Source organism: Rhineura floridana, chromosome 4, assembly GCF_030035675.1.
Source record: "Rhineura floridana isolate rRhiFlo1 chromosome 4, rRhiFlo1.hap2, whole genome shotgun sequence".
Taxonomy (NCBI): domain Eukaryota; kingdom Metazoa; phylum Chordata; class Lepidosauria; order Squamata; family Rhineuridae; genus Rhineura; species Rhineura floridana.
The window spans coordinates 185,868,141-186,400,924 of NC_084483.1; the positions used below are offsets into that span (position 1 = coordinate 185,868,141).

The 532,784-nt window shown below is 44.8% G+C and overlaps 6 protein-coding genes across 30 annotated transcripts; 3 read left to right on the forward strand and 3 right to left on the reverse strand.

Annotated features, from left to right (window-relative positions):
* Positions 1 to 4,407: 4,407 nt before the first annotated feature.
* LOC133383897 (heme-binding protein 1-like) lies at positions 4,408 to 22,544 on the reverse strand. Of its 4 annotated transcripts, XM_061625488.1 has the most exons (7): positions 22,438 to 22,495; positions 20,132 to 20,209; positions 18,276 to 18,439; positions 15,252 to 15,337; positions 8,888 to 9,029; positions 8,566 to 8,749; positions 4,408 to 5,591 (listed from the first exon to the last, which is right to left on the reverse strand). In XM_061625488.1, the coding sequence occupies exons 3-7, from the start codon at positions 18,421 to 18,423 to the stop codon at positions 5,417 to 5,419; spliced, it is 735 nt and encodes a 244-aa protein (XP_061481472.1). In that variant the 5' UTR covers positions 18,424 to 18,439; positions 20,132 to 20,209; positions 22,438 to 22,495; the 3' UTR covers positions 4,408 to 5,416. The 4 variants fall into 4 exon arrangements, with proteins under 4 accessions (XP_061481472.1, XP_061481471.1, XP_061481473.1 ...); XM_061625487.1 differs by lacking the exon at positions 20,132 to 20,209 and having other exon boundaries at positions 22,438 to 22,544; XM_061625489.1 differs by lacking the exons at positions 20,132 to 20,209; positions 22,438 to 22,495 and adding an exon at positions 22,010 to 22,226.
* A 3,525-nt stretch (positions 22,545 to 26,069) lies between these two features.
* KLC4 (kinesin light chain 4) lies at positions 26,070 to 103,269 on the reverse strand. 11 transcript variants are annotated; one of them, XM_061625473.1, is made up of 16 exons: positions 103,060 to 103,269; positions 77,606 to 77,877; positions 76,077 to 76,307; positions 75,621 to 75,699; positions 74,772 to 74,997; positions 74,379 to 74,466; positions 73,195 to 73,300; positions 72,480 to 72,649; positions 72,251 to 72,350; positions 71,601 to 71,653; positions 64,690 to 64,757; positions 63,375 to 63,483; positions 60,657 to 60,815; positions 31,937 to 32,061; positions 28,385 to 28,442; positions 26,070 to 27,291 (listed from the first exon to the last, which is right to left on the reverse strand). In XM_061625473.1, exons 2-16 carry the CDS (start codon positions 77,858 to 77,860, stop codon positions 27,202 to 27,204), a joined length of 1,917 nt encoding a protein of 638 aa, XP_061481457.1. In that variant the 5' UTR covers positions 77,861 to 77,877; positions 103,060 to 103,269; the 3' UTR covers positions 26,070 to 27,201. The 11 variants fall into 11 exon arrangements, 10 of the variants coding, with proteins under 10 accessions (XP_061481457.1, XP_061481458.1, XP_061481459.1 ...); XM_061625474.1 differs by lacking the exon at positions 103,060 to 103,269 and adding an exon at positions 102,771 to 102,792; XM_061625475.1 differs by lacking the exon at positions 103,060 to 103,269 and adding an exon at positions 102,180 to 102,343 and having other exon boundaries at positions 60,684 to 60,815.
* On the forward strand, positions 102,445 to 114,502 carry MRPL2 (mitochondrial ribosomal protein L2). Of its 4 annotated transcripts, none has more exons than XM_061625483.1 (8): positions 102,445 to 102,551; positions 105,437 to 105,523; positions 106,506 to 106,671; positions 107,316 to 107,457; positions 107,584 to 107,699; positions 108,595 to 108,705; positions 109,752 to 109,825; positions 114,220 to 114,502. In XM_061625483.1, the coding sequence occupies exons 2-8, from the start codon at positions 105,455 to 105,457 to the stop codon at positions 114,430 to 114,432; spliced, it is 891 nt and encodes a 296-aa protein (XP_061481467.1). In that variant the 5' UTR covers positions 102,445 to 102,551; positions 105,437 to 105,454; the 3' UTR covers positions 114,433 to 114,502. The 4 variants fall into 4 exon arrangements, with proteins under 4 accessions (XP_061481467.1, XP_061481469.1, XP_061481466.1 ...); XM_061625485.1 differs by lacking the exon at positions 102,445 to 102,551 and adding an exon at positions 103,176 to 103,286; XM_061625482.1 differs by lacking the exon at positions 102,445 to 102,551 and adding an exon at positions 103,516 to 103,619.
* Positions 114,503 to 118,113: 3,611 nt separating this feature from the next.
* CUL7 (cullin 7) lies at positions 118,114 to 180,243 on the forward strand. Of its 4 annotated transcripts, XM_061625467.1 has the most exons (31): positions 118,114 to 118,242; positions 124,460 to 125,096; positions 126,160 to 126,314; positions 137,608 to 137,811; positions 137,890 to 138,123; positions 138,599 to 138,734; positions 141,300 to 141,484; positions 142,898 to 143,273; positions 145,987 to 146,185; positions 147,404 to 147,611; positions 148,092 to 148,267; positions 149,019 to 149,227; positions 150,049 to 150,265; positions 156,374 to 156,479; positions 157,506 to 157,733; positions 158,644 to 158,734; positions 158,833 to 159,004; positions 159,700 to 159,805; positions 161,511 to 161,606; positions 161,739 to 161,914; positions 168,584 to 168,717; positions 168,821 to 169,006; positions 169,293 to 169,408; positions 170,022 to 170,204; positions 170,620 to 170,777; positions 171,059 to 171,299; positions 171,468 to 171,639; positions 172,902 to 173,047; positions 176,990 to 177,098; positions 177,764 to 177,960; positions 178,050 to 180,243. In XM_061625467.1, exons 2-31 carry the CDS (start codon positions 124,517 to 124,519, stop codon positions 178,332 to 178,334), a joined length of 5,781 nt encoding a protein of 1,926 aa, XP_061481451.1. In that variant the 5' UTR covers positions 118,114 to 118,242; positions 124,460 to 124,516; the 3' UTR covers positions 178,335 to 180,243. The 4 variants fall into 4 exon arrangements, with proteins under 4 accessions (XP_061481451.1, XP_061481450.1, XP_061481452.1 ...); XM_061625466.1 differs by having other exon boundaries at positions 137,608 to 138,123; XM_061625468.1 differs by lacking the exons at positions 118,114 to 118,242; positions 124,460 to 125,096; positions 126,160 to 126,314 and having other exon boundaries at positions 137,615 to 137,758; positions 178,050 to 180,241.
* Positions 180,244 to 181,655: 1,412 nt separating this feature from the next.
* Positions 181,656 to 423,486, reverse strand: LOC133383898 (phosphofurin acidic cluster sorting protein 2-like). Of its 4 annotated transcripts, XM_061625491.1 has the most exons (26): positions 423,166 to 423,486; positions 253,139 to 253,226; positions 223,538 to 223,627; positions 222,598 to 222,723; positions 221,601 to 221,763; positions 221,138 to 221,229; positions 218,811 to 218,891; positions 216,043 to 216,102; positions 211,742 to 211,893; positions 207,559 to 207,652; positions 206,869 to 206,940; positions 203,068 to 203,195; positions 201,885 to 202,017; positions 201,172 to 201,276; positions 199,202 to 199,308; positions 198,426 to 198,580; positions 198,028 to 198,138; positions 197,792 to 197,894; positions 196,521 to 196,592; positions 191,675 to 191,707; positions 190,553 to 190,595; positions 190,121 to 190,163; positions 186,924 to 187,065; positions 185,695 to 185,918; positions 185,383 to 185,496; positions 181,656 to 183,981 (listed from the first exon to the last, which is right to left on the reverse strand). In XM_061625491.1, the coding sequence occupies exons 1-26, from the start codon at positions 423,354 to 423,356 to the stop codon at positions 183,866 to 183,868; spliced, it is 2,838 nt and encodes a 945-aa protein (XP_061481475.1). In that variant the 5' UTR covers positions 423,357 to 423,486; the 3' UTR covers positions 181,656 to 183,865. The 4 variants fall into 4 exon arrangements, with proteins under 4 accessions (XP_061481475.1, XP_061481477.1, XP_061481476.1 ...); XM_061625493.1 differs by lacking the exon at positions 196,521 to 196,592; XM_061625492.1 differs by lacking the exon at positions 191,675 to 191,707.
* Positions 423,487 to 454,860: 31,374 nt separating this feature from the next.
* Positions 454,861 to 474,032, forward strand: LOC133384516 (transmembrane protein 121-like). 3 transcript variants are annotated; one of them, XM_061626461.1, is made up of 3 exons: positions 454,861 to 454,968; positions 468,572 to 468,705; positions 472,265 to 474,032. In XM_061626461.1, the coding sequence occupies exons 2-3, from the start codon at positions 468,662 to 468,664 to the stop codon at positions 473,211 to 473,213; spliced, it is 993 nt and encodes a 330-aa protein (XP_061482445.1). In that variant the 5' UTR covers positions 454,861 to 454,968; positions 468,572 to 468,661; the 3' UTR covers positions 473,214 to 474,032. The 3 variants fall into 3 exon arrangements, with proteins under 3 accessions (XP_061482445.1, XP_061482446.1, XP_061482447.1); XM_061626462.1 differs by lacking the exon at positions 468,572 to 468,705; XM_061626463.1 differs by lacking the exons at positions 454,861 to 454,968; positions 468,572 to 468,705 and adding an exon at positions 458,758 to 458,838.
* Positions 474,033 to 532,784: the final 58,752 nt, after the last annotated feature.

The window sequence follows — 532,784 nt, forward strand, 5'->3', positions numbered from 1 at the left end:
TTAAAGAAACTAGTCTCCAGGCTTTGAGAAGTTTTCCTCCCTCTGAACTCCTGGAGAAGATCAAAGGGCTCTGAGTCCTATTCTATCTCTTTATTGTCTCAAGCTGGGAACAGCAGGGCTGGTGACAACCGTATTTCCTTTACAGGCTAGCAAGTAGGGATGAGGCTATAAAGATTATAACCTTTGTTCATGTTCTCACAAAATGCTTACTGTGTGGTAAATAGCCTTTGTTACCCCAGGGAGTTCACATGCTGTTCAGGAAAATTGCAGGATAAAGAGCCATTTACTCCAAGAATTTGCAAACTGTGGTATTTCTTTTCTTTCTGTTATAAAGTGCATATGAAAATACTTTGTGATTTATTCAGAGGAATTTTATCCCCCAGTGAAGGCTACCCAGAATACCAGAATAAAGCTGTTCATTTGAATACTCCCACCTAGTAACTATCATTACCTTTCTCTTCTGAATATTAAGGAGCAAATGTGTCAATAGTTTAAATTGGTTCACCTCCTGTATGTATATATATATATATATAGTGTGTGTGTGTGAGTGAGAGAGAGAGAGAGAGAGAGAGAGTATAATTAACTTCACTTCCAGATAAACTAGTAGGCATTTATTTTGTGAATATTTGGGAAAGCTAGAATAAATATTAGTTTAATATTTATTCTATCTTTCCCAAGATGAAGGGAAAAGTATTGAATACATTAAACTGTAGTTTTGAACAATAATATTAAAACCACCACCAGTTTGCTTGTAAAGTCACAAACACAGCCAAACGTCTTCCACCACAGGTGAGTTTTGCACCCTCTGTGAAAAGAAGAGAGCAGTGAGCAGCTCTGGATCTCTGCAGGCAGATCATTCCATAGGCTCAAGCCAACTGCTGTAAAGGCTGGCTTGAAAAGGCACTCAGAGCATAGACTTGCTCTGCCCAACGTGGGTGGTGTGAGGGTTCAGACAATAGCAAGGATGGGGAAAATTAGATATATAGGAAGCTGCCTTGTTCTGAGTCAAACCATTGGTCTATCTACCACATTACTATATACACTGACTGGCAGCAGTTCTCCAGGATTTCAGACAGGATTCTCTCCTAGCCCTTCCAGGATATACCAGGGATTGAACCTGGGACCTTCTGCATACAAGGCAAATGCTCTATCACTGAACTACAGCCCTTCAGTTGTTGGACTCCAGCTCTCATCTGCCCCAGCAAGCATTGCCAATGACCAGGGTTGATGGGAGTTGTAGTTGAATAACATGTAGAGTGCCACAGGTTCCCCATCCCTGCTTTATGATATGTACGTCTGAGACTGTGAGGAGTTTACAGGACCTTGGTAGTATCTGGATGATCTGAAGTTGTCATCTAGCTTTCAGTCTCGCATTACCTTTGTCCTTAGGCATGACTGCCATGCAACTGGTATGGTGATTTACCTTTATGAGCCAAACCAGTTTGATAATTCCAATCCCATGCTATTCTCGAGTCTAGGCCAAGCCCAGGGGTGGCTTTTCTGTGGCCCTTCAGATGTTGTTAGACTGTAACTCCTGTCACCACTGGCCATGCTGAATGAAAGTTAAGAGTACAACATCTGGAAGGCTCCAGGTTAGCTCTGCCCAAGACAAAGGACCCCAAGCAGTTTGCCAGTGAAGATGGTGGCTCTGGCCAATAATTGATTTTGAAAGTTCACATTTCTACCAGTGGCTATGTCCTTTCAATTACCAGCCTTCATTTTACCTTACAATGTTGTTTTTCAGGCAGAAACTGGCAATAGGTGCCTTTGTCCCTTTCTTCTGTTGTGATGTTATCTCATACTGTAGTGGGGGCATTGCTAAGGTGGAATTAGGGTCAATACCTTACAACTCAAATTCCTGGCTCCTTTGTCATTCCAGGGCACAGCAATTTAGAATCTCACACTGGTATGTTTCCAGCCCAGGAAATTACTGTTAAGCCCCTTCACATCGTAAAAGATGTTAAGTGTGACTTTAAAGGTATCCCTAATACGAACCTATAAACCTTAGATTTTGTGGACTGAGCAAGCAGGTTTCTTGTTTTTTTTTCTGAGAGTTTTTCTAGCTGCACAAAAGAAAGCATTTTCATTAGGAAGAGACAAGAGGCTGTGAGGCTCCTTGTGGGTAGGGGACCAGACAGAATTCTTCTATGTGTCCTTGTCTCTATTACATTGTATTGTCTCTGTTATATGTAGTATGTAATTTTCTTTCCCATGCTTTTGGTTATGGTTAGGAAAGGGTTGCTGGTGGTCGAGATCAGCATTTCCACAGAAAGATGGGGATTTTTGTGTTTGAGATATTCCTTTAATAGGGAAGGGGTGCATGAACCATGGAAAAAAGTTCAGGTGAGTGATGGTAGGGGAATAATGGATCTCCCCAGAATATGCCTAATATACAAAGACAGATTCAAGAGAAGAAGTATTTTAATGGTTACTTTGCTGTTTTTTAAAAAACAAAAAATTTCCCCCACTTGTCCTCTAGCTTTCTTCATATGGCTGAATTGCAAGGGGAAATGAACCAAATTGGACGTAATGCATTACAGTGGAATCCTATGAAGTTCTATTGGTTTCAGTGAGGTAAGTACAGTATAAGACTGCGGCCAAAAAGAGGAGAAATGTATGCGGCCTAGAGTGGGATTGCTGAGAACAGATGAAGTTCATTCAATATTCAGTCAAATCTTGGACTGCAGCAGGCTGCTTTTAGTTAATTTAAGTGAGGCTTGCACAGCATGATAGTCATTTTTGAATTGTTGAACCTGCACTGCCACTTGCTAGACAGACGTTCCCTCAGTAGTAATTGGGCCTCTGGTTGTTCTTAATTTTGCACTTTTTCTTCTTATATTTATTCCTCTCATGTTGGTGAGATAATTTTGAATTATGATTCCACCAAAGTTCTCCCAGTTTGGCATTACCTGAGATTTTAAGAGTACTACGCCATTCTCCAGGTAATAAATGAATATATTACAACGGTAGTAGATCCGGGGCAGAATTGTGTGGTGCCCTGCTTGTTTCATAATTCTAGACAGATGCTGAACTGTTGAACTAGTCTAACACATTTTTATCCCATGCTACCATTTCCCCCTCCCCCTCCCTCATTTGATTCTCACAAGAAACCAATTAGGTCAGTTTAGGCTGAGAAATAGCCCATGTTTACCCGGTTAGTTTAATGTCCAAGTGGGCAATCAATGTGAACTCAGGTTCAAGTTCATCCACTACACCACATTAGCTCTCTTTAGGTATGTTTCCCAGCTGCTTATGGTAACAAAAAGCCACATTTTCTTAATTTAGGAACAAAGGATGTGAGGAAGAGGCAAAAGCTTCATTAAGTTCTACATATATGATGGCGCCTACTTTATGGAACACACTCCCTTCTTATACAGGGAATGCATGAACAGCTGGCTTTGTGTTCCTGTTAGATCTTTGATTCGTCATCATTTCAACAAAAGCAGTTGCCCAATAGCCTCAAATTAAGCAAGAGCAGTCTCTGGAGGGATGATGTCATGAACAAAAAATTGAAGTAGCATCAATGAAATCTACTTCTTCCACCACCTGGCAACCATGGTATGCTTTACAAATTATCCTGGAATATGTTATTTAATAAATTTATATCCCTCCCTTCTTCCCAGAAGGAGCCCAGGTTGGCAACACTGTTGCCTTGCTGCCCTACAGTATTAATGTTAGCTGTGTGGATGTGATGAGACAACAGATCTGGACAGCCACTCTCTCCTGTTAATTTTAAGGTTTATGCTTCCAGTGTCAAGGTTATGGCTTCCAAAGAACAAGGCAATGCACACCTTTTCACCACTGAAATAAGTAAATTGCATTTACAGAGGTGCAATAGAGTGGGAATTTACACAGATGAGTTGCTGCTACATACTGATTTTGGCTGTGGTCATGTAGAATACAGCTAATAGAAGCACAACTAACATAATCATCTACTTTTTTTTTGAAGGGGGGAAGACTTCAATTGCTTATGACCAGATTTCATTTGACCTCTAGTGGGGATGTATTCGCTTCTGAGGAGTCAAGAGGCATTTGTAGTGATTCAGTGCCTTCCTAGAACACAGCAGTTTTAGAAGACAGCATGGCTGTAGTCTGGCATATCCCAGTCTGCATTTGTATTGTAATTATTTTTAAGATGTTCTTTAAATTTTTTTTAGTGTTTTATCACTGTTGTTTGCTACCCTGGGCTCCCTTTGGGAGGAAGGGTGGGATATAAATTAAACAAACAAACAAATAAATACTCCTTTATATCGAAATCAGCTCCCTGATTCTGACCAAGCAGCTGTCTTGCTTGTCATTTGGTTAAATTCAGGATGCCAGCTTTCTTTGACCTGGTCATCCCAGAGGCGACCCCAGTTAGACACTGGACCTCCAGATGTCACAAAAGTCAATAAAATACCATCCACAGAGGGTTGAGCTAGATTTTATTTTGGATTTGCTTTGTGCTGCCAGGAGAGGACAGCAGCATTCATGAGTGTGAAACCAAACAGTCAATGCACAATGCAACACACAGCAACAAAAACGCTGCCATTGACAACTTACATACATATTCATATAGCCTGCTCAGCTCACACCAAGCCCTTGGGCCCGCCTGATCAAGAAGTTGGCTGGCAGACGGGAGGCAGTCAATGGGTGGCATTTACCTCTTTTAGTACTCTTGGGAAAACAGGAGGATCTATAGGCCAGAAAAATGTGCCTCTGAGATCTCCACTTCTCAGATCTTCCTTTGAGCCATAGCCCTTTGCCAGGGATTTCCCGTTTGTTCCTGGACATGTGTTCAAATTATTTCAGTCAGGAAAGTCTAAAGCTATTCCATCTCAGACTGCAGGAATGGATCTGCTGCTGGAGAATCAGCTGACTAACAGTCTCTCAATGTACATGGCTAAAAGTGATGCTCTGAGACATCAGAAGTGAAATCCTCCTTCTACAAGTAACTTAGTCATGGCCTGTGCCGCAGCCATCCACATCTGTCAGCTACAGACTCAGCTGCAAGCAGTGGTATTTAGACCTGCTCTCCAGATTCATTTCAGGATTGATATCTAACCCTTGAAAAGTGAGTGATGGCTACAATCCCCAGTGTACTTTCATTCAATTGTGGCATGATTGCGCTCAGAGCCCACTGAATCAGACACCCATTGTTCCTTCCAGTGCCAGCTCCATCAATAAATACCATAACCCCACGCTACTCCCTGCAGGAGTGGGGTAGAAACCATCTCTGGCAGATCTGTACTAGTTTTTCCCTTGGCTGTGAGTTCACAGGAAGGGATATCATTCCTTGGTTCACCCACAGGGAAAGGAGCGGCTCATCTATTCTATAGTCAGTAAGGATGTGCATTCATCTCCTTCAGAACTGCCATCTAAACCAGATCCAGTCACGGAAGATAAATTGTAATCTTGTCAGGAATTCAGAGCACTTTCAGTCTGCTCGCCGGATAAACCAGATCTCATTGCGGCGGTTAGGGACACCAGGGTTCTGGTATGCAGCCACCATGTAGGTTTCACGGAGCACATTATCTGTGGAGCCCAGCAATTCCCAGAGAAGGTGAATCTCCCGTAGGATCGTTTCTTCCGTAGTTGTCCCATAAAACACCCTTTACACAAGGTGAACAACAAAACAATTGCCCGTAAAAATCTAGTGCTGGTAATTGCTTCTCTGCCCACCCAGCTGTCTATCCACCAGTATACACCTCCTGATCTGGATAAAGAAAAATGGAGAGAGCCAGCTTTCCATGAGGTTCTTTCCTGTCTGTTATAGGATCTCAGAACATTGTTCCTCACTTCAGTCAGTCAGTCAAATTTTATTGCCTAGCCGTAGGCCTTTGCAATTACAATTTTAAAAACAACAGAAACAGTCGGCATTAGCACAGCATTAAAACAGCTTTAAAACAGGAACCATATGTCCCTTAGCCATATACAGTGGATGTAGTACAGGAACAGATAACCATAATCCCCCTAGTATTTGTTCAGTACTTCTGAGACAAACTTCGCCCGTAACTTTTGTGCTGCAAGGGCAAAGAGGGCCACCCTGTGTGTAACAGAGTAGTCCTGGTCTGATAAAAGATAAATGATATTATCTTGCGGTGAACTCGACCGTACCAGCAAGGTATCAAGAAATTTGGCTCTGGGATGAGAATATAGAGGGCACTCTAGCAGATAGTGAGATAGATCTTCAATCACATCTGCACCACAAATACACACACGTTGATGCCAGGGAATCTGGCTATACCGGCCTGATAAGACCGCAGACAGCATTGTTTGGAATCTTAGGGCAGTGAATGCATACCTAAGGTTAGGTGGAATATAATAGGCCAAATAATTTGCTCTCAGATGATCCATTTTTATTACACAAACCACCTTGAGAATTTGGAGTTGTTGATAGCCAATCGATCAATCCAGTTGCTGTGTTGAAAGATTGCTTTCTTTAATTTACCTCGGTTTGAGACAATTGAGTTCGAGGATGTTATGTGGTACAGGTGATATAAGCACGATATTCTGGCACTCCAGCACGTATCCCTTGCAGCCATATCATAGCATAGTTTAGTAGGAGTGTTCTTTATAGATTCCCAAAAATTAAACAGGGCGTAGTGGACACAAGCACTGAGTTGAGGGAGACCAAGCTCTGCTCAAAGAAAGGCCACCGGCGTTCCCCAGGGGAGGCACAAAAGTTTTCTCATGAAACTATTTTGAATTGCCTCTAGACTGGGCATATTGGAGCTTTCCCAACCCCATACCAGTGCCCCATATAAAATCTGGGCGAGAACATAATTTATGTAAATTTTTAAGGCAGGGAGGACCAGATTGCCTCCAGCTGTTCTATAAAAACTCAAAATAGCCCCACAAGATCTTAGTGCTGAGAGTTTAATATAATTTATATATGTTTTCCAGGAAAGATTGTCCTGGAAATAGATGCCCAGGTACTTAAAAGTGCGGCATTGCTCAATTGGGTGGCCATCTATGGACCAAGGGAAGTTCCTGGGCCTCTCACCAAAGACCATGACTTTGGTTTTAGAATAGTTAATCATGAGGTTTTCTTTTGTGCAGTATATACTGCATTTCTTAAGGAGTCTCCTCAAACCAATTCGCATAATGGATAATAGAATCATGTCGTCAGCATACAAAAGTATCAACACTTTCCTATTTCCAGAGGCAGGGGGGAAGTATTCAGGGCCCGCCAGTTCAGAAGTTATTTCGTTAAGATAGAAATTGAAAAAGGGCCAATAGACAGCCCTGCTTTACTCCCTTATTGATGGCTATGGGATCTGTAAGTGAGCCAGTGGGCCCCACCCTAACTCTTGCAGTGTTGTTGTCAGAATATAGTTCTCTGATAAGAAAGAGAGGCTGCTTATCTATATTGGTTTTGGCTAACTTGGCCCACAGCCTTGCTCTATCTATAGAGTCAAAAGCCGCTGCCAGATCCACGAAGGTGGCATAAAGATGTTTCGTGGGGCCATGGATACTTTTCCTTGCAATGCCATAAAGAGTTAGGCAGTGGTCCATAGTGCTCTGGCCTTTATGGAAACCAGCTTGTTCCAGGGAGATAACCTGGTTAGTGGTTTCCCACTCTTGAACTTTAGTTAGCAGGTATTTAGAGTACAATTTGACCCCTGTATCAAGAAGGCTGATGGGACGATAGTTGTTAGGATCGCGTTTTTCCCCTTTCTTATAGATGGGGATGACAATGCTTTGCTTCCATCCTTCCGGGAAAATACCGGTCTTATTTACTTGTGTAAACAATTTGGCAAGGATGGGTGCCCAACAATCCGGAAAATTTTTAAAAAGTTCAGGAGGGGGCATATCCTCTCCAGGGGCTTTGCCCGATCTCAAGGTAGACATGAGCGATTTTATTTGCGAGACCAAGACTGGGGGCCAGACTGGGAGGGGGTAGTCCGTTTGGAAGAGAACCTCAGGAGCTCCAATGGGAGGTGAATAGAGCTTGCTGAAGTGTGCATGCCAAACTTCAGCAGGGATCTGCCAAGAGTTTAGGGGGCTTGATGTGCGTATCCCTTTGGCCACCAATTCCCAAAAACCACGTTCGTCTTTTTTGCCCATGGCCTGATCTAATAATTGCCATTGGGATCTAGCATATGCGTCTTTTTCCCTTTTCAGTAATGCCTTATATAAAGCATGCAAATGGACTAGATGTAAATGCTGAAAATTTTCCGGGCATCTTGTTGCACAGCAGGAGTAATTAGTTAGATGGCGTTTTGCTATTTTACATTCATGGTCAAACCACCTGCAATTTGATGGCCCCAATGCCGGTAATTGTTTATTCGATGTCAATATGGGTCTCAATATGGACACGATTGATTGATATGGCTTCAAAGCATCTCTTTTAGGTGTTAATATTGCTTGCCTAATAGAGACTGGGAGATTACTACACAGAAATTCCGAGGCAGTAGACCATCGAACTCTCCGCTCAGAAATTTGTATGCCTTCCATACTTAGCGCCTCCTCCTCTGCCATGCACTCCTTTTCTCCCAGGTAGAATAAGAAAGCATCCATTCTCCCCTTCCCTATTTATAGGCATTTAAAACATAGACCTAGTATGCATGAAATAGGGCCCACCTGGCAATAACCCGAAGTGGCATTCTCTCTAGGATCTGGATGTCTGGGTCCATGGGGAGAGGGGGGTTAGGCTGAAATTCTGCAGGGAGGTAATAGGCAGTGATGACTTCTTGCAGCAATTCAGTGCCCTCCTCATTCAGGTGGATCTCATTGACCACTGGCACTGTCATCCCCAAATGGCGGCCTAGATGAAAACACATGCAAAGACACCAGACAGTGAAAGAGGAGGATCCAGAGAAACCCATCCCCTGCCTTTCCAGTTCCAGATGGTCCAGCTGCTGCAGGGTGCTAGTGCCCTGCCATGGCACTTGCTTCCACATACCTAGGGAGTTCTCCTTGCAGATGTACCGTATTAGTTTCATGAAACCCATAGAGATGCTCTGCTCATACTTTGGTTCTCCTTTGGTAATGCATGCCCATTTCCCAGCTGGGTATAGCCGTTCCTCATATGCTATCTCCTCACACTGAACCAAAAAGGAAAAAGAGTTAGCAAGAGTGACGAATTCAAACAACACAGGTTGGAAATTGCATATTTAAAAAGCTTTGGCACTAGAGGAAAGATAATAACTCCCAATCCATCCTAACTAAATATAATGTTACACCTCCACTGCCAAACCTAATTTATTATTAATAATTATTATCTAGTTTTATATTCCACCTTACCTCCAAGAAGCTCATGGCATCACACATTCTTTTCTCCCTCTCCATTTAGCCTCACAACAAACCTGTGAGGTAGGAAAGGGCCGAAAGTGAGATTAATGGCAGAGGGGGAATTTCAGCCATGTCTCCCCAACCTCAGTCCAACATTCAGGGGTCACCATCATGGCATCCTCAAAGGCCTTCATCAGTGTCCTTGGACAGGGGCCCCAGACGCTGAGCTTTCTTCTAAAAAACAAGTAAGATTCTAGCTCTCCTAGAAAGAAAGTTATGCAGCAAAATGTGCAGGTACTCTTCCAAGTGTTTTCTGTGAAATGAGCCAGCCTGGCTGCTCCTGCCTGTCAGTGTTTTTAATCAATGGGTGAAGCCAGAGCTGTGATTGATAAGTGAGTTATTTGGACACCAGGCAATATGAATTCCTGGATTCCGAAAGAACTGCTATTCCCCCCCCCTTTTGCTGCACTTTTCCTGCTTCCGTCTTATTTTCTAGTAGTCCTTGGAATCTTTGTAATTTGTCCTTCCTTTTTTTCCCCTAGCAACCAGAATGCATCTTTTCTGTGGTAGGTTTGTTTGAGATCAGGTACTCCTAGAAGTTATTGTCTGCAAATACAGTAAGGTGGACGTGAAAGAATCCGCTCCCCAAATGACAAATGCAAAATGTGAAAACTTTGCAAAGAGGCTCAGGCACGCTGTGCAGGACCTAAAGCCAGACACTCATCAAAAATTCACTGTATAGTTAACTTACAATAGTGGTATACATGTCTACTCAGAAGTAACTCTCTGTGTTTAATGGGGCTTACTCCCATGTAAGTGGGTACAGCACGGCTTTGGTTTAGGGTTGGCATTGGGAAAAACAGGGTACTTGTGCCTTTAACAACTGTATCTCCACAATCAGGACCAGAAGGACGACACAGCTGACTTCCCATGGTAAGCATAAAGCTGTCTGGGATTGGAGGGAGGGAGGGAAAGGAGAAGCAATGACTGTATTCTCTAATGTTTTGTTATGCCATGTCTCCCATGGCAGCCATTTTATGTTATGCCACACCCCCACAGCAGCCATATTATGAATGGTACCTGCAGAACTCTCTCAAAATTTGAAAAATGCTCACTGGTGTAAAAAGCTTGGTAGCCCCTGCTCTACACCATTTTGGTTCTTTGCATGGTAAAGCCAAACAGAAAGACTGATATAGGCCAGATACATCTCAATGTCATTAGACCCAAAATGGCATTTAGAAAGGGAACGGGTGAAACAAGAGATTTCTCCTTTGTGAAAGGCTGTAACATCTTCACCTTTTTTAATCAGCTGTTTTAAACCACACTCAACACAGGTATTAGGGTGCTTTTCATTAAGGTAATCATTAAAGCTTCTCTGAACCACCACTGATAATAGGAAAAATCCTCAAAACCTGTCAGGATAAGAAACAGTTTATAGCACTGCCCTCTCTACAGAATATACTTTTATCAAATACACTACTGTTTTAACTAATTAATGCTTTTATTGATTCAAGAAAGTTGCTTAAAATTGTTGTTTCTTCAGTAATCACTAACGGGTTTATTACCCCAGCCACTGCACTAACAGAGGGTTGTATTCAAGTAACTCCTACTCAGAGAAGACCCACTGAAATTAATGAATTGTTAGCCGTGTCTAGTAACTTCAGTGGGTCTACTCTGAGTAGGATTAGCATTGAACACCACCCAGAGGCCTTCATCACAAGAATATTCCTTCCCAAAGCCTGTAATCTACCCAGACAAACTGGACAAAAATTAGACTAAAGACACAGAAAAGAATGATGACCAAAAGTGGAAAGGGGGAAAACTCATCAATACAGTTAGGGAAAGAAAGAAAAAGAAAATGAGAATGATATAACCAAATGCTTTTGACACAGAAAAAAACAGAAAACAAAATAATTAGTTCAGCAGTCCCTGAAACTATCCTGCACATCTATGGAGTAATAACTCCACATGCATACTGATATATTTCAGAAGAAAGGAAGATTCAGCTTCTCTAAAACATACATACAGTTTGGGGTTAGAAAACGAAAGAGGAAAATGATGCGACTCTTCTAGAAAGCATTCCCATGGAATGGACATCTGGTTGGCCACTGTGAGAACAGAATGCTGGACTAGATGGACCATTGGCCTGATCCAGCAGGCTCTTCTTATGTTGTTAATTGGTATGGCTAACCAGAAAGCAAGAAGAAATCACTTGACCCTGAGGTCCCAGGGTGGGTTACAAAAGTTTAAAATATATTCTTAAAAACAATTTAAAACAACTTAAAATGTTAGAACCCTTCAGAGACATCACATCCAAGAGTAGATGCAGAGAGAGTAGCAGAATTTGCCATGAAAGGCTAGTATTAGTAAAGCTGATAAATACAACTTAGAGAATATAGTCTACCAATTTTAATGAGGACATTGAACTTGTCAAGGATTATCAATACCTCGGCACAGTCATTAACCAAAATGGAGACAATAGTCAAGAAATCAGGCTAGGACTGGGTAGGGCAGCTGTGAGAGAACTAGAAAAGGTCCTCAAATGCAAAGATGTATCACTGAACACCAAAGTCAGGATCATTCAGACCATGGTATTCCCAATCTCTATGTATGGATGTGAAAGTTGGATAGTGAAAAAGGTAGATAAGAGAAAAATCAACTCATTTGAAATGTGGTGCTGGAGGAGAGCTTTGCGCATACCATGGACTGCAAAAAAGACAAATAATTGGGTGTTAGAACGAATTAAACCAGAACTGTCACTAGAAGCTAAAATGATGAAACTGAGGTTATCATACTTTGGACGCATCATGAGAAGACATGATTCACTAGAAAAGACAATAATGCTGGGAAAAACAGCAGGGAGTAGAAAAAGAGGAAGGCCAAAGAAGAGATGGATTGATTACATAAAGGAAGCCACAGACCTGAACTTAGAAGATCTGAGCAGGGTGGTTCATGACAGATGCTCTTGGAGGTCGCTAATTTATAGGGTTGTCATAAGTCGTAATCAACTTGAAGGCACATAACAACAACAACCAATTGTGGGGGGAAATACTCAAGTTATAGCCTGGTCCTCTTAGTTCACACAGATGACAACATAGGAGGTGTCAAATTTGTTTTGAGGTTGTACCATTTTAGATGGCAAGTGGGGGGCCCTCCTCCATTACTACCAAAAATCCTCATAGACAGAAAAGTAAATGTCAGAGAGAAGGGTTCCAGCATCAGTTTTTACCATGAAATGTGTATCTTCTATGTGCAGGGATTTGTATACTGATCAACCATGTGGTACTCCCACATACACTAGCAGCCTAAAAAAGTATTCCCTAGAAACAGGATTTAAATGTTTTTTTATTTATATTCAAAAGATAAATATAACAACAAAATAAATAAAAGATGTGTAATCATCAGAAAAAAAGGATTCTGTTAGTTGTAGTTGTGGTGTTTGTAACTGCTACTACCTCATTCATTGTTTATGAGCCCTGGACTTTGGTCATGGAAACACTCCAAAGATTGAGATGATAGCAAAGATGCAGCAAGACCCTGGTTTGGGGGAATATATAGCACTTAAAACAGTCTGTAGAAAAACTGACAGGTGGCATTATAGGATCATGCTATTAATGTGCGAACATGGAAGAGAAAATGAATGCTGGTCGTCATGTCATTTGTGCTGTTGGGACTGATGATGGTCTTAAGGGTATCTGACATGCTATTTTTCATTGTAAAATTTAGGTTAGCAAAGTCTGTCCAAATACAACAGAGAGCAAAAAGAGTAATTGATGATAGGTAATTAGTGCTGAATCTGGACAAGAAAAAGAGGCATTTAGGCATCAATTAGGCTACTCTGAGAAATGCTAGAGCTCAACCCAAGAAAATGGTGCCAAAGTCTATAGATTAGACTTTTTTTACAATAAATGAGAACATAGCAACTGCCTTATTCCAAGTCAGACTATTGGTCCATCTAGCTCAGAATTGTCTACACAGTCTGGCAGCAACTCTCCAGGGTTTTAGACAGGGATCTCCCCCAGCCATACATGGAGATGCCAGGGATTGAACCTGGGACCTTCGGCATGCAAAGCAGTTGCTCTTAACATAATTTTCTGCATTTGGATGAAAACCAGGAAACTACGGTTTGCCACAAACTATCAGTTACTGCTTTTATTTTCCTCCCCATACATATGAAGGGAGAAGGGAGAGCGCAAACCTACTCATTCTCATGATTGTTGGTTTGTCATTACAGCTGAATTGAGCCAGGGAGACTGATGCCAGAATTAATATTGGAAAACGTCCTTGAAGGACCTATCATACTTACAGAATATTGAGACAACACTCCCACCCTTTTGCGCCTGAAAGCCAAACTGCATTTCATGAAATGGACATTGTTTCCTCACTAAAACAGAAAGTTTACAAAGCTCTCTGACTCCATACAAATATGGTTCCAAGAAATCAAATGCAGCAAACAAAAGACAAGGAAGTGCCTGTGGATTTACAGATCTCAACTTGCTGCACCCTCAACAACCAGAGGAAAATAGAGACTACTTAAAAGACATTTTCCCTTGCATGCATTAAAAAGAGAGAGAGAAAAAACAAGACGATGAGGAAGACCAGGTGGATTGAATTCAACATATATTGCTGCACTGAAGAATCCAAGCCATTAGTGCATTCTTTCGATCCAGTTAGTACTAATATATGGAGACAAAACTAAAATTATGACAATGGGAAGGTAAGACTAACAAAATGCCCATCGCTACAATCGGCAATGATGGGTGAAGGAAAAAGAGGGATTGCTGGGGGAGGGCACAGCGGAAGAGATAGGCCAGTCAACCTACAATTCTGTACACCAGGAGCAGCTAACCTTTATTGGCTGGAGCTTTGCCACCCCTCTGAAGGCTGCATGCCAGCACGTGTGCACACACACACACACACTTGCACTCAACAGAGGAGTGACATACATACAGTGGGCTGATGCACACACGTTCAGGCAGGCACATGTATGCACATGCTCAGCGGAAGGGAAGGCAGATGGGCAGGCAGGTAGGTCCATTCAAGGAACTTGCCTAAAGGCAGCAACCACTGCCACCATGGGAATTTTCTCCACCCTCTCCTTCCTTGCAGGGGAGGGGAGATTTGCTATGGTGCTTCCTGTCGCTTTGGGCCAATGCCCAACAAAGTGATACAATCTCCAACAATCATCATCAAGAGCAGGCAAAGAGCTTTGTGAACCTTCTGTAGTGTCATGCTTTGGCTGCTCTTGAGAATGATAGTTAGAAATTGCATCTCTTTGTCAGACATTGGTGCAAAGCTACAGGAGGCCCCTGTTGACCTGCTTATACTATTTACTGCTGTATCACCAGCTGTGATGCCTTTGGCAGCAATCAAGTTATCGTTCATCTTCGGCTGCCGAGGACATCATGGGCAGCTTCCAACTAGCACTATTAATAGTGTAGATGGAACCTGCAACAAGATGTCAGGAGCAGATGTTTTGGGGTGTTTTTACAAGCCCCAGTTCACAAGAAATTGCCAAAAAAAGTATCTGAGGGCTCTTGGGGAAGTCCAGTTAAGGTAAGCAGCCGCTGAAACATTTTAAAAGGTGGGGCGAATTATGTTGGGGGGGAGGGGAATGAAGTCACCATTGATTTGCTGCCTAATTGTCAGGTCTCTGTGAGCCACCCCAAAAGTCATGGTGGGACGTGTTCAGCCATCCTTGCTATACACACTTACCTCGGAGCAAGTCAACAGAGTTCAATGAGGCTCACTTTTGAGTAGACATGTATAGTATTGTAGAAGGACAGATTTGGCACTAGTTTAATGACACCAAAAACTTACACTGGAGTGCTGGAAGAGTGACAGGTTGGACTCTGAAGAAAGATGAGGAGGAATGGCAGGGAGGACATACTACATTACTTGCATCTGCTCTTCTCTCCACGAGATACCACAAAGCTAAAGTCAGCCAGTGCACACACACACACACACCCTTTTCATTAGGAACAGCACTCCAAACCTGTCAAGAAATCAAAGTCTGTATTTGCGAGAGTGCTCACCTTCTCATGCTGTGATAAAGTAGCATAGGGCACATCCTCTCGCATCTGGTTATGGCGCGTCATTTGCACTATTGGTCCAGCCATCTCTGTCAAAACAGAGTCAATTAGGGGAAAATGGCTTTAAAACTGAAAAATATGTTTAAAATTTTCCAAGTATCTATAGAAACCTGTGTTCTTAAACAAACTACCTTCCTTAGGCCTTTTCAGTAGGGTACACTATAGATCTGAATACATAAAAGGAAGGTAGTGCTGCATGGAGAACTACTAATGATTGAGCTCCCTGTATTCCAGCTAAGGTGGCCTCACCCTCCTCCAGCTGCCACTCACAGGGCTATTCAAGAAACATCTTGCCTTAAAGGGAGAAGAGATGTACATTTAAAAAAAATCATTTTGCTTGTCTTGGCTGTTGTATTATATAGTTTCAACTGATGCTTATTGTTTTAATGGATGGTATCCAATGCACTCATTCCATTTGCACAAGGATTTCCATTTGTGCAATGGAACGTCCTTCCTCACCCCATGCATGCCCCACACCCTCCCCAAATCTACTCTGGAGGGTTAGGGGGAAAGCCAGAACAGATTTAGCAGGGGGGAGGAGAGGGAGGAGAGGTAGGGGAAGTTCTGTTGGGCAGCCTGAAATCCTTGGGCTAACAGAATGAGTGCCCTTAGTACTGCCCAATTTTTCTACGTAAATTGCTTTGTGAGGGTTTTATCTTGAATAAAGAAATACATAATAAATACTTAGTTGGAATTAGCTCTTCCTGAAACAGCACAGATGGATAGGTGCTAACAGTTCACTCTTTGGAGGAAGGATGAAGGAGCCTGCTGTGACCCTTCTACCCTTGAGAGAAGACCTTGCCCCCATGATCTCTAACTGCACTTAAACTGGTTTTCTACGGCCCTTTCTCCCTTCCCACCTTCTTTAATTGTAATATTGTTTTTGTATCCAGGTTTTTTTGTATTTTATTGATGTGAGTTGAACTGCAAACTAGTTATTGCCAATCTGATGCATTTCTGTATTGCTATTGTATTTAAAAAATGTTTTTTGCTTTTACCATTTTTTTTAGTACTGGGGAACATAGGAAGCTGCCTTAAACCAAGTTAGACCATTGGCCCGTCTAACTCAGTATTTCTACACTGGCAGCAGCTCTCCATGGCTTCAGATAGGAGTCTTTCCTACCTGGAGATGCTGAGGATTGAACTAGGACCTTCTGTGTGCAAGGCAGATGCTCTGCCACTGAGCTATGGCTCTTCTTCGAAAGTAGTGTAACTGCTAACTGTAACTTACCCTAGGATCATGAAACTGATGAACGGCAGGACAGAAGTGCAAATAATAAATAAACAAACTACAGATTAAATGCAAATAGGTTGGTGCATTATCTTACGTTAATTTTTAAAGTTATGCTACATCTATTGAATTGTTTTATTGTAACATTTAATCTACGTCAGGATACATCTGACGAATTGTTGGTTTGGTTTGAATTTGTTTACTTTTTTAAAATATGTACAAATACAATAGGGTTTTTTGGATATTTATTTAACATTTAGCCACTTTTGGCATTGTCCATTGTGAAAAAGTGGCATATAAATAAAAATAAACATTACTTTTTTCCCCATGCTGAGGGACAGGGGACTATCCGATTCTAATACTTAACACATCCCTTTATATGCCTCTGACTATGTAAAGTGCTTAAAATAACTTTACTCATGCAAATATTATGCTGTAATCTGCAGCTTTACTCCAGTTCTACCAGAAAAGAGACGGAGCGGATTTCCTCTAAGGTATCTCTAGTACTAGTTATAGACCACAGGAAACCAAACTCTCAACTCCATGTTCAATGCATTCAATCCACTTAAGCAATCAACATTATTAATAGTCCCAATTATAAGAACATTACTTTGATATGAGTGCAAAATCTTTAAAACAAATTAGACACAGTAGCGCCTCACTCATATGGCAGGTTACATTCCAGACCCCCACCTAAAAGCAAAACCTGCCTAAAAGCGAACTCCATCAATAGAATGGTGCCTGACACCTGAAAAACGCCATAAAAGCAGAACAAGCACCATATGAGTGGGGCCTTAGTCTAATTGAAAACTGCAGTATTAGCGGAACACCGAAAAGTGGGGCCCTACTGTACTAAGAAAGCACTTTAGCACTGAAATGTTTTTCCACATTAACCCCTCCAAAACATCAACTTACTTTCCAGTGCTTAGCCATCGGGAATGGAGAGCTGAAGAAAAATGTGAGGGGAATTGTGGTAGAAAGGATGTACACTATATAAATGCTAGCACTTGTACATATGGGGTTGTTTCCAATGCCATGCACTTGGAAGTTTTACTCAGTCAACGGGATTTCTGCTTCCTCTCCCCATGCACCCTCAAAATCTGCTCTGGAGGGTCCTCCAACAATCTGGAACAGATTTTGAGGGTGCACAAGGGGCTGCAGGGGACAGAAGAGGAAAGGTCCATTGCACAAATGAAAATCTATGCACTAATGGAACAGCAGTGTTGGATACAACCCATGATTTCTGTGGTCAGCCCATACACATATGCAGCCTTCTGTTAAAGGACTAAGCTTAAAGAGGAGCCCATTCTTCTAGTTTAAAGCTGAAACTTCATTTGCACAGTGCCGACTGGGTGGCCCTTGTGTTAATCATGAAGCCACCCTCTGTCTCCCCACCTTCCCAGAGCCAGGCTGTGCACAGCACTGATTGGCTGGCCCTTGTTGCAAGTCACAAAGCTGCCTTCCTTCCCCTATTACAGCACATAAGTTGTTTTAAAAGCTTTTAAAAAAAAAAAGCATGAAACAAAACATGAGTAGATAAACATGCCAGCTGCTTGGCATGTGTGCTGGAGAACCAAAGATAAAGTGAGAGGGGATACTTTTGAGCTGGAGGCTGAGTATGTAAAGGCTGAAGTACAAAGGTAGGCAGAAGCAGGACCTCACCTTGCAGATTAAAACTCTACACCCTCTCCTCTTTGAAGGGGCAGCTTAATTGGGGCCGTCATGCAAATTCTTACCTTGAGGGAGTGACACTTGGTGAGTGCTGGCTACTGCCTCCCAATGAGAAAACAACCTGTTCTGTTCCTCTCCATCCATTAGTTCATCATCTTCATCGGGGACTTCATCATCCAGTTCATTCAATTCCTCAAGGGTAATACGAGCCATATTAATGCTGTAGCTCCTGTAGAGGATGCAACAGAAAATTCTACCTGAGTGGTTCGAGTGATCACAATAATAGCTCCACTCCATCTATGAGGGAAGTGCTATGTGCACATGACACCATTTTCTTGGGAGCTGCTATGACATGTCCCAGCACCACAAAATTCTGCAGAAACAGAGAGCTCCAGCAAAGTCATCCTATTCATGCAACGACTTCTACTTGTGCAATGGAATGTCTCTTCCCTTTCCCAATACCCATCCCCTGAATCTGCTCTGGGTGGTTGTGGGAGACCCCAGAATAAATATTGGGAGCACATGGGGAGAGGGAGAAGACGTTCCATTGCACAAGTGGAAGTCCTTGCACAAATGGAGCAACTCTATTGGATACAACCCCGAGTCTAATGTGCTAAGTTCAGGCAGAGCATTCTGAGAAGCTGAAAAGACACTATCACAAATAACATCCAGTGGGAAACTCAAGGCACTTAGAGTGAATGAGAGAACCACTGGTGAATGTTTTCCAAGGGCTGAGGCTCCTGGATAGAGTGGCCAAAAGAAAAAGAGGAAAGGGCTCCTGCACCTTTAACAGTTGTGTAGAAGAGGGAATTTTAGTAGGTGTAGCTTCTCATGCAGAGTACCCATGCTGAACTTCTCACTTCTGTGCAAGGACTAAAGGTGCAGGAACCCTGTCCCCTTTTCCATCATGCCATCCTACTCTTAGAGGGCCCTCTGTTCATCCTTCACACTTTAAATGTTGCTGCCGCTGGTTTTATTTGTAATCTGAATTCTAATTTATTTTATGCTACTTAGAAGTCATTGTTTAAGTTTTGGTTTGGGACTTGTATATTCCAGTTCTACAAGGGTCAACATGAACAACAGCAAAGGATCTCATGTGCTTTCTTCTTGTGTTCATATCTGGCTATCAGTTTATTCAGGAGAGAAGTGAACCTCCTGACTAATTTATGAACATTAGGAAACATAGGAAGCTGCCTTATACCGAGTCAGCCCATTAGTCCATCTAGCTCAGTAACATCTACAATGATTGGCAGCATCTCTCCAGGGTTTCAGGCAGGGGGCATTCCCAGCCCTACCTGGAGATGCCAGGGACTGAACCTTCTACATACAAAGCAGATGCCCTACCAATGAGCTATGGCCCTTCCCTATCTAGATTCCATTCCAAATATTATAATCATTACAGTAAAGTTGAATTAAATATTTTAATGGGAACCCCTCTGAGTCTATTTTATTTCAACCTTACAGATAGAGGTTTTGTTGCATTTTTTTAGACTACAACTCCCATCAGCCCCAGGGATTGGGCTCGTGGGAGTTGTAGTTCAAAAAAGTAACTTTTCCAAGCTCTGGATTCACGTGGTAGTGATGAAATGCCTTGTGCTACTATTTTACTACAGTAAATTTGTTATTACTAGTTAATATACATTTGCCATTTATGAAGGAGTCAGAGTCGGAACATTTCTTCCGACTCCACCCAAAATTGCTCCCGACTCCAACTCCACAGCCCTGATAAAAGCTGTGAAATGTTTTTGTATGTTTTTATTAGAGTCAGTGTGGTATAGTGGTTAAGGTGTTGGACTATGACCTGGGAGACCAGGGTTCGAATCCCCACACAGCAATGAAACTCACTGGGTGACCTTGTGCCAGTCACTGCCTCTCAGCCTCAGAGGAAGGCAATGGTAAACCTTCTCTGAATACTGCTTACCATGAAAACCTTATTCATAGGGTCGCCATAAGTCAGAATCGACTTGAAGGCAGTCCATTTCCATTTTTTCATTTGTTTCTGATAGCATAAATGGAGAAAATAGTAAAAAGACATGATTTTTTAAACTGAGAATTATTACAGCCTTTGGTTTAAAGGAAAACTACTACATTAACTAGAATGATAGGAAAATATTCTATACATATTAATGCCTTGTTGCTTGAGTAGACTCTTGAATACTACTTTAGGATGATAGTATCCTGAACATATAGATATGTAAAGAAGTTAAAGATAATTCAGGTTGCAGTCATGTGCTCACTTACCTGGAAGTATGAACAACTGAACACAGTGGAACATTCAGAGTAAACATGCATAGGATCATTCCATATGAAGGGTACAGAAATAAAGAAATGCAGGTGTTTCAAAGATAAACCATCTACCTACAGAAAATGTAGCAGTTTAGCAGTAGATATTTATCCATATCTTGAACATTGTGTGCTTCTCTGGTTATGACATCTTAAATAAAAAAAATTTCCATTCAAGAAGAGAATAGAAATAATATTTGAGTTAGTCCCATGAAATTTAGTGGTGATTATTCCTAAGTATATATACCTGCATAAGTTCATGCATAACTTACTTATGTATGTAAATCCCACTGAAATCATGAAGTCTGGGAACTGGCTACACATGCAGCAAAATGTGTTGGTGGAATGGATACTACCACTTCTGAATGTAGATGGGGGAAATAATATTTTGTCTCCCACATCCCCCGCTTTGTTTTTTAAATCTCTGCAATTAAATCCAAGTTATTTCAATAGGACAAGCAGAAGAAATCTGGATCCAATCTATTGTTAGGAATTCAACATTATGTACTACATTTCTCCAAATTTTGGAATACCTACAACTGTTGCCATCTCACCATTCTCCAGCTTTTGTGAACAATTTGTTACTATGTCATGTCAGATCATTCACAATTGTTTATTTGTAATGTTTTTTAGTCAGCCAAAGCAAGGATCTTTGAGGAGCCTCCCTTTGGAATGATACCTGTTTTGTTTTTTATTCAGATACTGACTAGTAAGGTGTTGGACTATGACCTGGGAGACCATGGTTCAAATCCCCACACAGCCATGAAACTCACTGGGTGACTTTGGGCCAGTCACTGCCTCTCAGCCTCATGAAAACCCGATTCATAGGGTCGCCATAAGTTGGAATCGACTTGAAGGCAGTACATTAACAGTTTTACTGACCAAGAAAAGGTCATCCCTCCTTTTCTTTTACAACCTTCTTAAGATAGTTTCCAAAATAACTTTGTTTGACAGATTTTTTTGGAAATAATAGGTTTTCTGCACTCTTAGAGCTCTAACATAGCAAGGTACAGCTTCATTAGAAAAGTTATGCTAACTAATGATCCAGATCTACCTTCTACCCATTGCTGTCTTAAGGAGTCACGACATGCGTACGCTATTGAGGGGCCTACTGTAGTAGTGATAGGCAGACATTCAACAGCTATAGTTTTCACTTGCGCAGATACGTTTGGCAGTGCAATGACAGGAAAAGTTACACTTCTTGAATTTCTTCCAGCTATGTAGAAATTTTAAGTAAAAATGGTTTGTGTGTGCGAAAGTTTGCTTTTTTAAACTGACAGGCTGTTGGTGGAGCAAGGGCAGTTTGTTTTGTTAAGACAGAGGCTGGAATGGAAGATAGGGCAGGGCGACTGAATCGGAGGGATAAATGCAAAGTAGGTGGGCCGTGGGGCCGATGAAACAAAATATAGGAAGGCGGGAAGGGGTCGGCAAGGCACACTTGCAGAGAAAGGGAGCTGGGAGTCTGTCTTGATTGGGTGTATATGCCAAGGATGGGGGCGTTTTCAAATGGTTTTACCCTTCGTTTTATTGTCGCGTGGATCATCTTTTACAATATACTGTAGTTGTAATTTCAACGTTCGTCTAATATACCGTACGAGAGCCGTCTTTGAATTAATGACGGCTTATGCATTTTAAACAAATAAATAAACAAATAGGGACTCAAGCCATTCAAGACGGCTCAGGGTGAGTGCTCCGGCGGGACCGGCTCCACAGGGAAGGAGACCAGGCGTCCTCGGCAGTAACGGGCAGTGAATCGACCTGCCAGTCCGTACTGAGGACAACAAGCAACGGAACCTGACCTCAGGGCAGCCCTAAGTTCCGCCCTCTCAGCCTCCAACCACCAATGCCTCAGCTTCGCGCCCTCCGCGAGGAGGGGGACAGAGGAGCGAACAACCCACTCCTCTACTGGGTTGGGTGAAAGAGAAGGAAGGTGGGAGCCATTACCTGCCACTTTCTGCGTCTTGAGCGACCCGGAACGGATCCTGGCGCTCGAAAGAAAAAGAGGCGGGAACCCATGTGTGAGTCACTCAAGCGAAAGGGCGGGACCTTGCTCTCGGGCCCAATGACGTCACCGCCAGACAAATTAAAGAGGTGGCTTTCCGGCTCCCCCTTTTCCTTCCAAGGGGCTACAGTCTAACCGAGATTTCCGATTGCAGGCGGTATAATCCTCCATGTGCGGGACAAAGATCATGGAAGTGACCTGGGAATTATGGCTTAAATCTGCGTGTGCTTTTTAAATCTTATACAGGAACGTAGGAAGCCACTGAGTCAGACACTGGCCGGCAGCAAATCCTCAGGTGACCACTCCAAAATCTCCTGTGGGCCATGAAACATCATTCACCTGATAAAAGGGGAGAGTGTCCTCAATGAAATACCACTGCATGGTACCTGGCATGGATTTTCTTGTGGAAATACAAAATGGATATGTGCATCTATGTACAACATGCGACATTTATTTATTTATTATTTGATTTATATCCCACTCTTCCTCCTGGCAGGAGTCCAGGGAGGGAAACAAAAGCACTAAAAACTTTAAAACATCATAAAAACAAACTTTAAAACACATTAAAACAAAACACCTTTGCAAACGTTTCTTTAAAACAGCTTTCAAGACATTGTCTAAGATTAAAAACATTCTAAAAAGAAAATATTAAAAAGCAATAACAACACAGATGCAGACTGGGATAGGTCTCAACTTAAAAGGTTTGCTGAAAGAGGAAGGTCTTCAATAGGCGATGAAAAGATAACAGAGATGGCACCTGTCTTATATTCAAGGGGAGGGAATTCCACAAGGTAGGTGCTGCCACGCTAAAGGTCCGTTTCCTATATTGTGCAGAACGAACCTCCTGATAAGATAGTATCTGCAGGAGGCCCTCACCTGCCGAGCACAGTGATCAATTGGGTATATAAGGGATAAGACGGTCTTTCAGGTATCCTGGTCCCAATCTGTATAGGGCTTTGTATACCAAAACTAGAACCTTCAACTTGGCCCGAACTACATGCATTGCATGATCTACATGCAATGTTGAACATATATAAGGAATTGTGGGTTCCCACCCCAAAACATGCTTTGGGAACTACAAGTCGTACAGCCATGCATGTGGGAGAGAGTTCCCTCCCAGTTCAGAGCTTATTTTGTATGTATGGTACAGATAAGGGCATATATGTATTAGAAAAATAGCGAATATGTAAAGAAAATAAGAAACTGGAGTGCCCATCCTAAAAGATGATTTGGGGCACCACAAATAATACTTCCATGCATCTGGAAGAGTGTGTTCTATGAGATGCCATCCATGCATACTTTAGAGTGTCATCTACTAAATTACATCTTCAATAAATCATTGTTTGTTGATCCTACCACGAGTCACCAACATCAATGCCTTTTAAAAATAATAATAATTAAGCTATAACAAGGTAAGTAACAGGGAAGACCAATACAAAAATTAAACATTAAGAAATTCCACATAGATCATAAGCACTGGCCGTAAGCACTTGGGTATCATAGAGAACACTCTTATCATTTTCTGGGCTGTATGATTTGTCTTGGCCCAGAGAATATTTTGTGATGAGCACCCATAGATACTTTTTTCTTTGCTTTTTGTCTCTTTTGGTTGTGCATACATGCCCTGCACCCAACAGAAGTTCTGGACCACGTGGGAAGCATTGGCATCATTGTAGAAGACATCCCTTTCCTGGGGTGTATGATTTGGCCTGGCCCAGAGCATATTTTGGGGTGGGGACCTTCAGGTACTTCTTTGTCTACATATTTTTGTCTATTTTGGTTGTTCATAGATGCCCTTATCCATGCCCTGCACCCAGCAGAAGCTCAGGCCAGGTGGGAAGCAGTGGAATCTCACAGAGAATACCCTCCCCTTTCCTGGGATGTATGATTTGTCTGGCCCAGAGCCAGGGTGGGTACCCCCAGTTACTTATTTGTTCATGCATGTTTTTGCCCATTTTGGTTCTGCATAGATGCACTTATTCATGCCCTGAGCCTAACAGAAGCTCTGGGCCAGGTGGGACGCACTGGCATGTTATAGAGGAAACCCTCCCCTTTCCTGGGGTGTATGATATGTCCTGGCCTGGACCAGATTTAGGGGTGGGTACCCCCAGTTACTTATATTTTTCTGCATGTTTTTGTCCATTTTGGTTGTTTGTAGATGCCCTCTTCCGTGCCCTGCGCCCAGCAGATGCCCTGGCCCAGGTGAGATGCACTGGCATCTTGTAGAGGACACCTTCCCCTTTCCTGGGGTGTATGATTTGTCCTGGCCCAGAGCAGATTGTGGGGTGGGCACCCTCAGTTACTTTTAATGATTTTATGACATCATTATGCATTTATGACAATTTCAGAAGCCTGATGATTTTGATTGAAAAAATATATTGTTATTCTTGACGGGGAGAGTCCCCTGATCACAGCGATATATCATATGGGGTACCCCAACATATATTTTGGGGTTCAGAGACATGTTGACTTTGGCTTGAAGTTGCTGTAGCTGTCAACTTTTCTTTTTTAGTGTTTTGAACTTTCAAGCAAATAAAGAACTGGGAACTAGGAACCAACTTCAGCATCGTCAGTGGTACTACAGCTCAGTGGAAAAGCATGTGCAGATTTGCTCAGGTTCAGTTTCCCCAGGTTGAATAGGACTTGGGCAGTGTATGAAATGCTGCCCCCCCCGTAGGCCCACTTGGTGCCAGGTGAAGACACTTTTGTCTTTCTAGGCATTTGGGCAGCACCTGGGATTTGCTATCGTGTTGTTAAATCTATTTTTAATATATTTTATGTGATTTTATTATTGTATTTTAAGTGCTTGTAAATTGCTTTGGGAATTAGAGAGGAACAATGTATACATTTAATAAATCTAAGCCTAGCAGGGTTGGGAAAGACCTTAGCCTACGACCCTAGATCCTTACCTCTTCCAGCCCTGTGGGCCAAGTTTGGCATGTGGGTCACAGTAACATCAGGTAATCCATTTTCGCTTGGGTGGTTTGAAATTAAACTGTGTGGATGCAAGCACACTGTTTGTGGCCTGCTTAAGCCCCTAAAACCAGCTGATTGGCAGGGCTTCAAAGTGCTATATATGGCACTATGCAAGCACTAGTGATCAGCTGATTGCTGGAGCTTGCAAAGAGCCCTGCAGGGTGCCTGCCCTTTTTGGCCCAGCTGTGTCTTCGCTTCCTCCACATTTGGCATCACATATACTATCAGATGTAGGGCAGAGGTGTGTGGCTTAGCCAATAAATTCCATGGGCCACATAGGGAGGCCTGGTGGGCCTAAGGGTCTCCATCAGTGGCCTAGAGAGCTGCTACAAGCACTGGGCCAGGTGGACTAATGGCCTGATTCAGTATAAGATAGCTTTATATGTTCAGCATTACACAGCTTTCTTGGTGCTATTTTCTTTTCAGTAAAAAAAGAGGTGATGTGCTTATCTACCCTTCTTTATCATACAGGAATACAACATTGTATGTTCAGTTTTGAGAGACAACTGCCCTTTCCCTTGTTTCATTGTCACAGTTGTTGCACAAGGCGGATGTAAATTGAGGACAGAAGTGATTCAACAGCAAGATTTGCTCTGGAGACTCCTGGCAAAAGAGCTTCTGTGATCATTTTTAATTATTAAATTAAAACGACAACAATCAGAAGTAAATCATGGGTAACGCATGGCTAAACGGCAGGTCTTCCTGCGGTTATTTCCATTGCTCTGCACAAGAGTTGTTCATGCTAAGGCAGACACAGGTGATGCCAGAGACTAGAGTGGGGACAAGATGAGTGGAGTGTATACACATTGAACCTCTATGAAGTCAACACCTGTCTCTGTGTTCCTTTAGTTGTCCCTTTAAGCAAGGGGGGAAGGCGACAGAAAAAGGAGGGAGTGTTGTGTGTATTAACGGATGTGGGCGAGTGTGTGGGGGTGAATGGCATGCATGTGTGCGAGACAGAATGCAGAGATGGGTGTGTGAAGTGTGTGTATGGGGAGTGGGGTGACTCTGGTCCTGCCCACTGCTGGCATGAGGCCCTCAACAGATTACCCCTGAAGGAATGCGGCCCTCAAGGGTGTAAAAAAGTTCCCCACCTTTGCTTTAGTTAGGCAAAGTAATCCCTCTCCTAACTGGCTAACTAGCCACCATTCCCATGCCCCTTCCTGTGTGCCACAGCAGCCCAACTCCCAGATGCAAGGATACATTTGGGAAGGTCCTTGCCGCAGAAAGCTGTGGGAGGGAGATACAGGGGCCTATAGGAGCAAGCACGGAAGGAAGGGCTAAGCCAGTTTGAGAACACAGAGATGAGCTTCTGTCAGCAAGGCTCTACAGTGGAAAGAGTCCACAATAAGGAAGAGGTAAGACTCTGTACCTCAACTTCACTGAGCCAGTGCTTTAAGCAAGAGCTATTGTAACTCATTCTGTGCAACTGGTAAAACACAACTTGCAAACAGGGTCGTAAATATGTTCACCAAAGCTGCTAGTCCACACCAAGCGAAGGAGGGAGCTCCCCTCTTTAGTATGACGATGGTCCCACATGGGTTAGTGTTTCCCAGTGACAGGGCACTCTTCCATTGTAGTGTTATCGACACGAGGGACAAAGAGAGTTCAAATGTGTAAAGATGTTATAGCTGAAATATCCAAAACAATGATCAACTCGAGATGCAGTATCAGTATGGTGTAGCAGTCAGCGTCTGAGTTGGGGTGCAGAGATCTTTGAAGTGGTAGGTTCAGTTGGAAGTGACCAAGGAGCTGTGAGAGGAGAGATCCACACTGCTTGCACTGAAGCCTCTGCTTTCAGCCCGAAGACCCTGGGAATTCTGAAAAACAAACCCCCTTTCTCATGAATTTATATCTTCCAATCATAAGTGTATCTTAATTAAGCCCAAGAGCTTGTGTTTCCTAGTTTAAGATGAAAACAACCCAGCAAATAATCAGATTTCTTTTCATACAGCACAGCGTGTTAGCTTTCAGAGATGTAAACTGCACCAGTCATTTCAGGGGAGGGATAATTAAGCTGCTCCATGGTGATGATTCAGGAGTTGAGAGGGGAAAATCTTTGCCTCCCACTTGATTTCCAACTTATCTGGGGGAACTTCTCAAATACCTCAGCACCAAATACTACAGTTACATGTACACTTCCTGATCTATTATCTCACTTGCACATAGTGCTAAGCCAAGCCATGGTTTAACACGAACATGCAAGCATGTGGGCTCCCAGAGAATAGAATGCTGCCACTTGGCTGCTCCTTTGGTGCTGTTGCTGTGAGCAAACCATGGTTTGGTTTAGCACACTGTCTGAACCTGAGCTGGAGATTTGTTGAGTGAGACAAACTATAACCCAGGTTTGGATGAACACTAAGCCAAACCATAGCTCAGCAGAAGCAAGGCCACAAGAGAAGCAAAGTGGCCATCACCTGCTCTCTAGAAGCTAGCGTGGCCGCATCAGCCATGGGTTAGGTTAGAGTTCGATGTGAACTGAGCCAATATGTTTTAATTCAGACAGACCAAAATTCCCCATTATGGAATCAGCCAAGGCTTTACAAACAGCCGTTTCCATAACCAAAGAGGCAATTTTTCAAGCTAACATCTCAGAAACAACCATCAATAAACTGATCCACGTATTACATCCTCCTTGTAATTGTGTCTGTCTGGGCTCTTGAGCCAAATGACTTTGAGGACTTCTAGACCACCTGAACCAGTCCTGAGTATATTTCCTCCAGCACTTAATTCAGAAAGTCTCCCACTGGTGGCACCATTACCCACAGGGCCCTCCCACATTCTGACATGTTATGGAATGTGCTTTTCACATCAGCTGATCCCCCCCCTTTCTCCCATTTGTACAGTGATAGAAAGAGTGAAAATAACCTGTAGGTAATGCTGCTTTTGGAACAAAGAAAATGGTGCTCTCACCTGGAAAGAATCCTCGCTGGATTTATTCAGGTAGTTCAATGATGATGCTCGTTTTATGCTAATAAAAGAAAAAAGAAAAATGTCTCCATAGCACTACTACTACAGGCCTACTCTTGGGAACACACTCTACATAGAAAAGGGCAATAGCTGGGAATTGTTAGCTTTGGGCAAGGAATCTTACTATTTTTCCACTCTCTATATCTGGTGCAATGGGAGGAAATAACCCTTTGCCACATACATTTAATACCAGCGTAATCGGTATGCTGATAATACCCCACTCTGAATCAGGAGATGCTGTGCGACTCTAGCCCAGTGCCTTGACTCAGTGAGGGGCTGGATGAGGGCCAACAAACTCAGTCTGAATCCTTCCAAGACGGAGGCACTGTGGATGAGTGGTTCCTGAGTCTGGATAATTGGACAAGTGCCAACTTTGGATGCGGATGAGCAACCCCTGAAGAAGCAGGTTTATAGTCTGGGGGGTGCTCCCAGATCCACCTCTGTTCACCGGGGACCCAAGTGACTTCAGTGGCTAGGAGTCCTTTTTACTAGCTTCCTTTTCCAGATGAAAGTTCTGAGAAGGTACTGATCTCAAGCAACATCAAATGTGATGAAAGGTGATAGAGCCTTATTGTATACAAAGAAAAATAACTAGGGATGGTTCAGATGAACGTTTCCAAGCCTTAGCCTTGCATGCTGCTTCCTCTTCTTTCCTAGTTTGAAATAATCCATAGTTTGCCACTTAGTCTAAACCAGCAAACTATGGTTTGTGCTTACCTTGCAAACCAGAATTGGAAACCAGGTCTTGATGCAAACTATAGTTTGTTGGTGGACTTTCCCAGGAGGATCCCTCCGCCTGTGTAGCTCTGAGACGGGCTCCCGTCTTAGATGAAACTTTTTCAGCTATAAATTCAGTCAGAAGGGTCTTTTCTGACTGGGGATAATTTCTTCCGGATAAGGAAGAAACATGAGATTTCCCACATAGCTTTGTCGTGACTGTGGGAGTCTGGAATTTGTCAGAATTGTCTGCGGAAGAAAGGCTTCCAGCTGCTCAGACGGAGCGAGGATTTCTATGCTAGCTCAGCTGAATAAGTGACCCATTTTTTTTCTTTAAAGAACAACGGACTAGCAGGCAAATATCCTCCTGTCTGTGCTTATCATTTTCTTATCTATACAGCTAAAGAGATTTGTCAAAGTAACAGCAATTAAGATAACCTAGGTGAGTTACGACTTTCCTTCTTTACTCACGGAACTAAGGGGGAAGAAAACAAAAATAGCCTATCTTTCTTTTATTGCAAAAAGCTGATATGGAAAATAGCATTTTAAAAATTACAACGGATGAGGGATTTCTGATTGGAAGAGATAAGAAAAATCTTTTTGATTTATAAGACTTTTGTGTAATATATGCATGGGACTACTTTTCCTGATCTACTTTTTTTTTTTACGAATCTGCTCATTCTCTCTGCTACTAGTTATTTGGATGCTGTGAACTAAAGCTGTTTTTGCACTTCTGGGCATATAAGAGATAAGGACTGTCTAGCGTGTGACGTCATTTGGTTGGAAAGATTAACTCCTTTGTAACTGGATAAAGAAATAAACTGCTCTTTGCTTGGGACATTGAAAATTGAAGGAGTTTTGTTCCTTTGGCTTTAAGAATGACAATTAAGAAGATTATGGATGTACAAGAAGGGACTTTATCTTTAGACATGTTTCAGAAAATAATGAATGAGATTAAGTCAATAAAACAAGAACTGAGAAATAATAGACAAGCGTGGAAAATTGAATTTCACGAAATGAGACAGGAGCTGAAAGAAATTCAGGATTCTATGAGAAAGGAGAATAAAGATAGATCTGGAAAACCAAAAAAAGATGAAAGAGAAATTAAAGGCAAAGTTCAAACTTTGGAGATTGGATTAAATATGGACATGAAAAAAGATTTGGATTTCCTGGCTCTGACGGATCCTGGAGACAAATATTATAGTTTGGAATTCAGCGCTGTCCCTGAAGGAATTGAAGAGATTGGAGATAAAGATATTATCGGTTCAAAAAAATTCCTGGACTGGAAGGATTTGATGGAATTTGAAATGGAGAAAGTTAACAGAATTAATCCCTGTTTTGTGTCAATGGAAAAATCTTCAAGAGATGTACTAGTGTATCATGTGGAAAAGAGGAACAGAGATGCGGCTTTGCAGCAATACTTCAGTGATATGTTCGGAATTCATGGCAAGAAAATATCTGTGATGGAGGAAATTCCTATCAGACTTTTATTATATGACTATGACAGCAAGATTTTTGGATGCGTGGAGATGGAAGATGGAAGATGGACCTAATACGGATAAAGACAGAAGAGCGATTTGAAATTACTGGACTTAGTAGACTTGATGAGTTGGATTAATTGACATGTTTATTTAGGGAAAAAAATTGATTGATATATATCTCAAGGATTGGAAACTTCTCTTTGACTTTTTGTGGAAGATTAAAATGATATGATGTTAATGAGATTTGAAACCAATTAAGATAACCGCTGGAGGAAGGTGATTTTATAATCTATTAAGAGATAGGTTTGTTATATATTATAGATTTATAGCTGAACTATGACAAATCGGAAGTCAATATTTTTATATATTTTTTTCTTCTTTTCTTTTTTTTATTGTATTAGTTATTGATTTGTGGTTGTTTTTTTGTATTGTTTTGGTTTTGAAAATTTGAATAAAAATTAATTGAAAAACAAACAAACAAACTATAGTTTGTTGGTTTGGATAATTATAGCACATGAGAAGAGGATGGGGCGCATCAGCCCACGAATCCAGCCAGACTCATTGGCATAATGCCAAACCATGGTTTGTTGTTATGTCTGAACCATCTCACTGTGTCAACCATCAAACAAGATAGCAATTCCTTAAAGTTACCATACCTAGACAGGTACCACAGAGAGAGGCCACTGCCTTAATACTGTGGTGATACTGCTCTAGCTCAAGGGTAGGCAAAAGGCAGACTGCAATCCACTGGTGGACCATTACTCCCTGTAGAACACATAGCGCCTGCTGGTTGTTACCATTGGTCTGATTCTGCAAGGCACTTTTTATGTTCTTACATAACAGTGCATAACAGATTGGTTATGCCCAGAGCTTGGAAAAGTTACTTTTTTGAACTACAACTCCCATCAGCCCCAGCCAGCATGGTACTTCAAAAAAGTAACTTTTCCAAGCTCAGGTTATGCCTTAAATGTGAAGAGATCCTGAGAATGCCCCTCTTACCTGATGAATTTAAAACACTTTGGTGGCTCACAAAATAAAAATTGAGATCACTTAAGACAGCAGTCAGCCCACCCCTGCTCTAGCTACAGCCATTTTTAAAAGAGTTATAGATCAGTAGATTCTGCAGTCTTTGAGGAGAGGGGGGCTGCAAGTCTAGAGATGGCAGATCTTAACTATCGTTTTTTCTCAGCTACTCTGCCATTCTTTCTCTTTTTTTTAGCTAAAGAGCAAAGTATAAATTGTATAAATGCTTTAAAATCTACAAACAAATACGCAAGCCCTAGTAAGAGCCTCCTACTTGGTATTCCTTGGTTCCAGTGGGCCATTCCCCTGCAGTTTCTTGACCAGCATTTCACTGCTTCTCCTTATTACATCCCGAATCTTCCCTAGCGAACCGCTGCGTCGAAGGGCACCAGTGCCATCCTGGAAAAGAAGACAACAAATGACGAGAGGTGGTGAGATGGTGGGTGAGCGCTGCCTGTCCCAGAGAGCAGAAGAAAACCATTCCACAGGAACGTTCCACACAAACAGGGTAGGGGAAGGGAATCTCTCTCCCTTCCCCCCATCTAAGAATAACACTGCCACTATTAAATGGGCGACTGGCCTTCACCAAACAAGCACACCTACAGTTTCACTTAACACAAGTACATGCATATTCCCTTTCTCAGACTTACTGGATTTATATACATTTTTGAGCAGGGGTGGGGAACCTGTGGTCTCTCACTCCCATCAGCCCCAGGCAACATGGCCAACAGTCAAGGATGATGGGAGTTGTAGTCAAAACATCTGGAGGGCCACAGGTTCCCCATCCCCGGTCTAAAGAATGGAGTGGTAGAGTTTTTCCTCAACGGTGTATCCACTTCAGGTTGCAATTGGGGGCTGCATGTTTGCTGACACTGGTGGCTGGTGCCATTGGGAGCGGTAGGGTGGGAGGGAGGTGAACCAACGGTAGGTGGAGCCAGAGCCAATCAGAGGCAGGGCCAACACATTCTAGTTTTGTCTCCATCCTCCTCCCTGCTGTGAGTCCTACAACAGCAACAGAGACTAAGGAGGAGGCAGCTGACAAGCAGTTCAACCCGTGGGATTGGCTGGAAGATGGCGGGGGCTGGCTGAGGCCCAAATGCTGGCGCAGTGCCCCATTTGCCCTAACGGACCAGCCTACACTGTTTGAATGCTTCCCCATGAAAGAGCAAAGTCCCTCCATATAGAAAACTAGTAAAGAGGTCAGCCCAGTCTTTTACTTCGCCTTCTGGTGTTCTATGCACAGCAGTGTAGTGACAAATTCAGAACAGGGTCCCTTCATGTTAGTCACAGCCACACCCCTTCCCCCTTTTCTGCTGCTGGGTTGACAATGAGATCCTTAATGCCTTCTCCCACAAGAACAGACATCCCTAGGAGCCAAAGCATGAAATGGGAGACTATAAGCTGCTGAGAAGACTCTTCTCAATGGCTGACACCCCCTTTCACTCTAATTGGCTCCAATCAGCCGGAAAGGACAAAGAAGCATGTTAGACTCTTCTCAATGCTCCCCTTTCATGCTGATTGGCTCATAGAATGCTGCAGACATAGGGACAATGCCGGCCCCAGGCATGCCGGGGCACTTGGGCACCACCTACCTAGCAGGCAGGCATAGGGGCGGGAGGTCAGGCGAGCAAGTGAGTGAGCGGGGGAAGCGAGTGAGAAGGCAGGAGGCGGGTGAGCAAGCAGGGGGGAGAGTTAGACAGCAGGCAAGAGGGAGCGAGCGAGCAAGCAGGCGGGTGGGGGAAGGGTGAGCGAGAGAGCGGGCAACTGTGCGGGCGGGGAGGCCAGTGAGCAAGCAAGCGGGTGGGAGGCTAACGAGCAAGCAAGCAAGTAGGCAGGGGGAGGGGGTGCGAGCGGGTGGGGGAGGGTAGACATGGGTGGGCTAGCAAGCGGGTGAGCAGCTCCCTCCCTGTGCTACTCCCCACCCTAACGAGGGGCCCTTCAGGGGCCCCTAAGGCCATGGGGCCCTCAGCCAGGGCCCCACCTGGCCACCCTTTGGCACCGACCCTGCTCTCAAAAAAGTAAGGGGTCTAAGACCCCCTCCCCAAGACCCTGGATGGCTACACCCCTGTTTATGTGAAGGGTTGGGTGGGGTTTTTTTTGGTAATTTTCTTCCTCTCAACTAATTTTCTTCCTTTTAACAAAATGTGTTTTCCTCATCAGCAATCTAGTGTAGTTCAGTCCAGAAGAAGCTTGACTTCTGCTGGATGTATAAAATGAACTTCACTTTTGCATGCTGAAGAACATTCTTTTTTAAGAGCATTATTTCTTTCTCTCCCAGATGAATACATTTGCACACATGCACTCAGGCTGGCATATATGCTGACACAAATCCACGCTTACATAAACAAAAACAATGGTCATGGCCCACAGATAGGCCTGGGAACAAAAAAACAAACAAACCTGGGTGTGCCTTGTGTGAGTGAGGGACAAGACGTTTATTGAAGTGACAGCCGAGTTGCAAAAATTCACATGAAAATTGTTCGTAGCGACCACCCATCTATCTCAGCATCATCATAAAGTCCTTACAGCCATTCACATTCACTGTGTGACCAAGAAATTATGCCCACTGCCTCTGTCAATTTGTCTTATGTACATAAATTCAATTATAGGGAATGATGCCTAAATAAACACTACTTAGAAGCCCTTGTTCTTGAATTGCTCAATAATACTTAGGAAGGACCCTTTTAATTGTATGTTCCTTAAAACAGATTCATACAATTACCATACAGAACATTGGTTAATATATTTTAAAGTCTGCTTTTATTATTTTAAAGTGTTTTTAGTGCTTTTGTTTGCTGCCCTGGGCTCATACTGAGAGGAAGGGCAGGATACAAATCAAATGATTAGATAGATAGATAGATAGATAGATAGATAGATAGATAGATAGATAGATAGATAGATAGATAGATAGATAGATAGATAGATAGATAGATAGATAGATAGATATCTCAAGTGAAAGGTCTTGGTGCATGGAGAGATCATCATCTGGAACCTCCTGCCACATGTACAGGATTTCAAAGATATCAAAGGGAGTATGGTAAAGCTTAGGGATCAGAGCAACTATCTGCACATTTTAAAACTTATCTAGGCATTGGTGCGAGTCAAGTTTGCTTGTCTCTCCAGTTTAAGTTTGTGATTCACAGGAATCCAAACGTCAAATCAGACACCCTATTCAGCAAGAAGTTGCAGGAAAGAACAGAGCTTGGAAGATTACTTTTAAAAAGTAATAAATTACAGTTACAATTACATGGCCCAGAAAAGTAGTAATTTCCGTTACAATTACAATTGCTCTGAAAGTAACTGATTACTTTACTTTTCCTCCAAAGTAATCACTACAATTACATTTCAGTTACTTTTAAAAAAACGCCTACAAGGTGCTGGCCTTGGCTGCTGCACATCTAAGTACAGTAGGGCCCCGCTTTCCGGTGTTCTGCTTTCTGGCGTTCCGCTGATGCGGCGGCTTTCAATTAGGGGAAATTCCCCGTTTTAAAGCCGATTTTGCGGTTTTTCAGCATTTTTTGGCATTTTTGCGGCATTTTCACGCGACGAGACCCATTATAGTCAATGAGTTCCTCTTTACGGTGATTTCTGCTTTACAGCGGGGGCCTGGTCCCTAACCCGCCGTGTAAGCAAGGCCCTACTGTAGCCTAAAACAACATTAAAAATAAACAAACATATACAAAGGTAGTAGAATAATTATTTTTATTCATAAGATAGCAGTAGTGGTCTGTCTGTCTGCTGGTAAGGGTGGTGAGGAGGGAGGCTGAGGCCACTACTCAGATCTTTGCACATCAAACCAAGTGTAACCCCCCACTGAGGCAGCCAGCACAATCTCTCTCACTTAAGCACCTCCCAGACCCTGCCCTGCCACCAACTAAGGGACACTCACTCAAGCACACATTTTCCCCTGAGAAGTAAAAAAGTTAAAATACTGCAAATGCAGCACAGTAGCCAGAGAGGGTGGTGGAGGCCACTTTGTGTGCCAAGTGCAAACACACACACACACACACACACACACACACACACGCACGCACGTCATCTTTCACCTCCACAGTTCTTTATCTCCATTCTGCTGCTGCCTCCTTCTCCTCCTTTATCCATGTTCTTGACCTCCGGATCCTTTTTCCTTCCACTCCATTCTTCATCACCACTATCAGTTTTTTAAAATAATTGTTTTCTCCACTCCAGCCCATCTCACTCTCCACCTCCTCCCTCGTTGCCTCCTACCCACCCACACAGCGTTAGGAAAGAGCGACACTGCAAAGAAGCCCAGTTTGAGGCACATGATTTTCATCCACAAATCAGAGGAGCAGAAGACTTCCCCTGCTCCCCCCCAAGTAATGCCCAAAAGTAATTCTGGAACATTACAATTAGGGTTGCCAGGTCTCCGGTTTTCTGCAGGAGTCTCCGGCAAAAGGGGGCCGTCTCCGGCCTCCGGCCATATTTACGCTAAATAGGTAGATCTCCGGTTTTGAAGCGCCTCCCCCAGCCACGCATGCGTGATTCATGCATGCGTATGCTGCTGAAGGCTCTTCCCGCCCACCCGCCTTTTCCCTGGCAGGCGCAGGCGCAGGAGGAGGAAGCAGCGTCTTCCCGCCCACCTGCCTTTTCCCAGTGAGGCGCAGGTGCTGGGCAGGAGTGGCCGCGATGGAGCTCAGCAGTGGCGGCCGCAGCGTCTCTGCTTGGGGGACCCCATCGTAACTCTTGCCACGCCAGCTCCTCGGAGGCAGGGAAAGGAGGGGCCGGGCGGGGGGCTCACCCCCTTCCTCCTCCTCATCCTGGTGCACAGAGAGCCGGAGGGAGCCAGCCAGCTGGGCGGCCAACATGGCTGAAATCAGCATGCCATCGACCAGTCCAAGCTGCCGGGAGTCAAAGAAGGTAGGTGCGAAGGGGGAGGCCGGGCGCAACCCCGCAGGGCTGCTCGGCGTGTGTGTGTGGCTGGTCTGCAGCGCGGAGGTGCCGTTGGGCTCCTGCCTCCTTTGCATGTGTTGGGCGGGGGGGACGAGGGGAGACGTTGGTTTTCGATGCGCAGACGGACCAGGGTCGCGGAGGGGAGGTGGAGACACCCCCTGCCCGTGAGTCCTGCTGTCCTCTTGGGTAGGTGGCTGGGGACACCTCCCCCATCGGGTAGGAATAAAGGCAGGGGGAGGGGCGCCCCTCTGCCTTCCCCGCCCGCAGCTGGCTTTCTTCGCGCGGCACAGCTTCCGTTGCATTGAGTGGAAGGCCGCAGGCGGGGGGGCTGTCCCAGTGCCAGTGCGTCAGACTTGCTCTAGGCTCCCGCGGGCGCGCTGCCACGGAAGCCGCTTCCGCGGGCGGTGCCTGGCGCGCGGGCGGCTGGCGAGGTGGGCAGAGCCGCAAGGGCAGCGCGGGCACGGGCGGCTGGCGAGGCGGGCAGAGCCGCAAGGGCAGCGCAGGCTCGGGCCGCGCGGCGCCACGACCAGGCTCTCCCTCGGCTGCCTGCACCTGCCGCTGCCGTCGGGGCGAGGGACGGAAGGCCCTGTGGAGACGGGCCATGAAGCACGCGTGCATCGGGGTGTTTCCGTGCCTTCCGGAGCATCGGAACCACCCTTGGACCCAGCCGGGCGCCTGCTCCGTCTAGCTCAGCGTTGGCTGCACTGGCAGGCCAGGGGTGCCTCCCAGCCCTCCCTGGAAGGGCGGTTGGAGACCGGAGGTGGGACCTGGGGGGCAGCCTTCTCAACGCTGTTACCCCCTCCGCCAACATGCGCCTTTTCTGTGTGCCGCGATTCTTCTGTGTTTATTTTACTGTGTTTTGAAAGCGAGAGAGCATTCTGAGTCAAACCTCCCTTCCGCCTACATGGTACTCTGGTCAAGAGATCTTTCTCTTTCAGGAAGGTGTTTGCAACCTGTCTTTAGTGGAACTGGCCGTCTGCGGCTGTTTTATCCCTTTTTATTAGGGCTCTCAGTCTCACCTGATTAATCACTTGAGAGAGAGATATATATATATTAAAAGGTTGCATACTAGAAACAACTGGGCAGGAGGGAAGAGCTGTTCCCTCCCGAGATAAAAAGGTGGTGGTGGAGGAGATTAGGCATCTTTTAAAATGGTACATGTGGCATCAGAAGCACTTTGCAATGAACTGTGGCACCCTTTTCATTGATAAAAATGTAGCTGACTAACCAATTAGACCTTGCAGCTCTTCTCTTTATTTATTTCTGGCTTTCTATGTATGTTATCTTTTTTACTGTTAAGATGCCTCTTTCTTGGAGGCTGGGAAATGGGGTATAAATGTAGGTAAGATTTTTTTAAAAGCCCCCACCAACCTACCTGCAGTCCGAAGTGTTACAGGACTATCACTTGGGTTCTGCTGAGCATGTCACCTGGCCCAGGGGGTTGCTTACCCCTTGGGATGCTTTAGCCACACCATTAAAGAGGAGCAAATAAATATTTCCCCACACTTCCAAATGTTACATTTGGGGTGCATGATCTAAGGCAAGGGTCACCACTGTGGTGCCTGTGGGTACAACGGTGCCTTGAGGTCCTCCACTGGTGCCCACAAAGTCATTGAGACCCTTCCCCCCTTACTCCCCACTTGGTCATGAAATGAGGGTGGTTGCCTTTCTTCTCCCTTGAGAAGTACATAGAGGAAGTTAGAAAATTATTTATTATTATTTATAAAATTTGTATCCCACCCTCCAAAAGGAAGGTGATTGGCTACTTGAGTATCTTACTGCTTCTAGCATCCCAGAAGAGGGCATGGCTGAACGGTTGGATACCTCAACAGAAGTACTCCTGCTATGAATTGAGGATATACTGCAACATTTTGTTATAGTCCCACTTGTCACTTAATTATAGACAAAAGTTTACGTGCTTGTCTAGAGAATAAGCATCTGGTGCCAGAATTGCCAGGCTGCAGCCCACAGCAAAGGGCTGCATCTTTTAAGGGCCTAGCATCAACATCTTTGCTGAGGTGCATCCTGAGCCTTTCCCCTGCCAAAGCAAAGTGGTTATCGAGGCGGACAGATGATAACAAAAAACATCAAAGAATCCTGTTTGCTCCATTTAAACCAAGTTAGCCCAGTTTGGAGCTCTTGGGTTCTAGATCCTGCAGGCTTGGATCTAAAAGCTGCCCCCAGAAGCATGCAAAGTGTTATTGATGATCAGATTTCCAGTTGCAATATTTATTGTTAAATCAGTTATTAGCTATACTTTTATACTTCGTCCCAAATGTGTACTCTAGGTGTTTCACAGCATCTTAAAACCAATATAACAATACTAAAAACCTCAGTAGAAAACATTTAAAAAGGTATGAAACTGCACTAAAAGTTTTGTACCAACAAGATTCTATGTCATGGATAAAAAACACAAACATGTATAAATTGGTACTTTTTACTAACAGATGAGTACAAATAAGAAGCATTCAGCCGGGCCTGTTCCAGAGAAGTAGCCATGTAAACAGATGGAAGCTTGGAAAAGGGGACACTTGGATCCAGTCCATTTCCCACCTTCTCAGTGGCCAGATAGTGTTATGAAAGTCAGGTGCAGGACAGGAAAAATGAGAGGCACCTTGCCTCCGCAACCTGTAACACTAAATAACTTAGTGAACTTGGGACAGAGTTCTATGCAAGCATGGGTTTTGAACAGGAAAACCAGATTTCACCTACTTGATTGTTGCTCTGTACTGGCTAGCTAGTGATAGTTCTGGTTTAATTTAACATGGCTGCAACCATATCTACTCAGAAATAACTCCTATTGAGTTCTATGGGGCTTAGTTCCTTAATAAGCATGTTTACAGTTGCTGCCTTCAGGGTCATCCATCTGTGCTCCCATCTAACATCTCTGCAACACTGAGCTCCTTTCTTCCAGTAATGGCCTGGCCTGAGGGCACGTAAACCCTTCTTGCCAGAAGCAAGTAAGCTATATTAAATGTTCCCTAAACGTGTTGAACTGTGACCTGGGAGACCAGGGTTTGAATCCCCACACAGCCATGAAGCTCACTGGGTGACCTTGGGCCAGTCACTGCCTCTCAGACTCAGAGGAAGGCAATAGTAAACCACCTCTGTCTGAATACTGCTTACCATGAAGACCCTATCTGGGATCAACTTGAAGGCAGTCCATTTCCATTTTGCATCACCCTAAGCTTGTGAGAAAGAATGACCTTGTCACTTCAGATGGACCTAGGAACACCCTATTTTAGGTAAGATTTCTATTTTAATCTCCAGAGAATTTTTTTTGAATGGTATGCTCCAAGCAACTGTGGTTGATACAATGTATCATGTTTAATGATGTCACTAGGGCCTGCCCCATGGTCACAAGGCCCCGCCCCATGATGTCACTAGGGCCCACCCCATGATGTCACTAGGGTCCACCCCCATTTTCTCAGGTTTTTGAATGGTTCCGACCTGGCAACCCTAGTTACAATTACTCCACAAAAGTAGTAAAATTACTCCTAGTTCTATTACAATCAAAATGTAAAGGAATTACCCACTTGTTACTCAAAAAGTAATGAATTAAAAGTAATTCATTACTTGTAACTAGTTACTTCCAAGCTCTGGGAAAGAATAGTCTTAATCTAGGCCTGACTGATTTTAAAAGCCTATTTATCTTCCCCAAATTAACTCTTGCAATGTTCCTGATTTTCACAGGTTTGTGTCCCCCAAGATGTGCCTGTATACAGTGGTAGCTAGAAAATATGTTCAGTGTTTGTCACCTGCCTTGCACGAAGGCTGAATTAATTAGATCTCTTAATGAAGGAAGTTACCGGGGTGAGTGCAGGGGAGCACTCTAGTTTCATTTTAATGCAAGATACTAAATATATCAAGTCTGAGTGTGGAAGTGGGGAGGGAGAAGGGATAGAGAGTTCCAATCCTTTCTCCAAACATATGCTCTGTAGGTCTGGGACCAAGGCCTGCGAGAAATGGTTGAAAAAGCTGGATGTGTTTCAGCCTAGAGCTTCAGGAAACATGATAGCTGTCTTCATATACCCCGTGGGCTGTCATGCAGAAGAAGGAGCAGAGTTTGATCTCTGTTGCTCCCGAGAGCTGAATGGGAACCAATGGATGAAAATAGCAGGGAAGCAGATTTCAACTAAACATCAGGTGAAAATTCCTAACAGTGAGAGGTGTCTGACAGTGGAAGAGACTGCCTTGGGAGGTAACAGGCTGTTCTTCGCTGCAGGTACCAAAGCAGATGCTGAACAGCCATCTGTCAGGAATGCTGTAGTCCAGTGGAAGGGGTACCTTCTTCAGCTCGAGAGCCGCATTTTATTCTGGGCAACCTTCCGAGGGCCACACGCCAGTGGTGGAAGGGTGCTGAGGCAAAAGTGGGTGGAGCAACAAATGCAAATTTTACCTTTGTACAGCAGGCCAGTTCCTACACAGGCTCATGCGCTCCTCTCTATCCTCCATCCAGATAAGCAGTAAGCTTCATCAGAACAGAAAGATATTTTCAGGCCAGGCAAAAACATTCAAGGTGAGAAGCGTGGCCAGTGAGGAGTGTGGCCTGTGGCAAGTCCAGAGAGCCAGATAAAGACGCATTAGAGGGCTGCATTTGGCCCCTGGGCCGCAGGCTCCCCACCCCTACTGTAGTCACATCTTGCACCAAGCAAGGAGTTGGTCTAGATGACCTCCATGGCCCCATCCAGCTTTATGAGAAGCCCACTTACAACCCTCACTCCCTATGTGAAGCTGGTGTGATCCCGTTTCCAAATCTGGCTCCTTGTTCTCCTGAGTCAACTACAGCTTCCAGACCCTGAAGAGGAGATTTGGACAGGCACCTCCCAAACTAAATGCTGTGCTTAGGAAGCATAAGCCCGCTCCTATTCCCTGAATTCAGCTTCTGGAGTAGTTTTTTTGTAAGTGGGAGAGGGCTTTGGGAACATATTTTCCTCTCTCTCCACAATCCTGGAGCTGCCTTCAAAAAAGGGAGGAGGGATATTCCTCATCCCTACAGATGGTCGGGCCTCCCAGTGTCAGGGATAGTAGACAGATTTGCTCCACAAAACAGCGTCCCCAAGTGCAGGGCTTTATTTTATGCCTAGGAATGAATGGCAGACATTCACTTATACCTGAGGAAGGAGAGGGGATTATAGGAACATAGGAAACTGCCTTACCCTGAGTCAGACCATTGGTCCATCTAGCTCAGCATTGTCTCTACACTGACCGGCAGTGGCTCTCCAGGGCTCAGGACTGGGTTCTCTCCTAGCCCTATTTGGAGATGCTGGGGATTGAACTCAGGACCTTCTGCATGCAAAGCAGATGCCCTGCCTAAGCTACAGCCCTTAGAGACGAGGTCTAAAGGTCTTCTTTGTTCCCCCAGTGACCCCAGCCTGCTCCTATCTGCATAGCCCCATTCTTGGTTATGTTGCTTGGGCACACTAAAAAGTCACAGAATGCTGGGGACTAGCTGGTGGTGGTGGTGTGGAAGGGCTGTAGCTCAGTGGTAGAGCATCTGCTTTGCATGCAGAAGGTCCCAGGTTCAATCTCCGGGTAGGGCTGGGCATGTCCCCTGTCTGAAACCCTTGTAATGGGCCAGCCCAGATATTGGCTTGAAATATGCATAAAATGTGCTGAAATCATTTGCCTTTGCTTATATTTCCTTATAATGACTTAATTTGCAGCTTCGTACCACATAAGCAGCATAGAGGAAGAATGGTCTCTCTTCAAAATGGGCTTCGCCCTCCCTTCTGAACAAAGCAATGTTTTACTATGAGGCAGAGTACAAAGAGGGAGGGACATCTGGGCAGACAGCCAATGTGTTCTAGCAAATGTCAACATAAAGTAAGAGGAAGCTCCTTATATTTATTTTTATTATTATTTTATTTATTAGATTTATATCCACCCACTAGGAGCCCATATAAGTCGGGGCTGATACCTGTAGGCAGGGCAAGCAGTCTTTCCAGGGAGTCTGCAGACAGTTGTTGACACTGGTCACACTTGCCCTCTCTAGAAGGCATAGAGAGGCAGCTAGCGCTGCTTCTAGCAGGCAGCATAACTGATAAAGCCATGGGAATAAGCCTTCTCTTTGATAAGAAAGTGTATAAAAGGCCATGTTTCATAGCACTCCTCAGCTCTGCTGGAGTGGGAGGGGGTCAAAGAAAGCAGGAGGACCATCCATGACATCTGGTGGGTGATGTATTATGACATGTATTTCCATGTACGTTGTACCATTGACTCTAGAATATGACTTAGAGTTTAACTCAACCCTACATCTATTGTTTTAATTAAGATGTGCCTTCAAAGTCTTATACTTTGATGTTAAACGGATATCCAGAACTTCTTTCATGCTGATATGTATTCCTACTTTTCTGTTTCTGCAATGATGTCTAAGGCCACCTAGAATGCATTTTATTAGTTGTAGTGTGCAAGATATGAATGAAGAGCATATATTATAAAGACTGCTCTGGTGCCTGAAGTCTGACTCCCCAACAGAAAACATCTGGTACCTCCCAAGACTCAAGAATTCTTGAGTGGGGTCCCCCCTATCTTCCGCCTGCACTAGACGACTGCTATTGATAGCCTGTGAGCTTAGGCAAACTAACGTTCGACCTACAAGGACTCTATGCAGATATAGAGGAAAGGAGAAAGCAAGAACCCTCAAAAATGCACATTTACTGGCATGGGGGCTGGTATAGACAGTACTGAGGTAGATCAACCTATAGTCTGACTCAGTATCAGGCAGCTTCCTATAGTCCAGAGAGAGAGAGAGAGAGAGAGAGAGAGCTTTCATAATCCTATCTGACTGTGATTATTGCTTTATGGGAGGTTCTCTTTCCTCACAGCCTATAAACTCAGAATAATAATCTGTGCTTAATGTGTAAAATTAGGGAGCAAGCTGTTATATCAGTCACACTTTATCTCTCTTTGGGAAGACCCTCACTTTCATTCCTGGTGAATGCAGGAGAGATACTCAAGCACACCTCATACCTTGGCAGTTTGATAGCTACTGAAGAAAAAAAATGTATTTCCGTAGAGGTTGGGAGAAATGGGACAGAGTCCCCACCTCCTTAACAGTTGTGAAAAAGAGGAGATTGCAGCACTGGAATCCTGCACCTACAAACATTCTCAACACAAGTATTTAAGGTGCAGGAGCCATCGTTTTCTTACCTGGCCACCCTATGTGCAACCCTGACCACATGGAATTAGGTGACCAGACGGAAAAAAGCTTTGTATGCATAAGATCCCAGATTCAACCAACAGCATCTCCAGGTAGGGTTAGGAGAACACCCTGTCTGAACTTCAGGAGAGCCACTGCCTGTCAGTGTCTCTGTACTGAGTGAGATGGACCAATGGTCTGGCTCAGTATAAGGCAGCGTCCTATGTTCCAACAAGGCAGCTGGTCACCCTGGTTCCATTTTGCTGCAGGGATATAAGCAGCGCAAAGGGGCAGCTCCACAACTGTGAGGGCCCCACTGGGTTTCCTCGGTGGTGGTAATGGCCAGGGATGATGAGAGCTATGCTGTAGTCTGTGTCGGGCATTTTGGAGCGCATTACATTTTTCTCCAGGTCACTGACATAACGCAGTGGACAATTTCAATGGCAGCTCCAAGCGTCCTGGCACAGTGGGGATTAACACAGTGGTGGGCCTAGTCAGAGCTACAGCACCTTCACAAGGATGCTGCATGCTGATGCTAGGCCTGTAATCAATCATCTGGGTCAGCCGGTTTATGTGGCTGCCTCCTGCACTAGCAGCTTCCAAGGAGTGTGTGGCTGTCACCATAACATGGGAAGTGACCATTACACTCCGGTCAAATTGCATTATTATTGCAACTTGAAGCCTCAGCTACTTTTTTTTGGCAGCTGCCGTATCACTGAGGTAATGGAAGAATCTTGAGGCAAAATGTGTAGAAATGTAGTCTACAGTTGCCCTTTGACAAGGGTTGCCAACCCAGTGCCCACAGGCACCAGTGTGCCCATCAGTACCTCATATGGCATCTGCAAAAGGTAAATAACCTCTCAAAAATCCACAATGTACAAGAGACTCTTTGTTCTTCCTGCTCAGTTCCTGTTTGCATTGTCTTCCTCTCTCCTACAGTGAACACGCTCCCTTAAGGAAGCCTTCATTTCAGGATTGGTCACCCACCCTACTTTCTGTTTTGAACAGAGCAGAGGTGCAAAGAGCCTCTCTCTGAGAACAAGTGTGGTGGTGCTGACATTGTTGCCTTCTTTTCCATTTATTTGCAGCGAGGGAGGGAGAAGCACGTCTTAATTGTTTGGTTTTCTGTCTCTTTTTCTGCTCTTTTAGATGTGGCAGCTATTTTGTATTATGCCACACTCCCACAGCCACCATTTTGTGTTACACCACAAACCCACACAGCAGCCATTTTGTTACTGCCACCCACAGCCCTTTCTCAAAATGTGCTCACTGGCCCCAAAAGATTGGCAATCTCTGTCCTACGTCTGGTGTGTGCATGGTGTAGAACAGACCCTATAAAGTTATTTTAGCTCAGGGCTGGGAAATGGTGGCCCTCTGGATGTTGTTGGACTATAACACGCATCATCGCTGGCCATGCTAGCTAGGGCCGATGAGATCATCTTGACAGGGCCACATGCTTCCCAGCATTGCTTACAGGAGGGTTTCACAACGGAGTTTATCCAACACAGAAGGGTACTACCAGGCTGTGGAAGCCTATTAGGTTGGCCATTCTGATAGTGAAGTAGCCACCATATATCACTGCAAATTCCCTGACAGAGTTGGATCTTGGCAATTTCGTTGAGGTCTTCACTAACTCTGCAACCTTCGTGTTGTGGAGACATCAGCGCCTATGTCAATGCAGGTGTTTCTGGGCTGGCTCAGAACTTCATACTTTTTTGCAAATATTAATACCCATACCACCAAAACAAAAACAACCCTCTCCCACACACACATGGCAGGATTAGGGTTGCCAGGTTCAGGGCCTGAGACTGATCCTGTATCTTGAGAAGAGAAAGTCAGCCAAGTGCAGGTGTTCTTGCAAAGCTATAATGGGAACAACCACAAGGTGGAATTCTCCCTTTCCCCTGCACAACTTGTAAAGATACAGAAGACCTCTTGGAGGCTGGGCCTGGCAACCAAGAGGTCTTTTTTTTTTTTTTTTTTTTTTTTTCAATAATTTTTATTCAGATTTTCATAAAACATACAAGACAAAATCATAAAACATTCAAAGACAAAAAACAAAATCAAAAATAGTTAAACAAAAAGAAAAAAAGAAAAGAAGAAAAAAAAAAAATAAAAAATAAAGAGTAAAATATTGACTTCCCATTTGTCAAAGATCAAATCAGTTATAAGTCTATAATATATAGCAATCCTGTCTCTTAAGTCATATTATAAAATCACTTTCCTCCAGTAGTTATCTTACTTAATCATCAAATCTCATAAACATTACTTTATTCTTTCCACAAAAAGTCAAAGAGAGGTTTCAATTCTTTAAGAAATATATCTATCAATTTTTTTTTCCAGATAAGCATATCGATTAATCCATCTCATTACTAATTATGATAATCTTATTGTCATAACCATAGTCAAAATAAACATTTCAATTAATCCATCACATCAGAATCTGTTAGGTTCAGTAATTTCAGTAGCCATTGTTCTATTATCTCTATTAGTTCCATTTTCCATCTTCCATCTTCAGTAGTCTTGTTAAGTCCAGTAATTTCAATATCCAATCTTCCATTATCAGTATTCCATAATAATCTTGCTGTCAAAGCCATAGTCATATAATAAGAGTCTGATGGGAATTACCTCTATCCCAAATATTTTCTTGCCATCCATTCTGAATAAGTTGCTGAAATACTGCTGTAAAATCATATCTCTGTTCTTTTTTTCAAAATACACTGGGTCATCTCTTAAAAGTTTTTCCATTGTCACATGGCTGCAGTTAATTCCATAGATTTTCTCTATATTGGGCTCCATCACATCATTCCAGTCCAGAAGATAATCCATGCCATTGATAACTTTATCTCTAGAATCTTCATTAATTTCTTCAGAGATAACATTGAGTTCCAAACAATAGATTTTATTTCTAAAGTCCATAGACTCCAAATCTTGTTCCTGTTCCACGTTTGTTCCAATCTCCGGGATCTCCTCTCTCACAGGGACCCCTATTCCAGTCTCCAGGGTCTCCTCTCTCACAGGGACCCCTATTCCAATCTCCGGGGTCTCCTCTCTCACAGGGACCCCTTCCAGGGTCACCTCTCTCACAGGGACCCTTATATCTTTAATCTCCTGCTTCATTTTACTCAATTCAATTTTCGTTATCTCAATCTCATTCATTATTCTCTGAAACATAGTTATTTCCAGATTCTCAGCCACTTTCTTAATTGCCATTTTAAAAGAAAAATATAGGAAAACCACTTCTTATTTCAGCAACAATTGGGTTAATACTCCAAACTTGGTGACATCACAGTATAAACAGAGCAGACAGCCTTATCTCTCCAATGGTTAAGTAAACAAAATGCAGTTCCCAGGATCGAAGCAATTAATGGCAATCGTCAAGAAACAGATTCGTCAAAATAAAATAGACCAAAAAGAGAGTAGTCTCAAAACAGTATAATATTTTTCAAAATAAAAATCTGGAATAGAAATCCCTCTTCTGTGTGTATCTTTAGAATGCAAATCCAGGACAGCTTTTTGCAACAAAAACAGAGATAAGCTATTAATTAGTGCGTAGCAGAGAGAAGTTACGGCTCCCCAGTGAGATGTCAAAAACCGATCAATCTGGCAAATCTCTTTTAAACAGCAACAATTTAAGTCAAGTAAAAGAAAAATATAGAAAGAAGGGTGCTTGCCTGTTAGTGCGTTCTCTCTTAGAAGATAAGATGAACGTTCGCTTTTCCAGATAGAGCTTGCTGTTGAAAATCCGTCCCACCTTCGTCGGCTGGACCTCGTCCCATAAATTAATGAGATCTGGTCGTCCCAACAAAAATAGGCTTTGAGGTTAATCTCTTCGTTTCTCCCTACCCGGGAGAAGTTTAATCAGTCAAAAAAAAAAGAAAAAACTGACTGATATATCTGAATAAGCTTCTTTTGAGGCAGGAGCCCGTCTCAAAAGCAGGCACAGGCTAAGTCACCCTTCCCGGAAGTCGCAACCAAGAGGTCTTCTGTATCTTTAAAAGTTGTGCAGGGGGAAGGGAGAATTCCACCTTGTGTTTTTTCCCATTAGTGTTGTAAGAACACTTGCACTTGGCTGACTTTCTCTTCTCCTAAAGATACAGGATCAGTCTCAGGCCCTGAACCTGGCAACCCTAGGCAGGATACGGTATGGATATTAGTGCCCTTGTTTGGAAATATGTAAAGCAGATACTGCAGTTGTGAAAAATCACAGTTATCCTAGTCAGATCCTTCCCTTCTGAAGGTACTGATTTGCCCCCACCCATCCTCTCCACACACACACCCTTTTCCACTAAATAGATCCATTAGGTTGGTCCAGTCCCATAAACTAGGAGAGAAAGCTGGATTCCAAACTTTTTTGGGGAATAGACTTTGGCACACCCACTGGCCTAATTGACCACCACTCTCAACACAGTATCTCCCAGGCATCCTCTCCACCCGTTTCAGAGACACAGGAGCACCTGCTTTAGAGAGGAATATCGGGCAAGCACAAGGAGATGCAACCAGTTTTTTAAAAGGCAAAGGAATCTTTCCTTTTGCTGCCATTGTACCTTTGAAGAGCTGTCCAACAGATAGCGAATGGGCCTTGTCCTTATAGACAAAGGTTTGGTTTTGGTTTGCTCTAAGTACAGCCTGCAATAACTACTTGTAGGTTATTGGAGCTTTGTAACATTTCAAGTGGGACTCAGTCTTAGCCTGGCTATCTGGATTGGCTTCAGCCTTTTCCACTCCTTCAGATGATGATGGTGTGCTTGCTCTATGCGAGTACATATGTATGTGTCTATATCTGTAAGATGCATCATCATGTTGGCTGATGAAACCCATGAGAAGCAGGGTGCTTTATTTAGCTGGAGTAGTTAACATTTCATTGAGGAAAGACAGAGGACTGGAGGGTCTTGATACTACAGTTATGCTCTGGTTCAAGGAAACTAACCTTGATGAAACCTCCACAGGCAACTATCATGCTGTCTCCTTCTTTCTCTTATGGGACAAGGTTATGGATTGAGTGGTCACCATCTGGGTCAACACCCACATGGAAAACAGCAGCTTTTCAGTCGTTCTGCCTTTGGCTCTGTCCATCACAGAATGTATAGGTATGGATTTAGACAATAATCTCAATCTAACAATGAAAGGGTGCAATTGTACTTTTGAGTGTTAGATCTTTCAGCAACATTTGACAGGTCAAGCCTGTCAACCACTTACCATGATGGTTTTAGAAAAAGGAAGCTTGCTGTTCTATAGGCCTAGAGGGGATGAAGTAAGATATAGCTGCCCTTGGCAGATTAAAAGCGTAAAATATGCAAAGTAAGTCTAAGGGGAACTCATACGAGTTGGTTCAAGGGATAGCAAATCCACAATGGACTTTTTTTCTTACCTCTTAGTGTTGGGTAATTACTTGAGGTTTATGCAACACAATGATAACCGATCCTTAACAGCAGTTTCACATGCTCTGGCTTTAGCTGCTACAATTATCATCTGATAAATGGGACATAGACTGTTCATCAACCCATCTAAGGACTTGCAGAGAACAGCTAATCTTCTCCAGCCTTACAGCATGAGAGAAGTCAGTTTTGTGTTTTTGCTCACAAGAGTTCCATCTGGCTTTTGTATACACACCTTTTAACTACAGGGATTAAAAACACATTTTTTCAGTCTAGTCTTCTGCAATATTTGAGCTAGCTGCAATTGCAGCTTACTTTAGCTCCATACTGTTGCTGGTCTTGAAAGATTTAGGTCTCTGGTCTACTGAATTAACAGCACAATCTTATGCTTCTCAATTCAGAAGTACATCCTTTCGCGCTCAGTGGGGCTTATGCGCAGGTAGTTATACAGGACTGCTGCTGAAAGCCTATATTTACTTATCTAGGAACAAGTTCCACTGGAATTTTACTTCTGAGTAGGATTGCAGTGTGATGCTACAAAAACGGATAATATATAATAATGTTATTTGTACCAGTGTAGAAGATAGTGATTATTTTTAAAGGATTTTACATCAATATTTACACAGTTGGATTAAAGGCCCCTGACTAACTGAAAGACTAGGTATAAACACAGTAAATAAATGAAAGAATGCATGTTCTTTAGCCAGTGGCAATCATATTTGCTGTATATCCAAGATTTCTCCTCTTTCCCTTTTACCTAATGAGTTTATTAAAATGCCAAAACTTGCACACTCTTACACTCAAATTGGCTTGCTAGTTGTTGTTGTTTTTTTGACAGGAGGATGTTTGGCATGTGGACCTTCTCCCAGCACTTTAACTCCAAGCTGGGAAAAGTTTACTGATTGAACCCTGCCACCAACTGAAGGCTAGCTGAAAATACCATTTTAATCCTTTGCATTGGTCTTGTCTTTTAGGAGAAGCAGACAAGAAATGTCCACTGTTGAGCTGATCCACGCTGACACTCCCATCATGAGCCCTACTAAAAATGTAACCAACACATCCCAGTTCTTCAGTAAGAGAAAGACTTATTCTCTCCACCCACACGTTTGCTTACTGAAAACACTTGAGGGTGGTTTAGTTTTGTATTACTCCCTTAAGATTTTCCTCTTTCTTGGAATATGGAAGCTGGAAGAAAATGAGGAACAAGATACACATTCTTGCTGGGGCTTGCAGCGCTGGTGTACTGTGATGCCCTGGAAAGCAACCGGGACTAGCAAGGGAAGCTTGGGGCAAGAGAGAGAAGAAACAGTACAGGGAAGTGGACATGAATCCAGGTCCACTGCTGAACTGTATGCATGCTACTGTTCCACAGCAATGATTAATATTTTATTATTCCTATAAATGCATGAAACATTTTCCCTTAGAGGTGTGGATTCTCAGAACACTGAAAAACAGACCGTACCAATCAGCAATCATTTTGAAAAAGCAAATCTTCTTAAAGCTTCTGTTTTCACCTCCAGTTTGATTGAGTGGTTGTGTGCATGGTGGTTACTCTACAGGGAGCAGTGATTCCTTTCCACAGGCATGCCTCTCTCGCGCTCTCCATCATAGGCACATGCACACACACACAGGGATACACACGCACGAGTCGGGTGCTTCATTCTTACTATACACACGTTTCTAAGGTCTCTTTGCTGGCTGATCTTCACAACAGAGAATCAGCAGTGCACCGAAGCCTAAAGATTTCTCCTCAGAGGAAAGAGACAACAATACTTAAAAGAAGAATATCGCATAGTGAAAAGAGTCACAGAGAAGAAGGGGTTCAAGTCCTTCTGCCTTTAATTGGAGGTAAATCAGTTCACACCATTAAAGGAAAGCACCAAGTATGTGTCAAAGGCAGAGAGTGGAACACATTTTCAGTACCCCCAACTACTGCTGTTAAAAAAGAGAAAAAGGAAAGGAAAAGGCTTGTGGGCAGCCCAGTGCAAGGCAAAACGTAGAGCTGGGCAGACAGCTGATAAAAGCTCCATCACTCTAAGGGGAGCCACTGGGAGCAGCTTTCCAGGACAGGCTCCAGAGGCTTCTTCACAGCATCCTGGGTGAGACCCCCCTCCCCCTCCCCATGCAGGCCAGGACCACAACCTTGGGTAAAACTAGTCTAAGAAACTCTTTGCAATTGCAGCTTGTGCAGAGCTTGGAAAATTTACTTTTTTGAACTACAACTCCCATCAGCCCAATCCAGCAGCCATGCTGGCTGGGGCTGATGGGAGTTGTAGTTCAAAAAAAGTAACTTGTCCAAGCTCTGCTTGCGTCACCTCCAGATGGGTCACACCTCTCACTACCTGCTCCCTTTGTAGGGGAGGCAGCAGCTCCCCTGCCCCAGGCATGCATGAGCAGCCCCTTTTCAGAAGCAGAAGGGCAAAGCAGAAAGCTCCACTACAGCAGCAAAGGGATTCCCAAAAGGAGCTACAAAAGGCATTTAGGCCCTACAGCTTTCAAAGCATCCTGCTGCACAACTCCACCTGAGAACCTCCGTTCTGGGTCTGGGCATTCAGCCTCCAGCAGTGAGCAACTCCAGCTGCTTCAAAAAAGAACAGCACAGGCCAAAAATGGCATACTCTAGTGATTCAGTTCCAGCGTCCAGCAGTCAATAGTTATGGGCACCAGAAGCAAAAGGGTGCATACATCTTACCTAACACCTAGCTCTAATTCTAATTTATAAACATATCTAGTCGCCGTCATCTTCCTTTAAAGCCAGCTATACTCACAAAAACATTGAATCACATCAAAAACAGGCACAAAAGCTATGCATGGGAATGAGAGATGGAGAAAAAAATCCTCTCACATGCCCTGGAAGAGGCTCAAAGCACCAGGTTACCCCTCAGAAACATAAAGGAGTCCTATATCCAACACCAGTGCAAGCTTAGAAGCTGGATTCCCAGTCCAGAAAATCCTAACACCCAGGTTTCCCCTCAGGCATCGCTAGGGATGGGGAACCTGCAGGGCAAATATAGCCAGCCCTCTTTCCTTGCCTGGGCCGCCACCCCAACTTGGCAGCCCCACCTTCCCTTCTTCTCAGTTATTTACTGTGGATCAGCTGAGCAGTGCAAGGGGGAGGGAGATCCCTGGGAAGCAAGGGTCAGCACTGCTCATCTAAGTGGAGGAAACAGGGCCCACGGAGAGGCAAGGTTCACTGGCAATGGAGGAAGAGCCTGCTCTTTTCCTGAATCACCCACTTGCTTGTCTCCTTTGCTGTGTGCTCAGAAACAGGGTGGGGTGAGGGGTTCTCTCCGCACACACAGCAAGGAAACGCAGCAAGCCGATGAGGGAGGGAGGTAGCCCTGTGTCGCCAGCTTGGCCCTGCCTGTAGCACTACGAGGCAGCAGGCAGCGGAAGCGGGTGGGTGGGTGGGTGGGGGACGACAGATGAGGAGAGTGTGTATGGATGTGTGTTAGCCGAGTGTGAATATAGCCGCCACGAGCACATTTTTAGATTTAGTCCTGCCCACACTGGCTGTGTGGTCCCTGGAAGGTCACCCATGAAGTAATACAGCTCTTGGGCCAAAAAAGGTTCCCCTCTCCCCCCCACATTGCTTTACATGCCAGCAGACTTCTCTCCAGCACGTCCCCAGATCTCTCCAAACTTGGTTTCTATTCTGCTGTGCAGAAAATGCAACAACTCCCTTCCAGTTAGCACCTTAGTATTCTCTCTCTCTAATCAGTTTTAATCCAACGTGCCCAACATTCTAACTCTAAATCCTCACACAGACCCCCCAAAATCTGTCAACATGCTGCAAACCCCACTTTATGAAGGAACAACCTCTCTCCCTCTCCTTGCCCCAAACTGCCATCTCAGCTCCCTATAAAGCCATGTCCTCATGCATTCAGTGACATGGCGCCCACAAAGGCTACAATCTTATGTACCTGGGACTGGGAATAAATGCCATTGAACCCAGGCAGATTTATCTTCCAAGCCAACACAATTACGATTGCACATCTCATAAACACTTCTAGCCCACTTCTACTACAGACTTTCATACCCCCAAAACAACATTCTTTCCCCCTCCATTAAAATCTTTCGGATGTCCCATCACAGTGGGCCAACCTACCCCAAATTTAAAACTGAAGCTATCTATTACTGCTCGCCTCTGCTCCTTGCTCTTGCATGCTAGAGCCTTAGATTTCAGACTTCTTGTATAGGTTGTGTGGTTCAAACTCCCTCTTCACTTGGCCAGACTTTTAAATAAGGAGCAGCTTCAGTTGCTACTGACACACCAAATTTATCGCTATGTGTGTTTTGTTTTTTGTGACTTTTGGCTGGGACCTTGCAATCTCCAGTGTTAAACAACAGCATGATAAAAACGTTACGTTCATGACAATAAATTAAAGAGATGTAAATATGCAATCACATTCCCCTTGCCCCATGGGAGGAATGGCAACAAAACAGTGGTGGCCGAGTCACCCTCGCCTACAATTATCGCTCCTCTTGTGAAAATGGAATTGTGCAAGGAAACATTCCCAAGTTCATAGTCCTAGAGAGGCCGTTTCTTCTGAAATGCAGGCATCTTGAAGTGCTAGACTGCCAGAAGACATCCAGACTAAAGTCTAATCAGAAGGGCCAGTACTGGATCTATTATGAGAACACTGTCCATGGCTGTCCCTGCTCCTATAGCCTACCCACCTTCAATGCCTCCATTCCATTTGGGAGGTAGACTATGTCCAGCTCAGTCAAAATAAGGTCCTCCTTAGGAAGTCACAGCTCATACTTCTGTCTCTTCAACTTTTGCCCTGGCACATCCTTCAATACTTTTATTCTCTTACGATGTGCTCCATCGTCCTTTTTACAAGCCTGTAAGGATAGGCTAAAAGGATCCAACAAGGAGAATGGAGACAGGCTTGAAGCAACATCCATCTCTATCTGTACAGGCCTCAGGCCCAATCACTACGAGAAGGTGGCTGCAAGGCCTTTAAGCTGCTGCTGCTGCAGGCATACAAGATGACATGTTGGCATCCCACACTTGACCAGATTAACAGGAAAGAAACACAGAGCAAAGAGCAGGGACGGGGAACGTGTAGCCCTCCAGATATTGCTGCGCTACAACTCCTGTCATCCCTGTCAACCACCCATGCAGGCTGGGGCTGATGAGAGTTATTTATCTATTTGATTTCTCACATGCCCTTCACCCATAAGGCCCCAGGGTAAGTTGGGAGCCCAACGACAACATCAGGAGAGCCACATGCCCACTCTGGCCACAGAGTACAATTCAACCATCTCCCTAACTTTCCCTGCAGTCTGAAGCTAGGGATATCCCAATGCCTATTCCCTCCCCACCTTCCGCTTTAGCATCAAGGGAAAGAAAAAAAAAGAGGCAGAGGAAAAGACAAGGATGGGGGAGAGAGCTAAAATGGGAGGCAGAAAAAAAATCTGAGTTTACACTCCAAGATAAGGAGAGGGATGATGGGAGGCTGTGAATGTGGAAAGGACCCAGGATGAACAGGGCAGATAATGGGGAGAACAAGGACATCTTCAGACAGCAGAAAATGTTCATTCGGGCTCCCGTTAAGACATAGGAAAGAGAACCGAGGAAGTCACAAGGAGTCCTGCTGAAATCCAGCCCTGGCAGAGGTGAGCTGCGTGGGGGGGGGAGAAAAGGCAGATTCACAGAGTTTCTTCTTTCTCTTTCTCGCTGGTTGATATAGTAGCAGTCGAGCCTGGTGCAGCCAGCTGGACGCTCCTCGTCTGCGGGTGCTGCTCTGCTCCTCAGTGCCCACTGTGATGGAAGGCTGGGGGACTGCTGTGGAGTCCTTGCTGAGCACAGCAGGTGGAAGAAGGGGAGATGGTTTGGAGGGGGAGAGCTGGAAGGAGCAGCACACAAGCGTCCGGGTGATGGTGGTGAATGGGGGTTGTGGGGAGGTGGAGGGGGAAAAGGAGTCTCAGCAGGCATTTAAGCCTAGTGCACAGAGAGGAGAAAGACACAATTTTACAAGGCCATAGTGAGGAATGCACAATAACCCCGATGAAGCAGCAAGGATGGAAGGGGGATAATCAGGCAACAGTACAGGCATGGAAAGCAAACAACGGCCAGGGAGGGGGGAGAGGGGAATCACAAGGTTGCACCTTCAAGGGGGAAGGGAGGAACTTCCTGGGCCAATGGGGCAAATTTGTGATTGGATAAAGGATGCCTTTAAGTACTGCATTCAAGGATGCCTTTAAGTACTGTATTCAAAATACATGCTTTGCTTAGTCATGCTCCTGGGGGGAAACACCACATGTTGGACCACCAGGGATCTTGGGGCAGTGATCAGACCCTCTAGTATTGCCTTTGCCAAGTTGGTGCCCTCTGGATGTTCTGGACTACAACTCCCATCAACTCAGCCAGTACCATGCTGGCAGGGGCTGCTGGGAGTTGTAGTCCAAAACATCTGGAAGGCACCAGCTTGGCGAAGGCTCCCTAGTACAAGAACTTAAGATTGTAGTTGTATAAAAGAAGACTCGCTTGGTTATTCTGACATCTCTTGCTGCTACCAGTCTAATATTTGGGGGTGGGGGCTTAGAGGGGAAAGGGGGAGCAGCAAATAAGATAGGGCAACTTCTGTTTCTCAAAGAATGTGTCAGTCCCCTGCTCCTTTCCAGAATCCACCTCCGTGACCTCATGAGCTAAAATGGAGTATTTGGTATGGAGGAGACGGCACCAAACTGCGCTACAAAATAATTCCTTTGGAGGTGGTAGAACTCTGAGCAATTCCATTCCAGCCTGCAGGTGGGGTTATCCTTTCCGATGCCCCTGCTCCTGGGGAGAGAGGATGGAAAGTGCAAACTCCATTCTGAAGCAGTTTTGCTCCGCTACTTTGTTTTGCATGATGCCTACAATGGCTTAAAGACACAGTCCACCCATGCAGCAGAACTCTGAGGTGGTACAGTGGAGTGTCCCACTTCAGACTGCAGGTGGTGGGTGGTGCTGGCATTTTTGACTACTCCCTCATGCAAAACACAAAAAACACTTTGCAGGTAAGGTCACACCAAACATTTAAAATACATTACTCCTCCAAAGAATCCTCAGAAGTATACTTTACCCCTCACAGAGCTATCATTCTCAGCACCCTTAACAGACTACAGTTCCCAGGATACTATGCGGGAAGCCACGTGCTTTAAATGTATGGCATGAACGTAGCAGGCAGGGGAGAAAGAATGAGGACTAGCAGCCATAGATAAGAACATAAGAAGAGCCCTGCAGGATCAGGCCAAAGGCCTACCTGGTCCAGCATCCTGTTCTCAAAGTAGCCAACCAGATGCCCATGGGAAGCCTGCAAGCAGGATTTGAGTGCCACAGCACTCTCCCCTCTTGTAGTTTCCAGCAACTGGTTCCAAACAACTTGCTTACTGGTAAACAGTAGCAAGAACTTGCATGTTGAGCTAAGTTGCCTCAGTGCAACAAAAGGGGCTCATTGTATATATGACACTGCATCATACCAAGCCAGGTGTTTATTTCATCTAGCCCAGAACTGCCTGGGCTTTGCCAACCTAGCTACCCAACACAAACTGTAGCTACCAGGGATTGAACCTGGGGCCTTATGTATGGAAAGCATGACCTCTACAGATAGAGCTACCACCCCTTCCTCTAGGGCTGTTGAAAAATATAGGCGGGGCTGGTAGGATCCAGCAACCTCAGGTTGATACCTTTTCTTTTTTGTCTCATAGGGTGCTCTGGTCGAATTCAGAGCAGCTGAGAAAAGATTAAAAAGGGTGTGTGTGCTGGAGCTTCATACCTAATAAAGCACATGCAAACCTGTAAGAATGAAAAATATAAGGCAGGTCAAATGAATGAACTGCTGAGCTTTACACCAAATCCAAAACTAAGTTGAATCATAGCAGATCACTCTAAAACTGGGGTCCCCAAAGTGGCACCTGTGGGCACCATAGCATCCTTAGGCACACACCCTTGGCACCCATCAAGGCCCCTTGCTCCTCCTAATTTAGGATTTGTTTTCTTTTTTTTAAAAAAAGAGGGTTTAGTTTTGGCTCTTTTTTGTTGGGAAGATTGCTTATTGTCTGGAGGTTATGCTTGCTTTTTTGTTTGTGTTTGTGTGTTTTGGATATTAGTCAGTGTTTTACCTCTGTTTTGGAGGGAGGGGGGTCATGTTCTGAGCATCACCAGTTTATCTTCTGTGAAACAGGTATTTTGTAGTGCCCATGACAGTTTCACAGATGTGCCCTCCAAAACATTGGGAACTCCAACTCTAGAGAGCAAGAAATGGGCGATGGAGAATGGGTAAACTGGGGTGAAGATTTAACTGAACTGTTACTTGAGGAAATATTTTCCACACTGATTTGCCTGCAAGGTTTGCAGTGGAACTTCTGTTAGGTGTCACAAATTCTGGGAAGCATTCTAGCGTGCACACTCACGAAGGGCATCAGGCAGGCCGGGTGGGGTGAGGCTCACCACTGTTCCACATGAACCAAGAGCATGATTTCAAAGAGCACATTTTGGGAAGCGACTGGTAGCAGTGGGAATGCTCTCTTTCAGGGGAGTTTGCCTGCCCTTCCTGATCTTCTCAGTGAGGAACTCCACGAAGCTTCCAAAGATGCTCAGGTTTCTCCAGAACACAGTTTGAAAGCTAATGGACTAGCAGAAGCTGATAAGCATTAAGGCATTTGAGAGGTTTAGTGTCTACTATTTGAGTCGGTCTGTTTTCAAGACTCCGGGGAATCTGGGGCAGCTGTAAGTTCCAGCCTGTCCTGGAGCTGCTCCTTAGGATTTCCATTTATAGCTTGCCAGGAGAGGATTGCATACCATTCTTAGATGCCTTAAGGCCAGGACACTGCAGCACAGATATCCAACATGGACACTGCCTCCTTTCAGCTTGAGAGGAAGTTCTAGCAGATCCATGGCCTTGGCATCCTTTAAGGCTCAAGCAAGTTGCTCTGTACCCTTGAACATCTAAAAAAAACATGCAAAGGGAAGGATTCCAAGCATAAGGGTGTGGCCTCTGCAGCAAGAACAATGTTCAATAATATAGAAATACTACTGCAGTGCAGACACACTACAAAGTGTAGCTACAAAGGAAACCACCTTCTAAAATACTGGCCCTTCACCAGGGATAAAGCCCATCCTAAACCCTGGAGAACAGGCCCAAAAGATGGGGGCAGGCAGTCCTTCCCCCCCCCAGGAGGTGGAATAGATCATAACAAGCCTTTCCCAATCTGGTGCCCTTCTGATGTTGCTGGATAACAACTCCCATCATCCCTGGAGATTAGCCATGCTAGCTGGGGCTGATGGAAGTCGGAGTCTGACGACATCTCGAGGGCACCAGCTTGGGAAAGGCTAGATCAGAACAAAGCGGAACACTAGCCTCTGGATGAAGACAAACATCATATTGAAAGAGCAGAAGGCAATGGTCTGAAAGGGCCCACATTAAATACAAAGTGTATCTCTTTGTGTCCTGAAGCAAACTCTGAAAAGCTGGGGCTCCAGCTGTGGAGGGAGTCTATTAATTAGTACCCATGACATTATCCACCCACCTCTTCGCACAATCCCTGGGGCAGTTTGGGAACTTTAAAAAAAAAATTTTTTTATCCTTTTCCTGTTGTTAAGTGAAGGATAAAAGTATATTGCGGGCAGAAGGGGGGAGGAGGAGAGGAGATATTTTTTATTCTTCCTTCAACTTGTAGCCCTCTATATCTGACTCTATTGAGTGGAGGGACTCTTTGGTCCAGAGTGGGAGGTGGTGTTGGGTATTGCAGAGGGAAGGGGAATTGGCAAAGATTATCACCCCAACCCTGAACTCCAAGGAGAGCCTGTAGTGCATCTCAAGGGCTCCTAAATTTATTTGAGAGACAGACTCTCCTTTGCATGAAGCCTGAGGAGAGGAGCAAGACTGATCAGCTGATCATTCAACTAGCTGGAATGTACATCTGCAATGCAAGCTGCAGAGCTAGAATCACACTGTGGATGGAGGGGCCCATTGTGTCCGCTGTTAAAATATTACATCTGTCTTCACTCCAGAAGGGAAGTGTCATTCTTTGAGAAAGTAAAAAATAGAACTTTAAGCCTTTTAGGATTGGCAGTTTTACATGCTCCTATTTCCCAAGTTCCTATTGAGTCCTCATATTCTCTTACAGGTTTTGACACTTGCTGCCTCTTAGGTACAATCCACAATCAAGATTGCAAGACACCTTGGTGCTGATTGGCTGTCATGGCAAGTTGTTTGCGACAGATGGGGAATGGAGAAGCGCATGCAGGCAAGTTAACAGCAGGACAGAGTATGACGAGTTAGTGAGCAATGGAGCAAGTGCATGTTAAATGTAATCAAAGCATAAAAACAATGGAAGGGCAGTCCCTCCCCATCCTTAATCTAGATCAGATGCCTTGCTGCTAGCTACATCTTATGAAGAAACTCAGAGGAACCAACATACTTATGGGGTACATCAAGGGAAGCAACGCACTTAAGCTGCTTCCTCAACACAGAGTTACCAGTGCTACATTCAAAAGTTGAGCCAGGTGTTCACCTTTCTAAGCCAATAGGAGAGAACAGACCTCAGAATCAGTCTCAAAGAAAATAAAATGAAAAATGGGGAAACAGATTTGGGATGCTTTTGGGATGCTTTTCATCAAAACTCAAATTCTTCCACCAAAACTGACTCATGACTTGGATGTAATAATGTGGTCACTAGGTACCAATCAATTACTTGGACATGGTAACATGGTCACAAGGAGTCAGCTGAAATCTCTTAGGAACTGGTTCCTGGCCAGAGAAGATATTCCACAAGCCCATCCGGCCCCAAAGCTTCCAAACACTCTGTTAGGCAACATGCTGCTGTATAAGAACAAGTCAACTCCTCTCATCAGAAAAGGACCAGCCCAGGGGTCAACAAAGAGGAAGAAGGGCAGCATGGGAAGTCACCTGCTCCAGCTCAGACTCTCCTACCAAAATGCAGAAATGGTGTATGTGGAAGTGCCCTCTTGCCACTTTGAGACAGCTGATATGCCTTTCAGTCTTCACACATTCACTCCACCGCCTCTCTACACATCCCTCAGTCACTGAATTCACACATACTAACCCATGCACCTCATTTTGGGGGGGGGCGGAGCAGCACACACCTAACACAATTAAAGCACTTTGAGTTCTTCCTACGAGAGCAAAGTTATCTCTGGAAGGAAAAGCAAGGGTTGTTTTTCTCTTTCTCTTGCCCCTGCCACAGATTTTTTTTTGGGGGGGGGGAAACAGCACTGTGGGATATTAGTAGGGGAGATCAAGGCACCTAAGATTAGTTGCTTCTGCTCTTTCTTTCCAAAACCAAAAAGGGGAGAGGGGAAGGCTGAGCAGTTCTGAGTGAATGGGAAGAACTAGATGGAAAAATAGCTCCCTTCCTGAGTCTGGCTACCTGGCCAATAAGAGGGGCGGGCAAGGAGCATGCAGAGGATGAATGAAGGTGGTCATGCCACGACAGGCCATCAGCTCCTTGAGATGGCAGGGGCAGCATTTGAAAGACAAAACTCTGGGGTTTGCTGCCCTTTGCCTCTCTTGGCTGGACTAGGAGGCTCTTGATGGTGGACTTGTACTTACCCCATTCCATTCTACGCCCATACTCACTTCCTCGCTACCATCTGTGGCGCTCTCATATTTGACGCTGCCCCCCAGGCTGTCTCGGCTCCTCCGCCTCTCAGAGCCGTCGCCCTCTTTCAGAATCTCTACCACCTTGGTCTGGTTAATGGGGTCAATGCCCTGCAAGGGGACAAACACACACACACACAAACAAAAACAAGGGGAGGCAAGTCAGGGCTTGACTTTGGCAAGGGAAGTGCAGAGCTCCTCAAACATTTTCTAGAGATGCAAGGCAACGTCTTACTTCCTGGCCATTTACCCTGTGCTAAAATAAAACGATTCTGCCAAATTCTGTACTTAAGACACAAACATGACTGCACATCATGCAGCCCCTTTACTCCTGCTTCCTCCCTTGGCAAGACTGAGTAACCACATCTTTCTGTTAACCATCATTTCCTAGTTCAGATATGAATGGATTCCAAGAAAGCGAGGATATTAAGCCAACTTCATTATTATTTATTTTATTTTATTTACCTCCAAAGAGGTGAAGGTAACGTACAAACATAGATCTCCTCCACCCGAGTTTATCCTTACAACAACCCTGTGAGGTAGGTTATGCTGAGAGAGAGAGTGACTGGCCCAAGGTCACCCAGTGAGCTTCGTGGCTGAGCGGGGATTTGAACCGTGGTCTCCCAGGTCACAGTCTCTAACCACTACACCACGCTGGCTTTAAACCATGGCTTCGTATTCTGTCTTGTTTAGAAACCATTAACCATACTTTTTTCTCATTTCGATGTACCAGGAAGCTACAGCTAATGGCGTCTTCCTGGCTTCTTCGTTCACACGTGCGAGCAGAGGAGGAGCAAAGGGGCTATATGCAGCTTGTGTATGCCTTGGCATATGAAGCACCTACAAAGAGCCCTGCTGGATCAGACCAAAGGAGTAGGACTCAACATTGGGGTGCCTAGCGGTGGTGGGCAGTGTCACCACTGTGGTGGCCAGGGAAGTGGGCAATATTACCATGAGGGTACATGGGGGATGAAATTACATGTGCTACACAGGGTTTCCCTGGCTCCCGCAGGGGCCCCTCCCCTGCGCCTCTACAGGCTTGAAAGCAGCATCCTATTGTTGCAAACAGAATAGGTGGGTGAAGTGTGCTTGGTTGTGGCACCTACGACAGCTGCCCTGGTTTGCAAATGTGCCCATGGGGCCAAAAAGTTTGGTGACAAACCAAAGGTATCTGGCTGGCCATCTCTGGAAAACCCACAAGCAGGACAAGAGGACAATGGCTTCCTTCTGCTGTTTCCCCCAGGATATTAAGCCAAGATTTGATCATGTGACTACAGCCATTGCACAGCCTACAAATTACACAAACACACACACATTTACAAAAAGCAAACAATTCTGCACGTATTTCCTTAACTGCCATCTTTTTCTCTTCTACTTCTGTTACTTGTGGGTAGGGCATGGAGCAACTGGAAGGGCAATGAGCCCATCCTCCTTCCCTCTGTAAGCTTCATCAGATTATTTCCCACACCCCTTTTATAGTCATTATGGCTAAAAATTTGCATTTAAAAAATTGAAACGAAACCCAAAGTTCTCCAGAAACTCAATTCTGCACTCAGTTCTCTATTTGAATAATTCAGCTGTGAAATACACTGAGCCCAGCCCACTTCCTGGCAACAAAGGAACACCAAGAAGAGCAATCAAGAACATCCAAAATGAACTCAAGTAAAAATAAAATAAAACAAAATGACAGCATCCCTGAAGCTCTTCAGTTTCACATCTCTGAGCAATTATTCTGTGATTTTGGAAACTGCTTCGTTTTATCTCAATCAAGTGGTATATAAATTTTGTTAAATAAATAAATAAAATAAATACGGGGGGGGGACAGGACACACACAAACTTATATAAATTTATTGCATTCCAACCAGCTAGACACAAGTTTGTGTAACAGTCTAAAGCTCTTTTTCTGGTTAAGCAGAACTTTCCCAAAAGGTGTCACTGACCACTTGAAAAGCAATGGCTACCTTCAGATAATCAAATTTCAATCCAAGATATGAATGATCTTTTCACACCCAGCACAGAGCTGCTCTGCTCCTTCCTTCATGTGGGTGGGGAAACAGGATGCCACAGTTAACTATAGCTTCCCAACATGTCCAAACTGGAAACTATCATTAATGGCTAACAAACAAGCCAGAATTTGTGACCCATGAACCATGGCTTCATATTCTAACTTGGTTTTGGAAGTCATTGACCACAGTTTCCACTACAGACATAACACAAAGTTATGGACAACTACAGTTTCCTGACATGTTTTCCTGCTGATGCAAAGAAGCAAAGCAGCTATGCACAAGTGCATGAAGCTCATTCATATCTTGGCTTGTTAAGCTAAGATTTGATTGCCTAAAGCCAACCAATGACAACTAAGTTTCTGCCAAATTTCTTAGCAACCCATGATTTTCTTGCTGACCAAGTGGAAGAATTCTTCAGAGAGCTGCAACTTTCCAGCAAAAGCCACACTGACTACAACTGGACACATCACCACCATCAGGGAAATCTATGAAGGCATGTTACGTATTTTACATATTCGATGACAGTCACTAATGTAGGCTTTCCACTGTAAGCCTTACAGTTTCCTGGCAAATCTAAAAATCAGTAGGAACATACAACTTTTCCTTTCTTCTCCCCAGAGCTCCCATTACAAGCAGTTATTTGTGAGTTAGTGCCAGCCTTACCTGTCTCCTGGACCGCATTGCACACTCTTCCAAAGTTTCTGCAGCCTCCAGTTTGCCCTGACGCCTGTAGAGTGCACCCAGGTTCCGCAGGGTGGTGTTCACTGTGGGGCTAAGACATACAAGCAGAAAGTACAGCACTGAAACAAACAGTCCTTGCTTACCATTGGAATACCCTGCATACCAAGCCAACCTTATCTACCACTTCCATTTTCCGTTACACTGAGACAACTCAGACGAACCGTTCCATGCAGCCATGATATAGAAGACAATTGCATAAGGAAAGAGGTACCTGCCCTTTCTACTAGGACCTTGTGGCCTAGCTGGGTATATTTATAACAGTGGTATTAGTACCAGGAACAGAAACAGGCATTGGACCGGACCCTTTGGGGCATCGCATCCTTAACACCCTTGCCTGTAGGATGCCTGCCCTTTCGTCTGTTCGGCTTCATTTTACTCCCTTGTTCTTTTTTTGGTCCATGCTTTTGCACTTCTTGTCACCTTCAGAAGTCTCTTTTATGCATGAATCACCCTAAAACCTTTGGATGGGATCCTAAACTAAAATCTTTCAAGTACGTTCACGGAGGGCTTTTTGATCTGGCAGATGCTTCTATTAACAGAATAGGCCATTTTTGCCAACATTCTATTCCACAGTTTCCCTTGTACTTCCACAGCACCACTTTCTAACCTGTTGTGGAGAGTCTCCCCAACTTTCTGGAGTTAATTTTCCGGAGGGGAGGGGAGTTGTGTGTGTGTGTGTGTGTGTGTGTGCAGATCCTCTTCTATTAGTGAAGACATCCACCATGAGTTTGAGGGAACCAGTTCCATTCCACCCTTTCAAAAAGCCACAGACGGAACAATTTAAAGGGCTTTTTCACTGATAGCACCAGTGTTGCAGAATGCTCTTCCTGATGAAATATGAGATGCCCCATCACTATTGGCATTCTGCCGGCTCTCAACTTCTTTAAACAAGCAACCCCTGACCCTCCTGTGCTGGTCCTACTCAGAGGAGATCCATTAACATTAACAGGCATAGCTAACTTAGATTCATTAATTTCAATGGGTCTACTCTGAGCAAGACTTAGCTGACTACACCACCATTTTAATTGCTGTTATAATGGGCCTGTTGTATTATACAGTTTAATTGTGGATGTTTATTTTAACTGAATTGTATTATTATATATTTTAGTGATGTGTGTTTATTTTTTTGCAATTAGTTTTATCCTTCTAAACAGTATACCTATCGATTTATTATTATTATCATCATCATCAACAACAACAACATAACAGAGAACTGCTGGGAAATACCATGCCTTACCTGCTGACCTTGCATGCCTTGTACCAGCCGCCATACTCTGCATATGGGGTGCTTTCTCTGTGCGTGCTCTGGAAAGTGGATGAAGGGAAGAGGAAAAAGAAGACTTGTCAGAATAATCAAAGCATCAGCCCACAAAGGGCCATGTCTAGTATGCCTGTCTTTGTTTGCATGTTTGCTAGGGATAAAAAGGTATAAGCCTATTTGGTCCCAGCTATTTTGTCGTCATGTTGATTCCTACACGTATGCTTTGAGACAATATCAATATAGAAGACTACAATTAGAATGATCTTCAAGGTGCACACCTAGCATAACAGGAAGCAGGAAAAAGAAGATCTGTCTACGTCAGTGCTTGCCTGCTTTGGCTTACTAGGTAAGGAAGGAAGATCTCACTGAAGCACTCAGGGACTTCAGAGCAGAAGAGCACCCAGGCCTTCCAGCCCAGGACAAGGCATGGAAAGGGTAGATTTCAGTGAAAAGGATCTGAAAGAAGATTCTTATCAGCCTCGGACTGAAACAGGCCAGGTTGTCTGTTTTCACTAGAGGAGGATCTATTGTGTTAAGCTGCACACACGTAAGAACATAGGAAGCTGCCTTATTCTAAGTCAGACCTTTGGTCCATCTAGCTCAGCACTGTCTACACTGACTGGCAGTGACTCTCCAGGAATTCAGACAGGGCTCTCTCCCAGCTCTGCACCTGAAAAACCGGAGAATGACATATCAGATACTAGGAAGATTAAACATATAATTAAGACAGATCTGCAAAGATACCAAAGACAACTTTGATGCAATTTGAGTCATTTTTTTTAAAAAGGGTTTGGTCATCCTGCTTGTCTAGAATTACACTAAGGAGTACAGAGGCAGCGACTGAAAAATGGGGCTTCCATTCACATTAGGTTTTTTGTTACATTTTACAGTTACAGGACATCTGCCTCAGTGCCTATTTCCAAAACCTATCACAAAGATGTATCTGGTCCAGCCCCAGATAGATGAGCTGGTAGAACGATGTCTGGGATTTCAGAGCTCACTGGTCTGTGGTGAAGAAGGACACACATCTGGGTCTCAGGAGGAAACAGTAGAAAGTAGCATAAGGGGAGACCTTACAAGAGGTGAATACAAGTTAATTCCTTTAACAAGTGACTAAAAATCCTTATTAAGCAGAAGAAAGAGCTGGTTTCTCATTTCTCTTCAAAAGGCTTATCACACAGAAGAGGGCAAAGAGGGGAGGGCTAGATCTAATTGGCTTAAAGTTACAGGAGGGGAGATTCTCCTTCACCATTAGGAGACACTCCTTGATGGTAAGCGCAGTTAAGTTACTGGACCAAATACCTGATGGGGTCTCTCCCTTGCTAGAATTCTTCAAGGAGAGGGAGGTGCTAGTTCTGGATTTCCTGCACTGAGCAAACAGAGGGTTGGGCTAGGCCAAGGGCCCTCTCCAACTCTATGGTTCTTCAAAGCACTACTTTAATGCTTAGCCAGAAACTGAAAGCCAAGCGCCAGCTCTTTGCCCAGCACATGCCCCCCTCCCAGCATTCCTGTCTTGCAACACCTTCCCACTGGAACTGTGTCCAACATTTTTTTTTTTTAAATCCCCTCAACATTTTCTGGAGCAGTCAGCCAAGGCACAGTAGGACAATTCAAGCATTAGTTCCTTAGGCTTAAATATATATAAAAGTGTCCTGTTTGTTTTTTAATACCGTCAGAGGAGAAGTTCCTCTACTGGACAATTCCCTGGCAGGCCTGATATCTGGGGGATTCCTTGATGGACACGCCTTAGGCTAATGCTCACAAGTAGTTAAGCAGTGAATGTCTTAAGAGAAGTTAATGCATACTAGGGGCTCTCCAGCAAGGCTGGGTAACAAGGAAACTCCAGTTTTGGCTACAGGCCTAAAGGGCAGCGACTTGGTAGCTCTCAGTGGGCTGTTCAAAATGTGGATTCCTAATCACCAAATCAGAGTATGGTTTTAACTGTGCTGTGTTTTACCTTAGTTTGAAAGCTGCAGTTCAATTGTTGTGCCCCGTTCAATTATTGTCTTTGGGATGGTCTAGAAACTGCTTCTCCCATGCTTAAGAAGGTATTCAATTCAGGCTCAAGGCACTTTACATGCCGATTGTGTGAAATGGTGGCCTGGGGCCACAAGAGACAACCAAGAGTACAGCTGTTAACGTCCTACACAAGTTCCCACAGCTTGTCCCTATAAACTGTCCTGGATCTCTCAGCCATCCCTTAACCAGTTCAAGCACTGTAGCTCTGACACAGATCAGCGTCCGACACAGCAATACAATTCCATGTGAGGCACTGACGGACAGATGCACAGCCAAGAACAGGCTATTAGGGCATTTCCAGGTCAAGATAGTAAGAGAGATTGCGACGGGAGGGTGTGGGGGGAGGACTTTTTCTTTGACTGAACAAGCCTTTGGTGTTTGGATTCCATCTTTCCAGCACTTCTTAGGCTTATTCACTGCTGCCTTGAGAGCAGCTCTATTCCCTGCACAAGGCTTCTCCTCAGCAGGAAGACACCATGAGCACAGTTTGGTTGTGAACTTCTCCATGGCTAGAAGAGTTCTAAACCTGCAAGCTTACCCATACCAAGCTGAGAGTCACTCCCATCGATTTCAAGGGGCTTTACTCCCATATTTACCCTGCAGCCTAAAAACCTTAATTTGCACTGAGAACTTTGAGATGGCTCCCAGTTACCACTTTGCAAAAAGCACCGTCTTTCTGCCCGGTAGAATTCTGTTCTCTTTCCCATCATGGAGCTTATAAAAAGGCAACAGGAATTTAGCTGTTCCTACCTAGGGGCATTCCCTAGAGATGGGGAACCTGTGGCCTTCCAAATATTGCTGTACTACAGTTCCCATCATCCCTGACCATTGGCCATGTTGCCTGTGACTGATGAGAGTCCAACAACAGTGGGAGACTCACAGGTTCCCCACCCCTGCCTTAGCCTGTTACCTAGGGACATTCCCATAGCAGGACAATGGGAATTGCCTATCTGTACTATGCCTCTCACTGTTCAGTATGTATGCCCCATCTCCATTCACAGGAAGGTGTCTAAAGCTGCATTTCTATGCACGCTGACTTGGGAGTAAATTCCACTGTGTCCAATGAAGCCTATTTTGAGAAAACATGTACAAGACTGGTCTGTATCAATGAAGCTACGTGACATGATTACAACATGACAAAGAAAAGTGAAAAAGCAGTGCTCTAACACGATGGGTTTAATGCTTTTTAATAGCATGACAAAGAAACAGAGAATTTCAATGGAAGAAGACATTATAGAGAATGGAAGCCAAATATATTACTGAAGAGGAGCTCCTTATTACAACAGCAACATTTGATCTCACTCCTCTGCCCTTGTTGGAAAAGTTCTCTCTGCTTGGCCATTCTGGAAAGCTCCAGTTCACCTCTGCATTCCAAGAAAAGCTGGTGCGCCTTAGTTATTAAGGGCTCCATATTTTGCACGGAACTCCCCAGTTCACATCTCCGTTTAGCTGCTGACTTATTATTGGCTTGTCTAAAACCACCCCTTCTCAGTCACTTCCTCCCCTACCCCATATGAGGACACTGACTTTCTCAGAAGAGGTGGTGATTACTGCGATGGCATGTACAATTCTGAGCAGTTGAGGTGGTGATCGTGGAAATATTTCAGAAATACCACGTGTTTTTCAACAAGTGTTCCCTAGAAAGCAAGATAAATGTTTGCACCTGTTTAAATATGCTAACCAAGGGGTTCTCAAAGTATGGCCTGCAGATCACCAGTAGTCTGTGAGCTTTCTTCAGATGGTTCACAGTGACGACTTTATTATTTATTTGTTACATTTATACCCCGCCTTTCTTTCACCATGGAACCCAAGTCAGCATACATGTAGTTCCCAGGCGGTCTCCCATCCAGGCACTGACCAGACCCAGACCTGCTTAGCTTCAGCAAGGTGGTGGCCTCATGTGCCTTCAGACTATAGCCTGGGACCTGGGACTTTAACTGCTAGCACGGCCCATTACAATTGCTAAATAACATGCAGCAAAATCCTTGAGTGATCTGCCAAGACCCTCAGCAATTTTCAAGTGGTCCCGGGGGGGGGGCATCAGTTTCAGAACCACTATAGTAACTGATTTTCTTCCCACAAACTACAGAACTTTTTAACAACTTCAGTTGCTGACAATTTCAGCAGATTGGCTCACTTTGTGTCTTCCAATTCTCACTTCTTTACAGAGGCAAGGAGTTTGCTAGTTATATACTCATAATTGCAGTGCTAAGCATTGCAGTGTGTGAGGTGGAAACATAAGCTTGTCAACATGCAGGGCCACATGGTGGGCATGCACCTGAAAGCCCCAACTGGCCACAGTTCACATAGGTGTCCACTGTGCATTACACCCATAAGCCTGCTTTACAGTATTTACTGTTTTCATTCCCAGCTGAGGACTGTCTCCAACTCAGTGACAAGGGCATCTGCTTTGCGTGCAGAAGGTTCCACATTCAAATCCTGAAATCTCTAATTAAAAGGATCAAATAGCAGGTTGGGAAAGACCTGAGGGGTAGAGCATCTGCTTTGCATGCAGAAGGTCCCAGATTCAATCCCTGGCATCTCCAAGCAGGGCTGGTAAAAGACTGTCTGAAACCCTGGAGAGCCACTGTAGACAATACTGACCTAGATGGACTAATGGGCTGTCTAAGACATGTTCCTGTGAGATCCTGGAGAACCACTGCCTGACACTGGGCTCAGTGGGCAGATATAATATTATCTGCTATAAGGCAACATCCTATTCACAAGAGCATAAAAGGCAAACACACTTGCTGCCTAAAGTGCGAATTAAGCCTTAGTGACTAATTGAATCATATGGTTGCTGAATTTAGGAACTAGGAAGGGGAAAAGGTCTAAGTCTTATTGTTCCACCTTCTTCCAGTCACTCTCTCCAATGCCCTAGGGTGCAACTCTACTAGGGAAGGAGTCATTGGGGAGTCAGAGGCGGCACAGAAGAGAAAAACTGGTCCAGTGAAGGATGACACTGCAGGAAAGAGTCAGGTGGGATTAGGGCACCATGGTTCCAGTTTCATGAACAAAACCTCCCCCCTTCCTCTCCCCACCCATTCACTTCCTGAACAGAGCTCACTTCCAGTTGTTCCTGGGGTTGGAACTCAAGAATGCATGCAAGATTCAAATTCTGTTCACTAGTATCTGAGAGGGAAGTGTTGCTAGCACAATGTCTTGCATAGTTTTTCTTTTCAAAGCATGCAATGAGAAACAGGAAAGGAGAAAGAGATGAAAAATGCTGGCAGAAACAAAAGTACATAGGATTAAATGATCGGGAAACAGATTGTTAAAATGGCAAAGACAAGGATCTAAATCAGTATCCTAGCATCGAGGTAAGAATCCTGGCCAACAGAAGAGGGTATTTTATCTATCATTCAAACGAAGTACAGACCAGCTGGCTTCATGATCCAGATGAAATCTAATTAAAAGATGCCCAGCTGACTTTTCAGAAGCTCTTGATTTCAGCCACTTCCTGACATGACACCACAATAGTCAGATTTTGCTGGCCAACACTATCAAAGCAGTAGATAAGAATAAAGTTCTCTGAGTTGGCTTTGTCATCGTCCAGAAAAAGTACCAGTGAAGGAAGGCTGGCTCAGACTCTGAGAAATACCAGTTCAGGAAATGTGTGCACGCATTCATGCACGCACACACAAACACTCTCAACTCTTTCTAAACAATCTATTCCACAGGAGGGCATTTAGCGATAAGAGTGACAATTCCCTACCTATTTTTGTTACAATATGGCCCATGTTTAACGTTTAGGAAACAACCCTAGATACTAAAGCCCAGGGAACAGGCATCAGTCATCAGGTCAGCTTTGTAAAAAGGAGAGATTGAGAAAAAGAAAAAACAGATAAGCCCTGCTAGGCAGATGTCTAGCATGGAAGGTATGCTGGAGCCTTATATTTCTGCTTGTGAACTGCTGTGCTACATTCAGCATCTTAGTACAGAATATCTCAGAAGCATACCAAGTTTCTCCACTCTTCCTTGTAATTTATCGAGTTTTCAGGACAGCGGCGAACCACTGCTCACTGCACCAGAGACTGCAGCCCTTCTCCTAAAGATGCTGTCGCTCTAACAGGCAGGGGTTTTCCAGATGTCCTGGTTTCTTTCCAACCTAGGCCAAATATATTAGTCACCCCTTTCTAAAACTGGGAAGTCAAAAGCAGAAGGTGCTCAGGAGGAGGAGGTGGTGCAGAAGACTGCAGTATCTTCCTATTACTCTTATCTTAGATTTGGGGCTGACGGAACTACTTGTTTTCCAAATGGCTTTCCAAATGAGCAAGCTGTGAGGGTTTTTTTTTTGTTCTGATTCTGGTTCTGAAGTGTCTGTGGCCCAGAAACCTGCTGAAATCCCTCCATCTTCCACTCTCCAGGAGGTCCTAAGAAGTGCACTATAACAAAGAGAAAACACGCAAGGCACAGGAAAAACAGGGCATTCAATTCCAATTCTTGTCCTAGAAAGCTACTGTACAGTCTGATTAGGAAGCCCTTGTTTCTATTTCTCCCCTACAACAACAAAACCCTGCTGTCCTAAGTACTCAGAGTTCCTGGGGAAGGGCTGTAGCTCAGGGGCAGAACATCTGTCTTGCATGCAGAAGGAGAGGCTTCTGCTTGAAACCCTGGAGAGTGTCGACAATACTGAGCTAGATGAACCAATGATCTGACATGGTGTAAGGCAGCTTCCTACGTTCCTCTGCAGTTCAGTTACCAGATTCGGCACCATCAGAGATTCACTCTAAGGCAAAGAGAAGATGCTGCCATTTCTGGAGCTCTTCCCAATGCAAGAGGGCTGAACAAGACAAGCTCAGGTGTGCACCATGTCCCCTGCTGTTACCATTTAGCAACACCCATCGGAATAATGTTCTTGCACTCACCTTGCTCATCTCCTCCCTTTCTTCTGCATGCATCCATATAGGCTTGTGTTCATCTGCAGGGAGAAAGATGAAAGGAAGCGGGGTGGAAATACCTTCGTGGAATTTCAGGAGGAATCCTCACCCTCCCTGTGCTACACTCAGGACAGGAAGAAGCTGATGTGTTAAGCTGTTAGGTCTGTTTGCACATTTCCCTTGGAAGAAATGCTTTTTTGTCAACTAGGTTATGGGGGAAAAAGGAGACAATGTAAAGAGTACCAGTGGAGAAGTGGGACAGAGCGGGTTGCACCCAACTAAGGCATACTCAGAGTAGACCCACTGAAGTTCAGGGACATGACTAACTTTAATCCACTGATTTCAATGGGTCTACTCTGAGTATTGACTTAATTGGCTACAAACTAGCGTGTGTTGCACATGTGGCATTTTTCTTTTCAGGACTGGATGAGAAGTTAAACTGGGCTTTTGGTCAGATTCAGAAGCAACAGTGTTACGTGCTGCCTTTCTGTACTAATGGCATATCAGATAAGCAATAATCAGAGAGCCCTTCATAATTCAGTGTTAAGGATCTTGGCTTCAGTCTACATCCCCCCCCCACACACTTCGTATAAGCCCCACTTTGCACACCCTGCCTCCTTGCTCTCTATTGTGCATACCATCCACAGAGCCGAATTCCTTCACATGGGCACGGGTGAGGATCTCCTTGTAGAGAACTTCTGCGTCCTTATATTTGGCTTGCTTCAGGTAACAGGAGGCCTGCCACAGAGTACAGGAACGACATCTTAAAAATGCAGTGCAGGCAGCACTCCCACCTCCAACCCTAACACGCAATGCCCACCTCTCCAATACTGCCCCCCCAGTCTTTTCATCACCCAGTGAACCCACCAGATTGTTCTTTGTTTTAGCCACATTTGGGTCATCAGGCCCCAGGCGAGACTCGTAGATCTGCAGTGCCCGGCAGTAATAATATTCTACCTCTTCATATTTGCCCTGATTCTGGCATAGTAAAGCCAAGTTATTTAACTGCTTGGCCACATCCGGGTGATCTTTGCCTAGTACCTGAGAAGGAAGCAAACAGAGAAAGCTAGTTTAAGAAGATGACGAAGAAGACGATGACGAAGAAGCAGCAGCAAACTGAGAATATGGTGGAATCCTTTTACTTCTGGAGGAAGTGGGTCATGGAAAGTGATTAAAAGCTCAAAGTCTTGCATGAACAGACTTTTCTGTTCTGCATAAAATTTGACATCTGCCTCTCACTGAGCTGAATCCATACTTCGCATACAGAAGACCCCAGGTTTAATCTCTGGCATGGCCAGGTGGGGCTGAGAAAGCTCTTGCCATGAAACCCTGGAGAACTGCTGCCAGTCTGTGTAGACAATACTGAGCTAGATAGACCGATGGTCTGACTCAGTATAAGGCAGCCTCCTACGTTCTACAGATACTCCCCTTTCCTCAGTAGCACAGAAAGGTGCTGCAGAGGCCCACTGGCTAATGGCCTGATGCCCTGGCCCTTTCTTCTCTAGGCGTCAGAACGAAAGAGAGAGAGAGAGAGTTAGAGAGGGGGGGGGAGAGGCAGAGGGAGAGGGAGGGAGGAAGAAAGGTACCTTTTCCCGGATTTCCAGTGCTCGCTTGCATAATGGTTCTGCCTCCTTGTATTTCCCTCTTTTGCCATAGAGAACAGCCAGGTTATTCAGGGTTGCTGCAACCTGCCAAGGAATATAAGCACACCTACATTATAGCCATGGAAGAACCAGAGACAACAGAAGGAAAGCAAAAAGAAGAGAGACTGGATATACTAAGCAAGATTCACTTAAATGCCACTGTCTTATAACCATCAATGGCAGGGATGGCCCAAGATATGTAGGTACCTGAAGTGAACCCAAAATGGTGTCCCCCCATTCCTAGCTGGAGCCAACTTACTTGAAAAAGTCTTCCTGCTCCATTCAGACACCAATTCCTGTCTTGACTTATCCCCACCCCTTCAGTGGCACTTGATGCACGTTGCTGAGGCAAGCGTCAGAGTTACTTCACATACTGAAAGCTGCCACCGCCCTACACGGCCAATGGCAGTTATGGGGCACATAGGAAGCAGATGCTGGGTGCAGCATGAACAGTTACACCCAGGACACTGAGACCATTTGCCCAAGATGCCAAGAGTCTCAGCGTTTATACAACAGGCTAGACTCCTGCCTTTTATTTATGCTACTCTGTAAAACAATTATGTATGCTGATGGACTATGTACAAGGATAAATAATGTAATCTGAGCCTTATAGGGAGGAGGCTCACTTCAGCATCAGCAACATGGTGGCATGCTTGGGTTTCCTTATAGATCTGCTGTCTAAGTGTTATCTAACTGTCTGAGAAGCACAGCTGATCCTGTTTGCTCAGTCGCAGTACCCCTTGTCCATTTCTCCTGTTTATAAGTGCACATCTCCACTAATGTTCTATGATGTTTGGCCAGATTTCTTTCCCTAGGGGTCTCACCTCCTTACTGTGCAACAGAATAGCCTAGTCCAGTGACTTCCCTGGCATATTCCACCTTACCTACCTGAAGGATTAAGAACACCTTGTCCCAAAGAAAGCTTTTACAACAAAAAGAACTCCCTTTCTTTTACTCAACCAGCCCTGACCGCACCCAAAACCTACCCTGCCCAATCCCTTCCAAAGGTCAGCTGATCAAGCCATGCGACCCTCCTGTAAGTCCACTGGGCACACGGCTGCCTTACAGCTCCCTGGTGCTCAGAACATCCCTGCTATCAATGCCCAGGAAAATGGCTACTTACGGCAGGATGGTCCTTGCCAAGTGTCTTCTCCCTAATGGACAGTGCATCGTTCAGAAGGTGAGCTGCCTCCTTGTATTTGTTCTGATCCCTGCAGTGCAAAGGTACACAGATATTGGGCAATACTGGAGAGACAGAGCTTCACATCATGCAGGATGTAGCAAGGAGAGCCTTCCCCGTATCTCTCTTCTCGGAGCCAAACTTCCCCCCTTCGCCCTACAGTTTCCCACAATAAAGTTCAGCATCCTGAGCCTCCCCCAGCGCTATGCCCCTTCCATTTCTCTATCCCAGACAACAGTTCCACATCCACACAAGGGAAAGGCCCAAGAGAGCCCAGTGTGTGTGACCCTCCCAAGTGAGGGAGAGTCTGCCATCCCAAGGCCCCCCTGCTCTCACCTATATACTAAGGCCAAGATGTTGAGCATGGTGGCTACATCCGGATGATCGTGGCCCGACGTCTTCTCCAAGTCCTCCAGCGCCTGTTTGCAGAGAGGTACGGCCACCTCATAGCGTCCCTGGGAAGCATACTGGATCACCAGGTTATGGAGCGTGCGCAGGCGCGCCGGGATCTCGTAGCCACCTTGCTGGGCAGCTGCTGCTGCGCTGCTGTGTGGATGAGGCACTGCAAAAGTAGATGACATTAACGAAGAACAGAGGCAGCAGCTCACAATGCCATAGCGAGGCCCATTCCCACCGGTGAGCACTGCCCCTCCCCCATTTCCTCAATTTCAAATCAGCCACAATCCTTGCTAGAAGACAGGCACAAAAAGGGAGCTCATGCAGTCTTTACAACTCTTCGTTCCACCCGTCCTCTGTCCCCACCCCTCGCCTTACCCCATATAGGCCCACTTGATCACTTTGTTCTCCAGAACTGGCACTCCCTTCCACACTTGCAAAGACTCAGTCATCCTGTGTGGCAGCACCTAACTAACTGCCCACTGATATTATGCAGGTGCTCTTGATGTATTGTTTGTGGTGCCTGCTAAAAACATTTTTGTTTAGGCAAGCCTGCCCAGACACGTACTTTTGACATGTCTTTTAACATGCAATTCTATTTTAGTATTGTACAGATTTTAAAACAACTGGTTTTGAACAAAAATTGTCAACTTGCTTTTGATCTTATTGGAACTTTTAATGTAAGTTTCATATTGTTTTATGTAAACCGCTTAGAGGTTTTGATGATTAAGAGGTATATAAATCCTATTAACTAACTAATTAAGAAAATAATGAAGGAATGCAACCTACACTCTTGACCCTGGTCCTCTTCCTCATTTGGAAACAAGTCATCCAAGGAATCTTTGGTGGAGTCACCTTCTTTCTCCTCCTGAGATATTGATGGGGGAAAGAAACAATTAAAAAAAGATCATGAGCTCTCAATATTTAGCCTGGGACAATTCTTAACCCCAGCACTCACATTTATCCAAGCAAGGCCATTCAAATGTTCTCTTCCCTAGCATGGGAAGACCAACCCAATTACAGAGATAGAGCCCATTCACTGCAGCTGGGGCAAGCTGTGCACTTTTCATCCATCCAGATCCACATTAGACAAACTCTAAGTGCCAGATGCTCTATCAGGACCTCTTAGAAAGCTCATCAGTGTTGGTCTTTCTTGTGGGGTGCTCTCCAAGTCAAGACACAGGTATCTTCCCCGCCTCCGCCCGCCCCGCCCCCCCCACTCCACAAAGTGGTTTGGACTCTCACCGACGGGGACACGTCCTCATCGTACTTCTTCAGCTGGTTCATAAACTCCAGATGCTTCTTTTCCTCCTCAAGTTGTGCCACCGTTTGCTCGCTGCGCTGCAGCTTCTGCTGGGTGTTTGCCAGCTCGTCCCGCAGCCACTGGTTCTCCTGGCACAGCCTGCGCACCTGGGCCCGCAATTTCTGCTTCTCAGACTCCACTGCATTCAGGTGGTTTGATAAAGCCATCATCACCTGCCCCAAGAGAAGCAGGGGGAGATGTTTCACTTTTGCCTAATCCAGGGGTGGGGAATCCTTTTCAGCCTGAGATCTGCATTCCGCTGAAGGATTTTGCATGGTAAGCAGTATATAAATATTATTAACGAAAATTATTCACTTCAGGACAACCTTCCGAGGACCACATAGGAACATACACAGAAACAAGCTGCTTTATACCGAGTCAGACTATTGGTCAATCCAGCTTAGTACTGCCTACAGTGACTGGTAGCCGCTCTCCAGGGTTTCAGGAAAAGGACATTCCCAGCCCTACCTGGAGATGCAGGGGATCGAACTTGGTACCTTCTGCATGTAAAGCAGATGCTCTGCCACTTAGCTACAGTCCTTCCCCACATATCCAGTGGTGGACAGGGTCAGAGGCAAAAACGAGTGAAGCAATGAAAAAATGTCATCTTTAGAAAACAAGCTGGTTCCAGCAAGGTGCAAAACAGGGCTAGTGGGATATGTGGCCTGGGGAGAGCTCAGAGTGCCAGTGAGAAAGGTCTGGAGGGCTGCATTTGGTCCCCAGGCTTGTCCCCCACTCCTGACCTAATGCAAGACTGGTGCCCTCCATCCCGGTCCCTATTTAGAGACAGTTCCTGTGTCGCTCTATTAAAAAAATAACTTCTTGCAACAATCAGTTGCTGACTAGGTTTGCATCCCCAGAGCTATGCTAAAATTGTTACAATTCTGCATCTCGGAAAGCTGAACCTTTTGCCTTTTGTATGCAGATGTACATATATGTTTAATGTAATTTAATTTAATAAAATTGTTGATAATTTAACAATTGTAATACAATTCTTTAATAAAAAAATTAATTCATCCTTGTTTATTTTGCACAATTTATTCCACTTCTGCTAAATCAGGGGAAAGATCTAATGCAAGGCATTTGGGCACAAAACCCAAAATCCAACCAAGCCTCCCGCCCCATACACTCAGACTTCAGCAATTTCACCAGAATATCACGGTTTCAAGTCTATCCTTAACTATAAGGCTAAAAACTTGCATGTCAAAGAAAGAAAAAATAAGTTATGAAAGCTTAAACTTATAGGATGTTAACTTCTATGCCTAATACTGCAATTGTTTTGCACTTGCATACAGGAGTGGAGCACAACACAGTCCTGCCGATGTCCAAGCATGTTTGGCATGCATGCTTCTCTAGAACCACCCAAGGCAACATATTTCATAGCATTTTTAAAAAAAAATGATTTCCTTATTGAACTTCTTTTGCTGGACCCATGTACCGTACCAAGGTACCCCACTGGGCTTCAGCTCACCTGAGCCTCTCCAAGCCCCAGCTCAATCATCTCTACAGATTTGCGCAGCAGGTTGGCTTTCTCGTGCACTAGATTGGCTTCCTCATCCTTCTTCAGACACTTGATGGTCTCCAGCAGGCTGTGCAGGATTGAGTTATGCTCATTCTTTAGGGCCTCTAGCCCCTGCATCACAAGCTTGGTGTTTGAGATGATCTCCTCTTGGCTTAGCTTGTCCATTTTCTCCTCTCTGGGATATACCATTGTGGACATAGTCATTCAGCTACGATCCCCACCTAAGGAAGGAAAGGGTAAAGTTAAGAGAGCACAGTCTCACTGGGACAGAGCAGATCTTGAAACATTATATGCATCCACTGCACACAGTCGATCCCACGGAGAGAAGATCTTATTCCCACTTAACCTTTTCATCTGAAGATAGGGAGAAAGAAATTCCCCACAATACTCCAGGCTCTATGTCGTTGGAGAAAGAGGCAACATGGAGCATTACATGTCACTGGCAGGAGCACATGTGGGTAAAGACCATCGCCCCCGCACTCTTGGGAATCCAGAAAGCTGATTTAGCTGCCACTTTAAGAGCACAGGAGGAATTGTAGCATGTACACCCCCAGACCCAGAGGTCACAGAGATTTAGTAAGGAACAGGATGAAACAGGGACAAATGGTTTACAGTATGGTCACAGAAAGGGAAAGAGAAAGTAGACAACAAAAAACCTCGCTAGTTCAAGAAATACAAGTGTATCCTACAGAGACCAAGAAGAAGAAAATACTTTGATGGTCAGATCCTGGGCCCAGCTCCACAAGCAGAAAACAACCGGGATCCTGACACTCAGAATCGATGGGATTCTGGAGCAAATGCAAAGGGCAAGGAAAATAAGGTGCTGGTTAATTACTCAGCTCCACCAAGCATGCTTAGAAGTCTAGTATTCCCAACTTCCAATGCTAGATTGCCAGAAGAGACCTACTATGTACACACACACCCTGATTTCTACGCATTTCTACGACTAAGTTTTCCCAAGATCTATTTCCCAAGATCTTGGGTCCTCCTCCGTGCCTGAGGACTGGAAAGTGGCAAATGTAACGCCAATCTTCAAAAAGGGATCCAGAGGGGATCCCGGAAATTACAGGCCAGTTAGCTTAACTTCTGTCCCTGGAAAACTGGTAGAAAGTATTATTAAAGCTAGATTAACTAAGCACATAGAAGAACAAGCCTTGCTGAAGCAGAGCCAGCATGGCTTCTGCAAGGGAAAGTCCTGTCTCAGTAACCTATTAGAATTCTTTGAGAGTGTCAACAAGCATATAGATAGAGGTGATCCAGTGGACATAGTGTACTTAGACTTTCAAAAAGCGTTTGACAAGGTACCTCACCAAAGGCTTCTGAGGAAGCTTAGCAGTCATGGAATAAGAGGAGAGGTCCTCTTGTGGATAAGGAATTGGTTAAGAAGCAGAAAGCAGAGAGTAGGAATAAACGGACAGTTCTCCCAATGGAGGGCTGTAGAAAGTGGAGTCCCTCAAGGATCGGAATTGGGACCTGTACTTTTCAACTTGTTCATTAATGACCTAGAATTAGGAGTGAGCAGTGAAGTGGCCAAGTTTGCTGATGACACTAAATTGTTCAGGGTTGTTAAAACAAAAAGGGATTGCGAAGAGCTCCAAAAAGACCTCTCCAAACTGAGTGAATGGGCAGAAAAATGGCAAATGCAATTCAATATAAACAAGTGTAAAATTATGCATAATGGAGCAAAAAATCTTAATTTCACATATACGCTCATGGGGTCTGAACTGGCGGTGACCGACCAGGAGAGAGACCTCGGGGTTGTAGTGGACAGCACGATGAAAATGTCGACCCAGTGTGCGGCAGCTGTGAAAAAGGCAAATTCCATGCTAGCAATAATTAGGAAAGGTATTGAAAATAAAACAGCCGATATCATAATGCCGTTGTATAAATCTATGGTGCGGCCGCATTTGGAATACTGTGTACAGTTCTGGTCGCCTCATCTCAAAAAGGATATTCTAGAGTTGGAAAAGGTTCAGAAGAGGGCAACCAGAATGATCAAGGGGATGGAGCGACTCCCTTACGAGGAAAGGTTGCAGCATTTGGGGCTTTTTAGTTTAGAGAAAAGGCGGGTCAGAGGAGACATGATAGAAGTGTATAAAATTATGCATGGCACTTAGAAAGTGGATAGAGAAAAGTTCTTCTCCCTCTCTCATAATACTAGAACTCGTGGACATTCAAAGAAGCTGAATGTTGGAAGATTCAGGACAGACAAAAGGAAGTACTTCTTTACTCAGCGCATAGTTAAACTATGGAATTTGCTCCCACAAGATGCAGTAATGGCCACCAGCTTGGATGGCTTTAAAAGAAGATTAGACAAATTCATGGAGGACAGGGCTATCAATGGTTACTAGCTGTGATGGCTGTGCTGTGCCACCCTAGTCAGAGGCAGCATGCTTCTGAAAACCAGTTGCCGGAAGCCTCAGGAGGGGAGAGTGTTCTTGCACTCGGGTCCTGCTTGCGGGCTTCCCCCAGGCACCTGGTTGGCCACTGTGAGAACAGGATGCTGGACTAGATGGGCCACTGGCCTGATCCAGCAGGCTCTTCTTATGTTCTTATGTTCTTAATGAGCTACATAAATGTTAGGTATTACTAAACAATGAGGGATTTGGGTTTGCCAGAGAGGTGCCAAGAAAGAAGGAACCACCAATGTATTCTTGAAACCTGATGTGGAGCAGAGAGTGGAGAAGGGTGGAAACAAACCAGAAACACACAGCCCTGGAAATGAAAAGCTCCCAGCCCTCACAAATACATATTTGTTAGCCAGTAGTGCAAACCTCAGTGAAAGTTTGGCTATGGAAATGAAATAGAGAGGGTTATAGATTATGCAAAGGCCGCAGTTCCCTGGGCTCAAGTCTTTTCTCAAAAAGGTGCACGGCAGCAATCTGGGTTGCTCCATCCTAGGGACACCCACATACAAAAAACCCCACCCACCCAGAAGGCACCCCCACTCCAGGGCTCAGCCTACACCCAGAGGCTTCGGCAGGAAGGGGCTTACCTCATCAGAGCAGCTGGAGCTGCCTGCCCGGTGGTGGCAGAGCACTGCTTGCTGCAGATACAAAAGGCAAGCGAGACAACCTGGGCTCACGTGACCTCGCTGGCAGGAGGCTATTACGCTAGCCCAACGGGGAGGGGAAGAAAACAAGAGAGAGAAGAGAAGAGGAAGGAAGCTATCAGCAGATCAGCCTTTGTTCTCGGGGATAGTCCCACCTCTGTGCGTGTGTTCTGGGATCCTTGCTAGGCAACGGCCCGCCTCTCTGTGTTTGCCATTCAAACAGAAAAGTCCCACTAAAAAACAGCACCACAGAACAATGGGAGTGTCTCAGCACACCTGCCCTGCTGCTGCTCCCAAGGTGGGAAGGCCATCCCTCAAGCCTAGATCTCCTCACTGGACCCCAGTTGGGCGGTACCTGTTGGCTCCCATGCCATACAGGCAGAACAAAAGAGGAAGTAAAAAAAAAGGGGAGGGGGAAGGAGAGTCACTCAGTTTCTTTTTCTATGGCCATCTTCATATGCATTTAAAGGACATTCTCTCCCCCAGGAATCCTGGGAATGGTAGTTAAGGGTGCTGGGAACCGTAACTCTGTGACGGGTAAGCTAGAGTTCCCGGGATTCTTTGGTGGGGGCAGGAATGTGCTTTAAATGGTTGGCGTGTATGCAGCCCAAGGCAGGCAGACAGACTGGGATGCTCTGGCTCCAACGGAAGGAGGAAAAGTAACATATGTGACCCCGAGTATGGAGCACTGCAGAATGGATGCCGGGGGGGGGGTTGGGTGGTAGGGTGCGGAGCCTGGGAATCAGACATCCTCTGTAAAAGGGGAAGAATGCCATATTTTCAAGATTTACCATAACACTTTTAGCACCACACAACACGCATAATGAAGCTTAACATAGTTCCTTATGTTTAGGATATATTGGGGAGCTATGGGAGGGAGCCAGTGTGGTGTAGTGGTTAGAGTGTTGGACTACAACCTGGGAGACCAGGGTTTGAATCCCTACAGAGCCATGAAGCTGACTGGGTGACCTTGGCCAGTCACTGCCTCTCAGCCTCAGAGGAAGGCAATGGTAACCCCCTCTGAATACTGCTTACCATGAAAACCTTATTCATAGGCTCACCATAAGTCGGATCGACTTGAAGGCAGTCCATTTCCATGGGAGGGAGAAAAGGCTTTCTAAACACAGCTCACAATCCCACCAAAACAAAGCAGTTTCATTTAAATTCATCTAGCCCCAAATATATTAAAAGAGCCAAAGTGAGTTGTGGATTACCTGTCTAGATCTTTTCCACTATGTCCAATACAAAGAGAGAGGCTCCCCAAGAGACTTACCATTGCGATATCTAGGCAAAATGTGTTAGTGTGAGTGCATTTTAAATGTATACCTCAACTTTCTCCCACAAACAGGGCCAAAGTGGGTCAAAAAATTATTCACAAAACCAACAGGTAGAATAAAAATATAAAACCGAGGAGGAGGAGATGATGATGATGACTACAGTAAATTGAAATATCATCAAGTAATCACATGGAATGCCTGTCTATATCTAAAAGTCATTTAACGTTCCTTCTAAAGACTACAAGGCCTGCCTTGGTCCAGCCATCTTAGGGAGGATGCTCCAGAGCTGTTGGGCCACAACTAAGGTGGCTCTGCTCTGTATCTTTGCCATTTCCACCTCTTGGGCAGGGGAAACCTACAGCAGGACTTCTCCTATAGATAATAATAAAGAAATAAGACTGAGTGAGTTCATTGGGTTCATATAAGAAGGGAAAGCACTATGCTGATGCTGAAGTACAAGGAAGGTGCCTACAAATGTTAAGAGGTAAGGCGAGTAGACAGGAACAAGGTGTGCAAGAGAAGATAGGATTAAGAGAAGGAAACACAAAGGAAAAAATGTACGCATGCTATAGAAGAAATTTTTAATGGGATGGGAATAGGAGATTCCCTCCTCCACCGGTAACAAAAAAGGCCCGGTTTGTTATATTAAACCACAGTTAAAACTAAACTATGGTTTAACAATGAACAAGTAGCATGCTGCTGGCACACTGCTAAAAAGTTCAAGTTGCTCCTCCCCCTGCCAACCATTGGCTGTGCTGGTGAAAAAACAAACCACAGTGCAGGTTTGCATGTAACACAAAGCCAGTTTGTTTCCTCCCCAGCACAGCAGTTAGCAGGGAAAGACTTGCGGAAGCTTTTGAGCAGTGTGCCTCAGCACACTGCTTGCTCACGGTTAAACCATAGTTTAATTTTAACTATGTTTTATTTGGATGTTTGAGCCAAGCATTTGTCTTCTCCAATATTTGTTAATTCATTTTCAGAAATGTCATCTTCTCTTCTCTCCCAGCCAAAAAGAAAAAATTACCCCCTCATTCTCGACCATGGGCACTCAAATATAAAACCATGTATGTTGCCGTGCCTCTTCCACAGCCCTGTTGCAGTCACTGCACCCCAAATTCTGTTTGCACAGAACAGTGGGAGGAATTATTTTCCCTTGCAGAAAGAAGGCATTCAATTTTTCACACAACTCCTGGGTAGCCATAATGGAAGCTAGTGCAGAGCAAACATTCCCAAGGATATTGAGAGCATACATTGTGGTTTCTATGCTTAACCATCAATGCCTTTTCTAGAGACAGGATTTTTCCTAGTCCTTGTAGCAGCTCCTGCAGGAAGCTCTGCGGTGCTGGCAAAGAAAAGCACAAAAAGACCCGCCGGCTATGAGTTTTTAAGGAAGGGCTACACCCCAGGAACCAGGAAGCTGCCTTATACCGAATCACACCAATTTGTCCATCTAGCTCAGTACCGTCTATGTCACTGTTTTTCAACCAGCTTGGCCACTGGTCAAGGGATCATGGGAGTTGTAGTCAAGCAACACCTGGGGACCCAATGTTGAAGAACAGTGGTCTACACTGACCAACAGAGGCTCTCCCGGGTTGCAGACAGGGTCTCTCCCAGCCTGACCTGGAGATGCCAGAGACTAAACCTGGGACCTTCTGCATGCATAGCAGATGCTCCACCATTGCACTATAGGTTTAGGAAGGATTAGTAGCAAGTGCAGTAGGAGCCTATGAATCTTTTCACCCACTGCATCTTGCCTTCCCACAAGGATCTTGCCTTCTCCACAGGATTTTCTTCCAGTTCCCATGACTCTAATGCCTCCATCTTGCTGCCCCACAATGTTAGTTTTTAAAAATCCACAGAAAGCACATCTGCAGTTTTCTTGCTTATGTAATAAAGCCACAGACGTTGGGTGGGCTGGCATGGGGAGGTGTTGCTCATAGATTTAGCAAAGGGTGACCCTCAATTCACAGGGACTTGCTCACTGAGCAGCCTAATGATTGCCAATGCCCAGCCAAAGCACAGCACAGGGCTCCATGGGCCAAAGGTCTGGGCTCCTACTGGGAGAAAGGGCGGGATATAAATCTAATGCAAAAATAAAGGTCTGCGGTTAATGGGAGCTTCACTCAGGGGGCTAATATCAGGTTTTGGTATTGTGTTGAATTTCCATTTGTCATAAAGGGTTAACTCCCTCCCCAGTCTTGATCCTGCTTCCCTTGCAGGATCTTATGATCTGATCCAGCAGGGCTCTTTTACGTTTTTAAACGAGTTGGTCCTTTATCTCCTCCTTCAAGTTCCTACATTCCAAAAGAGTTTTTTTCTTTTTGTGTCTAGAGTATATCAGCAAGGTCCAGAGCTTGGAAGATTACTTTTAAAAAGTAATAAATTACAGTTACATGGCCCAAAAAAAGTAGTAATTTCTGTTACAATTACTATTGCTCTGAAAGTAACTGATTACTTTACTTTTCCTCCAAAGCAATCACTACAATTACATTTCAGTTACTTAAAAAAACACCTACAAGGTGCTGGCCTTGGCTGCTGCACATCTAAGTAGCCTTAAACAACATTAAAAATAAACACACACATAAAGAGGTAGTAGAATAATTATTTTTATTCATAACATAGCAATGGTGGTCTCTCCGTTGGTAAGGGTGGTGGGGAGGGAAGCTGATGCCACTACTCAGATCTTTGCATGTCAAACCAAGTGCACCCCCCTACTCAGCCAGCAAACAAAATCTCTCTCACTTAACCACCTCCCAGACCCTGCCCTGCCACCAACTAAGGGACACTCACTCAAGCAAACATTTTCCCTTGAGATGCAAAAAAGTTAAAATACTGCAAATATAGCATGGTAGCCAGAGATGGTGGTGGAGGCCACTTTGTGTGCCAAGTGCAAACACACACACACACACACACACACACACACACACACACACGTTGTCATCTTTCACCTCCATAGTTCTTTATCTCCATTCTGCTGCTGCCTCCTTCTCCTCCTTTATCCATGTGCTTGACCTCTGGATCCTTTCCCCCTCCACTCCATTCTTCACCACCACTATCCGTTTTTTTAAATAATTGTTTTCTCCACTCCACCCCGTCTCACTCTCCGCCTCCTCCCTTGTCACCTCCTACCCATCCACAGAGCATGAGGAAAGAGCGACACTACACAGAAGCCCAGTTTGAGGCACATGATTTTCATCCACAAATCAGAGGAGCAGAAGACTTCCCCTGCTCCCCCCCAAGTAATGCCCAAAAGTAATTCTGAAAACGTTACAATTACTCCACAAAAGTAGTAAAATTACTCCTAGTTCTATTACAATCAAAATGTAAAGGAATTACCCACTCGTTACTCAAAAAAGTAATGAATTACAAGTAATTCGTTACTTGTAACTAGTTACTTCCAAGCTCTGGCAAGGTCACACCCACAGCACTGAATATGCCGAAGGAACCAGCATGGCACTGCATAATCACAGATAAAATAACATTTTGTACATGTGCACATCCCAGGATTCCTGTGAATTCACGTGGTCACCAATTTGTATATTGAAAGCCCTCTATTACTGTGGAGAGAAACCGGGTATTCTGATACTTAACATAACAACTTCTACTTTCTCTCCATCTCAGATATTTGCCAAGATTACAAAAATAAATACTTTTTTTTGGGGGGGGAGAGTACCAGAATAGCAGGCAGACAGTCACCCTACCAAATTCAAATGGGCTTGTCACAAGAACACTGTGGCAATTTAGTCATGCCTACTAAATGCTCACTCATATCCTGTTTGAATAAGCCCATCAATATATATGTGTAGAAAAGACAACAGATGAGTTCCTACAAAGCTCTGTGCCTGGAGGCTAGCAATGCTGTGATCTGAGTCATCATAAAAATAAGGTGTGGGATGGAAATGATATACACAAAGTTGCTAAAGGAGCTCTGCAGGAATAGATTCCCCTGAACCGCTCCTGATTTCTCCCCTCTGTGCTTCCAGATAAACTGGCCAGGGAAGGCGAATCAAGGTGATTATGGGGAAATTGGTAGGTCAGAAGTCTAATGAAGTACACAGAATTCTTTTAAATACATTTATCATCATCATCATCATTTATTTATTATTATTTATTATGATTATTTATTTATTTATTTATTATACTTGTATACCGCCCCATAGCCGAAGCTCTCTGGGCGGTTTACAGTAACTAATATTAAGGGGTAAGCATCTCACATAGAAGAGGTAAGAGACACTGGGCACGTGTTCCAAGTTGCACCAAAAAGCTCACTAACACAATACCCCACGAACAAAGCACTTCTAAATCAGCATCGTTGTCCTGAATGCACAACCGCCCCCAACCCATCTGCCTGGCTCACAGAAGAAAGGAGGAAGGGAGGGAAGTGGCCATAGGGGTCCTGTAAAGATATTTCATCTTTCATGAAACCAATAATTCCTAAAACTCTGCACTGTGAGAGATTAAACTATTCTGTCTTAAAGGATTGTGCAAGACCGAAGCACCCACTGAGGGAGGCTGCCTGTAGCATCTCTATATGATTCATTGCTCTGGCCTTGCCTCCTTCAAATTAGTGACCTCTGAGGGCTGCTGATCCTGTTCTTCTACATTAGGAGTGACTAGATAATTACCCATCCTCATAGGAGGTAGCCTGTTGCATCTCAGTGCAAGTCAGTGTTCTGGGCTTGCTTCACCCTGTTTAGGAGGCATGTTCAGAGCAAGGGACATGTAGAAACACAAGAAGGCGGCTTTTCTGAAAACAGCTATTCCTTACTCTTATACCAAGTAAGCTTTATGTTTAGATCATGCAAGTGTGATGTGTGCATCCAATTTTAACCCCCCTCCCCAAGTAGCATATCTAAACTATAGGAAAACATACCAGCCTTTTACTTAGTAATACAAGGAAAACAGGCAGACAGAATTACTGCTCAGTAAGGAGAAACAGAAATTTCTTACTTTTATTAACTGATAAAATTAAAGATTTCAGGACTACTTATCTCAAAAGACAAGGCAACACACAGTCTGAATTATCATCTGATCTCTAGCTAAAAACCTGCTGGCTCATCTGACTCAACAAAAGTTAAATGTCAGGTCCAGTTCAACTGGATTATGGGTTACAGGTCTCTGTGTTTTTGCCCCCATATGTTTTATCCTAGTAGACCAAGACTGCTAATAGTTTGTGCTACTCGGAAAGAGGTGGGCCGGATGGAAGAACTATGACATGCCTCTATTTCCCTTCCCTAACTTACTAATTAATTAATGCAATGCTCAGTTCATCCAAACCAATTTCCTCATTCAGAGGCCTCAAGCAAGACACGCGCTGCTTATTTATCCATGGAGATAACAGTGGGATTTCAGTCAATCGTTTTCGTTTGGCTACTCAGCCTTGCAGTGTTCACTCCTCAGCAAAGTTTAGGACCAACAAGTCCTCAAAAGGGCACAAGGCAAGCCGAGCCTCTTCTGAGAGATTAAAATATGCATCGATGTCGCTTCTTTCTCATGCACTAGGATAATAAATCAGGAGCATGCAACATGAAATGTTCCTAATTCACAAACCTTCCACAAAGGAGTCTGCAAGCAACCCACATTATCAGGCTAGCCATAACAGCAACAGTCCATGTGCCTATGACCTCAAGTGCGTTGGAAATAATTTATTCAGCAGGCCTTTCTCCCTGAAATATAGAGCCCTTCCACTGTCTCCAGGAGCACAGAGGGATGGGGAACTTGTGGTTCTCTAGATATTGCTAGATTGCAACTCCCACCATCCCTGGACACTGGCCATCCTGGCTAGGGCTGATGGGAATAGGAGTCCAATCACATCTGGAGGGTCACAGGTTCCTCACCCGTGCTTTTGAGGGGCAGAAATACAGGCTGAAGGATAGGGGAAAATATGAGATTTTGCACTCATCTCTTTAAGCAGCTACTGCTTCTAAGACAAACGGTTTTCAACTTTATACAGTGAACAGGATTAGCCTCTGTGAAATTCCATTAGTGCTCCTCCATTCTTCTCTCTGACAAATTAGATTCTTGCTTACGATATCTTTAAGGTATTACAACATAGCTGTGGCAACAGCAGTTATAGCACTTTTAATCTGCAACATGCTTTGGAATTTTTATTATTCATGCCCATCTCGCAATTCTGGGCTACCATTTTACAAGTGGGAAAGTGAGGCTGAGAAACACCGCCTTGCTCAAGGCCATCCAAAATCTGAAGCAGAATGGTCCCTGGATGCAGAGACTTCCAGACTGAAATCAAACCCACCGTCTATTGAAGTACAGAGGCCTTCAGGCTCTGTGAGACTACTAAAATGCACTAATCCTGTACTTTATTTTGCATTTCCCAAGGTCTATGCAGCAGCGCTGGGTCCCCCTGCATCACAATAATCCACCACACTGGAAGATTAAGTTTTAGCTTCTGAAAAACTGCAGCAACCAAGGCAGCAGCAATACATGGACAAATATTTTCAGAGAGGTAGAAGAATGACCTTGGTTGATGTGCTTCACCAAATTCCCAGGAATGGTAGACCACAACTATACTTCACAGTGCAAAGCAGGCTTTGCCTCCTACCTATTAGCTCAAAGATCAATCTATGGGAGCTGCACAACAGCTGCTGCCCTCTGCTTTGTCTTATGATGCAGGCAGCACAACCCCACCCCGCCTTACTCGCCAATGAAGCTGCCGAAATAATTCAGAGCTCCCTTTCATCTAATCCTTCCCAACCCAACTCTGTGGGCCAAGAGAAAGATGGCCCTGGCAAAACACAGGCCACCACTGTCTGTTCTACTTTGCTGTCTGCCCCAGTGGGGCTCCATCTGATTGCAAAAGCGAGAATAAGCTTGCGGCTTTGTCAATAGGAATGAGAACAGCACTCCAGTCTTTGTCAGTCAGCTCCTGAAAGTGGAACCCCCATCCAACAGAGTAACTTACAATATGCAGAAGCTGTTTTTCCACAGGAGCCTCCTTGGGCCAAGTGATGCTACAGAAACTGCAAAGCAATAGGGATTAGCAGCACAAAGAGAGACGGCAGCATCGGCTGGTCCTAGTTCCCTCCCCACCAGAGGCAGAGTTACTATGCAGCTTGATGGTGACCCACCCACTGCAGCAGCAGCGGCGGCGGGGGCAGCAGCAAAGATGCAGCCAGAGTGCCGAGACAGCATATGCTCTCCCGCAAACACAGACCGATGCACATCTGTGGCACTGGTCCATAGGAAGTGACGGAAATACAAAGGAACACAAATCAGCATCCTTGCTCACTGCCCAACTCACAATCACACACAGCTCTTCAGTACCTTGACGTCTTCTCAGCCACCACCCTTTGCTCCAGCAGGCTTGCTTTTGTTCTTCAAGGGGCACTTCACTTCCCCCATTCATCAAGAATCGCAGTGCTGGATCTGGGACAGCAGGCCAGGTGTCCCATAGTTGTTAGCACCCTTTGTCTAAGCACCATCCTTTGTTGGTAAGCAGAGATAGGGAAGCTGTGGCTCTCCAGATGCTGTTGGACTCCAGTTCCCATCATCCCTGACCACTGGCCATGCTGGTTGTGACTGATGCAAGCTGGAGTCCAGCATCATCAGGAGGGCCGCAGGTTTCCCATACCCGACCTATAGCAAGATCTAAGCTTCAGCTCTTTGTGTTTCCATCTCTCCCGTGGGCAGACCCACCCACGCTGAGCAGGCTTCTACTTTTTTCCTCTTCTTTCTTTCTGAGCCCGTCATTTCCACCTTTGCAACAACCTACGACAGCAGGAATGTTGACTGCTTTATCCCCGTGGTCAAGCTGAAGTACTGCTTACCATGGACACCGTCTGTGTTTGCAAAAAGCTGGACTGCTCCTGCTCCTTTTCCTGTATTAGGACTGGCAGATGCAGTACCAGCAGGACACCTCCTTGGTATTATGTTTTGATGTCAACGTATTGATGTAAGAACTAGAAGACACTGTCTAATTGTTAGGAGTTTATTAGGAAAGTGTGATTTGTCATTGTATTTTCATTGAAAGGTTATTGTTGCTTTTTAATAATGTTATTACCTTGTTATTTTTGTAAATTGGACTCTTTTTATTGATATGTATTTCTATATTTGTGTTTATTTTTTGTATGCTGCCTTGAGGGCCTTTTGGCCAAAAGGTGGGATAGAAATAAACCATCATCATCATTATCATCATCATCATGTCAGCTATGCAGTTGTTTAAAATTGTGTTGAGTACCCAGTCATTTAAATTATTGTTCTGTGCTGCTTTTAATTTAAAAAAAAAATACTTTTGTATTGCTGTATACAATCTTTATATCTTATGAGACTGTGATAGATAAAATAAATAAATAAAGCCAACTCTTCACAAACTGACAGTAATAAAACTGCTTATGTGATCTGGCTCCCGCTAGAAATGCATGAAACCATTCATTGTTTTCCTGCAGCAATATCTGCCTTCCTAAGCACCACATTATTTTGTTTTTGTGAATATCCAGTATTTCACTATTGCTCATAGCTCCCCAAAGTACCAAACAGCTATTTCAGTACATGCCAAATTACTGCTAATTAACTGTCCATTTAAGGGAGAGACCCAGACAAGCTATTGCGTATTGCTGTTATGTTGGATTGATTGATGGATTGATTCCATAAAGGAAGCCACAGACCTGAACTTACAAGATCTGAACAGGGTGGTTCATGCTATTGGAGGTCACTGATTCATAGGGTCACCATAAGTTGTACTCAACTTGAAGGCACATAACAACATTTTTAAAGACTGTTAGGTGCCTCGTGTAGGGATGGGAGGAATCTTTATATCCTGCCTTGGATTTTTTTTTAAATGTCACTTTACTCCAGGAGAAGCCAAGACAGTATCTTCCTGATGTTGTTGGACTACAGTTCCCATCACCTCTGACCACCGGTCATACTGGTTCGAATTGATGGGCCCTGGAGTCCAACTACATTGGCTACCCCTGCTTTACTCAATAATGCATCTAGATGTCTCCTGGCCCATCCTTCTGTCTCTACATTCCTACTGCCCTCATGTTATACAGTGATAGCCAGTGTGGTATAGTGGTTAAGGTGTTGGACTACGACCTGGGAAACCAGGGTTCAAATCCCCACATAGCCATGAAGCTCACTGGGTGACCTTGGGCCAGTCACTGCCTCTCAGTCTCATGAAAACCCTATTCATAGGGTTGCCATAAGTTGGAATCAACTTGAAGGCAGTACATTTACATTTTCATATTATATAAGCTAAAACCTTTTTCCTTATTCCATTTTTGTAGCTTAGTGACAGAGCAACTGCTTTGTATGCAGAAGGACCCTGGGTTCAATCCTCAGCATCGCCAGATAGGGCTGGGAAGGACTCCTTTCTGAAAGCTGCTGCTAGTCAATACAGACAATAATAAATGGACAAATGATCTTAGTATAAAGGCAGCTGCCTATGTTCCTAAATTATGAGCCAAAAAAATTAAAAAAGGATTCAATGAAGCATCAGCCTCATCCTTTAATGCATGTTAAGACACACGCCCTTCTGCAACTGCTATCCTCCAACACGTGAACATACCTTTCTATCCTTCAAAGAGCAGTCAGGCATGCCAGGCTCTCTAATATATATTTGCCCCTCTTGGGTTAACAGCAGAGCCCAAACTTTAAAACAGGTACAGGGTGGGGCTGGCTTCTGCTCCATATGCAAGATAAGCACCTACCATAAGACTCAAGTACAAGGCAGTCTTGTCTCTCCTTATATCAAGCGAGAGGGAAAACAAGGCTTTTACTCTACTGCTAGCTAAATATTAACTCTGTCCTCCCATTTCCAAGGTGGCTTAATTCCAGCTGCGCCCAACGGGGATCTGTGGCTGCTACTGCAGTTGGCTTCTAAAACTGTTTGCAGACATCAAGGGATATTAAATGTTAAATAGTGTGGCTTGAGGAGTGGAATGAAAGCCAGTGTGTGGAAGGGAAGAGCTAATATAGGAAGCACTTCATATAGCTTGAACAGAACTACACTTGCCTAATATGCCAGGATTTTTTTGGAAAAAACCTAGTATTTTTCTTCTTGTGTCACAATTTACAGTACCAAAATCTACACTGATCGTTAAAAATCAGCTCTTCATTTCACTCACCCAGGAAGCACATGCCAGTATTTGGGCCCTGTAAGTGAAACAGAAGCTGGGCCACTGCCACCCCTTCCTTCCCCTATGGAAATAATAAACAGTGCTATCTTAATTATATACCCTGCCTGCTTTTCAGCCAAAATTGACTCATGGCTTGTAACAATGAAAGTATATCACAAAAGATGTAATGAATACATGATTCCAGGGGGTGTGGGCAGAGCGAGAAGAGAACTGGCAGAGAGGGGAAGAAGATGGAGGGGGGAGTGTGACAAATCTTACTTCAGGTTTCTTTGTTCCTTGCATTTAGAGTTGCTCTTGCCATGGCTTGCTTGATTAGCTTATTGCTCCATTTTTAAATACACTGCTGATCTTTCATAACACACACAATCAGTAGTTTGATGACTAGAAAGAAATGCAGAGCTTAGAGTATGTCTGTCCATCCACCCCAACATGCACTTGAGAGCTTTCGAATGTTATGCTACACCACTTTAGTGTGACAGGATGAACTGCAGCACAACTTGGGCTTCTGCGCACCTATCTCCTCTTCAGGCATGGCTGTGAGTTTTTGTTTCCAGTTTTGATAAATCCCAGTTCATGTCACCTGAACCCAACAAATTGACTGATATTACATATGATTTGTTTTAAACAAGCCAGCTTCATCATCCATGATATGAAGTTTGGTTGTTTCAAACAAACCCAAGTTAGCATTAACCACACTTTACTGGCTTTGGATGTCATGACAAGCAGTGGCTAATCTAAACCAGAAGCAAAAGCTTTCACACTCCTCTTTACTGCTGCGTCAGGAGAAGAGGAAAGCACACATGTCCAAGGCTTGCTGTAGCTTGTTCTTGACTTGCTAGACTATGGTTTACAATAATGTCTGAACTGGGGCAGTGCAAAATATTTCACCAATACTGCTGCACCTGTTAGGGCCAAATGGAATGTTGAGAAGCTAGCAGTCAGTTGTTGACGGTGACATCTTTGATATCAGTCCAGCGCTCTTATACAACCCCTCTGGCTGCTTACTGCCAAGCTCTAGGTATCCTGCCCAATTGAGAAGCCCCCACCCTGAAGCTCCTGCCCATTACATGAGCTTAAGACAGTACCAATTATTGTTCAGGAGCAAAGTTCTCATTAAAAGGGAAGTTTTAAAATATCCCATTCCTTTCCCAATTTTTAAAGCCCTCTAAAGTCAAGCTTTGTTTTCTTTCAGAGCACGTACAAGTGTCAAGAGACTAACAACAACAATTTATATCCTATCCTTCTTCCATAGGAAGCCCAGGGCACTAAAAAAAGCACAAAGCTCTAGAAACATCTTAAAAAAACATTTAAAACAACTTCAATACAAATAAAGATACAGGTGTTTTCTTAAAAGACTTGTTGAAAGTGGAAGGTCTTCAGCAGGCACCGAAAAGACAACAGATATGATACCCACTATTTACACTACAGTATGACTATTTCAGCAACATCTCTTCCAGATCCCCACCTGGATTCACCATTTTATTCTCTTGCTATAAGCTAAGCCAGTTCTGTTTCCTGTAGCACACAACTACCCGACAGTAATTGGATCCCACAGCCAGTATCTGTACACTTCATATTCAATTCAACAAACAAATGCAAGATGAGGCAGGGGAGAAAGAAGCACTTAGGGGAGGAGAAAACTTCTGGAGGGCCGCAGGTGCAGTACAGCATAACACAGGTCCATTTGCCATTCTGAAAAGGCCTGTTGATGCCCACAAACACTTAATGCAATGGTATGTACTCCCCAGGACTGTGGAGTTGGTACACCAAACCTTCAACTCCGACTTCTCTATTTTTCTACTGTCCGACTCCAACTCTACCCAAAATTGCTTCTTGTCAATCAAAATTTATTTGGAAGTCGGAGTTGGTACATTTCTACCAACTCCTCCCAAAATTGCTCCCGACTCCGACTCCACAGCCCTGGTACTCCCCTAACAAGAAGAGAAGGTCCACAGTTCAGTTGTACACCATCTACTTTGCATGCAGAATATCCCAGGTTCAGTCCCCGGCATCTCCTGGCAGGGTTGGGAGAGAATCCTGACTAAAATACTGGAGAGCTTCTGCCAGTCATTGTAGGGAACACTGAGGTAGATGGACCAACAGTTTGACTCAGTATTAAGGCAACTTCCTATGTTTCTAAACGCATGCAGGTTTACAATACTTGCTTCTCATACCCATGGTGCTGTCAAGACAGTCTGCCCTTAGATGCAAGTAATCCACTCAGGATGCTGCACAAGGATTGATTACTTTCCTCCTTCTTCCTACCCTTTATAAAATTCTGCTCCCGTGTCAACAAACAGCAGGAGAGAAAAAACCCCAACTTCCTCTGTTAATATTCCTCTTGACACGCTCTACAAGGCCAGTTTGAAACAGGGGAGACTGTGTTCAGACTGACGCTGAAAATCCTCCAGAGCTTTAAAGGGGTAATTTGTTGTTAGTGTCTGAGTTGCACAATTTTCCACACATCAATACCCACGCTGACAGTGCAGATCTCACAGCCCAGATGCAGATAATATGCCTCTATTCCACAAAGCATAAAGTTGCACTGTTTTAGGCAGGAATAGGCGTGAACATGCTACTAGCACCAAGTAAACCTATACTAAATTATACCTATTAAAACAGGCAAATATTTCAAGTCTGTTGGCAGAAAAGCAGTATGTACACCTGAAGAAAAGAGAAGAAAAACATTGTCAAACACAGCCCTTTAACAGAGTTCATCTTCTGGCCCAGAGTGGTTGGATAGCCTCCCAGATGGGCGACTAATAAATCCAATAAATAAATAAAATAATGTTATTTAAACAAGGACAAATACACAGACAAAGGGGAAGCAGGCAAAAAGGAGAGATATGCTAGAGGGTGCCTACATGACAATCTGCAGGAGTCTGTAGCAATTTGCAACAGCCAGACTGGTCCCAGGCTATAGTCTGAAGTGTGGCCAGCTTCCTGCTGAAGCTAAGCAGGGTCAGGTCTGGTCAGTGCCTGGATGGGAGACCGCCTGGGAACCATATATAAGCCACTTTGGGTTTCAACCATGAAAAAGAAAGGAGGGGTAGAAATGTAATAAATAATAAATAAACAGCCAACGTAAAGTGAGGACATCCCTACTGTGACATGCCTCTCTTCAGTTGCCTTCCCCTCCTCAGAGCTAATTAAGGAAATTGTAGACTGCAGTCCAACAACATCTGGAAGGCACCAAGTTGGCAAAGGTTGCACTATATGTAGTTTTTTCCCTCTGCCACATCTTACTTTTTTTGTTCTCTCCCCTTTCTTATTATACAATCACTACTTATTCAGTTTCCTTTTGTACCTCCCATAGCAGCTGTCCAAGCCTCCTTGGTAAGGTCTACTTTTGCAAACATGAATTTATAGTAGTCTGACTGCTTTGTGCTTGTGCAACCATTTAAGCAGCAGACTGGAGACTGCCTCTTATAATGAAGCTGCCACTATATATTAAAGCACTCTCCCAAACTCCCCATTACCGAAGCATCCCTTTTCCTACTGAATTAAATGTTAGAACTTCAGCTTTGCAGCCAATGTGGCAAGCAGTGAGAGTGTGGAAGACTGAGGATTAGCTATGCCACTCTCAGAGAAACCTGTCCCTCACGTATCCTTTACATGAGTTACTGATCGGGAAACACACTTCCTAGATGGAAAAAGGAGAGCCCAGAACAAACACCTCACAGGCAAGTAATTCTGTTGTTTTAGCAGAGAGCTTGATTCATTCACTCAATGCCCATCCTTAGCAGAGGCTAGAGCCATAAAATCATGTAGAGATGCAGTGTGGGGGTCGGTACTCTTGGGGCACAGGAGACTTTAATCAGCCAACCAGGGAAGATCACTTCATGGGCTGAGTGAGACCCAACTGCTCAGCCCCACTCACTTGCCTTAGAGGATCTGATGGGAGCTACTAGCTGGCCATAACTCCAGGGAAGAACCAACAGTGTGAATAATTCTGGTTCCATATGGACACCATGCAATTTTTGTTCCTGTACCAGGTTTTATTTTGAGTCTCTGTGATAAGATGCTTTCAGAGCTTCTCAGGGCTATCAAGCGGAATATAAATACTCAAACAAATAAATTATCCCAGCACACTACCAGTTCTTTTGAGGCACACAGTTTGAGAATTCCCAGTGCAGTGCAAGAATGAGAATCACTCTTGTAAGTTGCTCAAACAGTACAAATTCTCAGACTTTCAGTCCAATCTTGCTAAGAGGTATGCTGCCCCCACCAATGTTTTCTTAACACCCTGAAATACTTAAGTTAATGCCTTCATGCAAGCTTGTATTTCTAACAAAATGTGGGAGAGAATATCTGCATGACTTCCCCTCTCTACCGGACAAATTAATTGCTCTCAAAGAAGACAGAACAGTCCCTTTAGGGGGGAAAAAGTTTCCTACGCAATGACCAATCATGGGAGGGAGGAGAGGGACTCCTTTCTGAAATTAAAGGGATCTGCAAAAAAACCCCAGATGCGACTTTTTTTTGCCTGTAAACAGGCCCTACGTTGCTCTAGGGCTGGAGAACTGAAAGACAGCACACACTGGCCCTATCCAATAGACAAGGGACCCTGAGAGGTCGCACACAGGGCTAGGCAAGAGCAGCCTGGCCCCATCCATCAACTAGAAAAAGAGCAACTGCAGGGAGATTGCCACTGATGGCTGGTGCCCTCTGAGACTGACAGAGCACAAGGCAGGGAAGCCAACAGTAGGTGGAGCCAGAACCAATGACAGGCAGAGCCAACGAATTCAAGTTTTGTCTCCAACCTCCAGAAGCAGCTTGCCAGGTGGGGCACAGTTGCTACACTTGCTATCCAACAGGTGGGCCACTGTTGCTTACTGGGAGGGAGAGGGGTGAGTTGGCAGGAAGATTGGTGTGGTGCAAACAGGCAGGAGCACCAGATTGGCACTGTTGGTGCTTTTGCACAGCACCTAACTCTCCATCGCCCTGACCCTCTCTTCCTGGTAAGCAACAGTGACCCACTCGCTGGGAAGTGTAGTGTAATGTAGAAGCTCCGCCCCACCATCGTTCTGCCATCGTCCTCCCTGTTGAGTTCTACAAAGGCAACAGCATCACTAAGGAGTAGGCGGCAGACAGACAGCACCACCCCTGGACTGCTTATAAGTAAGGGGGCTGGCTGAAAGCAGACTGAAGTTGGTAGGGCAGTGTCCCATTTGCTCTCAGAGGCTAGCCTCTGCCGGAGTTGGCTTTCCCCTCCCTATGAGAAAGATCATCCAGCTCCAGCTGCCAGTTCCCCTGGGAGCACAGAAGCAAGGGTATGGGCACTCTGGCCTGTTCCAGCAGCCAAAAGAACAAGCAAAAATGGCAGCAAGGGGGAAATCAGCCTGGCCTAAATCGAATATAAATGCTCACACATAGCTTACCATTTCATTCTGGCTGTGAAGAATTAATTTCTCTCCTCTGCCTTCTGTTGTAATTGTTTTTGATTTATTGTTTTATATATGTTTATCCTGTATTTATTATGAGATCTGAGATGTTTTGTATTTTTATATTCTGTTGTTCACCGCCCAGAGAGCTAATGCTTGTCGGGCGGTATATAAATCTAATAAAATAAAAATAAATAAATAAATAAATAATACTTGCACTCCCCTTTCTAGCGTGTCTTGTCTTTTTAGTAGCAAGTCTGATGGCAAGGCCCGTCTCTCAAGTTTTTTAACTGATATGATCTGCTTTGGAGACAATTATCTGAAGAGTGGGGGTGGGACAGAACACAACGCAATAAATAAATAACCAACCAAACACTTTCCAAGAGGATATTCACTGAGATGCTCACTGGCTAATTTTGTTTTAATTGCTAATCTCCAATTCAGCAGTTGAAAGGTGTTATTTATAGATGTACTTTTAACTTCTACTAGTTGGCAGCTAAAAAAAATTACAAAAGTATTCCTCGTTCCAGGATGGGATTTAACGTTGATCCTATATCAGACAAGGTTGAGGGCTGCTGTCCAATTTATTACAACATTGCTATAATGAACAATGTCTCAAGTCATTATCCAAAACATTTATCTTCACCATCCAAGAAAAGTCGAGAACGTTTTAGAATATATCACATGAAAGTGGAAACCAATGTAATCCAGACTGATGGAAGATCCACAATTAAAGCATAACTAGTGTCATTTCACTGTGTTCAAGGCACTTCCTGTTTTCTTTTACATGTGGGAAATGCTCTCCATGCACCAGTGTTCCAACCTACGATTTTAATCTCAGATAACATAACAGAAAGCTCCCACTCATGCACTATTTGGCATGGGTGCTGGGGCAATGGGATCAAGGTCAGTATTTCCATCACTACATCAATAAGTTTTGGATACATATACAAAGTGGCTAATAGTGTTTAGCAACTTTTGTTACATTAATCCTTTACCTAAGAAACCTGAACTCCTCATTCATAACTTCAATGACGTTTTTATAGTTTTTGCTGATTTTATTTTTATATGTTGAATAGTGGCTTGATATATTCTTACGAAAGTGTGGATTACGAATACATAAATAAATACACATTAACATGAACTTATGAAGCTTACTTCAAGACAGACCATTGGCCCATCTAGACAAGTACTATCCGCTTTAAAGTGGATAAAGCTGCTTTCCTGCTCAATGGGCTTGCTTCAGACTAAACACACATAGGATTGTGCCGCAAGATGGCCAACTTCCTTAGAGCTGTTGAAGGAAGTGCTAGGGGTTTCAACCTGGGACCTTCTGCATGCCACAAGCATGAGTTCTGTCACTCATCCTCTCCCTAAAAACTACAAACCAAGGAATATAGGCAACCATCTTGCTATCTTCCAACTGCTAAGTGAGATGAAAAATATGATCCCTGTGTGCTTTTGCAATCCCAGGTGTGTGTGTTTACAAAAACAAAAAAAATGCAACAATAAAAGAAATATTATACCTAAATAATTAGTACACTTACAAAGGAAAAATACACATGCCAGTAGCAAAAAGACTTCATAAAAATTAATGCCCAAGTTATAACATTTGCTAATAAAGACAAATAGAGACTAACACATTACAAAACTATTCCAGATGTTATATGCTATCTCATAAGTGAACTTAAGTGGTACGTTTTGCTGTTAGAGCAAAATGCTATGTCTTTTGAAGAGGCTGAACTCATTGGCTATTGAAGAGTTTTAGATGAATGCCATTTAGGGACAATTTAAATTTTGCAATACTAGAGTTTTTTTATGTACAACTAGGGTTTTCACATTATTACAAGAGAACACAGTCTCTTATTCCCTTTCCCCATCTCCTCTACCTTCCTTTGCCCTCCTGCTCTTTTCTTCCTTTCCTTCTTTGGATGCATTTTCATTTCTAATGTTGAGCTATTTGACATGTTATGCAGTGTTCAGGTTCATACGCTCAGATAAAGGTTAAGATAAATGAGTGCCGATGTTCTGCTGGGATCTCAGATTAATAACCACTGAGCTGGAGAAGTTTCCATCCTTGCATTGCATTGTGTTTCCAACCTGGCTCTAGTTGTGGGTTTTATTTGATAAAGAGTTCCAAAAATGAGCTCCTAGTCTTGCGGAAGTTTGATTTTTTTTTTATGAAGTTCATAGAGCAGGATTTTCTCATGGGCTGCTAGTTGCAGAAGGTCTGGTATCCAGTTTTCTATGCTTGGTGTGGCCCAGGCTTACCAATGTTGAAAGACTATTCATTTTGCATGGCTCAGTGGAACCATCCTTCCTGTACCAGTTTGTTTTAAAATCAGGCTTATTAATCTTTATTTGCTTTCTCTGAAGCAACCTTAAAAAAAAATCTTGCATTACTAAAGCGCATAGAGCACATAGATTTTGTTATCAAATTTTCCTAGTTCATTAGTAGATATATTCTTAAAGAATGGCACGTGGATTATAAGTTCAGTCTACCAAATTCTCCTCCCCACCTTTTCCATCTCAGTATCATCTTAGGAACAATGGTGATGTGTTTGATGTTTGTAACAGCACGGGTACCAACACAGACTACTTATCTTATAGAGAAGAATGAGCCAGGCTAGGAGCAGCTGGAGACAATTCTTCATCATATGGCCTTTTGGCACAACTGATCCTGATTCATGTTCCATATGTCTATCTGTGGAAACTTTAAATCCACCCAAAAGCTGTGGTAGAATTGATATTTCCAGCACAGATCCAGAGCATCTCATAATTTAGACAGAGGACTAGTTCAAGTGCAGCAAGTTTTTCACTCATGTGTGCAACCCAATCCTATACAGAGCTAGATCTACCTCTGCATAGGTTTGCAGCTGTAACTTAATCCCTTGAGAAAGGAGTGCCTGGTTACATCAAAGAATCCGTCAATCCCAGTTGCAGAAGGCCAGAGCCCACAGCCACGCAGTAAGATAGCATCATGATTATAAATAGCAGGCCAGTGCCACATACACAACAGACTTTGAAACTAAACACAAGCATGCCAGCTCCTCCCATAGTTTGCCAAAGCTGGTTTCAGAGTTCACAACTTCCTCAGACATTAACAAGAGAGTGACAGAAACTCAGCAGCCTATATATTTTAGGTGGGGGTTGAGGAAAAAAACCAAGCCAATAGATAGTCTAGACAGTCCTGAACTCTTTGCAAAATGGGACAGGAATTGGAAGTGGTAGCACAATTACAGAATGTTGCATCAGAGCACTTTAACCACATCCCAGCTAAGAAAAACATGCCAAAAGTATTAAACAGTTCTCTGGCATAAAAAAGGGAAATTGGGAAGGGAATGCTTTAATAAGCATGAAAGATCCCTGACTCCGCAGTTCCCAAATACAAGCAAGGCAGAACTTGCAAAAGCTGCTCCTAAATTAAGAATCTCAAGCTCATGATCAACTAGGAAGGCTGTGACTCTTAACAGAATAATCCCAAATATGTTTATTAGCAGTAACTCTTATGGAATTCAATAGGATTTACTTCAATGTAAGGGTTGTATACAATTAAGTCCTATTCAGAGTAGATGCATTGAAATTAATGAACCTAAGTTTGCCATCTCTATTAATTTCAATGGCTCTACTCTGCTCTTGAATAGGGCTAACACTGAATACCAGTCTAAGTATACATATGATTGCAGCCAAGGCAGACATATTTTAAGCAAATAAATCCATGTTAACAGAGGCAGCCTTGAATCAGAGAGGCAGGTGGTACCACCACAAAAGAGAATAAAGGACAACAATATTGGAAAGTTTTGTACAGCATCACTGTGGCTCCTGAAGTAACCTTGGCACCTGCCCCAGCAGCTGGATTGAACCAGTTATTTTGGCCAGGACAGGAAACAGCTTGAAAGAAGAGAGGACCACTCCAAATAGAAGGCAGATTGCTAAAAAAGACTTTCCTCAGTCAACCTACACAAATGCTGCCAGTAAAGGAGTGGCAGGAATCCTGGGCATCTGCCCTTCAATCTTCTATTAGCCTGGAGCAAAGTCTTTTGCTTTGCCAGCAGAGCAGAGACACAGCTCTATAGAAGCCAAAAAAACAAAGAAACACCCTTGCAACTGAGTCAGAAATGCGCAATTGGCAATGAGGAAGAGAGAATTCAACACAAGATGTAACTGTAGCTTGAAATCAGGGCTAAATTAATGACAGGACTCAGTCCTGGCAACTGTTTTTCAGTGGCAACGCTCAACCCTAGAACTTAGGAGTAGATAATAGTGCTCCTGAGCATGTAAAGAGTTCATTTCTCTTGCCACTGAGGTCTGGGGAGAGAAGAAAGGGGACTTTCCAGATCACAGATAGGCTGTCTCGATATATTCCTTCCTCTAGAACAGCCTTTCCCAACCGGTGTGCCTCCAGATGTTGTTGGACCACAAGTCCCATCAGCCTCAGCCATTGGCATGCTGGCTGAGGCTGATGGGAGTTGTAGTCCAACAACATCTGGAGCCACACTGGTTGGGAAAGGCTGCTCTAGAAACTGTTGCCCACCCACCACCAGACAGACCCCCAGAGGCCTACCCTTTTATCAGAGCTACCTAGACAGACATTGTCAAGACAGCCGCAAAAACTACCTGGCTATTTCCTGAGCCGCCTCTGGAGGTATTTAATTAAGAAACCCTAATCGCTGTATTTCTGAGAGACTTAAAGGGCGACGACAAAGCTCCTACCTGATGCTTTTTCTAGGTTCTTCAGGAAGAGAATCATAGGATGGATGGCTAGCTACGCATGCGCAAAGGGCTCACACGATCATTTCCCTCCCCCCCACGAGGCGGTGTCGGCAGTTCCCGACGGAAAGGAAAAACAAATCTCATTCTAGCTCCTCCCAAGTCTTGCTGCAGCCCCTTTAAATCCAACATGGCAGCCGCCCCGAGGTGAGCAGCTTCAGAGAATGCGCTTCGGAAGATCTCCCTATTGGCGTGGTGTGGCGTGGGGCGGGGCCTTTTTGGTCAGGTGACAGTGAAAGCTCCAACTCCTACTCCGTTACCTTTCCTTTGCTGCTGCTATAATACGGAAAATATCTTGGTAGCCCACGGGAACAGGCGAGTTAGCCTTTTATCATATGGTTAGGCGTGCAAGAGGGCTCAGCTTGCCCCCATTTCCAAGATATTTGCAAATCTCTTCATTAATTTATTTTTAAAATTATTTTCAAGATAGACCACAAAGGGAGAGTCAAAGAAAAAAAGAAAATCCTCACATCAACAAGAGGAGCCTGTGAACATGCAATGCGCATTCTCACATACGCAGTTTTCCAAAGTTACCTGTCTTGAATAAAATCACTTTGATCCAGTGTCTCTCCTTAATAGATTATGGCTGTATACACACCATACTGTTCTTTTAAAGTACATAGCTTTCCCCCAAAGGCTCCTGGGAGCTGTCGTTTACCCTTCATAGAACCTCAATTCCCAGCACCCTTAATAAACTACAGTTCCCAGGACTGGGGGGGGAGGATGTGCTTTTAAATGTATGATGACTATATGCAGCCTATGCGTAGCTGGTGGTCTACCCCTTTACTTTATTATTATTATTATTATTGGCTTTGAACATCACCTTTCCTCCAAGGAGCTCAGGGCAGAGTGCATGGTACTTCCCTCTTCATTTTATCCTCACAGCTACCAGGTGAGACAGGACAGGCTGAGAGATAGTGACCTGGCTGTGTGGGGGATTTGAACTTAAGCCTCCTCAGCCCTAGCCTGATATACTAACCACTACACCACGCAGCCTCTCCATCATCACCCCATTCTGAAAAGTTGCTCCTACGTTTGTCAGCCTCTAAGGTTAGAAGCAAGAGAAATTATTCAGAGCTGAGCTTTTTCGTGAGGTTTCTAGGGTTGTTAGATTGGGTTGGACGTGTTTGTAAAATGAAGAACTGTGGGGGCTGCAGGAAGAAGCGGGGAATTGGGATTTCTGAGCCCTGTCCGCTGTCGTGCGAAATTAACTCTTGAGCTCGGAATGCAACCTTGCTTTATTCGAAACCCAAACTAGTCATAGGTAGAACTGTAAAGCGATGCTTCTTCCGGTGCTCCGCCTAGGGCTGGCGTGCGCGTGCTCTGTAGGCTTTCAGAGGCGGAACAAAATGGAGATACCAACTGTGTCGGGCATCGTTTAGGGTGAGTGAAGGCGGCTTGTGGAGAGGAGAATGTGTTCTAATTTCGAATGTCTCATTGGGCATGGAGATAGTGCTAGCCTGAGAAATATTTCCGTCCCGGGAGGATATTGTTTCCTTAGGGATCCTCTTAGATCCCAGCACTACGAGATAAATTTCTTTGCAAAAGACTTGAAGCTGCAATGTCCTGTGCACGGCTTTCTTGGAAGTAAGGCCCATAGAGGCCAGACGTCTCCCAGGACACTGAGTTAGGACCGAGGTTTAATGGTGTATTCCTATACATATCTACTGAGAAGTAAACCCTCTTAAGCTACCAGGTAACCGTGCTTGCGTTTCTTGCAGTTAAAGCTGCTATCTTGTGTCCAGTTAATTGGGGATAAATCCCACTGAACAGTTAAATTTACTTCTGAGTAAGCTTAGAATTATGCTGCACAAACTTATTCCAAACTTAATGCCCTGCTACACTCACATTCTGCCCCCTTAGTGATGGATGGGTAGGTGGGGGGTTATGCTTCTCTGGACCTCTATTTAAATGTCCCCCCCCTGTAATTATCCAGCACACCAGAGGGAAATCTTGCAATACTTCCCTCATTCTCCCAGAGGGAGGTATTACTGTTCTTGTGGTATCCCAGAATTTCTCTGCTAACAGTGACCTTGTTCTTTGGAAGTAGGCACAGAGGAATCAGCCTTCTACCGAATCAGACCATTTGTCCATCTAGCTCAGTACTGCTTACACTGACTGGCAGAAGCTTTCCAGGGTTTGAGACAGGATATTCCCAGTCCTACCTGGAGAATGAACATGGGACCTTCTGAATGCAAACCAAGATGCTCTGCCACTGAACCACAGCCCTTCCTTAAAGTAACCATTTAGTTCAATGGGGCTTACTCCATTGTAGGATGGCAGCCTAAGTGTGGGACTGTAGCTAGGAGTGTAGTTGTAGACACACTTCCACCCACCCCGCAAGGGACTCTCAGGTAATTCACAGCAACTTTAAACATTTGGAACTGTTTACATTTGAATTTTATGCTGCGCTGTACACTTGAAGTCCTTTCCCAATAGACTAGAGCCCTCACAAGTTGGAAAAGTGAGAACTGGTCTTGTATGAAGCCCAGGGAATATACCTCGGAGTAAGATAGAATCACAGTCTTGCCAAACTTCCACCTCAGTTCTGTCTATCAGTGGCATAATGGGTAGAGCAAGGATGAGTAACTTGCAGCCCTCCAGAGATTGCACTATAATTCCCATCATCCCTGTCCATTGGCTGTGCTGGCTGGGGAGATGGGAGTTGATGTCTGATAACGTCCAGAGGGCCACAGGTTCCCCGTACCTGTGAGATCTGGGTTCAAATTCTCACTCACTAGGTGACCTTGGGCCAATCTCGGTCTCTTACTGGCTTGTTGTGAGGATAAAATGGAATAACCCCCAAGCAGGGCTGTGGAGTCGGATTCGGGAGCAATTTTGGGAGGAGTCAGAGTCGGTACATTTCTACTTCCAAATAAATTTTGATTGACAAGAAGCAATTTTGGGTGGAGTAGGACAGTAGAAAAATAGAGGAGTCAGAGTCGGACAGTAGAAAAATAGAGGAGTCGGAGCTGAAGGTTTGGTGTACCGACTCCACAGCCCTGCCCCCAAGTATGTCACTATAAGCTTCTTGGAGAAATGGTGGGATTAAAAACAACAAACAAATAAAATAATAAATGCCTGCTAATTGTTTTGCCCCTGTAAGCAGTAAAGCTTTCTGTTTGTTGTGTGTGTTGATGTCATTTATTACTCCCCTGATAAATTGAAAATGGTTCTTTTCCTTCCTCCCTCTGCAACAGGAACATGTATTATTGATAATGGCTGTATCTAGCTTGATCCGAACCTTTGGGTCCCTTCTGCTGTCTTCAAGCCCTCGCTTCTTGCAGGTATGGCAACCTGGCCCATCCTTTCTCTTTTTACTTATAATACTTTGGGTGTATTATTGCATACATTGTGTGTATAGAAAGCCCTCTTTCTGGATAGAATTTCCCAATGGGCCTTGTAGCCCAATTAAACTTGATTTTTTTTCCCTCACCAAGACCTAAATTAAGCTTGGATTCAACAGGGACAGCCTTGAAACCAATTTCAACCAACTAGTGCACCCCCTCCCCAAAAAATCTGGAAGTAGGAGAACAATGTTGGCGGTAATGACATGAAATAGAGCACTCAGTCTCAGCACTGTCCACTGTAGAAGTTAAGCACCTGCCTGCTGTATGCCATAAAATTTTCAAGGAGGCTGCTTGTGGCCTGTTATTCTGATGGATTCTGCATTTTGTAGGAATCTTGCAAAAACTGCTGCATTTTTAACACATCACAGTAGGATAATTTTGCACGTGTTTTCCAATCAAGATTGTCACTGCATGTTAAGGCCACATTTCCAAAGCAAAATAGATAGCAAAGGGCTGTAAGGACAAGGCCTAGATTAGAGCTCAGCAATCTTTTTAAGCCCATGTGCATATTTGGGTTTCTAAGTGCCATGGATGTTGTCTTGCCCCCCCCCCTCAGCCTTCCTCAGAGAAACAGGAGAGAAAGCACACACACAAACACGCACACTGCTTTCCCGAGAGATCTGGATAAAGGTTGTACCCAGTAGACTTTAATCCGAGCCTAAAAGATACATAGATCTTAAAGAAGTGGGGGAAAGCGTCACTCTTCCAAATACCTCCATCTCTATGTACTTTTCAAGGGAGAAAAAGATAATTGCTCTTACCATCTCATGACGAAGGGGGCAATGATTGTGGGAGCTCTGAGGCTTTGTGGGTACCAGGGGAATACCATGCTAGTGACCCCACCTGCACATTAGAATTAGGAATTTGGATAGAAAACTCAGCTCAGTGCTGCACGATGTGCGCTTTCTGCCTTTCCCAGATACCTGTGACTCCCAAGCCCATCTGTCTTGTTGGCCAGCTCCATGCATACCGCGAAATCAACACTTCTGCTGTTGTGTCTACTTGCAATCCGCTGTGGAAATGCAGGATCAAGTATACCACCAGGCCCATTGGCATGAAAAAGACAGGCGGACGAGATCACACAGGTATGTTGGTACTCCTCCACAGCCAGTCTGGGCTCAGGTGAGTAAAGGCAACCTCAGATATCAGGAGGGTGTGCTCCATTTAAACTAATTCTTCTAATAACCCTGTAAGGTAGGCAACAGTAGTTTTGTCATCTCCATGTCATAGACAGTGGACCAAAACAGTCATTTCCTAAAACCACTGAGGGAACTCATGGGTGGGGTGAGACTTCCCAGCTCATAGCCACACTGGCGCTCTTTCCCTCTCTAATATTTTTTATTTGGGGGATTCATAGATTCAGTTAAGGAAAACTTGAGTCAGCCATCCAAAATATTAATATGGGAACTTTAAAATTATGATTGTTGGCTAAACATCTTTTATCCTTCCTAATTCAATATAAATAACCATTTTCCTTTTTGTTTCTAATCCTCATGTTAATACACACCCCTACCCCCACCCCCAAGTTTGTATCAGCAATGAGGGCTAGAAGCTTGCTTTTTGAAATGTGGAAACTTTTCGGGGGGGGGGTCCAGCTTTTTCCTTTAGCCAGCCTATTTTCTGATTGCTTTAACAGAAGTAGAATGGTTGCCACACAGCCTTGTCAGATGCTAATTTTTATATTATTTCAAATGTATTATGCAATGTTTAATTCTGTGTCCATCACAAGGTCGTATCCGGGTGCATGGAATTGGAGGAGGGCATAAGCAGCGCTACCGCATGATTGATTTCCGAAGGCTGAATTATCAAGCCGGAGCAGAGACTGGTCCCTTCGAGGAGAAAGTGATTCAGGTCCGGTATGACCCATGTAGGTGAGTAGCAGACATGTGTTTTTAGGGCAGTCTGGAGACCATGTATTTTCTTCTCTTTGATACTTGGAGTGAGGCTGACAGCTTGAGCTGACCATTCCTTTTTGTTTCTCTTGTTGTTGACGGCAGATCAGCTGACATAGCTCTTGTGGCTGGACAGAAGCGGAAACGATGGATCATTGCAACAGAAAACATGAAGACTGGTGACATCCTCAAAACTTCAGGTCATATTGGCAGGATGGCAGGTAAATCTGTGACCAGTTCTGGAAAGGCATTGGTCCCATCTACACTGTACATTTAAAGTAGTATCATACCACTTTAAACAGTCATCTCTTCCCCCAATGCATCCTGGGAACTGTAGTTTAAAGAGTGCTGAGCGTTGTTAGGAAACCCGTTCCCTTCAAAGAGCTATAATTCCCTGGAAAGAGGGACTCACTGTTAAACCACTCTGGGAATTAGAGTTCTGTGAAGAGAATAAGGGTCTCCTAACAACTCTCAGCACCCTTAACAAACTACAGTTCCCAGAAATCTTTGGGAGAAGCCATGGTATGATACTGTTTTAAATGTACAGTGCAGATGGAGCCATTTTTAAACCACTTTTTTTCTAGGCCCCTGGTGGGTTTGCTCATTTTAGAGTTTAGTATTTGGTCCCTTTCTTTTCTATAACCAGTTAGGATTTGTTTTTAACGTTCTGGGTGAGTGGCTTCAGGATTGCCCCAAGAATCACCCAATCATGCTTTCAAAGATTGGAGTGTATCACTCTGATCATCCGCCATCTACATTGTCTGCTTGTTCATTGTTGGGCTCAGTTTAAAGTGGTTTTAGCCTTTAAAGCTCTATATGGCTTGGGACCAGGTTTATTGCAGGACCATCTACTCTCACATGAGTCTATCAGTTAAGATTGGCATCTGAGGTTTTGTTCTTGTTCCCACCCTTACATAACATTAGATGGATGGGTATCCATAACAGGGCCTTTCCAATGGTGGCACTAAGATTCTGCAATACATCCTTTCACTTGAAGGATAGACTGCGTCTCCACAGTGGGCTCACCCCCCAGGTCTTGGACCTTACTTCTGCTTGGAGTTTCTGTGCCTTCGCTGCTTTCAGTGTTAATACAGTGTTGGGATTTTTGTCTTTTAGTCTCTGCTAATGAAGGAGATGCCTATCCAGTTGGGGCTCTACCAGTAGGGACCCTGATCAACAACTTGGAGAGCCATCCTGGGAAAGGAGCACAGTACATTCGAGCAGCAGGTCAGCATCAGATCGTGGCAAAAAAATAACTTGGAGGGGGTCAGCAAACCTGGGCAGGTAGTCAGAATTGGAACAGTTCTTTTCTTTTCCTTCCTTTCCAACTCAGGGAAAAGGTTAAACCCACTGGAGCTTTGAGAATAGAGTCTGTGTCCCAAAAGAGCATATCCTGCCTCCTTCCACCCTCTTCCCCTTTTTTGGAAGGGCTGCCATTTTATTTTATTTTATTTTATTTTAGGATTTATAAACTGCTTCCCAACAAAATGTTTTCAAAGGTGTTCAACAGAAATATTAATTAAATAGTAAAATGAAAAACTAAAAAACATGTTAAAAGCATCAAATTATAGAATTTCGTATAGTGTACAATATAAAATGGCTGACTCACTGTTGTTAAAAAGTAAGGTTTCAATTGCTGTTTAAAAGCAAAAATGCTAGGTGCTTGTCTTGAGTTTGATCAGAAGATGGTTCCATAGAGTTGGAGCTGCAACACTAAAGGTCCAGTTTCTGGATGATAGCAGGTGTATATCTGGGATATAAGAATTCTTAACCATGCTGCACTAGAGGAACACTAAGTACTGGCAGGGGTGTATGGGGCAAGGTGGGTCCTTGGGTAATCTCAGCATGCAGAAGTATGTAAACCTTGGGTTACATACTTTCACACTGCTTTTATGATTCAGTTAAAATGTCAAAACTGTTATGAAAGAAGTACTGTTCCCCCCTCCCCATTTTTTAAGGGTAAGTATTCTGATTGTAATCTACTGTGATAACTCCAGATTAATTGGATCATAAGATTTAACGGGATTCTAAGAACATTCCTGTAAATGTATTGCGAGGTGGGTCCACTGGTGTCAAATGATTGACAGGTAGATGGCAGTGCCTACCTGTCAAAGTGGCCTGAGGGATGTTTGTTGGAGTTCAGGATCCACATGGCAGTTTGGAAAGAAGTCACAGGGAAGGAGCTTCCCGATTGCTCCCAGTAAATGTAAACTGGACTGTTCCTTGAGTCAAAGCAAATTGAAATCTGGCTGGTGCTCTTTTTTGCTTCTTAGGCACCTGCGGTGTGATACTAAAGAAAATGAACAAAACAGTCGTAATACAGTTGCCATCCAAGAGGCAAATGCAGGTAAGCAGTTGAGGATTTGATGGAGCCTCATTAGAGGCTGGGATGTTGAAGCTTCTCCTGGCAGATGGTATCTGCTGACTGACTTTAGACATATCTGTATGGCAGCCTTCTCCAATTGGGGCCCACCAGATGTTTTGGACTACAATTTATTTATTTTTATTTATTAGATTTACATCCCGCCCTTTCTCCGAGTAGGAGCCCAGGGCAGCAATTCCCATCAGACACAGTTCCCATCAGACTGAGCCAGTGTGATTAATGATCAAGGATGATGGAAGCTGTAGTCCAACATCTGGTAGGCACTAAGCAGGGGAAGGCTGCTGTATGGGAACACCAATTTGGTGCTTTTGTGCAGAACCGAATTGTCAAGAACCACCATGCTTGCAACTTATTTTTTAATCATGTAAGTGCAGGGCCGGCCCCAGGCTTGCTGGGAACTTTGGGCACCAGCCGGCCCTGGGCCCTGGCACCCACATGCATGCCCCACCTATCTACCTACCTACCTACCAGGCAGGGAGGAGGGTGGGCAGGCAGGCTGGTGAGCGAGGGGGGCATGGAGAGGGCGAGCGAGGGGGGTGCGGGCGGGCAGCTTCCTCCCTGTGATCCACGGCAGACGGAAGGGGAGCACTACTCCCCCACTATAACGAGAGCAAGTGAGTGGGGCCAGCGGCGGGAGGATGAGCAAGCAAGCAGGCAGGGGGGAAAACGGATGAGGGCGAGCGAGGGATCCTGCAGACGGCACACGAGCAGGCGGGCAGCTCCCTCCCTGTCATCCGCGGCTGGCTCCGGAGCACTACCCCACCATAACAAGGGGCCCCAGTGGGCCTCAGGGCCCTCGGCCAGGGCCCCACCTGGCTGCCCTCTGGAGCCAGCCCTGTGTAAGTGCTACTAATCATGTAAGCGGTCCGGAAATTGCAACTTATACAAAATGCTGCAGCTCGACTACTCACAAATTGTCGCCGCCGGGAACACATCACCCCAGTGTTGTTCGATCTGCACTGGCTTCCAGTTATTTTCCGGGCTCAATTCAAGGTGTTGGTATTAACCTTTAAATCCCTATACAGTTTCGGCCCAGTTTACCTGATGGAGCGTCTCCAGCGCCACCAATTATGCCGCCCGACAAGATCAGCCACTCAGGACCTTCTCTCAGTCCCACCAACTAAAACAGCTAGGTTGGTGGGGACTAGAGAGAGGGCATTTTCAGTGGCGGCCCCCACTCTCTGGAACTCCCTCCCATACGATCTTCGGCATGCCCCTTCCCTGGACGTATTCCGCAAAGCCTTGAAGACCTGGCTCTTCAGACAGGCCTTTGGGACTTCTGGGGAGGGTTAATTTTTAGCACAAATTGCCTATTACTCTGAACTGTTACTATTTTACTGTTATATTGTATTTTATTGTGATGCATTTTGCAATTGAATTGTACGTCGCCTAGAGTGGCCATTGGCCAGATAGGCAACACACAAATTAAATTATTATTATTATTATTATTAAGCGCTAAAGATAGAATTTTTATCCTGCTGTTCATTCCAAAAGAGCCCAGGGTGGCAAACATTCCTGCAATCCTAAGCATTCTTACTATCAATGATGTCTGGTCTGGCTGTAATTACAAAAAAAGAAAAAAGAGGCTCTTGTGACTGTAAAAAAATAAAAGAAGCCTATAAAAGTAGTATTTGGATTTACTATGTACAGGGAAAGAATTTATCTGTGAGCCCAAGGTACACAGATCTTCATAAGTACTCTGTAAAAGTGTTTACTCTAAAAAGTTTGCCTACAGAACTGAATCCAAATTATTAATATAGAAATACCATGTTTTGTTACTGGGTAGATTTCACAAAAATGTATGGATTTTGGCTGCGATCCTAAACATTCTTACTGTGAAGCCAGGTCCATTGAGCACAATGAGTCATACTTCTGAGTAAATATGTAGGAGAAAGCAGCCATAGGAACATAGTCTGTTGGACCACACCACTGGCCCATCTAGTCTAGCATCTTGTTCTCACACTATCCAGCCAGATGCCCATGTGAGGCCTGAAAGAATGATAAGAGTGCAACAGCACTCTCCCATCTGCTAGGGGGGAACCACTTGGACGGAACAGGAGTTCTGGATTTTGCATGGACTTGCATATTCAGCTTTCACGCTTAGCAGCAATTTCCTTATTTATGTATCCTGCCTTTTGCAACATTTATTTATTTATTTATTACATTTGTATACCGCCCCATAGCTGAAGCTCTCTGGGCGGTTTATGACAATTAAAACAAAAACAAATATACAAATTTGAAAACACATATTTAAAGCCAATTAAAACACATGTTAAAATGCCTGGGAGAAGAGGAAAGTCTTGACCTGGTGCCGAAAAGATAACAGTGTTGGCGCCAGGCGCACATTGTCAAAGATATCGTTCCATAATTTGGGGGCCACCACTGAGAAGGCCCTCTCCCTTGTTGCCAGACTCCCAGCTTCCCTCCGAGTAGGCACCCGGAGGAGGGCCTTGGATGTTGAGCGTAGCGTACGGGTGGGTTCGTGTCGGGAGAGGCATTCCAACAGGTATTGTGGTCCCAAGCCGTGTAAGGCTTTATAGGTTAAAACCAGCACCTTGAGTCGAGCTCGGAAACGTACAGGCAGCCAATGCAAGTGGGCCAGAATTGGTTTTATATGTTCGAACTGTCTGGTCCCTGTTACCAATCTGGCCACTGCATTTTGCACAAGCTGCAGTTTCCGAACCGTCTTCAAAGGCAGCCCCACGTAGAGCGCATTGTAGTAATCTAACTTGGAGGTTACCAGAGTATGGACAACTGAAGCCAGGTTATCCCTGTCCAGATAGGGGCGTAGCTGGGCCACCAACTGAAGTTTGTAGAAGGCACTCAAGTGACAGAGATGGTTCTAGGAGAACCCCCAAGCTACGAACCTGCTCCTTCAGGGGGAGTGCAAACCCATCCAGGACAGGTTGGACATCCACCATCCAGTCAGAAGAACCACCCACTAACAGCATCTCAGTCTTGTCTGGATTGAGCCACAGTTTATTAGCCCTCGTCCAGTCCATTGTCGCAGCCAGACACCGGTTCAGCACATTGACAGCCTCACCTGAAGAAGATGAAAAGGAGAAATAGAGCTGCATGTCATCAGCATACTGATGGCAACGCACTCCAAAGCTCCGGATGACCGCACCCAACGGTTTCATGTAGATGTTGAACAGCATGGGGGACAGAACTGACCCCTGCTGAACCCCATACTGGAGAGTCCAGGGTGCCGAGCAATGTTCCCCAAGCACCACCTTCTGGAGCTGACCCACCAAGTAGGAGCGGAAGCACCGCCATGCAGTCCCTCCCACTCCCAACTCAGCCAGTCTTCCCAGAAGGATGGTATCAAAAGCTGCTGAGAGATCAAGGAGAATCAATTGAGTCACACATGGCTTCAAGGTAGTTTACAATAAAAATACAGTATTAAAAATAATCACAAAAGCAGCAAATTAAATAGTATAATAATAATAGGAGCACATTAATGAAGGTAATTTTTTTAAAAAGACAGGTCTGGAAGCAAACGAAAACCCTAGATAAAAAGGGGTAAACAACAACCATGGAAGGCACAGGAAAACAGGATGGACTTTGCCTTTAGGCCTGGGGCCTAAAAGTTAATGGAGATGGCCATGATGATGATTTAATTTATATACCACTTCTATGCCATAATGGCTTCTAAGTAGTTTACAAATATAAACTCAGTTATAAAATGCATACATAATTAAAATGCATAATCAACACATTAAAACATCCTTAATTAAAATACGCAATAGAACAAGCCAGCTAAAAAGCATGGTAATTAAACCAGTTTAAAGAAAGTTACAACAATAAAAGCAAAAGTTCAAGTTCAGGGGAATGCTTGCCTAAACAGGAGCCAGCAAAATGCAAGTACTTATAGAGCCTCTTGTATTTCAGCCAGGAGGGCATTCCAGAACACTGGTGCCATCAGTGAAAAAGGCCATCTCCATGTTACCATAAGCCAATAATCATCAGGCCATGAAAATGTCAATGATGGGGAACCTCTTTCAGCCCGGGGCCTCTTTCCCTTCGGGACAGCCTTCTGAGGGCCGCATGCCAGTGGAGGGCAGGGCCAGAGGCAAAAGTGGGCAGATCAATGAATGTACATTTTTGCCTCTGCACAGTAGGCTAGTTTCTACATATATTCACACACCCTTCTCAATCCATCCAGGCAAGCAAAAGTCATGATCAGAGTTCAAGGACGCAGTCCAGCCAGGCAAAAGCGCTTGAGGTGTGAAGAAAGGCCAATGAGGGATATAGCCTGTGGGGAGTTCTGAGGGCCAGACAGATAGGCCAGAAGGGTCACATTTGGCTCCTGAGGCGTCCCACATCTGGTTTATAATCTGCTTTTCTTGTTCTTACAGGTGCTGGAGACTTGCATAGCTACAGTGGGCCGAGTTTCTAATGTTGACCATAACAAGCGGATAATTGGGAAAGCTGGACGGAACCGGTGGTTAGGAAAGCGGCCCAGGAGTGGCCTGTGGCAACGCAAAGGGGGCTGGGCGGGCCGCAAGATCAGACCCCTCCCACCCATGAAGAGCTATGTGAACCTGCCAATAGCATCTGCACATAGTTGATGTCCGGACCCTCATTATCAGCAGCTCTTTATGATTTTGTCAATTAAACCTATTCTCTTCGACATACAAAGCTTCCAGTGTACCTTCTTTGCAGAAGGACTAAATTCCACAGGAAACAACAGCTTAGCTGGCACACTTAACAGCCTAAGTTTATGCAGAATTCAGAGCACCTGAACCCATTTATATCAGTGTGCTTAGGTATACCTGACTTGACATAGAATCAGGTCATTGTTATTTAAATGTATATCCCGCCTTTCCTTCCAAAGGAGCCCAGCACAGCAAACACAAAAATGATAAAACAAAATAACTAAAAATAATTCCAATACACATGTAGGCTGGGAAAGATCTCTATTTAAAAGGCTCGTTGGAAGAGAAAGATCTTCAGTAGGCACCAAAAACAACAAAAAGGGTGCCTGTCTAATAGTGAAGGAAAGGAATTCCCAAGGGTAGGTGCCACACCACTGAAGGCCTGATTCTATTATGCAGAATGGACCTCCTGATTATATGGTATCTGCAGGAGCCCCTCACCAGCAGTGCACAGTGATTAACTGGATATATAAGGGGTGAGACGATCTTTCAGGTATCCTGATCCCAAGCTGTATAGGTATATATACCTAAACTTGCACCTTGAATTTAGCACAGTAGCTAATGAATGTTAGTTAATATTATCTTTGGTCTGATCAAAGAATGTTGGAAGGAGCCTATAAAGCCATCAAGTTCAACTCCCTGCTCAACACAGGAATCCAAATTAAAGCATACTCAACAGGTGGCTGTCCAGCTGCCTCTTGAATGTCTCCAGTGTTGGAGAGCCCACCGCTTCCCTAGGTCATTGGTTCCATTGTTGTACCACTCTTATATTTAAGAAGTTTTTCCTGATGTTCAGCCGAAATCTGGGTTCCTGTAACTTGAACCCATTATTCCTTGTTCTGTGCTCTGGGACAATTGAGACGAGAGCTTGGCCCTCTGTGTGGCAGCCTTTCAAGTACTTGAACAGTGCTATCATATCTTCCCTCAATCTTCTCTTTGACTAGCAGTGGTTTCAGGAGAATTCAAACTAATGTTCTATGCATTATATTCAACATTAGGCTGTTCTCCTGTCTGTGCAACTGAGGAGTCTATCCTTTCTGGGGGTTGGGACACAAATGGACTTTGCTTGCTTCTACTGAGAAAAAGAGGCTTTGTATATCACCTGAAACAATAGATTTTCCCTTAAATCTTGCTGGTTTCAAAAAACCAAGATCTCTGGAAAAAGATAAGGGCTTTTTTGCTTTTGCTGTTAAACTGATTACAGTTTGGCATAATACATGCATACATACACACCAATGTTGTGTAGTGGTTAGAGTGTCAGACTAGGACCTGGGAGACCAGGGTTTACATCGTCACTCGGCCATGAAGCTCACAAGGTGACTGGGCCAGTCAATGTATCTCGGCCTAAAAAACCAAAATTGTGAGGGGGAGGTGCATGTTTGTATGTCAGCTTGACCTCCTTAGAGGAAAGGAGGGATATAAATGTAATAAATAAAACTAAGACCCCTTTTCCCTGGTTGTCAGGGTCTTAGCACTGAGGCAGCAAACTCCTTTCCTGAGATAGCTTTTCCTGCCCCAACTTTTCACCCAGCTTATCCTCCTCTGTGCTCTGTTCACTAGTCAACTTCCATAAATCTAGAATTCTGGGGCATTATATCCATAGTGGGAAATTGGGATTTTAGTCATATTTGAGTTTTGATATTTTGAGTTCTGCAAGGAAAGAATAGGAGTAATGAACTTGTAATAGGAAGCTGCCTTACACTGAGTCAGGCCGTTGGTTCATCTAGCCCAGTATTGTCTATGCTGACTGGCAGTAGCTCTCCAGGTTTCAGTACTGTAGGAGGGCCAATGTTAGAGCTCAGCCTCCCTGGGTTGCTGCTGGGCCTTGCTGATATTTGCTTGGGCCACCGAACAGCGCAGGGTGGCTGCATCTAGCTGCCATTTAAATTTCCCACAATTGCCCCATTGTAGTATCACCCTATAGTATCATCAAAGCACTAAAAACACTTTAAAACATAAGACTTTAAAATATATTAAAACAAAAGATTTTTTTTAAAGTTTTGAAAATATCTTTTTTAACAAAGGTTTAACAACATTTTTAAAAAGGTTTAAAAACATTAAAAAGCAATTCCAACAAGGATGGAAGCTGAAACATTATGAACTGACCAGAGGTAGCACCTCTGAAATGAACATAAGCAAATCCCAACTAGTCAGCACATTAAATGGAATAAGTATGATCCTGTGTACAGAGTGTTAGATCAGGGATGGTGAACCTCTGCCCCACAAGCCCCGTTAGGCTTGGCAGGCTTCTCCATTTAGCCCATAAGGCTGTTTTAGCCAAGCCATACCCACCTGCCCTACACCTGGTGCCATACATAACATCAGATGTGGGGCAGGTAAAGATGTGGCTGGGGCAAAAGGGGGTTTGCCCAGGGCTTTGCAAGCCCCAACAATCTGCTGATCGTTGGCGCTTGCATAGTACTGTGCTTAGGCCTGCATGGTTTTGATTTCAAACTGTGGGCAAAAATGGGTCACTGAACATCAGATGATTGACAGGTGGGCAGCCGCAGCCTCCTGTTAAATTTGGCTTGTGGGTGTGGGAGAGATACAGATCTGGCCCACTGGCCAGATCCAGTTCCCTACTCCTGTATTAGATCTGGGTTCAAATCTTTGTAGGTGTGAGAGACAGTCTGTCACAGTGTCCATGTTTAACCTGTGAAACAGGACTACTAGTGACCCATCTCCCAAGTTCACAGCGGGAGAACTAATTTTGGCAGGGGAGAGACAACTCTGTTGATGCACAGAAGTGGAGACTGGCAGAAAGAAAGAAAGAAAGCTAGCCATGATGGAGGAGCTTAAAAAGACTACAACTTGTCAAGAATCAATATGGCAGTAAAGTGTTAGGCAAACCTAATTGGATTAGGTTGTTCCAATGCTATACTTGCTTACCTGGGAGTAAGCCCCTTTGAAATCTTGGAACTTACTTTTGGGTAGACCTGTATAGAATTGCAGAGTGAAGTCTAGAATTTCAGGACGAGACCCTGTCAGGACAATTCAACAATGAGTTCCCCATGTTTGAAAATAAAAAAATCTAGCAATAAAACCTGCAGCACTATCCTACACATTTATGCAAAAGTAAGTCCAGCTGTGTACAATGAGGGTTACTCCCTAGTAAGTGCGTTGAGGATTGCAGTCTAAAGCCACTTATCTGGAAGCAAATGTCATTGAACTTAATGGGATTTACTTCTGAGCAAACATAGGATTGCCCGGTAAGCCACCCTAATATGGTTGACACACATTGGCTGAGGCATTACAACTGCATCTTTTACTAAGGTAAAATGCTTTTATTGCTCACCCAAGGATGGGGACTGTCTCCAATGACACGGGTGTTCGCCAACCTTTGCTCAAGCACGCAAACTATATTTATAAATAAAAGATTATAAGCCAAAATATCTGCATGAATAACGCGCTTAATGAAACAAAGCCGAAAACAGGAGAAAGAAAGAAATGGAGGCTTTGATCCCGTTGACCGCCTTCGATTTATTCTCAAAGGGAAAGGAAGATGCCCGGCCCAATCAGACTTCAATCAGATGTTCCATTCCAATTCCCGCCTTCAAAAGCGCCTATCGCTAAATATTAAAAGTTTGCCTCGTGACAGCACCCGTACTGCGTCAGTGCGAAGGAGGGCATGAGCAGTAAACGCGGAAGAGGTGAGGCTGCTGCTAAGCTGGATAAATAAGGGACGTTGCCAACAGGACTGTAGGGTTTGGTACAACGCGTAAGGTAAGCCTAAATTCAGTCTTCCCACGGGACCGAACCCGTAGCCATCCCTTCTGCGTTCCGGAGCAGGGCGTGCCCGCGAGCAATTTTAGCATCCCTTTGCCCCGCCTTTCTTTATTAGACCCCGCCTTTCTCGGCTGCCCTCACAGTAGGCGTGGCTACATAAGGAGCCGGGCAGGGCAGCTTGGGCATAAGAGGCCTGTGTGAGGTGCCTTAGGATGGTTGCTGCTAGGGTATCACACCGTCATTTTCCTGCATATATGCAGATCCTCACAATACCTGAATAATTTATAATATTAAAAAATTATTTATTTATTTTTATTTATTTGTTTCATTTTTAAACCACCCATAGCGAATAGCTCTCTGGGCGGTGTACAAAAGGATTAAAATACAAAATATCATAATAAAAACAGCCGAACAATAACAAACACAAACAGAAACCACAGAAATATAAAAATAAACATATTAAAATGCCTGGGAGCATAGCCAGGTTAACCTGGCGCCGAAAAGATAGCAGCGTAGGCGCCAGGCGTATTTCTTCGGGGAGGCTATTCCACAATTCAGGGGCCACTACAGAAAAGGCCCTAGATCGTGAAACTGTCCTCCGGGCTTCCTGATGTGTTGGTACCCGGAGGAGGGCCTTAGCTGCTGAGCGAAGTGACCAGGTAGGTTCATAGTGGGAGAGGCGTTCCACAAGATATTGTGGTCCCACGCCGTGTAAGGCTTTATAGGTCATGACCAGCACCTTGAATCTGGCTCGGAAACAGATGGGTAGCCAGTGCAAATGGGCCAGAACAGGTGTTATATGTGCTGACCGGCTGGTCCTTGTCAGCAGTCTGGCTGCTGCATTTTGCACTAGCTGAAGTTTCCGAACTGTCTTCAGGGGCAGCCCAACGTAGAGCGCATTACAGTAATCCAACCTAGAAGTTACCAGAGCATGAACAACTGAGGCGAGGTCAAAAATAAACAAATGCCAAAAGGAAGTGGAGGAGTAATTGCAATACTCTTATCCAAATTATAAAAAGAGACTTGTGGCACCTTGAAAGAGCTGGACTGGCGTTCAGTTAAAGCACTTTTTGTTTTCTCCCAAAGAATCCTGGGAACTGTAGTTTGTTAAAGGTGCTGGGAAGTATAGCTCTGCAAGGGGTAAGCAACAGTTCCCAGGATTCTTTGGGGGCTGAGAATGTGCATTATTTGTAGCGTTTATGCAGCCTAACACATTTATTAAGGCATATCTTTAACTTTTGTTGTTATGTGCCTCCAAGTCGACTACGGCTTATGGCGACCCTGTGAATCAGCGACCTCCAATAGCATCTGTTGTGAACCACCCTGTTCAGATCTTGTAAGTTCAGGCCTGTGGCTTCCTTGATGGAATCAATCCATCTCTTGTTTGGCCTTCCTCTTTTTCTACTCCCTGCTATTTTTCCCAGCATTATTATCTTATCTAGTGAATCATGTCTTCTCTTTATGTGTCCAAAGTATGATAACCTCAGTTTCACCATTTTAGCTTCTAGTGACAGTTCTGGTTTAATTTGTTCTAACACCCAATTGTTTGTCTTTTTCGTAGTCTATGGCATGCACAAAGCTCTCCTCCAACACCACATTTCAAATGAGTGGATTTTTCTCTTATTCACTTTTTTCACTGCCCAACTTTCACATCCATAGATAGAGATTGGGAATACTGTGGTCTGAATGATCTTGACTTTAGTGTTCAGTGATACATCTTCGCAAAATACCCAATGTATTAAGATCAGCTGACAGTCATGGAACAGTGAGCTAGGAAAGGGTGGTGTAGTAGTTAGCATATTGAACTTTGGCTGTGGCTGTACATCCCCTTAGCATTTAATTAGAAATGCAAATAACCTTGGTCTTCCTCTTTTTCTACTCCCTTCTGTTTTTCCCAGCATTATTTTTTCTAATGAATCATGTCTTCTCATGATGTGTCCAAAGTATGATAACCTCAGTTTCACCATTTTAGCTTCTAGTGATAGTTCTGGTTTAATTTGTTCTAACACCCAATTATTGGTCTTTTTCGCAGTCCATGATATCCACAAAGCTCTCCTCCAGCACCACATTTCAAATGAGTTGATTTTTCTCTTATCCGCTTTTTTCCACTGTCCAACTTTCACATCCATACACAGAGATCGGGAATACCATGGTCTTAATGATCCTGACTTTAGTGTTCTTTGCATTTGAATCTTAAACTTTGGTCAACTAGAATCCACTTCCTTGGATGCAACTTTTGTGTGCTCTAGTCCATAAAATCTTACGTTGTAATAAATTTGTAAGTCTTTGAGGTTCCACAGTAGTCTTTCCCACCTACCCTAGTTTGTTTATTTTCTGGTGCTGAACAGATAAATACAGCTACCCTCTGGATGTTACGCCCTGTTATAGCTTTACTCCTGTCTACCTTTTTTTAATTGGAAGTCAGTCTTGGCTAAAAGTGTGGTAGAATATAGTAAATAAAAATAGATTGGTAAGATCCCAGCTATGGTTCCTGGTTCAGATGGTTATGGTTCAGATGGAAGCTATGGTTCTATTCAAACCATGGTATTCCTGATCGCTATGTAAGGATGTGAAAGTTGGACAGTGAAGAAAGCGGATAAGAGAAAAATCAACTCATTTGAAATGTGGTGTTGGAGGAGAGCTTTGCGCATGCCATGGACTGCGTGTTAAAACAAAAACCAGAACTGTCACTAGAAGCTAAAATGATGAAACTGAGGTTATCATACTTTGGACACATCATGAGAAGACATGATTCACTAGAAAAGACAAGAATGCTGAGAAAAACAGAAGGGAGTAGAAAAAGAGGAAGGCCAAACAAGAGATAGATTGATTCCATAAAGGAAGCCACAAACCTGAACTTAGAAGATCTGAACAGGGTGGTTCATGACAGATGCTCTTGGAGGTCACTGATTCATAGGGTTGAGCTCGCAGATCACTGGTGGAATATTCTTCATCTTTTGGGCTGTCCCTCTTTTTGACATCAGGGCTGCATACACACCATTCATTTAAAAGCACATTGAAAGATTGGTCTCAGGCTATGGTCTGAAGGCACATGAGGCCAGCACCCTGCTGAAGCTAAGCAGAGTTAGGTCTGGTCAGTGCCTGGATGGGAGACTGCTTGGGAACCATATGTAAGCCGCTTTAGGTTTCTATCATGAAAAGAAAGTTGGGGTATAAATGTAATAAATAAATAAATAAGTCGTAATCGACTTGATGGCACATAACAATAACACGGTTCCTGGAACAACATGAAAGTGCTGGCTGTGTGCTCTGAAGTCAAGCCTAAACCTTTTGGTTATCTGAAAGGCCACCAGTTCCCACGTGCTTTCAGAGGTTAGGCAGGAGAAAGGGCCTTCTGTGGTGTGACACCCTGGTATGCAATTCCTTACCCAGGGACATTTGTCTGTTGCCAGTTTTGTTATCTTTATAAGGCTGTCGGTGGTTACTAGCGATGAGGCTACATGTAGCTCTGAGATCAGACCCAGCATGCCTCTGAATGCCAGTTGTTGGGGAATGAAAGCAGGAGAGGCCTGCTTCTGGGCTTTCCAGATATATTGGGTTGTCCATTGTGAGAAACAAGATGTTGTTGTTATGTGCCTTCAGGTTAATTTCGACTTATGGTGATGCTATGAATCAGCGACCTCCAATAGCATCTGTCATGAACCACCCTATTCAGATCTTGTAAGTTCAGGTCTGTGGCTTCCTTTATGGAATCAATCCATCTCTTGTTTGGTCTTCCTCTTTTTCTACTCCCTTCTGTTTTTCCGAGCATTATTGTCTGTTCTAGTGAATCATGTCTTCTCATGATGTGTCTATGATAACCTCAGTTTCATCATTTTAGCTTCTAGTGATAGTTCTAGTTTAATTTGTCCTAACACCCAATTATTTGTCTTTTTTATGGTCCATGGTATCTGCAAAGCGCTCCTCCAACACCACATTTCAAATGAGTTGATTTTTCCACTTTGACTGAGAATTAAATAAGCCTTTGGTCTGATCCAGCAAGACTCTTATATTCTTAGAAAAAACTGTAAACTAGGTCAGTATTATCCTCACAGTGCAGACGAGAAGACACTAAGACAGAAATAGAGTAGTGATTGGAAATGGTGAATTGTACATGGTTCCTACCCCCATTTTCACAGTAACCCCATGAAGTGAAGATAGATGTAGTGTTTGGCCCAGGGTCACTCATTGAGCTTCGTTACCAAGTAGGAATTTGGACATGGCTCTCATGCATCTATCTACTACACCAGAGGTTTTCAAACTGTATTTGGGGGGAACATGGAATTCCTCACTGAAAAGGTCTATAATACATAACAATCTTGAAAAAAGGTTGCCAACCTACCAACCTTCCACTATATTGAGCAGCTGCAAGGGAGTACTCTTCATTAATAAAGAAAGTGTTCATATACTCTAGTACTCCAGTTAATATGAGATCCGGAAATGAATAAAACAGTTAAGGGATATAGGGGCAGTTCTTAACCTTAACTAGCTGCTATGTATCATTCATATTGCAAGCCATTTTGCCATCTCTTACATAGATCCAAACCAGCCTGTCTCCAAACCAGACAAAAACGGTTGGTAGAGTTGTTGATCCACTAACAAGAAAAAAGAAAAACCCACAACAAAAGCAACATAATACCTTCACACATCACAAAGTAGTGAGCAACCTTTCAAGTTCATTAGACCTCTTCTTCAAGCTGGATGTTAAACAAAAAATAAGAAAACAGGGAGGTATAGAAACATATTGCCTGATATGATGAAAAAGCTCCCATCTGTGATAATAGACTTAAGATGGAGAGGAAAAGACATTAAGCAAACTCAATTAGGTTAGATTATACTAGCTGCAAAAGAACCTCGGCATGCAGAAAAGCTACTGGAACGAAGATGCAATGGCCAGTCTTCCTTTGAAAATATAAAAGCTAGCTGTTATTCAGATCTATCTCTAGCACAGATACTTGTCCAAGACAGGTTGCTTATAAGTGGTAAAATAGATTAAGAGAAGAAGACAGCAGGCACAGACAACTGGCAAGAGAATACATGCTTAAATTCCAATGCAGTGTTAATTCACACCTCATTATACCACAGCAGCTTTCACTCTTATGTTCAGTTGCCAGTGAGTTACTTGTGGTTCCGCTTCACCTGTGTTTGGTATGTTGGCCCAGAACAGATGTTTCTCTATGCTTCAGTAGGATTTTCATTAGGACACAATAATATTCTATAACTCTTCCTGAAACACTTTGGTCTGGAGCAGGTTGTCTATACTCTAGATCAATGTATCTTTGGAAACAATGAGTGCAAACAGTTATAGATGCCTAAATTAGATGTGTGGCATATTCACAAAATATGTTGATCCTGGTGAGATTCTTTGAAGGGGCAACAGATAGTAGGAGCTGCACAGCCCAAGTTAGCATGAATGGATATAAGAACATAAAAAGAGCCCTACTAGATCAAGCCAATGGCCCATCTAGTCCAGCATCCTGTTCTCGCAGTGACCAATCAGATGCCTATGAGAAGCCCACAAGCAGGACCTGAGTGCAACAGCACTCTCCCCACTTGCGATTCTCAGCAACTGATATTCAGAGGCATACAGTAGGGCCCCGCTTTACGGCGTTCCGCTTTAAGGCGTTCCGCTGATGCGGCAGCTTTCATTTTCAATTTTAAAGGTATTTTTTGCTCTTTTGCGACGTTTTGCGCCGTTTTTGCGTTATTTTCGTGCGATGCGGCCCATTATAGTGAATGGGGTTCTGCTTTACGGCGATTTCCGCTTTACGGCGGGGGTCTGGAACGGAACCCGCCGTATAAGCGGGGCCCGCCTGTACTGCCTCCGACAGTAGAAGAAGACTATAGCCATTGATAGCCTTGCCCTCCATGAATTTGTCTAATCCTCTTTTAACAGCATCCAAGTTGGCACCCATCACTTCCTCTTGTAGAACAAATTCCAGATTTTAACTATGTGCCGTGTGAAGTACTTTCTTTTGTTTGTCCTGAATCTTCCAACGTTCAGCTTCATTGGATGGCCTCAAGTTCTAGTATTATGAGATGTCTAATAGGAAGGGAGGTATATCTAGCAAGGATCTCAAGCATTTGCCAAACTTGAGGAACATGTCATCTTCCTACAGCACCCTGAACATGAAATAGTTGCTCTAAAGCAGTGTTTCTGTTTTTTGCCATGGAGGTCTCTCTTACCCATGTTTTTTTATTGTTTTCTATGTAGAGGTGGCTCCAGAGACATGACCTGCTGCCCTCTGTATCAGCAGATGTATTCCCTGTCATGGTGGTTGAGAGACAAAATGGGAATGTGCTAGTGCGTCTTGGACCCAAGCTTAAGGCCTGTCCTGAGGAGTTAATCCGGCAGCGCCATGGTCACAATGGGCACACTGAATATCTGATTCGCTGGAACATCCTCAGTTTGGAAAATGGTACAGGAAGTATGGCTAGTGCCTCTTCTACAGAGAGCAAAATGGAGAACATCCTGATGTGGATGTCAGCTGATGACGTCTGTGCCAACTGCCCATCGTTATTAGGCAAAAAGAAACGCAAGGAAGAGAAAGCATTCAGCTTATTCCCTCCTGATGTCACGTTGGATGAAGCCTCTCTTTTGGAGATGAAGGCTGATGTCAGGAACCTGGTGCAGCGAGCTGCTTTGCAAATGGAAAGCACCACAGTCCCTCAGTCTTCCATCCTGAACACCATCCATGTGCTCAGCGCCTATGCCAGTATCGCCTCATTGATGGGTGTCTTCAAGGAAACAGGTGCCCTCGATTTGCTGATGAAGATGCTGTGTAATGAGGAGAAGCAGATCCGTCACAGTGCTGGCAAGATGCTAAGGGCTCTGGCTTCACATGATGCAGGTGAGACTTAGAGGGTTTGAGAAGACTTGTTCTTTTTAGGGGATAACCACATCTATGGTGCACTTGGCCATGTTCACGCATAATGCTGAGCCAAACCATGGTTTAACGCAAATGTGCAAACATGCTGGCTCCTGGGAAGGAGGTCACAACCACTTTGCTCCTTCCTGGGCTTTTTTGGTCAGTGTGGCCTGGCAGGTAAGCCAAAATTTGGCTAGAATGTCATCCGGACCTGGGATCATGGTTAAGCGCTATTCTCCTTAATCACAATCTGTAACTACAGTATAGGACAAAGCTACAAATCCTGGTAAAGGAGGAGACAACTTCACCACAGCCCTGGGTTTGGACAACACACTAAGCTAAACCTTGACTTAGCTGCCACAGTGACCTAAAAACCCAGGAAGAAGCAAAAGCAGCTGCTATTTTCTCAGTACCCACATGTTCACATGAAGTCATGTTTTGGCTTAGCACAGGTGTAGGGAACCTTTTACCCTCCAGGTGTTTCTGAACAACTATTCCCCATCATCCCTCGCCATTGGCCATGCTTCCTGGGGTGATGGGAGTTGTAGTTCAGCAACATCTGGAGGGCCAAAGGTTCCCCACCCCGGGCTTAGCATAACATATGAATGTAGCCAATGAATTAACATAAGCAAATGGTAAGTTTCTAACTAGTCAACATGTTAAATAGAACAAGTTGCTGAGCTAAAAAGGCCAGGGAGGAGCAAAGTGGGTGTGAGCTCCTCTCCAGGAGCCATCACATTTGTGCTGTCCTGATAAACCGTAGTTTGGCTTACTGTGCTGCACGGCCCAGGCCATTACCTGCTGTCTGTTTCCTCATGGCTTTCTGATGTAATATTTCTCTGTAAAAATGAGTCCCTCTGCTCCATTGTGTAAGATACTACCCTGAACTGCCTTGCTTTATGTCCTGGGATGGGATGTATTTCCATTGTGTGTGTTTGTGTTAAAGAAGTGAATCTCATCCTGCTGTGGAGCTGGAGTCGTACTGCTGAGAGGATGCTTTAGAACAGATGCAGAGGAAGCAGCACATTAATATCTCTGGTTTTAGGAAGCCGAGCCTATGTTCTCTTGTCCCTGAGCCAGCAGGAGGGCATTGAACAACATATGGACTTTGACAGTCGCTACACCCTCCTTGAGCTGTTCGCAGAAACAACATCCTCGGAAGAGCACTGCATATCCTTTGAAGGGATCCCCCTTCCTCAGGTACTAAGTGGCCTAGATAGGTCTGGGGAGTCTTTTTCTGGAAGACCATTTCAAAGTTTGGATCTGGAGACACCTTTGAGAGGAGGATGGGATAGTTAGGAAGTGGTCTAGAATGCAGTATTTTTTAAAAATTACTTTTTAAGGGGGGACAGATTGAGAGAGCCCCACGGTTTTATTTATATCCCACCTTTTTATTGGCATACTCAAGGTGCCCAATAAAATCAGCATTGCATAAAGTGTCACCAAGCTGGTGCTCTCCAGATGTTTTTGAATTACAATTCCCATCCGCCCCAGCCAGCACAGCCAAAACATCTGGAGGGAACCAGGCTGGAAAAGGCTGATTTAAATCAAAACAATGTAAATAACTTTTACATCAACAAGAAAAAAGGCCGCTTTAAATCACTGATTTAAATCAAGTTTTCCATTAATGCTTCTTCATATTTTTCCTAAACAACGGTGCCAATTTGAACACAAAACCATGTTAAATTTACAATGAAATAGAGTATTATTTTATTCTTACCACCAAGCCTTGCATAAGAACATAAGAACATAAGAACATAAGAAGAGCCTGCTGGATCAGGCCAGTGGCCCATCTAGTCCAGCATCCTGTTCTCACCGTGGCCAACCAGGTGCCTTGGGGAAGCCCGCAAGCAGGACCCGAGTGCAAGAACACTCTCCCCTCCTGAGGCTTCCGGCAACTGGTTTTCAGAAGCATGCTGCCTCTGACTAGGGTGGCAGAGCACAGCCATCATGGCTAGTAGCCATTGATAGCCCTGTCCTCCATGAATTGGTCTAATCTTCTTTTAAAGCCATCCAAGCTGGTGGCCATTACTGCATCTTGTGGGAGCAAATTCCATAGTTTAACTATGTGCTGAGTAAAGAAGTACTTCCTTTTGTCTGTCCTGAATCTTCCAACATTCAACTTCTTTGAATGTCCACGAGTTCTAGTATTATGAGAGAGGGAGAAGAACTTTTCTCTATCCACTTTCTCAATGCCATGCATAATTTTATACACTTCTATCATGTCTCCTCTGACCCGCCTTTTCTCTAAACTAAAAAGCCCCAAATGCTGCAACCTTTCCTCGTAAGGGAGTCGCTCCATCCCCTTGATCATTCTGGTTGCCCTCTTCTGAACCTTTTCCAACTCTAGAATATCCTTTTTGAGATGAGGCGACCAGAACTGTACACAGTATTCCAAATGCGGCCGCACCATAGATTTGTACAACAGCATTATGATATCGGCTGTTTTATTTTCAATACCTTTCCTAATTATTGCATCTCTTTGTTATACTGCATACATTTTGCATGCTTTCATTTTCTGCCTATAGAGGGAATGTTTTTAAAATGTTCCCATATAGGGTCTTTCTCATGACCGGCACTGATGAGAGTTTATGTATTATACAGCCACAAGAGTGGCTGTATACTATAGTCAGCATGGATTTTTTGCATTCCGCAATGTTAAATTGAAAATAACCCCATGCCATTCTTATGCTTCCCATAAGCTCATTTCAAAACAAAACCTGACAAAACTTACAGTTCTGAACTCAGAAACGCTTGCTTAACAACCCTCTAAATTTTCATTGCAATACACAAAACAGTCAGAGAACTGAGAGTTCAAAGTGCAAAAAGAGAGAAAGAAACCAAACCCCTTTTGGACTTCTTTCTGTTGGAGTTTGCATAATTTGTTGAAATGAATTAAAAATCAGCCATGCTCACAGAGTACCCGTAATCCTATTACTGAACTTGCCACGTACTCTGACCTTCATCTTCTGCAGTTTAAAAGTTAAAAAAATGCATGGCTGATTTTTAATTAATTTAAGAAATGTAGCATTGAACTCAATGATAAGGCCAGGCATGCTCAGTAAGAACCAATTGTCAGTGTTCTAAAAGCCAGACTCATAGTTGCTTAACTTGGCTAATCGGGGCCACACCCACGCCAGACATTTATTTCACTTTAGACAGTCAGGGCTTCCCCCAAGGAATACTGGGAAGTGTAGTTTGTGAAGGGTGCTGAGAGGAGGCTCCTATTCCCCTGATAGAGCTCCAGTGGCCAGACTGCTTTAATAGCCGCTCTGATTGAGGCTCTGTGAGGGAAACAGGGCGTCTCCTAGCAACTCTTGGCACCCTTCACTAACTACACTTCCCAGGATTCTTTGGGAGAAGCCATGACTGTCTAAAGTGAAATAAAGTTCTGGTGTGCATGTGGCCAGTGACAGATTTGGTTTAAATTTGGGTGGGAGGCTACATGTGCCTGCTGCAGAATAAAAAGGTGGGGGAAATGCTGAAAAGCAATGATACTGTTCAAAATGTTTTCCTTTTGGAAAGGAAAGGGGCTTCCCCTTTGCCCAGTGCCCACCCACCCAATCTTCTCCCCTCCCCCTTCCTCCCTCCCCCTCCCTTTCCTGCCCTCCTCCTTCCCTCCCTGCCCCTCTCCCAGGTCAGTTTAACCTATCCTAAGCATTATTGCACAAGAGTAAATCCCACTAAACTCAAAAAGCATGCAAATGATCAAACCTGCCCTTTCCTTCTCCTCCCTCCTATCCCTTCCCTCTGGCCCCTTCCCTACCCCCTCCTCTTCCAATCCCCTCCTTCTCCCCATCCTTCTGCTCCCCTCTCCCCCCCCTTCCTCCTTCCTTCTACTCTCCCCTACCCCTCCTCCTCCCCCATGGTCAGTTTTACCTATCCTAGCCATGATTGCATGGGAGTAAATCCCACTGAACTCAATAAGCATGCAATCAGACCTGCCTTTCTCCTCCTTCCCCTCTCCTCTCCATTCCTTCTTCCTCCCCTCCCCTCTTCCTTTTTCCTCCTCCCCTGACCACTCCAGGCCTCCCTCCCCATGGTCAGTTTTAGCTATCCTAAGCATGATTGCACGGGAGTAAATCCCACTGAACTCAATAAGCATGCAAATGATCAAACCTCTCCTCCTCCTCCTGGCTCCCCTCCCCCCCTCCCCTGTTGACTTGTGTGCGTTGTTGCGTGAAACAGCATACGTTACGTTGGAGTTAAGTTGCTCAAGAAACTTCTCAGATGCATTAGATCAGGTTAAGAGTCTTTTATTAAGACATTATGGCTTAAGGCTTTAAGACCCCACCCCTCTAGGAGAGAAGTTCTCAGTTCAAAGACATTACACAGAAGACTCAGCTCAACACAGATAGCTGCTAGAACTCTCCCAGTCTATCTTGATGCTGCCATGACAATGGCCTTGGCTATCCATTCCCAGACTGGGCAAAGACATAACTTCTCTTAGCTACAGATTTCCACACTTTCAGACTTGATGGAAAAACACTCAGTGACAGTGTGGTTCAATGGTCAACAATCCCCCCTTTTTCCCATCATGTCTGTAATTCATTACAACAATTACAATAATACATTTCTACAATACATCTTGCAATACAGCTTACATTTCAGTACAGTTCAGAACATCTCTGCACATTTAGCTAAAACTTTATTCAATCAAACTTTGGCTGTACACATGTCAAATACAAAGTGTCAGGATCCATTTCCACCAGTTTATGCATTTCAGGACTGGTAATTACCCCCACAGTATATCTTTCTGGCGGTTTCCCTATGTTTACTCTTGTAGAACGTCTTAATGGCACTAGGGCTTCTGCTCTCTCTGCCCCCCCATCTGTGCTTATGCTTGGCACAGCCTGCGCAGGAGATTCCATTTCCTCAGCCTTACGTTTCTTTGATCTTCGTTTCCCACAAATGAGCTCATTTAACGCATCTCTGAGTGGAATATGTGTGCCCTCCAGTTTAATGTCTAGATTTGGCTTAAATGATGTGCTTGTGTGTCATCTGACCCTGTAAGAACAACTGTTTCCCTTTGATCCCAAGGCTTTTCTGAGACTTTAATGCTTCTGCTCAGAATTAATTGCTGTGTTTCTGGACACCAAACTCTGAAATATGCATTCTGAAATCCCAAAACAAAACCTTGCAGTGCTCTGGGCGCAAGCTTGCCCCTCCTTTTTCCCTGTGGAATGTGGATCCAGCATCTTGCCCCGAATTTTTGAATGTGTTGTATTTTTGGTTTTCTGCCAGTGATTTTCTCATAAGGAGACATTCCAAGTGCACTGTGTAATACCCTGTTGTGAATATAATTCTCATAAAGAATTGCTTCTGCCCAGAAAGAATTCCCTAAACTGCAATCCATTAACATGGCTCTCATTGCTTCCTGCAGCACCCTGTTTTTTCTCTCTGCAGTTCCATTGGAAAATGGGCTGTATGGAGCAGTAAAATTCTGTTTTATTCCCTTACTCTCAAGGAAGTCACTCAATGCTTTACTCGTGAATTCCCCCCCTTGGTCCGAGTGTATAGCCCCCACTGTGGTGCCATGTTGAGTTTCGATTCTCTTAATGAACAGTTTCAGCTTTTGCTCAGCTTCACTTTTATGCTTTAACAGAAAAACATGACAAAATCTTGAAAAATCATCCACCAGTACCATGAAGAATTTCGCACCTCCACGTGAAGCATTTATTGGCCCTGATAAATCAACATGAACTAGCTGGTAGGGAGCTGTTGTGATTCTTTCAGCCTCCCGGTTAATTGGTGCAATAGTCATTTTAGCTTTATGACAAGAATCACAATCCATTAACTGTCCACAATCTCTTAAACGCATGTCTTCACTATGCATTGGGGTTTTCTTAATCGTGTCAAGGTTTGCATGCCCCAGCCTTTGATGCCATTCATGGACGCAGCCCTGATGTACCTGTGCCTCAGCATTTAACACAGCACACCCTGCTTGACTGGTCTTTATTACAAACTGTGAATCATTAAGGCTTCCCTGCAAACACACTTGATCTCCCCTCATTACATAACATTTGTCTTTGTGGAACAATACAGAAAAATCACAACTCACCAGTTTTCTGACTGACAAAATGTTATGAGCTAATTCTGGAACAAACAAACATTCTGAAAGTATTCCCAGTTTATCAAATCTCACCAGTCCTCGGGCTTCCACGCTCTTCTGCGATCCATCCGCAAGTAAAACAAAGTCCTGCTCATTTGTATACGTGTAAAACAAACTCCTGTCTTTAATTAATATATGGCTTGCCCCGCTGTCAACAATCCAGTTAACAGGTCCAAAATCTTGAGACTTCTGTTTACAAACAAAGTTCACACTTCCCTGCTTCAAGCCGCCGTCCCTGGAGTTTCGCTTGACCGCACAGTCTCTTTGAAGATGCCCACGAGCCCCACAGGCATAACAAGATTTCAGCCGTTGCTGTTCTTGCTTGTTTTCCTGTCTGCTGCTGCTTTCCTCTTTCAGCTTGGCTCTTTGCTTTTCCTCAGCACTTTTCGCCTCTTGTCTCCGCTGCCATTCCTGGGTCAGCTTTTCCTCAATAAACGCAACGTTCAGACCTCCGTCAGGCATGGCTTCGAAAGCCATGACCATATTATTCCAAGTCCCATCGAGCGAAGCCAGGATCAGATAGGTCTTCTGAAGTTCAGAGTGCTCGACGCCTCGGTCCATCAGCTCAGCAAACAAACGTCTGAATTCCGTGAGATGCTCACTCATTTCGCACTCACCCGTGAAGCGCATCTGGTAAAGCTTCCGTGCCAAACACAATCTAGATCCCGCAGTCTGTTGCACATGAATGCCTTCCAACACGTCCCACATCTGTTTGGCGTTTGTAACATCTCTCACGTGTAGAAGTTGAGAGTCTGATAGAGCCAGAAGTATAAAAGCTTGCGCCTTCTGATCTCTACGTGTCCAGGCCGCGGTCAGTACCGCCGGAGGGGGTCCATCTATAATGTCCCATAAATCCTCTTTTATCAGCAAAGCCCTCATCCTTGGCTTCCAGCTGGCAAAATTCTTTTCCGTCAATCTTTCCATTGTCATGCCTCCCCCAGACAGGTTTACAGCCATGTTGCTCACCTCTGTCTGGTACAATCAATCAAGCTGCCCTCTGGAACTCCGTCTGCCTTTCAGACCAGCAACTTACTCTTGTGTAACACGCTGTGGATCTGGGCCCATAACCCCTGTTGACGTGTGTGCGTTGTTGCGTGAAACAGCGTACGTTACGTTGGAGTTAAGTTGCTCAAGAAACTTCTCAGATGCATTAGATCAGGTTAAGAGTCTTTTATTAAGACATTATGGCTTAAGGCTTTAAGATCCCCCCCTCTAGGAGAGAAGTTCTCAGTTCAAAGACATTACACAGAAGACTCAGCTCAACACAGATAGCTGCTAGAACTCTCCCAGTCTATCTTGATGCTGCCATGACAACGGCCTTGGCTATCCATTCCCAGACTGGGCAAAGACATAACTTCTCTTAGCTACAGATTTCCACACTTTCAGACTTGATGGAAAAACACTCAGTGACAGTGTGGTTCAATGGTCAACATCCCCATCCCCTGTGGTCAGTTTCACCTATCTTTAGCATGATTGGACGGGAGTAAATCCCACTGAACTCAGTAAGCATGCAAATGATCAATCCATTCTCAGCAAACTTGGACAGGATCCCATTTCTTACGTCCCAGATTAAAAAGCAGAGAGATTCACTAATAGGCAAAAAACCTTGTGATGTAAGAACATACCAATAGCCAACAGATATTTCTATAAAACTTTAAAAAGCAGGGAAATTGGGCAGCTATAGTGGAACATGTGCCTCTGAGCATATGGTGAGGGATGGTAACACCTGCCACCTCCAAAGATGAAGAATTACATTTTTGTACGTTTGTTGGTGTTCTTCCTACTTTGCTTCTTTCCTGTGTTACTACTGTTTTTACAGAGAATCTAACCTAGAAAATTTTATTCCTCTCTGTATTCATCCTAGAAATCTGTGTCAAATTTATTTTTATTAATTTCAAAGCCTTTTTATTGGTCAATGTCATATGATGGTGAAGACAGCCTTTTGTGTTTCAAACTGGAGGTTATGCTCTGTTTCTATTTTGGGTGCATTAACAGTTGAATCTGAAACTGCAATTTGATGTCAAATGAAACTGATTACAATATGCTACTTTATTATTATTATTATTATTATTATTATTATTATTATTATTATTATTAATTAGACTTTTATACCGCTCAACTAGCAATAGCTCTCTGGGCGGTGAACACAAGAAATACAATAAAATCACACAATATAATACAACAGAACATATAAAAATAAAACAATCTAAAATCAGTTACAACACATTTAAAATTAAGTTAACTTAAATTAAAATGCCTCGGAAAAGAGGAAGGTTTTAATTTGGCGCCGAAAGGATAACAATGTCGGCGCCAAGCGCACCTCCTCGGGGAGACTATTCCACAGTTCGGGGGCCACCACTGAGAAGGCCCTAGATCTTGTCACCACCCTCCGGGCCTCCCTATGAGTCGGAACCCGGAGGAGGGCCTTCGTAGTAGACCGTGGTGTACGGGCCAGTTCGTATCGAGAGAGGCGTTCCGACAGGTTTCGTGGTCCCGCGCCTTATAAGGCTTTATAGGTTAATACCAACACTTTGAATCTGGCCCGGAAGCATATTGGTAGCCAGTGCAGGCGAGCCAGAACAGGTGTTATGTGCTCGGACCGCTTGGTCCTTGTTAACAATCTGGCCGCCGCATTTTGCACTAGCTGTAGCTTCCGAACTGTCTTCAAAGGTAGCCCTACATAGAGCGCATTGCAGTAGTCCAAACGCGAGGTTACCAGAGCATGTACAACTGATGTGAGGTCCTCCTTACTCAAATAGGGACGTAGCTGGGCTACCAACCGAAGCTGGTAGAACGCATTCCGTGCCACCAAGGTTACTTGAGCCTCAAGTGAAAGGGAAGAGTCTAAGAAGACTCCCAGACTACGAACCTGCTCCTTTAGGGGGAGTGTAACCCCATCCAGGACAGGGTATATATCCACCATCCGATCAGAGAAACCATCCACCAACAGCATCTCAGTCTTGTCAGGATTGAGCCTCAGTTTGTTAGCTCTCATCCAGTCCATTGTCGCGGCCAGGCAACGGTTCAGCACATCGACAGCCTCACCTGAAGAGGATGAAAAGAAGAAGTAGAGCTGTGTGTCATCAGCATACTGATGACAACGCACTCCAAAACTCCTGATGACCGCACCCAACGGCTTCATGTAGATGTTAAAAAGCATGGGAGACAAAACCAACCCCTGCGGGACCCCACATTGGAGAGCCCGCGGTGTCGAGCAGTGTTCCCCAAGCACTACCTTCTGGAGACGGCCCACCAAGTAGGAGCGGAACCACTGCCAAGCAGTACCTCCAACTCCACGAGCCTCTCCAGAAGGATACCATGGTCGATGGTATCAAAAGCCGCTGAGAGATCAAAGAGAATCAAGAGAGTTACACTCCCTCTGTCTCTCTCCCGACATAGGTCATCAAACAGGGCGACCAAGTCCGTCTCAGTGCCAAAACCAGGCCTAAAACCCGATTGAAATGGATCTAGATAATCGGTTTCATCCAACAGCGCCTGGAGCTGGCCAGCAACCACTCGTTCCAAGATCTTGCCTAGGAATGGAACATTTGCTACTGGTCTGTAGCTGCTGAAATTTTCTGGGTCCAAGGAAGGTTTTTTCAGAAGTGGTCTCACCACCGCCTCTTTCAGACAGCCAGGGACCACTCCCTCTCGTAAAGAGGCATTTATCACTTCCTTGGCCCAGCCAACTGTTCCATCCCTGCTAGTTTTTATTAGCCAGGAGGGGCAAGGATCCAGTAGCAAAGTGGTTACACGTACCTGTCCAAGCACCTTGTCCACGTCCTCGAGCTGAACCAACTGAAACTCATCCAATAAAACATGACAAGACTGTGCTCCAGACACCTCATTAGGATCAACTGCTATAAAGTGGGAGTCTAAGTCCCGGCGGATGCATGAAATCTTATGCTGGAAGTGCTCAGCAAACTCATTACAGCGGGCCACCGATGATTCTACCATGTCCTGTAGGCCTGGATGGAGTAGCCCTCAGACAACTCTAAAAAGCTCCGCTGGGTGGCAAAGAGATGACTTAATAGCGGCAGCAAAATGTTGTTTTTTCGCCACCCTCACCGCTCCTACATACAGCTTGATAGAAGCACAAACCAGCGCATAATTGCATCCGTCGGGAGTTCGTCTCCATCTCCGCTCAAGCCACCTCCTACCTTGTTTCATCGCTCTCAGCTCTGGAGTATACCAAGGAGCTGTATGAGCTCTACACAGGAGAGGGCGCGCAGGAGTGATCGTGTCAATATTATTATTATTGTTGTTGTTGTTGTTGTTGTTGTTATTATTATTATTATTATTATCTTTATTTATACCCCGCCATTTTTCCAAAACTAGAACTCATGGCGGCTCCCAGATAAAAAATACATATAATTAAAAGCAATGACTCTAGCTGTTGGGAAAAACAAACTTGGCCTGCCCAAGATGAGTGTTTTTAGCCTGTTATGCTTAAACTACTCCACTTAAGGAAAAGTGGGCATGGTCAATTAAAAACATAGAGCACACCTAGAATTTTGTTAGAATATATTTCACCTCCCACTGTTTTATCTTGTGCAAACTGAGACACTCCTCATGTCCATTGCAAACTATTCTGCAGAACAGTCAGTGCCATTATTCAACAATTGTTTTTGGAGCTTTTTTTTAGTGTTGCAAAGTGTTGCTGTAGTTCACGTATTCACAGAAACAAAAGCAAAAGAGAATGATTTACTACAGGAAACCACTAAAATTACAAAGTAAATCAAACATATTTAAAGTGACTATCTGAACTATATAAACTATTTTAATATTGTTGCTTCCTTCCTGCTAAAACAAGATCAGCACAGCACATGTCTTGTTTCTGTTATTTGGGCTGATTGCAGGTGTTGCCACCACTTACCATATGCTCAAAGGCCAAATTCTTCCAAGCTACACAGGAAGTGGATTGGACTGTGAAAGACCAACCCAAAGTGTGTTTGCATTTTTACAAATTTGTAGGGCAGTACAATATCTCAGAGAGGAGGTGAGGTCTCCTGCTCCCCTGGTGCGTTCACTATAGCTGCCCAATTTCCTTGCTTTTTAAAGTTTTATAGAAATATCTGTTGGCTATAGGAATGTTCTTAAACCGCAAGGTTTTTTGCCTATTAGTGAATAAGAATATGGAAATCTGTACATTTATCTTTCTTTCCAGTGTTTCTCCATTCTGCTTCGCTCTGAGTTGTATTAAACTTTTAATATTAAACCTTTGCAGAGTAGGCCCACTGAAAGGAATGAACCTAAGCTAGGAAACTGCAGGAAGGGGGAGTGTTGTTGCAGTCAGGTCCCACTTGCAGGCTTCCCATAGACATCTGGTTGGCTAGTGTGAGAATAGGTTGCTGGACTAGAAGGGCCATTGGTCTGATCCAGCAGGCTATTAAGTTCTGGTCACCTCTATTAACTTCAGCAGGCAGTAGGACTACCATTGATTGTCACTGTCTGCCTTGCCTATCCCATCCCTCACAAAAACAACGTAATAAAGAAAAATGAAATGTTCATGACTGATAGGTTGCAGTGAGGTCTGTTAGTGGGAGAGTTATAGCAGTTTATTTTCATGATGCGAAAATCAAATGCCTGTGTTTGGTAGGTAGAATGTAAATAAAAATGTCCAAGAAATGGTCCAATTGGTTCTCCATTTACACCATGTTGTTTCCTGTAACTTAATGTATCTGGTAGAGCAGTCGTTCCGAACCTGGTGCCCCCCAGATGTTGTTGGACTACAGCTCCCATCATCCCGAACCATTGGCCGTGCTGGTTGGGGCTGATGGGAGTTGCAATCCAAAACATCTGGAGGGCTCCGGGTTGGGGAAGGCTGCGGTAGAGACATTGATTTAGTTCAGAGACTAAGTGTGCAGCTAACATGCTTATTTTCACATAGTGTAACACAGGTGTGAGGAACCTTTTTCAGTCTGAGCTACATTCTTTCAACCCGTGGGAGAGCCCCTAGTGGCAAAAAGTAGGCAGAGCAACAGATGTGACACTTGCTTTATTCAGTAGCCTACGCACCTGTCACACAAAACTCAAAGATTACTACACACACCCTCCATCCAACCTGGGCATTATCACAGTTCAAGGAAACATTTAGCAGGGCTGCTAAAGGGTCTGGGGAGAATTCCAGACAGAGAGGCCTGGAGGGCCTCCTGTGGCCCCTAGGCCGAGTGTTCCCAACCCTTCACTTAATATTTACCTAGTGAGTCTTTAAGACCTTCGGCTCAGGCTGAGGGGAGGCAGGTTGAACTCAGGAGCGTGGAGCGTATGGGGTTTGTCAGAGGTTGAGAGTTGGCATGGAGTGAGCCGAGGGCAATTCTGGATTTAGGGGAATGAGAGCAGCATTTTCTGGCAGTGGGTGTGATCATCTTCTTCTTTCAGATTCCAGGGAAGCTGCTGTTTTCTCTGGTGAAGCGCTACCTGTGTGCCACCTCCCTCATGGATAAGCTGAGCAGTGCCACAGAGCTAGGAGGGGAGCATGCGCACTCTGAGCCCTCCAGTGCAAACTCTGGGGAAAACAAAAGGCTGCAGTGTGAGTTTGACTTCAGCATGGCCATGGCTAACCTTATTTCAGAGCTGGTGCAGGTAATGGGCTGGGATCGCAATCGGGAACTTCAACCCTTCAAGAGAAAGCAACCTCGAGTAGTTCCGTCTATCTTCCAGCCCCAGATTCCCACATGTGCCACCACCCCGCCAGCAGCCACACAACTATCCCAGAAAGAGATCGGTACTTTCAGATTGCGCTCTGCCTTCCCTAGTCGCAACAGCTATGTGGAGTATGTGCAAGAGAAACTGGTGCGTGGCATGTGCGTGCGCATGTTGGAGGACTATGAGAAAGTCTGTGCGGGAGATGAGGGCGAGTTCCTCCAGAGCAATAATGGCATGCCACCTGTCCAGGTACTGCTGAGTTTGGGGCAAGGTTGGGATGGGAAGATTCCAGGTGCTGGTACCCATGGGGTGGTGGAAGCTGTGGGAGGGCTGACGTCAAGGTTTGATTTTGGGGGAATCAGAAGCTGTAGCCCAGTGGTAGAGCATCTGCTGTGCATGCAAAAGGTCCCAGGTTTAATCCCCAGCCATCGCCAAGTAGGGCTGGGAGAGAACTCTGTGTGAAATCTTGGAGAGCAATTGCCAGTAAGTGCAGACAGTACTGAGCTAGATGGTCCAATGGACTACCTCGCAGCCTCAGTACAAGGCAGCTTCCTATGCACTGGCATCTATGGCATGAACAACAGAATCACTCTCCTGTCAAGGGAAGGGTGTTGGTCTAGCTAACTACTGAACGATATAGGAAGTGTTTAAGGCAAGATCACCCGTCCTTGGTTACAGGAAAAGGAGGCTGAGTAATTTTCTATGTTGGGCTTCATTTTTCCAGGTTTACTGGGAGTCTCTGGGCCGCACATACTGGGTGCACTGGCACATGATTGAGGTTGTTTGTCCCTCCAGGCATGCAGAGCAGAAAGCCCAGCAAAAAGTATCTAGGCTTACTGATTCTCTGAGACAGGACACAGGTAAGACAGTGCTGGGATATTACCTACACATTCTGCCCAAGCTGCAAGGGCAGATCTCTGCTCATTGTTCCAGACTCTGCCTTTGAGCTTCATTCTTGTTGCTTGCTCCTTGTCTGAAGGCTGCTTTCAACTCACTCTGGCTCAGGTTTGCTCTTGAACAGGTGGAACTGGCTGCTGAAAGGATATTCTTCCACCCCCCCTTGCCATTATTGGGAGGGTTCATAGTTCATTAGTAGAGCACATGCTTTGCATACAGAAGGCCCCGAGTTCAGTTCCTGACATCTGCAGTTTAAAGGATCAGGTGATGGGCCGTCAACTTGGATAGCTTTAAAAGAGGATTAGGCCAATTCATGGAGGTTAAGGCTGTGCATGGCTACTAGCCTCAAGGGTTATGTTCTCCCTCCACTGTCAGAGGCAGTATGCCTCTCAATACCAGCTGCTGGGAATCACGACTGGGGAGAGTGCTGTTGTACGCAGGTCCTGTTTGCAGGCTTTCCATAGGCATCTGGCTGGCTGCTGTGAGGACTAGGTGCTGGGCTACATGCGTCCCTGGCCTGATCCAGCAGGGCTCTTTTTAAGTTCTTGTGGGATGCTCGAGATCCCAGAGGGAGCTTCCACATGGCAGCTTATTGTGGACTTGGTGCTGCTCACGTATGCAAGTCTTGCACGGTGTCTGCACCATTTCACTTGTGCCAAAATTCCATCCTATTATTTCACCCCCCCATTTAATCCAGATTTACCATTTCCATAGATTTTATTTTTATTACTTTGTTTTACATGTTGGATTTCCCCAGTCCCTTGGCTGTGCTGCAGCACCTCTGCCAGTAAATGTCACAGAAACTGAGCTAGATGGACCGATAGTCTGACTTGGTATAAGGCGGCTTCCTATGTTCCTTCTTACGGATGATTTCGTTGGCTGTGAATTGATTGAAGCCTGGGGATCAGAGCTCATCTCACCCCTGAGCAGTAGTGTAATGGCAAATTCAGATGTGCAAGGTCCCTTAACAATAGACACAGCCACACCTCCCTTTTTTTTGCTGCTGGGTTGAGAATGAGATCCTTGTCAATGCCTTCTCTCACAACAACAGATGACCCTAGGAGCCAATAAACATGAAAAGAGAGAGTGTTAGGTAGTGAAAAGAGTCTTCTCCGTGGCTGACTCTCCTCCTTTCACTTTGATTGCCTCCAATCAGCAGGAAAGGACAAGGAAGCATGTTGGAAGACTCTTCTCAGGGCTAATTGGCTCATAAGATGCTGGAGACATAGGGACCATGCTCCCAAAAAAGGAAGGGGTCTAAGAACCCTTGAGATCCTGGACAACTACACCCCTGTCCCTGAGCTCACTGAATGGACTTGTTTTGTTGTTATGTGCCTTCAAGTCGATTACGACTTATGATGACCCTATGAATCAGCGACCTCCAATAGCATCTGTTATAAACCACCCTGTTCAGATCTTGTAAGTTCAGGTCTGTGGCTTCCTTTATGGAATCAATCCATCTCTTGTTTGGCCTTTCTCTTTTTCTACTCCCGTCTGTTTTTCCCAGCATTATTTTCTTCTCTAGTGAATCATGTCTTCTCATGATGTGTCCAAAGTATGATAACCTCAGTTTCATCATTTTAGCTTCTAATGATAGTTCTGGTTTAATTTGTTCTAACACCCAATTATTTGTCTCTTTTGCGGTCCATGGTATGCGCAAAGCTCTCCTCCAACACCACATTTCAAATGAGTTGATGTTTGTCTTACCCGCTTTTTTCACTGTCCAACTTTCACATCCATACATAGAGATCGGGAATACCATGGTCTGAATGATCCTGACTTTAGTGTTCAGTGATACATCTTTGCATTTGAGGACCTTTTCTAGTTCTCTCATAGCTGCTCTCCCCAGCCCTAACCTAATTTCTTGACTACAGTAGGGCCCCGCTTTGCAGCGCTCCGCTTTACAGCATTCCACCGATACAGCGGTTGTCAATTGCAGAAAGGCCCCGATCCTACGGTGCTTGTTCTAGTTTTACGGCATTTTTCGGGCGTCGGGCACCATTTTTGTCAATGTTAATCAATGCGTTCCGCTTTACAGCGGATTTCGCTTTACAGCGGCGGTCTGGAACGGAACCCACCATATGAGCGGGGCCCTACTGTATTGTATTTTTAAGCCTCCCATCTGTAGCATGGAGATGATAATATTGATGCACCTTACACAGACATTGCAAAGATTATATGTAAAGCACATAGAAATGGCAGTATATAATTATCATTTCTATTGGTTTCCCATCTTTCGTTATATTTCCTTTCCTGCCCGTTTGGTTGTGCATTAGCAGAGTCATCCTATATTCACATCCTTGGGGGGTAAGTCCTATTTAAGTCAGGAGGACCTACTTTTGCGTAGACATGTTTAGTATTGCACTGTAAGAGGTATAGAATTAAAGTTGCTTTGCTGGTTGAACAGTGGCGGCCTCTTCCCTCCCCCTGAACCAGTTAGCGGATTTCTGCATTGAAGGTAGCATTTAAAATGACTGTCCCTTGAGAAGCCATAAAGCACCCCTCTGTGATTTTGTGTCTACCTCCAGTTAACCAGACAATGTACTGCAAACCCCTTGGGAGACTGTACTCCCTGCCTTACCTGGCGGATCAGATGAATGAGAACTCTGGTAATCTGAGCCGTGCCGAATGGTGGGAGATTCTCTTCTTCATTAAGAAGCTGGAACAGCATGAACAGCAAGAAGTCATTCAGCTCATCCAGCAGAACAAGAAGGTAAGTAGCTGGAAAGATTCAATAATGGGAGATGGATTTAAGGCAGAAATGTACAAATGCCTCTCTGTTTCTACTGTTACACCATTTTCCAGGACAAGAATGTTCTATGTCCCAAAGATCCCTTTCCCCATCCTTCACTCCTGTCCCAGTATACGGGGGCTGACTTTTCTCAGATTGTATAAAAAGATTCAAGGTGAGCCTGCAGTTGTCCTAGAGAATATCACTGGAGTGCAAGAAATAGTTAGCTCTCTGGACTCTCTGCCTCTGATGGCCCAGTTCATTTTATTTAATTCATAGAATCATAGAGTTAAAAGGGACCTCCAAAATTTTCTAGTCCAACCCCTGGGCAATGCAGGAACCAACTGCTATACCATCCCTGATAGGTGGTCACTGATCCTCTGCTTAAAAACCTCTTAAAAACAGAGAGCCCACCACTTTCCAAGACAGACTGTTCCACTGTTGAACAGCTTGAACCATCAGCGTGTTCTCCCTACTGTTCAGGTCCAGGTCCTACCCACTGGAGCAACAGGAAACAAATGTCTTTCTTAGTTAAACTTCCATCTTGCAACCATCAGGGCCATGAAGAGTAGAAAGTAAAAACGTTAGTGTCAATCAATTCATCAAATAGACAGCAAATAAAATTTAAAAAATCATAGTGGTTTAAAAGGTTTTTAAAAGTTTTAAAAGCCTGGGAGAATAAACAGTTCTTTGTCTGTTCCCTGATACTGAAATGACAACAGCATCTAGGCACCAGGTGAACCTCCCTAGGAAGAGCGTTTCAGAGGCTGGGCCCCACACCAGCAATTGCTGTAAACCACCCAGAGAGCTTCGGCTATGGGGCTGTATATAAATGAGATAGGTAGGTAGGTTGGTAGGTTGGTTGGTTGGTTGGTTGGTTGATTTCTCTCCAGTCAGCACCCACCTTATCTTAAGAGTGTGGTGGTGTCTAGAGGAGAGCCTCTGATCACAGTCTCTGATAAGGTGGACTGGCACAGGTGCAGATGGTCCAACAAGGACCTGGGCTCCAAGCCATTTAAGGGCTTTAAAGACAAGCACCAGAACTTTGAAGCTGAAGCTGATTCAACAGAGGTGAAATATGAGTCCACCAGCCCAGTCCCAGTTTCTAGCCTACTGCTTGTATTTCGAACTAACTGCAGTTTCTGGACCATCTTCAAAGGGAGCCCCACATACAAAGCATTGCAATAGTCCAGTCTGGAAGTTGCAAGAGCATAGGTAGCTGTGGCCAGGCTATCAACTGGTGGAAGGTATTTGGGCCTCCAGTGTCAAAGTTGAATCAGTGAGCGCCCCCAGACTACGAAGAAGTCTTTTGATTTTATGGTTTTGGCTGTGGTTGGCCTTGGGAGCATTGGCTGCAGTGGGGTCTCTGTACATCAACTCTTTCTGTAATTCAAGCTGTCAGAGCTGAACGAAGAGGACCTGATCCCACTGTCTGTGTCAGTAGAGTTAGCCAAGAAGGTGTTGCAGTTCCTGAGCAAGCACTGCCAGAGTTGCACCCAAGGTGACTTGCTGAACTCCCACGTCTATCTCAAGTACTCTTTCAGCAAAGGAGGAACAGAGCATAACTGCCAAAATGTGGACGTGACCCCTTCAACGTGTGGTGATCTTTCTGAAGCCAAAACATCCAAAAAAACAAAGAAGAGCTCTCCCTCTGCTGAGGTGCCTTCTCCAGCTCCATCCAGGGCAGAGAAAACGGACACACAGCTGATTAACGAGCTGCTCAGAGTGGAAGGACTTTCCTTTCCAGACACACTGGATGAAAAAGCCAAAGGTAAGTGTGCTACACGGATACCCTGGCTTATCTTTTGGTTCCAGAGATGTTGTCTTTGGACCAAACTAGATATTAACGGCAAAAGCCACCAAAAATAGGAGACACATATCTGATCCCCACTTCCCCCTCTATAACTTCTGTATAGTTTACCTTGTGTTGTGATATTGCTGTCCTGGCTCCCAACCAGAGAAGCAGACTCAGGATTTGGTGACTGGGTTTTTCTGCCTTAAACCTTATTCCAGAAATCAGAACAAGGATCTAGCATCACATGCTGGCCTAAACCAGGCTAGGAACAGGCATCCTAGATGTTGGAAGCAACAGTAGACGAGTTGTCGCAACAGCAAATACAAGCAATGCCACTTCTATATATACAGAAAAAGGAGGACACTTTACACTATTAATTCAGGCTCTTCTCAGCACAAGCTACAAGGCCAGGGCTATGCCCTGGGGTGGTGGTGGACAAAATTGGCCTACTTATAACTGTCTCTCCTCTATCTGCCATGAGCGTGGAGACATGCCAGTCTCTGACTCTGCTGGGTCACTTTCATTTTCCCCTGCCTGAGAAATTCCAATGTTTTTGTTCATGCTTATCTCTTTTGCCGTTATGCTTGGCCTTGGTGCCAGCAGAGAGTCCTCACCAGGCAGCTTCGAGGCTTCTGGAGACACATTCTCTGTAACCCCCTCATTTCATTTCCTTCATCAGTGCTGGTCATGTCCTCCTGCCCCAGGGTCAGTAACCCCTTCTCCATCATCCCAACCTTGCCAGGGATTCTCCTTGGGGCCCATGACAGTTACATTTCCCCATTCCTGCCCCATGTCGTTGGCTGTGGGGGCAGAAAAGCAGAATGTCACAACACAAGGAGAGCTTTATTAGATTTAGGTATAGAAGGAGGGGGAGTCAGACATGCATGTGCTCTTTTCTGCAGTAGCCATGTGTTTCTTGTTAGGTCTAGTTTGACCCTTTTTATCTGTTTACCAATGGGAAGATGGTGTATGCATAGGATTTGATGTATCTGTAGTGGTTTTGGAGAGTCCATTCTAGGGTCTGCTGATATATTGGGGAAGTGGATGAGGATATTTGGCTTTAACACTGCAGTGAACAATTCTATAATTATAGAAATGAAAATTCTACATGTATTCTTTGCATTTTTAAATAAACAAATACACAAATATTTGTTGTTCTAGTCCAGCCTTTCCCAACTAGTGGGCCACCAGATGTTGTTGGACCACAATTCCCATCTTTCCTGACCATTGGCAATGCTGGCTGAGGCTGATGGGAGTTGTGGTCCAACAACATCTGGTGGCACAGTAGTTGAGAAAGGCTGTTCTAGTCAAAGACCTGTTAGAATTTTCCCATATATATTGCGGCAGAGTGCAGAAATAATTAATCTGTTAAGATTGGTAGCTGAAAGAAAAAATAAAGGTTTATTACTACAGAGAGGTAAAGTCATACATGCTGAAGCAGCCATGCGGCCTGCATTCATAGAGCTTACTAACTAAAAGAACAAAGATAGGAAGGGAAGGAGAAATGCCTGCAAAAACAACAAACACTTTAGAGGAGGAATCAGCAGAGGGAAGAATAGATTGCCTTTCTGTCTATCGCCCCCCACTGGTTCAGGTTGCTTGTTTCATGCTTTTGTCCTTACTCCCAACAAGACAATGACAAATACAGTATGTACTTTGACAGAGCTGTAAAACTTTTTATTTCAGCAAACCTAACCAGCCGTATAATTTAGTTACTTATATTTGTTTTAAAACCTTTGCATTGATTTTAATCTGTTTTTAATGATAGTTGTTTTATATATATTTGCTTTTTAATTGTTTTATGGAATTTATTTGTGCTTTTTATGATTTTAGTCGTATATCACTCAAAGAACTCTTAAGCAGTTTATACATCTTTCTAAATGTTTTTAATTTCTGTAAACCGCCCAGAGAGCTTTGGCTATGGGGCAGTATATATAAATGTAATAATAAATATAAATGTAATAATAAATAAAAATGTGATAATAATCATATAGTAATGCAAAAAGTTTAAAATTCTCAAGCTGAGCATCATAGCAGTAATACAGAGACATGTGTGGAACAAACATTAATTCAGATTAAGTCTCTGTAACTCCACAGCAGTCTCCAGCAATTTTATCTAGCTCTCCCATTCCGATATTGCTTGCTTTAGTTGGGAAAGGTACAATATCTGTTCAGGCTTTGAAGATTAGTCCTAACATTCCCCCCGCCCCCCAGGATTTGCATATAGAGGGGCATGGGGGCTCACATAACAATGAAAGGCTGGTTTGTAAGGCCATAGGGACTTAGATCAGGAGCTGGAAATACAGTGGTTTTAGATCCCATTCCCCATCCTTGTTTTCTAAACTGCCAACATGCTGCTAAGATTGGGGGGGGGAGAGTGGGGGGATTTTAAAAAATAAAACTATGAGTAAAAATTCTCCCATACTTTTCAAATGAAATCTTGAGATTGCAAGGATGCTACGGCATTGAAGACCATTAAAGATCTGAGTTGCTGGCTTGATGTTGCCTGTGTAGGTTCTTCCTACACCCTCTGATGGGAGGAAGAGGGCCTCAGAAAAGGAGGGCTGGGAAAGCCTATAAGGACAGCAGGTCTTGTGCACCCTGGGTGACTAGGGAGGAGCAAGTGGATGGGAAGATGCACAGATTAAACTGACTGAAGGACCGTTGTGCTGATAGACCTGTTGGTCAGCTTTCTGCAGTGTGAAGCTAGCAGGGAAGGAAAGCACCTTGGAACAGCTGGCAGAGGCCTTGGAGATGATCCAGAAGTCCAGCGGTGACACCGAGCGGCAGATGGCTGGTCTCAGATTCATCGCCAACATCTTGGAGAAGGAGCCTGGGCAAGAGAGACAAGAGAAACAGGTCAAAGTGGGGAGTGAACTCGCCATAAGGTCAGTTCTGAGTTTTGTTGTTTTGTTTAGATCCTCTGCTTCCAACAGGTTCTGGACATAGGAAGGTGCATCAGACCATTGCCCCATCTAGCTCAGTATTGTCTACACTGACTGGCAGTATTCCTCCAGGGTTTCAGACTGGAGCCTTTCTCAGTCCTGCCTGGAGATGATTATTATTTATTTATATCCCGCCTTTCGGCCAAAGGCCCTCAAGGCAGCTTACAAAAAACACAAATATAAAAATACAATATAATACGTCAATAAAACAATACAATTTACAAAATACAATTTACAAAAGTTAAATAACTGCTCTTAGGCTAACAGTGTAAAATGCACGACACTTGAAGGAAAAGGGACAGGGAAGAACAAGGAAAAAAGCACGCTCAGGCAGCAGTTCTCAGAATTACAGTTCTTATCATGACCAGCTGGAATGGAAGCAGGTAGCCTGATAGCATGGTGGCTACTGGAGAGGGCAAGGGCAGCTAGTCGCTCAGCAGAGGCAATGAAACAGCTCACGCTCAGCAGAGGCGATGAAATTGCTGGAGATGCCCTACCTGGGGATTGAACCTGGGACTTCTTACACAAAGCACCTGCTCTGCTGGTAGCAGTCAATGGGAGGGTTCACTCCCTTCCCAATGATGAGCATTGCTGCTGGTTCCAGGGAAGGTTAAAGCATGGTGAGGTCAGCGTGATGTGGGTGTGGCAGCAGAAGCACAGGATTGGCTCCATCCCACACTGAATGAATGAAATAACGCAGGAAGAGGGATCTGCAACAAAACTTTGCAGCGTTAGTGTTGCTGTTCATACACTCCATTCTGTCCCATGTTTTGCATTTTCTCCCCCCACCCTCCCTCTTGTGCTTTTGTAGTGTTGTTTTGGCAACTTTAAGCAAGAGCGCTCGCATCCTGAAACAGAAGGCATTATACCAGCACCAAAATAACATTAACATCCATTTGTACTGTGAAAGATTTGGGTGGACAGAGTTCTGAATAAAACAGGAGACCTGGTGCAGTGATGCTTTGTGCAAAGATGAACATCCACACCTTCCTTGAGCATGCTTCTCCTCAGCTTTTTAAGTTGAACTGGGCTCTAGATTTTAGCACGATGAATTATTTTTCTGTCCACTCGCAAGACCTATTTGTCCTCCTGCATGGTCCCAAACCCATCTCCAAGGGCCAGACTCATGTGTGATCACTTACCCCCTTCTGCTGCCCACAGGGAGAAAATGGTGAAGATGCTGGTGGAGCTCCTGAGCCACCGAGTGGAGGAGACGCTGCTTGTAGTGTTGGCGCTGCAGGTGCTATGTGGGCTCCTGGCAAAGTATGACTGGCGGGTCCTCTTTGCCACCCGAGGCGGGCTCCCTTCCGTGCTGTGCTGCATGCAGGAGCATTCCAGGTCCGCGCCGGTGCAGCAGGCTGGCCTAGCAGTACGTTCCCTACTGTATGCTATAAAACAGGAGCCAGGTGTTGCTGAACAACAACTCCCATCAGCCTAGGCAAGCATGGCTAATGGCCAGGGACGATGGGAGTTGTCGTTCAGCAATATCTGGAGGGCCAAAGTCCCCACACACCTGCTATACAGAATCTGTGTGACTTTATTGATTTATTTATTGTTGCATTTCTATCCTGTCATCCCTCCAAGCAGCTCAGGGTTGTGTACATGGTCCTCCTATTCCCCCTCCCGCATTTTTATCCTCAAAACAACTCTGTGAGTTCAGTTAGTCTAAGACAGACAGTGCCTGGCCCAAGCTGACCCTGACCATGGTAGCCACCGGTCTGGTGTGTTTACAGCCCTGGGACAACACCTGCTGTGTTCTGATTCTTTGAATGAAGAGAGGAGATTGTGAGAGGGCTTCCTGATTGCAGCTGATGTTCTCTGCCACTGAGCTGCTGCCTTTGTCTCCCAGGTGTTGAAGGTGCTCTTGGGTGCTGGAAATTGTGAGCTACCCGGTGCCCATGGGAAGCCCTACCCTCTGACGATGCAAGAGATATTTGCTGGGATTGGTCCAGCTTCCAGCAAGGACTGTGGCAACTTGCTCTGTGCCATCCCTGCAGCGATTGAGAAGATGTTGAGGACACCTGGGTAAGGTCAAGGGGGAATCTTGGTGAGGTAAAGGAGCACTGATATCTGAGGCTAAAGAGAGCCCAGACTATGGGAAAGATGTGGGTCATCCTGTTTCTATTGAGCTTCTGGAGTGAGGATTAACTTCCTCCACCTTGAACCCAGAGCCGAGCAGGCAGGCTCCTAACCTTCCTTGGGGTGGAAAATGCTGCATGAACATTTGCTCTATTCTATCTTGTTCAGGGGTGGGGAACCTCAGGTCTGGGGGCCAAATGTCTTCTCCATCTGGCCCTTGGAATTTTCTCCAGGCCACACCCCTCACCAGCCCTGCTTCATACCCTGAGTGTTTTGGCCTCGCTGGAATGTGTCGCTGAACTCTGATAATGCCTCTTGCTTATCTGGAAGGAGGACAGAGAAATGGAGAAACTAACCTTGTGTAAAGCATAACATTTACATTTGTTGCTCTGCTCACTTTGGCCTCTGGCCCCGCCCACCACTGTCATGTAGCCCCAGAAGGTTGCCCAGAAGAAAATGTGGCCCTTAGGTTGAAAATGTGTTCCTACCCCCATAGAATCATAGAGTTGAAAGGTACCTTAAAGGTCATCTACTCCAGTCCCCTGCCAATGCAGGAAACCCATTACTACAACACCCCTGATAGGTGGGCCATACAGCCTCTGCTTATAAAATGCTAATGGGGGAGAGTCCTCTCTGCTTCCTTTTTTCAGACTCCTGCAAAGCATTCAGTACAGTTTCTCTTGTCCTCTTTCCTCAGGGCCTCAACTGCAGTTCAAAATGGGCTCCTGGTACTCAACAAGCTGATGGACCACCACAAAGGCCTGGCAGAGCAGCTGGGAAACTGTGACCTCCACTCAGTCCTGCAGAGCTGCTGCCAAGCTGGCCAGAGCTCCAACGGGATGCTGGCTCGGATAGTGCTCAACCGTCTGGCTGAACATAAGTTGCCAACGACCCAGGAGAATGCAGGTATGAAACGGTATCCCAGCCTAGTGTTAACAATCAATCTCTCTTCCCAGGGAACTCTGGGAATTGTAGTTCTGTGAGAGGAATAAGGGTTTGTCAGTGCCCTTGACAAACTACACTTCCCACTTGCTTTGGGGGAAGCCGTGACTATTTAAAGGGGTATGATACTGCTTAAAATGTATAGTTTAGAGAGGCCCAGAGTCAGAAAGTGTTGCAAAGCAGCCTAATGTAGAATCCCAGCCAACACATGGGGTTGTATTCAGCTAAATACTACACAAAGTAGACCCACTGAAATTAATGAACCTAAGTTAGTTATGTCTGTTAACTTCAATGGGTCTACTCTGAGTAGGATACATTGGATACAGTCCAATCACACTCTCACCATCCATTCCCCTGACGGCTACAATCATTTGTTACCTCATACATTATCTCTGTCAACCAGCCACTCACACACGTTCATAAGCATATCATGAGGGGTAATCAACATCACTAGTAGAGATGTGAAGGCCTGGGGGGAGAAAACAGAAACATTTTGGAAGGAGGGGCAAACAGGATGGGTTTTTTCTGTTTTTCCCCCCCAAAGCCTTTTTTGTTTTTCTGAAAAATTTGAACTCTCGCTCACTCGCTCTTTTCAGTTTCTTCCCCCCAGGCCTTCACATCTCTAATCACTAGTGCCCTGGGGGTGGTTTTTCTTTTTTTAAAATTTGGTGTCCGTCCCCCCCCCTCCCGGAACTTAATAAGGTTTCTGAAAACAACACAAAAACTGTCAGGCCCTGGGCAAACCTCTAGCTCTGCCCTTCCAAATGTTTTCCCTCCTCATCTAGTCTCTGGGGCCTCCTTTGACCTGAAGGACGTCGATGTTCCCAAACTGCTGAGCAGCCTCTACACAAGCCGCGCTTGCAAGGAGCTGGCCTTGGTGCTAGAGCGCTGCATCTACGCCTGCCCTGAGGGGAACACTTACAAGTTTCTGGCGGATGTGCTTCTGCTCAAAGGCTTGGTGAAGCTGGGATCTGAGAAGGATGTACTACTGGAAATGTTACGGTAAGGTTGATGGAGCTCAGTGCTGGAGCATCCGCTTGGCACCCCCGAGGTCCTCCTTAGCTCTTAATGAAAAGCATCTTGGGCTGCATACACATCATCTATTTAAAGCACACAGAGTTCCCCAAATAATCCTGGGAACTGTAATCTATCCCTCGCAGGTCTACAACACCCAGCCAGCACCTTTAATAAACGCCAGTTCCTAGGATTCTTTGGGGGAAGCCACGTGCTTTAAATGTGTGGTGTGTGCACAGCCCTGGATAGCAGGGCTGCTAATCCCTAGAGAAGGGTGGTCCGCCTTTCTTTGTTTTCTGTTGAGAGCTGCATTCCCCAGAAGATGATTATTGGGGGCCTCATGCGGTGGTAGGCAGGGCATGATGAACCCTTTTCTGTTTCTGTTGGTGCCACGCTCTTTTCTCTCTCTCCAATGGGTAGCCAACATGGCACCTGCAGCTGTTGTTGGACTCCAACTCCCATCAGCCGCAGCCAGCATGACCACTGGTCGGGGGTGATGGGAGTTGTAGTCCAACAGCTTCTGGATGTCACCGATTCCACTACCCTTCTCTACGCCACCTCCTTGTCCCTGTTTCTCTCTGCCCGGTGGTTTGCTGGGAGAAAGACAGATCAGCTCAGTGGGTAGAGCACTTGCTTAGGATGCAGAAGGTCCCAGGTTCAGTCTCCAGCATCTCTAGGTAGGGCTGGGAAGCCCTAGAGAAGTGTTGCCAGTCAGTGTGGACAGTACTAAGCTAGATGGACCTGTGGCCTTACTCCGTGTAAGGCAGCCTCCTACATTCCTCTTGCCAGACGTCTGAACTGATGGCTTGCAGAGGGCTGTTGAAATTTGCTGAGGGCTGCAGGTTGCCCTCTCCTAGCCTAAAGGGTTGCTGCCAGTCCAGGGTGATACTGCTGGGCTAGATGACACTTAAGACATTATGGCTGGAATGCTGAGATCCTTAGAAGACGGTGTGTCAGCGCTGGAGAGTGGCTTACCACTGGCTGATCGACAATATGCCGGGGCTACAGATGGATAGTATTATTTCGTGAAGCTAGCCTAAGGGAAAGCTAACTGCTTGGGAATGAATTGTTCTGTAACACAGAGAGTTAATAAAATATTTACTGTGCAGTTCTGCAGTGTAGGTGGTATAGCATAGTGGGGAGAAGAGCCTGGCTGGGAGTCCAGAGTCTGTGAGTTCAAATCCCCGCACGTGTCTCCTGGGTGTCAAGGGCCAGCTAAAGATCACCCCCACAGGGAGTGGCTCAGGGGTTACATGCCCTGCCACCTGTGCAGCCGTGGGCAAGCTGCATAGTTCCAAGGAGCCCAGTTGCCCCCCAGCTGGCAGTTGCGGACAAGGAAGGGGCTGGCTTGTGTAGCTGTGGCAAGCTGAGCAGGCCCTAGCCAGCTGGGGAGGAGTAGCCTCAGAGGGAGGCAATGGTAAACCCCCTCTGAATACCGCTTACCATGAAAACCCTATTCATAGGGTCGCCATAAGTTGGAATCGACTTGAAGGCAGTCCATTTCCATTTTTTTTCTGCAGTGCAATTTGTTCGTTGATTTGGGGTTCCAGGATAGGGTTGGCCCAAGACATTTTGCTGCTTGAGGCAAAGGATGAGATGCCCCCTTCCACATATAGAAGCCAACTAGACTGGCAGCTGAATGTTAATTACTTCAACATGAAGTATCAGGAAGTGGAAGGTCCGTCGCTCGGTGGTCGAGCATTTGCCTTGCATGCAGAAGGTCCCAGGTTCAGTCCTTGATGTCTCCAGGTAGGGCTGGGAGAGGCTCCTGCCTGAAAGCCTGGAGAGCCACTGCCAGCCAGTGTAAACAGTACTGAGCTAGATGGGCCAGTGGTCTGATTCAGTAGAAGGAAACTTCCTATGTTCCTAAGGCAATGGGACAGTGTTCTCCACTGCACCTGAGGGTGGCAGATTAGTTTAGAGGTGCAGGATAGGCTGTATGGTACACACAGCTCTGTCTTCCAATGAAGGGACAATGCTGCCCCCCAGCATCTGCCATCTGGGGCAGCTGCCTCACTCTGCCTACTGGTAGGGCCAGCTGTGCTCCAGGAGAAATATAGGATATCAAATCCTGCATAATTCTCCCATGGAGTGTACATGGAGATGAAAATTGTAAATGATGTGCTCATCATGCACAATTTCACTTGTGTGGGATGGGCTCCCTCGCCCCTAATTACCTATATCCGGTTCATAATATATTACAAGGCATTTCAAGTGGATGTTCTGCATTTGCAACTTTGCGGCCAGCATTCATCAGATAAGAACAGCTGCTGCTGTCAGTGCATGCTCAGAACTTGATTACTTTAAAAAAAAAAAAAAACCTTATTGGGATCTCCTGAGCGGTTCTGACTCTTTTTAGTTTCCATTGTAATTTAAATGTTCAGGTAGGATGGCCATGTTGACCCAGGAAAGTTGTGATTACTCCAAAACAGTCCTGTAACCAGCCTTCCTTGATAGGTGGGGCAGCCACATTTCTAGGTGGGACCCTTGGGGGGGAGAGACGCATAGCGCCAGCCAATTCCCTCACCCACTGGTGGAGAGGATGTGAGGGCCAGGCCAGGGGAAGGGATCAGGCCTGTAGACAAGAGGGGATGATTAGGGGTGCTGTCCCCCTAAAGCTGTGCCCCCCCCCTGGATTTTTTGGGAGGAATTGTCTTCTTTTTAATTTGTGACATGACAGTGACAACCTCCATTTAAAGTATAATAGCTTGTTTTAAGGATGGGAGCAATTTAAGATTAGGACCCTCTGAAAAATTCAGTGAACAAGACAGAGCTAAGGATGGATTTTTCATTATCACAAACACCCTATAATTACTTAAGTGATCCTGAAAAAGGCGTCCTGTATGGTAGCATGACCCTTAAAGAGTTATATATTAGAACTTTGTATTGTGGGCTAGAGTTAAACTTCACCCATTGGACTTTTCTTTGCTCTGCTTTTCATTTTCATTTTATTTGTGCTGTCTACCTGCCAGCAATAAAGAAGCATGTTTGTTTTCCTCCAGTAAGAAGTAAGAGTTTTATTCTGCAGTTATTATAATGAGTAGAGCAGGATTGGGTGCTTATTGTTAAAGGGTGAAATAAAGAGATATCAAAGTGATCTGAAAAAATGCCTACCCTTTACTCTTTTAAAGCACTCACTATACTCACAATCATAGTGGCTATTTTATTCTTCTTTTTCTTGATTACTTTATGGCAAAGGATGAAAACAGCCCTAGAGGCATAGAAATATTGCTGTGTACACTGCAGTTAGCTAGCTGGCTGGCTGGACGCTAAGCTGTAACTTAGGCCTAATTTCTGATTTTCCTTATATGTGCAGCTCAGCATGAGGCCTTTTCAGGGTTTCTGGACAGAAAAAGAAACCCAGCAAAACCCAGTAAAAAGAAATTCCAATTGCATCCCACAATTAGTTTTTAACTGCTTAGTTTGTCCTTTATAGGGCAGCCAGTTAAAATGTTTTCCTTTGATTGTTCAACAGGAAGGAAAATCTAAAGGCCAGGAACAAGACTAGAAGGAGGGACTCACAAGGAGGAGTTAACAAACATACCCTTATAGTATTTTATTTTCTCTCTGTCCTTCCCTAAACTTATAGCATGGATAAGTTTGTTTTTCAGGTGGAATCTAAAACTGAGATACCTAATGTGGCATCAAAGCCAAGCTTATGAGCTCACTGTCTTTACCAAAGTAGTTCAGTTCATAAAGAATCAGAAAACAGGGACAGACTACACGTGAAAGGGGACTGTAGCTATAGGCAAAGTCAAGCTTTTGAGTCTGGTATGCCTGGGGATCTCTCAAAACAGGGTGATACAATTCAACAGATTGAACCTCATTTATGTAAGTTAACACCAGGGCCGGCTCCAAAGGGCAGCCAGGTGGGGCCCTGGCCGAGGGCTACGGGGCCCCTGAGGGACCCCTCTGCTCCCATTCCGTGATTCGCAGCAGGATCGCTGCCGTGTATTGCAGGGCTGGAGCTTCAGAGCCCCCCCCCATTGCCTCGCTGAACCTAACTTTCTCGGCTGTGTTGTGCAGCTGTGTCCACAGTGCTGCCCTTAACCAAAGCAGCGGCTTTAGCCCCTTAGGGAAACCTTGGCCGCCATCTTGGTTAAGGGTAGCCCTGCGCATGCTGTGCGCGCAACCGCACAACACAGCTGAGAAAGGTAGGTTCAACGAGGCAATGGCAGGGGCTCCAAAGCTCCCACCCTGTGATACGCGGCATCGATCCTGCTGCGAATCACAGAAGGGGAGCAGAGGGGCCTGGGGCAGGCTTGTGCCCAAGGGCCCTGGCATGCCTGGGGCCAGCCCTGGTTAATAAACTCTGGATGGAGAAGGAGTGAAGGGAAAGGTCACTGCTTTTCCCTTCTCCTGGCCTGGCCCTCTCATCCTCTCCACCAGTGGGGGGGGGATTGGCTGGTGCCATGTGCCTCCCCCCCCAAAGATACCCCACCTAGAAATGTGGCTGCCCCACCTCACAAAGAAGGCTGGTTAGAGGGCTGGAAGGGAAAGGCAGTGACCTTCCTTCAGTTAGAGAAAGTCTTGAGCGGGCAGACTTTTTGGGGGGCTATTCCAGATGGGGCTTTTGTTGTACACTTGCCCTGTCTTAGTCACTGAATTTTTCAGAGGGTCCTATTCTTAAATTGCTCCTGTCCTTAAAACAAGTTATCTTTCTTTAAATAGAGGTTGTCATTGTCTGTCGTGTCACAAATTAAAAAGAAAACAATTTCCCCTAAAAATCCTGGTTGGGGAGGGGAGAAGCACAGCTCTGGGGGTGGCAGCACCACAACCCCCACTACAGACCTGCCCCAAAGGCTAGGGGGCTCTCATTCCTCTTGCATCATGTAAATAGGGCAATGGCAAGCTTTACAAAAGCAAACGCGGACTTTTGGGAAATGAATGAAGGCTGTAAAAGTCCTTCAAGACCATTAGGAAACAAACAAACTAAACTAGGGATGGAGGAGAAATTTGATTCAGTTCACATTTAAAGCCGAATCTATCACATTTGCACTTTCTGAAACAATATGAGAACCGAAACCCAGCCGTCCTTTGAAATTCTCATGTATCTGAATTTTGTAATGCAGTTCTCTGATCGATGTTTACAAAAATGCATATATTAGGGGAAAGTATGCATTAAAATGAATATATTCATACACATAACATACAGAAATGCATTATATTAGGAAAAATTGCTTGCAGAAATGTGTACATTAGTCATAGAATCATAGAAAAGTAAAGTTGGAAGGGGCCTATAAGGCCATTGAGTCCAACCACCTGCTCAGTACAGGAATCATTGACTGCATACAAAAATGTGTTTATTAGGGTAATGAGAAGACGTGATTCACGAGAAAAGACAATAATGCTGGGAAAAACAGAAGGGAGTAGTAAAAGAGGAAGGCCAAACAAGAGATGGATTGATTCCATAAAGGCAGCCACAGACCTGAACTTACAAGATCTGAACAGGGTGGTTCATGACAGATGCTCTTGGAGGTCACTGATTCATAGGATCACCACAAGTCGTAATCGACTTGAAGGCACAGAACAAGAAAGGAGAAATTCTAAAATGCTGAAGAATCTTCATGAGTATTTTTTTAAAAAAAAATGCGAATTGCTGTAGAAATGTGGAGAAACTAAATGTAAGCCTGGGACAATGAGAAACGGAGAGAACTGAACTTGACAAATCCTTCCAACCCTACAACAAGCCCAACCAATTAATGTAAAGTTTGATCAAGCTCTCCAATCATTTTATAAATTTGTATCCTTCCCAAGGCACTAAAACATTATTTCACAGGGAGTACGCATAGTCGAATAAATAAATTAAGCACCAGGGCTGCTTTAAAAATCCCACGCTTTGTCAGTCAGGGGAAACTGTGCATTAAAAGAAATTAATAATATAAAAGAACTTAGAACTTCAGAAGAAAGGAGAGAATGCTTTTGGGTGGTTGCATAGCTGCTTGCACCTTGCTCATGAATTATGAGATAATTGGTGATAGGATTTTGCGTTCTAGTCCGGAGCAATCACTTTGGAAGAGCTGAGCTGTTGCTCTTAATATTGCTGTTTTCAGACCACCTTTCCCTTCCCTCCCTCTTCTTTCTGCTTTGGTCCAGGCTTTTGAACAAGTTTTTGGACAGTTCCTTGGAGGATGCAGTACCCTGGCACCAGTGCATTGAGCCATGCTTGTCTTCCATTAGTGCCCACATAAATGATCGAGAGGTAGGGAGGAAGAGTTGAAGGGGGCGGGGAAGGTGTGAGGAATTGCTGCTAAACTTGGAGTATCTTCTGTGATCCGTTCTCATATGTAATAGCCATTCTGTAGAATTCATTGAACAGACAATGCTTTATATGCAGGTTTTTCACTAATAATAAGTCCACTTAGTGTCTTCTTTGCCCGAGCTTTTTGTGAACAGTGATTTTTTTAAAAGTAATCTCAGCATTTTTGTGCCGACTGTTTATTATTTATTTATTATTTACTTATTTATAAATATATTTGTATACTGCTATTTCATTTAAAAACATCAAAGCAGTTTACGAGTTTAAAAAAACTCCTCGACAAATCAATAAAGAAAACCCCCAATAAAAATACAATAAAGACAGAGGTCGACTGTTGCAGAAAGACATCATCAACATCATGCACAAGCCTGACAGAACAGAAAAGTTTTCAGCAGGCGTTTAAAAGTTAAAACAGAAGGTGCCTGCTGAATTTCTCTTGGCAGAGCATTCCAGAAAACTGGGCCAATGACATTGAAGGCTGTTGTTTTATCTGGTTAAATTACTGCTATGTATTCTTTTATGTTCTTTGTATGCTTTTATATTCTTCTGATTTGGTGCTCTGCAGTTTGGGTTTTATTTGTGTATAAATTTTAAATGTGTTTTTAATAATCAAATTTATTGTTAGCTGCTTTGGCAAATTTAAAACTGCATAGAAGTGGGACAGAAATATTTGGAATAAATATAAAATGTCAGATTACGAACTGAGTGTTCCCATGCTGACATATGAAACACAGGAGATTTTTCTAGTGAAACCAGCACCCTGAAGCTGTCATTCTGATGTTGACACTGTAATTTCTCAAAATCTTCCTTCTCGCAAGTTGCCCTTCTCGTTCTCACCTGCATTACGAGGGACCCATGAAGAAACCCTAGAGGAGGGAAATAGAGTGGTGGAGAGAGATTAGCTAAAGGCCACCAAGGAAACCTTGTTGCCATACCAGCTGGAGAGTGCCACCTTCCCTTTGTCTGCAGGTTGTACAGGAGTCCGTCAAGTTCCTACACTGCGTGGCCACCCTTGACAGAGACTGTGCTGTTATGATGTGCTGCATGGGCACTCAGGAAGCCTTGACCGAAGTCATAGAGAAACACAGCTCCACTCTGCTGTGGGTGGCAGAACTGGGGGACCTCATGAGCAAGTGTGAGAAGTATGCTAGCCTGTATAAGAAGATGACGGCCAGCATCCTGGCTGGCTGCATCCAGGTGAGTCTGATACCCTTTCTGGAGATCTAGCTTGGGAGCGCAAGATGGGGACTTAGGATGCTGTGCTGAGCATTCACTGCATCTGGAGGAAAACTAAGGAAATTAACTGAGATGTCACAGAAGCTTTGCCTTACTATTGTCATTGCCTCCCTGGGCTGCTTTAGGACGAAGAGTGCATATACATTTAAGAAAATAAAAAGAAAGAAAGGGGTTCTTCCCCATCCCAACCCCTGAGTCTCAGATCAGGTTTCTTTTGTTATTAATAACAATAATTCATTTATGAATCACTTTCTATGAAACATCTCACCAACTGGATCTGATTTATCTTATCAGTATACTTTGCTGCTTGATCCTCAGGATTTGTTAAAACGTTACTTACCTGTTTTTGTACGAAAAAAATCAATAAAAAGCCTAAAAAACCCTCCAAAACATTAGCAATAAAATAAAACAGATATAGATGTAGATACATTTCATATCATTCAAATCCAATACAAATACAGACTGGGATAAACATCTCAGTTTAAAAGGCTCGTTGAAAAAGGTCTTCAACGGGCGTCAGAAAGACAACGGAGGCAGTGCATGTCAGATATGTAGCAAGAGGGCACTCCCAGGGCAGGTGCTATCACATTAAAGGCCCGGTTCCTGCATTGGGCAGAACAGTCCTCCCGACAGGATGGCATCTGCAGGAGGCCCTCTCTTGCAAAGCACAGTGATCATTTGGGTGCCTAAGGGAGGAGATTATCTTTTAAACATCCTGGTCCCAAGCTGTCCAGGGCTTTGTACAGAGTACCAGCACACCCTGAACTTTCATAACTCTACCTCTGCCTTCTTTCTTATTGTGCTTTAATACTTTTGGTGACTTTTCACCCTATTTCCCCTCCTCCCCTGCCCCATCTCCCGAAATGTGCAGGTGGTTCTGGGTCAGATTGAAGAACACCGGCGGAAACATCAGCCTATCAACATCCCCTGCTTCGATGTATTCCTGCACGGTCTCTGTCAAGGTTGGCATCCTTTCCATGTTCAGAGTTGTAGGGGCCCTGCTCCTTTTAAAGGCTCTGCCTCCTTGTGCCAAGCCCAAAGCCCTTTCTCCTTTGCTCAGGCTGCAGCGGGGAAGTAAAGGAGGACAAGTGTTGGGAGAGGGTGGAAGTCTCCTCCAATCCTCAGCAAGCCAGCAAGTTGATGGACGGGAACCCCAAGACCTACTGGGAGTCCAATGGCAGCAGCGCCTCCCACTACATCAATGTCTACATGCACCGTGGGGTCATAGTCCAGTGAGTGTGCACATGGATCAAGCGGGGCTGTGGGGAAGAGGAGATTTGGGGCTTGCATCTGATGGGCAAAGGGTTCTTTCTGCCATTGTAATATTGGAGATGAAAAGGGGTTGGCATTTCTGCCAGTTTGTGGGGAATGGTCTGTATTGCCCAAAGTTGTCAGATTTTCAGTTTCTTTTTTTAAAAGTCCATAATGGAAATGTCCGGTGTGGTGGCTTGTGCCCATTGAGACTGGTGTAGGCGGAAGGCAGGATGACCAACAGGTGGAACCAGAGCCAATGAGAGGCGGAGCCAACTAATTCTAGCCTTGTTCCCATCTTCCTCCCTGCTGTACTCTGCAAGGTCAACATCAAGACTAAGACGGAGAAAGCTGGCAGTGAGGGCTGCTCCTTACGCTGGTTGTAAGTAAGGAGCAGCCTCAGGCAGCGGCTGGCTGACTGAAATTGGGGAGGCAGTGCTCCATTTGTCCCAACGAACCAGCCTCCACTGGCCTTTCTCATATCTTCCATGGGCTCTTTGGGAGAAACTCAGTAATGGGTTGGATACCAGACGTACAGCTGGGCCTCTTAGTGAGCCAGGCATGTATGAACAAGTTGGGTCTTATGGAATAAGGCTGATGTGCCTTTTGAGAAGGTCCTGGGCTCTCAATAGGGGCCTGACTCTTACTCTGAAGCCACTGCTCTCTCCTTGTACAGGCAGATGTCTCTGCTGGTGGCCAGTGAGGACTCCAGCTACATGCCAGCCCGTGTTATGGTGATGGCAGGGGAGAGCGCCTCCAGCATCAGCATCAAGCTCAATATGGTCAGTGCTGTGGCCTGCCCCTGTATAGCCTAAAACAGTGGGTCCTCAACTTTTCCCCCCATGGACCACTTCAAAATTGCTGATGGTCTTGGGAAACTACCTAATGATTTTTCTGTCTGTTCCAGCAATATGATGTGCTAGATGCTGTATGATTTTTAATTGCATTTTTATTGCTGCTTTTATTTTTTATACATTGTATTTTATTGTGTTACAACTTGCATTCCACAGATTTCAAACCGCAACGCAATAAAATACAATCTAAGAAATAAAAGGAGCCATAAAAATACAATTAAATATCAATGTAAATATTTAACGTGGACATGTTGCAGACCACCTGAATGAAGCTCGCAGACCACTGGTGGAATATTCTTCATCTGTTGGGCTGTCCCTCTTTTTGACATCAGGGCTGCATACACACCATTCATTTAAAAGCACATTGAAAGATTGGTCTCAGGCTATGGTCTGAAGGCACATGAGGCCAGCACCCTGCTGCAGCTAAGCAGGGTCAGGTCTGGTCAGTGCCTGGATGGGAGACTGCCTGGGAACCATATGTAAGCCGCTTTAGGTTTCTATCATGAAAAGAAAGTTGGGGTATAAATGTAATAAATAAATAAAGATCCCCCCAAAGAATCCAGGGAACTGTAGTTTACCCCTCAGGGAGCTATAGTTCCTAGTGCCCTTGACAAACTGTGCTGTGCTTCGCTGGGGGTTACCTGGAGACGTGCTTGCTCGTGAAAATTCTGGCTCTGTGGGCAGTGCTGTAGGCCCAGCCATCCTGCCGTCCACCTCCTTCAGCCTTTTGCGGCCTCTTTGGTCTCTGGTTTCCATCATAGAGGTTGGCTTTCCCCCTGAAGAGGCCTGTTCTGCATGTCTTTCTGCATAGCCTTGTTGCCGCCGCCCCACCCCCAGTCAGTAAAGAGAGGTGGGCCCTTGTCGAAGGCATTTAAAATGCCCTCATTGCCCTTTTTATTTTCCTCTCCTCAAGAAATGGAAATCTTCACATTATTACCATGTACACCCAGAGATGTAAAATTTCTGGAAATTTTGAAGCCATGGGGGAAAACTTTTTTTCCAGGAAAAAATTGAAATTTTTGGAAAAATTGAAAAAAGGCAATATTAGCACTTTTTACAAATTGAAAGTCACTTCAGGAACATCATATGTAATTATGTACAAGTTGGTTTGGCATAAAATCATCACATTTGGTATATTAACAGCACATTTTACTCAAACAATTATTATGAATTGAATTTACATTTTAAAATTTTTACTTTTTTTTGTAACAAATGGATCTACAAGCTCCTGAACTGTAAGGAACTTCTTTCGTTTTGCCAGTTTATGAGGAGCAGGCAAAAATTAAAAAAAAAACAGAAGAAACCATCAACATTAATAACAAAGAAAATTATTTATGTCTCTGCTAGTCCTCCACAGTGTCAAGCAGACATAAAGCACCCATTCCCATAAAAAGAACTGAGAAAAAGGGGGGGGACCAAGATTCAATGAAATATTTTATTCATCATGCTAAAATAAAACATTCCATAATCCACTTTTCTTGGTTTTTTTCAATTTTTCCAATTTTTCAGAAAAAAAACAAAAAAAGGCTTCAGAAAAAAATGGGGGGGAAAATTTTTTTTCTGGGTTTTTCTCCGGGCCTCCACATCTCTACATACACCTCACTGCAGCATTTTGTCCCTTTCCCACTGAAAGGTGAATGTCCCGCCATCAGCCAACAGAGTGGTCCTCCTGGAGAACATGACCTGTTTCTGGCCCATCATACAGATCAGAATCAAGCGCTGCCAACAGGTAGGAGAGTGTACATCTGCCTCTTCTTACCCGGAAGGGACCCCTCAGACTTGTGTAATTTTTGCTATGCCTTAATGATCCTGCCGATGGGTAGCGTGTTGGTTTCACTGGAAAGGTCTGTGTTGTTCACAGGGTGGCATTGACACGCGTGTGCGTGGCATCGAGGTGCTGGGTCCCAAGCCCACCTTCTGGCCCATCTTCAAGGAGCAGCTGTGCCGGCGCACGTACCTCTTCTACACTACCAAGGCCCACACTTGGTGCCAGGAAATCTCAGAAGATCGGATGCAGTTGCTGCAGCTCTTCAACAGGTCCTGCCTTTTCTGATGTTCTTCCCTTGTCCTTCCCTTGGGCTGTCGGCAGGGAGGTGAAAGGATGTCCTGGGGGACAGGGAGGAGTCTCATCCAGAGATACTCAGACTTGTGATGGAAGGGGGGCAAAATTCCTAGACCCCCATGCTTATCCTAATAAGGGTAAAGTTGCTTGCCTTGGTGGCAATCTTGACGCCCCATCCACATCTACTGTAGTCCCCGGTGAGGTATCCAGTGCAATGTCTGCTGCAACTTCTTGGGATCGGTTTCAGTTGATGTGGCCTGATGACAAGGACAAGGTGCTTGTGACAAGGCGGCTAGCAACATGTCCTCTCAACCCTTGTGCTTCTTAGCTTATTAAAACTTGCTGAGGGGGGGTTGACCAAATGGATCTAGGATGTGGTCAATGCATCATTGCGGGATGGAATGGTCCCATCTGCCCTGGAGGAGGTGGTGACCCAACTGCTCCTGAAAAAGCCCACCCTGGACCCATTGGTTTGTGACAACTACTGCCCGGTTGCAAATACCCCCTTCTTAGGGAAGGTGATCGAGAGGGTAGTGGTGCAGCAGTTGCAAGTACTCTTGGATGAAACAGATTATCTTGACCCATTCCAGTCTGAGTTCAGGCCTGGCTATGGAAGTGAATCAGCCTTGGTCACCCTGATGGATTACCTTTATCGAGAGGACAGGGGGAGTATGACCCTATTATTCTTATTTGATCTCTCTGCAGCTTTTGATACCATTGAGCATGGTATCCGTCTGAGTTGATGTAGTGAGATGGGTAGTAGAGGCACTGTTTTACAGTGGTTCCAATCCTACCTCCAGGGTCGTTTTTAGAGAATAGCATTGGGTGATTGCCTTTTGGCGGCCCCCTGGCAGTTGTGCTGTGGGGTGCCTCAGGGTACCCTCTTGTCCCCCATGCTGTTTAACATCTGTATGAAGCCCTTGGAAGTGGTCATAAGGAGATTTGGGGTGAGGTACACTGATGATACCCAGCTCTATTTCTCTGTAACATGTGAATTGGGAAATGCTGTACAAGCCCTGGACCACTGCCTGGACTGCGTGGTGGGCTGGATGAGGGCCAATAAACTGAGTCTGAATCCTATCAAGATGGAGGTGCTGTGAGTTGGTGGTTCCCAAGTTTGAATAATTGGTCAGTTGCCTGCTTTGGAATTCCCTCCTCTTAAATATTAGACAGGTGCCATCTCTGTTATCGTTTCGGTGCCTATTGAAGACCTTCCTCTTTCAACAAGCGTTTTAAGTAGAGACCTTATCCCTGTGTCTGTGTTGGGATTGTTTTTTAAGATGTTTTTTTAAAGTCAATATCACTGGATTATGATCCGAAAAGGTTTTTGGTAACACATCCATCTTGGAAATATCTTTCACTAAATTTTTAGACATCTAAATCATATCAATCCTCGAAAATGTTTTATGTCTTTCTGAAAAGTAAGTAAATTCCTTTGCATTGTCATTTATATATCTCCAAGCATCCACTAATTCTAAATTTTCCATCAATTTGAAACAGATCTTCGGCAACTTGCCCTGTGTCTCTTTAAGATTTTTCTCAGAAAGTCTATCCATTTTTGGTGAAATTACCCCATTCCAATCACCCATGACACACCAATGATCATATGCAAACTCTGATAGTTTTTCCATAAGTCCAGTATAAAACCTTGTTTTATCTTCATTAGGAGCATAAATGCCCACTATCAAAATTTTTGTACCCTGAATGGTGATTTCAACTCCCACAAATCTGCCACTATCATCCAATAATATCAGTTTAGGAGACAATTGTGAATTAATATAAAGAACCACACCATTATTTTTTTTGAATCCTGCCGAAATAAATTCTTCACCCAAATTTTTACAAATTAAATATTTAGAATCTTTCTTCTTAATATGAGTTTCTTGTAAACAAATTATATCCAATTTTAATTTTTTCAAATAATGAAATACTTTCTTTCTCTTCTGCGACGAATTAGCTCCATTTATATTCCAAGTTAGATATTTGTAATCCATTTTTAAGCATGTATTTTAGAAAAGTCTGTGCCTGTTGCTCCCTTTGATCCATCATCATCCTTTTCTTCCTCTACCTGTTTCTGTTGACTTTGTTTCCCAGGAATTATATCCATATCTTTGAGTTTATCTTCTTCCATGTCTTTTGAAGCTTTTCTCAAGAAATGACAAAGTCATGACAAAGAAGCAAAGTTTCTAGATATTCTAAATGACTATTCCCTAGACCAGTTGGTCATGGAACCGACCAGAGGGACGGCAACCCTGGACTTAATCCTCAGTGGGGACCGGGACCTGGTGCGAGATGTAAGTGTTGTTGAACCGATTGGGAGAAGTGACCACAGTGCTATTAAATTAAACATACATGTAAATGGCCAATTGCCAAGAAAATCCAACACGGTCACATTTGACTTCAAAAGAGGAAACTTCACAAAAATGAGGGGATTGGTAAAAAGAAAGCTGAAAAACAAAGTCCAGAGGGTCACATCACTCGAAAATGCTTGGAAGTTGTTTAAAAACACTATATTAGAAGCTCAACTGGAGTGCATACTGCAGATCAGAAAAGGTACCGCCAGGGCCAAGAAGATGCCAGCATGGTTAACGAGCAAAGTCAAGGAAGCTCTTAGAGGCAAAAAGTCTTCCTTCAAAAAATGGAAGTCTTGTCCGAATGAAGAAAATAAAAAAGAACACAAACTCTGGCAAAAGAAATGCAAGAAGACAATAAGGGATGCTAAAAAAGAATTTGAGGAGCACATTGCTAAGAACATAAAAACCAACAACAAAAAATTCTATAAATACATTCAAACCAGGAGACCATCTAGGGAGACAATTGGACCCTTGGATGATAAGGGAGTCAAAGGTGTCCTAAAGAATGATAAGGAGATTGCAGAGAAGCTAAATGAATTCTTTGCATCTGTCTTCACAGTGGAAGATATAGGGCAGATCCCTGAACCTGAACTAACATTTGCAGGAAGGGATTCTGAGGAACTGAGACAAATAGTGGTAACGAGAGAGGAAGTCCTAAGCTTAATGGACAATATAAAAACTGACAAATCACCGGGCCCGGATGGCATCCACCCGAGAGTTCTCAAAGTGAAATTGCTGATCTGCTAACTAAAATATGTAACTTGTCCCTCGGGTCCTCCTCCGTGCCTGAGGACTGGAAAGTGGCAAATGTAACGCCAATCTTCAAAAAGGGATCCAGAGGGGATCCCGGAAATTACAGGCCAGTTAGCTTAACTTCTGTCCCTGGAAAACTGGTAGAAAGTATTATTAAAGCTAGATTAACTAAGCACATAGAAGAACAAGCCTTGCTGAAGCAGAGCCAGCATGGCTTCTGCAAGGGAAAGTCCTGTCTCAGTAACCTGTTAGAATTCTTTGAGAGTGTCAACAAGCATATAGATAGAGGTGATCCAGTGGACATAGTGTACTTAGACTTTCAAAAAGCGTTTGACAAGGTACCTCACCAAAGGCTTCTGAGGAAGCTTAGCAGTCATGGAATAAGAGGAGAGGTCCTCTTGTGGATAAGGAATTGGTTAAGAAGCAGAAAGCAGAGAGTAGGAATAAACGGACAGTTCTCCCAATGGAGGGCTGTAGAAAGTGGAGTCCCTCAAGGATCGGTATTGGGACCTGTACTTTTCAACTTGTTCATTAATGACCTAGAATTAGGAGTGAGCAGTGAAGTGGCCAAGTTTGCTGATGACACTAAATTGTTCAGGGTTGTTAAAACAAAAAGGGATTGCGAAGAGCTCCAAAAAGACCTCTCCAAACTGAGTGAATGGGCAGAAAAATGGCAAATGCAATTCAATATAAACAAGTGTAAAATTATGCATATTGGAGCAAAAAATCTTAATTTCACATATACGCTCATGGGGTCTGAACTGGCGGTGACCGACCAGGAGAGAGACCTCGGGGTTGTAGTGGACAGCACGATGAAAATGTCGACCCAGTGTGCGGCAGCTGTGAAAAAGGCAAATTCCATGCTAGCGATAATTAGGAAAGGTATTGAAAATAAAACAGCCGATATCATAATGCCGTTGTATAAATCTATGGTGCGGCCGCATTTGGAATACTGTGTACAGTTCTGGTCGCCTCATCTCAAAAAGGATATTATAGAGTTGGAAAAGGTTCAGAAGAGGGCAACCAGAATGATCAAGGGGATGGAGCGACTCCCTTACGAGGAAAGGTTGCAGCATTTGGGGCTTTTTAGTTTAGAGAAAAGGCGGGTCAGAGGAGACATGATAGAAGTGTATAAAATTATGCATGGCATTGAGAAAGTGGATAGAGAAAAGTTCTTCTCCCTCTCTCATAATACTAGAACTCGTGGACATTCAAAGAAGCTGAATGTTGGAAGATTCAGGACAGACAAAAGGAAGTACTTCTTTACTCAGCGCATAGTTAAACTATGGAATTTGCTCCCACAAGATGCAGTAATGGCCACCAGCTTGGACGGCTTTAAAAGAAGATTAGACAAATTCATGGAGGACAGGGCTATCAATGGCTACTAGTCATGATGGCTGTGCTCTGCCACCCTAGTCAGAGGCAGCATGCTTCTGAAAACCAGTTGCCGGAAGCCTCAGGAGGGGAGAGTGTTCTTGCACTCGGGTCCTGCTTGCGGGCTTCCCCCAGGCACCTGGTTGGCCACTGTGAGAACAGGATGCTGGATCCTGGACTAGATGGGCCACTGGCCTGATCCAACAGGCTCTTCTTATGTTCTTATGTTCTTAATCCCTTGCTTTTTGAACAGTATTTAATCGATACTTCTGTTGTCTAAATGTAAAAATCACTCCCTCTGGAACATCCCATCTAAATTGAATTTTACATTGTTTAAGTTTTTCTGTGAAGAAAGCGTAATCTTTTCTCTTACGTAGAAGCCTAACAGGAATTTCCTTCATCACCTGTATTTCTTTACCGTCAATTTTGAAGACATTGTTAAAATGATGTTGCAAAACCATATCTCTGGTCCTCTTTTTTAAAAAATAAACAAGCACATCTCTTGGGATTTTTTTTATTGTTGCATATCTGGAATTAATTCTATAAACTTTGTCTATTTCAAATTCCATCCGATCTTCGTTCCTGTCGAAGGATTTTGCCAAAACATTAACAATTTTCTCTCTGATACCTTCACCTGTTTCCTCAGGAATTGCACGGAATCTCAAGCAATGTTCTTTATCTCTAAGTTCCATAACAGCAATATAGTCCAAATTTTTTTCCAATTCCATATTTGTAATATCTATTCTATTCTCTAAGGTTTGCACCTTATCTTTAACATTTTTTACATCCTGTGTTAATTGCCCAATGTAATTTTTAATCTCACCCACTTCTGTTTTAATATGATCTTGTAAATCTTTACAATCCTTTTTTATATTGCAAAATTCATCTTTAAGTTGTTGTCTGTCCTGTTTCATCTCTTGTTTCAACTCTTGTTTAAATCACTAAATCCCTCCATAATTTTCTGGAACATGTCCATCCCTTCCTGTGTATCAATTGAAACTCTTCGCTCCAAAACTTTGGCTGGTTTCCTAGTTGTCATTCTTGGGGGAAAAAAAAAAACCTTTTCTATTATTAGCCAATGTAGAGGCAAACAGTTTCTTTTCTCCCAGCAACAAAAAAGTTAATATTCCAGGCCTGTTTAACCAACACAGTTCTTATCTCCAGCACATTCAGGAATGTAAAACAAATCCAGTTCTCAGCATCCAGCAGTTAGTAAGATACACGAACAACAGATTCGTTCAAAAAAAAAAAATTAATCCAAAATAAAAAAAATATATTCTCAGATATATTTCCTTCAAATAATCAAATCATCTTATCTAATAGGTTGCCTCTTATCCGTTTAATCTTTGTAATTCCAGCTTTAAGCCAGCTTTTTGTCATAAAAAATAAAGCAGGTTCTTTGGATTGCTCCCTTCTTCCTTAGCTTTGTATAATACGAAAAAAGTGTGACTCACCCAAGTTTCTGAGTTGCCGATTCGTAAACAAGTCTCTTTTACGATAGTAATTTAAGTTAGTTGATAAGATTTAGACAGAAGGAGGCTAGCTCGTTAAAAACGTTTTTAAAAGAGAAAGAAAAAAAGTCTCGCTTACTTTCAGCACAGCCTGTTGGAAATCCAGACTCAGTCTTCCGCTGCTAGAAAAGCCTTCTTATCTCAGGGGGATTCCTGATCAAATCTAGCAATCTACAGCTCGACGGAGTTCCGTGGATAATCTTCGGTTCCCCTTTTATCTTGGAGAACATTTACGCCAGTCAAAAATTCCTCTTGACTGGCTTTTAACTGAAATAAGCTTCCTCTGAGATAGAGCTCACTCAGAGACAATCACCAGCCAGCACTCCTTCCGGGAAGTCCGTTTTTTAAGATGTTTTTAAAGCTTTTTTTAAAAAGGTTTTTACAGGAGTTTTGTTTTAATATATTTTAAAGTCAGTTTTTATGATGATTTAGAGTGTTGTTAGTGTTTTTTGTTTGCTGTCCTAGTCTCCTACTGGGAGGAAGGGTGGGATATAAATTTTATAAATAAATATCCATCCTGCTCCTCGTCTTCATTGTCCAAGTTCCTGCTCTGCTTTGTCATGCACCCTGCACATGCATTTGTCCCTAGTTTTGGAAGACATCCAGGCTTTACCCAAACCAATGGCTCAGGCTGTGCCCTTTGCCTCTGCAGGTTGAACAGTGCCTTGCAACACGAGCAGGTGTTTGCCGATCGCTTCCTTCCCGATGACGAGGCTGCCCAGGCCCTGGGCAAGACCTGCTGGGAGGCCCTCATCAGTCCTTTGGTGCAGAGCATCACCACTCCAGGTATGGGATCTCCGTCCTGGCCAGAGTCCCTAGGTGGCCGCATGTGCCCGTCCCTCCCCTTTCCCAGCAGCCTTGTTGACTCGTGCTTTTTGTGCCCTTGCAGACCCCAGCGGCATCAGCCCGCTGTCGTGGCTCCTCAGCCAATACTTGGGGAATTTGGAGGCCGCCCGGAGTGCCAAGAGCCGGGCGGCCATCTTCAACTCCCGTGTTCGGCGTCTGAGCCACCTCCTGGTGCACGTGGACTCCAGCAGCCCTGAGCCCGAGGAGCTGAAGCCCCCCGTCAAATCCAGTGAGTGACCCCCCCCCCGCCAAAGGAGGGCAGGTCCTCCTTTCTGAATGGAGGATGGGAGGGCCCCCCGGATGGCTGAGCAGACCTTGTGGCCGCACTGGCAGGAGCAAGAGTGTGTGTGAGGGTCTTGAGGGGTAGAAGGGGGACTCTTGGAAGGAGGGGTTTCTTCAGGGAAGAATAACAAGGGACATCAGGGAGGGGAGCTCTAAAGGACATATTTGGTCAGGGATGGGTGCCTGGGGACTCTGATCCTTCTGAATAGTCCCGTGTAACCTCCACTTTGCAGATGGAAAGAATGGGAAGAACAAGGAGTCAAGCTCTGGGGCTGTCAAGGCAGCCGTGAAGAAACCCAGCAGCACCACAGGCATCACCCAGTGCTGGAAAGGTGTGGTCCAGCAACAGGTAGGGGCAGCTGAGCGATGGTGTCCAGCAGCCAGTGTGCAAATGTGTGCGTCAAGCAATGAGATGCGGTTTATTGACTCTCTGCCCGCAAGCCGATGTCTTCATATCGACATCTTCTCTAATAGACCACCAGCTAGGCCTGCTGCATTATTTGTGCTAGTGCGTGTGTGCGCGTGCACTTGTGCATGTTTTTAAGGGGTTCTTGGGGGAGGCAGTGTCGGGAGTTCTACAGCTGCAAGGCAGGGCTGGAAGTGAGACCAGGCTCTCCAAGGAAAGGGCTCTTCCTGGCTCCAGGCTGTGTGTGGCGCTGCAAAGATAGATGAGAGGTTTGATTTTATTTTGAAATTTCTGCCCCAACTCCAAGCACATGCATGGGCTTTCCTGGCTGCTTAGCAACCCATCAAAAAATGAGATGAAGTATGTTTAAAATTATCCAGTGCAGGTAAAGAGCCTGCAGTTTCTCTTGTGACCAAATGCCAGTTATCACTGGCCACGGAGACAGGATTTCAAGAGGAGGACTTCTAGGAATGGTTGCGCGGCCCCGCAGAGCTAGGAAATGGCTTGCGGTGGGTGGTTCTAATCCTGTCGTGCTCCTGCCATTCCTCTTCTCCAGGTGAAGCGGTTCCTGGAGACCTCGTGGCAAGCCCCGGACTTTGTGGAGCGTTACTGCAACACCTACCTGCGCCTCCGCACCGCCATGGAGGAGCTCTTTGGGCAGCAGATGTCCTTCATGCTGGCCCTGTGCCACGGCTTCTCTGGAGGGCTGCTGCAGCTCTCCTTCCTGACGGCCATGCACGTGAGTGAGGGCTGAGGGGAGGCCCGTATCCTAGGAAAGGGCTAGGCCATTTGGAAGGAGGCGGACTGGCCCTGAGCCATCAACCCTGGCCTCTGTCTCCGGTCCCATCTGCCAGAGCTATCCATTAAGCTGGCCTTGCCACTCGCAGCTCCAACAAGGATGTCAAGTGTGGCTTCATTCCACGGTCCTGCACCTCATCTCGGGGCCTGCTCAGAGCCCACAGACCGGCCAGTCTCCCCTTTCTGGGCTTTGTACGTGGGCTGTGCCCCAGGGAAATGGTACCCGCTCCTTCCTGGAGGTGATGCTGCTGTGTTCGTGGGAGGGATTCCTTTAGCCAGTCTCCCCTCCTCTGTCCCTTCATTTGGGGTCGTCTTCTCCTTGGTTCACCTGGCATCTCCTGCTCTATGACTTCCAGGTGAGTGAGCAGTTTGCCCGTTACATTGACCTGTGGATCCAAGAGAGCTGGGCGGACTCGGGCAACGTGGAGACCTTGCGGCGCCTGCAGCAGAGTCTGGAGCCCGTGCTCTTCCTCGCAGGCCTGGAGTTGGCCAACACCTTTGAGCACTTCTACCGGTGAGGAGGCCTTTGCAGTGGGGAAGAGATGCCCAGTCGCAGTGGGGCAGGAGGGGCGTTGAGTGGAGGGAGAGGAAGTGGGCGCAGGCGGGAAGTGCTTGGACAGTGGTGGCAAAGCATCTTCCTGGCGCATCCGTCTGGACGAAGCCACGGAGGCTCCCAGTTTCTTCTTTCTGTGGCTCTGGCTCTTGCACTGGGATCTCCAGGAGGGTCCGTGGGAGTGAGCTGCGGCTGATGGGGTTGCCCCGCCCTCCTCCTCTCTGACCCCCTTGCTTCTCCAGGTACTACTTGGGAGACCGGCTCCTGTCCCAGGGCAAGACGTGGCTGGAGTGCGCCGTGGTGGAGCACATTGGGCTCTGCTTCCCCAACCGCTTCCCGCAGCAGATGCTGAAGAACCTGAGCGAGCTGGAGGAGCAGCAGCAGCAGTTTCACCTCTTCCAGCTGCAGCAGCTTGACAAGCATCTGCTTGAACTCGATCAGGATGGGAAATGCGAGGAGGAGGAGGAGGAGGAGGGAGGAGCGGTGAGTGGGGAGGAGGGGCCCAGAGGCCCAGATCGCCGTCTCCATGGTCCCAAGGGGTCCTCTGCAGCCAAGGCCTGTTCACCGTCTCGGGCCTGCTCTTCCCAGTTGACGCTGCCTGGGGACCTCCTGTCGTCCTCCACAGCCCCAACCCTTCTCTTTTTCTCCCAGATGGCGGAGGAGCAGCCGTTCTCTCAGGAGGAAGAGGCAGAGGTGAAGGTGCTGGCCTTGTCTCCGCGCTGCTGGACCATCTCCCCACTCTGCTACCTGGAGGAGCCGGCCACTTTTTTCCCAGCATCCCTCAGTCAGCACCTGAGCAAGTTTGCTGACTTTTACACCCAGAGTGAGTGTCGGGCTGTCCTTAAGCCCAAATTGGGCAGGGTGGGGATGGTCCCTGAACGTCTCCCTCCCTCCCTCCAGCTCAGTTGCTGATAGCAGATCAGTACCACTTTACTCAAGACTCTGAAATGGGGAAGTGTCTAAAAACCTAGAAATGAGCAGCATCAAGCCTTCTATAAAGGAAATTATCCAATATTTCAAGGAGAGTTCTGAGTCTCGAGGCCAGAGTTTCAGAGAGGCAGTGTTAAATGGGTCATCATCTTGGGGAGAAGTAGGATTTAAGGCACACGCGATTAGACAGTCAGAAAACCAAGCCTCGTGTTTTGTTCATGCTGATCCAACCCAGGACTGTGAAATCCTGTTGGCGAGCAGAGAAAGAGCCGCCTTACTGAGGGGCTGGGAGTTAGCAATGAGCCTCTTTGCCCTCTTGAGAAGAGGGGGGGATGTGGAGTGGGAGGTGCCCGGTTCTTACGGAATGAAACTTAACATGGGGCTCCCCAGGTGGTGTTGGACTACATCTCCCATCATCCCTGGCCATTGGCCGTGCTGTCTGGGGCTGATGAGAGTTGGAGCCCAACAGATAGCTGGAAGGCACCAGGCTCCCCATCCCTGATTTAAGAGAACAAGTGAAATAGTGTCAGAGGTCAGGATTGTTTGCCTCCTACTGCCAGTGGCCCATTTCAGAAAGGAAGAGAAGGAAGAGATTGATTTCTTATATTTTTACTCCATCTTTCGGCCAGTGATCCTGAGGAGAGCTTTGATGCAACTGCAGCTGCTAACCAGTCGCACTTAGGAGCTTACCAAGGGCGTTTCTAGGCACTTAGAAGGCTGTGGGCATAGGCCTGTGACACAACATTTGCATATGCTAATTTATGCATATGGCTGGTGGCTGGGTGGGGGTGTCTCCCCAGCAGTGTGCTCGGCAGTGCTCCCAGCCACCTTGCAAGCCAAGGAAGAAAATGAATTTTACAAGCAAGGAGGGAAAGGGTCAGGAAGTCTGGGGCTCGGATCCCCTGGGCTGCGCCTTTAACAACGCCCCTGGATTGTATGCCACTTGGAGTTGCAGGCTCAAGAAACCCATTGGGCCAGTTGCGGGGAATCCTTGGCCTTCCAGATGTTGCTGAACTACAACTCCCATCATTTCTGGCGATTGCTGTGTTGGGAGTTTTAGTTCATCCACATCTTGAGGGCCAAAGGTTCCCCATCCCTGCTGTAGGCAGTCTTGCCGCTGTATTTCTCCATGATGGACCCCTTCCTCTCTCACAGGTCAGAGCCGCTTTGGGCTGGAGCACACCAAGCCGCGACGTTTGCAGTGGACGTGGCTGGGCCACGCAGAGCTTGAGTACCAGGGCTGCCTCCTGCACGTTTCCACCCTGCAGATGTACATCCTCCTCTGCTTCAACAGTGCTGAGGTCTGAAGCTCCCTTGAGTCCCACTTGTTTGCTGCCAGCGTGGCTTTCTGTGACTGATAGGATGGAGTATGTTCTCTTAAAACGGGTTGCCAACGTGGCACCTGTGGGCACACATGTTCTCAGTGCCCACAGGGTCCCCATTCCCTCCCCTTTATTGTAGCCAACAGAATAGTTGTGTGGCATGTTCGGTTGTGGCGTGTGTCTGGTGCCCGTTACAATTTGTCTGGTTTGCAAATGTGCTCACAGGACCAAAAAAGGTGGGCATTCCCCATCTTAAAACACCCACCACCAAGGATTGGCTGTGCATTGGGGCACAAACCCATCTTGTGAGGGCGGATGAGTTCTTGTAGGGGCAACTGCTGTCGTGTGTAACTATGTTTTGCCTGCCATATTTCTGCTGAACTTGCAATGTCTTCTCGGGGAATTTGAAACTCCCCCTCCCCACATCGGCAGAAACGAGAGGATGGTGTTGATTCAGTGACTCCCCACTGTGTTAATTTTAGCCAAAGAGTTTGCACACTTTTTCCCTGGGAGCAAGCACTCTGCCAATTACTCACTGCCCTCCATTTACTGAAAGTTTAATCGATTATACTCCCGTCCTTGAAGGAGACACTAATGGAATGGAGAAAACCAGTGGGATACGGTTATCCCTGGATATAAACTATATCGGAAGGACAGGGAAGGACGTATTGGTGGCGGAGTCGCTCTATACGTGAAAGAAGGCATTGAATCCAGCAAGCTCGAAACCCCAAAAGAGGCAGACTCCTCCACAGAATCGTTGTGGGTGGTGATACCGTGCCCCAGGAGGGACTTAATACTGGGAACGATCTATTGTCCCCCTGATCAAAATGCTCAGGGAGACCTTGAGATGAGATATGAAATTGAGGAAGCATCCAAACTAGGAAATGTGGTAGTAATGGGTGACTTCAACTACCCGGACATAGACTGGCTGCATATGTGTTCCAGTCATGACAAAGAAGCAAAGTTTCTAGATATTCTAAATGACTATTCCCTAGATCAGTTGGTCATGGAACCGACCAGAGGGACGGCAACCCTGGACTTAATCCTCAGTGGGGACCAGGACCTGGTGCGAGATGTAAGTGTTGTTGAACCGATTGGGAGCAGTGACCACAGTGCTATTAAATTAAACATACATGTAACTGGCCAATTGCCAAGAAAATCCAACACTGTCACATTTGACTTCAAAAGAGGAAACTTCACAAAAATGAGGGGATTGGTAAAAAGAAAGCTGAAAAACAAAGTCCAGAGGGTCACATCACTCGAAAATGCTTGGAAGTTGTTTAAAAACACTATATTAGAAGCTCAACTGGAGTGCATACCGCAGATCAGAAAAGGTACCGCCAGGGCCAAGAAGATGCCAGCATGGTTAACGAGCAAAGTCAAGGAAGCTCTTAGAGGCAAAAAGTCTTCCTTCAGAGAATGGAAGTCTTGTCCAAATGAAGAAAATAAAAAAGAACACAAACTCTGGCAAAAGAAATGCAAGAAGACAATAAGGGATGCTAAAAAAGAATTTGAGGAGCACATTGCTAAGAACATAAAAACCAACAACAAAAAAATCTATAAATACATTCAAAGCAGGAGACCAACTAGGGAGACAATTGGACCCTTGGATGATAAGGGAGTCAAAGGTGTACTAAAGAACGATAAGGAGATTGCAGAGAAGCTAAATGAATTCTTTGCATCTGTCTTCACAGTGGAAGATATAGGGCAGATCCCTGAACCTGAACTAACATTTGCAGGAAGGGATTCTGAGGAACTAAGACAAATAGTGGTAACGAGAGAGGAAGTTCTAAGCTTAATCGACAATATAAAAACTGACAAATCACCGGGCCCGGATGGCATCCACCCGAGAGTTTTCAAAGAACTCAAAGGTGAAATTGCTGATCTGCTAACTAAAATATGTAACTTGTCCCTCGGGTCCTCCTCCGTGCCTGAGGACTGGAAAGTGGCAAATGTAACGCCAATCTTCAAAAAGGGATCCAGAGGGGATCCCGGAAATTACAGGCCAGTTAGCTTAACTTCTGTCCCTGGAAAACTGGTAGAAAGTATTATTAAAGCTAGATTAACTAAGCACATAGAAGAACAAGCCTTGCTGAAGCAGAGCCAGCATGGCTTCTGCAAGGGAAAGTCCTGTCTCAGTAACCTATTAGAATTCTTTGAGAGTGTCAACAAGCATATAGATAGAGGTGATCCGGTGGACAAGACTTCCATTTTTTGAAGGAAGACTTTTTGCCTCTAAGAGCTTCCTTGACTTTGCTCGTTAACCATGCTGGCATCTTCTTGGCCCTGGCGGTACCTTTTCTGATCTGCGGTATGCACTCCAGTTGAGCTTCTAATATAGTGTTTTTAAACAACTTCCAAGCATTTTCGAGTGATGTGACCCTCTGGACTTTGTTTTTCAGCTTTCTTTTTACCAATCCCCTCATTTTTGTGAAGTTTCCTCTTTTGAAGTCAAATGTGACCGTGTTGGATTTTCTTGGCAATTGGCCAGTTACATGTATGTTTAATTTAATAGCACTGTGGTCACTGCTCCCAATCGGTTCAACAACACTTACATCTCGCACCAGGTCCCGGTCCCCACTGAGGATTAAGTCCAGGGTTGCCGTCCCTCTGGTCGGTTCCATGACCAACTGGTCTAGGGAATAGTCATTTAGAATATCTAGAAACTTTGCTTCTTTGTTATGACTGGAACACATATGCAGCCAGTCTATGTCCGGGTAGTTGAAGTCACCCATTACTACCACATTTCCTAGTTTTGGTATTCCGGTATTGGGACCTGTACTTTTCAACTTGTTCATTAATGACCTAGAATTAGGAGTGAGCAGTGAAGTGGCCAAGTTTGCTGACGACACTAAATTGTTCAGGGTTGTTAAAACAAAAAGGGATTGCGAAGAGCTCCAAAAAGACCTCTCCAAACTGAGTGAATGGGCAGAAAAATGGCAAATGCAATTCAATATAAACAAGTGTAAAATTATGCATATTGGAGCAAAAAATCTGAATTTCACATATACGCTCATGGGGTCTGAACTGGCGGTGACCGACCAGGAGAGAGACCTCGGGGTTGTAGTGGACAGCACGATGAAAATGTCGACCCAGTGTGCGGCAGCTGTGAAAAAGGCAAATTCCATGCTAGCGATAATTAGGAAAGGTATTGAAAATAAAACAGCCGATATCATAATGCTGTTGTATAAATCTATGGTGCGGCCGCATTTGGAATACTGTGTACAGTTCTGGTCGCCTCATCTCAAAAAGGATATTCTAGAGTTGGAAAAGGTTCAGAAGAGGGCAACCAGAATGATCAAGGGGATGGAGCGACTCCCTTACGAGGAAAGGTTGCAGCATTTGGGGCTTTTTAGTTTAGAGAAAAGGCGGGTCAGAGGAGACATGATAGAAGTGTATAAAATTATGCATGGCATTGAGAAAGTGGATAGAGAAAAGTTCTTCTCCCTCTCTCATAATACTAGAACTCGTGGACATTCAAAGAAGCTGAATGTTGGAAGATTCAGGACAGACAAAAGGAAGTACTTCTTTACTCAGCACATAGTTAAACTATGGAATTTGCTCCCACAAGATGCAGTAATGGGCACCAGCTTGGACGGCTTTAAAAGAAGATTAGACAAATTCATGGAGGACAGGGCTATCAATGGCTACTAGCCATGATGGCTGTGCTGTGCCACCCTAGTCAGAGGAAGCATGCTTCTGAAAACCAGTTGCCGGAAGCCTCAGGAGGGGAGAGTGTTCTTGCACTCGGGTCCTGCTTGCGGGCTTCCCCCAGGCACCTGGTTGGCCACTGTGAGAACAGGATGCTGGACTAGATGGGCCACTGGCCTGATGCAGCAGGCTCTTCTTATGTTCTTAACTCACCCCACTCCATCAACATGAATCCCTCTGAGTCCATTTTCTTTTCCCTATTGGTCTTAGGAGGTTTCTATGGAGACACTCTTTCAAGTCACAGGTCTCTCCCCCGACCTCTTCAGTCACGCGTTGAAACCTCTGACAAAGGAGAATGGGATCCTGACCTGGAGTCAGAGTAAGTATGACCTCCGAGTAGGGGATCCCTGAACCGTTTTTCCCTGTGATGTAGGTAGGATTCTGGCTCCTACCTGCTTCTGTGAGGAATTTGCTTTCTGAAGTCCTTCCAAAAACTAGAGCTGAGGAGAGTTTTCCCAGCTAGGCCTCAAAAAAGGCAGCCTGCCCTGGAAATCTAAGAAGCCAGTGTGAAGTCCCTATGTCAGGAGTAGCCAGGTAGAAAATGGAAATGGACTGCCTTCAAGTCGATTCCGACTTATGGCGACCCTATGAATAGCGTTTTCATGGTAAGTGGTATTCAAAGGGGATTTACCATTGCCTTCCTCTGAGGCTGAGAGGCAGTGACTGGCGAAGGTCACCCAGTGAGCTTCATGGCTCTGTGGGGTTCAAACCCTGGTCTCCCAGGTTGTAGTCCAACACCTTAACCACTACACCACACTGTAGTGATGTACACTAGAGGGCACCACTAATCTGTTGAAATTAATGGATCCAAATGTCAATGGATGTACTCTGAGGAGGACTAGCACTGCATGCAGGCCTACGGTTCCCATCAGCGCCAGCCCACAAAGCCACTGATCAAGCATGATGGGAGTTGAAGTTCACAACATTTGGAGGGGACAGCATTGGCAACTTTGGCAACTCCTGCCCTAAGTCTTTTTGTCCTAGGTTTCTTGAGACTGAATGATGCGAGACTAGCCCAGATGCCCGGCCAGCGCCTGCAGCTGTTGCCCAAGCAGACATATCTGAATGTGGAAGAGAATGACGGCAGTGCTCTGGAGAGGAAGAGGAACATCATCTGCTGCCTCCTTATCCAGATCCTGAAAGAAGAGAAAGAGATACACATTGACAACCTCGTGTTCAGGGTATGGAATGCAGGAAACTGGCCTTGTATGTAGCACAGTCCAACTGGTAGGCTCAGCAGGGACTAATTTACTCTTCCTTCCTTTCCCAGGTGATTGATGCCTGCCGGAAACTGGAACGTGGCTCAGCTCCGATGTTCTCGAGGTTCTACTGCAGCAGTGCTGATGTCCTGTCCTGTGTGCTGAACCTGCTAAACCAGGGTGCCATCCGGCGCAAGGAAGACCACCCGCAGCTCCTGCAGTGTGTTTCCATGGAGAGCTCCACCCCGGCAGTGCCAAGGAACCAACCTCATCTAACATTTCAGACTGTTCAGATAAAAAAAGCACCTACTGTGCCCTGCCCAGGAAAGAGACAAACGTTCTCTACATTTAGGTAGAACTGGCTGCTTGCCTGAATACGTGGCTGTCCAGGATGCTGCTTTTCTGGGTGGGATTGAGAGGGCTGCTCTTCCAAGGCACTGGTTTACGCAAGCACAGCCATGGAGATCTTGCTCCATGGGTGGCTCTAACTTTTCCTACAGGTTGGCAAGGTTTAATTTTAGCAAGGAGAAAAAGGTGGTCCAATAACACCGTGGGCTTCACGAGGCATTGCCATCTCCTTGCTGTGAAGCAAAACTAGCCATGTTGCCAGAAGTGGCCGTCTCCAGAAGGTGGATATTTTATTCATACCAACTGGCTCCTATTTCCACTGCTTGGCTGTAGAGTGTCTGCCTGCCATAAACCTCCTGGGCTAGACACCAAGTTATCTTGTGCCAGAGAATGCAAAAAAGGCTGGTTGGTAAGCAGCTACAGCCTTTCCTGAATGGCCAGAGTAGCTTGTGCCTCTGAAACCCAGGCAACTCACAAAACCTCTTTTCCATAATATAGGCTTGCCTTATTTCCCTGAATTGCCATGCAAACATGGCAGGCTCTCCTGTTGTCTGATCAATGGCTTGGTTCCCTCCCCTTCCCCAGGAACATGAGCTTTTTGATAAATGCCTCTGGCCCTAGGGGAGGAGCGTCTCCCTTCTATTTGCATGTTCCTCCAACTGCTGGGCAAGGGTGGCATCTCACTGAGTTGAAATTTTTTAAGTGGTCAGTCCACTTGTGGTTTTTTTGTAATCCTTCAATTCAAGGGCAGCAAACTTGGTGCCTTCCAGCTGTTGTTGGACTCCCATCAGCCCCAGTCCACATAGCCAAAGGTTCAGGGAGGATGAGTACTGTTGTCCAGCAACATCTCCAACACACCATGTTGGCTGCTTATGCTCTAATTTTGTTAATACATCCCTTCAATCCTGTCAAATAGGAGAGCCTCCTTACCTCTGTTGCCATCAACTTAGCCTTCCCCTTTTGTGTGTGTAGGGAGCTAGCCGGTGTATTTACAGGTAGCCTCTCACATGCCAGACTAATGAGCGCCATTTGGCAGAGACTGGATGGCTGAGGCTGCAAACCAGAGTGAATGACCAGCATTTTCCCCTTTAGCAATCAGACCTTGACAGGTGTTGAAACTGCAGCCAATGATAAGACCAGCCTAGAGGCACTCAATGCAGACTGTGGTACAGTACAGTAGCTGCTTTTGTCTCTGCTTTCTTTAATTCTAAAAATGAGAAATAGAAAGTTTGTAGTCTCTTGAAATACCTGAAGCTTGTGAGCTAGTTTGTGTACATAACAAGTGCACATGATATGTGTATTATCGATAATGTCCACTGTGCTGCGAGGGGGGGGGTTCTATGGGGAGTTATCGATCTCACCAGGGGAAGGGACGGTTGGAGTAGCTCACTTCTATTTTTAACACCTTACGGCAGTAGCCAAGCTCTGCCCCTTAGTTTCTTGATATGGCTTGTGCTAGAGAAGGGGTGGGACCAATGGCCTTTTGAGCCTTTGTTGGCCTCAGCCCTCAGCCCCCATGGTCAATGGTCAGAGATGAGTGGGAGTTGCAGTCCAGCAACATCTGGAGGATCACAGGTTTCCCCATCCCTGTGCCAGAGGTTCAAAAATGAGGGGAAACTTCCCACTCACTAGCACTTCTGCATTCTGCTCTACCTGTAGTTTCTTCCTCTGCTTTTCTGTTGCCTACCTTCAGCGCAACTATCGTCTCCTCTATCAACCAGACTCCCTTCCAAAGAAGTAAAAAAAAAGTCTGCAATCCCATCAACTACTGAAGTCCAAGCAAATAAAAACAAATTAGCTGAGAATGCACAGTGCGGCTTCCTTGCACTACTGTGTATAAAGTGGTACAAGATTAGCATGAATCAAGTGAGTTTCTGTGTTAAGCAGCTGAACTCCGGTGGTGTGTTGTTGTGTCAAAATGAACTTGGACTTTCCAGCCACAGAGCTGGTGCCTAGATTGATGACCGTCTGTCTAGCAACTACCTGACAAGTCCTAAACTGTAGCATGACAAGGAAAGAAGACAATTAAGTTCACTGTCCTAATGGAAATCCTGAGGCAGCTCCAGCATTGTAGTCTTCTGGTGTCACATTGTAGTAGCTTTGCCTTTATTCAGTGGAAACCTCTGGGGCTAGCAACCCCAACTCCACAACTAGCAGGTAAATTGGAATTGGAAGCAGAGGATTATGTCATCAGTTATGCACAAGTATGCACAGCTGGACAGCCACCTCCTAGGCATGCTTTAACTTTGATTCCTGTGTTGAGCAGGGGTTAGACTTGATGGCCTTAGAGGCCCCTTCCAACTCTTCTAGTCTATGATTTTAAGTTACTTGGACAAGCATTTCGTCCATGCTTACGGACCCATTTCTTTTCACACACTTCTGTAAGTCAAGCATTTCAGCAGGCACTACAGGGCATGCAAAAGAGAGAAGTACCATTATTTAGACAGCCAGAGAGAAGCTACAAGAGTTTATGCTGTCTGGCCTGAATTTCTTTGGCAGTCAAATGTCAATTGCTTAGGGACAGTTGGATCTGTAGCAGCCAACAAAGCGGCTTCTGGAGGCAAATCCCACCCACACTACACCTTTTCTCCTTGAGAGCAGGATGTTGTTAGATGCAACCTAAGTCAGTGCAGAATGGGGTCAGGTTTAGTAGGAGCCAGGAGGTTCTGCAAGTGGTGGAACTGTAGACCATACACAACTTTGCCCCAAAGCTTGGATGTATGTTGGCATGCTTCTGCTTAAAGTCTGTGCAACAGAAGTGTAAGCTACCAGAAAGTGGTTTTCATTGCCCGTCCCCTGCCTCGGACACCAAATGACAGAATGCACTGCGTAGATCTGAACAGGGAACCCTCTGGCAATTTGGGTGATGCAGTCCACCGTAGTCAAAATCCAGATAGCTTTAAAAAATTCAGAGAATAGAAGAAGGTAAAGAAGGTAGGAACAATTCGTCTTCTGACGAGCTGCATGAGCAAGACAAATGTTCTACTGTATTAACATTCGTACTTCAGGGATACCTGCTTAGACACAGCACTTGGGATCTGAGGAGCTGCTCTACTCTCATGTAAGAGGCTTGCAGGGGCCTGCTGCATTGTTTATTTACATTTTCTCAAAACTGATTTCTCCACAACAGCTTTTGAAATCCATTCCATTCTGAAAGCAGTTCGCGTGGGGGAAAGGCTGGCATTTTAAGAAAAAGCCAATCCAAATGGCCCCTTGAGCTCTTGGAAATAGTTCATACAGTCCTCGGATGGCAGTCTTTTCCCGCTGCTAAAATACAAATGAGCCAAAATACCACACAGGCTCCCAAATCAATCCAAACCACTCTTCAGTCACAATGGTACCAGCATTAATTTATTAAAATTAATCCAGAAAGCAACCTTACATTAACAAAAATAGAATCTTGTAAAAAATGGGGTTAACCCGCCCTCCCTGCTCTCCTAACCATGAGCAGCTGCGTCCGCCGGGCAGGCGCAATACCACAGTTTAGGTCTCTTGAGTTCGGTAGGATACACTTTGCAAGGCAGGGGAGGTTGGTTTGGCAGTTCTAGTGACGACAAGCTCCAGGAAGGGAAGAGGCCCTGGCCTTGGAGCCTGCTTGGTTTTGAGGGGAAGGGAAGGGAAAGGGGACACTGGTGGATCTTGCCAGGGAGGAGGACAAAGAGGCACACATAGCTGCCACAGGAAGGCTGCCCTTACAACACCTTTGTTGCAATTGCTGGCTCTCTCGTTCTGGCTCCCTTGTTCAATTTTAAGTGGGTGTTTGTGTGTGCGGACGTGTGTGTTGCAAAAGGAAATTCTTCCTGTTACATCAACCTCCCCACAGTAATTGCAAGAGACCAATCCCCACGGTGCTGCAAAGGTGCAACTTGACCCGACTTGTGGATCTAAGGGCTGCCCTGTAGGGCTTGCCTAGAGAACCCTTGCTTGTACTGGCTACAAATGGAGTGTATGACTCCAGCACAAGGGAGTACCTTGGCCAGAGTCTTAACCAGGGCACAGGCCACCTCCAGGGGCCTCTCCCCTGCCCCAGCAACACTTGCGTGAGCAGTTGCTCTCTCTGCTACCTTGCCTACACAGCAGGGCCCAGCAGCGTGGCACAGGTAAACAAATCATGCAAAGTTAACACATAGCTCTAAAGTACATCCAGTGAGAAGAGAGCTTTGCCCTACCCACCCTCAGATCCATTTTTTTATCCCACTTTCTCTGTACGCCCCTGTAAAAGCTGGAACAGATTAGTTAGTGGAGAAGTATCTAGTTTTCCCCCCTCCAACGTCAAACATGCTTTGCTGCTTTTCCTTCCTATTTCGTGGGAACTGCACTCATTTGAATGTCTCTGCCCTTTCCCTTAGAGGTTGGGTTACTGTGCTTTAAAGTGACAAAGAACCAGCCATTCTAGGATTCAAACCCTTTGCTCTGTTACACCAGAACAACCCCACCTGTGGATCTGTAGTGGGTCCTGGAGCCCAATGCTGCCCTAAACCCGGCCACTATGTGCCACCTCCCTATCTTGTGCCCACAGCTGATGAATGGGGAAAACCAGGAAGAACATAACAAATCCAGTCTCTTGCCTTGGGAACCTTTCGAAGCAGGACAGGAACTACACAAAACAGCTCATGCCCCAGGCAGCCCCCCCCCCAAACAGCTCCTGCTGCAGAAATAAGTTGCACCTGCCTTTTTTTTTTTTGCCGTCTCTATACCTTTTGCTTTCTATACTCCAGTCTGCACACATTTTTCAAGGACACGAGAAGTCAAACCAAGTCAGGCCCCCTCCGTGCAGGAGGGACCAAATTTAGGAGAGGCAAGGGAAAGCCACTTCATGTTAAAAACTGACAAGGTACCCAAGATCCCACGAGCCCTCTGTGGCTTCAGAGAGAGGAGGAGGGCCTGCAGAGTGGTGCCTGTGGGCAGAGGTCCAGCTTGCCCAGAATGCTACCCGGGGAGCCTGGCTAAGCAACCCTAGGAGGGCTGCATTGACACACATCCCCCTCCCAAATCCCTACTAGAAAAGTGCAAGGTAGCAGCTCGTCAAAGAGAGCCCACCTTGCCCTTTCTTGCCCAAGCCAGCCAAGACAAGGCAAGGCAGGGAACCGAGTCCCAGCGGCCCCCAAGCTGAACGTCAGTTGGGGAGCTGTCCGAGAGTTCCCTTAAGCCACTGTTATTCCTGACCCCACTTGAACAGAGAAGACTGGCCTGGCATTTGAGTCTCGAGAATTCAGCTTGAGAAGCCGTGTGTGTGTGTGTGTCTTCCTTCCGTTTCCTAAGACCAAAGTTCATGTTAAAACTAAAAGAAAAGAAAAGAAAACTCATGGGTGAGACGTAAAGCAAATTGGGATGCTCCTTGCACAGAATGAACGGAGCCAAAGCGAGCCCTGGCCAGATTGGGGCTCCAGCCCTGGGCCGCCAGGCAGTCCAGTCAGTCAGTCAGTCATCTTCAGCAGAAGCAAGGAGTTGGATCCTCCCTCTCTCTGTTGGATCCTCCCTCTCTCCATTCAGTGTGGCAGAGCCCAAGTCCTTCCCCCAGGCTGCCTCCGTTTTTTAATCACACGCTCTTAGTGTAGCCGAAGATGCCAATCGGAAAATGCTTGACGTGTGTTGGCCACTGTGCAGCCAGCTGGAAAAACTTCACATCATTCCACTCGACGCCATCGATACAAACTGCAAGAGCGAGAGAGAGGGAGCAGAAAGACACTCAGGCCAGGAGCAGCAAAGGGGGTGGAAGCAAGTATTTAGAAGCGGGTCTGACCCTGAGTCACACTGGAGCTTGAAGGGAAGAGCCACATTATGTAAAAGCAGATAGTGGTGGTGATGGTGTTCAAGGTAAGCCAGGCAACTTTGTAGAGGGGGCTGGGGAACTTTTTCTGGCTGGTGGACCAGACTGTTATCTCCCCACCCCTTGGTGGGCCAAACCTGACAGGTGGGCGGGGCTTCCCACATGTCAAGCAGTGATGTCAGGTGATGCTGCACTTTAAAACCCCAGATTGTTGGGACTTCAAAGCACAGCACTGGGTTGCTTGAAAGCCCTTTGGAAGCAGCTTTGCACCTTGCTCCAGGAAGGGGAAGCGGCTTCCATTCAGTGGAAACTGCTTTCTCACAGTGTGGCGCCTTTAAACCTTCCAATTTTGGAAGTTTTACAGGAGCCATACAAAGTGGCTTCTGAAGGGCTTTGTAAACCACCTCACTTGGCTCTTTAAACTACCAATTTCAGAGGTTTAAAGGAGCCATGCGAAGCAGCTTCTAAAACCCCATGCAAGCAGCCCCAGACTGCTCCTTTAAGCCTCCAAAATCGGAGGTTTAAGGACCAATGTGGGGAGGGAGGAGCAGTTTCCATCAGCTGGAAGCATGCCTGGTTCCAGCAAAGGAACAATCAGATTCCCCACCCCTCTTGTAGAGCATTGAAGGATCCACATGGTAAGCTGTGTTCTAGCTAGTGCCCAGGGTTTTTTTTAAGGTTTAGGTGGGCACAAACGGTGGATTTGGAAAAGATTCTGTAAAGTTGGGAAGCTGATAATGTGCAGTTTGAAAAAATGGGGAAGGAGGGAATTAAACTCATTAGGCACATGTGTTTATTAAGCACTTCAATGACAGGCAATATCAGGGACAGCATGTATACAAATTCTATAAGGGTAGAAGGCATTCAATTTCCATACTTAAAACAAATTGTCCAAACCATACTAAAACATCTTTTGGGCTGGAACCTCTCCTTCTTCACCATCATCTTGGGCAGGTAATGCTTCGCCGCATTCTTGTAAATACCCTCAAATTACTCCTTTTTGTGCCTGTTTTTACTGAACTAAAGGCAGATTTTAAAATGAATCATCAGCATGCAGTAGATAAGAACTACTGACTCCTATGGAGAAACCACCACTGATACAGGTGTAAACAAAAAGCAAAATACGCTTTGTGTTCATTCCGATTTTTTTCTTTTAGAGTGGGGTGTCTGATGGGTAATCTGTGCAGCTGGAAAATCTGCTTTAAAAACAGGTTAGCTGGGGTTATTAGGGAAAGGGTAGCAACACATCCACCACAAATGGGAAGGGCACGAGCTGCTCCACTTACCACGCAGCATGGTGTTTTGGTGCTTGGCCGTGCAGATCAGGCGTGTGATCCCCTCAATTACTTGGCTCTTCGGTTCCAAGTCCTTCTCTTTAGGTTTCTTACTCAAGAACATCACTGTCAAAGGACAGACATTTGAGATTCAACAGGGCCCCCACACAGTGAAATCTTGTAGCGTATGCAAAGAGCACGCTGGAAATTTGCCCATGAGGACTAGAAGGCTAGGCTAGTAGCTGACTAATGAATGTCAGTAACAAAAAAACCACAATACATACACGAGCAAATGAAGCTGGCCCTGATGCCACTGGGGGTTACCTTTCTTGTTCTTCTCCTTGGTGACCACAGTCATGGCCATGGTGCTGGGTGGAGTCAGCTCCCCGGGGCCAGGGATGCGGCTGACCTGCAAGGAGCGGAAGTTGCTTTTCAGGGTGTTCTTGATGCCCGTTTCACGCTTCTCGGCCTCTTTTCTTTTTTCTGGCCCCTGCACTGTCCAGTAATCTACCTGAAGGCCCATCACCTCCACGCCAGGACTCAGGTTGCTGGGAGGAAGAGGAAAACTCGAGTGAAGACAAGAAGACTCTGAGCTCAGCTAGGCAAGCAGCAGAACTACGTGGCACAGTTCGTCCTGGACTGTACGACTCCAGGTTCTGAGGAGAATCGAGGGGTTTTCCCCCCCGCTTTTTCTTCTTCAATGCTTCAATATTAAAAAGCCTCCCTGGATACAGGAAACTAGAATTTCAATGAGAAGGGTCCCACCTAGCCTTCTCTGTGGCATATGGAGTTTTGCTGAATTTTAAAACGAGTTTTTAATCTGATGAAAATCTTGAGATGTATGACACTCCCCCCCTCCCTTTTCAGTCTGAACCACAGCTGGACCACAGTGACTATAGCTAACCTCTATCTATCACAGGAGCCCAGGAATCTGCCTTATACCGAGTCAGATCATCGGTCCGTCTAGCTCAGTATTGTCTACACTGACTGGCAGCAGCTCTCCAGGGTTTCCGATCCCAGCCCTGTCTGGCGATGCCGGGGACTGAACCTGGGACCTTCTGCTTGCATGTTCTGCCACCCAGCTATGGCTCTTCCTCAAGCTATCCCATCCCCATTTGAGCCTCCAGCCATGCCTCAGCCTTCTTCATACTTCCCTGCTCTTAATATTTATTTATTATTTGATTTGGGGTTGGACTTGAAGGCCTTATAGGCCCCTTCCAACTCTACTGTTCTATGATTCTACATCCCACCCTTCCTCCCAGTAGGAGCCCAGGGCGGCAAACCGCCCAATCTTCTAACTGCCCAGTGGATGTTCAAAGACTGCTGTGCATTTCCAAGCAGAGCACCCTCTACCTGCCGGCAGTACACTCTGACGCTGCTCCCCAGAGAGCCCCACAGTACAGAAGAGCCAACTGCAGCCCTTTACCCCTGGGGCTCTCTTCTGACACTGCAGAAACAGAGTCACCGGTTAAATACCCACCGCTTCCCAGCTGTTAATAACTCCAGACCAAAATTCCCATCATGTGGCCCTGATGCAGGAGGATGGCTCTTACCCTGCTCCTGAGAGCCCACTGCTGACAGACGGGGAAGGGGGAGGGGTTCCCACCGCCTCCTTGGTATAGGGGACCCCTCCGCCAGACGGAGACGACGAGCTCAGCAGTGAGGTGGTGCAGATGGTGACATCGTCAGAATCAACTACGGGGAGAAAAGGGGGCCTGATCATAACGGGGAGGTTGGCCCATTAGCAGCCCAGAAGACCCTTGGTTGGCTGCCATGGGTTGCAGGTGGACACACTGCTAACTGCTGACTCTTGCTTTACCGTACTGGTTCGCAGAGTACTTGGAACAGGCGCCCGCTCTTACGTGGAAACATGGGAAGCCACCTAAAACTGTCAAACTGCTGGTCCGTCTAACAATGGTTTCAGAGAGGTCTTTCCCAGCCCTACATGCAGATGCTGGGGAGTGCACCTGGGCCTTTCCATGTGCAAAGGACTGAGCTACAGTCCTTCCCACTTGCCAGGGAAGGCGTAAGATCCAGTTTTTAATTCTTAATGCAACTGCGTCATTCAGACAAAACTGACTGCCAGCCCACCAACACTTGCCCCTGCAAAAAAGAGCAACACTCTTTGCATTGACCAAGCCTGTTGGGAGACCGCAAGGCAACCCTTCTTTTTCTAAAAGTTCCCCTCACCCCAGCACATAGTTACACTGAGGAAGTTAGTCCCGTAAGATGCGCTGATGGTGTTTGGAAGTGGTGTTGTGGAGAGTGAGTCGGAGTTCTGAGGCAATTAGTAAGAAGTACCTAACAGAATATAGATGAAACCATACGCTTGTGAAACATTCCCTCAGTAATCTTGTTATTTCTAATATTAAATAAATACTTATTTGTTTACCAAAGGCCTGATCCTTGGCTGGGGGATTATACAGACCAGAAGGGAGGGCAAGGTAATTACCAAGGCTGAACAAAAACTGTATCTAATGGTGGCAGCAGTGAAGGGAGATATTGTAACAAGTCAAGTATCCAGAGCAACCCAGAGTTGTATGTTTTAAATATAAAGATACAAGGGGGTTGGGAACAGCATAGGCACACAGTCACAAAGTAACAAGCTATAGAGAGACTTAGGCAAAGTCTCTGGGAGTTTTGGTTACAGAAAGTGACTGGTGGTGTTGCCTAGCAGTGGGATTTGTTGAAATCTGTGCTAGAGCTGTAAAGGGTAAGAAGAAAACCTGACGTTCCTGTCTGCTGGTAGCCACAAGTGAGAGCTTCACAGGTGGTGCTGGGGAAGGACGTCACAATGGCCTCCAACGCAGATGGAGAATAAGGCTAACAGTGGCTACTAGTCATGATTTGCCAGCTCCAGGACCAGAGGCACCATGTCTGAATAGCCTGCCTCTGGGGAACAATAGTGGAAAAGGGAAATTCGTGTCCTGCTTGTGGGATTCTCAGAGTCACCTGGCTGGCCACAGTGGGACACAGGATGCTGGACCTTTGGTTCTCCAGATGTTGCTGAACTACAGCTCCCATCAGCCCCAGCAAACATGGCCAAGGGCCAGGGATGTTAGAAGTTGTTGTTGCTGGTTGTTTATTATTTATTGAATTTATATCTCACCCTGTCTCCCAAAGAAGCCCAGGACAGCAAACAAATCGACAAAAGCAATTCAACATGAAAAACAAATGCATTCTCAAAACAGTCTAAAAGCACAATTACAGTTAAACATTCTTCCATCCAGTGATCTCTGGGTTGCCAGGAACAGGCTTCTTCAGCCATCAAATGCCTGGGAAGAAGGTGTGGTTCAGCAACATCTGGAGGGCCAAATCCCCACATCTGCCTTAAAATATGTACCCCAAATTCTTTCACCCAGGGATGACCGGAGTTGTAGTTCAGCAGCATCTGGAAGGCCAAAGGTTCCCCACACCTGGAGATTTGAAGGTCCAGGAAAAAACAGAAAAAATACAAAAAAACACTTTTTTCCCTGTGCCCCCCTCCATTTTTTCAGGAAAAATTCAGGGGGGATGGAGGCGGGGTCTTCTTTCTGGCCTTCACATCTCCACTCACACCTGATATCGGGCTCTTCTTACAATCTTAAGTGTGCGTATGCTTACCATCTCCTCTCTAGGAATGTAAATACATGTGACGGGCCTGGGTGTGACACTTCCTTCCTTCTTCTCTGCCTATTAAATCCTGAGTAGATGGAGGAGTGAGCACCATTAGGCACACATTTTCCTGAGACTATGGGTACCTTCAGACAGGTGTTTCTTGTGGGATCAGTGTTAACGTAAGCAAGCTTAGTTGCAACATCCAAGCAATGTTGTCAGCATCAAAATACCAGCCTGTATTTTATCCCATTTAATCCAGATTTATGCTTTCCACAGAAAATCCAGTAAAGTTTTTAAAAAAACAAAACCTGTTGCCAAACGACCTATTTGCAATATCTGAATGCAACATGAAGTCCCCATCCGGAAGCATTCTCTCTATATTTAGATCGCGCCATATCATACTCTTGTATGCAAACTCTTGTATGCAGATGGACGAGAGCTGTGTTTTAAGGCTGTTTGATCTTAGGGAGTTCAAACAGTGGTTCAATACAACACAAATCTGAGTAGCTTCAGGGCCCTTGTGGAGTTTTATCATTCATTCATTCAATTCAGGACACTTCCAGATGACTTGTTTATTGAGAACTCATCCTTTTGTTTGCACAATGTTTGTGAGGCGCTTAGACAATGTTAGCTTGAGCATTAATTATGATTTGCTTGTGAGGTTAGCCAATGTTGCATCAATCAAATGTTATCCTGCACTTTCCAGTGCATTTCCACGTTATTTTCCTTGTCACAAAACGTCTGACTGGGGAGGGAGGGGAAGCAGGTTTGGTGCAGAAAAGTGCCAAATCAACTTTAATTGCACAACCTGAATTTGCTGGTATGTGACCAAATCCCACCCGGAAATAGCTACTCTCTAGAAGAACCCTCATTCATTCATTTGTTCATTCGTTTTACAACTTTCACTTGGCCTGTTCTCCCAAAGCTGGGACTCACTGCCTCACCCAAAGCCACCTTGGGGAGATCATCGTAGTTAGACTGCAACTTAGCCGAGTCTGACTCCAGTATTCCTTTCCACCCACTGGATCCCACCAGCACACAGAAAGTGGTTCTGTGTTTGGTCCTTGGAAGATGCAGGCAAGATAAAGAGAACAGAGAGGAAGCCCCCAGGAGCCCAGCTCTGCTGCTTGTCAAGTCAGTGTCTGCTTCTCACCTGAGGTGTTGAAGGACTGCTCCAGAAGTCCCACCTTCACCATCTGTCAAGACACAAGGGGGGGGGGAACACACACCCTCACTCAGCAGCAAGGACTTGCCAAGAGCCAACTGGTCAGCCATCCAGCCATCTCCTCCACAAGCTCCCGTACCAAAGAGCAACTAGCACAGCTTTTACCAACCTGGCACCCTCCAGATGTTTTAGACCACAACTTCCACCAACCTCTGGGGTGGTGGCTGATGAGAGTTGTAGTCCAAAACATCTGGATGCTGCCAGGCTGGCAAAAGTTGAATTAATGTCTCTTAGCATGGTTTCTTTGGCTTTCTGCCAAATAACCTCCCCACAGGCTACCTCAGGAAAAGGAATCAAGGTGAAAGAGACAGAGGTTTTCTCTGGTGGCTACTGGCTGTCCACACGCCCATCAATACTCACCCCGACAAATGGCACAAACTTCTGGCAGGAATCCTCATCGGGGCTGTAAAATGGAGCAGAGACAAAAGTTGCAAAGGCCCCTCTGGAGAGCGCTCGGCCTGGGAAGGCAACTGCAAAGAAGGGTAGCTCATGTGCCCAGCGGGAACTCCCATCATCCTTTGCTTGTCACATGACCAACTGCCTTCTGAACTGCAGGGTGATAAGCTATGACAGTCCCCACCTACCCACCCTGAAGCACCATTTCAGCCAAGCAGAACAACCAGGCTTTTTTTGTCATTGCTGTTCTTGTTGGCCTTTGGCCCTACCTGCACATTACATTTAAAGCAGTATCATACCACCGTAAACAGTCAGGGCTTTCCCAGAAGGATCCTGGGAACTGTAGTTTAAGGGCACTGAGAGTTGCTAGGTGACACCTATTCCCATCATAGAGCTACAATTCCCAGAGTTCCTTGGGAAGAAGGATTGACTGTTAAAGCACTCTGGGAAATGTAGCTCTGGAAGGGGATCTGAGGTCTTCTAACAACTCTCCGCACCCTTAACAAGCTATAGTTCCCAGGATCCTTTGAGGGAAACCATGGCAGTTTAAAGTGGTACGATGTTGCTTTAAATGTATAGTGCAGCTGGGGCCTACGTCTCGGCCAACCACACTCCCCGCCCAACCCCAGCAATTACAAACATTACAAACAAGCAGCTGTTTGAGAGAGAGCCAAGCAATGATGTCTCATCTTCAGGATGGGAGAGGCAGCGGGGGAAGCAGGAGGGATCCCTCTGCCTTGCACAGCATAGCAACCTCCCCTGCCCCTGCAACCCAAACGCTGAACAGAGGATCACACTGCGTAGGGAGGGAAGGTTGGGGGGCAGGAGGAGGAGCAGAGAGGCAGATGCAGTTAAGAGACTCAGGAGGAAGGTTCCTTCCCTCCCCACCCCAGTAGTTTCCTCGGGGGGGGGAGCCATTCACACATGCAACCAGGAACAGGCAGCAGCCCTTGCCTCACACAAGGCCAAAGACGGGGGGGGGGGGCGGAAGGGAGGAGTCGGCTTGGTTCCTGGACGAAGAGATGAGACAGACGGACACGGGGGGGGGATAAAAGTCAACACTGCAGCAAGCCACAGTTCCAATACCTGATATAAAAATCAAAATAGAGGCTTCTTTTCCTTGAATGCCAAAAAAATAAAGAACCAAGAAGGAGAGGCGTAAAGCACTGCTGGAACATACGCGGTGTTAAGAGAGGGGTGCCGGGAGGTGACAGATATACATACGGTGCCCACCTTGCCCAACAAGGCGGGCGCACCCAATGCCACTCTGGGGCTCAGCGAGGGAGGGAGAGGTGGCTGGCCAGGGCCGCCCACGGCTCTTACAGCCAGAACTAGGAGCGGGACGCCCCTGCCCAAGGATGCTGGGGTGCCCGTCTGGCTTTGTACAGGAGGGGGGGCTCCAGAGCCCTTGAGCAGGGGGCAGGACCTTTCTGGATGCATCCAAGCGGCAGTGAAGTGAGTCAGAAGCAGGGGAGGGGGGGCTGGGGCTACAAAATGTAGGAACCGCTACCCAGCTACGGGTTTGGGGGGGCTTGGACACAGCGTACCCACATCCTCCTCACCACTGCCCATCTGCTTGCCCTCTTCCCTCTGGGTCCCAGCTGATGGCCACCCAAAGGAGGAGGGAAGCGCCAGCCTAGTGAGGAGGAGAGGCAGGGCCTGGGGGTGGGGTGGGGTCTCCAATGGTTTGCAGAGGGGCCAAAAAAAGAGAGAAAAGAGGCAAGGGAAATGGGGGATGGGCATAACAGCTGCAAAAAGGAAGAGAGGCAAGACCTCTTTGGTCAGCTTTCCCCAACCTGGTGCCTCCCAGATGGTTAGGACTACAGTAGGGCCCCGCTTCTCAGCGTTCTGCTAATACAGCACCAGCGGGGCGATCAGCTGGAGGGGGGGCTGGAGCTCCCCGCACTCCAGCTGATTGTGCTGGAGGAGGGGAATATCAGCTGTAGAGTGCTACAGCTGATCTTATCCTCCTCGATGTCAGGCCCAGGATGTGACTCAGGAACCAGACCCACAGCTGTAGTTAATTCGTGTTTTATTAGGGTAATGTCCAAACCAAGACTGCGTTTTCTCATGAAGCAATACAGGGATACAGGTCCTGCGGCATTGGGAGAAAGTTGACAGAGCAAGGGACTTCTTCCCGCCTGTTCTTTAAGAAGGGGCCAAACGGGCGCGCAATCTTTCGCTCCTCCTTAACTGCCCCTCAGGTACTGCCCGCCTTCCCCCCCTTCTCTCCTGTCTTTTCAGCTGTCTGCGTGTGCGCGGTGAGGGGGGAAGCATCACCCCCTCCTCTTCTGAAGTTTCCGATTCCAGGATGGGGGATAGGGGAGGGGCTGATGGTAAACTGCCTCCCCGCTTTTCGGCTGTGAGCAGCCCTCCCTCTTCCCCCTCTTGCTCTGAGCCTGAAAGAGGGGGAGGCGTGAGAATGTCCAGGGAGGGCTCAGGCTCCCCGTTGCTAAGCGACCTTATCACTGGCAGTTCCTCTGTTTCGTCTTCGCTCCAAAGGGGGGAAGTTCCTCCCCCTTCCCTCTGCCATCCATCCGAATACTCTTCTCCCAACTCTCCGGGATCCAGCTCCCCGGGATTGGGACCCCAGCTCTGCCTTCCGACACTCGGGGGCAGTCAGACTCCCGCACTCCAGCTGATCGCAATGGAGGAGGGGAAGATCAGCTGTAGTGTGCTGCAGCTGATCTTCTCCTCCTTGGGCGGTCAGACTCCTGCACTCGAGCTGATCGCGCCCAAGGAGGGGAAGATCTGATCTTCTCCTCCTCTGGTGCGATCAGTGGGTTAGGTTCCAGACTCCCGCGCAACAGCTGATCAGCTTTTTGGCGGTTTTCGCTTTCTGGTGGGGGTCTGGAACCTAACCTGCCCTATGAATGGGGCCCTACTGTATGACCCTCAGCAGCCGCAGCCAGTACGGGCTGTAGTCCCAAATATCTGGAAGGGCACCAGACTGGGGAAGGCTGCCTTAGATGCTGGTGGCGGGTGGAGGTGGGCAAAGGATATTTATTTAAAGAACCACTCCATTTAATCCAGCTGTCTAAATTTAATTAAGTGGAATAATTTGGTAAATCAGTCTTCACCAACCTGGTGCCTTCCAGATGTTTTGGGCTACAGCTCCCAACAGCCCCAGCCAGCATGGCAGTCATGGTGGGCACCAGGATGGTGAAAGCTGCTATCAACACACATACGTTCCTTGGCGCCAGAGAGGTTTTGCCTCTTTTCCACTGTCGGCAGAGGGTCGCCGGCTAAGCATGGGCCATTGCAGGCATCCAACCATGCCTACTGCTGGTGTCAGCCCTGACAGGTGCCTTTGGGGTTTTTTGGGGAGGGGGGAGGGATAGAGGCTCTTATTCAGATGCCCTGGCAGACCCAGCCATGTTGATATAAACAACAACACCACGCAACGTACTCCCCACCCAATGCTGGGGATTCGCAGACCGATCCTGGCGTGGGTGCTGTCATTTTCACACTTCCAAATAACATTTTTCACACCTCACACTTCTGAATGATTGCCCTGAATCTGCTGCATTTCGCAGGGGATTCAAGAATATGCACTATGGTGGATGGTGCCAGGCTTCTCCATCCATGGTCCCCAGATGGTGTGGGACCTCAGCTCTCATCAGCCCCTGCAGACAGGGCCAACGGTCAGGGATGATGGGAGCTGGAGTCCGACAACATCGGGGGACCCAAGGATGGAGAAGGCAGGTGTTTCCTTGCTTGAACTGGGACACTGGCTGAGCATGTAGGGTTTAACTCTCACCAGCCATTAACTGAATGGGTGCTCATCACACCTGATACTCCCCTGTGGGCCCAGCTTGCAGTGGGAGACCTGTAGTGCTGGAAAGGTTCGCTTTGAGGAAAGCCTTTGCATCATGCACGAAACGAGGAGCGCTGGGAATCCACCGTTTGAAAACCATAGGGCTTGAGCAGCCTTCGCCAACCTGGTGCCCTCCAGAAGTTTTGGACTGCAGATGGGAGTTGTAGTCCAAAACATCTGGAGGGCACCAGGTTGGTGAAGGCTGCACTAGAGGAAGAAGTACAACTTATATGTAAGTCAGTTGCTAGCTGTGCAGTAAACCAACCATCTCAAACGTTGGGAACCTGTGGTCCTCCGGATGTTGCTGGACTACAACTCCCATCATCCCTCACTATTGGCCATATTGGACAACATTTGGACAGCCACCTCTGGTTAAGAGTCTTGATGCGTTTGGGCCAGCCCTGAATGCAATGAGTTCACATGCAAGTCAAGGACATGCTAGTCCAGAGATTTCAGATCCCTGTAACTGCAGGTACAATGCAAAGCGACCTCTCATCACCACCCTCCGTTTTCTGAAGTGGCATCTCTCGAGTCTAGTCTCACAACCCCAGGTGATGCGCCAGCTAAGGAAGATGCTCGTGCATATTGTGTAGCAGCCCATGAGAAGCTAGCTGCGCACATGTGATGTGAGATGCAAAATCAGATTTCCAGCATACGCCCCTGCAAACATCTAAACAGTATAGTCAAAAGTGAAATTCTGCACATAATAAAATTCTGCACATGTTGGTCAGTGCACACAACCGGCTTGCTGCAGTGTCTCCCCCCGCCCCGCCCCACTGCCTGTGACTAGATCATTGGACAAACAGGCCCCCTGTGCCCTGGCCCCCTCCTCTCCTTCCTCATACTGGGAGGAAGGGTGGGAGAGCAGCAGTCAGCTTGGGACACGAGTGGAAGCCACAAGGACCCTCCTCCGAGTTCCTACTCATAGGGAAGCTTGGAGGATGGCAACGTGGAAAAGAGCCTTTTCTGTGGTGGCCCCCGAACTGTGGAACGATCTCCCAGAGGAAATACGCCTGGCGCCATCGTTAATATCTTTTCGGTGCCAGGTTAAACCTTTTCTTTTCACCCAGGCTTTTTAATTAATTATGTTTAGTATACGCTGACATTTTTTTAATTTTTAATAATTTTTAACTTTTTTATATGTTTTATATTGATACATGTCTTGTACTTTGCTATTTCTTGTCTTGTGAACCGCCCAGAGAGCTTCGGCTATGGGGCGGTCTATAAGCTTAATGAAAATAAATAAATAAATAAATAAGGTGCAAACTGTCACAGCTGCAGTGTGGTTGGTGGAGAGACTACAGCCAGTCTACCTTGCTCGAAAAGTGAGCATGTGGCTTCTGTTTTGGCTGGGTTGGTGGGCAGCAGGTCCCGTGAGAGACCCTCATATTGTCCATTGCCCTTCAGCATAGTGCCCCTCCAGACATCCTTTCCGTTGTGCATTCATGATGATTTGTGCTCCTGATGGCATCACGACAGTTATGGGCAATCCTGCTTTCATCACTGTTTGCAAAAGTTTCAGGGCAGACATACTCCTTCGTTTCCAATCAGTGCATGTCCCATAACTTCCTGCTGAAATCCTGCAAGGTTTTATACCACAAATGTTCCAGTTTGTTTTTTGTCCTGCTTTTGCTGTGCTGTAACACAAGCGCGCCCCTCCAACAACACTGGGGCAGCATCACAGAACAACTAACAAAGCAGAACACTGTATGGTCCACTATAAATGGATAATATTAATGACACATTGCAGAATAGGTCCCCCAAAAAACCATGCATCTGGAGGGACCTGTGGGCCTCATTGCTCATTTTCCCCCAAGACAAATGTCTAGGATGAGTCAGACTAAATCGCAAGCCGGAGGCGGGGATGGGAAATGCTCAGAAGCCCATGCTCATATGGGTTCCACTTGAAGCCTACGTTTCAGACTCTGAAATGGGTTTGAAGGGAACTCCCCCTTTTAAGGACATGAAAGTGCCACTACGCCCCCAGAACTCACAGTCCTCCCTGCCTGGTTGGAGGTATCACACACAACCCAGGAAATGTCCCGGCCAAAAGCAGACACCCTAACTCTGTAGCAGCTCCCGCAGGGAGTAAGCCAGCAAGCAAGCCGTACGTACTGTGTGCCAATCCCTGATGGCTGTAGGGGAAAGCAGAGAACAGCAGGGCTTGAAGTACCCCACACACCTGAACTGCGGGGGGAGGAAGCACAGAAACAGGACTTGCAATTCCCAAAATTACTGCCCGGACCTGTCTTTCTTCTGGCACCTTGGACACCATCAAGGTGCTCAATGGGGTACAATTGCCCCTGAAAGACCAGGTCCGCAGCCTGGGGGTCATTCTTGACTCCCAGCTGTCCATGGAGGCACAGGTCTCGGCTGTGAGCCGGGCGGCGCTGTATCAACTCCATCTGATACGGAGGCTGTGCCCCTACCTTCCCAACCATCTGCTCCCATCTGTGGTACATGCCCTGGTCTCCTCTCGCCTAGACTACTGTAATGTGCTCTACATGGGGTTACCCTTGAAAACGGTCCAGCCGCTGCAACTTGTACAGAATGCGGCAGCTCGCCTGATCGAAGGCAGCCGCCAGCGAGATCACATCACTCCAGTGCTGAAGGAGTTGCACTGTTTACCGGTTGTTTTCCGAGCCCAATTCAAGGTGTTGGTTCTGACCTTTAAAACCCTATACGGTTTCGGCCCAGTCTATCTGAAGGAGCGCCTCCCACATCATCAGGGGCGCCGCTCAACAAGATCAGCCTCAAAAGGCCTTCTCTCTATCCCACCAGTTAAAACAGCTAGACTGGTGAGGAGAGGGCTTTTTCAATTGTGGCCCCCACTTTGTGGAATTCCCTCCCAAATGATCTTCGCCATGCCCCCTCTATGATGAGCTTCCGCCGGGCCTTGAAGACCTGGCTCTTCAGGCAGGCTTTTGGGGTGGGTTAGGTTTTATTATTATTGTTGAGATTTTTAATGTATTTGTATGTTTTTATTTTGTACATTGCCAGAGTGGCTGGACAGCCGGCCAGATGGGCAACTAATAAATTTAATAAATAAATAAATAAATCTTTTCTGCCCCATGAGAGAAGAACTGCTTGTCTCTTCTGCTCTCACCCTGCTGTCCTGTGCTTCAGGGCAGAATCCGATACACCAGAGCCACTCAGGAGCGACTTAAAAGCTAGCCGCATAGCTCCTGTGACCGCATGGAAAAGTGGCATTCTAATGGTTTCCAGCACCACTGTCCAGCCCGGCACGCCACCCCTTGGAAATCTGAAGAAGCAGTCACGGCCCACAGTAAGACAGGTTCCCATGTAGACAATGTGGGTCCAAGTGGCTACTCCATCTGCCCATGGTGCGTGTGTGTGTGTAAAAGGAGGCTTGCAAAGCTTCTTACCTCTTCTTCTTGTAGGTCAACATGGCCTCGGAAATGGGCAGCTGGTGGGACACGCTGGCGCCAGTGATGAACTGGACAACCCGGCCAGGGACATCTACGGTGTCTGGAGAGAGATGAGCAGATGAGTTAAATGAGGCAGAGCATTGGCAACCTCCAACCACCACCCTCCACCCACACACACGGTGCACCTCCACAGGGATCTGTACTACTGGAGACAGGCCTGTCAGGGCTCTTACCTGAACTAGGGGGCTCGACTCTGCTAAACAGCTCCCTCCACGCAGCATCAAGGAACAAAGTGCCGTACCTGCTGTCCACGGAACCAAGGTACTTGGCCAGGGGGTGAGAGCCTGGAAATGATGCCGAGGAAATGGAAGCATTTGGTTATTTTACCAAAAAAGCCCACTGGCAAATGCAAGCAAAGCCAATGCTCCCATCCTCCTTGTGAAGCTGTGCCGAAGGGCCAAGGGGCCAATCCTGTTCTGCTTGACTCACCTCCGCTCTCTCTCTAACCCACCTTTTTCTTTTTCCCTCAGGCTAAGCCGAAGGGGCAGTTCTACAGGCCAACCAAGGCAGATGCCCTGGGAGGGAAGGTACTAGCGCCGTTCAGGACCGGCACCCATGGCAAGACTCTTACCTAATGGCACCACAAGGAAACGGAGGTAGTTGAGCCAGTCGGGGGTCTTGCTGGCCAGCTGCTCCACAAAGAAGCGGAGTACGATGCTCAGGTAGCTCTGGTCCCCTGCCACGGCCACTTTCACTGGGGGAGGCATGTGGGAATTACAGTTACAGCTGCCGGAGGAAGAGAGATTCTGAGAGGCTCACAGAGAAGCAGCTCCACGCCAGCAAAGCCAAAGCATCATGACCCACCACCACCCTCTCCAGCCTAGAGTTTAACACCCACTGGACTAAACCAGGGGTGGGCAACCTGTTGCCTCTGGCCTAATTTCATGTGGGCAGGAAGGGGTGGAACGAAGAAAGAGGGGGGGAGGCAGAAAGAGAGGGAGGGGGCAGAAGGGGTGGCAGAGAGAGAGAGGGAGAGGATGGCAGAGAGAGAGGGTGGAGAGAGAAAAGGAGGAAGAGAGAGAGAGAGAGAGAGGGAGAGAGAGAGAAAGGGGGAGAGAGAAAAGGGGTAGCAGAGAGAGCAAGGTTGCTCCACCCACTGTTGACTCTGGCCTTGCCCACTGCCATTATGTGGCCCCTGACAGGTTAGCTCCCAAGGAAATGTAGTTCTCAACAAGAGAAAAAAAGGTTCCTCATCCCTGGACTAAAGAAAATGGTAGTTCCCATCCCCGGTACTGAAATCGGCAGGTACATCTCCTGCATATGTCAAATCCCAGAGTCCTTTCCGCAGGATTGGCCTGAAAAAGCCACTCACCACCTGGTTCGTTGCTGCCCTCAGCCCATACTCACTATCTCTGGATGCGAGCAACAATTGTGTTGAAGGCAGCCTGGACATCCGCCATGGAGCAGGTGGAGACAATGGGCTGCTTGTGCTCTTGCAGCTGATCGCACAGATACTGCCGAGAGAAGACCAGAAATACGGGGCAGGATGGGATGAAATGGAAATGCAAAGGCCTTACAACTTTACTCGACAGGTAGAAACCAAAGTCCTGCCCCTCATCCAGAGGCAGCCAACATGGTGCCCTCTAGATGTTGAACTACAACTCCCACCAGCCCCAGCTAGCATGGCCAATGGTCAGAGATGATGGGAATTGTAGTTCAACAACATCTAGAGGGGCCACAGGCTCCCATCCTTACCCTAAACCAGGTTATTTGAAGGAGTGCCTGTGCTCATACAAACCTTCCTGGGCCTTGAGAGGTTATTGCCTGCACTTTATATGGTTTATTTTATTTATTATTTATCTGTTAGATTTATATCCCACCCTTCCTCCCAGTAGGAGCCCAGGGCGGCAAATTAGCCCCAGAAACAAAACAAGTAACCAACGCAGCTGGCTGGCAGCTGGTGCTTCCAGGTGGGGGCTTAGCATTGGAAAAGGGTCTTTCGGATACAGCCAAAGGGCCGTTGGCAGCAGAGTGCTTCTTGTGCTTTCTTTTGAGCTTAGTGGGGTTTTATTTTGAAAGGGTAATCTAGATTAAATGGGGGTGGAGGGAAAATACAGGGCTGGCGTTTTGATGCCAATGATGTCATGCAGACACTGCGGGAAACTTGGCAAGCCTGAGTATCACCCATCCCACAATTATACCCATCTGGGGGCACCCAGAAAATAAAGGGCCTCCAGGGCTTCAGATCACTGCAGATGAACTCAAGGACTGCAAAGCCTCTCTACTCCCACAGCTCTGGAGCTTCTCTGAGCTGGGCCCATGCTTGACGACCGCAGAGGTCCCTGGAACCTTTAAAAAAACCCACCAGCCTCCAGCAGCATTTGCAAAACTCTGGGTTAGTGCCCAAGATATGGACAAAAAAAAAAGATTAGGTCCTTTTGAGGGTCCAATGAAAACTCACTAAAAAGGGCTGTGGCTCAGTGGGAAGGCAGAGCATCTGCTTGGCCTGCAGAAGGCTTCAGCTTCAATCCCTGGCATCTTCATGTAGGGCTGGGAATATCCCCTGCCTGAAACCTTGGAGAGCTGCTGCCAGTCAGTGTAGACAACACTAAGCTAGATGGACCAGTGGTCTGACTTGGTATAAGGCAGCTTCCTCTGTTCCTAAACACAGAAGGGTTTTTAACATTTAACAAAAGTTAATGGAAAAAAAAGGGGGGGGTGAGCCTGCACCAAGCACTGCATGTCACGAAAGCACATTAAAAAAATATCAGACCAGCTTTTCCCCTGGGGTGTTCTGTTAAAAGAAAAATGGGGGGGGAAGCCAATTGTGAGATGAGTTGAGGCCCTTTGCTAGTTTTGGGTCATATTTTATTGTATTTTTATGCTATTGATTGTAGGCCATTTAAAAACCCATTTCAGTGGAGAAAACGGTTCAGACGTTCATAAAGTAAATAATATTGCAGGCTCTGAGTGAATTCTCCCTTAGGCTGAACTAGAGAACGATCCTGGCAGTATCTGGCCTTGGTGCGCTGGATGGCTTCCTGGGGCAATCTAGGAACATTGCCCCACAGCTGCCAGTGCTCTGCTTTTCATGGGTCAATTTGTGGAAGCAGGACAGGGTGAGGATGAGTGTCCTCCCAGACAGCGAGAGGACTGGATGAGATCTGCCTTCCTGAACCTGTGGCCCTCCAGATGTTGCTGGACTACAACTCCCATCATCCCTGATCATTGGCCAAGCTGGCTGGGGCTGATAGGAGTCCAACGAAGATCTGGCGGGCACTCATCTGGGTAAGGCTAGATTAAGATGCATTCAACATGTAGTAAGGTGGCACCACATCTGGCACCAAGCTCCCCTGCCTAGCCCCAGGACTCCTTACCTGGCCTTGCCACTCGGCGATATTCACCAGGATGATGCTCTCTGGCAGCTGTTCATCCGAGACCAGGATCTGGTTGAGCTGGTCGTACACAGACTTCCGGGGCACCTGCAGGAGCAGCAGGGGAAGCAGCACACCCAAGAAGAAGTGTTCACAAACTGCCACAAAACCCACAGCTGCCCTTGGGCCGGCTATGCAAACACCCAGAGCATCACAAAGGTAAGGAAGATCCACCTGGCCCCGGCGGCGGCTGGTGCCCATTGGGACTGGTAGGGCAGGGACCAACAGTAGATGACGCTAGAGTAAGTGGCTGCTGGTTGCTTCACGTCAGTGGAATCTCTTCCAGGTTTTAGTTTGAACTTTCAAGGAGCTGTCCAAGGTGCTTTGCACCTTGAAAGTTCAGACTAAAACCTGGAGCGGATTCCACTGCCCCCACTGACATGGAGCCACCAGCCGCCAATGCACTAGAGTCAAAGACAGACAGAGTCGCCTTCCGACCGGTTGTTAAGTAAGAAGGCAGGCGGGTGGGAGATGGCTGTGGGCAGACCACGGATGGCGGAGGAGTGCCCCATTTGCCCTCAATGGACCAACCTCCGCTGCCTGGCCCCTTTCTGAAACCAGAGATACTCCCCCATCCCCCCTCTTTCAAGAGCTTCATTCACTCCCCATGAAAAAGCCTTCCTCTCCCTGCAAGCCACCCACCCACCCAGCCTGACCTGGGTGCCCTGCCGTGAGTCAGGGGAGCTCTCGCTGTCCAGGCTGCTGGTCCGATCACCCTGGCCCTTGGAGTTCTGCCGGTCTTTGACGGACATACTGCGGGGCCGCCACAACTGCTTGTTCTCAACTTTGCTAGAAGGCAAGAAGTGGGTGTTGTTGGCAAAGGGATGCAGAGGCCGCCGGACTTGAGGACGGAAAAAGAAGGAATCTGTGGGGCTACTGAGCAGCCACCACTAGCTGGAGCATGCAAGTCAGCATCAGTAGTGACAGATCCAAGCCCAGAGAGACACCTCCAAGTCCATGGCATCTGTGTGTGTGTGGGGGGAGGATTCAGATGGCTTCAGAGAGCAGTTAGTGGACACCTGTGAAGAGCCACCCAGGCCACATTCACACCATATATTCCACCATATATTCCACTTTGAACAGTCATGGCTTCCCCCAAAGAATCCTGGGAAGTGTAGTTTGTGAAAGATGCTGAGCATTGTAAGGAGACTCCTATTCTTTTCACACAGCTATTATTCCCTAAGTGGTTTAACAGCCAGTCCCCCTTCCCAGAGAATTCTGGGAATTGCAGCTCTGTGAGGGGAATGGGGGTCACCTAACAACTCTCAGTGCCCTTAAACTACAGTTCCCAGGATGCTTTGAGGGAAGCCATGACAGTTTAAAGTGGAATAATAATGAAATAAATGTGGTCCACGTCTATAAAGATCACCTGAAAACACTCCCTCCCACTGCTTTTAATATTTATGTGCCAATTTAGAGCTGGAAGGGTGTCCAAGGAGAGATTCTTGGTGGTTGCCCATCAAATTAATTCACATACAATTAATTACATTTTAGCCCTTTCAGGTGGCTTTCACGTAAGGTGTTTGAATCTAGTATCACCATGCTTTGTTCGCTCACTTTTTACAGATCGTCCACACAATACAGCCATCAAACCATTACTCTTGCATATGCACCCCATCCTGTCCTGCTCTTCTCCCGTTCCTTCTGGGATATAATTTATTTCAACTTTTAAAAAACAGGCATCCTCAAGAGCAGCGCACATTATTTGTGCAACCTCAATTTGCCAGTATGTGACTGAATCCCCCCCCGCCCCCCAAAACAGACACAGTCTGGAAGCGCCCAGCGCAGCTCCCATTCCACACCAGGCCAGCCACCAGCTGTGGACAAGGCCCTCTTTACCTGGGGGAAACGGTGGCTGGGAACTCAGGCTTGCTAATGCTGCCCAGCTGGCCTAGCCTGTCCACGCTGCTCTCCTTCAGGGCCGTCTCACCTGGACCTCCTGGGCAGGGTTCATCGACCTCCAGCTCCTGAGGGGATACACAGAAAGCACTGGGTGGATTTTTCTTCTTCTCTCTTTTTCCCCCCCGAGCACTGTGGTAACATCAAATGGCTGGTTTCCCTGGCCAGCCTCTCCCCCGCACAGTAAACAAGCACAAACACTTTTACCAGGTGGGTTTCCTCAGCAGACAAAACAAGAGGAAGCCCTCCTCACCTGCAAAACACCTGCCTCTTCCCAAACCACCAATGCACATTCCCAGCTAGGCGTCCACCCCACAGTTTTTGCAGGAATGAGTGTAGGAGTGGCCAGTGTGGTCCTTTCCAGAGGTTGCTAGACCTACAGTTCCCATCATCTCTCTCCATGCTGGCTGATGGGAGCTGGAGTCCAACAACATCTGGAGGGTGCTATGTTGGCTCCCCTTGTTCTAGAACAGGAATAGCCAACATGGTGTCCTCCAGATGCTGGTGGACTACAACTCTCAACATCCCTGACCATCAGCCACTCTCACTGAGACTGATGGGAGTTGTTGCCCAACAATATCTGGCAGGCACTGTGCAGGCTACCCTTGAACTAGGGCCACCTATACGAAACAGCCAAAGGCAGGAAACAGAAAAATTACAAGGGTCTTCTGGCTTAGGAGGAGAGCTCCTGCCCTATGGATGCTCTTTGAGCTATGGCCCTTCTACACAGCCATTCCCAAAGAATTTAGCAGGAAGGTGGTCACCCCACCCATTTAGGCATGGCACTGTCATTAATCAAAATGGAGACAATAGTCAAGAAATCAGAAGGAGGCTAGGACTGGGGAGGGCAGCTAGAAAAGATCCTCAAATGCAAAGATGTATCACTGAACACCAAAGTCAGGATCATTCAGACCATGGTATTCCCGATCTCTATGTATGGATGTGAAAGTTGGACAGTGAAAAAAGCGGTAAGAGAAAAATCAACTCATTTGAAATGTGGTGTTGGAGGAGAGCTTTGCGGATACCATGGACTGCGAAAAAGGCAAATAATTGGGTGTCAGAACAAATTAAACCAGAACTAACACTAGAAGCTAAAATGGTGAAACTGAGGTTATCATGCTTTGGACACATAATGAGAAGACATAATTCACTAGAAAAGTAAGGAGTTAACCTTTTTACTGTGGCTTTCAGTGGAAAATTATAACTGGAACTGTGGAAATGGTGCTGTAGTCTGTTTTTGGCATTGTCTGTTATGCTGAGTTATTGTTGCTTTGTGCTGGCAGTTCAGTAGTATTTTGAAATGAAGTAGATGGTTTAAATGGTTTTAAAATTGTATTTGACATAATGATGTAATGACAACAGAAGATTTATTTAACTTTAAAGTTGACAATGAGGACATTGAACTTGTCAAGGATTATCAATACCTTGGCACAGTCATTAACCAAAATGGAGACAATAGTCAAGAAATCAGAAGAAGGCTAGGACTGGGGAGAGCAGCTGTGAGAGAACTAGAAAAGGTCCTCAAATGCAAAGATGTGTCACTGAACACTAAAGTCAGGATCATTCAGACCATGGTATTCCCGATCTCTAAGTATGGATGTGAAAGTTGGACAGTGAAAAAGCAGATTAAGATAAAAATCAACTCATTTGAAATGTGGTGTTGGAGGAGAGCTTTGTGCATACCATGGACTGTGAAAAAGACAAATAATTGGGTGTTAAATTAAACCAGAACTATCACTAGAAGCTAAAATGATGAAACTGAAGTTATCATACTTTGGACACATCATGAGAAGACCTGATTCACTAGAAAAGACAATAATGCTGGGAAAAACAGAAAGGAGTAGAAAAAGAGGAAGGGCAAACAAGAGATGGATTGATACCATAAAGGAAGCCACAGACCTGAACTTACAAGATCCGAACAAGGCAGTTTATAACATGCTGTTGGAGGTCATTGATTCATTGGGTTGCCATAAGTCGTAATCAACTTGAAGGCATGTAACAACAAACTTCCTCCTTCTGAGAAGTTATCTAGCTACAGCTCTAGAGCTGTACTGTGCAAGACCCATCCAAGTGACTGCAAAGAGACCATGAGAAAGAATGTGGCAAGATGCCCAGAGGAAGCATCTTTCTGTCATGCACAGCCTGATGTGTTCCCGATGGCTCAGATGTGCACCACACTGCCCTCGTGTGGCCCAATGCGGCAGTGGCTTGGGCTGGGGTCACCTGCAAGCTGAGGTTGAGGTTGTGGCATCCTGCAGGCAGGAAGTGTCCTTGGGAATGGCTCACGGTTTCGTTTCTCTAGGGGGTACTGCTGTGCCAAATGTGGGAAAGCCATCCCCAGAAACCGCTCTGTTGCCACAACTACAGAGGCCTGACTGGCTTCAAGTGGAAGTCAGGCATTTAGTGTTGCTGGTCCCATCCTGTGGAATATTCCTCCAGCAGAAATTGGGAGGCATCCTCACTTTTGGCTTTCAGGCATCTCTTGAAGGCCTTTTCATGCCAACAGACCTAGGTGGCTGCTTGAAGTTTCTTGATTAGCTGGTCATCTAAACGATGATTTTGCATTCTTTTTATGGGGTTTTATGTTTTACTGCGCACATATCTACTGTTGTGCCCCACCTTGATATTTCATATGAGTTGGCAGTACATCAATATTTTTTATATCAATATTTTTTATTAAAGAAATAAACCAGCTGCCAGTGAAGCAACGGAATTAACACCCACTCTATGTAGTGATGGCCATCCTTTCGGATGGTTTTCAAAGAGGATTAGACAAATTCATGGAGGATGAGGCTTATCAATGGCTGCTAGCCATGACGGCTCTGGTCTGCCCACCATTGTCAGAGGCAGGGAGAGGGCTCTGGTGCTCATGCCCTGCTTGTGGGCTTCCCATGGGCATCTGGTTGGCTGAGAACAGGATGCTGGCCTAGATGAACCACAGGCCTGGTACATCACCCAGGCTCCTCTTCGGTTTTAAGTTCAAGGCAAGGCAGTAGACTGGCACACGATGAAGCTCCTATGAACTGCTGGGGACACAGATGGACAGTAGGAAGACTGCGCTCACGAGATGCTTCAAAGCCAAACGCCAAAGGCCTTTCCTTTCCAGTCTCCAGGCCTGTTGAGCTCTTGGAGAGTGAGGCGTTGGTGGCAGACTTGCCCGGGCTCCTTGGCTGAAGTTGAGCCCCAGCGGCTCGTGTCATTTTGAGGGATGGGCTGCGAAAGCCCCCAGCAGGATCCCCAGTGTAGTTGGGACCCTGGTCCATTTCTGTTCACAGCCACGGTGGTGTGTTCTTGCTTAAAATTTAATTGTTGTAAACCGCCGAGAGAGCTTCAGAATCAGTTACCTTGAGTGTGGCCAAATATTTAAATCAAGCAACGATGATCAGAAAGGACATGATGGGTCCGAAGGCCTGATTTATATGCTACCTGAAGTCATCTGACGCTTTACAGCTTATAGTTACTTTGTATTGTAAGTACTGTAAGCCAGTGCACTGTAAGAGATTTTGAAAGTGTACAACAATTGTAAAATGTATTTGTCTGTGTATTTGTATCTTGCTGTGAGTGCCTGCTATGGTCTGTTGACTATGCAATAAAGGCTGTTGATTGAGCTTCGGCTATGGGACAGTATACAAATGCAATAAATAAATAAATAAAATAAAATAAAATAAAATAAAATAAACATCAGCTTGGTAAAACCTTGCCCAGAAAGGGCTGGCTAATAACCTGACACACTGGACTCACCATAGCTGCCGTTTCCAGGGCGCTCTCATCTTGGGTGCGAGGGACACCCACTTTCCGCTTCTCCGCTTCTCCCTAAGCAATTGGGGGAGGGCGAGGAGGCAGGGTGGTGGTGGGGAATGAAAGATCAGATGAGTTAGCAGTGAGGATCTCTGGTCAGAGCATCTCCAAGAAGGGAGCAAAAGCAGGACGGTGCTGAGGACAGGAAAAACACACACACACACACCCAAATACACGTTGCTTTTGATCCAGGTGCCCCAGGAGAGGTCATGTGGCCGGGGGGGGATCTTCTGACCCCCAGCGCTGCAGGGACCAGGGTGAGCCCGGCGGCTGAGCAAGTGAGTCCAGTTAAGCCTGCTCCTAACCCACCTCTCCTATACTGGGAAAGGAAGCAGCTCATCCAGGAAAAGACAGGGGAAAGGGGAGGAGAAAGGTATATAGCAGGGATTGTTCCTAGCAGTAGGCAGGTTCCGGAGCCATGCTGGAGAACCTGTGGAATTGCAGGAGCTGATGGACGAAATCTCCCATCATTCCTCAGCACTGGCCATGCCAGCTGAGGCTGATGGGAGTTGGAGTCCAATACAGAAATGGCAGGCCACAGGTTCTCCACCACTGCTCTGGAGGATAGGCCTAGGCAGGCAGGCTGGTAGCAGGGGAAGAGACGGATGAAGAGGAGGAGGAGGAGTAACTCACAGGGCTGCCCGACTCTCGCTCCTGCCCTTTTTGGCCGTGCAGACTGCTGATCTCAGTCTGGGAACCAGAGTGAGAGACACCCTCAAAGAAGCGCCTGCAGGAGAAACAGACGGACGGACAGACAGAGAGACAGACAGACAGAAAGAGAAATGAGGAAGAAGTGAAGTCACCGTGACCCCGGCTCAAATCCCTCCCCAGCCTCTGCCCCCAGTGAGCACCACAAGCAAAGCCACCACCAGAGCCCTGGCCTTATGACGACACAAAAAGAGAGGTGAGGGGGGAGGGGGGAGGCAGGTCCTGGGGAGCACAGCAAAAACAGTCATTGCCTTTAGCAGAGAAAGGACACAACAGAGCAAAGCATCCCTGCTTCCAAGCAGAAAAAGTCACATCCTCCATGTTCAACTAAACTAGGGAGGGCCAGGATCTCTTCTCGATTGCCCCAAAGTGCAGGCCGAGGAATAATGGGCTCAACTTACAGGAAGCCAGATTTCGGCTGACCATCAGGAAAAACTTCCTAACGGTTACAGCGGCAAGACAATGGGACCAATTACCTAGGGAGGTGGTGGGCTCTCCAACACTGGAGACACTGAAGAGGCAGCTGGACAGCCATCTGTCAGATGTGTTGGATTCCTGCACTGAGGAGGGGGTTGGACTAGATGGCCTTATAGGACCCTTCCAACTCCACTGTTCTATGATACTATGAGCCTGATTTATACCAACCCAGTCCACTGCCCCAACTAGCTCAGTACTGTCTATACCAGGTGAGGGGAACCCCAGACCTGGGGGCCCAACTGTGGCCCTCCGGGCCTCTGTCTAGCTCAAGACTCCCCCAAGGCCACCCCCTCTGTAGCCCTGCTCTGCACCCTCCTTGAGTGATTTTGCTTGGCTGGAGTGCGTCCTTGAACCCTGACAAGGCCTCTTGGTTGCCTGGATGGAGAATATAAAGGTGTGTGAAGAAACTAGCCTAGCATACAAAAGTAACCCTGCCCGCTTTGCCTCTGGCCCTAACCACTGCTGACATGCGGAAAGTGGCTCAGCAGGGAACGTGGCCTCAGAGTTGAAAAAGGTCTCCCATCCTTGGCCTACACTGACGCAGCAGCTCTCCAGGATTTCAGGTAGAAGTCTCTCCCAGCCCTACCACGAGATGCCGGGGACTGAACCGGAGACCTCCAAAGCACCTGCTCTGCCGCTGAGCGACAGCCCTTTCCTGCACAAGTAAATGGAAACTGCAGGCAAAGGAGTTATACGGTTGTAAATCTGTGTAACCTTTCATGTGGTGGTGATGGTGGTGGGGACCCATCGCAAGATGAAAAGGCAAGCAAGAAGCCACAGAGGCAAAGGTAAGCAGGTCTGCTTGGGTTCTAGCCTGCACCTGGATTTATTTATAAAATTATTTTATTTATTCATTGCATTTACGTCCCACCTTTTCTCCAAGGAGCTCAAGGTGGCTTGCATGGTTCTCCCCCTCCTCATTTAATCCCCGCAACACAGCCCCGTAAAGTAGGTTAGACTGTGAGGCAGTGATTGGCCCAAGGTCACCCAGTGAGCTTCATGGCTCAGTGGGGATTTGAACCTTGGTCTCCCAGGTCCTAGTCCAACACTCTAACCACTATACCACACTGGCTCTCAACCAAACTGCAACATCTGGACCGAGGACCAGCCTGCTTGCTGTAAGGGCCTCTGCAAGGCGTCAGAAGAGGACTAAGACTGTTTCTGACTTAAGATCTGAGACAGCCTCAACCGCTCCCCTCCCCCGCACTGCACCAGCCTGTTCCTGATGCATCAGAGCTTGAACAACAGACAGTTCTGAAGCCGCCACACAATTACTGGGAAGAGCAAATACAAGTGAGGCTTGGAGCTCCAGAAGATGCCTGAGGAGACAAGCTCTTTCAGACTTGTAATGAGACCAGCCTCAAAGCAAGGCAAGAGTACCCTGGGGAACAGCAGAAGAGCCATCAGTTGGCTACTGCAACCAAAAGGGTTTTCTGACAGCTTAGGAGACAATGCTAAGTGCCTTAAATACAGGCTGGCAACACTTCTTCAGATGGAGATATTTGGGAGAAATCCCTAGGAACCCTCACACAAGTGCCATCTTTGACACTATGAAGTGCGTTCCGCAGACCTGCTAAAACAAACAAACCTTTCCTTGAGCCGCCTATGGCGAGTAAGAATTGCCTCCAGGTGACCAGTCAGGGAGGTTTTTGTTAAATTGGGAGAGAGTTGTTTCTCCTGTTCCTTTCAGGTCATCAGTGAGCTACAAGGCATTTAAGAAGAGTATGTGGCAACCACGCAGGGGTGAGTTTCTTTACAAGGATGAAGGACAAAGTCCTTCACATGCCCCATGGACATCTTTGTGGCCACTCAAGATGCCCCACTGTTGTCCATGCTTGAAGTTCAATATACAAGAGGTCATTCCTAGCAGCTCCTCCATTACTATAGAGCTCTGCCTTCCAGCATCCTGCTTCACACAGTGGACACCAGTTGCATCCAGGAAGCTTCACAAGTCCTGCCCCCCCCCCCGCCCGGCATTGACTATAGAGTTGGAGGTACCAATCTGCCGTCGGGGCTAACAGCCCATTGGATTAATGTATCCTCCATTAATTTGTCCAATCTCTCTTGAAAACCACCAAAGCCAGTGGTGGGGAATCTGTGGCTTCCCCAGATGTTGCTGGACTCCATTGGCTCCCAGTCAGCATGCCCATGGATGATGACAGTCAAGAGTCCAGTACCATCAGGGTGGGGGGGAGCCACAGGTTCACGATCCCTGTTTTAAGCTGGTGAACATCACCACATCTGGCAGCAACAAATCCTATAAATAAATTAATGCACTGTGCAAAAAACTGCATTATTTCACCTGTCCTGAACCAACTGCCAATCAATTTCCTTGGATGACTCCTCCTTATTGTTATGAAAGTGGGAGAAATGAGCCCTCTCTCTTTCCTCACATGATGCATACTTTTCTAAACCTCTGTCACAGGGCTGGGGAACCTGTGGCCCTGCAGATGCTGTTGTGACTGCAGCTCCCATCAATCCTGGACAACTGGCCATGCCAGCTGGGGCAGCTGGAATTTGGGAGTCCAGCAACATCTGGAGACAGCATTCCAGCCCTGATTTATCATTCCCCTCCTCCTCTTCCTCCAACAGTTATCTTTCTTCTGAACCAAAAAGTTCCAAATGTTTTCGTCTTTTTTGTTAGGGGAGTTACTGATCATTTGGTTGCACCTTTTCCAGCTCCACAATGCCCGTTTTGAGAAAGGGGATCTGCAAGATCAGAATATGAAATTACAGGCAGAATTCAACTACTGTGTCCCGTTGACACAAGGATTTCCTCTTGTGCCACGGGATTTCTCCCCTTTTCCTTCCCCTGCACGTCTCCCATGCCCTCCCCAAATCTGCTCCAGAGGGTTGGGGAGCCCCTAGAAAAGATATAGGGGCCATCCAGGTCGAGGAAAGGGGGAGAACGTTCCGTTGCCCAATGAGAAATCCTCCAGCCTCGGCACTATGTTGGGTTCCAGGTGTTCTGTCTCTTCTCATTGCTACACGATGGCCCCAAAGGCTACCAGCCTCACAAGAGAACAAGCCATTCAAGCACAGCCGCTGAATGAGGTGACTGGGTCTATCTCCTCTGTTGAGCTCTGAGGTACGGCTGTTCCCTCCCCCTCTTCCTCTCCGCCCTTCCTCCAGGCGCATGCAAGAGGGCTGGTTCCCAAGCAGAGATAGATGCGATCGTAACACACACACCCTCCCTCCGGCAGTGCAGTCGCCATGTGGGTGCTTTGCTACTCAATCAATTCCCCGCTCGTCTCTTGCGGCTGATGCAGGGCTCTCTATCAGCCTGTCAAATCCAAGGTCAGCCTCAAGTTATTGGCATCTATCACTGAGCTCCTTTATAGTCCCAAACCTCCTTCTTTCTCTCAAGAAAATGAATCAGAAACACAGAAGCCGTGTCTGGAAAGTCACGCACTCACACCCTGCTGTTGGGACGCCAGCAAGGAGACCAGCTGCACCGTGTGACAGGAGGCCAAGAGTCCTGTTTCTAGCACAGGGGCTGGGTGGGGGCTTGCTTGACCTTTGGGGATGGAGGTGGCGGCCTCTGGAGCACAGGGAAAGCCCTCGCAACCTGCAAGACTCACACTGCCATGGCCCACAAAGCCCAAGCCGCTCTTACTCCGCTGCCTCTTACCTCAGGGTAGGCTTAGGAGTGCTGTGGATGCTTTCGTTATCCTCTGTCTCAGGGCCACTGTCGCTGTTGTTGCACTCCTCGAGGCTATCATAGAGCAGGCCCAGGTCCTCTTCTGCCTCTTGGGTCTGATCCACTGGGTCAGAATCCAGGACCTGCAGAATCCAAATCAATCAGTGGGGTGTGGGTGGAAACACGGATGCTACGAGACAATGTTTTATTTACGTCGCCATTTACACCCTGTCTTGCTATGACAAAACTTCAAACTGAATGAAGTCATCGACCTGTCGTAATCCATTCTTTTCATCATCTAGGCACAGGGGTGGGCAAACTCAGGTCCCGCCAGGCCATTCTATCTTCCCTTGGGGCCATGTTCTCTCCCCAGGACCCTCCCCCTCCTCCACCATACCCCCTCCCTGGCCCTGCTCCACACCCTCCTCAAGCACTTCTGTCTAGCTGGAATGCCTCCTTGAATGGGAATAAAGTCTCTTGCTGGCCCAGATGGAGGATGGAGAGAAGCGAGTGCGGTATGGGGATGTACAAACCTCCAGCTTTTGCATGGCTGGAATGTAGCCTATTGAGCAAAGGTAAGAGGCACATGCTCTGCTCCACCCGTTTTTGCTTCTGGCCACACCCACTACTGGCATGGAGCCCCCAGAATGTAGCCCCTTGAGCCAAAAATGGCTCCCCACCCCGTCTTATAAAAGCGGATTTGTCCTCCATCATCTCGTTTGGGAGACATACTTACCTAGCACATGAAAGTAACCCGCTTTACAAGACTTTGGAACTATGGCTTAATTTATATTTGTTATATGCTCTCTTATCCACATTTGTTTTCTGTGGATTTGTTTTGTCTGTTTTGTCATCTTGCAATATATATATAATTTGTACTTCTTTTTTAAAAAATAAAACAATTACCAGATTCTATATAAAAATGTCTACATGGGGAGTTCTGAGAAGACTAACAGCTCTGAGTACTAAAGCATCTAGTTAAATACAGTAAACCTCTGAAGATCTCAGCTCACTTTCCAGTCAATATTTTAAAATGTTCTCTCATCTGAGATACATTTCAAAGGCAGAATAATATTATGCCAAAATAAGCTAGTCATTGTAAGATGTCTATTTATCTTTAAGAATGTGTGCTTGGGTTTGCTTTTTTCCTCTTCCCTCTTCATCCCTTTTCCCTTTTGTGTCATCTCTCTCTCTCTCTCTCTCTCTCTAGTCTCTCTTTCTCTCTCTCTAGATTGTAACCCTGTGCTAGTTGTAATCTGCTCTGGGAGACTTTTTGACTGAAGAGCCGGCCACAAAAATCCTATAAATAGCACAAACTCAAACCAGATCATAGGGAAGGAATGAGAGAACCTGGAAGAACATTCCTGCAGTATCCTCGTCTACCCGAGTGTCTAAGGCAAGTGGGGTTTGCATTCCACTCTGTAATGCCAGTCAAACATCAAACGATGATCTAATGAATTCTGGGGAGGGGCAGATCCCATCTTGCTCCCCTAATATGGTGATTGGTAAGAGCCAGAGTCTGCAGACTCTGCCCATTTTTTTAGCTCTTCAGAACCAGACACCACCATTCATTTGTCCTTTCGCTCTAGCTGCAGCTGTGTCTGATATTTCTGATCAACCTGATGCAATCAAACAGATGAAATCCAGCCAGGAGCTGTGCTCCCCCCCACCCCATAACAGCATCTGCCAGGTCCTGCTTGGAAACCCTTAATGATGACATTTCTGTGACCTGAAGCCAGCTGAGAAACCAAGACAAACAAGATAATAAAATAATATTACAAGGAGCAATATATTGGCCATAGGGAGATGTTTGGCAGGATTTAAACTTTTTTTTTTTTTGGATCAGAGAAGATGGCATTAAAACAGCATGTTAATGGCATTTGCAGACATTACTAATGAGGAAAGCTGTAAATGCTAAATAAGGACAGGATAAAATGATTAAAAAAAGAGACATACAGCAAGATTAGGAGGTGGGGGGACAGGCAGGAAATAACAAGCTAACTGTACGCTGCAGGTTGGGAGGAGGAAGGGTTAACCTACTTCTTATGAATGAAGGGTGGGGTGAATCTTTCTTGTCTTAGTGAAAATCCCATGCTCACCTCAGCTATGAACATACAAAGCAGATTTATACTGAGTGAAGCCAGTGGCCCACCTCGTCCAGGACAACCAGCTGCAACCGGCAGTGGTCCTCCAAGGCCCCAAACTCTGCTGCCAGAGTCTCTTGTAAGCTGCAGATGCTGGAGAAGGCGCCTTCCATGCTCAAAGCATGTGCTGCAGAGCAGAGGGAAAGAAGGGAAGCAGGGCCACACCATCGGCTCTGCAGAGAGACCAGCTGCCTTGGCTTTCCTTGAACAGTGGCCCAGCAGGGCCATTCCACCAGTCTGCAGCAGCGGGAGATAAGGGCAGCAGGGCTATTCTGCTGGCTCTGCTGAGAAACCAGCACCTCCTCTCCCTGAACTGTTTCCATTCCAACAGGTCCTTATAAGAACTCTGCAACTTATAGAATTGGTGCCTGAGTTTGCTTCTCCTCCCTTTTTCCTTTTGTGCATCTTTTATAATGTACACCTGAGATCAGGGACTGCCTTCTTTTATTACTGAACCATAAGCCACTCTGGGGGCCTTTTCAGCTGAAGAGTTTGGGGAGGGGGGAAGCATTGGATGATTACAATTGGATGATGGGCTCCTGCTGGGAGGAAGGGTGGGATATAAATCAAATAATAAATAATAAATAAATAAAATGGAAATGGACTGCCTTCAAGTTGATCCTGACTTATGGGCAACCCTATGAACAGGGTTTTCATGGTAAGCGGTATTCAGAGGTGGTTTACCATTGCCTTCCTCAGAGGCTGAGAGGCAGTGACTGGCCCAAGGTCACCAAGGGAGCTTCATGGCTGTGTGGGGATTCGAACCCTGCTGTCCCAGGTTGTAGTCCAACACTCTTAACCACTACACCACACTGGCTCCCAATAAATAAAATAATACTAATAAAATATATCCACTGAGCTATGCCCCATTCCCACATATAGGACTCCACGTGCATAGATATTTTTTGTCAGTCTCTAGGCCAGCCTTTCCCAACCAGTGTGCCTCCAGATGTTGTTGGACCACAATTCCCATCTTTCCTGACCATTGGCAATGCTGGCTGAGGCTGATGGGAGTTGTGGTCCAACAACACCTGGAGGCACACTGGTTGGGAAAGGCTGTTCTAGAGCATTTGCTGTATGCCATGCTGTGACAAGTGTTGACATCCAGATCTCATCTCCCAAGGAACACAGGAGGCCGTCTACAGCCAGAGGGGTGGGAACAGAGGCCCAGGGGAAATGCGGCCCTCTGGGTCTCCAGGACTCTCCGCAGGTCGCATCCCCCACTGGCCCTGCTTAGTGCCCTGAATGTTTTTCCTTGGCTGGGATCTGCCCTTGAACTCTGACAATGCCTCCTGCGTGTCTGGATGGAGAGAGAGAGAGAGAAAGAGAGAGAGAGAGAGAGAGAGAGAGAGAGAGAGAGAGAGAGAGAGAGAGAGGGTTGCATGTGTAGAAACTAGCCTACTGTAGAAAAGCAAAATTTACACCCGTTGTTTCCCCCCCTTTTGCCTCTGACCCTGCCCACCACTGGCATGTGGAAGGCAGAAGCTGCCCAGAAGGGAATGTGGCCCTCAGGCTGAAAAAAGGTTCCCTGCCCCTACGGATGAAAAGATCTGTCAAGTTTGGTTCTCTCAATTTCCCATTTTTCCAATCTTAAATTCAGTTCTCCACCTTTCTGCAGCAATTCACCGTTTCCCCCCCTGCCCAGAAAAAACCCTCATGAAAATCATTCAGCAATTTAGCGTGAACTTCTCCTCATAAATACATTTTTGTCTGCAGTTTTGACTAATAAACACATCCTTTCCAACAATTTCTCCTAATACAATGCATTTAGTGTGTCATTTTCACTCATATATTCACTTTTATGCACACTTTCCCCTAATATACGTATTTGTGTACGTCTTGTTGGGATGGTGAACTGCATTGCAAAATTTGGATAAGTGCGAATTTCGAAGGACGGCTGCGTTTCGGATCTCGTGTCATTCCAGAAAGTGTGAACTCGTCTTCAAATGCAAACTGAATCAAATTTCTGCCCTATCTTTACCTACTCCTGGTCTACAGGCACAAAGGCCGCAGGAGGCTCCTGGTCACAGAGTGCCTGTTGCCCCACGAGAGGCTGCAGGGATTGCTCCTGCACACAAGTACCTCTACAGCGAGGGGGAGGGGGAGAAGAGCGGAAGCACAGACAGGGACAGGCGCGCCGTCTCTTACCTCGTCCGTCACTTTAAACCTCTTCAGCAAGGCAACAAATTTCTGCTTGAAGTTTGGTTGCTAAAATGAAAATGAATTGTGTCTATGTAGAAAACATTCCAATCACAGTGTCATCCCACCTGCCCCAGCTACAAATGCATGCTATGCTATGCTTGCTTTTTTAAACATTTTTCTGAAGGCGACCAGGATTTAATTCATAGATTAGCCAAACTCCCCCCCAAAATCTAAGCAAGCCCTGCTCCAGATCTTGGGGTGCCTTGGGCAGGCTCTCCCCTCAACACTAATCACCCCTTGCCCAGTGCCCACTACTCTCTTGGGCCTCCCAGCAAAGGTGCTGCTCCAGTTATCACCTTCCCTGCCCCCGACTGCTCACAGGCTTACCCAGTGGCGGCCCTGCGACTGGCCAGGTGGTGAGCAGACGTTCCGATGACTGTCCGATACACGCCCGCCACTCGGTAAACCCACGAGCAAGAGCACAAGCGGAAGATCTGGCATAGCTACCAGCCTCCCCCTCATGCTCACTCATCACCTGGCAGCAGGGCCTTTCCTGGGCCCTAGGCACTTTTGCCTTCGTGAGCCCCTTCCTCCATAATAATATCAATATTAAAATTTATTTTTCATATAACTTTAAATACTTCAACATTTTATTTTTTTGTTTTAGGCAAAATTTAATAGATTTTCGTGGCCCCTAAAAATTTCATTTTTTTCTGATGTGAGAAAAAAATTAAAAGATTTTCTTCAACCCTAAAAGTTCATTTTTTCCCCTTCTGATTTTAAAAGAAATTAAAACATTTTTGTGGGCCCCTAAAAGTATTGTGGGCCCTAGGCACCATACCTACTGTGCCTAATGGATAAGTCGGCCCTGCCTGGCAGCAGTGGAATGCAAGGGAGAGGCTCACAGCTGCACCAACTGCAGGGGCCCCTAGTGCATAACATATGGAGGCCAAACGCAGAACCGACTGTCATATCCGAGGTACAGTGCTGAGACAAATGCAGGAATGAAAGCAGGAGAAAATTATGGTGTATCTGATGACTGTAGGCCCAGGGATCACATGCAAAGGCCTTCCTCTTCTCCCAGGACTTTGAATTACAATCTATCAGGTGTGTCAGGGTTTTTGTGTGTGTTTATTTTCCACACCTCTTGCTGTGTTCTTATGCTGGTTTTAACTGCTGAGTTTTGTGCTGGTTTTAGTTGGGGCTTTTGGCTGAGTTTTCTGTTTTGTGAGTTTTGTTTATCTGAAGAGTTTTTACTGTGTTTTGTATTTTACTGTGCATATAAGCTGCCCAGAGGACTCAGTTGGAAGGGTGGTACATACATGTAATCAAGAAAGACGTGACAGGGGTCGGGGTGGGTGGAGTTGCTGGCAAATAATCCAGCATGCCAGGAGCCAACACTGGGCCGGCCCCTTTTTGTGCCTGTTACAACAGGTGCAGGAAACCTTTGGCCCTCCAGATGTTGCTGAACTACAACTCCCATCATCCCTGACTGTTGGCCATCCTTGCTGGGGCTGATGGGGATTGTAGTTCAGCAACATCCGGAGGGCCAAAGGTTCCCCACACCTCTGTTACATCTTCCTACATGGATGTCACTTCTCTTGCATATGTTGTAACACATCCCAGTGCTACATGTGTATAAAATGTGGCATCTTTCCTAATTTTGGAACTGCCTTGTCCTCTTGCACTGCCCTTTCTCTAACCTTTCCACAAAATCCAGAGATGCAGGAACATAGAATGCTGCCTTATACCATTGGTCCATCTAGATCAGTGTTGTCTACACTGACTGGCAGTGTCTCTCCAAGATTTCAGACAGGGATCTCTCCCAACCCTACCTGGAGATGCCAGGGATTGAACCTGGGATCTTCTGCATGCAAAGCAGATTCTCTATTTCTGCGCTACAGCATTGTCATTGTTTGCAATACGCGAGTGCTTAATATATAGGAGGGTCTAGTAGTGAACAGCAAGATCTTTGTTCAGAGGTCTCACGATGCACAAGGCCAAAATATAGATTGGGGGGGGGATGTCAAGACCCATTATCATCCCAGCCCTGCCAGAGCTGTCATTCCACTGACAAGCCAACCTTTAAGTCTAAAGGCATGTGGGTGGGACAGCTAACTGTGTGCACTTAAGTGAGCCAGCGCTGCACATAAGCAGGTGCATGGGTAGCCTGCCATGTAGACAGCCATGTGGATGGAGGGATGTGGGGGTCATGAAGCAAGAGTGGACCAAAGGGTGCATGGATGGCATGAAAATATCACGACTGCTGAACAGCAGCTGCCACAACAGCATGTGTTAAAGCACAGGCGGGGAACCTGTGGCTTTCCGGATATTGCGGGACTCCGGTTCCAGTTAGACCCAACCAGCATGGCCAATGGTCAGGGATGATGGGAGTTGTAGTCCAAAAGACCTGGAGGGGACCAGGTTAGAAAAGGCTGTTATATAGGATAAATGAATCCTACAGCTGTATGAATTATGCAGATTAAGCACATTTGCTTATTTTGCACAATTTATTCTGCTTCTACTAATCTTGGGGAAAGGGTTGAAGAAGAGCTTGTTTTCCCTTGGTAACCATCAGCGCATCTATGGAGGCACATCAGGCCACAGCATACCAACAAGTTCAACTGCTCTAGCCTCAGCTCTATCCCCTAGGGCGCCACCTGCTGGGGGATCAGAGCGCCCCCCACACCTAGTCTGTTCTGCCAGGAGCAAAAGGAACTCCAACCCACCCACCCCAATCTCCCCTTTGGAAAAACAAGGAAAGCTGTTTTTACTCTGGTCATCGACGTGGTTCTGATCATTTTCCGCCTGGCTTTTTTTGGCTTCCTCACTTCATCCTCTTCGTCATATAAATCCTGGACAACAAGAGATGACAGCACAGAATCAGAAGTCATCAGGCATTTCAGGCCAGGGAGTTTCAAACTTGTTCTGGGGTTCCTTGAGAGCTTATCAGGGTTCCCCAATTAAAAGATTAATAATAGCAGACAAGCCTCCCCGAAGGCAGCTTGCTAACCATGATGCATCTTCCCCTGAAACAAGTAATCCTTGGGAGTACATTGGAAATCAAGGTGATGGGAAAGCTCAAAGGGCTTGGACAGCACCCAGTGTGAGCTGAGAATGCCTCTTAGAACATCCTAGTGGCAGCACTCATAGAAAATGCTAACCTTCTTTTAACCATGGTTTGTTCAACAAACTATGAGCTATCTCACAGATGAGCAAGCAAGCCATGGCTCTTTTCTCAAAATGTGCTCTTAGCTTGTGCCTCTCTGGCTTGGCAGGCATCTGGGGTAGAGCAGCCAAACAAACCATGATTAAGCAAGGTCGCTAGGTTCAGACATAACACCAACCCATAGTTTAAACAAGCCACAGTTCCTAAGCCAACAACAAACCATAGCTTCACACTGTGACTTGTTGCCAGAAAACAAAACCATGATTAGTCTTGCTGGCCTAGGTTCTGTCATTCAAACAAACCACAGTGTGGCTAAACAATAGCTTATCTTACTATATGAGCCAGGCCTCTGAGACTTCCGCAAAATGGGGAGTTCAGGGGTTCCTGAGCAAAAAAGTCCAAGAGGGAAGTCTTTCCTATAGGGAGAAAAAAGCCACCATTTGGTGTAAAGTGTATTCTTCAGGGAATAGGGATGATCAACCTAAAACAATTTTAATAACTCTATTCCAGTTGTTCTTTTGCATTCCCTTCCTCTTTGCCTCGAGGAGGATGGATTCATCTCTTGTCACCAGGATCCTCTTTTTACTCCCCCAACTGCTTCCAGCTCTCCTCCCATTGCTGCACAGTGTGACCACTTCATTATTTCTGGTAAGCCTTAGTGCTGTAGTAGCCTCCTGTGGGTCTCTAGCCCTTGTGCTACAATAGGGTAGAATGTCCATCTACTTAAGACAAAGATAAAGAATCTGCAGCCCTCCAGGTGTTCTCAGATGCCATCAGCCTCAGCCAGCACTGCCAATGGTCAGGGATGATGGGAGCTGTAGTCCAACAACATATGGAGAGCCACAGGTTCCCCATCCTTGTCTTAAGATGATAACGGCAAACTGTAGCAAGCAGTTGGCAAATGTGGGAAGAAAGGAGTAAAGGCAGCAGATGACGGTCATGTTATTAAATACTATTTGTGTGGCAGAGAAAAATTCCACCGCATCTCAGATCTCACGGACTAGGTCAGCCTTTCCCAACTAGTGGGCCACCAGATGTTGTTGGACCACAATTCCCATCTTTCCTGACCATTGGCAATGCTGGCTGAGGCTGATGGGAGTTGTGGTCCAACAACACCTGGTGGCCCACTAGTTGGGAAAGGCTGGACTAGGTCTCTTGCTGTAACCACCATCTGCTATCATTTCTTTTCATCCCTCTCTCGGTTTGAGCTACAGACTAGGGGTGGGGAACCTCAGGCCTGGGGGCCAAATGTGGCCCTCCAGGCCTCTCTATCTGGCCCCAAGAACTCTCTGCAGGCCACACCCCTCAGTGGCCCCGCTTATCACCCGACTGGGTATGCCTGGCTGAAACGTGTCCTTGAATGCCAACAGTGTTTCCTGCTTGTCTGGATGAAGGGCAGAGAGCGGTGTGTGGGTCTGTGCAGAAATTAGCCTGTTGCACAAAGGTGACATTTACATTCACTGCCTTGCCTGTTTTTGCCCCTGAACTCACCCACCACTGGCATGCGGCCCTTAAAAAAGGCTGCCCAGAAGGGAATGCGGCCCTTAGACTAAACAGGTTTCCCACCCCTGAGCTAAACCATTCTACATCGTTGATAGTGACAGTGCACAGAGGCTGGGCACAGATGCACTGAGAAAGCAGGATCAAAGGCATCAGCAGCATTTGGGGAAGAAACAAGAAGTCATGCGGGGCATCAAAGTGCCAGCCCCTCATAACGGGAAAGGACAGCATGGAGAGATAAGGTGGCCTATTTGGTGCCCTCCAGATACTGTTGGACAACATCTCCCATCAGCCCCAGCCAGCAAAACCAATGGTCAAGAATGTAATCCAGCAACATCTGGAGGGCAGCAGATGGGCTCTCTGCCTTAGAAGAAAGGTGAGACACAAATATGATAGACAGACAGACAGACAAGAGGGTAGGTGGGTAGCTACCTGGCCTTGCACTGCATCGTCACTGGCTTCCTGCTCAGAGGAAAAGCTATCATCCTCTTCTTCAGAGTAGTTATCAATATCTGGAGAACGATCTGAAATGGGAAAATACGGAGACCGTGAGCAACCTGTCCTGAACCAGTAAGAGGAAAAGGAAGAAAATATAACACAGAGGCGGAGAGCACTGGCGTTAGGGCTTAGAAGCTTGCTGCTGATGGTAGGGAGCCACTGTAAGGATTTTGGAAGCAGCTGACACAAGCAAAGTGACAGAAAAGAAGGCATGTTTAGTAAATAAAGCCATTCTGGACTGATCTGGGGAATGGATAAATGCCATAGGACCAAGAGTCAGTAAAGGTACAGATGAAATTTGTATGAGAACCTGATGAAAAGGCAACTAGCTCAGAGATCAAAGGAATCTTCAATTAAACTCTGCCAGGTGGAGCTCTAGGAAGGAATAATACATTACCGGAAGCTTTGATTTTGGGGCCAGAGGGGACGTTTCCATCTTCATGGTCAATGGGTTGGCTAGAAAGGGAGTAAATGCTGATTTCGGCTACCCGGATGCTCACATCCTTGATGTTGCTGTGCAGGCCCAGGAGTTGCCCTCCATCTGTTGGGTGCTGCATTACCTGGATAAGGGATAGATGATGCTCAGCACACAAGAGGAGGCCTCTAGAGCAGGCCAGTGCCCTCCCATATACAGGAGAAGTTCTATATATGAGATGCATGTATAAGAGGACCTCCATGTAGAGGAGGTGCAGGGGACCTGTGGCACTCCAGATGTTGCTGAACTCCCATCATTCCTAGCTATTGGCCACGCTTGCTAGGGCTGATGGGAACTGCAGTTCAGCAACATATGAGGGGCCACAGGTTTCCCACCCTTGATATAGAGGAGGAGCTCCATATATAAGATCCATGTAGAGCAGGAGCTCCAATTCTGCTCCTGTGTACAGGAGGAGGCTTCTGACCAGTGCCCTCCCATGTATAGCAAGCACAAAATACAAACAACCTGAGCAGATGTCCCCGTGCCAGAACAGGGTTCTATTAAGATAATAGGCACTACTAAGTGCTCAACCATAGACCCTCCATGGCGCAGAGTGGTAAGCGGCGGTAACGCAGCCGAAGCTCTGCTCACGGCCGGAGTTCGATTCCAACGGAAGGAGGAAGTCGAATCTCCGGTAAAAGGGGTCGAGGTCCACTCAGCCTTCCATCCATCCGTGGTCGGTAAAATGAGTACCTGGCATATGCTGGGGGGTAAAGAAAGGCCAGGGAGGGAACTGGCAATCCCACCCCATATATATGGTCTGCCTAGTAAATGTCGCAAGACGTCACCCTAAGAGTCGGAAACGACTCGCACTACAAGTGTGGGGACACCTTTACCTTTTTTAAGTGCTCAACCATCAGAGATGGTTAAAGGCATGAGATGCCCATATTATTACGCCCCATCTTTCTGCTTCTCTTACCTCAGCCATGTTAATGATGCCCACAGCCAGAGTCTTGTAGCCCAAAATAGTGCGGTTCTTGTACCTCTTTCTGCGCTGGAGCATGATTTGGAGCTTGTTGCCGTCTCGTTTCAGGAAATGTGGGTACTATACAAGGAGGTGGAGACAGATTGAGATCATTCACTATTTCTGAGATGTCAGTTTGGTGTAGTGGTTAGAGTGTAGGACTAGGATCTGGGAGACCAGGGTTCAAATCCCCACTCAGCCACAAAGCTTACTGGGTGACCTTGGGCCAGTCACTGTTTCTCAGCCTAGTCTATCTCGCAGGGTTGTTGCAAGGATAAAACTGGGAGCTATCTTGAGCTCCTTGGAGGAAAGATGGAATATATATAATAATAATAGGATATACATATTATTAAAAATAAGCATCCAGCAGAGAACCCAAGAAGAAACAAATTTGATCTCACAAATGTTCTCTATGTTTTCTTTCGCCACACATCTCCTCAATGGCTAGCCTAGTCCAGCCTTCCCAACCTGATGCCCCTCCAAATGTTTTAATCTTCATACCGCATTAGCCCTGAGCACAATCCATGATGGCTGGGGCTGATAGCAGTCCAACAACATCTGGATGACACCAGGTTAGGAAAGGCAGCCTCTCCCACGTGGCTAATTTGGAAAGAGCCTTTGGCTTCAATCCTAAACACACTTACTAGAGAGTAAGCCCCACTGAACACAGCGGGCCTTACTTCTAAATAAACAAGCATAGGATTGTGCTGCTAGAATAGCAATCATATCCTACATGTGGAAGACAAAGCCTTTTTGACAGAACTGCAAGGAAATCCCTAAAGTTTTTCCCTTCTATTCCCAAGTGCACTGTCTATTCAGAAAGACACAGGCAAGGATATTAACCATCCTGTTGAGGGATAATTCTCTGCTTTCTGGCCAGCAAAGTTCAAATTACCTGTAACGAAAAAGTCAGTTCCAGGTCAGTCTCCATCAAGCCTCCAGGGGGTAAAACATATTCATTGGATCTCAGGACTCTCTTTGAACCCTGTAACAAGGGTTCAAGCATTAGGAGTCAATCACAACCTCAGCTGGCCTGGCTTCAGGCCTTAGGAGCAGCCAAACGTAGGGGAGGGGGAGGGGGAGGGGGAAAGAACATGAAGGATTGGATGGCGTGGGGCAAACTGTTCTAGGCAGCAGAAGATTTGCAGAGATTTCAGTGTTAAAGCAAGAAAATGGAAGAAAAAGGGAAAAGGAGGAGGGGAAAATATGACACTAAGCCAACCAGGTGCAAAAGCTCTAAGAACATTTCCCCCTATTTACACACCATACATATGAAGTACATGACATCCCTCCAAAGAATCCTGGGAACTGTTAAGGGTGCTGGGAATTGTAGCTCTGTGAGGGGTAAACTACAGTTCCCAGGGTTCTTTGTCATGTGCTTTAAATGTATGATGCGTACACAGCCCTAATAAATAGCCACAGCAAGAAAAATCCACTGTGAAGAGTTAACCCAGGAGGAGAAACATCCACAGAAGGGCTGCATTTATATTTCCTTTATATTTCAATATGTTTCACATTTATATCATGTTTTCAAAACAATAAATACATGTATATGACCAAAGGCCAGCAATGCTAAGGATTCTCTTCACCACCTGATTTGAGCACAGCATACAATGAGACAATGTTCCTTCCATTTGGTCACCCACCAGTTTTGGTAGACCAGGGAAGGGTCAACTAGCCTCACCCCATCAAAAAAACAAACTATTTCAAGAGATTCCTAGTGGTCCTACTAAATTTTAAACAAGGCAAGGCACAAAGGTTATCCACCGTTTCTTTCATAAGGCAAGGAAAAAGATCTTCTTGACATAAGAAATAAGAAGAGATTCCGCATGCTAATGTTACCAGTCTGTTTTGGATGTTGTGTGTGACAATGAAGGAGTGAGAGGAGAGGTAACTGGGAAGGCCCAGTGCCACTCCCCCAAATCACAGGGCAGGGCAGCTCTACATGTTACAATGCAAACCCATAAAGAGGGGTGGCTATCCTGAGGCCCCTCCAGATTTTGTTAGACTCCAACTCCCATCAGCCCTCACCAGAAAGGCTAATGGGCAGGGCTGATGGGAGTTTTAGTCCAAAGCATTTGGAGGGCACCAGGTTGAGGAAGGCTGCAGTAAGTAATGTTATGTCTGAATGCATGAACTCCGTAACTGGAAAGCCCTTGTTACTCCGGGTTTTATCTTTGCTATTGTGTCTGACTGCTCAGAGTTTGCATTACAAAATACACTTCTAGCCCATTGTCTGGAAAACAGAGTGTTCCCCTAAGAGAGTGTTCTTCAACCTTGGGTCCCCAGATGTTGTTGGACTACACCTCCCATCATCCTCAGCCAGCTTAGCCAATGGCCAAGAATGATGGCAGTTGTAGTTCAACAACATCTGGGGACCCAAGGAAGAAAAACAATGCCCTATGATGCAGAAACTGGCCATACTTCACAGGTGACCCAGTGGGAGGAGAATTGGACATAATATGATTACCCAGGACTGAGATAATAAGTCTGAGGAGAGAATGTCTGAGTGAACTCTCATACAAGTACAAGATCTACAGCTGGGAAATCACAATAATCCTGGGTCTAAAAGGATATTAGGAATGATCCCATGGATAGCTAGGAGATAGCTGATAAGAAAACATGCAAAGGTCTTTGGAGGCAACCAAAATAGAAGACCTTGGGGGATTTAGCCCTAAAAGTAAATGACTTCAGAGAGAAATCCCAGAAAACCATTTCATACAGTTCATAGATTTCTCAGATCATAATTCCTGCATGACTTTAGTATTTAGGAGCATAGAAAACTAGCTCAGTACTGTCTACACTGACTGGCAGTAGCTTTCCACGGTTTCAGACTAGGCTCTCTCCCAGCCCTACCTGGAGATGCCAGGGATTGAACCTGGAACCTTCTGTTTCAAGGCAGACACCGTAGGGTGGATGTATATGAGACCTAGTGCCAAAAATGGCATCTGTTGTGCTGTGCTCTCCCACGCAACATGCAGTATCACTGTCGTGAAACTTTCCATGTTGTGTGTTTCTCTCCATCTCCATCAGCAGCAATCATTGATTTGAGGGTGAAGATGGGATAAAGCAGAATTGTAATGACATCACAACATGGGAAAACAATGTTATGTGTTACAGCAGACCCGACATGGGGACGCCCCTTGTGGTGGCAATCCCATGTTGACCATAACGTGTAGTCAGTGAGCAGAGGCAACAACATTTCTATCTGCTGCAGGTATACCTGCTTCCTCTAGATGCACAAATTATCTCTAGTAGGATTATCTCTAGTAACAGCACTGAGCCTGTATCTCGCTCCCTCTTTTCATTCCAGCTTGGGAAGAAGCGAGAGGAAGCGAATGTGAAACCATCCCTGCCAGTACTAGAAGTGGGGTGGTATCCCACTCTACTTCCTTTCAGGCATGATTTATTTTCTTTCTTTTTTTACAGTTAATATCCTTTGTATACATTTGGACAATAATTCACTAATGACAAAACAAACGTAACTGAGCCTGGCCTAACAATCCCTTTTTCTCCGACTTTTGGCACTTGTCTCCACTGAGCAAGCGACCCAGCACAAAATACAATCCTTCAATCTACTGGGCCCAATTCAAAGTGTTGCCATTAGTCTATAAAGCCCTGCACAACCTGCACCTTAAATACTTGACATGATACCTATCCCAATATCTGCCCAGCTGAGTCTTAAGATCTGCCTGGAAGCCCCTGCTTGTGGTTTGGGTGGGCAAGACAGTGACACAAGCCAGGGCATTCTCAGTGGTGGCACCACATTTATGGACCTCCCTCCTGAATGAAATATGACAATTCTCCTCCACATCGGCTATATTTAGGCGGCAGGTGAAAATGTATTTGTCCAGGCATTTCAGACCTGATGATGTTGATATGGCTTGGAATTTAGGCTTAGTGTTGCTATTTTTCTAATGGATGTAAGATCTTATTCTGTTTTATTTTATATTACTGTTTATATCATATGCTGTAAGTTGCCCTGTGCTCTAGTCTGGAGGAAGGATGGGTTGTAAAACCTCCGAAATGAATAAATAAAAACAAAAACCATTCAGATCCTGGAGGTCTTTTCATCAGTACAGATCAGTTCATCAGTACAGATGCAGATAGCCCACCTGCAGAGTCCAAACGTAGGGCTTACCTCCTCCCAATCAGGAAGGGCATACATGTATGACGTTGCCTTCTATTGAGTCAGAGCCATCCGGTCCACTAGCATCCATTTATTCATTCATTCATTTATTTCAAGCAGGGGTTCCCAAACTGTGGTCAGTGGACCACCAGTGTTCTGTGAGCGCCATTCAGGTGCTCCATGGCAGGTCCACATTAAATATTATCTTGATTTTTAGTTGTATTTTATTGCTTTTTTATTTCTCATATTGTCTTTTACTGTATTGTAATTTTCAAGTGGTCCGTTGGGGGGAAAAGTTCCTGAATTACAGAATTTATACCCCATCTTTTCATGTGCGTCTCAAAGAGGCTTACGAAGAAAAGATAAAGCATACAATGTACAAAATTTTAAACAGCAGCATTTATGGTGGAAAGGCCACTCTGACTGGCAGCAGCTCTCCACAGTCTCAGTTAGAGATCTTTCTTGGTCTTATTACCAGTAAGCTGGAGATGCCAAGGACTGAATGTTGGGATCATCTGCATAGAGAAACATGTGCTCAGCCACTGATGGGCAGAAATACAGAGAGTGGTGTCATCAGAGGTGGAATAATTCTTATGCTTATACACATGCACAAAAGCAAACTTGTCCAGCTGCTTAAGGGTGAAGTGTACCTCCAATTCTAACTCAGAAAAAGTGAGCGCAACTTATCAAGTCCCAGCTGGGGATTCCTGAACTGATGTTGCCCCAAATGTTCGGTAGACTCTACCTCCTCCTCTGGCTCCCAAGGCACTGCCAAGAAAGCAGTGTTCCCCTACTCTACTGAACTAGGGGGATTTTCTCCATGGTGCAGAAAGGATCACTTTATTGTCAGTGGGAAGTTCAGAGAGGAGCAAGGCAAAGCAGAAAGGCCAAACTATCCACCCACCTCGTCTTATTAAGCCATGTGGAATTACCTTGACTTAGGGGCAAACATTACACAGATCTCTCTTTAAGATGAGAGATTCTGCTTCCAGCAGGATTAACTACAACCCGTTTCACCTTGGGAGGGAAAAGGACGCGGATTAGCCCATGTAGGGTTTCAGTTCAGTTCCAGCAGCAATCCCAATGCCACCAGGGCTCCGAAGCGTTATGCTGGTAATGCCCTTTTAATTAGTTTTAAAATAATATCAATCTGCCTAGTGTTACTGAAGGAGGCATTCTGATGCTTTCAAAGCATCCTTTGTGAGAAAAAGGGAGGCTTAATTCTCTGGGGTTAAGATTACAAGATGAACCACAACAAGGAGGACAAGCACACAAGTGATGACATCGCTTTCTGTGGTTATGTGGTAGTTTTTTTAATTATTACTTTGTTTTTTGGTATAGTATATTTACTTTGAGAGCCAGTGCAGCATAGTGATTAGAGTGTTGGCCTATGACCTGGAGACCAGGGTTTGAATCCCCACACAGCCATGAAGCTCACTGGGTGACCGTGGGCCAGAAGACAATGGAAAACCTCCTCTGAATATCGCTGACCATGACAACCCTGTTCATAGGGTCACTGTAAGTCGGGATCAACTTGAAGGCAATCCATTTCCATTTTCATATTTACTCGTTTTTAATAATGTTGTAAGTCACTTGGAGGCCTTTGGGTATCAAGTGACTAACAATAACAATAACAACAACAACAACAACTCTACATAGGCCAGGTAGGGGTAAACCTTTGGCCCTCCAGATGTTGCTGAACTACAACTCCCATCAGCCCCTGCAAAGCCTGGCTAATGGCCAGGGACTATGGGAGTTGCACCACAGCAACATCTGGTTGATAAAAAGCTCCCCACACCTGATTTAGGCTGCAATCCCATGCATGCTGAACGTAGGCTGAAGTCCTAAGTACCACAAAGACACTTACTTCCTAGTAAGGTTGCATAAGATTGTGCTATTTGTTCTAGAATTCTTTGAAGCATGATGCAGGACAGTGATGGGTTAAACTCTGGCTTTCCACCATAGCATTAATTTGAAAGCATTCTGCTAACTGGGCTTTGCACAGTTCATCTTCCTCAATCTGAGCCTGTTTGATGTAATCCTACATCACGGACAGGAAAGCTCGTGCCCTCCAGCTACAATTCCCATCATTTCTGACCATTGGCCATGCTGTCTGGTACAGATGGAAGCTGAAGTCCAGCAATGCCTAGAGGGCCTTTGGTGTGACCTTGCAGGACTCACATCAGAAACTGGGGCTAACCTGAGAAAAGCCTCCAACAAACACTTTAGGAAACTAGCAAGTTCATGCAGGAGATGATGTTCCTTTGGATAGCCTGATCCCAAGACATACAGAGCTTTATAGGTTAAAACCAGCCTAATTAATTATGTCCAGAAACAAACTGCCAGCCAGTAAAGAAACAAGAGTAGCCCCATATATAATGTAGTGCAGTAACCAAGTCTGGACATTACCAGTCACAACTGTGATTACAGTCACAAGGCCTTGTCTATCTAGAAACAGTCACAGCTGTGCATGAACCAAAGCCGGTGAAAGCTGCTTTGTGCCACAAAGACCATACAGACCACCAAAGTAAGGTCCAGATCTAGCAGCACCCCATGAACTTGATCCTTAAAGGGAACTGCAACCAAATCCAAAACAAGCTGAACACCCCCTCCACATATCCAGTGAGCCAGCTGCCACTAGCACAGCCATTTTGCCTGGATTTAATTGCAGTTAATTAACTCTTATCCAGCCCATTACCAATTCCAGGCACCAGTTTAGCACATGAAATAGAGCAGGAGTGGAGCACCTTTGGCCCTCCAGATGTTGCTGAACTACAACTCCCATCAGCCCTATCAAGTATGGCCAATGCCCAGGAATTATGGGAATTGTAGCTCAGTAACATCTGGAGGGCCAAAGGTTCCTCCCACACCTGAATTAGGATCATACATTGTATTTCTTTTTCTACTATTCTGGTCTGATCCATGCAGAACCAATTCCCAGGCCTAAACAACGCCCCATTCTCTTCACTGGCCAACTGCCCTCAGCTTCTCCAAACTCTCCGAAAGCTTACAGTATTTGCCTTGTCAAAAGGCAAGGCCCTGAGCAGATCTGAATTTATGGTAAAACCATGGACAGCATGCCTCTGGTAGATGCTCTGCATAATCCAGATGAAAGACGCACCAGGGTCTGCACTGGTGTGTTCTCATATGGCTTGTAAAATAGAAGAACTGTGGCCCACTTGCCGAAGTGTAAATTGGAGCCTAGAAGGAATGTTTTCAAAGCCCAACCCAATTGAAAACTTACCGAGCAGCCTCAAGAAAGTCACCACATTTCCATCTCCGTTTGCATAAAGGAGAGAACGATAACCTACTTCAAACACTGCTTTGAGGAGGAATTAAACAAGGTATGAAGAAGTGTGACGGCTAAATGTCTAGGCAGTCCTTCCTTATACTGTGCGGACATTAAGTCTTGAATTCTGTCTCCAAGAATAGCATCTGATGTGGTGCATTTCAGGGTGTGGCTGCAGCAGGCATCACCTCTGAGTGGTATCTGCTTACATTATTTCACACAAATTGCACATCTCAGCTGCCAATAAAAATGAGGCAATTAATGGTGGTGAGAGAAAGTCTGCCCACCTATTGAGAACGTCATCAGATTGTGTGCTCCAGTATTTTCCAGAAATATGCTTGGTTGGGAACAGTGGCTGTGCCTTGATTGTGGAAGTCTTTTCTGAGGGACGTTCATCTCATCCTCTCTCAAACAGCCTTCCATGTGATGATCAAAACCTTCCTTTTTTAAGAAGGCATTTGGGCCATAAATGGTTGCTCTCGTTTTGAACAGATATAGTTGCTGTGGTTACATTATTCTTGGTTGCTGTATCTTTGATCTCCACACACATGCACACACACCCCTGCTGTTTTTAGTGTTTTGTGGCTGGTTTACTGTATTGGTTGCTGGTGTCTGTTTTTAAAATTGTTTTGAATTTATTGTTTTAACTTATGCTGTTAACCACTTCGGGCTTGTTGAAAAAAGGCAGGGTAAAATATAAGATCGTAAAGAAGAGCCTGCTAGCTCAGGACAAAGGCCCATCTAATCCAGCACTCACAGTGGCCAACCAGATAACCATGGGAATCCAACAGGCAAACTCACTATTTTATCAAGCCAAGTCTCTGATTTACTGTCAGAGCTCAGCCCTGTAGAGACCTTGAACCTGAGGTCTCAGATGAGGAGCAAGAGCAACTGGAACCTGCCAATGGTCCTAAGGAGCTTTCAGACCTGGATATCCCTGTCTCAACACTAGATGTGCCCACACTGGCTACCTGAGCTCCTGGCTAGCTCTCAGGCCTCTCCTCATTTCCATCAGGATCCGCAGAAGGAGAGAAGACAGCAATGTAGGCAAGAACTGATGGCTAGTTGCCCATGAGACTACTCAAGAGAAGAGGGAAGCGCATAGAGACACCTGCTTGGATGAAGGCCTGAATAAAAGCTAGGAAGGAAGAAGGAGCCTCCAAGTTTCTATACAAGTTCCCGATCTGACCTGTATTATTGCTGAAGCGACAGCCCTGACCTGGGGAAATGAACAGTTATCTACACAACATGGACACCTGCCCTTGAATGGTTGGCCAACTATACCTTCAAACTTGGGAGAACTGAGCAGCTCAAGCCCCTTGGACCCAATTCATTGAAGTGGAAGGATCAAATATGCTTCCACAGAAGAATGAATGTCCACGCAAAAGCCAAAGTTGTGTTTTTTTGTGGATATTCTTGTGTGTGTTTGTGCATTTGATTTTTCTCATTGTTTATTAAACAGGTTCATTAGTTGATTAATGTGTGGTTTTTAAAATTTCTTATGTTGTCACCAGTGGGTGTACATATTTTAAATAAAACAAAACCTCAAAACAAGGGCATTTCTTTTTGTCGGTAGTGTGGTTGAGCAAAAGTGATAAAGAGCCCCTATCATGTTTCAGTAGCTGGTATAGCACAGTGGGGAGGAGAGCCTGGCTGGGAGTCCAGAGTCTATGAGTTCAAATCCCCACTCATGTCTCCTGGATGTCAAGGGCCAGCTAAAGATCACCCCCACAGTGAGTGGCTCAGGGGTTATGTGCCCTGCCACCTGTGCAGCCGTGGGCAAGCTGCATAGTCCCAAGGAGCCCAGTTGCCCCCCAGCTGGACAAGGAAGGGGCTGGCTTGTGCAGCTGTGGCAAGCTGAGCAGGCCCTAGCCAGCTGGGGAGGACTAGCCTTAGAGGGAGGCAATGGGAAACCCCCCCTGAATACCGCTTACCATGAACACCCTCTTCATAGGGTAGCCATAAGTCGGGATTGACTTGAAGGCAGTCCATTTCCTTTTTACCATGTTTCAAGGCCAGAAAACTCTTCAGTTAATCTTTAGAGATTTATAGGACCCACTTCTGGACATTTTGGGTTACTACTTCCCTGCCCCAGGGTCTCTGGCGCTGTTTCACTTTGTCTCCCCTTAATGAAGATTTCTTTTTGCAAGTCCACGTTCAGGAGCGAGGCAACCATTTGACTAAAGTTCTTTTTCAAGCATGTGCACAACCCAAGAGTCCTCAGATGTTAGAAGCCTCTAACTCACAGCTGTGGAGCAAATCTGCTGCAATCTGTCATGGCCCCGGACCAGGAATCCTCAGATGCAGAGTCTTCCTGCAACAGCAGCCCTAAGGAGGAGATGGATCTACTTCCTTGGCCCTTGCATTGTAAATCTGGACTGGAGCCCCCATCTTATTCCCCAGAGCCTGAGGAGGCACCTCTGTCACTGGACTCTGATAACTGGTCCACAGATACCTTGGAAGATCAGGAGAGCCCAGAGGATCTTTCCAAAATGTGATCTCCAGAGCTTCAAACCCCACTGCCCCAAAAAAGTCAACAGTTGCAGGGGGAAAAACCATCAATCCTTTTCACTGGACAGATGGAGCACTCAGAGGGCAGAGCTTCCATCTTGACCACCTAGTCTAGCCTGTAAAGCTTTACCAGTTGTTCCAAGAAACTGCTGAGACAACTTGTATTGTCTGCCACAGCTGCAGGACTGCTGACCATGGTGCTGAATTATCATCTTGGTCCTCATCCAAAGGCCTGGCCTTCTCTTGCAATCTGTTCCAGAACCCCAGATCTACTGATCTCCCCCTTGCTTGGGCCATTACCTTCCCTTGGTGGTGGACATCACTATAGATCAGGAGACAATCCAGCAAATTTAAAGGTCCCTCTAGCTAAAAGCAACTGCACGCATTAGTGTGTACATGCTAAAAACATAATGGTTGTATTTGAAAATATATATGTAATACAGGTAGACACAGCAGGCAACTCCCTATTGACTGCTGCTCTCTTCAGTATTTACCCAGGCACCTCCATTTTACCAACACAAAGAGGTGGAGTAGCTCTTTACAGTATTCACTCTGGACCACAAAGGTAGTCCTTGGGCTAGACCTGATGCTACCCATGAGTTACAGAGTGGAATATCATACTCTAGTTCAACCTTCCCCAACATGATGCCCTCCAAATGTTTTCAGCTACAACTTCCATCAGCACCACCCAGTGCTGGTTGAAGCTGATGGGAATTGTAGTCCAAAACAACTGGAGGGCACCCAGTTGAGGAAGGCTGTTCTAGTATATATAGGACTTCTCTTTATGAAAAAGGCGGACAGATTGGTCTCTTATGTTGTTCTACTGCAGCTAGAAGATTTGTTAAACAAGCCTTTTATTTTCGAACATTTAATTTAGCTTCAAGAGAAGGGAAGGAGTGATTGAATACGGGTCACTAAGTCTAGAGGGGATAAGGCGTAGTGGAGAAAATGGAACCCAAACAGAGCTGCATTAGGCACTGTTGGTTCAGCACTGCAAGTCGTAATGTGGGGAATGAATGGAAGAAGGTGCCCCCAGCTGCTTACTTGCAAGTAGCCTGGCCAGCAATCAGTTCTAACAAGGTGGGGGCCGCAGGTGGGGAAGGATGGATCTGGTGAGATGTTGCATGCTTCAAAGATGGCTCCTTCCCAATGACTTATGAATCTCAGAGACAGCCATGGGAGAGTAGAGCAATGAAGGCTCATCCACTTGGGTGAATGCAGAGCTTGGAAAAGTTACTTTTTTGAACTACAACTCCCATCAGCCCCAGCCAGCACCATGCTAGCTCAAAAAAGTAACTTTTCCAAGCTCTGGACCGTGAATGTGGCACTGCCCCACCAATCTCAGTCTGTCCTCAGCCAGCCTCCACTTGCCTGCCTTCCAGTTTAGCAGGTTGGCACTGCCTGTTAGTTCACTTCTCCTTTTGTCTCAGTGTTGCTCTTGTGCAGATGTGGGGAACCTTTGGCCCTCCAGGTGCTGCTGCACTGCAATTCCCATCAACCCTGGCCATTGGTCATGCTTGCTAGGACTGATGAGAACTGTACTTCAGCAACACGTGGAAAGCCAAAGACCCTCCTGCTCTGTAGAGTTCAGCAGGGAGAAGCATGAGGACAAAACTAGAACTAGTTGACTCTGCCTGTCCTGGGCTCTGACTCCACTTGTCACTGGTCTCCCTGCTTTCTACCCTACCAGCCACAATGAGCACTAACCACCACTGGAGTAGAGGAATGGGAGAAACCTGGAGAAAAAAAAGAGGCTGCCTCAGGAGGGAGGGTCAGGTAGGTAGGAAAGGCAATCCTGAACCAGGAAGATCTAGTAGGGAGAGGTAAGCTGGGATGTTTTCTTCCCCAACCCCCATGATGAGCCTGGCTACTTGCAGCAAGACGGCAGAACAGCCTAGCAGCAGACTCCTTAAAGGCTCCAGGGTGGTTTGGGGACCCCAGAAACTGTGACAAATGATGCAAACAAAATAGAAGCATAGGAGAAAGCAAGTACTGGTATAAAGTGCCTGAATGGTATGTTAACTACTTGATCCTCTCCACTGACCTTACCTGCAGGTAGTTGTTAAAAATGGAAGAGGAGAACTGTTAAAAATTATTTTGCCTCCCTTTCGTTTGTGTTGACTGCACTGCATTCGAGGGGGAGATGAACATTCATTTAAGTGAAATGTCCCATTATGCTGTGGTTGGACTGAGCCTCTAATGTTCCTGTCACAGATCTAAAGGTCCTCGGTAAGTAGCTTCTTTTATTTTTACCATGGCACCCCCAGGGAGGAGCACTAATTCAGGTTCAGAAGGCAGTTAGTCACCCCAGCTTTTGCACTGGTACCAACATAAGAACATAAGAAGAGCCTGCTGGATCAGGCCAGTGGCCCATCTAGTCCAGCATCCTGTTCTCACAGTGGCCAACCAGGTGCCTGGGGGAAGCCCGCAAGCAGGACCCGAGTGCAAGAACACTCTCCCCTCCTGAGGCTTCCGGCAACTGGTTTTCAGAAGCATGCTGCCTCTCACTACGGTGGCAGAGCACAGCCATCACGGCTAGTAGCCACTGATAGCCCTGTCCTCCATGAATTGGTCTAATCTTCTTTTAAAGCCATCCAAGCTGGTGGCCATTACTGCATCTTGTGGGAGCAAATTCCATAGTTTAACTATGCGCTGAGTAAAGAAGTACTTCCTTTTGTCTGTCCTGAATCTTCCAACATTCAGCTTCTTTGAATGTCCACGAGTTCTAGTATTATGAGAGAGGGAGAAGAACTTTTCTCTATCCACTTTCTCAATGCCATGCATAATTTTATACACTTCTATCATGTCTCCTCTGACCCGCCTTTTCTCTAAACTAAAAAGCCCCAAATGCTGCAACCTTTCCTTGTGAGGGAGTCGCTCCATCCCCTTGATCATTCTGGTTGCCCTCTTCTGAACCTTTTCCAACTCTATAATATCCTTTTTGAGATGAGGCGACCAGAACTGTACACAGTATTCCAAATGTGGCCGCACCATAGATTTATACAATGGCATGATGATATCGCCTGTTTTATTTTCAATTCCTTTCCTAATTATCCCTAGCATGGAATTTGCCTTTTTCACAGCTGCCGCACACTGGGTCGACATTTTCATCGTGCTGTCCACTACAACCCCGAGGTCTCTCTCCTGGTCGGTCACTGCCAGTTCAGACCCCATGAGCGTATATGTGAAATTCAGATTTTTTGCTCCAATATGCATAATTTTACACTTGTTTATATTGAATTGCATTTGCCATTTTCCTGCCCATTCACTCAGCTTGGAGAGGTCTTTTTGGAGCTCTTTGAAATCCCTTTTTGTTTTAACAACCCTGAACAATTTAGTGTCATCAGCAAACTTGGCCACTTCACTGCTCACTCCTAATTCTAGGTCATTAATGAACAAGTTGAAAAGTACAGGTCCCAATACCGATCCTTGAGGGACTCCACTTTCTACAGCCCTCCATTGGGAGAACTGTCCGTTTATTCCTACTCTCTGCTTTCTGCTTCTTAACCAATTCCCTATCCACAACAGGACCTCTCATCTTATTCCATGACTGCTAAGCTTCCTCAGAGGTCTTTGGTGAGGTACCTTTTTTGAAAGTCTAAGTACACTATGTCCACTGGATCACCTCTATCTATATGCTTGTTGACACTCTCAAAGAATTCTAATAGGTTACTGAGACAGGACTTTCCCTTGCAGAAGCCATGCTGGCTCTGCTTCAGCAAGGCTTGTTCTTCTATGTGCTTAATCTAGCTTTAATAATACTTTCTACCAGTTTTCCAGGAACAGAAGTTAAGCTAACTGGCCTGTAATTTCCAGGATCCCCTCTGGATCCCTTTTTGAAGATTGGCGTTACATTTGCCACTTTCCAGTCCTCAGGCACGGAGGAGGACCCGAGGGACAAGTTACATATTTTAGTTAGCAGATCAGCAATTTCATATTTGAGTTCTTTGAGAACTCTCGGGTGGATGCCATCCAGGCCTGGTGATTTGTCAGGTTTTATATTATCCATTAAGCCTAGAACTTCCTCTCTAATTACCACTATTTGTCTCAGTTCATCAGAATCCCTTCCTGCAAATGTTAGTTCAGGTTCAGGGATCTGCCCTATATCTTCCACTGTGAAGACAGATGCAAAGAATTCATTTAGCTTCTCTGCAATCTCCTTATCGTTCTTTAGGACACCTTTGACTCCCTTATCATCCAAGGGTCCAATCGCCTCCCTAGATGGTCTCCTGCTTTGAATGTATTTATAGAATTTTTTCTTGTTGGTTTTTATGTTCTTAGCAATGTGCTCCTCAAATTCTTTTTTAGCATCCCTTATTGTCTTTTTGCATTTCTTTTGCCAGAGTTTGTGTTCTTCTTCATTCGGACAAGACTTCCATTTTCTGAAGGAAGACTTTTTGCCTCTAAGAGCTTCCTTGACTTTGCTCGTTAACCATGCTGGCATCTTCTTGGCCCTGGCGGTACCTTTTCTGATCTGCGGTATGCACTCCAGTTGAGCTTCTAATATAGTGTTTTTAAACAACTTCCAAGCATTTTCGAGTGATGTGACCCTCTGGACTTTGTTTTTCAGCTTTCTTTTTACCAATCCCCTCATTTTTGTGAAGTTTCCTCTTTTGAAGTCAAATGTGACCGTGTTGGATTTTCTTGGCAATTGGCCATTTACATGTATGTTTAATTTAATAGCACTATGGTCACTGCTCCCAATCGGTTCAACAACACTTACAGCTCGCACCAGGTCCCGGTCCCCACTGAGGATTAAGTCCAGGGTTGCCGTCCCTCTGGTCGGTTCCATGACCAACTGATCTAGGGAATAGTCATTTAGAATATCTAGAAATTTTGCTTCTTTGTCATGACTGGAACACATATGCAGCCAGTCTATGTCTGGGTAGTTGAAGTCACCCATTACTACCACATTTCCTAGTTTGGATGCTTCCTCAATTTCATATCTCATCTCAAGGTCTCCCTGAGCATTTTGATCAGGGGGACGATAGATCGTTCCCAGTATTAAATCCCTCCTGGCCCATGGTATCACCACCCACAGCGATTCTGCCTCTTTTGGGGTTTTGAGTTTGCTGGATTCAATGCCTTCTTTCACATATAGAGCGACTCCGCCACCAATACGTCCTTCCCTGTCCTTCCGATATAGTTTATATCCAGGGATAACCGTATTCCACTGGTTTTCTCCATTCCACCAGGTCTCCGTTATCAATGCTCTCCTCTAAGACCAAGCACTCCAGTTTCCCATCTTGGTTCGCAGGCTCCTAGCATTAGCGTACAGGCACTTGTAAGCAGTGTCTCTCTTCAAGTGTCTTTGGCACTTGTGGTTTGGCCTGTGGTAATTTTGCTCTTCTGAATTGATATCCTGTGCCCCTGCTCTCACAATGCCTACTTCTAGGCCTACCCCTTTTAAAATTTCATCATTTCTTTGGTCTTTATCCCAGGGGGGAGGTTTATTCCGAACTGGACCTTCCTTAGCTTCTGTCGGGTTTCCCCCCTCAGCCAGTTTAAAAGCTGCTCTGCCACCTTTTTAATTTTAAGTGCCAGCAGTCTGGTTCCATTCTGGTTCAAGTGGAGCCCATCCCTTTTGTACAGGTCTGGCTTGTCCCAAAATGTTCCCCAGTGCCTAACAAATCCAAACCCTTCCACCCGACACCATCGTCTCATCCACGCATTGAGACTGCGAAGCTGGGCCTGTCTGGCTGGTCCTGTGCGTGGAACCGGTAGCATTTCAGAGAAAGCCACCTTGGAGGTCCTGGCTTTCAGCATCCTACCTAGCAACCTAAATTTGGCTTCCAGGACCTCACGGCTGCATTTCCCCATGTCGTTGGTGCCAACGTGCACCACGACCACTGATTCCTTCCCAGCACTGTCTACCAAACTATCTAAACGACGGGCGATATCCGCAACCTTTGCACCAGGCAGGCAAAACACCTTGCGGTCTACACGCCCATCACACACCCTACTGTCTATGTTCCTAATGATCGAATCATCCACTGGAGATATATCCTTGGCACGAGAGGATAGCTGCTCATCCCCCAAGGAATGGGTCCCTTCTAAGGGATCGTTTCCCTCTTCCTCAGCTGAATGCTCTCCTTCCCTGAGACCGTCGTTCTCCATGATAGCAGAAGAGCTATCATCCTTGGAGTGGGACACAGCTATAACGTCCCTGAAGGCCTCCACCACACACCTCTCTGCCTCTCTCAGCTTTTCCAGGTCCGCCACCTTGGCCTCAAGGAAATGAGGTCGTTCCTGGAGAGCCAGGAGCTCATTGCACCGAAAGCACACCCATGACTTCTGTCCAACAGGCAGACAGTTGTACATGCTGCAGGCGGTGCAAAACACTGGAAAGCCCCCACACCCCTGCTGGCTCTTACCTGCATAGTTTTGTTTAATGTTTATTATGTCAATGGGTTAGAAACTGTGGTTTAGTTGAGGTCAGGGAACAGACGGGCAGAGTGGGGGGCCCTGGCCTCCTCGCCCTGCTGCTTAACTCGCCTTGACACTTCGTCAGCTGGGGCTCCCTCTAGCTTGTGGAGCTACCACACCACAGCATACCAGCTGCCACTGTGCCATGGATTATTTGTTCCCTCATTGAAAATCTGAAGGTGGGGATGGGGGATGCACACAAGTAGAAGAATGTCTACTAAGGTATTTATGTCTTCATGCTTCAACTTTTAAACCGTTGGCTCTTCAATTCCTCTCAGCTTCCCTCCTAAAAATCCTGTCTATTCATATCACTTACTCAAGAATCCATAGATCAAAGCAGGAGAGGCACAAATCTGGGGTACTGAAACCATGGGTAGGATCAAGCCAGAGCAGATCAGGTACGTTACTTAATATATAGATGTAACTGCAGTACAGTACAGAAGAACACGAAAATTTGGTGTACAAAACAAAGGACTGAAATGCCACCATTCTCTGATTCTATGTAGTAGGAGAATTACATGGGCCCAGAAGTTTCAAGACTGAATTTCCAACAATGAAGCACTTTGCTACCCTTAGAAGGGAAAATCGATTCCAACATGGAAGTATCTCTTTACAGCCCAGGAGGACTGAAGACATTTACCGATGGGTCCATAAGCCCAGATTTTATTATTTTATTTTATTTTTTATTGTTGAGGAACACATTCCCTTGGGGTCAATCTGTCAGTGGTGGGAAGAGCCACCCCTTTCTCCCTCTCTCTCCTTTCCCCTCTTCCTCCATCTCTGTCCATTTCAGCTCCACCCCTCACTGCTTCTCCCCCTTCCCCATTAACACAGGTCAGAACCAGTGGTGGCTGGTGACTCCATGTCAGTGGGGCAGTGGAATCCACTCCAGCTTTTAGACCAAACTTTCTAGGAGGTGTCCAAGTTTCTGCTCCTTGAAAGCTCAGACTAAAACTTGGAACAGAATCCACTGCCACACTGACATGAAGCCACCAGTCGCCACTGGTCAGAACTGATCTATTATTGATTGCTTTTTCCTGCTGTCTTCCCCCCCACACACACACACTCCCACCTGCTTTTTCTCCGGTCATACTCTCCAGAGTTCACTCCAAGACTTGTTTCTCCCCAAGTTCAATGTGGAGCAATTGCACATCCTTTCCTTCTCTTGCACACACACACAGAATGCGGAAGAAGCAGCGACTCCCAGAGGGGTGGCCAGGAGAGCAGCAATGGGCCCGCAGTAGTTTGAGTGCTGCACAAAATAGGCTGGGGACCGCACATGGCCCACTGGCAGAAGGTCCCCCACCCCTGCACTCAATTAAGATGACTCTTTTGTAACCTCAGAAGTATCGGTTCTGTGGAACCACATCTAGTCATTTACGTGGCTATTCCACATGACCTGCTTGTTGAACATTCATCCTGATTTGCTTGCACAAAGCTTATCGGGAGGGTTGACAATGTCCAGTCTTGGCTGAACATTTGTTCTGATTTGTGTGCAGGGAGGGTATATGACTAGGAATAGGGATGGTGGAGAATTTGCAATAATCAAATGGGAAGGCAAGCTCTGCAGCGGTTGACTCATTCACCAAGCCAGTTGCTTTCTATGCAAGTGCTTGTGAACCAACAATACCAACTTTAACTTTTTTTTAATGAAGTTAATGACACTGTTTTCAAACTCATACTCAGTGATGATACTAATGCTACTCTGTTTGCTGTCATTTTTTGGAGTTACTCTCCTGATATGTGTATTCCATTGAACTCTATTTTATTGAGGAGATTATGGCAGCCACAAGCATCCGTTGTTATGTTTCTTACCCTGCCTCCCTACCTATATAGCTCTTCATTACATGATTGTGTGTGTGTGTGAGACAGGAGATGTAAAGGTAGTAATGCTCAATGTTACTAGTAGTTTTATAAATACATAAGCAAATACATTTTAAAAGAAATAATGGTTCTCTGACCTCAGAGTCACAATCTCATACACTGTTGTACAAAACAGGTCATTCTGGAGTATATAAGTTTACTTTCATCTCTCACAATCAATTCATCATATATTAATATCATGTTTTTAAAATGTTGCTTATTCATATTAATAAATAAGGTTGAACAGAATACAATTTTTTTTTTAAATAAAAGGATTTTTTTTTTACAGGAAAGGGATTTAAACAGAACACCATTTATTTAAATCCCTTTTCTGTAAAAAAGAAATCCTTTTAGTTTTTAAAAAAATGTATTTTGTTTAAACTTATCTGAATGGAACCCCATCCCTAACCATGAGCATTTACCCTGATTTCATTCTGATTTGCATGTGTGAGGGTTATACATCTTTCCGTTAATCAGTTGTTTATCCCTGTCATTCTCCTAACCACAAAAAGTCAGGGTTTTTTTGGGGGGTGGGGGTGGATTTGTTGTGCCAAGAGTGACAGAGCACTTTGATCCACTTTAATTGGCTCAAATATAAATTTCCTGTATGTGAATGAATCCCCGCCTGCAAAATACAGACAGTCTGGAGGCAATCATAGAGACTGCCTCAAGCACACGAATGTGTGCAACAATTAACACTGGTTAGCAATCAGTTGCTCTGTGTGAGATTGTGTGTCAGAATAAACACTTCAATGAGTAGGAAGGAGCAGCTTATCCAGGGAAACTATTTGATGTTGAGAATAAGATATAAAGGAAGATGAGAGGACAACGCTTGCTGCAAAGATGTACCTCTAAGGGTAATGCACTTTTAGAAAAAAAGACTTTAAAGAACAAAAGGAAAGTTAAAGAAGAACCTTCCCAACAGGAATTAAAAGTATCTGGAATGCTTTCAGAAGATCTTGATGACTAGAAAGAGAAGTATCTAGTATTCTTCAAAGATCTCAACATCACTCAAACTGTAGAATCTACCATCATCTTCTCTGACATATGGTGGCCTCTTGATTCACTATGAAATACTTCTTAAGGTAACTAATTTATTCCACACGAACTAATATAACTATGGATACAAATATTTCTCCCATCAACAGAGATCGAAGGCCACGTGGAGAACAAGAGCCAATGTCTCAAACAGTGGCTCCCTGGCTACATATTAATGCAGGGCTGGGGAACCTGTGGCCCTCCAGATGTTGCTGGACTCTTAACCAGCCCCAGTGTCCTGGCTATCACTCTTGGATTTTGATTTGGAGACTGAAGCATTCTTTTTCTTTTTGCCTTTACTGCACCACTTGAAGCCACTTCAATACACAGAGTAAGCTACAGACTACACAGTCACTGTAGCTCACAAACACAGGAGCAAGCATGACTACTCAAGCTAAGACATTGTCGCAGCAACTAGACACCCTCCCCTGAGACCACTTAAGTAGACTCAGGGCAGGCTTGCTAATTGTGTGGCAATTGCGTCCCAGATAGGGACTGGACCAGCAAGCAGGCACTCCTAAGGGTGGGCCAGAGAGTGGGCTCAGTCTGTTCGCACCTGTGCAGCTGGCCACATGTCCTTGGCAACAGAAGTGAAGGCAACTCATCCAGGTCTTTGCCCGCTTCCTCCTCCAGTCACGGCTCAGACTCCTCCCACCTGAAAGGCAGTGCGGAAGGCAGCTCTGATGGCTAGGCGATGATGGGAGAGCATTAAGCAGGGCATTGGTGGGCTCTGCCTTGTCAGTAGCAACCTGAGCTTCTGGGGTGGGCTATCACGGTTCCTCTCAGGTCTCAACCCCTCCTGCAGACCACTGGGCCCCTCCCCTTGATCCCAGTCCTCTTCTTCCATCCTGTTTACTGTATCAGGAATTTTCTACAGGGTTCACAGTACCCAGCCAGCATGTCCAATGATAATGGAAACTGTAGTCTAGCAATGCCATCCCTGTACTGATAAGATCCATTGAAATAATTTTGCTAGCTGTTGGTTTCCATGCTTGATCCAGAAAAGAAATTCCCTTAGCCTCTTGGGGGCACTGCTCCAACCATTGCTAGGAGCCTAAATACCTGATTTCAAAGCTGCTATGACCCATGGGCAAGTCATGATCCACCATAACATACCACTGCTTTGGGTCATTTGCAATGCTGTGGTAGACAAAGGTTGAGTTGAAAGGGATGGGTGCGTGGTGGTGAAGTCATGGCATGTCTCCGTCATGGACCAAGCTACACTTTCCCTCTGCCCAATATGTTAATCTGGTTACACAAACTGGTCTGAAGTTTGGAATGTAAATGTTTTGGCACTATTCCAATTACATGACATGGTCATCTCATCTTTCTCAAAAATGAATTTGGTAGCACAAATGGTTTTTTGTGTTAATTTCTTGCCCTTATTTTTATTCTCTCTCTGTTCTTTGGGTGTTATTATCCCACCCTCTTAACAGCTGGTTGTGACACCTAAATAATCACCCACAAATTGAGTTAACAAGTTGTTTTTGTTCTTCTGCCTCTGTAATTATTCATGCCGGGAAGCATTTTGTGCTCTGGAAATCAAATGCAAATGGGAAATGAGCCTGGACTGGCCTTGGCTTCTGTCTCCTTCCCTTTGTATCTTCCCCCACAACAGGAAGCTAGAGAGGAATGCAACAATTCTCCAATTTCTTTCTCATTTGCACCCCAAAAGTAGCAGGCTGTTCCCTACAGCCTTGAACTCTTATGACAAGGACAGGGAATCTTTTTCACCTAAAGGGTCACATTCCCTTCTGGGCAACCAGGGAAGCAAGAGGCATAATCATAGTTGAAGGACACATTCTAGCCAGACCAAAACACTTGAGGTGCAAAGCAGCACTAGGGAGGGTTGTGGCCTGGAGAGAATTCCTAGTGCTAGACAGAGGAGCTTGGAGGGCTGCATTTCATGCTCCCTCCTCCAAACAGGCTTGAGATTCCCCACTCCTATCTTATGAGCTCCAAGACAGCAGGATGCTTCTGCTCCAACCCATAAACCATAGATGGAGAACCTGTGGCCATTCAGATGTTGTTAGACTCCATTCCCCATCAGACTCAGCCAGCATGACCAATGGCCAGGGAAGATGGAAACCGCAGTCCAACAATATCTGGAGGGCTACAGATTCCTCATTTCTGCCATAGGCCATGACTACTTCAGCTCTTCATCCTCTCTGCACTCCTTACTATTTCATCACTCCATTCAGCTCTGACCTGTTCTCAAAGTGGGATGGTTTTGTTTTGAATTAGGCCAGACTCAATTTAGCCCGTGATCCATCCATCATATTTATAACTGAGCTATTTCCATTTTTTAGCCACAACTGCCCAGGACAGGGGCAACTGGGAGAGGCAACAGGCAGGCACTCGGACAGACAGGTTCCTCTTTTTGCAAAGGCTAGCCCATTAGAGGCTTTGCTGGGCTTGAGGCTTTTGTTGCCAGAGGAAACTGTCAGCCCAAGTGCTTGCTAGGAGTGGGAGAATCAGTCATTTTCTGTTTCTCCAGACCGAAAGTTCAGTTCTCCACATTTCCACATCAGTTTGAAAATTTGAATCCCTCAGCATTTGATTGTGAATGGTTTGTAATATACATTTTTGCATGCAGTTTTGTCTAGTATATGCAGTTTTGCCAGAAATATTCCCTACCATAACACATTTTTTAAGTTATTTTCACTAATTATGCATTTTGATGCATGCTTTCCCCTAATATATGCATATTTGTGAAAGTTAAAGAGGAAAGCACAGAAGCAGGACTGCAGCTGAACGTCAAAAAGACTAAAGTATTGACAACAGAAGAGTTATGTAACTTTACAGTTGACAATGAGGACATTGAACTTGTCAAGGATTATCAATACCTTGGCACAGTCATTAACCAAAATGGAGACAATAGTAAAGAAATCAGAAGAAGGCTAGGACTGGGGAGGGCAGCTGTGAGAGAAGTAGAAAAGGTCCTCAAATGCAAAGATGTATCACTGAACACTAAAGTCAGGATCATTCAGACCATGGTATTCCCGATCTCTATGTATGGATGTGAAAGTTGGACAGTGAAAAAGGCGGATAAGAGAAAAATGAAATGTGGTGCTGGAGGAGAGCTTTGAAGATACCATGGACTGTGAAAAAGACAAATAACTGAGTGTTAGAACAAATTAAACCAGAACTGTCACTAGAAGCTAAAATGATGAAACTGAGGTTATCATACTTTGGACACATAATCAGAAGACATGATTCACTAGAAAAGACAATAATGCTGGGGAAAACAGAAGGGAGTAGACAAAGAGGAAGGCCAAACAAGAGATGGATTGATTCCATAAAGGAAGTCACAGACCTGAACTTACAAGATCTGAACAGGGTGGTTCATGACAGATGCTCTTGGAGGTCGCTGATTCATAGGGTTGCCATAAGTCGTGATCGACTTGAAGGCACATAACAACAACAAACACATTATTTGGTTGGAGGACTGCATTGCAAAATTCGGAGACGTGCACATTTCAAAGGATAGCTGAGTTTTAGTTCAGGCATTGTTTCTGGAAGTGCATATTACGTAGGTTTGCCTTAAAACCAAATTTCTTGCCCATCTCTAGTGCTTGCCTCTCCCAGCTCCATAAACAATGCTAGCTTGAGTCAAGTGACCTTTGGCAAAACTGGTGCAACCCTGCTCTCTGTAGCATTCCCTCATGGGGTGATTTGACATCCACTGAAAAGAAGTGGGATGGCTTTAGGTCCACCTAAAAAGGAGTGGGGTGCTACTCCATTTCGTTTTTGTGGCAGCATGGAAGTGATTTTTTTACTGCTGGTGTCACCAGTGTAGTGGAATGTTCTCCACACTAAAATATGGGGCCCCACCAGTATTGGCATTCTGCCAGCTCTTGAAGACACATCTCTTTAGACAAGAATCCCCAGATCTCCTAAACTGAAGGTCCTGCTTTAATTGCTCTTTTAACAAGCTTATTTTATTGCACATTTTAATTGTGAATGTTTATTTTTAATGCCTTGCTAGCATTGTTTTATTGTGTATTTTAATTATGTCTGCTTATATTTTTTGGTAATTGGTTTAATACTTGTAAACCACTAAGAAGCCATCTTGGCAATTAAGCAGCATATAAATAAATAAATAAATAAATACTGAGTGCTGGCTCTGACCATCAGTGGGAAAGCTGCAGACTACAACACCACTGTAGCCGAGAGACTAAAAGCGTGGGATTGTGGCAAGAGCTTCTGTCAACCTCCGGTCAGTTACAGGGATGAAGGAGTAAGAGGAGAGATAACTGGGAAGGCCAAGTGCCACTCCCTCAAGTCACAGGGCAGCACTACACTTTACAATGCAAACCCATAAAGCAGGGGTGGCCAACCTGAGGGCCCTCCAGATTTCGTTAGACTCCAACTCCCATCAGCCCCAGCCAGCGTGGCCAATGATCAGGGATGATGGGAGTTGCAGTCTAGCAGCATCTGGAGGACCAGTGGTTAGCCACCCCTGCTGTAAGGGGCGGCTGGTGTACCTGTGTCTTTAAGCCCCCATGTACACAAGGTCACGTACACCTTACTGTGCTGGTGTTCCCAGATGCGTGTACACTGACAAGCTCTATTCAAGTGTTCAAGAAAACATGTGAGGGCTTAAACTTGTGAGGGCTTGTAAGCATGTTTGATTCCTCTTCACTGACAGGAACGCTGATTAAGGCAGGAAACCTGATCACAAGGAGGCTCATAAACATGTTCAGCTGAACACACTAACAACCCCCTTCAGATCTTTGTGCTCAAAGCAAGACGGTTAGGATGGAGCAGCCGCTCCCCCTTTCCAGTTTTTAAAACCTCATGTGTTATTTTGAACTGCTTGAATAGGACTGTAATTAAAGAGAAGCTGTGTGGTGTAGTGGTCTGAGTGTGTCAGATTAGGAATGGAGACACCCAGGTTTAAACCCCCATTCAGTCATAAAGCTCACTGGGTAGCCTTGGGCCAGTCCCCATCTTTCAGTCTACACAGGAACCTAGGAGGCTGCCCTACACTGAGTCAGACCATTGGTCCATCTAATTCAGTATTGTCTACACTGACTGGAAGCTTTTTACAGAGTTGTGAAAACAGAACAGGTGGTGATAAGGAGAACTATATACCCCACTCTGAGCTTCTTTGAGAAGCGGTTGAACAGAAACACAACTGATTCATTGCATCACTGAAGGCCTTTGCTTACCAGCCTGCTCATTCCATCTCTGCCACCAACTCAGGTATCGGAATATTTCATACACAAACAATCTTCTCCCTGCTTTTATAAACTGAATTAATGAGGAACAGAGAGGTATGTATATTTGTCCCATTTTTCTAATACTTTTTTTTACAGGATTTTTGGGATCACACACACACACACACACACACACAGAGAGAGAGAGAGAGAGAGAGAGAGAGAGAGAGAGAGAGAGAGAGAGAGAGAGAGAGAGAGAGAGAGAGAGAGAGAGAGAGAGACCCAGACCAGACCAGACCAGACCATTTTATCTTCACAGTGACCAACCATCATTATGTTACAAGTCACAGCAACACGGTTGGGGCAGCATTTGAAGGATTGCTCTCACACAGATGTCCCCATTTGTATTCATAATGCACACCCATCTCTCTGTGTTGGACCCTTCTAGTCTGGCCTGTGTTTTGCATGGCAAAAGGCCCTCCACAAACACTGCATTCTCTTAAAGTTGCAAAGCCATTTCCATTCTGTGGCTGTGTGTCCCAGATACTAGAAAGTCTTGAAAAATGTTCCCCTTTGGGGCACATGTTTTCTGAGCATGTTTTTTGGTTGGTTTCAAATAAATCCCTCTAGTCATTTGACACGCACATAAAAAGTTATTGAAAAAATGTTATCTTGTTCACTGCATTAAAGCCTGAAAACTGCTGCAAACCAGAATGTAAAAATGATGCAACTCTAATATGAATCACAGGGCTTGTAAGTCCTGAAAAATTAGGTGTAAACTACAAAAAACAAGTAGAATGAAGGTCTGCACAGTTGCCCAAGAAATCCATTCATTTTTAAAAGAATGAAAATCCAAGCCATGTAACACTGCATACATGCTGGCATTTGCCCATCTGTTCTGACAATGGCATTTACTTGCATGTGCATCTAACAGTGGCAGCATTCAGACTTTACAATCAAAAAATATTATGCTGGTGCAAGAGAGGAAATACATAGCTAATATTGCAGCTGCTTCAGACATTAGTTAAATTGTTTTAAAACATCAGAATTTAACATTTTAAATATTTTTTCAAAAATATTTTTTAAGATGTTTTATTTTTAAAGATTTTTAAAAGATTTTTTTGTTTTTTATTATGTTTTTAAGATGTTTTGTTATTAATATGTTTTATATATGTTTTAGTGTTTTGTCATTTCCTTGCTGTCCTTGGCTCCTTCTGGAAGGGTGGGAAATTATTATTATTATTATTAATAATAATAATAATAATAAATAATAATAATAAAAATACAACAACAATAATAAACGGCAGATAAACTGCCCTCTTAAGACTGCATTCTTGCATGTAACACACAGCTTTGCCTGCATGCTCAAAAAGTTTAATTGGTGTGTCCTTACATTCAGTGTTTCTGATATTCAGATCATATTTTCATTCTCCCCCCATTTTTAGCACAGACTAAGCCCTCACACACTCGATTATTGTGTTGCTGGAAAATTCAGAGTATACAGATTTGCAGAAAAATCACACTACCAGGGCTACAACCATCAATGCAGTCTCTCCACACACTTTCCAGTTCTGGTATTGAGTATCACACAATGGAACAGCAGGCAGAGGAAGAATATATCCTTCCTTTGGAGGAGCGCATTGAATTTGGCATGCTCCACATTGGGCCTGGTGTTAGCACCACACAGCATGCCTGGACCAGTGCCCCTGTACTGGGCCTACATCTGGGCTCCACATATTCTCCCCCATCCCCCACCAATAGAAAGCCTGGCTGAGTGATTTGATTTCCCAGTGCCATCATTTTAATTTCACACAATGCAAAGCTGCTGGCATCTCCAAATACGCCTGGGAGACACCCTGACCTGAAACCTTGGTGAGCCACTGCCAGTTGATATGTAGACCAGGGGTAACCAACATAAGGACATAAGAAGAGCCTGCTGGATGAGGCCAATGGCCCATCTAGTCCAGCATCCTGTTCTCACAATAGCCAACCAGATACCTATGCGAAGTCCTCATGCAGCATCTGAGCCCAAGAGCACTCTTCCTTCCTGAGGTTTCCAGCAACTTGTACTCAGAAGCATACTGCCTCTGACTATGGAGGCAGAGTATACTCACCATGGCTAGTAGCCATTGATAGCCTTATCCTCCATGAATTTTAAAGCCATACAAGTTGGTGGCCATCACTGTCTCCTGTGGGAGTGAATTCCATACTTAACTATGCACTGTGTGAAGTAGCAGTTTCTTTTTTCTTAAATCTTCCATCTTTCAACTTTATAGGATGTCCATGAGTTCTAGTGTTATGAGAGGAGAAAGGCTTTTCTCTATCCACTTTCTCTCCGCTATGCACAATTTTATACATTGGACACATAATGAGAAGACATGATTCATTAGAAAAGATAATAATGCTGGGAAAAACAGAAGGGAGTAGTAAAAGAGGAAGGCCAAACAAGAGATGGATTGATTCCATAAAGGAAGCCACAGACCTGAACTTACAAGATCTGAACAGGGTGGTCCATGACAGATGCTGTTGGAGGTCGCTGATTCATAGGGTCACCATAAGTCGTAGTCAACTTGAAGGCACATAACAACAACAACAGGGAAGGGTGCTGTTGCACTCAGGTCCTGCTTGCAGGCTTCATGCAGGCATCTTTCTGGTTGGCCACTGTGAGAACAGGATGCTGGACTAGACGGGTCATTGGCCTGATCCAACGGCCAGGCTCTTCTTATGTTCTTATGTTTATATATAATTGAACCAGTACACCACTCAGAGATGACCTTTTTTTTAAACAAGTGGGTTAGAAATTTCATAAACAAATAAATAAAAATACACCTTGTCTACAGGACACAGACTTGCCACATACCAAGGCAGAGAAGACAACATGTCACTTTCTCCTTTCAGTGCAACCAGTGGCAGCTGTGGGCTCCATGTCAGTGGGGCAGTGGAAACCATTCCAGATTTTACTCCAAGCTTTCAAGGAATTGTCCAACGTGCTTAGGACTAAAATCCAGAGTGGATTGCACTGCCCCACTGACATGGAGGAGTGAGCCGCCACTGAGTACAACAATCCTTTTCTTAGCATAGCCACTAGGAAGGAAAGAGGGGAGGGCTGCCCCAGAAGACATAAAAGAGAGAGAAATGAGACAGACCACAAGTTCTCTTAAATTTGAAGGGATTTGTTAACAAGAATGCAAGAAAGAAGAGAGGCTGCAGCTCAGTGGCAGGGAGCACAGGTTTTGTGTGCACAAGGTCCCAGGTTCAATCCCTGGCATCTCTAGTTCAAAAAAAGGATCAGGCGGAAGGTGATGTGATGAAAAAACCTCTTCCTGAGGCTCTGGAGAGTTGCTGCTAGTCAGAGTAGACAACACTGGCCTCGAGGGACAAAGAGTCTACAGTATTCTGATATGAGGCTGCTTCCAAAAGGCTCTTCTAGGGTAGGAGCCAGCAGACTTTAGGCTTGCAAGATCTACCTTTGTGTTTTACTAGAATCCCCAATAACTCCCAACTGAGGCCAGGTGCGGAAGTCATACATCTAGAATTAAAGAACAGGGGGCCTCTGGGCAGCTGCTGAGACCACAGAGATTTGCTCTGAGTACTGTAACTGAGCCCAGCTCACAGTCCTTCTACACACACAAAAAGCATTCCTGGTTAGCCCAGGCTCCCTACATTTCAGCAGTCTGCGCGGAAAGGGAAGAAGACGCTCATTTTGTTGTTGCAATTCTTCAATGACTGGGAGTCAGAAATCTTTGCTGATCTACTGCACATAACTCAGAAATCTACTGTTTGACAGGGTTGCACCCCACAACAGGTAACAATACCATGTAAAACCGTCTGTGACCTGGCCACAAATCATCGTTAGTTTCAGGAGATTAGAGTGGGGCCATAAGTCAGTGGTAGAGCATCTGCAGTTGTGTGTAGAAGGCCCCAGGTTCAATCCCTGGCATGGAAGAAAGCCCTGCTTGAAAGTCTGAAGAGCTGCTGCCTGTCGGAGTAGACAATACTGAGAGAGATGGACCAATGTGTCTGACTCGGTATAAGGCACCTTCCTATGTCCTCAGGAGCAATGTTCAAATGGGGGGGGGATAGTAGTCCCTTAATGAAATTGCCAACCCACACTTTAGACTCTCCCCAATTTTAGCCAATGTCCCTCTTAGCCCTCTGAAAGCAGTAGCTAAGAGGCTGTCACACAAAGAAAAGGGGCTAGAGTACCTCTGTCCCCCATCCCCGTAACGCAAGCACTGCCAGAAAACCCAGATATTAACAAAGCCACAAATTGAGGTTTGCCATGAAGAATACACTTGACAGCGAGCTTCAGATTCCCTACAATTTGCCTGTATCAGCCGTCCCCCAACCTGTTGCCCTCCAGATGTTGTTGGACTACAACTCCCATCATCTCTGGCAACTAGCCATGCTGGCTGGGGCTGATGGGAGTTGTCGTCCAACAACAACTGACAGAACGGTGGTCTATTATACATGGCTTTCCAAATACACGTTTGCTCACACAAACATTTCAGTTTCAAGCGGATAGGAAGATTATGCCTCAAAATCTTAACATGTGAAGTAGCCCCAGTTTTTTAACTTCTGACACCCCATTAAGGAGAGTTATCATTAAGCAGCTCCTGCAGAAAAAGATGCACTTAAACAAAAACACTCTTCCAACACTTCCTATCCCACTGAGTGTTTAAATGTTTGAAGGCTACAAAATAAGCTTCTAGCTTCTTCAGTGCATTCTAGCACTGGGAGCAGCTGCCGTTTCCGTGGTGCAGAGACTGTATTCATATATCCTCGTAATGCACATCATATTTTTCTTTACCTCCAGAAGGTTATGAGCCCCAAAGGACAAGAACTGCACATTCAAAATCCCCAGATGGAAGAGATCCAAGAAAACCAGAAAGCACAGAAGGCTGAGATGTCCCTGACAGCTTTTCTGAAGTTCAAAATACAAGGCGTTCCTTGTAATGAGCAAATATTTCATTTAAAAAAAGCAGTCTGTCTAATTTATTAGAGGTTTCTTTACTTTATGAGATGGTCTCTTGGTCCAGTATTTGAAGCAAGCCCAAGATAGGTTGATTTGTGCTCTGCAGGTGCCTATCCTGGAGCAAGCAGGCCACAATTCCAGGGACTCTTAGCAGGATAACCTTAGGGGATTGGTTTGTTAATATACAAGTCTAGTCTGAGTTTTGAGACAGAAATGGGTTGCACAGATCCACATAATTCTGTCAGTGTGCTTAATTCCATTGCGTTTAATTGTTCGATTTATATATTTTTGTTTGACAGATGCTAGAAAAAGAAAGCTGGGATTTCCCAGCTTGGGGGGGGGGGTCGGAAAGCTGCAAGATATACAGTTACCAGGGAAGGGGAGACCACAAACCCTTAGGAAACAGACCTCTAGGATGGGCCTTGACTTCCAGATTAGTTTAACTCCAGATGTTGTTGGACTCCAGCTTCCATTATCTCCAACCATTGGCCATGCTAGCTGGGTCAGGTGGGCGATGGAGTCCAACAGCATGTGGAGGGCCACAGGTCCCCCAACCCTAAATCAGAGGATGTAAAGGCCAGTCCTTCTTCCTTAGCCCAGGATAAAAGCCTTCCCCACATTTCCTTGAGAAGAACAGAACAAGCTATTTTCTAAAAATGAAAAAATGAAGCAAATAGCTTAGCAATAGAAACCTATGGAAGTCTATAATCTCATAAGCAAAGGACTGTTTTGCATAAAGGAGGACAATATTCCACCTCTCTGCATCTTTCCTGCACAACCCTGCCATTCTATAGCCACCTGCTGGCTCTAACACATTTGTAACACTCGCCGTTTCCAGGACGGCAAAAGCCAATGTGCAGAGACATGGAGGATGGTGCCCTCCCTCCAGCTTTTAAACAAAGCCCTGTAGCAAGTGGGCAACAAGTAGCCTCCAAGGGACTTCACAAGAGCCAAGGGCTAGATCCGTGGCACAATTTAAAAAGCAACAACTTGAAGATTGGGAGGAGGCAGGAGTAACACACCGAAGCAAGGCACCCATCTCATAGTCGGAACCCATTCTGGTCTGTTCGAAGGCATTCAAGGACACGAGATCAGCAGCTTACCTGGATCTTCACAGCAATGAGCACGGAGCTTAGCTCCTTGTCCAGTTCCTTCAGCACAGTCAGCTTTTTCAGGCGGAGACTGCACAGCCTGCAAGACAGAGAGAAAGGGACACATTCAGGCACCACCATCCCAGGGCCCATGTGGCATGGTGTGAGGCACTTGGGAGGCAGCCTAGAAGGTCGGCAGCCCACCGCTGCCCCTCAGACACTCTCCTGGCTGAGAAACAGAGGGATGCGTGCACTGCGGAGAAAGCAGATCAGAAAATGAGGAAAAGAAGAAAATTAACAGAGCTAAAGCAGGATTAAGGGGATTACGCCCTGCGACAGGAAGTTGCAGGCCATGTGGGGCAGAGATCCTCACCCAAAAGGAGCTGCTGCAAGTACAGTGCTCAGCTAACCATGCCATTTCTTTTATTAAAAAGTGCCACAGTTCAAACCAACCCTGTCCTCAACTTCACATAACAAAAAAGGAATTTCCCCCCTGTTTATTTACTAATCGAGTTTTACCGCACATCACAATAACTGCAGTACAACTGCTCTTTATGACAAAAGTGGTTTAAAGATCTTCTTAAAGCAAATGTTAAAAAATGTAACATGAACATTGAGAACTGGGAAGTCTTGGCCCATGAACGTCCCAAATGGAGGTCGGCTAGTAGTGCTGTGGACTTTGAAGAAGCACGAATACAGGGCGAACGGGACAAACGAGCTAAGCGGAAGGCACGTCAAACAAATCCTCATCACGACCATCTTCCATCTAGAAACCTATGTCCTCACTGTGGGAGGCTGTGTGGATCCAGAATTGGCCTCCACAGTCACTTATGGACCCACTGTTAAAGTCCTTAACTTGGAAGACAATCTTACTCGGCCACAAGTGATCGCCAATGAAGATTATTATTATTTATTTATTTATTTAATTTGTATCCCGCCCTTCCTCCCAGCAGGAGCCCAGGGCGGCAAACAAGGCACTAAAAACACTTTAAAATCATAAAAACAAATCTTAAAATACATTAATACAAAACAACGTTAAAAACATTTAAAAAACTTTTTAAAAAGGATTAAAAACATTAAAAAAACATATTAAGCAATTCTGACACAGACACAGACTGGGATAGCTCTCAACTTAAAAGGCTTGTTGAGAAAGAAAAGTCTTCAAAAGGCACTGAAAGGATAGCAGAGATGGCGCCTGCCTAATATTCAAATGAATGAAAATGACTGTCCTAATTTGATACTGGAGGCACAGAAGCTGGATGTCAAGTTGCTGTCAAAGCTAGCAAGTGAGTCCATGAATCTTTGTTCAACCCAGTCCTCAGACTACTTGTCAGACCATGCTAACTCCTTCTTCGGTCACCTGACAGTTTTCTCTTGCCTCAGTATTACAAGCATCCGGTGGCCTAGTTCTGCGCTTGAGCCACTGAGGGTGGGAGAAGTGGAGGCAAATACCAGCCCCCTCAGGCCATTTCAGGATTTCATTTTTATTTGTATTTTAAATCAAACAAAAATACATTAAACAAAGTACACTGAATTAGATGCTAAGAAAACAGATAGATACTGCGGAAATGAAAATGTACGTTAACTATAACATATAACCCCGTCATCTCTCTTTCTGGTTTTTCCAAAGGGTCTACTAACTGCAGCCTACCGGAGTAAGGACCCAGATTCCAGTATCATTGGGAAATGAACATCCAGACTGGCTATGAATCCCATCTATTTGCTTAACACGTTGGGGCCAGTGTCATGACACTGGTAGTTTCATTATATTGAGACGGCACAAGGAGCTGGAGGTGGGAGAAGGGGAAGATAAAGGAATTAATACAGCACACTGCTGGAGTAGCATTAAACATCTCCAGCTATGTGTGAATTTTGGTACTGTAGTGCACCAGTACACGTAATTCAACATCTCAGGGTTTGTTTTTTTTACACACACACACGCACACACGCACACACACACAAAAACCAAATTCTAGGTCATTTTGCCTTCCCCACACCCTCTCTAAAAGCCGTATACCCAAGAGCCATTTTACATGGAAAGAATCCATAGAAATGCTGGCCTCTCTCAATATAATATCATTGGTTACTTTCTCCACAATGAAAAAGTGTGCGCACGCATATGCACACACACACAAACACACACAAAACCCCTGCAACCTAATTAACATCTGGCACTTGAGAGTATTTCCAAAGTTGTGCCAAAAGTATTTTGGCAGTGACTATTAGACACTGAACAGATCCTGGCCTCCTTTTTAAAAACAAACAAACATGCTTGAAGATTTTCCAATAGCAAGGTGTCAGTGAGTGTGTGTGAAATAGCCAATAACCCACCAAGACAGGTTTGTAAGCATGTGCGCTTCAGAATCAAGAGGGGCATACGAGCCAGATTTCTGCAGACTGTGGCAGGGGTGGGAAGCCCTTTTTCTGTCCAGAGAAGGATGCTGGCAATCAGTGGGGCCAGAGCCTGTGGTGGGCAGGATCACTGCCTTTTCTACCTCTCCCCCTTCCCTTTTCCTATCTACTTAACAGGCTGACAGGGAATGGGCAAATCACTTTTGCCAGAGGTCTCAACTGATCAGACCTTTCAGCGTTCTTTGAGACTGTCAATAAGCACATGAAGAGGGGCGATCCGGTAGACACTGTGTACTTCAACTTTCAGAAAGCTTTTGATAAAGTCCTGTTCAAGATGGGGAAGTTCAGGGACTAAGCGCGGGGAGAGATGCATATAGGAATGCTGGGAGCAGGCTGGCATGCACACCCCTGCCTACCATTCAGGGGTACAGTACTCATCTGTTCAAGCAAACACCTGAATATATCTAATATGACCTGCAAATATGTGCAATAGGCATCATTTATATAGGTCACAAAATCCAGCTCTTCTTTACATATAATTTGGGTCACCTTGGCACAAAATTTCTAATCCCAGATGCCGGGGCAGATATGAACCATCTCTCTGTGCTGACCTTTGGAAGTTCTACCAGTTTTCTACTATCAACAGAGGCTGGTAGAAGGGGGAGGAGACATGTGTTAACCAAGAGCCACACAACAACTCTTACAGATGCTTTGACATCTATACAGAAGCCAAGTAAGAGAGTTCCCAAGTTTTTACAACTCAAGCTAAAGTGAGCAGACCTGCACCTTGTTGAACAGATATTTGGGCAGCCACACAGCTAGTGGCCTGCAAGTTGTTCCATTCCCTTCATGTCCTTGTGTAGGACTGACCTACCACCAGCTCCCCGGATTTATACGGACTGAGATGTTAGGTTCAGTGTCAGGTTGAAGAGGAAGGGGTTGGCTTCTGCTGCTGCAGTGGATCTCAGAGGGTGCCCAGTTACTGCTCAATCAGAGGAGGCTGAACTCCCTATAACGGGATTGACTCTGCTCTGCTGCCCTTGAGGTCGAGAAACAAGTGAAGAGTTTCTTCTGCAGATCAGTCAAGCATGCAACAGACATAAGCATGCAACAGACATTCAGCGGGCATTCCCCTCCATGCCCTGCTCAAACTCTTGTCTCTAGTGCAAAGGCAGGTAAATGCATGTGCATGAACATTAAGACACCATAGGAACACAGGAAGAGCCTGCCGGATCAAGCCAATGGCCCATCTAGTCCAGCATCCTGTTCTCACAGCGGCCAACTAGATGCTTATGAGAGCTCAACACTCTCTCCTCCTATGGTTCCCAGCAACTGGTATTCAGAATCATGCTGCCTCTGACCATAAAGGCAGAGAATAGCCATCATGGCTAGTAGGCATTGATAGCCTTATCCTCCATGAATTTGTCATCCTTTTTAAAATCCATCCAAGATGGTGGCCATCACTGTTTCCTGTGGTTTAACAGCGGTTTATGGAGAAGTACTTTCTTTTGTCTGTCCTGAAACTTCCAACATTCAGCTTCATTGGATGTCCACGAGTTCTAGTGTTATGAGGGAGAAAAGCTTTTCTCTATCCACCTTTTCCATGCAAAGAGCAGGGAGAAAAACACCATGCGGCACATAGCCTGACATTTCCCTAGGGATGGGGAAGAAATTCAATTCCGTTTTGCGGACTGTGTTGCCGCCATCGCCGCCGCTGGTTGCGGGTGTCTTCATCATCGCTGAGGGCCGTGCCGTTGCCCAGGACACTATCACTGCGGCGTATATCTTTGCCACCTCGCCGCTTTCTTGCTCGCGTGTGGCGCTTCTGTTGCTGCTTGGGGCTGTGTTGCTGTCCTGGTGTCCTTGCTGCGGCTTGCCTTTGGATGGGACTTGAGACTGCCATCGCTGCTTGACGAGGATTAACTCATTTTAACGTTTGTTTGGGTGTGTGGGGGGGCTAATGTGGGGTGAATGATTGGTATGTTTGCTTGTTTGTGTGGTTTTGTGTATTTTTAACATGTGCCTGGGAGATAAGATTCCATCCTTCGTGGGGAGGCTCTCGGGGCCCCCGATTAACATAGTGACGGGTAATGGGAGGTATGGCGTTAGGAGGAGAACAGGCCAGGTAAGGGGAACTCGTCCCAGACAAATTGTGTCTGTGCCTTGTTCCGGTTCTCCTCATATCCACAGGATTGTTGGTTGTCCTATCAGCCAGCTCTCGGATCTCCAAGTGCTGCTTTTGAATGCCAGGTCGGTACATAATAAAACCTCACTTGTCCATGATTTAATTCTGGAGGAGGGTGCCGACCTGGCATGTATAACCAAGACCTGGGTGGCTGATCAGGGAGGAGTTGCTCTTTCCCAGCTTTGCCCACCCGGGTATTTGGTTCAGCATTGTGGTAGATCTGAGGGCCGGGGAGGGGGGGTCGCTGTGGTCTATAGGAGTTCTTTCCCTCTCACCAAGCACCCTGTCCAGACGGCGACTGGTTTGGAATGTCTCCACCTTGTGTTGGGCAAGGGAGACAGACTAGGAATACTGTTGGTGTACCGTCCACCTTGCTGCCCAACAGCTTCCTTAGCTGAGCTGACAGAGATGGAGGTCCTTTTGAGGTCCCCTAGACTTTTGGTACTGGGGGATTTCAACGTCCATGCCGAGGCTGTCTTATCTGGTGCAGCTCAGGACTTCATTGCCTCCATGACAACAATGGGGCTGTCTCAATTTTCTACTGGCCCAACACATGTGTCGGGACATACTCTCGATTTGATCTTCGCCACTGGACATGGAGATGGTGATCTGATGGTGGGGTGTTTTTCATCTACCCCATTGTCATGGACAGATCACCGCTTGCTGAGATTTAGACTTACAGCGGCTCTTTCCCTCTGCAAAGGTGGAGGATCTATTAAGTTGATCCGCTCCCAGAGCCGGATGGATCCTGTAGGTTTTCAGAGGGCTCTGGGAGATTTTCCGGCTGATAGGACTGGTACTCCTGTCGAGGCCCTGGTCACACTGTGGAATACAGAAATGACCCGGGCTATTGACATGATCGCTCCCGCGCGCCCCCTTCGCTGTAGAGCTCATACAGCTCCGTGGTATACCCCGGAGCTGAGAGTGATGAAACATGAGAGGAGGAGGCTGGAGTGCAGATGGAGGAAAACTCCCAGTGGATACAATCATGCCTTGGTAAGTGCCACCAATAAGTTGTATACAAAAGTGGTAAGGACAGCAAAGAAGCTCTATTTTGCTGCCTCTATTAGATCATCTTTAAGCCGCCCAGCGGAGCTTTTTAAAGTCGTGCGAGGGCTCTTACACTCTGGCCCCCACGATACTATGGAAACATCTGAGACCCGCTGTAATGAAATTGCTGGACACTTTCAAGATAAGATTGCATGTATCCGCAGGGACCTTGACTCTGATGTTGTGACAGATGAATCCATTGAAGTGTCCGGAGCACGGCCTTGTCTTTCTTTATTGGATGAGTTTCAGTTGGTGCAGCTCGAGGAAGTGGACAAGGTGCTTGGAATGGTTCGGGCGACCACGTCTGTTCTGGATCCTTGCCCATCTTGGCTAGTGAAAGCTGGCAGGGCTGGAACCACCAGTTGGGCCAAGGAGGTGGTTAATGCCTCCTTGAGGGAGGGAGTGGTCCCTGGTAGCCTCAAGGAGGCAGTAGTGAGACCTCTTTTAAAGAAACCCTCCTTGGACCCAGATAATTTAAACAACTATAGACCGGTGGCGAATGTCCCTTTTCTGGGCAAGGTTTTGGAGCGGGTGGTTGCCAGCCAACTCCAGGCACTCTTGGATGAAACTGATTATCTAGATCCATTTCAATCCGGTTTCAGGCCCGGTTTTGGCACCGAAACAGCCTTGGTCGCCCTGTATGATGACCTGTGTTGGGAGAGGGACAGGGGGAGTGTGACTCTGTTGATTCTCCTTGAACTCTCAGCGGCGTTTGATACCATCGACCATGGTATCCTTCTGAGGAGACTCGCGGAGTTGGGTGTCGGGGGCACTGCTTGGCAGTGGTTCCGCTCCTACTTCGCGGATCGTCACCAGAAGGTAGTGCTTGGGGAACATCACTCGACACCATGGACTCTCCATTGCGGAGTCCCTCAGGGGTCAGTTTTGTCCCCCATGCTTTTCAACATCTACATGCAGCCGCTGGGTGCAGTCATCAGGAGTTTTGGAGTGCGTTGCCATCAGTATGCTGATGACACGCAGCTCTATTTCTCCTTTTCATCTTCTTCAGGTGAGTCTGTTGATGTGCTGAACCGTTGCCTGACCGCGATAATGGACTGGATGAGAGCTAATAAACTGAGACTCAATCCAGACAAGACCGAGACATTGTTGGTGAATGCCTTCCCTGCTCAGATGGTGGATGTTAACCCTGTTCTGGATGGGGTTACACTCCCCCTGAAGGAACAGGTACGTAGTTTGGGGGTTCTTCTCGACTCTTCCCTGTCTCTCGAGGCCCAAGTGGCCTCGGTGGCACGGAATGTGTTTTACCATCTTCGTCTGGTAGCCCAACTACGCCCCTATCTGGACAGGGACGACCTCGCCTCCGTTGTTCACTTCAAGATTGGATTACTGTAATGCGCTCTACGTAGGGCTGCCCCTGAAGACAATTCGGAAGCTTCAGCTGGTGCAGAACACAGCTGCCAGACTACTGACGAGGACCAGTCGGTCTTCGCATATAACACCTGTCTTGGCGCGCCTGCACTGGCTTCCTATTTGCTTCCGGGCGAGATTCAAGGTGTTGGTTCTTACCTATAAAGCCTTACACGGCGTGGGACCTCAATACCTTGTGGAACGCCTCTCTCGATACGAACCTACCCGTTCACTTCGTTCAGAATCTAAGGCCCTCCTCCGGGTACCAACCCATCGGGAAGCCCCGAGGGTGGTTACTAGATCTAGGGCCTTTTCTGTGGTGGCCCCTGAGTTGTGGAACAGCCTCCCCGAAGAGGTACGCCTGGCGCCTACACTTTTATCTTTTCGGCGCCAGGTAAAGACCTTTTTATGCTCCCAGGCATTTTAATTTTCTTAACCATTTTAATCTTTTAATCCGTATTTTTAATTTTTGTCGTATTGTGTTTTTGTAGTGTTTTTTGTTGTTTGTTTGCATATGTTTTTATGATTTTTATTATGATATATTGTATTTTATCTTGTTTGTTCACCGCCCTGAGAGCTATTCTGCTAAGGGCGGTATATAAATTGAAATAATAATAATAAATAAATAAATTTATAGGCGAAGCTACCTAATTTGCTCTTTCTGAAACAATACATGAACCAAAATACAGACATCATTTGGAGTCCGCACTTCTCCAAATTTTGAAATGCAGTTCTCTAACCAATATGTACAAAGATACATATACTAGGCTAAAATATGACAAAAATGCAAGTCTTTGTGAAACTAACATTCAAAAATGCATTAAGGCAAAATGCATTGCAAAAATGTGCAAATTGGGTAAAACTGCATACACAGATGTGCATATTAGGACAAATTAACACTAAAATGCTGCTTGATTTTCATGAGGACTTTTTTTTTTAATCACAAACTGATGTAGCAACAAGGAGAACTGAACTTATGGTTGGAAAAATGAGAATCTAGAGAAACTGAAGTTGACAGATTTGCCTCTCCCTACATCTCACACACTGGCTACTGTTTAGACGATGACTTCTTGACTTAATAACAAATGATGCCTGTGCTCTCTGCCACTTTGCTCCTCCCTTGGTGCAAACCAGCATACAAGCCAGAGAGACTTCCATTAGCGATAGGTTTTTATCCAAATCATTTCATTCAGAACAAATCAGGATAGGAAGCCAACTTCAAACCGCTGCTTCCTATCCTGGCTTGTTCCAAAGCTTTTAAATTCCCAGTTTGGACAAAACAGAAAGCTATAATTAAAGGAAGGTTTCCTGGCTTGTCTGCTTGCTCATGCAAAGGGAGAAGTGAAGCAATTGTGTGTGTGGGGGGGGGAAAGGGGGCACTGGGCTTGTTCCTATCTCCGTTTATTAAGCTGAGATAACGATGGTCCAATTGCAGCCACTGCAGTTGCTGTGGTATATGCTGCACTGGGGATAATCTATTGTAGACAATTGTGCTTTTCAAGTAGATCTTTAAACCAAAAGAATGAATGCTCTCTTCGCTTTTAAATCCGTACATGACAGGCTATGGTAGAATAAATGAAATAAAACATACAGAAGGTAGAGAAGAGCATCCTGCAGTATTGAGAGCAGTGGATGAGCGATCCTTGATATTAGAATTGGCATGGCACAAATATGTCTCTATTTTCACCTGTGAACTACTGACACCAGTGTGCTCCATCTCCCTTCCCCAAATAAGGTATCATCTTAAGGGGGTTACATTCACCATGAATGGTCATTTCTTTGCTTGTCTTTATTCCTCTACTTCAGGGGTGGGGAACCTTAGAGCCAAAGGCCAAATGTGGTCCTTTGGGCTTCTCTATCTGGCCCTTGGGCCTTTCTCCAGGCCACATCCCATCCCCAAGCCACATCTCCTCTCCCCAGGCCACAGTGAGCCTGCTCCAGATCCTCGAGTGCTTTTTCATGGATGGAATGTGTCCCTGAACTGTGCCTTTTGCTTTTCTTGGATATAAAGGGTGCGTGTACAGTGCCTTGCAAAAGCAATCAGACCCCCTGACCAATGCTCTCATATTAGTGAATTACAAATGGTACATGGTAATTTTGTTCAGTATGATATTTTATTTTGAAACACTGAAACTCAAAATCAATTATTGTAAGGTGACATTGGTTTTATGTTGAGAAATGTTGGTAAGAAACATAAAAAACTGAAACATGTTGCTTGCATAAGTATTCAAGCTTTGTGCTGTGGAAGCTCCCAGTTTACACAGATGAAAGAAATTGCCCTATTGAGGCCACAATTACCTTACCATTGGCCTCCACCTGTGAGCCATTAAAGTTGCTGTCACATTGTCAGGATAAAAACCCTACTGTTGAAGGATCATTGGTCAGGCTGTGGATCTGAAGGAAAATGAAGACCAAAGAGCATTCAACAGACGTGAGAGATAATGAAATTCAAATGCATAGGTTTGGAAAAGGGTACAAAATAATGTCCAAGTGTTTGGATATCCCAGTGAGCACAGTTGGGTCAATAATCAGGAAATGGAAGCTGCATCACACCACCCAGGAACTGCCAAGAAAAGGCCATCCCTCAAAACTCAGCACTCGAACAAGAAGACGACTTGTGAGAGAAGCCAAAGAGAGGTCAACAATCACTTTGAAGGAGCTACAGAGTTCAGTGGCTGGGAGTGGAATAATGGTGCACCAGTCAAAAAGATCAAGACTTCTGCATAACACTGGCCTGTATAGGAGGGTGGCAAGAAAGAAGCTGTTACTCAAAAAGTACCATCTGAAAGCATGTCTGGAGTTTGCCAGAAAGCATGAGAGTGCCCCAGATGTGATGTGGGAAAAGGTTTTGTGGTCAGATGAGACCAAGATAGAGCTTTTTGGCCAAAACTCAAAGTGCTATGTCTGGCACAAACCTAACACTGCCCATGCCTCAAGACACACCATCCCTACAATGAAGTGTGGTAGTGGCGGCATCATGCTGTGAGGATGCTTCTCATCAGCAGGGACTGGGCATCATGTTAAAATTGAAGGAAGAATGGATGGAGCAAAATACAGGGAAATACTGCAAGAGAACCTGCTTCAGTCCACTAAAAAACTGAAGCTTGGGAGGAATTCCCTTTTCAGCAGGACAATGATCCCAAGCACAAAGCCAAAGCAACACTGGAGTGGTTCAAGAATAAAAAGGTGAATGTCCTACAGTGGCCCAATCAAAGTCCTGATCTCAATCTCACTGAGAATCTGTGGTGCTCCTTGAAAATTGTGGTCCACAAGTGACTCCCAACCAACCTGAACAACCTGGAGTGAATCTGCCAAGAAGAATGGGCCAAAATCCCTCTGACGCTGTGTGCAAAGCTGGTACATACCTACCCCAAAATATTTAAAGCTGTTATTGCAGCAAAAGGTGGCTCTACCACATATTAATGTGTGGGGGTTAAAAATGTATGCAAGCAACATGTTTCAGTTTTTTAAGTTTTTCCAGTCATTTCCCAACATAAAACCAATGTCATCTTACAATAATTGATTTTGAGTTTCAGTGTTTCAAAATAAAATATCATACAGAATGAAATTACAATGTACCATTAGTAATTCCGTAATATGAAAGCATTGGTCAGGGGTCTGATTAATTTTGCAAGGAACTGTATAGAGAAACCACTGTCTTTTGTAGTCTACTGTACAAAAATTAAGGCCACATCTGCACCATACATTTATTCCACTATTATTTATTTAAAATATTTCTATCCCACCCTTCTACCCTACAACAGGGCACTCAGGGCAGCTCACAATAAAATAATACAAAACTAAAAATAATAAAAAACACCACAAAAAATAGAATAGATAAAAATTCATAAAATACAAATTAAGAAATGTAGAGGAGCGATATTAAAGAGGTAAAACTAAAAAGGGAGGTAAATAAAATCAGTTTCAGACTATACCTTCGGTCCCTCCCAAAGATTCTCCAGAAGACGGTTTTCAGAAGTCTTCAAAACACCATAAGGGAGGAAGCAGAGTGGGCTTCTTGGGGTAGAGTATTCCAGAGCTTGGGGGCCACGGCTGAAAAGACTCTCTCCCACGTGCCTGCCAGTCTTTCATTCCAGGCACGCAGAGGAGACCAGAGGCAGCTGATCTTAAATCACAGGCAGGTACATATGGGTGTAAGCAGCCCCTCAAGTACATTGGCCATTTAAGGTTTTAAAAGTCAAAAGCAGCACTTTGAATCAGGCCTAGAAACAAACTGGGAGCCAGTGGAGTCAATAAAGCACAGTGGTAATATGAACCCCATGCCGTGACCCAGTTAACATTCTGGCTGTCGCATTTTGAACCAACTGCAATTTCCAAACCATTTTCAAAGGCAGCCCCACATAGAGTATGTTACAGTAATGAAGCCTCAATGTCACCAATACATATGCCACTGTGGCCAAATCCATTTTATGACTTCCCCAAAGAATCCTGGTGCTGAGGGTTGTTAGGAGACCTCAATTATCTTCACATAGTTCCAATTCCCAGAGTTCCCTGGAAAGAGGGACTGATTGTTAAACTACTCAGCGGGACTTACTTCCAGGTAAGCAAACAAAGGATTGCAGTCTCAGGAACATAGAAGTATATTCAGTTTTTGCTATTGTATGGATCAAAAAGAGAGCTGAATGAGAAAGCAAAATCCTTTGAACATGGAGTCTCACAATTCATTCAAAGATTGCTGAAGATGACTGACTATCAAAAAGTGAACGGCTAACACCTCAAATGAGTTAAGCAAGCCATTAAGCAGAAATCTATATTGCATTTTCAGCCCATATTTATTAAAGCTTAAGAGTAAATCCACATACATATCCAAGAATCCATACGAAAAAATGTGTTTTAAACAGCACATAAACATCACTGGAAAAGAAGCAGAAGCGGCTTTCAGTCCTTGTGGAGATTTTCAAGTGTATTTTACAGATATCTGCTTAAGCATCCTCTCCTTAGGTCAGCTGAGCCTTATTTCTACAACCAGCCCTTCCAATCATTCAGAAGCAACTGGGCCAAGTCTAGTTTCTCAAACAATCTGGAAGATCTCTGAAAAGAAACTCCACTGTGAAGATAATGATCTTAAAAAATGGAGTCAGTCATGCCAATTCTCCCAGAATAGTTCTGAGCAGCCTGTAAAAGGTTGCCATGTTGCAACACATGTAACTGCCTCAGATAGTGCACATATTGGATATGGATATTTTGGAAAGGTTCAGAAATGCTTTGATCACCAATTTTTACTTTCTTGGGTTTTTCAATTTGCAGCAGTAAAATAAACTCTGACAACAACATAGGTTCCTAGTCCTATAGACAGACTGCAGTTTCCTGGGCATCTAGATGTCTTCTGGATACAAAATTAGCAAAGAGCTCCTGGTGCCTTTGCAAAAGGTACCATCATTATAGGTAGCAATAAAAGCACATATTTGTTTTTACGCTCCCTTCACCTTCCATGCCCGTCCAACGTCATTTCATTTCATATTTGTACCCCACTGCCCCCCCCGAAAGGAATCCCAAGGTGGCTGATGATAAATACAAAACAAAATACAAAAATAAGAAAACTACAAATGCAATATAAACACAATATGACACCACACCAAATTCATAATTATAAATCAACTAATAAATATAAAATATTTCAATAACACAATATTTAACTAAATATTTAACTAACAAAACTTCACATGTAACTAATGATAATATATCCCAATCAGAAGTATAGTCTGGTGTGGTAGTGGTTGATGTAGTTGTCTTTTCTTCCACTGATTGGGGAGTTGGGGCATGCCCACATCATTTTGGGATGCTATCTCTTTTTCTGCTCTTTTAGATATGGCAGCCGTTTGTGTTATGCCACACCCCCACAGCAGCCATTTTGTAACTGGTGCCCATCGCATTTTATCAAAATCCCAACTGGACCCACTGGCCAAATATGATTAGCTCCCCCTGGTGTAACATGTAGCCAGATTCTTCCTGGAGCACTGTATACTGAAGTCACAGCAGCAGAATGGCAACCACATCACTTCCACAACAAAAGAACCAGTTTTCAGTCTAGACAACCTTTTCAAGTAAAACAAGCCTACAAGATTTTAGCAGGCAAAAGCCACTTATAGTTTATTTCTACACCAACTCTCTCTACACTTTTACAGCTCCCTAAGCCTTCACCCTCCAGTTAAAAAGTCTATGTCTACAGTCAGTCTTTCTTCAGTCCTACAGGCAACATTAAGGGTTTACCATACGTGTTTTCTTTACGGTTCTTATCCAGTCTACAAACTACAACAACCTGCTGTACACAAGTCAATTAGGAGAATGCATCTTCTGGGACATCGGAACAAAATACTTTATCCAAATCCTATTATTGCTACTGAGCACTGGCTTCAGCTCACTATAATAAACCAGCCACAGGCCTCTAAAGAGAAAATGTGGGTCCTCCGGGGACACCAGTATCCACAGCTCTCTAAACATACGCAAACACATACGCACATGCCAATCCCCAAACCTCCCCCAGCTCCTTCCTCTGCTGTTTCAGGATCTATAGGGAATGATGGAAGGAGGCCACAGAAGTTGTCTTCTTGCTGGATTGCAGCTACCCAGGAAATGATCCCACAGTCAATACCCGCTCTCCCCTTTCCTCTCTTCTGGACAGCTGCTCTGGAAGGACTCTTCTCACAAAGTAGCTGCTTTTTATAATGGTGCTGAAGTTCAGACCCATCTGGCCACTAAATCACCTTCGCTTGAAAAGCCATGCTCCTTAGTTCTGGATGAATGGAGGTGGATTACTATTTGATGGTGAGGAAACACACACTCTTCATCATGGGCAACCTATTTATTCAGCATTCATCCTGATTTGCTTGCACAAAGCTTATGTGGAGCTAAAACTATTTCTGGTCTTTATTGAGCATATGCTCTTATTTGTTTGTGGGTCAGTTATATGACAATTGAGCATTTCTCTTCCATTCATCCTGATTTGCTTGTGGGTGTTTACATGTTTTCCCATCCATCATTTGTTCATTCCATGCTTTTCAATGCATTTCCTTGTCACTTTCCTAAATGCAAAAAGTCTGTTACTTTTTATTAACTGGATTTGTTGTGTTTGGGTGACAGAACGCTTTAATCCACTTTCACTGCACAAACCTAAGTGTCCTGGTAAATGCCCGAATCCCTCCTGCAAAATATTACTATTACTGCTGCTGCTGCTGCTGCTGCTGCTGCTGCTACTACCACCCTCCAGCCTTCACTCAATGGTCCCGGGGGGGTTACAACAGTTTTAAACACATAATTAAAAACAGTTAAAAGCAACCTAAACAATACTAACAGTCTGAAGGCACCCAATGTCCCAAAGTACTGTACTACTAAGAACATAAGAGCCAATGGCCCATCTAGTCCAGCATCCTGTTCTCACTGTGGCCAACCAGGTGCCCATGAGAAACCTAAAAGCAGGACGCGAGCACAAGAGCGCTCTCCCCTCCTGCAATTTCCAGCAACTGGTATCCAGAAGCACAGTGCCTCTCACCATGTATGTACTATTTACTATTTGACATGCTCCAAAACCAAGTGGACGGGGGGGACGGGCGGGCTCCAGGGCTTAGTTCTGGCTTCAATAAAGTCTTGCACTAAACTTTCTTTCCTATTTCCAAACATAAAAACGCTCTTCAGCGAGCACAAGAGAATACACAGTTTCGCATGAATTTCTCCTATCCTCATAGGAAATAAAGGCACAAAGCACCAGTTAGGGAAGGTGGAAGAAACCTGACCTTCCTGCTTCATATTTTAGACAACATCCAATCAACTATTCCTCAAAAACACATATCTCTCTGGTTAGTCATGATACAAAACAGGGTAACAACAACAGCTCTTGAAATAACCCCCCTCTCCTGGAAAGTTCTGGAAAGAACTGGGCATGTTTAGCCTGGAGAAGAGAAGGCTAAGGGGAGATATGATACCACTCTTCAAGTACATGAAAGGTTGTCACAGAGAGGAGGGCCGGAATCTCTTCTTGATCATCCCAGAGTGCAGGACACAGAATAATGGGCTCAAGTAGTAGGAAGGCAGATTTCGACTGGGCATCAGAAAAAACTTCCTAACTGTTAGAGCCATACGACAATGGAAACAATTACCTAGAGAGGTAGTGGGCTCTTCGACAGTGGGGGCATTCAAGAGGCAGCTGGACAGCCATCTGTCGGGAATGCTTTGATTTGGATTCCTGCATTGAGCAGGAGGTTGGACTCGATGGCCTTGTAGGCCCCTTCCAACTCTACTATTCTATGATTCCATGATTCCTTTTTGGCAATTTAATTCTGAATAAATGGAAGAGAAGACCTTTGGACCTGCTAGGATCCTTCACCCCCACCCCCAAGTTCTCCCCTGCTGGCAGGGTGGTCATCCAGACCTACTGCTTTTGGAGCAACCGGTTGCTGACTCTCTAACCATGTCATGGGACAAAAGGGGGGCTTCTCCTTTGGGGAAGGACCATAGTTCAGCGGTAGGGTCCATGCTTTGGATGCAAGAGGCTCCAACTGCAATCCATATCAACTACAGGTAGGCCTGAGAAAGGCTCCTGCCTAAAATCCTGGAAACCTGCTACCAGTCAGTGTAGACAAGGGGTGGAGAATCTCAGGCTTGGGAACCAAATGCGGCCCTCCAGGCTACTCTAGAGCTTATTGCTAAAGGGCGGTATAAAAGCACAATTAATAAATAAATAAATATTTGGCCCTTGGGAATCTCCCCAGGCCACACACCCTCCCCAGCCACCCCCTCTCTCCCCAAGTCCCTCACCAAACTTGCTTCCCACCCTCCTTGAGTGCTTTTGCCTGGCTGAAAGTGTCCGTGAACTTTGATAATATCTCTTGCTTGCCTGGATGGGGGATAGTGTGAGAGTGTGCATAGAAAATAGCCTACTGTACAAAAGTAAAAAAATGTACATTCGTTGCTCTGCCCATTTTTTGCCTCTGGACTCATCCTCCACGGCTATGTGGCCCCTGGAAGGTTGGCCAGATGAGAGTGTGGCCCTCAGACTGAAAAAGGTTCCCCATCCCAGTGTAGACAAGGCTGAGCCTGACTTGGCATAAGGCAGATTCCGACATTTCTGATCGGCGCCAACTCCAGGTTTTAGAGGTCCGTTGGGCAAAGAGTCATCAGTGGAGATACCGCTTCCTCTCCAAGGCACTGCCTCCCACTCACTTGCCCTCTCTCCACCCCAATTCACAGAACTTCCAAGGGTGGAGGAACCCGAGGGAAGTCAAGTATCCTGCTCCATCTCCTTACATCCTAGGAGAGGATAAGTGAACAGATGGGGATGGTGAGGAGGAAGAGTGGAAGGACCATCAGAGAACGACAGTGAGAAATGCAGGAAGCCATGGAAACTTTCCTCAGGGGCACAAGAACTGAATTAAAAGGGGGTTGCTGCGGTTTTTCTTTTAAGTAAGGCAACATCCCTTAAGCCAACACCGTCTGCTACAAACAGTAAGCTTTGTGTCTCAGCAGGGATTCAAACCCAGCTCTTTAGTAAAGCATGTGGCTTTACTAAACACACAAGGAAAAGGAAATGTGCACAACTGTGCTAGCTCTGCCCCTTTGATTCCATTGCAAGCTCCGCATGTTCAAGGTTGACTGTCTGCAAAAGGAATGGCCTCATGGTCTTGTGGAGATTTTCATGCGTCTTGGAACTCTGGAAAGTCATGGGTATCACTGCAGATGCTGGCCCTTGAACACACAGAGGGGGAGAGGGATGAGGATTGAAGGGAGTGGAGCTAGCATCCTCACGCATGGCCTCCCCTCCTTGCATGTTTGGTAAAGCTGCATAACGAATGCCAAAATACAGCTTACAGCTAACATTCTAAATTGCTGCACCATACTAGTGTACACACACGCACAGGCGCACGCATGCACACACAGACGCACGCATGCACACACAGACGCACGCACGCACGCACACACACACACACACACAGAGTTGCCCAAATTCCAGGAGAGTCAACTATGAAAATTAAGCAAATCTGCAACTATTTCTGTCTTTACTTAATATTCACTAATAGGCAAAAAACCTTGCGGTTTAAGAACGTACCTATAGCCAACAGATATTTCTATCAATTGGGCAGCTATAGTGAATGTACCAGGGGAGCAGGAGACCTGACCTCCTCTCTGAGATATCGTACTGCCCTACAAATTTATAAAAATGCAAACACAATTTGGGTTGGTCTTTCACAGTCCAATCCACTTCCTGTGGAGCTTGGAAGAATTGGGTAACATGTGCCTCTGAGCATATGGTGAGTGGTCACAACACCTGGCATCTCCAAAGATAGAGAATTATATTTTTGTTGGTGTTATTTTTCTTCTTTCCTGTGTTACTACTGTTTCTACAGAGAATCTAATCTAGAAAATTATATTTCTCTCATTTTTCATCCTAGAAATCTGTACCAAATTTATTTTTATTAATTTCAAAGCCTTTTTATTGGTCAATGTCATATGATGGTGAAGACAGCTTTTTGTGTTTCAAACTGGAGGTTATCTTTTATTACTATTTTTAGACGCATTAACAGTTGAATCTGAAACTTCAGTTTGATGTAAAATCAGATGGATTACAATATGTTGCTACTTAAACAATGACTCTAGCTGTTGGAAAAAAACAAACTTGGCTTGCCCAAGATGCATGTTTTCAGCCTGCTATGCTTAAACTACTCCACTTAAGGAAAGGGGGACATGGTCAATTAATAACATAGAGCACACCTAGAATTTTGCTAGAATATATTTCACCTCCCACTCTTTTATCTTGTGCAAACTGAGACACTCCTCATGTCCATTGGAAACTATTCTGCAGAACACTCAGTGCCATTATTCCACAATTGTTTTTGGTGCTTTTTTTAGTGTTGCAAAGTGTTGCTGTACTTCACATATACACAGAAACAAAAGCAAAAGCAAATGATTTCCTATAGGAAACTTCACTAAAATTGCAAAGTCATCAAACATATTTAAAGTGACTATCTGAACTATATCAACTGCTTTAATATTGTTGCTTTGTCCCTGCTAAAACTAGATCAGCACAGCTCATGTCTTGTTTCAGTTATTTGGGCTGATTGCAGGTGTTGCCACCACTCACCATATGCTCGGAGGCACATGTTACCAAATTCTTCCAAGCTACACAGGAAGTGGATTGGACTGTGAAAGACCAACCCAAAGTGTGTTTGCATTTTGACAAATTTGTAGGGCAGTACAATATCTCAGAGAGGAGATCAGGACTTCTGCTCCCCTGCAGCGTTCACTGTAGCTGCCCAATTTCCCTGCTTTTTTAAAGTTTGATAGAAATATCTGTTGGCTATTGGTACTTTCTTAAACTGCATGGCTTGTTGCCTGTTAGTGAATTTCTCTGCTTTTTAATCCAGGAGGTAAGAAATGGGATCCTGTGCAAGTCTGCTGAGAATGGATTGATCATTTGCATGCTTATTGAGTTCTGTGGTATTTACTCCCCTGCAATCATGCTTAGGATATGGGAAACTGACCATAGGGGATGGGGAGCGGGGGAGGGGATGGGGAGCAGGCAGGAGGGGGAAGAGGAGGGCAGGTTTGATCATTTGCATGTTTATTGAGTTCAATGGAATTTACTCCCATGCAATCATGCTTAGGATAGGTAAAACTGACCATGGGGAAGGAGGCCTGGGCAGGGGAGGAGAAAAAAGGAAGGGGGAGGGGAGGAAGGGAGAGGAGAGGGGAAAGGCAGATCTGATCATCTGCATGCTTATTGAGTTCAGTGGGATTTACTCCAGGTTTTAGAGGTCCGTTGGGCAAAGAGTCATCAGTGGAGATACCGCTTCCTCTCCAAGGCACTGCCTCCCACTCACTTGCCCTCTCTCCACCCCAATTCACAGAACTTCCAAGGGTGGAGGAACCCGAGGGAAGTCAAGTATCCTGCTCCATCTCCTTACATGCTAGGAGAGGATAAGTGAACAGATGGGGATGGTGAGGAGGAAGAGTGGAAGGACCATCAGAGAACGACAGTGAGACTCCTGCAGGAGTGTGCGCCTTGGCAGGAGCCCAACGAAGTCTACCCCTGTTGATGGCTTTGTTTCTAATGCCTCAGTGGAAAACATTATAGGTGATACCCAATGTTAGTCACATTCAGACCAGACGTGTTGAATTAATAGACTTAAGTAATCTGAGTTAATTGATTTCAGTGGGTCTACTTTGGGCATTACATAGTTCAGGGATGGTGGCCCTGTGGCCCTCCAGATGACCACCAGCCATACTGGGTGAGGTTGATAGGAGTCCAACAACATCTGCAGGGCCACAGGTTAGCCACCCCGACTTAGTTGGATATCACCAAAAGAAATCTTAACTGAGAAATGACCTGCCTTACCCAAATAAGGTTTGTTACCAAGACACAAAGTTAAACATCATGCAATATCCTCCATATGTTTTGTTTTTCAGTTTAGTCTTCAGCCTAATGAGACCCTTCCTTCGTTCCACAGCTCTTGAAAGATTTCCCCAAGATTTTTATTCTTTAGACACCATCCATTTGTTCTTGTACCCATGAACTCCTATAACATACATTTATCTTTTAAAAAAGTCTGATTAAAATGCAGTAAAATATAGACCAAATTCTATTAATGCCTCCATTTATCATAATCTATGGAAATCATTTAAATCAAGATTTTAAAATGTTGGCTCACTGCATTCATATCATAAGCAGCCAGCAGCATTTTGCTTTCATACATACAGGTATCAGGGGAAACACATTTTAATTTTAATGGCAAGCTTTCTAAAATGCAACTCGATGCCTTATGTGCTGCATTCCTTTTTTTTGTAACTTTTTTTTAAGATCAAAATGTTTTCATATTTTACTTTTAATACGGTAATCAATACTGAGTTAATAATCAAACCTATTACCAGGAGTGACCTTTGACAAATCCCCATATATAGGAAACAGTAATAGTGACGGATCTAAAATCCAAAACCTTCAGCATAATCCTGTACATGGCTAGAGGCCCCTCCAGATAATATTTTTACAAGGCATTCATGTGGTGAGGGCAGCGAAGAAGGCCCACTTCTCTACCCCCATCACATCTTCAAGTAGCTGTCCAGTGGAGCTTTTCTGTATTGTCAGGGGTCTGTTGACATCAACTCCAGGAAATGGAGTTTTAGACCCTTCCAAAGCCCACTGTGAATTGTTTGCAAGGCACTTTGAGGGTAAAGTTGCTCACCTCCGCAGCAATCTTGATGCCCCATCCACATCTACTATAGTCCCCAGTGAGGTGTCCAGTGCAACGTCTGCTGCAACTTCTTAGGAATGGTTTCAGTTGATGCGGCCTGATGACGTAGACAAGGTGTTTGCAATGATGCGGCCAACAATGTGTCCTCTCAACCCTTGCCCTTCTTGGCTTATTAAAGCTTGCCGAAGGGGGTTGACTGAATGTATCCAGAATTCGGTCAACACATTGTTGCAGGAGGGAGTGGTTCACGCCGCCCTGAAAGAGGCAGTGATGTGACCGCTCCTGAAAAAGCAACCCTAGACCCATTGGTTTACAACCGTTACCGACTGGTCGCAAATACCCCGTTCTTAGGGAAGGTGATTGAGGGTTGTGGCACAGCAACTGCAAGTACTCTTGGATGAAACAGATTATCTTGACCCATTCAAGTCTGGGTTTAGGCCTGGTTATGGGACTGAATCAGCCTTGGTCACCCTGATAGATTACCTTTATCAGGAAAGGACAGGGGGAGTGCGACCTTGTTACTCTTACTTGATCTCTCAACGGCTTTTGATACCTTTGACCATGGTATCCTTTCTGGGCCGACTTGGTGAGTTGGGCATTGGAAGCACTGTTTTTCACTGATTCTGATCATACCTCCAAGGTCGTTTTCAGATAATAGCATTGTGTGATTGTCTTTCGCTCCCCTGGCAGTTGTGCTGAGGGGTGCCGTAGGGTACCATCTTGTCCCCCATGCTGCTTAACATCTATATGAAGCCCTTGGGAGCAGTCATCAGGAGATTTCGGGCAAGGTGTCAGCAGTACGCTGACAAAACCCAGCTCTATTTCTCTGTAACATCTAAATCATGAGAAACCGAGCAAGCCCTGGACTGCTGCCTCAATTCGGTGGTGGTCTGGATGAGGGCCAATAAACTTACTCTGAATCCTAGCAATACAGAGGCACTGTGGGTTGGTGGTTCCTGAGTTCAGATAATTTGGTCAGTTGCCTGCTTTGGATGAGGTCGTACTCTCTCTCAAAGAGCAGGACCGTAGTCTGGGAGTGCTCCTGGATCCTTCTTTGTCGCTAGAAGCTCAGGTGACCTCGGTGACTAGGAGTGCCTTTTACCAGCTTTGGCTGGTAAGGCAGCTGTGGCCGTTTCTGGACTGGGATAGCCGGACCCTTGTTGTCAATGCACTGGTAACCTCCAGGCTGGATTACTGTAATGCGCTCTATGTGGGGCATCCCCTGAGGTTGGTCCGGAAACTGCAGCTGGTGCAAAATGCAGCGAGCCTTCTCACTGGGGCAGGGTATCGCCAACATGTCACCCCGCTGCAGAAAGAATTGCACTGGCTGCCCATTTGCTACCGGGCCAAGTTCAAGGTTCTAGTTCTGGTGTACAAAGCCCTATACAGCTTGGGACCAGGATACCTGAAATTCCGTCTTATCCCTTGCATTCTCAGTCGATCACTGCGCTCTGCAGGTGAGAGCTCCTGCAGATACCATCTTATCAGGAGGTCCGTTCTGTACAACATAGGGATCGGACCTTTAGTGTGGTGGCAGCTACCCTTTGGAATTCCCTCCCCTTATATATTAGACTGGCGCCATCTCTGTTATCTTTTTGCCGCCTACTGAAGACCTTCCTCTTTCAAAAAGCCTTTTAAGTTGAGACCTTATCCCAGTCTGTATCAGTGTTGGAATTGCTTTTTAATATATTTTTAAACCTTTTTTAAAAAATAGACATTTTTAAACCTTTTTTTAAAAAAAGATGTTTTTAAAGCTTTATTTAAAATGTTTTAAAAGATGTTTTGCTTTAATATCTTTTAAAGTCTGTTTTTATGATGTTTTAAAGTGTTTTTAGTGCTTTTGTTTGCCGCGCTGAGCTCCTACTGGGAGGAAGGGTGGGATATAAAACAAATAAATAAATAAATTCATGATGATCCGTGCTCATAATATTGTTGAGGTGGTTATACACAATTGCACTTTCAATGCCATTTGTGCCTGGTAAAGTTTTGCAGCGGACATTCTGCTTTATTTCCATAGTGTATGTCCTGTAGCTTCCTGCTGAAATCCTGTAACTGTTTATACCACAAATGTTCCAGGTTTGTTTTTTGGCCCACTTTTTTCATGCTACAGCGCAATGTGCTACAGTTCCCCCACAGACAGCAATAATGTGGCAACACTAGAGAAGCACCGCAGAATAATCAATAAAGTGAAATGATGTGTGGACGATCCAGTGTAAATCCACCACTAATGCACTATTATTTATCAGTGACATGTTGCAGAGGATACCGGCAAAACAACACCAGTCTGGAGAGGCCCTACGCCAGCACAGATTTACTCTACCACATTCTTATTCTGCTAATTTTGTCATCATGCAAATGGGCCCTGTAAACACAGTGGGAGTGTATTGTCAATTGAGAGAACAGTCTTTAAGGCAGTAGCCCTTACTTACCTGATGCAAACAGTTTCCTGATTGCAGTTTCCTAGCAGGTGGCAAAGGAGACGCAGCAGGGTCAGAAAGCGTATTCAGTTGCGGCGTCTACTTTTTCAAATGAAGGCAAGCCTCAAAATGGCACTGAATATATAGCATATAAGACAAATGCAGGAAGCCATGGAAACTTTCCTCAGGGGCACAAGAATTGAATTAAAAGGGGGTTGCTGCGGTTTTTCTTTTAAGTAAGGCAACATCCCTTAAGCCAAGACCGTCTGCTACAAACAGTAAGCTTTGTGTCTCAGCAGGGATTCAAATCCAGCTCTTTAGTAAAGCATGTGGCTTTACTAAACACACGAGGAAAAGGAAATGTGCACAACTGTGCTAGCTCTGCCCCTTTGATTCCATTGCAAGCTCCGCATGTTCAAGGTTGACTGTCTGCAAAAGGAATGGCCTCATGGTCTTGTGGAGACTTTCATGCGTCTTGGAACTCTGGAAAGTCATGGGTATCACTGCAGATACTGGCCCTTGAACACACAGAGGGGGAGAGAGATGAGGATTGAAGGGAGTGGAGCTAGCATCCTCGCGCATGGCCTCCCCTCCTTGCATGTTTGGTAAAGCTGCATAACGAATGCCAAAATACAACTTACAGCTAACATTCTAAATTGCTGCACCATACTAGTGTACACACATGCACAGGCACACGCATGCACGCACAGACACACGCACTCACGCACGCGCGCACACACACACACACACACACAGTTGCCCAAATTCCAGGAGAGTCAACTATGAAAATTAAGCAAATCTGCAACTATTTCTGTCTTTACTTAATATTCACTAATAGGCAAAAAACCTTGCGGTTTAAGAACATTCCTATAGCCAACAGATATTTCTATCAATTGGGCAGCTATAGTGAATGCACCAGGGGAGCAGGAGACCTGACCTCCTCTCTGAGATATTGTACTGCCCTACAAATTTATAAAAATGCAAACACAATTTGGGTTGGTCTTTCACAGTCCAATCCACTTCCTGTGGAGCTTGGAAGAATTGGGTAACATGTGCCTCTGAGCATATGGTGAGTGGTCACAACACCTGGCATCTCCAAAGATAGAGAATTATATTTTTGTATGTTTGTTGGTGTTATTTTTCTTCTTTCCTGTGTTACTACTGTTTCTACAGAGAATCTAATCTAGAAAATTATATTTCTCTCATTTTTCATCCTAGAAATCTGTACCAAATTTATTTTTATTAATTTCAAAGCCTTTTTATTGGTCAATGTCATATGATGGTGAAGACAGCTTTTTGTGTTTCAAACTGGAGGTTATCTTTTATTACTATTTTTAGACGCATTAACAGTTGAATCTGAAACTTCAGTTTGATGTAAAATCAGATGGATTACAATATGTTGCTACTTAAACAATGACTCTAGCTGTTGGAAAAAAACAAACTTGGCTTGCCCAAGATGCATGTTTTCAGCCTGCTATGCTTAAACTACTCCACTTAAGGAAAGGGGGACATGGTCAATTAATAACATAGAGCACACCTAGAATTTTGCTAGAATATATTTCACCTCCCACTCTTTTATCTTGTGCAAACTGAGACACTCCTCATGTCCATTGGAAACTATTCTGCAGAACACTCAGTGCCATTATTCCACAATTGTTTTTGGTGCTTTTTTTAGTGTTGCAAAGTGTTGTTGTACTTCACATATACACAGAAACAAAAGCAAATGATTTCCTATAGGAAACTTCACTAAAATTGCAAAGTCATCAAACATATTTAAAGTGACTATCTGAACTATATCAACTGCTTTAATATTGTTGCTTTGTCCCTGCTAAAACTAGATCAGCACAGCTCATGTCTTGTTTCAGTTATTTGGGCTGATTGCAGGTGTTGCCACCACTCACCATATGCTCGGAGGCACATGTTACCAAATTCTTCCAAGCTACACAGGAAGTGGATTGGACTGTGAAAGACCAACCCAAAGTGTGTTTGCATTTTGACAAATTTGTAGGGCAGTACAATATCTCAGAGAGGAGATCAGGACTTCTGCTCCCCTGCAGCGTTCACTGTAGCTGCCCAATTTCCCTGCTTTTTTAAAGTTTGATAGAAATATCTGTTGGCTATTGGTACTTTCTTAAACTGCATGGCTTGTTGCCTGTTAGTGAATTTCTCTGCTTTTTAATCCAGGAGGTAAGAAATGGGATCCTGTGCAAGTCTGCTGAGAATGGATTGATCATTTGCATGCTTATTGAGTTCTGTGGTATTTACTCCCCTGCAATCATGCTTAGGATGTGGGAAACTGACCATAGGGGATGGGGAGCGGGGGAGGGGATGGGGAGCGGGGGAGGGGATGGGGAGCAGGCAGGAGGGGGAAGAGGAAGGAGGTTTGATCATTTGCATGTTTATTGAGTTCAATGGAATTTACTCCCATGCAATCATGCTTAGGATAGGTAAAACAGACCATGGGGAAGGAGGCCTGGGCAGGGGAGGAGAAAAAAGGAAGGGGGAGGGGAGGAAGGGAGAGGAGAGGGGAAAGGCAGATCTGATCATCTGCATGCTTATTGAGTTCAGTGGGATTTACTCCCATGTAATCATGGCTAGGATAGATAAAACTGATCATGGGGGGAGGGGGAGGGGACAGCAAAAGAAGAGGGAGAGAGAAGGAGGGGATGAGAGGGGGAGGGATGAAGGAAGGGGAAGGGAAGGGGCAAAAGGGAGGTGAAGGGAGGGAGAAGGAGGGAGGGCAGGTGTGATCATCTGTATGATTAAATTCAATGGGATTTACTCTCATGCAATTATGCTTAGGATAGGTAAAACTAACCATGGGGGAGGGGGAAGGTGAAAGGAGGGGGTTGGAAGGGGATGCAGGAAGGGAGAGGTGAAGGAAGGGGGAGGGAAGGGGCAAGAGGGAGGGGATAGGAGGGCAGGTTGATCATTTGCATGCTTCTTGAGTTCAGTGGGATTAACTCCTGTGCAATCATGCTTAGGATAGGTGAAACTGACCTGGGGGAGAGGCAGGGATGGGAGGAGGAGGGCAGGAGGGGAAGGGGGATGGAGAAAGGGGAGGGGAGGAGATTGGATGGGTGGGCACTGGACAGAAGGTGCTGAGAGTTGCTAGGACACGTCCTGTTCTCCTCAGAGCTTCAATCAGAGCAGCTGACTGTTAAACCACTCTGGCCACTGTAGCTGTGTCAGGGGAATAGGAGTCTCATCTCAGCACCCTTCACAAACTACACTTCCCAGGATTCTTTGGGGAAATCCATGACTGTCAAAAGTGAAATCAAGTCTGGTGTTGGTGTGGCCCTCTGACTTGGCAAGCCAAGCAGCTGTGAGTCTGGCTTTTAGAACACTGTTCTTACTGAGCATATGCCCAACATTATCATTCAGTTCAATGCTAAATTTCTTAAATTAATTAAAAATCAGCCAGGCATTTTTTTAGCTTTAAAACTGCAGAAGATGAAGGTCAGAGTATGGGGCAAGGTCAGTAATAGGATTACAGGTACTCTGTGAATATGGCTGATTTTTAATTAATTTCAACAGATTATAAGAACTCTGACAGAAAAAAATCCAAAAGGGGTCTGGTTTTTCTCTCTTTCTCTTTTTACACTTTGAACTCTCGATTCTCTCTGACTGTTTTGTGTATCACCATGAAAATTTAGGGGGTTGTTAAGCAAGCGTTTCTGAGTTTAGGACTATAAGTTTTATAAGGTTTTGTTTTGAAATGAGCTTATGGGAAGCATCAGAATGGCATGGGGGTATTTTCAATTTAACATTGCGGAATGTGAAAAATCTGTGCTGACTATAGTATACAGCGACTCCGTGGCTGTATAATATCGTACTTCCAATAGCCAGATTTTCAAACTGGCAGGCTTTCTGAGGAAAGAACTGTTGCAATAGAAAAGGAATAACAGGAGATGAGAACGAGCATCAAAACTCCACTTTGAAATTTTTGTTCAGCTCATCTTTGGCTTCTAAGAATCCACTAAGAATCCACCAGGCACAGCCCATAAGCATTAAAAAATTTCTTCATAGTCATAAGTCCTTGCAACTTTAAAAAAAAAAGCAAAAGCCATGATTCTTAAGATGCATAATTTGATACCAAAGGCCAGCAAAATAAAGGCTAGTCTAGCTAGAGAAAGGGGAAAAATTGTATATGGATTTAATATATCAGCCAAAGCCGGAATGTTTGGGAAAGGGCTGTAGCTCAGTGGTAGAGCATCTAAGAAGGTCCCAGGTTCAATCCCCGGCACCTCCAGGTACGGTTGGGATAAGCCTCCCTGTCTAAAATCCTGGACAGCCACTGCCATTCAGTGCAGACATATTGAGTTAGATGGACCAGGGGTATGTCAGTATAAGGTAACTTCCTATATTCCTGGGTAACAGTAGATCAAAACTATAATTTTTTTTATAGTTTATAGTCAATTACAATGCATTTAAAACATGCGCACTACAAAAATGCCAGTTCAAATAAAATTATTTGTATGACACTTTGAAATGATGCAAAGTTGTGTTGCACTGGTTCTGCTGACAGAGAACTCCCAGCCAGTTGGATGTATCATAATGAGACATATGATTGGCTTAGGTAGACTGGTCCCACGCACTTAAGGCTTTACAGCAGGTGGAAGAAGCTGTGGCCTTCCAGGTATTGTTGGACTCTAGATCCCATCAGCCCAAGCCAGCATGGCCAAGGGTGAGGGACACTGGGAGTTGTAAATCCAGCAACACCTGGGAGGCCAGAAGTTCCTCATCCCTGCTTTACAGGGTTAAAAACCAACATCTTGATTTGTATCTAGAATAAGAAATGTTTACAAAAATGCATATATTAGGAAAACATCTGCATAAAAATGAATATATTAGTGAAAAAATTACAAAAATGCATTTGGAGAAATTACTTGCAGAGTAATTTGCAATTTATATTAGTCAAAACTGCACTCAAAATATGTTTATTAGGAGAAATTCACATTAAAATGCTAAGCATTTTCATGAGGATTTTTTTAAAAATTTGCAAATTGCTGCAGAAATGTGAAGAACTGAACTTCAGATTGGAAAAATGAGTGAGAAAGCTGACATGGACAGATCCTTCCATTCCTAGCCATAATACATGGTCTTTAAAAGGCGCCACTAGACTTGCTGCTGTTTTAAGTAAGCAAAATAAGTAAGCCACATGCTACACTTCTCATGTGAGGAGCCTACTGCCATTATTCCTGATGACACAGGCAAGCCTACTCCAGATGCCAATTACTCTAACCCTTTCCAAGGTTTCCATCAAGGATCGGTATTGGGACCTGTACTTTTCAAATTGTTCATTAATGACCTAGAATTAGGAGTGAGCAGTGAAGTGGCCAAGTTTGCTGATGACACTAAATTGTTCAGGGTTGTTAAAACAAAAAGGGATTGCGAAGAGCTCCAAAAAGACCTCTCCAAACTGAGTGAATGGGTGGAAAAATGGCAAATGCAATTCAATATAAACAAGTGTAAAATTATGCATATTGGAGCAAAAAATCTTAATTTCACATATACGCTCATGGGGTCTGAACTGGCGGTGACCGACCAGGAGAGAGACCTCGGGGTTGTAGTGGACAGCACGATGAAAATGTCGACCCAGTGTGCGGCAGCTGTGAAAAAGGCAAATTCCATGCTAGCGATAATTAGGAAAGGTATTGAAAATAAAACAGCCGATATCATAATGCCGTTGTATAAATCTATGGTGCGGCCGCATTTGGAATACTGTGTACAGTTCTGGTCGCCTCATCTCAAAAAGGATATTCTAGAGTTCGAAAAGGTTCAGAAGATGGCAACCAGAATGATCAAGGGGATGGAGCGACTCCCTTACGAGGAAAGGTTGCAGCATTTGGGGCTTTTTAGTTTAGAGAAAAGGCGGGTCAGAGGAGACATGATAGAAGTGTATAAAATTATGCATGGCATTGAGAAAGTGGATAGAGAAAAGTTCTTCTCCCTCTCTCATAATACTAGAACTCGTGGACATTCAAAGAAGCTGAATGTTGGAAGATTCAGGACAGACAAAAGGAAGTACTTCTTTACTCAGCGCATAGTCAACTATGGAATTTGCTCCCACAAGATGCAGTAACGGCCACCAGCTTGGACGGCTTTAAAAGAAGATTAGACAAATTCATGGAGGACAGGGCTATCAATGGCTACTAGCCATGATGGCTGTGCTCTGCCGCCCTAGTCAGAGGCAGCATGCTTCTGAAAACCAGTTGCCGGAAGCCTCAGGAGGGGAGAGTGTTCTTGCACTCGGGTCCTGCTTGCGGGCTTCCCCCAGGCACCTGGTTGGCCACTGTGAGAACAGGATGCTGGACTAGATGGGCCACTGGCCTGATCCAGCAGGTTCTTCTTATGTTCTTATGTTCTTATCACCCGGGCCTGGGTTTGCGAGAGTCCCATTTAGTTAAGAACAAAAGAAGACCCCTGGTGAAACAGGCCAATGGCCCATCTAATCCAGCATCCTATTCTCACAGTGGCCAGTCAAATATCTATGGGAAGCACACAAGCAAGACCCGAGTTCAACAGCACTCTTCCCACTTGTGATTCCCAGCAACTGGTTGCGGTTTCCAGCAGCTGGCAAATGGCATAATCCACATCCTTAGCTTGCAATGTCCTCAAGATGGCAGCAGTTTCCTGCCTTCAGATCTTCTTTAGGTCAGAAGAGAAGGCAAAAGATGACTGCCCAGACCACTCAGGAATGTGAAATCTCTGAACAGGAGGGCTTCTCCTTATCGGTAACAAGGTGGGCAAACAAATCTGCCCAGGCAGCACGTGTGGAGTTATCACAAAGCCAGAGAAGAGGAGAAATGCATTCTGTTCTACCAAAACCACTCCTTCGACATGCAAAGGCAGACATTGGAAAGAGTCCTACACAGACAGAGGAAACAGACTGGCGGCTGCTGAGCCAAGCTAGTGGAAGCTGGCATAGGTTCACTGTTCTACTCAATGCTAACTCTCTCTCCCTCTCTCTTTATTGCCATGCTCATAATTGCGTCCCTGCAGGATGCCTGCTTCCTGCAATTGGAGCTAGCAGCAATTCACTGCCAGCATTACTTTGCTGAGGCTGTGAGAATTGGACACTCCTAAATCCTGACGCACTGGTAGATTTGCTAGTGCATGTTTCCCTAAACATGGACACCAAGAGGAGAGAAAGGAAGAACAAAAAGGGGGTCCACACAATTATATATTATCATGAACACATTAACTGTTTGGGAATCACAAGCTGAATCACCTAAAGTAAATGGCCTATTAGGCTTCCTCCTCACCAGGCCTGAATTCCCCCACTGTGGAAATAACCTAAAGGCCTAAAATAGGCATGAAAAAGAAACCGGCTAAGCCTCCAAGCATCCCTTCAAGCTCAGCTGAGGCAGCAACAGCTCTGGTTACGTTTCCCTTACAGCCGAGCAAACCCGCCTGTGCATTTCCAAGAATGGAACAGCCTCCGCCTGCCTCCCGGATGCCATTCCTGCTCTTCATTCCCTCTCCTCTGCTGGCCTGAGGCTTACCTCTTCCTTACAAGCATCTCTGAACAAGACTTAACACATGCAAAATTGAAGGAATTGTAGGCATGGGGGCTTAAAAAGAAAAAAGAGGAACCTCATCAAATACGCTGAAAGCCAGCACTGAATTAAACATTGCCAAAAAGAGACAGCCTGTGCTAAGGAGCTGTTGGTAAAGTATACTTTGAGAAAAGTCCCCTTCATTACAGCAGGATGGTTTAACCATAACTCCAAACCATGGTTGGTGTTACACGGTCATGCTTGTGTGCTCTCCCTTCCCCAGCTTTAAGGCAAGCCATGGTTTGTTATTTTGTCCAAATCAGCAAACTATGGTTTGCCTCAAACCAGGCAAGAAGGGAGGGCATTGCTGCATGTGCCGGAAAGGAGTGGATGTGCCCAAAGGTCCAGTCAAGCTCATTCATTTAACAGAAAGATGGGGAACCTGTGGCCCTCCAAATGTTGTTGGACTACCTCTCTCACCAGTCATGGCCAATGGTCAGGGATAATCAACATCTGGAGGGCCATGGGTCTTCCATTCCTGATTTAATACCAACCATCATAAGAAGCCAAGAACTCTGCTGGATCAGGCCAAAGGCCCATCTAGTCCAGCATTCTTTTCTTATGGTGGCCAATCAGATATCCATGGGAAGCCCATAGGCAGAGAAGCCAAGCACAGCAGCACTCTCTCCACCCACAGATCCTAGCAACTGGCATTCAAAGGCATGCTGCCTCCAACAGTGGAGGCAGAACATAGCCACTGTGGCTAGTAGCCACTGCCAGCCTTATCCTCCATGAATTTTTTTAAAGCCATCCCAGCTGGTGGCCATCACTACTACTTGTGTCTCTCTAGTAAACATTTTAACAGTTTCAGAAACTAATATTTCTCAGTGTTAAAATTCTGTCATTTTACCATGATCCTGATGTGTATTTAGCGATCCCCATGTTATCCCAGCCCCCTCTCCAATAATTGTGAACCCTACATGATCAGAGTTTCTGATCAAAGAGTAGCTTTGTTTTTTTGAGGGGAGGACTCTCATTTTTGTAAGGGTGGGGTATGATTGAAATATGCAGTCACTACCCCCACCCCCCACAGCCCGCAGTGGTATAGTCCAGCAAAAACTCAATACTGCTGAATATATAAAATGGCTAGAGAAGCAAATGTGCAAGTGCAAAATTGCATTTTGATGAATATCCATTTCTCCCTTGGTCACTTTTGTGTCCTGCCCTCCTTTTTGATCCAGGAGCTGCTTTATGAGCAACACATCCATCTTCATGCATAATGTACTCACACCACTATTTCCCATCACAGATAACTTCACTCTAGTTAATCTACCAGGTGCAGAAGGGAAGACGACCTGTACTTCTCTGGAAGGAACAGGTCCACAGCTTGGGGGTACTCCTTGATCCAATACTGTGACTGGAGGTTCAGGTGGCCTCAGTGGCTTAGGAATGCCTTTTACCAGCTATGGTTGATTCGCCAGCTATGGCCCCTTTTGGACAGAAAGAAGTGGCTTGCCCAAACTATTCCACGCTCTGGTTGCTTTCAGACTGGATTACTGCAATCTGCTCTGTGTGGGGTAGCCCTTGAAGACGACTCGGAAACTTCAAGTGGTCCAAAATACGGTGGGCAGATTACTGGCTGTGGTTCCATTTAGATCTCATATAACCCATTTTAAAACAGCTGCATTGGTTGCCAGCTCATTTCTGGGCTCAATTCAAGGTGCTCATGCTAAACAACTTAGGTCCCAAATATCTGAAAACCACCTCCTTCCCTGCAGACCCTCTTGGGTGTTGAGATCAGCAGAAGGGCCCCTTCTTGGTAGTTCTGCCACCCTCAGATGCTTGGGCAGGGAGCCTGGGAGAGTGCATTTTCTGTTGAAGCCCCTAAGTTGTGGAACTCTCTCCTTACCATCACTATACACTTTTCCGCAAATGCTGAAAATGTACCTCTTTACCCTGGCCTTTGACACCTGAGATGTATATTTTTGGGACCCACCCTATTTTCTTTTGTGGTGTTGTAATATTGTTATTTTTAAAGGTTTCTAATTATTTATTTTAAACTGTTCTAGTCCACCCTGGAGCCTCAGAGTGAAGGACAGGTAAATAACAACAACAAACCAAGATGGGAAATTGACGTCTCCTGAAGCTGCCCTATTCTTCCATCCCTTGACAGTTCCTTGCTTCCTACTTGGGCACTTCTAGATGACCTATTTATTGAGCCTTCTTTCCAATTTGTTCACAGGGAGGTTAGACAGACATTGTGTCAAATAAGTGTTATCCCAGACTTTTCACTGCATTTTCCTGTCACTTTCCTTACAGCAAAAAGTCCATTCTTTAAGGAAAGTGGGTTTGTTGCAAAAGACCTCCCAATCAACTGGAATTGCATAACCTGAATTTGCCGGTAGGTGGTTGAATCCCTCCCTGAAATAGCGGAAGCTTCCTTTTGTTTCCTCCATATTTTTCCCGGCTTCTTAAGGTGTGTTCTCCCCCAGCCCCCATGTGGTTTCAGAACAACTGGAAAGAGCAGAATCTTATTTGACAGCCTGAGTCCTGTATACAGCCTTTGCCTCAGCCTTGTGGAGGTCAGTGCTCGCATCTCAAATGCACACACATAAGCCACAGAACCTCTGTGCGTTGGCTTTGCAGAAGAGGCGGAGGGGTTTCTGGGTGCACAGGTGATTCAGACAAGATTGCTCAGCATCCTTGGTGTCATCTTATGCTAACACTGTGAGGGTGTACCTTAGCCTAGACCACAACTGAGCAGTCTGGCTGCTCTACGTCAGGGGGCCAACTGGTGGTTGTGGGCAAGCTACCTGTGAGGGAAGCTTGCTCACTATTACTGATTTTCTCTCTTTGAGGAGCCCTTGGTAAGCGCTCAAAGAACCCTGAGGGCTCCCAGAAACAGTTTGAAAGTCGCCGTGTTAAGTAATCAGAGTATGACAATCATAAACCTGATTTAGTTTGACACATTAGGAATACAGTGTCATCTGATTCGCAAGATAAAGGTTTCAAGTCAAAGATAGCCTGCCCATGAGAGTATTACTATATCTCAACCTATCTAACCCAAGTTAAAAATACAAACCAAAATTGTTGCAGCAATGCAGAACAAAGGCATGGAATGCTTAAGCCTTCAAAGTTAGATTGTTGTTTAACTGTGATTGCAGGGACCCTCAAAAACAGGATGATTTTTTCCTCACTAAAGGCAGTCGGAGAACTCTTCTAGCTTATAATCAAAAGGTGTGTTTTACAAGCATATTAGCATTTTGTTAAGTAGTGTAAAGGTACACTTGGGTATTTGGACATTATTAGTTAATTTGTTGCCTGGATTTCTTACAGCATGAACAACAGCCAGTTAATAATTCATGTCAAAGTGCAATGTGCAGTCTACAAAAGTATCTGCCATATAAACTTACCCTGGAATAGAGGATCAGCAACTGGCAGTCTATGGGATGAATTCTGCCCCTTGAGAAGTACACATGTTGCTGAACTATAATTTTCATCGTCCCTGGCCATTGGCTATGCTTGCTGGGGTTGATGGGAATCATAGTTCAGCACCATGTGGTGGGCTAGAGGTTCCCCACACCTGCTTAATTTGAAGAACTGTCTGGGTCAAGTCCAGTTTAAACCTAAGAAGGAACAGCTTATCAACACTTAGGACCTAGACATCAGGCTGAGGGAACACACAGGCCACCTGGTCACAGTCTTCCCCACTACGGCGAGACTCCTGTTTTTCTATTTAAATTTTAGTACTTATTTCTAAATTTGTACTTACACACATAAAAATGCACATGCAAATTCTATGAAAATTATGTTTTTTGTCCCCCTTTTTGGTGATGCATTTCCTCTTTTTGGATGATGCATAGACATCCTCTGCGCCCCCCAAAATAGGGATGAGCAAACCTGCACATTTTGGTTTCTCATTTTTTCAATCTTAAATTCAGTTCTCCACATTTCCACATCACTTTAAGTCTTCAAGAGCATTTGTCACGATTTGAGTGTAATTCTGCCTAATATGCACATTTTTGCAAAGCAATTTCCCCCAATATAATGCATCTTTGTATGTTATTTTTACTAATGTATGCATTTTAACCATACGTTCCCCTAGTTTTGTTCATTTTTGCACACATGATTCAGTTTGAGAACTGCATTTCAAAATTTAGAAACCTCCAAATTTCAAAGGACGGCTGTGTTTCCGTTTCTCCCCCAACTCTTCCCCGCGTTACTGAACATGCTCCAAGAGACTGGACCAAGGGAGAGACAGAGAGAGGCAAGTTCTCCACCCTGTACTCTCCTCTGCCTCTGTCCCTCCAGCTGGAAAACTAACAAGGGAGAAGCAGAAGAGGGAACCGCTTTCTCTTGAACGTACATTCCTCTCCCCACCCATCACAATTTCATACAGCGTGGAAGAGAATAAAGGAAGAACATTGGCTATACTTGCAGGAAGGACACTCCCATTCAAGTGTGATTGCCAAGGAATTAGTTGCCAAGTAGATATTCAAGGCATAAAGTTTCTTATGTCTAGTGTTCAAGACTAAAAGGGGGGCACAAAGGAAATAAAACCAGCATTCAATGATGCAAGTTAGTGGGAGATAGAAATTTTAAGGGCAATTTTACCTTGATAGGGAGTTGAGTATAAAAAGGCACAGGCTGTGGGCTCAGCTGTTTTGGCCTCCTTCGGTGAAAAAGCAGCATGATGCCATCAGAGGCTAATAGGAGCATAGATTCCTTAGAACAAGTCAGACTAGTGGCCCATCTAGTGCAGTATTACTGACACAATGACTGGTAGCAGGTCTCCAGGGTTTCAGATAGGGTCTCTCCTAGCCCTGCCACGACCTTCTGCATGCAAAACAGTCACTGTAACACTGAGCTACAGCCCATCCCCAATGAAATGAAAGGGAATGCGTGGGCAGTGGAGGGGGGGAACTGACCTACTCAGTTGAGTAATCTGTGCTCCCCCGCCGATGCTATTGGATTCCAAGTCTCATCACCCGGCATGGCCAATGGTCTGGGATAATGTGAGTTGTACGCCAACGACTCAAAAAGATAAAGGAGTGACAGAATCAGAGAGAAAAGTGGGTGCCCCCCACCTTTGGCTCTGGAACATAACGAATTATAACCCATCCACAAGAGAATGCAGCTCTTGGCACCTCTACTCTAGATGAGTGAACCTTCCCCCACCCCCCACCTAGAAGACACCATCCATGAATTTATCTAATCCTTATTAAAGCCATCTGGGCTACTGGACATCACCACATCTCGTGGCAGTGAATTCCGTAAGTTAATTACACGCTTTGTGATGAACTGCTTTCTTTTCTCTGTCATGAGTCCAGTGCCGATAAATTTTATTGGACAATCTCCAGTTCCAGTGTCCCAAGAAAGAAAAATGTGAAATGGGAAGAGCAGGAAGGGGGAAAGAGGACAAAACGTTTCTCTCTTTCTACATATACACACAGTTCATAATTCTACAAACTTCTTCCTTGTGCTCCACTTAAACTTTTTTGGAGTAAATAAACGATGCCGCGTGCTGTTTCAAGAAGCCAAGTTACTTTTCTTTTCTTTTTTACAATATTATCCATATGTTCCGGGGAATATTATGAGCATAAAGTACCTCTCCGATGAGAGACTGACTTCCTGGAACAAAACCTAGAAGTGGACCTGCCTAATCAGAGACATTTTAAAAAAAACACAAAACAAATACCGTATATTCCGGCGTATAAGACGACTGGGCATATAAGACGACCCCCAACTTTTCCAGTTAAAATATAGAGTTTGGGATATACTCGCAGTATAAGACTACCCCTGCTTATGACATGCAGGTACTTAGCAGGAAAACTGTCACTTATAAACTTATAAATATTAATATTTGGATTGTCCAGCTGTTTTGTTTTTGTGCCTAGGAATTACCACCAAAAACTGGGGAAAGATGTGAGAAATCTTTTTTTAAAAAAGCAACATTAAATGTCTAGACTCTAGTTTCCAACACTATGGAGTATTTATTGACTGATTAAGAGAATTTATATCCTGCCCTTTTGCTGTTAAAAACAGAGCTCAGCACAGCTTACAAATATAGTAAAAACAATAAAAATACACAATCAGAGAAAAACAAGCCAAAATGTTAGGAAAAGGAGTCTTTCACACCACATGCTCAGTTCTAAATACTGTTGCAGCAAGTTTTACAAGTTCCTCCAGTATTCCACTGGTGCAGGCACTCAGACATTCAAAGTACTGTATGTTTCTTAGGTTTTATAAAAGCAGAGCTTTGCTTAACTCAAAATTTCTTCTCCCTTTGATAACCACATCTACACAGGTTCCACCTCCATACTCAAAATGAAACTGAGCCTGGAAGTGTACAACAACCCCACACATACCTTGCTAATTCGATTATCAATGCCAGGATGTCTGTCTTATCAACTACTCTCCTGCTCCCCCCCCCCCACACACACACACCGGGCATCATGAAAGACCCAGTCCTGGGCTCAGAAAGAAAATAAATATCTGGTCCTCTTCAAAGTATTGATAAGCCTCTTGTTTTAATTGAAATAATAATTATAAATTCTTGTTCTTATCACTAATGGGAGTTAATTATCTTGCATATGCTGCTGTTGCTTCTATGGCTGTAACGGAGTGAGGTTAAAGATAAGTGAAATGCAAATAGGAAAAAAAATACAGAAGGCAGTAACACTTTCCTAAATGTAATACCATACCAACCACAACAAGATTCCTATAAGGCAAAAAACTAAGCATCTCACAACCAGTCAGGATTCCTAACCAGAAACCAAAAATATGATAAATGAAGAAATATTTATATAAGCATAACTATCAAATATATTTATTATTTACACAAACTGTAAAGATATTTATAGTGCAATCCTAAATTTATTTATTCAGAAGCAAGTCCCAGCGTATTCAATGGGGCTTACTCAAACAGGGACAGAACTGCAACCTCAAGTGATAAGCAACTTCATTCACACAACCCAAAATTCCGAATCATGCCACTTTACACTGTTTTGCAACTGTTTATACTTGTTTTTATGGTTATTGGATTTTAAATGGCTTTATTTCTTGTTGTGAGCTGCCTTGGTTTCCAACCCTACCTCACAGGGGTGTTGGAAAGACTCCATACACACACGCACACACTGCAGGTGTATAAATACATACAGCCCATATAATAGTTTATTGTCAAACCAATTGGTCATTGCAGAAAAATCAGTATTAGTTTTTTAAAAATCAGTATTAGTTTCCTACAGAATAAAAACTGCAATACCTAAGTAAGCCCTGCCTACTTGCTTTAAAATAGGACTGGGGGGGGGCAGAAAGAGAACACAAACACAATTCTTTTTTACATTCACTCCAAAGTCCCATTGATTTTCAGCACATTCATAATCATGTCTACTCAAAAGTAATTCCTACTGAATTCAATAGGATTTACGCTGGACATATGGGATTAGCACTGTTTTTACCCCCAAAAGCAACTATTGGGAAGGTTTTCAAAACACTGCCCAGGATCTGACTCCTACACACAACAGGGGGAAAAACTGAAATGTATATACCTACCCAATTTATGAGATTTTCAGATAAACAGGAGGGGAAACCACCATTTTCTGCCCTCGCAATGAGGTTTTGCAGACACTGCCACCAAACAAACACTTCACTGATTGGCTGAAATCCTGAACGGGCGGGGTTAAAGCTACGAAGTGCTATACAGTAGTTTAAAAAAAGATTTAAGCCTGACGTTTTTATATATATCTCGAGAACTGCACCACCTAGAAACTTAATTTTTTTTTTAAATGAAACCTGAGAATCCGGGCCACCTAAGGGGCTAGCCGGGCGCCAGGTGGCATGCTTAGAATCCGGGTAAAACCCGGCTATCCGGGCAATATGGCAACCCTAATAAGACGACCCCCGGCGTATAAGACGACCCCCGACTTTGGAGAAGATTTTCCAGGGTTAAAAAGTCTTCTTATACGCCGAAATATACGGTATGTATGCTGCCCTTCCTCCCAAAAGAGCCCAGGGCAACAACCACATCAGTGATACAAAATGGAAATGGACAGCCTTCAAGTCAATCTCGACTTATGGCAACCCTATGAATAGGGTTTTCATGGTAAGTGGTATTCAGAGGGGGTTTACCATTACCTCCCTCTGAGGCTAGTCCTCCCCAGCTTGCCACAGTTGCACAAGCCAGCCCCTTCATTGTCCACAACTGGCAGCTGGGGGGCAACTTAGCTCCTTGGGACTATGCAGCTTGCCCACGGCTGCACAGGTGGCAGGGCACGTAACCCCTGAGCCACTCCCTGTGGGGGTGATCTTTAGCTGGCCCTTTATACCCAGGAGACACGAGCGGGGATTTGAACTCACAGACTCTGGACTCCCAGCCAGGCTCTCCTCCCCACTGTGCTATACCAACTGTGTTCAGTGATACAATACAATTAAAAATAAAATAAAAACGTAACACCCAGGGTGAGCTGCAGATTGTACCAGTTAGTCCCACTACTTCCTGGGACATACTAAGAAAATAAGAATTCTGCTGGATTAGGCCAAAGGCCCATGTAGTCCAGCATCCTGTTCTCACAGTGGCCAACCACATGCTTCTGGAAGCTTGCAAGTAGAACATGAGCCACAGCATCTCCCCACTTGTGATTCCAGCAACTGGTATCGAAAGGCATACTGCCTCTGACAGTGGAGGTAAGACACAGTCACTGTGGTTAGTAGCCACTAACAACCCTATGCCTTATCCTCCACCATATCATTGGAGGATGAAGCTGGTGGAGGAAAACAAAATATTACTAATATTATGGTATAGCACAGTGGGGAGGAGAGCCTGGCTGGGAGTCCAGAGTCTGTGAGTTCAAATCCCCGCTCATGTCTCCTGAGTGTAAAGGGCCAGCAAAAGATCACCCCCACAAGGAGTTGCTCAGGGGTTATGTGCCCTGCCACCTGTGTAGCCGTGGGCAAGCTGCATAGTCCCAAGTTGCCCCCCAGCTGGCAGTTGCAGACAAGGAAGGGGCTGGCTTGTGCAGCTGTGGCAAGCTGAGCAGGCCCTAGCCAGCTGGGGAGGGCTAGCCTCAGAGGGAGGCAATGGTAAACCCCCTCTGAATACCACTTACCATGAAAACCCTATTCACAGTGTAACCATACGTTGGGATCGACTTGAAGGCATTCCGTTCCCATTTTCAATATTATGGTCTTTGAACCCTTAAGCATCACACGTACAGAACAAAACTAAGAAATGTCTTTCATTTCATCAGCTATACTTTGAAAAGGATGAAGCCATTTCATTCTTAACTTGCTGGAGGGAAAAACACCCTGGTTTCAAAAGTAAATCAGCTAGGATCATCTATCACCAAACAGATTACAGTATAGCAGACCACTGTGGCTTCTATGCATTCTTTTGGCTGTGATACACAGCAAGTTAGGGTGTTTCACTCCTATGTGCTTCAGAGTAAAGATCAAATTAACATGCTACAAAATGCAAAGATGGAAAGAGCTTCTGGATAGGGTTTAATGCGCTGCCTGACTGTGTTGATTGACATGTGTTTTAAAAACATTTTTTCCCTACTGAGCGGACACAAAGTATAACGATGTGGTATGATTTGTCACATGTGATGGTCGACAAATAGGTTGCATGTTAATTCCTACCACAGAAGTGTTTTATGAAGAGGTATTTTGAAACGTGTGCAGAATCCCCAACTGGTTTATCAACTGGACTGCCTGACAGCTTCGGAAATTAGTGCATACTAAACTACACGTCTGGCCTTTCTCTATTTTGTGCAATCAAAGAATCATTGTACCATTTATGCCGCCTGCACAGTATCAATTGTAATGTTTAATAAATAAGATACATTCATACACTTCTAATTACCGGAGAGCTGAAAAAAGAAATGAGATGTAGCCACCTTTAAAATAAATCCAATACTCGGTCAGCTCCAAGTTAATAAGAGCTCTTGGTATTTAAGTGGGAAGATTAAAGGCTGTGGAACAAATAACGAAGAAGGTGACTAATAAAGTTCTTTAAAACACCATTAGTACAGCTTCATCTTTTCTCTTCATTAGTTTCTTTCCCACAAGGAAAGGAGAGAACAAACAACCTTAGCTACAGACATGCGTGTCACATAATTTGTTTAGCAGTAAGGGAAAGAGGATGGAGAACTTATAGCAGGGTTCTAACCACAAATACTCAGAAGTCAAGTCCTGCTGAATTCTATAGAGCTCACTCCCAGGTAAACAGAGTTAGGATTGCAAACGTATTTGAAGCCAAGCAAAGTTTCAAGATGAGATATTCAGGATTTCAGCTTGAGATCATGTTTTCCTTTTCTTGGAGCAGCTAAGCCTTCACCCCCTGCAACTCATATTTGGCTTCCTTTGCATCCAACCCAAGCATCACTGCACACATACTGCTCCTAAAAATAATGCCAGATGGCAATCTTGGAGAAATACATGAGCGAGAAAGAATGGAATCCTGGCAGTCAGATGCCCCTTAGCTAACTTGGCCCCCAAACAGAGCTCTAGAAACACCGGAGTCCAGAAAGATTGACACTTGTTCTCTGAAATGGTTTGGCAATGCTTCTGAAAATGCTAAACACAGCGAAACCGATAGCTTCTTTAATTCATAGTGTACTTAGACTTTCAAAAAGCGTTTGACAAGGTACCTCACCAAAGGCTTCTGAGGAAGCTTAGCAGTCATGGAATAAGAGGAGAGGTCCTCTTGTGGATAAGGAATTGGTTAAGAAGCAGAAAGCAGAGAGTAGGAATAAACGGACAGTTCTCCCAATGGAGGGCTGTAGAAAGTGGAGTCCCTCAAGGATCGGTATTGGGACCTGTACTTTTCAACTTGTTCATTAATGACCTAGAATTAGGAGTGAGCAGTGAAGTGGCCAAGTTTGCTGACGACACTAAATTGTTCAGGGTTGTTAAAACAAAAAGGGATTGCGAAGAGCTCCAAAAAGACCTCTCCAAACTGAGTGAATGGGCGGAAAAATGGCAAATGCAATTCAATATAAACAAGTGTAAAATTATGCATATTGGAGCAAATAATCTTAATTTCACATATACGCTCATGGGGTCTGAACTGGCGGTGACCGACCAGCAGAGAGACCTCGGGGTTGTAGTGGACAGCACGATGAAAATGTCGACCCAGTGTGCGGCAGCTGTGAAAAAGGCAAATTCCATACTAGCAATAATTAGGAAAGGTATTGAAAATAAAACAGCCGATATCATAATGCCGTTGTATAAATCTATGGTGCGACCGCATTTGGAATACTGTGTACAGTTCTGGTCGCCTCATCTCAAAAAGGATATTCTAGAGTTCGAAAAGGTTCAGAAGAGGGCAACCAGAATGATCAAGGGGATGAAGCGACTCCCTTACGAGGAAAGGTTGCAGCATTTGGGGCTTTTTAGTTTAGAGAAAAGGCGGGTCAGAGGAGACATGATAGAAGTGTATAAAATTATGCATGGCATTGAGAAAGTGGATAGAGAAAAGTTCTTCTCCCTCTCTCATAATACTAGAACTCGTGGACATTCAAAGAAGCTGAATGTTGGAAGATTCAGGACAGACAAAAGGAAGTACTTCTTTACTCAGCGCATAGTTAAACTATGGAATTTGCTCCCACAAGATGCAGTCATGGCCACCAGCTTGGATGGCTTTAAAAGAAGATTAGACAAATTCATGGAGGACAGGGCTATCAATGGCTACTAGCCATGATGGCTGTGCTCTGCCACCCTAGTCAGAGGCAGCATGCTTCTGAAAACCAGTTGCCGGAAGCCTCAGGAGGGGAGAGTGTTCTTGCACTCGGGTCCTGCTTGCGGGCTTCCCCCAGGCACCTGGTTGGCCACTGTGAGAACAGGATGCTGGACTAGATGGGCCACTGGCCTGATCCAGCAGGCTCTTCTTATGTTCTTATGTTCTTATGTTCTTATGTTCTTATGTCTCTGTCTGACACAGTACCAAAATAGTGACAGGGTTAGCCCTGCGTTTGCTTAATGGGGATGGCTAAGCGGGAAACAAGCCAGATTAGCAGGGTGGGAGTAAAGGTCCTTTAAAAGTTTAGAGTCATCACTCCTAATTTTGAAGTCCAAGGTGAAAATGAGGTCCTTAATTACCCCAGTGGGCAAGAGGTTTGTGAGCACATACGACTAGAGAATGAAATATGATTGGAAAATTGATTTAAAATACATCAGCATAAGACCCACTGAATGCATTTCAGTTTATGAACGATGCAGGCATAATCCACAGATAATATCACATAATATACGTAATATATCAGATATTATACTTAAATGAATCTTGGGGAAGGAAAAATCTAAGAAACCGTATGGATGGACTACCTTCAAGTTGATCCCGATTTATGGCGACTCTGTGAATAGGGTTTCAATGGTAAGCGGTATTCAGAGGTGGTTTGCCATTGCTTTCCTCTGAGGCTAAGAGGCAGTGACTGGCCCAAGGTCACCCAGCGAGTTTCATGGCTGTGTGGGGATTCGAACCCTGATCTCCCAGGTCGTAGTCCAACACTCTAACCACTACACCACAGTGGTTCTCAAGAAACCATATACACATACACAGAGGAAAAAAACAAGATAAAATGAACACAGGAGAAACTAAAGAATAAAACCAATTTGATTTTCCTTTGATATTATCTGTGGATTATGCTTACATCTGTCATAAACTGAACCATATTCACTGGTCTTCTGCTAATGAATTTCAAACATATTTTCCAAACTGATTTCAGCCTCTGATCATATCTGGTCACAACTCTCTCACCCACTGGGGGAATATAAGGACCTCAGCTTCACAAGAGATTAAAAAAGTATGCCTCATATCCCAGGAAATGATTCTACAGTAGGGCCCCGCTTATACGGCGGGTTAGGGACCAGGCCCCCGCCGTAAAGCAGAACCCATAGACTATAATGTGAAAATGACGCCAAAATGTTGCAAAAGAGCAAAAATCGGCTTTAAAATAGAAAACGGAAGCCGCCACATTAGCGGAACGCCAGGAAGCGAAGCACCAGGAAGCGGGGCCCTACTGTATACATATCACTACAGCACCATCCTATGCTTGTCTATTCAGAGGTCAGTGCTCTTGAAGCCAATGAGAAGTACTATCAACGTAAACATATATAGGATTGCCACCTTTTTAATACCACTTAACTACTAGCGTTTAGGAAATTCACTGCACAAATGCTAATAAGCACTGATGTTATGTTGTGCCATCTATGCAAGATGGTGCTTTCAAAGAACAAGTCTGATATATTCCTATCTCAAGGGGCTTACATTCTGACAAGATATACACAAGGGAAATAGGAAGGGGAGGGAACTCAGACAGGAGTAAACAGGGACGCAATATGCAATTATTTCAATTGCAAGTTAAAATAAGATGCTGGGACAAGAACAGCCTTCCATGGTTAGGTGATGGACTACAATTCCCATCATCCCAAACTAGCATGGCCAAAGCCCAAGAATGATGAGAGTTGCAGTCCAAAACATCTGGGGGGTATCATTTTGGGGAAGACTGGACTATAGGGTTACTCCAAACACTTCCTGGAAAAGGCAAGTTTTGAGGAGGGATTTGTAAGGAAGGTGGATGAAAAGAGGGATTGTAGGAAGCAGTTCCAGGGATATGGCACAGCAAGAGAGAAAAGACATGAGTCATTTCAGGGAGCAAGAGAGCTCTGGCAGATGGCTGAGGGTACCAGAGCTGAATAAGCAAAGGTCACAGGAAGGGCTGTGCTGGGAGTGGAGAGATGATGAAGAAGGGGAGCAAAAGGGAGCAAAGCCATGGAGGTTTTTGAAAGTCAGGATGAGAAGCATGTGCAGAATCCCGGTGTAGACAGGAAGCTAGTGTAGGGACCTAAGAAAGGGCACCACTTGGTCAGAGTGACAAGAGAAATGAATGATTTTGGCAGCAGCACAATGGATGTTCTCACTAAGGGTCACAATGGCAGAGCATCTGCTTTGCATGCAGAAGGTCCCAGGTTCAATCCCCAGCATCTCCAGGTAGGGCTGGGAAAGACTTCTTGTATTAAGCCCTAGAGAGCCACTGCCAGTCAGTGTAGACAATACTGAGCTAGATGATGGTCAGACTCGGTATAAGGTAGCTTCCTATGTTCCTATTCCTAACTCCAACCTTCTAGGACAGGCAAATATCAGTATCTACAAATTACAGACTGGGAGCCTGAGAGATATGGGTTGCCTCAGGACAGCCAGAGGATTTATGGCCGATGTGAGATCTGAACCAGGAACATCCAGGCATACGCCTCCATCCTTAAAACCATGTGCTCCATCAGCTCTGCAAATCTTCTTTTATTTCTTAAGTAGTATTTCTTTCATGACAGATACCCAGGGAATGTTGTACAATTCCCATATAATGTGTGAGTAGGTGCATGGCTGTTTTCCTCAGCACAATATTATCTGGACTAATCAAGACAAATGGAGAAACATAATTCTATGAGTCACACAGAACTGAATTCATCTTATCTGGATCAACAATACTGCAATTATTTGCTATCTTCAGTCTCCTTCCATTCCTTGCATTGTTATTTTATTACTACAAATCCATACTTGATGGCATAATTCTGCTGGCTCTATATCTTTTAAGAACAGAGTCCTAGATATAATCTTAATTGTTCAGAATATTGTGTAAATTTACTAAAGCAGATAGCTCTGTCATCCCTTCCAAAGGAAAGTTTTCAAACTGTATAAGCTCCCTAGTCTGTACATGCATTACATTTTAGCTTTGGTTGCTGTATCATAAAATAAACACAACTTATTTCTTGTGCCCAGTGAAGAAGCAACACTGTCCAATCTCTCCAAGCCATGGTTCAGAAATCAGAAGGCAGAAAAAACCCTGCAGGAAACTGGAGAGCATTACATCTTCACCAGGCTTGGTAGTTGGAAGTGTACATCAAATCCATCCTAGCAAATAAGAGAGAGAGAATTAATAACTGCATCCTATCTTTACAGGGAGGAAACAGCAACCCTCATAACGTTAACACAACTTTTACCATAGAGAAAATGTCTCAATATACTAGTAATTAGGTTTACCAGTATAGTATAATGGCTAAAGCAGAGGTAGGCAATGTGGTCCCCTCTAGACGTTGTGGACTACAGCTCCCATCATCCATTACTATCTACAATGATGGCTTAAGCTAGTGGGAGTTGTCCATAATGTCTGATGAGTACCATGTTGTCTACCCCAACATTAGAGTGTCTGATGAGGGCCTGGATTGTATGTCACTTCAAAGCACAGTCAAGCTTAATTACAGTTTAACAGTGAATACACAAAATGCTGCTGGTAGACAAGCCAAAAATCATGGCCGCTTTGCTCCTCCCCCACTCATGGAAGCTAAGTCACAGTTTGGCTTAGTGTTACATCTGAATCTTGGCTCGTCTCTTAACAAGCAACGACTTCTACCCAAAGGTTGTTCTTGGCTTACTGAACAACTGTATGGGAAACAGCAGCAGCACTGGGGAACTGGAGAAGACCTGCCCTCGGAGTGCGTATCTGAGCATCTGGGTGCTTGCTTGCTCACTCCTCTGGGTTGCTATCTCTTGAGACAGCTGAAGTCCCTGGTAAGTGCTGCAAGGACTGGGACCCCCTGCCTGACCCTGGCTCTAGAGAGAGGCTGAAGTTAATCTTGCAGCCTCTTGCATCAGCTCCTGACTGGGTCAGGGGGCATAAAAGCCAGGCTGCCCTTGGGCAGCAGGTTTGCTGCCGGTGGGGTCACCACCAAAGGGCTGACACCAAAGGGAGTTGCCTCTTCAGGAGCTCCTTAGGGAGTCCCAAGGGCAAGGGTAATACCCCCTTCTATTTCTTTTTTTTAACCATTCTAGAGGACATTGGTAGTGGGGAGGATGTATGTCACATGTGTAGTTCCTACACAGGGTGAGAGCTTGTGTAGTGAACTGAATGATAGGAGAAAGTCACCAGATGCCTTCAGAGTGAGAGCCTGCAACTGGCAGAAGGCTGGACCTTTCTGAGACGGGGGGGGGAGCAGATGTGCTCTGTGTGAAATATATTGAGCAGGTCTGACTATTCCCAATTCTCTCAGAGGTCTACTGGGATAACTGGTAGATTTTGTTGGTGGGCTCTTGTTGGGTTCATATCAGGTGTTTAGAAGGAGTCTTAGTAAGGAGGAACATGGGTGATGTCACCCCAATTTCAGTGATTATGGGTAGAGGGAAGTATAGCCATGGGGAGGTGGTGAACTACCATAGAAGATGAGGGCAAGGCTATCTACGCCTTGTTCCCTGCACCCACTCCTTCCATGGATGGGTTTCTCGTTGCTCATCTGCTGTGCCCATTGGCCTGTGTGTGTTGTTGTTTAACGCCAAATCAGTACATAGTAAGACCACACTCATCCATGATTTGATACTGTGTGAAGGTGCCGATTTCGTGTGCATTACTGAGATCTGGGTGGGTGAGCTGGGAGGAGTTGATTCGACCCAGCTTTGCAACCCTGGATACTCGGTGCAACACCAGCACAGGCTTCAGGGCCAGAGGAGGGGGAGTTGCTGTGGTTTACAAAACTTCCATCTCTGTCACCAGGAAACCACTCTGTCTTGGAGCCAGCTGTTAGAGCCTGCACCTGGTGTCGGGCCAAGGAGACAGTAAGCTAGAGTTGCTGCTGGTATACCATCCACCCTGCTGCCCGGCACCTTCTCTGATTGAGCTGGCGGAGGCCATCTGAGCTGTGGTATTGGAGGAGCCCAGAATGATAGACCTGGGTAATTTCAATATCCATGCTGAGGCTGCCTCTAGTGTTCCGGCTCGGGACTTCATGGCCTCCATGACGACCATGGGGCTGTCTCATGTTGTTAATGGCCCGATGCACAGGGCAGGGCACAGCCTCAACTTGGTTTTTGCTCCAGATGGAGGAAGGGATGGTCTGGAAATAGGGGGGTGGATGTCACCCCATTGTCGTGGTCAGACCACTTCCTGGTGAAGTTTAGATTTATGGCTCTGATCCTCCCCTGCAGGGGTGGTGGACAGATTAAGATGGTCCACCGCTGCAGACTAATGGAATCCACAGGATTCCCAAATGCCCTGGAGGAGTTCCCAGCAGATAGAGCAGGTGACCCTGTTGAAGCCCTTGTCACGCTGTGGAACACTAAAGCACATCGGGCTCTTGACACGGATGCCCCCGAGAGCCCTCTCCGGCATTGTGAAGCCCGGTTTGCAGCTTGGTAAACCAGTGAGCTAAGGGCAATGAAACAGGCTGAACGATGGCTAGAGCACAAGTGGTGAAAGATGTGCTGTGAGACTGATCGGGCACGAGTAAAACATCATAACTGAGCTTACTGTGTGGTGGTGAGGGCAGCGAAGAAGGCCCGCTTCTCTGCCACCATCGCATTCTTAAGTAGCTGTCCAGTGGAGCTTTTCAGTATTGTCAGGGGTCTGTTGACATCAACTCCAGGAAATTGAGTTTTAGACCCTTCGGAGGCCCACTGTGAATTGTTTGCCAAGGCACTTTGAGGGTAAAGTTGCTCACCTCCATAGCAATCCTGATGCTCCATCCACATATACTGTAGTCCCCGGTGAGGTGTCCAGTACAAAGTCTGCTGCAACTTCTTGGGAAAGATTTCAGTTGATGCGGCCTGATGACATTAACAGGGTACTTGCAATGATGCAGACAGCAACGTGTCCTCTCAACCCTTGCCCTTCTTAGCTTATTAAAGCTTGCCGAACAGGTTTGTCAGAATGGATCCAGAGTGTAGTCAATGCATCGTTGCAGGAGGGAGTTGTTATAGCTGCCCTGAAAGAGACATTGATCCGACCACTCCTGAAAAAGCCCATCCTGGACCCATTGGTTTGCGACAATTACCGACTGGTCACAAATACCCCCTTCTTAGGGAAGATAATTGAGATGGTTGTGGCACAGCAATTGCAAAAACTCTTGGATGAATCAGGTATCTTGACCCATACCAGTCTGGGTTCAGGCCTGGTTATGGGACTGAATCGGCCTTGGTCGCCCTGATGGATGACCTTTATCAGGAGAAGGACAGGGGCAGTGCAACCCTGATACTCTTACTTGATCTCTTGGCGGCTTTTGATACCATTGACCATGGTATCCTTCTGGGCCGACTTGCTGAGATGGGTATCAGAGGCACTGTTTTACAGTGGCTCCGATCATACCTCCAAGGTCGTTTTCAGATAATAGCATTGTGTGATTGTCTTTTGGCCCCCTGGCAGTTGTGCTGAGGGGTGCCGCAGGGTACCATCTTGTCCCCCATGCTGCTTAACATCTATATGAAGCCCTTGGGAGCCATCATCAGGAGATCTGGGGTGAAGTGTCAGCAGTACATTGACGATACCCAGCTCTATTTCTCTGTAACATGTGAATCATGAGAGGCCGAGCAAGCCCTGGACTGCTGCCTCGACTCGATGGTGGGCTAGATGAGGGCCAATAAACTGAATCCTAGCAAGACGGAGGCACTGTGGGTTTGTGGTTCCCGAGTTCGGATAATTGGTCAGTTGCCAGCTTTGGATGTGGTTGTACTCCCTCTGAAAGAGCAGGTCCATAGTCTTAGTCCATCTTTGTTGCTAGAGGCTCAGGCAACTTCCGTGACTAGGAGTGCCTTTTACCAGCTTTGGCTGGTAAGACAGCTGTGGCCGTTTCTGGACCGGGATAGCCTGACCCCTGTTGTCCATGCACTGGTAACCTCCAGGCTGGTTTACTGTAATGTGCTCTATGTGGGGCTGCCCTTGAAGTTGGTCTGGAAGCTGCAGCTGGTGCTAAATGCGGCAGTGAGACTGCTCACTGGGGCAGGGTATCGCCAACATGTTTTCCTGTTGCTGAAAGAATTGCACTGGCTAACTATTAGCTACCGGGCTACGTTCAAAGTTCTAGTTTTGGTGTACAAAGCCCTAAACAGCTTGGGACCAGGATACCTGAAAGACCATCTTATCCCTTACATTCCCGGTCAATCACTGTGCTCTGCAGGTGAGGGCCTCCTGCAGATACCATCTTATCAGGAGGTCTGTTGTGCACAACATAGGAAGTGGACCTTTAGTGTAGTGGCACCTACACTTTGGAATTCCCTCCCCTTTAATATTAGACAGGCGCCATCTCTGTTATCTTTTCAGTGCCTACTGAAGACTTTCCTCTTTCAAGAAGCCTTTTAAGCAGAAACCTCATCCCAGTCTGCGTCTGTGTTGAAATTGCTTTTTCGTACATTCTTAAACCTTTTTTAAAAAATTGATGTTTTTAAACCTTTTTTTAAAGATGTTTTTAAATGTTCTGTTTTAATCTATTTTAAAATCTGTTTTTATGACGTTGTATAGTGCTTTGTTTGCAGTCCTGGGCTCCTACTGGGAGGAAGGGTGAACCGTTGCCTGACCGCGATAATGGACTGGATGAGAGCTAATAAACTGAGACTCAATCCAGACAAGACTGAGACACTGTTGGTGAACGCCTTCCCCGCTCAGATGGTGGATGTGCATCCTGTTCTGGATGGGGTTACACTCCCCCTGAAAGAACAGGTCCGTGGTCTGGGGGTTCTTTTTGACCCTTCCTTGTCTCTTGAGGCTCAAGTGGCCTCAGTGGCACGGAATGCGTTTTACCATCTCCGTTTGGTAGCCCAACTACGCCCCTATCTGGACAGCAACGACCTCGCCTCAGTTGTCCATGCTCTGGTAACTTCGAGATTGGATTACTGTAATGCACTCTACATTGGGCTGCCCTTGAAGACAGTTCGGAAGCTTCAGCTAGTGCAGAATGCGGCAGCTAGATTATTGACGAGGACCAGTCGGTCTTCGCATATAACTCCTGTTCTGGCTCGCCTGCACTGGCTACCTATTTGCTTCCGGGTGAGATTCAAGGTGTTGGTTATGACCTATAAAGCCTTACATGGCGTGGGACCGCAATACCTGGTGGAACGCCTCTCCCACTATGAACCTACCCGTTCGCTTCGTTCGTCATCGAAGGCCCTCCTCCGGGTACCAACTCATTGTGAAGCCCGGAGGGTGGTTACTAGATCTAGGGCCTTTTCCGTGGTGGCCCCCGAGTTGTGGAATAGCCTCCCCAAAGAGGTACGCCTGGCGCCTACACTATTATCTTTTCGGCGCCAGGTAAACACCTTTTTATGCTCCCAGGCATTTTAATCACTCTAATCTTTTTAGCTTTTTAATCTTGTATACTAAGTCTTTATTTTTATTTTCTGTTTAACTGTATTTGTTTTTATGTCATATATGTTTTTGTGATTTTATTATTGCCATGTATGTATTTTACCCTATGCTGTTTACCGCCCTGAGAGCTATTTGCTAAGGGCGGTATATAAATGTAACCAAATAAATAAATAAATAAATAGTCAAAGAATAAATAAATAATACTGCTCACGGTTTGCTTGGGTAAAACTAGCAACGCCATTGTCACTGAAAAGGAACCTGATGGGTGTAAAAATTGTTGGGGAAGGGAGGAGGAAAGAGGAAAAGACTAATGGGGAGAGGAGGTGGCAGGCAGGAGGAAGGTTTGGCATCCCATTCCTGCCTACCACTACTGTCTGAAATCCTCACCCCACTACTTTTCTGTTAACAGTGATCAACATTCTAGAACAAAGGCCTAACACTGTTATACATAGCTCTACTGCAGGGCTAGCTATGAATTTTCCTTTAGTAGATAGGTTGGAAACACATCCTGGTTGTTTCAGAACTGATGGTGTGGCTTGCCAAGAGGCATCACTGTGGATAGTGTGTACATCAGCTGTCACCAACCTGGTGCCCTCCAGGTGTTTTGGACTACAATTCCCATCAGTCCCAATCAGCAGAGCTGTGATGGTTTGAGCTGATGGGAATTGTAGGCCACAACTTCACAGCTGTGCTGGCTAGGGCTGATGGGAGTGGCCCAAAACATCTGCATCAGGTTGGCCAAGGCTGAGGTACACTCATCTCACTATCATTTCTGGTAAAGTGGTTTTTGTCATTTCCCCAAAATCTGTTTGCCCAATGGCAACAAGCAGGGCAAAATTAAATCTGTGTGTACTCCCAGAGCAAGAATATATCTGTTGTGTCATCTCAACATAAAAACTATAAAAACTATAATGTGTCCCCAATCTCACATCAGCCCAGTTTAATTTTCTTCCCTAGCCCACAAAACAAAATACCTGATATTCATAGTGTTTATGTTTCACATATTACCGCACTGAAATCTAGCTGGATGATGAATAGCAGAGAAGTGTTCAGAAAGTGATCAAAACGATGGGCTCCTCTAGATGACCTATCGATTTAGCATTCATCCTTGATCTGCTTATGCAAAGCCTATGTGGAGGTTAGGCGGCATCCCGTCTTTACTGAGCATTCATTCTGATTTCTTTGAAGAGAGGTTATATGACCATGAACATTTGTCCCAATTTGCTTATTGCGTGTTTATAATGACTTCCTGTTAATCATTTGTTTATTCATAAGAACATAAGAACATAAGAAGAGCCTGCTGGATCAGGCCAGTGGCCCATCTAGTCCAGCATCCTGTTCTCACAGTGGCCAACCAGGTGCCTGGGGGAAGCCCGCAAGCAGGACCCGAGTGCAAGAACACTCTCCCCTCCTGAGGCTTCCGGCAACTGGTTTCTACGCTTTTCAGTGCATTTCCTTATTATTTTCCTAACTGCAAAAAGTTTTTTTTCCCAAAGTGGGTTTGTTCTGTTTCTAGGGTGACAGAGTACTTTAATCCACTTTAATCGCCTAAGCCAAAATTTCCCAGCATGCACTTGAATCCCACAAAACACTGATAGTCTGGAGGTACCCTGTGACAAGGCTAAACGTGGTCTGTCTGTGATATCCCCCCAAATTCAGACTTACCACACAAAAACTGGCCCACGGCAGGATGGACATAGCATGAGAACAAGGCCAAACATGTGAGCCGTCAAATGAGGTAAACATCACTCAGGTAAGGAAAATGCTGAAACAGAGTCAGAAATTGGAGCACCCACCATGGTCAAAATATCAGTCCCAGGTTAGGGAGATGTAAGAGGCAGGTAACCTTTGAAGGAATGGCTGGGCAAAGGAAGTGAGCAAGAGAGCTAAAAGCATAAAGCAAGTTCAGTCTCTCAAGCTGGACGCCTGAGTGTTAAGAGGTATACTTTATACCTGTCATATAACTCATCCTCTCCTCTCCCTTGTCCAATTTTGAATTACCTTGGTGCAGAGACTTTAAATTTTAAGAGCAGAGGAAACAGCCCTGCAAACAATCCCACGCAACATACTGAAATAGGTCCCACCCTCATCCCATCATCCTATAAGATAGTGTTTGGCCAGGTTGCATCATATTCCCAATTTAACGCTGTGCACTTTAGATATAAAGCCCTTGATACGTTGTTGGAATAAAACCTGACAGCCTCAATTGTCATCTTCATTCAAGATGCCTCCCTCGAGTGTCTCTTAAAATCCAGGAGCGCTACTTCTTTGCTTGCCAATGTGATAATCTATGCATTTCCCATTTTCATTCTCGTTTTTCCTGACCAATTATTTTTACCTTCTGTTAGTCCTGGAAGCAGAAGCCAGAGTTAAGTGTACCTCTTAATGCACAGGCTTCCAGTTTGAGAGACTGAACTTGCTTTAAGCTTTTAGCTCTCTTGCCCATATCCTTTGCCCTGTGAATTTTGTACTGCGCTTGTGAGACTCCGGGACAGGCCTTCCCTTTCCTGTTTGTAAAGCATAGGCCTGGTAAGAGGTTTGCTTCCTTTATCACAGGGCAGGCAGACTTCAGGGTAGTGAGATCTACCGTTTTGCCAGAACCCACAGATCTGCCCAACTGGCTTCAGGTGCAAAACAGTGGTTGAGAAATTGGGGGTGGGTGGGGGTGGCTCAGGGCACCTACTCAGCCCAGGAGTTTCTTTTCAAGGCCAAAGTTTACACTCTTACCATGGAAAAACCCACTCTTACTTTCCAATCCAAGTTTTTTTCATCTTAGCAGCAAAATTTAGAAGGGATGGGGAAGGGCACTTTTGTATTGCTATTCAATTAAACATTTGGGAGTCAGAATTCAAGGTTCTAGTTTCGGTGTACAAAGCCCTATGCATCTTGGGACCAGGATACCTGAAAGACTGTCTTACCCCTTATATACCCAGTCGATCCCTGCACTCTGCAGGTGAGGGCCTCCTGCAGATACCATCTTATCAGGAGGTCCGTTCTGCACAACATAGGAAGTGGACCTTTAGTGTGGCGGCACCTACCCTGTGGAATTCCCTCCCTTTGAATATTAGGGAGGCGCCATCTCTGCTATCTTTTCGGCGCCTTTTGAAGACTTTCCTCTTTCAACAAGCCTTTTAGGTTGAGACCTATCCCAGTCTGTGTATGTGTTAGAATTGCTTAATATATTTTTAATAATGTTTTTAACCCTTTTTTAAAGTTGTGTTTTTTTTAAATGTTTTTATCACTGTTTTGTCTTAATGTATTTTAAGATCTGTTTTTATGATGTTTTAAAGTGTTTTTAGCGCTTTGTTAGCCGCCCTGGGCTCCTGCTGGGAGGAAGGGCGGGATACAAATTAAATAATAAATAAATAAATAAATTCTTGCTGATTGACTGCAAATTACCAGTAGATCATGATCTACCTTCTGCCCAAGCGAGGAAATCGTTGTTGCACTCAGGTCTTGCTTGCAAGCTTCCCAGAGGCATCTGGTTGGCTACTGTGAGAACAAGATGCTGAACTAGATTGGCCTTTGGCCATATCCAGCAGGGGTCTTCTCAGGGTCTTATGCATGCTCCTCCTTTATTGTATAGGTCACAAATTGGAATTATTTTGGGGAGAAAAGAAAGGCTGATCGGAAACTTCAAGAATGTCCGTAGCTGCGTTGGCCTTGGTGTCCTATACAGGATGTTTGAATGTACCTATTGTGCACGATGTGTGTTACCCGTTCATAGATTATATTAACAAAACTCTACCAGTTTTCTCTCCCCCATTATCCCAGGTCTTGCTATGGAGAGGGTCTACCTTTCACGCTAACACAGAGAAACTTATAGAAGGGCACAGAGAATAAAGACAATGGGTGAAAAGTAATTATAAAATGCCATTTTGTTTTTTTATTAAGGTTTGGATACAAGACTGGATTGTCAACATCATTTCTATATACAATCTACTCCATGTTTGTTGATTAACTGTTCATTTTTCTGTATATCCTGAAAAATAAAATAAAAGATAATTATAAAAAAAAATGTCTGCAGCTATGGGGAAGGGCTGTAGTTCGGTGATAAGAGCTGCTGCCAGTCAGTGTAGACAATCCTGAGCTAGGTGGGACAATGAATGGTCTGGCTCAGTAAAAGGAATAAAGGAACACAGGAAGTTGCTTTATACCATGTCAGACCACTGGGTCTACCTAGCTCAGTATTGTCTGCACTGACTGGCAGCAGCTCTCCAGGATTGCAGACAGCAGTCTCTCCCAGCTCCACCTGGAGATGACAGGCATTGAATCGGGGACATTCGACACGCAAAGCAGATGCGCTACCACTGAGCGATGGCCGTTCCCCATAGAAGGGCTGCTCGTAATTCCCTTCAGAAACCAGCATCCCTAGCGAGGCCAGGCTTGTCACAATCTCTAGCCGCGACTGAGCCAGGCCAGCATCCTTAGCAGCTGTTCTCATTCCACACTCATTCATCACCCGACGTCCATTGTTTTGTCACAGGTTGACATCTGCAGTCTGAAATGAAGACAGGAGGGAAAACTCAGCCTAACTGCCTGGTTCCTTCCACCGATCTAACCCTTCAGGACTTAAATTCCAAGGCTTTAGGCCTATTCATCACTGCTCAAGTCAGGTAGGATGCCTGCTGAGACCAGTGGGGTCGAGCAAAGTAACCAGAGGCAGAATCTTCATTATTGACAGTGATGCATGACAATATAAATCACTTAGGCAGACTCTGACCAGAGGGTTACTATATGAAAAGCAACCTGGGGGTGGGGGTGGGGAGAAGGGTCGGGAAGGAAGAGAACAGAATCACTAAAAAAAATAGATCAATACTTATATACACACACCTACACACACGCACACACTCACTCACTTAGACACAGACACAAAACTATGCCAGAAGTGGAGAAAAATAATGGAAGAACATTTTTGTAATTCAGCTCAGAAAAAGCTGCTTGGGAAACTTCATCAACTACAACTGGCTGTGCTTGTATACAACAATAAGCCAGACTTTGTGTTTTAGCATGAATGAGCAGCAGGCTGGTGCAGGCTGTGCCTGATCATTCCTATGTAGCTCCTCCCCTGGCACAGGTGGATTGAACAAGCCAGGAAGCCTTGGCTTCCAGTTATGGCCAAACCAGGGATCTTCTGGCTTGTTGCTTACTAACAGGCCATGATCAGGAAGCCAACAACAAACCATAGTTGAAGGGCTGGCTACCGAACGTGGCTTGTTAAGACAGCAATAAAAAGAGGTCCCTGGGTTTGATGCAATGGGAAACCCAAGGCTTCCCAGGTTTGCTTATCCTGCAAGGAGAGGAGCAAAGTGGAGGTAGAAACACACTCATTGTTCTGCCGGTTCCAGTGCATCTCCACCTCTCTCTTCTAAAAATAGGGTCATCCAAAGCTAGTCAAACCCCACCCTTTTTTACTGTAAAACCTGGTGGGATCAGCTTGAATGTGTTTTTTTAAAAAATCAGCTTCAAACAGATTTCGCAACTGATTGACAGATCAACCCGTTGCCCCTCCAGGTGTGGCTAATGGAAACGCTTTGCTGTAGGCAACTAGTGTTTTCAGAGCCTGGGAGCCATCAGGCAGTTTTCACCAGCATAACAACCTAAGAAGCCGCCTCATATCAAGTCAAACAATTTGCTCCATCCAGCTCAGTATTGCCTACACTGACTGGAAGTGGTTTCAGGCGGGAGCCTTTCTCAGCCCTACCTAGAGATGCCAGGGATTGAACCTGAGACATTTTACATGAACAGCAGATGCTCTATCCCAGAGTTATGGCTCTTTCTTTGAGCAATGTACTCTGCCAGCTTATTCATGCTAAACCACAATAAGTCAGAAAGTCTGGCTTACCATTACTTTCAAATGCAGCCTACTGTGATAGCCTCTTGCAGCACAAAACAGGGAGAGCTGCTCCAGGTGACCTATTTATTGAGCATTCATCCTGATTTGTTTGCACAAAGCTTACACAGCTTAAATTATATCCGATCTTTACTGAGCATTCATTCTAATTTGTTTATGGGGCAGTTATACAACAGTGAGAATTGTCTTCCATTCATCCTGATTTGCTTGCGGGGTGGTGTTTATGCATCTTCCAGTTAGTCATTCATCCATCCCACACTTTTCGATGCATCTCCCTGTTCCTTTCCAAACTGCAAAAAGTCTAATTTTTTTGTAAAGTGGATTGCTGCTAGGGAGACAAATCCGTTAACCCATTTTAATCGTGCAAACTTGAAGTACCAGCATGCACTTGAATCCCTCCCACAAAATAGTGATGGTTTGGGGGCACCCAGAGTCTTGTGGCATCTGAAAGAGGAACAGATTTATTGTGGTATACACTTTCATTCATCTCGTCAGATGCGTGCAGTATTCCTCTCCAAATAGCCTCACCTCCTTCTCCTTGCTGTTGCTGCTACCCATTCATTTGGCCTTTCTCTCCCCCTCAGTCCAACTCACACCAGCAACCAGAGGCAGAAGGCAAGATGAGCGGAACCTGCTATTCCTTCTCTTTGTTCCATCACTGCTCACTCACTCAGTTGGAGAGGGCAGGTGAATAGGCAAGAACACCTAGGAGGAAGAATACCAGGCTCAAGGATCTCTTTGGGTTGACACTGGCCCCCATGTTGGGTGTGGGCCTTGGCAAATGCCCAGTGATGCCAACCCATGACTGGTATGGAGAAACCCCACTGTAAACAATGGAGCCAAAATGGCTATGAAAGAGACTGCAATACTGTATCTTTTAAAGAAGGGGTACCCAAGAGATGAAACTGAGGTTATCATACTTTGGACACGAGAAGACATGATTCACTAGAAAAGACAATAATGCTGGGGGGAAAAGAAGGGAGTAGAAAAAGAGGAAGGCCAAACAAGAGATGGATTGATTCCATAAAGGCAGCCACAGACCTGAACTTACAAGATTTGAACAGGGTGGTTCATGACAGATGCTCTTGGAGGTCACTGATTCATAGGGTTGCCATAAGTCGTAATCGACTTGAAGGCACATAACAACAACAACAACCCCAAGAGATGTTGCTGGACTTCAACTACCATCACTCCTGACCATCAGCCATGGTAGTCTGGATTGATGGGAGATGATACAACATCTGGAGAGCACCACCTTGGCTACCCTATCTTAAAGAGTACAAAATCTATAGGAACATAACCCAAATCCACTTAGATATTACAAGTGTCCACTTTCCTATTTAATACAGACTTATATGTAGGAACAAAGGAGTGCTCCCAATCAAAATTATCCCAGAGTTTCAAGTTATTGGCAACCAAAGCAAGATAGGCTTCAGCAGCCTGGAAATGCCCACCAATATCTCTACTCAGAGAAAGCTTAGCTCTCCTGGAATGCAATTGTTCTCAGACCCATTGGTTCCAAAAAAGGAAAGAAAAAGGCAGTAAAAGTCTTATCTAGGTTATTGGCCAAGACGGGGAAAATTCATTCCTGAACCATCCTTGCAAAAACTCGGTCAGCAATATAGACATATCACATACGCATCCTCTTTCATACTCTTGAGTCTCCTCTCTATCTACTGGTATCTGCCAACTCATGTCTTGTCTATACATAACAGCAGAATGAGCTGGTAATGAGGTGATAGAGAAGACAAAACACACTGTAGTATTTCAGACTGCAGGTATTTGCCCAGGGTGTTGCATGTTTCAGTTCTCCCTTATTTAAAACAAAAACCTCAAATAGAAAACTAGCACAGTAGAAATCAGGCTGGATTACAATCCCTCTCCCTAATAAGTATTTATTCAAATATTTATTCATTTTTTAATGTGAAGCAGCATTCAAAATGGTAACCCAGCCTGCAGTACAAACTGGCACAGTTCACTCTACCAACTCAGGATTCTGCCATCTCACGCCTGCTGTGTTCCTTTTCAATTCCTCCCTCTTCTCCATATCCTGGGAATGAGGTGAACACCACACCTTTCCTTTCTCTGCAAAGAGGTTTTTGGAATTTAGCAAAACCCTCCCCTTTAAACTAAACTTTTATTTTCCTCCTTGCTCCTTTTACTATTCAGCCCAAACCTTCCTGAGCCCTACACCCAGGGAAGACCAGAATATTGTAAGATGATTGTATTGGTTACAACTGACACTTTTGGTGCTTTAATGAGCATTTTTGGAGGGAGACTGTGGTTTGATAATCATAGCTCAACTTAATTAGCCAAAATATGAATGAGTCTTTTGGCTACAAATACAGTCCCTTTGCATGAGCCAGCAAACTAAACAGGAACTATAGCTTCCTGTTTTATCCAAACAAGGAAACAAGAAGCCAGGATACTAAGCCATTTTCATACCATGGTTAATATCCTGGCTTGTTCCAAAGCTGTTAACCATTGCTACCTGGTTTGGATGAAAGACATCCTGGCTTGGTTGTGAGAAGGGAACAGCAAGAGCTGCATGCATGATCAAAAGGCTAACTTTCTCTCTGCACCTGAATACCAGCAATGGGACACCCATTGGCCTCACGGCTGTGGGGCCACCACTGAGAAAGTCCTTTGAAGAACTACAAAAAAGGTTACACCAAGCAAAATAAAGGACCCTCCTCAAACAAAAACACTGCATTATAGGCCAACAATTATTGTGCCACATTTCCTATGCCCCCCTTTTTTATTTAAGAAATGTATAACCCACTTCTCAAGAATTCTTCCCAAATTGATTTACAAAACAAACACACACCCAAATAAATATAATTTAAAAACCATTTAAACCATCTACTTCATTTCAAAATACTACTGAACTGCCAGCACAAAGCAACAATAACTCAGCATAACAGACAATGCCAAAAACAGACTACAGCACCATTTGTGTTTTTGTAAGCCGCCTTGAGGGCCTTTGGCCGAAAGGCGGGGTATGTATGTATAAACAACAACAACAACAACAATAATTTCCACAGTTCTGGTTATAATTTTCCACGGAATCCACAGTAAAAAGGTTAACTCCTTACAGCCTGTTTAAAAACATCAATGAAAAGGCTTGTCAGATTTCACACAGAATTGAATTCCACAACTGTAGGGCCACAGCAGAGAAGGCCCTATTCCATATACCAACCCGCCTAAGAGATAAGGACAGTTATAGAAAAGTTCCATGTTGGCAAGTCTAAGAGTTGAAATATTCAACTTCCTGATGTGAACTTCCCTTCTTGCATTTTATGACCCAAGACAAGTCAAGTTGGGAAGCAATAAATGGGAAGGACCTTAGGAGCATGGCAAAAGGCAGATCTCCGATTCATTAACTTAAAAAGTTCACCCAAACAAAATACAATTACCTTTTTAAATGCGATTGTAATAATCAGTGATGTGAAGGTCCAGGAAAACAATAGAAAAAGTGGAAGGGAAACATCCCCTCCCCGAATTTTTCTGGTCCTTGTCTGGGCTTTCACATCTCCAGTAGTAATTAATAGAAAATACAACAAAAGCTGAGGCTTAATAAACATTGCTAGAGATTTAAAAGTAGACAAACAAAAGTAATTAGAAATGAGAAGATCTTGCATATATAGACCACAGATCTGTGTCTCCCGGGCTGGAGCTGGCTAACCTGTGGCCTTACAGAGGTTGTTGGACTACAACTCCCATCATCTCTGGCCACTGGCTGGGGCTGACGGGAGTTGGCAGTTCAAAAACATCTGGAAAGCCACCCCTTCTATCAGCCAATTCTTTGTACAAGTTTTGGTGTGGTGTTTTTTTAAAAAAAAAAAACTAGTAATGTATCAGTTAACCCGGCTTTTATACATGACTTCTTAGAGAAGCAGCCACTAAGACTTAGTTCTATTTTTAAAGGATGAGAACAGAAAGGAGAGGTTGGTAGCTGGAGAAATAGGACCTAGATCTGCACTTCCATTTCTTCAGTCGACAAGCATGCAGCTGACATTGGGAGGAAACCCAGCGGACCTGACAACATTGCTAAACGGTGATGATCTGGGATTCTTTATAACAGGGGAAAAAGTGGTAGTTTTCTTGTTTGTCAAAGCGCAGATTGTGCCTCAAAAAAAGGCTTCCAAGCAATGGCAAGCTTCATCCGAGATAGCAGAATCCTCAAAGGGGTGGAGGTGCCAACAAATCTGCAAGGATGGTCCAGGTGCAGCGACCGCAAGAACCGCACTCTTGCTGCTAAAGCCTGCACTCCAACCAATCCACTGGGAGAAGTTGAATTATTTATCATGGAGGTAGTACAGCTTTGCTTGTCAGAAGTGTTTTCATGTCATCGAGGTCTGTCCCTTCCATTCAGGAAGCATCTCTGGCAGCCTAGAAGAGATAAGGCAGCTGTCTCCAGGGAGAGGAAGAGGCCTATAGAGCAAGAGCTCTTGCAGAAATTGAAGATGACACCAGCCCTGCTGGGAGCTTCTTTCAGGTGAAGAGGTACAGATGATTGCTGCCTTTGCAGCCTTCACAGTCATGCTTGATGAGCAGATATGAGTTGACTCAGCTTTTACCAGGACCAATGGAACCATTTCATGTCAATGCTCAGCACACATGATCTCTCTCTCTCTCTCTCTCTCTCTCTCTCTCTCTCTCTCTCTCTCACACACACACACACACACACACACACACACACACACACACACACATCCAAAACCATGGCAGGTCTTTCTAGAGGTAGCCAAAGTTTTATGCATGAAGCAGTTATCTCTAAATTTATTTTGTTAAGCACCTAAACACTCTAGGGCAAAATCATGTACAATTGTTTACTTTTTCTTGACAGTGTTCATGCTCAATGCACACACATACGATCAAGGCATCAAAGGTTTATATAATACTATCAGTGCCACTATGGGCAATGGACTGACCAGATCGGTAAAATAAGCCGTTCTCACCCTTCACATGTCTTGCGTTCAAATCTTGGGTAAGTGCAATTAACTCCTTAATCTCCATTTGCTAGGACAAGGATGGGTAGTCTCCAGATGCTGTTGGACTACAACTCCCATCATCCCTGACCAGTAGCTACAGCGAACAGTGCTGATGGGAGCTGGAGTCCAACAATGTCTGGAGACCCACTGGTTACCCAGCCCTGTGTTAGGTACTGGCAATGGACAGATAAAGCTCTCTAGCTTTGGCCAGCATCTGGTGAGAAAACAGGATGGAGAAGAAGCACCTAAGATCCAGACGTACTAGGGAAGAGGCAGGCTTCAAGGTGATACTTAAACGTAGTAATCTATTGGGTGAAGATCGCCCTTGAGGAAGACCATTCATTAAAATATGCTGGGCAGAGTCTTCATGTGTCTTATGCTGGTACACCTGTTAAAGCAACAACTCACTTAAGGATAAACTTTCCGAAAGGTTTGTACTGCTGTACCAGCAAAAGATGCATAAAGACTCTTTGCCCTAAGGACGATTACTCAAACCTATGTTAACCAATTGCTGCAAAGTAAATTACAACTTTCAAGGATGAGAAGCATTTAAGGAACTCCATCTACAAATCTGACACCCACATCACCCACTGCGCTTATGGCATCCTTTGCCCCAATGCAAAAATAGCTACTTCAGCAAAAGAGTTGAAAAAGCTCTACTGAAAGCCCTCTCATTTCAGTCTAATCTCAGTGGGTATTTTACAGCCAAAATGACTGTGCAGCCGTCAGCCTTAGTGACAGGGAGAAAGGGAGCAGAATAATGCCATCTGCATACACAGTGCTATTACAGAGGAACAAATGCAGCAAATGGCTTGAGACCACCTCGTAATACAGATGGGTCAATGCAGGCAGCCTTGCGGTGCTTAGGAGGACTAGCTAGTCACTAACTGCTAGTGGGTTGGGCAGCATAGTCAATGTGCAGCACAGCACCAAACCAGGAATCCTAGAGGAGGAAATGTTCCATCTGACATTCCGCCTCCAATAAGTGAGAAACACTGATGGCAGATAAGACATTATCAGTCCAAGGAAATCCATGATAGCTTGACTTAAGATCGAACGACAGTCAATTAAAGACATTGTGAATTATCTAATGTGCCTTTTTCTGCTTTCTGTGAACTCACGCCTATCTTTTTCCAAAGCAATCACCTAACTAATACAGGGTTGTTTGTTTCAGCTCACATGCACTGACGGCACACCTATACGGGCTATTTGGGAATATCAGATGTGCACTGAGTGTCTCAACTCAGTCCATGCTAGTCCCTTGTCTGCATGTCCACTGTGAGTGGGAGCATGGGACAGAAAACTGTAGAACCCGCAGAGCATACTCAGTCTATGCAAAAAATGTACAGTGTTTGTTAAGGATTCTTGTGTACTAGAGCAGTGGTGGAAAACCTGTGGCCCTCCATATGGTCTTGGACTCCAACTCCCATCAGCCTGAGTCATTATGGCCAATGTTAAGGAATGATGGGAACTGTAAACCAGTAACATCTGGAGAGCCACAGCTTCCTCACCTCTGGACTAGAGGGGCAACTTCTTGTGTTCCCTGGGCTCCTATTGGGAGAAAGGGCGGGATCTAAATCTAAATCTATAATGATGATGATGATGATCCAATTTCTAGCCTGGAAGCTACCCTGAAAACATTCCACTGCAAGGGTCGCCAATGCAGCACCCATAGGCACAATTACACCCTTGAGGTCTTCCCCAGACAGGAGACCACATGCTTATAAGCCCCCACCCTACCCCAACTTGGTAATGAGGTGATGAGGGTTGGTTACCTTTTTCTCTCTTGAAAAGTACATAGAGCTGAAGAAGGAAATTGGAAAAGTAACACTCTTCCCCACTTCCTCTCTCAGCTCTATTAGCTCTTTCAAATTCACCTGGAAAATTGAAGTGTGCACACATGTACTTTCTGAAGAGAAAAGTGACCAGAGAGGATGGTGCCCATGGTACTCACAAAAAATCCAAAAGTGCCCATGGGCTTAAAAAAGCTGGCCAAGCCTACATTAAGGTATGTCTATGCAGCAATTAGCTACAGTCCTGATTCAAGGCAGCTGGAGAAGGGGAGACACATACCGTTTCCTAAACATGACCTCTACGTATAAGCAGGTCTTCTGCCTAGTATTCAAAATCCAGCTGCAACACAAATTAGTTACCACCAGGGGTAAAGGCCCCAAGGACGTTCGGCTGTCAGGGACCAGATGCACATCCAATCATCAGAAGACGCACTGGCTTCCCTGATCTCCTGACTTGGACCTCCTGTTTTGCTTTAATTGGTTTTAACTGTTTTATTGTACATTTTAATTGTGGGTGTTTATTTTAATGTCATTGACGAAATTGTTTTATTATGTATTTTAATGATATGTTTTTATTTATTGTAATTGGTTTTATACTTGTAACTGCTTAGAAGACATCTTGACAATTAAGAAGTATATAATAATACTAACACTATCCTCCACTCAGATATCTTTCTACTTTTATCTTACTCCTTCTGCCCTTACTGGCTGGTGGTACAGTGTCAAGCCAAACCACAGAGCAGCAGACTCCTGGGGGTTCAGGATTGGCCCTTTTTTGGCACTGGTCTTAACTGGAAAGGGAGATGGTGGTTAGTCTTGGGGACCCATGGAAAGGCTCATCCCACCCCTTTCCCAGCTACCTTTATCTGTCACATGTGATGGTGAAACCATTAAGTAGATTCTGTCACCAAAGGGTAGGAGTGGACAATATATGGCTCACTGAAGAATATGAAGGAAGGGAGAGGTCCAGACATGCCTTCCCATTCTAATTCAAACCCCTCAAAACCAAATAGGAAACTCAGGCCCTGAGGAAAGCAATAAATATTTTTCATGTTTACAATGCAACTACTATGGTATATGTGCATTTTTATTTTGGAAAACTGTCTGTCCTCAAATACATTTGGACACCTTTTTGAGATATCACAATTAAATTTGGCGTGATGGCTCCTGAGATTGAGGAAAGGTCTTGGTCTGTTTTTGCCTATGAATGGATGCCATTTTTAATCGAGATGGTGGACCAAACCTGTCACAACTGCACTGATTTGGACACCTCTTAAGATGTCATCACCATATTTTGAATGATGGTTTCTGAGATTGACAAGCAGGAGTTTACTGAAGTTTTAATAGCCAATGCATTTTGGACCTCTCAGGTCCTTCATCAGAGAGTTCCTGTCTCCTAAAAGCATCCCTCTGCCATCCTGTCAAAGAAAGGATGGGGTATTTTCCAGAAAACCATTCGTGGCAGATGTGTAGTGGCACAAAGATTGCAAGATTAAAAGTAAATCAATATCAACCAGTTTTTGAATGGTATTCAGTGATGCCAGAGAAGAGCTTCAATTCAAATTAATTGCAAATCCAATTTTAGTTAAAACCAGCAAAGTTGTCCAACTAAACTTGCTCCCAAACAGGCGAAAGCTTTGGAGAGCTCTTTACAACTTTGGAGGGCATGCAATTCGAATGAAAATTAGAGCCAACCATGCAGTCTACATTTGATTCTGGATGCCAGCATCCCTACTAGAAGGTTGCTGTGCAATGTTGGGCAGCATCCTATGGAAGGAAGTACATGGTATAAGGTTCCCTCCAAACAACCTTTTTTTGGCACATGAATGATGATTTGTGCTCATGATGCTATCAAGGTGGTCACACACAATACTGCCTTTAATACTCTCTGCACTTGCAAAGATTTTGGGGTGGCCATACTGCTTCATTTCCAATCAATGCATATCCTGTAACTTCCCGCTGAAATCCCGTAACTTTTAAAACCACAAAACCCACAGGGTTTATTTTTGTCTCGCTTTTGTTGCACAACAGCCCTTCTGAACAGCAACAGTGTGATAGAACTGAGGAAGCACTGCAGAACAACTAATAAAGCAGAATTAAGCCACCACTAATGCACTATTAATGTGTCAAAAACATGCTACAGAATAGACCTGCATAAAACACCAGTCTGGTGTGACCCAAACAGAAGAAAAGGAGGTTGAAAGGAAGGTGCCTCCTGGCTTGGTCAAAAGACAGCTTGCCTCACAGACAGTATTTTTACTACCACTTCTGAGGATTAAACTAGACTTTCAGTAGTAGGCCCAGATCTTTCAAATGTAGAGGTGAAGGTGGAGGAGGAAGTAGAGCAGAAAGGCAGCCTGGTGTAATGGTTAGAGTGTCAGGCTAGGATTTGAGGTTAAAAAAAATCACTCTTAAGCCATGAAGCTCACTGAATGGCATAGGTCAGGGAGGGGGAATCTGTGGCCCTCCAGATTTTGCCGGACTACAACTCCCATCACCCCTGGGAGCTGCTGCCAGTCAGCATAGATTGGTTTTCCCAAAACTGTTGCCCTCCTAGTAGTTTTGGACTACCATCAGCCCTAGCCAGCGTAGCCAATGGTCAGGAATTGTAATCCAGCAACATCTGGAGAGCTACAGGTTTCCAATTCCTGCCATTAATGAGCAACTTACCCTATACTGGCCAGACTGCTGGTCTGACTAGCTCAGTATTACTACGCTAACTTTCTCCAAACCTGGTTCCCTCCAGACATTTTAGACTATAACTCCCATCATCCTCAAACTTTAACCGTTTTTGAGATTGAGGAGCCCAGTTCTACAATTTGGAAAAACTGAAGAGCTTTTTTTCCCCCCCCCCAACAGTGGGCCCCAGATCCCAGTATTTCCTAGCAGAACTATAATATCAGACAGCGGCTGCATTCTTCACTACATACCACACAATGAATTCTTTACAAGCAACTGTGCATTCTGGGTGTGCACACAATGCTGGCTATTCATCAGGAATGATAATCTTTTTCATCAAATCACTCTCGGGCCTACTTTGACCCTCTCGGCTATGGTTTCATTATAAGACTTCAGCTAGAGCACACACACAAAAAAAGGGGGAAAAAAGAAATTCACTTTTAAATCGTTCCTATTTAATCTCCGCTCCAGCAATCTTTCTCCACAGCGGGGACCTGTCTCACTAGCAGGGCAAAACCAACCTTTACCTGACCTCATAAAGCCTGCAATTCCAACCCACAGCCACCCCCCTAGCATGAGGCAATGATCTGGGAGTTTCTGCCACATAGTTAAAGTGAAATTTATCTTTGAAGGAAAATCATGGTTTAAGCTTATCTGACATTTTGGGGAGTGGGGTGGGAGAGGCGGACTTAATCCAATAACCCGCGAGAGCCTGCATTAGTATTTGAGGGAATTATAAAAAAGATTAATCCCTCAAGGCACAAGACACCAGGGACACACACACACACACAGAGGCAGAAGAGACTGTAAGTGATATCCAATGTTAAGCACATTCACTGATTTCAAATCTAGATTATTTCTTTTGTGAACATCGCATTTATTTTATGTTTGTTAAATTGTTGGTTTTTGTCCAGTTTTAACTTATTATGCTCTGTAAATTGACTTCTCTCCCTCGCCCCAATGATTTGTGTTTTGAATGTCAGCCGATTTGGGGCAGAGCTTGCCATGGAAAGGTGGCATATAAATAAACTCCATCAATCATCTTAACTCTAACACGGACAAGGTAGGGTTAACTGAGCTCATAGCCACGGGAGAGGCGTTACTAAGAAGCAAGAGGGGAAGGGGGGGAAAGAAGGGTTAAACCTCCTCCCCCTGAGTCTTGTGGTCCCAATCTAAATCTGCTACCCCCCTCTCTCCTGTAATTAAAGAAAAAACCACAAACATAGCTGTACGCTACACATTTAGTGTTAACATTTGCCCTTGCATTTAACAATGACAAAACAGAATGCGGATGGTGCTGCATGGATCAGTTTTTGAAAGGTACCGAAATCACCACTGGAATTGTTTGAACCGATAACAATCATCTGTCACTTCTGTTGATGACAGTTAAAAGTAGAAGAATTTTTTTCTTCTCTTTACCAGCTTTAAAAGCCCATATGAGAAGTGTTTCGCTGACCCAGGGGTGAGAGACCTGTGGCCCTCCACATGTTGCTGGACTCTAGCTCCCATCATCATTGGCCACGGTGGCTGAGGCTGACGGGAGTTGGAGTCTCATAGCATCTTGAGGGCGAAGCAGAGCCCCTTAGCAAGAAGATGTCTTCTGATGCAGCTAGATCCAACAGACCATTTTGCTTCATGAGAGAGAGAGGGAGACATACAGTGGCAAATTCAGAAGAGCAGGGCCCCTTCATGATAGTCACAGCCATGCCCCCTTCTAAGATTATAAAATAATCTGGCCAGGCTTGAATACTGCTTTCTGCTTCTCTGTCATTGTCACTATTTGACTGTCATTTCTCACTGCCAAGAGATATTATTTATTTATTTATTTATTAATTATTTATTAGGCTTATATCCCGCCCGACTAGCGATAGCTCTCTGGGCGGTGAACAGCAAAAAAGTACAATAAATACAGTAAGAAAAACAATACAGTGCAAAAATCCAATTAAGTTATAGTAAGTTAAAAAGTACAGTTAAAATGCTTTGGGAAAGAGGAAGAGGATCCATTCTTACTCTCTCGCCTCTCGCACTGGGAGCCCTGCTGCCTGCGTTGTGCTGACATTGTTGGTCATACTGGCGCCGAAAAGATAGCAGTGTTGGCGCCAGGCGCACCTCATCAGGGAGATCATTCCATAAGGCGGCTGCTCCTCCTTCAGTTCCCAAAGTGGTCAGCATGAGGACGGACTGAGAAGGTTTCCTCAAGTGTAATGACTGGAGGCTGGGATCTCCCTCCTGAGGCCTTGCGCTCTCCCTGCTTGAATCACTGAATTCAGCGTCTACACATTTATCTCCTGCTGCTACCAAACTGCTTGATGATGCAGATGGGATTCACTATCTCTTCTTCTGCAATTGCAGAATTTGCACTCTCCACAACTGGCTTGGCTTTTTGAAGCAGGAACTACTAAAGGCTGGCTTGCAACTGACACTCAGTGGGACTCTTCTCAGTGGTTAACACCCCCCCTTTCATTCTGATTGGCTCACAGGAGACAGAGGGACCCTGCTGGGACCTGGCTCTCAAAAAAGTAAGGGCTCTAAGAACCCCCAGGACTCCAGACGACTACACCCCTGCGTACATATGTAAAGAAACCAGACTCACATTTCAAGATATCCACAACCTTTAGAAAAAATTGAGATACAGAAGGCAAGGTGGCTTGTGTGTATTCCTGTTGCCCAGCATGTGCGTGTGCACATCTATACCAACTCAATTTGCTCCCAAATTGAAAATGAAAATTAATGGCCCTTCTTTCTAATGTGAACACTGTAGTCTCTTGATGCTTTTGCTTACTCAATTGTAAAGTTGATTTAACACAAAAGGTGTTACAGGCCAATTCTGCGCAGCGTGGAGGCAAGTTGTTAAAACGTTCCCTGGCACAGGTAGCGGGATTAAAACTGGAGCTATTTCACAAAAGCAAAGCCTCCCTGTGGGTTTGAACAGCTTCCGAAATCAATCCAATGTGTGCTAGAACACAAATGCTCTGGCTGGAGTTCAAACAAGAGGATGGAGCTGTGCGATGTGGGGAACGAGTACCTCTGCTAAGCAAGGAGGGAAGGCAGCATCAAGGAGGAAGGGCAGGTGTAAAAGGCTCCCGTTCAAGGGCAGGCAAGAAGCTGGGACATACAGACAGGTGAGAATACCTCTGCTAACCATGGATGCATTTTCGTGATCACTTAATGCAGGCTAATAATCCCAGAATACCCTGCAACCAGCTTTCCACAATCTGATCCCCTCCAACTACTTTGGACTCGCAATTCCCACCAGCCCCGGCCAGCATGGCCAATGGTTAGGAATGATGGGAGTTGTAGTCCATAAACATCTGTAGGGCACCAGGTTGGGAACGGCTGCCTTACAGTTAAACCAATTCCTTGTACACACAGTTGGGATGCTGTGAAAAACCTGGCAAAAGACTGGATTTTAACACCGTTTCAGTGCGCACGCACAGGCAAACCAAGAAGCGGCTTCTATATCTAGGCAAGGGCCATAGCTTTGTGGTGCAGTGCATGTTTTCCACACAGGACTACTCGCAGCTTCAGTCCGCATCATTTAAGGGAGCACAACTGAGCAACACCTCTGCATTTGATTTCAGAGAGTTGCTGCTAGTCAGAGTTGACAATCCTGGGCTCGATGGTCTAAAAGTAAGGTAGCTCTATGTGTTTGTGTGAACAGGGGATGGTGGTTACTACAGATTAACTGTCACAGGACACACAGATGGGACCTTGCATATACATGCAGTATAAGACAGGCTGAGAACCACTAATATAGGGAGCAGAGAGGTAATAGCCTGTCACTGCAAAAACAAAGAATCCTTGGTCTTTAAGTTGCCACAGGAGTCTGCTGTTTTTAATACAGGAAAAGGCCCCATGCTCACACCTATTGCCTGTTGTAGCTGTGTGTTCATTTTGAGGTAAGACTATTCCAAAACAATCTCCCTGCATATTCTCTCCATCCTTCCTTCCCCCCCCCCAATTTCCGAACTTAAAAGTCATTCACTTAGTGCCAGAAGTAGGCACACAGGCTCACTTTTGCCTTGCCCCAAAACAGCATCCGCTGTTGTTGTCCCCAACAGATTGGTGACAGCCTGCGCCAGGATCTCCCTCCTCCCTCGACTGCCTTAACGCCATTCAACATGACTGCAGAACCTTTTGCTGAGGACCTTTAAAGCACTGCAGATGAATTGCCAGCAAAGCAAGAACAAGTCCTGTTTCCAGAGGAGGCCGCAGCGGAGCAGCAGCAGAGAAAACGCAGGCAGTGCACTGATGTGTAGTCCCAACCCACCAACCCGCCAAATTTACATTCAAAGCAGCTATAACTTCCACAGACAAACGGACTGTGGATTTGGTGAGTGTGCTGTAACTTTTATCAAATCCACCCCCCCTTCCATCAGCCCCCTCCATACCAGTTTTCCTGAGAGGCAGATGCATTTTCCCGACCTACTTTGCCGGGAGGAAGCTACAGCACCTGAATCCCAACAAGCTTCTCTATATTCCATCTCCACTGAGAAAAAAAGCTCAACTTCAGTCATACTGGGTAGGAATGGGCAGCAGTACAACTAAAGTGGCCAATCCAAAACACTGTCACTTTTCCAGCGATGCCTGATGTTATCTGGCAAGAATTAACACCAAAACACCAATTCTACATGGAGGCTGACATGCGTAACAGTTGATGGGATGATTCATATTTGGTTCAAACAATTCTGGTGGGTATCAACCGCTATGTGGTGTTTTCAACTGCCAGGGGTATCAACTGTGTACAAAAGGCACACAGTATTTGACCATTTTCCATTTGATGCTTCCCTTGCCAGGCGAGCATTTAAAGTTTAGGAGAGCAAGTTTATCATTTTCAAGATTGTACCACAAGGACTTCAAACATACCACGCAACAAATACCCGTCAGTTATTTTTATTATTTGACAATATACCCATATATACCCCCGGTCCCCTGATTTTTTTTGAGCTAAGAGCTGACAAAAGTAGAGATGTGAACCAGGTATAATCATTTGGGTAATTACAACAGCCAGCAATGGTTGAAGCCTCTCTCTAGTGCTGACGTAACTACAGCAGGGCTTAAGCTGCGGAGTGTGCTTGCACATAAATGAGCCCAGAAGAGAGAAAAAGAGGTTTTTTATGACTAGGCAAATACCTGGACAATCCAGCGATCTCCAAATCCCAGCCCCAGATTTGCGCTGCCTAACTTGATAAACATAAGGCAACTCATCATTAGGTTTAAGAGCAGCCATCTTGCAGAGATTAAAGTTTTGCTGCGGCAGTAGGGTGACTGCTTTGCATTTCTTATTACATGGGGGGGGGGGGGCAGAGCAACACCGGAATAGCAGTTCATTCAAAACTGACAAAGTATCTAAGCTATATACACATTGCTGCTCCAACTTGATTTGGACAGCTTTAAAAGCCTTGTTTATTCAAGCTGCACAGCAACACTCCGTAGCTTTGAAATGATGGGTATCCATTAAATAGAATGGGCAGCCGTGCATAGTAACTGACCCAGGGCTCCTCTATAAATTGCTTTTACCGACACTAATATTTATCTCTGTGCCAGAAAGAGAAGCATTTCTCTCATAATAACTAAACAGTGGAACAAACGTTATTTGTTTCCCCGTTCATACACTGGGGGATGCATGTACCGAGGGTAGAGGTAGGCTCCTGAGTTGCCCCACCCCTCGTGGGCCACTTTGACAGGTGGGTGGGACCACCTACGTGTTAGTGACTGTGACACCAGGTAATTCAAGTTCAAAGAAAAGAATCAGAAGTGTGCTCCAACTGCACTCCTGATTCTTTCCTTTCCCCTTTGCAATCTGGCAAGCTACAAAGATCCCTGACAAAATGGGGGTTTCAGGCACCACCATTCAACTGATTGGTGGGGCCTGCAAACCCTGCATTGGGCAGGGATTGACTCTACTCAAGAGCTCCTGAGTGGAACCAATCCCAACGGAGCTTGTATTTGGTGCCAATTTTAAAAGGCACTGCAGTATATAAGACTTACTTGCCAAGGAACAATAAAATGCAGACTTGAATTGCTTGCAGCTGCATATGATGTCAGGTGTGGGGCAGAGGGGAGTAGCTTGGAGAAAACAGCCAACACAAATTTTCCCAGCATTTTAATTATAGGACGTCTCTAACAAAAGGTTCAAAGTTAATTCCTCCTGCCGGGTAAGTAAGGTTTCAAGCATTGCAGGGCTTTCCTCTGTAGGGAATCCTTACAGGTATTCATGTTTTCTATAATCCTGATCTAGACAGATTTACAACACCTGTTGGGAATGTCAACTGTCTGAGAAACGTGTATGGCAGAAGCAGCCCTGTCAGCTTAGCCCTCTCCTCCTGGATCTGATCTGGCAGGCAAGCACTTGCAGGAAGGAAGTGGTTGCTCTTTGCTGAGGTCAAGACAGCCACAACTGCTACTGACATCTCTCTTCTTGCATTCAGTTTTCCTCATCGTACCCAATTGGCAACAATATTTTTGAAAGCTGCTTCAGGTAATTCCACAGAGTTTGACAGTTTAGTGTACTTTTTGCAGTGTAAACCTATAATGGTTTGTGATAGGGGTTGTTGTTCATCTGTTTCGTGTATTATTTTTAAATGTCTGCTTAGACTTTTCAAGAGGTGACAGGTTATGAGGGATGATGATGTTGGGTTCAAATCTAACCCTCCCACACTTTATCAGTGTTGTGGACCCAAGCCTGTGGAACGCCCTCCTGACTGAGATTAGACAGGCATATATTCTCGTTGTTGAACTTAAGGCACATGACAAAGACTCTTATTCAGTGACGTGTTAAGGCAGTGCTTGGTTTTATGATAAGAACAGCCTGCTGGATCAGGCCAGTGGCCCATGTAGTCCAGCATCCTGTTCTCACAGTGGCCAACTAGATGCCCATGGGCAGCCCACAAGCACGACCCAAGCACAATCCTCCCCCCATGGTTTCCAGCAACTGGTATTCGGAAGCATACTTTGCTGTGGAGGCAAAACACAGCCATCACGGCTAATAGCCATTGATACCCTTTGAATTTGTATTGTTCTTACTCTTTGGATGGTTTACTTTTTGCAGTTTTATTCAAACCTCTTAGAAATGTTAGTGATTGAGTGATATATAAAAGCCTTTTTATCAACAAGTTCATCATCATTATCTCAACCATTTTTGGTTTATGAGGAACAAAAAAAATTGTTGTCCCAACAATTTGATTGAATGTTTTTTAATTATGGTTATATTTTAATATCTTTTTATAATGGCTATGTTTCAAATATTTTAAATAGCACTGTACATAACTTTGTTCATATGTTATTAGTAGATTTTTATATTTTAATTATTTACAGATAGCTCCTGAAGAACGAACTTGCCTTCCAATTCCGAAACATGTTGAGCTATAATACATCTTCTTAGAGAATGAGGTTCTCCAAATCTTTTAAGGTCCCTCTTATGAGGATTCCACCTGCCATCAAGTCAGTTGTATTAAGGAAGAACTCTATGGCAGGAGCTACCTTGCCCTCAGGACATTAACTGGTCCATTCCTGTATATGGTATAGGAGGGAAGGTGGGTAGGGAGTAGGGATACGGAGGGAGGGAGGAGAACATGTGCTTAAGAACATAAGAACATAAGAAGAGCCTGCTGGATCAGGCCAGTGGCCCATCTAGTCCAGCATCCTGTTCTCACAGTGGCCAACCAGGTGCCTGTGGGAAGCCCGCAAGCAGGACCCGAGTGCAAGAACACTCTCCCCTCCTGAGGCTTCCAGCAACTGGTTTTCAGAAGCATGCTGCCTCTGACTAGGGTGGCAGAGCACAGCCATCATGGCTAGTAGCCATTGATAGCCCTGTCCTCCATGAATTTGTCTAATCTTCTTTTAAAGCCGTCCAAGCTGGTGGCCATTACTGCATCTTGTGGGAGCAAATTCCATAGTTTAACTATGCGCTGAGTAAAGAAGTACTTCCTTTTGTCTGTCCTGAATCTTCCAACATTCAGCTTCTTTGAATGTCCACGAGTTCTAGTATTATGAGAGGGAGAAGAACTTTTCTCTATCCACTTTCTCAATGCCATGCATAATTTTATACACTTCTATCATGTCTCCTCTGACCCGCCTTTTCTCTAAACTAAAAAGCCCCAAATGCTGCAACCTTTCCTCGTAAGGGAGTCGCTCCATCCCCTTGATCATTCTGGTTGCCCTCTTCTGAACCTTTTCCAACTCTAGAATATCCTTTTTGAGATGAGGCGACCAGAACTGTACACAGTATTCCAAATGCAGCCGCACCATAGAGTTATACAACGGCATTATGATATCGGCTGTTTAATTTCAATACCTTTCCTAATTATTGCTAGCATGGAATTTGCTTTTTTCACAGCTGCCGCACACTGGGTCGACATTTTCATCGTGCTGTCCACTACAACCCCGAGGTCTCTCTCCTGGTCGGTCACCGCCAGTTCAGACCCCATGAGCGTATATGTGAAATTAAGATTTTTTGCTCCGATATGCATAATTTTACACTTGTTTATATTGAATTGCATTTGCCATTTTTCCGCCCATTCACTCAGTTTGGAGAGGTCTTTTTGGAGCTCTTCGCAATCCCTTTTTGTTTTAACAACCCTGAACAATTTAGTGTCGTCAGCAAACTTGGCCACTTCACTGCTCACTCCTAATTCTAGGTCATTAATGAACAAGTTGAAAAGTACAGGTCCCAATACCGATCCTTGAGGGACTCCACTTTCTACAGCTCTCCATTGGGAGAACTGTCCATTTATTCCTACTCTCTGCTTTCTGCTTCTTAACCAATTCCTTATCCACAAGAGGACCTCTCCTCTTATTCCATGACTGCTAAGCTTCCGCAGAAGCCTTTGGTGAGGTACCTTGTCAAACGCTTTTTGAAAGTCTAAGTACACTATGTCCACTGGATCACCTCTATCTATATGCTTGTTGACTCTCTCAAAGAATTCTAATAGGTTACTGAGACAGGACTTTCCCTTGCAGAAACCATGCTGGCTCTGCTTCAGCAAGGCTTGTTCTTCTATGTGCTTAGTTAATCTAGCTTTAATAATACTTTCTACCAGTTTTCCAGGGACAGAAGTTAAGCTAACTGGCCTGTAATTTCCGGGATCCCCTCTGGATCCCTTTTTGAAGATTGGCGTTACATTTGCCACTTTCCAGTCCTCAGGCATGGAGCAGGACCCAAGGGACAAGTTACATATTTTAGTTAGCAGATCAGCAATTTCACATTTGAGTTCTTTGAGAACTCTTCGGTGGATGCCATCCGGGCCTGGTGATTTGTCAGTTTTTATATTGTCCATTAAGCTTAGAACTTCCTCTCTCGTTACCACTATTTGTCAGTTCCTCAGAATCCCTTCCTGCAAATGTTAGTTCAGGTTCAGGGATCTGCCCTATATCTTCCACTGTGAAGACAGATGCAAAGAATTCATTTAGCTTCTCTGCAATCTCCTTATCGTTCTTTAGTTGGTGATGTTGGTGATACTCTGCCCCCATGCAGCACCCAGACAAACCTTAAGGACAGCCCCACCTACGCCGCATTACAGTAATCCAGCCTGGAGGTTACCAGTGCATGGACAACAGTGGTCAGGCTATCCCAGTCCAGAAACGGTCACAGCTATTTTACCAGCCGAAGCTGGTGAAAGGAACTCCTAGCCACTGAGGTCATCTGGGCCTCTAGCGACAATGATGGATTCAGGAGCACCCCCAGACTACGAACCCACTCTTTCAGAGGGAGTACGACCCCATCCAAAGCAGGCAATTGACCAATTATCCGAACCTGGGAACCACCAACCCATAGTGCCTCCATCTTGCTAGGATTCAGACTCAGTTTATTGGCCCTCATCCAACCCACCACTGAGTCCAGGCACCAGTCCAGGGCTTGCATGGCCTCTCCCATTTCAGATGTTACAGAGGAATAGAGCTGGGTATCGTCAGCACACTGCTGACCTCACCCCAAATCTCCTGATGACTGCTCCCAAAGGCTTCATATAGATGTTAAACAGCATCGGGGACAAGGTGGTACCCAGCAGCACCCCACAGTATGGCAGCCAGGGGGCTGAAAGACAATTGCCCAATGCTATTCTCTGAAAACGACCTTAGAGATAGGATCAGAACCACAGTAAAACAGTGCCTCCGATACCCATCTCACCAAGTCAGCTCAGAAGGATACCATGGGCAATAGTATCAAAAGCCGCTGAGAGATCAAGTAAGAATAATAGGGTCGCACTCCCCTGTCCTTCCTCTGATAGACGTTATCCATCAGGGCGACCAAGGCTGATTCAGTCCCATAACCAGACCTGAGCCCAGCTTGGAATGGATCAAGATAATCTGTTTCATCCAAGAGTACTTGCAATTGGTGCACCACAACCCTCTCAATCATCTTCCCTAAAAAGGAAGTGTTTGCAACTAGGTGATAGCTGTCGCAAACCAATGGGTCCAGGGTAGCCTTTTTCACCAGCAGAGGCAGTTGCTGAGAATCACAAGTGAAGGAAGGGCCGTTGTGCTCAGCTTCTGCTTGTGGGTTTGCCATAGGCATCTGACTGGTCGGGATGTTGGACTAGATGGCCTGATCCAGCAGGGCTCTGCTTATGTTCTTTTGCTTCTAGGGAGGCATCACTCTCCAGGACAACAAGAACATAAGAAGAGCCATGCCAGATCAGACCAAAGGCCCACTGCGTCCAGCATCTTGTTCTTACTATGGGAAACCCTATACGGCCTAGGTCCAGGCTATTTGTCAGACAGTATCTCCCTATATGAGCCTGCCTGGGCCCTGAGATCTTCAGGAGAGGCCCTTCTCTCAGTCCCAACACCTTCGCAACCGCGATTGGTGGGGACGCGAGATAGGGCCTTCTCGGTGGCTGCTCCTAGGTTCTGGAACTACCTTCCTAGGGAGGCACAAATGGCCCCCTCCTTGCCATCCTTCCGTCGGCAAGTAAATACTTTTTTATTCCGACAGGCTTTTGAGATAGAAGGTGTTTAGGATTGGGCTCTACAAGGTTTGTTTGTTGTTTTACACTGTTATTTGTATTATCTTAAATTGTTTTTTAGTATTTTAAGTGCCTGTTTCATGGTTTTAAGTTTGCGTATAGTTTAATTGTATCTTAATTGTATATTTTTGTATCTTTTTAACTACATGTAGTTTTATTTGTAAGCCGCCCTGAGTTCCAGTTTGGAAAAAGGGCGGGGTAAAAATAAAGTTTCATTCATTCATTCAAACCCACAAGCAGGACATGAGTAAAACAACACTTTTTCACTTGTGACCCCAAGCAACCAGTATTCAGAGGCATACTGCCTCAAACAGAGGAGACAGAGCATAGCTATTGGGGCTAGTGGCCATGAATAGCCTTATCCTCCATTAATTTGTCTAATCCTCTTTTAAAGCCCTCCAAGTTGATGGCCATCGCTACCTCTTGCGGGAGCAAATTCCATGGTTGAACTATATGCTGTGTAAAAGAAGTACTTTGTTTTGTCAGTCCTGGATCTTCCAATGTTCAGCTTCATTGGATGGCCCCACATTCTAGTGTTATGAGAAAGGGAGAAAATGTCTCTCTATACACTTTCTCCACTCCATGTATAATCCTATATACCTCTGTCATATCCTCACTGGGGGGGATCTGTTTCTTTGTTCAAGGGTGGAAGATGTGAAAGCCCCACCCACCCCCTGCTGAGACTATAACCAGCATTTCTGAAGCATGTTTGTAAGTCAACTTTGACTATGTAAACTGGTTTGTTTCAGTTAAAAAGTGGCATATAAATAAATACCAGATTTACTTTGCTTGTGATGGGTATGAGATGATCATTTGCCCTTGAGATTGGTCCAGAAGCTGCACCTGATGCAAAATATGGTAGCGCAACTGCTCACTGGGGCAGGTTATCACCATCATGTCACCCTGCCGCTGAAAGAATTGCACTGGCTGCCTATTAGCTACCGGGCTAAGTTCAAGGTTCTGGTTCTGGTGTACAATGAACTATACAGCTTGGGACCAGGATACCTGAAAGACCGTCTCACCCCTTATAAACCTAGTCGATCACTGCACTCTGCAGGTAAGGGCCTCCTGCAGATACCATCTTATCAGGAGGTCCGTTCTGCACAACATAGGAAATGGACCTTTCATGTAGTAGCACCTACCCTTTGGAATTCCCTCCCCTTAAATATTAGACAGGTGCCATCTCTGTTCTCTTTCTGGCGCCCTACTGAAGACCTTCCTCTTTCAGCAAGCCTTTTAAGTAGAGACCTTATCCCAGTCTGCATCTGTACTGGAATAGCTTTTTAATATGTTTTAAGTTTTTTTTAAAAAAAGATGTTTTGTTTTAATATATTTTAAAGTTCTGTTGGTAAGATGTTTTAGAGTGTTTTTCGTGTTTTTGTTTCCTGCCCTGGAGTCTTTCCAGGGGGAAGGGCGAGATATAAATTTAATAATAAATAAACAATTTAACTTAATTGTTTTTATTTATTTATATGGCACCATCAGGGTGCGGGGTGTTTTACAGACTACAAGAAGACATGTCCCTCCCGCAAGGAGCACTTACAGTCTAAAATCTGAGATGAAGGAAATAGCAGAGGAAGGGGAAGCAGTGGAAGCAATCAATCAATCAATCAATCAATCAATCTTTATTTTTACCCCGCCCTTTTTCCAAAACTGGAACTCAGGGCGGCTTACAAATAAAAACTACACATAGGTAAAAAACATACAAAAATATACAATTAAAATAGAATTAAACTATTCGTAACATTAAAACCATAAAACATACACTTAAAATACTAAGACAATTTAAAACTTTAAGAATAGGACCATAGAATAATACAACAGACCTTATGTGGCCCTATCTTAAACATCTTCTAGTCCAAAAGCCTGTCGGAATAAAAAAGTCTTTGCCTGCCGACGGAAGGATAGCAAGGAAGGGGCCATTCGTGCTTCCCTAGGAAGAGAGTTCCAGAACCTGGGGGCAGCCACTGAGAAGGCCCTATCTCGCATCCCCACCAATCGCGCTTGGTGTTGGGACTGAGAGAAGGACCTCTCCTGAGGATCTCAACACCCGGGCAGGCTCATATGGGGAGATACGGTCTGACAAATAGCCTGGACCTAGGCCGTATAGAGGGAAACTAACTTCATACTGTCGGAAGGCAGAGCTGGGGTCCCAATCCCGGGGAGCTGGATCCCGGAGAGTTGGGAGAAGAGTATTCGGATGGATGGCAGAGGGAAGGGGGAGGAACTTCCCCCCTTTGGAGCAAAGACGAAACAGAGGAACTGCCAGTGATAGGGTTGCTTAGCAACGGGGAGCCTGAGCCCTCCCTGGACATTCTCACGCCTCCCCCTCTTTCAGGCTCAGAGCAAGAGGGGGAAGAGGGAGGGCTGCTCACAGCCGAAAAGCGGGGAGGCAGTTTACCATCAGCCCCTCCCCTATCCCCCATCCTGGAATTGGAAACTTCAGAAGAGGAGGGGGTGATGCTTCCCCCCTCACCGCGCACACGCAGACAGCTGAAAAGACAGGAGAGAAGGGGGGGAAGGCGGGCAGTACCTGAGGGGCAGTTAAGGAGGAGCGAAAGATTGCGCGCCCGTTTGGCCCCTTCTTAAAGAACAGGCGGGAAGAAGTCCCTTGCTCTGTCAACTTTCTCCCAATGCCGCAGGACCTGTATCCCTGTATTGCTTCATGAGAAAACGCAGTCTTGGTTTGGACATTACCCTAATAAAACACGAATTAACTACAGCTGTGGGTCTGGTTCCTGAGTCACATCCTGGGCCTGACAGCTTGACAGAGCCACCTAAATCACCCTCAACGCTCTCTTCACTTGACTGGGACAAGATGTCAAAGGGAGCAGCGGGGGGGACGAACCCCACTTCTGAGACGGAAGAAGTGGAACTCTTGAGGACTAAGGTAGCTGATTTGCAGACGGATGTTCAAGCCCTGCTAGCAGCAGTCAAGGCGCTGAAGATGGATAATCAAACCTTGAAGGCCACGATAGACCAGATGCGAACAGCCCCTCCAGCTGCCGTAGTAAAGGTTCCCATTGGATTGCCCCCAAAATACGCGGACAAAGTGATCAGTTGGCAACCTTCGTGGCTCAATGTGAGTTATATCTGGATGTCAGGCACACGGAATTTCCAGATGATGGGGCTAAAGTAGCTTTCGTGATTAGCCTCCTGGAGGGAGAAGCTGCAAAATGGGTGACTCCGTATCTCATGAGAAAGGATACTGTCTTAGGAAGGTACAGAGGATTTATACAGGAGATGACCGAGATGTTTCAAGACCCGCAAAGGGCTGAAACAGTAGCGCAGCAACTAGGCGCTCTGAAGCAAGCTAAAGGGACTGTTTCCGAGTACACTAACGCTTTTAAAATTCTGTCCCAGGAAACTGGTTACAATGACGCCACCCTGATGTTTATGTACCGGAGTGGATTAAATGCTGAAATCCTGGATGAGTTGGCCAGGACCTCCCCCCCCCCGCTGACCTACCAGGGCTCATCCGGCTATGCCTACAGATAGATCACCGGATGGAAGGAAGGCGCCTGGAAAGGAAGCAGGAGGTCCCGAGATTCTCAGCCTCGGCATCCCGCAACAAGACCCTTCCCACTGCAGGGATGGCAGGTAATGCAACTGAGGGACAGGTAGGGGCTAGGCCAAGACTGTCGGAAGAAGAAAAGGAAAGACGACACCAGGAACGTTTATGCTTTTATTGTTCAAAGCCGGGCCATGTGGCCAGAGACTGTGGACTGAAAGGGGGGAAAGCCGAGCCGTCGGGAAACTAGAACACCCAGTCCACGTGCAGGCCGGTGGACTGGGGGCAGCGTTGTATAAAGGCCCCCCAACGATCCAACCTCCCTCAAAGGGGGTGTTGGTCTTGCCTATTCGGATTACAACTTCCAGAGGAGTGGTGTTTAATTCCACTGCATTAATTGACAGTGGAGCCTCCACAAATTTTATTGATGCAAAGTTAGTCAAGCGTCATGGAATTTCCCGGTGGAAACTGGACGCTCCCCTAGCTGTGGAGACTATCGATGGGAGACCCCTGAAGTCAGGAGGGGTGACACAAGCCACGGAGGAAGTGAAACTTCAAATCCCTGGGCACGAAGAGTTCATTTCGCTATACGTGTCAGATCTCTCGAACTTTGAGGTGATTCTGGGAATGCCCTGGCTAGCAAAGCATGAACCCAAAATAAGTTGGAAGGAGGCGGTGGTGTGGTTCACCTCACAGTATTGCCAGGAGAACTGTCAACCTGAAGGAATCAAGAACACCTTAGCGGGGGCAGTGCAAGAGATCGAGCAAGTGACCCTGCCGCCAAAGTATGAAGAATTCAAAGATGTGTTTGATGAAAAAGAGGCAGAGACTTTACCCCCCCACCGCCCTTACGACTGTGCAATTGACCTAGTGCCAGGAGCCAGCATCCCATCAGGGAGAATCTACTCTCTCACAGAGAATGAGAGGGAGGCCCTGAAGGAATTCCTGGATAAAAACCTGAGGCGAGGATTCATACGCCCCTCACAATCCCCTGCTGGAGCGCCACTATTGTTTGTGAAAAAGAAGGGGGGGGACTCAGACCCTGTAACGACTATCGCGCATTGAACCAGATCACCATCCCCAACAGCTACCCGCTGCCCCTGATCTCAGAGTTGCTGGACCGACTGCGCTCTGCAAAAATCTTCACGAAGTTGGATTTGAGAGGAGCGTACAATCTGATCAGAATGAAGGAGGGAGATGAATGGAAAACAGGATTCTTGACCGCTTACGGACAGTATGAATACCTGGTCATGCCGTTCGGGCTTTGTGGAAGTGTTGGATGTTGTATCTGGCGCAAGCAGATGCCCAGGATGCAGAACAGTATAGTGACAGGCTAGATGCCAGTTGAAGCAATGAGCCGGACAAGCAATAAGTTTTAAGAGTTACTTTACTGACAATATATCACAAGCTCTCTCTATACAAACTCCTCGACCCCCACACCCTGCCAGTTTGAGTTTCCAGCTATATACTGATAAGACAGCTGGTTGTCCTGGCAACGTGTCCTTGAGGAGTGCACGTCCACTCCAGCCTTGTGAGCTACTTGGCCTTGTAACTCTGCCATGGAAAAATACTCTTAGGAACTTTTTACTTGCCAACACCCCCCACCTATTTTTCCATAAGCAGCACCTTTTACATTTGTTCACATTTTTGCTTCCATTTGTCATTACATTTACATTTCTTGCATGATATATTATCCTGTTTACATTAACATCAGTTCTGTTTCATTATTTTTATTACATTCATTTCTGCATTTACTTATATCATTTTCTTCCACATGATACATCATCTTTTTTTTTCAGTTTACATGTTCAGTTCAGTGTACTTCTACATTTCTTTGTTCCTTTATTTTTCAGAGGTTTTACAAACATCATCAGTTTATCTCTTTGGATTTTACACACTCCAAGTATAATGTGTCAGCATCCATTACCCTGTGTGTTTGTGCTTCAATCCCCTTCACTGTGGCAATCCTAAATCTGTCAGGCAGCACACTCACATTTGCCCTTCCAGAACGTCTCAACATTTGCTTGTCACTTTTACCAAGGTATTCTTTTACCCCTGTTTCTCTGTCATGTACTGTGGGTGCATTTGTACTAGACTTGGCTTCAGTGTTTCTTGCTGACACAATTGTTTTGGTTTGCTGACACACGTTACAGGCTACATATTTACCACAATTTCTTAATGTCACATCTTTACTATTTTCAGTTGCTTTCACCACATTTTGATATCCTATATGTCCCAATTTTCTGTGCCATAAATGTACACAATTATTGTGGGGTTTCTTATTAGCACACATGAGTACATGATTTGTTTGTTTCACGTGTAAGAAGAACAATGAGTCCCTCACTATTCCTTTCATGAATATTTTTTCTCCTCTCATTACATGCACTGAACCCCTTTTGAACATTACTGTGAACCCCATTTCATTGAGTTTCGACACAGCCATAATGTTACATTTGATATCAGGAACAAACAGCACATCTGTCATAATGGTATTGAAACCTGCTAATTTCACTGTACCCCTACTTTTGATCTGTTTCTTAGATCCATCAGCCATTATTACATGATCCTCTACGTCACAAAATGTATGAAACATAGATTTATCTTTGATTATACTATTTGTTGCCCCACTGTCAATTGCCCATAAATCTTTACAGTTATTTCCCTGCTCATTGTTAATACATTGCTTATTCTTACTAGCATAGATCACCTGTACACATGGTTTTCTTCCTCTTTCTCTTCTTCTTGCTTCACAATTCCTTTGAAGATGTTGCCTGGAACCACAAAAATAACACGCCTTTTGTCCATACAGTCTGTCTTGTGCAGCTTTGTTGTTCTGTTTTTCCACGTTGTGTTTAGACTCAGTCTTTTCCTGCTTTGCCATTTCCTGCCTCCTTTGGAATTCTTGTAAAAGTTTGCCTTCTATATAATCCATATTGAGATTTGCATCGTCCATTGCTTCCAAAGAGCTCACCAGACTATCATAACTTGACTCTAGTGAAGCTAATGTGATATACACTTTTTGCGTTTGAGAATGTTCAATTTCACGTTCTGACAACTCAGTAAACAGTCTGTTTATTTCCAACAAATGCTCTGACATGGTTTTATCTCCAGATAAGCGCATCTGATACAATCTTCTGGCAAGATATATATTAGAACTGGCAGTCTTTTTCATATGAATATTTCTTAAAGTTTCCCAGGTTTCTTTTGCCGTTGTTGCATCACGCACGTGCAGTAATTGAGAATCATCAATAGCAAGAACAATTAACGCCTTTGCCCTCTCATCCAGCCTTCTCCAATCTGCTGGAATAGGCACCCCGGCGGGTGGGTCTTCTGCGATAGCTTTCCACAGGTCTTCTTTCACTAGAAAAGCCTGCATTCTCTGTTTCCAAGTGCCATAATTTTTCCCTGTCAGCCTTTCCAAGGGAATCCCGGCCGATAACGTAACAGACATACTTTCACTTTTCACAGTTCACCGCCTTTGTAATTAGAGCTTCTCACCTCTGTCCTTCAGTTAGTTTTTTTTTCCCACGGCTCTCTCACAGCTTTCAGCTCAGCTTTCGGTTTCTCCGTCTCTCTGCTGTTTTTCTCGCTGGTCTGCAGTTCTGGCTTTTCTCTGCCGCTTTTCTGCAATCCTCCGCTCCAGGTAATCCTCAGCACCAGGTAACCATCAGCACCAGGTAACCATCCTCTGCTACCACTTGTTGGATGTTGTATCTGGCGCAAGCAGATGCCCAGGATGCAGAACAGTATAGTGACAGGCTAGATGCCAGTTGAAGCAATGAGCCGGACAAGCAATAAGTTTTAAGAGTTACTTTACTGACAATATATCACAAGCTCTCTCTATACAAACTCCTCGACCCCCCCACCCTGCCAGTTTGAGTTTCCAGCTATATACTGATAAGACAGCTGGTTGTCCTGGCAACGTGTCCTTGAGGAGTGCACGTCCACTCCAGCCTTGTGAGCTACTTGGCCTTGTAACTCTGCCATGGAAAAATACTCTTAGGAACTTTTTACTTGCCAACAGGAAGTCCAGGAATTTTTCAAAAATTCATGAACGACGTGTTTAGAGACTTGTTGGACACGTATGTAATCTGTTACTTAGATGATATCCTGGTGTTCTCAAAGAACCAGGAAGACCACGACCAGCATGTGAAGACGGTGTTGAAGAGACTGAGAGAAAATCACCTGTATGCTAAATTAGAGAAATGTGGATTTGACCTCAAGTCTCTAGACTTCCTTGGATATCGAATCTCAGTGGAAGGCGTGGAGATGGACCCAGGGAAAGTAAGCTGCACATTGGACTGGGGCCAACCTGTCACCAAAAAGGATGTACAACGGTTTTTGGGGTTTGCCAATTATTACAGAAAGTTCATTCCAGGGTTTTCCAAATTAACAGCTCCTCTGACTGACTGTTTAAGGGGGAAGAAGTTTCAATGGACAGAGAACGCCACCGAGGCCTTTGAGGAGCTGAAGAGAAGGTTTGCTACTGAGCCCATTCTGCGCTTTGCTGATCTGAACCGCCCTTTCGTAGTGGAAGCAGATGCTTCAGATTTTGCCATCGGGGGGGTCCTGCTACAATTAGACCAAGAAGGGAAGGAGCTGCACCCCTGTGCGTACTTCTCTCGGAAGTTAAAGCCTGCAGAGAAGAACTACACAGTTTGGGAGAAGGAGCTGCTGGCCATCAAGGACTCTTTTGAAAACTGGAGACAATACCTAGAGGGGACCTCTCATCGAACTGAAGTGCGCTCCGACCACAAGAATCTTGAAAGCCTCCAAACAGCCAGAAAGCTGAACCAGAGACAGATAAGATGGTCCCAGTTCTTCACTAGGTTTAACTTCAAGATTACTTACCATGCCCAAGCCAAAAACCAGAGAGCGGATGCCTTATCCAGACAGCCACAATACAAAGAAAGTGAATCCGAGGACCAGCCTCAGTACGTAATCCCGCCAGAGAAATTAACGTTGGGAGTATGCCAGCCTTCATGGGAAGAGGAACTCAAAAAGGCACAACAAGAAGATGCAGACATGCTAAAATATCAGCAGGACAAGGTCAAGACTCAGAAGTAACCTTTCACTGGAGAAATGGACTGTTATGGTTCAAAACCGCCAGATATGTGCCAGAAGGGGAATTAAGGCTCAGAATCCTACGCCAGTGTCATGATTCCATCACAGTGGGACACTTTGGGATTTACAAGACCATTCAGAACGTGGCCAAGGACTTCTGGTGGCCTAAAATGCGTCGGGATATTGAGAGTTATGTAAAGTCCTGCTGTCTGTCTGTCTGCGGACAAAAACACAAACAGGGACACCAGCAGGACTGTTACAACCGTTGCCTGTCCCACACGAACCCTGGAAGGACCTCTCCATGGATTTTATAACTGATCTACCCAAGTCCCAAGGAATGACAGCCATCTTAGTAGTGGTGGATCTACTTACCAAAATGGCACACTTTCTTCCTTGTGCAGGGGCCTTAGAGGCTAAAGAAACGGCCAAGTTATTCATAAAAGAAGTCTACCGGCTGCATGGATTGCCAAACAGCATAGTCTCAGACCGAGGAACTCAGTTCACAGCCAAATTTTGGAGAGCAATGTGGAAACAGTTGCAGATGGAATTAAAACTCTCCTCCGCCCATCACCCCCAGACAGATGGGCAGACGGAACGCTTGAACGCCGTTTTGGATATTTACGAAGTTATGTGTCCTATCAACAGACTGACTGGGTATCATATTTGCACTTTGCAGAGTTCGCCTACAACAATTCTCTGCACTCCAGCACTCAACAAACCCCGTTCTTCGCTAATTATGGATTCCATCCTAAAGTCTTTCCAAGCAGCTCAGAAGGAATGCTGGTACCGGCAGCTGAGAACTTCCTTAAGGAATTGCAAGCGGCCCAACAGACACTGAAACAGCAGTTAAATGAAGCCAAAACGGAGTACAAGCGAGTTGCTGACCTGCACAGGAAGGAAGCCCCCCCCCTTCAACCGGGAGACCAGGTATGGCTGTCCACCCGCTTCCTCCAGATGCCGGGCAAATGTAGAAAATTACAAGACAAGAGGGTGGGTCCTTTCGAAATAGAAACTCAAATCAATCCCGTGGCGTACCGACTGAAGCTGCCTGACACGTTTAAAATACATCCTGTGTTCCATCGATCCCTCTTAACGAAAGCCGCCCCTCCCAGTGAGTTACGGCCGGAGGAACTTCCCGGAGCTCCACTCCTGGTAAATGAGCAGCTTGAGTTTGAAGTTGAGGAGATCTTAGATTCCAGGATCAGACGCCACAAGCTGCAGTACTTGATTCACTGGAAAGGCTATGGGGTGGCTGACAGATCATGGGAAGATGCAGCTGATGTGCATGCTCCAGAATTGGTAAAACTTTTCCATCAACGTTTTCCCCACCGTCCCAAGCCAGACAAGGGGAGGGGGGCACAGCCTGGGAGGGGGGATGGTGTTGGAAGGCAGAGCTGGGGTCCCAATCCCGGGGAGCTGGATCCCGGAGAGTTGGGAGAAGAGTATTCGGATGGATGGCAGAGGGAAGGGGGAGGAACTTCCCCCCTTTGGAGCAAAGACGAAACAGAGGAACTGCCAGTGATAAGGTCGCTTAGCAACGGGGAGCCTGAGCCCTCCCTGGACATTCTCACGCCTCCCCCTCTTTCAGGCTCAGAGCAAGAGGGGGAAGAGGGAGGGCTGCTCACAGCCGAAAAGCGGGGAGGCAGTTTACCATCAGCCCCTCCCCTATCCCCCATCCTGGAATCGGAAACTTCAGAAGAGGAGGGGGTGATGCTTCCCCCCTCACCGCGCACACGCAGACAGCTGAAAAGACAGGAGAGAAGGGGGGGAAGGCGGGCAGTACCTGAGGGGCAGTTAAGGAGGAGCGAAAGATTGCGCGCCCGTTTGGCCCCTTCTTAAAGAACAGGCGGGAAGAAGTCCCTTGCTCTGTCAACTTTCTCCCAATGCCGCAGGACCTGTATCCCTGTATTGCTTCATGAGAAAACGCAGTCTTGGTTTGGACATTACCCTAATAAAACATGAATTAACTACAGCCGTGGGTCTGGTTCCTGAGTCACATCCTGGGCCTGACACATACCAAGTCCTATATGTCCTCAGCTGAGCCCCAAGCAAGAACTTCAGTAAGCCCTTGACAAAACGCTCATACACCTGGGACCATGCATTCCAAATACCCCATTTTCTGCTACCTGACTCTGTTGAGCCACTGCCTTTGGGGGCACGCAAATGATAAAACTGAATTAGTGTGAATTGCTAGAGCTGCAGTTCTCTTCAAGGTATATCCCATCCCTGACCACCATTCTAGATCAGGGATTCAAAACCTGTATGTAGCCCTCCAGATGTTGCTGGACTCCAACTCCCATCAGCCCCAGCCAAAATGGTAAATGATCAAGGATGAGTTGCAGTCATTTGAAGGGCCAGAGCTTCTCCATCCCTCTTCTATAAGTTAAGAGTGTGGATGCATCTTGTCGCTAACACACATGCTAAATGGCCAGTGGGCCAAAGTGCACTAGAAGGCTCCACCCCCTGCCTCCCAGGAAGAGGACTGTGGTGGGGGGAAGTCCAGCCTGGACACAACCACCAGCCAGAGATGGAGCAGATGTAGGCAGTTTGCTTCTATTGCCTTCAACCACCAAATACCCAGGGACTACAGAACCAAAGGAAAGCATGCCCAGCCCCTGTCCATCAGCCAGGGCATAACAGGTTCCGGGTGTGTGGGTGTGTTTTGTTTTGTTATTAAGGCAACTTGTTGTAAGCCGCCTTGAAAATCGTTTCATTAAAAGATGGGGTATAATTCTGTAAACAAGTAGCCTGCCATTCCGCACACTGTTGCTAATGCAGTATATTTCAGCTAGCTGAAAGCATGTTGTAGGACAATTATGTTCTTCGTTGCCCAAAAGAAAATTGCAGATTAAGTCAATTCAGCCAGTGGAGTAGAGCCTTCAGCAATATACAAAGTCAAGGGCATTTATCTTTTGCAGGAGAACAGGAGTGTGACAAGTACGTCCCTATTTTTACCTGTGTAATGTTGGAAAGTACACAGGTGATGCCTACGGATCAGACATACACACATCCCACGGCCACCAGGCTGTTACTATTGAGTGGGAGGGATTTAATCTAAGTTTGCATTATTAAAGTGGATTAAAGTGCTCTGTCGCAAAAAATCTACTTCATGGACCTATTTCCATTAGGAAAGCAATGGGGGAAATGCACTGCAAAGTGTAAGGTAACAATCCATTGGCAGGAAGACATGTAAACACCCTGAAAGCAAATCAGAATGAAGGCTCACTGTCATAGAGCCTCTCTGCAAACAAGTCAGAATGAATGCTCAAAAAAGAGTAAATATCATGCAACCTCTGCATAAATTTTGTGCAAGCAAATCGAGATGAATGCTCAATAAACAGGTCATCTTGAGGAGCTTCATGTCCCAAGATACACCCTGTTTGTTGGATGTTGAAGTCGATTGTGTATAAGATTTACATTATCATCTCTGCTCCTCTCCAACCATCTCATCCCTATATCAAGTAGAAAGAACCGGCTTAATGTCTTCAAGAGAAAAGTGCGGGGGGGAGGAGTTTGCTTACTAACCAGGGAGGGGGTGACTGGACATTGATGAGAATGAATTGTGAAAGGAAATGTAAAATCTGTGGGTCCAATTGGGGTGGGATGGGAGGCACAGACTTGCTAATGTATTTATTGCCCAACAAAGAAAGAAGTGCATTGCTACATCAAATTTGCACTTTTTTTTCATTTACCTGACAGGCCTATAAAATTTACATCATCATCATCTATATCTCGTCCTTCCTCCCAGCAGCAGCCCAGGGACAGCAAACAAAAACACTAAAAACACTGTAAAACCTCTTTAAAACAGACTTTAAAATATATTAAAATGAAACATATTTTTTAAAACGAAACATCTTTAAGAACAACTTTTTTAAAACTTTAAAAACGCAGACTTGGATAAGGTCTCTACTTAAAGGCTTGTTGAAAGATGAAGGTCTTCAGTTAGCACTGAAGAGATAACAGAGATGGCGCCTGGCTAATATTTAACAGGATTCAAATGCTGGATGATTCTGTTGGTCTGTTCTCCAGATATCTGAAAACATGAGTCAACCTCCTTGAAATCACAAGAGGCTGAGAAATTTTAGATCTTAATAAGTCTTCAGGTACAAGGACACATTCAGAGTTTTTTTAGCCTATGTAGACTACCAGCTTCTGCTTTCGTCCAAAACCAAAACAGTATTTAGGGAGGAGAGACTCTCTCCACACTAGGCCTTCTCTGCAATGACCATCCCTTGTACACTCACTTTTTATGGAGAATCCATGTTGTTGCTAACGGACAAAAGATAGGTCAGGATCTAGATCTCCAACTGATTTGCAGGAGATTGGCAAGAGTTTTTGAGTCTTGGTTGTTTCAATAACAGCAACAACCAAATGACTTTTTCCACTTAAATTCGGCTGCTGAAATGAAAGCTAATCAGAAGTGGACTTTTGCTTGAAAGGACTATGAGTTCAGTTCAGTTCTGCTACTGAAAGCTAATTCCTAGGCTCCAAAGATGCTCATGTTCTTTAATTCTAACTCTATTTCTTTTGCACTGCCTCTGCTTGGTAGATCTTGAGGTCCTATTAAAAAAAAAATACAAAGGAGATCCCACAAGCCTGAAGTCTGCCCACTCCTGGTATACAAGCGTTTAAGGGCTACTGTGCTTTTAATTAAAGTTTCTCCTTTGTAGTTTCTGCCCTTCCTGTTCAGCGTAGCTGGGAAATTAGTGATGAATTAACCTTTAATTAGTCAACTGCTGTTCTCTGCAAGGAAAGGGAGACTTTAATTAATGGTCTACTTTCACACACACCCTTTCTTACTTTCTTTTAGTTCCATTTTGCTTTAAAAGAAAAATAAATAATGAAACCATTATTTCACTGCAGGGAACAGAACTTGACTAATTAAGAGACAATTCATCACTAATTCCTCAGCTACAATGAACTTGAAGAAATAAAAAAAGAGTGGCAGAGACTGCAAGGAGGAAACTTAATCAACACTGCAAGGGGACCTCGGCTATATGGAAATGACTTGTGAACATACATTATAGAGGGGTCCAAGGTACAATCCGTTGCCCTCCACCTCCTTTGGTGCACCTCCCCCAGACCAAAGAGAGAGCACAAATGAATGAAGAGAAAGAATGGATAAACAAAGGAGAAAGAAGGATGGATAAAGGGGAAAGAGAGTAGGTTCCTTGTGTGAGAGGATGTGGAGAAGACTGAATGGATGGCTGATGGCTGAATGAATGGGGAGAAGGAATGCCCCGCCTACCTTTTTTTTTTTTTTTTGCTTTGGCCATCAGTATGGGGGGCCCCCATCACTTTCCCTGAAGAGAATGCAGCCCTTGGCCCTGGAAAGGTTGTGTGCCCCTGCCGTGGCATAATATAAGCACTCTCTTACGTGCCTGTGGAGCCAACAGTTTTAATTAGCCTTCAGACCAGTGGCAGAAAAGCAATGTCTCAGCAGTGCTGAAGGGCCCAATTGTGGAAGCAACCAGAGAGAACAAGGTGAATCTAAACAAGCAACAAGTTGCCCATCTGTTTCGCTGGTGCTTCTTGAGACCCTTCTGTTGTACCAAATTTCCAGAAAAGAGGAATTTTGCACAGTAACTGTTTGCAACTGAAAAAACAAACAAACACCACCATATACATATGCTCTTTCGCTCTCTGGCTTAATCCAGGCCAAACTGAGCCAGTGAACTGAGTATCCTTAGGCTTAGTGCTTCTCTCCTGAAGAATAAAAAGCTACCTACCACCTGAAGAGCCTCCAGTTGGTTTGAAGTGGAGCAGCCTGTCCCCTTAGCAACAAATACACCACTTTCCAACAAACATAAAACCATCTTACAGACTGTGCCAGCTTTAAAGCCACAATAGATGCCAAACAGTAGTTAGATTGCACTGGAAACCGTCAAAACTCCTAGCCAAATGTCAAGGCTTCTGAATGCAAGAGACCAACTTACAAATCATGAAATTCAAGGCAACCTAGAAAAGAAAACAAAGACCTTGACACACTCTGAACAAAATCTAGGCCTCCTTGGCTTCCCACACCCAACAAACAACTCCTTAAAACCAAACCAGGCTCTCTTGCTCACTCTCTTCCTTGCAGACTATTCAAGGAGGATAGTCTTATTTCCCTTTTCAAATGTGCCTGGAGGTGTCACTTAAAAGCATTAATGTACACAAGATACAACAAAGAACCAAATTAAAAATGCAGCAGAGAATTTACACAGGCAATTTGAGGGGGGATTTCCTTCCCCCAAAAAACGTTAAGATGGTGGCATAAGCATCTTCTCAAGTTAAAAGGAAATTACAGCCATTTACAGAAACAAGAGCTGAAAGCAATGCCGTGGCCATCTAGTCCAATCCACTACAGGAAAAAGTAAAAAGGAAGTTCCGAAAAACCAATTACACACACCACAAACTCAAAGGTATCCCTGATCACAATGGTTCAAGCAAAGCGCAGCTGTGCACAAAGTAAAGTTGCCAGGTTGCACCCCAGAGATTCCCTTTAATTGTCTGGGGTTGAACTGGGGGAGAACACAGCTGCAGCAGCTTCATTTGCTCTTTCCTCCTCCAGTCTTTTCATATGTTTCCCTCATACCTGGCAGATTAAGAAGGGTGAGATAAAAAGTATTGGGGTGTGTGTGGAGATAGACAGGAGAAGGTACAGACACCACGTCCTCCAGCATAGCGACAGATTTAGAAGGAGATGAAGAATTGTCCAGGTTGCAGACTGGAAACCCTACCACAAAGGCTCTTATACATCTAATACTGTAGTTCCAAACTGTAGTATAGCGGTTAGAGTGCCAGACTGGGACCTGGGCGACCACGGTTCAAATCCCTGCTTGGCCAAGAAACTCACTGGGGGACCGTGGGTCAGTCACCGTCTCTCTGCGTCTAACCTACCTCACAGGGTTGTTGCGAGGATAAAATCAGGAGGAGGAGAGCCATATTTGTATGCCACATTGAGCTCCTTGGAGAACAGGTGGGATATAAATGTAACAAATAAATAAATTCCCCCCAAAAAATGCACCAACTTGCAACCTATCGGGAATGAACTGAATTCTCTACCGCTGAGACACTCTCCCTCATCATCAACAATAGGGTTGCTAAATGAGCCCCTTCCCCATTTATTAATTTTTTTACAACAGAGTTAAAATCAACAAGTTAGAACTGAAGGATATACAACTGTGGCTAAAGTCACTGAGCTGTGGGAGGGAAAACTAAGGCCACATCCACACCATACATTTAAAGCACTTATACCACTTTTACAGGCATGTCTTCCCCCAAAGAAACCTGGAACTGTAGTTTGTTAAGGGTGTTGACCTCACAGGCCTACAATTCCCAGAACCCATAACAAATTAGTTTCCAGGATTCTTCACAACTGTTAAAGAGGTAGAAGGGTGGTTCAAATGACCTAAGAACGGTATAGTAAAAGAAAAAAAGGTTCCAGCCTAGCTTATGGGATGAAATAAAACCTTTGATTGCTCGCGATTGTTGAATCTATTTAAGATTCAAATTCTTGCCCACCCAATCCAGCCTTGTATTTCCACCACATTTTATCACTGGACAGGGATTTGAACTAGGCACTTGCCCCAAGCCCAGCACTCTCTCCACTACAACACACTGAATGTCATCTTCAGGAACTTAAGATGCAAGGAATCCTTTAGAAGCCCAATGCGTACAGTCACAGGCACCGTTAGTATCCATCAAAATGCCAATGTAGCCTTTATAAATATCATCAAGCCCTTGACATAAGTGACAACGCGTAGCCAAGAGCTCCGTAATCTAACTCGACACTGCATGAATATCAATTTCTTGCAGTTTTTTGGGATCTGCCAACTTTCAATGTCACCGACTGTATTTCTGTTACTGCATTATGAGGAAGGCTCCAGCAGAAACTGCTCCCAATCTGCCTTCTCTGTATCATTCATCACGTGAAACACTCATGTCTCTCCTCGTTAGCTTCCTCTCTAATTTGAACTGTTCCATTCCTGTCAACTTCTTCACACACCAGAGCTTATTTCGGCCTTTAAATCATTTTGCTTGCACATTTAAACAAACACACACACACTACAACCCTCCAATTCGACAGGGCCTCTTCTGAGACAAGACAGTTGCAGGATCCCAAACAAGGATAAATCAAGTGATTCATAGAGGTGTTTAACTTGCGTTATTTTCCCCAGTCTTTTTGTGTGACAGCCAAATATCTCATTCGCTTTTGTGACTGGAACCACAGAGTCTAGTAATGAGGGAGAAAGTGGCCTACAAAGATGGCCACATCTGTTTCCTGAACTGTTTAGTCTGGAAAAATATATAAGCAATTTAACTTTACTCTCTGATGGGTGCATCACTTTACATTTATCCATACTACTGAAAGTAATCTACTGCCTCACAGCCCCTTCACACAGTTCGGTCAGCACCTTTCGGCATTTTCTACCTATTCTTTAGACTCCGGAACAGTTAGTTGTATTATCCAGTCCCCACCCCACCCCCAACAATGGAGCGGTGGCAAATTCTGAAGTGTAAGTGCTCTTTATGACAATCCCTGCCCATAGCCATGTACCCATCCATGCCCTTTCTGAGACCACATTCACACCATACATTTATTCCAATATTCTTCCACTTCTGAAGTCATGGCTTCCCCCAAAGAATCCTGAGAAGTTTAGTTTGTGAATGGTGCCGAGTGTTGGTAGGAGATTCCGATCCTCCTCACAGAGCTACAATTGCCAGAGTGGTTTAATAGCTATAGTCAGTCCCTCTTCCCAGAGAACTCTGGAAATTGTAGCGCCACAGGTATCTTACTGGCCACTGAGAGAACAGTGTGTGTTTTACTTAGAGGTTCCCAAACCAGGATTGGGAAGACTGGTAAAAAGAGACAAGCCACCTGTATCATACACAAACAAGGCTTGTAGCTTATAGAACTTGTGTTTTTTCCTACAGATGGAGGAACAATTAGTTATACTGAAAACTACAACATATTTATTGCACATTCATATAAGATTACCAAAAGATCACAGAACCAGTTCCCTGCTACAGAGATTGATATCTTTAAAACTGTGGCCTGCTTTCTTGCTTTGCTAATGGTTTCAAAGGAAAGTTTGCAAATGTTGGAATAACAGTCTCACCAAAACTAAGAAGCAAGCAAGCGAGTTTTTTCCCCCAGTAGCAAGGAGAGACTCATGGTAAGCGGTATTCAGAGGTGGTTTACCATTGCCTTCCTCTGAGGCTGAGAGGCAGTGACTGCCCCAAGGTCACCCAGTGAGCTTCATGGCTGTGTGGGCCAAGGACAGGGTTGGGGAGCCTTTGGTCCTCCAGATGTTGTTGGAATCCAATTCTCATCATCTCTAACCATTGGCTGTGCTGGCTGGAGCTGATGTGAGTTGGAGTCAGTATTTACCCCCGAGTTGTAGTCAGTAGATATCCCTATACACTCTGTGCAGTGCACAAAGCCTCAGGCTTCAGGCTTTGTTCTAGAGAGAGAGAGAGGGAGAGAGAGGAGGGAGCATGTAGTAGCCTAAAGAATACAAAGAAAACAACCCCAAATGGCACTAACAATTACAACACTACAATTGGAGGGGGAGCTATTCCCAAAAGCAATAAAGCTATTCCTGCTGTTTTTGTGTGGCCTTAGCTGCAAGGAAACCCAAAGCACGGCATACACCCACTGTTCTGACCCCTGGCACTCTTTCAAACTCCACTGTTCTTCCGACTTCCGGGAAGGGTGACTTAGCCTGTGCCTGCTTTTGAGACGGGCTCCTGCCTCAAAAGAAGCTTATTCAGATATATCAGTCAGTTTTTTCTTTTTTTTTTTTGACTGATTAAACTTCTCCCGGGTAGGGAGAAACGAAGAGATTAACCTCAAAGCCTATTTTTGTTGGGACGACCAGATCTCATTAATTTATGGGACGAGGTCCAGCCGACGAAGGTGGGACGGATTTTTAACAGCAAGCTCTATCTGATAAAGCGAACGTTCACCTTATCTTCTAAGAGAGAACGCACTAACAGGCAAGCACCCTTCTTTCTATATTTTTCTTTTACTTGACTTAAATTGTTGCTGTTTAAAAGAGATTTGCCAGATTGATCAGTTTTTGACATCTCACTGGGGAGCCATAACTTCTCTCTGCTACGCACTAATTAATAGCTTATCTCTGTTTTTGTTGCAAAAAGCTGTCCTGGATTTGCATTCTAAAGATATACACAGAAGAGGGATTTCTATTCCAGATTTTTATTTTGAAAAATATTATACTGTTTTGAGACTACTCTCTTTTTGGTCTATTTTATTTTGACGAATCTGTTTCTTGACGATTGCCATTAATTGTTTCGATCCTGGGAACTGCATTTTGTTTACTTAACTATTGGAGAGATAAGGCTGTCTGCTCTGTTTATACTGTGATGTCACCAAGTTTGGAGTATTAACCCAATTGTTGCTGAAATAAGAAGTGGTTTTCCTATATTTTTCTTTTAAAATGGCAATTAAGAAAGTGGCTGAAAATCTGGAAATAACTATGTTTCAGAAAATAATGGATGAGATTGAGATAATGAAAATTGAATTGAGTAAAATGAAGCAGGAGATTAAAGATATAAGGGTCCCTGTGAGAGAGGTGACCCTGGAAGGGGTCCCTGTGAGAGAGGAGACCCCGGAGATTGGAACAGGGGTCCCTGTGAGAGAGGTGACCCTGGAGACTGGAATAGGGGTCCCTGTGAGAGAGGAGATCCCGGAGATTGGAACCAACGTGGAACAGGAACAAGATTTGGAGTCTATGGACTTTAGAAATAAAATCTATTGTTTGGAACTCAATGTTATCTCTGAAGAAATGAATGAAGATTCTAGAGATAAAGTTATCAATGGCATGGATAATCTTCTGGACTGGAATGATGTGATGGAGCCCAATATAGAGAAAATCTATGGAATTAACTGCAGCCATGTGACAATGGAAAAACTTTTAAGAGATGACCCAGTGTATTTTGAAAAAAAGAACAGAGATATGATTTTACAGCAGTATTTCAGCAACCTATTCAGAATGGATGGCAAGAAAATATTTGGGATAGAGGTAATCCCCATCAGACTCTTACTATATGACTATGGCTTTGACAGCAAGATTATTATGGAATACTGATAATGGAAGATTGGATATTGAAATTACTGGACTTAACAAGACTACTGAAGATGGAAGATGGAAAATGGAACTAATAGAGATAATAGAACAATGGCTACTGAAATTATTGAACCTAACAGATTCTGATGTGATGGATTAATTGAAATGTTTATTTTGACTATGGTTATGACAATAAGATTATCATAATTAGTAATGAGATGGATTAATCGATATGCTTATCTGGAAAAAAAAATTGATAGATATATTTCTTAAAGAATTGAAACCTCTCTTTGACTTTTTGTGGAAAGAATAAAGTAATGTTTATGAGATTTGATGATTAAGTAAGATAACTACTGGAGGAAAGTGATTTTATAATATGACTTAAGAGACAGGATTGTTATATATTATAGACTTATAACTGATTTGATCTTTGACAAATGGGAAGTCAATATTTTACTCTTTATTTTTTATTTTTGTTTTTTTTTTTTCTTTTTTTCTTTTTGTTTAACTATTTTTGATTTTGTTTTTTGTCTTTGAATGTTTTATGATTTTGTCTTGTATGTTTTATGAAAATCTGAATAAAAATTATTGAAAAAAAAAAAAAACAAACTCCACTGTTCTTCCGAGGCTGCGGAGGATGCATCATGGTTACCAAGGAAGGCAGTGACAAAACCCGATTTGCCACTGTGATGCTACAAGTTTGAGATCAGGCGGCAGCAGAGTCACAGCTCCCTGAATAGCAAACCTGGGCGGAGCATTGACCAGTGGAATGTAAATGGCTTGGTCAGTTGTGTGTTTTCCCCCTGCCAGAAGTTTTTCGACTCCAACTTGCATCAGCTCCAGCCAGCACAGCCAATGGTTAGGGATGATGGAAGTTGGAGTCCAAGAACAGGTACGTAGTTTGGGGGTTCTTCTCGACTCTTCCTTGTCTCTCGAGGCCCAAGTGGCCTCGGTGGCACGGAATGTGTTTTACCATCTTCGTCTGGTAGCCCAACTACGCCCCTATCTGGACAGGGACGACCTCGCCTCCGTTGTCCACGCTCTGGTAACTTCAAGATTGGATTACTGTAATGCGCTCTACGTAGGGCTGCCCTTGAAGACAGTTCGGAAGCTTCAGCTGTTGCAGAACGCAGCTGCCAGATTATTGACGAGGACCAGTCGGTCTTCGCATATAACACCTGTCCTGGCGCGTCTGCACTGGCTTCCTATTTGCTTCCGGGCGAGATTCAAGGTGCTGGTTTTGACCTATAAAGCCTTACACGGCGTGGGACCTCAATACCTTGTGGAACGCCTCTCTCGCTATGAACCTACCCGTTCACTTCGTTCAGAATCTAAGGCCCTCCTCCGGGTACCAACCCATCGGGAAGCCCGGAGGGTGGTTACGAGATCTAGGGCCTTTTCTGTGGTGGCCCGAGTTGTGGAACAGCCTCCCCGAAGAGGTACGCCTGGCGCCTACACTTCCATCTTTTCGGCGCCAGGTAAAGACCTTTTTATGCTCCCAGGCATTTTAATCTTAACTTTTTAAATCTTTTAATCTGTATTTTAATTTGTGTAGTATTTATTTTGTTTTTGCTGTGCTTTTCGTTGTTTGTTTGTATATGTTTTTGTATTTTTATTATGATATATTGTATTTTATTTTGTTTGTTCACCGCTCTGAGAGCTATTTCGCTAAGGGCGGTATATAAATTGAAATAATAAATAAATAAATAAATCTGGAGGGCTGGACTACAGGTTCCCCATTCCTGGTCTAGGATGATAACCTCAGTAAACAGGCTGGCTCATACAGGAGGAGATGAACCTTCTGATACAAAGCCCTACACGGCCTACAATCGTGGAACTGTGCCCAGAAACAAACCAGACTGAATTTAGAATTCAGCAGCGAGGGCAAGAGCTCCCTAGCAGGAGAATCATGCTATATCCGATCTTAGACAGATTCACTTTGCTTACAGGCTTTTTCGATCGGACTTTATAAATAGGGCTGCCACATCCAGACCCTGAATGGGTTTCTCTATCTTCAATGCCGACAGAGGAAATTTCACCAAAGGTACATTTTCCCCATTACTGTAATCTTTTAAAGAGAGAGAGAAAAAGTTAGCTAAGTGTGGCATTTCTTCCTGTGCAACATTGTAGAAGGTACAGGGGACTTCTTGGACATATGAAGCTGCCTTATACTGGATCAGACCATTAGTCCATCTAGTCCAGCCTTTCTCAACTAGTGGGCCACCAGATTTTGTTGGACCACAACCCATCAGCCTCAGCCAGCATTGCCAATGGTCAGGAAAGATGGGAATTGTGGTCCAACAACATCTGGTGGCCCACTAGTTGGGAAACGCTGATCTAGTCCATCCTTTGACAACCTGCTGCCCTCCAAATATTTGTTGGATGCCAGCTCCCATCAGCCCCAGCCAGCATTGCCAATGGGCAGGGAAGACGGGATGGGGGATGTAGTCCAGAAAATCTGGAAGGCACCAGGGTGGGGAAGGCATATCTAGTCCAATCTCGCAGTAGCTTCCCAGGGTCTCCCGCAGAGTCTTTCCCAACACTGATGCCCTTCATAATTTTTTAACATGCAGTGCATGGCAACCTTACTCATCCATGCCTTTTAACTATGCAAACTCCAATATGCTGCTTGGGGAGCAGCTGCAAGGCAAAAGAATGAAAGGTGATGCTGTTGTATGGGAAGGCCAGTATGATGTAGTAGTTAGACCAACCTTTCCCAACCAGACGTTTTGGACTACAGCTGCCGTAATTCCCTGGCCATAGGCCATGCTGGCTGGGGCTGCTGGGAGTTGGAGTCCAAACGTCTGTAGTGCACCATGGGAACAAAGGAAGCTGCCTTATACAGAGTCAGACCATTGGTCCATTTAGCTCAGAACTGTCTACACTGACTGGCAGTGGCTCTTCAGGGTTCCAGGCAGGGTTCTCTCTGAGCCGGGGACTGGAGATGCCAGGGATTGAACCTGGGACTTTCTGCATGCAAAGCAGATGCTCTACCACTAAGCTATGGGAAGAAGGGCGGGGTATAAATCAAATAATAAAATAAATAAATATGCTGTGGCTCTTCCCCGACCATTGGGGAACCAAGCTAGTGAAGGCTCAGTTAGCATGCAAAGGTTTGTATTATTATAGCACAAGTAACTACCTTTGTTATACTGCCCTGGTTTCTACAGAGAAGGAGGGCAGTTTGTAAGTATTCTAAATACATAGTAGTAATAGGATCTGGATTCAAATTCCCACTTAGCCATGAAGTGCTCTAACTACCTTGGATCACTTTGGGCCAGTTACTATTTCTCAGCTTAACCTTCCACACAGGGTTGTTACGAGGACAATATGGCTGAGAGTGGGACTGCATACTCCACCTTGAGTTCCCTGGAGGAAAGGCATGTTATGAACAAGGAAGGCGCATCCTTGCACCATCTGTGGCTCATTAACTGGTTCAAAGAAACTGTCCAACAGACAGTTCTATTAAATCAGAGGGGAGTGGGTGGAAACGGCACTCCTTCCTAACGCAAGACAAGAGCGCATTTCCCTTCTCCGTGCATGGCGGCATTGCTTCATGAAACCCTGCCAGGTCTTTAGAAAAACAAATATCACCACTGCAAGCCTTTTGACATCTGTCACCACTTCTCTCTCACTGGAAACATATGCTCCTGTCAGAGCTTGGGTAAAAAAGCTGCTGCCTCAGTGGTTATTTCTAGTCGGCAACATGCACAGCAATCACTCACAGTCCCCGACATTCAGCATGGCCTCCTGCAAACCATCATGGCTTCTTTGCCAGGGAGGAGCTGCCATTCTGGCTGTTACATTTCAGGGTTCTTCCCTCCCCCCCCCTTTTTTTTTGGCTTTGCATTTAACATTAGAAGCACATCAGTGTTCCTGCTGCAAGAAACCAGTTTGTTGAGGGATTCTGGAAAAATATAACCCCTGTCCAAAAAAACCCCACCACCCCATCACTGCTGACAGTGCCAGCTGAGAGCATTTAGTCTCACTCACTAGTCTCATCCAGCGCAGGGAGTCAAGGCAGAAGAACCCAGCTGTGCTAATTCAGGCAGAAGATGGCTTAATAGGAATCTAGATTCCTGGGTAAGGAAATCTCTCAAATTGCCTAGCCCAGCTCTTTGCCAATGGTAAAAACAAAAACAGTAAATATTCCTATATATTCTCTGCAGTGCACAAAGCCTCAGCCTTCAGGCTTTGTTCTAGAGAGAAAGAGGGGGAGGGAGGAAGCATGTAGTTGTTGGAAGTGGGGCAAGAGCAACTCCTGTTTGGGGTTCTTTTGTTTGTGTTCCAGAAGGACCAGCTGGCTAGGCTTACCTACCTTTACCTGTGCTACACAGAGCCAGTGTGGCATAGTGGTTAGAGTGTTGGACTACTACCTGGGAGACCAGGGTTCAAATCCCCACACAGCCAAGAAGCTCACTGGTGACCTTCGCCCAGTCACTGCCTCTCAGCCTCAGAGAAAGGCAACGGTAAACCACCTCTGAATACCGCTTACCATGAAAACCCTATTCACAGGGTTGCCATAAGTCGGGATTGACTTGAAGGTAGTCCACCTGTGCTATGCTCTGACTAACTTCCTTCCTTGTAAACTGATTTGCTTAGGGAAGCTTATCTGCCCCTCCTCCTTCTGCCCTTTCTTCTTCGACTGTCCGCGGAGACAGGAGACATCTTTGTCTTTGCTCTCTCTCCTGAGTCATGAGAGCAATACCCAAATCTGGGCATTGCGCCTCCAACTTTGTTAGTTAGTTAGAACTAGGTATGCCTTTCCTATCTACTATGTATTTCTATAAATAAAGTAGCTTTTCTTATTTTACTAAGTCTTAAGTCTCAGCGATCCTAATGCAAGGTAAAAGCCTGCCACTTAGATAAACACACACACTGGCACACACCCATCTCAGACTGCTCTGCATATACAAATTTACATAACTGTTGTAGCCTAAAGAATACACAGAAAATAATCCCAAATGGCACTAACAATTACAACACTACAATTGGAAGGGGGGGCTATTCCTAAAAGCAATAAAGCTATTCCTGCTGTTTTTGTGTGGCCTTAGCTGCAAGGAAACCCAAAGCACGGCATACACCCACAGTTCTGACCCCTGGCACCCTTTCAAACTCCACTGTTCTTCCGAGGCTGCGGAGGATGCATCGTGGTTACCAAGGAGGCAGTGGCAAAGCCCAATTTGCCACCGTGATGCTACGAGTTTGAGATCAGGTGGTGACAGAGAGCTGTACAGTCAGACACAGCTCCCTGAATAGCGAACCTTGGCGTAGGATTGACCAGTGGAATGCAAATAGCTTGGTCAGTTGTGGGTTTCCCCCCATCCCTCCAGAGCAGGGCTGAGGGAGAGGAAGGTTTGTTGCGCATAGCAGAAATCCTTACCCCAACGGGACGACTTCACTGAGTATGACCTTTAAGTAGCCCACATCGCAACACTGAAACCTTGGTCCTTTTTTTAAAAAGTAGGGAGGGCAAAGGTGCCAGCCCACAAAGGAAGAGGTAGCTCCAAAAAGTGCTGCAACGTGGACTGAACAAGCATAGATGCACAAAGGTCTCGGGGACGAGCAGATGGAGGTGAATGGACAATTGCCCCTCAGTTCTTCCTCAACAAGCATCTTATTCAAAGTTGATTTCAGAAAATGGCAGAAAATTCATCATTGCTTTCTCCATTTTTGTCAGTTACGTCTAGTTGCCCTAGTTACAAATCCACGGTATCTAAGGCAACCAGGCTTCATAGGACAAGGACGACACAATAATAAGCTTTAAAATACATATAACAATTTCATGCCAGGCAGAAGAACGGTCAAGTGGGAATATCTGTACATGTCCTGAGTCACTCCAAAGCAATGATGGAATATTGTATTGCATGCCCACACAATTACAGCTCAGAAGGAAGTTTACTAGGCAGTGCAAGGCAGGAAGAGTCTCCCCAACCTCTATGGTCCAGTTTTTCAGTGCAGGGCACAAACAGCAATATTAGCTCACAGAACCTTAAACTTAAGTTAGCTTTGCCAACAGCCTCCCTGAGATGAGATGTAGGGATGTAAAATCTTAAGGTTTCCTATTAATCTTTTCTTCCCAGCAAGACCAAAGTGGACTCTGTCACTTCAGCTATGACCAAGAGCTGCTCCGCAACCAAACTCACAGTTGCGCATACCAGAAAAACCAACTGCTGGCACAGCTGTCTACCTCAGGGAAGAGGCCAGAGCTTAGCAATATAGTATATCATCATTTGCAACCTGCTTTTCCCTGCAAGAGGAAATCCAAATGGCTTAACAGAATAGCAAAAAGCAAACAATATGAAACATCTGACAATAGTAATGCTATCATTAACATACAGGCTTTCAGTGTTCAAGAAAAACAGTGCCATTCAGTGGTTCTAAAAATCAATATAAAATTTATAAACAGAATATTAATTAACTGTATCACTGAACACTAAAGTCAGGATCATTCAGACCATGGTATTTCTGATCTCTATGTATGGATGTGAAAGTTGAACAGTGAAAAAAGCGGATAAGAGAAAAATCAACTCCTTTGAAATATGGTGGTGGAGGAGAGCTTTATGCATACCATGGACTGCGAAAAAGACGAATAATTGGGTGTGAGAACAAATTAAACCAGAACTATCACTAGAAGCTAAAATGATGAAACTGAGGTTATCATACTCTGGACACATAATGAGAAGACAGGATTCACTAGAAAAGACAATCAAGCTGGGAAAAACAAAAGCAAGTAGAAAAAGAGGAAGGCCAAACAAGAGATGGATTGATTCCATAAAGGAAGCCGCAGACCTGAACTTACAAGATCTGAACAGGGTGGTTCATGACAGATGCTCTTGGAGGTCATTGATTCATAGGGTTGCCATAAGTCGTAGTCAACTTGGAGGCACAAAACAACAACATATTAATTAACAAGGGGAAAATAAAGCAATCCACTTTTAAGCAAAAACAAACCAAAAAAATACACACTTCTACCCCATACTAGCAGCAAATATACTTAAAAGCATCCAAATGTGTTGCTACATGCTTTGCACACAGAGGAGCTCAGCAAACAATCCTCAACATCTTAAAAGATGATCAGGTACCACACTTGGGGAAGAACTGCAACATGGATGGGAAATGCTTAAAGAGCTGCCAGTCAGAGTAGACCGTACAAAGACAGAAAAACAAAAAGAGATGTTAGAAGCCCATGGAGGTTTACACAGTTATGCTTAACTGTACAGCTGGGATTGGAGGATCCCTCCGCCTGTGCTGCCTCTGAGACGGGCTCCCGTCTTGGATGAAACTTATCCACTTTTAAATTCAGTCAGAAGGGATTTTTCTGACTGGGGATGATTTCTTCCGGATAAGGAAGAAGCGTGAGATCTGCCACATAGTTTTGTTTCGATTGTTGGAGCCTGGAATTCGTCAGAATTGTCTGTCTTCCAGCAGTTCAGACAGAGCGAGGATTTTATGCTAGCTCAGCTGGATAAGTGACCCGTTTTTTTTAACAGACTAGCAGGCAAACCTCCTGTCTACATTTATCACTTTCTTATCTATATAGCTAAAGAGATTAGTCAAAGTAACAGCAATTAAGATAACCTAGATGAGGTAAGACTTTCCTTCTTTATTTACGGAACTAAGGGGGAAGAAAATATAAATAGCTTATCTTTTTTTTTATTGCAAAAAGCTGACATGGAAAATTGCGTTTTAAAGATTACAACGGATGAGAGCTTTCTGACTGGGAGAGATAAGAAATCTTTTTGATTTACAAGACTTTTGTGTAATATATATAAGGGACTATTTTTTCTGATCTACTTTTTTTTTTGTTGTTGACGAATCTGCTCATTCTCTCTGCTACTAGTTATTTGAACGCTGTGAACTAAAAGCTGTTTTTGCACTTCTGGACATTTAAGAGATAAGGACTGTCTAGCGTGTGACGTTAGTTGGTTGGAAAGATTAACTCCTTTGTAACTGGATAAAGAAATAAACTGCTCTTTGCTTGGGACATTGAAAATTGAAGGAGTTTTGTTCTTTTGGTTTTAAGAATGGCAATTAAGAAGATCATGGATGTACAAGAAGGGACTTTATTTCTAGACATGCTTCAGAAAATAATGGATGGGATTAACTCAATAAAACAAGAACTGAGAAATAATAGACAAGCGTGGAGAACTGAATTTCATGAAATGAGACAGGAGCTGAAAGAAACTCAGGATTCTATGAGAAAGGAGAATAAAGATAGATCTGGAAAACAAAAAAAGGATGAAAGAGAAATTAAAGGCAAGGTTCAATCTATGGAGATTGGCTTAAATATGGACATGAAAAAAGATTTGGATTTCCTGGTTGTGACGGATCCTGGAGATAAATATTACAGTTTGGAATACAGCGCTGTCTCTGAAGGAATTGAAGAGATTGGAGATAAAGATATTATCGGTTCAAAAAAATTCCTGGACTGGAAGGATTTCATGGAACTTGAAATGGAGAAAGTTAATAGAATTAATCCCTGTTTTGTGTCAATGGAAAAACCTTCAAGAAATGTACTAGTGTATCATGTGGAAAAGAGGAGCAGAGATGCGGCTTTGAAACAATACTTCAGTGTTACGTTTGGATTTGATGGTAAGAAAATATCTGTGATGGAGGAAATTCCTATCAGACTTTTATTATATGACTATGACAGCAAGATTTTTGGGTGCGTAAAGATGGAAGATGGACCCAATATGGATAATGACAGAAGAGCGATTTGAAACTACTGGACTCAGTAGATTTGATGAGTTGGATTAATTGACATGTTTATTTAGAAAAAAAATTGATTGACATATATCTCAAGGATTGGAAACTTCTCTTTGACTTTTTGTGGAAGATTAAAATGATATGATGTTAATGAGATTTGAAACCAACTAAGATAACTGCTGGAGGAAGGTGATTTTATAATCTATTAAGAGATAGGTCTGTTATATATTATAGATTTATAGTTGAATTATAGTGTTTTGAAATTACTGGATTTAGTAGATTTGATGAGCTGGATTAATTGGCATGTTTATTTAGAAAAAAAATTGATTGATATATATCTCAAGGATTGGAAACTTCTCTTTCTTGTGGAATATTAAAATGATATGATGTTAATGAGATTTGAAACCAACTAAGATAACCGCTGGAGGAAGGTGATTTTATAATCTATTAAGAGATAGGTTTGTTATATATTATAGATTTATAGCTGAACTATGACAAATCGGAAGTCAATATTTTTATATATATGTATTTTTTTTGTATTGTATTAGTTATTGATTTGTGATGTTTTCTTTTTGTATTATTTTGGTTTTGAAAATTAGAATAAAAATTAATTGAAAAAAAAAAACTGTACAGCTGGGATTGATTTACATTCACTGATGTGACTATTATGGCATAAAGTTTTCTGTGTCCGTGCGTTGCACGCATGTGGGCGGGTGCAAGAGAGACAGCCAGACACGTCCCCTCCATTGTAGGAGATATGAGTAACTTCTCTCTCACACACACACCCCTGTCATTGCTACCTCAGATTCGTGGAGAGCTGTACCTGTATATAAATCTGATGCTGGTTTATATATTTTAACCAACTGATATCAACTGATGCATTTTAATGATTGACACATTATAATGAATGAATTGAATATGCTATGTCCATATTGTCAAAATGAATTATTTATCTGAATTGTCATATTATGTTTTGAAAGGAACTAGCTTTAGACTTATTCTAATGATGTGCTGATATAATTTGTTTCTATTGTGTTGTAAGCCACTTTGGGCACATTTGTGTGGAAAAGTGGCATACAGATTGAAATATGTAACCCCTTGGTGGGGTTTTCTTCTTCTTTCCCACAAGCAACTCCAATCAGTGCTTCTCCCCAGGAAAGAAAGAAAAAAAAATGAAGGCAGGCAGGGATGTTCAGGGGATCATATAGCAAGGTGAGTTTTTAAAAAAAAAATCTAAAAAACTTAAAAGGTGTGCATTTTTGCAAAAATAAAAGCAAGCCACTCTTTCTTGTTTTAAACCACCTTCAAAAAGCTAGGAAGTTCAATCATTTCCTTGGTTTTAAGGTCCAAGACAAGAACAGCGAAGACCTCACACAGTGCTACTGTCATAAGCTAAAAGCTTCACAAAACACCAGTGATTCTGAATTCAAAGGACTCCCACTGAAATACAGCTCTCTCTTTTAAGGCATTACATGATTTCTATAATATTTCCTACATGCAGAATCTTAAAGTAAACTGAAAAGGAGGGAAATGAACATTATATAAAGTATAACTAAAACTGCATGTATACCAACCCTGCAATTTTGCAGAGTCTGTGGCATTTCATATATTGTATTTTGCTGATGTTGTCTTGGCTGTTTCTCATTTAATGATCTATTCTAATTGCTGAACTGATCTTTCATTGTTCTTTGCTGATATTATCTCCTAATATTAAATGTGAAGTGGATTCTCTAATTTTGTTATTTCCTTATTTTTTAGATATATTTTTAACTGTCATATGTTTCTACAACTCTATCTGTACGCACACAAATTAAAACATGGAATGAAGATGCCTTGGACTGTCATGATCTAGGAAACTGAATGCCATGCAAGCACTATTACAGCTGTTATTTATTACAATTATATGCCACTTTCCTCCAAGGACCTCAACGTGATGTATATGGTTCTCCCCATTCTCATTTCATCCTCACAATCATCCTGTGAGGTAGCTTAGGCTGAGAGGCAGTGACTGGCTCAAGGTCACCCAGGGAGGTTCATGGGTGAGTGGTGATTTGAACCCTGCTCTCCCCTCTCTTGGGGGAAGGGTTGTAGCTCAGTGGCAGAACATCTGCCTTGCTTACAGAAGGTCCCAGGTTCAACCCCTGGCATCTCCAGGCAGGACTAGGAGACACCCTGCCTGAAATGCTGCTGCCAGTCAGTGTAGACAGTACTGAGCTAGATGGACCAACATCCTGATTTGGTATAAGCTATAACCCTAGGTCCTAGTCAGACACTCAACACTACACCACAATGTTCCCCAATGGCTCTTTTCCACATCAGTTATGTAAGAATATTAATACCGTGTGTGGCGGGGAGTGGAGACGACATGGTTACTTTCACCAGCAGCCTCCTGATGTGGAGAATTAACCATTCAGTCAGCTTCTCTCACACAATCTCAAAATTTAACACTGCAGGTGCAGCCACTGCAGGCCAATGGTCTATCTAGCCAAGGGGTGGGGAACATCTGGCCCACCAGGGGGTCAAATTTGGCCTACGAGTCCATTTTTTAAAATCAAGACCCACCTGCCAATCAATTGATGCTACTCAGATACGTCAGGTGACATCGGGAGATCAACAGGGAATGCTGAACATACCTGTTCCACCTTTAGTCTTTCCACGTCAAGCAGGAAGATCCAAAGGGGGATTCTAAACGCATTCAGTGGAATGTGTTTAAAAGCCATCTTGCAATTGAAACCTCTGATAACACAGGGTTCCTGATTGATAGGAGGCTTCTAAGCATGTTTGGATGAATGCACTCAAAAGCCTCCTTCAGACCTTCACACTCAGCTTGGAAAGACTGGGGATGGGTCAGACATGCAGGGACACTGGGGGGGGGAGCAGGGGCAACACCTGCTCCCTCTACCATGTCTGAGTAATCACGTGTTCCTTTTGAATGCCTCAAGAGGGCCTCAGTTAATACATATCACAATCTACAGAGAGCTCCCCGCCAAGACTATTGAATCCACAGTCTAAAAGAACCTAACTCAGGTGTACAGATTCTGTCTAGATGTTGTTGGACTCCAACTCCCACCATCTCTCAACATTGCCAATGCTGGCTGAAGCTGCTGGGAGTTGTTATTATTATTGATAATGACAATAATGAAAACAAATTATCATCACCACCACCACCACCACCACCACCACCACCTGTCCTTCACCCAATGGTCCCAGGGCAGGTTACAACAGTTTTAAAACACATAATTAAAAACAGTTAAAAACAGCCTAAACAACGTAACAGAAAATAGGGTGGGTCCTAATAATATACATCTCAGATGTCGAAGGCCAGGATAGAGAGTTGAGTCTTCAGCATTCGACATACGTTGTCCAATGAAGATGCCAGGCGCACCTTGATGGGGAGGGAGTTCCACAGCTTAGGGGCTGCCACAGAGAATGTCCTCTCCCAGGCCATCAACACCCAAACTTCCAAGAGCGGCAGAACTACCAAGGGGCCCCCCTCTGCTGATCTCAACACCCGAGAGGGTCTGTAGTGAATGATGCGATCTTTCAGACATTTGGGCTTTAAACACTAACGTGAGCACCTTAAACTAGGCCTGGAAATGAACTAGCAACCAATTTGGAATTGGAGTCAAACAACTTCTGAGGGCCGCAGGTGCTCCATAGCCTGACCTAACTCCACCACTGAGCACTAGACTGAGGAGTTGCAGATAAGGCAATGAAGAACACAGGACAGTCAAGTTCCACTTTAACAAACATGGGACAATTTCAAATTTGTTTCAAGACCAGATGTCACTCCACTTGCCTCCTTTTTACAATGACCATTTTTATTTTTTTAGGGTCTAGAATCAAAGTAACATGGATTTAATTACAGATAACAGAATTACTTTCTTTTGCAGAAATTACAGTGCTGAATGGAAAGAGACTTCAGCTTTATCAATATTTACAAATTAGGTCATACTTGATCACACAGGCTGAGAGAACACAGTGCACTTAGATCTTTAATACATTTTAAGGAACTTATTATCACTAAAAACAAAAGGAGGAAAGTAATACACTATTGTCTTTAAATGAAGCGCTAGTTTCACTTTTTTATGCATTAATGGACTACTAGCCCGTGCCAAATGGGCTAAAAGAAATTTGGGGATTATGAAAGGATAGCCAAGCTGGTTTCCCTAACTGATGGTGTACTCCAAAATGTTCCTGGAGAAAAGATCGATTCTGGAAATATTCCATTCAATTCAAGTTAAGTATTCGATGCTAGCCCTACTCAGAACAGATCAGCTGAAATTAATAGGTAGGTTCATTAATTTCAATGGGTCTGCTCTGAGTAGGATTTAGTTGAATACAACCCCAAGAACATGCAGACAGGGGATGATGAGAGTTGTAGTACAAAACATCTGGATGGCACCAGGTTGATGAAGGCTGGATTAATCTAATACCTTTACAAGAGGGAGCAATAACAAGGAAACGTACAGAAGGCAATGTTGCTTTCCTTTCTCACTTATATTTGGACTGGCGCAACCATGAAAACAATGGCTTCTTTAATTCAGTAGTTGACAGGCTCAGCAATCCCTTCACTTGCATTACCCCAGGTCCAGAGATGTGCCACCACTAGGCTGACAGAATGGCCCACTGATTTCACCCTCCTCAGCTGCAATCAATCTTTTATCAATCAATCATTTATTATTACAGTCAAAGACCAGCACTAGAAAATATTAAAACAATAAAATGATAAAACATATCAATATAATACAGAGAAGGAAACAAACAGCAGCCGCATGAGATAATATGGCACTGTGTACTGCCTTCAAGTCGATTCTGACTTATGGCGACCCTATGTATAGGGTTTTCATGAGGCTGAGAGGCAATGACTGGCCCAAGGTCACCCAGTGAGCTTCATGGCTATGTGGGGATTTGAACCCTGGTCTCCCAGGTCATAGCCCAACACCTTAACCACACACATCAATGTGCAATACCCCCCCCCAGATTATCTATTATTGTTATTTGCCGTCATCACTCTCCTACAGGTAACAGCTGAAGCACAGAAGCTGAGAGTAAATATTCTAAATAAAATGCATCAGACCTCCCGGGGATTTTTTGAAGAATTGGGTTAATAAGATCAAATTGGGAGTCTCGATAAAAAAGACAATACAGCAACACATGAGCAGCAGTTTCCACGTTTCCCATATCACAGGGGCATAAGCGCTCCTGTACTGGCACCTTACTAAATCTACCTTCTAAAAGCACAGAAGGTAAAACATTGAGTCTAGCAAGTGTGAAAGCTTTTCTATACTTAGGAATTAACAAATTTCTCATATAATTTGTTGTTATAAACTTTCTCGCATAATCTCCATAGTTACAATAGAGTGTGGCAAAGCTCAAATGAGTTTGTAAATCAATGTCCATGATTCACTGGGAGACAGCCTTTTTGGCTTGAGTAAAACCTAATGCCATAATAGTGGGAATAGAAAAACCCAAATACGACAATTTCATTGACAATTCTCTTTTCCATCTAGATTGCATATATGTAGAAGTACACCAGAAACAAGCTTCAACAAGCCTCTTTCAACAAGCCTTTTAAGTTGAGACCTTATCCCAGTCTGCTTCTGTGTTGGAATTGGTTTTTAATATGTTTTTAAACCATTTTTTTTTTAAAATAACCAATGCAGAAATTCAACATGTCAAGTCTTTTCTAACATGGATATACAATTATAGGAAAAGCTTCGCTATGATTACCCTCTAATTTTGTGTTATGCCACGACCCCAAGGAAGCCACTTTGTGACTGATGCCCCTGCACACTCTCAAAATCTGAAACGTGCCCTCTCGCCCCAAAAAGTTGGCAGCCCCGCCATGTGTTCTTCACAAGCACTACCTCGAAGCACCACACATAAAGGGGAGGAAGGAAAAGACACACTAGATATCACCCACATAGCTTCTTGGGTAGGAGGCCTGCACTGAGCACACGCAGCTCTCCTGGGGAAAGGGTTCGAGACCCATCCAGGGAGAAAAAGACTTTTGCCAGGCAGACAAAGAGACGGATAGAGAGAGAGAGCTAAGAAGGCCAAACATGCAGACACACACAGGCAGCAGTATCATCCAGAGGCTCACTGCATAGGGCATGGGGTTAGGAAGCAGGAGTTTGAGAGAGAAAATGCCTCAGCTCACCTTTGGGATACCTGGTGAAGAAAAAACTTCATGTCAGGGAGGTGGTGGGCTAGTTTTAATTTTTTTTTCCTCATCCACTGAAGTCAATGGAAGGGCACCTTCTTGTACCAGGTCTTGGGCTGGTGTAAAGTTCCACCTTCAAAAGGGTCCAGCCATGAATTGAGGAGGTATAGAATTTGGCATAAGCATGCTCCTCCCTTAAGCCAACTCACACTTCCATCCTAATTTGACTGTGCCAACAGCATACCTTCACTGGCAGAATTAATCCACTGGCATATTGTGGGAGTTCCACCAGCAGAGCCATCAAACCTGCAGTGTATCTGGTACTGCGCTGGTGTTCCAGGGCTTCTGCAAATTCCTGAAGTTTCTTAGCAGGCCTAACTCCAGGTACAGGATTGCATCCTTAAACAAGTTTGTTTCTTTAGAATAGCCATGCTCCAAGAGAGATGCCTGGACAATGTTGCATTGATTCCCTCTGTTCTGTATCCCACCCACCTCATTATTATTTTTTAAAAGGGGGGGATCACAGAGCAGAACTCTACAGCCTCCGTAAATGAAGAGAGCGGAATGTATCCCAGGGCATAAACATTATTTGTGTCTCAGGAAATTTTACAATTTTTTGCCGCCCTCCTGATAAAAGCGCTGGTTGAAACCCACCAGTTCCTTAAGCAGGAACCTTTGATACAACCTCTGCCTCAAAGAGGAGAGAAACCTGTCAGCACAATCAAATCTGAATTTGCAAGACTTTTCTGAGATCCTGAATATGGTCAGTACTTGCTGAATACAGAGGCTTAATCTAGGGAAGCTCTGCTTAAACAAGTTTTTTTTCCTACTCCTGTTCTCTTTTACGATCAGGGAACGCTCAGCTTACACAAATCCATTCTCAACATATGCAAGGAGCAATCTCTTTTCCCAAAAAATGAATGGAAGTCCTTTGTGCATGGAAATATGGATCATGTTGGGGACCAATCTGGAGAGTGGCAGCATTTGCTTGTAATGGTAAACCAGATTTTCTAGCTTATCGTGATTTAGCAGCAGGGCTGTGGAGTCGGAAGCAATTTTGGGTGGAGTAGGAGTCGGTAGAAATGTACTGACTTCAAAATAAATTTTGATTGACAAATTTTTAAAAATATAAATTCAAAATGTCAAAGAAGCTTCCCATGAAGTCAGCTGTATTTGACCATTTCATCATAACTCAAGATGGAAAACATTTTGTGTGTCAGTGTATGACATAGGACCCAGATGAAGACAAATGCTGTGATGCCAAGATCAGCGCATATTCAGGCAGCGATAAAAATGCTCCTATGACAGCTTCCCATTTAAAAAGACATTTACAGCCCTTTCCAGGGCTGTGGAGTTGGAAGCAATTTTGGGTTGAGTCGGAGTCGGAGTAGGACAGTAGAAAAATAGAGGAGTCGGAGTCAGAGTCAAAGGTTTGGCATACCGACTCCACAGAACTGTTTAGCAGAAACAAGAAATATGTTGATGTGCGCTGCATGATCATTCCCACTTCAGTTCTCCCCTGGTGCAAACAGCTTCAGCAAAACAGAAAGCCTTGGTTTCTTATTATGTCAGAATGAAGGACCATGGTTTGCTGCCACAATCAGCAAGCCAACCTAGGTTTGGATGGAATGAGAAGACAAGGCTTCCTGTTTGTTTAAACTGTTCATGCTACCGGAGAAGCAAAGCAGAGCTATTGGGTAGTGCTTGTTCATGCTACTTGTTCATGCTAAACCACACTAAATCAGGAAGTCTGGCTTATCATTATGTATGAGCATGGCCATTATGTCCCACTTTTAAAAGCTTTATAAAAAGGGAAGAAACAAAGGATTTTCAGAATAACAAAGCAGTAAAAACATCAAATCAAAAAGCATAGCATTCCAACGTTGTTTACTGTTTAAAACATTAATTGTTGTAGGCTTTTTGTGCAGATGATTCTTCTAATTCTACTGCAATATGATAGAGTAAATGGTCCCCGCCTACCCTCGCGCACCTAACTTTGATACAAGACTTTCACAGTTTGCCATAACACCTGAACCGGGAAACTGCGGCTTGCAATCCTTATTTGAAAGGAATGCTCATATCAAGATTTGTTGAACTGAGAACATGATATCTGAACCAGTTTGGTGAAGTGCTGCAAGAATTCTGTAACCAAAAGATTGGAAAGCTACATTTTGTTTCCAGTTAATTAAGAGCAGAATTCTGGTGTCTCAGATATCACCAAGTCCCAGAATCTTTTAAGAAAAAACTCATCTTGGGACAATACCCAACTTTTCTCTGCTGAGTAATTCTCACAAAGACTAGATTAATAATCTCATCTTTTCTTTCACCAAAGCCTAAACCTTTTTTGAAGCTTTTCTTTTAAAAAGCCTAGAAAAATTCCGGCCCAGGAATTCAAACGTCCTCTGAACTCAAGGTTTCCACGTGCTCTTTTTCATAAAACTCTGAACTATGCATCAAAAATAAATAAAAGTCATCAAGCTTCTTCTTTAGTTTACATAATCTGACACTTCTGAGGCAGAAAAAGGAAAGGCAAGAGAGAGAAATTAATGTGGAATAGGCACTAACGCCTCACTCCACTCCTTACCTAGTTAGTACTTCTCTGGTTTCTGACTTTCAGAAGATACTGCTCACACATTCCCAACTGTTTTATTATTAAATTAATGTAAAGATTCTAATGAAGGCCAGTTCCACATGCCTATGGATACAAAGAATGTACACAGCCTAGAACAGTGGTGGTGAACATTTTTCAGCCCCGGGGCCACATTCCTTTCTCGGTAACTTTCTGGGGGCCACGTGCTGGAGATGGGCAGGGTCAGAAACAAGAGTGGGCGGAGCAACATATGTAAATTTTACCTTCGTACAGTAGGCTAGGTTTTACATTCACTCGCACACCCCTCTCTATCCTCCATCCAGGGAAGCAAGAGGTATTATCAGAGTTCAAGGACACTTTTTAGCCATGCAAAATCACTCAAGGAGGGTGTGAAGCAGGGTTGGTGAGGGGAATGGGCTGGGGAGAGGGCGTGGCCTGGGAAAAGTCCCCTGACCTAGAACATACCTTTTGGCCAAGCTGTCACACCTGGCAACTTCCAACCCACATCAGTCTCAATGCCCAATTCTATATACAGTTAGTATTGCCAGACAAAGGGTTGGACGCAAGGAAATCTACCAAAAAACCCCATGGTATGTAACCATTCCTTCCTAAGTGCATGCATCTCACTTACGAAGCAAGCTGCTTGAAGGAAACTGTACAATTCATAAAGTCGTTTCTATGCAAGACTGAGCTGGGGAAGACATTTCCACAGGGGGGCTTGAGACCAGCGGGTCTAGAAAACAGATTATTGGGTTTAGGCTTGGGTGCAGATCTCAGTTCAGCCACAGGCTCCTTGAAAGCCTCCTCATACACTAGGGAGGGTGGTGGGGGTTTTGGTATATATGTATGCGAAAAAGCCCTTAAGGATTCACTTTAATTGTTTGTCATGTAAAGTATGTACATGACAAACAGCTATTCAAAAACACTTCTATTATACAAGTAAAGTCTCCAGAGAGCCAGAACTGGCTGTAGTCCCCTACTGTGCACACACTTAGGGGCGGAGTTTAATGACTATGTAATAAATATCTAAATCAGCCCAAGTGGCCTTGACCAAATCGCTCCTTTCCCCACACCAATCTACAGATCTGTAATTGAGAATACTAATAGGGATCTACCTGTTTGGGGCAGAGAAGAATTTTAGAAGAGCAAAAAGTCAACATTAGCATGCGACAGGAGATTTTGCTGATGACCAAGATGAAGAATTTCTGGACCATGAGCCAAATCTAGCCCACCAGGCCCCGGCACTCTTTACAGGCCACACCCCATTCCTCTCCTTCCACTGCCCTCCTGTCACAGCGTTGGGGAACTTTTTTCAGCCCAACAGCCGCATTTCCTTCTAGGCAACCTTACGGGGGCCAGATGCCAGTGATGGGGAGGGCCAGCAATAAATGGAAATTTTGCTTTTCTATAATAGGCTAATTTCTGCCCTCCACCCAGGCAAGCAAGAGGCATAAGAATTCAAGGACACACTCCAGCCAAGCAAAAGCACTCACAGAAGGTGTGAAGCATGGCCAGCAGAGGGTGTGGACAGGGAGGCTGTAATCCTTGGGGAGAGTTCCAAGAGCTAGACAGAGATGCTTGGAGGGCCACATATGACCCCCCAGACCTGGGGCTCCCCAACTCTGTCTTAGCCACTGTGGTCACCTGTGAAGTGCTGAAAATGAGGTGGTGATCTGGGGCTGCAGAGGGGTGGGGCCAAGCTGGTGATGCAGGAAGCGATTGCTCTCTTCTTGCGTTGTCAGCTTGTTGCTTTGCCTTGCTGTGTCCTAAGAAGGGGGGGTGCTCTTTCTCAGCCCACAGCAAGGAAGCCAAGAGTATGGATGGTGTGCTTGGGCCCTTCCCACTGCCAGTATGCAACCACTTTCCCCAAAGAGAACTCAGCCATCACTCTATCTGCATTAACTATTTGAATGTTATCAAACAATAACACAATTTGACTGAGACTGAACTACTCCTGTTGCTCCATAGGGATCCCCTCAATGTGAATTTCATGCTAGGCAGGCAGGCAGGCATAATGCACTTATCACTTGCAGATAGCCAGAAGCTACAACAAATGTCACATTTGGAAAGGACATTTATCGAACTCCTTCTCTTGCCAAGAACAGAAATTATTCCAAGTATTAAAGCCACTCATACTGCCCTTCCAGTCCAGAACTAAACATTACCTTGTTGGGGCCATTTCTTCCAGTTGTAAACCCATTATATGGTTACACACACCTCAGTTAAGAACATAATAAGAGCCCTCTTGAATCAGACCTCAAGATCTTTCTGGTCAGCATTCTGTTCCTACAGTGGCCAACCCAACGACTATGGAAAGCCCACTTTCTGAAGCGGTGATAAGTCCCAGCGGCACGATGCATACCTAGGTTTGGCTGTCTTGCAAAGGTGGCCATTGAAGGCTTACTGGCATTTTGTGAGATTTGTATTCACACGTGTTGAACACAGGTGGAGGCACACAGCTTAGGCACTCCATGGGGCAGAAGAGTCCACTAGTCCTACATCAGGTCTCTATGGAGACAGCCAGCATCCCGTAAAGCGGTTAGCACTCTGTCTCATTCCAACCTGCAATCTGCAGATGGATTACATCATATCTAATGGGGATGGGGAGAGAGTGGGGAGAAAAAGAGATGCCTGTTTGCCAAAATGGCTCTTGCCTTCCAATGGAGTCTCCAAATACTTTTCAGCCATTGAGGCCCAGCCAATCTCCCTAACAAAGGAAAGGTGCTTGACAACTTTGCCAGGACTATCAAGGCAGTCTCCAGTTCTATTAACCCTCTCCTGTCCAACCCACGATCCCTTATCACTATTTGTAAAAGATATACCCCCATCCCTTTGGTATCGCTACTCTCAGGGCAGTTCAAGAAACCAGTTCAGACAGTGCTTTCAAAAGCCTGGGAATTTTTTTCTTTTTTAAAGTCTTCACTTTGTGACAAAAAAAAGACAGAAAAGATAAGTACCAGGTAAGGCTCCCTGGTGGCAGAGTTCAAAAGGTGAGGGACCACCTCAAGCCTGGGGCTGAATGCGGCCCTCCAACCCTCTCTTTGTGGCCCTCATGACTCTCCCTAGGCCATACACCTTTCCCAGCCCAGCTCTGTGCTCCCTGTGGCTGCTTTCCCCCCCCCCAGATTTAACATGGCCCTCAACTCTGACAATGCCTCTTACTTGCCTGGATGGAGGTTCTGTATGTGTATAGAAACCTCTGATTTTCACATGACTGGAACATAGCTTGTTGAACAAAGGGATGAGTCACACCTGTTGCTCCACCCACTTCTGTTTCTGGCTCCACCTTCTACTGCATGCAGCTCCCAGAAGCTTGCCCATGACTGAACCTTTGAAAAAGCTTCTCCGCCCCTGCTTTTTGGTCACTACCTGCCTAACCACAGAAGATGGGGAGAAATGTGGAGAAGGGCATCCGAAGATGAACTTGGTGTTCAGGCAGATTTGTGCAGAAGGTGAATTGCTAATACCAAGCACACGTTTTGGGAAAGAAGAGCATGACACCAGGTCAGAAGACTGGGGCGGGGCAGGGGAACTTGGGTATTTAATTTTTTTAATCACCCTACTTGTTTAATCTACACACAGAACATATCATACGGGAAGCAGCATTGGACTATGATGAAGGAGGTGTGAAAACTGGAGGGAGAAATATCAATAATTCAAGATATGCAGATGATACCATACTACTAGCAGAAACCAGTAATGATTTGAAACAAATGCTGATGAAAGTTAGAGGAAAGCACAAGAGCAGAACTACAACTGAATGTCAAGAAGACTAAAGTAATGACAACAGAAGATTTATGTAATTTTAAAGTTGACAGTGAGGACATTGAACTTGTCAAGGATGATCATAACCTTGGCACAGTAATTAACCAAAAGGGAGTTAAGAAATCAGAAGAAGGCTACGACTGGGGAGGGCAGCTAGAAAAGGTCCTCAAATGCAAAGATGTATCACTGAACACTAAAGTCAGGATCATTCAGACCATGGTATTCCCGATCTCTATGTATGGATGTGAAAGTTGAACAGTGAAAAAAGCCGGTAAGAGAAAAATCAACTCATTTGAAATGTGGTGTTGGAGGAGAGCTTTGGGCATACCATGGACTGTGAAAAAGACAAATAATTGGGTGTCAGAACAAATTAAACCAGAACTATCACTAGAAGCTAAAATGATGAAACTGAGGTTATCATACTTTGGACATATAATGAGAAGACATGATTCACTAGGAAAGACAATAATGCTGGGAAAAACAGAAGGGAGTAGAAAAAGAAGGCCAAACAAGAGATGGATTGATTCCATAAAGGAAGCCACAGACTTGAACTTACAAGATCTGAACAGGGTGGTTCACAACAGATGCTATTGGAGGTCGCTGATTCATAGGGTTGCCATAAGTCGTAATTGACTTGAAGGCACATAACAACAATTCATTCCAATGAGTCAGAAGAAGAAGCCCCACCTATTGCATACACAGAGTGCTGAAAGTCTGCTAGTGCTAGCTGAGCAAACATAAACTTCATTGTCATTCCACTCACTCCTCCCAGCCTCTCCCAAATTCTGGCTGATCCATCCACAAGCCTTGCCAAAACTGTAGAAGGAGTCTGAAAAGCCAGAGCAATTAGATGCCAAGGTGCCCTTGTTCAGCCGGCTGATATTCCAAATTTGCATGACAGTTCCAGGGTTTCCCTTGTAGTCACCTTACTGGCTCAAAATAGCACACATTCAATGTTCACATATAATTCAGGGTAGCACATGGTTACAGAGTCTATTCGGTCAGCTGGAAAGACTCCCAAGGATACAGCTTGCCTAAGGAGGACACCACAAGGATTTCCTATTTAGAAGCTAAGAACTGCCATGCAAAATGTCACTCATGCCTGAAGCTAAGATTACACTGGGCAAGGACTTGGAAGCTTTGGGGCCTAATTTTAGGGTTCTGCAAGCACTCTTGCGCTCATGTTCTGCCTGTGGTCTTTCCAGGGGCAGCTGGGTGGCCACCGGAGAAACAGAATGCTGGACTAGACAGGACTCGGGGTCTGACCTAGCAGGGCTCTTCTTATGTTCTTAAGTCCAGGAATCTATTTTCATCCAGTGCTTTTGATATGCACAGGTCTACCTTTGTGTATGAGGGTTACATGTATAAGGGGGGGGGCAGCCTTGCCAGTGAATATTTCCCCTTTTACAAGTGTCACAATATGTTCATTCCACACTTGCCATGAATCCATTTTTCAGAGTAGCAGCACCTTCTGTCTGGAAGCCTAACAATGTCAGGCAGGAACCTTCATTGTATTTTCTCAGCCTGGTAAAATCTTTTTTGTTTAGGCAAGCCTACACAGACATGCAATTTTCTTGTTTTTAAAATTGCTAGTTTTTAACAGTATTTTCTTATAACAATTTTATATGGTTTCATGCAAAACTTTTGTTGATTAAGCAGTATATAAATATTGTTAAATAAATAAATTAACAAGCAACAATAGTCTGTAAAGTGCTTACCTACTGCACAGGGGAGGGAAGATTCAGAAAGGCACACTACTAATAGAATCACAGAACAGTAAAGTTGGAAGGAGCCTATCAACCCCCTGCTCAGCGCAAGAACCCAGGTTAAAGCATAGCTGGACTAGACAGTAGCTTCCTAACAGTAAGAGCTGTTCCAACAGGAGTGCCTTGGGAGGTGGTGGACTCGCCTTCGTTGGAAGTATTGCACTGGCTACCTATTAAGTACTGGGCTAAGTTCAAGGTTCTGGTTTTGGTGTACAAAGCCCTATACAGCTTGGGACCAGGATACCTGAAAGACCGTCTTACCCCTTATATGCCCAGTCGATCACTGCGCTCTGCAGGTGAGGGCCTCCTGCAGATACGGGCCTCCTGCAGATACCATCTTATCAGGAGGTCCGTTCTGCACAACATAGGAAGTGGACCTTTAGTGTAGTGGCACCTACCCTTTGGAATTCCCTCCCCTTAAATATTAGGCAGGCACCATCTCTATTATCTTTTCGGCACTTACTGAAGACCTTCCTCTCTCAACATCTTTTAAGTAGACACCTTATTCCAGTCTGCATCTGTGTTGGAATAGCTTTTTATATGTCTAAAGTGTTTTTTAAAAAGATGTTTTTATAGCTTTATGTGTGTGTGTGTGTGTGTGTGTGTGTGTGTGTGTGTGTGTGTGTGTGTGTGTGTGTGTTTAAAGCTTTTTTTAAAAATATGTTTTTACAGATGTTTTAGGTTCATGTGTTTTAAAGGATATTTTGTTCTAATATATTTTAAAGCCTGTTTTTACGATGTTTTAGAGTGTTTTTATTGCTTTGGTTTGCCGTGTGGGCTCTTACTGGGAGGAAGGGCAGGATCTAAATCTAATTATGGCTGTATAGTATAGCCAGCATGGATTTTTCACATTCCACAATGTTAAATTGAAAATACCCCCATGCCATTCTGATGCTTCCCATAAGCTCATTTCAAAGCAAAACCTTACAAAACTTATAGTCCTGAACTCAGAACTTGCTTAACAACCCTCTCGATTTTCATGGCGATACACAAAACAGTCAGAAAGAATAGAGTTCAAAGTCTAGAAAAAGAGGGGGGAAAGCCCAGAGCCTTTTTGGACTTTTTTCTGTCAGAGTTCTCAAAATCTGTTGAAATTCATTAAAAATCACCCATGTTCACAGAGTACCTGGACTCCTACTACTGACCTTGCCCCATACTGACCTTCATCTTCTGCAGTTTAAAAGTTTTAAAAAATGCATGGCTGATTTTTAATTAATTTAAGAAATTTTGCATTGAATAATAATAATAATAATTTAATTTATGTGTCGCCTATCTGGCCAGTGGCCACTCTAGGCGACGTACAACTCCGTTACAATAAAATACATCATAATAATACAAGACAAACGATAAAAATTATAAAACAATGACAGTTCAGAGTAATAGGCAATTAGTCATAGAGATTAACCCTCCCCGGAAGTCCCGAAGGCCTGTCTGAAAAGCCAGGTCTTCAAGGCCTGGCGGAATACATTCAGGGAAGGGGCATGCCGGAGATCATACGGGAGGGAGTTCCAGAGAGTGGGGGCCGCCACTGAGAAGGCCCTCTCTCTAGTCCCCACCAACCTAGCTGTTTTAGTTGGCGGGACTGAGAGAAGGCCCTGTGTGGCTGATCTTGTCGGGCGGCATAATTGGTGGCGTTGGAGGCGCTCCATCAGATAAACTGGGCCGAGTGATAGTGTCCGGCATGCTCAGTAAAAAACAACTGTCAGTGTTCTAAAAGCCAGAATCACAGCTGCTTGGCTTGCCTAATCAGAGGGCCACACCCGACTTTGATTTCACTTGAGACAGTCATGGCTTCCCTCAGAGAATCCTGGGAAGTGTAGTTTGTGAAGGGTCCTGAGAGGAGACTCTTATTCCCCTGACAGAGCTCCAGTGGCCAGACTGGTTTAACAATCAGCTACACTGACTGAAGGTCTGTGAGGGGAACAGGGCGTCTCCTAGCAACTCTCAGCACCCTTCACAAACTACACTTCCCAGGTTTCTTTCAGAGAAGCCATAACTGTCCAAAGTAGAATAAAGGCCTGGTGTGGATGTGGCCAGGGACAGCTTTGGTTTAAATTTGGGTGGGAAGCTACATGTGCCTGCTGTAGAATAAAAAGGTGGGGGCAATGCTGAAAACCAATCATACTGTTCACAATGTTTTCCTTTTCGAAAGGAAAGGGGCCTCCCCTCTGCCCAGTGCCCACCCACCCAATCTCCTCCCCTCCCCCTCCTCCTATCCTCCCTGCCCCTCCCCCGGGTCAGTGTTGGACTTGGGAGACCAGGGTTCGAATCCCCACACAGCCATGAAGTTCACTGGGTGACCTTGGGCCAGTCACTGCCTCTCAGCCTCAGAGGAAGGCGGTGGCAAAACCACCTCTGAATACTGTTTACCATGAAAACCCTATTCATAGGGTTGCCATAAGTCAGGATCGACTTGAAGGCAGTCCATTTCCATTTTCAAACATAATTGCACAGAAATAAATCCCACTGAATTAAACAAGTATCCAAATGACCAAACCTACCCTCTCTTCTCCTCCTTCCTATCCCCTCCCTCTGGCCTCCTCCCCCTCCCCTTCCTCCTTCCTCCCCATCCCCTTCCAATTCCCTCCTTCCCATTCCCCATTCCCCCTCCTCCCCTTCTCCCCATGGTCAGTTTTACCTATCTTAAGCATGACTGCACAGGAGTAAATCCCACTGAACTTAATAAGCATGCAAATGATCAATCCATTCTCAGACAACTTGCACAGGATCCCATTTCTTACCTCCTGGATTAAAAAGCAGAGAAATTCACTTTAATAGGCAAAAAACCTTGCAGTTTAAGAACATACCTATACCCAACAGATATTTCTATCAAACTTTAAAAAGCAGGGAAATTGGGCAGCAAAGATGGCACCTGCCTAATATTCAAAGGGAGGGAATTCCACAGGGTAGGTGCTGCCACACTAAAGGTCTGTTTCCTCTATTGTGCAGAGTTGGAACCAGGTTCAGAGGGAGGACTGTTGTTGTTTGTTGAAGAAAAAAACTAACCAGAAGAATAAACAATCGTATTAGTACAATTTAAAAGCCTGTTTGGTGGTGGTGATTCTGGCACATTATGACAAAGATATGACATAGAAGAGTAGAGTTGGAAAGGTCCTATCAGGCCAGCCTCATGCTCAGCACAATAATCCAAATTAAAGCATACACAACAGGTGGCTGTCCAGCTGCCTCTTGAAAGCTTTCAGTGCTGGAGAGCTCACCATCTCTCTAGGTAATTGGTTCCATTGTCATACTGCTAACTGCTATAGCTAGGAAGTTTTTCCTCATGTTCAGTCGAACTTGAGCTCATTATTCTGTGCCCTGCACTCTGGGATGATCAAGAAGAGATCCTGGCCCTCCTCTGTGTGACAACCTTTCAAGTACTTGAAGAGTCCTATCATGTCTTCTCTTCTCAAGGGTAAACATATCCAATTCTTTCAGTCTCTCCTTCCACAGTTTTGTTTCCAGTTCCCTGATCACCCTTGTTGCCCTCCTCTGAACCCATTCCAGTTTGTCTGCATCCTACTTAAAGGGCAGTGTCCAGAACTGGATGCAGTACTCAAGATGAGACCTAACCAGTGCCAAATAGAGGTGAACTAGTACTTTACGCGACTTAGAAACTATCCCTCTGTAACTGCAGCTTCAAATAGCATTTACCTTTTTTGCAGCCATACCATACTGTTGGCTCATATTTAGCTTGCAATCAACAAAAATTCCAAGATCCTTCTCACATGTAGTATTGCTGAAGCCCCATCTTATAACTGTGCACTTGGTTTCTTTTTCCTAGATGTAGAACCTATCCCTGTTAAATTTCATCCTGTTTTTTTCAGCCCAGTGCTGCAGCCTATCACTTTGAATTTTGTTTCTGTCCTCCAGGGTATTAGCTGTCCCTCCCAATTCTATATCATCTGCAAATCTGATAAGTGTTCCCTGCACTTCCTCATTTAAGTCATTAATAAAATGTTGAAGAGCAGTGGGCCCAGGACCAAGCCCTGAGGTATGCCACTCATTACCTTCCCCCACTTTGAGATGGAACCATTGATAAGCACTATTTGAGTACGATTCTGTAACCAACTGTGGATCCACCCGATCCATCCAGCCCACATTTAGCTAGCTTGCTAATCAGAATATCATGGGGCAGTTTGTCAAAAGTTTTGCTGAAGTCAAGATATATTACATCCGCAGCATTCCCACAGTCTACCAGAGAGGTTACCCAATCAAAAAATAAGTTTAGTCTGGCAGGATTTGTTCTTAATAAATCTTTGGCTTCTAGTAATCACTGCATTGTTTTCAAGGTGTTTACAGATTAACCGTTTTATAATCTGCTCCAGAATTATCCCAGGCTGACTGGTCTGTAGTTCCCAGGTTCCTCCTTTTTGCCCTTTTTGAAGATAGGGACACCGTTAGCCCTCCTGCAGTCATATGAACATCTTCATTGAACAGTTGGAGCTGTTCATCTCCTGAATGACTGCACAAGTTCATTCTGCTTTAGTATTAAAACAACCAAATTATCACCCCATTTTTTGATGAAAATTAATCAGAAAACAATTCAGAATAATTGCTTAGTGTGTACCTACCTTCTAATGAAACCTACATCTCCGAATATGTATTAAGGTTATATTAAACAAAGTACATCTACTAAAAAATAATGATTAAATAGAAGCTTCCTCACTAGTGATTTAAACTGTGATTTAAATCATTAAAATTGAGTCCTTCAGAGAAATGATTTAAATCAAATCAACCCTGTCACATTTCGTGAAGGCAACAACCCTGTTCAAGCTGTTATGCCTGAACAGGAAATATCAACTTGTAAAGGGGCATGGGGCTGTGCATATCATTCCAGTCCCACAATGTCTCCTTCCCCATTGCTCAGTCCTTAACCCTCCTATGATGACCAGAGAAGGTCTGAAGGTGGCTTCTACCTGCATTTGTTTAAATGCAAGTAGAAGCCCCCATGCTACCAGGAACAAACACTGCTTTATCAGCATTCCCGATCATGCAGAGGGTTCTACTCACAATGCAGGTAGCTTTCAGACTTGCCTGCTCAAGAGAAGGTCAGGGGTGGAAACAGTGGGTGCACAACTCCGTACCTACTACATGGGTTGATTGCTCCTGTTCAGGCGTAGCATCTGAACAGGGCTAATGTCTAGAATGCCTAAAACCAAAGCAGACAAGTTTTCCATCCATTTTCAGACACACACACATACATCAGACAAATTAAATTTGAAGTATCTGCCTGGATCCCTATAAAACTACAACCCACTTTTTAAAAAATCAATTGTTTCAGCACAGACAGCACTGCAGGATGTAACTTCAGAAAGCTCAAACCTCAATCACAATATATACGCCGGATGTATCCTCAGGGTACAGGTCTGGGACTGCACACTGATTAAGAGGTTGAGGCAGAGATATCTACCCACACTCCCACCTACCAGGAAAGCTTAAAAAATGCTTGTCAATATTACATGGTTCCCTGCCAGAAACAGGCACATTTTTTTACTTCTCAGGCTCCCACTAAATTAACCCTGTGAGTAGCTGCATTTCAAATATCCGTTTCCATCTGCGCTCCCTAGGAAGTGTTTGTGCTTCTCACTAGGTGCCTCACCCCACCCACATGTCTTCCAGTTTCTCATCCCAAGGCAACATGACCACTAAGATTCAAGAAAATCAAGTGCTGTGTTACTCTATCCCCACCCATCCCTAGTCCTGCCTGCCACTTTGCAGGAGCTAGATAGGCACAATCTGGAAGTTCAAGACCATCTTGCAAAAAAGTTCAGAATGAGAAGGGATAATTAAAACTGGGCCAAGAGTGCTCACAAGGCACAACCACCTGGCAGGGCATTAGTATACATTGGGGGGGGGCACCTGTGGATCTCACCGCAGACATTTGCATTCAAGGGCTAGCTTTTCACCTCTTAGAAGAGCCCCCTTATCACTACTGAGGCATGCTCCTCACAACACAGATAAGGGCTTTATTCTAAAGCTATTGAAAGAAAGGAGAGGAGGGCTTGCAAACCTCTCACTTCCTTCCATCTTCATGACCCTCCAAGCATTAAGAGAACACATTGGCTGACCTTCACCTTTTGTCTGTGATAAATGCCTCAGAGGGACTCAGATACACAGCCATATGCCTCCAAAGCTAATGATTTTTCTACAGAGGTTTTGGCACGTGTGTGTAACACACCAATGCAGTAATTATCTCAGGTCCCACTGGTGGAAACAGCTAGAGCTTGAGCACGCAGTTACAAATATCAAGGGTAATGTAACGTGCCAACGCTACTCACAAATGCTGGGGGGCAGGGGCAGGCAGAGGACAAACACAGAATTTGGTACCTGGTGTGCAATCCAGCACTCCAAAGATACTGGACGTCAGCTTGCAAGCCTTGCCCAGATAACAGTGTCAGGGGCAGAGTGGGAGTGAGGATATCCAAGGTATGGGGGCCTAGTGTTCCAAATGGCTCATTTTGCCACCCTGTAGCTAGCAGAAGGCATCCGCTCTACAAAAAAGCAGGACTATGAAAATCTGCTTAACTTATTCACAGTCCAGAACTGTACAGAACTGGCTGCTGCACAGACTAAATACAGCCAAAGACAGGATTGCACAAATCTGTTCCCGTTCATCAGATAAGGGGCTCTCACAGACAACCTGTTTAATCAGCATTCATCCCAGTTTGCTTGCAAAAAAGCTTACATGGAGGTTAAATTATGTCCAACCTGTACTGAGCATTCTTTCTGATCTAGTTTAGGGGGCAATTATACAACAATGGGCATTCATCCTGTCTTCATCCTGATTTGCTTGTGAGTCTTCCCATTAATTATTCATTCAATCCTCGCTATTCAATGCATTTCCTGCCAGTTTCCAAACTGCAAAAAGTCTGGGGTGCTTTTTGTTTTTAAAATAGATTTGCTGCGCTAGGGCAACAGTGCACGTTATGCAGTTTAATTGCACAAACCTAACATTCCTGTATGGACGTGAAAAACCCTGGCAAAATACCTACAGTCTGGAAGCACCCAAAGACTCGCACCTTAACAATTTACACCAGGCAATTCTTAAACTACAATGCCCTCCCAATGAAATAAACATACAGATTGATACGGCCAAATGCACTACCCAGGAATAAGGTACAACTGGACAGTCCTAGAACAGAATTAGGCACAACTCCACTTGTTATCGCCTACAGCTCTGTTAAAACCACCCCAGCATACAATCTACAATGTTCCCGACCGATAATTCTTTCCCCTCACCAGCCTTGAGTAATAAGCCTGTCCTCGCTTCCACACAGCCAGTCTAAAACAGCTACTCACAAACACAAACAGGCCACATAACAGAGACACAAAGCCCAGGAATCAGACCCAGCACCAAACCCAGATACCAACTCTGTCCCCGTAGCCACTCTGCCTTAACTACTATAAGGCTTATTACCATCAGCCTTCACTACATATTATCCAGTGTGAAACGGCTGTCCTAGAACTTATCAAGACATTTGGTTCTACCTGCTTAGACATGAATCAAGATTACGGTTTCTTGCTCCACTACACTACAGGTGTTAATTAGCTTAGCAATGCTAGGATGATTTGTGTTTAAAACCAATTAACTGCTGTTGCGAGTGGTCATTTTGCATATTTGAAGTTTTACTTAGAATTATCATAGGATTGTACTTTTTACATTTCGTTCCCCTTTCAACTTCATCGTGTACATTCCCCCCATGTATTACATGCCAGCTGAAGATAACACTTTTGGCCTCTGAAGGTGGACTGTTGTCTATGAAAATGTATGCCACGATAAATCTGTTAATTAAAGCGGCCACAAGTCTATTTGCTTTTTATGTTGCTACAGACTAACATGGCTACCTCTCTGGAAGCTGTTAGAGAAATCTGATTTTGCTCTTAGATCCCAAGCCTATATACAGCAGTGTTCTGCCAATTAAAGGTTGCAGCGTCACAACTTCTAGCACTACACTGGTACCCCAAGCAGATCTACAATGGCCAGCCTGGCAGAGCAGGTTCAATGCTAGAGAGCTTGCTCAACAGCAGGGCTGTGGAGTCAGTATGTCAAACCTTCAACTCAGACTCCTCTATTTTCTACTGTCCGACTCCTTCATAAATGGCAAATGTATATTAATTTTTCTACTGTCTGACTCCAACTCTGTCTCCTTCATAAATGGCAAATGTATATTAATGTATTAATATTAATAAATTAATAGTAATAGTAATAGTAAAATATTGTTTTTATTTTGAAGTCTGAGTCAGTACATTTCTACCAACTCCGACTCCACCCAAAATTGCTTCCGACTCCGACTCCATGACTCCGACTCCGACTCCACAGCCCTGCTCAACTGTCATCTCTCCCAAATAGCCTGCACACGATACGGCCATCCAGTCAGCTGTCTGAAGAGCTGTGTGGCAGGAGCTTCCCTGTCCTCCTGGCCTGGACTCTGCTCCGAGATCTGATCAGAGAGGGGGGGAAATGCTTCAGTGGGGGGGACTGCTCTTTATCAAGGACAAGACAGCCTGAAACACTACTAACATCAGCTGCAATTTGGGCTTGATTTTCTTTCCTACCTCCCATACCTTTTTCCTTCTGTGTGTCCTTTTAGAATGTGGGCCTGACAACAGGGACCATCTTAGAACTGGTTTTTGTAAGTTGCTCTGGAGAGCCGGTGTGGTGTAGTGGTTAAGGTGTTGGACTACAACCTGGGAGACCAGGGTTCGAATCCCCACATAGCCATGAAGCTCACTGGGTGACCTTGGTCCAGCCACTGCCTCACAGCCTCATGAAAACCCTATTCATAGGGTTGCCATAAGTCGGAATCGACTCGAAGGCAGTACATTTACATTTTTAAGTTGCTCTGAGAGCCTTTTTGGCTAGAGGACGGGGTATAAGGGCTATAAATAAATGAATAATACAGAATGGAAAAGATAGGTGGCAGGATGGCAACAGACTAGAGAATGGGCACAACAGAATAAAATGGCATCCGAACAAAGGAATTTGAGCCACTATCACACCAGCAACACACTGACCCAATCCCACCTGTTTATTGGAATGTTTCAACAAGCTGCAACTTACCCAAAGCATTGCAACATGTAGCACACGTTAGTCAGGTCAACATGTTATACATTGTGTGCCTGTGAACATTCAGAGGTTAAGGGTACCTAGAAATAAACTGCCTCCAAAGCAAAGAAAGAACAGCAAGAGGGACACGTCAAAAAAGATGGTCACGGCAATGTCCCATAGTTGATGCATGAAATACATTCAGTATACTAACAGAACTGAGCCAGTGCAGTCTAGTAAAAAGGGTACTGAACTTGGACTGAGCAGACGAGGGCTAAAAATTCAACTTCAGCCATTCATTAACTGGGTAGCTATTAACAATCCCATCACTTTCTCATTTAAAAAGTGAGAATCCTGACTGCCTCGTAAGGTTCTTGAAAAGGAGACAACACACAGGCATAAGTGTGTGGCATCATCTGTAATTTATTCACACCTTTACTTTGCCACAAAATTCAAATGAGGAGAACCATGTACGCCACCTTGAGCTCCTTGGAGAAAAGGGTGGGATATAAATGCAATAATAAATAAACAAACAAACAAACCCTGGGCCAACATGGGAAACGCAGAGGTAGAGTCTACATTTTAAACCAGCATGAGAATTGCTGCAGACGGCCCTGGAACAGCCTGACACATCCCAGGAGAATTTGCAGCAAGGATAAAAGATCACTGTCTTTCTACATAGCCAAGTTGTATGTCTTATACATCAGCTGCAGAGATGTATAAGACCCACACACAGGTTAAAAAATCACCTCTGGTATTTCCAAAAGGAAGACAAAAAGGCAAACCCAAAAGGTTGTTCTACTTGCACAACAGGCTCCCACTTGTGCAGTAGAGCTTTTCCCTCCTCTCCCCTGCAGCCCTCCTGCACTTTCAAAATCTGTTCTAGAAAATGCAGATCCCCTCTGGAACAGATTTTGGAGGGTGCATGGGGAGGAGAAGACACAGAAGTCCCACTGCGCAAGTGGAACTCCATGCGCGCAGCACTGGATACAAGACAAAGTATTTACATACTAAGCGGTTTCAGATTGCCAAACTTTTACAAGATATTGGGGTGGGCGGGGGGAGATAAAAAGGCACCCAAAATTAGAAGGGGAAAGGAAAGAAAGCAGTGAGTTTCATACTGGTGGTGAAAGAACAAACGTAGGAAAATCTCCACTGGATCAGGCCACAAGCCCATCTATTCCAGCATTTGGTTCTCACAGTGGCCAACTGGATACCTCTGGGAAGCCCACATGCAGAACCTGAACACAACAGCACTCTCTCCCTGCTTTTATTCTGACAGAATACAAGTCACAGGGGTGCTAGGGCTGAGCTCAACAAAGTTTTGTTTCGCTTCTTCCTCAGAGGCAGCTGCAATTGTTCCTGAAGAAGCTTTTAAATCAAACTGCATTGGGCACCTTAATTTTATCTTGCTGGAAAATTCTTCCCCTTCACAGCCTACTGTAATGCACTCTATGTGGGGCTGCCCTTCAGGTTGGCCTGGAAGCTGCAGCTGGTACAAATTGCGGCAACGCGACTGCTCACTGGGGCAGGGTATCTCCAACATGTCACTCTGCTGCTGAAACAATTGCACTGGCTACCCATTTGCACTGGCCAAGTTCAAGGTTCTAGTTTTGGTGTACAAAGCCCTATACAGATTGGGACCAGGATACCTGAAAGACCATTTTATCCCTTATATACCTAGTCGATCACTGTGCTTTGCAGGTGAGGGCCTCCTGCAGATACCATCTTATCAGGAGATCCGTTGTGCACAACATAGTCAACGGACCTTTAGTGTGGCGGCATCACTCTCAGAAAAGTAACAAAAAAAAAACAGTGCCATAATGTTCTGTGTTATGGCATAAACTAAGTGATTATATCAACAAAACATAATTTCCCATCACTAATTATTCTGTACACTGAACAAAAATATTAAGTTAAATCATATCAGCTATGTACTAGCTGTATTCTAACTCTGGAAAAGGTTTAGAAAAGGCAGCCAAAATTATCTGGATCCCTACTAGGAAAAGAGTAGCTGTTTGGGGCTTTTTAGTTTAGGAAAAAAGTGACTAATCCTAAGCACACTGACTCAGAGGTCAGTCCTACTTAATTCAATAGGGCTTACTCCCTTGTAGGTCTGTTTAGGGTTGCAGCCTAAGAGGAGGGAGGGTATGATACGAGTCTAGCTGCATATAGATAAATGCAAGTTTGTGAAATATCCATCTGATTTTGGATAAATCTAAATGATTATGCTTGTGCCTTTTTACCAGCTGATGTGGAAAGACAAAGGAAGAAGCATCCAAGCTTAGCCACATTTTTAAAAAATTAAAATCAATTAAGATTTCTTTAATCAAGTGACAGCCCTAACAATAACCCCAGACAGGTCAGGATTACCTGCTTCCTAGAATGAATATTCATCACTAACACTAATATTCCATTCTCTCTATAAATGTACATCCTTATACAGGAGGAGTAGGGAACTTGTGGCCTTTCAGATGCTGTTGGACGCTAACTGCCTTCAATGCCACCAGCATGGCCAGTGGTCAGGGATTATGGGAGCTGTAGTTCAACATTTGGGGAGCTACAGGTTCCCTATCCCTGTTGCACACAAAGCTTAATAGTAGTGACTCTCTCCATCCTGGTGGGATGAAGCACCACCAGCCAAGGAAATCATCCACCTTGTAATGATGCACAGATGTATCAATGCTCAGGTGGCAGGTCACCTCGGGATGGGGAAGCCATTTCGATCATTTACCCAATTCTCACTTGCCAAAATAATATGCAGACCACAACACAGCTATCCTTCGCATTTTGCAACACAATTCTTCAGCCAAAACATGTGTACAGAAATGCATATATTAGGGGGCAGTATATGCATAAAAATGCATATAGTCATGAAAATCATACAAATTTTCATATTACAGAACACGGCTTGCAAAAAAGTTTGTGTCCTAGGCAAAACTGCATACAAAAATCTGTCTGTTAGGTGAAACACGCGCTAAAATGCAGATGAATTTCCATGACGACTTTAAAAAAAAAAATTACAAGCTGACGCAGAAATGTGACAAACTGAACTTAAGATTGGAAAAATGAGAAACTGAGAAAAACCAAAGGTGACAAATACATTCATTCCTACCTCTAAGACAGAGTATATAATCAAAGCTATAGAAGTAAAAGTGCTTCTGATTATGCGAGCTGTAATGTAATGTGAGGGAGGCCTACTACTCTTGGTACTTCTTATGGCCAGGGAAATACCCACTTATACATATCTACATAAAGGGGAACTTGCAATATCCTCTTACCAGTGGCAACTGATGGCTCCATGTCACTGGGGTACATGTGACAGGTTAGACAGCTCCTTGAAAGTTCAGACTAAAACCCAGGGCAGATTCCACTGCCCCACTGACACAGAGCCACCAGCTACCACTGCCTCTTACCCTTGTAAGAATCCACACTCAAGGTTTTACATAAAGTGGGGGGAGAATGCATGAGCCTGAAGCATGCTCCCAAACTCCATCACATGCAGATCCTAACCACCATCTATGAGTGGCCCCACAACGCTACACATCTGTGAAAGCTGGCCAAAAAAAATAACCATCCCAGCATCTTGTGCATTTAAGAGTGTTACAAACCCATTTGTAGAACTGCATTTAAATCATATGGGTTAGCATAATTAAGTACCTGCCATCCACTTCTTGAAGCATCTTACATTTTTTTTCAAATAGGCTAGGCCAGGGGAAACCAATGTGGTGCCCTCCAGATGTTTTGGACTCCCATCAACCCCAGCTGTAATGGCCAGGAATTATGGGAGAGCACCACACTGGCTACCCCTGGGCTAACCACACAGCTGCATCTTGGTTGCTTCAGCCCATGCCTGCAACAGTTTGGACTAGCAGCATGGAAGATAGGCATAGAACGTAATTTAGGGCTGCGTCATTAATTTCCAACAGAAACACCTGTGCTTTATGTTATGGAAACATTCATCAAGTTCAACTTTCTTCACAAGCCAGGAATACTGCACCTATTGAACTTCTGGCTATCATGTGCATTGGAGACTCCAAAGAGGAAAAAAAATGTGTCAGCTGTAATTGGACCTTCCTGCCACTTCCAACCCTGTGATAAAAGTTGCTGTCTAACCTCAGACCACTGCCATTGTTAAAAAAAAAGTTTCACTGTTAAAAGTAGGGGCAAAATGTTTCCCCCTGAAGTCATGCTTTAAAAACAGCTATACTATTTTCTGCAGCATCATTTTTAAAAGGCCACCAGGGATACACACCAGCAAAATTAACTAGAGGAGCAGAGCAAAAAAGATTCTTATAATAGAAAATGTTATGCAAACATGACGAAGTATAGCTAACAGCTTCACCTGTAATTAAGGTAATCAACCAAACTGACTTTTTTGCAATCAGAAGCTTGTTGGAAATCAATCTTAGGAACAACTCTTAACACATGAATCTTTCTTTCAACTACAAGGAAACCAGACTCCGAAAGAATGATGCTTCCCAAGATCCAGTTTTAGCCGAGCCTTTGACTGCTTCACTTACACTTGGTATGCAAATACCAGTAGCTGAAAATCAACTAGTGCAGCGATAGCAAACATTTGTACTTCAAACACTTGTCTGGAGTTGGAAGTGTATTTTGCCACCCAAAAAATGGAAATGGACTGGCTTCAAGACGATTCCGACTTATGGTGATCCCATGAATAGGGTTTTCATGGCAAGAGGCATTCAGAGGTGGTTTACCATTGCCTTCCTCTGAGGCTGAGAGGCAGTGACTGGCCCAAGGTCACCCAGTGAGCTTTATGGCTGTGTGGGGATTCGAACCCTGGTCTCCCAGGTCATAGTAACCACCTTTCAAGAGGTTATACACCATAAGAAGGTTGGTGCCATCTAGCACTAAGGAGTTGGACAGTTATAGAACATGTGCATCTAAGCAGTAAAAAACACTACACAAACCAGCCTATCTTTAAAGTAAGGATGAAGAACCTCTTTCTCTGCAGATGTTGTTGGACTTCAACTCCCATCAGCCCCAGCCAGAGTAGCCAAAGGTCAGGTACACTGGGAGCTGCAGTCCAACTCCTGGAGGGCCACAGGATCCCCCATCCCGGTTTTAAGGCAAAGACCCAGTGGTCACAATGAATGATATATAAAGAGCAGGAACATTCACAGCACAATCCAAACCCAATATCTACCGGGATGAGACAGTTTGGATTCAGCAAATCACATTCTCACAGTAGTTGAACAGTCCATTCTTCTTTAAAGAGAACTCTGGGAATTGTAGATCTGCAAGGGAATAAAGGGTCTCCTAACAACTCTCAGCACCCGTCACGAACTACACTTCCTAGAATTCTTTGGGGGGAAGCCATGACTGTTTAAAGTGGAATAGTGGAATAAATGTGTGGTATGAAGGTGGCCTCTGCCGCCACTCAGCCCCATGCCAGGAAAAACTTTGCCTGCTAAACTTGAGTGTTTGTCAAGTTGCTTCTTAAAGGTACAGTCAGTTGGAAAAAAGATGGTACATCCCAGCCATTTGTACTGAAAAGACATAATGTTCTAGTGAGCAATTTGTTAATATCAGGCTGGTTCCTTTTGACAATGCAAGAGGGAAAGAACATATTGCCAACGATGGGGAAATGGCTGTGGAGGGTCTAGCAAAAACACACTGAAGAAGAAAATCAACTTGTTCAAATGTTTAAAGGAAAGAACAAATCAAACGGGAGTTTTATTGTTTAACCAACAGTGATCCATGTGTACAGGAATACTGTGCAGGCTGGCTGCGTAATTATATACATGTCCAACTCAGAAGGTACGTTCCATCAAGTTCAAAGTGGTTTTCTTCCAGATAATTATGCACACTGCCCAATATAGGATTACAACCTTCATGACGACATTCAACAAGAAGCATTGCCAGTGGGGTTAACTTTTTTGGAAAATAGGATGTGTTCATTGTTTTGAAGCCTTATAATTTAATTGCCTGCCACTTAAAAATGTCGGTTCTACACAGCCACACACACACGCACCACACACACACAGCCAGGCTCTCCAAAGCAGAAACAGAGCAGAAATTAAATCCAAATTCATTCCATAGCAGCAAACTCTTCAAAATCCTGCACCTAATATGCCAGCAAATGCCACTTAAATTCTCTATCTAGCACATGCAACCAAAGAGCCTTACTTCTAAACAAACACACAGAGGATGGGAATCCATGCTCCACTTTACTCAATGAGAGTTACTTCCATGTTAAGGATGTCTAGCCCCATACTTAAGCAAGCACATAAAACAGGTGTGGGGAACCTGTGGCCCTCCAGATGTGGTAGAATTCCAACTCCCACCAGCCCAAGCCAATATGGCCTATGGTCAGGGAAGATGGGAGCTGTAGCCCTGCCACTTTTGGGAGAGTCACAGATTAGTCACCCCCTGCTGAATAAGTCATGTGCCAAAATGACTTCCAGTTGACTTAACTCTGCATGATAGACAACTGCACATTTGAACCAACAACATCTAACTTAAGCAGCAAGATAGCTACATACCTACTTCGGAAACCCATAATTAAAAGATGCTTCTGGTCAGCCACTCTGATTCCATTCTAATACTGTAAACCCTCAACAACACATATAGCAGCGTTGTATTTAACAACTCAGCCTGGTTGCTATAGGCGATCAGGAACTTCATGAAGCCAAGTGCATGAATCTCATGCAGGCAAGCAACCAAGCTGATGGAACAGGGATGGATTGCTCGATGCCTCCTTCAGAAGCCCACTTCATTTCCAAGCTAGCTACAAAGGAAAGCCCATTCCTCTACAATTTGGAGCAGATATGGAAACACAGGCTACTAGCCTATTTGCAGATTAGTAACTTTTGTGGGCTTATTTACAAGGCTCGTTTAATATTTTTCTCAAACATCCAGATAACCTTTAAACAAGAAGAAACAGAAGAGTTATCATGAGACAAACCATATGTTTCTGCAACAGTTTTGGATCAGCATTTAAGGGGCAGTGAGCACTATCAGCTCAACCTCTGATCTGTTCCTAGCTGTGAATCACTGAATGAGAGACTGAAATGTTCTAAGGGCAAGGTCAGGGACTCTCAAGTCACCTCTCTTTGCACCATGTAAGCAAGAGGTGGGCTGATCTCCCACATCAGGTCTCTGCAAATTGGCACACCAGAGATAATTGCCCATAGCAAGGCAGGATGCCTAGCAACAATTGCAGAGTACTTGGGGGAAGTCTCTTATAATGCACTGAGATTTGGAACATGCATAAGTAGTATAAATCACTCATGCTGCTATAGCCTGCTCCAAAGCCCAGCAAGATTGGAGACCTCCCCCATTCCCCCAGTCCTCTGGCACAGGCAGAGAGGAAGGACTGATCAAAATTTGTGGGCTCATCTGGAAGTGAAGTTAAAGTTTTGCACCTTCAATAACTGCAAGACACGCAGAGATTCAACAGATGCGTCTCCTCTGGCATTCAGTGATAAGTCACACCTGTTGAGTTTCTGCCTAAGCAATTAAAGGCACAGAGCCTCTGCCAAGAAGAGATGGCAATGCCAGATGATGTTCAACTGTTCTATAAAGGAGCACAGTGACTTATAAATGATTCAAGGCAAACGCTATAGGGTTGCCAACTGACTAGAAAATAAAACCAGCCTGGTCTGCTCTTGTGCCTTTAATGACAGCTTGATCTGAAGAAATCAGTAGATGAAGTTTTTGCAGCACAGGGATTAGCCAGCAATAATGTGCAAGAGCAGCTCGACATGCAGACATAAAGGCACAGCAATAATGGCTGACTGAAAGGCTAGCAACCCATAGTCAGCAAAAAGAGGTGGCTAAAACACTTAAGGATTCTTTGTTTGTGTAGCCAGGACACCAGCTCCAGGAATTAAATAAAAAGGTTGGTAAAAAGCTCCAAGATATTTCCTCTATGAGCCACTGAAAGCTGAAAAAACACAAGGTACAAATATTTGTGAAACAAATATTCATTGGTCTTATTTATTAGATTAAGAATAGAATAATACTGTAAGACAAAGGTGAGGGACATAGTCCCCTCCAAATGTTGGACTTCAACTCCCATCAGCTCCAGCCAGCATGGCCCATGTTCAAGGATGATGGCAGTTGTAGTCCAACAACATCTGGAGGACCACAGGTTCCCCACCCCTGTTGTAAGGTGCAGGCAAATACAAACTTTGCAAGATCAGGACTGTGGGTTTTGCAGTGGGGCCATACTGAAGAGAACATGCAAAGGAAAAGAGCGAAACTAGGAACAAAATGGTACCACCAGAGTTCAGGCTACAGGCACAGCAGGCAACCAACTAGAAAAGGTTGGCTGGTGTGGATCTCAAGGAGGTTAGAGAAAGTGCCATTCAGTCTTGTACTTATGTCCTCTATTTTTTTGGATGTAGTAACGTTCCAACCCACCAAAGACTTTGTGAGTTCAGTGAAATTAAGGACATCTCCCATTACTTACTAAGCTGCCCTTTATATGGAGCACCCTAGGCACAAATTCCTTACTTGTGTCCTTTGGTCCCTATCAAACAGACCCCACCCCTGGAATGTACATTGCTTGCAAGCAAAGACATATTCACTACCACCCAAGTAGCAAATTTTGCTCTGGCGGCTAAGAAGAGATGAGCCAGGCTCCAAAAAATGTAGGGGTGACAAGTCATAGCAATGAGAAAAGTAAGCTAAGATGACTCTGCTATCCAATGGCATGATGGGCACAGGATCAGATGACAACTACCAGGACACCACAGACACACAGTGAATTAGGGAAGGACCTGTAAGGATGAAATAGCAATTGATATTAAACATGTTATATACTCCAACTTTGCTAACAATGGGAAATGTAGGCATACTATATTTTTATACCTTGACTATTACCGTTTTGTTTATTGTTAGTGCCTGACTTGTTTGTGCAAAAAATTTTTTTTAAAAACCTTAGGGGGGGGGAACGTGGTTTTGTTCTATCGTATTTTTAACACCTATATGTAGCTTACTGTAGGGGGGCAATGCATGAACTGCTCTGGTGGGAATACAGTATTATTGTTTCTTTTTGTATATACATTTGTCTGTTGAATATGTCAAAATGACTGCTGTAGTTATATAGTGGCAAGCTATGGCTTTAATCAATAACAATTGATTCATACATTTGTTCGTTCAGTCTTGCATTCTGCCTTCAACAGAGGCTAGCATGGTCCTTCTGGAGTGCTCAGCAATGACAGTAGCCCACAGGTAGCCAACATGGTGCCCTCCATATGTTGCCAGCCTGTAACTCTCAATATCCCTGACCATTAATGGAGCTGCCTGGGGCTGACACAACATCCGGAAGGTACCATGTTGTCTGCCCCTGCAGTAGCCTATCCCCTACCAGCATCTCGTAAGAAAAGGTACAGCATACTAAATCTGAACATGGACCTTCCATTCTTAGCTAGTATGGCTCAAAAGTCATAACTTGAATCTCAATACCTCCATCATTAGCATAATTCTCAACGCCTCGGCTAAAAGGTGGTTTCTTATAAATCCATGAGTCACAAGCAATACAGAGTTTTTTCACAGAGCAGATCCATATTCATCAGTCCAAAGTTACTGAAGGAACACACCTGAGAGCCCACAATTTAACCTGCAATTTCAGCTCAACAATTCCAATCTGCTGTCGCTACTCATAACAGCAGCTCCCTACGCTCTTGCCTGTATCCAAGATTCCAGTAGCTTATTACCAGTTCAAGCAGCCAGGGTGCTTTACACACAGCAGTGTTGAAGCTCTTCCAAGAAATAACGTGTTCTCGCACTGCACTCACTCTTCCACCTCCCGGAATTCCCCAACTCAGAGAGCTTAATTTTACAGCCATTAATTAAGGCTGTCATGTACGTTTATGGGAGGCATGATAGCAGCTCTGTAATTAAAGATGGAGAAAATGAATCCACTTTTTCTTTCAAATCCTAAAACAAACTTTCAGCCATTTTAAAAGTTTTTTTTACTACCCAAGTTTATGGCATGCGGCTCAAAGCAGATTACCAATCTATTTTGCCAATTACTTTTACGATTTCTATTTCATTTTTTGAAGTCAGCACTTTAGATCTAATATTCTTTCTCACTCTTCCAGGAAGTTAATTCCATAAAACATAAAATCAGCTCAGGGGGCATTGCCAACATGTCACTGAATGCCTGCTAGCACAGCTGTGCTAAGGACACACTAGCTTCATGGCATAGGAGGGGATCTGGAGCATGTCTTGAGAAGTCAAGGCAACAAGCTGGTTGCACCTATCACACTGGGCTCCTTGGAGTGGCAAGGGAACATGCAGCTCTCATTCCCATTCCCATCCCCTCTTCTCTGGTAAAGAAGCACCATATCATTGATACCATCTCGATGCAGGGAGTAAGGATGCACTGGGATACCCAATGCACTCTGTGCTACACTGGAAGAATCCTAGTGGCATCCTAAGAGTCCTGCCAGATCAGACCAAAGGTCTATAGGAACTTAGGAAGCTGACTGAGTCAGAGCAACTGGTCCATCTAGCTCAGTATTGTCTACATAGACTGGCAACTCTCCAGGATTTCAGGCAGGGAGTCTGCCCCACCCCTATCCGGAGATGCCCGGGATTGAACCTAGGACCTCTTGCATGCAAGGCAAATGCTCTACCACCGAGCTTGGAAACCAGAAGCACACAGCAGGGTGCAATTTAATTTTTTCTTATTAATGTGGCCACCGCAATATCAACCCATGGCAGCAGCCAACACGCAGCATGGAGTGACATCATACAACTCCACAGTATCTTACTCAGCCACGAGTGATCACCAATGAAAAAGGTGAGTGAGTGACTGGAAGGGTGAGTTAATACTGCCAAAAGGCCACAGAAAGACTTGCACCAAATGAATCTGGACAAGATCATTCTGTATCCAACAGAGACTCAACAGTTCCTTTTGACTTTGCCAGACCCATGCTTCAGCAATGCACCACCATCGGCAGGGCATTCTCAAACCTGCTTAGCTCTACCACAACCCTGACACACAGGGATCTAATGACCAGGTCTAATTAGACTTGGCTTTGTGAGACAAGCGGCTGAGACATGCTGGCATAGCCATAGATGGGAGCCAATATGCTTTCCTCCTAGGCACAGCTTGCTCACTTCTGTGCCTCTTCTGCCGCAGCAGTGTAATTATTTGTAGAAGCCTGGAGACACTGAACGCTGCATACAATTTTTCACTGTTTTCATATTTAGCCTGCTTCAAATTACATCTGTCTAAACCAAGTATTTGGGGCATATATCAGCCAGATAGCCTCTCATTAACGTTTCTCCCTTCTACAAATTAGATCCCAGCAGCAAATTAGAAAGCTGGACTTACGTGGCAGTTTTAATATTAAGGTCAAAGTTAGACAGTTTTTCTAGTCCGATTGGATTCTGAGCAGAAACTCGCCATCAAGCATGCAATCCTAAATCCACTTATAAGAACATAAGAAGAGCCTGCTGGATCACGCCAATGGCCCATCTAGTGCAGCATCCTGTTTTTACAGGGGCCAAGCAGATGCCCATGGGAAGCCCATTAGAACATAAGAAGAGCCTGCTGGATCAGGTCAGTGGCCCATCTAGTCCAGCATCCTGTTCTCACAGTGGCCAACCAGGTGCCTGGGGGAAGCCCGCAAGCAGGACCTAAGTGCAAGAACACTCTCTCCTCCTGAGGCTTCCGGCAACTGGTTTTCAGAAACATACTGCCTCTGACCAGGGTGGCAGAGCACAGCCATCATGGCTAGTAGCACACAAGCAGGATCCTGTCCCATCTTTAGATCTGAGGTGGGAAACCTTTTTCAGGCCAAGGGCCGCATTCTCACCTGGGCAACCTTCCAAGGCCACATACAACAAAGCAACATATGTAGATATAACCTTTCTAGGCTAGTTTCTACACATACCCCTCTCTAACCTCCACCCAGGCAAGCCAGAGGAATTGCCAGAATTCACATTCCAGCCAAGCAAATACACATAAGGAGGACATGAAGCAGGGTCGGTCAGTAAGGGGTGTGGCCTTGCCTGAAGCCTGCAAGCTGCAGGAAAAGGAGGAAAAAGGGGAGGAGTCTTCTATAACCCCCCCACCCCCAGCTAAGAAAGAGCAGGGAGTTTTTCTCCCTGTGCCAAGCCAGTCCACCAAGGGTGGGGGAGCCATCCGTTAGTCACCTCGTATGGTTGCGAGCAGGCAAGGGCTCCTCTCCAGCTGGAGACACGGTAGAACTCTGACGAGGAATTCTTTTTGGCTAGGGCTGTAAAGGCTTAAATTTCCATGGCCTGGATATATGATTAACACACAACACAGCGAGACACAACCCTAGAGTGGATGATCTCACTGACCTTTTCCAAATCGGGTACCTCCCAATTCTTCGGGGCTTTTGGTGGGTGTTTGCAAAGCAAGACTCGCGGAGTGCACTGAACAAAAACCCTTCTGATCTTGCCTTTCCACCAGCTGCATCTCGCATTCGACTGAGCTTGTTCGAAAGGATGAATCCAAACAACGACATCTTCAGATGAACTTCTGAAGTTCTTAAAGTTTCATTAAGCAGGAAGGACAGGCATAAAAGCAGATGCAGCTTCCTCACTCTTCCTCCATATTAAAGAAAGATGAAGTCAAAACATAGCATTTTCAGAGTAGCAGGAATGATTTTGAAGCATTTTCACCCATATTAAACCCAAATGCACTTTTCCCTTCCAGGGTCAAACTGGAAAGGCAGCCATTCTGCAACTTTGAAGATGTTAGCTAGGGATAGCACCAATTGGCAGGTGCCTGTTGTGTCAAGAAGAAGCCCTCATCCCCAATAACCAGAACAGTGAATTAATTTATGTGGGGGTAATTAATGTGAAGGAATAGACAGCTACATACAGCACTTTGAAAGAGGGGATGGGTGAGAGAGAAGGACAGGCAGAGGGATAACACCAATAACCAAACCAGTGTTCCATGCACTGGTGTACATATGCCAATCAACCTACAAAGCTAGGAAGACGTTGAGCTCACACCACAGCTGAAATGCCCACTAAGAAGTCTCTTTCTTATAGAATGAAAGAGCTGGAAGGGGCCTAGGAGGTCATCTATTATTATCATCATCATCAATCCAAGGTTGAATAGCAAGTCCCAGGGAGGGTTACAGCAATTTAAAATTCATTATTAAAAACAGATAAAACAAATTACAGCCAGTGGAATAACGTGTGTCCTGAAAACACACACTCTGCTCAATGCAGGATACAACTGAACATCCCTGACAGATGGTCAAATCCAGCCCCTGCTTTCAAATACCTCCCGCAAAGGAGAGCCAAGAACCTCCTGAGACAGTCTGTTCTTGCCTCATCCCTAAGAGACACTGCTTACAGGAGGAAGCTTTTTCAGCTCAAGGGCTGCATTCCCTTCTGGAACATATTCAGAAGAGGAACTGGAACAGGTTCAGAGAAGGGCAACAAGGATGATCAGGGCTCTGGAAACAAAGCCCTGTGAGGATAGACTGACTGGGCATTTTTAGCCTTGAGTAGAGAAGACTGTGGGGAGAGATGATAGCACTCTTCTTGAAAGGTTGCGACACAGGAGGGCCAGGATCTCTTCTCGATCGTCCCAGAGTGCAGCACACAGAATGGGCTCAACTTACAGGAAGCTAGATTTCAGCTGAACATCAGGACAACTTCCTAACTGTTAGAGTGGTACAGCAATGGAACCAATTACCCAGGAAGGTGGTGGGCTCTCCAGCACTGGAGGCATTCAAGAAGCAGCTGGACAGTCACCTGTTGGGTATGCTTTAATTTGGATTTAATGGCCTTATAGGCCCCTTCCAACTCTACGATTGTATGGTTCTATGAAACCTTCCGAGGGCCATTTGCCATTAGTGGCCAAGACCAGAGGCAAAAGCGGGCAGAACATATATTTTTGGGCAACAGGGTGACTTAGAACTAGAACAAGGAGTCAAGGGCAAGCCCTGTTCAGGCGTTATCCCCCAAAGGGAGAAAACAGATGGTGATGGGCTGCATTTTTCTCCCTGGTCCTTTCACATATTTTAAAGAAAATCCCTCTGCTGTGAAGCCTTCTGTGTCCACAGAAACTCCCCATATGAGGGGCAGAGCTTTCCATGGCCCCCACTAACATGGGGAGTCTCCACAGATGCAGAAGACTCCCCACTGCAGGAATTTGCTGACAACCCACAAAGGTGCTGGAGGAGTTGCACAGGGCCAGGGCTAAATGCCGGGTCCCTGCAGCCTTGCTTGACCTGCGGTCCCTCTTCAGGCAATAATGCACAAGGAGGGCTTTGGAATCTTTATCTTCCAAGCATCCTAGGACTGACTACACCTGGCTTGGGCTTTTCACTGTCTCCGCAATTGTGCAACAGGCAATGTGCTGTCATGTACTTCAAGACCTTATAATCAAAAGATTTATACAGATTCTATAACAGGTTTAAAATATTTATTTTCTTTTGAAATATTTAAGTTGTGGGATTTCCTCCCCACAGAAGTGCATCTGGCATCTTCATTATGCCGTTTCCATCTAACTCTGAAGACAAACCTCTTTATCCTGGCCTTCGACACCTGAGATATCTATACAAGGACCCACTTTATTCTTGCGGTCGTGATTTATTTTAAACTGTTTTTAATGTTGTATTTTAAATTGTTGTAACTTGCCTGAGACCTTATGGTGAAGAGTGAGTAATAAGTTGAAATTCTAATACTACTAATAGCTTTTTAAAATACATATCCTCTCAGTAACAGCTCCTTTGCGTTGCCCTGGTTCTCACAACACATTAAACCAAACTATGGCTTAGCACGAACATGTAAGCGTGCAGACTCCAGGAGAGCCCCTTTGCTCTTCCCTGGTCAGTTTTCTCCTATGCTGTACTGAGTTAAGCCATGGTTTAGCTTAGTGTGTCACCCGAACCCAAACTTGTGGCTTAGCTCTCCTGGACAAACCACGAGCTATAAACCATAAGACAAGCCTTAATCACAGCTCATGGCTAGTCTGGAGAGAGCTAAACCACAAACCTAGGTTTAGATGACATGCTAAGGCAAACCGTGGTTTAACTCAGCGCAGCAGAATGACCAAGGAGGATCAAAATGCCCATGATCTCCTCCACTATACATGTGTGCTAAGCCATGGTTTGGCTTAGCATGACATGCAAACCAGGCCACTGTCACACAGATTTTGGAACCGTTGCTAAAATAGCAAGGTTGGGTTGTTTTATTTTTTGCTTAAGTAATGTTTTTATACTGGCTCTGCCAAAGCTACTTCCAGTACTATTAAGTTTTGGTCAAAAGACAACATGCATGGAAGCTACTAAGTCTATGACAAAAGGGGACCAATATCACTTAACAGAACAATCTGAAAAGGACATACAGTACACATTTACTTGGAAGGAAGCCCCACTCAGTTCAATCAGACTTACTCTTATGTTAAGTGAGTGCAGACCCAAAGTCTTAATCCTTCTGGAATTTCTGCATATGACTTGTGAGCAGATACAAGTCCCCTTCACATACACCACACAATGAGACATTTCCTAGGGTGCAAACCCTGATGCCACTAGAGTGAAAGTGTTTCTGAAACCTGCAGCCACAGTTCATGAACCACACTGAGCAACACATGTGAGGCTCCATCTGCACTACACATTTTAAGCAGTATGATAGTCCCCCAAAGAATCCTGGGACCTGTAGCTAGTTAAGGGCGCTGAGAGTTATTAGGAGACCCCTATTCCCGGAGGCTTTTTTTCCTGGGAAGAGGGGTTAATTGTTAAACCACTCTGGGATTCAGACTTTCTTGTTTGTTTCTGGCTACCTGTTTCAATTCCCCATACCTTTTTCCAGAGTGAACCTGCACCTGAATTCCCGAGATTGCACAGGTCCATTTAAAAACTCTTACTCACAATAGAAGAGATTGATTTGTTTGGTCAGAGGACCACTTACATAGGTTCAGATCTTACAGCCATCCATCACCTGCCTCCCTTTCTGCCTAACTGTTTCTGCATTAAAGGTTCTTAATGCCTTTAAACAAGAATAAAGAGTTCTATGAGAGAAGAGAATCACTTTAATGTAATCCCCCTCATACCTAAATGTGATAACTTTATCCTCAACATTCCCTCCCACCCAATAACATTGTAAAAAGGACCCAAGGGCTTAACTTCTACTTTTTCAAATATCCCAGATAGTTTCCGTTTATGGCCATGTTTAATTCCTTCAGCTTTCTATCCCTCACCTCTCAATTTTTATTTTTGTTTTACTTTTGGCAAAGTGATTTGGCCTTGAGAATTGTATTACAAGAAATAAATCCCTCAGAAAATGTCAGAGATGAGGGACAAAAAGCTGAAAGAATGTTAACAAAAGGTAAGCTGAAGAAATGCAACATCACTATAAGGCTGGGATCCCTAATGGTACCCATAAGGACCCCCTATCCATTCTAGTTTTCTTCCCATCCAAAAAAGGACCCTTTTTGTTTTCCTGGAGGGTGCCTGCTTTTTTGTCTATGTTTTATTAGTTTAAGAGGGCATAGGATGATCCTGCGGTGGGGAGGTTGGGGGGCGTTCTGAACATCTCCAGTTTTTCTTCTGTGAACTGGGTACTTTGCCACGGAGAAGAAGATTATCAATGTCTACTAGCCATGATGGCTATGTTCTACCCCCACGTCAGAGGCAGGATGTCCTTGAATACCAGTTGCTGAGAATCACAATTGGGAAGAGCATTATTGGACTCGAGTCCTGCTTATGGGCTTCCCAAAGGCATCTGCTTGGCCACCACAAGAACAGGATGGTGAACTAGATGGGCCATGGCCCTGATCCAGCGGGCTCCTCTTATGTTATGTCATGCCCACAACAGTTTTGTAGATTTCCACAAATGCTTAAAGGCCCAAAAAGGTTGAGGGCACCCATGCTGTAAGAAGGCTTATTGACTCCTGCTTTAATAAAATTTGCGTTTTATTTGGCTTTCTTACTGAATGATATTGGCAAAATAATTACAGAAACTTGTTGCAAAATTTTGTAAGGGGTTTTATCAGTTCAAGTGTACTCTCTCTCTGTGTGTGGGTGGGTGTGCATGTGTGTGTGTGTGTGTATGCACACTTCATATTTTAACTAACTTTATGTTAAAAATAATTAAATATTGGTGTTTTGTGACTGTATAATAAAATCTGATTCGATTTAGAGAGAGAATGTTGGACTACAACCAGTCAGACCTTAGTTCAAATCCCCACCCAGCTATGAAATATCTCTCAGCCTTACCTACCTTGCAGGGTGGCTGTGAAGATAACACAGAGCAACTGCCAGGTATCCTGGCCACAGTTCTTTGGAGGAAGAAGGGAAAATAAGCATCATAGATAAATAAGATGGTGCAGTAGACTAAGTATTTCCCCAGCTGCTTTTCACACCAACCATTCCTTCCACTACATTCTTCCCCTGTGGCTCCAGTTGTTATTTACTTTATCCACCCCGATTCTAAAGAGCTTACAGTGGCATGCCCTACATTTTATCTTCACAACAATGCTGTAAGGTAGCACTCCTACAGAGAGAAGGAGGACCAGAAGGAACAACTGTAGGTGAAGGAGAGGGAGCTTTGCCAGTTTGCTACCTATTACCACCTGCACTCTGTAACCTCCACTTCAACGTGGGACTCCTGGAACACTGTTGTGAATCTGTGCCTCTTTGCAGGACTGAGACCTGATCTTGCAGTTTGCAGACTGTCATCTGCTTGGGCTGGCAAATGCAAGCTGGACTGCTGTTGCTGTGGGAGCCACCTCAGGGGTGGTGCGAGGGCCTGTCCACCCTCTCGAAAGAGGGGAGGAGGATTGTCTGGTTTTTACCATTTGCCTTCCGGAATTGTATTTAGGGCAGGTCAGCCAGAGGCAGCAACTCTGTGCATGCCTTTGCGTCGCTCAAAGTACGACACTTGGCGTCCCACCTGGGGATGCACAAGGGGGTTAGATGATTTGGGATAGCCTTTGGACAGCTCAACATCTAACGTGCTGTGTAAGAAGTAAGCCAATGAGGGGGTTCCAATTACTTCCTTCCTTCTGCAAAGAAGCCAAGTAGAATAGCAGATTTCTGTCACCTCCGACGGCCTACATCTATTGATTACTAGATCTTATTACATAATTGGTACTATAGAATGTTTATGCTATTTTTTAAAATATGGTTTTGATTTATCTATTGTATGCATTGAATTTTTACTGTGTATTTCTTATGAAATATGTTCCTTTGCAATATGTTTTATAATATGTTGTTTACCACTTTGGGGGTCTTTCAGCCAAAAAGTGGTATATTAATAAATTTATTATTATTATTATTAATATCCTAAGCTAAAAGAAAAGGAGTGATAAGGCCAAGATCACCTCATAAGCTTTGGCTGGATGGGGAGTTGGCTTTGGCCTAGGCCCTAGGGAGTCATAGGTTCAACACTCTAGCCACACTGGTTCTCTTGGAGATTTTCCCAAAATTGATTATAACGCTGAGAGGGTCAGGGAAGACAGCACAATACTATTTCCTTTTTCTGTTGCTCCCTAGATTGAGGGGCTCCTCCATATGACCTGTTTATTAAGCATTCGTTCTGATTTTCATGCACAAAACTTACAAGGTGGTTAGACATCCAATCTTTATTGTACATTTATTATGATCTGTTTATGGGGAGATTATATGACAAGTAGTATGCATCCTGCATTCATCTCAATTTCCTTATAGGGTGTTTACACATCTTCCCAATAGTCATTCGTTCATCCCACACTTTTCAATCCATTTCCCTGTCACCTTTGAAATCACAAAAATTCTGTTGGGGTTTTTTTAAGTGGTTGCGTTGCACTAAGACAACAGAGCTCTTTAATCCATTTTTACTTTGCAAATCTAAAGGTCCAGTGTGCATCTGAATACCTCTCGCAAAATACTGACAGTCCAAAGGCACCCTGAATTGCAATCAGTTCATCCTACCTGCAAAACACCCGCACTAAATAGGAAGACCATGTTCTCACACTAAAGGATAGTTATTCTTCACATGTTTGTTTTCCGCAATGCTAGAAACCCCAACCCACGCAGTCTAACAATCTGTCATTAGTTAACTACATCACAAGAGATTGAGGACGCCCCACACATACCTCAAAATATTCTTTTTGCCTTGTAACACTCATATCACTTTGATCCACATCTGATTTGTTACTTACAGAATATGTGCTTAAATAAGATAATCCAGTTTTATTATTGAATAAAATTAATGTGAGTTTTCCTGTATCTCATAGGACATATTACATTCAGATCCACTGCCTGTATTCTTGACTTCTGACAACAAGAACAAGAGCAAAGGGGGTTCTAATCTGCATGAGCAGCTGCAGGTACAGAACCATTACAAGCTGGTAGTAGTTACTGCAGATTTAATTAATGTTCATCATTTGTTGTTGTTATGTGCCTCCAAGTCGACTACGACTTATGGCAACCCTATGAATCAGCGACCTCCAAGAGCATCTGTCACGAACCACCCTGTTCAGATCTTGTAAGTTCAGGTCTGTGGCTTCCCCCATAGAATCAATCCATCTCTTGTTTGGCCTTCCTCTTTTTCTACTTCCTTCTGTTTTTCCAAGCATTATTACCTTTTCTAGTGAATCATGTCTTCTCATTATGTGTCCAAAGTATGATAACCTCAGTTTCATCATCTTAGCTTCCAGTGACAGCTCCGGTTCAATTTGTTCTAACACCCAACTATCTGTCTTTTTTTCAGTCCATGGTATCCACAAAGCTCTTCTCCAACACCACATTTCAAATGAGTTGATTTTTCTCTTATCTGCTTTTTTCATTGTCCAACTTTCACATCCACACATAGAGATCGGAAATACCATGGTCTGAATTATCCTGACTTTAGTGTTCAGTGATAAATCTTTACATTTGAGGACCTTTTCTAGTTCTCTCACAGCTGCCCTCCCCAGTCCTAGCCTTCTTCTGATTTCTTGACTATTGTCTCCATTTTGGTTAATGATTGTGCCAAGGCATTGATAATCCTTGACAAGTTCAATCTCCTCATTGTCAACTGTAAAGTTGCATAAATCTTCTGTTGTCATTACTTTAGTCTTTTTGATATTCAGCTGTAGTCCTGCTTTTGTGCTTTCCTCTTTAACTTTCATCAGCATTTGTTCCAAATCATTACTGGTTTCTGTTAGTAGTATGGTATCGTCTGCATATCTTAAATTATTGATATTTCTCCCTCCAATTTTCACACCTCCTTCTTCTTGGTCCAATACTGCTTTCCGTATATGTTCTGCGTATAGATTAAATAAATAGGGTGATAAAATACACCCCTGTCTCACACCCTTTCCGATTGGGAACCAATCAGTTTCTCCATATTCTGTCCTTACAGTAGCCTCTTCTCCAGAGTATAGGATGCATATCAGGACAATCAGATGCTGTGGCACCCCCATTTCTTTTAAAGCATTTCATAGTTTTTCATGATCTACACAGTCAAAGGCTTTGCTGTAATCAATAAAGCACAGGATGATTTTCTTCTGAAATTCCTTGGTCTGTTCCATTATCCAACGTATGTTTGCGATATGATCTCTGGTACCTCTTCCCTTTCTAAATCCACCTTGGACGTCTGGCATTTCTCGCTCCATATATGGCAAGAGCCTTTGTTGTAGAATCTTGAGCATTACTTTACTTGCATGGGATATTAAAGCAACAGTTCGATAATTACTGACTGCATTTCCTGGGATCCCCTTTCTTTGGAATTGGGATGTATATGGAACACTTCCAGTCTGTGAGCCATTGTTTAGTTTTCCATATTTCTTGACAGATTTTACTCAAAATTTGGACAGATTCAGTCTCAGTAGCTTGTAGCAACTCTATTGGTATGCCATCTATTCCTGGTGATTTGTTTCTTCCAAGTATTTTAAGAGCAGCTTTCACCTCACATTCTAAAATTTCTGGTTCTTCATCATATGGTTCCTCCGTGAATAAATTTGTCATCCTTGCATCTCTTTTATAGAGTTCTTCAGTGTATTGCTCCCATCTTCTTTTTATTTCATCTCGGTCAGTCAGTGTGTTCCCCTGTTGATTATTCAACATCCCTACTCTTGGTTTACATTTCCCTTTCATTTCTCTAATCTTTTGGAACAGGGCTCTTGTTCTACCCTTTTTGTTGTCCTCTTCTATTTCTATACAGTAACTATTGTAATAGTTCTCTTTGTCCCTACGTACTAGTCACTGCATTGTTGCATTTAGGGTTCTGACTGTGTTTCTATCTCCTTTTGCTTTTGCTTTCCTTCTCTCGTTAACCATTTGAAGAGTTTCTTCAATCATCCATTGGGGTCTTTCTCTCTTTTTAACTAGAGGTATTGTCTTTTTGCATTCTTCTCTGATAACATCTCTGACTTCATTCCATAGTCCTTCTGGTTCTCTGTCAACTAAGTTTAAAGACTCAAACCTGTTCCTTATTTGATCTTTATATGCTTCTGGGATGTTATTTAAATTGTATTTTGGCATTATGAGTGCTTTGTTGCTCTTCTTTAGCTTTACTCTGATTTTCGATACGACCAGTTCATGATCTGTACCGCAGTCTGCTCCTGGTCTTGTTTTTGTAGAAAGTATGGAACTTCTCCATCTTCTGCTACCAATTATATAATCAATTTGATTCCTATATTGACCATTTGGTGATGTCCACGTGTATAGTTGTCTTTTCGGTTGTTCAAAAAATGTGTTCGCAAGAAACAAATCATTGGCTTCGCAGAATTCAATAAGTCTTTCTCCTGCTTCGTTTCTGTCTCCTAGGCCCCATTTCCCACAATGCCTAACTCTTCTCTGTTCCCTACTTTTGCATTCCAATCCCCCATGATTATCAGCACATCTTGTTTTGGTGTGTGATCAATTTCTTCCTGTACTTCTGCGTAATATTTCTCCAATTCCTCTTCTTCTGCGTTTGCCATCGGAGCATAGACTTGGTTATGTTGATAGGTTTCCCATTTAATCCCAATGATATCACTCACTCAGACCTTGCATTGTAGCTCCTAATTGCTCTTGCTACATCACTTCTCACTATTAAAGCAACCCCATTTCTTCTTAATTTCTCATTTCCTGCATAAAATCTTTTGTAGTTGCCTGATTGGAAATGTCCCATTCCTGTCCATTTCAGTTCGCTCACGCCAAGTATTGTAATGTTGATGCGTTCCATTTCTTGCTTGACAATTTCTAACTTTCCCTGGTTCATGCTTCTCACATTCCATGTTCCTATTGTGTGCGTCGTACAACTCCGGACTCTCCTTTCACATCTGTGCGCATCAGCCTCTGGACTTCCTTTTGGCTTTGACCCAGCTGTGTCATTAGTCACAGCGCTACTCGTACTTGTCCTTTGTTCTTCCCCAGTAGCTCGGTGAGTGCCTTCTGACCTGGGGGTCTCATCTTCCAGCACTATCTTTTTTTTTTTTTTACAATAATTTTTATTCAAATTTTCATAAAACATAGAAAACAAAATCATAAAACATTCAAGGACAAAAAACAAAACAAAACAAAAATGATTAAACAAAAAAAAATAAAATGTTGACTTCCCATTTGTCACATATCAAATCAGTTATAGGTCTACAATATATAACAATCCTGTCTCTTAAATCATATTATAAAATCACTTTCCTCCAGTAGTTATCTTAATTAATCATCAAATCTCATAAACATTACTTTATTCTTTCCACAAAAAGTCAAAGAGAGGTTTCAATTCTTTAAGAAATATATCTATCAATTTTTCTCCAAATAAACATGTCAATTAATCCATCTCGTTAATAATTATAATAATCTTATTGTCATAACCATAGTCCAAATAAACATTTCGATTAATCCATCTCATCAGAATCTGTTAGGTCCAATAATTTCAATAGCCATTATTCCATTATCCCTATTAGTTCCATCTTCCATCTTCAATAGTCCTGTTAAGTCCAGTAATTTCAGTGTCCAATCTTCCATTATCAGTATTCCATAATAATCTTGCTGTTGTAGCCATAGTCATATAATAAGAGTCTGATGGGAATTTCCTCTATCCCAAATATTTTCTTGCCATCCATTCTGAATAAGTTGCTGAAATACTGTTGTAAAGTCATATCTGTGTTCTTCTTTTTTACAAAATGCACTGGCTCATCTCTTAAGAGTTTTTCCATTGTCACATGGCTGCAGTTAATTCCATAGATTTTCTCTATATCAAGCTCCATCACATCATTCCAGTCCAGAAGATTATCCAAGCCATTGATAACTTTATCTCTAATAGCTTCATTAATTTCTTCAGAGATAACGTTAAATTCCAAACAGTAGATTTTATTTCTAAAATCCATAAACTCCAGATCTTTTTCCAATTCCACATTTGTTCCAATCTCCAGGGCTTGTATCTTCCCTTTATTTTTTCTTTTCTCATCTCTGATCTCATTCTCCTCTCTCACAGGATCCCCTATTTCTTTAAACTCCTGCGTCATTTTGCTCAGTTCAATTTTCAGCTCCTTACTACCCTGTCGCAGGGTTTGTTTCGTTATCTCAATCTCATCCATTATTTTCTGAAACATAGTTACTTCCAGATTCTCAGCCACTTTCTTGATTGCCATTTTTAAAACCACGAAAACAAAGCAAAACAAAAATAAAGAAAAACCACTTCTTATTTCAGCAACAATTGGGTTAATATTCCAGGCTTGATGACATCACAGTATAAACAGAGCAACCTGCCTTATCTCTCTATGTTCAAGAATGCAAAATCTTCCAGCACTATCTTGTGTTGCATTTTGGATACTCTGTTCATAGGGTTTTCGTGGTAAGAGATATTCAGAGGTGGTTTACCATTGCCTTCCTCTGAGTTTGGATGCACCTGAGTCTGGTGTCTCAGCTGTGACCATTCTGCCTTGGGTGCCCCTGCTAGGAGTCTAGCCTCTTGGTCTAGACCCCTGACGGCATTGCTTTCAGCTTCTTCAACACACTCAAACCCCCTCACCACGTTAAGGTGTGCATCCGAAGATGAGGATGCTCATCATAAGGATGTGATATTTTGCATGTGACATTAGACATAGGTGGTATTAAAATAGGATACAGTAGACATATATATCAACTGGTTTCAATCAAATAACAGTTCACAGAAGGGACCTTGTCAAATCACTCAACTCAGCATCAATTTCTATTGGGAAGTCTGTGCTGTAGCAAGTCCTTGGGTTTTTCTAAAGTAGGCTGAGTTGACCATCAACAAAGGTAGTGTAGGTGAAGAATAGTTTGGTCAGTTTTCATATGCTGCCGTCTTAAACTGCTTCTTGTTATCAGGGAATCTGCAGTCCTTCAGATGTTGGTAGACTCCCATCAGCTCCAGCCAGCATGGCCAGTGGTCAGCGATGATGATATAGTCCAACAACGTCTGAAGAGACACATGTTCTCCACTCATGCCTTTATCTGTTATCTGTTCTAATGCTTTGTTTTCAATCTTGGTCAGCCACTGTGTATGTCCAAAGGCAGAAAAGCAGAGTAAACATAAAAATTAAAAATCCTAAGAACAACCTGCTGGATCAGGCCAACAGCCCATCTAGTCCTGCATCCTGTTCTCAAAATGGCCAACCACATGCCCAGGAGATGCCCATAACTAGGTCCTGAGAGAACCATGATCTCCCCACCTATGATTCCCAGCAACTGGTATTCAGAGGCATAATGCCTCCAATAGTGAAGGTAGAACATAGCCATCATGGCTAATAGCCACTGATTACCTATCCTGCATGAATTTGTCTAATTCTCTTTTAAAGCCATCCGAGTTGATGGCCATCATCACCTCTTGTGGGGGACGAATTCCATAGCTTACGCATGGTGTGAACAAGTATTCTGGCTTTTCTTTAGTTGTTTGAGGCAACCAAGTGCTCCAGCCTGCACAACTTGTGACCTACCAAGCCAAATGAAGCGCACCAGCAACGTATGATTATCTGCATCAGCAGCAGAAGCCCAGAAGCCTGGGGAGCAGCAGCTGAGTGAGCCCGAGGAGATGGAGATGGAAGAGTTAGGAAATATAGAATATGTCAGTGTTGACGGCCTCCTCCTGCTCCCCCTTGGGCCTGGCATCGGAGCTGCCTCTGTCATGTCTTCGGGGCCACGACCTTGAGTTTGTGATGTGTCGGGAATTGGTAACAATGGGCCGCGGCTCCTCGCAAGACTCGGTGGACTTCAACATGGGCCACTCCAGCTTCATCTCGTGCCACTACCTGGAGCTCGCCTTCCGCACCCCACACTTCTACCTATGCTGCCTTGGCAAGAATGGCATCCTTGTCGATGGCACCTTCCAGCGCAGGAGCGGCCAGGCCTCCAGCTGCCCCTGCATCCTTCTGTTCACCATTTTTGGGATCCCTGCAAAGCTTTTGAGCCTTCGGGGGCGATTTGTGTGTGTTGGACCCTGGGTGAGAGCCAGGAGGTCGAGAGATGTTGAGTGGAGAAGTGCAAGGCAACTGTTTCAATATTTATTTGTTAATTTGTATTATGTATGCATTTGTATTGTGGCTTTATTGTATATTTTTATAATATTTGCTGTTGTTTTACCTTTTGTACACCACTTAGAGATTTTTATATATATATTAAGTGGTATAGAAATGGCTTAAATAATAAATAAATAAGTATTTTCAAAAGAGCCAGAAACAATACTAGAACCAACAACCATCTTTGGGGCAACCAGAAAGCTATACTACCTGGGAGCAGATCTGAAATGGGAAGTGAGTGGACTAATACAGGCATAAATTCTCTATATATACCCTTTTACTTTAGTGCGTATGCATGACCTTCACGAAACCAACACTGGCAAAATCCCAGTTTTGCAACTGCTGCTGAAGGACCATAGAGTCATCTAACAGGAGTCTTCTTCCAAGATGGAGAAACTCCTTATGGCTCTACAATAGAGATGGGTAGCCTGTTGTCCTCCAGGATGTTGCTGAACTACAACTCCCATCATCCCTGGTACTGGGCCATGCTGGCTGGGGCTGATGGGAGTTGCAGTTCAGCAACACTCTGGATGGTCACAGATTAGCCATCCCTGCTCTACAAACAGTGCTGCTGGTCACATTCCCTCCTTCCAGGCCTTCAAGTGAGCCTGGCCTCCTGAAGGACATGTCAGGATATGTCCTAATCCTAACTGGAAAAATTCCTGCTCGGCAGCCCACTTTGCAGGCTGGACATGGAAGCACACAAGTCATCAGCCCAGGACAGCATGCCAGTGATCTATGGTGGCCCTCACTAACACAGGAACTCCAACAGTGCCACCCCTCTGCACCTTTGATCCAGGGTCAAGAATGAGCTCTCAACAACAAAGAAATAGGGAGTGCCCTACAGAATAATCAACCACCGCCTCACAGTCACCCCTTGCCCCCACTGACGCCAGAAGAAAACACCAAGCAAAGGAAATGGAAGATTTTTCTCCTTCAAATGTGGCTGCTATTGAGGATCAGAGCAACAGAGGCAGCAGCTCTCTTTCCTGTTGCTAAGAGAAACAGGTGTTCAGGTACTGTAGCAACGGTCATCACTGAAAGATTCTGCCGATACTGACGAGATCAGCAAAGTAAGGCACTATGCACGGTCATGGTTCTCCCCCAGCACCACCCTAAAAAAAACCCACATATAATAAAGCATGACCTGTTTCTCCTCCCACATTCAGCCAAAGGGGCAGACAAGAAGTTCCAATTCAGATGGGTCCAGGCATTTTCCCATAGATCGTTCTGCAAAGGAATGCTAGAATGATGTCAGTCTTGGAATCTGTTCAACTGATACCTGCTAAAGCAGCTTTTACCAACCTGGAGTCCTCCAGACGTTTTGAACAACTCCTACCAGCCCCAGCCAGCACAACCATAGCCAAGGCTGTTGCAATTTGCAGTCCAAAACATCTAGAGGTCTCCAGGTTGGTAACAGCTGTGCTAAACATTCCACACCCCATGGTCCATTTGAGCATCTCTATACCAGATTGGTTCAGCGATAGGGTGCGCATGTGCTGCATGCATAAGGTCCCAGGCGATTCCCAAGATAAAAGCATCTCAGGGAGCAGGGCTTGGGGAGGACTTTTGCATACAGCTCTGGAAAACAACAGATAGAACAGCAGTCACTCAACGCGAGACAAAACAAACCATTGGCATGACTGAATTCAGATTTTCATATGCAGACAACTTCAAAGCAGCAAGTCCAATCAAATTGAACATCAGGAAAAACTTTCTAACTATTACAGCAGTATAATAATGGAACCAATTACCTAGTGGTCGGTTCTCCAACAGTGGAAGCATTCAAGAGGCAGCTGAATAGCCACCTGTCAGGTATGCTTTAACTTGGATCCTTACATTGAACAGGGGGCTGGACTCGATGGCCTTATAGACCCCTTCCCACTCTACTGTTCCATGATTCTATGACTCTGTCCCCACATAATTATTGCCAAGTTCCCCTGCTTCGTTAATGTCACCATCCCAAGATTTTTGTAGACCACAAACAATTATTTGCCGCCCACGTTCATCTCAAGGGGATTTCTGGCCAAATAAAGAGAAGTACATGTGAATCAATTCCCTTCCAACATTGATGTTCCATACTTTGAGATGTTCTGCACAAGTTTCAAATGAGGATCTATGAAAAAAACTGCTGGAGGGGGAGTAGGTGGGGAGACATGAAGAAAGGAGGGAGGAAACTATGTGTGTGCTTGCTTATGTAAGAGTGTGTAACACAGAATCAGGAGATTGTATTCAATGTAACACTAAGTCACTGATTTCTCCTTGCTCAAGAGAATGCTCTCCCCCTCTCCTCCCACCATGCAACCTCTAAATCTGTTCTAGGGGTCCCACCAACACTTTGGAGCAGATTTGGGCACAGCATGGGGTGTGCACAGGGTGAAGAGGGGGGAAGTCCAGTTGCATTATTGCAATTACTTAGCTGAATACCACCCAAAGTTTTAAGGGATCTCAAAGGTCATCTCGTACAACTCCCGGGAGATACAGGAAATCCACCGCTACAGCATCCGTGAGAGGTGGGACATCCAGCTTCTGCCTGAAAAGTTCTGATGAAGAAGAGTCTACCACTTTCTGAGGCAGCTTATTCCACAGCTCATAGCATCAGGAAGTCCTTCCTAATGTTTAGCCTAAATCCATTTTTAATTTTGAGCCCACTGGTTCAGATCTTACTTGCTGGAATGAGAGAAAACAAATTTGTTCCATCACCTGTGAGATTGTCCTCCACATTTTTGAACATGGCTTTTATATCATCCCTTATTTGTCTCTTTTCCAGACTAAACGTACCCATGTCCTTCAACCTTTCATTATAGGACTTGGTTCCAGCCCACCCACTCCATAGCTTTCGCTACTCTCCTCTGGACACATTCCAGTCCATAGATATTCTTGCCCTGTGGTGCCTCTAGGTGAGATGTGACCTGAGCAGAACAGAATGGCATCATTACTTATTGTGATCTGGACTCTATACTGCTGTTGATACAACCTAGAATTGCATTAGCCTTTTTAGCTGCTGCATCACGCTCCTCACATATGCTTAGCTTGTGGTCTACTAAAACCACTAGATCCTTTTACAATGTGCTTTTGTAAAGGCCATCCTGCATTTGTGCAATTGATTCTTCCGACCCAAATGTGGAGCTTGACATTTATCTCTGTTAAAATTCATTTTGTTAGTTTTGGCCCATTTCTCTGTCCTGTCAAAATCTCGGATCAGATTTCTGTCTTCTATTAGGGTAGTATTAGCTACCCTATCTAGTTTGGTATCATCTGTAAAGTTGATGAGTTTTCCCATCACTACTTCATCGGAGCCATTTATAAAACACTGGTCCCAGGACCGAACCCTGTGCCCCCCTCCATACGTCATTTCTCTCCAAGTTGGCAAGTATCCATCAACCAGCTACAAATCCACCCAACAGTAGCACCACCAAGCTCACATTCTACCAGTATGCCAACACGAATATCATGGGGGATCTTGCTGAAAGCCTTCCTTGTCTGCCTCTGCAGTACATGGATCCTTGGGTGCAACTCACCAGGCAATTTAACACAGCTGTGTCCAACAGAAGCCTTTTGTCCCTGCTTTAGGACTGGAGAGAGAGACATTGTGCTTTCTCTGAAAAGTGACACTTCCTACTCTTCCTTGGTATTCTTTTTCTCCTGTTCCTAAGCAACCTGAAGTGTTCCAATATACCAGTAGCTCAAACATCACAGCTTGTGCAAGCTTCAAACACCAGCGTGGCACCTGTTACAATAAAAATTAGAGATTGGACCACAGAAGATTGGCCAGAAAACCCCAACAATGCAAGTGCCAAAGATCCCTGTGCCAACAAACATAAAAAGAAACTGTTCCCACAAAAAAAAAAACTGTAAAAAACAACTGTTCCCACATGGGATTCAGAGCCACTTTTGATTTTGTTTTAAAACAATTGAATTGGTTGCCAGTTCATTGCCTGGCCCAATTCAAAGTTCTCATGTTAGTGTTTAAAGCCCTAACGACTTAGGTCCCAAGTATCTGAAAGACCATCTCTTTCCCTACAGTCCCTCTACGGTGTTAAGATAAGCAGAGGGGGGATTCTTGGTAGTTTGGGGGAGAGTACTTTCTCTGTGGCAGCCCCTAAGTTGTGGAATTTCCTCCCTACAGGGGTTGTCTGGCACATTCACTGTATAGTTTTCAGCAAATGCGAAAGATGCACCTCTTTACCCTCGCTGTTGGCACTTGAGATGTATGTTTTCAGGGCCCACACTATTCCTCTGAACGTAATGTGTTCAAATTGTTTTTAATACTGTATTTTAAACTTTTGTAACTTGCGCTGAGGCCTAATGGTGAAGGGCAAGCAATGATAACAACAACTACTACTACTACAAAGGACACATCTAGAAAAGGTTAGCAACTCGGACAACTTGGCAGTAAATAATGCCTTCAATCGTCTCAGCAGCGGACCAGTTCCTATTCCTACTGCAACTTAAGAACATGTTCAGACACAACAGTGGGCACTAGAACTCAGCTTCCCCACCCCACCCCAGTCAAAACTGTCACACAAGTTTGCCTTCAGGACAATTTTGAATCCTTAAAGGACAAGAAACTACTGTGCAAATGATGTTAATAGGAACAGCCATCTCTGCCAACTACAGCATAAGTTGCCATGCTTCTCCCCAGCATAAAAACAGTAATATTCATTCTTTCAAATTGAGGAGGAATGGCATTCTGATATGCACCTTCCAGATCTGTTAATATAAGTGTAAATAGATATAGAGAGAGAAGTACAAACATCAAGGTTACGCAATAACACACAAGCTTCAAATACTCTTCAAACATTACTCGCATGCACAAAAGACACGCAAGCACCCCTCACAAATCTCATACAAAGCGTGATCACTCGACTCAAGCTTGTTTTCATAATAGAGCCTCATATCTTTGCAAGAAGCCTGAAAAGTTTGAAGAAGCTGCAACAGTGTGGGCTGAGGAGCAACACTGTAGGCCAACAAATTCTTGATTTTTACTATTCTTAGTAACAGCCTTCCCCAATCTGGTAGCCTCCAAATGTTTTCCACTACAGTTCCCATCATTCCTGACCACTGGCCATGCTGGTGTTGGGTATGGAAATATTACTGACTCGATATAAAGTAGATATCGGTTTATTTCCCGATGACCTGACCCCAAACATTCCAGTGGCTAAGTGAATAAAAGCCTGATTGAACTGGAAATGTGCTCCCCTCCCAATTCCTTGTGAATATCTATACTCAATGTCTTATATGATGTTACCAACTGTATCACAAAAGAATGCCTATGCTTCATTTACATGGTTGTAGACCCTGACACGCATACTCTTACAAATGTAGAAGATGTAACCTGAGTGCATTCTTAGTTTAATGATTCCACTTGTAACCGAACCTCCCCTGCTCCTATCTATCCTTTGTTCCTCTGACTCTGAGTGCTTATCTCAAGGTCGTATAAACTATGCAAGCCTATGTCTGAAAGAAGGCAAGATGTTCCTGGCTTTTGTTATCCTAAGCACCCCTTTTTCCATATCTAAAATGTTACTATGTCTAGCAATGTTTTCTATTCTTTATGATGTCTGCTCCCCATTTTGTAACCATTGGGGAAACTATATAAATCTTGTGTGTATCAATAAACGGGGTTCCCACTTCTGAAAGGCCACTTGCTGGCAGGTCTTGGGACCCCTTTGCAGAGGTAATATTGTGTGTTATTTCCTGGCCTCTGGCAATAGGTTCTTGCTCTCAACTCCGCACCTTCCCGGGTGTATGTGAGCTGAGTAGACAGTGACAGCTTGCGTGTTGGGTTTGGACCTAACAATTGGGTGCTCGTCCGGAATCTCCTGTGCGAACCGTGTGCTGCCGGTGTGTTTCTCCCCTCTTGACAACACACGCCACGAGAGGTATTCTCTCGGTTGTCGTGGGAGGTGAATCGGTTGACAGCACGTGGGTAAAGCAGCAGTTGAGAAATCTTTGCCAGACGCTATGGGGCAAAAAGGGAGCATTCCGGTGGAGGACGGCCCTTTGGGAATAATGTGTAAATTGTGGGAGGAGAAAAAGTTGCCGGTGTTAAAGGGCATGAAAAAGAAAAGGATGATTGAGCTCTGCGCAGAGGTGTGGCCGCGGACAACTGCAGTTTCAGTCCCAGGTGAAAGGTGGCCGAGAGGTGGTTCCTTTGAAGCCACTCCGTTACGGGGAGTTAGGAGGCGGATTGAGGTAAACCACCCAGATCAAATAGATTTCTGGCTCCTGTGGCAAACCGGAGCGCAGAAATGGAAAGGATTTACTGTAGTGGCAGTGAGATCTCTGACCAGGGAGGATCCCCCCCCAGTTATTTTGCTGATGATGAATCAGATAGAGGAATGATTTTAAGTCGTTCCATTATACCTTCTGCCCTGCTTCCACCTCATAACCCCGAAGGTGGAACTCCTCAGGCGAGGCAAAAAGATTTCCCTCCTGACTCAGATGATGAGCTAGGAGAGAAGGAAAAGGAGGAGGGGGCCTCAGGGGGAATGGTCACGCGCAAGCGAAAAGAAGAGGAAGAGAGGAAAAAGAAGGAGAAGGAACGGGAATTAGATTTGCTTTTGACCACAGAGTTGCCTTTGATTGTGCGCGACCAACCGTATCTGGATGCTGCTGGACAGGTCCAGCATACGGAGGTGGTCAAGCACAAGACCTGGCTGGAATGGGATCTTAAGGAGTGGAGCAAGTTAACTGGAACTTTTGGAGAACAACCAAGAAGAATAAGGGAATTGCTAAGCAGACTGTTTGAGAGCCACAATCCCACGTACGGGGATGTGGAGCATCTGCTTAGGAGAGTTTTAACTGGAGAAGAGCGTAGTAGATTGTGGGCGCTGGAGGCTGCGTGGGCGGCCGAATCTTTGGCGCGAACGGCTTGGGCAACCAGAGCACAAGCGGCAGTGGCTTGGAGTGCGGGGGACTGGACGCAGCCCTGCCGCACCCAGTTGCAGGCCGATAGGGAGAGGATTTTGGGATATCTGAGACAAATGTCACAGAAGCCCCCCAACCAAGCAAAATTCATGGCCATTAAACAAGAAGCTAGCGAATCCCCAAGGCAATTTTGGACGTGCCTGTTGGAGGGAGCGCGTAGCTTCACTAATTTGGATCCAGAAAAAGTACAAGATCATCCCACCTTGATCTCTTCATTTGTCCATCAGGCGCAACCGCCTGTTTGCGACTATTTTCTAAATTACCGGCCAGGATGGGGAGGGGAAGCTGTGACAGTGATCTTAGAGGTAGCGGATTTCATTTGGGATAAGGAGAAAGAGCGGAGTAAGAAAAAGGAGAAAAAGGAGGATTTTCAGATATTGGCACTGGCAATTCGAGGCCAGCCGCCGGGTAGAGGTTTCCGAGGGAGAGGATTTCCGAGGGGGCCTCGGGCAGGAGATCAAAGAGGAAGGGGACAGGCGCACCAGTCCTGGCAAGGAGATAGGGCTTGTTATCAATGTGGAGATTTTACTCATTTTAAGCGGGATTGGCAGTGGAGATCGGGAAACTCCGATCAATCTCAACAATATTCTAATACTTCATATTCAGATTTTTCAGGTGCGCCTGCGGATTTTCCTCCTCCGCCACCTCCAGTGCAGCAGCAGCAGCAGCAGCAGGCGGCACAGCAGCAAATGCCAGCTGCATGGGCGCAGTATAATCGTCAGCCGCCTGCTTCCCAATGACTAAGCGTGGAGGATGGCAATGCACATGTGTCGGGATTAATGAATCTTATGTCTTTAGCTGGTCTTTTCCTTTCTTTGTCTTCCCCCACCTCGGAACCGCGACTTTCCCTTAATATACAGGGTATCGACATGTCTTTCTTGATCGATACAGGAGCCACCTACTCCCTGGTTAATATTGCACTGCCGGAATGACTGAGTAATGATATGAAGTTAACCATGGGAGTGGATGGAAATCCTACTTCAATGTGTCTTACTTCTCCCCTGACTGTTACTTACAAAAACAGAAGTTTTAACCATGTCTTTTTGTACTCTGCTTCTTGTCCCACTCCTCTGATGGGGCGCGATATGTTATGTAAACTTGAGGCCACTTTAACCTGCACTCCTGAAGGGGTGGGTTTATTAATGAATATGTTGGGATTATCCGATAGTCAAGTAAGGGAAAAAGTTAAGGGATACTGATTACCGGAAGATCTGGCTGGACTGCCGGTGGAACTTTGGGGTACGGAGGAAACCGATGTAGGATTACTTCGGTCAGCGCATCCGGTAAGAATACAAGTAAAACCTTTTCTTCCCCCGCCATGAGTTGCACAGTACCCATTATCACTGGAAGCAAGAGAAGGCATATTACCCATAATAGAGGGTTTTATAGAGAAGGGCATCATCCGGCCTCAAAGGACTCCATGTAACACGCCTATCTTACCAATAAAGAAACCCCCAAAGAAACCAGGGGATCCAATTCATTGGAGATTTTGCCAAGATTTAAGAGCAGTGAACAGGTATGTGGTCCCTTTGCATACAATCGTACCGGACCCAGTGACTATTATCAGCCAGATACCATGGAATGCCAAATGGTTTACTGTTATTGATCTGAAAAATGCTTTTTTTTAGTATTCCTTTGCACCCAGACTCTCAGTTTCTTTTTGGTTTCGAATGGGACCAAAAGTCTTTCGTCTGGACCCGAATTCCATAGGGCTACTGCAATTCACCCGGAATATTCAGTCAGTGCCTATGAGAAGATCTCGAGGGGTTTGTTCCAGAACAGGGTTTGACCCTTGTTTTGTATGTGGATGATATTTTGATGGCAAATGAACAAGAAGAAGGGTTACGGCATGACGGTAAGACCTTTCTGCTTTATTTACATTCAAGGGGCCATAAAATTGACCCGAAGAAAATACAGTGGCTGTCACCAAGAGTTAAATATCTGGGCTTTATTTTAACCCCGGATGGACGGCAAATGGACCCAGGGCGAGTAGCCACAATACAGAACTGCCCACTTCCGCAAACGAAGCACCAGCTGAGAGGCTTTCTGGGGCTTATTGGATTTTGTAGGCCTTGGCTGCCCTCCTGTGGTGAGTTGAGCAAACCACTCCATGTGTTAACTGCAAACAAGGCACCAGATCATATAAAATGGGACCGGGACACTGAAAGGGCTTTTCAATTGCTTAAACAGAGTGTAGCTACATCAATGTCTCTGAAGCCCCCGAATTACAACAAACCCTTCCATCTGTTTGTACATGAGAGGGCGGGGGTTGCAAGTGGGCTTTTGACTCAGTTATATGGCCCTAGCCATTTCCCAGTAGCCTTTTATTCACAGCAGATTGACAATGTTGCGCGAGGTACACCTACTCGCACGCGCACGTTAACGGCAGCAGCCTTGCTTTTGACTAAAGTAAAGGGACTTACACTTGGACATTTTACGACTGTTTGGACTTCACACGCTCTCTCGGCATTGTTGCGTAAAGGTACTACGCAAGTTTTCTCTGCTCAGAGACAGCAGCAGCTGGAAGCGGAGCTCCTGGAGGATCCGAATTTGCGTTTTGAGCGCTGTGGCCCATTGAATCTTGCCACACTTTTGCCCGACTTACCCATCCCACTTCCTGATCATGATTGCGTGCAAGTTCTGCAGTCAACGTTGCAGATCAGACCGGATCTTTCTAACGAACCGTTGCCAGACTCAGACCTCGTTCTATTTACTGATGGCAGTTCTTACTATCAAGATGGGGTAAGGTATACGGGTTTTGCTATCACGACTCAATGGGAGATCCTAGAAGGGGCTACATTGCCTGGAAAATGGGGTGCACAGGCAGCAGAGATATATGCCCTTGCACGGGCTTGCCAGCTTGCTTCGGGAAGAAAGGTGATGATTTACACGGACAGCAGGTATGCTTTTGGGGTTATCCATTGTCATATACATCTGTGGCGATATAGAGGGTTTACTACAGCGGGGGGGAAACCGATTCAACATTTACAGCTGGTGCAGAAGCTGTTACATGCTATTCTTGAACCCCTGGAAATAGCTGCGGTACATTGTAAAGCACATACTAAGGAACAAGATCCAGTGACTTTGGGAAATGCCTTAGCTGATCAGATTGCGAGACAAGCCGCTCTTTTGCCTTTAGCATTACCTACATTGGCATTAGCCACAACCACTTTTGTGCCACCTCTAACTGTTTCAGTTCCCCCGCAGGAAACTAAGCAATGGGCTGCCCTAGGAGCAATGTTGCAACAAGGGCTCTGGACCATGCCGGATGGCAGAGCGTGTCTACCGCGTTCATTATATCAAGTAGCGGCTGGATGGCATTACGCTCATGGAGGGCATTATGGCACGCATGCCTTAGTGGAAGCGGTGACTCGGTCTTGGTATGCCCCGGGGATCCAGCCTGTTTGTACAGCAATAGTGAAAGCATGCCACACTTGCCAGGCAAACGGCCCTGCTCTTCCAGATAGGGCCCCACAAGGGGGTAGACCGCTGCCCGCTGCTCCATTTCTTCATATTCAAATAGACTTTGTCGATTTGCCAAAGGCGGAAGGAAAGCGCCATTTACTCGTGTTGGTCTCCCCACTCACAGCTTGGATAGAAGCATTCCCTACAGCAAACGCAACGGCAACCACAGTAGCACGAATACTACTGAAAGAAATTATTCCTCGCTTTGGTGTTCCAGCAGCAATTGACTCAGATCGAGGAACACATTTTACGGGACAGGTTTTGGCTAAAATCGAGGAAGGCTTGGGTGTTAAACATTTATTTCATACTCCGTACCATCCACAATCATCTGGGACGACGGAGATATATAATCGAGAAATTAAATCAGCTTTGGCTAAGTATACGCAGGAAACAGGGTTGAGATGGCCTCAGGTACTTCCTATAGTTTTGTTCCACTTGCGCACGTGTCCTACGCGGGCTTTAGGGCTTTCCCCGTTTGAGTTAATGTATGGGAGACCCCCTGTGAAAGGCGGTTCCTTGCCAAGTGTGGATGTTTCACTATTGGGGGGGATCATATAATTGTATCCCAGTATCTTTCATTACAGCAAAAGCTGCGAGAACTGTGCAGAACCGGCCGATATTCAAAGACGGTGCCTCTCAAGGACCAAGTGCACCCGTACCAACTGGGAGATTTCGTGTGGGCTAAGAAGTTCGTGAGAGGTGATTCATTACAGCCATGATATACGGGACCGCACCAGGTCCTGTTATCCACACAGACGGCCATCTTCCTACAGGGAAGAAAATCGTGGATTCATCATTCTCATCTGAAACCGGCAGTAGTATCTGCCTCGCCGCCACCATTAGTTCCCAAACTCCGTTTACGAAGAAGTGGAGAGACAGGACAGTGGCACACGGACCAGCTTCCGTTCCAAGACGCTGATATTGACTGAATTATCCTACACTGCCATAAGACTTTATTACGTTACAAACATGTTTTTTTCTCCAGTTCAGTTTTATGTATTATTTTTCTTTTTCTCTTATGTAACGTGCCTGTGTTGTCCGCCAGGCATCAAGATCTGTGATGATTCAGATTATCACAAACTTGTGGACTGGGGACAAACAGTCCCAAAGACACTTGAATGTCCGGATCCCTTTTGGTACGATATAAGCATGATACCTGAAGGTCTGATAAAATCGGAAATAGCAGGCCGTTTGTGTAAAGCAGCAGTAGTGTTGCAACATAATCACACGGGAAAAATGGCCACTCATTGCACACGAGTAGAGATAGAATGGCCAATCCGATTAGCACTGAATTGTAAGAAACTACGCATGCCGCCAAACCAGCAGGGCTGCCTCCCCGACATGGATGAAAATACCATAATGAGAGAATATAACATGATTTCTTACAGGTCTAAAAGAAACAAAGCTGTGAAAATTTGTATAGGTATTGTTGAGTTAACATGTTACAATGAGTTAAAAGACAAACTCGAACAACGAAATAAGGTGTCATCTCTGTCAGACTGAGCCCGGTCGAACATAAATTTCAAAATGTTACAAAATACAAAAGCAGTTACAGGATGGGGTGGGAATACTTTTGTGGCATTATTGGAAGCAACAGCACCAAAGCAAGGAACTTGTTATGTTTGTGCTCATCACCACATGGGCAGGCGGGAGTCCCCTTAACAGGGGCCCCTCTGCCGCTTAAGGAGTATGTTTCTTTCGCCTCCCACTCTAGTTCTCAGGTACTCGAGGGGGGCCTGGTTATTAGTGGATCCGTAAACAGCGAAGTTTGTGTGAGCAGCAAAACGCAAGTACAAGGGGGAATGGTGTGTGGGAATGTAATATTTCCGCTTGGTAACGGCAATTGGACTTTGATAAATGGATCACATTCAGTAGGTAATATGACTTGGCTTTCGATTTGGCAGTATTTATTACAGTTAACATTTGCCAATCACCATGCAGTTCCTTTTTTGCTGGATTTAGCAGACCACCAGACACCAGCTGGCCTTTGGTGGCTTTGCGGGCACTCCGCAGTGCGGAAGTTACCAGAAAATGGCTCATGGACATGCACACTGGGTAGGGTGGTCCCAGGGCTCCGAGTGACCCCCCCTACTCCCGATATCTCGCCACAGGAACCGTAGGGGAACAGGGGAAGCTATAGTAAGAGGAGCCTTCCCTAATTACGGTGCAGCCCAGAATTACCAAGAATTAGTACAACTTTCTCAATCTTTTGAGCGGTTTATGAACGAATCTGCTATTTCCTTTTCAGATTTGACTAATGAACAAGGCCAAATAAGAACTGTAGTTTTACAAAATCGATTAGCCTTGGATTTTATATTAAGCTCCCACAGCGGTGTATGCGCATTAATTGGCAATAAATGCTGCACCCATATTACAGATAGTAAGGCTGATGTTTTAAAACATTTAAACAACATTGGGAAAATTTATCATGACGTGGAAGGTATTGAGAAGTTTTCCCTATTTTCAAGTGTGTCTGACTGGTTTTCTAGCTGGCCCAGCTGGCACAAAATACTGTTTTATATAGTGATAGTTGTTTTGCTTATATTGGGCTGTTGCTGTTTTCAATGTATTCCTAACATAATCCAGTTAGTGTCTACTTGCTTGCGTAGGTCTTTGGCTTCATTCTCTAAAAGACCAAAGCCAACCTTAATGGAAATGGCGCTAAGACCTCTTTGGGAACAGAAATAGGGTATTCAGCTGACGGGGAACTGTTGGGTATGGAAATATTACTGACTCGATATAAAGTAGATATCAGTTTATTTCCCGATGACCTGACCCCAAACATTCCAGTGGCTAAGTGAATAAAAGCCTGATTGAACTGGAAATGTGCTCCCCTCCCAATTCCTTGTGAATATCTATACTCAATGTCTTATATGATGTTACCAACTGTATCACAAAAGAATGCCTATGCTTCATTTACATGGTTGTAGACCTTGACACGCATACTCTTACAAATGTAGAAGATGTAACCTGAGTGCATTCTTAGTTTAATGATTCCACTTATAACCGAACCTCCCCTGCTCCTATCTATCCTTTGTTCCTCTGACTCTGAGTGCTTATCTCAAGGTCGTATAAACTATGCAAGCCTATGTCTGAAAGAAGGCAAGATGTTCCTGGCTTTTGTTATCCTAAGCACCCCTTTTTCCATATCTAAAATGTTACTATGTCTAGCAATGTTTTCTATTCTTTATGATGTCTGCTCCCCATTTTGTAACCATTGGGGAAACTATATAAATCTTGTGTGTATCAATAAACGGGGTTCCCACTTCTGAAAGGCCACTTGCTGGCAGGTCTTGGGACCCCTTTGCAAAGGTAATATTGTGTGTTATTTCCTGGCCTCTGGCAATAGGTTCTTGCTCTCAACTCCGCACCTTCCCGGGTGTATGTGAGCTGAGTAGACAGTGACAGCTTGCGTGTTGGGTTTGGACCTAACACTGGCTTGAGCTGCTGAGAAACACAGTTCAAAACATCTGGAAGGCACCAACTTTGGAAAAGGCTGCTTTACAGCCTTGCATCTCTTCTATAGTTAAAAAACAAAGTACCTACTTAAAAAGAACCATTGCACAGCAGGACACACTGACTGAAAAGCAAAAGCGGTGAGCTGCATAAACAATACAAACTGCTAATAGAAGCAAGATTCCAAGTCATGATTTCTCTGCATGGCGACAGTTCCCATCAGTTGCCATGGAAAGTGACAGAGCCCATGGATACACAAAGCTTTTCAAAAGCAGCTTGCTTTGGTAACATACCCTCTTCTGTATTTGCATAAACCCTTGTTTACCAGTTGGAGAGGTTAATCCTTCTCCCCATCCTCCCCCAAATTAATCTCAGCAAACTGGTTCACACAGTCAATTACAATGAGCAACACCCTTTAGACCAGGGGCCTCTGGTCATCCCAGAAGTTGCTGAACTACAACTTCCATCATCCCTGAATATTGGCCATGCTGTCTGTGGCTGACGGGAGCTGGAGTCCAACAACATCTGAAGGGCCTCAAATTTAACCACTCCTGCTTTAGGGCTGTGTTATTTTAACTTCCAAAAGACAAATGCAAAGCAAACTGAAGGAGGGGGAAAATCCTCTTCTTCAGGCCACTAAAGACGGCATGCTGAGATGCACAGCCAGGGTGAACACTAAACTCTGCTATTCTAGGAAGATAAGCATGCCTAGAGGTTTCTCCCTTTCAGCTAGGTGCTTCTTCTCTTGGCCGCTTCTTGTAGATGTAGCATGGGACCTCTTATAGTATTTGTAGTACCAGCCACGGCATGCAAGCCTTTTGCAATGCACCTGCAGTCATGTAGCTGTTCATGCTAGCAGGACAGAACCATTTTAACAGTCCCTACAGATCTTTTACTTGCATCTGCATTTGTGTACATCAGAAATAAGGAACCTGTGGCCCTCTAGATGTTGTTGGACTCCAATTCCCATCAACCCAAGCCAGCACAGCCATGCATGATAGGAGTTGTAGTCCATCTGGAGGGCCATATATTTTCCATTCCTGGCACAGTTACAAGAAGTTCCTCACTCTAGAGCAAGTGGCCAGTTTACTTCTGGCCACAAGTGAACTGATATGCGCTCCTACTATCTTGGTCTCCCAGCACAGAGTTACCTGTCTAACAGCACAATCCCATACATGTCATCTCAGAAGTTAATGTCCCACCAAGTTCAATGGGGCTTGCTCTCAAGTAAGTGAGGATTGGAACCTAAAGCTGTGATTTTCAACAGAACAGGAACACCTAATTTGGCATTGGATTGGAGTGAATGTTGCCTGCCCAGACAAACCCAAATACATAACCATGCACATCAGCCACATTTTATTCTACTGACCAGCTGAACACTCAAGTAGGATAAGTAAAAACTCCCCTCCCCCTGGCAGTGCCAGCTTCATCACCATCAAGCCTTCTTAATTTCAGCAAGGCATGAAGAGATGAGAACCACTGATGAGCATGTAATGAAAACAAATAGAATAAACTGGGTGAAAGTAATTGTGCAAAAAGATGGATGTTATGCAGTTATATGACCCATCATCACCAACACCTATGGTCATTAGGAGTACACATTCCAGGGACAGGAGTAGCCACTCGTGTCTTGCTAAAAAGTTCACCAGGGAAAGACAGTTCAAAATAAACAGCATACAGTAAAACAGAGGAGTAAATAATTCTGTGAATAAGCCCTCACTGATTCCTTCACACAATTCTCTCCGAGCCAAACCTTTCAACTTGTAGATCACTGCTCTACCACCAGCTTTCCTGGCCCGCCAGTTTGACAAACGGGGAGTTAGGATCAAGGTCCAATACCACCACCCCCCCACAAAAAAGTGGTCTCTTGCAAAGTCCAGTCACTTATGGTTTGCAGGCAATTATGGGCCAAGTATCACCACTTAGGTGGTCCACCTGTTGTTGCTCCTTCTTTAAAAACAGATACCCATAACATTCAACAAAATAGGAGGTAGCAAACCTCAACTGTCCCCAAGATCACATACAAAAGACACCTAACTTGACATAACCCTCCTAGATAATATACACACTACCTCCTCCCTCCTGCACAAACTTCCTGAAGAACCTCAAAAAGATCAGAATGGAATCTCAGCTTCTCATTACAAGCTAAGATATTCTTGAGAGTGTGTGAGCGAATAGGCCCTGTTTATATATATTACACACACAATCTGTGTTCACTCTCCCATACGCAAACCATTAATGCACAGTTTTAAAGGAGGGAGAGAAAAAGAAGAATCCTGCACCATCCCTACCTACAATCTACACCAGATCTTCCTGACCATCCTATAAACGCGCGCCTTTAGTACTCCACCCCACCTCGATCCAAGACCCCAGACTTAAACCTCCACTTCCTAGCCACCCCACCAAACACCGCGATAAGCCCCCACCACACTCGCTCCACCCTCTCGCCGGACACCCCGTTATGCCGGCGCCACGCCTCCACCCCCCCTCCCACGTCCGTCCCCTCCCGCACCGGGTCCTCTCCTGCCGCCGCCCCTCCAATTCTGTCCCCAATCATTCAGCTCACCCCGCCCTGACACGAGGAGCCCCCACCAACCACCGCCCACCTCACCTGGGCACGCAGCTGGGCGCCGAGCGGTCGATCTCCCAAGTGGCGAAGAGGTTCATGGGCACCGGGACCGGCCCGAGACTCCCAGAAACCCCCGACGACGCCCCACACGGACCCGTCGGGGGCACTGCAGCGCCGGCCGCCCCTCCGGGTCCGGACCCCAGCAAGCCCGCTGCCGCTGTTGCCGCCGCCATCGCGCCGCTATCCTGGAGCCCAAGCTGGGCGCGGTGGGAGGGGATGTAGGGGGCCGGCCGGGACCCTCGGCCCAGCCCCGACCTCCGCCTCACAGCGCGGGCGGAGTGGGGCGGGCCGCGGCGATGCCAACCAATCGGGCGCGGCGGGGGGGCTAGGATCGCCGTGCCCGCTGACCAACCGATGTGGAGGGGCGTGGCTAGTTCCAGAGCACGAACCAATCAGGGCGCGGGAGGCAGGCTTTGAAAGAAGGAAGGCTAGGCTGGGTGTAGTCTTAGGAAGGGAGAATTAAAAAGGGGTGGGGAAACAGATCCTTAAGGACCAGAAAGGAGCTGAATGACACGAGACTCATCCAATAAAGAATGGGCTGTCAATATTATTATTATTATTATTATTATTATTACTACTACTACTACTAGTTAAAAATCTGTTGAAACAGTAAATGCAGGTTACATTTGATATTACATACAAAAATAAAAATCTGTTGTAACACTGGATGTAGGTTATATTTAGGTAGAACAATTGGTGGGCTGACATACTGGTGATAGTGTGCAGTGATTGTATACTAAGTTACACCATACGCTTTGCTCCATCAGGGCAATGCGTGTGGGGCAATTGATGGGAGGACAGTTATTTCTCGTGCCAGATCTGGGATGTTTGTAAAGTTCTGTTGGTGAACAGCAATGTGGCTATGATAGGATAAAGTATACATGTGCTCACATGCCACTTCTATCCCAACTATGACTCCATCCCATTTTAGCTGTTCCACCAGTGTATCTTCACCCATGGAACAGCAGCCTCCGCAGAGTGTTCCACGGGTGTATCTTGGTGTTTTGTTTGCCGCCCTGGGCTCCTTCTGGGAGGAAGGGCAGGATATAAATTTAATAAATAATAAAATAATAAAATTATTTATTTAAAAAATGTGGTTCCGTCCAAAAAGCTCCATTGTAATGGGGTTGTACCTTTGCATCTGAATCCATGGATAACAGAAGCAGTGGATTCACACCTCCCCTTTTACAGTACTCCTCCCTTTGCCTGTCCAATCTGGCATCCAATGTGCACAAATATATAAGACCCTATCTCTGGATTAGTCCTTTATTGTTTTCAACAGGTGCCATGAGTGTCAGAGTGAATTACCCCCTGTAGAATACTTAAGAGCATAAGAAGAGTCCTGAATCAGACATTGTTGTGGGAGGGTGATGGGAAGTGGCATGTCTGCACCATTTTGTTGTCCTGCCTCTTTTTCTGCTCTTCTACACGTGGTTGCCATTTTATGTTATGCCATATGCCCACAGTAGCCATTTTGTTTTATGATACACAGCCCAAGATAACCATTTTGTGTTTGGCACCCATGGCAGTTTCTCAACATTCCAAATGTGCTGAGTGACCCAAAAAGGTTGGTGACTGCTGTTTTAGAGTACTCCCAAGAAACTTATAGATTGATTCAGATTGCAAAAATAATTGAATAAGGGTGAGTTCACATAATACTCCATCCTGAGTATTAGCTCTCCTCCAGTCATCCGGCACTTCACCAGTCCTCCACAATTTTGCAAAGATAATAGACAGCGGCTCTGAGAGTTCTTCAGCCAGTTCCTTCAATACTCTAGGACAGTGGTTCCCAACCTTTATGAGTATGGGACCCCCTTTATAAGCTTAAAACCTTTTGTGACCCCCTCCCCTCAGGGAGGTGGGCTGGCTGCCAGGAAGGAAGGGGGAAAGCAGCCTTTCCTTGCAGGCTTGCTTCTTTTTGCTTCACAAAAAAGCCGTCTCCTCTCATTTTGAGTAAGGGTGTCGTCAGCAGCAGCAGTGCAAGGAGATGGGAGTCAACGATAGTATTCCCCTCTTCTTCCTGGTAGCTCCACCCCAGCCTCCTTTGGCATCTGCCATGTGTTCTATAGGCAGATGCCTGCCCTTGGTGTGCCTGAAAGACACTCTGGCTCTTCAGCAAAAATCCTCCCCTCTTGTTTGGGGCAAGGGGGAGGTGACATCTGCAGCCGCAGTGGGAAGCAGAAAGTGTCCAGGGAGTGAAAAAAATAATAATTCACTTCTTTACTATTCGTGGCCCCCTGATTACTTTGTGGGGCCCCTGGGGGTCACGGCCCCCAGGTAGGGAACCACTGCTCTAGGATGCAGTTTATCGGGCCCTGCCGATTTGAACTCCTTCAAAGTGATTAGGTATTCCTTGACCGTTTGTCTGTCAAGCTCACACTCCAATCCTGCCCCTTCTACTTTGTGTTTCCCGGGAGGGTCATAGATCCTTTTTTGGGAGAAGACTGAGCCAAAGTAGGAATTGAGCACTGTGACGCCCTTCCCTGGCTCTCCCTGTCAGGTTCCTACCTGCTCGTGGCTACTGCCTGTCACTAGGCACCACCAGGGACTCCACCAGTCCGGACTGTCCTTTTTTATGGTTTCTCTCTCCGCTCTAGCACAGACCTCACCAGATCCCCCTGCTAGGCAGCACCCCCAGTCACGTCCTATAACCAGTATTCCCAGAGACTCTGCCTGAGTCTCTCTCAATCAGGTTACCTCTGTGACTGCGTGCTTAAGCTGTCCCAATCCCTTTGATCTATATAGAATGCATATAATTCTGGGTTGCTCTGGATACTTGTGGTGTTATATTCTTCCCTTCACCGCTGCCACCAATTGTTACAGTTTCCCTTCAGCCTTGGTAAGTACCTTGCCCTCCCCTCTGGTCTGTATATTCCCCAGCCAAGGATCAGGCCTCCGGTAAACCAAAATAGTGTTTATTAAATATTAGAAATAACAAGATTACTTTATAAAGGCACATAAGCATATGGTTTCATCTATTCCTGTGATACTTGTCTTAGTATTAATCCGAACTCCACACTCTCCCCACATCCACCTCCAAACACCCAGCTCCAAACACCTCTCAAACACCTCTAAAACCCACCAACGTCCACCCAGATTCAACTGTCATCCTTCCATTTATACTCTCAGCCATCCAAACACTCAGCCAATCATCCAGCATTCTACTGCTCATTTACTCCCCTGTCCTCTTTCACTCCACTTACCACATATCTTCTATACAAACAGCACTTACCATATATACATTAATACAGGAACATCACAAGCACTTCTGCCTTTTCTTTGTCATCTGTTGTCATTTTGCCATCCTCATTGAGTAGCTGTGCCAACATTTCTTTTCTCTGTCTTTTACTATGGACATACCTGAAGAAAGCTTTTTTGTTGCTTTTAGCATCTCTCGCTAACCTCAGCTCATTCTCAGCTTTAGCCTTCCTGACGCCATCCCTGCAATTCTGTGATACCTGCCTGTACTCTTCTTTTGTGGCCTGGCCTTCTTTTCACTTCCTGTATGTGTCCTTTTTTGTTTTCAGGTCATCTCCAGAGCTTGGAAAAGTTACTTTTTTGAACTACAACTCCCATCAGCCCCAGATAGCATGGTCACTGGATTGGGCTGATGGGAGTTGTAGTTCAAAAAAGTAACTTTTCCAAGCTCTGGTCATCTCTAAGCTTTTTGTGAAGCCACATTGGCTTCTTCTGCTGTTTTTCCCCTTTTTCTTTGTTGGAATTGCCTGCCATTGCCCTTTTAGAATTTCCTTTTTTAGAAACTGCCACCCATCCTTTTCTCATTAGGGTCACTTACCATGCAACTGTAATTATAATTGTTCTGAGTTTATTAAAATCAGCTTTCCTGAAGTCCAGGGTGCACGTATGGCTCCTCTCAGCTTTTGCTTCTGTTAAAAGCAAGAATTCAAGTATGGTGTGGTCATTTTCCTTCAGAGTTCCCGTAACTGCCACTTCATCCACCAAATCATCTCTATTGGTTAGAAACAAGTCCAGGATAGCTGATCCTCTGGTTGCTTCCTCCACTTTCTGTAGGAGAAAGTTATCTCCAACACAATTTCTTGGAGGGGCCGTGTTTGGCAGAATTTGTCTCCCAACAGATATCAGGATAATTGAAGTTCCCCATTGCTACTACATCATGCCTCCTTGAAACACTGGCAATTCGCTTTTCAAAAGTTACGTTCTTGTCTTCTCCTTGACTGGGTGGTTGGTAGTAAACTCTAAGCACCACATTCCTTTTATTACTTGCCCCATTAATTTTAATCCAGATAATCTTGGTGGAGTTACCAAACTCATCTCCCTGTATTTCTGTCCAGGGATATATATTTTTAACATATAGCGCAACTCCACCTCCCTTTTTATTCCTTCTGTTATTTTTGAACAAGTTATATCCTTCAATTGCTGTATTCCAGTCATTCCAGTTTAGCCAAGTTCCATGCTGCTTTGAATTGTTCTTGGGGGAGACTCAAGTTTTAGGTTGATTGGTGATATAGGCAGCCTTACACCTGGTGGCAACAAGACCTTAAGCAGGGACAGTGGGCAGACAGAGGTGCACACTCAGTTGTGTCTGGATCTCCCTTCCCATCGCAGCACAAGACCCAGGGGTTCTAGGGTGCCATCACACCTTCCCTGGTGCTCACAGGGCCACCTCCCCCTGCTGAAATTAGGCTTGAAAGAAGCATTAAATTGTAGCCAACAGATAGGTTGTGGTGTGTGGGGTGGATGGGTGTTGCCCACTACAGTTTATCTAGTTTGCAAATGTGCTCCTGTGCGCAAAAAGGTTGGCAACCTATTATTTATTCAAATCTCACCCACATTTACCACAATTACTGTTAAGGATATTTACCATATCACTGAAGTAAACTTACAAAACAATCCTCATGACCTACAAATGTCTTGCATTTCCCACTTAGCCCCCAAAAATCTGAAGAATGACCAGTAAGTGTCAGCATTTACCACATTTCTGACATCTCAACATTGTTCTGCTCAACTCTGAAGGCAGATGAGTTAGGGAAAATCTCCAGGACTGGTGTGACAATATATTTTTTAAATTCCTTTACTTCTTTGACTGTGTTCACAAGTCTGTGAGAAGGATGGATTCTAATTCTTTTAAAAAGTTTTTCTATTTCGCACTATGTATATTTGTAGACAGAAGATAAATAAATTCTTTTTTTAAAAAATCACATTTTGGATGCAGAATTTGCTAAAAAAAAATTGCTAAGACCACACAGGGAATCTATGAATGAGGTAGGACTTAGGAACATAAGAAGAGCCCTGCTGGATCAGGCTAGTAGCCACTTATAGCTTTATCTTCCATGTATTTCTCTAATCCTCTTTTAAAGCAATCCAAGTTGGTGGCCATCACTGCCTTCTGTGGGGGCAAATTCCAGAGTTTAACCCAATCTGGGTTCAGGCCTGGGACTGAATCGGCTTGGTGGATGACCTTTATCAGGAAAAGGACAGGGGGAGTGCAACTCTGTTATTCTTACTTGATCTCTTGGCAGCTTTTGATACCATTGACCATGGTGTCCTTCTGGGCCGACTTAGTGAGATGGGTATTGGAGGCACTGTTTTACCATGGTTGTGATCCTATCTCCAGGGTCATTTTCAGATAATAGCATTGGGTAATTGTCTTTCGGCCCCCTGGCAGTTGTGCTGTGGGGTGCCACAGGGTACCACCTTGTCCTCCATGCTGTTTAACATCTATATGAAGCCCTTGGGAGCCATCATCAGGAGATTTGGGGTGAGGTGCCAGCAGTACGCTAACGATACACAGCTCTGTTTCTCTGTAACGTCTGAATCAGGAGAGGTCGTGCAAGCCCTGGACACCTGCCTGGACTAGGTGGTGGTCTGGATGAGGGCCAATAAACTGATTCTGAATCCTAGCAAGATGGAGACGCTGTGGGTTGGGGGTTCCCGAGTTCGGATAATTGGTCAGTTGCCTGCTTTGGATGGGGTCATACTCCCTCTGAAAGAGCAGGTCCGTAGTCTGGGGGTGCTCCTGGATCCATCTTTCTAGCTAGAGGCTCAGGTGGCCTCCGTGGCTAGGAGTGCGTTTTACCAGCTTGTGCTGGAAAGACAGCTGCAGCAATTTCTGGACTGGGATAGCCTGACCACTGTTGTCCATGCACTGGTAACCTCCAGGCTGGATTACTGTAATGTGCTCTATGTGGGGCTACCCTTGAGGTTGGTCCGGAAGCTGCAGCTAGTGCAAAATGCAGTGGTGAGACTGCTCATTGGGGTAGGGTATTGCCAACATGTCACTCCACTGCCGAAGGAATTGCACTGGCTACCTATTAGCTACTGGGCTAAGTTCAAGGTTCTAGTTTTGGTGTACAAAGCCCTATACAGCTCAAGACCAGGATACCTGAAAGACTGTCTTATCCCTTATATGACCAGTCGAGCACTGCACACTGCAGGTGAGGGTCTCCTATGGATACTATCTTATCAGCAGGTCCGTTCCACACAACATAGGACCTTTCATGTAGTGGCACTTACCCTTTGGAATTCCCTCCCCTCAAATATTAGACAGGTACCATCTCTGGTATCTTTCCGGTTCCTACTGAAGACCTTCCTCTTTCAACAAGCCTTTTAAGTAGAGACCTTATCCCAGTCTGTGTCTGTGTTGGAACTGCTTTTTAATATGTTTTTAAACCTTTTTTTAAAAATATATTTTTTAAAGCTTTTTAAAAATGTTTTTAAATGTGTTTTGTTTTAATATATTTTTAATGGTGGTTTTGTTTTAATATATTTTAAAGTCTGTTTTTATTCTTCTTTTATTATTATTATTATTATTAACAACAACAACAATGTACTGTGTGAAGAAATACTTTGTTTTGTCTGTCCTGGATTGTCCAATGTTCAGCTTCATTTGATGTTCCTGAGTTCTAGTATTATGAGAGATGGATAAAAACTTTTCTTTATCTACTTTCTCCATGCCAAGCTTAATTGTATACCTTTCTATCATGTCACCTCTTATTCACCTTTTCTCTAAACTAAAAAGCATAAAATGCTGCAACCGTTCCTTATAGGGGAGTTGCTCCATCCCCTTGATCATTCTGGTTGCCCTTTTCTCAACCTTTTCCAACTCTGCAATATCCTGTCTGAGGTGAGACTTGGGCTCAGATCTTCCATATTCAAGACCAGCATTATAATCTGAGCTATATAACACTGGCTTTTGGAAGGTTTTCCAACACATAACACAATCCTAGCATCTTCTATATTTTAAAAAGTTATTGCATATTTCCAGGAATGCCTGCTTTTGAAGGAAAATATTGCACCTATCGCTGATTGTCCATCTAATCTCTATAGAAGCAACAACTCCAAGTTATGTTAGAGAAGAGCATAACAGTGTTTTTACCCTCCCTGGGTTTATGGAGTTCACAAAGCTTTCCTAAGAGTTGATGGACTCCACAAGACACGCTCTTCAGATTTTGTGATGCCCAGGAGCTTTTCTAAACAGAACTCCTGAACTCTAGTATTCAGGGCTCATAAAACATATGATTGCTGGTAGGATACTTCTACACTTCATAGCCCTTATTTCATTCTAGAAAAGTGAGGATAGAAGCCAGGGCTCAGGCAGCTGATTAATGGAGGAAACACAAGAACACTCAGCACAGTAAAAGGCAGATTCCGTGATCCACTTGTGTCTGCACTGTAGATTATTGTTTGTTGAAATTGCTGGACACAGCAGAAATATCCAGAATTGGGCAACTGAAGAAAGGTGAGGAAGATCTAGTCTTACTGTCTGCTTAAATCTAGTAAGGAAAATCAGCATTGTTTACACTGTATTCCAATATATACAAGTGTTTATTTTTGTAATAATTGCTAGAGGGCTAGCCGTATTAGTCTGTAGCAGCAAAAACAAAGTGGAGTCTTGTGATGCCTTAAAGACTAACAAATTTATTATGACATAAGATCTCACGGACTGCATTCCACTTCATCAGATGCGCAATGTGTTATTCTAAGTTATAGGACGTGATTTGGGCAGTGGTGGGTTTGAAAATTAGAGGGAAATGAAATGCAGGAAATACAAAGTTAGTGATAATTGTGTAATTAACAGTGGTCATTCACAAAAAATTCAATGATAACACAAACATCCTAGCATTACTAAACTGTTATCACCAACTGTTTTGTGAATTACCACTGTTGATTATGCAGTTTCTCTGTACATTCTGCATTCCACATTTCTCTGACCTCACTGTTAACAAACCCCCACAAAAAAAAACCTGACCTGTAACTCAGGAGAATAGTTCATGGATCTGATGAAGTGGAGTACATTCCACAGAAGCTGATGCCATAATAAATTTGTTAGTTTTCAAGATGCCAGAAGATGCTCTGTTATATTTGTTGTTATGATTTTCTTATCTATTGTGTATTGTATCTACTGTCCGTTTTGATGGGGTTCTGGCTTGCATTGTTTACAATGCATTTGTTTTTGATCTTGCACTTCTTTGCTGCCCTTTAGTCCAATGCTCAGTTTGTTTTTCCCATGGTGTGCATATGTCTCAGGTGATGTCAAGATAATTGATCTACCTAAGGGAATTTGTTGCATGTTTGGTCTTCTTGATTACTTTAAATGAGTCTGTCACTATGGTTTTACCTGGAGTATCACCTGATAGGGATTTATTATCACTATTTTTATTATAATTTATTAAAATCATATATATGTCACTTTTAAACCAGAAGCTACCAAGGTGGCGTACAACTAAAACACATTAAACATCATTAGAGTATAATATAAGATTCAGTCGGTTAAGGCAATCCATTAAAATAATCTCAAGCACCAGTAGAGTGTAAAAGTTTGATTGTTGATTTCATCATAGAATCATCATAGAAGAGTAGAGTTGGAAGGGGCCTATAAGGCCATCGAGTCCAACCTCCTGCTCAATGCAGGAATCCAACTTAAAGCAACTATCCAGCTGCCTTTTTAATGCCTCCAGTGTTGGACAGCCCACCACCTCCCTTGCTAATTGGTTCTATTGTTGCTCTGCTCTAACACTTAGGAAGTTTTTCCTGATATTCAGCTGAAATCTGGCTTCCTCTAACTTGAGCCCATTATTCCGTGTCCTACACTCTGGGATGATTGAGAAGAGATCCTGGGCCTCTTCTGTGTGACACCCTTTCAAGTACTTGAAGAGTGCTATCGTATCTCCCCTCTGTCTTATCAGATGTGAACATGACTAGATAGTTAGGGATTCTTCTTCAGACTTTGAAATGCAATAGCCATCACAGCTTGTTGAGCACCGGCTAAGGAACCAGATTAAGTTCAGGGCTCTGAGCCAGCTGTTGGAGATCAGGGGACTACTGAAAGCGCCTTGGGCAGCTCCTTGAAAGTTCAGTCTAAAACCTATAATGGATTCACTGCCCCTCTGATATCAGAGCCACATCTTCCACTGCCATTGCAACTGAGGCTACCAGATAGAAGTCCCCAGAGGAACCTACTGGACCACCAGGCCAGAGCCCAAACCCTCACAGGCATCTTCCCCTGTGCCTGACGAACCAGGTGCCTCCCAATGCACTTCAGTAGCCCAGCTGTGCAGGGAACACATCAGGAGGGAGGCTATGGAACAGAGGAGAAGTGCCTGTCTTCAGGCCAAAGGGTTGACCCTTTAAGGCTCTGAAGCTCTCCATGAGGGATTGGAGCCTGGAGGAGGTAGTCTGATGACAAGAGGTTTAAAAGGCCTCAGTCTGTGCCCAACTCTTGTTGGAGCATGTTGCTTATTTGGAGTTATCTGTGGTCCTGCAACTTCAGACCAACCTCACCTTGCCTCCAGCCTTGCCCTCCCCTGTCCCTTGCTTTGTCTCACCTCCTGCGTTGCCACCTTCTCTGAGACATCCAGCATTGAACTTAAAACACAACAATAAAAGGAGAAGCAGAGAAACAGTGTGGAGTGAGTTTGTCGTTTAAATTGGGAGAGAATCAGGAGGACAAAGAGTTTTAGAGTTGTAAATTAGCTGAAGGTACAGCACCTTGAGATGTGGAGTCTCTCTATGGTAGTATAATGCCAAATTATAGGTTTGCTGCCTGTTGTATGAGTGTCTGCTTGCTCCCAATATGCTGTGGTTGTTTAGATGTGAGTAAAGTAATGACAACAGAAGATTTATGCAACTTTAAAGTTGACAATGAGGGCATTGAACTTGTCAAGGATTATCAATACCTCGGCACAGTCATGAACCTAAATGGAGACAGAGAGGGCAGCTGTGAGAGAACGAGAAAAGGTCCTCAAATGCAAAGATGTATCACTGAACACTAAAGTCAGGATCATTCAGACCATGGTATTTCTGATCTCTATGTGCGGATGTGAAAGTTGGACAGTGAAAAAGGCAGATAAGAGAAAAATCCACTCATTTGAAATGTGGTGCTGGAGGAGAGCTTTGCGCATACCATAGACCATGAAAAAGACAAATAATTGGGTGTTAGAACAAATTAAACCAGAACTGTCACTAGAAGCTAAAATGATGAAACTGAAGTTATCCTACTTTGGACACATAATGAGAAGACATGATTCACTAGAAAAGACACTAATGCTGGGAAAAACAGAAGGGAGTAGAAAAAGGCCAAACAAGAGATGGATGGATTCCATAAAGGAAGCCACAGACCTGAAGTTACAAGATCTGAACAGGGTGGTTCATGACAGATGCTCTTGAAGGTCACTGATTCATAGGGTCACCATGTCGTAGTTGACTTGGAGGCACATAACAACAACAACAAAGCAAATAGTACAGATACATCTCCAGTGCCCTTATCCAATGGAAACTGGGTCTTGTCAGCACTGAAGGAAGTGGGGAGCACTCAACATCATGTATTTATTTACTGTAGTTTACTAAGGGCCAAAGCAGATGATATGGCAGAATATCCACAATAAAATTTCCTGCTATTTTAATAAAGAGGAAATACAGCCCTTTATTAATTAATGGTTTTTTAAAAATGGTGCAAGTGGAAGGGTTTAAAAAAAAACTTCCAAAAGTGCCATCTTCAAATCAAGACCTCCCAGTGCTGCATCTGCCTTTTTAAGAAAACCAAATCCTCCGTTACCAGGATCTTCAACAGACAATAGCATCCAAAAGTTTAAAGATCCATTAAGACAGAAGGAGCTATAGATTAAAACAATGTAAATTGTTGTCCCGTGCTTGCTTAATTTGAACCATTAAGTTCCATGGATATGGTTTCCATATGAGTTGCCCTTCAAGTTTTTAATATGGTACAGTATGAGTGCACAATTTTAAAAAGAAATTAATTAAGAATTTCTTGGCAGAGCTTGGAAGTAACTCGTTATTTTTAACGAGTTGTAATTCGTTACAATTTTAAATAACGAGCGGGTAATTCCATTACATTTGGCAAGTAACGGAATGACTAGTAATTTCCCTACTTTTCAGCTGCAACTTTAACGTTTCCACGTTAGGTTGGACGTTACTTGGGGGTGGGAACAAGGGGAAGTCAGCTCCTGGCTGTGATTGGTTAACACAAGACATGTGCCTCACACTGATTGGACCTCTGCGCAGACTCTCTCTTCCCTCGTGATCTGTGTTAGGAGGCACGAGGGAAGAGGTGAATAGGCAGGGCCTGCTAGCGTCTGAGAGGAAAAAATGGACTCCGGAGGAAAAAGCCAGGGCAAGGACAACGGAAGAGAAGGCAGCAGCAGAATGGCGAATAGCTGTGGAGGTGAGTGACGATGATTTGTGTGTGTGTGTGTGTGTGTGTGTGTGTGCCCCCCCGCAGCACCTTCTGCCCCCCCATGGCACCTGCCCCCCCCACTGCCTCTCCTTGCCTCGCTGCCGCCCCCTCCATCAATCACAAGGCACTTCTGAAACTTCGGCCTACAATCAGAGCTTGGAAAAGTTACTTTTTTGAACTACAACTCCCATCAGCCCTAGGCAACATGGCCACTGGATTAGGCTGATGGGAGCTGTAGTTCAAAAAAGTAACTTTTCCAAGCTCTGGCCCTACTTCTCTTCCTTCCCCCCCTTTTTGAACTCTTCCCCTTGTTCCCATGCATACCTGTGTGCTGTATTTATCCAGACAGAGCACTCCTGCCTTTTAAAATGCCGGCTAGCTTTTTATTGTATATTTATTTGAACTCCATCTTTCTTTTTATTTGTATTTTTGTCCTGTTTAATCACAAGACTGAATTGTATGTGGGACAAAAACTGTCTCAGTAATAATAATAATAATAATAAAAATAAAAAATCATTAGGCGTATAATAAATGGCTTAAGGCTGATTTTTTTGTTCTTGGCAGAGATGAGGTGAGAAGTAGGGTCCTTGCAGCTCCTCCTCTCAGTCCCCCAGCTCTCAAACTCATGTTCTGTGAGAAAGAGAGAGATTCCCAGTCCCAGAGAGAGACAACTCCTGTAAACCCCATTCTCTCCAACAGCATCCCCAGGCGGGGTACCTGTGAAGGTTACCTCTTGTTGAAAAAAATCCATTTATTGCAGCTGAATACCTGGGCAATGTAAAATTAAAATGTTTAACTGATTAATCCTCTCCCTTTCAATAAACTGATCAATTACATTTCAATTGATTTGCTTATCACCAAGACTTCAAATCTATGAGAATTTCCAGAATATAATAATTAAAAGGAGTGCAAGACAATGAAGAATTCAATACAGAAGCTCCAGGGCACACAGTTAAAAAAAATCAAGGCTGATCTTTGTTATTGTTTCATGCATTCCCCAGTACAGTAACACACAAAATTACTCTAAAAACAATAAACAAGTGTCTCATATTAAAACTCATTCTTACCAATAAAAATAGGCCCCACTGATTAATCAACTCTCCTTTTAGTTAATTAATCTGCTGAAAATTAAAGCTTGTAGCCCTAGAGTTGGGTTTTTTTTTTTAAAAAAATCATTTGACCAGGAAGACAAGTACCGTTCAGTTCGCATACAGTGAATTTCAGAGTTGAGATTAATCTGTTCTCATCACAGGCCAGGCTTGTGTATTTATGTGCAAGCCCTTTCTTGATGACATTGCCATGTGGTGACCAAAGCAAGGAGGAGAGAAATCTCAGGCTGTGTGGTGCAGTCGCTGCAACACAATTGCTGTCTAGAAAAGAATGTGCAGGTGGAAAAAGCAGAAGCTCAAGTAAGCTTCAATAAGATGAACAGTGCCAAAGCTGCACAGGCTGCAATAGGCAATGTTGAGGGGTTTCATCATTACTGCTTTTTAGGAAGTGAAGGTCAACCACTGTCAGTGCCGCCCCGGGCTCCTACTGCGAGGAAGGGCGGGATATATATAAATATAAATAAATATATATATATACAGAAAGAAAGAAAGGAGAGATGTAAAGGGGAGTATTTCTTTAGATGTTACCCTACTTTCCATTTTTGCTTTCTATTTGCTTCTAGTCCTATTCTGTCACTCTCCATGAAGAAGGGGCAGTGAGGGCAACTCCCAAACCTGGGTGTTGCGCCTCCAAGTTAGTTACTTAGAACTAGGTATGCCTTTCCTATCTACAATGTATTTCTATAAATGAAATAGTTTTTCTTATTTTACTAAGTCTTAAGTCTCAGTGATCTCAGTGCAGGTTAAAAGCCTGCCACAAACACACACATTGGCACAGACAAGCATCATAGACTGTTGACAATCTCTGCTAATATCTATACACATGTACATAACATGCATCACCTGAACTCACATGATCTAGAGTTACCTTAGATCTTGCAAGATTTGCAAATGAGAAGCAATAGGGTTTTATATTAATTCTGATTGTCTATTGGGCTATCATAGGTTATATGTTTTTTTCATTTTCTATGGCAAAAACTCCAACTTCAGTGGAATTTATGTGATCTAATCATTTGAATTTGGCTAATGAATGCTTTATTCTTTCATCAGAACTTTAGCAGTAGTACTAAAATATTAATAAAAAAGAAAAGGGAAAGAAAAAATACTTTACATACATCATTCAGCTGTATTGCTAATTATAGATATAGACATAAAAGATAAACGGCATTTTGTCAAAAGTATTTTTGTCTACATTTTATACCTCATCCTTGGTTTTCCAAGCTTGGCATGGAATGCTTCTCATACAGAATTAATTTGAAATGCTGCATATTTATTATCATAATCATCATATTCAAAATAAAAAATATATGTACCGCCTTCAAGTTGATTCCAACTTATGGTGACCCTATGAATAGGGTTTTCATGAGGCTGAGAGGCAGTGACTGGCCCAAGGTCACCCAGTGAGCTTCATGGCTATGTGGGGATTTGAACCCTAGTCTCATTTTGTTCTCACAACAACCCTGTGAGATAGTAGGTTAGACTGGCCCAGGCAGGGTTATTCAGTGAGCAAAAATGATGCAAATAGGATATCTTTTAATTGTGCTATCGACCTGCTTACTTCCACTCTGACTGGGGGATCTTGCAGCATGGGGAAGAGATGGGGGCATATAACAGCTGAAGTTCACCAATATAGGAGCATTATCTCTTGTTTATTACAGAGACGCCTGTTGCAGGTTTTGCTGCTGAGAGCAGCAGTCAGTTAATGCGGCCACTTGAGTCACAGCTTGTTGATCCTGAGGAGGCAAAACTAGAAAGTGAGGTTCAGAAAGGAGGCCCTGTGCACGAGGAGGAGGAGGGCATGAAGCAGTGCCAGTTGCCCACAGCCACATCTGCAGAACAGCAAGTACCATGGTTTGGCTTTGAGAAAGCTTGTACATTTGTGAGCCAGAGTGGGAAAAATGTTGTTGTACGATGCAATTACTGCCTTCCAAGGATCAAAAATCTGAGATCAGCTGTTTCCTCCTCATCCAATGTGAAGAAACATTTTGAGGTAAGCCTTTGTCATGCTGGTCCTCAAAGAGTGTCCACTGTCTATTTATGTTTAAATTGTGAAGTTCCTCTTCCATTTTTTCTTGGATTCATGCTTTGTTCTTCTTCCTCAGAGGGCACACCCTGAGAAGCTGAGAGCAATTGAAGAAGCAATAAAGGCAAGGAGACGTGGCCTTCCTGAACCAATGCATGACACCCCTCCTCCCAAAATGCTGAAGCAGCAGCAGACAACCCTTGAGAGGTGGGGATCTGGCAGGGAGCCTGTCACCCAGAGCAATCTCGACAGGAGAATCATTGATTTCATTGTAGAGGAGACATTACCACTTCAGACTGTGGACAAACCATCATTCATTAATCTGGTTCGCATTGGACTCCCCAAAGATCTCACCATCATATGTGCCAAGACTCTGAGAGACAGAATTGAGAAGAGAGCATGCCACATGAGAGAAACTCTTGCAAACCGAATGGGTGCTGTGGCATATATAGCAACCACTGCAGATTGTTGGACCAATGGCAAGAAGAGTTACTTTGGGGTAACAGCCCACTGGATCAACCCAACTACCCTGAAACGTGAGGTCGGAGCCTTGCCTTGTAAGAGTCTGAAGGGGCGCCATACATACAATGTCCTTTCAAAAGCACTGCATGATGTACATGTGCAGTACAGGATCCACAACAAAGTTATGTGCACTACTACAGACAATGGCTCCAACTTTGTGAAAGCGTTCAGAGTTTTCATGGCCAAAGAACCAGTGGAAGCTGCAGGCACCAGTGACGATGATGGTGATAACCAGGAGGAGGAGGAGGCTGAGGTGGACTTTGTGCCTATCTGTGAGATCCTGGACACAGGACCTGAGGCAGAGGAAGAAGCTGCAGACTCAGGAGAGGATTTTGTTTTACCACCACACCAGAGATGTGCTAGCCACACCCTCAACCTTGTGGCAACACAAGACATAGAGGCCATGCTTTCTGACTCCTCCAAAAGTAGTCTTCTTGGTCCTTTCAAGAAACAGTTTCGTTCCTTGATGGGAAAGTGCAGCAAGTTGTGGTCCAAGCAGAACCAGTCAGCCCAGATTGCTGAGTATATCCATGCGCAATGTGGTGTGTATCTGAAGGTACCGAATAAGACCAGGTGGAATTCCACCTTTGATGTGTTGAAACAACTACATGAGCTCCTGTCAACTGTGCCACTAAAAATGCATGCCATAATGGACCACTGCTCCTTGTCCAGGATCACAGCTGCTGAGATTGAAGTGGTACAGGAATACACAGAGATTATGGAGCCACTAGACCAGTCCCTAGATATCCTGCAACGGGAGAACGGCATGTTCATGGGGTATTTGCTACCAACGCTCTGCAATCTGGACCGCAAGTTAGAAGGACTGGAAAACAAACCTGAGAGGTAAACATACTGTTTTCAGCTGCTGAGAGGTGTGCGCGAAGCCCTAAGAAAGCGGTTTGCAGCTATCTGGGAGGACAAGAGGCTTCTTCTGGCAGCCTGCCTACACCCTCGCTTCAAACTAGATCGGCTGGAATCGTATCAGGCCACCACCCATACCAACAAGTAAGAACATTAGGGAAGCCCTTTGGGTGGATTACTCCAAGGGAAATGTTGTCTCAAGGGAGGCATCAGAGGGCTTAAGGTGGTAGGCAGGGGCTGGGCCTTTTCTTCCTGGGGCTCCTCATCACAACCTTGGGTTGCTGCAGGTAATCCTTAAGGGTCTGCTGTGCTGCCCCATGAGTGTGGTGACTTGGTCACCTTCCTACCTTCCATGTCATCATCCACAGGCTCAGGCTGGACCCTGAACCAGGGGACATGACAAGCATCAGGAAATGAAGAGCAGATGATGGTTTCCTAACATATATGTGTTAACATATCCTCTCTCTTTCTTAGATACACAATGGAAGCCTTGTTGAAAGCTGAAATAAAGATGGGTGTACTTAATGAGGACAGTGATCAGTCTTCAGATAAAGACCAGGAAGAAGATGACTTAGAAGATGACTTCTTTAACTTTCTGCCCCAGGGCAAGAAGTCAGCAGTGGACATTGCTGAGGAGGAACTGGTGAGGTACCTGAGGTCTCCCAGCAGGGAAGTGTCATCACTCCATGGCTTTCCAGGTGTGCTGCGGTGTTTTTTGCAGCACAACACAGGCATGCCTTCAAGCGCCGCAGTAGAACGCCTGTTCAGTACTGGTGGCAACGTAATGACTGTAAAAAGACATTCCTTGTCTGACATGCTCTTTGACCATCTTGTTCTTTTGAGACATAACAGAAACATATTATAAAAGCATTTCAAGTGTAAAATTTGATTTCAAGAGTTGGGGTATCTTCATTGCTTGGGGGGATGTGAGATTCTGTTATGCCATTATGTTAATCTTCTGGATAAAATTTTTTATTCTACTACCCCCTGTGTGTGTGTGTTTATTTTTAATATTGTTTTAGGCTTCTTAGATGTGCAGCAACCAAGGCCAGCACCTTGCAGGAGTTTTTTTTTTTAAGTAACTGAAATGTAATTGTAGTGATTACTTTTGAGAAAAAGTAAAGTAATCAGTTACTTTCAGAGCAATTGTAATTGTAACGGTAATTGCTACTTTTTTGGGCCAAGTAATTGTAACTGTAATTTATTACTTTTTAAAAGTAATCTTCCAAGCTCTGTTTCTTGGTAATACTAGAACAATGGGAGTGAGGGGAGAGTACAAATAATCTCTGCCCACAGCCCTGTATAGTGGCAGGACAGGCAGATTTCTATACAAAAGGCATGTATGGACCTCCTATAGTAGGGCAATGGCTGGCATGTTACGTTTAATTGGATCGCGGGGGACGACGACTCCATTGAGTCCTTTGGGGACCCACCTCTCCATATGCAGTGTGTCTAAAGGAGGAGTGGATTGTGCTCTAATTTAGCAATACAATATTCCAGTAGGGATGGGATCCATTGGCTGATGCCAGTTCAAAAGCATTCTGTCAACCTAACAGGCCAGTATCGATTCAAGTCCGTTCTCTGTCTGCTAGCCATGGCTTTTACCATTCCAGGGTTTTTTACTCCTCACAAAAAAAACTGATATTAATATCAATAATTTTAAAGCAAATATTGATAATTTAAAAGGAAATATTCATGTATTGAAAGGAAATTATCGATAAAATTATAGTTCTTAATACTGCTATTTTAGAGGTGAATTTTTTAAAAAAATCCATTTTTGAAAATAGCCACAGAAGATTGTTACATAAAAATCTGATCCACAGGCATAGACAATAAGCAGATTAATGGAAAATGTGGTTCCGTATCTGAATTGGGCAGAATTCTAGCACATCCCTATTTTCCATTATATATTTTGGAAAGTTGTTTGATTGTTCACTATGCATTTGGACACCTCTTAAGATATCATAACCAACTTTTGTATGATGGTTCCTGAGATCAAGGATAATGGTTTTCATCCATGTTTGGATGCATTTTGAATCAAGATGGTGGACTGAACCTTTCAAAACTGCACTGATTTTAACCACCTGGAACTTTGGCACGCACAAACAGTATTCAAAGCAAGATTGTCTGTAACCCCCTCAGTACCATCATGAGCACAAATCATCATGAATGCACATTAAAAGGGATGTATGGAGGGGCCCTCTCTCCCACTCTCAAGAGGAAATTCTATCCAGAGAGACAGCAAGTGCTACAGTCAAAAGCCCTATGCCTTACTGCCACCAGCTGTAGGTCTGAAAGCCAACGTACGCGGAAAAGGGCCTCATCTAGTCTTGGACCTGAAATTTTGAAATATAGTATACCAATTTAGGTCTACCTTAGTGCAGGCAGTAATTATAGGGTTGATTCTTCCCTGTGGGGTTTTATCAATGCGCGTGTGCTTCTTTAACATGGAGAGGAGAGTTTTCTGCCAAAAGCAATTATTGCATGTTTTATACTTTGAGTCCTCTCTAGCATGCCTTGACACTCATCTGAAATGATTTATGACGAGGCAGCATATTTGTCCTGAACAGATATCTGAGCAGAAGTATTTTGTTTGCAAACGTTGAGGCACGGCAGTCCATAAGGAGTTCCCATTCTATGTGTCACTCAACAATATGTACAGGCATGAAACTCCCAAAGCTTCTGACCTCAGCGCCAGAAACATCTTAAGTTTGTGTTCTGTTCGTCTCAGCACCTCCAGCGGGGAATGCCTGATGTGCTCTGTGACTAATAAGCAGATAATTCCATTCCTCATCAGAGACACAAGCACAGAAGCATCTAGTCTTAGTTTTCTGATCAGCAAAGACAGCTTTTAGGATCTGTGGAACCCACAGTAAGAAGGTAAGAGGCATAAATTTGTGAGGCTGGATGCAATATGGAGTATCTATTACATTCTATGGAGCTATGATGCCCCATAATAAGTGGAAGGCTTTTCACAAAAAGAAGGGTATTCAAAACAGCCCTACCAATTATGTGGCCCACAGTTAACCAAAAACAATGAAATTAAATGCACATTATGGCAATGGTACAAGATATGGAATGAGGGGGAAGGTGGTCTTTCTCTATTCACTTTGGACCACACAGGCTTAAAGTGGGGATGCCCTAACCATTGTTATAAAATTGGCTAAAGAGTTTTCTGACTAAAAACGGCACTGTCTCGAGTCAAAACCTAAGTGGAACAAAATCTCTCCAAGTCCTTTGGACATCATGTTAGTCATTGCACAGATACTGTGAGAACTACACAGACTTTGTTTTCCTTCAAGAGACTGTCCAAACATGATCTTCACACAAACAACTGAGAGCAGGATTTCCCTCTCTCCTCATATATTAATGTATGGTATTCTCCAGACCCAAGCAAACTCCAAAAAGTAAACCAACTCCCTGAGATGGAAGGCAGAAGAGGAGAAAGTTAGGTGACCAAGGTCATGCTATGGGCCCTGAAGAGACCCTCCCACAGGCATGTGAGAATTTAGCTGGAGGAGCCCATTCCCTATCTTCCAACTTAAAAGACCTCCTGGTCTGAGGGGAAGGCAAGAGAGAATGAATCCATGCCCAGAAAACCATGCCACTGGTGTCTGAAGTGACCACAAAATGGCCCGACACAGTTGTGCTCTTTGGCATTATTTAGATTTGTACCTTTTTAAGATTTCCTTGTTAGTATATTAAATGGTAAATTATTATTTGTATATAAACCCTTAATGGCTTGGGACTATTTTAGCTGATTGCCTTATCCCCAAATGTGCCCACTCTATCCCTTTGCCAGGCAATGCTCATTCTGCGTTTGTAAGGAGTCATTCTTTTAGTGTGGTGGCACCTGTACTTTGGAACTCCCTGCCTATTGACATTAGGCAGGTGCTATCATTTTAGACACCTGCAGAAAACTCTTATGTTTCAGTGGGCCTATCCAGAAGTCTTCTTAAATTTGCTTCAGATGATTTATTTATTTATTTATTACATTTATATCCCAACTCAGGAGCTCATGGTTCTCCCTCTCCTAATTTCATCCGCACAACAATCCTGTGAGATAGGTTAGGCTGAGAGGCAGTGACTGGCCCAAGATCACTCAGTGAGCTTGATGAATGAGTGGGGTTTCAAACCCTGGCCTCCCAAGTCCTAGTCTGACACTCTAACCACTATACCACTCTGGCTCTCTTTTTTTTTAATGTTTAAAATAGCTTTTTATCTTATTTTAAAGATACAGAAGACCTCTTGGAGGCCGGACCTGGCAACCAAGAGGTTTTTTTTTTAAGTTGTGCAGGGGGAAGGGAGAATTCCACCTTGTGGTTTTCCCCATTACAGAGTTGCAAGAACACCTGCACTTGGCTGACTTTCTCTTCTCCTAAAGATACAGGATCAGTCTCAGGCCAGGAACCTGCCAACTCTAATTGTCAGGCCTTTGACTAGCATTTTTTTATTTAATTATTTTCTATCCCACCCTTCCCAAGGAGCCCAAAGCTGATGCCATACATCAGGGGCAGCCAACATCTTTATACTTGGCAGCCACTTTTAGCAGGTGAAGCCCACTATGGCAGAGCACTGGAGAGAGCAAGAAAGACTGCATTTGCCAAGATTCTCCCTTCTCTGCAGCTCTTAAAGGTATTGGAGTCTCGTTCCCTTTTGCATCGGGCCACCCTCCCTTCAGCAACTAGAAGTCTCAGTTATACGAATAAAAAGCACACAGCTTTTGTAATCAGGATTTCATGCTTCCTGCAATACATCATAAAATATCAGTAGAGAGAATAGAAGTGAATTGTGATTTATAATGTTTCAGCAGCACCAGCAAACAGAAGAAGAATAATTGTTTGACCCTGTTGCCAATCTTCCTCATCCTTTAACTCACGGGCGGCGAACCTCAGGCCTGAAGGCCAAATGCAGTCCACCGTCTCCATGCCACCCCCTCTTCCCAGGTCACATCCCCCACCAGCCCTGCTTTGCAGCCTCCTTGAGTGTTTCTGCCTGTCTGAAATGTGCCCTTGAAGTCTGATAATGCCTCTCAGAGCTTCGAAAAGTTACTTTTTTTAAACCACAGCTCCCATCAGCCCCAGCCATCACGGCCACTGGATTGGCTGATGGGAGTTGTAGTTCAAAAAAGTAACTTTTCCAAGCTCTGCTCTTGGTTGCCTGGATGGAACAGGGTGTGGGCGTGGGTATAGAAACCAGCCGACTGTACAAAGGTAACATTTGCATGTATTGCTCCACCCACTTTCGCCTCTGACCCTGCGCACCACTAGTATGTGGCCCCTGGAAGGTTGCCCACAAGGAAATCCAGCCTCGATCTGCAAAAGATCCCCCACCCCTGCTCTAAGCCATGTTTTCCTCCATCAAATAAAGCAGCAAAGACACTTGGGTTTTTCTGGGCCTCCAGAAATGGAATTAATGTTATGTTACCACTAGGCCATGAGAGCCACTGTGGTGTAGTGGTTAAGGTGTAGGACTACGACCTGGGAGACCAGGGTTCAAATCCCCACATAGCCATGAAGCTCACTGGGTGACCTCAGGCCACTCACTGCCTCTCAGCCTCATGAAAACCCTATTCGTAGGGTCGCCATAAGTCGGATTGACTTGAAGGCAGTACATTTACATACCACTTGGCCATGGTTTTCCTACGTAAACAGTATTCTTGCCTATCTGTTTAGTCCAATGTGAAAAGCTTTCAAAATGTGCCCATGTTAATGTAACAACTGCTCTTTTTTGTCCCTTCAGGCAGAGGCATGTCCTATGCATCAAGGCAGTGCATTAAAGACCTACAGGGAAGGCAAGAAGTCATGGAAATGCAGCACATATTTCCTGTAAGACACTCAACAGATGCAGGGCAACAGGGAAGCTGAGAGTGAATTCTGTGGCCTGTAACATCTGCTGTCTGCACAGATCTACGCCCCTATTCATCCAGGGAAATGTCTTATCTGCAGCCGCTCTGCAGAGACTCAGTGACACCCAGTGGCCGCTTTGACTGAAGCTCGCTCTATTTATGTCTGACACCCTGTATTATATGGCAAAGAGAAGCTCATCTGCTCAGACATCAGACCCAGCCTCACCATTAGCTACTTTCCCCAGCCTGATGCCCGACAGATGTTGTTGGACTACAACTCCCACCAGCCCCAGCCAACAGGGCCAATGGTTAAGAATGATGGGAGCTGTAGTCCAACTGCATCCAGAACTCGCTAGAGTTGGGGAAGGCTGAGTGATAGTGGCTGCCCCAGCCAGTAGTTTTGAGTGCTGTTAAAGGTTATTTCATATACAATTATCCTTTCTTAATGAGAGATTTTCCAGAGGGAGGTGGAAATATATTTGTGGGTTTTCTGCCAAGTGTCTTGGGCTAGTCCTGGTTGGGAAAACCGAGCCAGCAAGTGTTCTGCACAGCACAGGCTGGTGTTGTGTAACTTTCCAGGGCCAGGCTTCGCATCAGCACATAGTACCCTGGGCAGCTGCTGGCTCCTCAGAATCCTAGCAGGGGCAAATAGTACCCTGATGCTTGGACTACCCCTCCTGTGCTGGTCAACTGGCTGGATGTGGGAGCCACCTGCCATTTTCATTTCCCACAATGCTTCCTGACATAGACCCACACTAAGGCATGGCAGGAAATTTAAATGGTGACTTCCAGCCACTTGATGCTCATTGCAGACAACTGCTGCTGCCCCTATTTGCCACCGTTAGAGAAGTCCACAGATGTGAGAGGGCCCACAAGGAAGCCAGATCTGTGTAGCCCAATTCAATGTGCTGGTTGCAACCTTTAAAGCCTTAAATGGTTTGTGCATGCTGCAAAGTCCATGTACATCACTTTGGAATCGTAATGGTATTTTCTTAGGGTACATTGTTTTATGTAAACAACTTAAGAGATTTTTGTTGATTGAGCCATATATAAATCTTGTCAAATAAAAAAGTAGGATAAACGTAAGAAAATAATTGATAATATCCAGAGCCCTGCCTCTTTCCATATGACCCTACTCACAACTTCCTTCATCAGAAAAGGCCAGCTTCATGTCCCAGCCCCAGCTAAGCTGCAGCAACCATGCTTTGAAATTCAGGGCCGGCCCAAGTCCTTGTGCTGCCTGAAGCAAAGGACAAGATGGTATGCTACCCCATTCCACATACAGTAGCCAACCAGAATGGCAAGTGGATCTTACTTCACCATTGGCAAGGGAACAACAATGCCCTCCATAGCATCTGAGGGTGGCAGGCTTGGGGAGCTCTGGGCAGGCTGGGTGACACATGTAGCTCTCTCCTACAGCTGCAGCCAGGTTGCTGAGTGGAGCACCTGAATATCCAGGTATTGCACACCTGTGCCAAGGGACCCACACACTGGCTGCTGATCAGCTACCGGGACACATTCAAGGTCTTGTTAACATATAAAACCATGAACAACTTGGGACCAGGTTATCTGAAAGGCTGCCTGCCCCTGTACGGGCCTGTAAAATCACTTAGATTGTCTGTGGAAATTCTACTTGTGGCACTGCACCCAGCAGAAGAGCACAGGGTGGTGACCTGAAAACAGGCATTTTCTGTTGTCCTTGTCTTGTGGAATGCCCTTCCTTCTGCCATATGTGAAGCAGTAACCATCAGTTGATTCAGATGTCTTGTGACAACTTTTATTTTTGCCCAGGCTTTCTCTGACCCATACGATCGGACCCAGTTTTATGCATTTGAATCTTCTGAATTTCTCTTTTATTTGCTTTGATATGCTCTTATGTGTTTTTATATTGCTATTTTAACGGCTTTAGAATGTGTTTTTGTTTTGCTTTAATGATATATGGGTTGGGGGTTTTTTAGACTGCTTGGAGATTTTTGAATTGTGGTATATAAATACTTTAAAATAATAAATATAACACCTCATCGTCACTCCCCCCCACTCCAGAATCTATTGCCTGATTCATAGGGTGGCCATTTCACCCTACCTAATGGTAGAGCTGGCCCTGCTGGGATTCTATATCCAGGGGAAATTATCTGCTCTCCTCCCTTTTTTGCCTTCCAGTGACAAATGTTTTGATTAGCATTTGGTTTAGTTACAGCACTATCTGAAGCAAGTCTGAAATCTGTCCTCCTTGCTTTATTTTTATTGATTTTTTGGTAGATGTAACATTACTGTTGTTTTCAATTTTGTATTTGTTGAATTTTTTTTTATTCGTTTATTGTTTTCCTAATGATTGTTAGTCACGTTGAAGGTCCCACTTGAGATGGCAAAGGGTGTGCATTTGTGATGCACATATTTAAATAAATATAAAGATATTTCGAACATTTCTTAATATCTTTATATCCAAAAGAACCTCAAACTCTCCTCCCAGGCATTTTAGTATGTGTTAAAAAATTGTTTTTTAACTTTTTTAAGAATTTAAAAATTTTAAAGTTGTTTTTAAATTGTCTAAATATGTGGTTTATTGTATTTGATGTATGACCATTGTGAACCGCCCAGAGAGCTTTGGCTATGCGGCGGTATATAAATTTAATAAAATAAATAAATAAATAAATAAATAAATAAAGTGATGTACAAAACAGAAAGTCAACAATATATTAATAATCAGATTAAAACCTATTAAAATAAGGCTATGAATTAACAGACTTCACTATCCAATTTTCATTCTCCATCTAATGTTGACAAAACCCATTGGTAAAACATTTGGCTAGAGGGGAATAATTTCACACACATAGAAAAAAACTTCTCATATCAAGGAGAAGAGTCCACCACTTGGGCCACGTGCATACAGAGGACCTCCATTTCAGGGAGGGAGGGGTGAGTGCCAGTCCTCTGGCTGAAGTTCTAGAATGTTCCAAAGCTACCTCTGTGCAAGTGCAGATCCTATAAGCAGAACTACACAGAGACCATGAAGAAGAATATTCTTCTCCTCGATACTAGGACGGAACTACCAGGTTCAGCCCAAGATATTTTGCTGCCTGGGACAAAGGACAAGATGGTGTCCTTCCCCCCTCCCCCCATTTCATGTAGTGAAGGCAACTAAAGTGGCAGATGAATCTTACTTCGACACTGACAACAGGGCAGCATCCTCCAGTATACCTGAAGGCCACAGGCTAGAGGCTTAGGAGACATAGGACAGGCCCTGTAGCACACACCTAGCTGTCACCACCACTCCCTCCAGCACCTGCTGCCTGAGGTGACCACCTCATTGTGCCTAACACATTATGCAGCTAAGTCCCTTCCATTGATTCTCCCCTGCCAAGGCCTCCTCTCCTGACATTCATGCTACCTCAACAAATGCTGGCTTAGGAGTATATACTTATTGAGATACTTCTGCCCATATTCTCATCCTTTCTCTGCCAGAATAAAGTTACAATGGTTAGCTAATCTGCTTTAAGTGATTTAAGAGTATAATCTTAAATAATTTAAGATTTAAAAGGATAATCTTCAACTATAGTGGCAACACCGATCTATATGATTTTAAGAACATCATCTGTTAGTAATGCCAAATACCCCCTTTGAAAACTAGATGGATCAGGCCAATTTCCGAAACGGAAAAAGTAGAATGAAGTCCTCAATGTGCAAGCCAAGTTTTATTGTTGTTCTGTCTTACTGTTCAAGGCAGATATTGCATTTCATATAAATTACAGAATTTTGTGAGCCAGGAGAAAAGCGGGCGGACTGTGCCCATATTGAAACTTGAAATGAAAAATCCTGTCCCAAATGTGCATGCTGAGTTTCATGGCTGTATTGAAGCTCAAGGGACATGCCACCTGACCACTAACAAATAACTGAGCAAGCAGCACTCAGCCAACAGATATGAGCTTCTGAACACCCACCTAGTCATCTTAAGTGAAAACACGGAGGAGCGTTAAGAGCATTGTTCAAGAAAGCATTGTTGGTTGACTCATCCCACCTGCGCAATCTGTCTGTTGGATGCCAGCAGCAAATATGTGTTTGCTGCAGTTTCAGCAGCTTAACTTTGTACCATTAATGGGAACATAATTAAGATTTGGAGGTTAAATTATAATGTAGAACCGCAGCACCAGCCGAGAGCTTGACTGAAGTCATGATACACGAAGAGTGTGTTGGAGCAAAGAAATGAAGAAGCTACTAGGTGTGAGTCAGGATGCAAGGAAACGCTCTCACACATGCCTGAAGGAAACTGCCTAAAACTACTTTTCACACTAGCCTGCCTGTGCCTCGCAGAAACTTCAAATCAACCCTCAGTGTTTCATCAAAAGTCAATTGTCTCTCTATGGCTAAGGATAATCCTTTGATGGTGCCACATTCTTTCTGCGTTCCTTCCTGCATCCGATTGTCAGTGCCAAATTGTTTCTGCCCAAGCAAAAATCTCTCCTAAATGCTGCTTCAGTTTCTGACTGTCTCCCCGGCCTGCTGTTTAGTGCCACAGTGACTGTTCACAAAGGGAATCCCTCGAGACCTAACTCTTGGTGACTGAATGTGCCCACGCTTAATCCTTTCACAAACCTGTCACTCAGCACTGGATTATCCATGCCAAAGGGAATCTTTTCAAAGCTGCTGCTTGATTGCTTTCAAGAGAAGCCTCCTGCCTGGTACCTTCAAACCTCCTGCCTGGTACTAGATTGTGCCCCAAAGCAGTGTTCTCAAACCTGACATTTGGCACTCGGCTATCAAAGTAAAAATCCCCCATTTATCTTGTTGTTTGGCACTGATCTTTCACTGGGAGCCTAAGCCATCATGCTTGCCTGTACAAAAAAAAAGGCACGTCAGGGTCAGGTTTTTGCAGCTACAAAATGGGTTTTGTGCATTTCACATGAACTGGATCATACATGCACCACTTGCTCACAGATGATTAGTGTTGTGCAGAGTGTGAACAAGGGGAAGACTGTGATGAGAAAAAAATGCAACCTGAACTAATCATGTAATTTATGACAGCTTAGAATGCTAAAATTCTGCATTTAATTCCAATTTTTGTGCTTGTGATCACAGATACACGCAGCTCTGGGGAATACCATGTAAATCAAGGGCAGGAAGAAGAGAGATCTCTGGATTATTTGCAATAGAGCATCAAAGGTTTTTGACTCCTAATTATTTAACAATGACAACAACAAAATAACTTCCTTCCTCTCCAAAATTAGCCTGCTTAGAATCCCTGATGTGCAGTAACCCAGATGTAAATATGTACTTATATATGCAGGTCATTCCCCAGTGTATGGCCTATAGGACACCCAAGGTAACTGGTTCTGCCCCTTAAACCACCATTTGCATCTGGATCTTGTTTAGAAAAAGGAGATGATGATCCTACAAGCCTGAAATTTGCTCATTCCAACTGTAACTGATTCTGTAAGATCCAATAAGGCTTGAGACTGTCCTGGAGAACTCTGGAACTATTAACAGAGTGAGGACACAGGGAGTTGCCTGCTTGGTAAAGATTTAATAACAGAGCATCAATATAGCTAGCAACTTGGGGTGGCTTCACATCATTGCCATATTTTATTTATTTATTTTATTTATTTATTTAAAATATTTATACCCCGCCCTTTTTCCAAAGAACCCAGGGCGGCTTACAAAAATAATCATGAAGAGTTAAAACAGTAAATATACAGAATTAAAATAGTTAAAATGAATTAAATCAAATACAAGGTAAGAGTTAATTACCAATTCAATTAAAAGCCCATCTGAATAGGATTGTCTTCACCTTAGCACGGAAGGAAAGAAGTGAGGAAGCTAATCGTACTTCACTGGGGAGGGAATTCCACAATCTGGGGGCAGCCAGCGAAAAAGCCATATTTTGTGTCTTTACAAGAGAAACTTGTGAAAAAGAAGGAGTAGAAAGTAAGGCCTCACCGGACGATCTCAGAGTCCGGGCAGGATCATAGGGGGAGATACGATCTAACAGATAACCTGGACCTAAGCCGTATAAGGCTTTATAGGTCAAAACCAGCACTTTGAATTGTGCCCGGAAACATATCCTATGAGCCAGTCCTTTACATGTATATGGAAGCATGTACAGGACCTTGCATATCACTAAGAATCTGGCAAACAGAAGCAGCCATTAGTAGCACTAGATCTGTTTATTTTGTTTATGCAATGTGATCACTGTACATGGCACTTTACAGAGTACATGGAAGAGAAGGGCGGGAAGGAAAAATGTCTGCCCTAAGTAGCTCAAGAGTTTAATTTTCAACAATGGGAAAGATATCAAATGGAAGGAAGAAAATGGGGGAGAGGCAAGGGTGACAATGAATGTGAACATATTTAGCAACACATAATTAGGTTTCCAGCCAACGTGAACAAGATTTACAGAACAACAGGATAATGACACATGGAACAAAGTAAGGGGGAAACAGCCCCTGCTCCTCTACATGTGACAACATCAAATATCTAGTTTTTAAAATTATGAGATGGTATGTGACCCTGCAACAGCTGGTATAGCTGGTATAGCACAATGTGGAGGAGAGCCTGACTGGGAGTCCAGAGTCTGTGAGTTCAAATCCCCGCTCATGCCTCCTGAGTGTCAAGGGCCAGCTAAAGTTCACCCCCACAGTGAGTGGCTCGGGGGTTACGTGCCCTGCCACCTGTGCAGCCGTGGGCAAGCTGCATAGTCCCAAGGAGCCCAGTTGCCCCCCAGCTGGCAGTTGCGGACAAGGAAGGGGCTGGCTTGTGCAGCTGTGGCAAGCTGAGCAGGTCCTAGCCAGCTGGGGAGGACTAGCCTCAGAGGGAGGCAATGGTAAACCCCCTCTGAATACCACTTACCATGAAAACCCTATTCATAGGATAGCCATAAGTCAGGATCAACTTGAAGGCAGCCCATTTCCATTTTTCCATGTGACTCTGCATCAGCAAGCTACTAATGGCTTGCTTGGCTTTTGCAATCTGAATCCAACCTCTTTTGTAGAGGTTATGCAGTTCAGGATATGTACTATCCCCATTTGTGATGTGAGTGCTCTATAGCTCCAAGATGCTGGAAGAAGGTATGAACTGTTCCAGTGCTGGCTCTCTTATATTAGGACCCTGATGATTCCATTCCATGTAACTAGAAGGGATTTTCTTCCTTTACAGGAAAGCCTTGAATTCTTAACAGCAAAAGAAAATCCTACATAGCTCACAGTTCCTACCAGGAAGCAAAACATAAATTCCTATTTATCTGAACTCCTTTTATAGATTTTCCCAAAAGATCCACAGGAACAGTTTCTCAAACCTAAATTACAAAATAATGTTTATGTATGAGAGACCTAAAGTTTCATCTTTGATACCTTATTTTTGCCACCCTAAAGCTTTCACTGATATCCTTTTACTCTTCTGTAATGGTAGACCAGTGCAGGTTGGGGTGTTGGTATTTTGTATCATCTTTAACTTTAACTTGTTTGTTTTTGTATTACTTTTGGGGATAAAGGAAAGAAAGGCCTGGGGCGGGGGAGAGAGATTTAAACTAATTTGTTTTTTTAGAACCTGTGTGACAGTTTCACTAAAGAACAGAGTCAGACTTTTGGGCCAGGTGGTTAAGATATGGCACTGGTCACATCCTGTTAATGGCCACTCTATGTATCTGTGTGCTCATGCTTAGGAACATAGAAAGCTGTCTTATACCAAGTCAGAGTCGACTTGAGGTTTCAGACTCGAGTCTTTCCTAGTCCTGCCTGGAGATGCTGGAAATTGCACCTGGGAGAGATGGATTGATTCCACAAAGGAAGCCACAGACCTGAACTTACAAGATCCGAACAGGGTGGTTCATGACAGATGCTTTTGGAGGTCACTGATTCATAGGGTCGCCATAAGTCCTAATCGACTTGAAGGCACATAACAACAACAACAAAACCACAAATTAAGTCCCTTCCCTGTGCCAGGATTGAGTATACTTCAGTAACCAGGAGGAAGGGCCATAGCTCAGTGGTAGAGTCTCTGCCTTGCATCCACAAGGATCTCCAGCCCTGCCTGAAACCCCGCAGAGTCGCTGCCAGTCAGTGTAGACAATACTGAGCTGGATGGACCAACAGCACTGTCCAGTCACATAAACTAGAGTTTGGGGCACCTTTTGCGGTTTTGTCGTTTGCATTTTAAGCGAGTGTCAGTCTGCAAAGTGTGCCAGTTGGAGCAGGTGAAATCTCCCCAGCCAGTGACACCTGCATGGGGGCTTTGTTCCTCCTAGCGATGAGCAGATCCCGAATCATGGGAAACCAATCCCTTTGATCTGCGTAATTCGCACTGCTTTCCGAATTCGAATTCGCTGGGTGCGGAATCCGTGGAGATTCCGGAGTGTGTGCGTGTATGTGGCTGGGGGTGCAAAGCTCTGTCTCTGCGCGAGAAACAATGAGAGCCGTAATAAACGGGTAGGGGAGCATGCACACAACAATCCATGGCTGCCCTGCCCGTGTCTGTGATTTAACTCTGCTTTCGCACCACGACCAGCAAAAAGGCAGGCCCGCAAGACCCCTTTGGCAGCACCCTGGGGGAGGCGCCCCTTCCTTCAGGCCTCTCCCAGAGGCAAGCCCCCGTGAGCAGGAATTCATCACTCCCCGCTCTTCCTTCCCGCCTCCCTCTCGAGCGGGAGTGGCCAACCCGCCGCCTGACGAACTCACTTGAATTCCCTGCCCTCTCTCGCTCGGCTCCAAATCGATACAGAGGCTCACTTCATCCCAGTCGCGCTCCCAGCTCCGTTGCCTTGCCAGACTGCAGCAGCGGCGGCAGCGGCAGCAACCTCGCGCGCCTCTCCCAGCTTTTGCCTGGGACTTTTTCTATCTAAAAACATTTACGATCCTCCGAGGCGAGGAAAAAGAGAGACGAGATCGGAAGCCCAGCCTGGAAAGAAGAGCAAAGTCCCGCTTCTCTTGAACCTCCTGGAGGAGGAGGAGTGGGTGGGTGTTAGCTGGCTTTTTACCCACCCGCCCCCGCCAATCCTTTCGGGCCACCGGGTGGAAGACTCGCTCTCCTCCTCGACTTGGAAAGCACGCGCTGCGTCCGCTTGGGGGAAATTGCTTTTTGACCTTCGCTTCTTCCGGGGGGGGGAGAGAGAGAAAGGCTGGCCGGGGTCTCCTCGCGTGGGATGCTCTTGCGGGGATCCGGGCCTGCAGGGATCCGGACCAAGGGCTGCTGGTCGTCACCTATGCCGGCGAGGAAGCGGTGTATGGGAGGAGGAGGGGAACGGCGAGGCAGGACAACCCCAGCGGCGCAGCGCGCTCCAGGGATCCGGCTGCGCTAAAGCGCCCTCGGCAAGAGGGGTGTGCGTGTGTGTGTTTGTAGGGGATCCATTGGAGCCAAGCGGAGTGCCCTGGACCCGGGAGTGGAGGCGGAGGCGCGCGGCAGAGGGAGAACTTGGATCTAGCCATGGCGATCACCTCGCCGACGGTCCCTCGCAAGAGTCAGCCTGTGGAGGTCCTGTGGTGGTCTTGGTGATGCCGCTGCTGTTGGGAGAGGCGGGCGGTGCAGCTGCCGGGATCCGTTTGCTGGAGTGTGAGCGGCCAAGCCAGCCCAGAATCTACGCGCAGAACTTGCTGAGCATTCATTGGCTCCAGGAGGCTCCTGCTCTGCTAGAGATCTCTCTCTTTCTCTCTCTCTAACCCAGCTGATGAAGTGACTGGATCGGATCAGGCTTCTTCAGGAAACCATCCCTGTGTTCAGCCCAGAGCCACAGAGAAAGTCCCAGGGCTTCCAAGACCAGCACTAGGTAAAATGATAATGAATAATAATGAGAAGGCCTTTATTAACAGGGAGTTCTTTGAAATATATATCAAGAAAAGCTCTCAGATTTATTGGGAAAGTGCCCAAAAGCTCTGCTAAGGCAGATTGACTGACTGACAGATGCCCCCATACTGTGGTGATGGGCCCATTGTGAACCTTATGGTCGTGTAGGCTCGATACTGGATAAATGGGGCATTCACATGTGATTGCTAGTAACCCCAAGCAAAATGTGTGACTGTCAGAAACTCAGGAGATACTGCTAAATGTTGACAGGCATTGAAATATGATCACCAGCATTCAGTTGTGTATGCCCAATATGTGGAGTGTGTGTGTGTTAAAATCTCTCTCTCTCTGCCCAGCCACCCCCAAAATTAAACTGGGAATAGTCACCAAATTTGGAATATTCACTCTAATATTTAGAATCAAATTATGTGGGACTTGGGAATTGTATGATTCTTCTGCTACAAAAAGCATCCTAGGGAGGGTGGGTGGCTAGTGTAGATTGGGCTGTGGAGATAGGGCCAAGGGTTGGAGCCCCTCCCCCATCTGTGGCACAGTCCAGAGCCAAATTGGTTCCCCTACCCTGTGGCTGCTTTTTGGAAAATAAAAAGACTTGGGAGTTCTAGTCACAGAACTCGCACATCACTTGCATTCCTTTCCTTCTGTCTCCCCGCTCTCTTACTCTCTCACACACCTGGGTTTAATAAGCTGTGCAGGGAAGGGTAACCTGTGTAGGAACATAGGAATCTGCCTTATACGGAGCCAGACCATCAGTCTGTCTAGCTCAGTATTGTCTACACTGACTGACAGCAACTCTCCAGGGTTTCAGACAGGGTGCCTCTCCCAGCCGTGCTGGGGGTTGAACCTGGGACCTTCTGCATAGGGAAGCAGACTCTCTCCCACTGAGCTGTAGTCTTTCCCTTTATGTGAACACGCATACCCTCACCCCCTTCCTTTTGCTGCTACCGCAGAATGTTTTCTGGCTCCTTACGGAGGAATTCTGCTACCGAAGTTGCCTTCCCTCTCATTCACATAATCATCTGATCTTGTGGCAAGCCGGCTTCTTAGTCTACCCATTATGACTTTCTCCTCTTCTGCTGTACGTGGAATGGGGCAACTGACTTTTCCCTGCCACGTGCTGGGCTGCTGAGCCTGGATCCCTTTTTCACCCCACAACTGCATAAAACCCTGCCATTGTGACTGAATGCCAAAAGCAGACCTGGGTTCAGCAGGGGATAGTGGGCAGGTGAGTGGCAGTTATACAAGTGGCAAGCCAGCACACCCCAGGCTCAAAGAATTGAGTGAGCAAGTCCCAATGAGTGAGGGATGGATGGACATACGCTGCTGGCTAATGAAAGAGGTTATGGTGGGATGAATGGAAGGCAGGGAAAGCTCCACCAAAAAGCTCTGAGGATGTAGTTGCTTTGTCTCCATGATACGGTCTTTGAACTTGCTATTGTCCAGGCTAGATCAAACACTTCTGGCACGGAGGAAGCCCTTTAACCAGATCACTGCACAAGGCAAGAAGACCTCAGCAGTGAGCACAGAGAATCGGGGAAAGGCTCTTAGAGAGAAAGATGCAGCATGCTTTGATAGTGATGTTGTTGCCATGTTGCAAAGCAAGCTGGGCGATAACCTTCCTTCTAATGGATCATTTTCTTGAAACTGTTAAAGCTTCACCATCCAATCTATAGATGACCTCCCCCTCCCCCTTTGGTGAAAGAAGCTGGCTGGTTGGTAGGGTTCCTTTCCAAACTGGTGCACTCAAGTCCTGCTTGTGGACTTCCCATGGGCATCTGGTTGGCCACTGTGAGAAAAGGATGGTGGACTAGATGGGCCATGGGCCTGATCCAGCAGCCAGGCTCTTCTTATGCTCTTTGTGTGTTTATCATCTAGAGCTTGTTCAGTCACTGGGGAAGAGTCTTGTCACAGGGTAGACAAATGTCATTCAAGGAGACGGAGGTGTCTCTCCCAGGGCTGCAAATCAAGCTGTTCTGCTAAGTACGCTATGAGGACTTCGCCTAAGTGGGATCTGTGGTGTGCCATAATTGTCTGAGTGCCTCCCTAAGGGAGGGTACTGGCCTTATATGAGAAGGAAAAGAGAAGCCATGATGTCTTTAGATGTGAGATTCATGGGACATGTGAAGGAAGGATGTGCATTGGCTTCAATGTGAGCGATGCCATGGGAATCAGCTTCCCAAGGGTCAGCTTCTCCACACCCAGGCATATTGCCAAGAAAAATTCATCTCGCAGTTGCGGCCATCACTTAGCATCACTAGTGGTTGCTGGTAAGGGTAAGGAACTCAGTTTGTGATGGCTCTGACTCATACAGCAATCTCTAAGAGTCAATGTCTCTCATTTCCCACATGGAGGAGTATTTGCCAGGCAAGAACAAGGGTACCCCAAAGAGGGGTGGGGTTCTAGAGAAAATACTAGCAATGGCAGAATCTGGTGAATGAAACCCATGGCTGACATTTGGCTATTGCTGTAATACAGAGATGCGGAATCCGTCGGTCTTTGCATGCTGTTGGACTACATCTCCTATCATGCCTGATCACTGGCCATTTTGGCTGGGGCAGATGGGACATGGAGTTCAACATCTGGAGGGCCACAGACTCCTCATCCCTGCTGTAACAGACAATCTGCTCAGAGAGGATTGGAAATTTGCCACCAGAATACTGATCCCATGGTGGATGTAGTCTTTCAATCAGCTCTTGAATTGTTTTCCAGAAGTTTGGACCTGCTCTGCATATGTGCTCATTAACTAAATTAACTTTGCTAATAAAAGGGTTTGCTTCTAACTTGGCCTGAACAAACTGTACATTAAAATAGATTTCACTCCAGAGGAGGCCAAGGAGTGGTCAGTGGGACCAGAAGGTGAGCTGCAAATCTAAAAACTAACACATTTTATTTTATGTGACATTAGCAGCACAACTTGGGTTTTCCTCCCTGTGTGTTGTCCATAATAAAATCTTCCACTCACAGCCCACACCTGTTCATTAAGCATGAGTGATGTCTTTTTAATAAACTAGAACAGGCTACTTGATTCACTGTCAGATGGCAATATGAAGGCAATGAGTGACAGGCAGCAGCTTCAGATTCATCAGTGACAAGCGAGATGTGATGGCAATATATGGGAGGGTAAAGGTTTGACAAGGGTGCTCTGCATTTCCATCCAGTGAGGAGCAATGCATCTCAGGATGCAATGGTATCTCATGCATTCTTTTAAAAAAATAGTTTTATCAACTATTCATAATTAATACAAACTGTACAGGTTTATGTTATCACGATCATCTGCGTTCCATGCCTTCTTAACCTAACAAGTATGCAAGGTGCACCAGTAACAGAGATGCAGAAACAAGACATTATTATTGTCATTTATTCAATTTATTAGTCGCTGGTTACCGAGGTTTCCAAGCAACTTACATTCAAAAACATAAATACATTATATGTTTGTTTGAAAATTCATATAAAACATTAACATTCTCATGCCACTCACCTACAGTTCATACATACACACATATACAAAAATAACCCCCAACATAACAATCACAAGAAGCTTTGGCAAATAGGCAAGAGGCAAATAGCAGAACATACAAAAATATGTTTGATCTATATTGCATTACCAAATGGGGGCTGCTTTGGATATAAGTTTCCATTTTGCCTGCTTACCTTTCCTTAGGTTAGGGAATCCAGACAGTCCAATATTAGATTCATAGTGCTTAAATTACATTATGGCCCTTATCTTTGATCAATTTGCTTCATTCTCTCTGACAGCTATCCAGATACTTCCTCGAGTCCAGTGCTGATTGCTGTAGATTTTTCTAAACTCCTGTTCATCTGCATACACCAGGAGGTGGGGAACCATTTTTAGTCCCAGGGCCTATTCCCTTGTGGGTAACTTTGTGGGAGCTGCATGCTACTGGCTGGCAGGACCAGAGGCAAAAGGAGATTGATCAATGGATGTGACTTTTACCTTTGTACAGTGGGCTACATTCTGTCAAGCAAAATTCAGAAATATCTTACACCCACTCACTCTTATCTCTCCATCAGACATCCAGGAAAGCAAGCAGGATTATCACAGTTCAAAAATACATTCTAGTCAGGTAAAGCATAGAGCAGGGCCAATGAGGGATATAACCTAGGGAGACGTGTGGCCTAATTATAGTCTCAAGGGCCATGTAGAGAGACCTGGAGGGCCATGGTTGGTGCCCAAGCTGTGGCATAAGCTACTGTTCCAAAATTCTAAACTTTAACCAAAGGCGTCTGTTATTTCTGAATCACATGCTTTTGTGACACTGTTTCCCCCTCTGTCTGCAGAAGCTGCTTTTGTATAAAACAGCATCATTCTTGATCTGTGTCTTGCGAGTCCTTAGCTGTAACTTTTTCAACCTCACTGAGGGCTATTTCCTTCTGATGCACCTCACTCTTTAGGCAGCACCTGGGTAGGGTCAGCAGCGAACAGACTTCAGGCTTGTAGGATCTACCTTGTGTTTTTTTTTACTAGATCCCCAAAACCCACCAACTGATGCAAGAGACATTCAGCTAGAGTTAAAGAAACCCAGATACTGGGTTGGTTTGAGTTCTAGCATGGAGTGGAGCTCACAGTCCTTCCACACAAAATTCCACTCCTGCTTACCCCCAAGCTTTCTTCATCTCAGCAATATAATTTGGGTGTGGGCAAGGAATCATTTTGATGTTGCTATGGTTAAACCATTGGGTGTTGGAAAACCTTGCTGATCAGCTGCAGATCCTCCAGAGATCTACCAGTAGATCTAGATCTACCTTCTGCCGGCCCCTGTGTTACATAAAGTAGATGCTTTGTAACTTCTAACTGCCCTGTCCTGTTTTTTTAAGCCTTCAGCATCTAAGCTAGGATAGGATATTAATAATAATAGGCTATAACCAATGTAGAATAGATCCCACTGAAATAAATGAATTAATTCCATTGATTTCAATGGGTCTACTCTGAGCATGATTAAATATGATTGGGCAACCATTCAATTTTTTTTATTTCTGTTGTTTTCCCAGGCTTGTTTTTCCTGAATAAACTTTTCTTTTAGGAACATTCCTGGATTTTGGCTTGGGAATTCATTAATTCTGCCCTAGACATACAGAGATCATATCGCAAACATACGTTGGATAATGGAACGGACCAAGGAATTTCAGAAGAAAATCGCCCTGTACTTTATAGATTACAGCAAAGCCTTTGACTGTGTAGATCATAAGAAGAGCCTGCTGGATCAGGCCAGTGGCCCATCTAGTCCAGCATCCTGTTCTCACAGTGGCCAACCAGGTGCCTGGGGGAAGCCCGCAAGCAGGACCCGAGTGCAAGAACACTCTCCCCTCCTGAGGCTTCTGGCAACTGGTTTTCAGAAGCATGCTGCCTCTGACTAGAGTGGCAGAGCACAGCCATCACGGCTAGTAGCCATTGATAGCCCTGTCCTCCATGAATTTGTCTAATCTTCTTTTAAAGCCATCCAAGCTGGTGGCCATTACTGCATCTTGTGGGAGCAAATTCCATAGTTTAACTATGCGCTGAGTAAAGAAGTACTTCCTTTTGTCTGTCCTGAATCTTCCAACATTCAGCTTCTTTGAATGTCCACGAGTTCTAGTATTATGAGAGAGGGAGAAGAACTTTTCTCTATCCACTATCTCAATGCCATGCATAATTTTATACACTTCTATCATGTCTCCTCTGACCCGCCTTTTCTCTAAACTAAAAAGCCCCAAATGCTGCAACCTTTACTCGTAAGGGAGTCGCTCCATCCCCTTGATCATTCTGGTTGCCCTCTTCTGAACCTTTTCCAACTCTATAATATCCTTTTTGAGATGAGGCGACCAGAACTGTACACAGTATTCCAAATGTGGCCGCACCATAGATTTATACAACGGCATTATGATATCGGCTGTTTTATTTTCAATACCTTTCCTAATTATCCCTAGCATGGAATTTGCCTTTTTCACAGCTGCCGCACACTGGGTCGACATTTTCATCGTGCTGTCCACTACAACCCCGAGGTCTCTCTCCTGGTTGGTCACCGCCAGTTCAGACCCCATGAGCGTATATGTGAAATTAAGATTTTTTGCTCCAATATGCATAATTTTACACTTGTTTATATTGAATTGCATTTGCCACTTTCCAGTCCTCAGGCACAGAGGAGGACCAGAGGGACAAGTTACATATTTTAGTTAGCAGATCAGCAATTTCACATTTGAGTTCTTTGAGAACTCTCGGGTGGATGCCATTCGGGCCCGGTGATTTGTCACTTTTTATATTGTCCATTAAGCTTAGAACTTCCTCTCTCGTTACCACTATTTGTCTCAGTTCCTCAGAATCCCTTCCTGCAAATGTTAGTTCAGGTTCAGGGATCTGCCCTATATCTTCCACTGTGAAGACAGATGCAAAGAATTCATTTAGCTTCTCTGCAATCTCCTTATCGTTCTTTAGTACACCTTTGACTCCCTTTTCATCCAAGGGTCCAATCGCCTCCCTAGAGGGTCTCCTGCTTTGAATGTATTTATAGAATTTTTTGTTGTTGGTTTTTATGTTCTTAGCAATGTGCTCCTCAAATTCTTTTTTAGCATCCCTTATTGTCTTCTTGTATTTCTTTTGCCAGAGTTTGTGTTCTTTTTTATTTTCTTCATTCGGACAAGACTTCCATTTTCTGAAGGAAGACTTTTTGCCTCTAAGAGCTTCCTTGACTTTGCTCGTTAACCATGCTGGCATCTTCTTGGCCCTGGCGGTACCTTTTCTGATCTGCGTTGAGCTTCTAATATAGTGTTTTTAAACAACTTCCAAGCATTTTCGAGTGATGTGACCCTCTGGACTTTGTTTTTCAGCTTTCTTTTTACCAATCCCCTCATTTTTGTGAAGTTTCCTCTTTTGAAGTCAAATGTGACCGTGTTGGATTTTCTTGGCAATTGGCCATTTACATGTATGTTTAATTTAATAGCACTATGGTCACTGCTCCCAATCGGTTCAACAACACTTACATCTCGCACCAGGTCCCAGTCCCCACTGAAGATTAAATCCAGGGTTGCCGTCCCTCTGGTCGGTTCCATGACCAGCTGGTCTAGGGAATAGTCATTTAGAATATCTAGAAATTTTGCTTCTTTGTCATGACTGGAACACATATGCGGCCAGTCTATGTCTGGGTAGTTGAAGTCACCCATTACTACCACATTTCCTAGTTTGGATGCTTCCTCAATTTCATATCTCACCTCAAGGTCTCCCTGAGCATTTTGATCAGGGGGACGATAGATCGTTCCCAGTATTAAATCCCTCCTGGGGCATGGTATCACCACCCACAACGATTCTGTGGAGGAGTCCGCCTCTTTTGGGGTTTCGAGCTTGCTGGATTCAATGCCTTCTTTCACATATAGAGCGACTCCACCACCAATACGTCCCTCCCTGTCCTTCCGATATAGTTTATATACAGGGATAACCATATCCCACTGGTTTTCTCCATTCCACCAGGTCTCCGTTATGCTCACTATATCAATGCTCTTCTCTAAGACCAAGCACTCCAGTTCTCCCATCTTGGTTCGGAGGCTCCTAATGTTAGCGTACAGGCACTTGTAAGCAGTGTCTCTCTTCAAGTGTCTTTGGCACTTGTGGTTTGGCCTGTGGTTATTTTGCCCTTCTGAATTTATATCCTGTGCCCATGCTCTCACAATGCCTACTTCTAGGCCTACCCTTTTAAAATTTCATCATTTCTTTGGTCTTTATCCCAGGGGGGAGGTTTATTCCGAACCAGACCTTCCTCAGCTCCTGTTGGGTTTCATGAAAAACTATGGAATGCTTGAAAAGAAATGGGGGTGCCACAGCATCTGATTGTCCTGATGTGCAACCTATACTCTGAACAAGAGGCTACTGTAAGGACAGAATATGGAGAAACTGATTGGTTCCCCATCAGAAAGGGTGTGAGACGGGTGTATTTTGTCACCCTATTTGTTTAATCTGTACGCAGAACATATCATACGGAAAGCGGGAATGGACCAAGATGGAGGTGTGAAAATTGGAGGGAGAATCATAAATAATTTAAGATATGCAGACAATACCATACTCTTAGCAGAAACCAGTAATGATTTGAAACGAATGCTGATGAAAGTTAAAGAGGAAAGCACAAAAGTAGGACTACAGCTGAACGTCAAAAAGACTAAAGTAATGACAACAGAAGATTTATGTAACTTTAAAGTTGACAATGAGGACATTGAACTTGTCAAGGATTATCAATACCTTGGCACAGTCATTAACCTAAATGGAGACAATAGTCAAGAAATCAGAAGAAGGCTAGGACTGGAGAGGGCAGCTATGAGAGAACTAGAAAAGGTCCTCAAATGCAAAGATGTATCACTGAACACCAAAGTCAGGATCATTCAGACCATGGTATTCCCAATCTCTATGTATGGATGTGAAAGTTGGACAGTGAAAAAGGTGGATAAGAGAAAAATAAACTCATTTGAAATGTGGTGCTGGAGGAGAGCTTTGCGCATACCATGGACTGTGAAAAAGACAAATAATTGGGTGTTAGAACAAATTAAACCAGAACTGTCACTAGAAGCTAAAATGATGAAACTGAGGTTATCAGACTTTGGACACATCATGAGAAGACATGATTCACTAGAAAAGACAATAATGCTGGGAAAAACAGAAGGGAGTAGAAAAAGAGGAAGGCCAAACAAGAGATGGATTGATTCCATAAAGGAAGCCACAGACCTGAACTTACAAGATCTGAGCAGGGTGGTTCATGACAGATGCTCTTGGAGGTCGCTGCTTCATAGGGTCTCCATAAGTCGTAATCGATTGAAGGCACATAACAACAACAAAACATTGTTGTACAAAATATTCTTTAGGAGAGAGTGAGCTTGGAAAGGCCTCCATGGATTAAATAAGAAACTGATTCATGGCTGTCACCTCTGTTTCACTCCTGTCTATGTTAATCAGCTATCTCTGCCTGTTTCTTATACATGGCAGAATGGAGGCAGCTATCAGAAGTCCCAGTATAGTAGCTGATTAGTCTATAACTGTCCTTCTGTGTTACAGTCAAACTAGGGCTAGGTCTGAGCATGAGAAGCATATTGGCTCAACTTAGATCGGGCCCTGAGTCTGTGACAGCTATTTTATTGCTTGCTACTTAATGTTGTGGCACTACTTAATACGTTGCTCTTAAAAACCAGTTAAACATGGAAGAGGCATAAAGTGTGTACAGCGTGATCTATACCAATATTGCTCTTGGTTGAGTCTATATACAAGCAGCAGGGAAGATCAAACACAGCAAAGAGGGAAGACCAAGCAAAGAGAACATGCACACTCTATATACACAAGCTTGCCACATTTTTTCCCTTGCAGAGAAGTGCTACATGCGCAGGAAAAACATCATATTTCAAGCATCTCGAAGGTCTTCTGGTCTCTGCTTTCCATGCCTCATTTGGGATTTCGTCCGCAGATTTGTTAACTGCATTGATTTTGGCTCCTGTTTGTTTGCCATGTTATTTTCTGCTCTTGTCTCTAATCTCAGTAGTTTCTTTTGTTGCTTTTTGCTTGTCTTTGCTAGTACTCACAGCTTCCCACATCTGCAGTCGTGAATGCCATTAGCCAGTCTTCTCAAGTAAATCACTGAATAAATCCCTGATTCCCCTGTCAAAGCTATCCTCACAGTTACTGCCCTTTATAACTTAGAGTCTTCAGAGCTAGCACAATGTAGCAACTAACAACCTGATCCTATTCATGTATACTCAGAAGTAAATCCCACTGTGTTCCATAGAGCTTATTCCCAAATAACAGAGCACTAGCAATGTATGGAGGCAGCAATTTCTATTCCATCCTGTGTTCACTGCAATCAGCGATGTTTCCGTTCTGCTAAAACTTCACTTATTTGTCTCACTATCTGCTGTGGCCAAAACTAATGTAATTAATTCTACAATTAATTTCAATGGAAAGAAAACATCAAGAACAATGCAGAAAACACTGTAATTGTTTAAATAATTTGCAGAATGAAAGAACAATGATAGCGAATACTACTTGTATTTGTCTGCGTGATTTCTGCGCTTCACCTCAGACGAACATGCGAATTGTGGCCATTTCGGTTCCTGTTTCTGTTCCAATGAAATTCTTTGATGTCCCTTCCGAGCACAGAATTGCACCTCATGAGACTCCGTTCAAATCTTACCTTGGCCATGAGCTCACAAGGGGACCTTAAGCAAGCCATTATCTCTTTGCCGCAGCATCCCTCCCCACCATCAGAAAAATTGTGATAATAATATTCACCTGACTCACAGTATGGATTACTGAGCTAATTTATGCAAAGTGCTTTGATCCCTGTATATATGGTAAGTTGCATGTCTGTGTTTCCTTCTGAAACTCAGCTTAAGAGAAAGGGTTCGCAGGAGAACCCTAACATAAAGCATTTACTAAAATCTACCTTTTGGTGGAAGCATTTTTATTTAATTTATAATATTTCAGAACCATTTTTCCCAAGTTGCTCGAACAAGAAAATGCAACAATAAGAAAATTGACAATAAAAAACACATCAGAATAATCTTATTAATACAACGTAAGTCCAATACTGTAATGCCCAAGAGGAACGGCACTATCTGCCCCGTTACTATATGCCTAAAGCTGGGCACAAGCTAAAGAGAAGCACTTCTGAAATCTTACCCTTTAAAATAAATGGGACTTGTCAAGTCCTTCCCTTTGACTGGATTACACTCCTAATTGGTATCTAGATTCAGAGAGTCAACACAGGTAAGATCTTTCATTGCATGTTCCTATGCAGATGGAGCATTTAAGCCTTCATAAGGTTTCATTAATTAGTGGCCCTTTTCTTTCGGTTGAAGAAACCTAATTCTGTGGTTATTCACTAATAGGGAGGGGGAACTTGCGGTTTAAGAACGTACCTGTAGCCAACAAATATTTCTATCAAACTTTAAAAAGCAGGGAACTTGGGCGGCTATAGTGAGTGCACCAGGGGAGCAGGAGACCTGACCTCCTCTCTGAGATATTGGACTGCCCTACAAATTTGTCAAAATGCAAACACAATTTGGGTTGGTCTTTCACAGTCCAATCTACTTCCTGCACAGGAAGAATTTGGAAACATGTGCCTCTGAGCATGGGGGAGGGAGGAGGGCAGAGGGGAGGGGATTGGAAGGGGAGGGGGAGGGGGAGGGGAAGGGAGAGGTGAAGGAAGTGGAGGGTAGGGGCAAGAGGGAGTGGATAGGAGGGAGGAGGAGGGGAGGGCAGGTTTGATCAATTGCATGCTTTTTTACTTCAATGGGATTTACTCCTGCAGTCATGCTTAGGATAGGTGAAACTGACCTGGGGGAGGGGCAGGAATGGGAGGAAGGGGGAGGGGAGGAGATTGGGTGGGTGGGCACTGGGCAGAAGAGAAGCCCCTTTCCTTTCCAAAAGGAAAACATTGTGAACAGTATCATTCTTTTTCAGGGTTCCCCCACCTTTTTATTCTACAGCAGGCACATGTAGCCTCCCACCCAAATTTAAACCAAAGCTGTCCCTGGCCACATCCACATCAGACCTTTATTTCACTTTAGACAGTCATGGCTTCTCCCAAAGAATCCTGGGAAGTGTAGTTAGTGAAGGGTGCTGAGAGATGCTAGGAGATGCCCTGTTCCCTTCACAGACCTTCAATCGGAGCAGCTGACTGTTAAACCACTCTGGGCACTGGAGCTCTGTCGGGAATAGGAGTCACAGCACCCTTCATAAACTATACTTCCCAGGATTCTTTGGGGGAAGCCATGACTGTCTAGGTCCAGTGTGTGTGTGGCCCCCTGATTAGGCAAGCCCAGCAGCTGTGAGTCGCTGTTAGAACATTGACAGTTGGTTCTTACTGAGCATGCCCAACGTTATCATTCAGTTCAATGCTAAATTTCTTAAACTAATTAAAAATCAGCCAGGCTTTTTTTTTTAACTTTTAAACTGCAGAAGATGAAGGTCAGAGTATGGGGCAAGGTCAGTAATAGGATTACAGGTACTCTGTGAACATGGCTGATTTTTAATTAATTTCAGCAGATTATGAGAACGCTGACAGAAAAAAGTCCAAAATAGGTCTGGTTTTTCTCTCTCTCTTTTTATACTTTGAACTTTCAATTCTCTCTGACTGTTTTGTGTATCACCATGAAAATTTAGAGGGTTGTTAAGCAAGCATTTCTGAGTTCAGGACTATAGGTTTTGTAAGGTTTTGTTTTTAAATGAGCTTATGGGAAGCATCAGAATGGCATGTGGGGGGTATTTTCAATTTAACATTGTGGTATGTGAAAAATCCATGCTGACTAGTATACAGCTACTTTTGTGGCTGTATAATAATGACTCTCTTGAGAGCCTCTGGAATAAGATTTAGAACTGGACGGTGGTGTGGATTTGCCTCTGGGACCACTTCATAGAAAAGAAGCTTCTGAGATACAGAGTCATCATACTCTTAGTTTATCTAGCTTAGTATTCTCTATACTAGTGGTAGGGAGCTGGTAACCCTCCAGATGTTGTTGATCTGCAGCTCCCATCATCCCTGACCACTGACCATGCTGGCCTTGGATTGCTGAGAAGTGGAGTCCCCCAAATATCTGAAGGGACGCAAATTCCTTATTGACTGGCAGCAATTCTTTAGGATTTCAGACAGGAGTCTTTGCGTAGCCCTATGTGGCAGTGTCAGGGATTGAACCGGAGACCTTTTGCATACAAAGCAAATGCTCTGTCACTCAGTTACGGCCCTGCCCCAGCTCACAGTGAATGGCTTTATTTCCGATTGGGTATTGTTCACCCCCAAAAGCAGCATGGGATGCCCTAATGCAGGAATGAGGAACCTGCAGCCCTCCTGATGTTGTTGGACTGTCATTATCCCTGGCCGTTAGCCATGCTGGCACCGTTGCATTCTCACAGCCTGGCTCACTTCTGCTATCGAAGCCAGAGAGGGAGCAAATGGCTTTCAAAGCAACAAAGCACAGTGGGGGAGGGTTTTGCTCCCCCTCCCCAGCACTCTCTTTTTCATGTAAAGGAAGGACCTTCCTCCCCAGCACCACTCTATCTGTGAACTGGGTGTCAGTGTGGATAAAATGCACAGGGCTGTCCCGGCACATCTGGCTTGCCCCTCACAAGCAGCTTCCAACCTGTCAGGTGCCCTGTGTAAGGTGACAGCACACCCAGGAGGCCTTTGCAGTGGCGGAGAGGCCTGTGAGGCCTGTGAGGCCTGTCCTTCTTTGGGGCAGGAGAGACAAGCTTGCCTGGTTGGCAGTGGCATCAGAGGGGCTCGCGTACATCTTCCCCGCCTGGGAGGTATTTGTGCAGAATGACATCACATCCTATTGCTTTGTGTGGGAAAGCAGAACCACAGACTGGAGAGTATGAGCAAAGGTAAATGTGGGAGGCCCAGAACTTAGAGCAGGGGTGGGGAACTTCAGGCCCAGGGGGCCAAATATGGCCATCCAGGCCTTTCTGTCTGGTCCCCAGGATTCTTCCAGGCCTGCACGGTGGAGTTGTACAGTATATGGAGACTTTTTTTGAGCAAACAGGCTGCACAGTTTCTGAATAAAATAATTAATCTATCCTCTCCTCAACCACACACCCCTCTCCCCAGGCCACGCCCCTCACCGGTGCTGCTTTGCACCCTCCTTGGAGCGTTTTTACCTCGGTGGAATGTGTTCTGGAACTCTTGTTGCCTGGATGGATGATAGAGAAGGGTGTGTGTAGAAACTTGCCTGCTGTACAAAGGTAAAGTTTACATTTGTTGCTTTGCCCACTTTTACCTCTGGCCCTGCCCTCTGCTGTGATGTGGCCCCCAGAAGGTTGCCCAGATCCCCCCATCTCAAAATGGTTCCCTACCTCTATCTTAGAGAGACTGCCTCACTCACAGGGTTAGCCCTATCATTAGGCAGAGTGAGGCGAATGCCTCAAGCTGCTGATTTTGGATGTCATGAAATGGTAGCAAATAGTTGGTTATTTAATTTATTATTTTAGGGAAGTAGTAATTAAGTCCTGCTCTGAGTAGACCTAATGGAATTTGTAGACATGCATAACTTAATGGGTCTACTCTGCGTAGGACTAAGCCGACGACAACCCTGTGTAATTTTTACCGCCTGGGAAGAGGACAGTTTCTTGTGGGATTTTCTGCCCCTGGTGACAGAATTACTTTGTTGGCCTAGGGTGCGATGCACCTTGAGCCTGGGGAGGTAGGGGGCATCTTTTGCTGTTCTGCCTCAGGCAGCCAAATGTCTTGGGCCGGCCCTGATGTCATGGGCAGCCACTGCATGCTACAGAGCGGAGGCTAAATGCAAATCGCATGCCAGGCCAACAACATCCTGTCAGTAGCCTTACAAGGACGGGTGAGAGTCGTGCAAGACCAGGCCAGAGGCTGGATGGCGACTCACAGGCTGTCACTAGGCATCCATGCTTTCAAAACGGCATTCCTGACCAGCCTAAGTTAGGAACATAGGGTAACTGACTTATACCGAGCCAGACCAATAGCTCGCCATTGTCTACTCTTCTTATTTCCCTTAGACGCCATAAGAATGCCAAGAGAACCATTCTTCGGAATCAGTGAAGAAAAGGGAAAATAGTCACCTGCTTTCAGGCCACTGGTCCAGTGTGAACAATTATGAGCAGAACTTGGAAAAGTTACTTTTTTGAACTACAACTCCCATCAGCCCAATCCAGTGGCCATGCTGGCTGGCGCTAATGGGAGTTGTAGTTCAAAAAAGTAACTTTTCCAAACTGATTATGAGGATACCAGTAGGCCATGAGTTGTGGGAGTGGCCGAAGGAGCATCCACCCACGCTGCCATCTAAATCGCAGGGAAGGGCTGTCATTCGGGGTAGAGCATCCACTTTGCATGCAGGAGGTGCCAGGCATCCATTCCCGGCATCTCGAAGTAGGGCTGAGAATGGCCCCCATCTGAAACCGTGGTGAGCCACTGCTAGTCAGTGTAGACAATACTGAGCTTACACTGTCTCAGCATAAGGCAGCTTCTTACGTTCCTACAGAAGTTCCACTGTTGTCTGCTCTGACTGGCAGCAGCTGTCCAGGGTGTTCAGACAGGAGCTTTTCCCAGCCTAACCTGGAGACACCCAGGACTGAGCCACTGAGCTATGGCCCTTCCCCTAATGTTTAAATGGACTGCCTTCAAGTCGATTCCGACTTATGGCGACCCTATGAATAGGGTTTTCATGGTAAGTGGTATTCAGAGGTGGTTTACCATTGCCTTCCTCTGAGGCTGAGAGGCAGTAACTGGCCCAAGGTCATCCAGTGAGCTTCATGGCTGTGTAGGGATTCGAACCCTGGTCTGTCAGGTCGTAGTTGTTAAAAATAGTGATAGACTCTCCCCTCCTTCCTCTTCAATTTGTTTTTCCACTCAGCATCTCATTCCCTTCCCTGGTGTGACGCAGCAGCCTCAGCTGTCTCCTTGTTCTGCTGATGACTCTCTGGCCCAAGGGTCTCTCAGCGCAGCGGAAGTGTGCAAGACTTGGGATTTTAAAGACAACCTTAGTGGCAGACTTAATAAACCTCGCGATTCCAACCCTCTCCATATCCTACAGTACCGAAAAATGCGCAAGAGACTGAGTGAGGCACAGTAAATACGACGATTCTGCCTGCGATGATTGTAGGAATGTGGTCTGCCCAGATGGCCTTCAGGGCATCTGCGTTTCAAAAAAGCCATTCAGTTCAATATTGCGTGGTACCACGTCTCTGTGGCTTATGGCTTGAATGATTTGGTGTGCAAAGCAAGCCATGGGGTTAGTTCCTTCTTTACAAATATTAACCAAATAGTTGGTTTACAGGAGTGCTTTTCAGACTTTACATGGGAAGCTGCCATATACTGAGTCAGACCATTGGTCCATCTAGCTCAGGATTGTCTACACCAGCCTTTCCCAACTAGTGGGCCACCAGATGTTGTTGAACCACAACTCCCATCAGCCTCAGCCAGCATTGCCAATGGTCAGGAAAGATGGGAATTGTGGTCCAACAACATCTGGTGGCCCACTAGTTGGGAATGGCTGGTCTACACTGACTGGCAGCGGCACTTCAGGTGGAAGTCTCTCCCAGCCACACCTGGAGATGCTGGGGACTGAACCTGGGACCTTCAGCATGCAAGGCAGGTGCTCTGCCAGTGAGCAATGGCCCTTTTCAGCTTGGTGTGAAGTATAGGGTGGAGCTTATCAGACATGCATTGTTTAGTGCAGGGGTTGGGGACCTCAGGCTGGTGGAAAGTGTGGCCCTCTCCGTCAGGCCCTTGGAAGTCTCCCCAGGCCACACCTTCTCCCCAGGCCATCCCCCTCACCAGCCCTGCTTCACACCCTCCTTGAGAGCTTTTGCCTGGCTGGAATGTGTCCTTGATCCCTGTCTGAATGGAGGGTGGGGGGGGGCGTGAATCTGTGTAGAAACCGGTCATCTGTGCAAAGGTAAAATTTACATGCATGGCTCCGCTCACCACTGACACATGGCTTTCAGAAAGTTGCCCAGAAGGGAATGTGGCCCTAGGGCTGATAAAGCTTCCCAATCCCAAACCTAGAAACATGGCGATAGCACTTAATAATCCAAACCATTTTCTCTGCCCCATCAGGACTGTCCGTTCTTAGCAAATTCAAATATTCCCCCCGCCAGCAATGTTTAGCGTATTTTCTTCTTTAAAAACAAAAACAGTGTTCAAAGTGCAGTACTGCTATCCTCATATTATAATTTTGGCTTGCAAAGCACTTTCAGGTTAGCTGGTAAATACTGCTTAACTAATAATAATAATAACGCCTTCCTCTTTCAACAAGCCTTCTCAGTAGAGACCTTGTCCCAGTCTGCATGTGTTGGAATTGCTTTTTAAGATGTTTTTAAAGTTTTTGAAACATGTTTTGTTTTAAGATGTTTTAAAGTACTTTTCGTGGTTTTGTTTGCCGCCCTGGGCTCCTTTTTTTGGGAGGAAGGGCAGGATATAAATTTAATAAATAAATAATAAATAATGCATACATTTATTACCTGCCCTTCACCAGCAAGTCACCAGCAACCGACATTCCTGTGGTTCAGTTTTCAATGCAAGAGTGCTACATCAATATGGTCCCTCTGAGGACCAAGTCAGATCGATTTGCATTGTGCAGTTGAGGGACTATTAAATGCAAGGGATATGGAAAGCTGATATCCCCATCAGAAGCAGTGTAATACACAAAATGTCAAGAATGAGCATAGTGCAGGGCCGTGATAACACAGGAATCCTACCTGTTTGACTAAACAGGTGTTTGACCTCATGGCCCTGTTTGACTAATGTGTGTGTGTCTGTTTGTTCTTTCAGAATGGTGCCTCCCCCACCCATTAACAAGTCCCATGTCTGCCTCTCCACCACACTCATCATGAGCAGCATGGTGCTGATGGACGCCTACCTGGTGGAACAGAACCAGGGCTCCCGAAAATTGGGCGTTTGTATCATGGTCTCAGTTGGGGACATCTGCTTCCTGGTTGTGCTGAGGTACGTGGCTGTTTGGGTTGGGGCTGAGGTGAGGACAGCCAAGCGAGGCTATGCCATGATCCTTTGGTTCCTCTATGTCTTTGTGCTGGAGATCAAGGTCTACTTCATCTACCAGAACTACAAGGCAGACCGTAAAAGCTTGGACCTCATGGCCCGCAAGGCTTTGACCCTTCTGCTCTCCATCTGCATCCCAGCCCTCTACGTGCTGCTGGTGGCTACAGAGCACATGGAGTATGTCAGGACGTTCAAGAAGAAGGAGGACCTTCGCAACCGTCTTTTCTGGGTCATTGTTGACATGCTGGATGTCCTGGACATCCAGGCCAACCTCTGGGAGCCCCAGAAGAAAGGGTTGCCTATCTGGGCTGAAGGCTTGATGTTCTTCTACTGCTACATCTTGCTCCTGGTCCTCCCTTGCGTCTCTCTCTGTGAAATCAGCATGCAGGGGATCAGCATCGTGCCGCACCGCATGATGCTGTACCCGATGCTGAGCATGCTCACCATCAACATCACCACCATCTTTATTAGGGGGAGCAATATGGTGTTCTTCAGGGACATCCGGGTCTCTGGAATCTTCATGGGGAAGAATGTGCTGGCCATCGTTCTCAAGGTCTGCATGTTTGTGCAATACAGGAAGCATCTGCACCACACGCCTGCAGGATCTGGCCCAGCAGACCCTCAGCACAATGCCACTTCTCAGCCGCAACCTGTCATGCATCTGCTGAAACCCCAGAACCAGACTCCCTGTCCTGAAGGGCTGGCCCAGGAGAACACATGACATGCTGCGTGTTCACATGCCAGGCTAGAAGTAACACCTTCTGTTTGTGATCATTAGGATCGATTGCAAAGAGGAACAAAGTCTGCTGAGCCCCGCATAGCCAGGGCTGGTCCCTCCAGAAAGTCTATGAGTGGTCCGCTCCTTTCCTCCCTTGCACAGACGCGCTGCTAGCCGTGTCTTGGAATTGCCCTGGGCTGAGATAAGATCACTTCTAGAGTGGCACAGAGCAGAAACCAACCTTGACGCCAAGGTACCAGCTAGCAGGCTGTAGCGACTGACGGGTGGGTCCGTGGAGAGTATTGATAAAAATCTGCTCAATGGTTAGCAGGCAGCAGCAAGCGATTTGACTCTCTCCTTTGCTTCTGTGTACTCAGTCATTTCTGTAACCGAAGTTGTTTTGGAACATAGCCAGTTCTGTTGGCCTGGGGCAGACCTGGGAATGCTAGTATATTCTGCATCTGTTTGATATATCATTTTCTAACGTCGGTGACCTTCCTTTCTGGGATGGGTGGAAGACACTGCGTCTAGTGCCTACTTGCTTACATTCCTTGGGAGTGCCTGGGGTGAGGACATTGGGCAGCGGTCCCCAGCCTGGTGCCCTCCAGATGTTTTGGACTACAACTCCCATCAGCCCCAGCCAGCATGGATGTGCTGTAGTCCAAAACAGCTGGAGGGCACCAGGCTTGGGAGGGCTCGCATCGGGTTTCCATCAGTTCAAGAGCAACATTGACTCCCCAGTGGAAACATGCTGGATCGTGAACCCTTCTTTCTTTCTATCCATTGACATTTTTCTCTTTCCAATAAAACAAAGACCAAGTCGCAAGGTTTTCTAGCATCTCCCTCTCTGTGTTCAGATGCCTTGCCAGCATTTGATTTTCATGATTGGGACAAAGGTCTGGGTCTGATGCTCTCTAGGAGGGCAAGAAGGAATACAGGCTGGGCGGCAGGAATCAAAAGAGGATTGAGGGGAAGAAAATAGTTTCCACATTTGTCACCCCAGGGATTGTGTTACTGCTCAGTTCTGAATCCTTTCTTCTTCTTTCCTTAAAAAACAATCGCCTAATGCATGGTTTAAAATTATTGTTTGAAAATTCTATGTGCATTCATCCAGGGACTTGGGTAGAAAATTTATTATCGAATCAAGGAGCAGGTGCAGCCTTTCTTTTCAAACAATATTCTAAGCCTAACAGTGTTCCTGTAACTTGGTGGAGGCAGCTGTGGAAGTGGCTGGTCTCAGAGAATAATAATAATAATAATAATAATAATAAAAAGGACAGAAAATGGACAAGGCGATCCCCTTTTTTTCCAGTTGCAGGAGTGTTCAAGTTAAAAAAAACAACTATGCTGAGCGACCAGAGGCATAGGATTCTGCATCTTTCCCCCACCCTGTCAATTATTTTTCATCAGTTTTCCAATTCTGTTACTTGCAGCCAGATGCTATGCGTGTTCACTTGGAAGGCAATCTTGGGATTTACTCACAAGTAAGCGTGGATAGAATTGCAGCCATAGGTTCAAACCAAACGTTCAAAAGAGCTCCTCCCGCATGAATCCCACGTACCCACCTGCCTCCCTGTTTTGCTGTCAGCATTCTGCATTTCTGCACCTTTAATGTTGATGCAGGAGAGAAAATTCTGACAGGTGCAGTTTTTCCCCCTTACCCCACATGATGAGCGGCAGCTGCTGAAATCATAAGAGTTAGAGGAAGACTCTGCAGACCCTCTGTTCCAATCCTCTGTTCCATGCAGGGAATCTGCAGCTAGAGCATCCCTAATAGATCGCTGTCCAGCCTGCGCTTGGAGACCTCTGGCAGAGGAAAGCTCCCCCACCCCCAAGTAATTGCTGCCATTGTCAGACTGCTCTTACTGCCAAGATATTTCTCCTGATGTTCAGCCAAAATTAACCCCCTGTCACTTACACCTGTTAGATCTAGTCCTGCCTTCTGGGGCAGAAGAGAGCAAATCTTTCTCCTTGTCTGTGTGGCCCCTTTTCAGGTATTTGAAGAGCGCTAGCATGTACCACCTCCCTCCCTCCTCAGTCTTCTCACAGACTAAACATATCCAGTTCCTTCAACCTTCTGCACAGGATGTTGTTTTTCCGCAAACCATTCCAATGGGTCGACATCCTTCTTACCCTGTTCTACACAGCTATGAAAAAGTGCATCTCCTTCTTTTCAAATGGCCACTCTAGATCAGGGATGAGCAACCTGTGTAGCCCACCAGATGTCGTTGGACTCCAGCTCCCATCAGCCCCACCTGCACAGCCAGTGGTCAAGGATGAGGGGAGTTGAGTCCAATAACATCTGCAGCGGAGGGGAGCAAATGTGGCCCTTCAGACCTCTTTGCATGGCCCTTGGGACTCTTCCCAGGCCACACTGCTTCCTCAGCCACACCCTCTCTTCCCAAGCCACATCCCTCGCCTTCCTTCCTTTATATCATCCTCAAGTGGTTTTGCTTGGCTGGAAAGTGTTGCAGAGTAGCAAAATTAGGTATTTGAGCGTCTGAGTGAGCTTTGTATATTTGAATCTTTGTAAAAGATTACACCTTCCCTCGAATTAGTCAGACAGAGACTTTAAGCTTTAAAATAAGAAATAACTACTTTATTCTGGAAGTACATTTTGTTATGTGCCTTCAAATCGATTACGACTTATGGTGACCCTATGAATCAGCGACCTCCTGGAAGTACATACTTGATAGGAAAGAGTTCTACATCTAGCTAACTAGCTAAGTTGGAGATGCAAACACTAAGCCTAGTGTTTGCGCTCATGCTTGGAGGAGAGGGAGAGACAAAGAGAAGATGTCTGCCCTCTCAAGAGAAAGAAAAAAGAAAGGAGGAGACCGGAAGATGTGGTCAACATCCTAAGCATATCAGTCTGCCACAGCCTTTCCCAACCAGTGTGCCTCCAGATGTTGTTGGACCACAACTCCCATCAGCCTTAGCCAGCATAGCCAATGGTCAGGAAAGATGGGAGTTGTGGTCCAACAACATCTGGAGGCACACTGGCTGGGAAAGGCTGGTCTAGCAGGAAGGGAAAGTCAGCAGGAGATCAAAGGATAGGTATTAGCCTAGCAATCAGGAGGTCTCCTCTCTAGTTACCCTTTTTAACCCCATGCAGCCTCAACCCACCAGTTTGAATTGAACTACATATTCCAACAGAAAGTGTGCTTGAACTCTGATAATGCCTCTTGCTTGTCTGGATTAGGGTTGCCAGGTCCATGGCCTGAGACTGATCCTGTATCTTTAGGAGAAGAGAAAGTCAGCCAAGTGCAGGTGTTATTGCAACCCTGTAATGGGAAAAACCACAAGGGGAATTCTCCCTTCCCCCTGCACAACTTTTAAAGATACAGAAGACCTCTTGGAGGCTGGGCCTGGCAACCAAGAGGTCTTCTGTATCTTTAAAAGTTGTGCAGGGGGAAGGGAGAATCCAACCTTGTGGTTTTTCCCATTACAGAGTTGCAAGAACACCTGCACTTGGCTGACTTTCTCTTCTCCTAAAGATACAGGATCACAACCCTAGTCTGGATGGAGGACAGAGTGCTGTGTCTGTCTCTGTAAAACTATCCTATTGGACACAAATAACATTGCATTCATTGCTGTGCCCACTTTTGTCACTAGGCCCACCAACGTGGAACGTGGGCTCTGGAAAGTTGCCCAGAAAGATATGGGGCCCTTAGGCTGAAAAAAGTTCCCCACCTTCATCTGGAAGGCCACAGGTTCCCCAACCCAGCCCTCTATTTAGGCCTTCGACTTTCGTGTAAATCAAAACCGTTAAACCCATGGAACTGGGTTTTTTCTGTCTGTATTCTTGTAACACGAAGCTGAGGTCTTCAGCAACTCACAGACACTCTCTCTCACACACACACCCCAAGGATGCCACGGTGACTGTCACGCCCTTCCTCGCTGTGCTCAATGCCCCCCTTCTCTTCCCTTTGACTAAAGTGAATGAGCCAGTAAATGACAAGGCTCAGGCAGGCATCAAAAGTTTTCTTTTGTGCTAATCATTCTAAATTTGAAAGAGGTGGAGATGTAGGGCAAGTCTCTCTGAAAGACTATTAAAAGGGGTCAATTATCTCATCGTTGCTAATTGGAGCCAGCAGGGATCCCTGATTTATCTGCAAGCCATAGGTCGGACTTGAGCAAATATGTCAAACTATCAGCTTGAATTATGAGAGACTAAATCTAAAAAAAGGGGGAGCAGGTAAAATAAGAGAGTGGGTGAACCAAAGAATCATGCAGGGCTATATTTTTCTCTCCCCTTTTTTTCATGGTGTCCCCACTGCAGATTAGCAGCTTATCTTTAGAAGAGTAAGAGCAAGACTTTTGAAATGGTGCTTCTTTGTGAAATCATTCAGCTTGTCATTAGAAATGCAAAGGTTGCATGGCTGTTAGCGGGAGAGGCTTTGCTAAGCAAATGCTCAGTGTGTTTTGCAGCCTGATCCTATGTAACTACCACTGAGTGCAACGGAGCTTCCTCTCACACAAAATATACATGGGGTTGCAGTCTTAGAAATCCTTGCACTGATGGGACGTGATAGCTGAGTATCCAAGGGCTGCAATCCCTTCTGGGCAGTGTTCCAAGCGAGTTTGGTAGCCTTCCAAGGCCCAAATTAACTTTTTTAATCACTTGGGGAAAAGAATTTTCAGCACGGTACAAAATAAAGCACTCATTCCTTTAAGTGGTGGGTAGAGCTAGAGGTAAAAGGGGGTTACAAATGTAAATTTCACCATTGCAAGGTAGGTTTGTTTCTACACACACTCCCATACCTCTCTCCATTCTTTATCGAGGCAAGCAAGAGGACACCGTCCCAGCCAGACAAAAGCACTCGGAAAAGGTGCAAAGCAGGACCAATGAGGGGTGTGGCCTGGAGAGACATTTGAGGGTCAGACAGAGAGGCCTGGAAGGTTAGATTTGGCCCCATGGGTATGAGGTTCCCTACCCTTGAACTAAACAATACAAGTATCACTTTGTAAAATATAGGGGAGGGGGGGAGTCCTGGGTAATAAGACTATTTTGGTATGCATTTGTTCAGTAGTTATATAATATTTAATATTTAGAACCCACGAATCCTAATAAAGCTGTCACCTTTGGAGTCTATACACTGACACCACATTATGCATGTAAGTCTGTACGTGGAGTCCAGTTGTTCAAAATATTTCCTTGCATGCCCACAAAGGATGTCTGTCTTACATGCTGCCAACTCATTAAGACTCTCAGGATTGTATTTGGCTAAATTCTAAGAATAGACCCATTGAAATTAATGGACCTAGGTTAGCCACGTCCATTAACTTTAACGGGTCTACTCTGAGTAGGACTACCACTGAATACCACCCAGTGGATATGACCCTTTGTCCATTGCTCCCTTTTAAACTTCTTGTTGTTGTTATCGACATTTATTACCCACCCTTCACCCAAAGGTCCCAGGTCAGGTTACAACAATTTTAAAATACAGCACTAAAAATAACCTAAAATCACAAAACAGGGTGATCCTAAAAATGTACACCTCAGGTGTCAAAAGGCCAGGGTAAAGAGGTGTGTCTTCAGCATTCACCTGTTGCCAGACTCACTTAGGTGAGGAGGGAGTTCCACAACTTAGAGACCACCACAGAGAACGCCCTTTCCTTCCCTCCCAAACAGAGGGTAGTAGAGCTACCAAAAGGGCCCCCTCTGCTGATCCGAACACCCAAGAGGGTCTGTAGGGAAGGAGGTGGTCTTTAGTAGAATTAAGAGCTGAAAATGAAAGAACTTGCATGCCAAAACCAACCCCAAATAAATATAAAACTCGGGGAATAAAAAAAGGTGGGTAGAGAGTTTCAGTGAGCAAAGCTAGAAAAACTGCATCTAAGAAGTAGATTCCAGCATACAAACATTCAGTGCCACAAAAAGTGGCCAGCCTTTAGGATGCCATAGGGTTCCTTGTTTGTTTGTTTGTTTTTAAAAAATGAACAATATTCTTTCTTGATTCTTGCAGTAAAATTTCTTGAGCAGGGAATTTAAATTGTATCCTGCTGGCCAAGCTCCACACGCCCACCCATTTTGGGTTTTGCACCAGACAATGTAAATGTATAATATCCAAGCCTTTAATAAAATCATATATTTGCAGGGGAGAAAGATTAGCCATAAGAACTAGAAAGGGGAATAATGAATTTCAGATTAAAAGTTTTTTTAAAAATCATTTCATATTTACACTGCCCTAGGATAAAACTTGAGATATTTGTAGGGCCTTCCCAATCTGGCTGGGACTGATTGGAGGCTACCAGGTTAGGGAAGGATGTGTTACTACATGATATCATTCAGTCTAATGTTTTGGAAATGTATATACCATTTTGTTGCATTATTTTGGTGGATTTGGACTTCACAGCCTGCTAGTGAAAAATAGTGCTTGACTGTCATCCAGGATTTGTGGACAGCTGACAGTAGGGCAGAAGAGCCATAGAACTGACATTGTTGGAAAGCCTCCTTGCCCAAGATCCAGGGTCCAATTATGAAAGCAAACAAATAAACCTTTTATGTAGCAGCAAAGAAGCAGGGTAGGTACATCTACACTGGAAACAAACTAGTTTTATTATGGATGAGCTGCGGTCATTTCTGTCAAGGAAATCTGAGATTTCTACCTTTGCAAAGATGCCGAGAATAGGGTTGCCAGGTTCATGGCCTGAGACTGATCCTGTATCTTTAGGAGAAGAGAAAGCCAGCCAAGTGCAGGTGTTCTTGCAACTCTGTAATGGGAAAAACCACAAGGTGGAATTCTCCCTCCCCCCTCCACAACTTTTCAAGATATAGAAGACCCCTTGGTTGCCAGGCCCAGCCTCTAAGAGGTCTTCTGTATCTTTAAAAGTTGTGCAGGGGGAAGGGAGAATTCCACCCTGTGGTTTTTCCCATGACAATGTTGCAAGAACACCTGCACTTGGCTGACTTTCTCTTCTAAAGATACAGGATCAGTCTCAGGCCCTGAACCTGGCAACCCTAGCCGAGAACTACCTCTCAGAAATTCCTATAGTGCCACAGAACAATTCCCAGAGTTTTGCAGGGAACATCCATGACTGCTAAATGTGGAAATATTTTTAATGCAACTGCCTTCTACTCCTGTTTTCTAGTACCCAAGACCAGGTTAAGAGCCTTGCTGGATCAGACCAAGGGCACATCTGGTCCAGGATTCTGTTCCCATAGTGATCAAGTAGATGCCTATGGGAAACCCACAAGCAGAACATGAGCACAACAGCACTCTCCCATTTGTGGTCCTCCACAACTGTATTCAGAGGCTGCCAGTGCCTCTGATACTGAAGATAATACGTTTACCGAAGACATCATGACTAGTAGCCATTAAAAGCCTCATCCTGCGTGAATTTATCTAATCCCCTTGTAAAGTTGCCATCACTATAAATTGTGGGAGCACATTCTATAGTTTAAGAATGCTAAAGCAAATTTAACTATGTACCGTGTGAAGGTGTCCTTTTGTCTCTCACCATTCAGCTTTATTGGTTGACCTTAAAAAAGGGGGTCTTAGTGGAATGAGAGGAAGAAAAAAGCTCTCCCTAGCCACTTCCTTGCTTCCACACTGATCTCGCATCCTGTTCTGTGATTTTGCGCTAGCATAGCTTTGAATACACTCCATCATAAGCACTTAGGCATAGATGGAGTGGGATTTTGGATGAAGCTAGAACTTTGTTGTTTTGGAGATAACCTTGAAAGCGTGCTGGAACTGTGATCCTAAATGTCTCTGAAAGCAAAAAGTAATTAAAAGGGAACATCAAATGTCTGCAGTGTTTGTGCATTCAGATGTCAGGACTTCAGAAACAAATTAATGGTTTTGAAGATATGACTCATGCCCTTGAGTGATTAGCAATACCAGGGCATTGAAATACTTGCTGCTGGACGCTGGGGTTCTGCAAGCTTCTGAATAGACAGAAGAGCCCAAAAGAACAAGAGGTAAACCTCAGCCAGGGGATATGGAGCCTTTTGTGCAAGAAGCTCCTAGAAATGCATTTTGAATATAAAATACCACTCTTAAATCAGGACAATTGTGCTTCTAGATTTCCTGCTCAAGATATTTTCTCCTTGAGAGAAGGCTTTTCCTATTTAATTTCTGTCTTTTAAATTTGAAATGCATCACGCATAGCATTTGAACATCTGCAGCTGCCTTATGTGAAGCCAGACCATTTGTCCATCATCTGTCCCAATACAATAGTGTCTAGTCTAGGGATGGAGGAAAAATTTGTTTGGTCCTCATTTTAAAGTCAACTGACCTCGTTCACACCTCCTGGACCAGCCTTTCCCAACCAGTGTGCCTCCAGATGTTGTTGGACGCCAGAGCTTGGAAAAGTTACTTTTTTGAACTACAACTCCCATCAGCCCCAGCCAGCATTGCCAATGGTCAGGAAAGATGGGAGTTGTGGTCCAACAACATCTGGAGGCACACTGGTTGGGAAAGGCTGTCCTGGACTAACAGGCAGATTCGGAATGAAATTATCCTTCAGATTCTACACTTCTTCAAGTTTTGTGATACAGTTTTCAGCCTCAAGTATGCATTTTAAAAAGTGTATTTTGGGATAAATATGTTTAGAAATGCATACATTGAGATAAAACATGTATTTAAATATGTTTTTTGTGGTAAAATACATATATAAGTTCAAATTCCATGCAGATTTTTTTTAAAATTGTAGATTGATGTTAAAACAGGATGGAGTGGACTTCAAAATTAACACATCTGAAATTGACATAGGCCCTATCAGCACTATATATTTAAAGCAGTATTATACCACTTTAAACAGTCATGGCTTCCCCCCCCAAAGTATCCTGGGAACTGTAGTTTGTTAAGGGTGCTGAGCATTGTTATGAGACCCCGATTCTCCTCACAGAGTTACAATTCCCAGAGATCCCCAGGAAGAGGGATTGACTGTTAAGTCACACTGAAAACAGACAGCTCTGTCTATCCCTATTGCCTATTCCAGCCTTCCCCACTTAGGTTGGAGTTACAACTCCCTTCAACCCTAACCAACAGTGGTGTAGCTAGAGCAGGATCTCAGGGCCCCTCAAAGTGACCAGAGAGTGACAGATGATGGGGGCAGCAGCAAAGAGGCATCTGGGCTGGCACGGGCAGAGCACAGCGTAGCTCAACTAGGGCTTGCGCTGATTGCCACATTATTTCTTATTATTTTTAAATAGGGGGTCACGTACCTCAGTTTATTGTTTTTACTTTAACATCTACTATCCTTTTCTACAAGAAAATTGTGCTTATTTCCAAGCAATAGTAGCCCTGTAATCATGATGGTGCTAGGATTTAAGTGAGCTTAAAATGTGAAACTGCATGTGCTCAGGGCATTTCTTTTTCTTTTTAATCAGGTCTAGCAAACTGTTTTTGGTTTGTTTGTAGCTGAACACAACAGTAATGTGGAAAGTGTTGTAGGGAAAGAAATGGGGGTTGCAGGGGAGGAGGAGAGGACAGAAATGTTAATTGTGAGCTTCATGGCCATCTAAAGTGCAGCGGCTATATGACTATTTAGTCTAGGGTTACCCAACTGCGCTACTGCTGACCACAGTGCTGGCTGGGGATGATGAACTTGTAGTCCAAAAGATATGGAGGGCATCAAGTTTGGGAAGGTTCATCTCTGATGGACAGCAGGAATGGCTCACCTGGTGGGGCAGCGCCACAACAATAGCCTCCCACTCTGGTGCTCCCCCTAGTGCGTCCATGCAGTCCTGACCCCGTTGCCACCGCCTCTCCCTCCAGGTATACGGCAGCAACGCTGTTGCCAGGAGGCTGTTACTGCTGCTCTGCCCCACTGGGCGAGCTGCACCTGATGGAGGGTGCCTTGCCAGGGCCTCAGGAAGAGGTCTTGTCCAGGTCTGCTGTGCAACGTCCTGTCTTAATTGAAGGTCTAACCTGGGACCTTCCTGCATGCAAAGCACATGCTCTGCCACATGATGACCATGGATTTTCATATAAGTTGCTGCTGTCCTTTTGAGCTTCCCATAGACATCTGGTTAGCCACTGTGAGAACAGGATGCTGCACTTGATGGGCCTTTGGCCTGATCCAGCAGCCCGGCTCTTCTTATGTTCCTCTTTCTTCTTTTTCTTCTCCAACTTTCTTCTATTATTGTCATCCTTTATATGACAGCATGAGCTGTTCAAAAGTGAGACAGACTGCCTTGGAAGGCGGTGGGCTTCCTTTTGTTATTCACCACCTATCAGGAGTGTTGTAGTAGTGGTCTTCCTTCATTGCCCGGGGGTTGGACTAGATGACCTTTGAGTCCCTTCCAACACTTACAATTCTACCAGTGTGCATGGTGCTTTACCAAGCATATCAGGGCAGGTTGCTGCCCGGAGAAGATGACAATGTAAAATTTAACACAAGGGAGGCAACAAATAAAGGGGAAGCCGAATGAAGGTAGCGAATGAATGGGAAAATCTATTACCTTTGAAAAGACAGGCATCCCCAAATGTGATTAGTTATCAGCAGAAACACACATCCCAACCGCTAACCTGTTCCACTGACACCAAGTCTAATTCTGACCCCTGCACCCACTTGTTAATAACAATGACAGCACAGCTCCAAGGTGTCTGGGGACCTCAAAGACCCACTGGGTGATATCCAAGGAGGGACATAGGAAGGAGCCTTATACCGAGTCAGCAATGGTTCATCTAGATCAATATTGTCTACACTGACTGGTAGCAGCTCTCCAGGGTTTCAGACCAGACATGCCCAGCCCTACCTGGAGACGCCGGGGATTGAACCTGGGACCTTCTGCATGCAAAGCAAATGTTCTGCCACTGAGCTACGGCCCTTCCCCAGTTCATATCCACCAGAAGACTGGCAGAGCTGTTGCCAGCAGCCTAAGGCCACTCCTGCGATGGGAGCTCCAACAGCTGCTCCTGCGCTATCAGGGATTGGGCCCTTCCACAAGCCGTGGGTCTGTAGTGGAAACTCCACAGCATGCTTGCCCGAGCTCGCTGGCCTGGTAAATACAGAAACCTGAAACATGAATCAACACTCATGTAAATTAACTCCCCTCTGCAGTAATATTTACATTCACAAGCAAACATTTTCATCACTGAAATTTATTAAGTGTACGCTAAAGATCTGGGGATGCTCGTCAAAACATTTTTTCCAAAACTCGTCTCACATGGGGAATTATCACTGAAGACAAGCACCTTTTATAGAGGAAGCTGTCTTGTACTAGTTTGTCGAACTATTTCTCCACATAGCCCCAGATTGTCTCCTCTGACTGACAGCAGCTCTCCAGAGTCTCACAGCTGGAAACTCCAATAATCTTATCAGGCAGAGAATATAAAGGGAGAGGAAAAGGCTGGTGGACTTGGAAAGAGGACACAGATCACATAACAGTCGTTTCTTGAACACCCAGGATAAACTGCTTCTGAGGACTACCACCACTATATTCTGGACATCATTATTATGAGCCCAAAATGCTTGAAGATCCATATCTGCTTCCTCTCTCTCTCTGTCTCTTCCTAGTTCCCAAGTTTCTCTTATCCTTACTGGACCTCTCAAGATGATCTGTTAATAGCACAACAAATGCACAGCTATTGCCTGTAACAGCTTCTCATAAAGAAGCACTTGTTTTGAGGTACCGTATTTTCTAAGCACTCGGACTGCAATATATAATGGTTGTCAGGGAAAATACAATTCATACCCCAAGCTAGTGGGGTTGTGAGATGGAGTGTTGTCTGGAATGCAGGTGCAATGGTGAGTTTCACAGTCATCTCCTGGTGAGTTGTGTTCATGACATCAAAGATTATGAGTGATGTAACATCCTCCACCCAGGTAGCCGTGTCAGATTGAAATCTCCCAACAACAGTACCCAGTCTGCAGGGAGGAGGCTTGCAAGAAAGCTCTCACTTATCATCATCATTATATCACAAATTTATAAACCATTTTGTAGCCAGAAGCCATCAAAGTGATGAACAATAGGATAGGAAAAAGATAAAATCCAACAAAATTACAAATTCTGAAAACAATTAAAACCATTTCTACAAATTCTAGATGCAATAAAACCATTCCTATAAGCTCTGAAAGCAATAAAAGTCATTCGTAAAAGCTCTAAAACAAAGCAATTCCTACAGATACACAATTAATATTTCGTAAATGACTGGGTCACACCTCAGGGAAACCCTTCTAAAACAAAAACATATCCAGTGGGCGCATCAACAACATGATGCTGGGTGCCTGTCTAATTTCAGCTGATAAGTGATTCCAGAGGGCTGGAACGGCAACACTAAAAGCTCACAAACTAAGCACCTCTAGGGCATGTGGTACTCTCAACGATACCACATCTGAAGAGCAAAGTTGCCAGGCAGGGCTATATGGAGTGAGGTGGTCCCATAGGTAAACTGGAACCAGACAGAGAAGCCTCTTTGTTAAGTTCCATCCCCATCCCACCCTGCAAAAAGCCTTCAGAAGCACCTGTTGGGGCTTCTCCAGAATCTGCTCCCACTCTTTCAGCTCCCATAATAGCTATTTATTATTTTCAGGCTGAGGCCTCCCTCTCCTGTGCTGCAATGCACATCTTGCAGCTTTAAAATGTGTGTGTGTGTCGGGAACAGTAACAGGTGCATCATCCCTTTCCTGGCACCCCTGGAAACAGCTCTCGCATGTGTTAGGCATGCACCAGACCGTGCACCGCTAGGGCTGAGCTGGAATGTGCAGGGCCTTCCCACCAAGTTAAATGCAGGCATTGAAATATTCATCAAGAGAAGCTCAATACGTGGTATCCAGAGAAAGTGATGTTGCAGCCATCAAGTAACGAGTGTGAATGCATTACTTAGACCTTGATGACCGGCCATTGAATGTGCAAGCTGACTCCATTGTCTCTGAGGCTTTGAGAAGCAAAATGAAAGTTCTGTCTGTGACATCACCAGGGCCAGTTCTAAAGGGCGGCCAGGTTGGGCACTGGCCCGAGGGCCCTGGAGCTACAGGAGCCCCTGAGGGGCCCTCCGCTCCCCTTCCATGATCCACGCCCCCCCCCTTACCTGTCATCCGGCTTTTTAGCATTGCCCTTAATGAAGATGGCGGCTGCAGCTTCCCTAAGGTACTGAAGCCGCTGCTGCCATCTTAGTTGATGGCAGAGATGTGCGCGTGTAGCACGCATGTGTGCCATCAACAAAGATGGTGGCGGAGGCTTCATTCCCCTTAGGGAAACTGCAGCCGCCATCTTCATTAAGGACAATGGTAAAGACTAGACAGGTAGGGGGGCCGTGGGGGGCCCGCGCGTACGCACGTGTGCACACCCACCCACTGGGGGGCCAGGGCAAGCTGATGCCCAAGGGCCCCTGCATGCCTGGAGTGGGCCCTGGACATCACAGCCCATTTGTACATGCAAATCATCAGTTGATGCTCCACTCATCAAACACTGTGAATTAGCTCAAATAGGCAATCAGAGAGTGAGATGGCAACACTCCACCCACTGTTTATTAAAGCTTTGATTAAATGTGTGCGGCTTCATTGTCAAAAGCAACATTGCTGCCAAAATGGCAGCCCATCCTCCTGTAAGGGTGAAGTCCTTGGATTTAAGCCAGCATCAGTGCAGCTGAGGTCCGTAAAACTACTTCTATCCAAGCCCTGCCATGGTTCAAGAGAGCTGTGGGTCAAGCTGCACATGAAGTAAGCAACACACTCAAGTTAAATCGATAGATGATACATGCCAGCAAGTTTGCACATGCCCCATGGGCCACATATATTAAGCATTAGCTGCAAGTGGAAATAGTCCTGCAAACCACAGCAAATCCCTTAAACCAGGTGTGGGGAGCCTTTGGCCCTCCAGATATTGCTGAACGACAATTCCCATCAGTCCCAGGAAGCATGGCCAATAGCCAGGGCTGATAGGAATTGTAATTCAGCAAGAACTGGAGGGCCAAGGTTTCCCCAGAGCTGTCTTAAACCTTGCTCAGGCCCGGCAGGTGACAGGAAGGTGCCAGGTGGGGGTGGGGATCAGTCATGGTCCCCAAATAACTCAGTGGAACGGTGACATGAGTCCTTCTTCCATGCTGGTTGCCTTTGATGAGAACTGGGACCTCCGTTTGAGTTCCTGATGGCGTAACTGCCCCTCAACAAGAAGAGAGAGGGAAATCACGTGAACCAGGCCTCTGCATGCGCAAGCCTATACTGTGTCTGAGTGGTGGAGGGAAGGGGCTCGCACCGCTGCTTCATCAAGCTACTTCAGTGCTACCACTACAATCACTACCTAGATGTATGAACGGAGACAATGTGTCTGCTGCAGCACTCCAGGTTTTGCTGGAGTGCAGGAGGAGAGAAACTGGTCGACAGAGCACCTGTTTTGTGATGCACAGGAAGATAGGAAGCTGCCTTATACCAAGTCAGACCATTGGTCCATCCACCTCAGTATTGTCTACACTGACTGGCAGCTGCTCGTCAAAGTTTTAGACGGGCCATTCCCAGCTCTATTTGGAGATTCTGGGGATTGAACCAGGGACCTTCTGCATGCAAAGCAGATGCTCTACGGAGCTCCTCACAGATCACTTTGCTGAGGAATAGACTGAGCTGGCAGGCAGATGTTGGTGTAGGGCATAGACGAGCCTTTTTCAACCAGTGTGCCTCCAGATGTTGTAGGACCACAACTCCCATCAGCCTCAGCCAGCATTGCCAATGGTCAGGAAAGATGGGAGTTGTGGTCCAACAACATCTGGAGGCACACCGGTTGGGAAAGGCTGGCATAGACTAAAGCCCCCTCTACACTATACATTTAAAGCCGTATCATACACATTAAACAGTCATGGCTCCCTGCAGCGCCAGCATCAGGCATGACTGGGACCTTGGGCACCAGTCTGCCCCGGGCCCACAGTGCCTTACACCCCCAACTCCCCCTCAAATAAGCTCAAATAGGCCCACTGCCCCACCTTCCTCCCACGTCAGTGCACATGCCCCCCACACCTACTATCACCTGAGATGGTAGCAGGGGTGTCAACCCCTTAAGAGATGCCCCACAGTGATCTTTAATGATGGCAGTCAAGCATACACAGCACGCGGGACTTGTGCACTGATGTGCTAATGCAACAGATAGGTGAGGCGGGCCCACGCTGCCTGTATGGGGGGTGCCTCAGAGCTCCTGTTCTGCAATCCACAGCAGGGCCCAGGAGGGGCCTCTGTGGGCCGCTGGGTCCCTCTGCCAGGGACCAACCTGGCTGCCTGCTGGTGCCGGGCCTGGTTTCCTGCAAAGAATCCTGGGTGCTGAGAGTTGTTATGAGAGACCCCTATTCCCCTCACAGATACCCAGTGTTCCCTGGAAAGAGGAACTGATTGTTAAATTGATTGTTAAAATCACCCTGATAATTGTAGCTCTGTGAGAGGATCAGGGGTCTCTCCTAACAACTCTCAGCACCCTTAAGAAACTACAGTTCCCAGGATTATTTTTTTTGGGGGGGAGCCATGACTATTTAAAGTGGTATAATGATGTTTTGAATGTACAGTATGGGGCAGATGGGGAAGGGCAAGATGCTCTCTCCCCCCACCCTCCATTCCATGTACAGAAACTGACCTCACTGGCAGTTGGAACTTACTTCAACCCTAGTGACAGGAAGGCATCCTCCACCGCACTAAGAGCAACAAGTGAGCATCGCACAGTAGGCTATATGGCACACTCAGCTCTCCATCATTCCCCGCCCTCTAGCACCTGCTGCCTGAGGCAGCTGCTCCACTCTGCCTAATGGTAGGACCGCCCCTGAATGTTCTTCATTCTGTACTTGGGTTCAGACAAAGTCTCCCAGGAAGGGCTGTAAGCTTTAATTGGTAGATTCATTAACTAAGGTTTCAGTTGAGTAATTGGTGTGGGAAATTTTTTCAATAAATTGCTGTGCAAGATAAGGGCACCCTTGTTTACCTGCCTTGGTTTGGGTGTCTTACAATGACAGGGGAGGAAAATATTAAAGGTGGTGTTTTCTTCTCACCACAAGTGGTGGCTTTTGTTAATTAAATTGTAAGCTACCTTGCGCTTCCTTCAGTATCGCAAAAAGACGGTATTTGGCAATGCACACATTTTATTAAAATTTAATTGACAAATTAATCAAGCAATCAGTTAAAAGACAGGTGATTAAAATTCTGTTAAATCTGCTGACAGCCTGATTCCCCCAACCCTTCACAGGAGAGCTTTGAGCACATCTGTACTCAGAATATAAACCAGTTGTAATATTGGACTAACTGTCATTTAAGGAACCCACTCTTAAGGAACCCACAGGGAGTTGTAGCTCTGTGACAGCATTGAGAATTTTGTTAATGTTCCTCAGTCACCACACTTAACCCATTCACAGTGGGTCTGCAATGATGGGCAATTAGGTAATCAGGTTTCAATTTCTGTTATGGATGCAAGGAGTCCATCTTATGTAGTCACCCCTCGGATATTGTGTCCTGGCCTGATGCCTGATCCCACGGAGAAAGTGGCAAGGCTGGGTTGAAGGTTGCTTGGGTGCAAACAACTCCAAATGAGCAACTTGCTCCAACGAGGGTTGGGAGCAGGCTGAGGCCTATTAAGCCTCTGTCGCCAGACTCCAGACTCCAGGCTCCACCCTCTTGAGAGAACCTCAGAACCTTGAAGGGCCAACCCTCTGCCCTGAAGGTGGGCACTCTTACATTCCCTAGCATTCTTCCTGATGCACTCCCTGAGCTGTCTGACTGGTAATGATGCGTGGTAGGAGGCATCTGGTTCTTCAGGGGAAGGGTCCCATGAAGGTCCAGCCTTTGGCCCATTAGGCCCTGGTAATCTGGGAGGTTCCTCTGGGAGTTCCTGACCAACAGCCTTAGCTGCAATGGTCTCCCTATATTCATCAGTCAGCTCTGAGTCCTGACCCGGCTCCTCATCTGGTGCCCCTTGATGCCTCTGACTGTGTCTAGATCACTGTTGGATATAGGGGTCATGACACTAACAATCTATCTCAGAACCGCACCACAGGGATCTAAAAAGAGCTCTCCTGGATCAGAGCAAAGGGCTACCTTGTCTAGCATCTTGTTCTCACAGAGGCCAACCAGATGCCTGTGGGAAGCCCACAATCAGGACTTGATTGGATCAGGACTTGATTGGATCAGCAACCTCCCCACTTGTGGTTCCCAGCAACTGGTATTCAGAGGCACCCTGCCTCCAACACTGGAGGTAGTAGTACATAGCTGTCATGGCTAGTAGCCACTGATATCTTCCATGAATTTGTCTAATCCTCTTTTAAAGCCATCCAAGTTGGTGGCTGTTGCTATATCTTGTGGGAGTGAACGCCACAGTTTACCCATGAGCTGTGTGAAGAAGTACTCTTTTTTTTTAATCTTCCGACATTCCTCTTCTTTGGATGGCTCTGGCTTCTACTATTATGAGATGGGAAGAAATGCTTCTTTCTATCCCCTTTCTATACACCAGTGTTTATTTCCCGGGTCCCACAAACTGCTCACACTCATTCCTGCTTATAGATCTATGCTGCACCCCCCCCAAACACACACACTGCCTTGATTTCCCTAAAGATCGATATACTCCAGGGGGAGACTTCAACCTTCCCAGATCTACTTTGTTTTGTTTTGTTTTTTACTAATATCCCAAGATTCACCACCCAGAACCAGGTGCAAAATAGCGGTGAGTAGGGTTGGGACAAAGATATTCTTAGAAGTAAGGAACTGGGTGCCCTTGAGCACATGCTCTGCCCAGCAATTTGTTTTCAGTACCAAAACTGAGCTCACAGTCCTCTCCGACAAAAGTCCATGCCTGGTTCCCCCTCTCCCCCAGTTCTCCTAATCCCAGCAGCCTTATTTATAGGGAGGAAAATTCACACAATTGGAATCTTTGCTAATCTTCTACAAATCACGCAGGGATCTATCAGCTAGGGATGTGGAGGGATATCTGCTAAACAGGACTTAGTATTGGATTGATTGAATCCAACAGTCCGCTGTCTTTTCAGACTGGCACTGATTTCTTGCAGCAGGCAGCAGCTGTAATCGGCACAGCTTCCCCCCCCAAAATTTCCCCCTGATCTTACGTAATTATCTTCGTAATTACAATCGCTATTACCCATTAAATTCCATGGATTTACATAAGCATTTATGTTAAAAATTACGTAATTTTTTCGCCACCCAAAAACCAACAGTGGATTGAATCGGCAAGTGCAAAAGCAAGTGGGGACAAAAAGAAGGTGGATTGGGACTGAACAACGGACTGTTGGAATACAAGCGGATCAGAACTGGGCAGCGAACCCCATCTCTGCTACCAACAGATCCTGATCTGGTCACCCGATATACTCCAACTGTTCCTCTTTACCAGTAATTTGGGTCTCTGTCCCTTCTAAATCACCAGTCTTATTGTTGCCTTTCGGAGCTGCTTTGTTAAGAATCTGACTGTGAATTGAATTCATCAGCATTTAGTTTCCACCCCAAGGTCTCTAGAAGTTTCCATGTCTAAGTGGGGGATGGATGCATCTTGTCTCTAGCGAACATCCATGCAAATGCAAATACATGGACTGAAACGTGCATAGCTCAATGATAGAGGCCCTGCTCTGCATACAGGAGGTCCCAGGTTCAATCCCAGGCATCTCCAGGTATCCTTACCTGAAAGCCTGGAAAGCCACTGACCGTCAGTGTTGTTGACAGTACTGAACTAGATGGACCAATGATCTGACTTAATATAAGGCAGCTTCTTATGTTACAGGGAAGAGCTGTAGCTTGGGTAGAGCATCTGGACCCAAGTTCAATCCCTAACCTCTCCAGGTAGGACTCAGAATGTCCCGCATCTGAAACCCTGGAGAGCCACTGCCAGTCAGTGTAGAGTGTGCTAAGCTAGATGGACCAATAGGCCCAGTATAAGGCAGCCTCCTGTATTCTATGGACACTGAAGCACTGTGCAGCGTTCAGCCGGCCATTTCACACTGCAGCTGCTGAGCTATATTTTGAAATGTTTGCAATCTATTGTAGACATTTATGGGCTTTTAAAAGTGTATCTTTAAACAAAAGAACACACTCAAACCTGGCTTTTAAATCGGTGGAAGGTAGGTGGCTGCAGAATCAATGAACAGAGAAGGCGAAGAGGAGCATTCGGCGAAGTGCAACAGTGGAGTTGAGTTTGGACAGGGAAACGTGCCCTGAGCAGTGCGTGTGTGTGCGCGCACACACACAAAATGTTGAGAGGATGGGAAGATCTACTCTCTCTGTCTCTTTCTGCTGCTTCCCAGCAGCCTTTTTGCCGCACACGGTCGTACTGGAACCAAACCAGCTCCTCTGAAACGTCCCTGCTGCTGTGGCTGCCCTTGGCTCTTTTCCAGGGAACAGGGCAAGGAGCTGCCTGTGTACACGAGTCAGCCGACAGGGAAAAAGATTTATGGAGTGCTCTCCCCCTTGCATGCCCTGGGTTAATGCACGGTGCTAAATTACTGCAGATGCTCAGTGCTCCCAGTTCCCTTTAATGACCAGCTGTGCACAGGCGTGGCAGTGACCACGGTGCATAGCAAAGGCCCCTCCATCACAGGCCAGTATCTGGCTCTGCAGGGTCCTGCCCTAGCCTCTAGGCAGCTCTGTAGCCCAGATCCCTATTCCTGAGGACAGGCCTTCGTTCCACATGTGGTAATTATAGGGAAGAAGATGCAAATTTAACAATGCAAGAGGCAACTAAGAAGCCCTACAATTCTAATGCTGAAGATAAAGATGTCTGGGCCTGGTTAATACCCCTATCTTGGAGGGAGGGACAGGGATCCTTATGTTTGGTCCTGAGATCCTGATGCGGGATGTAAATGCAAGAATCATCATCATCATAACAACAATATAACATACAATATTAAAATTGTTTAAAATAAATTACAGTCACAAGAATATGGTGGGTCCTAAAAATACATACCTCATGTGTCAAAGGCCAGGGTAAAGAGGTGCATCTTCAGCCTACAACAAAAGCTGTATAATGAAAGTGCCAGACACACCTCTGTGGGGAGGGAGTTCCATGGGGCTTCAATAGAATATGCCGTCTCCTGGGGCCCCTCCCCAAACATCTGAGGGTGGCCGAACTACCGAGAGGGCCCCTTCTGCTGATCTCAACACCCAAGAGGGTCTGTAGGGAAGGAGGTGGTCTTTCAGATATTTGGGGCCTAAACTATTAAGTGTTTTAAACACTAACGTGAGCACCTTAAATTGAACCCAGAAAAGAACTGGCAGAGTCCTGAAGGCCTTGGCTATGCTGAATGGGCCATTGCTGGAATCAGGTGGCCCTGGTCCTACTACTGAGCAGCGCTACAGTTGCTGCTACAATATTCACAGAGGGGAACCTGGGGGCAGGTGCACAAGGGCAAGGTGCATCAACCAAATCTAGAACCAGGCAGTCTGTTCTCCAGTTCCAAATCTTTGCAGTGCAACAGGCAGAACACAACATTCTGGATGGCAGTTAAAGATGGAGGGAAGCTTCCTATCATATACACCAGGCTTGGCCAATGCAGAGATTTCATACTGCGTGCAAACTGCAGAGGGCAATACTACAGACACGGACTCGAACCCATGTGTTTTCATCTTCAGACATTACCACAGAAGCATGAAAAGCTTAAGTGCAAATCCAGGCGGAGGCAGATAATTGCTGTTTCAGAGAGCTGAATGGGCTACAGAGTACATACATTATAGGTAATGATGGTGCTACCAGGCCACTTTTACAGATCTATGTCACTAAAAAGCCACTCTGAGAGGAATAAGAGCCAGGTCACACACACACACATGCTTCATTTCAATTCTTGCATCTCCAGTGTATAATAAGAGTCAGGTGATGGGAAAGACCTCTACCTGAGACCCTGGAAAGCTGCTGCCTGTCAGAGTAAAGAATAATAGGCTAGATGGGCAAAGAGATGAACCTGTTACAAGCAGATTCCTATGTTTGGTACTCTGCAGGCAAGCTCCTGCAATGCTTAGGGCAGAATCTCAGCTGACTAAAATCCTAGAATACGTGACCGAGTCCAGCCAACAGCAGGGATTCCCCCTCCCCCGGTTGGTGGTGTTATACATTTTAGAGAAACATAAGAGATCCGAGACTGAGTAGGTAGAACAGCCACAGCTTAGTGGAAGAGCATCTGCTTTGCACACAGAAGGTCCCAGGTTCAATCCCTGGCATCTTCAGGTATTGCTGGGAGAGGCTTCGTGCCCGAAACCCTGGAGAGATGCTGCCAACCAGTGTAGACAATACTGAGCTACATGGAGCAAAAGTCTGACTCGTATAAGGCAGCTCCCGACATTCCTACCACTAAGGAGAAAATCAATCTCAGCTTATGCATATCTGGGAACACTGAGCCAGATAAACCATTAGTGTGAGTCTGTATAAGGCAGGTTCCTATCTCCTATCCTAGAGTGTGGCACTCTGAGGCAACAGCTCCTGACTAAGCAAGCCCTTAGCTTCGCTCAAGGAGGAGACAGAAAGTGCAGAGCCACCACAAAGACTCACTGGCTGATGTGAAAGCTGAGCTGCGTGTCTTATGTGTGTGTCTAGACAGGCAGATAATTCCCAAGTACACTCTTGCCTTAGGACAGCCAACACAAAGCACTTGGCTCCTGCAAGGACATCTATCTGAGGGCAGCATCTTCGGCAGGCACAGATACTCTAACCCTTGAGCGCTGCTTTAGCTGAGCCACTTGTACTTAAACCATCATATGCAATTACCCCAGAGTGGGTTGACTGCAGCTTGCTGAACTTGGCAAGGACACTGACCTGCCTTCATGGCAGATGACCCTTTGGTCATCGCAGCTGCACTCTCTGTCTGTAAGCTCCTTGGAAGAGCAGCAGTTGTTTCAAACGTTCTTCTCTTTAATAAAAAGAACAGAGAGAGCAAAACACCCACTGCTTGCAAGGGCCATTGTCTGCACTCTCGCTGCTGTTAAAGGCGCTCTCTGTCATGTCTTCGCCTTCTGCCTCATCCCAGGAGCTAATCAACACAGCTTCTGGAATGTGAATCTTGGAGCCTGAGAAGGCAAATTAAGCATGCTAAATTAGTACTGCTAATTTGCAAGATTTCTTGTTAGAGCATCAGAGGCTATAAAGGAAGGGTCAAGAGTGGCCAAGGAGGAGGGTTTCATGTTTTGTCAGAACATCCGCACATTGCTGCGCTGATTCTGTAGAAGCCAATTAGGACAAAGGCAACTCCAGCTCCAGAAATGAAATACTGTGCACGGAGTGGGGCATCAGGCCCACACAAATCCCAGCAAGCCTATTTGAACATTCAATGTAACATAGACTTTTAAGGAAAGATTCTAACAGCCTGAGCTGTGACCCATCATGTCCCCAGTTCAAATCCCACCTCTGCCATGAATTTGGAAGGAAGCCTTAGGGCCCCCCCAGAATAGAGTAGGGTTGTTTTTGCTTTTTGTGGGTGTATTCTTCAGTACGCCATTGATGCAAAAATAGTGCATTAGTGGTGGGTTTATACTGGACTGTCCTCACCTCATTCTGCTTTATCAGATGTTCTGCAATGCTTCCTGAATGATAATGCATTATTGCCATCTGGTGAGGGAGTCTTGCACTATAGTGCAAGAAAAGTGGGACACTGCCCCCCCCAACATTTGTGACATGAAATGTTACAGGATTTCAGGTGGAAGCTACAGGATATGCACTGATTGGAGATGAAGCCGGTGCAAACAGTATTGAAAATGGGATTGCCTATAACTGCCCCGATACCACTGAGGGCACAAATCATCCTGAATGCACAATAAAAAGGAGAGGCACAAGCCACTATTTCTCTTTCAGCTCAATCCCTTTTCTGCAATATAGTGATGAGAGTAGGACAGGGCTGTTGAAATGATTACCGAGATCACAGGTAGGGCCCACTACAGCAGGGCTGGGGAACCTGTGGCCCTCCAAGTGTTTTGGGACTCCAACTCCCATCATCCCTGACCATAGGCTATGCTGGCTAGGGTTGAATGGGGAGATGGAAGGCTAACAAACCTCTGGAAGGCCACATGTTAGTCACCCCCTGCTCTAAAGCGCTACATTGTTATGCTCTCCTCAAAGTCTCCAAGTGGTGGGAAGTTTCAGGGGCACAGTGCTTCCCTGGGGTTGGTCTCCTTTGGAATGAGGTCACCAGAAGCTTAGGATGCTTTGTGTTTCTTTACATCTGTACCACTTAGTGTATGGAGGAGCACAGCTAACATTCCAGATGTTCCAAAAACTGCTGCTCATTGTACATCACCTCCCTGGTGAGATAGCCACCACCCTCAAGGTGCTTTTTCCAGAGCCAAGTCAACGCTCTTGGTTCTCTGCTGCATCTGCCTCCAGAAGTGTATGTCTGACCTTTAGCTTCCTGCTTACACACACTCAGATGGAGGGGGCACAGGAGAGGGGGAAGAGCGAACCTATTCAGATCTTACAATACAATCTCCCTTACGGTGGGAGAGCTGCACAGCTAAACTTCTCCATCTGGTTGATCCACTCTGGCAGTCTCTTTTTATATTCACAGAGTCATCCCCGTTAGAGCATCTGTCTTGCATGCAGGATGTCCCAGGATGAATTCCCGGGATCTCCAGATAGGGCTGGGAAAGATTCTCTGCCTGAAATCCCGGAGAGCCACTGCCAGGCAGGTAGATCAGCTGAACTAGATAGATCAATTGTCTGACTCCGTTTAAGGCAGCTTCTAGGTTCCTATGACTCCAAGAAGTCATTTAGGACCCCTCCAGACTGATGTTTTTCTGCAGGTGAATTCTGCAACATGTCATTGATGCAATAATAGAGTATGGGTGGTGGATTTATACTGGACCAGCCATACATTATCCCACTTTATTCATTGCTCTGCGATGCACATTTGGGGCACAAAACGTTACAGGATTTCAACAGGAAGCTACAGGATACACGCTGGGACAAAACAAAGCCCAGGAACTTTTACAGGCACGAACAGTATTGAAAGCGGGATCATGTATAGCGGTCGCAATAACCAGCATGAGCACAAATCATCATGAATGCACAAGAAAAAGGATGTCTGGAGGGGCCCTTAGACTAATCCCTAATCCCATGATAACATAAATGCTGAGTATTGTTGTGCATTTTTCTGTTTGCATATATGGCCAATTTCCACAGTTCTTCCAGCCCTGATGTACACATTATACTAGCAATTGCTCCATTATGCGCACAGTCATTTTGATTATGCACTTGGTTTAAGTGTACCACTCAATCCCATATACGCTTATTCAGCTCTAGGTCCCACTGTGCTTTCGTGAGATATACTCCTAGGTAAGGGTGAACTGGATTGCAGCCTTCATGATGAAGGCTGATGACATTTTTACCAGCACTTCCTAATGCTATTCGGTCAGTTCCAACCTCACCTGCCCTGCCCACCTTTACTACCGCTGAAGAGTAGAGAAGGTGACAAATAACTGGAGGCCGCAGCTTTTAGGATATGGTGCAAAAATCCGTACACTTGCACAAAAGGACAACCCTTGCCAGTGCTCAAATTATGAGTGAAAGGTAAAGGGTGTTTGTGAAATTTGTAAGTGCCACCCTCTGACTTCTTCCAATTTTAGCATATGTGCAAGAGCTATAGAGTGGTAGAGCATCTGTGTGGCATACAAAAGCAGCGGCGTCACTAGCCGGGTGTGGGGAGTGCGGACCGCACCAGGGTGACACCATGAGAGGGGGGTGTCACCCAGAGCTGCCCCGCCCCTAGGCACCCTAGGTCTGGTACGGGAGGAGGTCCATGGGGATAACACCATGAGTTACCGCACTGGGTGACACCAACCCTAGTGACGCCACTGTACAGAAGGTCCCAGGTTCAGTCCCCAGCATCTCCAGGCCCTGCCCTGTCAGCCCCTGTCTGCCTTACAGCCAGACCAGGGGGTGACACTGCCTGCCACCTTTTGCCACTGTTGTCTTGTAGAACTCAGCAAGGGGGAGGAGGGGGACAAAACTATAATAAGTTGGCTCTGCCTGTCATTGCCTCTGGCTCCACCTGCTGTTGGGGCTTGCCACATTCCACCCTACCACTCTCAATGAACACTAGCTGCTACTGAGGGTGCCAGGCCCCTCTCACCCCTCCCTTGCTCCAGCACTAGGACTCCGTTGCACCTCCAAGGCTGGTCCACCACTGGCACTGCTCTGAGAATGCTCCTTTGGAGCCACCGTGCAGCACTTGATGCAAAGCAAGGAGGTTTCAGAAGCAGACAGAACCAATCAGGGAGAGAACAATTTCTAAAGGAAGAAGAGTCTGCTCAGGGCCAAACTAGACATGATAGTCACATCTATAGCCCTGGCATGCTTGAAATGGGGGAAGTGAGTCAGAAGAGCCAGAACTAGACCATGATGTGGCAGGAGGCAGGCTTTAACTCTTCCTGCCCATGCCTGCTTTTCACATTTGCAGAAAAGGAATAGGAAGCCACAACTTATTTATTACTTATTTATTTACCAAATTTATATCCTGCCCTTCTTCCCAGTAGGAGCCCAGGGCAGCAAACAAAAACACTAAAAACACTATAAAACAGAATAAAAACAGACTTTAAAATATATTAAAACAAAACATTTAAAAACATATTTTAAAAAAAGCTTAAAAACATATTAAAAGCAATTCTAACACAGATGCAGACAGGCATAAGGTCTCTACTTAAAAGGCTTGTTGAAAGAAGAAGGTCTTCAGTAAGTGCCAAAAAGATAGAGATGGTGCCTGCCTAATATTCAAGGGGAGGGAATTCCACAGGGTAGGTGCCACTACACTAAAAGTCTATTTCCTATGTTGTGTGGAATGGACATCCTGATAAGATGGCATCTGCAGGAGGCCCTCACCTGCAGAGAGCAGTGATCAACTGGGTATATAAGGAGTACGACGGTCTTTCAGGTGTCCTGCTCCCAAGCTATATTGGGCTTTGTACTCCAAAACCAGAATCTTGAACTTAGCCAGGTAACTAATTGGGCAGGCAGTGCAATTATTTCAGCAGTGGGGTGACATGTTGGCAATACCCTGCCCAGTGAGCAGTTGTGCTGCTGTACTTTGCACCAGCTTCATCTTCCGGACCAACCTCAAGGACAGTCCCACATACAGCGCATCACAATAATCCAACCTGGAGGATAGCAGTGCATGGACAACAAGCTATCCTGGTCCAGTAATGACCACAGCTGTCTTATCAACCAAAGCTGGTAAAAAGCACTTGTAGCCACTGAAGTCACCTGGGCCTCTAGCAACAAAGATGGATCCAGGAGCACCCCTAGACTATGGATCTGCTCTTTCAGAGGGAGTACGGCCCCATCCAAAGCAGGCAACTGACCAATTATCTGAACTCGGGAACCCCAACCCACAGTGCCTCTGTCTTGCTAGGATTCAGAGTCAGTTTATTGGCCCTCATCCAGCCCACCACCAAGTCCACCACTGGTCCAGGGCTTGCTGGGCCTCTCCTGATTCAAATGATGCAGAGAATTAGAGCTGGGTATCATCAATGTACTGCTGGCACCTCGCCCCAAATCTCCTGATGACGGCTCCCAAGGGCTTCATATAGATGTTAAACACATTGGGGACAAGATGGTATCCTGCAGCATCCCACAGCACAACTGCCAGGGGGCCAAAAGACAATTGCCCAATGCTATTATCTGAAAACGACCCTGGAGATAGGATCAGAACCACTGTAAAACAGTGCCTCCAATACCCATCTCACCAATTTGACCCAGAAGGATACCATGGTCAATGGTATCAAAAGCTGCTGAGAGATGAAGTAAGAATAATAGGGTCACACTTCCCCTGTCCTTCTCCCAATAAAGATCACCGATCAGGGCAACCAAGGCCGATGCAGTCCCATAACCAGGCCTGAACCTAGATTGGAATGGGTCAAGACCCTGGCACTCAAGTCACTGAGCCCTGGCTGTCAAATGGCTCCCTGCGCACAGTCCATAGGCTGTACGAGTAGTAGCCCTCCGTGCCAGTGTCAGGAGGGAAAATGGGGGGATACTGCTTTAGCTAGTACAAGCACAAATGTCAGTTTTGCTCAGGAGCACTGAAGTAGTCCTCTAGGACCTTTGCAGTAGCAGCAGTACGTCTCCTGCAGGCTGTGCCGTGGCTTATCCAAGATGAGAGAACAGCTCACAATTCCCTTCAATGGAACCTTGATTAAATAGGAATGAGGATTCAAGTATATCCACTTCTGCTGAAGTACAGTATATAGATAGACAAAAGCCTCAAGGATAGCATTTTTTTTTGTTCTTTAAAACCACACACAAATCTGTGTATGTATCCTCTCCATGCATCTACCTATTGCTCATTCAATATAAATAGTTGGGAGTGGGCCTTTCCCGCTTCCCCTGGAGAAAATCCAGGCTCATATAATGGCACTCTGTGGAACCTGGCAGATATTATCTTCTATCTGCCCATGCCTGGCTTCCCAAATAACATACTAACGCTACAGTATTTCCTTTGAAGCTAAACTGTCTGAATAAGATGCTACGTATGCCTGACTGCTGTTCAAAGATCCTTTACTGCAGCCCACAGGCTCATGCATATAAGCAAACATTTGTTTCGGCTGTGCAGCGAGTGCATGATGGGCTGCATCTGGCTGTGCACTAAAGCAGTTGGTTGACTGTTGTGCTGCACATCCAGATTGATTTTTCAGCCTACGTCACTTCGTTGTGGGCAACGAAACTTAGCCCACTCACGTGGACAATCGGACAAGTGTTTTGCCATGTGGCAGCAGAGGCCAGTTGTCTATTATGGGGCTGAGCTGTAACATTTTCTTACAGCTGACACAGTTGCATGCTCCTGCCCTTGTACCACTTCTATTGCTCAGGTCTGTTCCCAGCCCTGATGTGAAACCAGCCACCTCCATCAGGTGTTAAAATTGCATTCCAGTTGCTTGTTCTTGCTCTGCTACTGTGATCTGATTTCCATGTGATGTGGGCCACAGCTAAACCATTCACACATGTAAGCATTCTGTGCATTTCTCCAATCACGTTTACAATGCACTTACTCCATGCACCAACTCATACACATGCAGCACCAGCATGGCAGTGATTGTCAGCCTATAAGGGTGCACTCCTAGCATGCTGATGTCACACACCAACACAAAATATGTGATTCCTGCATCAGAACCTCTAGGCTCAAAACTCCAGCCCCTCCCCTCCCATCTCCTGGAGCTTGTGTGATTTTGGGAAGGGTCATAGCTCAGTGACAGAGCATCTGCCTTGCATACAGGAAGTCCCAGGTTCAATCTCCAGCCTCTCTAGGTAAGGCTAGGAATGTCTCCTGTCTGAAACCCTGAAGAGGTGCTGCCAGTCAGTGTAGACAGTACTGAGTTGAATGGACCAATGGTCTGACTCGGCATACGGCAGCTTCTTATGTATCTATGACCAAGGAGAAAATCAGCCTGTGCATGCTCAGCTCATTCACATCTGGGATGCGAGACAGAAGCCCGACTGCTAGTTAGAATCAGCTAAACAGATCAGGAGTGGCTCATCTGCTGTGTGTAGGGATGGAGAGATCTGTCTGTTTTGGTTCTCACTGCTTCTCATATTTCCAATGTTAAATTCAGTTCTCTACATTTCTACAGCGATCTGTGTGTTTTTTTAAATCCTCAAGAAAATTCTCCACCATTTTAGTGCGAATTTCTCAAAATAAACACATTTCTGTAGGCAGTTTTGACAAGTGATAAGTTATTTTCTTATCACTTCATGCCTTTTTGCATGTTATTTTCACTCATGTATTCATTTTTATGCACACTTTCCCCTAATATATGCATTTTTGTAAATGCTGTTTAGTTGGCGAACTGCATCCCAAAATTCTAATAAATGCGAATTTCGAAAGATGGCTGTGCTTCAGTTCTCATACTGTTTTGGAAATTGCGAATTTGATAAATTCTGCTTGAAATGCGAACTGAATCGAAATCCTCACCCACCCCAAGCTGTGTGGCATTAGAAACAAAGATGTCTTCCATGCTTCTTTGGTCTCATTTACTTCAGTGCCGTAGTTCACTTGAGAGCTCTTGTGTGGATTCAGAGGCTGCCTGGCAAATGTCAACCCTATTCCTCTAATCTCTTTATGAATTTAGTCATTTGCTATTTGGAGTGGATGGCTCAGCAGGCCTTTGCCAATTGATTTATTCTCTGAAGCTTCTTCTGTGACCTGTCAAGGTGATTGTCAGTTGAACCCCCTCACTCCACCCTTTTACCCAAATGCTGGATGTTTTCAAAAGATGCCCCTGCCTCAATGTGTAGACAGGAGTGGGTGAGGCATGGCTTTGGCTCCCTTTCGTCTTAGTATGAGGAATAGGACAGGGATAGCCAATGGGGATATGTGTGGGATATGTGTTGGCTTCTTTGCAAAGAAGGATATGGATGCTATTAGTTCATCTAGATTCTCCATTACCTTCCCCCTTATTAAAGAGCATCATGAGGAAGAGAAATATCTGTCTGAATTAAATCCCCCTTTTCTCCGCAAGGCATTTACTGCATTGCGCTTTCAGACAATGAAAACCAACTTCCTTGAAGGAAGATACAAGAGAATTCCTAAAGATCAGCACATCTGTATTTGCAGTAGTCATAAGGTAAAGGATACCATCCACTATATGTTACATTGTAAACTGTATGAGACACTAAGGAAGAAATACTTGGAGAAATTTCTAGTGGCAATTTCCTCCTCCTCTAGTGATATAGAGAAGATCAAATATTTGTTGACCAGCCCAGATAGATCTGTAATAGTCAGCACAGCCAAATTTGCCATGAGAGCTGCTCAGATTAGACAAGTTTGCCTCACGACCTGAGTTTTACTTTCAGATGTTGCTACAATGTTATAATTTTTATAATTTTTGTTACAGTTTTAGATACCACTGTTAAAGTTTTTAGATACTGCCTCTGTATATTAGTATTTTATCTGGCTAAATCCTGTATTTGGTTGCCTGTAATAAACTGATGATGATATGTGTTGGCAATGATGATGGTAGTTATAGGTCACATCTACATCATACAAGCACTCTTGTACCACTTTAACATTCATGGCTTCTCCCAAAGCATCCTGGGAACTGTAGTTGTGTGTTTTTAAAATTATTATAGATCAACAACACAAACACAAAACAGAACAGTAAGAAGAAACAGTACAATTATCTGCATATAAAGACAAAAGGGTAAATAAGTAAGAGGATATGTTGTGGGGTACATGGAGGTAGCTTAAGTATTAAACTAAAATAAACTTGTTTTATTTCAGGTTTCCCTTGGTTGAATTGCAATCGACTGGTTTCTCCATTATTTCCTAGGAGGATATTTATGACTCCAAAAGCAGGCATATTGGTCTCCTGGGAACTGTCGTTTATTTATTATTTCTTTATTAGATTTATATTCTACCTTTCCTCCCAGTAGGGAAGTTGTTCTTGTTAAGCGTGCTGGGAATTGTAGCTCTCTCCTAACACCTCTCAGCCACATTAACAAACAGCTCCCAGAATTCTTCGGGGGGAAGCCATGATGGTTTAAAATGGTATAAGAGTGCTTTAAATGTATGCTGTGCATGGGACCGTAGTCCACAAAATCTGGAGGGCACCACCCTGGCTACCCCAGGGATAAGGAGTGAAGTATACCTTTTCCTTCTCCCCTGAAGGTCCTACTTTTCTCCCTGACCAGTGACAGCACTGGGCGCCTTCCTCTTTGCCCTCCCCATTCCTTGTCTGTTTGCTTCCCAGCCATTCCTGCTTCTTGCCTTGCTCGTGGTTAGGCCTTCACTCCTGAGGAAGCTTCCTTCTGGTGCCAGCTGCCTTGGGGAGCAGATTGTCATCTTTATTTTATTTATGCATTCATATCCTGCCTTTCCTCCAAGGAGCTCAAACCAGCATACATGGTTCTGTGCCTCTCCATGTTACCCTTACAGCAACTCTGAGAGGTAGGTTAGGCTCAGAGACAGTGACTGACCCAGTGACACCCAGGGAGCTTCATGGCTGAGGAGGGAGTTGGACCCTAGCTTCCCAGGTCCCAATCTAACACTTTAACCACTACACCAGGGGTTCCCAAAGTGTGGTCTGTGGCCCACAAGCTTCATTAAATGTTTATATTGATTTTTAATTGAATTATTGCTTTTTCTATTTCTTATACTACATTTTATTGCACTACATTCTGAATTCCAGGGAATGCAAATTGTAACACAATAAAAATACAATTAAAAAACATACAGCATCTAGCATTGCTCATTACAATGGCTACAACAGGCGGAAAAATCATTAAGTGGTCCACCAAGACTATCAGCCATTTTCAAGTGGTCTTTGGGGAAAGACGTTTGGGAGCCACTGTACTATATACCACAGGGTGTCCTCCCACAACCCATCATCATAGACCATTGGCTTCCTTAACTGGGAACTTTGCAGAGCTTGGAAAAGTTACTTTTTTGAACTACAGCTCCCATCAGGCCAATCCAGTGGCCATGCAGGGTGTGGCTGATGGGAGTTGTAGTTCAAAAAAGTAACTTTTCCAAGCTCTGGAACTTTGACAAGACGGGGATGTCCCTCAAAGCCCCTCACTTTCACTCACCTGGTAGTGTTGTTTTGAGTTTCTTCTTATGATTTTTCACCCTGTCTGCATTCTTAACAAGTAGGATGAACAAATTTGTCCATTATGATTTTTCTCAGTTTCTCATATTTCTTCTTTTTCAGATCTCCATTTTCCACATCATCTTGCAATTAGGAAAAACTCCTCATGAAAATCCCATTAGTATTTCAGTGCAAATTTATCCTAAACTGCACATTTATGTATGCAATTTTGCCTAAATACATTCATCTGTTTGCAGGAGTTAATCACTGTCTGCAAACAAAAGATCCATCCCTACCCCATAGTTTCCCTCTAACTAAGAAATTGTCAAAGGAACTCTCTCACACACCCAACAATTGCTGCTGCTGCTGCTGCTGCTGTTTTAACCTCTGTTAGCATTGACAATGGGAGAGAGCAGCAAGTTTCTAGCCCTCAAGAAGGGGCTGTATGAATCATGTATCCAGTGTATCTCAAAGGCCAGCAATGTTTTCTTAGAGTTATCTGGGGAGTCTTTATTTGGAGCATCAGGATAGCTTTTTCAGTACTTTCTGGCCTGCCACTGAGAAATACTCTGTGACTGACAGGGACCAACTACTACGCATGCCGCCAATTTCCTATGCTCACTGGTTGACATCTAATTAAATTTAAATTGGCCTAACTGGAGAGGCTACCAATCAACTTCATTTATTAGAAAATGGGCAGTTTTTAAAGTTCCATCTCTCTGCTTATGTTGGCCAAGTTTGTCCACACAGATGGCAGATTTAAAGAGCAGTCACAGGATCCTCTGAGGGAGAGTTGTCAAGCTTTTTGGGGGCAGTGGACACATTTGGATTTTGAGAAAGTGTCATGGGTGTGGTGCAATGTCTTTTTAAGACTTATGAATTGCTTGCTGAGCACAGGTGAGAAGTATTTAATCAGCCAGGTGCTTTGTCTAGCATTCCTTATTTAGATGTATGTTTTGAGCTTTCCATTAAACTTGTTTCCCGTATGTGAGACTGGAGTGTTTTTCTTGATAGCCAGGTAACACATGGTGTCAGAAGTCAGATTTGGATTTCTTTTCCTTTGCAGTTGAGGGTTGTTGGTGTGTTTTTGCACACATTTATCAGCTTAGTAGCTGTAAACATGGACTCATTTCGGCCTCCACCTCCACTTGTCTCGCAAGGTAATTTGGCTGAGAACTGGAAATGCTGGGAGCAAGCTTTTCAGCTATATCTTACTGCTGCTAGAGTTGATAACGTCTCTAAGAAATGGCAAGTAGCTATTTTCTTGCACTGTGTGGGAGAAGAAGCACTGGCAGTTTATAATACTTTTGTTTTCTCTGCAGAGGGGCCAAAAGATATACCAGAAGTTCTTGAACAATTTAGGATATATTGTACTCCTTGTAAGAATGTGGTATCTGAACGATATTCCTTCTGGAATCATTCACAGATACACAGAGATACCATTGAACAGTTTGTTACTGAACTTAAAGTTAAAGCTAGTAACTGTGAATTCGGTTTGGCATTTAATGATATGGTAAGGGATAAAATCATGTTTAGTGTGAAGGAGGAGAAATTGAAATTAAAGGAAAGACTGCTGAGGGACCCTGATCTTACTCTGGAGAAAGCAATTGAAATATGTTGTATAGATGAAATAACAATAGCTCAGCTACAGACTATGTCAAGTTTCTCAACACATGGCAAGGAACTACATGCAGTACATGTAACTGGCAAAGATTGTGAGGGACAGGCTCTTAGACCTGAGAAGTCACAGTCTAGAGATAATAAGTGCTCTTGTTGTAGTACAGTGCATAAGCCTCAAAACTGCCCAGCTTTTGGAAAGATTTGTCATAAATGTGGCATGAAAAACCATTATGCCAGAGTATGGAAAGCAAAACCATTAAGTTTCAACAAAGGACAACCGGGGTACCAAATCCATGAGCTTGATTTAAACAGTTTGTTTATAGGAGAATTAGCTCACGAGACTGCTGGTTTAGCTGGAAGCCAAGTGGGTGGATGGTATGTTGATATAATTCTGCGAGGACTTTCAGTAAAATTTAAACTGGATACAGGAGCTGAGGTGAATGTTTTGCCACTTCATATATTCCATGAGTTATCAGGCAAGAAAGTGCTAACTAAAAGTGATGTAAGTCTTGTGGCTTATGGTGGAGCATATATAAAGCCTTTGGGAACTATTGTCATTGATTGTCATATTCCAACAGGAGCAGCCAGACTACTGTTTTATGTAACAGATAGTTCTTCTCTTCCACTATTGGGTAGGATAGCCTGTGAGACTCTTGATTTGGTTCCTTGGGTTGACAGTGTGCACACAGTTGAACCTGTAACACAGGAACAGTAACTTGCTATATATTCTAATGTGTTTGAAGGTCTTGGCGAATTTGAGGGTGCTCACTATATCCATATTGATCCAGCAGCGGCTTCTGTTATTCATGGATGTCAGAGTACCTTTTGCAATACTGGGCAGATTAAAGGAGACTTTGGGACAGATGGAGAGTGCAGGAGTAATATCTAGAGTTATGGGTCCTACAGATTGGGTGAGCAGTCTGGTTATTACAGAAAAGAAGAATGGGAAGTTGTGCATAAATCTTGACCCTCATGATTTGAATAAAGCATTATACCATTCCTACCACAGAAGATGTCTTGAGCCATTTAGCTGGTATGAAATATTTTACCATCTTAGATGAGAAAGATGGATATTGGCAGGTGAAATTAGATAGACCATCATGTTTATGTACATTTAATACACCTTGGGAAAGGTATCATTTCCATCGTTTGCCATTTGGACTTAAATCCTCTAGTGAAGTGTTTCAACAGAAAAATTAGACTTTTGGTCATATAAAAGGGGTGTACATGATAGCTGATATGATCATTTTAGCAGAGACATCTGAACAGCATGATCAGAATCTTAATCAAGTTATGGAACCACGTATGCGAAGAAGATCAAGTTTAAGAAGGATAAGATTCAGTTTAAGGTCAACTCTGTGAAATACATGGGTCAAATAGTGACTACTCAGAGTCTGACCAGATGATGATAAAATCAAGGCTATCCGAGATATGATACATCCACAAAATAGACAAGGTGTGCTCAGATTTTTGGGGTCTGTGCAATATATGTAAAGAAATATTCCACGGGAGGCAGAATTGACAGCACCTTTGTGAAATTTGTTGAGAAAGGATGTATTGTTTCAATGGATGCCAGAACATCAGAAAGCTTTTGAATTGATTAAACAGCAATTGTGTCAGGCACCTGTACTTCAATATTTTGATACTACCAAACCAGTTACTGTGCAAGCTGATGCATAAAAAAATGGCCTGGGAGCATGTTTGCTTCAGGAGAATAGACCAGTGTCTTTATGCTTTGTGATCACATAGCTCATCAGAGCAAAATTATGCTCAGATAGAGAAAGAATTGCTTGCAGCTTTGTATGCAATGAGAAAATTCCATCAGTATGTGTTTGGCAAAGTTGTTTTAGTTCAGACTGATCATAAACCCTTGGAAACAATTTTTAAAAAGCTGATTGGTAGTGCTCCTGCTCGTTCGCAGCGTATGCTTTTAGAGCTTCTGAGGTATCAACTTAATGTCATGTACAGCCCAGGCAAGCTCATGCATCTTGCTAATGCACTGTCTCGAGCTACTGTGGATCTTCCTGTAAATGATGAAGATTCCATGGCTGATGAGAGATTAATACATGGATTGGGTACATTGGCCATGCATCCAAGGGGAGCAGCTACTATACAGGAAGCCACAAAACAAGATCCTCAACTTCAAGCAGTGGCAGCCCTCATAAAGAATGGATGGCCACAGTATCTGAGATATGTTTCTCCTATTGCAAAGCCATTTTGGTCTGTAAAGGACTCTTTACGTTGTTGAGATGATACTGTTTATTTGGGAGACAGGTTGGTTATCCCTGTGTCTCAAAGACAAAGTATCCTCTTGCAACTTCATGACTCACATCAAGGTATTCAGAGAACTAAAGCTAGGGCAAGAGGATTGATGTATTGGACCGGTATGTCTAATGATATTGAGAAGGTGGTTCGAAATTGTTCTGTTTGTGCTCAGTTTGCTCCACGTAATCAAAATGAGCCACTTAAACCACATGAGATTCCTGAATTACCACAGGAGAAGTTGGGTGTAGATATTTTTGAATATGGTTCTTCTCCTTTTCTTCTTGCGATTTATTATTTCTCAAAGTATCCAGAAGTATTGAGCTTGCCTGACAAAACAGCAAGAACTATGACTGTTAAGCTTAAAACTGTGTTTGCTCGCCATGGAATTCCAAGGATAGTTGTGAGCGATAATATGCCCTTTGCTAGTAAAGAGTTAATGGTTTGCTTGTGATTGGGGGTTTGAACAATGTTTCAGCAGCCCAGGGTATCTGCAATGCAATGGAATGGTTGAAAGTGCAATCCAGTCTATTAAACAGCTCGTTAAAAAGGCAGAAGATGTTCAGGTGGACCCACATTTGCATTGCTGGAATATCGTAATACACCAGTTACTGGAATGCCATATTTGCCTGCTCAAATGTTGATGGGCAGGTTGCTTAGAAGTAAGCTTCCAGTAACAACTAATTTATAGTATCCCAAGATACCCATTGATGTATGCAGGGACCTTCAGAAAATACAGGATAAACAAAAACATTTCTATGACCGTACAGCAAAGCACCATAAGGTCCTAGAAGACGGAGATCCAGTATTGGTAGAGTCTAATAAAGGCTGGCTCCCTGCTACTGTTACAGAGAAATGTGAGCAGCCTCGTTTGTATCAAGTAGTGACACCAGATGGTGGCAAGTATCGGTGCAATAGACGCCATTTAACGCTTCAAAGGCAGACATCTGAAAAGTGTGGTGATTCATCAGGGCAGGATGAATCTCTTGCCATGGAGCAGGCTATTCAACTGGGTGATCCTCTTGACAACTTTGCAAGTGAAGGTAAAGATGCTAATGAGGACAACATTTTACCTCAGGAGACAAGTGCTTTTCCTGTTCAAGAAAGGCTTCCTGTAAGTGTAACATCTTGAGGCAGACCTGTCATCTTGCCAGCAAGATTTAGGAACTATGTCGCTTGAGGAAGGATGGTGGTAAAGACCATCCTCAGTGGTGGGCAAGTACTAGTGACCGCTGGCCCCATTGTAGTAATTTGTTTGATTTTCTATTTTTGTGTTTTGATATATGCTAAATAAGATTTTATTGTTTTTAAATATATGTATTCTTGTTATGAACAGAGATGTGGTGTAATGTCTTTTTAAGACTTATGAATTGCTTGCTGAGCACAGGTGAGAAGTATTTAATCAGCCAAGTGCTTTGTCTAGCACTCCTTATTTAGATGTATTCTTTCCATTAAACCTGTTTCCCATAAGTGAGACTGGAGTGCTTTTCTTGATAGGCAGGCATCACAATGGGCGCCAGTCACAAAATGCCTGCAGGGATGTAGCATTCTGCAAAATGGCTATCACATCTAAAAGGGCAGAAACAGAGAAAAAAGGACCACAAAACAGTGCAGGCAATGTAAAAAGGGCACCTACATCAGTTGCCACTGTGGCAGTGCTTGCTCACAGAGAAAAGCTCTTTGTAACCTCTCCTCTTAACAGAAGAGAGGGTGTCCAGTCCTGGCATCCAATGAAATGTAAACATGCTTAAGGAGGGGGAGGTGTATTCAATTTGGGGAGGCTCAGCCAGTGTAAACAGGAATTGAGCTGGAAGAACAAAAAGTCAAATAACCAAATGAGAGGAAGCTGCCTTATTCTATGTCAAGACATTGATCTATCTAGCTCAGTATAATCTACACTGATTGGAAGTGGCTCTCCAGGGCTTCAGGCAGGAGTATTTCCCAGCCTTACCTGGAGATGCCAGAGATTGAACCTGGGACCTTCTGCGTGCAGGGCTGATGCTCTACCACTGAGCTATGACCCTTCCCCTAAATGTCTCTCTCATCCCTTGTGGATTTTTGAGGGGATATTTTTGGAGACCTTTCATAGGCCCCACAGGAGGTAGTGCCCATGGGTGCTCTGTTGGCAACCCCTGTCCTAGAGACCAAGAATTGACAAACGCAGCAAAGCAGTAAGTGTCCCACAAGCACCCTGCACGGTACAATGGCTACTTGGAAAGGGGCCTGTAATCTTTTGAGCAACTGTCCCCTAAAATCTGGCCTTTAGCCAGCCCTTCTGGATTTAGTCCTCTCTATAGAGACCAGAAAATATTGTCCATCACTCAGCTCATCCATAATTCATAGCACTGGCACCTTCGCTATCCCAGATGTTAACTCAAGTCTCCACCAAGATTACATCTGTGGGTTTTTTGTATTTATTTTACAAACCCTGAAGAGAAACAGGGCCAAGATTTAGAAATACAGCTTAAAATGCTCTTCCCAGGGTGGCTTCTGAATGCTGCAGGGAGATCTTTCCAGGTGAGGACAGACTCATCTCTCCCAGGACTAAGAAGCAGCAATGCTCATTTGCACATTAATTTATTTAAATACACTTCCAGACTGTCCATTCACTAGCATTAGAAGACAAGCTATGAAGGGCTTCATGCTCATTGATATCTGTGTATGCACTTTTTAAATTGCCCTTGGAACACACAAAACTGCCTTTTATTGAGTTTAAAGCACATGGCTTCCCCCCAAAAAAACTGGGAACTGTTGCTCTGTAAGAGGTAAACTATAGTTCCCAGGATTCTCTGGGGAAAACCATGTGCTTTAATTGTATGATGTTGGATGTGATGTAGCTCTCCAGGGTTTCAGATGGGACATTCCCAGCTCTACCTGGAAATGCCAGGGATTGAACCTCGGACCTTCTGCAGGCAAGGCAGAGATTCTGTCACTTAGCTACAGGCCTTCCCCAATTGCCTAGTGTTTGAGGCAAAGCTAGGAAATAAGTCCCTCCATCCCTAAAATCAGGCTGGCTGAAAACCAAGCAAAATGTCAGATTCCTGGCTAAAGCCCAAACTCAAAATGCAGACGTCAGAGAGAAAGACGTAACTCATTTCTCCAGCCTGGCCTGAAAATGGATGTAAAACAACCTGTCCTCGTTGCTTATGCACTGGAACTGTTTTGCGTATTGAACCCATATTTCCATAGTCCCTTGCCTCTTTTCCCCAACATTAATTTCCTCTTCTTAGGGCTCATTCACCACCCATACTCTTCCCTGCAGCACCCTGGTGTGACTTTTGTGTAAGAATGAGCTATTTCCCCCCCCCAATGTCACAGACAGAACTTCCACATCCATTTTCCACATGTTTTTCCAAGGAAACCTTGTCATGCAGATACAGCTGTGTGCTCTCATGTGCCAAGGTCAATTAGCAATGTCGTTGCTTTTTTATTGATCACGTTCAGGCTTTTTAGGTAGATTTGAGCATTCTGATTCAGACATAATTGGTAGCTGTTTTGTAATAGCGGCCCACTGGCATGTAAGGCTAAGCCATAATTAAAAATTAACTACGGTTGAACATGAACAAGCAGCTTGCTGGCGCATGCTACTCAGAAGTCCCCTCTTTGCTCCTCCCCTGGCCCCTGCTGCGCCAGGGAGGTAACAAACCAGAGGCTGGCTTTGTGATGTGTGAACCAGCACTCGTGGTTTGGTACAGCATCTGCTTTGCATGCAGAAGGTCCCAGGTAAGGCTGAGAATGTCCCATCTGAAATCCTGAAAAGCTGCTGCCAGTCAGCACAGCTCTCTTCCATGGCCAGTGCCATTAGAGATTTTGGCTAGTATCAATGCTATTCCTGCTCAACATAGACCTATTGGATATGACTAACTTAGGTTTATTACTTTCAGTGTGTCTACTCTGAGTAGAACTTAACTGGACACAACCCCAGAACAGCAGAGAATGTGGGTTGTAGCTATCTAAGTCCTACTCAGAGTAGACCCACTGAAATTAATGACCCTAATGTCTATTCACTTCAATGGGTCTACTCCAAGTAGGTCTAGAATTGGATACTAGTCCTGGATATTAGTTGGCAGGGGTGCCAATAGGATTTAATGGGCCTGGTGCACTCTATGCAGATTGGGCCCCCTACATTAGGCCCCCACCTCCCAGCAATCTATTGGCAAGAACTGCTGCTTATATTACCAATATGAACAGTTATTTTGAATCCACAGTCTTGATTTAAGATGTATTTATTTAACAGATTTTTAACCTGCCTTTCAGAGTTCTTACCCTCATAAGGCAGTTATAAGTAGTTAAAAACTATAATCATGTATTTATTCAGTAACATTTACACATTAAAATAACATTAAAAAGAGAAGAGCAGCTAAAAACACTTGTGCAGTTTGACTGAACCAACTCTCAGCCTAACCTCCTTCACAGGGTTTTTGGAAAGACTCCAAATACACACATACTGGAAATGTAAAAATACATACACCTCATATAATAGTGTACTGTCAAAACCAGTTGGTTATTGCGGACTTCCGGGAAGGGTGACTTAGCCTGTGCCTGCTTTTGAGACGGGCTCCTGCCTCAAAAGAAGCTTATTCAGATATATCAGTCAGATTTTTTTTTTTTTTTTGACTGATTAAACTTCTCCCGGGTAGGGAGAAACGAAGAGATTAACCTCAAAGCCTATTTTTGTTGGGACGACCAGATCTCATTAATTTATGGGACGAGGTCCAGCCGACGAAGGTGGGACGGATTTTCAACAACAAGCTCTATCTGATAAAGCGAACGTTCATCTTATCTTCTAAGAGAGAACGCACTAACAGGCAAGCACCCTTCTTTCTATATTTTTCTTTTACTTGACTTAAATTGTTGCTGTTTAAAAGAGATTTGCCAGATTGATCGGTTTTTGACATCTCACTGGGGAGCCATAACTTCTCTCTGCTACTCACTAATTAATAGCTTATCTCTGTTTTTGTTGCAAAAAGCTGTCCTGGATTTGCATTCTAAAGATATACACAGAAGAGGGATTTCTATTCCAGATTTTTATTTTGAAGAATATTATATTGTCTGAGACTACTCTCTTTTTGGTCTATTTTATTTTGACGAATCTGTTTCCTGACGACCGCCATTAATTGTTTCGATCCTGGGAACTGCATTTTGTTTACTTAAGCATGGAGAGATAAGGCTGTCTGCTCTGTTTATACTGTGATGTCACCAAGTTTGGAGTATTAACCCAATTGTTGCTGAAATAAGAAGTGGTTTTCCTATATTTTTCTTTTAAAATGGCAATTAAGAAAGTGGCTGAGAAGCTGGAAATAACTATGTTTCAGAAAATAATGGATGAGATTGAGATAACGAAACAAAACCTGCGACAGGGTTGTAAGGAGCTGAAAATTGAATTGAGTAAAATGAAGCAGGAGATTAAAGATATAGGGGTCCCTGTGAGAGAGGTGACCCTGGAAGGGGTCCCTGTGAGAGAGGAGACCCCGGAGATTGGAACAAACGTGGAACAGGAAAAAGATTTGGAGTCTATGGACTTTAGAAACAAAATCTATTGTTTGGAGACACAGGAGATTAAAGACATAGGGGTCCTTGTGAGAGAGGAGACCCTGGAGACTGGAACAGGGGTCCCTGTGAGAGAGGAGACCCTGGAGACTGGAACAGGGGTCCCTGTGAGAGAGGAGATCCCGGAGATTGGAACAAACGTGGAACAGGAACAAGATTTGGAGTCTATGGACTTTAGAAATAAAATCTATTGTTTGGAACTCAATGTTATCTCTGAAGAAATTAATGAAGATTCTAGAGATAAAGTTATCAATGGTATGGATAATCTTCTGGACTGGAATGATGTGATGGAGCCCAATATAGAGAAAATCTATGGAATTAACTGCAGCCATGTGACAATGGAAAAACTTTCAAGAGATGACCCAGTGTATTTTGAAAAAAAGAACAGAGATATGATTTTACAGCAGTATTTCAGCAACCTATTCAGAATGGATGGCAAGAAAATATTTGGGATAGAGGTAATTCCCATCAGACTCTTACTATATGACTATGGCTTTGACAGCAAGATTATTATGGAATACTGATAATGGAAGATTGGATACTGAAATTACTGGACTTAACAAGACTACTGAAGATGGAAGATGGAAAATGGAACTAATAGGGATAATAGAACAATGGCTACTGAAATTACTGAACCTAACAGATTCTGATGTGATGGATTAATTGAAATGTTTATTTTGACTATGGTTATGACAATAAGATTATCATAATTAGTAATGAGATGGATTAATCGATATGCTTATCTGGAAAAAAAAATTGATAGATATATTTCTTAAAGAATTGAAACCTCTCTTTGACTTTTTGTGGAAAGAATAAAGTAATGTTTATGAGATTTGATGATTAAGTAAGATAACTACTGGAGGAAAGTGATTTTATAATATGACTTAAGAGACAGGATTGTTATATATTATAGACTTATAACTGATTTGATCTTTGACAAATGGGAAGTCAATATTTTACTCTTTATTTTTTATTTTTGTTTTTTTTTCTTTTTTTTCTTTTTGTTTAACTATTTTTGATTTTGTTTTTTGTCTTTGAATGTTTTATGATTTTGTCTTGTATGTTTTATGAAAATCTGAATAAAAATTATTGAAAAAAAAAAAAAAAACCAGTTGGTTATTGCATAACATTTCTTCAAATAAATCAGTATTGATTTCCTGCCAGATGACAGCACTGATACCTAAGTATGCCTCTCCTAATTGCTTAAAAAATAGGATTGGGAGGGAAGAGAAAGATTTACAACACAATCGTTTGCTATGTCTGCTCAAAAGTTTCTTTGATTTACAGTGCAATCCTAACCATGTCTACTCAAACATAAATCCCTAAATTCAATGGTTTTTATTCCCAAGTATGTGGGATTAGCATTGCAGTGTTACTCCCAGAAAAGTGAGTATAGGATTAAAGCTTCATATTGGGAAGGTTTTCAGAACAGTCTATGAATAAGACACATAAACTGCCCTGTTCAGCAGTCCAGGAAAATTTAAACTCATATCCCTTATATTTAGAACACTAAAACACATTGTAAGGTATATTAAGATGTAAGTATACTTTTTATTTCTGTTCAAAAATTATGGCAGATAAAACATATAATATGCTTTTTGCAAGTAATTTTTTAAAATCTTGATGTACACTTTTATTATCACAACTGAAATTGTTTACTGTGCATGCCTACCAAGATCTTCCTGTGATCTTCTGTTCTGGGCCTCATACTGGATATGCACACACAGAGAAAAGTGGGTGTATAGGTGCATGTGCTACTGCTGAAAGCTGTATTAATTCATGTGATGTGCAGATGCACAGCATTAACCAATATGCAGAGACGAGCAGAAAAAGGCAGCTATTTTCAAGACTTGCAAAAAGTTCTAGCTATTGCCTGGAGTTCAACAAATCCCTCATCAAGCACAACTCTGACTTCATTTATTATCTAAAAACCCGAAAGGGCGAGGATTGGAGCAGCTGGCTAAGTCATTTAACAGAAGTTGCCGCCAGGTGGGGTGGGGAGGCTGCTGACATTTTGGTATATATCTTTTGATCCAGAGCACTTCCTTTTTAAAAAATGAAAATTAGGAATCTGTGGCCCCTGGTGGCCCCAGTAGAAACAGACTATTTTTACCCATCTGTTGGTGGCGCTAAGTTTGTTCTTGGCTTGCAGTTTGTCTGAGGGGAAACAAACCACTAGTGCTGGTTCACAGGTAATGTGAAACCAGCCTCTAGCTTGTTTCCTTCCCCCTATCCAGCCAAAGTCAGGAGTGGGCGAAGGAGTGAAGTGGGGAATATTTAGCAGCGTGCACCAGCGTGATACTTGTTCACAGTAAACCATAATTAACTATGGTTTAACATTACTTATGAAATTGGCCAGTGACTTCACCCTTAGGTGCCTTGTGGCAAAAAGGCAAGTCATAAGACATACAGTCAACAAATAACAATTAGGAAATTGCCCATAGAATCCTTTTCCTGCTGGCATCCCGGGTCATCCTGGCCTCCCATGATTTCTGGACCATAATCTCTTTAGTTACAGGTTTCCATGGAGATGCAGGCTGGCCAGCAAAAGAGATGGGTCTTTTATACCTCCATCTGTTCCGAGATGGTGGAAAACTCTGCCTTCTCCTTACTGGATCTGACCTGCATCAGAAGCAGTGCTGTAGTAGCACAAGTGACACGGGGTCCCAGGGTAATCCCCCGCCATTAGCTGCCAACACACAGGGAGGGCGTTCATCATTGTTTGCAAAGGCAGCAGGAAAGAAGGCAGCAGCAGCAGGTGCAAACAGCCCAGCCGCACGAGACTCATTCATCTTGCCAATTAGCCCCCCCTACACTCCTAACCCCCCTCCCCCACCACAAGCTACTCCCAGCTCCTGAGCAGAATCCAAAGCATAGCATTTGCCTACCCAGGGCAGCTACTCATTAAACACTGACAAAGCACGGAGAAAGCTGATTAGCTAATGAGGAATCCCGTCCCTGCTAATCACAGCCCTGTCAGGCACCACTTTCTGGGACCAGCCTTGCTGTGCAATTGCTGCCAAGATCGTGGGTGGGGGTGGAGAAAGAAACAGCAAAAGTATTCCCTTCAGTGCACAACAGGGAAGACGCCCCTCCCCCTGTGCACCATGTCTATGTGTACGCAATGACTGTGTTTGGTTAATTAGTTAATGAAATGGCTGTTTATTAATCACCCCAGCTGGTGTATTTGCAAGTGAAGGAGGGCAAGCCTTTTGGAAGGGCATACCTTCCAGCAGGGAAGAAGCACTTCTTGGGTCTGAGGAAGTTTTGGGGCATGAAGAAACCAGACAGAAAGCCTGTAGCTTGGATGCCGATGGCTGCCAGTTTCCTATGCTGTTAATGTTAAATATTTCTATTCTGCTTTTTAGGGCAAAGCCCTCATAAGGTGGCTTGCATAGAAGAAAAAATAAACACAAAACAGTAATTTTTGTTACATTAAAGCTACTGTCATTTAAATCAGCAGCAGCTGAAAAATGCGCTCAGGTCCTGATTGCACGAGTCCCATTGGAGCGTCTGGTTGGCCACTGTGAAAATAGGATGCTACACTAGATTGGCACCTGGCCTGGCCCAGCAAGCTCTTTTTATGTTCTTAAAACAATTCACGAGCCTGCAGTACAGCCCTATAAAATTAATTTAAACAAATGAAAAATAATTTTAAACCAGCAGCTCCATGGATCATTAAACTCAGCATCTCATCTCAAAGCAACTGGATAGATCATCAAGGCCTGTTGACAGGCAATATTTTTTTTAAAAAAATTATTCTCATTATTTTTTTCAAAAAGAACAACATGCAACAAATTGCATTGTCTTGTCCATGATTTTCTCAAGTAAGTAGAACATAAAATATACACTTAAAAACTTAGAAACTTATGCAGTGTGGTTCTCTGGGAATGCAAATCTCTCAACAAATTCATCATAAGATCTCATTCGTATCAGAAATATTTTGCTAAAATCAGGATTGTCATTATAACACATATACATAACACCTCCACATGGTCCCATGAGTGTTTGGTGGACGAACGGTCCCTTCTTTCTTGTTAATGAAATTAAGGAAGGGAGGCCATATTTTCTCACACATCGCTTTTTGTTAAGCCACAGATCACCCTTCTATACTGAGTCAAGTGTTCCGACAATGAGCTCTCCCACACTCTTTCTAGCCAGGTTTACAGGCAATAGTGATGGGATCAGATGTCCATCCTTTGGGAAGGAGTTCCACAGATATGGGGCCATCATTTTTAAAAGGTCCTCGCTCTCCTGCCTGCCAGTCTGAATAATCTAAATGGCATGTTCATGAGCAGGGTCTCCACAGCTATTCTCAAGACCTCGGCAGGTAAGCCCTCCAAATAACCTGGCCCCAAACTGTTTATGGCTTTCAGGATTGAATACCAGCACAGACAACCAGAGCAACTGATACTATATTGGTATAACACAAATGATCTGATAGCCTGGTCCCAACAAGCAACTGGGCAGCTGCATTTTGTACTAATTGAAGCTGCCAGACCCCATGTTAAATGCACTACAATAATCTAGTCTGCATGTAACATGCATGAGTAGTAGGGCTGTAAGTTCTCTTATGAAGACCCACTCTTAACAAAGTGGCCTTTCCCCCCTGACTTATCCTTGCTGAACTGTATCTAAATTCTCCATTCCCACCATCCTAACCATGCAATTACTACATACTATGCTTACATTCTGCCCAGAGCTTGGAAGTAACTAGTTACAAGCAACGAATTACTTGTAATTCATTACTTTTTTGAGTAACGAGTGGGTAATTCCTTTACATTTCGATTGTAATAGAACTAGGAGTAATTTTACTACTTTTGTGGAATAATTGTAACGTTTCCAGAATTACTTTTGGGCATTACTTTGGGGGGGGGAGGAGGGGAAGTCTTCTGCTCCTCTGATTTGTGGATGAAAATCATGTGCCTCAAACTGGGCTTGTGTGCAGCATTGCTCTTCCCTCATGTTCTGTGGATGGGGAGGAGGAGGAGAGTGAGACAGGGTGGAGAAAACAATTATTTTAAAAAATGGATAGTGGTGGTGAAGAATGGAGTGGAGGGGAAAAGGCTCCAGAGGTCAAGAACATGGATAAAGGAGGAGAAGGAGGCAGCAGCAGAATGGAGATAAAGAACTGTGGAGCTGAAAGATGACTGTGTGTGTGAGTGTGTGTGTGAGTGTGTGTGTGTGAGAGAGAGAGAGAGAGAGAGAGAGAGAGAGAATACTGTGTTTGCACTTGGCACGCAAAGTGGCCTCCACTACCCTCTCTGGCTACTGGGCTGCATTTGCAGTATTTTAACTTTTTTGCATCTCAGGGGAAAATGTTTGCTTGAGTGAGTGTCCCTTAGTTGGTGGCAGAGTAGAGTCTGGGAGGTGGTTAAGTGACAGAGATTATGCTTGCTGGCTGAGGGGGGGGTTGCACTTGGTTTGACGTGCAAACATCTGAGTAGTGGCCTCAGCCTCCCTCCCCACCACCCTTACCAGCAGAGAGACCACCATTGCTATCTTATGAATAAAAATAATTATTCTACTACCTCTGTATGTGTGTGTTTATTTTTAATGTTGTTTTAGGCTACTTAGATGTGCAGCAGCCAAGGCCAGCACCTTGTAGGCTGTTTTTTTAAAGTAACTGAAATGTAATTGTAGTGATTACTTTGGAGGAAAAGCAATCAGTTACTTTCAGAGCGATTGCAATTGTAACAGTAATTACTACTTTTTTGGGCCATGTAACTGTAATTTATTACTTCTTAAAAGTAATCTTCCAAGCTCTGATTCTGCCATACTTCCATTGTGGTTTGCACGTAACAGTAAGCCAGAGTATGGCTTAACATGACCAAGCAAACATGCTGGCTCCTGAGGAGGAGATCACAGCTGCTTTGCTCCTCCCCAGGGAATTTAGATCGGCACCTCTGTTCCTCAACACACCTGCCACCTATGCAGAGAAATACCTCCACTTAGCTGCTGTCTTAGGCCACACCTGCACTATACATTTAAAGCGATGTCATGCCACTTTACACAGCCATGGCTTCCCCCCAAAGAATCCTGGGAACTGTAGTTTAAGGGTGCTGAGAGTTGTTAGGAAAGACCCCTATTCCCCTCACAGAGCTTCAATTCCCAGAGTGGTTTAACAGTCAATCCCTCTTCCCAAGGAACTCTGAGAATTGTAGCTCTGTGAACGGAATAGGGGTCTCGCCTAACAACTCTCAGCATCCTTAACTACAACTCCCAGGATTCTTTGCGGGGAGCCACGACTGCTTAAAGTGCATGATACTGTTGTATATGTGTAGGGCAGGTGCGGCCTCAGTCTATGCCCCACACCACCATCTTTCTGCCAGTTCAGTCTGTTCCTCAGTAAAGTGACAGAGGGGTGCTGCAGGTATGGAAGCAAAATATCAGTGTCTCCATGGACAAAACAATTGATGGGCCCATTATGGATGTGCAATGCATAAATTAAAGTTAAGTTAAAATTAAAGTTAAGGGCAGGGACTTGTAGAGGGACACCCCTCCTAGCTTTCCTCCTCTTTCACATCAGTGGTGCCTTGAAAGGAAAACAAAGCTAAACAAAAGGGTCATTTTCCCACACACACATCATCATCAGCTGCAACTGAGAGGCTCACCCTGTGGTTCCTAACCATGCCAAGGTTACCCAAGTTTCCTGGACCAGTGAGATATCCTGTAGTTAGGAGCTACACTGCATATGCCCCTCCCACACAGGCTGTCCACTGTAGTGCCTCTCACACAGCCAGTTTAACAGAAGAAGAGGATGTAGGGACATACGAAATGGCCCTGTACCAAGTCAAACCTTTTGTCCATCTTGCTCAGTGTTGTCGTCGGCATCAGCATTTGCCACCTGGCACCCTCCAGATGTTTTAGACTACAACTCCCATCAGCCCTGCTGGCTGGGGTTAAGGTGTAGTGAGAAACATTCAGAGGACACCAGTTTGGCAAAAGCAGGTCTACAGAGTGGCAGAGATTCTCCAGGGTTTCAAGTAGGGGACATTCCCAGCTCTACGTGGAGTTGCCAGGGATTGCCCAAAGGACCTTCTGCAAGGGGGTCTTAGATGTTCAACAAATAGGTGGAAAGGGGTCACAAATGACTAGTATTTGGAATTTTCCCAGAGGGGGCTGAATTCAACCCACAGGCCGATTCCAGTTTTTCTCTGCTCCCGTCTGCAGCTCTGTTCTCTGGGCACTGAGCTGACCTAATTCTAAGCTACAGCTAATCACACATTCAGTGTTTACAATGCACTAGGCTTCTCTTACTTATGACCAAACAGATGTTGCCATTGGATATGGCCTTTTTGCAACATAAATAAATCAAAACCTGTGGTGAGACCTTGGAACTGGTTGACGTGACCAAGCAGTGATGAAAGCCAACTGTGGCTTGGTGGAATTTCAAACAGAGTCTGTAATGAACACAAAAATAGGCCTCCTTGGCCCCACATAGGAGTTTGCAGGCTCAGCGCAGATACATGGAGCAGTCACATAACTGTTTGGGAGTACAGTTGAGGTGCTGTACAGTGCTTGGAAGCGGTGATGGGCTGGATGTGGGCCACTAAACTGAGGCTAAATCTGTTATGTGTCCAGAGTTCTCATATCCGGGAGATGGGAAGATGGCATGTTCTGGATGGGGTTGCACTCCCCTGGAAGGAGCAGGTCTGCAGCATGGGGTTAATTCTGGATCTAACATTGTCACTGGAGGCTCAGATGGCCTCAGTGACTAGGAGTGCCTTTGTTCAGGTCCAGCTGGTTCACCAGCTTTGGCTCTTTTTGGACAGAGATGACATGGCCATAGTACTCTATGCTGTGGTAACTTCCAGATTGGATTACTGCAATTGTGCTCCAAATGGTGCTGCCCTTGAAGATAACGCAGAAACTTCAACTAATCCAAAATGCAGCAGCCAGATTATTGGCTGGGGTTCCCTTTAGATCTCATATAACCCCTATTTTAAAACAGCTGCAGTGGTTGCCAGTTTGTTTCCAGGCCTAGATTAAGGTGTTCACGTTGTTTAAAGCCCTAAACGACTTAGGTCCCAAATATCTGAAAGTCCGCCTCCTTCCCAACAGACCCTCTCTTGAGGGTTGAGATCAGCAGAGGGGCCCTTTTGGTAGTTCCACTGCCCTCAGAAGCTCGGGGGGTGGGGGCCCAGGAAAGGGCATTCTCTGTGGTGGTCCCTAAGTTGGGAACTCCCTCCCCACTAAGGTGCATTTGGCAACCTCATTGTACAGTTTTAGGCAAATGCTGAAAACGTACCTCTTTACCCTGGTCTTTGACACCTGAGGCGTATATTTTTAGGACTCACTCTATTTTGTGATTTTAGGATGTTTACATGTTGTTTTTAGCTGTTTTTAATGCTGTATTTTAAAATTGTTGTAACCCGCCCTGGGACCTTTGGGCGAAGACCTAATAATAATAACAATGATGATTATGATGATGAATTTGCGAGTCCTCATGAAAATCCATCAGCATTTTAGTGTGAATTTCTCCTAACAAATACATTTATTTATTTATTATTTTATTAGATTTTTATACCGCCCGACGAGCATTAGCTCTCTGGGCAGTGTACAACATGCTTTGCCTAAGATACACATTTTTGCGGATTGATTAAATTTATATCCTGCCCTTCCTCCCAGAAGGAGCCCAGGGCTGCAAACAAAAAGACTAAAAACACTCTAAAACATCTTAAAAATATACATTAAAACATATTAAAAACAAAACATCTTTTTTTAAAAAAAAACTTTAAAAACATCTCAAAAAGCAATTCTAACACAAACACAGACTGGGATAAGGTCTCTACTTAAAAGGCTTGTTCAAAGAGGAAAGTCTTCAGTAGGTGCCGAAAATATACAGTAACAGAGATGGTACCTCTCTAATATTTAAGGGGAGGGAATTCCAAAGGGTAGGCGCCACTACACTAAAGGTCCACTTCCTATGTTGAGCAGAGCAGACCTCCTGATAAGATGGTATCTGCAGGTGGCCTTCACCTGCAGAGCACAGTGATTGACTGGGTATAGTAAGGGGTAAGACTGTCTTTCAGGTATCTCTAATATAATGCATTTTCACATTTTTTCACGAATATATAAGCATTTTAATGCAATTTTATTCCAGTATATTTATTTTTGTGCACGTTTACTGGCTGGAGAACTGCATTACAAAATTCAATTAAGGGCAAATTTTGAAGGATGTTTTGGTTCTCATGTTTTGGAAAGTGCAAATTAGGCAGATTCACCTTTCAATGGGAACTGCATACAATTTCTTCTCTATCCCTACTCTGAAGCTAGGATTATGAAAGAGATTCAATTTAAAATTAAGACCTACAGTACCCAAGGCTTTCGCTTGTGTGAGAGAGCAAGAAAGCTAATATTAGAGCAGGATTGAAGTCCTTAATTAAACTTATTTAAAGAATAAGTTGTGATTTGATAGTCCATCTACACATCTTCTGGAAATAACACAAAATTCAAGATTTCTAGCATCTAGTACTGGATTACATTAGATAAATTACAGGGTATACATTACCAAAGAACCTAATAAATATATTTTAAATTATCTGGAAGGGTATGTTGAGAATGAGGATATAGAAATAGTCACCTTTTTTCTGATATCAGCTAAAATTTCCAAATATTGGGGGGAAAACACACCTCCCTTCCTTTTGTTTTAATGGTTTTTCAGAGTTTGGGATACAGTGATAATGTATAAGTTAGGATATTATTACTGTGTAAGAGAAAACATAATACATAAGAACAAATTGCTGATTTTCATTTCCTATTGGAATGAAAAATTTGGGGAGGATGCAAGACCATAATCATTACTTTCTTTAAAATTAAGAATAATTTTGGATTTCTGTTCTTTTTACTTGCTTATTACATTAATGATTAATTGCAATTTAAACCTTTTCTGGATCTTTCCTCCAGGACAGTTGCTAGTAGATGGCCTGGGGTAGTGGTGGGGGTGGTGGGGGTGGTGAAGGAGGAGGGGAAAGTCCAACTGGAGCAGATTCTGAGGTGGTGTTCGCCCAAGTCCACATGGGCAAGTGACTGGGCTGCTCAATGCTATTGCCCCCATATGCTGTTGCCACAATGTGGAAGTAGCTCAGTTTCAGAGAATCTGCTTTGCATACAGAAGATCCCAGGTTCACTCCCCGTCATCTCCAGGTTGGCTTGGGAAAGACTCCTCTGCCTGAAACCCTAGAGAGCTGATGCCAGTCACTGTAGACAATACTGAGCTACATGGAGCAATGGTCTGACCTGGTATAAAGCTTCCTATGCTCCTAAGACAGCAGCCTCCACATGGCTCTCACAATGCACAAAGCTAGCGAATCCAATGCTGGTAACATGAGGAACCCCTTTGGAGAAAGACCTGAGAATGCAGTGCCCCCCCTTTTAAAAACCAACCAATGTATGTTAGGATTTACAGTTTATTTATGTTACGGTTTATTTCTAGGCTGCCTTTTGGCCATAAAGGCCCCCAAGGCAGCTTATACACAAATAGAAAAACACAAATACAAATAAAAACAATACAATTTACAAAAAACCGAGCTAACAAAATCCTAGCATTTCTAAAAAGCAACGACAGCTAAAAAGCAAAAGCACTCATCTTCCTGGGAAAGGCCAGTCCCCAGAAAAATGTCATAAGAGCAGGGGTGAGGGGGCAAGGCAGGTGGAAAAGCTTGCCCTTTGATGGGCCCAGCACAGTCTCACCCCTGCAGCAGTACCTCTCAGTCTGCAGCTCCTCATAAGGTCCAGGCAGAGGGGTGGGGCAATGTGCCTTGTCTAAAGGCCTAGCCTCCCCATCGCACAGCAACCTACCTGTGAAATGTAAAGCATCCATGAACGTAGGTCAGAATTTTCCCTCTCCGGAAAAAAACCTGTGTTTTGATTGTGTTTTTAGTTTTGAATACCTTATATTATAGTTATGTGACCCACTCAGAAAATGTATGTTATGGGGCGGCTATGAAAATGAGCAATAAATCTTCCAGTTCTCACCTTTTACTTACTTTATCTACTTTTCCAGCTGTCTAACTAGATAATATTATCGTTTCATAAGAGTTGAATCTGTCTTGCTGCAGTTTGCTTGGCCAGACTGGTGGCACTGCAAACTACAACTGCGCTGGGTTTGGGGGGGGGGCAAGGAAGAAAGGCAGTGGACCGGACAGTGGGAGGGCAGTAGCGGCCAAGGCCGGGAGGCAGGAAAAGGGAAGGAAGGCAGCTGGCCAAGCTGACGGTGGGAGAGCGAGTGAGCAGGGAGGAAGGACAGTGGATCAGGCAGCAGCCTAGGTGACCATGCAGCCTCTTCATGGGAGGCATTGCTACCTCCTCCAGGCCATGTGGTGGGGAGGCAAGGAAGGGTGTGAAACCAGATGGAGAGCAGGAGGGTGACTTGGCCATTGGGGGAAGGGGCGGGCGCCTTGGTGACTTGGATGAGGGGGAGAGGGGTCCTGGCAATCTGAGGGAGGTGTTGGCATATGAAGCACGCAGAGGCGGAGCCCCTAGTACTCATAAAAAGTCTACCATGTCATTATATACTTAACACCCTTTCCACAATAGTGTATTTCAGAATTTTTAGGGTCTTTACCATTCTTTTTTTTTTTTTACTATTATAGCAATAAAAATAAGAAGCCACCCCTCCCTCCTGATATTCCCAATTCCTTTTTATATGTCTAGTTTCTAAACTCAATTTTATATACTGCAGCATTGTTAACTTAATCACATTCAAGTGTTCCTATAATTTCATCTAATTTATTGCAGCCTGCATCGGACTTGATGTTCGAAATTGTATTTTTTTATATATATTTAAATTTTGTTAAATAAAAATGCATAAAATAGTTTTAATCACTGATGTTTTTACTGTTAAATCACTGTGGGATGTTTTATAGGAAGTGATTCATAAAATGGAATTAAATAAGTAGTCAATATTAAGTGTAGGGAAATAGCTAAGTTGGCCTGGGATTGGAGAGCAGAAGGAAAACACGTGGCAACTTCTGCCATCACCCAGGTGACCTAGGACCATTGGGAGGCTGTCCTGCTTGGCACCCAAGAGCAACATCATAGTAAGGGGAAGTCCACTCTGGCAGGAGAAGGAACTGCTGCAGGGGGCTTGCTTCCCCCTTTCCTCCCCAAACAGAACACTCGTCTCCAACTGGCTTATCTTACAGGGCTACTGCAGGGAATACCAAGAGAAGAGTGTTCAAAGCTTTTCCTAGGCACTAAAGCACTATATATCTACTTATTTTTATTTAACAAAATGTATATACAACTTAGTAGAACAAAAGGCCTCTAATGAGTTTACAAAACAGTCTAAAAATTCATTTAAAATACCAATAAAAAAAAATAAAAATAAGTTACATAATAAAATGAAAATCAGCAATTTTAAAACACTTGTACCTACTAAAATGACATCCCTGGGTAGGCTTGTCGGAACAAAAAATGGTTTTGGCAGGCACCAAAAACAATACCATGGAGCTGCCTGCCTAATGTCAATGGGCAGGGAGTTCCAAAGTATAGGTACTACCACACTGATGTCTTGCAAGCGCGGAACAAATATTATGTGGCACGTGCAAAAGTGCCAGTTCTGCAGATTCAAGTGGTCGAGTGGACACATATGGGATGAGGCAATATACCAACAATAACACTTTGAATATTAAGCATTAACTTGACATTGAACATTCATTTCCCTCATTATACCCCATAGAACATCTTAGCTGGGGAAGGAAGCTCAGTTGTAGAGTATCTGGTGTGCATGCAGAACATCCCAGATTCACACCCTGGCATCTCCAGCTAGGGGTGGGGAAAGCCTCCTGTCTGAAACCGTGGAGAGCTGCTGCCACTTAGCATAGATGATCCACACCAGTCATTTAAAGCACATGATTTCCTCCAAAGAATCGTGGGAAATGTAGTTTGTTAAGGGTGCTAGGAACGTGTAGCTCTGTGAAGGGAAAACCACCGTTTCTAGAATTCTTAAGGGGGAAGTCGTGCTTTAAATGTGCACTTGATGTGCTTTAAATGCATGGTGTGGATTTGCCCATTACTGAGCTAGATGGACCATTAATTTGACTCAGCGTAAAGCAGCATCCTGCGTTCCTACGTTAGTTCACTGCTATCCTCTGAAGAAGTGCCATCTTCCCCAGCCCCAGACCCTGCTGACCTAGATGGACCAATGGTCTGACTCGCTGTGAGACAGTTTCTTACGATCCTCTATGTAATGGTTGTAATCCGAGACATTTTTATTCCATTCATGCTTTCAAAACCAAGCACCTGGAGAATGGACTAAAAAACAAGGCCAGAGTAATTGTCTTGTCGACCAAGAGGCTGCCATTGGAGACTTATCCTATTGGAGGAAGAAGATGACAAAATCTAGCCCCTCTTTGCCCTTATCCCCTTCAGGTTAAACGTCAGTATACTCTATGCGGATGGCAATTGACAAACAGAGTGAACTAGCAACGGTGAGATGGGCTTTTGAAAGAACTGAAGAGCCTGAAGATCAGAAGAGCAGCTAGACAAGGAGGGGGAGAGGGGAAGGGCGGTGGCTCCGTGGTAGAGCATCTGTTTTGCATGCAGAAGGTCCTGCTGGCATCTGGACAGCCACTGGCAGTCAGTGTAGACAGCACTGAGCTCAATGGACCAATGGTCTGGCTCAGTATACGGCAGATTCCTACGTTCCTGTGAACCCAATATGCAGAAATGCTTTTTGCAAAGAACTGACAAAGCCTCACTTCTACTCTGGGATTGTTGGCTGTGGGGGATCCAATTTAAGCCAGGAGTTCAGCTCCAAGATATTGAATTGGCACCATTACAAAAGGCATTGCAGGGAACATGAAGAAATAGGGAGACTATTAAGGGGACTGTCAGAGCTCAACCAGAATGGTGTCAAGCTTAAATCTGTGCATTTAATTCACTATTGCTGCCCTCCTCCATGCAAAACACAGCAGGTGGCTATGTAGCACATCCCTCTCTGCTTCCTCCCCCCTTCTGCCCCCCCCCAGCAGAGGGATGGTTACTTCTCATTGGTTTTTACAATTCCCAACAGCTATTTTAAACTTTTATGGTTTCCACTAATTTCAGAAAGTAGCTTTCTTCCCTGTATTTGGGTCATTCATTTCCACGAGTATGTACCAAGGCAGCTAGCATTTCTTCAGTTCACCCTGCCCACTAAATAAAATTCCTCATTAACTTTGTAAATATATTCAGAAGGGGAATTTTGCAGTAGGATGAAATAGAAACAAACTGACCTTGCATCTCTGCTTGTCTTGTTCAGGCTGTTGCTTCTGTGAGGAGGAAGGAGGGATATGGTTTTAGGCCTCTCGTCCCTGTAGCCCAGATGAATGAAGAACTTCAGCCTGTGCAAAACTGGCCAGGACACTGAAAACTTGACTGCAGGAAAGAACTAGGCAAAGCTGTTCCCATCCTAAGCGAGTGAAAGGAGCGCATAAGATGCCTCAGGTGTTCTTGTTCAAGGAACATAATTCATGACAGGAATGGGGAGTTAATATAAGGAAAAGGTCAGGCGCTTGATTACCCCACGGAAAATATTCCTAGAATATAGTGAAGACTTTATTTTGCTGGGGAGGATTAATAAATTACTTATGACTTACTTCATCTTTCAGAAGCACATTCTAATCCTTTCTCATTTCAGAGGGTAACTGGAATTCCATCTTGATCTTTTATGAAATAAATCAGGCCCTACTCAACACGGGGGGGGGAGGAGGAGAAAAAGCAATCCTCTTAGTACGCCCCAGAATCAAACACTCATTTGCCTCCCAAGTGCCAGAGACCATGTACAGTTTGTCTGTTCCCTGGTCCTTTCTTGCAGCTCCTTCAGCTGAGAGCCATTCGCCCTTCTCTCCCTACTGCCTCTCTCTGTCACCCTCCGGATTGTTTTCTTGACAGCTGTGGGAAGGTGGACCGTGACCCTTCTCTCTCCTAGCTGAAGCAAGTGTCACAAATCAATAACACCACCAAGAGAAGTCTAGCCAATATATTTGCCTATTAAAAGACTCAACCAATGGTAAATAGTATTATATTGTTAACCCTTAAGAATGAATTTGGTAGAAGGGGGCGTGGCTTGGCACTAGCCAAGATTGAGAGTTAATCTCTTCTTGCTCCTGTCTGAAGGCTTAATATAGCATAAGAGAACCATTAAACTCATCTCTGTTTTATCTTTAATCGATTGTGCTCCAAAGGGGGTGCAGCAAAGATCACATAAAGACACAGCTCATAAGTTTCACCCCCTACGACAGAGACAGTCTGTTTGACAGCGCAGACAAAGCTGACTAGGCAGAAACGGCACCATCACAGAAATCTAAGGTGGGAAAGAGCAGGAAGGTTCAAACAGACCTGGTAGCCTCAGCAGAAATGCTTCAAAATCTTAAACAACTGTGTAATGATTTAACGGAAGACAGGATTAATGCTCTAAAACCATTAGAGGCTACAATGAATGAGCTTGCAGAAAAACTTTCTGATATTGCTCATACAGTGAGCAAGGCCCTAGATCTGGGCCTAAAGACTCAATTGAAAGTTGAAAAGGTGATTGATGTGGTTCAGGACTTGCAATTGCAAATGGAGGATCAGCAGGATAGAAGCAGACATCAGAATATTCGTTTTAGGGGGATCCCTGAATGAGATGAGGGGAGGATATGATTACATTCTTAGTCTCTTGGCTGACAGGGCTTGACCTTGGTTTACAGCTGTCAGAGGATGACAGCTCATAGAGCTGTGGGATGTCCAAGCAAAGATGGCATCCACCGCTCTGGATATTATAATTCGCTTTGAGAGATAAAGGAAGAAAGAACCAGTATACATGGCCCTCAGAGGGCTACGCCAGCTTACATATCGTAATGAGCCTCTACAGGTTTTTCAGGACACTGGGGCAGAAATGCTTGCTTGTCACAGGAGACTTAAGCCCTATAATGAAACTCTCAGAATGCCAACGTAACATATAGATGGAGGTTTCCTTTTAAATTAGTGGTACACCATGAGGGAAAATTCTTGACAGCAGCTACAGAATTGCAGGGGGCGGCTTTGTTGCGTGCAATAAATCTGACTCTACCAGACAACCCAGAGGAGGGGACCTCACGTGACAACCTACCAAAATCTCTCCTAGACTGCATCCTTCCTGGCAGACGAAGGGATGCCCCCAGAGACAACAAATGAACTTCACCTCCACACTCCACATCAGGAACAAAGCACAATTACTTCATAGCTTTGATATGACATACTATGTGCTTTCTACAAAGCTAATGGGGGGAGGGTTCCCCTTCTTTTGAAATCTTTTTGCATCCACAATGTTACTGTAGATAATACTTTCCCCACTATTACGGTTCTCTTACTTTGAACTTCACATCCTTTAATCACACCTTTGGGTTGAAGAGGAGCCATTGGATTGCTTTCATATAATTATTCCTACCTCCCTTAGCCCCCCCCCTTTGGCCTTAAGGCAACAGCCACCATGAGTGGCTCTGTGGAGATTTGACTTTGTCAAACCTCAGCCTATAAAAGGCTACAACTTTCAATGTTTACTGTTTCGGGGTATTTTTACTGTTCTGCTTGTCTACAGGTCCGTGCTCTTCAAAGGATTTTTCCCACATTGAGGCCACTGCTTTTCCTTTATTCAGACCAACTGTGGCTGCCAAATGGGAGATAAATTAAAACTCCTTTCTTTTCATGTGAAAGGCTTGGGTACAGCTGGGAAACTATCTAGGATAGAGATGCTGTTAAGGAAAGAAGCTCCTGATTTGGTTCTTCTCCATGAAACACATCAGAAATCTCAACACAGATTGAAGGGCAAACGGATCAAATACTATTATTGGTCTCCGGGGGTCATCTAAATCTCAAATGGTTGCCATTCCTATCACTCATCAATGCCCTTTCCAAGTCTCAGATGTGTTAGGTAGATGTCATAGTCAGAGGACACATGGGGCCCGAGCAACTTACTATTACTATTGTCTCAGTATATGCTCCAAATGAGGGGCAGATTCCATTCTTGTCCTCCACGTTCACTGAATTGGACTCATTTAAATGTAATTCTTGGAGGAGATTTAAACATGGTTCCTGATATGACTATAGATTTCTCGAGGCCCATTCAATCTGGGTGAAGCTCTTCTGAATTTTCCAATTTGTTAGAGACCCATGACTTAAGTAAATTCTTTATTGCTTACAGCTCGTGAGCCACCGCAAGCACATTACAAAGCATACAATAAAAGAACAAACATTTACAGAATTTACACCACTTGTTAGAATCACATAAAGGGTATCGAATAAGCGAATGCATAGCTATAATTACATCAATGAAAAACTATGGGTGACTAAAAAAAGCCGTTATATAATTGGAAAATAAAAGAAGCTATCTGAAAAATTTAGCTCTAATTTTGGTGGCCGCATGACCAAAAAGAGCAACTTGATGCGTTATAAAAGGGTCATTTCCCGCTAATAAAATACAGACTTGTTCCAGAGGGGTCCTATTCTTAAGATTAATGGGGGATAGGAACTTGGCCCGAGGGTCTTTATAAAGGGTACAGAACAACAAATAGTAAGAGATATCCTCCACTTCACCTGAATTGCATGGGCAGCATCGGAGGTGTATAGGAGTCTGGCTATATCTCCCTTCCAGATATGCTGAGGGCATAGTCTGAAAACAAAGGGCAGTAAAAACGAATCTCAAGCATGGTGATTTTAAAAAAGAAAAATAGGGCTCCAGAGAGAATGCTGTTTTATACATTGGAAACCAATGCGAGAAGAAGGACTGGGAGGCATATGCCAAATCCCACCTCGAAGCATAGAAAAGAATTCTATCCCTGAGTCGTGCTCTAGCTCTAGAGGAAACATGTGAGGGGGCAGTTTCAATACTAATCCCGTAAAAGGCTAAAATAGATTTGGTCCTAGTAAGCCAGTTGTTTGGATCAGGGTGACGAAGTTGTTCTAGATAGCATTTTTTAGGTAGCCTTGAATCATCCATACCAGCTAATCTAAGCCAAAAAGAGGCGAGGGCTACGTGAGCTAATGCTGTTAGGGAATATAGTCCTAGCTCCGATCTTAAAAGGGCAGATGGGGTCCCTTTAGGGAGGGCTAGGATTCTGCGGGCAAAAGCATTTTGTTGCTTCTCTAAGGAAGGAATCTTTGCATAGCCCCAAATCTCAGCACCATAAAGTAGGATTGGGGTGAATTTCTTTTGGAAGACCTCGACTATAGGCGGTACTAGTTTTCCACCGTTATGGTGGAAAAAATGGTATAACGAGTGGATGGAATTAGAGGTCTTAAGGTGCATTGCTTCATAACTTCCAGGAGAGAGACTGAGTAAAAGTAAGGCCAAGATATCTAAAATGGCGCAGTTGGAGTATAGGTTGGTCATTTAATCTCCAGACATGCTTCTTATGCTTTCTCCCAAATGCTATCACCACTGTCTTGGAATAATTGATTTCAAGACGTTCACATCGACAGTAGGAGCCTAGCGCAAATAGTAGTCTCCTCATACCCACCTGGGTAATAGAGATTAAGTGATAGAGATTAATAGAGACTTAAGTGATATCTGGTGAATGTTAACACAATTACAGTTTCTACTCTGCCCACCATAAGACTTATTCCTGGATTGATCTATTACTTGCGTCCCCCAAAGACAGAACTTTAAATGCAGACAGAGGCTGCATCCCTGTGTCTGACCACAGAGAGCTATTCACTATGGGCGGTCTATAAATGAAATAAATAAATAAATAAATTATTATTTATTTATTGGATGTATATCCCACC

Excerpts from the sequence above, each read along its gene's own strand:
- KLC4 (XM_061625473.1), bottom strand. The coding sequence starts at position 77,860 with ATGACTATGTCCACAATGGTATATCCCAGAGAGGAGAAAATGGACAAG. Across the intron at positions 64,758-71,600 it reads AAAGGGAGGAGATGAGCAAG|AGCACGCACAGAGAAAGCAC; the intron begins GTGAGTGCAAGA and ends TCCACTTTCCAG. Across the intron at positions 63,484-64,689 it reads AAGGCATGCAAGGTCAGCAG|CCCCACAGTGAACACCACCC; the intron begins GTAAGGCATGGT and ends TGTATGTCTTAG.
- MRPL2 (XM_061625483.1), top strand. The coding sequence starts at position 105,455 with ATGGCTGTATCTAGCTTGATCCGAACCTTTGGGTCCCTTCTGCTGTCT. Across the intron at positions 107,700-108,594 it reads TCATATTGGCAGGATGGCAG|TCTCTGCTAATGAAGGAGAT; the intron begins GTAAATCTGTGA and ends TTTGTCTTTTAG. Across the intron at positions 108,706-109,751 it reads ACAGTACATTCGAGCAGCAG|GCACCTGCGGTGTGATACTA; the intron begins GTCAGCATCAGA and ends TTTGCTTCTTAG.
- LOC133384516 (XM_061626461.1), top strand. The coding sequence starts at position 468,662 with ATGATAGAGAAGGGTGTGTGTAGAAACTTGCCTGCTGTACAAAG. Across the intron at positions 468,706-472,264 it reads AACTTGCCTGCTGTACAAAG|AATGGTGCCTCCCCCACCCA; the intron begins GTAAAGTTTACA and ends TTGTTCTTTCAG.
- LOC133383898 (XM_061625491.1), bottom strand. The coding sequence starts at position 423,356 with ATGGCGGCGGCAACAGCGGCAGCGGGCTTGCTGGGGTCCGGACCCGGA. Across the intron at positions 207,653-211,741 it reads ACTCCTAAGCCTACCCTGAG|GCGCTTCTTTGAGGGTGTCT; the intron begins GTAAGAGGCAGC and ends TTTCTCCTGCAG. Across the intron at positions 197,895-198,027 it reads AGTCGAGCCCCCTAGTTCAG|ACACCGTAGATGTCCCTGGC; the intron begins GTAAGAGCCCTG and ends ATCTCTCTCCAG.
- LOC133383897 (XM_061625486.1), bottom strand. The coding sequence starts at position 20,510 with ATGATCCTATGCATGTTTACTCTGAATGTTCCACTGTGTTCAGTTGTT. Across the intron at positions 9,030-15,251 it reads CTTTATCACAGCATGAGAAG|TGTGAGGAGATAGCATATGA; the intron begins GTGAGCACTCTC and ends TTTTTGGTTCAG. Across the intron at positions 8,750-8,887 it reads CTGCAAGGAGAACTCCCTAG|GCCGCCATTTGGGGATGACA; the intron begins GTATGTGGAAGC and ends GTTTTCATCTAG.
- CUL7 (XM_061625466.1), top strand. The coding sequence starts at position 124,517 with ATGGTGGTTGAGAGACAAAATGGGAATGTGCTAGTGCGTCTTGGACCC. Across the intron at positions 171,300-171,467 it reads AGGAGGAGGAGGGAGGAGCG|ATGGCGGAGGAGCAGCCGTT; the intron begins GTGAGTGGGGAG and ends TTTTTCTCCCAG. Across the intron at positions 177,099-177,763 it reads GATCCTGACCTGGAGTCAGA|GTTTCTTGAGACTGAATGAT; the intron begins GTAAGTATGACC and ends TTTTTGTCCTAG.